Here is a 519,470-nt window from a genome sequence, read left to right as displayed (position 1 = left end):
AGGGTCCAATCCATATACATTATATATATACATTAAGCACCATTGGCCATTCCAAACATGGGCATTTGGTGGATTACTCGGCTCAAGACTATTGCTGGAAGGGGGAATCTCTACTAATAATTCTTCACCCGATGATCAAGAATCAGTCACAGGCTGCACAGGTGGTTGCCATACTACTACAGGGTGAACATTCCTTTGACATTTGGGAGGTGCCCAACACCTTTATGCCAACAATGCTGGGTATTTGGAGCTGGCTAGTTAAGTTTTATTGAATCCGTATTTGTGAAAAAGGGATCTGTGCTGCAGGAATGCAAACAAAGCATTGAGCGCAATCCACTAATGCTTAAACTAAACCTGGTGTTAAATCAGGCAGCAAATGTTCCTGTGATTCATAGACTTTTGGGTAGAGCCTCTTGAGGTGAGCATTACTGACATTTCTCTTGCATGTGCTTTGAGGAGGCAAATGCAATTTGTAAAGGATGACCAGGCCATTTCTAATCAACCTACTAGTAATCATGCAGATTTAAGATATGTGGATGTTTGTGAGATGGAGCATGGTGTGGCAATTAAAAAAATGCAACACTGCCTGATTTGAAACCAGAAACACAAGCACATATTTTGGATCTTCCCAACCTTATCAGTGACTTTAATGGGTGAGGATGTTAGATTTCGACTAAAGCCAAGACCGGTTGATCCATAGCTTTGTGACTGAGGAAGCCTGCTTCAGTTTTTTCAGAGCTTGTGTTTGACAAGCTTAGTGTGTTCAAAACTAGGGCTGAAGTAAAAAGAAAAACCTAAGCAGCAAATCTAGCATCAGCGAGGTTGAAAGTGGAAAGGAGAGAACATCTGGGGAGGCAGGGTATAAGTCTGTTCCATCCAGCCTTGAAAATCATCGCTGCAAGTTTTCCTGGCACAGTCTACAGTTTCAAGGGCTATTTCAGGGCATGGCTCCCTCCCACATAAGGAGGGCAAAGAATATCTTTTATAGAAGTGAGCACAATTGGTATGATCATCATTGGAGAAAGTGTCTACTATGTTTACTTATTGTTATCCCAAGAAAGTTATGGAAATAAAACAGATCTCAGGAAAGAGTGTTTAAAGATGGGGGGGTGTTCAAGTCCATCATTTATGTCCTTCAAAAACAGGATCTACTTCAGCAGGATACATACTTCCACATATGAGTTGGGGCCAGGCACAAATGTCACTTATGCTTCAAGTAAGGTGGAAAGAAGGGACCTTTACAGCAGGAAACAACCACACGCGTTGTAGATGGCAATCTATCACTTGGGTACTCTCCAAATGATGAGAAGTTCAATCTCTTTAGAACATAATATATTGCGTACATGGAACCAATTACCATTCTGAATCTATATCTTTCTTGGGACGGGTGTTTGGGTTTGCAGAAGATAATAGCACTCTTCAAACTGGTGTCACTCTGTAAGTTTGCATGCTTCTTGGGTGTGGGTTCCTCTTGCATCCTTCTGATTCCCAAGCCTACACTCCAAAGGACTGTTGCAGAAGTGCCTGTGAGACCAGTGGAGACCTATCAGTTTGGACTCAGAAGACCCAGACAGGAGCAGGCTTTCTTAAATGATTATCAAAATTAGGCTGAGATAGTTGTGACAAATACATCAATCAGCGAATGGGGGATCCATACAGGAGACATCTTGACTCATGTTTTGTGGTCTCCACAAGAAAGGCTGTCACTTCAACTTTCTCGAGCTGAGTGCCCGTTCTGGATTTGCAGAGCATCCTACCTTCGTTCAAGGTAACACCCCAGACACCCTAAAAAAGGTTGTCTTACAAACATTCAACTAATTATGCCACTTAGTGCTACTATGACCATTGTGAGGGGTCAGAAATGCAAAACTGACAAGTCGAGTTTTCTTACAAGAAGCCATTTTATTAGATAATTATAGGTGGGATAAACGCTCATCTTTCCCTAACCTAACAAGGATTTTCCTACATATCAAATTAAGGCTAAAGGAAAATGACCTAATGTCCAAAGGTATCTGTCCCTCACACTAATATAAATGCAACAAAACAAACTGGAAATGTATGGCGACTTGAGCATTACATCATAACTCATAAATTCAGAAGCACACAAAACCAGGACCCTTGTGAACCGGGTTTGATCCCCTTCCCCATGATCAATACTGGAGGTTTCAAATCCAAAGTTCAGTTTTATAAGCAAATTAAAATGCACAGTTTCACAATGTCCTCTGTCTTCGCTAAGTTCACTAATTCCGTCCAACAAATGTTTATCTTGAAAACAATTGGCACAGCTTCCACAATCTGTGATTGGTAAACCAAAAAAGTGTGCTCTCTTCAGATGTCAAACCAATTGTCAATGTAAATATTCTTCACTTTGAAAGCAAATCAAATGTCTTCTTTATGTGCAACGTCGTCTTGTCAGGATGGTTTACATAAGTTCATCAAAAACGCATTGGTGAAATAGTCACTTCTTTTTCACCACAACCTTCTACTAATTTATAGTTCTTTAAATCATCTTCTCCCTGGTCCACTCGCCTGCCAGGACTAACTTCTAATTGTCCCTTTCCTTGTGTACTCTCCTGCCCGGATAAAACTCCTACAACTACTGTTTGTACTTTGTGGTGAGATTTGTTTGTCTTTCCACATTTAAATCCTTAATGGGGAAAGATAATCAACAACTTCTTCTTGATTCAATGACTTTAAGCACAATTGTGTCATAACTTCATTTACAGGTATACTGTACAAAAGGACAATACTTCTTGTATGTATCGTTTTGCCTCAGGCAACACAGGTTATACTCTTCTCCGCCTTGATCCTTTTTACAAGGAGGGCCTTTGTCCTGCAGTTTGATTTCTTTGTATCAAATCTCTTGACTGTTGGCAATTTAGGTTATAATGTCCCTTTGTTGCATATCCCTCTTTAAACAAGTGATCTCCCTTTTGCTCTTTAATTGTGTACTTTTGGCTTTGGTACTACTGGTTATAGTGTTGTCTCATATGCCATCTCCCTCTTAGAAGATTACATTTACTTTACTTAGTTATTGCCCCCTCTTGGAAATACTTGTTAAAATATTCTCCTGCTTGGTGTCTCCCTCGTGAGAGTGCACATTTGCTTTGTTTAGGTATTGTCCCCTATTGGCTTTGAAATTCCGGGTTACAATATTCTCCTGCTCGCTTTAATATAATGGTTTGGTATTCAAAGTTTGCACTTGTAGCCATCAGCCTATTTTGGAGCACCCTGTGGGTTACCTCTAATAGGCCAACTCACCAGTTTGTCGTGGCATCTCAGGTGAACTCACTGCTTCTGCTTCCTTAAACGTCGGGCCCTCGCCGACATTTGATAGCTCTGGCTCACCTTGCTCTGCCTACGCTGGCCGCCACTGCTCCACACAACGATTTACCGAAGCAGGATGCTGGACACAGAGACCCTCTCTCTCTTCTGGCATAGCCGGCCTCCACAACGCTTCCTGCTGCGTGTCCTCTGCATCTACCTGGTGTTCTGACCTTTGCCGCTTCCTCTGCACGGCTCACAATGCTCCTCTTTAACCTGCATCTGAATAGGTACGGCCGGCGGAAAACCGCGCTGAGGACAAGCATAAGGGGAAGCATGCTGGGTCTTCCTCATCACATAAAAAGCCCTCCTCCTCCTCATCATCTAAGACGGAGAGGCAAGCGCTGTCAAAATCCTCCTCAGGGGACCGTCCTAGGTCTTCCGTGAGTCGAGACGCTTCAGCCGGGAAGTCGGCATCGAAATCGACGACGAAGTCTAAGGGCTCGACGCCGACTACTTGCTCGTCGACCTCGGTGTCATTGACGATGCCTATTACCGTTCAGGCAGCAGCGGTTGGGATTCCTTCGTCGACGGAGACTCAGTCTATGGATTGGCTGCCAGAGGTCTATGACCCGATCCCCCCTGAAGTCTTACTGCAGCCAGACACGGCCTGCTCGGCGGAAGGAGAAGGTGGCATGGTTCTGCAGCCGTCGGATTTGGGCTTACGGCCTTCCACTTCGGCGACGACGACGAGTGGGGGTATGGTACCTATATCATCAACGTTACTGACCCCCCAGACAGTTTTGTCTCTGGATGTGCTTAATACTCTTCAGAAGCTCCTGCAGCGGCTGGATACGCAGATCCCTCAACCTGGGACTTCATCGTCACTTTTTTCTGTACCTTCCGTCAACGAGCAAACTTGTGCGGCTCGCTCGACGACTAAAAACCCATCGGCCCCCCAGGCGGTAAAAGATTGTCCTCGAGCGCAGGAGGAGGGTGAGTTGTCGGAGTCCGATTCTATACTGGGTGACTCAGGGTCAGACATTTCCCTGTCACCGTCGAGGGACCCAACATGGAATTCGGATGTAGAGGTAGAGTCTGTGAGGAGCCAGACACAGCCATCTCCTCCGGATGATGTGGGAGCCTTCCATGCAATGATGGGAAAAGCGTGTTCCGAGTTCGGCTTGATTCCTGAGGAGCAGAAGAAAGACTGTTTCCTTTTTGACCATATGGGTCAAAGGAGGAAATCGGTATTTGCCATCCCAATCCTGGACCACGTGTGGCAAGAAGGCCTCAAGACGATGCGCCATCCGTTCTCGGAGCCGGCTGTAAAGGGGCGGATTGAGAAAAAGTTTAAAGCTCCGGAGTCCACTCCAAAATGTCTAACATCACAACCTCTGTCAGACTCGGTGGTGTCGGCTGCAGCGGCTAGGAAGGCCAGGGTACAGCAAAAATGTTCAACTCCACCAGAAAGCGAGGCTAGGAGGCAGGACGCCTTTGGAAAATAGGTGCTCTCGGTCGGCGCGACGACGGTAAGAGCAGCCAATTCCTTAGCGATCGTGTCACGATACGATAGAGAAATGTGGCACAAACTAGCTCCTATCCTAGAACATCTGCCAGATGAACACCGGAAAGCAGCCATGTTACTGGTGCGGGATGGCGAAGAGGCTTCGAATCACGCAATTCATATTGCAGTTGACCTAGCAGAGTCTGGTTTCAAACAAATCAACCATGGTGTAGTACTTCGTCGACAAGCGTGGCTCAAATGTACTACTTTCCGTCCTGAAGTCCAGTACAAAGTCCTTGACATGCCATGTGAAGGAGAACATCTGTTTGGAGAAAAGGTTGATGAAGCGTTGAAGGGGATGAAGGAAGACACGGATACTGCTAGGTCCCTCGGCGCCCTCCAAACGGGTAGAAACTTTCGCTCTTTTCGCCCCTTTAGGGGTGCTTCTGGAAACTCCCGCTTTGGAGCCTCTGGGGACCGTGGATTTAACAGGCCCTCGTACTCTTCACAAGGGTTCAGACGAGCGTCCCAGTCGGCACGTAGAAGCAGAGACTATCAAGCTTCCAGGCGGCGAGGCTCGCGTCCCTCGTCGACGAAGAACAAGCAAACCAGCAACCAATGACGGCCTTCGGAACGTCCTGGGGGGCCGAGTCTCTCATCACTTCGACCAATGGAAATGCATCACCACAGATCGATGGGTTCTGGACACGATTCGCATGGGTCATGCGCTACAATTCAAAGACAAGCCTCCACGTCTTCCGCCTGTATTTTCGACCCAGCCCCACCTCCGAATCCTACGACAAGAGGCGGCGCTTATGTTGCGAAAAGGAGCGGTAGAGAGAGTTCCTGTGGCACAGGAAGGACACAGAGTTTATTCCCGGTTCTTCGTTGTCAAGAAGCCAAATGGAAAATGGAGGCCCATTCTCGACCTGAGGGTACTCAACAAATGGTTAAAGAGCTTAAAATTCAAAATGCTAAAGCTCCAGGAGGTTATCAGGTCGGTGCAACCCATGGATTATCTATCGTCGCTAGACCTTCAAGACGCCTATTTTCACATCCCAATACGCCCACGACACAGGAGATATTTAAGGTTCGTCGTCGGGGAAAAAGCATTTTCAGTTCAAGGTCCTCCCGTTCGGGCTCAAGTCCTCCCCCAGGACGTTCACCAAGTGCTTGGCCCCTATAGCGGCCCATTTAAGGAAGGATGGTCACCATGTCTATCCATATCTAGACGACTGGCTGGTCAGAGGTTCGTCCAGGGAACAAACACGAAACAGTCTAAGGGCCACAATGTCCCTCTTACAGGAACTGGGCTTCGCAATAAACTTCAACAAGTCCTCCATAGAGCCTTCGAGGACCTTGGTCTTTCTAGGAGCGGAGTTTCATACACACACAAGCCTGGTGAGACCATCCAGCGAAAGAATTCAGAAACTTCAAGGCAAGGCGTCGGAATGGAGATGCGGTACCAAGGTGTCGGTGCGCAAATACATGTCCCTGCTAGGGACCATGTCGTCCTGCATTCCGTTGATAAGCAACTGCCGTCTGTTTATGAGGCCTTGCCAGGAATTTCTAGCGGACCGTTGGGCGCAGAGCCGAGGTCGCTGGTCCGACAGACTGGTCGTCGACGAACAACTAGTACAAGCACTCTGCTGGTGGAGAGTGTCTACTCATCTAACGAAAGGAATGCCTCTACTGGAACCGGAGTTCCAAAAGACGGTGGTGACGGATGCATCGCTGAGCGGATGGGGAGCTCATCTGGATACGTTACAGGTACAAGGCCAGTGGTCGTTGCAGGAGTCCTCCCTGCATATCAACCTGCTAGAACTGAGAGCAGTGCGATGGGCTCTAAAATCTTTTCTTCCTCAACTGAGGGACTCGGTGGTGCTTGTCATGACGGACAACACCACTACGATGTTCTACTTGAGGAAACAAGGAGGGACACGTTCCAGGTCCCTATCGACGGAGGCACAGAAAATCTGGCATTGGGCACTGCAACACAACATGCAAATCTTGGCGTTCCACCTGCCAGGCGTGAGAAATGTGGAAGCCGATGCCCTCAGCAGAGAAATGAACGAAGTTCACGAATGGGTGCTGAACGACCAACAACTACAGCAAGTATTCAAGAAATGGGGACATCCTTCCATAGATTTGTTCGCGACGAAGAACAACAGGAAATGCCATCAGTACGCAAGCAGATGGCCTCAGCAGGGCTCACTGGGGGACGCGTTCTCCTTCCCATGGACGAACAAATTCCTGTACGCATTCCCTCCATTTCCCCTTGTCCGGAGGACGTTGCAATGGATCCTCAGATACCCATGTCGGGTAATTCTGGTGGCCCCGTACTGGGCCAGACAGGTGTGGTTTTCAGACCTGCTACACTTAGCGGTGGCGGAACCGATGACATTCCAGAAGACCCCAGACCTTCTGTCTCGACAGGAGGGTGTCGTTTGGCATCACGACCCGGGCAGCCTCAAGTTGACGGCCTGGCTCCTGATTTCGCCGAATTTGGTCGGCTAACGATTCCGGAGGACTGTCGGCGTATCCTGCAAGCGGCAAGAGCACCTTCCACAAACGCCTCATACGCGTACAAATGGAGAAGTTTCTGTCAGTGGTGTGAGGATCAACCAGGTTTGGCTCCGCAATCGATTAAGCCGGAACAGCTCCTTCCATACTTGCTGTTCTTAGCTCAAAAGGGCCTATCGGTATCGTCAATAAAAGTACACCTGGCCGCCATTTCCAGGTTTACTCGTCAACGGCATTCGGCGCCATTGTTCAGCGACCGCCTGATTAAGCACTTCCTTAAAGGCCTCTTTCGGAGTTTCCCTCCAGAGAAGAAATTTCCGCCGGAGTGGAGCCTCAATCTGGTCTTAACGTCTCTTATGAAGCCTCCTTTTGAGCCAATGTCATCATCGTCTCTAAAGTTTTTGTCGTGGAAATTGGCCTTCCTGGTGGCCATCACTTCAGCCCGACGTATTTCAGAAGTTCAGGCTCTAATGGTAGACCCACCATACTTACGATTTTTCAAGAACAAGGTAGTCCTAGCCACTAACCCACAGTTCATACCGAAAGCTCCTTCGGTGTTCCATAAACACTCCTCTATTGTGTTGCCTACGTTTTTTCCGGAGCCATGCTCGGGAGCGGAGCGCAGGTTACACACATTGGATGTAAAAAGGGCTCTCAAGTTTTATCTTCATCGTACGCAACCGTTCAGAGAAACGAGACAGCTGTTCGTGGCCTATGGTTTGGGTGCTAGAGGAAAAGCCATTTCAAAGCAAGGACTGTCAAGATGGGTGTCATCTACCATTTCGTACTGCCATTCCAGGGCAGGGAAGCCTCTTCTACGACGGCCAAGAGCTCATTCAACTAGAGCAGCGGCATCGTCGACGGCACTGTGGGCCGGAGTCCCTCTGGGGGACATCTGCATGGCGGCTACCTGGGCGGCTACGCACACCTTTACCCGCCATTACTGCCTGTCGCAGCAACATGCCGAAGATACCCGGATGGGACAGGCGGTGCTTCGACACCTATTCCAATAAGGTAAGTACCGGCTGAGGGGTTGCATCCTGTGGAATTTATGACTGTATGTGGTTCGTTTTCCTATGTTAACGATTACTGATGTATACACGATCATAGGGAACGGGCCTTGCGAGGAAAGTATATGGGTTTGCATGCACGCCTCCTCTCTTGGTGGTGGTACTGCTATGTAATCTATTCTAAGCATGTGAATCCATGAAAGATCCAATGCTGGAGAAGGGAATAGTTTCTTACCTGTAACTCCATTTCTCCAGCATTGGTATCTTTCATGGATTCACATGCGCCCACCTGCCTCCCCTGAACATGCAAACCGGTTCCCCCACTACTTTGGGGGCCGAAATCTGAGGGAGCGCGGGGGCGGCTCCTGTATTTATATCATGACGTCCTGACGGTGCGGGCACGCATGATACAAAACGAGGTGGATAGGACGCATAAGCGTCGAAAAAGTTTTCCTACGGGAAAGGGTCTATATAATGTACCGGGGATTCCCAGCCTGACGACGGGGAATATTCTAAGCATGTGAATCCATGAAAGATACCAATGCTGGAGAAATGGAGTTACAGGTAAGAAACTACTCCCTTGTCAATTGATAGGAATACTCCGTCAGTGAATGTTTAGTTTGTTATGGCTGCAGGATTCCAATATAGGTTAAAGATCGCAATATTTCTTTGTCGTAGAGGATGGAGTCTTATGTTGTTCAATGGACAAAGTTCTTTTGATTTTTATTATCGTAATTTGAATCCACGGGTTGATGTTTTCTGTGTTAATTACACTCCACTCTGAGTTGTTTTTGATCAAAGTGAGGATTCCGGAGGCCGGTCTTCCTTGGATCTTGACGATTGCTGGGTTTAGGTAGGTACAAAATCCATCACAGCAGGGCGTTGTACTAAGCCAGGTTTCTTGCAGGCAGATTATATGATAGGTGTTGAGTTCTGGTGGGGGGGGGTGAGAGAATAGATGGGAGTGGCCCCTTGTATTCCTTGAGCAGAGGGACCAGGTGTTGTCTGTCTCAGTTAATGGTTATGAATTGGTGATTGAAGAGCTTGTTGTGTATGAAGAATATGAGTCGTAGTCTCTTCTGATTGGCTGGTATTGTTGATGGGCGTTTTCTATAGATTGTGCATCGGGCTGGGAGAGGTTGAGTCTCGCGAGCTGTGGAGTTGGTGCACCTGGTTGATGGTAGTTTTTCAATTGATGTTGGGCAATTTTCTTGATGCAGTGCTTCATGTCTGGAAGGTTGTTGGTTTAGTTCATGGAAGTATGTATTTTCTTTTATCCGCCAACAGTCAAAGCTGAATTTGGAAAGAACGTGTTGCATTGATAAAATTCGTTCTAGGTTAATTGGGTCTTGAAGTTGTATAGAGATTCTGTCCAGCTGGAGATCATCTTCGAATGTAACGAGGTTGATATCTCTGGTGCTGATCGAAGATAGCTGTGGAATTGCTTGGAGGAGACGTAGGACGTTGGTCTTATTCAGGATTATTGGAGTTGATCTGGTGACAATGTTTTCTATCCACAATGCGTTGATTTCTCTTTGAGTGAGGAGATTGACAAACTTAGGTAGGGTAAGTCCGTCGTTGCTGTGGCTGACAGTTGAGTAGTCTAAAGCGTCATTTGAAATTTGGTCGTATGTTATGGAGTTGTTTAAGCTTGAATTTTCATTTCGCATAGAGGAATCCGATATTTCTTCGTAGCTGTAGGACTCTGAGGATGTATTGCTGATGCAATATTCGTCGATGATTATAAGACTTGACTTGTTTTTTTATGTGAGTATAGAGGTGTGTGAGATTTGTTGTTCTGTGAGGGTAGTTAAATTAAGTAGGGCTTCAGTAGTGGGTGAGATGGCTTCTGGTACAGGGATAGACGTCTTGTTTGATGGACTCCCTCGCGGTGGACACAAGGAGGTTTTCCTGGGTTCTGTGCCTAGCCTTTTTTCCAGCTCTTTTTGTATCGATGGCAGTTTAGTTTTCGGGTTCGTTATGTTATGTAGGAAAGCTCTTGATCCATTCTGTTTCTTAGTAGGCTTTTTTTTACTGTTCTTGCTTTAGGTTCGGGGAACTTTTTCGTCTGGGTAAATATCTGGTAAGAGTCTGCAGAAATCTTGGTTGGTGAATTTGAGGTTGTCGGGTGGATAATAGAGAAGTTGATGATAGAATCTTTTGGAACTCGGCACAAAGTAGGTATTTCTGCAATTAGGGGTTCCTGGGCTAAGGTTGTAATCAAGGGACCCGGGTTGGGTTGTTGAACTGTTTGAGCGGTGGTGGTCGGCACCTGATGTTGATGGTGAGCTTTCAGTAGAGACATTACCTCCGATGTTAGTTGGGATCTTTCCTTCTGATCGCTTCTGGCAATTTCGAACAGTCTTTGTTGCCAGAGATTCGATTGTTCTGCTTCTACATTAAGGTGATTTTGAACGGTGCTGATGAAGTTTTCAGTATAGATTTGCTTCGAGTGAATCATAGCAAGTAAGGTCGCTTGTTTGCGGATGTTGTCTTTCATATTTTCTTGGAGTTTTAAAAATGATGGTATGGATTGCAAAATTATTGAGATCAGCATATTTTGTAGGTCCAACATGGTAGTGGGGATCCTAGCATTGTTTTGGTTGTCAGGGCACAGGTTTTCTGGTGTTGGACTACTGTTTTTGTCATCTGGGGGCTGTAGAGCCGGTAATGTTTGATGCTTGTCAGTTGCGAGGTAGGGAGTGTGAAAGGATTCATCTGATTCGTAGATCAAAAAGTTGTCTGATGGTTGTGAGAGTTGATGTGAGTTATTTTTTTCTACTTTGACATGGGGTTTTCAATGGTTGTATAGATTGGTCGGATTTGTTAGCGGGGTTGAAGTCAAGTTTGGTTGTTCCATATGGGTGGAGGTGCCGAATACTACTTTAATTCTTTCTGCATTAATCATGATAGATTCTATTTCTGTTATGTCCATGGAGAGTCGGGCGACTTTCGTTGCTTCTCTTGTCAGGGTCAGACTGGGAAAAGAAATAGGCCCGGACACCCAAAAAAAAGTGGCCCACCCCCTGCCTCAAAAAAGTGGCCCTCGCCTCATGACCCTTGACCTCTGATGACATCACTGGAAGTGATGTCATTTGACCCCACCCCAAAGTTACATCCCGGGAAGCGACGAAACACGACCTTTCACTCCTTGACAAAACAGGAAGGGGCATCAAATAGCATTGTTCCTAAGTACACTATGAAGAATATGGTTATGATTTCACTAATGTGATAGTCAATTCGTACAAGAATGGATCACCATATGTATCATTAATATCTGTGTATAGATATCCATATTGCATGTTGCAGGTGTTTTATTTATTCCCCCCCCCCTCTAAAAGAAAATGTAAAATTGTATTGGCAACCCGGCCCAGGAGTGGCCAGAAACCTGCCCCCCCCCCGGGACAATTTTGGCCCGGCCACGGGCCGAAAGGCCAAAGGGCCAATCCGACCCGGTCTCTTCTTGATTTTTCCGGAGTAGATTGGTATGTTGTTTTTTCGGTTTTATGGGTTTGCAACCAAGCTAGTTTTGCAAGTCTTGCTTTTTCTTTTTTTTGTTATGGACAATGAGGGATTAGACGAAAAGGGGTAGTCACTGTTCGAGATTGTTAGTTTTTTGAGTTTTTCTATGTGTTGGGTTGTCTGATCTTCCAGTAAATGGGTAGTTGATCCATTCGGTCTTTCTGAATATTGTTCCAAAGTTGACGTGCAAGTTTGGAGCTGTACTGGATTCTCTGAGGTTGCTTGGTTCGGTGTCTGGGGCTTTGGTTGATTAGCCTCTTGGGGCTTGTTGTGGAATGGCCGGCAGGGCGGGGGGGGGGGATAGGTTTGTATGGGATTTGCTCGGCATGAGGCAACACTGCGGTATCCCGACATGAGTCAGCAGGGATGCAATTCTGTGTATTCAGTTTGTCGGGTTTAGTGTCTTTCAGATCAGTGGGCGGTGAGGTGTGAGTTGATGAAGATGCCTGGCTCGAGTCGAGGTTTGTTATGACTCGGTGGAGGGGATGCAGGCAGATGAGTAGAGCTTGTAGACTGTTGCAGTTTGTTCAAGTTGAGGTTAGACGATTCACAGGCAGTTTGTTTTGACTTTGGTTTCAGCAATGATTGTTACAGTGTTAGTTGGAGGATGTTCGACGGAGGCAGGGTTGAAGGAGGTGCACCTGCTTTTCCTCATAGTCTGATTTTGAGGCCCCCAGAGTTGGATTGTCTGTTCTGGTTGTTCGTTGACATGTTGGTAGCTTAAAGACAAAGTACTTATAAGATATGTACAGGGTTGTGGTCTTCGCTCATGCAAATAGTGTGTTTTCTTCTGGCCCTTTCGGTCTCCTGTCAAATTATGTGTAAAATGTAGTCCAACTGCAGCGATTTGAAGTTGACTGGTGCAGGATCCAAGGGGGAAGCCCTTTTGGTCTCCCACAGAGTGTAAACAAGGTGTAGCCAGGCTGTGGTGGTTTGATATGTGGTGGTGCGGGATCCAAAGGACAAGCCCTTTCGGTCTCCCGGCAGGTAATGGACTAGTTCTAGCCGAGTTGTTACAGTGCGGGATCTAGGGGGCAGGTCCTTTCGGCTTCCCGTTAGGTTCTGGTTAAGCTGTGGTAATTTGCGCTAGGGTAGACCAGATCCCGATGGCAAGAGCTTCTCCCGTCCCCACTAGGCCTGGCTGAGGTAGTTTGATGGGGTGGGCGGGCTCCAAGGGATGGACCCTTTCGGTCACCCGAACGCCTAGAGTGCAAGTGTGCTGGTTGTAGAGGAAGCGGTAGGGGTCCTGTGAGTGGGCAGCTGTGGGGTGCTCTGTTCCGAATGCAATGTTTGTGATTCTCCAAATGTTTCTCTTCTCTAGGGTCCGGCGATTGGAGATGTGACTATTGGTTCCTTTGGTTTTCAAAAATGCGGGTGATTCATGCTGAGTTCTCAGCTGGTTGTAGTGTAAAAGGGTAGTGAAGGCAAAATCCAAGGGCGTGCCCTTTCTGTCCCGAATCAGCCTGCCAGTGGGCTATTCCAGCTAAGGTAGATTAAGTTCTGCTTCTGAAACTCTCTGACCCTCTAATCGCGTCCAGAGAGGTGGATATGCTGTAGTGGACGAGGCGATCCGATCCGCGTCTCCACCACCTCGGGTACGCACGATGGCTGCGGGGATCGCAGACCTCCAATTTCAGTTGTTTTCTGGGAATGTGTGGCAGCTTCGATCTCCCAGCCTGCGTCGGTGTGACAGACGGAGGCGACGGAGGTAGCAGCACAGGTGCTGGGGTTCAGGTTCGTTGGCAGGCAGACATGGCGAGTTCGTAGGTGGAATGTTAAGGCTTCTAGAGATGTGTGTAAGGTTAAGACTGTCGCTGTTATACTTGGTGTTGTGGAGGCTTCCTTCTTGGTGTTTGCTTCCATAGGCGACGTAAGGTTGCTTTGTGCTTTTTTTTTTGCTTTTTCTGTAGATACGTACGAGACAACTTGGGGAACGGGTGGGGGAGCAGCGTGTGGTCAGCAGCAGAGGGGTAGGACAGCAGGGATGGGAGCATGAGGAGGGAGGGATTGAGGGAGAGGGGAGTGGAATCTGCAGTATTTTCAGGTGGCAAGGGGGCGAGTAGTCTTACCTTTGCCGTTTGAAAGATGATGCTTTGTTGAGGTGTTGCAATCACTGCAGTAGCGTTCCAAGACACAGTGAGGAGCAGATTTCTTTTGGGAGAGCAGCGTCTGGGAGTGGGGCTGTGGAGCCCGCAGAAACTACATTCCAAGATGGCCACCATGAGGAGAGCTGCGTGATGCAGAGCCTGCCTTCTCCCGGGCTTAAAAGTGCAGAAGTAAAATGATAAAATCCTCCCCAGGCATGGGAGAACATACAGCAGAGTGGTCCAATGCTGGATCCCTGGAAAAGAAATCGGCGAATCACCCACCATGTAGATAGGGGGCCAGGAGGCTGGTGCCACGAAGGAGGTCTGAAGAGCCAAGAGGGGAGGCCTGCAGAGAGTTGCATGCGGACACACGAAATGCATCCACAACCCAGCAACACCTGGAAGATTCCCCCTCCTCCCCACACAAGGAGTGAAAGTGCAGATTTTTTTTGCCCGAGGCGGCGGAGTAGCAGATGTGAATCCGGGAGGCTGGAGGAAGACGTACTGTGAGGGAACCCGAGGAAGGCGCTGCCGAGAAGGATGCCAGGGTGGTAAGCGGAGCTGTGGGGAGGGAGCCAGGGGTAGGAGCTGGAAAGAGGCCTGAATTTTCCCCCCCCAGCCCTCTAGGCAACACGAGGATAAGCTGCGGGACCCCTGGTCTGCAGATTTAAAGCGCCCGCCGCGCACATATGGAAGGTAGCTTAATTGAGGCACAACACTGACCTGGTGCAGCTACAATATCTCCTCAGCTGTGAAGAACAAAGCTCATCAAGGGGGAGCAAGCCCCTCCATCTATTCCCCCCCTCCCCCCCTCTAGCCCAGGGACCCAAGCTGGCGAGCAACACAAGGAGTCTGCAACAAACAGCAGTCCAGACATCAGTAAGTCCCCAATTGAAGAGAGGAGAAGCTGGAAGAAGGACCAGGGAGAAGGGTGTGAGGCCAAAAAGGGAGTCAACCCAACAGGAGGGTGGGGTGCAAGAAACGACACAAATCCTATTTGGAGACACTTACAAGCTGAAGACCAGGCAAGGAGGGGGGAAGAGACTGGAATAGGGACGACCCTGACATTAAACAGCCACCTAAAGATCCCCTGGGGTGTTCAGGAGGGGAAAGGGGCCAAGCCTAAGGCCACTGGAACCCTTGATCCAAAGCACAGAGATCAACGAGAGGCAAGATGTCTAAAAACAGAGGAAAGGAAGCCCAAAATCCACCCAAACCTTCGAAAAAGACTCAGGGTGGCAACATCTAAAAACTGTGGTGCAGAGATGGGGGGGAACCCAGCCACAGGGCGAACATGACCTGGCGAGACAAGCTAAAGAAGGACACCACGAAAAGATGGGGAATGAACAAGTGGTTACTCAAGAGACCCTCCACCAATGCTTTCAAGATTGTGGAGACAAAATAACAAATACTATTCAAACGCAAATTAATAAAATGAGCAGACTTCTTGATGGCCATGCAAGAGGTTAAAGAGGATATGAATAAACGTCAAGGGAGAGTGGCTGCTACGGAAATCGCAGTTCAGGAGATTGCAGAGGACATGAAGAAAATCGACAAACTTGTGGAACACCTTTCTAGGGTCACACAGAATCTAGAGCCAAAGTGAAGATCTTGAAAAATGCTCAAGGAGAACAAACCTAAGGATAAAAAAGGCCTGGGGGAAGACAGAGACAAAGATCTGAGCTGGATGGCCAAACAAGTGTTTGCAGACCTGATAGACCTCGAAGATAGCGCAGCAATAAAGATGGATCGAATTCTCAGAGAGAGGGGAACTGGGACTGAGGCCCAGAGATGTGGTAGCTGCCCTACACAGCTACGACCAAAAGGAGAGGGTGCTAGTAGCAGTAAGGAGGGCTAGTGCAATTACTTGCAATGGGTCCAATTTACAAATATACCCAGACCTGGCGCAGATCACATTGGCCAAGAGACAGATGATGGGCCCGGTGGTCAGTTTTTTAAGGAAAAGGGAGAAGCGGTACAGATGGACCTTTCCCTTTTGGGATCTTGTTTGAGTGGGAGGGGCGCCAGCACTGAATCACTACTTGTGAAGAAGGAATGAGAATCCTAGAAAATGAGGAGGATGATGGCCACAGAGAAACCCAAAAGCAACCAAGGGATCCGGTCAAGAGAAAGCAATCTGAATGGCCCAAATATACATCAAAGAAGCCATGAAAAGACAGGCACTGAATGGACCACCAGGACACTGCTAGGAAGGGCCTGAGCAGGAACTGAACCTGACAACAGAGTCATCGAGTAGCTTGAACCAATGAAGGAAAGCCCAAGCGACCAAGCCATTGTTCGCCTGGGAAGGTAGTTCAGAAAGGAGGTACCAGGGAGGGGTTAGGAATATAGGCTAGTCTGGAATCAAAACAGGGTCTGGGGGACCTGCACAGTAACTTGCTTGGAAGAGGCAGGGGCTCAACTGCCGGTTTGGAAGGTCGAGGGGGTGGGGGCTAAAGGCTGGTTGAGCCTGCCCAGTATAGCGGTGGGGGGAGGTGGAGGGAAATGTGAGGGGGAAGGAGGGTCCCAACCAAAGATCAGTTTGTTGCATTGCCCAGAATGATATACCATGGCTAAGAGAGATGTGCTAAAAATAATCTCCCTGAACATTAGGGGGATAAATTCTCAGGTAAAAAGAAGAAGGTTGGCGCAGTTTCCAAGCCGGGAGGGTCCGGGGATAGTAGCCCTCCAGGAAAAACATCAGCAAACAAGTCAAACACAAAGTGAGATTAAGGGATACCAACAAATATTCCAATCTAACGCAGGGGGAAAGACTGGGGGGGCTACAGTTTGCTAAGCGCGACAACATGGGCTTGCACACCATCACAACAGAAAGAGACTCTGAAGGGCGGTATTTGGCAGTAATCTTGCAAGGGGGAGGAAAGACATACATACTCGCAAATCTATATGCACTCAATGTTGGACAGGACAAATTCCTGAGACAAACACTAGGAAAGCTAGAGGTCTTCACGAAGGGGCCATATCATCATGGTGAGGGATTTTTACACTGCCTGGTATCCTTGTGAAGATGGGAGTGCTAGGGTCTTCCACAATCAGAGCAAACCCTTGAATGAGCTAGTGGATAGAATTAATAGTATGTCACTGGTGGAGGGGAAAGTGGGGGACAGTGAAGGAGTACATCTTCTACCTGCCGAGGTTCCTTATATTAAGGCTAAAATTAAGACCCCTGATCCATCGACGGGGACCCCTGCCTCACCTCCTCACGTGCTGCAGTTCCCCTCGGATGAAGACAAAATGGCGTCCGTTCCCGCCACGACCACGGCAGCCATTTTAGGTACTACCCCTACAACTACGCCATCGGCCTCTGGTGTAGGGTTGGTCCTTTGGGTGAACCTAAGGTCACTTGTGCGTATCCTTACCGGCCCGTTTATGATTGGAACGCCCGGATGCCTATTCCGCACAATGTTTCATTGCCTGCAGGGGCGGCCCCTTTGATTTATGTGGATAAGTCGGCGGAGGGCCCGGCATGGCACCCTTCTCCGTTACGTCCCTGGATTTGTCCACCTCATGAGAGGCCTCCTCAGGTTCCGAAGCAATCTCCGGAGGACGCTTTTTTCGGTAAATTTCAAGCGCTTATGCGCACCAACCCCATGAGGGAGTATTTCAAAGGGCTTTTTAAGGAAATTTGTCCACCAGCGCCTCCGGCTCCACCCGTTCCTCTGGTGGTTCCGCCGACGCCTCCTTTGCCGTGGTGCCTGCCCCTGCTCTTCCGCCTTTGCCACTGTTGTCCCCAGTGGACAAGGCAGTGCCTGACACGGTTCAACAGGATCCTGACCTGTCAGATGACCCTCAAGGCGAGCAGGACAACGAGGACCTTCCCCGCTCTGTTAGAGCTTTTCATGACCGGGTACTGGACATGATGAATTTCTTAGATGTTCCGGTTCCCGAGGCACCTGCTCCTCAGGAGGGTGTGCTTTCTGGGGCGTTCACCCTGTCTCCTTTGGAGCGTACCGGCCTTTTCCTGCAGAAGGATGTTTTGGCCGAGGTCCGAAGAGTCTGGCAGAAGCCACACTCAGGACTTTTTGTCAATAAAAAGATTGACGCAAGGTAGGTACAGGCTGCACTCTTCGGAGGAAGTGGCCTTGTCTTCTTGTCTGCCTCCCTCCTCCACAGTGGTGGCTGCGGCCACGTTGCAGTCCAGACCTGCAGCATCCTCTTCTGCGACGGCTACTCAGGTCTTGGGAAAGGAGGACAAGCTCCTGGACTCCCTAGGGAGGAAAATCTTTGCCAATTCGGCCTTGCAGCTCAGGCAGGCTAATGCCGAATTGATTTTTGGCGGGAGCTAACATGCGGATGTGGAAAGGTCTGTCGGAGTTTGAGGAGCACATTCCGGACGAGAAGTTGGAAGATTTCAGAGGTGGCCTTTCCGATGCTAGGGTCTTGGCCCAGGATCTCCTGGAGGCTGCGGCTCATCACGTAGACACCTTGGCTCGGGGCATGATGCTCAGGGTTGATACCTCGAGGCAAGCGTGGTTTCATGCCACTAAGTTTTCGAAGGAAGTGCAAGACCAAGTATTGGACCTTCCATTCGATGGTAAGGGGCTTCTTCATTCTTCTACTGATGTAGAGCTCACCAAAACCAAAGATAGCACTCAGACGGCTAAATCATTGTCTGTTCTGGTTAAAGCTCCCTTCAAGTCGCAAAGGCCGTTGTCGCAAGGTCGACCTTCCTCTGGTTTTAGGGGCTTCCTTGACCGCAAATCTCGCAGAGTGGATACTCCTGCGGGGAATAACCGCCGTAGACAACAGCGTACGTGGGTTTCTCCCGCTCCTCCGCCTCCTCATTCGGTTCAGGTGGCATCGCCACAGATAAGCCTGCAAAATGAGGGTTTTCCGCGCTTGCACGAGACCCCGGTGGGAGGACGCATTGCGTCTCCTTGGGAGGCGTGGCAGGCCATCACAGAAGACAGATTGGTCTTGTCAGTCGCTCGAGCGGGTTTCCGCTTACCTTTACCCCCTACCCCACTCCTCAACCCTCCTTTTCTGCTGTCGGGCTCACCCTCCCTCAAGGCCGAGGTTCAGAAACTTCTGCACCTCAGAGCTGTGGAACCCGTTCCACTTGGGGAGCGAGGGGAGGACTTCTACCCCCGGCTGTTTACGGTGCCCAAACCCAACCAGGCTGGCCTGCGCACCATCCTAGACCTTTCCCAGTTCCATTTTTTCCTACCCCAAGAGAAATTCAAGATGATCACGCCCAGCCAGATACGCTCCTCCTTGCAGATGGGCGATTGGCTCAGCGTTGTGGATCTTCAGGACGCGTACATGCGTATCCTGATTTGGAACCCACAAAGGAGACAGCTCGGCGCTGCGTGTCTTCACGAAGATGATGTTGGTGATTGCGGCCTAACTTCGTCTCGAGGGTATCCATGAGTATCCGTATTTGGACGACTGGCTCTTATGCCGGGGTGCGCCCGAGGCCTTGGTGGGGCTTGGTGCTACCGAACGGATGTTCGAGGCCTGCGTGAGTAAGGCTGTTACCGGGCCTGGGTCCGAGGTCCCTCGAACAGAGGCTAAGGCTACCAACATTTCTGAGGGTCTTGCAAGGCCTTATCGGTGAAGGTTGTTTCTCACCGTTCCTGCTCTTGCGGCGACACCAGATCTGTTGAGGGGGCAAAGAAGGGAAATTCTTCTTTTACCGGCAGCGCCAAGGTCCTTCCTGAGAAGGCTAATTTGGCGGTTGGTATGTCGCAGAAACATTCCAGGCCTCATAGTACCGGCTCTGCTGAGGTTCCTTATGTTAAGGCTAAAGTTAAGACCCCTGATCCATCGACGGGGACCCCTGCCTCACTTCCTCACGTGCCGCAGTTCCCCTCAGGTGATGACAAAATGGCGCCCGTTCCCGCCACGACCGCGGCGGCCATTTTGAACACTACCCCTAAAGCTGCGCCATCGGCCTCAGGTGTAGGGCTGGTTTCTCGGCCTTGTGCGCATCCTTATCGGTCAGTTTATGACCGGAATGCTTGGATACCCCTTCCGCACAATTTGTTGTTGCCTGCGGGGTGGGCAGCTTTGGTTGATCTGTCCATCCAGATATAGGAGTGGGCCATGCTTCATGGCATCTGGCTGCTTGCGGTGCACATCCCGGGCCAGCTGAATGTCACAGCGGATGCCCTCAGCCGGCGGACAGTGGTCAGTTGAAGTCAAGTGGGAGTTGAAGGCGGAGATCCTCTCATGGATTTTCTTGCGTTGGGGTACACCGGAGGTGGACCTCTTTGCTACGGTGGTAAACAAGAAGCTTCCTTGGTATGCCTCCAGAGGGGGGCTGAGAGCCTCCTCTCGGGGGGATGCTCTTGAGATTCCATGGCACAACATGAGAGCTTACGCCTCCCCGCCTCTGCCTCTAGTTTCATCGTGCAATTGGGAAGCTGAAGAACTCTGTGAACTGTTCCCTTATGCTCATGGCCCCGTGGTGGCCGGACAGTTTTTGGTTCTCAGAACTTCAACACCTGTCAGTGTTTCTGCTGATCAGGTTACCGGTAACCCCAGATCTTCTTCATCAAGGGGAACAGCAGATGTGGCACCCCTCCCCACAATCGCTCAGCTTGGCGGCATGGTGCCTGAGTTCAAGTCTTAGAGCGTTTTAACTTGTCTACGGATAACATGCGTATTATCCAGGCATCCAGGGAACCCTCGACCAGATCCCAATACAGGAGTAAATGGCTCAGGTTCTGTCGTTGGCGTTTGGAAAAGCGGTTGGATCCAAGGGTGGCTACGATTGACATGGTGCTGTCCCTCGTGTCCTCCCTAGCAGAGTCGGGTGTTTACATTCTGTCATGCAGAGCTTACCTTTCAGCGTTTTCCGCTTATCTTGCTATAGACCAATGCTCTTATTCTCTGAGTAACCCAGTGGTTAAGAGGCATTTTGCAGGCTTGACACTCCTCTACCCTTCCGTTCGTAGTCCGCACCCACCTTGGGACCTAAATGTAGCCCTGACGGCGCTGTGCCATAAACCCTTTGAGCCAATAGCTACGGTTGACCTCAAGTACGTGTCCTGGAAAGTGTCCTTTCTTGTAGCCGTTACGTCAGCGAGGAGAGTGAGTGAGCTCCAGGCATTGTCGGTGGAGCACCCTTTCTTGGTCTTTCACAAGGACAAGTTAGTCCTTGGGACAAACCCAGCTTTCCTACCAAAGGTAGTGACCGAATTCCATCTGAATCAGTTGATTTCCCTTCCGGTCTTTTTCCGAACCCTGCTTCGGAGGTGGAAAGGGTTCACCACTGCCTGAATGTCCGAAGAGCTCTAAGGTTCTACCTGGAGAGGACTTCCGAGCTTCGGAGCTCTTCCCAACTGTTTGTGACCTTCGGTAAGCTTCAGGGCAGGCCGACATCTAAGGCATCTATTTCCAGATGGATTACCGCCTGTATCACGGAATCTTTCACCGTCCAAAAGCTGAAACCTCCTAAAGGTATCCATGCACACCAGGTGCGAGGCAAGGCAGCTGCGGTTGCTTTTCAGAAGTATGTTCTCTGGGAGTCCATCGCTAAAGCGGCTACTTGGGCCTCCCCATCTGCTTTCTGTAAGCATTACTGCCTCAATATGAGCTCTAGAGATGACGCTCAGTTTGGCCAGGCTGTGCTGAAGAACCTGTTTCAGTAAGGGGTATTTTCATCCACCCATAGCACCTGTAAGGAGTGCTTGGGAATCTCCCATAAGTATGGAGAAAAGGGGACGTGACGTAGGAGTATTACCAAGTTACTCACCGTAGTGACCACCTTACTCTTAGTCCATGGTCCCCTTTCCTCCATACGCCCGCCCGACATCCCCTCTAATAAGGTTCCTCTGTTATTGCTAATGGGTCTTTGACCCTGCGATAGAAAAGGACTGATGGGCGATGCGTGGGGCGGAGCCAAGGTGGGCGGGGTTACGGCCGCGTGCCGGGCCCCGTGCAGGAAAGAGAGGAGGGACACATTTTTGGAAAAATTTGGATGCGTTTTACAAAGTGCTCCGGTCCTGTCCCACAGGACGGAGAGATGTCCCATAAGTATGGAGGAAAGGGGACTATGGACTAGGAGTAAGGTGGTCACTACGGTGAGTAACCTGGTAATTCTCCACCACCCATACACACGCCAAAGCTGCCTTCTCCACATCGCTCAGCATCTGAGACGCTCTAGCCATCCCTTGCTCTTCACCTTTATCAGATTGCATCAGGACATAACCAATACCATCCTCACTGGTGTCTGTGTGCACAGCACAGGGAACCTCATGGAAACCTTTAACCACTGGTGCTTCTACTATATCCATTTCTATGCCTCTAAACTCATCCTCAGATTCCTTCTGCCACTCAAATTGCACTGTTTTATGTTGTAAACACCTCATATTATTCATTTTCTCTGCCAGGTTCTTTACAAACTTCCAGTAATACTCAACCAGAACTAAAAATGGAGACACATCGACTCTGCTACTTGATGTTATGATATGGCATTTATATTCAGCAGGGGAGAGGGGGAGAGAAAGCAGAAGCAAAGAGGAAGGTTTTGAGGTGCTTCCGGAACCGGAGATGGTTCTCCTCAAGTTTAAGCGAGGCAGGAAGGCTGTTCCAGAGGGAGGCCCCTGCCGAAGAGAGAGATCTACCACCAACTTGTTGCTTGGAGAATCGACTGACCCTGAGGGAGTTGGAGGCGGATGAGCAAAGAGCTCGAGAAGGAAGATATTTAGGAAGAGAGAGTTGAAGGTATTGCAGCCCCAGGCCCCAGAAGGCCTTGTGGACAATGCAGAGGGTTTTGAACTTAATCCTAGCAGCCACTGGGAGCTAGTGCAGGGATTTCAGTCCTGGAGAGATATGATGCCTGGACTTGAGGCCAAGGACAAGTCTTGCAGTCCTGTTCTGGATAAGTTGCAGAGGGCGGAGAGTAAAGGCAGGCAGCTTTAGATAGAGGCTTTTACAGTAGTCCAACCTAGAGTGAACCAGGGCTCTGGAGACAGTGAGCTTCTGGGGGAAGGAGAGGAAAGGCAGAATACCACTGAGGAGGTGCAGCTGGTAGTGTGACTTCTTAGAGACGTCAATGTGAGTAGAGTGTGGAGTCGAAGATGGTTTTTAGTCTTGCATGTGGCAGCAGGAAGAGGGCCAAGAGAGGCCGGCCAGAGAGCTGCAGGGAAGGAGGGAGTGGGTATTCACAGTGGGGAGTGGGGTTTACATTCTTAACAGGGGGTGCCGATGAGTAGAATCTCAGTCTTACTGGCATTAAGGCAGAGGTCATTGGCGGCACACCACTCCTGGATAGCAGACAGACAGAAATGAGAGAGGGAGAGGAGGAGGCTGGGGGTAGCCTAACAATTAGCTGGGTATCATCCGCATAGTATTGAAAATTGGGGCAGAGAGCGGCGATGCAGTGGGCAAGGAGTGCCAGGTATTGGTTGAACAGCCAGGGAGAGAGGTTAGATCCCTGGGGGACACCACAGGTAGATTCTCTTGTATCCACTTTAGGCTTAATACTGCTTTCAGACAATTTGTGTCCTAAATATTCCACACCACTCTTTCTGAATCTACCTTTATCCAATGTGATTGTGTACCCAGCCTCCCTCAACTGCCTTAGTAAGGTTGGGTGGACGATCTCATCCTTGTTAGCAATACTATAACAGAAGCTTACAGTATACGAATTTGCTCTTTATTCAAATGTCAAGGTTCATATCCCTACTCTCGTCTGGCCTCCACTCCAACTCCTCTCCCTTCAAATCTACACATTCCCTCTAGGGCCACTTTACATTCTTAACAGTATTTGTTACCAAGATTTCACCATCCTTGATTGGTTAGCTGAGTTGGCTTCTTGATATTAGCTCAGTATGTAACACAAACCTCCCCAATAGGTAGAAACGGAGTAGACCGGATGAAAGTGGTTTGTCCAGGGGGTGGACATAATTAACACATTAACTACATAAGTATCTCATTGCACATTTACAAACTTACATTGTTGCACTTATGTTTGATTGGCGATGTTTAAGAAATAAAAGTGGCTGCTAGAATTCAACAAGTTGGGTGCACACTTTGCTTTCACAGGCCATGCGCACGTTAGGTAAAGTTACAGGTGCATTTCCATGACCTCCTAAAAAACAAATGTTATGCCAAATCCAAAGAAAACGGCTATGCCTTTAGAACGTCTATCCTATGTAGTCTAATAATGGCAGTAATTGTTTCCAACATGGTCACTGTTATGAGAGGAAGAAATCACGGTTGTTTTGGTTCGGGACAGTTTATGTTCATTGGAATCTCTGTGGTCTGAAAACAGGCTAACCATTGGATAGCAACAACATTAGTACAGTTACTAGGTCCAGTAGTTCCTACTGGGGGGGATTGTATCTTCTTTGAACGAAAACTGGACAAATCCAGTAATCCTTGGTAGGATCACATAAGCACTGGTAGAAAGTCTCCCAAAAACCTAATACAGGAGCCAAACATTCCAATAACTTATTCTTTAACTTGGGTAGGTATAAACATTTCTCTGGACTAGATCCTAAAAAGAGAGAATACTATCCTCTTATTCGTCTAGAAAGAAATACGAATGGCAGTAAGGGCACTCCTCTGGTCCTCGGGGTGGAAGCTGGTCTGATGTAGCTTGTCCTGCCTACTTGTTCCATCCTTCTATACGCCTTGTCTCGAGGGGCTTGCACTGTTGTGGAAGGGAACCTCGGTGTCACTGAGGAGACAATAAGAAGTCAGCTGGAGGATTGTTGCCCATGAACAATGGGTCCGAATCTAGAGCTCAATATATATTTGCCAATCTGTATTTGTGGATAGTCTCTGCATGTAACAAAAAGGTTTGCATCACTTTCTCCCCAGTAACCGATGGGATCAGTGGATGGGAAGACTCTTGTTTGGAGAGGTTAGAATGTTATAAAACTTGAGGTGGAATGTAGTAGATTCTAAGCTTTGTAGTAACTTTTGTACACTTGAAGAAAACGCGCTGAGGTTGCCAGTGGTAGAAATATTCCCTTGCATAGAGTCTAGGGATCTGGGAGAAACGATTCCCTGCTCTGACTGGGTGGCATTGTTTGGAGAGAGATCCCTCCGAGGTGGCATCCTTTGGACATCTCTATACTGTGGTATCTTCGGATCCTAGGGTTGTCATGGGGCAATTGGAGGCGTTTAAGGGTTCTGGATGCAATGACAAGACTTGTCTCTACTAGGTTCCTTCTGAGCTGGTTTGGCTGAGGTTCTGTAAGGGGTTTCTATAGAAGTTGGCTTCTGTAATTTCTTCTACTGGCAGCAAAGTTGGCATAATGGATCTTTAAGTCCCTAACATTGCGCATGTCACAGGCAAGGCCCTTGACATCAAACAGCTTGACATCGGTCAACTGACTCCATGATCTTAATGTCTTCACGCTAAGACTGAAACCCCAAGAAATAGGACATGGGGCCTGCTTCGGCGAAAGCTGCAGACTTACTCAGCCTAAAACCCTCCTGTCTATTACGGTGCAATAAAACCTTTTGGAAGGTTTTATACCTTTGGATTGCATGGTCTCTGGGCAGAAAGTCGGTACACCTCAGGGTGTTCTTTCCAGTATTTTATGCCAACACGTGCAGTGTATTTGTCAAAAATCAGACCTTGTCCTCTCAGTATAATGAGGGGGAATTGCTTGTGATGGAAAAAGCAAATACAGATACACATCTCCACAATAGGGACTTCCAAACAGCAGGTGACGAGAACTGTTGAATAAAGTCCCCAAAATGTTTTTTAAATGATTTGAAACAAGTGTAGAAATGCTTTGAACCTGAGCAAGTCTTATACGATTCTGACCACACAGGTTGGAAAGAGGAACTGAACTGCGACTGCCTGACACCTTAAAGGGTCAGTACCATGTAATATACTCTTACATGGCAGCCTAACTGCCTTGTTTTCCCTTTTTTGTTTGTCATTCCTAGCACTACGGGGCCTAGTTTAGTTAATGCCGTTTTAGATGTCTATGGATTTTAAAAGTGAAAAAAGAGCTAAAGTGTGTGACAGAGTGAAAATATGTTCAGGGGTTTGTGAATCTCTTTTAAGATTCACATGGTGTACATAGTGTGGCATGTAATGGTTTGTTTGGATTATTTCAAGTTTGCGTTCACAGACCCTCCAGTTTATAGCGATTTTGCGACCCTGCAAAATGCCACGAAAACAGCAGTTTTGCGCAAAAACTGGCATTAAAATACTCAGGAGGCCAGGTTCTCCAAAACATCTTTGATGCATGAAATGCACAAAGAAATCTCATCATTTGTGCCAAAAAAGAGCAGCCCAATCCACAAAAGACACCTGAATGTGCACATTTTGTATGCATGCCCATTCAGATAGCCTTTTTCACTTCCTTGTGCAAATCGGGGGGGGGGGGGTCTATTTAAAAGCGCATCCCAAATTTCCAAGCAAGATGCACTTTTAAATGTTCCGAAATTGTAGGCAACCCTATGTCCATGGGGGGTGGAGGGGTGGCTCAGCATGACAGGGTCTTTCCTGACCGTGGCATGCATTTTTTTTTAAGGTATGAACCACTGCTGTGTCTCTTGCATTTCTATTCCTCAAACAGGATATGCATTTGTTGGGTCGCATTTTACAGTGGCAGGTCCCTGAAGGGCCCGTCATGGTGAAATGCGCTGGGAGCCTGCATAACATTGTCGGGAGATCGCTTCTATTCAAAGCAGCTGGCAAGCGCACAATTTGCACTACAGCTCAGCCTCGTGGAAATGCACAGGACATCTTTGAGAATAAGGTGACCTGCTCATTTCCAAAAATGGGTTATCTAAAAATAGCATATCCTTGGCTCTTTTTCCCCATTATTTTAGGATCTGGGTCAAAATCTACGTTTAAAAAAATAAAAAAATGGTCACACTATGAGAGGGAAAGCGGAGAGAGGGGGAGTGATGGGTGAGATCTGAAGTGATCGGCAAGAAAGCAGAGGGAGAGCAGTGGGTCAGAGAAGGAAGTGGTGCACAAGAGAGCAGAGGAAGAGGTGGGCCAGAAATCTGAGAGTGAGCAGAGGTACAGAAAGTCGAGGGAGCGTGTGCTCGGGGGTAGCAGTGGGCCAGAAAGCAGAGAGGAAGCGGTTGGCCGGAAAGAGGCAGTGAGCTGCAGATTGGGGAAAAGGATGAGGGAAGAGTGCGATAGAATGGGAGAAAGGATGGAAGATGCAGAAGGAGCACAAAAGAATGAAGGACTATACTGCAGGAGGAATTGGAGTGCGTAAGGTGTGAGTTTTGAGTATGATTTGCAGCGTGGCAGGGGCTGAGGAGTGCAAATTGGGACTTGGCAGTGTGACATAGCACGTGAGTATGTGTATGACAGAGTGAGAGGTTCAGGAATGCAAGTTGTGATGGGAAATTGGTATGAAGTGTGTTGGTGAGAGAAGTGTGTGGGTGTTTGGGGGATTGGAGAACATAGATGGGGAATATTTCTAACATTGCAACAATTTAGTTAATACTGTTTAATAGGCATGCACATTCAAACAAACATTTTGCCAAAACAGACACTGTTCTGCCAAGCCAGAGACTTCTGGGACCCTTCCTATTAAATACTACAAGGGATACATAGTAATGACACCCTGGCTCTCTTGTAGCCTTGCGCTCTGCTTCTTTCTTGCAATGTGGCAATCTTACATCCTCCAGATAATACAAAATGTCCTGCAAAAGTGCTGCAATAAATAAAGGTTTGTGCCGCAATATTGGCCATTTCATGCTGCAAAATTTCCCATTTCATGCCGCAAGACCAGAACATATGCTTTGGGGCAGAGGACTGACTTGAAAACAGTAGAAAGCCACAGCAGTAAAATGCACAACTAAGAATAACACTGCACACAGAGGAAATGTGCACTGAAGGACACCCACCAAAGGAGAGACCGGCTGACAAGCATGCACAGAGCTGAAAAGCACACAGCTGAAAAAAATAACCAAATGCCCATCACTTTTTTGGGTGCCAAAAGCAACAAGATGTGTAACGAATGCATCTACATTCAGTATTGCGCCCAGAAGAGGACTGGCCTATAGGGAACCCTGAAAATTTCCTGATAGGCCTCCTCACCTCGGGCCTCTTTTCTGTGGCAATTGATTTTATTTCCAAATGTTCTCATAGGAAAAGCGCTGGACCTGGTTAAAATGTGTAATATGGGGCCACTTTGAACATTGTTTCCAGGGCCTCTTTTGGTTCCCAGTCCACCCAGGATAAATGCTGCAGATGTCCAGGGGACCTTTCACAAGTAGAATACCAAGTGGCTTTTTGCACATTCATGAAGGAGATTCAGCCTTCCCATATAATACACAAGGATATGAGGAGGACTAGTTTGAAGAAGACTGCCCTCACATAAGAGATGCCTTCAATATTACACTGCCAATTTTGCAGGGAGCACAGGAACACACCTATCTATAGGCAATGGCTAATTTAGACCTACTGATGAAAGAAAGGCAGACCGAGAGGAAACGAAAGTGCCATGGAGGCATTCAATCAGGCTTAGTTGTAATTCCACCAAAGGTTCCTTGCACTACTTACATAAACCCCAACACAGCAAAGGGTGATGGGCCCATCACTTAGAGCGAAGACATAGAGGAAGACTATCCAGATCAAGGGGATTGGTGAGTGGGAACAATATTCTGTGTATTCCCCAGAAAATAAAGGTCCAGTCCCTAGTGGTGGAGTCGGACATTGGTAAAGTAAGTGCATTCTGATCCTGAACGGGGATTTAGCATGATTAATATCCATGTGCAGGAGTAGGAAGAGAAAAGTGTAATTGAAGAAATGCTAGCCAAGCAAAATAAACGCAACATGCAAGCAACGCTGCAGCCCGATATGGTAATCTGCTTTAAAGAAATAGTTTTTTTTAAAACCTACCCATATGATACACTGGACATCAGAAGTCAAGTAAAGGCTGACTTTTTAGTGATAACAGCTACAAGAAAACGCAGCAGTCCCGAGTCCACAAGTGACGCTGTCTAGCAGATAGAGAATTGTATGCCATGGTGAAAAAGATGGCATTTACTGCTGCAAATAGAATATGTATCGCTAGTGCAATGGCACTTACCAAATGAAAGGACAGGATGAAATTCAAATGCTCATTGAGTTAATGTCAGAAGACATCGGGGAAGAAGCACAAGGTACTGCGTGAGAGTGCCATCAGGCTTTTAATGCTATAAAATGTAGTTTAGATGCCACAGTAACGGCCGACCAACTACAAACACAACAGTTATCAAACGATACTCATGGCAAAGGGTGACCTGATTCAGACCAAGACGCATTCATTTCTCCAGCATTGGATTGTTCAAAGATTCACATGCTGTTTGAATATTAACCATCATCAGGCTGGGAATCCTCAGTAACATTAAAGCAGTTTCATTCGAAATGAAAACTGCTATCACTTTAGTGTTCTCGGTTGTTTTGAGTCATTTTCCCCTCAGCCAATAGGCAGTACCTCCCATAGCTCCACCCCTGGAGGCAGGGGAGTTGCTAGGTCTGGAAAAGACCCGGGGCTACGCTGATGTCGGAACTGTTGGGACTGGGGGCTAGCTAGTCTTTTGGCTGTAGCTCCTGAGATTCTATCCGGGGCTACAACCAAAAGATCAGGGGCTATAGCCCCCTTAGCCCCCCCCTAGCAACGCCCCTGCCTGGAGGCCATCTTCCGATTCTTACAGCACATTCAAGTATTGGGAGTGCTCCTCGAGTTCTCTACTTTCATTCAATGTTTTTCCTTAAAAATGTTACATATTTCAAGACTGCTTTTAACACTTTAGGCAAGCTAAAGTACTTTTTCCTCTGGGGATTTAGAAGTCCTGCACCCATTTGGTGCTCCCCTAACGTGTACAGATCCCTGTCCCGTCTCCAAGGACTGTGTTTTGTCTTGCCCCATCATGGCTGAAGACTAAGAAAAGGGCTGTAAGGCCGGCTCCACCTGAAAAACATCTACATTGAAGATCAGCATGATGAGTGTCTGTATACAGACTTCTATTTTACCTCCTGCTCCATGTGCCACTCACAGGAGGTTTGTGGCCTGGCTGGATGAGAGGACTGTGGCTCTCGGACGCTACATCAGTGAGAAGCCATGCCTCACTATGCTGTGGCAAGCCCAAACGGTGTGCTATCTCTTCTATGAGGTTGAGATCCTACAAGGAGACTTCCTGTGGGGGAAATGGTGAGGAAAGGAGATACCACCCATGCCTTGTCTGCCCTGCAAAAGGCAGCCCTACTGCATTAATCATCATCACATAAACAGCTAACTTCGTTGAAGTACATGATGATGGCATTGTTGATGACACCATCGTCTGCACCGTCAACATTCAAGACGCCATTGCCTACTGTACGGCCTTCATAGACAAAGATTAAACAGTCAGCAACCTAATCAAAGCCTTCCCTCTTGATAATGGAGTAAACCACCAAACCCGCTTCGTCCTAGACTACAACGATGACTACCACGCTGACAATGAAAATCCTGTTGACAGAACCCTCCTCGTCAATGACCATGCCTTCTACAATTACATTGTTAACCACGAAATCCGCAGCACAGCCCTCTCCAACTGCTCCGTCAACAACCCTGTCGATGAAATCTGCATGTCCATGGCCATTGCCGACTCTGCTCAGCTCCCTGAAGAGAGGGGGGAAAAAAACACTCTTTACTCTCAAGTCCTATGTTCGCTCTGCCCTATCGAGACTATCAGATATGCCTGCTGAGGAAATTTTGGAGCACATGATCAACACAGATTTGAGAGCTGGAAGGTGGTGTCTAGTAACAGAAAAACAACCATTCCATCTTTGCCTCCTTTGCAACCACCTCATGCACCTTTACCAGGACGGCCAGTGACTTATCACACTCTACCAGAGCCTTACTACCTCTCCATGGACATCTTGTCCACTATACAAATGCTGGTGGCAGATTTGCAGAGGCGAGTTCCTTCTATTCCTCCTCCACAGGATCTTCCTCTTGTACCACCCAGATGCCATCATCACCACCCTCCATTGGCATCGCCTCCTCCAAAGGACCTTTCAGACTCAGATTCACAGGCGATTCCTCACTGGGGCACTGCGTCCACTGACTCTTTATCTTCAGGCGAGTTGGATGATTAAATGCTGGCCGATGGTGAACCTCAGGAGCTTCCAATCAGGGATTATCCTCCTGGTGAAGTTGGGACATTTCACACCATCCTGTCCAAAGTGGCTAAAATGTTTGACCTCCTCCCAACAGAACAGAGGAAGGAGAATTTCCTCTATCAACGCAGGGAGCAGGCACAGAAGGCCATAGTCTTCTAGACGACATTTGGGAGTACAGCCTGCTTACAAAGAAGAACCTGTTTACGGCAACTTCTAAAAGGGGCAGGTTTGACAGAAAATATAGGGCACTAGAAGTTGCCCTTAAATGGCTCTATAGCCAACCCAGTCCCGATTCCTCTCTGTCCGCGGTGGCATGCAATGGATTAACCAATCCCTCTTCTCTTGTGCTGTGCCTCCAGACAAGGTAGGGAGACAATTGGATGCATTCCCCAAAAGAATACTCTCTACTGTAGCTTAAACTCCCTCGCCATCTAGTCCTAATACAATCAGGAGCTGTGGTACAAGTTGGGCCCTATCCTCGATTTCTTGCCTGACAACAACAAAAGAAGCATTTGCGTTACTTTGTGAAGGTGAGGCTGCGTCCGACCATGCCATTTCATTGGCAGTTGATATGGCTGATACTGGTTTCGGCCAGATGGGAAATGTTGTTGTGCTACATCACCAGGCATGGCTCAAAGCCACAAACCTCTGCCCGGACATACATACCAAGACGATTGATATGCCCTTTGATAGTGAACATTGGGAAGACGGTGGATGATAACATTCAGGCCATCAAGACTGACACTAATACCACTTGAACTTTGTGCATCTTACAGCAGCATTAGTCATACCAGTCCTTTCGATCCAAGCAGTCCTGGTTCACCAGACCGGGCTGAGATTTGTGACCTGTGCTACGGTCCAGTCATATAGGAAGCCCAATGACGCCTCAGTTCCTCCCAGGTGAGATACCAACCCAGCAAACTGTCCTGACTGGAAGACATACCGCTCCCCCCACCCCACTTACGCACCCCAGTGGGAGAGCACCCTTTCAACATCAATGGGCTACCACACGTGGGTGCTTTCACTACTGCACCACGCCCATACTCTGGAGTTTGTGCGACGACCATGCAACATTCTGCCTGAAAAGACTTCTTCCACTTTTCTTCGGGGGCTGGAGACCCATACTGGACCTCTGTTTTCTAAACAAGTTCATACGATCCTAAACCTTTTGGATGGTCACACTGCAACACATCCTCAGTCAGTTATACCCTTTCTACGTCAATGGCTTACCACAGACAAGTGGGTGCTTTAACTACTGCACCACGCCCATACTCTGGAGTTTGTGCGACGACCATGCAACACTCTGCCTGCAAAGACTTCTTCCACTTTTCTTCGGGGGCTGGAGACCCATACTGGACCACTGTTTTCTAAACAAGTTCATACGATCCTAAACCTTTTGGATGGTCACACTGCAACACATCCTCAGTCAGCTAACAAAAGGGGATTTTCTATTGTGCCTAGTATGTGTATATCCTTGTCCCGATCCATTACTGCTACTGGACGTTTCTCCAATTTACCATGACACAATTTCACTACCAGTTCAAGGTCCTACCCTTTGGCCTCAAGTCTGCTCTCAGCAGCGGCGCACCATGGAGATCAGCTACCAATGTCTACACGTACCTAGGTGACTGTAGGGCCCCGTCTTTTCACTTTGCAGCTATTTCTGGCGCTTGGTCTCACAGCCCTTGGCAATAGGCTGTCCAAGTACTCCACCTCCCACTGGCTTTTGGCTTGCATTTGTTTGTCATCAATAGGCCGCTTCTGGGTCCACCTATGGCACATTCCTCAAGTGCTGTCCCGTCTACCACTGCCTTCCTCTCCAGTGTTTGCCTCATGGACTACCGCAGGGCAGCAACGTGGAGGTCTGTTGACACCATCACCAAGTTCTACTGTATTTACAGAGACTCTGCAGAGGAGTGCAGAAATACATATGATTGCCTAAGGTGAGCTTTATCCTGAATGTGAGCCTTATCCCCCCCTCGCCAATTTAGAATTGTATACATAGATGTGTTTATGTATACATACTACCGGGCAATCTATTCAAATAGCATGTGGATATATGAAAGATCCAATGCTGGGGAAGGAATATGTTATTTCCCTGTATCTCCTGCTCTCAATAATTGGTATTGCTCATAGATTCACATGCAGCCCTCCCACCACACCAGCCTGGGGCTCATCTGGATTCGTTTTGGCACTGCCCAGTAAGTTATGGGAATCTGAAGATGGCCTGCAGTGATGAAACTATGGGAGGTACTGCCTATTGGCTTAGGGGAAAGTTACCGAGAGAACACTGAAGTGATTGTGGTTTTCTTCATTTCATATGAAACTGCTTTCATGTTACTGAGGTTTCCCAGTCTGAGTGCGGGGAATATTCATACAGATTGTGTATCGATTAAAAATACCAATGCTGGCGACCAGGAGTTACAGGTAAGCAACATTCCTTTTATAACACTAGATGCTGAAAACCTCTTTGTCAATGCCTTAGAAATGGCAAAGAGATAATTCAACCGTGAAATCACTTGGAACGCTAGCAAGCAACCCATACACAAGAAGGGGAACCACTCAGACCAGATGAGTTTTTATCCCAGCAAACACCTAGCTAACAACAGGCATGTCAGACCTTTTAGCCACCCCATAGTACCTGGACACAGGGACAACAAGGGTACAGTCAACCCTATTAGCAGCCGAGCCGATATCCTCCGTGTAGGAGTCTGACAAGCAAGGGGTTGACGTGGCTCCGCCAATGACAGAACGGCTATAAAGCAGTGCCAACCACACATCAGGAGCCTATTATTCCCCAGTACTTGTGAGCATTTGCTTCTTTGCATTCACCACAGCCCAATGTCTTTTTTACACAACATATTGCAACTAGATCAATTGTGCGTATTCCTTGTACAAGATACCACCCAGAAAATGATGCATTCAAAAGGAGCACCTAAGTCCATCGTAAACTCATCCAAACAAAAAGGTTTCTGGGAGCAGAACGAGACTCCAGTTAGGCTCTTACCTTCCCATCACAAGCAAGGAGTCAAGCCTACATGGCACCGTTTCCTTTTTATCAAATGTCAAACAAAATGCAGGGCTAAAGATGATGAAACTGATGGGCATGATGGCATCACCTTTAGCTTGGTACCACACACCAGATTTCAACTGAGACTATTCCAGGAAGGTCTCAACACAGGGAATTTGGAAGATATAGAGGTAGAGATGCAAAATATTATCAATGCACTCCTAGTGGAAGAGGCTGAACATGTACCACTGAAGCTACCTTCACAAATCCCATCCTGCAGTCAACCGTTCTGATGATTGATGCTTCCATAACAAAGTGGGGAGGCCAGCACGTGTCCTGCACAATACAAACGATGTGGACACATCACGAAGCAAAGTTACACATCAATGTCTTTTAGCACGTGGCGATTTGTCTACTTTCACACAGCTTTCTGCACAAGTGCAAGGCCAGATTGTCCTCAAAGGAATGTATGGTACAACATCAACAAACATGGAGGGACTCCCACCCAGGCACTATACCAAATAGTACAACTCGTTTGGTGCTGGTGCAAAAACAGTGGCAAATCCCTACCAGGGATTGACAATGATTGCTATTTTATACTCTGCCGAATCACCACCATAATGGTCTCAAAGCACCTATTCTTGTCTGAGGTTTAGAGTGTAATACGGACCTGCCCCTGGATCAGAAGAGTTTAGACTTCTGGAGCACAATTAGGATAGAGGTAGGGAGGTGGGATAGAGAAGGTAGGAAGACAAATGTGGATGAGAGGAGATAGAAGGGAGCTTGAGATGTGGAAAGATGATGTAAATTGTACATGTAATAGAATGGATGCCAGAGGGGCTCAAGAAGTGCTTGGCCTATCGAAAGTATTGTCAGAGATAGGTTTGACCAGGATCACCAATTGGATAAGGCTGTGCCCCATAAAAGGTCTAGAGAAGCGGACTTCAAAGGTCAAGGTTTTGGGAGGATAGCTCGGGGGCAACACGCTCACACGCAGAGCAACACAGGTTCGATCCCCGGTTCTGCACTTATAAACCTCTGGGTATTAAGTGTGTTATAAATAACCAATTATAATTATAAAAGTTATATTTAATTATAAAAGTAAAAAAGGGGGATGTTTATTTATTAGAGCTTTGGAGACTGTGAAAAGGATTTAGAGGTGTAAACTGAAAAAACACCCATTAGGGGGGTTTAGCAATAGAGAACAGCATTGAGTCTGTTTTATGTTGTTACAGCAATACAAAATTAATTTAATAATTTATGGCTATGTTGAAATCAAACAAATTAGAAACAGGCAATGTCGGCTAGCCAGTCTAAAGAACGTCCTTTGTTGTGTGTGGGGTGGTGGATGCAGTGACTAAAGTCGACTGTGGATAATGAGTTGGCGAGAGAAGTGGCTGATGTGTCATTGAGGCCTAGGTTCAGGCCACTCAGAAGGAGTATTTGTGAGGACGGTTTAGTGTTTTCTTGTAAGATTTGAAGGTCTTCTTCAAAGGTGAAGATGGGGCTGGGCGGCCGGTAGACTAGGTGAGCAGTGATAATGTTGGATGGGGATATGGGCATTTTTAGTGAGAGGATACCACAGTTGTTGTTAAGGGAGGTGTTGGCTTGTCTGATGCATGGGCGGTCTTTGCTGATAATGGCTACTCCACCTCCTTTGGAGTCTAGTTTGTCACTCCTGTGGATGGTGTAGCCTGGTGGTATGGGGAGGGAGAGAGCTGGTCCTGCGGCCGCGTGGTGCCAAGTTTCCTTGATTGCTAGTGCATCAAGGTTATTGGCTGTTAGGAGGTCGAGGATGTCGAGAGTGTGGGCTGCAAGGGATCGGTCATTGATATGGGCTAGTTTGTATCTTCCTGCCTCCCGGCAGAGTATACTAATTTTACTCTTGCGATTGGACTACCCGCTGTGTCGCGTAGCATACAAAACATCTCACTCCAGGAGACTTAATCAGTCGACTCACCTTCCGCAATCTAGGCCAGCTCCCTTGCTAACAATTACAGGGATACTGTCATCTATGATTTGAGCTATAACACAAAACCCACAGGAAAACCACTATTTACATAACCTCTGTCATCCGTGCCCTCAAGTTAATAGTCTAGGTTATTCAACAGAATCGTTTACCTCTAAAACCAAATGTGCACTAAACATAGAAAAGGACTTCTACCTCTGCTCCTGTCCCATCTTACTCTGACAATGCTAACCAATACTTTCGACAATACTCTGCGATACTAAACAATACTCCACAATACTCAATACCCTGCCTCGCACCCACAGTTGCCGTTCGACAGGGTCAATACTTACACTCTGTGGTCTGCTGGCGCTGCTCGGCTGCCGACTCCTCCAGAAAGTGCTCACTTTCCCATCCTGGTCTGCCTGGACTCCTCGCTGACTTCGGGCACGATGATTTCCAAAGGGGCTCCAGACGGCCTTTCCACAGGCACACGTTTTCCCGTCTTCTCAATATGCGAGGGTCCTGCAGCCTTTCAGGTTCCATGGCGGAGGAGACGACCTGGTGCCGGGCTGGTACTGCCAACCATCCTGCTAGTGCATCAAGGTAATTGGCTGTTAGGATTTCAAGAGCGTTGGCTGGCAGGGATTGGGCATTAATGAGGGCTAGTTTGAGAGAGGGGCTCTTAGGGGCAGCTGATTCTCTGGACGTGGGTGGGGAGGCTGGGTGTCCATGCTGGATGGGGGCGCAGAGGCAGTGGCAGTGGGCATGCAGGCATTGTCAGAGGGCACACAAACAATGGGCGGGGTCATGACAGTGGCAATGGGTCTGTTACCACTGGAGCTATTGGCATTGTGCTTGCCGTTGATTGTGGTCTAGGCGCTAGCATTGAGCAAGTGGGCATTGGTAGTGTTGGGGGAAACTCCCAGGTATACCAGAGGGATACTGGAAGTTCGCAGACTTGGAGGGCCCAAAACCTCCCTCGGGATACACAGAGGACTCAGTCAACGGCAAGTTCAAACTGCCGTTTATTACAGACAAAACCAACAGGGATCGACACAGGGACAGAGAATTTTTCATGCACATCCCGGCTCGCAAGCAGTTTTTCCCCTCAAATGGCGTCAGCACTTCGTCACAACCTGGGCCCTTCTCTGGAAAACCTATCAGGCCAGGTGATTGGATACTGAGCACTCTATAACCTATACAGGACACTATGGATGTTATTCTACCGGCCCTCGCATGTCAGGTGGCTGGCCTGTCCCTTCCCCAAAATCCAACTTACTACATTGTTGCAGAGTAGTGGACGTAGCATTGGTTCTTGCCTGTTGCTACCCACCCCTAGGATGCTAAACTGTGATTGGCTAGAGCTGATGTCCCCAGGCCTGGGACCCGAAATGGTTCTCAGCTCACTGTGTACCTTTTCAATGTGATGAGAATGATTATGTGTCTGTATTGTAACTTGTGTGTACCACCTTTGCTGTATGAGAATATTCTCCTGTCTGGCGCATTACTTGTTGCATACTTGTTGCAGTTTGTGCAGTTTGTGTCTGGCTGTCTGAGACCGGCTCTCCTTTCTCAACGCTGATCTCTGCCCAGTATCTGCTTCGGGCTCGGAAGATGTTTAGAGACCATGAATTTGAGCTCTGCAGCTCTGAATTACGAGGATGTATTCGTATTTTCTGCAGCTGGTCCCTTTGTCGTCTGGGGATTGGAATGTCATCCGTATGTCTTGACCTTGGCTGCAGGTCATGTCCCACATGCCTTGCTCTTTGTCCAGCCTGAATCAGCTCAGCTCGTCTCTTGCTCAGAGGCCTGAGGCCTGCTGTAATTTTCCTAAAACTTATAATGTGGTTTCTCCATTGTCCATGTAATACTACATTCTCTATGAGTTAGCTGTACGTGGTTTGATCATGTTCCATATATATAGTCCTGTATGTCTACGTGACTATATTCTCTACATGTTAGTAACCCCTGGCTCTGTCAGGTCCTTGCAGGTGCTCCTGCAGTTCCATAGAATTATTCAAATGGAAGCATCTGCAAGCTTTGCTCAGGATCTCTTGCGCCTTGCGCTTTCTGCGTAGCTGCACTTGGCTAATGACAAAATAATAAACGGAATGACAGTATGTATATGTATCTGTCCTCTAACAATAGAACTGTACGCTCGTTTTCTTCATGGATTCGAGTGTGTGTTTGTGTCCCGATGTGCGGATGGCACGTGTGCTTCATGTCTAATTCTGCTGTGTTGTGGTGCCTCTAATGATGTCAGCAACATGGCTTCTTGGTGTTTAGTCCAGGCTGTCCATACAGGTGTCTCTGACCATGACCTGCGGATCTTCATTCACGCATGGATAGATCTGTATGTCCCTTGGTCGGTATGTGCAGCTGAGCGGATACCTCTCAACGTATTTGTCAATCATCGGCCCATTAGTAATTCGTCCAAAATAGAATGGGGGATTTTGGTGTTTTCTGGCCTTCTTCCTTGTCATATATTTGGTAGGAGGGGGAGGTGGCGGTAGGATTCCTACTCCCTCTTCAGTAGTAGGCGGACAAGTAGATACAAGAGGCATATTTGCTTTGGGGTCAGGCATACCGGTAATCACAGTTGGCAAGCAGGCATTTTCAGTGTGCAGGGGTAGTCTAGGGGCCAGACTTGAGGGCTGTAGGTGCGTCAGGGGCAGGTTGTTTCTATTCATACAAGGGAATATTAGTGCACACCTCTTTTCAGAAGCTATGCTTTCAAAATTCTATTGCTCATTAAAGAGTACTTAAGGTGCAGGGGAGAAACTGTGGTCCTGGCACAGAACCACAACAATATCGCACAGAAGAAAAGAAGATCCAAAGGTCGAATACTCCTGTTCCCTGTACACTGTCAATACTGTACAAAACAGTCATAATTTTACAGTGGAACTCTCAACATTTAGTCAACGTAGTTGATCAAAAAAGACATGTGTATTGAGTGTTTATATAAAAAATATAGAATTTTAATAGCAAACAATATCAAACAATACAGTGCATAAGTTCGCTTTCTTTGGCTGACGCATTTCGAGGTGAATACCTCTTCTTCTTGTGCCTTACAGACTGCGAAAAAAATATCATACAGTGGGACATGTCAGTCTTAAGTTCATTCAAAAATGATGTACAATCTATGCAATTGATGAGTTTAGAGACATTGGCCCTCATTCGATCCAAATTCGCAATACCTTTACAAAATTCAAATGGTGAAACAATTTTTTATGGATAAAATGAGATGATGCCACATTGGTAGATATCATTCAGACACTTAAAATTCAGGTAGTTGCTTGAGAATACCAAGAGCTTTTACTTAGCTGTTCTAAAGGGCCATATAGTGTCCACATTTGCAATACCTTTACAGCATTCAAATGATGAAACCAGTTTTTCTGGATAAAACTAGAGGATGCCACATTGGTGGATATCATTCAGACAATAAAAATTCAGGAAATTGCTTGAGAATATCAAGAGCTTTTACTTAGCTGTTCTATAGGACCATACAGTGTCCTTTAAACAAATAGATGAGTGTAGAACAGGATAATAACCATTATATATAACATTTCATGGAGCAGTCCTCATTCAAACCCTTTGGTTGCACTGTGTTTAGTAAATGGACCCAGTACATCTCTCTTTGTAAAAGAAGGGGTTGGTAGTTGCCCCCCCCCTTCCTGTGGGCGTTTTACAACCTCCAATATCTGAAATTTCAATTGAGCGAGTGTGGAGTTGCTCTGAGAAGTGTCTTGATCCCGATAAGGAACACGAGATGTACTGAGTTGTCTCTGAGGGAAGGGATTGTCCGGCTTTACTTCGCGACCTAATGTATGTAGGTGAGGCTTATAAGAAAGATGGGGGAACAACATTGGCTTATAATATTCAATCCTCTGGGTGTAATGGGATCGGAGAATGATGATGTTTAGCTCACAGGGACTCGCCCTTGATTAATCCAGCTAGATTGGCAATTGAATGGCCTCTCACAAACAAATAGGGTCTCATCCAGATGGCTCCATGATTAGACGATTTAAATATATTGAACTGATTAATGCATCTATAGTGACTCTTTGAATACAATGGGCCTCATTACAAGTTTGGCGGTAGCCTTGCCAGTAAAACCGGCAGGCTGCCGCCAAACTTGCCATTGTTCCGGCACCCGCAAATGGGCAATTACCAGGTCATTTCGGCCTTGCCCGACCCGATAATTTCCCTTTCACGGGCGCCGGAATGAAATGCTCCCCATTCCCATTTGAGCACCATAGGGCTCAATGGGAATGGGGAGCATGGTAGCACCGGCACCATTCACACTGGTGCCGGTGCTACCGTCTGTGTCTGTGGGTGGGTGCCGGTCCGCCCGCCAGCCGGGTCAGACGGGAGGATGCCCGCCCACAGAACACGTACTTTGCCGGTCTGGGAACTACGGTAACGGCAAGCTTACCGGTAGCGTAGTTCCCGGTCTGGCAAACTTGTAATGACCCCCAATGTCTCTAAACTCATCAATTCCATAGATTGTACATCATGTTTTAATGAACTCAAGACTGATATGTCCTTCTGTATGATATTTTTTTCACAGTCCGTAAGGCTCAAGAAGAAGAGGTATTCACCTCAAAACGCATCAGCTGAAGAAAGCAGACTTATGCACTGTATTGTTTGATATTGTTTGCTGTTAAAATTCTATATTTTTTATGTTTATGTTTATGTTTATTATTTGTAATGCGCACCTAACCCAGGGGTAGCAGGGCGCAGAGGCATCAAGAGGATTGTAAAGCTTAGTTACAGAGGCGCAATAGGTGGAATCCAGCTAGGGTTACATGGCTGAAGCATCAATACAGTGAGAGCAAGTACTTCAAATTATAGATACAGGGATATACAGAATTTACAAGTTATATAAATTAAATCGAAACATAGGAGATCAGTGGCTATACATAGTTATACACAATTTGCAGGAAAATATAGCACAGAAGGGAGGGACGTTAGGTATCATGTTCCTTGAGCCAGTGGATAGTGTTCGATCTGAATTGTAAGTAAGGACAGTCTTCCCTAATGGCAGGTGGTAGAGAATTCCAGAATTGAGCCGCTTTAACCGGAAAGCTGTTCCCCCCCAGACATAGTGCGTTTGAATCTTGGCACTAAGAGGAGGTTGGAATTAAACCTTCTGGAGGGGCAGCAGGAGACTGGTCTGGTGAATCTCGTGATCAGGTATTGAGGGACAGCTTGGTGTAAGCATTTGTGAGTCAGGGCGATGGATTTAAGGAAGATTTTGTCTTTCGTTGAAAGCCAATTAACAGATCTTCTGGTCTCTGAGATATGGGCTTTCTTCGAGAGGCTTAGAGCAGCTCTTAGAGCATTGTTTTGTTGGATTTGAATTTTGTTGGTGATGTATTTGTTACTGCCTACATATAGAGCATTACAATAGACCAATTTAGATAGGATCAAAGCTCTGGCTAGAGTGATACAGTTGGTGGATGACAAGAATGGTTTGGCTGCTCTAATAAATTTACATGTATAGGATGTAGCGGATGCTAAAGCGTTAACTTGTTTATTGAAGGTGAGTGTGGAGTCTAGGTAGAAGCCTAGAGTTTTGACCTCCTTGGCTACGGTGATCTTATTGTTGTCAATAATAAAGGAAGAGTAGTTTTGGCCTCGTTTGTTGAGGTTAGGTGTGGTGCCTAGAATGAGGAGTTCTGTTTTGTCATCATTCAGGCATAGACCATGTGAGGCCATCCATGCCTGGATGATGAGGTACACTCTATTTACAAAGGCCAAATCCTTGTCATAATCCCCCATCAACGGGATGAGGATCCGAGTATCATCAGCATAATTAGTATAGGTGATACCCAGACCATCTAGATCATCGAAAAGGGGCTTTGTAAAAATGTTGTACAGGGTGGGGGAGACACACGAGTCCTGAGGCACGCCACAGGTGATCGGCGAAGAGTCTGCGGCTGCTAGTGGGGAGAAGACTCGCATAGTGCGGTTGTTGAGAAAGGATTGGATCCAGTCGGTAGCCCCCTGTGAGAAGTGGGCTGCCAATTGTAGGTGATTGCAGAGAATCAGAGAAGCGTGTGAATGCCACTTTCCTGGCGAAGCGTGTTCACGTCCCGTGTGAGGCCGGTGAGCGGATGATGGGCAGTCATCTAAGTGCCTAACACCTGCGGGGCACAACACCGCGCCCTTGGCCTTCCCGGGTTTTGCCGCAAAGGGTCAGTGCGTGGATTTCATTGTACGTGTGGGCAAAGAAAAGCGTTGAATGTGGCTTTAAGCGTCGTATAGAACGAAGATCGAGCAGCATGTTCTTCAGACCAGCAGAGCACAACACAACGCCTTTGGCCTGTGCAGGCTTTGTTGCAGAGGGTCGGCTGCATGGATTTTATCATTCGTGTGGGCGGAGAAGAGCGTTGAACGTGGTGTCAAGTGTTGTGTAGAAAGAAGAATCGGGCAGCATGCTCAGCAGACCTGCGGAGCACAACACTGTGCCCTTGGCCTGCGTGGGCTTTGCCGCAGAGGGGCCGGTGCATGGATTTTATTGTTTGTGTGGGCAGAGAAGAACGTTGTACGTGGCATCAAGCCACGTGTAGAAATAGGAATCGGGCAGCATGCCCTGCAGACCTGTGGAGCACAACACCGTGCCCTTGGCCTGCACTGGTTTTGCCGCAGAGGGTCGGTGCGTAGATTTTATCATACGTGCGGGCAGAGAAGAGCGTAGAACATGGCGTCAACTGTTCTGTAGAACGAAGAATCGGACTGCGTGCTCTGCAGACCCGAGGAGCACAACACTGCTCCCTTGGCCTGCGCAGGCTTTGCTGCAGAGGGTTGGGTGCGTGGATTTTATTGTGTGGATTTATTTAACATGTGAATGCAGCAAGACACAGACTAGTCCATTTGTCTTTCTCCCTCAGATCAGGGCCTGAAACCTGCTGTTGATGCACATTTATGTGCACAAAGATTATTTATTGACATAACTAATTTGATTCGTTTTAGGCCAGTGGTTTTGAGGTTAAACACTTTCCTGCAACAGGTACTTTAACTAACACCTGTTCTCTTTTACCAGGATTGAAACTAATCGGGTGCAAATTGCGTACAGCTAACACCAAGAGTGTCTGTATAGTATGGCAATTCATGCTCTTAAGCAAAACTGTTACTCTTTTTTAGTCTTTTCTAAATATCTCTCGCTGTAGTACACGTCAATGGGAAAATACAATGTTCCCTCTTATTTCTACATTGCCTCCGAACCCTCTAATTGCAATAATGTGCAGGAGAGGCATAGGAAAATCACTGCCCTGTCATCATCTGCTTATCATTTACGGCCATCATGACAGGTGGTTGGAGAACAAGAACATATTCCCTTCTCTGTAGCCCATCCAGTGAGTAGCCTCTTACTGCACCAACTGATTGGTTAGAGCCCTAAAAGCAGGCCTTTATGGAACCTAGTGCTGCTACTTTGGTGAAGTTGTGGGCTGGAAGCGCAAGTACAGCAGGGGAAATATAGTTTCCAATCTACCCAGCTGGTATGATATACTATGGAGTAGAAAAGCCTATTGGCCCACCTCAGAAAGGGCTCAGTCTGCTCTCCACAGCCCTACTCATGTTTGTGAGGATGGTAAGAAGGCCCTGATGTTCAGGCCATAAGGTAGTTCATTGGTGGAAGAGCTATCAATCTAGGTGTCACAGGCGCTGAACTGCCAAAGCAGCTCTAACTGTCAACCGTGATGCGCGAGTCCCTCAGGCAACTTTGTCTACAGCATGTTTCTGGCAAGCAACTACAGGCCACAGCTAGACAGCAGCAAAAGGGCTCAGAAATGCTTCTATAACACAACAATAAATTGGAGGGGCTAGTCAGTCTGCCACGATTATTGGATCCACAATGGAGCTGGCTTGGCCCTTCAGGTAAGAATGTTTCCGTGTCCAGAATTGCCCCAGAACCCGTATATATTGACCATCTATTGTGAACCAGGCAATGTTACTAACAAAGCTCTGACTTGTCCAGCGCCACTATAATGTTACTGACAGCAGTCCGGTACGTTGAAAATACATTGTAACCAGCAGCACTCTTGACATAGAAGTCATCCTAGTGATATTTAAATATGAATCAAATCCCTAATGGTACTGGCAGTTCTCTGTGTTAGGGAGATTCTCCAGCATGGGGTTTGGCATGGATTCACATGCTCATGAATATTCCCTGTCGTCAGGCTGGGAATCCTCGGTAAAAGAAAAACAGTTTCACTTTCACTTACAAACTTTATTTCTCCTTTATACCAATCACTGTCCACTGGGTCATACTGCCCCATCCAATGACAGTCCTCTCCCTAAGCCCCTCCTCTGGCAGCCATCTTCAGAATTTTACTGCACGCTTCAGTGTTGAGAGTCCTCGAGTTTGTTCTTCGAGCTACTTCTGCGATTATTCATGTTTTTGGATGGAAAAAGGTTCTATTTTTGTTCAAAAGGAACCTGTGTGCTATTTTCTTCATCTGCCGACAGCGGGGACCCGTTGTGAGTGAATTTCAGCACCCCTCAAGAGCGAAGATCGTCGAAGATTCAAGGCCTACTTCGTGCTCTCCGACCATGATGGAGGAGAAGAGGGAGGGAAGGTCCCTCTTCAAGCAATGCAGCAAATGCGGGCTACGGAATGTGTTTATGGAAGACAAGCACCTGAAATGCCTCTACTGCCTGCATCCGGACCATAAGGAAGTGGAGTGCGAGATATGCCTGGGGTTCTCCAAGAAGATGATGAGGGACAAGCACAGTAGACTGGCGGCGTGGCTTAACGCCAAGGCCTCTGACCCATGCTCCAGGCAGGGTCATGCCTCACCCAGGGCCGGCCGGTCCGAGGAGCGCTCTTCTAAATCCTTTGAGGGCGTCTCATCCATGGGGGCCCAAGACAAGGCCAAGAACCGCAAGTTCGAGTCCACCGGGTTCACAGTGGAAGAGGGTCCCAAAGGGCATAGGGCACGATCAACACCACCCTCCGCTTTCATTGCCAGCCGAAATCGAGCTCCTCCTCGAAAAGGAAATCATCTACCCTTGCTAAACTGCCGGAGAAATCCAAGAAGCAGCGGACGGAGGAGAAGAAGGGCGAACAGCCCAAGCAGGCCCAATCGGCACAGCCTAAGACTTTGACATCGACAGAGTTGGCGGCTGCTGCTACCAGGTAAGCTAAGGGTGCTGACCCTGCGAATAGCCCCCTCCCGCGGCGCAGAAGTTATCCCTGACCCCAAGGTGCAACACTGCTGCAGTGACTTTTGCAAAGTCAGCTGGCACGCCAGAAGGGGGCACACCAGCTCAGGCCCCGGTTCAAGACCCGCAGGGTGGCAAAACGGGGGTGGCGAGAAGGCCCCAAAACAGCCCTGCCAGACTGTGGCCCAAGCCATGGAGGTCCCATCCACGGACCACGTTAACCAGGAGTCCTTACATACAGTCCACAAGGATATGGAAGAGGACGACGACGGCGCAGGGCCTAGTATTCCGGTCCTGCCATCTCAGCCGAGGGACATTTCTTTGGACATTCTGTTGACCTTGCACACGTTGGTGTCAGAGATCCAGAGGAGGATGCCCCTGCACCCGGCTCCGGTGGTTCCCCCGGTCCCAGATCAGCCTCCAACGAAGAAGAGGAAGCATCATCCGACGCCCCCATTTCAACCTCCACGTCCGGCCCCTTCTCCCCCAGCACACCCAGACACAGGTACAGGGATGGATACGGCAACGACAACGGATGACAACGAGGATATCGTCACAGCGGACGGCTGTTAGGAAAGATTTCATAATTGTATGTAATTTTCCCTCCATGTGTCAACCCCCACACTTTCTGCTGCTGTTTAGACACCATTGACTGACTTTGCCAGAGAAGCACAGCCTTCAGCTGCACTCCTCTGGGCTTTCGCTCACTTTTTATGGGGAAACTGACATGCCCTTAAGACAGTCATTACTGGGAGACTTAGTTTCCCTTAGTCCTTTCCTCATGTTGCAGCTTTTGTGCAACATGTAACAAGTGTGCACTGTATCTTTCCATACAGCACACTTGGGTCTATAGTCATTCCAAAGGCCCTAGAAACTCTCGCTGGACTTTTTATGAACTGTGCAGATGTGTCAGGGACAGGACTGGTGGCAGCTATCTTTTTGCATTATTTTTAACCCTTGCCTGCCATGTTAACTGCGTTAACTGCGTTTGGCACGAATAGGTGGCCTGGCTCCAAAATGGCCATGCCACGAGGTTCTTTGTCCTGTCCTTTGGCCATCTTGCCCCTTCACCTTCCCCAGGTCGAGTCGACCCGGGTCAGTCATTATTTGGTCATGCTCTTTTCTCGCGAATCCCAATGCTTTCACAGGCTTCTGCATGCCTTGTGTGTGTGCCTCCAGGATGTGGGCTGGAACGTCTGGTTCCAATAAACATCCTGGGTGCCAGAGAGTCTGAAGTGCCATGAATGCCTGGGACCACTGTGGTCTGTGATTGGTCCACCTATGGAGTGTGTGTTTGTGAGCAGATCTCCCATTGGGTCCTCTCTGTTTTGGCGCGAAGGGAACTTTGGATAAGAGGAGGCTGAAAACACTAATACCATGTCGATCTCCTGAGTTCACAATGAACAAAGGATAGGATCCAAGTATCCTGCAACACAAAGCCGAGTAGAGGAACTGCTGGTGACCCGCTGGAAGGTGTGGAACCCTGAGCCCGCTGTCGTCCCGTGGGACCCCTCTGCATCTGGTCGTCCTAGAAGGTCTATGAAGAAACTTCGACCATTGGAATAGTGGGACCAACTATTCTCGGCACCTTCATCAAACCCTGCAAGTAAGCTTTCTCGGATGTGTCCCTGGGCCAACCAGTGGACTGACCAGCTTACCCAGTTGCTTTGCTCTGTCACCGCCACCGTTTCAAGGACGCCCTCGAAACTTGGTATACTGCTAGCTCAGTGTCCCCGGCTCCCTCACACCGAATTTCATACAAGTGGCGTTCAGAGGTCTGAAGTCAGACGACTGTGCCAGGACTGGAGTAAGCGCGGTTAACGTGTGGTCCTGCCGCGGCAATGTCCTTTGCAAGTTCGCTGCACTTGTGACCCTCTTGCCCCTGAAGCCTGTGGCAGTGAAACTGGGTCGATTCCTCCACCTGGAGCAGAGAAATCGCCACTGTCTCGTTTGGGAATCATCGCTGTATCTCAGGAACTGAAAGGTGCCGAGACGTCCTTTCTGCTGCATTCGAACCTGCCAGCGAAGTGGACTGAACTGGCGAAGTTTGGGTCTGCCAGCATCAGGGTCCGATGAGTTCTCCTTACCCCAACCAGTGGCCCCTAGCGCAGGAGCCCATTTTTACGCACAAGTGGCCCCTGAGGGTCCCTCTCCTTTCCACTGCTATTGAGAAATAGCGACTCCGCACTCTAGAACTGCCTCTGCCTTCAAGTGGAGGTCCTTCTTGAATAGGGGGAACTTGTTCTGGATCGCCTCATCCACCTTCCTGAGCTGCTAGAGACCCTTGAAGAGACCCTAATCCGCCCATTGGCACACGCGCATGCATGTACTATTGAGCCCAAGGCCCCTCTCTTCGTAGGGCTTGGACTGCCTCTTATTTAGGTGTATTACTGATGTTGAACTGGGTCTAAAGATTAACTGCACTGCCTGTTTCCTTCCCCTCTAGGTTGTCGACATATTTTGTGCAGTCACCCCTTTAGACCCCCATGGTCTTGTATATATATTGTATTGATTGTGATGTATTGGTTTACCTAGTAATACTGTGATTCTTTGCTATGGTCTATGTTACAAAGGCCTTGTAATAAATGTGTCTATATTTTATATATAACACCTGTCTAGAGTAATTTTAAGTGTCCTTGCTTTGTGTGCTCATTTAGGTCTTTTAGTCACCCTCACCCCTCCTGAGACTTAGCCTTGACCGCCTGCCAAAGCTACCCTGATTGGTCTGGCTTGTCCAGAGGTTACCCTGTTCTAAGAAACTAGGTTGGCCTTCTGAACATCTGCCCACCAGGTCAGAGTTCAGAAATCCTTCTTAACAACAGCGAGTCTCCGCATTTGGATGCTCCACATAGGGTGTCCCCACCGGATGAAGTGGGATCATTCCACTCCATGATCTCAGAAGCCCCTGAGCTATTCCAGCTTGTGACCAAGGAAACCAGGAAGGAGGGTACCAGAGGCGCGAGGACAAGAGGAAGACGATCATGGCGGTGCCCCTTCTGGACGATATGTGGGAAGAGGGCCTGGCCCTCATGAAGAACATATGTATGGCTCCAGCCAAACGGGAGAGGCTAGAGAAGAAGTATCGGGTGCCGGACTCCGCACCCAAGTGCCTGAGGTTGCAGCCATCGCCGGATTCGGTGGTATCGGCAACCGCGAGGAAATGGTCGACAAACCCGTCCTCGTCTTCTTCGTTCCCTCCGGAAAGTGAGGGGAAGACGATGGACTCCATGGGAAGGAAGGTGATTTACACTGCAGCATCCACTATCAAGGTGGCCAACTCATTGGCCATCCTAGCCAGGTATGACAGGGAGCTGTGGTACAAGCTCGGCCCTATTCTGGAGTTCCTCCCTGATGATGAGAATGGAGGCAATCGCTCTTTTCCAGGAAGGGGAAGTAGCGCCAGATTACGCCATCACAGTGGCGTTGGACGCTGCGGGCACAGGGTTGCAGCAGATGGGGAACGGTGTCTGTCTTCACGCCAAAGCTGGATGATGGCCACGAATTTCCACCGGGAGGTCCAGGCAAAGGTGCTGGATATGCCCTTCGACAGAGAGAATGTTTTTGGGAAGGTCGTCGACGAGTCCCTCTAGGCCATAAAAGCAGATGCAAAGATGGCCCGTTCCCTGGGCACTCTCCAGCAGCATCGCTCTACTTTTCGCTCCTACAGGGGAAAGTCGAGCGGGTCTTCCAAAGGTTTCTCCACTTTGTACCATCAGCCCCCCAGATCCACAACTCAGGAAGCCTACAGAGGCTGTTCACAGGCCTACGGTAGCAGAGGACAGCGTTGTTGTCGCCCGCAGGGCAGGAAGCCGGCACCAAAGCAAGCCTGAACCGGCTGGGATGTCGAGCCCCCACTCGTGCACCCCGGTGGGAGGTCTGCTGACGAAGTTCATCAGTGAATGGAAGAAGATCACCACTGACATATGGGTGCTCGACACTCTTGCCCAGGGACACACCCTGGAGTTTCAACGCAGGTGTCTGCGATCCCTCCACTTACCTGTCAGGAGCAGCACATCCCTCAGCTCCTGGAAGAGATGTGGGCCATGCTGCAAAAAGGGGCGATAGAGCTAGTTCCCCAACGGCTCAAGAGTCTATTCCAGATACTTTCTGGTCAGAAAGAAGACAGGGGGCTAGAGGTCCATGCTAGGCCTACAACATCTGAACAAATACCTAAAGTCCCAAAAGTTCAGGATGGTCACATTGCAGCACATGCTCGGCCAGCTGGAGAAAGGAGACATCAAGATGTAGTTGGACCTGAAGGATGCCTTCTTCCATGTACCCATTCACAAGAAACATCAGAAGTTTCTATGTTTCGTAGTGCAGGGACAGCACTACCAGTTCATGGTGCTACCTTTTGGCTTGAAGTCGCCCCCCAAAGTGTTCACAAAATGCCTGGCACAGGTGGCTGGCCATCTATGTCTACGGGGCATACATGTATACCCGTACCTGGATGACTGGCTCATTCGTGCTGACTCCCGGGAGCTGGCCGTCAAACACACAGAGACGACCGTCCAGCTTCTGATGGATCTGGGATTCTCCATCAACTATCCAAAGTCCTGCTTAACACCATTGCAGAACGTGCTGTTCTTAGGCGCCAGACTCTTGCCTGGCATCACCCTCGGAGAGGGTAGCAGCCATTCAAGGGAAGGTGCAGCGACTGTCGTCTACGGAGACAACTACGGTGCGAGCTATCAAGTCGTTACTCTGCATAATGTTGTCCTGCATCTACCTCATCCAGCTCTGCAGGTTGCAAATGCAACCCCTTCAGGAGTTCTTGCATGCTCGCTGGATACAGGTGTCCAGAAGCTTCATGGACAAGATCCCTCTTGACAACGAGTTCCGTCGGGTGAGAGGATGGTGGGGTGTCTGCTCCAATATCTCCCAGGGCACAGGATTTCAAAATCCCCCATACCAGGAGACGGTCACCATGGACGCTTCCCTGGAACCCTGGAGGCCTGGCAGAGGCCTGTGGCTGCCAGAGGAGAAGGATCTCCATATCAACATCCTGGAGCTACAGGCTGTGTTCTGGGCCCTCAAGGCATTCCTTTAATCTCTGAAGGGCAAGGTGGTGAGGATATTCACAAACAACAACACCACCATGTTGTACATTGGGAAACAGGGGGCACTCAATCCCCAGAGCTCTCCAAGGAAGTGCAGGACTTGTGGCACTGGCCCATCAGACAAGGGATGTTCCTCGTCCCTCCTCACCTAGCGGGCGTGAAGAACACCACTGCAGACTCCCTCAGCAGGGAATTACGCTCCTGCCACAAGTAGAAACTTCTAAAGGATCAGGTGGACCGCATCTTCATCAAGTGGGACAGGCCCCAGATCAATCTATTTGCAACAGCGGCAAACTCCAAATGCCAAAAGTTTGCCAGCAGATTCCACCAACCAAGGAGCCTGAGGGACGTGTTCTCTTTCCGGTGCGAACAGCCATTTCTTTATGCGTTTCCTCTGTTCCCTCTCCTACTACGAGTCATCAACACACTCAGACAGTGTCAATGCAGGATGATACTCATCTCCCCGGTGTGTTTCAGGCAGATTTGGTACTTGGAGCTTCTCAGCCTGTAAGAGACACCTTCGGTCAAGCTGCCAGTCATTCCGGATATTCTCACAATAGAAGGAGGCGCAATCCTGAATCAGGACCCAGGATCGCTGAACCTGAGGGCTTGGCTCCTGCAGCCCTAGGCTTTGGAGGATATGCTTTGCCAGCGGACTGCACGGAGGTCCTTGCCAAAGCCAGGGTGTCGTCAACCTTGAAGTGCTACGGTCACATGTGGAAGCGTTTCACTACGTTGTGCCGGTTTCAGAAGATGGCACTTTTTAGGGGCACAGCCCCACAGATCCTGCCGTACTTGCTATCCTGGGCCAAGGCTGGCCTGCGCATGCTGTTAAGATGGATTTCTGGACTCTGATCTGGTGGGCAGAGGTTCAGAAGGCCAGCCTAGTTTCTTGGAACTGGGTAACCTCTTGGACAAGCCAAACCAATCAAGGTAGCATTGGCTGTGTTCAAGACTAAGTCTCAGGAGCAGTGATGGGGATCGAAAGCCCACAATGAACACACACAGTAAACGAAACCACAAATTACTCTGTCAGGTGTATATATCAAAAATATATGTACATTTATTAAAGACCTTTTAAGTCAAACACAAGTGAAACCACAGCAATACTAACAAAACTAACACAACACTAACTATGAAACATATATACAGTAACTCATGGCCTAAAGGAATATTCAACGAGTATAGATCCACAACCTGCAACAGAAAGGGGTCATACAGAGCAAATATACATTAGGCAGTCCTTCAACAATTCAAACCCAAACTAATAGGTAGTCCCGTCCCTAAGAAGTGTGGAGCCTTGCACTCAAAAGTACATTTGGTCTCAGAGTACTTGATTGTGCGGTTACGGTCAAAACGGGTCTTCTTCAGGGGGCTGTAGTGGCTCAGGAAGGTGGGTGAGGTGATGGAGAATAAGGTCCCACTATTCAAGGAGGGTCTCCACAGGAGGGCAGAGCAATCTCCAAAAATCGGCAATAGCTTGGTAGCAAAGGCTACCTCAACAAAGGAGAGTGGCACTTAGGGCAAATTAAACGTCTATGGGTGCGCCAGGGGCCACCGGTAAGAGCTGCAAGTACTTACCGACCCTCGGCGCACTCCAGAACAAACTTCGCCAATCAAGTCGAGTTTGTTGGCAGGTTCAAATCCTGCAGTTACGCATCTCTCTGGCTTTCAGGGGCTGCGTTCCTGGGACCTCAGTCCGTGGCGCGGCAGTCGCGATTTCTCTGCTTCTGGTGAAGGGATCAGGCCTGTTCCACTGCAGCTCATCTTAGGGCACAGCAGCAAGGCACCCACGAAGATCATCACCGCAGCAGGGCGACACGACAACCGTGTATGCTCGGGTTCAGGCGGACTCTCCTAATTCCAGACCCAGGAATACTAGGTGTACGAAACTCGGCGGGAGAGTGCCTTCTACCAAGAGCTTACAGTTCTCAAAGGCTCCAGTCGGAACTCGAGACGGTGGCGGTTCCAGGGCAAAGGTCCCGTACAAGCTGGTCAGTTCACTCGGTGGTCCAGGAACACTTCTGAAAAGGCTTGATTGCAGGTTAAGCAGTAGGTGCCGAGAGTAGTTAGTCCCACTATTACAACGGTTCGAAGCGCCCTTGCAGGCCTTCTATGATTGATGAGAAACAGGGGCTCTGACGGGACAACAGCGGGGTCAGGGTGGCAAGCCTTCCAGCTGTTCACCAGCAGTTCCACGAATCTGCTTCTTTGGTTCAGGATACTTGGCTCCTTTAGTATGCTCGGTGTGAACACAAAAGATCGACCTGGAATGGGTGTAAGGTGCCTTCTCTTATACAAAATCTCCTTTGCGCCAAAGCAAAGAGAAACCAATAAGAGATCTGCTCACATTCAGCCATCCCAGACGTGGACCAATCATAGACCATGGTGGTCCCAGTCATTCCCAGCACACCAGACATCCTGGCACCCAGTATGTGTATTGGAACTAGACAGCTCCAGCCCACATCCTGGGTGCACACACACAAGGCATGCAGAAGCCTGCGAAAGCTTCGGTTTTGCACGGGGTCTGCATGACCAAATAAGGAATTTCCCGGGTCTGCTCGACAGGGACAAAATGACCAAAGGGCAGAACAAAGGACCTCGTGGCATGGCCATTTTAGGCACTGGCCACTGTCCTGGGCCAAACGCGATAAATGTGTTTTGAACCATAGAAAAGAGTCAAAAATGCAATAAAAGTAATTGCTGCCACCAGCTTTGTCCTGGACACATTTGTATATTCATCAAACATCCTTTGAAGGTGTCTAGGGCCTTAAAAAAGAAAAAAGAACCCCAGCACACTGTAGTGGAAGGTACATTGTGCACTGATAAAATGTTGATAAGAAATAGCAACTAAGGAAAACAAAGTCTCCCATTACTGACAATCTGAAGGGCATGTCCGTTTCCCCATAATAAAATGAGCAAAAGCATTGCGGAGTACAGCAGAAGGCTGGGCTCCACTGGTAAAGTCAGGCTAGGGTGGTCAGACAAAAGCAAAAAGTTGATGGTTCACAACTGGAGGGAAAATTACCCATAAGTGGAAATCTTTCCTAACGCACGCGTCCATCAAGGTACAGCTGGTGGCTATCTCCCGCTATACCAGTTCACCAGGAAGATCTTCACTTTGGTCCTACCGACTCGTCAAGGAGTTCCTCAAAGGACTTTTCAGATCTTTCCCGTCGGTGAAGGCTCCTGCCCCGGCGTGGGAACTCGACGTGGTTCTGACAAGGCTCGTTGGGGGCTCTTTCGAGCCTCTGCATCAGGCCCCGCTTAAGTTTCTCTCGTGGAAAACAGCTTTCTTTGTGGCCATCACTTCTGCCAGAAGGATAGGTGAGACCTAGGCCCTATCCTGCAAGCAACCATACCTGACTTTCCACGAATCAAGGGGAGTGCTGCGTACGCACCCCTCCTTTATGCCAAAGGTTTTGTCAGAATTCCACCTCAACAAGCCTTTGGTGTTACCTGTTTTTTTCCCGAAACCTTTGTCGCCGACGGCAGGGCGTTGCACTCGCTGGACGTTGCTCATGCCCTGAAGTTCTACATAACATGCACAAAGAGTTTTCGGAAGACCTCTTTGGTAACTTTGGTCCTGTGAACAATGGGAAGGCCTTGTCCAAGGCTTCCATTTCGAGGTGGCTCTACAGCTGCATCACGCACTGTCATCGGTTGACGAACCAACCACTGGCCGGGCTGTCCGAGAGACTACTCCACTAGGGCGATAGCTGCAATGACGGCGTTCCTGTCTGGTGTGCCCCTGCGGGACATCTGCAGGGCTGCTATGTGGAGGTCCATGCACACCTTCACAAAGTTTTACTGCGTCGACAGGGTTCCCAGGGAGGAGTCCAGAGTCGGCCATGCGGTGCTACGCAATCTGTTCGCTTGAGGTGAGCTTATTCCAGAGGTAAGATTTAATTGCTTCTGTTGAGCATTGCTACCTCCTGTGGTTGTATAATGTTGTACTGCTATGTGTTTGTTATTCATGAACATGTGAATCCATGCCAGACCCCATGCTGGAGAAGGTTTAAGTTACTTACCCGTAAATATTGTTCTCCAGCAAGGGTCTGACTTGGATTCACATGCAAACCCTCCCTTCGACCCCACTGTGGCTCTTCTTGGTCATACTGCCACTTTACGTGCTTACCAAATCTGAAGATGGCTGCCAGAGGAGGGGTTTAGGGAGAGGACTGTCTTTGGATGGGGGCAATATGACTCAGAGGACAGTGATTGGTTTAAAGGCGGAATAGAGTTTGTTAGTGAAAGTAAAACTGTTTTTCTTTTACCCAGTATTCCCAGTCTGACTTCTGTGAATATTCATGAGCATGTGAATCCATGCCAGACCCATGCTAGAGAACAATAGTTACAGGTAAGTAACTTAAACCCTTTTCCACAACTTTCTGTTGAGGGGTTTGACATCTGTCCTTGGGGTAAAAAGGGTTTCAACCACAAGATAGACAAAATGCACTCTAAGGTAACAATGGCAGAGCAGTGTTCACTTTACTCTGGGAAAGGCAGAAGGCTGGTAGGTAGGTACAGGTAATCCCACTAGATAACTCCAGAAACATATGTTATTATACAATTGCACAATAGGAAACCATAAGTTCAAATTGGTACTACAAGTGACACAACATAGAGTAACAACAGTGTATAGCTAAAAACAGTAAAATGGCCCTTTCCACTCCTAAACGTAAGTATGACCTATACTTGGTGGTAAGTCTTAGGTAGATGTTCCAACGGGCACCTGATGTTACTATTAGCATACTGTATAAACATGGCCTTCAATTTTGTAGATGCCATGATTGAGACCAAACTTCAGACACAGGTGGGTGGGGCAGACGCAAATAAAAATTGTATGACAAGGGAAGTGGCACATATTATATGCATTTAAAACATGGATCTGTGCCATCACATTTTCAGCACTAATACAGGTAAATGTACTGACCAAGATAACATTACGAAGAGGGATAACTAGAAATTCCTATGAGAAAGCACAAATACATATTCTGGATGTATCTTTGGTGAAAACAAACATAGCAAAGAAGGGCAACCACCCGAAAAGCTTGTGTGCAACTGAAAATACTTCTTTTGCATCCAGTTTTGGGGAATGGGGATTGGACATTTGACGTCTATATGCTTAATGGCAATACTGCTACTCATATGTCCCGTCCCCTTTCCTCCATCCTTGTGGGCGTCCCCCAACATGCGACGGTATCGGAAACCTTTGGCAGCAAAAATGTGAGCTTCCCCTTTACTTTAAATGTAGTATATCGCACAGCCTTGGGCATAAAAATGCCCTGCCAAGGCCCCACCCTCTGGCGCCTCACAGTCCCTTTTTCCTCACGGACGGTGTCGGACCTGGCAACCAGTGCAGAGACTTCTTTAGCTCTCTGATTGCTCCCCGTTTGTTTTTTCCAATTCTTATTTCACTTCCCTTCGGTACCTCGGCTCCCTCGGTGCATGTCGACCACAGGAGGCTTCACGAGATGTGCCTCTAATGCAACCTTTTGTTCTGGGCCTCGGACCCCCGTGCACTCTGTCATGAGTGCTTGGGGCCCGACCACTGCTGGGACTCATGTTCCGCCTGCAGCACTCTGAGTCACAGGGCATTGAAGAATCGTTTGTCATGGTAGGGGGAGATCTTCCACACTTCTCCTCCACCCCACATTAAGGACTTTGTCTCCAGGACCTCTCGTCAAGAGAAGGTAGGCCCTCTGTTCAGCACGGCTCCACAGCACAGTGACTTCTTCAACAGGGTTCCCACGGATAGGGGTTCCTCAGATTCAGGTTCTGGCAGGCTCGGGGCCTCTAAGGCTACCGGCTCCCAAGCTGAGGGGCCCAGGGCTCTTCCAGGCAGTCCGGGACAGACCTGAGGCCTTCCAGGCTACTGGCTGCCAAGCTGAGGGGCTCAGGGGCCCTACCAGGCTGTCTTTGGAAAGACAATTAGGCTCTTCTTCTACCCCAGGGGGTAAGGGATCTTCGTGAGGCACCTCCAAGAATCTGTCTTCGGCTAGAACCAGCACGGCTACCGGCACAGGTGCCGAGGGCTCCCAGCCTAATGGAGCTCACTCTGAGGTCTCGAATAAAGGCGTTACGACTACCGCCCATCCGGCTGAGGGCACAGTGCCTACCAAAGGAATCTCTGAGGTCGACGCTTCTGCTTTGGGTGCAAGACCCAAGCTATATCCTCTTATGTCGGAGGCCTCTTTTGGCTCAGGACCTACGGGCCCTCCCGTCTAGGGCATTGCGCAAGGCTTCAAAATGGCAGATCGGCACATGGAGGAGCCTGCCAGGCAGGTGGACATCTTCAATTCGGCTCACAGGCCGTCATTGCTTTCACCCATCAAATGGAGTTTGCAGGATGATCACAGCCCCCTTCCCTGCACAAGCGGCAGCAGATCCTACAGTGAAAGTTTCTGGTCCTCTCAGGGCTATATGTACCCATCATAGCTGTACGGCTACTTGCACCATGCACCTCAGCGCTTTGACCAGGAGCTGAGACCCAGCGTCCCGAAGGACCGGTACCCTAGGGATCCGGCTGCTTGTGAGGACTGCTTCTTCGAGCGCTTCAACCTCCTCATGCGTTCCACTCAATTGAAGGGGCTCCTGAAGGACATTTTGAAGGAGGTCATCCCGCAGGTGGCGCCGCCCCGGCCTTCTCCTATGGGTGGTACTCCTGTTCCTCCTGTGCTCCATGTTTCCGGTGCCGGTCCCTCCACTGATTCAGCCCCCACCCATTGTTCTGACCCCCCCACCTCCTCATGTACCACCAACGCCTCCCCCTCAACAACCATTGGACCTGTCTGCAGCTCTGGACCTGGGGGGGACGGCGCCGGCACCTATGTCCCAGGGCCCGGATTCCTCTTGGTCTGTAAAAAAGCAGCCGGGGATGATGACACCCAGGACGATGAAATTGCCATCCGTTAAGGCCTTTCATAACCGCCTTCAGGGCCTGACAGAGTTCCTTGGGGGTCCTCTTCCAGAGGGGGAGACCCCTAGGAGTCGGGTGTGGTAGCAGAGGTCTTTGGCAAATGCACCAGGATCCGGTCTGGCATTCACCTCCAGAAGGATATCCTGCAGATGACTCGGAAGGTCTGGGAGAAGCCCAGGGCCAACGCCCAGATGAACAAGAAGTTGGATAGCAGGTGGTTTCGTCTGATGAACGGGGAGCCAATCCTCCTTGCCTCCCATCTGCAGCCCGATTCCTCTGTGGCTGCTGTCGCCTTGTTGTATTCTAAACCATTGTATTCAATGTCTCCCTCCACGGGAGCCACCACCCGTTTCTTCTCCAAGGAAAACAAAGTCCTTGACTACTTGGGTAAAATGCTGTTATTCCATCTCAGGACTGCATCTGCGGCATTCCGGGCAGATGCCCTCTTGGCTACGTCTACGGACAAGCAAGCCTCCTTCAAGGCTGGTCTGACAGACGCCTGGGCCATTGCGCAGGACCACATGGAGTCTTCGGTCTCCCACATAGACACAGCCAGCAGAGTGTTGTACCTTGGGTACGGGATGAGAAAGACAGCGTGGATGCACACCATACTGTTTTCATCTGACATGCAAGAGCGGATCCTGGATCTGCCCATTGAGGACATGGACCTTTTTAATTCGTCCACCGATGACGAATTGCAAAGAAGAAAACCTACACTCAAACTGCCAGGTCCTTGGCCATCCTGACAAAACCAGGTCAGAGATTCTTCCCTCAATCCCAGGGTAGGACTGGGTTCAAGCCCTGTGCTTTCTCTGGTTCCAAGGGGTTCCAAGATTGCAGTACACAGAGGCCTGACCGGTCGCCCAGCGACAACTGGAGGAAGCAGTTGTGTGGGTTTTTCAGCTCCCCCTTCAGCTCCCCCTCCTCTTACAACAAGAAGAAGTGATGTCAAGGCCAGGAACACAGCACATCTGTTGGGGGCCATTTGGCTCTTTTCCAGGATACCTGGAAGCGTCTCTTCAGCAACTCGTCGATCCTCTCTGTAGTCTCTACAGGCTTCAGTCTTCCTCTTCCTATACCTCCTCCTCTTCGTCAGATCGGGTACCCGGCTTTTTTATCGGAGATCTTTTCGCTCTTGAAAATGCAGGCTTTAGAACCGGTTGCTCTTGTAGACATTGTCTTCAGTTACTATTCCACGATTTTTGCGGTACCCAAGAACAACCAGGCTGGCCTGAGGGCAGTCCTGGACTTGTCATTTCTAAATCTGTTTTTTCCACTGGAACGCTTCAAGATGATTACTCCTGCGCACATAGCCAAATCAATGTGTGCAGAGGACTGGATGTGTTCCCTGGATCTCAAGGATGCGTACCTGTATGGACCCATAAATCAACCCCATCGGAGGTTTCTGCGGTTCACGATTGTTTTACCACTTTCAGTACAAGGTGCTGCCCTTCGACCTGACCTCGGCCCCTTGTGTCTTCACAAAGCTGATCAACGCAATGGCAGCCCTTCTCCACTTGGAGGCCCATCATCTATATCCTTACTTGGATGACTTGCGGGTGAGGACGGGGTCACCAAAAGGGGTGGTGCACTCCTGCTAGAGACTGGTGGATACCCTTCATCAGCTGGGATTTTCCCTCAACTGGAGGAAGTCACAGTTGTGCCCATCTCAGGAACTGGTCTTCTTAGGGGTGCGTTGGAACACTACCGTTCGGCGGGTGTTTCCTACGCCCAAGAGGTTTCTGTCCCTCCACAAGGCGGTGGGGCACTTTCTGGCAAACACAACCACCTTGCCATGGTAGTTCCAGCACATTCTGGGCCTGATGGCCTTCTGCATGCTCACTATAGAGCACACAGCATACAAGATGAGGAGCCTCCAGCTTCTGTAGTACGGTAGAACGGTACTGGAGAAAACATGTGCAAGACACATCAGTCATCTTTTTGCCATACTTTTACCACACACATACTGTCCCTACTCAGAAGAACGCCCTGTCCCTGTATTACACAAAGCTGATCCTAGGCGGCGAGGGTTGTACCGCCTATCTAGCAGGGATAGATGAGAAACTCTCCCTAGTTCGCTTTCAATCGTACATATCAACTGTTAAAACACAGATTAAGGTCAACAAAAAAGCATATAAGCTTATAAGAGATAACAATTCTAATAAATGTTGTGTCTCTAACAGTGGCCTAATCTCACTACTGGATGTGCAGTCTATGTTTTAATCACCAGCTAGTGAAAGTGCCAGCGACTTCTGGCCTTATTCTGATGGAGGCAAATAAAAATGGGCTCTGCTGACAGAGCACCACACACTAAAAAGTAGATCAATAATTTGCTCTTTGGAAACTGTTTTTTTGCTTTAAGCGTCCTTATGTATTGTTGGTGGTAGGTCCCCGCTTAAAATAACCACCTCCGCTTCCTAATAGGAAACAAAAGGGTTTTAGTTCAAAAATCTCTATCCTACTTTGGAATGGGTCGTAGTGTGCTGTAAGCACGGATGAGAGACCCTTTTGTAAAAACCCTCTAGAGAATTTTCAACTAATGGAAAGATTTGCCTCAAGCAATTTTTCCAGGACAATCAAGATGAGAAAGATTTGCCTCAAGCTATTTTTCAAGGACAATCAAGTTGACATAAGTGACAATACAGGCTTCAGACCCAAGTCAGAATTTATTCCACCATCCTGCACCAACTCTGTAGAATATACCACATTTGAGCAAGCCATTTTGAAGAAACTTACCAGCATGGAGGAGTACATTCCGTTCATCCATGCCAACTGCACCAAAGCACAGTTGCAAGCACTGAATGAGCTGGCCAACAATGAATTGCTGACAATAAAACCGGCAGATAAAGGTGGAGCGACAGTGATTATGGACACTATGGACTACAACAAGATGGTTAACACCTTACTGGAAGATAGAACCAGCTATCGTATCCTTCCTGGTGATCCTTTTCCAGCTTTAAAGAATATGATCAATACAGTCATCGATGAAGCTGAAGCGGAAGGCTATTTGAGTGCAAAAGAAGCAGCCTTTTTGACACCAACATACCCAAGGATTCCAGCTTTCTATGTGACTCCGAAGATCCATAAAGGAATACAGCCACCACCAGGCGTCCAATTTTGTTCGGCATTCAATCACTGCTGAAGCCATTATCACAATATGTCGATTTCTTTATAAAAAATGAGGTCCCGAAAATGCAGTCCTACATCAAAGACTCCACGGCCATGCTAGTTCTTTTAGAGAGTCTCATTTTTGACAAAGACACAGAATGGCTAGTGACCCTGGATATAGAATCCCTCTATACTAAGATACCACAGGGTACGATCTTAGCAATGGTGAAACATCTCCTGGACTCAGGCATTGATCTTTATAATGTCCCTTCTTCTTTCATTATACAATTGGCAGAAATCGCCCTCACTAAAAATGTCTTCATATGCAATTAAGTGTACTACCAGCAGATCTCTGGGACCGCCATGGGGGCCACGTTTGCCCCCAGCTTGGCCAACTTATACGTAGACACATTTGAGAGAGACAGCATCTACCATGACACAAACCCTTTTCGCACTCAGATCAGCATCTTGCGACGTTACATTGACTATGTGTTCAAGATCTTTAAAGGTAAGCAACAAGAATTAGGTGATTTCCATACTTGGATTAATAAACGTAATATCCATCTCAAATTCACGATGGAACCCAGTAAAGAAGGGATACACTTTCTCAATATTTCTATTGGAGCAGAAAATGGTCATCTCATTTCAAAAGTCTACAAAAAACAGACAGATAGAAATTCTTTACTCACCTTTTCAAGCTACCATCCCAGGGAATTGAGAGAAAACTTGCTGTTCGGTCAGTTTTTGTGATACCGGAGACTATGTACCAACACACACGACTAGGTCACCCAAGACAAAAAATTGAAAACCCAACTCGCCAGCAGAGGGTACCCTGAGAAAATCATAAAAATAACATACAAGAGAGCTCACAATATACCAAGAGAAATTACATTGCAACAGCACCCAACGCCACCACCTCCTGCAAACATAACAGCGGTTTTGAGCTACTCCCCGCTAGTCAATCAGATTAAAAATTAAATCAAGTCACTTTGCCCGATTCTTAATACGGGAGAACAGCCCCTGCTGGAACCATCATTTGCATTGAAGCTAAGATCCAACATAAGGGACAAGCTAGTCAAGACACTACGAGAACAAAACAGGGACACGTCACAAACCACCCTGTGGAATATGACTTCCACCACAGGACATGCACCATGTGGCAACTGTTCTATGTGCCCACAAACGCAGCGTTCAACTTCAATCGACATAGGCCTGAGAACACCCTGGACCCAATGTTTTTTTACGAACTGTAACACAAGCGGGGTAATATACCTCATCATGTGTCCATGTAAATTAAGATACGTGGAGATGACCATGCGTAAAGTAAAGACTTGCATGATAGAACATAAATCATGCCTACGCACGAAAAAACTCAACGCCCCCCTAGTCACACACTTTGTGCAAAAAGGCCATGGATCGGAAGAATTCAGCTGGACCATAATTGAAAAAATATATCTTCCCAGACGGGGAGATCATTTCCATAACCTCCTTCTGAGAAGGCAACAGAATTGGATCTTCAGATTAGGAACTGACAAGAACGGACTCAATGAACAAATTCAGTGGACACAGTTATGCAGAGATAACTGATATCCACCACAATACGTGTTGTTACAACTTTACCTATTTATCTCCCAGAGATGCTAATGGTAGTCATGCATAACATTGCAGGACTACAACACAGAAGATAGTATAACAGTTGCCCTACATATGATCACTCAAGAAGTCACCTAGTACTACACTCAGTGACCTTAGTGGCCACCCTTGTAGGTTTGATTGTAGTTGCCTTGCCCACCAAGAATGTTTTTTTTAAACAATAATGATACATAAGTGCGGTATCAGTCTTTAATGTTATAGGTTTCCCATGCATTGGCACTTCTGCTTTCTTAGAGGACTTTTCTGATGCAACCACGCATGTAACGGATACAGTCAGCATGTTCCCAGTACATCATCCCCCTTTCTCTTGAAGATATAATTTGTTCCTTAAAGATAACGCTGCCAATTAATAGCAGCTCATGAGGCGCACAGTCACATTTTTACAATTAGTTCATTGAAATACACGCAACTACCTTGTCCACACAAAATCAGGCAGGCTTAAAAAATGCTAAGAAAAAACAGTCCATGATGCACACGTATTGGATAGCACCCTTACACACACTTTGGTTAAAAGCACGTCATGACCGTGTCCATAACTAATCAGGCATTCATGGATCACGCTGAACACAGCCCAATCCAAGATGGCGCGATGCAATGGGCGTCTGTTATAGAATGAGGCGCCCTAGCCACTCTTGACCATAGAGAGGCCGGCGTACACACTGACAACATGGACGCACCGTTGCTGCCCGATCACCAAGCAAAAGGTATAGTGGTCATCATAGTCGCACATCAGTTTTTTGATACGGAGATAGCCGCCTCACTAAAACAGCACCTTTTCCCCTAGGAGCGATTGACCAGCATTTCACAGCAGCACACATACTCCGATACGGCATCATTTCACAACACTGGTTCCAGCCTATTGAGACACACACAGGTAGGAAGCAGCCTCGTTGTTTAACCATTCGTTGTCTGTGCAGACGTGTGTACATAAGCTAATACACTGTATTTATATGACCCCCTCAGAGATACCAAGTCCTGGTTCAGGCATGTGCACAACCTAGGATTGAGACTTACCATCAGACTAACAAACTTTCGCTTGGAATCACCTTGGTAATGCCAGCACCGTATTAAATCTTGTCCGCACAGTTGCATGCGGAGCACTTGGGTGCCATATCATCTATCATGATATAAACAGCTACATGGATGATACCCCCGGATGCACAGTTCCAGGCTCACCGTCAGCCCAATTTTTTCCTTTTGGAAGCACCTTACTTAATATTGCCTGTACAGATGCATGCGGAACACTTGGGTGCCTCATCATGCATCATGATATTAACACTAACAAAGGTGACACCCCTGTATGTACAGTCCCAGGCTTACCATCCAGCCATCACTGTCACACTGTACTCTATATGACAAGGTACATTGTCTTAGTCCACATTTCCCTTTACCCCTCCTGCTCCGCGCCCACTCCAGCCCTGCATGTAACTAGTGCCGCTAAAGGTTCCCTCAAGTGGATCCCATACTAATTGCACTAACTCTAGTGATAAGAGCAAAATAAAGTATTCACACTTTGATCCTGGGGCCACACTATATCTGACACAGGATCAGGGATAACGTCCCACCCCACTCATTCACCCTTTTGTTTCCTATTAGGAAGCGGAGGTGGTTATTTCAGTGGGGACATACAAATTATTGGTCTCCACAAAGAATCAACTTCATCTTCAATATACCTGGTCCTGAAGAAGACGATCACAGTTTTCCTATCGTCGAAACTGGTCGACCCCACTAGGCATGAGGATTCTCGTGCCGAAGAAGATGTCCACCAACAATACATAAGGACACTTATAGCAAAAACAGTTTCCTAAGAGCAAATTGTTGATCTACTTTTTAGTGTATGGTGCTCTGTCAGCAGAGTCCATTTTTATTTGCCTCCATCAGAATAAGGTCAGATGTCACTGGCACTTTCACTAGCTGGTGATTAAAACATAGACTGCAAATCCAGTAGTGGGATTAGGTCACTGCTACTTGGTTAGAGACACAACATTTATTAGAATTGTTATCTCATGTAAGTTTAGATGCTTTTTTGTTGACTTCAATCTGTGTTTTAACAGTTGATTTGTATGACTGGAGGAGAACTAGGGAGAGTTTCTCATCTATCCTTGTCATATAGGCGATACAACACTAGACGCCTAGGAACAGCTTTGTGTAATACAGGGATAGGGTGTTCTTCTGAGTAGGGACAGTATGTGCGTGGTAAAAGTATGGCAAAAAGATGACTGATGTGTCTTGCAAATGTTTTCTCCAGTACCGTTCTACTGTGCTACAGTTAATAACCATAACGGTTGGAAAGTATCTAGGACCACGAGTCCATAACTAGTAAGCCCTTTGTGTAATCCGAGCCTCCATCTTCACCTGGTGTCCGACTGGGATCAGGAGACGGGGTCTCAGTCGGACAGGATCCCTATACCGCTGCTCCTTCTGCCCGATCTTTGCTGGTGGCTGATGGATGGCAAGGTTTTAGTGGCAGTCCCCTTCACCCTACTGGAGCCTACCATGGTGGTGACGACAGACTCCTTTCTTTCGGTCTGGTGGGCTACTATGGAGAGCTATGTGATTCACTTGAGGTTCAACACCTAAGAATGGGCGTTGCACCACGACTCCTTGTTGCCCCTATTCCAGCATTGGGGGTTTGTGGACCAGGATTTGTTTGCATCTCCCCTGAATGTCAAGTGCCCCCAGTTTGCCTTATGGGCAGGGCGGGGTCCGGGGTCACTGGGAGTTGCCTTCCAGATCTGTTGGCACGGCCGCAGGTGTTATGCGTTCCTGCCCACCCCTGTGCTCCAACGTTCCCTCTGTAAATTCTGGGGGTCCATGGACTGCAGCCTCATCCTAGTTGTCACACAATGGCCTTCAAGACTCCGGTTTTCCGATCTGCTGCAGTTGTACATCTTCCAAAGCCCAGCAGGTGTTTCCTGACACAGCAGGGCGGGCCAGTGCAACATCCGCACCCTGCAAAAGTGCCCGTGGCGGCCTAGTTCCTGATCAGCTGAGGCTTCAGCAAGCTCAATTTATTTTCTGATGCCAACTGGGACATCATTCAGCAGGCCAGGAGGCCCTTGACTCGGTCCAAATATAAGAGCAAATCGACTAGGTGCTGCCATAGGGCTGGCAAACAAAGGTCTGGACCTTTGTTTTCCATAAGGAATTTCCATAAGGAATTGTCTAGGCTTTTTCCTCCGGTGCATATGGCGCATCCGGTTGGGGACCTCAATGTGGTTCTTGCAGCTTTGCAACACAAACCTTTTGGAGCTGATGGCCTGTGTGGACATCTGCTTGGTGATGCTAAAAATGGTTTTGTTGGTGACTCTCACCTCTGCGTGCATGGTTAGTGAGCTTCAGGCGTTTTCTTCATGCAAGCCCTTCACCATGTTTCACAACGACAAGGTCATCTTGCGTACTCACCCATACTTCTTGTCCAAGGTGGTCTCTCCGTTCCATCTGAAACAAGAGATCTGCCTGCCGGTGTTCTTCCCGAACCACTGTTGGAGGCAGAGAGGGACCTGCGTTCCTTGGAACTCAAATGGGTCCTCAAGTGTTATCTCGCTCGGACAAAATCCATCGGAAAATCTGAGGCATTGTTCGTGACTTTTGGGGGCTCCTCCCCTGGCTCTCAGGCTTCCAAGGCTTCCATCGCCTGTTGGATGGTTCAGGGCATTTGTGAGGCATACACGCCCATGGGCAAACCTGTTCCTGATAAGGTCAGAGCTAAGGCCACGGCCACCACATTTCAGAGACGTGTTCTTGGGATGTCATCAGCAAGGCGGCTACTTGGGCCACTCAATTGGGTTTCTGTACGCACTACTCACTGGACACCAGCTCCAGGCGCAGTGCAGAGCTTGGTCAGGTGGTTCTGAAGAACCTTTTTCCTTCATCCTAGATATGAGGCAAGTTGTCACAGCTCCACCCTATGTTCTTGTTCGGTGGAATCACCCACAAGGATGGAGGAAAGGGGACGGGATGTATGAGTAATTAAAGTTACTCACCATATTGACTAGAGTACTCATATTCCATAGTCCCCTTTCCTCCAGATGTCCCACCCACCTTCCCCCGCTAGTATCCCAAGGGCTAAAATGTACTAAGAGATGCCAGGTATCTAAGCGTTGGATGTGTTCAAAGGGGACTGAGGTGAGGCACCAGAGGGCAGGGCTATACTAAATTTAAAGGGGAAGCTAAAGCAGCCTCTGCACTGGCTGCCAGATCCGACACCATCTGTGCCGAAAAAGGGACAGAGATGCAGTGCCGGAGGGCGGGGCCTCGGCGGGGCGTTCCCACGCCTGAGGCCATGCGATATACTAAATGTAAAGGGGAAGCTCAATTTTTCGATGCCAAAGTTTCCACTACCGTTCCCATGTTGGGGGGCGCCCACAAGGATAAAGGGTACTGTGGATTATGAGTACTCTAGTCACTATGGTGAGTAACTTACATTTTTTAACGAAGTACAGCCCAAAAGCCTTAATCCGTGCTCTCCCTTCTTGGTGGCCTCCAAGACTAAATGTTATAAGGGTCCTGGGGTGTTAGGCCTTCAATGGGAACCTACTGTAGACGAACAAAAGGGGCAGGTGCAACCATTGTTCAGTATAGTGATGTATTTCTCGAGGGGTTTACTTCATAGACATATGAATGAATGTTGGGGCTAGAGGGTTGTGAATCTATGCGCCTAATATGCAGGAGAGACCAAGCACAGTATGTGAGCTGAACCGGACAAAGTGGGGTCGGGCAGGTTCTCCCGAGATTTTTTCTAAAATAAAGGGTTAAAATGCTGTATTTCACAGCACTTTCTTTGGAAAATTGTGTAAAAAGCTGCATAGTTTGCAATCAATTTTGCATGATAGCACATAAACAAACCTAATAGATGCAAGTCACCAACAGTGCACAGGACCATTTCCAACACATTTTCATGCTGCCTTTGACCACATGTGCCAGTATATACATTCATGTTAGCTGTGCCCTACATGCCCTTGCATACTGCATCAATATAAGCCAGTATTCCCATATACGGGCTCTCTGCCAGTAAAAAAATGTCATGCCACAGAAATTAAATATATCCAGACTGGCTACACTAAGATAGGTCAGTGTACCATGTAATCACACGTATGTTGCATCTACCCATGATGCAAAGTAAAAGAAAATGCCATAGCACACACAATACATTGCTAGACTGGATCCACCAATGTAAGCTAGACTAGCCACGTAATAACACTTATGTTTGGTTGCTTTACCCTTGATGCCAAGTAAAAAATGCCAATGCAGCATTCGGAAAATATATACAGACTGGCACTAGTAGTGCTCATCTGCATATACTTAATATGGCTTGGTATTTTGTACTTGGAATCAAGGGTAAAGCAAACATGATAAGTGTCTAGGTGGCTAGACCTAGCTACATCCAATGTAGGCTAGTTCAGCCACACAAAAACACTAATCATGTTTGCCTTACTGTTGATGCACAGTAACTGTAAGGGGTAAAAAGAATACACTCACCAGTCTCCATCCCAGTCCCATGCTGGAACCTTAACTGTACCTCACACGAAGATTCTACTACCATTTGAAGCACTTCGCAAGTCCTCTCATAAATGCCTTAGTTCCATGGCAGCCTTATTGCATCACTTCCATCAGAAGAGTAAGTGAACTGCAAGCAGTCTCTAGATGCTCCTTTTGTGGCCAGACACTCTGGGAAGGTACACTTTTGCACTTGCGACAATTCTCTCTCCAAATACAACTTGGAACAGAGTATTCATGAACCCTTTTCTGCCTTTCTGAGAGCAGTAATATTCTATATGGATAAAACACAAGATATTCAGAAAACAAGTCAATTTGTTAATCTCTTTTGCAATAAAACAAGACGGATGCCCAATAAGCAAAGCAGGTTTCATCACATGCCTAATACATTTCAACCAGGAGGATTATGCCCTATTGCAGGAGTAACCCCACTGAACCAAAAGATCACTCCATATAAACTGCAAGCAAACCTGAATTTCTAGCACATGTTCCCCTAGACACAGTGTGCAAAGGGACGTGTGTGTATGTATGTACACTGTGTCCTGGAAGTGACTGAGATCCATAAGGCCAAGATGCAAATTGTAGTTTAAGGTCAGATTTACTGGTTTCTTGCATGCTGCTTCTTGGGGTATCTTTACTCCCTTGCTCCACAGATTTCAGCGATTCCCACACCCTTCTTCGCTGGCCTTTTTTCTGTCAGTCCTGTGTTTAAAGTTGTTCCCGCACTCTTTTCCCCAAGGGGAGTACATTGTAGCTTCAGGTTGGGGATAATGGGCTTTCTGCACCCATCTCTGGTCTTTCCAGGATCTCTTTGGCTGTTGAGGAAATAGGCTTTTGACAGTCTTATGTTTTCACAGGACTTCTTCTAAGAGGGCCTCTTCCACCTCCTTGCTCTAGGTTCCTGACTCTTACAATCTTCACCAACTCACTACTATGCTCGTCCTCCTTTTCCTCTGTTCCACACAACAAGCTTGTTTCTCATCCCACTATTCAGGTTGGGGCCACTCACATTAGTGATGATCACTTTCCTTTTATCGCTTAACAAGCCAGTTCCCTAACCCTCGGATATCTTTAATCTCCTTGTATTACTAGTACGCACTTGTTCTTCGTCCCACTATTCAGATTAGGGCCAAGTGTGCCCTCCTGAACATTCCTAGTCTGATTGGTTGGGATATATCTCTTGTCCTCTTGATGTCCCTTGACCATCTCCCCTTGATGATATTCTGCTATATCCTCATGGCATCCACATCCAGCCTCTGCCCTACACACTTCTCCTTCAACGTCTTGATATCTCCACCCAACCTGTTTGTTTGAACTAACTTCTTCCAGATACCTTCACCCAACCTCCCTAACTGTTAATGCAACCTCCACCTGATGACTTATCTCCCCTTTTGTCGCCAACATCCTCCTGTTTCCAGCCTACCTAACAATTCCTTCCTTCCTTCCTTCCTTCCTTCCTTCCTTCCTTCCTTCCTTCCTTCCTTCCTTCCTTCCTTCCTTCCTTCCTTCCTTCCTTCCTTCCTTCCTTCCTTCCTTCCTTCCTTCCTTCCTTCCTTCCTTCCTTCCTTCCTTCCTTCCTTCCTTCCTTCCTTCCTGTTACAAACTCCCCCCTCTCACTCCAACCACCTCCAAAGTCTCTCTAGGAGAGTTGGCGGGACCTGGAGTTTGAGATGACTTTGCAGCTAAAAAACAGACTCTGCTGAGACAGAGTCTGAAAAGACCAACCCCGCATACTGCGAAGATCACTGGTCTCTTTGATGAGACTTCACACTTTGCTTCTTCAAAGGTGCAACCCAGCTCCCCAGAGGCTCATAAGATAGTCCAGGAGAAAAGGCATTGTGTGCATAAAGAAATATAACAAAGGGTTGCTACTGTACCAAAAGGCATGCCAGTGCGGAACTAATCAAAATGTTCTACCGAGCAGACTGGCAACATACAAGGTACTGAAAAGGCTGTCCCTAAGACTTCTATGACGAAAGCACATAGGGTGGTGGAGAAAAGAGTCATTGTGCAGGCGATACCAAAACGACATTTGGCGCCACACCTACTCCATGTGTCTTGAAAACATTGCAGTGCCAAAAGACCCTGGCAACAAGGGAACACACTGGCACACGAGTGTGTAAGATACTGTAAAGAGCAAACTAAAAGGTGCTAATGTGCACACCAATGACACTGACAACATTCCTACCCCGTTTCACTCTGAAGCCACTGAGATTGGTGAAAGAGACTTAGAGGTAGAGATGACTGTGGCACAGATACACTACTCAAACTCCCACATAAATGGAAGAGCTCAGAGTCTCTCACTCTTAAACAGTCCTAGGAAAGAATGTGATTCTTGATGACAATGAGAAATGCTAGTGGAAAGAGGAATGTACAGAGGGGGACAGTCAGCTGACTTTCCCGGTCTTGATTCAAATACCCTGAGTACAGAAGAGCATTCACACACTGGATAGGAAAAGGGGGAGAAACACTGCCTGCGGGCAACTACCCTCTAGATTCCCCAGATGACGAAGAACCGCTTGTATCCTCCTTAACTCCAAAGGACCAAACGAAATATCTGTTGGTCATGTGGAGAGAAGCATTATGTATTTGGTGTTAACGTTTGTAAAACGCCATTTTTCTAAGAGGTGCTTGGAAGACTACAGGGTCCCTTCCATATACCATGCCACTCCGGGTCACTGATTGTGTGTATGAGGGAGGTGTGCCAAGGAACATGCATCCTCCTGCTCCCACCCCGGTCATTTGGAGATGGTTGGAGGAGGTGCAGAGAGCTGGCCTAGTGGGCGCACTGGTGGTACGGTCTCCTGTTCCTCCCTGGGTCTGGTTCTGCCCTTCTCTTGCCACAGCCTGCATACTAGTGAAAGATTCAGTCAATTCCTCAGCCGATTTGCTATTCGCACTCCCTTCCGGTCTCCTGTAGTGGGCACACATGCATCATCTTATCCGTTGTCCCTCTGGATCTCAGATACTTCATCTGTCAGTGAAGTCTGTCGCTAACTTACTGTAGCACGCTAATCTTACAGTCATTCTGCCATGATGCCGCCTCCTTTAGGCAGGTTGCAAACACCCCCAAAGGGTTATTTTCCCTTTCTTTTCCTCTAATGCTCTTGGAAGTGCTCCCAGTTTATCTAGGACATAAGTGCCCACAATCGGAAAATGGGTATGGTTATTGTTTCAAGTAAGGTAATGCAAATAGTTTTAGAAATCATTTGTGGTGCCATAAAAGTGGGTAAACATATAATGAGGGTGGGGGGCTTTGAGCGTTTCTACACTTGCTTTGGCTGTCCTTTTTCCATTTTCTGTCCCTATTTTTTCCCATTCGCTCTGGTGACAATCAACCCGTTACCCAGGTGCCTCTGTTCAATTTAATCTTTGACACCACTCATTTACAGTGCTGAGAAGGAAGGGGACAAATGACGAAAGACTCCACAGAGTGGCCCTAACAGGGTTGTAGGGCAAGCAACTGGCAACCATCTGTCTTTCCCTACTTAAGTGGGCTTCAATTTATCAATTGCCAGTTTCATGTATTATTTGTGCACTGTTCCAAAACACCATAGCACAACAATAAAAACCAGATAATGCAAGGAGGAGTCTCGCGGATACCTTCCCTTCTTCCCAACAAGGGATATATTGAGGTTATAATCCAGAGACATATATCAAGTCAACATACATCAAATCACTCCACCTAACTACACTCACCAGTCTGAATACTTTGCCAGATCCATTCCTGGGCACAAATAAGAAACAATCGCTAGAACCCTGTAATCAAAAAGGCAAAAGCAATGATAAGTCTAACATATAACCCCAAAAATATCCAGCCCATATTTCTAAAAACTTCAAACAGATCCTCTGTTTGTCTGTCCATACCCGACAGCAATACAAAATGGTTGCCCTGTGTGGCCTCACATGCATGCTCGCCGGCACTGGCATCCTCCTATTGGTAGTCCCCTCATGTAGTTCTTAACAAGTACTCTTACCTTCTTTCCTATGCGTGCTGAGAGTTTAAAGGTGGAGTCCACTCAGGGTCCAAAAGCAAGCCATGCTGCGTGATAGGTGGGAGTCGCAAGGACCATCTGTCAATGCCAAAAAAGGCAGTCATTTGGGCTTTGAGAGTTACCAGGCAAACTCTGTATTCAATTCTTCCAAGAAATCGAACAGCACCCCTTCCTAACCGACACCCATTTACCAAACCCACCCTGTACGTCCTATCTCTACTCCTTTCATAGTTTGTAAACGTTGTCTCATTTCTATTGTTGTTGTTGTTGCTGGGCTGCATCCCACGTGTACATGTGGGAGGGGTTTTGTAGTATAATACTTGCAAGGATGACAGGAGGCCTCTTGTAACAGCGATGTCCTTTAATCAGCATGCAACATCATTCAACATACATATGCATATATGATTGGTAAGGCCTCTTGGGCAGCTTGCCTCGGTGATAAATGGATGCAGCTGGGAGGCTGTAATGTCTTTATGCAGGCCGGGGCCTACTTCTCGGAGGAGCTGGGAGAGGACGTCTTCCCGCGTCCTCTGCTGCTCCCGAAATGCGCGCCAGGCGCGCGGGGGCGGCCCTAGTGGCCAGGGCCGAGATCTCGCGAGAGTTACGGCTCTCGCGACATCTCTACACACCTCCCCCTGATAATGCAAAGGCAGTTCATTGCAATACATAGTCATTGTATCTCACCAGTCTTCTGTGTTCTCTTCTTGGTCGGTCTTCTTTCTCGCTGTGGGCATCCTGGTGTTCAGGTTCTCGATCTGCTGTAGGTGCCTCCGGTTCCATCTCTGTTTCCTCCTTTTCTTCGCCATCATTATCCAGCTCACGTTCTTCTTCTCTCTCGCAGTCCATTCGTCCTTCTGCTTCTGATCTCTCCGGGGTCTTTGCTCTCTCTTGTCTCTTCTGGAACAGGGCTACTCTTTCCAAGTTCCAATTGCGCCCGTCTTCGGTGCGGACGTGGTTGGTTCCTCTGTGGATCACTTTTATAGGTCTGCTGTATCGAGAGCCCGTGATTTGATCCTTTGTCGGCAGTCGTATTTTGATCCAATCTCCCTCTTTAACGTCTAACGCTTGTTTAGTTCTTCTCCTTCTGTCGCTCCACGTTTTCATGCGTGTCTTGCTGTTCTCCATTCTCCACACCACCTCTGTCATGTCTACTTCTTCATCTTCTCTTACTTTAGTCAGCCATGGTGGTATAAGCGTCGAAGCTGCTCTTCTCCCTCTTAACATTCGAAACGGGGATATTTGAGTGATCCCGTTGGGAGTAAGTCTGTGGGCCGCTATGGCCTCCTTTGTGGTCTTGAGCGGGTCCATTCCGGAAGCAGTTGCTAACTGGATGGCACCTTTTATAAACCTGTTGGCTCTCTCCACCCGTCCATTTGCTTGAGGATGGTACAACGCTGCTTTCTTCTGGCGTATGTGATGCTACCTCAGGAATTGTTCCATGTCCCTCGAGACTAGTTGTACCCCATTGTCCGTTACCACTTCGTCGGGGAGTCCTTCCCTTTGGAAAATTTCTGTGAGGACTTCAATTACTGTCGCTGTGGTGATGTTGGGGACAAACTCTGCCTCAACCCACTTTGATAAGTAGTCCACTAGTACTACGCCATAGCGATGTTCGGGCGCCATCGCCTCCAAGGGTCCAATAAAGTCTATACCTACTTTTGACCACACAGCCTCTGGTACTTCTGTGGGAATTTACGGCGCCTGTCTGATCTTTAAGCGCTTGTCGCTGTTGAGGCATTCATGACATCGCTCTATCATGATGCGAATCTCTTGGTCCATGGACGGCCACCAGTAGGCCTCTCTCACTCTGCGACGGGTCATAGTGTTCCCTAGGTGGCCCGCGTGAGCTCTGCAGAGAATGGTTCTTCTCATATCTGCAGGTGGGATTATCTGGTCCGTTTTCAATATTATTCCCTCTGTCTCTGATATCTCATCTGCCACCTTCCAATATGGCCTCATGCCTTCTGGAATCGCTTTTTCATTCGGCCACCCTTTCCTGATCCACTCTCGTATTCTCGCCATGGTCGGGTCCTTTCCGTCTTCTTCCAACCAATGCTTCTCACTGAGTTCTAAGTAGTCCGGATCTTTGAGATCTGTAATGGATGCCACTATGCACTCCTCTTGCAAAAACGTGGTGGCCTTGTCTTTACCCTCAGGTAATCTCGACATGCAGTCTGCCTGCGAGTTCTTCCATCCTGAGATGTGCTGTACCTCAAATGTGTACTCTTGCAGTTTGGCTGCTATGCGTGCCAAACTGGGTGTTGACGTTTTGGTGCCTCCTGGACTGAGCATGTGGATGAGGGGTTTATGGTCGGTTACCAACCTAAATTTTGTGCCCCACACATATGTTCTGAAATGTTCTACGGCCCATGCACACGCTAACATTTCTTTTTCTATGGTGGAGTAGTTCTGTTCGGCCGAGGATAAGGCTTTCGAGGCAAAGGCTACCACGTGTTCTGTGTCACCTTTCTTCTGTGTTAGAACTGCTCCTAATCCGTATGCACTGGCATCTGTGGTGATGACAGTACCCCACTCGGGGTTAAATGGTTGCAGACACGGTGCTTCCATTATGTGGCGTTTTATACTTTCCACCGCTTTCTTTTGGGGTTCTTGCCACGAGTACTCCGTCCCTTTTTTGAGGAGTTCGCGGAGAGGTGCTGAAGTTTCCGAGAACTTAGGGATAAACTTTGCGTAGTACTCCGCCAGTCCAAGGAACGACCGTACTTCTTCTTTGTTGGTGGGTTCTGGTGCCTTAATTATGGCCTGCATTAAATTTTGTTTGGGACTTATCCCTTGCTCGGATATTTTGTACCCTAAGTACTCAACTTCCTTCGCCTTGAATACACATTTCTCGTAGCGTAACCTCACCCCCGCTTCTTGCAGCTTGGTCAGGACAGTTCTCAACGTGGTATCGTGGGTCTGTTCGTCTTTTGCGTAGACGAGGATGTCATCCTGAAAGTATGCCACGTTTTTGACTTTCCGTAGCAGGACATCCATCATTCGTTGAAACGCCGATGCAGCCGAGGATAAGCCAAATGGCATCTTGGTGAACTGATAGGTGCCAAACGGAGTGATGAATGCTGTGAGGGGCTTGGATTCCTTGTGCAATTGTATTTGGTGATACGCGTTTCTCATATCCAGTTTTGAGAATATTTTGGCGTCTTTCATCATAAGAATTAGTTCATTTATGCTCGGTAGTGGGTAGCTGTCCGTGATGACTTCCAAGTTCACACTGCGAAGGTCAATGCAAACCCTTAGCTCTTGAGAGGGCTTAGCCACTCTGAAGCTTCTACTTCTTCGATGACGCCATCCATCCTCATTTTGTCCAATTGACTCCTGAGTGTGTCTCTCGCGGTTGCTGGTACTGGCCTCACACGATGTTTGATTGGAACCGCATTCCTTTTAAGCATAATTTTGTGGACGAATCCTTTGATGTGCCCCGGCTCCTCCGAGAAGAGTTTGGGATAATCACTTTTGACTATTGGTACGCTCCTCCCGCAGACAGAGAGTACTTGGTCTTCCGAACTGGGAGCTTGATTTTCAATTTGTCTTGGTCGTCCCATCCTAATACAGCTGGGCCCTCTTGGCTGAAATATACTCTGGTGGTGGTTTCCCTTCCTTTAAACTCTACTTTCCCATTGATGTAGCCCAGTAGGTCAACTGACGCACCTCCAAAAACCGTGGGTTTGTGCCATGTGGTGAGCACTCAAACCTTTTCCGTCCCCATCATTTCTTTGTATGTGCAAATGGGAATTATGGTGAGGTCCGACCCTGAGTCCGCCATGACTTTTGTTTCCATCCCATCTATTTTGATTATGCAATGGGGTTTTTCTCTCCTGGCCCGTGTGCTCTTCACCATGATGACGGTGGGCCTACCTTCATCTTCCGAGGAGGACTCTCTTTCCGTGTTGCGACTCATGTTGACGTTTGTGACTTTCTTGTTTCTCCAGCGACACACAATCGAGAAATGGCCAATGCGTTTGCAGATAGAGCACTCCTTATCTCCTTATCTCTGGCCGGGCACTCCCTGTCGAACGCCATATGTTTCGTGCTGGTACACCTGTGGCATTTCAGTGGTTCTCTCGTGCTGCCTTTTTCTTCTTTCATGTTCGATGCTTGTCTCTCTTTCTTCGGGCGAAACGCCACTGCTTGTATTTCAGTGGAGCTAAGGCTTCCCGTGAGTTCTTTTCTTCTCCCAGCTGTTTCTTCGACTGCTCTGGCAATCTCCATTGCTTTCTCTAGCAGTAGTTCCTTCTCCATAATGAATTTATCTTGCACTTTCCTGCTGTTGGTGTGAACTACCAGCATGTCGCAGATGAGGCTCTCCGCATTGGCGCCAAAGTTGCACAGCGCTGCCAATTCGCGTAGCTTTGTGACGTAGTCGTCAACAGGTTCTGAGGCTTCTTGCCTGCGGCTATAAAAACGTATTCTGTGCAGAACCGTTTTCTCCTTACTGGCGAACCTTTTTACGATTCTTCTAACTGCTTCCTCGAATACGTCATCGTTGTCACCAACCACCTGGCCTGGGGTGAGGCTTTCAAACACCCTCTGTCCTTCTACCCCTAGGGCGTTAAGTAACATTGCCCTGCGCCGTGCCGCCGAAAATCCTGCACCGCCTACTGCCTCTACGTATGTCATAAATAACGGTTGCCATTGCGGCCACGGGATGGCGGGTTTACCTGGAGTTTGTAGGAAGGGCGGAGGTGGTGTTGCGCCTTGCATGGTTCGCGTGGGTTGTAGTGGTGATCCTCGTCGCCAATTTATGTAGTATAATACTTGCAAGGATGACAGGAGGCCTCTTGTAACAGCGATGTCCTTTAATCAGCATGCGACATCATTCAACATACATATGCATATATGATTGGTAAGGCCTCTTGGGCAGCTTGCCTCGGTGATAAATGGATGCAGCTGGGAGGCTGTAATGTCTTTATGCAGGCCGGGGCCTACTTCTCGGAGGAGCTGGGAGAGGACGTCTTCCCGCGTCCTCTGCTGCTCCCAAAATGCGCGCCAGGCGCGCGGGGGCGGCCCTAGTGGCCAGGGCCGAGATCTCGCGAGAGTTACGGCTCTCGCAACATCTCTACAGGTTTCCTCCCTGGCGCCAGTCCGCACTTATTATTAAAGAAGAGAAGACGTAATTTATCTGTCTCTGTGCCTTCATTGAATCCGAGTATTAATGGTCCTGAAATGCTGTGAATCACTGTTCACTCGACACATAACAATGGCGAAGAGGTACATCGAAGCGCAGCCTGCCCACGGGTGCACTCCAGCCCTTGCCCCTGACCAGCTTTGCTGCTTTCATCTCCCCAACAAGTGTGCCCCGTCGTAATATTCCAACGGCCACATTACCACAAATGACTGAAGCAACGCATGACCATCCACAAGTCACGTTGTTGGTGCCGGAGCTCATTGCGCAGAAACGCGCATCACTGATCACAAAACGACCGCCCCGCCGCATTGAGATCCACGTGTTTACTGCATCTCGTAAAAGCATGCACTCATGATGATCACATGTGCTAACTCTCGGGCGCATTAGCAACCAAGCGATTTGGAGGACCCTGAAACAGCTTTCACGAAGGCCAGCAACATGCTCTAAGAGGCCCAATCAATTCAATCCTGTCAGAAACCCTGCCAGATTGCTGAAGACATCACCTGCCACACCCAGTCTACAATTTCCACAGCTTCACTGACACGAAACGGTTTCCACCCTGAATAAGAAAAAGCAGGACACCTACAGTGCATCTCTGCTGCAATACCACAAAGTGAGAGTTTAACATTTAAAGGAAGTGTGCCAGAAAGTCTGGAAATGAAGCAGACAGCAGCCTTCAAAGCCCTCAGTCAAGCTGGACTCCACGCTCTCCTGCCCCCAGAGAAGAGGGTGGTACTGAGTCATTGCAGTTTCAAGCTATGCAACACTTTGACATTTCAGACACCAGCAGTTTAACGCCCAGATGGGCCAGATGGCTCAAGGAGGTAAATATATATATCGACGCAAAAGGAATCTGGGAAGAACGCCGCAGAGGTATCCTCATGCACTCCCTTGGCCCGGTAGTGAGAGATATCGTGTTCGAGATGCCAGAAAACAACACTCACACATTTCAAGGCGTAATTGACTCATTGAATAATTATTTTGCACCATTTAGAAACGTAGACTTTGAAAGACACATATTCCATACGACCACCCGAGATAAAGGGGAACACATGGACAATTTTGTAATGAGACTGAGAAAATGAGCAAAATATTGTGACTTTGACCAATATTCAACAGAAGAGGCACTACAGTCACAGGCCATAGCAGGTTGTGAGTCACTGGAATTCTGAAAGAAATTGTTCCAAAAGAGCAGAACCTTGGACAAAATTCTACAACTAGCGAGAGCAGACTCTGCCCTATCATTACAGACAGAAACACTCAGCAATATCAAAATAACACAGTCTGCATCATCCACGACCATATGCTCCATTCGCACGCAAGAGGCCACTACAGAACAGAAGACGTTCTACCACTGTGGTTACAGATTCCCACATGTCGGCCCATGCCCTGCTATAGGTCATCACTGTGACAAATGCGGTGGCGAGAACCATTTTCAATCCGTCTGCAAGAACATTAAATTCTTCCAATGAGCAGAAACCAACAGAGACACCAGGACGCAAGATGGCCGTGGCTCAAGGAGGGAAAGCCCAAGACCCAACACGCGGCGATCTCCCACCACTAGCAGACACAGTTCACACAACATCTCACGAGACTCATCACGCAGAGAAAGACCGTGTGATGACAAAAGAGAGCACGCTAGTCGCTACAGGAGCAGACAAGATTCACAAAGGTGACCTCTGCGACACAAAATTAGATATCTCGACGAATCCGTCTGACGCCGGCATGACTCGCATTCCTCATCATCCAGTGGAGATCGGAAGAAAGGGTATGTTCATGCAATTGGAAATAATACTGCTGTAGAGTACAGCCCGGCATTATTGCTACAGATAAATGTCCAAAGCCGTGAATTCCTGATAGATACCGGGGCTACTGTAAACGTGATAAATGAAGACACATACAAGTCATTGGACAGAAAGAAGGAACTTATGAAAGCCGACACAGAGATCTACCCCTATGGCTCAAACAAACCGCTCAACTGTCAAGGACTGTTCACAGCCCTATGTCAATACAAAGATAAAAGCTTGAAAGTCAAAATCTACGTCATTAAAGGAGAAGTACCAGGGGGCAGCATACTTAGTTTCCGGTCAGCCTTTAAAATGGGCCTAATTCACGTAATGTACCAGATCATGTCTGCCGTCTGCCTATACTACCAGCTTAGAGGAAATTATATGGAAGATGTTCCCGACCTTGGTTAAAGGATTGGGAAAACTCAGACAAGCAACTCAAGCTACATATAAATACCCAAGTACAACCAATTGCTCAACATTACAGAGGCATTCCTCTCAACATCCAACGGCATGTAGAAGACGAAATACAGTCTCGATTAGAACAGTACATAATTGAACCCACATCAGGACCCACGTCCTGGGTGTCTCCTATAGTGCCCGTACCCAAAAAGGAAAATAACACCAGCATCCGCATCTGCATAGATATGAGGGCGCCAAATGTAGCCATAGAAAGAGAACATCACCTTGCACCCAGGATGACGGACATGATGCATCTACTTCACGGAGCAAAGATATTCTCGAAACTAGATCTGATGAAGGGCTATCACCAATTGTAACTGCATCCGTCCTCCGTGTATTTCACCAAGTTCCCTACCCACCTGGGACTTTTTAGTTACAAGCGCCTCAGTTTTGGCGTATCATCGGCTGCTGAAGTATTTCAAAACGAAATTCATCAAGTCATCAAGCATATCCCAAATTGCCTAAACTATAGTGATGATATCTTGATCTTTAGCACCACACAGGAAGCACACGACGATACCCTAAGGAGAGTATTCATGGCTCTTGAGGACGTCCATCTTACCCTCAATGCGGACAAGTGTGAACTTAGTAAATCAACTCTAAAATATTTTGTGCACATCTTCTCAAGCAGTGGACTGCAACCTGACCCAGAAAAGGTGCAAGCCTTAGTGGAGGCTCCCACACCTACCTCGGTGTCTGCAGTCCGAACATTTCTTGGTATGGCGAGCTACTGCATGCGCTACATTCAGGACTTTGCGTCAGTGAGCACGCCCCTCCGATTGCTCACTGCCAAGACTTCTACTGGTCAACTGAGTGCGAAGAAGCCTTCAAAGAAATTAAGAAAGGCATCGCATCTGCATTCTGCATGGCATACTACGACCCAAACCTTGACACTGAAGTAACTCTTTGATGCATGCCCTGTTGGCTTAGGAGCAATCTTAGCACAAACGACACCAGGCGCCCCCATTGACTTGCCTAGGCACATAGTGGCATATGCAAGTCGCAGTCTATCAACAGCAGAGTGTGCATACTCCCAACCGGAGAAAGAGAGCTTAGCAGTTGTGTGGGCCTGTGGACACTACCACCTGTTCCTATATGGCCACCTGTTCACCATTATCACTCACCATCAAGCCCTCACCACAATCTATGGCAAACCAACTGCCAAGATTCCTCCAAGAATAGCTAGGTTGGGATTCCGACTACAAGAATACTCGTTCAAGATAATACACCACCCGGGCAAGGACAACAATCCAGCAGACTTCTTGTCCAGACACACACTACCAGCTCACGATGAGCGACAATCCATCAAGGCAAATCACTACATAAACTATTTAATAGACAACGCACTTCCAAAGTCCATCATTTGTGCCCAACTCACAGAGGCCCTGAAGGATGATCGTCTACTTCTGAAGATACAAAAATGCCTGAGGTCGGGCCTGTGGCATACTAAAGACACCCATGGACAGACCCTGTCGTTGACAGAAGAGAGGCAGTTTCATACTTTTAGGCCCATCAGACACACACAATATCTATGTCTCCTGAAGGACTCTGACTGAAAGAGAACAGGATCGTTGTCCCGGCAAGCATGTAGGAACAAAAACTTGCACTTGCACACTCTGGGCACAGGGGAATTGTTTCAACAAAACAAAAACTTCGAACCAAAGTATGGTTCCTCCACATGGATGAAAGAGTAGAGCAGCTCCTAAGCTAATGCATTGCCTTCAAAGCGGTGTCCCCAAGCACTTTTCCAGAGCCTCTCAAAATGTCCTTGAAGCTGCTGCAAGTATGGGATGAAATTGCCATCTACATGTTTGGCCCACTGGCAAATGGCATTAATGTACTTGTGATCATTGACGAAATGTCCAGGTTCCCAGGAGTATAGCTCATCCACTCTATCAGTGCCCAGGAAGTGATACCGGTGCTAGACAAAACTTTTGCAGACTATTGTATCCCGTCCATAGTAAAATCAGACAATGGTCCCCCTTTCAGCAGACATGACTTCGCGGAACGGAACAGCAGAGAGATTCATTGGAAACCTAAAACGCACCCTCCAGATTTGCTCCATCACCAAGGGATCTTTCATGCAGGCAATCTGCACCCTGCTAAGGGACTACAGGAATACCCCAAACAGGGGAGTGCCCTTCAGCACTAATGTTCGGACGAATAGTCAAGACCACTCTGCCACACAACCCAAATACGTCGCTCCCTAATACATATGCTGAGACAGCATGAACTAAGGACAAGGAGAGCAAGACAAGGATGAAGGAATATGCCGACCTGTGGCGAAAAGCTAAGCCCAGCCAGTTCCAGATAGGAGACCAGGTACTGGTAAGGCAGACACAAGATGCCAAAGACATCCCTGCGTTCAAACCCTAACCAATGATAGTGATGCACATACAAGGATCCATGATCACTGCACCCAGTCTCAGAGGCACAGTCACACGGAATTCGTCCTTCTTTAGAACTTTTGAAGGTGACAACATTCAGGAATCTCGCAGTCTCACTGGAGATGAGGACTCCTCTGATGTAGACTCTGAATACAGAGGTGAGGACATGGAACGCTGATGACAGTGCCAGCAACTGCGCCATAAATGAGATCCCACCACCACGCAGTCCCTCTAGGAGAGTGGTGCGCAAGCCATCACGGTGGATAGAAGAAATTAACTAATCAAATCCCGCATGTTTATGTTAAGCAAGGGGGAGATGTAGCGTCCTATCTCTACTCCTTTCATTGTTTGTAAACATTGTCTCATTTCTATTGTTGTTGTTGTTGGGTTTCCTCCCTGGCGCCAGTTTGCGCTTATAATTAAAGAAGAGAAGACGTAATTCATCTGTCTCTGTGCCTTCATTGAATCCGAGCATTAACGGTCCTGGAATGCTGTGAATCACTGTTCACTCGACACATAAGCTTGATTACACAATCTGCGATGGGCCCACATAGGCCTCCTCTCACAAAGGAATTCATTGCATTTTGACACTTGTCCGTCATCTATGTCTGCATCATTAGGGGATCACATGGCTATCTACTTCTGGTTCAGGTCCGCAGGTGTGCTTCTTCCGGCCCTATCCTCCTCAGGCGAGGGGCATTGGTTCTCCACCTCATTAGAAGTTCAAGTCTCACATGAGAGCACAATTGTCCCAACCAGTTAAAACCAGTAAAGTCCAAACATGGTGGCCAAATGGCCTTCACCTATTAACCCTAGACCCATTGAAAAAGCTAAACTCAGCGCCTTTCAGGTGCATGCTCCATGTCCCACTTTGTTTACATGCATACCATTCAAGTTCATTTGGAGAGAAATCCCTCAGCAGAGTCTACTAGGATTTCAAGAAAAATAACAAGTGCTAGGGCGGATATGACAAGTAGGCTTGGTTTTGAGCATTTATAAGAAGAACATCCCGCAGTTTCATACCTGTCCTTACATCTCTTACTGATGTTGCTCCTCCTCGTTCTCTCTATTCTTTTCACCACCCTTCTCTCTGTTACTGATGTTAATCCTCTTCTCATTCGCTCCACTCCTTTCACCTCCTTCTGTCCCTTACTGATGACGTTCCTCCTCTTCATTCCTTGCACCCTCCTTCTCTAACTTACAGAGGCACCTTCCCCCTGCTTTTCCCCCCCATTTCCTTCACCCTCCCTCTTTCTTATTGGTGTTGCCCCTCTTTTTTTTGTTTTGTTTATTTCTACCATGCCGAAAAAACAAAGGCATCAAGGGCACACAAAAACACAGCAGTACGAACATTCATGGCAGGACAGTGCAGTCATCTCAGTGGATCCCATGGTAAAGCATCCTTCCGCTGAATAGCAACGTCTTCAGGGATTTGCGGAATGTGATCAGGTTGCCTTCTGTCGCAATTCCAAAGGCAGGGAGTTCAAAAAACAAGCCACCATGACTGGAAAGGATGTTCCTAGACCATTAGTCCGCTTACATCTGGGGCAGCATATGAAAGCAGAGTTGCCTGAGCGTAGAGTTTTCTTTGGTTCATAAATGATCAGTCTGTCCTTCAAATATGTCAGGGCTTTACCATTTGATTTTGATATTTTTTTTTTGCATTTATAGAGCATACGTAACAAAGTAAATCGTATATTGGCGCAGATGATATCAGCAAAGGTAGATGATGTAACTCAATATGGGGTCCCCAAAAAAAGGGGGCCATCTACCTGAAGAGAAAGGTTTTCAGTGCTCAGCAAAATTGTAGTAGAAAACTCATGGGGCCTCATTACGACCCAGGCGGTAAGTTACCGCCTGGCCCGTGACTTTACCACCATGGCGTAAACTACGTTTACGCCATGGTGGTTGGCGGACTTACCGCCCCATTCCGAGGTTGGCGGGGGCGGTAAGTCCCCAATCCCCATTTACCCTTCCCCATTCTTGCCCCATAGGGCATAATGGGAGTGGGGAAGGCGTTAATTACGCCACCGTAAATTACGGTGGCGTAATTAACTCCATGGTCCCTTAGCGCCATGGATTTTAACACCTGCTAAAAGCAGGTGTTAAAAGCGCCATGGCGCTAAGGGACCTCGTAATTGGCGGTAAGGGGTCGGCGCAGCTAACGCTGGCGTAAACCCCTTACCGCCAGGGTCGTAATGAGGCCCATGGTCCTAAACTGTAGCGGTAAAGAGTTCCACAGCCTGGGACCAAAGACAGCAAATCTTCTATCACCTCGATATGTATAAGTTGAGTGAGGAATGATCAAAAGATGACTATCGCTGGAGCGTAGTTGTCTCATAGGATTATATGGCTGAATTAGCTCTCTTAAATAAAGAGGAGCAATGCCATTTATGCATTTGAAGATAATGCAGGTTGTCTTAAATTTAATGCGGTCAACAATTGAGAGCCAGTGTAGCTCCCTACGATATGGAGACGCATGAGTAGATTTGTGTAATTTAAAAATCAGTCTAACAGCCGCGTTTTGAGCTCTCTGAAGCCACTGGAGCTGTTTGGAAGGGATGCCCAGCAGTTGACTATTGCAGTAGTCAAGATGGGCACTAGTTAGTGCCCCTACCACAGAAGCATGATCCTCCTTAGGGATGTAGGGAAGTGCTTGACGTAGCAATCTCAGAACAAAATGGAATGCTTTAGTCTTTGCTCCCACCTATGTTTCACTGCCAAGATCTTCTTGCCACATACATCCCAGATTTTTAATTTTTGATACGAATTTCAAGCTTTTGCCCAGCAATGTTGAAACAGGCAATTTCTTAGCAGCCGCCAGCAAATGCTTAGGGCCGAATAGTATAAGTTCCGTCTTGGCAGCATTAAGCTGTAGATAATTCTCCGACATCCAATTGCTCACTTCTGCCAGACATTGTCTCCAGTTTGCTAAATGCTTCCTGAAAATTAGTAATTTGTATAAATATCTGGGTGTCGTCAGCATAAGAATGGAAATCCAGCCCATAGCGTTTTAAGATTTTCAGAAGAGGTCGAATATATAGGATAAATAGCAATGGAGACAGGGAAGATCCCTGTGGGACTCCACAGCTCAGATGGATGAGGTCCGACAGGAACTCTCCCAGTCTCACACGCTGCTGCCATAAAGGCACTTGGACCAGCATAGCTGCCTTAAACTGGATTCAAGCTGTTACCGGGAGCCTGTGTCTAGGTCTCCTGATATTAGAGACATGGGCCTCACTACGTGTCTGCCGGTAACCCACCGGTGCTTCTGGCAAGTTACCGTCAGACGTGCCTTACCGTTAACGGTGCCCGATATCCTGGTGTTACTGGGTTATTTCGGCTGCCGGCAACAGCGTTAAGATCCCATTCCATGGTGTCCCATAGGAATCCATGGGATGGGAACTACTGAAGCACCGGCACTGTTGTTGATGGTGCCGGTGCTTCAGTGATTTCTCTGCCGGTAGGGGTCCGAACTCCTGGCAGGTCGGGCCTGCTGGTAGCTAACTGCCCCTACTGGCAGACTCGGAGTAAGCCAGTCTGGGAAAGATGCCAGAGCCAGTAGTACGATCAGTACGGTTGTTTTACCAGCATTTTTCCCAGACCGGCTTCTCAGAGAAACCCCTTTTATAATGCATATAGCATCATGCTGCAGGACCTGAAATCCTTCTAGACACCCTTTATTTGCACCTAATGGAGGGCATTACAATAGTCGAGCCTTGACAAAATAATGGCTCGGACTATGGTGATACAGTTGTCTTCTGAAATAAAAGGTTGTAGCTGCCTGAGTAACCTAAGGTAATATTAGCAATTTTTTGTCATCCGATTAACATGTGCCTCTGCACCTAGAGATGATTCCAGGTAAATGTTCAAGGTTTTTGTTTGCTCAAGTATGGGGATGTTGCTATCCTCGATGTTAAATTTAAAGTATTGAGTCCAGTTTAGCTCAGGCTTGGGAGGAGCCAAAAATCAAAAGATCTGTCTTACCACCATTGAAATCCATCCGGTGGCTGGTCATCCAATGTCTCATCATACTGTAGGCAAGGGAATGGCTGGCAGGATCAGTGTCATATTCCCCGTCAAGCTCACGTATAAGCGGTGTATCATCAGCATAGTTTGTAACAAACACCACCTTCTCGGCAAGGAGATCACAGAGTGGCCTGATATAGACATTAAATAGTGCAGGCCATCGACAGGCCCCCTGAGGTATGCCACATGAAATGGGTGCAGGTCCCGACCCAACTGGGCCTCACCCAAGTGTACAGTTAACTTCTGATGGGACAGGAATATGTGGATCCAGTCAACTGTCTCCTGTGAGGAATTTCCTACATCAGCAAGGGTGTTCAGAAGTCGTTTGTGGTCTAAAAGATCGAACGTGGCCAACAGGTCTAATAAAACTAACAGCCCTTTCTGCCTCTTGTCTACTGTCTCTAATTTATGGGTCTGCAAGTCAAGTAAGGCGCTTTCTGTACTATGCCCGAACGAAAGCCTGACTGCCTAGTACTTACTTTGGACGTAACGTCTGAGTATACTTGAAGTTGTAAGGTGGCTATTTTGTCAACAATCTTCAGCACAAAATGGGAGTTTGTAATGGGCCTCAGATTCTTATCATCTTTAGGGTCCAATCCCACTTGTTTTACCAGCGGAGTGACAACTACTTCTTTCATGGCATCTGGGACATGATTGTGGTGAAAAGAGGCATTCACGAATTGGGCAAGAAAAAGTGGAAACACCTTTTTGTACCCTAGAATGATCTTAAAGGGGATAACATCCCTGAAACAAGAAATGGGGCGCATTGTGCCCAGAGTTTCCTCCATATCAACTGCTGTGATGGGTTTGAAGGCAAATTCTAACTGGTTCTACTTTTGTAGTAGCTTCTGATTGCTGTTCAATGACTCAAGCCCTGGAGAGTGTATAAAAAGGGGGTTTACTAGCGACCAGATCCTTTTCGATTTCATCATGTGCCATGGTGAGTTTATCAGCAAATTCTTGCTGAACCTTGACACAATCTTGGTTGCTGCGAGGAATGGATGATACTTATGCATTTGATTTTTCAAGTGTTTTCAGTATTTAAAAGTTTTTTGGTGTTGTTCCCTGCATTGATTAGTTATTTATTTGTATATATTGCATTATATTTTATTAAAACTTTTAGCAAAGCCTCCAGATATAGAAAGAGTAACAGAGGCAGAAACGAAGAAGAAAGAGAAAAGGACAATACGATACACGAAACACACACACCCCTGCTTAGCACTGCTATGCGATGTATCCTATGGTTTCCTGAGTTAAAAGGCTCACACGGCCTCTTTTCTCATTGAAGTAATTCCTCTTTGCCTCATATATGGCTGGTCTATATGAGTTTTCAAGTGTTTTCCGGGTTTTCTTTTATGTATATCAGAGTTGGATATCTGCCACTTGCGTTCTGCTTGTCTCTTTTCCTTTTTTTGGGCTTCAAGATCAGGTGTAAGCCATTTTTGCACAATATTTTCTCAGGCTGTTTTCTTTTTCAGGGGAGCCACATGGTCTAACATATGTGTCATAAGAGAGCTGTACGTAGATACCAGCACATCTGCAGGGTCAAGGTCTGCGGCAGAAGCCACAAGTTTATTAAGACACCCATGTAGATCTGGAGTTTGTTTTTTCTTATAGTGTCGACTTGAGACATTCTTTAGAGCATTGATCTGTTTTTTTTGGTGTATCTTAAAGTAGGATCTGAAAGACAATAAAGAAATGGTCTGATCAGAAGCATGGACTTTTACAATGAATACATATATCCAGATTTCTGGAGACTATCCAGTCGGGAATGTTCCCCTTGTTGGAGGTAAGTTCATTGTTGCGGACATGATGGTCAATGTTGTTAAGGCGGTGTTCTAAGGAGACAGCGGGCCTCATTACGAGGCTGGCGGTAAGGGGTTAATGGTGCCGGTAAGGATGCCGGTAAGGATGCCGGTAAGGATGCCGGTGCCGTTAACCCCTTACTGCCACATTACGAGGTCCCTTAGCGGGTCCCACTAAGGCCGGCTAGTAAAACCAGCCGTCCTTAGCGGGAGCCGCTAAGGGATCAGGGAGCTAATAACGGCCCGTTATTAACGGGCCTGTTATTAGCTCCCTCCCCATTCCCATTGAGCCCTATGGGGGCTCGAATGGGAATGGGGATGTGTATTTTGAATGAGGACTTACTGGGTCCTCCAAGGTTGGAATGACCCGGTAAGTCCCCATTCAAGGAACCCGGACCCGGACACGACTTTGGAGGCAGCCATGGTGCTAATAGCACCCTTTGTCGGCAGCATTGTTTCACCAGCGATTTAAGTCTCCCAAAAACAGAGTAGCACATTGGTATATTTAATGATCTTAACAGCTGCACAATATCCTCATTAAAGTTAGGCATGTCCTCTGGAGGACAATAAAGAAGGACAATATTAACGCAACTGTAATGGGAGGGTTACATTTCAGAAGAAGGATTTTGCAGTTTTTGCAATGACCAGGAGATTCAAAGACGTGGAATTGTCTCAGAGACAGGATCACAACTCCTCCCCCATAGCCTTGTTCATGATTTGTAAAGTAAACCGCATAGCCTTCAGGGTAGCCAGGTTGATCATGGGGCCACTTGAGTCCAAAAGCCAGGTCTCTATCAGGCATAAGATATCAAGGTTGTTATCTATAATGTAGTTGTGTACATCAATAGCATGTTTATTTAAAGATCATGTCAAATCAGAGGAATAAAGTTGAGTATCATATTTGTTTTTAGAGGAGGGGGACAAGTTCTCTATTTCTGTCTCTTCCGCTATGTTAGTAAGTGCAGGCCTTAGGCCCCGGGATTGACTACTCGTGCTTTCAGGCTGCTTAACATAGGAAGTGCTAAGTTCGTCTTCTATACAGGGTGTAGTGAAAGTTTGTATGCCTTCTGTGGTTAGTGACTTGGTGGTTTTTATGTTCACATCTTGTGCGTCCCTGTCCTCTTGGCAGCCATTGTCGATAATGGACAGAGGCTCAGGTGGGTGAACAGGTTCAGGGTATTGTGTATAGTCAAGTATAAGAGGAGATGGACAGAACAGTTTAGAAGTGGTTCCGGGTTGAAGTTCTGGGGCAGGTACAACAGTGTTAGTATCGGGCAGCATTAATAAACTTGCCGGTGCAGCAACTGCAGTCCAGTCGGCTAAGCCTGAGAGGTCTTGTTGTGTATTATCCTGAGCAGGAGGTTTATGTAGAATGGAGGGGTCAGCATCCAGTTTGGCCAAAAGATACTTATTGACACTGGTCATTTGTGTGACATTTTGAGCTGCCAAAAGAAGGCTTAATTCTCTCGGATGGCCCATAATTTAAAGGCAACAATCAGTAAGGCCCGGGACTGTGTGTAGAGGCTGCTGCACACAGTCACACAGATGCAGTGGGATGCAGCGATGTACTTCCACATGTCTCAGTGAAAACTGTTAAGAGCCTGCTTAAAGGTGCCTGGTAGGAAACTAGGGCAGAGATCCTGTGTTGGAATTGGAAGTTCAAGCCAACTAGAACTAAACTAAAAACAGATAGATGTGTGGGGTCGGGGAGATTCCCAACGTGCACAAGTGTGGTTGTTGTTTAGGCTCAACGTGTCCAGCAAAGGATAGCTAGACCCTTATGCGCCGGCGCTGATGCCACAGTTAAGTGCTTAAATGCAGTCATGGTGGTGCTGCTGGGATATGTAGTTTATCCCAAGCTAGCAGCGTTTCAAAATAGAAAAGTTAAATTTCCCCAATGCGAACACACAATATCAAGCAACTCCTGTCTATTTTAACAATTACAGACTTAAGTAGAATTCAATTCCGACCTGTTCACAAGCAAAGTAAATACCTTCTTGACTCATGTCACCCTCCTCTATCTTACTGATGTTATTCCTCCTATCCTCTCAATTCTTTTCACCCTTTTTCTTACTGTTCCTCCTCCTCCCCACTCCTTAATCACGCCTCCTCTCTCCAGCCTCTACTGGCCCTCCTTAAACACTCTCCTCCAGCTATTTCCAAATCTACGGCTTCTCCAAATACGCACACACACTTCTCCAATGTTCCCCTTAGATGGAGCCCTAGCTATGCTGCTCAGGATTGCCCAAGTCTAGCAATGTTCAGGTGTGCTTCATTACTCTTTCTGTAGCATGATTGATGTTCTAGATTTATTCTACTCTCTTACTGTTGCATATTCATCCCAGTGCCCACCCTGTAGGTCTTGGACAAGAGACCTAATTACGGATCTTGCCACCATCGACGATTTCATTCTTTCACACACAAGAGGAGAGCCACGTGTTTTTGATCTGCTCTTGCTCTCTCTCTCTCATTCATGCACAGGAATCTGTAATCAAGGGGATGCTCCCACATGACCAAACATACATTCAGCTGGATCTTCTATTTGGTCTGTGAAAAGGATCTCTGACTCCCGCATTCCCCGAAACTTCCTACTGAATCAGGATATGAGGTTCTCTCAGTGGGTAACAAAATTATTATTGGCGCCACACCATATTGTAGTATCAGATGGCAAGCCCAGTCTCCCAACCAGGGACTGGTGGGGGTGGCCACAGGATCCTTCCCATACTACCCTTGGTCCCAGCTTCATGCTGCAATTGGGGCAACCAGCCCCCTTGGCTATGCCAACTAACAATCCAAGAAAGGTCATAAGTCTCAGCTAAAATGTGCACATTGTCTGTGAGGAGTCACAAACTACACTTTTGGCCATTCTCTGGAGCTGTTCCTAAAATGTTGATTTACAGTGACACGGGGAAGAACGTGCTGTGTACAGTGTGGTTTTACACTGTGCTGTTCTGTCTATGAAGAAGAAATAATAAATAAAACCAAAACACCATTGATCAGTAATGTCTACATTATTGTCTACATTATGGGGTAACAAAATAACATTTGTGGAGTGATTTCAAACCTGATACCCTGTTGATTGATGGGTGTTGACCCAGATCATGAGTTTTTCACCAGGTTCAAACCCTGTGTCCCAATTGACAATCTCCGGTACACTTGGCAGTGGCACAACTGCAGGCCCACAAACATTACAGAGAAAGACTGGTACCTGAATGCCTACCTTTATAAAAGGACATCACCAACACACTCTCCACTTCGGTACAGTGATTTTGTGGCAGGGCATGCTGGTTTAGATGCTTTGACCCCAGTTGAATGACAAGAAGTGGAGAAATAATTAACTGTGTCTTTAAAGGTTTGTGTTCAGAGTGCGTTGGAGACAATTTGGGCAAAAATAGTGATGAAATGTGCCAGCCAGAAGGGACGTCAATTCACTGAAATGCCAAGGGTAGCTGGAGGTGACATCACATGACCCTTGACCTCTGATGACATCACAGGAAGTGATGTCATTTGACCCCCTTGACAAAACAGGAAGTGGCATCACATAGCATTGTTCCAGCACACTAAGAAAAATATAGTTACAACCACCAACTATGGAAACACTAATAAAGGAGGCTATTTATCATTTTGCTTCCATCTGAAGAGGATTCCTGGCTTGACACTCCTTTGCCTGGGATTTGCATCTACAGAGCACTCACCAACTAAGTTCCTCACAGCAGCCACTGTATGCATGAAAGTGATCTTAGCCCCATGCCCCTGCTTGAAGGCTGTGGTAAGGGGACATGGGTGATTTGGGTATAAACACTGTTTAGGAATGAAAGACAGTGGGCCTCATTACGAGTTTGGAGGTAGCCATGCCCTTGGCTACCCCCAAACTCTGGTCCGTGTCCCGCAAAAGGGGACTTACCAGGTCATTCCGACCTTGGAAGGTCCGGTAATTCCCTTTCGTGGGAGCCAGACCCCGTACGTCCCCATTCCCATTTGAGCCCCCATAGGGCTCAAAGGGAATGGGGAGGATAGTAGCAGCTGTACTGTTCATAACAATACCGTTGCTACCATCCTGGTCTGCTTGCGGGTGCCGCTCTGCACGCCTGGTATTTACAAGTGGTTCTTGCTGTCTGTACACACACATATGCATATCTGAGCAGCAAGGGTCTGAACCAGCTGAGCTTTCTCACAGACCTCAGCTTCTGCTTTTGCAGTCTTGTTTTGTGCGTGGAAAAGTTTGTGTGTGCTCACTGAATTCACTCACAATCGCACAGCGACTAGAAGACTAGTGGGACAAAAGAAACATATTGGGGGAACATACATAGAGGTCACGTCCAAAGGCTGTTGCAAGTGGCCATGGCCAAAGGCCATGACTATTGGCCCGGTAGTGATTTAAAATATACAGAAGGCCCTGGCTAGTGGGTCCGAAAGACATGAATAGTGGCCACGGCCAAAGGCCCAAAAGACATGTATAATGTACCGTGGCCACCTAATGGGGCCAAGAGAAACATATTGGGGGATCATGTACAGTGGACACTGCTGAAGGTCATGGCTAGTGGCCCGTAAAAAAACAATGGTATTACAAAACCCTTGATATTCACTGAAAACACTTTAGTTAAGTTGTAGTCAATTTGCACAGATTTAATGCAATAAAACCCTTGCAATTCAGCGGATGTGGGAAGCCATGACCAGCTTAACTCGGCGCGATCCCGTTGCAAAGCCCATGAGCACATACATGTTATAAGAGAAGGGATTCACAATGACATACAAATTGCATTATGGGGGACATAGCACTATAGGGGACAGCAACGGGAATGCGCAGAGTTAAGCTGGTCTTGACTTCTGACATCTGCTGAACTTCAAGGGGTTTGTTGCGTTAAATCTGCAACTTAACTGCACCTTAGCTAAGGTCTTTTCAGTGAATATAAATATAGTTGCATCCAGAAAAGTTTGCATCTAAAATTCTTTCTCCTTTCTGAATTTCACCTAAACCACAACGTGCATTTGACAGTCATTTTTTAGTTTTGGTGGGCATAATATTCTTCTATAGTTTGGGTTTCTGGGTTTGTGTAAGGATACATCAGTAGTTTGGCTTGCTGTTTCCTTCCTGTAGACGATTTGTTCATTCAGGCTTTTGCCAGACCCTTACTTGACAGCATATGGCACACCATGAATAGATGAATACTCCTGTCACATCATCACTTTAGTCCCTCCACCCATGCACGATAAAGTCTACATTTGTAGAGCGTAATCTTGCCATGAATAAAGCTTCCAAATCATACGTTGGACAATGTGCCACGCAAAATAGCCATGGATCAAATGGCCACACAATGTATTGACATTTTTACCCATTTCTGTAAACCTTTAGCAAATATTGGTTACTCCTACGTCCCGTCCCCTTTCCTCCATACTGCATGAGCATCCCCGCTAGGGACGGGAGACGTAAACCTTTTTCACCGGAAGAATCATCTTCCCCTTTACATTTAGGTGCGTGTGGGGACACGGCCCTGGGAGCATGCGCTCACCTGACTCCGCCCACCAGTCCTCTTTTCCGCGTTGACGGGAACGGCCCGTTTTCACCACCGCTCCTGCATTAGGCCTCCGGCCTAGTAATTTCACGTGCTCTTCCCCAGAGAAGTACCTTTGTCTTCTTCTTTCTGGTCTTTAATCAATGTACTTCTTTCCTCTGGTGCCATGCTCAACCCTGGCGCATGTCGACATCAGCGGGCTTCAGCAGGTGTCTAGCCTGCGAGGGGCTCTTCCCTACATCCAACCCCCACACTCTTTGCCTCCCCTGCCTTGGCCCCGACCACGGCTGGGAGGGCTGCTCCACATGCGACGCGCTGACACCATGCACTCACAAGAACAGACTAGCCAGGGGGAGGGAGCTTTTTTGAAGGTCACTTCCAGAGGATTTGAAGGAATTCGTCAAGCACAAGACCAGGCACAAGATAGGGGAACTGTTTTCATCTGCACCATGCAAGGGCAACTCCTTCCGCAGGAAGTGCACGAGCGGGAGGGACCCATCAGGTACTGGGACAGGTGCAGGCACTGAACCGGCTTCAGCTACCAGCCACCAGGTCAAGGGGGCCGTGAGATCCTACCGCTGACCAGGCTGAGGGACTGCAAGGTTCTACTACCAGGTTCCAACCCAAGGGGCTACGCCCTAATATCAGACAGATGTCTGAGGGGGCGCCTGCATGCAGCACTACCGGTGCCACAGCCAAGGGCACTCCGCCTACCAGGCCCCGTCCTGAGGTGCAGGGTAGGCCTCAACTTCCACTGCCAAGAGTCAAGGAAGAGGCCAGGCCTCAACCTCCACCACCAAGAGTCCTGGAGGAGGCCGGCCCAGCGCGGCAAGCGCCACGACACAGGCACGTGGGATGCATCCCGACAAGATGGCAGCAGGGCCAGACAAAATGGCGGCTCGCCCGACACCATCCCCTTTCGGGGAACAGGTAGAGGAGCGAGTTTCCAGGTGGGACTGGTCGTCGCCTGGCACGTGGCCCACGGCATATCCTTCAGCGACGCAGGGCAGATATACCCCGCATACAGCAAGACACAGTGTGCCTAGGTCTCAGAAACCTTAGGGCCCCATGACCATGGCCGCTCTTATGAGGGCTCCGCAGAGGGGCATCATCCTCAAGGATGTTATCAGGGACGTGCTCCCTCCGGTTCTGCTGATAGCACCCACGGCCATCCCGCCCTCGGTTACAGCGCTTCCGGGTCCAATGCAGCCCCAGCTGCCTGCGCCAGTCCCCATGACACCGGCTCCCGTGCCTCTGCCAGTCAAACAGTCCCATATCTGCTGCCACAGCAGCCTCTGGCCGATGTCAGTATGCCACAGCCTCCTGCGCGCAGCACTCCTCCAGATGCTCCGGACCAACAGGACACATTGGTGGACACGGATGAGGAGGAGGACCCAGACATGCTCTCGTCGGCCAAGGCCTTTCATGAACGGCTTGCGGGCCTAGAAGAGTATTTGGGGCTCCCTCAGCCTGAGGTCGAACAACCAGAGGCGTGGGTACTGGCAGAAGACCTCACCCTACGCCTCATGGCTAGAACAGGGATTCCAATGCAGAAGGACGTGGTGGCGCTCGCCAAAAAAAGATGGCTCAAACCACACTCGGCACATCCTACCAACAGGTGCCTCGACCCCAAGTTCAGGCAACTGGAGGGTGGCCCCCTCTTGCTGTCAGCACATCCCCAGCCACACTCCTCAGTGATTGCTGTGGCTTCGCTCTATTCCAAGCCACAATCGTCATTGGCTACATCAACCCCTGCACTCTTGGGTAAGAAGGAGAAGATCTTGGAAGCACATGGAAAGAAAATCTATTCCAACGCTTTCCTCCATCTGCGCCAGTCCAATGCTGACGCCATGCTGGCTGCTGTCAATCAAAGGCTCTGGCGGGAGATCGCCGACTTCCTTCCTGAGCTCCCTGTGCAGAGCCAGGCACGCTTCAAGACGGGGCTGGCTGAAGCCAAAATAGTAGTGCAGGACATAATGGAGTCTACGGTGGCTCACATTGACACCTCAGGCCGTGCCGTATGCATTGCTACCAACATGAGAAGGACGGCCTGGCTATGGGTGACCAAGTTCAACCCTGATGTCCAGGAGCGTATACTGGTCCTTCCTTTCGATGGTGGGGATCTGTTCCATTCTACCACGCCCAAGGGATATAGCCAGACACACCAGCGCTCAGACAAGGGTCGGTCCTTCATTGCCTTCAGGGGCTTCCAGGAGAGACAGTCCAGGCAACCGGACAGATCACCGAGCCGGCACAGGCGCAAGTAGCACAAGGCGGTTCATAAGGGCTTTTTCCAGTCCCCTTCCTCAGCCCCAGCCTCAGAGGAAAAGAAGGCATGACTCAACCATCCAGACCCACGAGTCTCCGGTGAGGGGCAGGATTGCCCTTCACTCTTAACGCTGGCGAACCCATGGATCCTCTCAGTAGTATCCACAGGCTTCCGGCTCCCTACCCCTCCTTCTCCTCTCTCCTCCCTCCTCCAGTCCACTCCCACAGATTGGGACAGCAACTCTGTTGGCGGATATTCACTCGCTTGCAGAGAGTCAGGCAGTGGAGGAAGTCCCAACCTCCCAGCGTGGTCTAGGCTTCTATTCATGGATTTTCATCATACACAAGAAGAACCAGGCTGGCCTGAGAGTTGTGTTGAGCCTTTCCCTCTATTTTCAAATGTTCAAGTTGGTTACCCCAGCGCTTATACCGGATACATTGTGCGAGGGAGACTGGATGTGCTCCCTGGATCGATTGGATGAATACCTACATGTCCCGATCTGGCAGCCCCATCGGTCCTTCCTGAGGTTCAGGATCATGGGTTTTCATTTCCAATACAGGGTTCTACCCTTTGGCCTCAACTCGGCCCCCAGGGTCTTCACAAGACTGATGAACACGGTGGCAGCCCTACACAGGACCCATGGTCACCATGTCTACCCATACCTAGAGGACTGGCTTGTCAGGGCAAGGTCTCCTGGGGCAGTGCACCACACCGCCTCTGTCCTCATGAACACACTACACAAGCTGGGATTTTCTATCAATCTCAAGAAGTCACAGCTGGAGCCCAAGAGTCTAACGTTCCTGGGCCTCATGTGGAATACGAGCTCCGAGAGGAGTTTCCCCTCAGAGGACAAGATCACAGCCATCAAGAAGGCCACAGTGCATTTTCTCAGCAGAACAGAGCAGCGTGGTGGTACCAACACCTCCTGGCCATCATGGTGGCATGTCTCCTTGCAGTGCTGCATATGAGGTGCTTGCAGTTGCACTTCACAGTGTCCTGGAGCCAGGAGAAGGGTTCCCAGGAGGAGCTGGTCAGCATCCCACATCTCCTCCACCAGAACCTAGTCTGGTGGCGCAGGGACAGCAACCTGTGGATTGGCAGGCCCTTCCGTCAAGCAGCACCTCAGGTCACCATCACCACAGATTCTTCCCTAGAGGACTGGGGAGCTAGCCTGGGCAGCCACAGCGTCCACAGGGATTGGTCCCGTCAGGAGCAGGCGACTCACAACAACTGGCTCGAGTTGATGGCCATCTGACACGCTCTCAAAGCCTTCCTCCCGATGATCAGCGGCAAGGCGATCCTCACTCAGACAGACAGCTCGACCAGCATGTATTACATCAACAAGCAGGGTGGCACCAGCTCTCCTCCCCTCTGCACTCTAGCAGTTGACATCTGGAAGTGGGCTCTGGTAAACAACATGCACCTGGCAGCAGACCGCCTCCCGGGGGAATACAACCGGGAGGCGGACAGGTTCAGCAGGCTGGATGCGGACAACTACAAATGGCAGTTGAACGAACAGGTCCTTCAGGATATCTTCGAAAGGTGTGGTCATCCTCAGGTGGAGCTATTTGCCACCTGGTACAACACGAGGTGCCCCCAGTTTGCGTCTTGGCATGGACAGGGCAGGGGCTCTCTGGTGACACAATTCAGATCCAGTGGGATGACATGAACGCTTATGCCTTCCCTCCGACCCCCCTGATCCACAGGGTAATCTGCAAGATCTGGGAGGCACGACACCTTCGTATCATCCTGATAGCTCCGTGGTGGCCAGCAAGACCATGGTTCTCGGAACTACTCAGCCTGTCAGATTAGGCCCAGGTGCACCTTCCACTGGGCTCAGCACATCCACGGTCATCCACCCTGCCCCCCAGAAGTTAGCCCTCGTAGCATGGTTCCAGGAGCCAATACAAAAGCAAGTGCACTAGGTTTTGTCACTGGGCAGAATCAAAGGAGGCCGGTCAATTGACCTGCACATTGGACGACGTGCTATCCTTCTCTACGCATCTCGCACACTCGGGGATTCAGGTAGACACAAACCACACCTATCTGGTGGCTATTGGAGCCTACAGGAATTTGGAGGAGGAGGTATTCTTATCTTCTCACCCAGTGGTTAAAAGACACTTGGCAGGCCTGACCAGGCTCTACCCTCCCATCAAGAAACCACACTGTGTGTGGGACCTCAACGTGGTCTTGGGCGCCCAGGCACACAATCCATTCAATCCGATGGCATCTGCAGACATCAGGCTACTAACCATCAAGACGGCCCTCCTGTTGGGCCTCACCTCGGCACGCCTGATCAGTGAAATCCAGGCTTTGGTGGCCAAGTCGAATGCAGCATTTGGTCAGGCAGTCTTAAGGAACTTGTTTTCTTAGGAGGGGCAACTCTCCACGCTGGGGCTACATTCAGTTTTAATCGCCCATGCAGTATGGAGGAAAAGGGACGGGACGTAGGAGTAAATATAAGTTACTCACTGTAGTGACTAACATACACCTAGTAAATAGTCCCCTTTCCTTCATAGGTCCTAACAGCCCCCGTAATAAAACTGGTGTCATTAAGCAATGTTAATATTGTAGACGCGTCAAAGGGGACTGAGGAGTGGTGTCAGTGGGCGGAGTCAGGGGAGCGCATGCTCCCAGGGCTGCGCCCCTGCACGCATCTAAAGTTAAAGGGGAAGATGATTTTTTCTGGTGAAAAAGGTTCCGTCTCCCTTCCCTAGTGAGGGACACCCATGCAGTATGGAGGAAAGGGAACTATGGACTAGGAGTATGTTAGTCACTACGGTGAGTAGCTTATAATTTATTTGAATTTCCAAACAAGGGAGCGAACAAGGGAGGGGAAACGTTTGATCCCAAAGGATCTACAAGCAATCGGAGGAGGAAACAGTAAAGAGCAGATCACACAGTCTCAGGTAGGGTGGGTAGTGGCGGGTGTGTGGACCTAGGTGTTAGGGAGGAGCCATTAATTGAAGAGGAGGGCTTTGCGCTCCTTCTGGAACTGTAGAAACTCGAGGGTGAGCCTGGTGTTGACTGGGAGGTGGTTGCACAGTCTTGCAACATGGATGAAGAAGGCCTGTCTTCTGGTCCTTTTCTTCCTGCACCGGCGGAGTTCAAGTCCGCATATGTTTTTTACTTCTGGTGAATCGTAGGCTTGCAGCAGTGCTGAGTTTCCCAGTGAGGTAGCTTGGGGGCTTTAGGGTGACAGCCTTGTAGATGATGCGGCAGGATTTGAAGATGATACAGGTTTGCATCGTGAGTCAGTGCAGGTCGATGAGGGTCAGAATGACGGTCGAATTTGTGGACTCCTTTGAGGATATGTGCTACTTAGAATTCACGTTTCCCATGTCTGCCTCACTTTCGCCCCTTCCATGTTTCCCCGGCAAGAGGATGTCTCGTGGTTGCACAACACTTAGTTACTTGAAGTTAACATCTGGTTCATATTCCTCCTCAAGACTTAGGCATGAACACCTGAGACTGTGCATATTCAGAATGTTGGTTATAGATGCATTAGAAGCATGTTCAAAAGGAGTAGGCGTAAACTCAAAACAGTTGGAGCTAAATAGTGGCGAATGTAGGATTAAGGTCGAGCTGCAGTCTCCCTGACGTATCTATGGCGTCTTCAATTACATTATTTGAGCTATCCGCAATCAGCAGCACTTCCAAACTTTTCTTTGAAAAGGTGGCAGGGGGTGGTGTTCATACCCAGTATTGGATACGGGGTAGTCTGGGTTAGAACTGAACAAGAACTGCACAATCTCCAAATCTGTGAGATCTCCACTGACTTCAATAGAGATCTGCACAACCACCGCTGCCAGTCCAATTGGGTATAAGTGGGTGGGGAGCGAGAGCAGCAGCATGGAGAAAATCACAGACAGGTAATAACAAGCAAGGTACAATAAGGGGACAGTAAATGGGTATACACCTCTTGCCAGCTTGCTGCCAGGCTGTTAATCTGGCAGTGTACTGGCTCACTGACACTCATGGCTGATTCAGCAGACCAATGCGGCATTTCAGCGGTCCCCCTTAATCAGCACCTGCCAGCTAATAAGGACTGAGTCACTTAGATATGGCACAAGCTTGGTATTGTTCTTAAGTTAGGTCTGATGCTATGTTCCCGTTGCAGACTTAAAACAGCACCACACAGAGTGTCACCAGTAAGCAAACTGTCCATATTGTACCCAGTTCAGCTATAGAGCATTACTTTATGTTTATTTTGACTTAGCAGTCAGCTGAACTCACTTATTCACACCAGTGATCAGAATCCATTTAAAGCAACTGCTTTTCTGATACACTGCATAAAAAATGTTATCATATACATGTGGTGGTAAGTACTATGACACAACTGTTGTAATGTGAACAGATACAATAACACACCTGATGCTGACTTTCCTTTTTGGTTCACTCATCTGAAGCCATATTGATAGTGGCAATGTTCCCAGGGTATGCTTTGCTGCTTTTATGGTGGGAACCAAACTGCACTAAATTCGGAATCAATGACCGGTTTACCTAATGGTCCCCAATCCTCACCCGCTTGCTTTGTGTAGGGACCCCTGTGTGGCAAAGCAGCTGCTCTAGTGTGGCTGAGGGGATAGGAAAGACCATTTAAGAAGCAATATTACCTGTAACAGACCTTCTGTGAGGACAGCCACCATGACCTAGGGTTTGAAAAGTGTCAGCCATTTGATAGGTTCTTTTTGCACCCCAAGTAGAAGCGAATAGCTTGTCTGCCAAGCATGAATCAACACCGTACAGTGTTCAGCGGGGCAGTATGTAAAGTCCTCTGTTGTATATAACCATAGATAGCATGCAGTCACTGTGAAAAGACACAGTTTTGCATGACAGAAAAAGAAAAAAGTAGTGACTCGAAAAAAGCAACTTGTACCCTTTAAAAGTCTGATTCTAATTTGAGACAAGTACTGAAGGTCCAACTCTGAATCAGAGTATACACCAAGACTCGAGGAGGCCACACAACAGAGCACGGAAAGGAAGCAAAGAACTGTAGCATTAAGATGACTTTGCCCACAAACAGCTTAGGTTCTCTACTATGGACAGCCTATTGTTGAGAAGTTAATCACCTTGGTGCTAATTTAGAGTGTGGTGTAAAATCTGCCAAATGTCCGCCGATGTATGCTTCCGACATAGACCGACAGTACACTGCCATATCATTACCGCGGAACAGGCGCGGCCGTATAACGGCGTAAATATCGACGGTGGCACCCTGTCTGATGGCGGCCATACCGAGGTGAATGACATAAGTCTGCCACCACCGTAGGAATATGTGACGTCAAACCGTTTCCGGCAACGGTCAGACCGCCACCGGAAACAACACTGCAACAACCACTGCTACATGTCTCCAGCAAAGTCCCTGCAGGAAAAGAGAAGGAGGTTCACAAAGCCCAATCAGGCACATTCCCACACATTTTAATTGGCAGGTGCAAGGTCCCCACGGTTCACAAACACCAAATTCCAGGTGCTGGTGGACAACATGATACCAGTAGAGGCACGACTCCTTGGCACAGACAAGCACATCAAGTGAAAGTGAGAAGAGGGGCATGTGGATGGGACTAGTCACTGCAGTAAATGCTGTGTCCTCTGTGCTAAGCTGCATTATAGAACCTAGGCCTCTCCCACTATGCAGAACTCACATCTGGCCCAGTTGGGCAATATACATTGCAAGGAAGTGGCACATGAGATAACAGGTGTGGGATGCATCTGACCTTGCTATGCCATATGAGGTGTCCCTAGATCACACTCCTGGAGGGGAATTTGCACGTACATTGGGTACGTTCTCATACCTTGTTCACATGTCCACTGTATATCATGTTGCCCTTCTGTGTGGTAACCAATGTACATGTAATATAATAGTTTGCACATCATTACCTACTGGCTGGGAGCCTTGGGATGGGCTGGCAATTTTACCTCGGGGGATTAACACCTGTACCTTCCAATGCTGCCCTAATTCCAAAGATGTATAAATGAAACAAGAAGGGAGCTAGTACACACCCCTGATGCAAGCCGCGGTCCACAGAGATCCACCCCGAGTATATGCCCTTTTTGTCCAGCCTGACCTTGATTCTGATGTCTTTATGCAGGAGTTCCAGCATCTGAACCGAGGACCCCGGACAGCTCCATATCCAAGTATTCCCCAAAGCCTATCTCGATCCACACAATCAAATGCCTTAGAAACATCAAGAAATGAAAGTTACAGGGCCTCCTTACGAGTATGGAGGTAGCGATGGTGCTATTAGCGCCATGGTTGCCTGCATACCAGGCTCCAATACCGGGTTCCTTGAATGGGGAATAACCGGGTCATTCCAACATTGGAGGACCCGGTAATTCCTCCTTGAAGGAACCATTCCCATTTGAGCCCTCATAGGGCTCAATGGGAATGGGGAGGGAGCTAATAACGGGCACGTTAATATCGGCCCGTTATTAGCTCCCTGTGCCTCTTGTGGGACCCGGAAAGGATGTCTGGTTTTACCAGACGTCTGTTCCGGGTCCCGCAAAGGGAACCTTGTAATAGGCACTCCCATAATGAAGGGTGCCGGTCCCGTACCGGCACCCTTCATTACAGGACCGCCAGGGGTATAATGAGGCCCACAGTGTACGCTTTCCCTTTCTAGGTTTTCCCTATCTTCGCCTGTTATCTTGGTCATCTTCACCCCTTCTGCAAATTCCTTGATCCTCTGGCTGTCTGGACGCCCCGAGGAGTAGAGCTGCTTATAATATGATACAAAGGCATGCATTATCCCATCTGAATCTGTGACTATAAACCTATCTGGTTGCTTAATTCCCCCTACGTGGCACTGCCCTCTCTGCTGTTTCAATAGCCCTGCAAGTATTTTATCAGCCTTTTTGGACCCAACATAATAGGGGTGTTTAAGACTTAAGAGAATGCTCTCAGCCCTGGTGGTTCTGAGCAGCCTGAATTGTCTTTGGGCTTATTTCAGTCTGTTGTAGTTCTCCCTCTTCTTGAGCTCTTCCAGTTCTTTTTGGGCATCTCCCAATTCAGCCCCCAAATCGTTTTCTAATCTGTCTTTCTCTTTCCGTCTTTGCGACTTCAGGGAGATTAACTCCCCCCTCAGACCCGCCTTAAAGGCATCCAATACAGTGTCCATGGGGACCCTTTGTGTCTCATTCAATGCAAAATAGTCGGTGACTTTACCCCTCACAGTCTCTCGTATTACGTTGTCCGTAAGGAGTTCTCCAGGCATTCTCCAAGACCACAACAGGTTACTTGGTTTCATCCCCCCAAAATGGATCTTTATCGGTGCGTGATCTGACAAGGAAATCAAATCTACCTCTATATCTATTAGTGTTTCTAATATACTCGGGGTACCCCAGACATAATAAATTCTGGAGAACGTTTGGTGGACATGAGAGAAACATGTGTACCCTGTTTCCTGTCCCTTTTTTGCGCACCAAAGGTCTCTCATTGGCATCCCTTCCAGCCTGTCCCGCACTGCCTTAGATGAGTGCTGCCCCTGGTTAATAATCCCACCACTCCTATCCCTCTCTGGTCCCAAGCTATGTTAAAATCGCCTGTGAGGAGGATCTTCCCTTCTGCGAAACCTTGCAATTCCCCCAGAGCCTGATATAAGAAAGCGTCCTGTCCAGTATAGGGGGTGTATATATTGCCTATTGTCATCACCCTATTCTCCCACTGAACGTGCAAAAAGAGGAACCTCCCATTCTGATCTGCTAAAGTTCTAATTACTTTCGTCCCCAAGGAGTTCTTAATGCCCACTAATACCCCCGCCGTTCTATTCCGGGCATTCACCAGGTGAATTTTTGTAAACTGATGTATGCATGGCTTATGGCCATCTCCTTTCCTGTTGTGTGTTTCCTGTACTAATATCAAGTCTGGGCGCCTAGCCTCTTTCTCTTCCCTGGGGTATTCAAGCCCTGTAAGTTATGTGAAAGAATTTGCAGCAGCCTCATCTTTACTCCGTCCTTGCCCCTTCTCCTATTGTAACCCCTGAAGTACCCACCTCCCTGAGTGTATCCATAGTACCTCCATGCTGCCCCCTCCTCCTGCCCCCATCCCTCCTGTCCCCTTCGCCACTCCCCTGCTGCCTGCTTACCCCAAACCGTCTAGGCCTGGTATCCTAGGATTCTTCCCAACCAATTTGGGAACCGTGCTGCCTTTATACCTGGCCCTCTAAGGTTGCACTAACCTTCTAGGATTCGAAGCGGTGCTCCACTGCCTCCCCGTACAGACCTGCTTAATTCTGCCGGATAGCATTTCACAGTTCCTCTTCTGTCCGTCTATTCACCCACCCGTTCCTCGTTTTATTCCAATCGCCTTAAGTGTTTTAAATTGTCTCGATTATATACCTCTTATGGGTCGAGTTTGTGTTATTTTTCATCCCCTCGTCGTCTTCCCAGGGGACCTTTCAGTTTTTCTCCTCTCTTCCCCTGTGCGATAGACCATTCCCATGGCCTGTATATCGGTTGTTGGGCCCCACATTTTTGATCCCCGCGGTCCACCTCCCCGTCCTCCATCCCCAGGATTGCTAGGCCGTCAGCGCATGTGGTGACTCGCTGCTGTCTCCCATCCCAAGAGAATAGCAAGCTGAAGGGGAAGGTCCATTTGTAGGGGATTTCTCTCTCCACCAGCATTCTCGTCACTGGCCCCATTGCTCTACTTTTCTGAAGTGTGGTTGCTGGCAAGTCATGGAACAAGCTCACCTGCGAGTGGTTGATCATGTCCATGGTCTTGCCAATAGCTGCCCTGAGAATGTTCTCTTTCTCTTCATAGGAGGACAGTGCTACTAGAACATCCCATGGCCTGTTTCTCACACCACTCCTCTTGGGGCCCACCCTATATATCTGATCTATCAGTTTGTCCTCTGGCTGGTGGCCATCACCAGGGCTGTGAAACACTGCTGTGCCATTGCTTTCAAATCTGCCTCCGAGTTAGCCTCTGCCAGGCCCTTAATTCTTACGTTACACCGTCTTGAACGGTTCTCCAGATCTCCGGGCTGAATTTCCAAGTTCTGCGTGGCGGAAGTGATTTGCTCCAATAGCTCTGACTTCTGCCGCACCTTCTTGTCGATTTCAGATAGGCCTTGTTCTGCCAAGTCCACCCTATTCCCCAGGGAGTTGATTTCTTCTCTGATATCCTTCAAGGAGCTTTTCAGTTCTTCCTTCAGGCTTGCCATTTGCCCCTGGAGAGATGCAGTCATCCTCTCCTCCATGCCCTTCAGGCACCCTTGTAGATCTTCTTTGCTTAGGGCCATTTCGCCAGTTGTCAGGGGGGCCTCACCACCCTTACGTTGTTGTCCCATTTCATTTGAAGCAGACTCCGCAGGGGACAATTGCCAGCACCTTTCCAACTGGCCCCTCTGCATGCTTTTCTTAATATTCTGCGACACTGGGGTCTGCTTCCCTTTTGTTCCGGGCATCTGAGTGTGCTCCGGGTGTTTAGTAGCTTTCCTTGGGCTTGTCTGATGCCTTGCATCCCAGAGTGAACCTGTTTGTCTGTTTGGCTTCTTCAGAGTTTATTTGGGTCCTTGCTGTGATTTGCACCGTCCTTATGCTGTCCCCCTGCAGTTGCACTTTTCCCCGCGCTGTGCTCTTTACAACCTCCTATGCGTCCCCCTGGGCTGGGCCACCAACTCTCCCCTCCGTTGTTGAGGACCCCGTTTTCACCGCTGGGCCCCCTCTTGTTCTTGTCTTTATTTATTGGTTAGCAGCTGGTAGCTAGGGGGGCAAGGGTGCAGGGACTCAGGGCTGCAAGCACTGCTTCCAGGATTGCGCTGATAATGCTTTTTCTCAATTCGTCCACCTGGAGGTCCGGGGGGGGTTGCGGAGCTCGCAGTGTTTGTCCCTCACTGTGCGGGTAGGCCGCTCTCGTAGCTTTTAGCCGGTGCGTTCTGTGCCGGAGGTCCCCTGCAATACCAATCTGCCTCACCGGTAGGGCATTGCGCCGTAATCCTGCTGCTGTTATCGCTGCCTATCCTCCGAGTAGATGCATTTGCCCCACTCACCTTCTTCTCCGTTCTGCACCAGCAGGGAGTCCGGGATCTACCTCTCTCACGGCCTCTCTGATTCCAGATCGCCTTTCTGGTACCGGATCGCTGTTACGCCCTCACACACTCTCCTGCCCAGGGGGGGGGGGGGGGACTCCTATCATATTTGGTCTTGTGAGGTTCCCTTTCTGCCCACTCCGAAGTCTGCCACTAGTCTTTCCTGGCTGTCTGGGCTCTTCCACCTTACTCCCGGCAGACTACTTCCAACTCATGCGGCGTGCCCGGCCAGCCTCTCTAACAAGGAACATGCAGGGGCTATCTCAGGACATTATGACAGAGCACTGACAGCTCACAGGCTTAAAATCAAAACATAGACACAGAGAAAAACTTTTAAAAAACAATGAAAGTCAAACAAAAGAAGGTGCCACATGCTTGGCTGACAACCTTTTAACACCATGGCAAGCCTGCAAACAATAGAAAAAGTGGAGAGGGGTGACTGGCCACCAGGGGGCGCATGGATGGCAAGCTCCTCCACGTGAGCTCCGTCCTGAGGTCCTCCAAAGTGGCATGAGCCCCCACTTCTGGACCCCCCCGGAGTAAGAGACCGATCTGATCTGGGACACAGAGGCCCCCCCCCACATTTCGAGCCAAAACCCGACAAAAAACGGAGGTTGCTTCGCTGAGTTTCGACCTGTGGGATTTGACCGAATCGAAACCCTTCAGGCCTCGGAGCTCCCGCCTCCCACTGTTTGTCGCCGATCCGCCAACCTGTGCCTTCGGCCCGCATCCACATCTCAGTGGCTCCGGCGAGCCATACCCCGTGCCCCACTGCTGCCGTGCACTGTGTGCTTTCCCCTGGAGCATCTGGAACAGGCCCACACGAGCCCCCGCTGGAACCCGCATCAACTCGCAGAAGGTGCGAACACCAGCGCGCCTGCCAGCCTCATCACAGAACCCCGTTGCAGGGTGCCTCGCCCTCCTGCCACCGATCCCAGGGCGGACTTTGCCTCGCACCCCCAAGGTAAGGTGCCATCAACACGGAAGAGGAGACAGAGCGAGGCCACTAGACCCGGCCTGTGCGTCCCGTGTGGCGCAACGTCCAGCTCCCTCCAGGCCCGGATCAGACACACCACAAGGCCCTGCGCCTCATTTCCGCGTAGGGATCACCTCTCCCACGAACGCGCAGGACATCCATTATAAATTGAAGAGTGGGGAACTGGCTTGGAATAGCCTTCAGATACACAACTCAAGTACAGGAGGAATCCTCCCCACAAGGAACGGACTAATCTCCCTCCCTAACGGCACAAGCTACACTGAGAGCTGGGCCCCTGCACCCTACAGGGCGTGTGCCCTTCTCGGAACTTCCATCTCAGGGACTTCCCGCCCCACAAAACTCTTAACGCTGCGGTGGGGTCGGCCGCTGATGTACTTAGGTGCTATATGAATCCCGGCCCCCCCAACATTCTGGGCCCCCCAACACGGCGCCCTTCAACTGGCAAGACCATACACTCTCTGGTGACCGTAACACCACGTACTAACCCTCCTAGCAGCTACTAGCGATACCCTTGGGAGGTTCGCTCGCCCAAATATCACCAAATACAACACATGAATGTCAAGGAGAGATTAGCGGCATACCAGTTCGCACCACCACAAGATAGCCATCGACCGTATAGAGCTACAAATATGTCATCACGGAAGCCTGAGGCAGCCTCAACTAAAGCGGATGTCACTGATATCCTCAACGAAATGAGGAGCATGAGAGCGGACATTGGCGGCAAAATTGATAAAATCTCCCAGAGGATGGATAAAATGGAGGACAGGCTTGAAGAAGTCGAGCACAATCAATCATCCTTGACTACTCTGGAGACACAAATGCACGTGCGAATTTCCGAACTTGAAGCCAGAGAAGAAGAATTCTGATTAAAGATTGATGACTTAGAAAACAGAGAACGGCGCAATAATATACGCATTTTCGGAATCCCAGACAAGGAAGGAGAGACTGAGTCGGATCTAAAGAGAACATTGCACGGCATAATGAAAACACTCTTCAACAATGACTCAGTTGACAAGCCCAAAATTGACCGTGTCCACAGAGCAGGTGGAAGACCGGCAGGTCCCAGAACGGTGCTTGCCCGCTTTCATAACTATGCAGACAAGGCTAGAGTCCTAGACAAGGCCATAAATGCCCCGCAAATCACGCTGGGATCGACGCACGTCTCCATCTACCAAGACTTGTCATCCCACATACTTGCAATACGGACGAAGTGCCTCCCTCTCACTAAAATGCTAAAAGAGAAGGGCGTGCGATACCACTGGGGGTATCCCTTCTCACTTTCCTTTGAGTGGGAGGGTAACACCATAAAACTGGTCACCGAGAAGGATATCCAGTGCTGCATTGCTGATTTACTGGACGCTTCGGGAGATGAACCAAACCAAAGCGAGAAAAGATCCGAGACAACAGACTGGAACACTAAAGGCCTGCGTAGAAAGAGGATGCAAGGCTCTAGGAAATAAGGAAGGATGAACACTTTGCAGGAAGCCGAACACTAACTTCATCATGTCTCCTTACCTGCCCTCTCTTCCTGCTGGCGCACCGGTCGACAGGCACCTGGCTGACCAGTGGCCCTTGATATCGTCGGTCGGTCGCTTACTGAGCACCTTTGGGCAGTTGTCACACCATTGCCCCCCCTCTTTCTGCCCCACCTCACGCAGAAGATGCACTTGCGAAATGGACAAGCGTAAGAGTGTGCATGCGCGTTGTGGACCATTCCGCTTCTTCGATCAGTAAAGAAAGTGGATGTGAGCGGACAGTGGGGGCAACTTATGGAACGCGGAGACGTAGGTGGTGACGAAAAGTAACATAGAAACATTGCTCACCCATAAGGTGACATGTCTGAAGCCCGGAATCAGGATCACGTGTTTAAGAAACAAATGTAAAAATGCAGTTCAGTTTGTTAATGAGTGCCTATATTGAAGGGAGGAGAGTTGGGGGCTCATGGTTACGTTGTATATGTACGAGAACGGGACCATTCTAGGTACGGTTCCCGCTGGTGGTCCGAAAACGACGGGGTGAACATAACCCAACCGGATCTAGACGCCGCACAGTTTCGGGAGTTTGGAGGGAGGGATAATGCAACCTAAAAGTTAAGAGGGGATAAATGTGTGCTGGGAAGAGTGGGTGGGAGAGACACCCTTGGAACCACTGAATGCTGAACACTAGAGACGCTTAACGACTCTCTCAAAGTCAGGTGAGATTCAGTTTGCTAATATGGAGGCAGGCATATGGCAAGCGCCTAGAATAGAGGTAACGAGGCAGATGCACCTAGAGTGCCATTCTACACTGGTTAATCATAATGGTGACAAAACTTTGACATCAACGGCTACGTGTATGCACACTCAATGTAAAAGGCCTCAATTCCCCCACCAAGCGCTCCCTAGTAGCGAGAGAATTCAAGAGGTCCAATGTCAATATTATGTTCCTACAAGAGACCAAATACCAGAGGGGCAGTGAGAAAGGGATCCCCAGCAGAATGCTTGGGCACACTTTCTGGAGTTCAGGTATCTCCAAAAAGGCTGGGGTGGGAATCTTAATTCGAAAAAGCATCCGTATAAAGATTTTGAATTCCTGGTCCGACACAGAAGGTAGGGCCATGCTGATAGTTGGATCCATCAGGGACACAATTGTAACCCTCGCCACAATCTACGCACCTAATCAGGGCCTAAATAGATTCCTACACAAGATAACCGAATGGATGTTTAACAAAGCACAAGGCCACACCATCCTAGGGGGCGATTTCAATACATGGATGGACAACACCATGGAAAGGCAAACCACGCCCGACCCCTCCCAACCTTCTTAGACACAGGTACACGCAGAAATCAAAACCACCCTTGCCCTTTACGGCCTCGCTGATAGCTGGCATCACTTACGCCCTTTAGACAAGGGATTTACTTTCCTGTCCATCCCCCATGAGACGCTCACAAGAATAGACTATGTGTTCCTCTCCGAGGGTCTAATGAGAATACTCCAAGATGCAGACATACACCCCATTACGTGGTCTGACCATGACATGGTCATGGCGGATCTGGATTGGGAAGATCTCCCCCACCGCAACACGAAGTGGAGGTGTAATGAGACACTATGGTCGGGCACGCCTTCAGAGAGGAACTGGAAAACAAAATTAAACAATTTTTCATTACCAATGATACGGATGAAGTCACGAAAGTGAACGTATGGGAAGCGGCTAAGGCCACTTGGCGTGGGATTTTGATCAGGGAAGGTGCAAGGAAAAAGAAGGAACACACCTTAATTGAGACCAACATTAGACAGAAACTAGAGGCCACAGAAAGCTTAGTCCAGACGTCCCCGCAGAACAGATCCACACATCTCGCAACAGTCAAGGAATTAAGGGACAAGCTAAAAACCCTGGAACTGGGCAAGGTGTCACAGACCTTACAATACCTCAAGCAAAAGTATTATGAGAAAGGAGACAAGGCTGATGCCCTCCTTGCAGCGAGGCTCCACGCACAAAGAGCAGAAAGATGGGTGGACACCATAGAAAGGACAGATGGTACTCTTGTAGACATGGTCCAATCCACCCCCGAAGGCATACAAGAGGCATTTGCCTTCTTCTATGAAGACCTATATACCTGTGCCCCCCCCCCAGTGGGGAGCGTAGATGCCTACCTCAGAGGGGCAGGTCTCCCTACACTCACACACTCTGAGGCTGGAGCCCTTGACGCACTGGTCACAGGAGATGAGGTCTCAGATGCCATCAAACGCCTTAAGTCTGGGAAGGCACCAGGGGACGATGGTTTCACCCCCGGCTTCTACAAAACGTTCACCGCCTTTCTTACCCCCTTCCTAGTTACCCTATTCAACAGTATATTTGACACGGGACAAGCACCCCCTTCCTTCACCCAGGCCCTCCTAACGTTCATCCCAAAAGAAGGTAGAGATCCAAAGTATTGCGCATCATATCGCCCCATATCTCTCCTCAACATAGATGCCAAAATCTACGCGAGAGTAAAAGCGGGCAGACTAGAAACACATCTACCCAAATTGATGGACACAGATCAAGTCGGTTTTGTAATGGGACGGCAGGGAGCATATACGATGAGGAAAACACTCCATTTGATACACGAGGCACAAAAGGGGAGCGATGACCCAACCCTCCTGTCTCTTGATGCCGAAAAGGCCTTCGACAGGTTGGACTGGGAGCTCCTGGAGAAAGTTCTAACCTAGGCCTTGGCCCTAAACTCTCCCACGCTATTAAGGCTCTATACTCCACCCCCAAGACCTCTGTGGCCGTGAACGGTGGCTACTCAAGATGGTTCGTACTGGAAAGAGGAACCAGGCAGGGCTGCCCACTATCAGCCATACTATTCATACTGTCCCTTGAACCACTTGCGCAGAAACTAAGGCTCGATAAAAGGGTGGAAGGAATTAAAGTAGGCGACCAGGAATACAAACTAGGCTTATATGCAGACGACATTCTCCTACACACAATCAACCCCCTGAGCTCGATACCAGCAGCCATGGAAATAATTGAGGAGTATGGTCAATTGGCAGGCCTGAAAATTAACACGGGGAAGTCGGTCCTTCTACCGATCGACAAGAGCAGGGACCTAGATGTGGAAAGATTTGCATCTCTAGGGATGAAGGTCAGTCTCACCACTCTGCGGTATCTGGGCGTCAATGTGACCCGAGACCTGGGCGGCCTCTTTGAAGCCAATTTCCCCCCGATACTACACACGATCCAGAAAGATATTGAACGGTGGACAAGACTCACCATTTCCTGGATGGGTCGCCTCAATACCATTAAAATGGTGATCCTCCCAAAGCTACTCTACCTATTCCAGATGCTTCCTATCCAAATACCCCAAAACTTCTTCATAATCACTAAAGAAATCCTACACACCTTCCTGTGGCAAAATAGAAAACCCAGGGTTCCCCTAGCCCTACTTCACCTGCGTAAGAATGATGGTGGGGTGGGCCTCCCAGACATAGAGCTTTATTACAAAGCTGCCCAACTCCGAGTACTAATCCCATACTTCAGACAACAGAAAGAACCCCAATGGATAAGTCTAGATAATTACCACCTTCAACCTTTTATAGTGGGAGAATGGTTATGGGTACCGGGACCCCAATTACGAAACAGTATTAAAAACCATCCCATCCATGGGACTATATGGGCTATATGGAAACCAAACAAAGGAATGAAAGGAGTCACGACATGGCCCTGCCCCCTAGCACACCTATGGGCGCCAGGCATCAGGGATGATATCCCTGATCAAGGCAGCTTCGAATCATGGTACGAGGCTGGGCTTGAAAGGACAGGGCGACTACGGAGAAATGATGCATTCATCACCATCCATGAGCTAGAAGATGCCCTAGACATAGGCCCACTCTCAGTCTTTCTGTATCTGCGGTTGAAAGGCGTCATGACCCGTGAGGTTTGGAAGGAGGCCTTACAGAGAGACCTCACTCCGTTCGAAAGAATTTTAGACCTGTACGTGGGTTTCAGGGGCCTCATTAGCACAATGTACACAGCACTAATTGGTACTAACACAACCCCCTCAACCACCCTGAAATGCAAATGGGAAAAAGACCTTGGAAGAAATCTCCCACCAAAGACATGGCCCAGGATATGCAGAAGGACCTCGAAGCCATCTATCTCCTGTCAGTACAAACTGCATGGGATCAAGCTACTGTATAGATGGCAGTACGACCCGATGAGACTAGCCAGGATGTATCAAGATATAAGCCCGTTCTGCTGGCGGGGGTGTAGCCAGAAAGCAGACTACTGGCACATATGGTGGGGTTGCAAGGCAGTTCAAGCATATTGGGACGAGGTACTCAGCTGGATTAAAGAGCTTGATGGGGAGGGGAGGGAGAAGAAACCACTATTGATTTTGTTTGGTTTGGAGGAAACGGAAGAACATATACTTAAGTACCCGAAATGATACATGGACTCTTGGTGGCGGCTATGGTCTGCCTCACATCCGTCTGGAAAAGAGCAAGTTTACCGACAAAATCTGAGTGGATAAATGTCTCCCGCAATATCTATACTATGGACAGGCTGACAGCTGCCATTCACGGTGATCGCACCTCAATTGACACCGAATGGTCTGAGTTCCGAGCCAAGTACAGTAACTGAAGTTAAGTGTGCACCACGGCATAGCCAAAGTACTAACCTGTTAATCTGCCATTAATGCTTTTGTTGATCCTAAAAAAAATCCAGATGTGGTACCAATGTCTGCACCAGCGAATTAGCCAATGATCTCCTCCCATGCTCTAAGTTCAGTAAGGAGATCACCAGCTGCCTCAAGTATTGCGGGGTGGAGGGTGGGGGGTAAAGTTTGGATTGGAGTTATATGTTATTCTGAACTGAACGCATTGCACCTAAAATTGTGTTATGTTGTATGTAACAGAAACTGCTATACCCATGTTGAAAATCAATAAAACCAATTTTTAAAAAAAAAGTGGAGAGGGATGCCAAACAGCGCCAATGGACGGGATCCACTGAAAAAGATTTCGGTTGGGCAGACAAAAGTACAACATTCGGGAATAATTCTTCAAAAGATGAGGAGGAGGAAGAAATCAGGCAAGAAGATCTTACACCAGCACCCAAGAAAGCAAGAGAGGAGAAGAGCAAAGAAAGCAAGCAAGCAAGCAGAAAAGCAGATTGGCTGCACAACGTTGGAAACGAAACAGGAAATAACGTGCAGACAACTGCGGGACACGAGTAAGAAACAAGAAGAGTGATATGTGGCAGCCTAGGAAATCTCCAGCGGCATAGGCGGCAGAATTAGGAAGCCGAAGGGTAATGTCTGTTCGGACACAGCGGCAGAATTAAGAAGCCGAAGGGCAATGGCTGTTCGGACACGGTGTTGGCAAGAAGCATTGCTTCTTAGGAGCACACACACGTTTGCTAGTGGACAAATAGATGCAGAGTACCACAGGTCAGATACCGGTCACCCATTTAGTGGCTCTGGTGGTGAATTTAAGTAATAAGTGTGTAGAGATATCGCACGACCCCAAGTCTCGCGAGATCTCGCGAAAACAGGAAGTGGAAGCGCCCGTGACGGGGAAGCGCCATAATCCGGAGCAGAGGGCACAGAGCAGGCTCAGCTCCCGGTGCTCCTCTAAAAACTGATGACTACTCATGTCATGGACATTATTCTTGGTTGAGCAGCAGTCGTCTTAGTAGCAGGGCCTGTTGCACACAGTTTACATGCAGAGTCATATCTACATTAAGGAAGCTAATGTTGGAGCTATAATAAAGCAGTTCTACTAGAAACCCTCAAGTCTACTGCGCATTATTTTACAACATAATTGGCAATGAGGATCAAGACTTGAGCTCACGCGGCGCCCCCCCACACCCAAAAAAAATCCCAAACCCTGTTTACAGGGTTAAGATAAGGGACACCAGCAGTAACAGTAGATTAGAAAGAGGTAGAAATGCATGTTTTCACATTTGGCATCCAAAGGCCATGTCCCAGGCGCCCCGTCAAGCGGGGGAAATTATATAACCAAACAACTCAAGGGCACAGTGGGACGTGCCGTTCGAAGGGTAGCTTAGGGGAATGCAGGTTTCCATAAGCCAAAATAGAAAAACTACCAGAAAAAAATCAGGTGTTTTAAAACAGAAAGAGAAGGGACAGTCAGAAGAATTACAGTCTCGGGTGTGCTGGCCCTATTTCACAACAAAGGGGTTAACCTAAAGAAAACTTTCATCCAGAAACTTAGAGATGAAGTCTGAAGGTTTAGAAAAGCATACCTACGCAGAAGATCAAGGATAAAGAGGGCAAGAATAAGTTTAAGGAGTCAGACATATGGCGCATGCCATGAAAATACGGTAAATTTGGGTGGGAAAGACAATTGCAATACTGCAAGCCGTCCCCACATGAATTGCCCTAAAGCTATGCGTCACACAGTTAAAACAGCAAGGATCTACAAAAAACTTGGGGCTGACCCTTGGCCAAAGGTGTGGCACAACACAACGCTGCTGGAAAGCTTCCCCGCAGGATCCATTTTAAAGCTAGGGGTCACATAGTTGACTAATCGGGAGCTGGTAGTCTAGTCGTATCATATAGCGGTAATTAGTAGAATTAAACACCAACGTAGGAGAAGGCGTTTTCTCCTAAAAGTCAAATCAAATTCCTACTAGAGGCAACCAAGTACTAAAATGAAAAGAAAAGGAGACAGGCAGAGAATGACAGTCTCTGCGGGGCAGGCCCAACGTATCAGCAAAGGTGGCACCCCGGGAAAGGTTTATTCCAGAATCTTTGAGCTAGAAGCTAAGGGTAGAAAATCATAACTACACATAAGCGTAAGAGTAGAGGCCAAGAAGAATTTGAAGGGGCCAGACATATGACACACGCCATTGAAAAACGGTATAGGCGGGTGGATCAGTTCAAGATTACAAACCTTCCCCACATAAACTGCCGTAAAAGCTATGGGTCACACAGTTAAGCAGCAAGGATCTGTTAAAACGGGTGCTGACCCATGGCCAAAGATCGGGCAGCCATTGGTCAAAGGTATGCCTTAAAGCTATGGGCCGCAGATGTAACCAACACAGAGCTGGTGGTCTGGTAGGATAATATGGCGGTGGGCAGCATCAGAAACAAAAGCACATCACAGGAGCAGAGAAGGTCGTTGCTGACGCTGTATCTTGCTTACAGTGGGAGAATTCCTGACGCCTCTGACCAGACACAGACCGGATGATGATAGAAGTGCCAAAAGAGTTTTGGGAAGTGCTGACATGGATATCATGAAAACAGCTGATGGTACACACCGGACGGCCGAGGCCTGGAGAAGAATTCAGCAGGCGAGAAACGCACCTCAGAGCAAGGTGCCGACCGAGGCCAACTCACCGTCAGCCACCCAGAGTCCCCCACAAGGGGCTCAATGGAGCTGGCCATCAAGCCATTAGCAGAAGAGATAGCCAAATGATACATTAAGTGCCTGGCCATGGTAAGAGAAGGTACAAATGTCAAAACCTCAGGAGACATCAATAAGATAGAGTTCTGCAAATTTGTTGCACAGGCTTACAGCAAGGATAAAAAGAAAGCATGGGCTAGGATGCACCTATCAGCCATAACAGTATCTTGTAAAAGACAGCCGGGGGAAAGACCTCATCCACAGCGCACTGATAGTTTATGCTTTCAAGGGGTGGGCGATTGATAGCCTCTAATACAAAGGGCCAATGGTGATTTGGCCATGTTAGATACACGCAAGAGACTTGACTGCATGACAGATAGGGAAAAGGGAAACACAAAACAGGAAAAGGCAGTTTGATCAACCAAGATAACACAGAGGATAGAGACATATCTGCTCTTTATGCATCATTTAAATGATTTCCTGTGAAACGCCTCACTTAGGGGGTCAGTTCTAAGACACAGAGCTAAGACACATGGCTCAAACAGAACCATTGACATAACTGGGTAAAAGCAGAGCAAACATGTAGAAGAATCCTGCACAAGCAGGGGCCTGAAGTTCATCAGGCACGTGAGTATAGTCCTTCTGACCCAGACCCACTCCACAGGGAGGTACTCCACCTGGCAGTAAAGGGGATGGATTTTACTACACACAGGGAGCCTGAACAGTTTTAGCAGCAAGGGGGGAGGGGGTAAATAGGGCAAGGGTCTTTTGGGGGAATAAGAGTGCTGTGAACCCACTCAGGTGTGGCGGCATGAGCCTGGAAGGATCGGGCAGCTTTCCAGTTCCTGGCCAAAGTGTCCAAAAGTACAATCTATGATAACATTACACACCTGTTTGTTGGGTATTACCCATAATACTGATGCGTTTTATTTTCGTATTATGTTTAATAAAAAGCCACAGCCTTTTTATTGCCAACACAAAAACAAGTGACTTACGTATTATTAGGAATGTATATAAGTGTGTTATGAAAATGACCCAGAAGGTTAGTGGTTCCACAGTTTATAGGCAAAGCCCAGAATTACACCCAAGAAGAGTGGTGGCAGTGATAAGAGGAATGAATCGGAGGACAACAGGGAGAACAGGCGGGGGCCTATTGCACTGTGCTCAGCATGGAAGTAATCGCTCTGCTGGAGTGGAGAGTACAGCCCATATGGTAAGTGTCCCCTTCATCCTGGTTTAGGGGTCAAATGACATACCACTCCCACAGGCATATCTACTGGGGAGCCGAGATAGGCGAGCTCTTTGTGGGCAAGTGCCCAGGGGCCAAGATGGCTATCGAAGTGCGGGAGCCCCACAGGGGAGAAACACCTCGCCCAATAATATGGAAGCACAAAATAGGAAGGGGCACAGGTTTCGGGGGAGAAGAAGAAAAGGAACAGCAAAGCCAAGAGATCCCTGCTAGTTCACTGTATGCCAAAGGGAAAAGCGAGGGAAGCTAAGCTGGGACCTGCAAGGGGAACCAAACCCAGGGAGACAAAGGCAGCCTGCAACACTGCTGGTCACAGTGCCCAGCACCCACGCGAGGCATGACGGAGCACGCTGCTACAACTGCGGAAGAAGGTCAACCCACACCTCTGAATAAAGCGGACCTCATGCAGTGCCTACAAGCATTCCAAGATAGATTAGCGGATACCTTCCAGAAGCAATTTGGGGCTCTCCAGGAGGATATACAACAGTCAGTCAGAGAGATCCATGTTGAACTGAACCAGCTGAGACACAGAATAAATGTGAATGAGAGCGCTATACAAGACCTGGCGGAGGATGCCTGCTCCAGTGGCGAACTGCTGGAACACTTGCGTAGGACCACAGCCAACCTCGAGCTCCATTGTGAAGATTTAGAGAACTGCTACACGGGGCCCAATATCTGCATTAAAAATCTACCGGAAGAGGTGGTGGACGGCGACCTCAAGAAATGTGTCCAAACTCTGTTCAGTGCATTCATAGGTGATGCGGGAGGCGAAGAAATAATATTGGACAGAGTACATCGCGCAGGCCCCCGGAGCGGAAGTCAAGCCTCACGCCCCAGAGATGTGGTTGCGGCCCTGTAGAACTATCAGCAAAAAGAGGTGATTTTAGCAGGGGCAAGGAATTAAAACCCCCACAGAGTTAAGGGCCAAGAGATACAGCTATACAAATACCTAGCACTAGTGACCGTTCAGAAACGCAGAGAGATGGGACCCATGACTAGGGAACTCACCCAGCGAGGTATCAAATATCACTGGACTTTCCTATTCAGTTTGCTGTTTCAGCTAGACGGCTCCCAACATCCAATCACTACACCAGGAGAGGCCTTCTCATTGCTACAATTGGATGAAGCCGAGATACCCTCCAGTACACCACCGACCATGCAGAGAGGGCCCGCGGCTGGGAGTGAACACAAAAGATACGAGAACTTCAAACGGAAGGGGGGAAAGGTTCCACCGGAGCAGCCACCATCCCTGCTGGAAAATGTTACGATGAAAATACCTAGTCACCCGATGAAGCAGGAAGCAGACATGGTATCGGGCAGCCCCGGAACAGGTGCTGTCAGTCTTCATTCTGGTGTTCTTTGGGAGGATTAAGCCTTAGAAATTACCTAACCTGGAGGTAGGGATGGGAGGGGGATCGCAACATTCTTAAAAGGTCTTGAAACATTTGGAACGTTCAAGTGCTGTACAGCATGAGAGCAGGGGAGAGAAGGAGGAGGGGAAGTGCAGGAAGGGGGAAGAAGGGAGGAGAAACAAACAAAAACGCTCTGACTAAGTTGTGAGATGATTTAAAACGTGCAAGTGCTGAACATGAAAAAGTGGGCAGTGGGAGGATGGGAGGTGCAGGGAGGAGAGGGTGAGAGGTACAAATACAAGTAAAAAGTGCAGGGACAAGTAGGTAAACTGCATTAAGAAGAACCAGGCATGCAATTAAGACAAACTGGTAAGTGTGACTGCAGCCTGGAAAAGCCCCGCTTCATGTAATGAAGGGCTACATCAGGCATGCAGACAGAAATAAGACAATCAGGTAATAGTAACTGCAGACTGGAGATGCCTCGCCTCATGGAATGAGGGGCTACATCAGGCATGCAGACAGAAATAAGACAATCAGGTAAGAGTAACTGCAGACTGGAGATGCTTAGCCTCATGGAATGAGGGGCTATATCAGGCATGTAGACAGCAATAAAACAATCAGGTAATAGTGACTGCAGACAGGAAAAGCCTCACCTCATGGAATGAGGGGCTACATCAGGCATGCAGGAACGCAAATAACACTAGGGAACAACATTGGAGTGGGTGCACAGAGTACGGAAGCCACCACGTAAGGTGCAAGGGGCTACATGACATTTGCAGGTATAAAGGGCAAAATGCAGAAATTGGAATGCCGACCTCAAGGTGAGGGGGGCTTCATCAACTATGCAGAAATACGAAAAAAAGGGTACAAAGCACAAAGGGCTGTCTCACCTAGGGTGAGGGATTACATTAGGTTTGCAGGGAGGAGAGTGTCCAAGAGGATGCAGGTAAGTTAGAAGAGAGAAGAGCAGGGCAGAGAGTGTTGAACCAGTAATAGAGGAGGGAGTGAGGAGACAGAGGGGTGGGAGAGAAGCGCAGGGCAGAGAGTGTCGAACCAGTGATAGAGGAGGGAGTGAGGAGACAGGGGGGTGGGCAGGAAATGGGAAGCCAAACAGGGTATAGCGGGGGAGCAGTAGGTAGCGCGGGCAGTGTATGCAGGGTGACAAAACAAGGAAGCACAAATAGGAAGCAACACAATGGTGCAAGGGGCAACAACAAAGACGGTGTAGGTATGAGAGCCGCGACTCAAGATTGCCCAAAACAATCCATCAGAATCACAACACTGGGGAAAAGCAGTACGGAGGAAAGCAGTACGAAGTATTAAAGTGCCAGGCGCGTCAGTGCTCACAACTGGGGTTCGGCGAAGGATGGAGCTCAAGCCAAGCAGAGACATGCACCGCCAAGGAAGTACAACAAAAGTCAGGCAGAGTCATGTGCGGTAACGCACAGCCATGGGAGAACAAGAAGCAATGCAGCAAGGCCGGGCGAGGGAGAAGCACAACTCTGAGTTAGCATGGGGGCGCACCAAAGCTCAATTTGCGGCGTCGTTGCTAGATGGTGGAGTTGGAGGCGTGCCAAAATGGAAGCCAAGGCGCAATGCAGAAAGGGCACCAATTCACTGCACTCTGCAGCAGGTTCCATGGCAGAAAACCCAAAGAGTGGCAGGCACACCGCATGGTGAAGGGGCAGCAATGGGGCACGAAGCAAGGGCAATGTACAAATCACTCTGTTGCATCAACGCCTAACTAAACAAGAATCTTCCGCTGGCACGACGAGGGGTGTCCCAAAAAATACACAAGTAGACAAGACTCCAGATGAACAGGCTATGACTGGCACAGCTGACATGGCTGGACAGGCCAGACAGGGACAAAGGCATTGGTGTGGGCCTTAGTGGGGAGACGACTTCACCTGCCGGCTCACACAGATTGGTCAAAAAGATGTAATGGGTTGGAGAAGCTCTGCTAAGCTGCAGGTAAAAGGAAATGGCAGCAGCCATGTTGGGAAGGCACGTAGCCTTGGGTCATTGTGCTGTTACCTGGCAGGGCCTTCCCTCAAGCCAGTAACCGGAGTAGTTGTTAGATCCTCAGGGCTCATAGGGCCGACCATGGCTAAATTGGGAACTCTTGGGGAGGGAGGTTTCATGTTGTTGGGGATAAAGCGGGAGAGGGTAAGGGCATTATAGAAACTCAGGAATTCAATAGGGTTTGTAGCAGGAAGAAGGGGGTATAAAACAGTACGAACTTCACGGGGGAGGCAAAAGTCAGAGGCGCTCTGATAGTAGAGGACCATGGTTGAATGCACGATGGTGCAGATTCTGTCCCAAAGCACAAGGGGACATAACTCCCCAATAAAGAGGACAAACGTTGAACACCACCTACATGGCCGTAATCTGGACATAGTGCCACTACAAGAAACACATGCAAAGTGGGGAGAAACATATGGAAAATGAAAAACTACAAAAAGATATACCAGGCCAACACGGGAAACACGACATGCAGGGTGCGAATAGCCTTCAGGGACAGGTTAAAATTCGAAACAATGAAAGTTCAAGAGGACAAAGGGGTAAACCAGCAATTTGTGTGCAGAAGATTAGGTCCACTAACACTCACTATGGCCACCATATACGCCCTGAACGAGGGTCAGAATGGTTTTCTCAAGAATCTCCTGGGGGGCCCTGGAGGAATTTGAGGAAACAAGGGATTTCAATGTGGCACGGTCTGCAGAGATGGATACGAGTGGCTCTAGAAAGGGGGAGGCAGGGGCGGCCTCAAAAGGCCCGGTAGCAAAGATGGGTAGGATGGGACTGTAGGACTCGTGGTCGCCTGCTTCATGGCCCAGAGAAGGGATTCACCTAATTCTGAGGGGTGCACCGTACCTTTGACAGGATAGACTATGTATGGCTGTCACCGGGCTAATGGGTAAGGGAGTGGCATCAGAAATAGGAACAATCTCACTGTCAGACCATGTGCCGGTCCTTACGACATTTCAGATCCCCACAACAGTAGGTAGACTCTGGTCCTGGTGCTTCTCGGGATAACTCCTGCAAGATCACGTCCTCGTAGATGAAATAAAGGGGAACATTCTGCAGTTCTTTGAAGCCAATCCCTCGGGATCACTTCAGACAGCATCACTTGGGACACTTTCAAGGCGGTCTTGCGGGGGGATCTCATAGGGTTTAAATCTCAGTGGAATAAACAGATGCAGAATTTGGGACAAGACCTAGACAATGAACTGAACCTAACAGAACAAACTTACGAACATATAGGGCAGCACTGGGGCAGTGGGAGCTCCTACGCACAAAGAAGGTGGAGCGGGCATTGCTGGGTTCATGTCAAAAGTATCACGCAGAAGGTAATAAACCAGGAACAATGCTAGTGAGGGCCCTAAGGGGACAGCGGGCTCAGAGGACACTACGAGAAGTAGAGGACAGAATGTTAAAGCAAGTTACACAAACAGACGCAATATTAAAAGCTTTTACAGATTATTATTCAGCACTATATTTGTTGTATGCGCCAGACGAGCAGGGACAACAGGAATACCTGAACACCCTTCCTCTACCGAGGACAAGTGACTCATCTAAACAGATACTGGAGCCAGGTATTACGGAAAAAGAGGTACTTCATGTGATAAAACACCTACTGACAAACAAGGCACCGGGCCCAGATGGGTCAGAACCTTTCACCAATTCTAATAGCCCTATTTAATTCATTTAGGGGCAGAGAGTGCATAACACCAACACTCGATGAGGCAAAAGGTCCACGGTAAGGGGGATTCCCTTCGGAGGGAGAGAGCGCAAGGTAATGGCCTTCACCAATGACATGCTGCTGGCGCTTACCGATCCCCCCATGCCACTGCAAGCAGTTCAACAGGAACTAGGGAGGTTTAAGGAGGTTGCAGGAGTGAAAATCAACTTGGAGAAGTCTGAAATCCTAAATCTAACTCTCAACAGGGCAGGAACTCAGGGAAGCCAGGAGAGTGCTCATTTCAATTTTATTCGCTCTTTAGGGCTTACCCTTTAGGTTTACCCTAACCAAGGCCATTGACACACTGTCGACGGCCAACTACGCCCCACTGCTTAGGGATCTCAAAAAAGATCTCAAGAGATGGCACCCACTAATTATATCATGGTTAGATGGTAGGACACATGGCAACCATACAACTGATCATTCGTCCAAGGCTCCTTTATCTATCCCAGGCCCTTCCAGTCCCACTTCCACCATCCTTTTTCAGAGAGTTGCCTAAACACACAAGTGAGTATGTTTAGAAGGAGAAGAAACCTATGGTATCCCGGGCCGTATTGACAATGCCAAGAAACAAAGGGGGATTGTCTTACCCCAACTTCAAAGTGTATTATCAGGCAGCTCAAATAAGGACTACAAAAGAATGGTTCGCTCAACCCGTGGGAAAGATGTGGGCTAGAATGGATGGTGCAGTGGTGGGATCCCCTCTAGAAGAAGTATTGCGACTACCAAAAGAGGACAGACCACCCAATATGCAACCCAGTCAAATCACGAAGCTAGTGGGGAATGTTTGGGACGAGTTGGTGAAGAAGCAGGGATTAACAACATTTCCCTCCCCGTTAACACCGATACACTGCAATCCACAATTCACACCAGGGATAAAGGGGCGTGCATTCATCACTTGGGAAAGAGCAGGATGGAAATGGATCAGAGACTTATAGGATGGCCTCTCACCGCGCACATATGCAGACAGCAAGGAGATGTTTGGTAGTCAGCGTCCGATCGACATAGGTATAATCAACTGCGGCACTGGGTAATGGATCTGGTTCTTAACAGGCGGCACCAGCAGTTTTACACCATTTCAAGCATACCTTCTAGTGAACTCAGGGTCGCAACATCTAATCTCGTCACTCTACAAAATAATAATGGCAGCTACACCAGGCGACTCGACACAATATACAACCAAATGGGAGAGCATGTCCTCAGGGGACATAATGAGGAAACAATGGGAAGTCCTATGGAATGGTATACCCACGGTCGCCAAAGCAATACAAATTAGAGAGGCCTGGTGCAAGATGATGCTACAATGGCATTATACACCCACCAGATTACATGCCATGAATGGTGAAATACCCCAGGAGTGTTGGAGGGGATGTGCAGATAGGGGGAACTGGGTACATATTTAGTGGAACTGCCCAAAAATCCAACCGTTTTGAAGGGAGGAGGGAGTAGACTATCTAAGATAATGGGCTACCCGACTGCGGCAGGGGTTTCCTTTCTCCTGTTAGCAATGTGGCCCCCAGATCACGAATAGATCATGAAGGGGCATAAGAAAGTAGTGGGGATTCTTCTGGCAGCTGCGTGGCTCCTGATAGCCCAAAACTGGAGAAGCAAGATAATCCTGGCTCACCGTGAATGGGTGATGGCAATTTGGGCTTTTCAGCATTGGAATGGGTAACCTACTCCCTACAAAACGACCTGGTGGCCTGCAGGAACTAATGGGCGAAGGTCTGAAAGGGGATTATGTATTACAATGGTGCCCGCAGAGACTGAGGCTGTTGGATCTAAATTAAGAGGAGCGTACCCCAGAAGTGGCGCGATCAAAGTCCTCTGGAATTCCTGGGGGAGTGGGGATAAAGTTGTTCTTTAATGTTAGCGACTTTGAAACTGTTTGTTGTGATTAAAATAAAAATCAATAAAAATACATTTTTAAAAAGATAGATGTTTATCTTTTTTTCCAAAGAGATTTTAGCATAGTTCAATCTATCCCAGGTTAAAAATGCCAGTTCTAAACATGATTTGGACATGGGTTTTGCTGACATGGGTTTTGCTGATGATCTTCACATGTCTAGCTCCTCCTCCCCTTCTCTTTTGCTGCACTTCAAATGGAAGCACATGCAAGGTTCACACTGTGGAATAATGTGTGGGGATGTCGCCTCCCCAAATGTTAAGTCTTGAAGTCACTGAAGCAAGTGTGCCTTTTCAAAGGCTGCCTCGCCAGCTCTTCCAACAAGATCCAGGGAAACAAAAGAGCCCGCACAACCCCACAGAGCTCCTTTGATGTAATGACAGCCTTGATTTCAAACAACAGATAGTTGGTAAAACAGTGCTTTGGTTGTATTTTGTTCTTCTAATTGAGGATAATCAATCAAGCAAAGGGACTTCTATTTTTCAGAATCAAGACAGAAATGGTTCACTTTTATTTTGCTGTAACTATACTCAACGCACATGGGCACTGTAAGAACTGGGAACCATCTGCGTAAATATGGGCACTTAGGTTTCCAATAGGATCTAGGCATCTACCAAAGACAGACTTTGAAGAATCCTGGGTTGAGGGCAGAGCCTTACAAAAGTGCACAGACCACAATGTTAAATCGGGAAGAAGTGTTTTGTGTGGCTTCCGTTTGTGTACAGCTGGATAGAGAGGAGGCAATCTATTCTAATGACACAACTTAGATATGCACGTATACCCAGTATGTAGAACACGAGTCCGTGATAGAAGGAAGCAAGAACAGAAGACTAGCAGTCTCCACATAGATCAGTTAGACAAAAGCAACATGTTCAGATGTCTGTTGGTAGAAGAGGCGACACATAATCCAATCAGTGAATTTCAGCTGAGATCTGCTTCCCCTGAGAATCAGCTCCCTTCCACTCTAGATACCTTGACTGGGGACCCCCCTGCACCGGAAAGCAGATCTTGGGCCTATGCAAGAAATCTGTAGAGTACATGCTAGCGGGAATCATCGTCACTAAAGCCTTGAGCATAAGAGAAAGATAAACGAAGGTCAAGCCCCATTTCATCAGGATCGCAGTTATGCAGCGCGGGTTTGTTATACAACAACACTTTTCACGCTACGACTTCCATCTTCACACCCAAAATGGAAACAGTGAACCTCGAAGCTGTTGGCGAAAACGCCATGAATGCAGCGTTGCTTCCAATTACAGGGGTGCCAATTGCCATGTCAGTATTCAGATGCAGTTTCTACTACACAATATGGACAGAACCTGACAGAAAATATTTGAAGCACCTTAGCTGGCACAGAATGACCTAGGACTTGCTCAATTGCTATTTTCATGAAATGTCATGGATGTCATTTGGATCACGTAAGTTTCCTTCACTTGTGACAGCAGAGCATGAATGACTGAAGGGCTCCGAGACCAAACTAATTCTAATGTAAAAGAGGTATTTAGGTTGCTTTTAGACAACACGGAACTTCCAGGATACCCATCCATGCATTGAATGGTTAGTTATTGGAGTAGAAAGTTTGCATTTTTTACATTTCCATATGGATGCTTAACCATCAGTCTGACAGACCACATTCTATTGCTGAACATAATTCCCAAGTCCTGTTTCACTTCCGTGAACAATTGCTGATTTCAGAAGGTTAACAATTGAGCATGGGAAGGCTAGCCTCAGAAAGGAACAGCTTACTACTCGCTACAAGTTTCCACCCAAAACGAACCATTGACAGCGTATCACTCAGCCAATGTTTACGTTACAAAAGGGACATTTCAGAAAACACAGAGTATGAACGTCAAGCGACCGCATTGGAACACAAATTTGCAGCAAGAGGATATGACCCCATATTGATTACTGAGGTAGCAGGAAAGGTCAGAAACATAAACCAAGATACTTTATTGGTACCCAAACCAACGAAGCCTGGAGAACCATTGGTATATGTCACCACCTACTCGGTGCAGAGCATGAGAATTAAGAGAGCCATAAAAAAGAACTGGCCCATGTTACAATTGGACCCACAGCTACAACATCTGTTTCCTGACCCTCCAACATTTGCTTAGAGAAATAGCAAATCCATACGAAAGAGCCTAGTGAAAGCAGAGATTCCTACTACGAGCACATCATCCCAACATAAAGGAACAATGCCGTGTTACAATTGCCAGCATTGTGCCAATATTATAAAAGGCAATTACATTACACACCCCCACTCAGGTAAACATGTACAGTTAAGACACTCTTGCACCTGTGACGCTCAAAATGTAATATACGCACTGAAATGCCCATGTGGACTCTATTATGTAGGAATGACTACTAGGAAAGCAAAAACGAGATGGACTGAGCATAAGTCCAATATCCGCACCAAGAGTCCCAAATCACCTGTTGCACTTCACTTTGCAGAGGCACGACACACAGTGGCACAGTTAAAATGCGTCATCCTAGCACAAGTGACACCAGGTAGCAGAGGGGGTGATGTACAACGGAAATTAGCTCAACGTGAAATTCTATGGATTGATCTTTTGGACTCATTGCACCCTCGTGGCGTGAATGCTGAGTTTGACTTAATGTGTTTTCTGTAATTCCACCTAATTGCTACAGAGACCTGTAATTCGCAAATGATACTTGACTTCTGTTTTTGCATGGTCAACAAGGTTCTACATCAGGTTGAGATTATGGTCGATTAGATTGTTTCCTAATACCATGATACTGCTGGGCTTGTCACTCCATTGAAGTGTATTGTTGTGATTAGCTCTCTGGTGCTGCAACATCTGTGATATGTTATATAGATGTATGTTGTCGTTAAAGGAACACTGTACTTTAATTGTAAGTTTTTGCTTTGCAGTTTTACTGACCTTGAATGCCGGATCCCTCACCACCTTATATAGGGACAGAGTTACGGCCTTCTAGAAACCCCCCTACATATCCCTTTAATGGATGCGAGATGGGGGCACCCCGCAAATCCAATTGGAGATGCGGTTGTGCCCGCATTCGCATCACCCATTTTGTAATTCGAATAGGAATGAATTTGTCCATTCAGAATGCAACAGGAATCCCGTGATACCATCTGCACCACGTGCGATCCTAACTGACCTTGAATCCACACAAAATTTAGCATGAGCCTCTGGAATTCTACGAGGTCCGTGTGACACTGCACATTGTAATCCGTGGCTCTAATGGACTGACACAATCAGCGTGGAGTATTCCCATAACAACAGCGTTGCGGCCGTGCACCCACACCAATATGGCTGACTCCCGAACGCCCCAAGCGCATGCACGGGGTTGCCGGGACTACACTAAACGCTTCCCACAGTCATGCCGCCATCTTTACAGCAGTCGGCTTGCACTTCGAAGCTCCGTACTTTAGGTGAGTTTGTAGATCTTGCGAAAAAAAAAGTGAACAAGCAGATTTTACTTTACTCAATTTGCTTCTGATTCCATGGCGAGACATACGCAGCATTCCTAACCTTAATCAGAAATTACGCATATTAAAAATACAATTAGGCAGGTAACTGGTGTGGTATATGCCTAACCCTTGACCAGCCTTATACAGGGCTTTCAGTCCAATCGTAACCACTACAATCATTTTCCATAGGGTTTCGCCTGCCGCACTCTGCCACTTCCCGGTCTCCTGTGATCTCCAATTGAAGACTGGGTGAGTGGTCTGATCTGGTGTCATTTTAACAAGTGAATTATGAGCAGACTGCTCATTTAAATGAAAGGTGCTTACCTAAGTTACTCTTTTGTTTCCCCTCGATAGGTCAGAATTTGAATACTGCTACCCTCAGTGAGAGGTCAGTACCTATTACCCCTCTTTCAGGTTCCAGCCAGTATTACTTAGCCTCACTAATTAGCTTAGATTATAATACCTGTTCTTTTGAATTTCGCATAGGAGAAGCTTTTAAGAAATGATCTTGCATTAATCACACATTGCATACAGGACAGCGAAGCCCCCACCCTGAAGATAGATCATTAGATCCGAAACGCGTTGGTCATTTAGATTATCCACTAAAAGGGCTTCCCTGGATGGAGCTGCTTTACAGTATTAACTCCCACAAAGTCTCCCAAGAGGGAACTGATTTCCGCATGACAAATTTATATCTGCTGATTGATATGTAATACTGTAACAAGTGCATGTTCATGTGAATGCCTAGGCCATGTGAATGCCTATGTCATGTATTTTAGTGTGTTTATCTATGTCACTGACCAGGATATCTTTGTTTGAAAATGGAAATTTAATTCCTGGATTTATTATTATTTTTTGAAAACTAATGCGGATAGGTCAATTAAAAAGAACCATATCCCGGAATACTGTTGCAAACGTTGCTTTATACTTTCGGTCTATTGAAACATATGTTCTCTATTTAATAATCTATTGAAATTGTTATTGAAACAACCATCATACATTATGTAAACAAATCTCTCCAAGTGAGAGTTATAAATACAAGCCCGGAATGACATAGAATCTGCCACAGTGGCAAGAACTTAACACTTGAACTAAGGTTCTGTAGGAGTGCATCTGGGCTTACTGCTTAGCAATAGGCAGTTCAGGTTTTGTAAGGCTAGCCTCAGAACAACCGGTAGGAAAAGGACACTTGGCTGAATTCGTTTGCGTATTTCACCAAATGTGTTTCTATGACAATACAACTATAATGGACATGTCTCTGAGTTACTGGGCTTGTAATAACACCATGCTCAGGAGAGGAATGCAGGCTAGGTTTGAAGTTAGCCGTTTTGATAAAGCTGGGCTGCTTATTGTACAAAATGTGCAATGAGGGTATTAGTTCTGAATTCTGAGTGGCGTTTGTGGCAAAGTCACCTTTAATGGATAGCTTTGCGGCATAATGAGGCTTTGGGGGCACAGGGCAAGCCACCCGCTAAGTGAAGCCACCCCTGCTGGTGGTTTAGGGTGGATCTCCCCAGAGCCTCTCTTCCCGCCAAACCGGATGTGTAGAAGGAACCAGAGAGACATGGTTGCAGGGACACAGTTTGGGTGATTTTTGGGTACAGCTGGCAGTTCAGGGACTGCAGTGGAACAGGTAAAGTTCATGATAAAAGTACACACACAAGGGAGAAGGCGGTTTGCGAGCAGGCTAGTTCTGGTGGGGCACCGTGAAGCAGATATGGCCCCACACACGCTCTCCAACTGGACTTGCAATGCCCATCATAGGCTAGAGACAGTTGGGGAATCCATTAGCCTGTCAGCCACAGGGACATGGGCCTCATTACAAGGCTGGAGGTATTAATTTTTTTTCCAGTACCCAGAAAAGGGCAATTACCAGGTCATTATGACCTTGCCGGACCTGGTAATTGCCCTTTTCTGGGCGCCGGAAAAATGTCTTCCCCATTCCCATTTGAGCCCCAGAGGGCTCAATGGGAATGGAGAAGGTGGTAGCACTGGTACCGTTAATAACGGTGCTACAGTCCTGTACTGCTCGCGGGTGCCGGTACGGCCACCAGGTCAGACCTAGTGGCTGCAAAGGCACCCGCGAACAGAACTCGTACTATGGCGGTACGGTAGCAACAGTGCCGGTAGCGCTACCGGCACCGTTGTTGCCTTACCGCCATACTTGTAATGAGGCCCATAGTGACACTGAAGGGCAATCCACATTGGAGATGCAGGGGAACGAACAGACTATAGAATCACAAGGCAGTCATCTTAGTTTCACTAGACCTCAAAATGGTGGTTGCAGCTTAAGCCCATGCCCAGTGCTTCTACTTGTAATAAGACATTTAGTGAGCATGGGAATGAAAGAAGAATGTACCACAGGGAGTCAATTATTAGGTAAGGTGATGAAACATGAGGATTAGAGGGAGCCCTGGCCAATCATATTCACCCGCTAACAAGGACATGACCCAGCCAATCGCAGACATTATTGGGGCAGTTACGAGTATTGACAAAGTATAAAGGAGACCGAAGGGCATGGAGAACGTTGGTGTTAGAGTGAAGATCCAGAGAGGTGGTGGAGCAGGAGGGGGCGGGGGATAGAGAGTGTGCAAGAGATTGCGAAGAGAGTAGTTTGCTGAGCAGTGCAGATCCATCTTTGCCATTGCTTACAGAGGAAGGAAACACTGCTGCCAAAAGCGTCTGTGTCTCTAGCCCAGAATCTGACAAGAGCCACAGAAAGCTGAATGAGAAAGAACTGTTTGAATGCCTGATGGAGGCCATAGCCCAGGATGGATGGGACCAGTAGACCATAAGAGCAGGGGCACATTCTTAGTCTGTAGCAGGCGCAAGCCCAGGAATGCAACTCTTGGATAGTGGGTGAGAATAGCTTCAGTGTTGAAAGCACTAAAATAGGATAGAGGGAAGGCAGCCCTGCTGGTAATCATGTTTTGGTATCCCCAGAGACAAGCAGGAATCATAAGTGCTTGCTGGTAAGCATAAGATGTGTCCAGATCCCAGGATCCCAGTGGGTTGCATTTGTAGCTTATAGATCAGACTTGGAGTAGGTCAGGTCCTCTTAGATTAGGCAATGGCCCTAGCTTTGTGGCACTGCTATCCTGACGCTGTCGAACAACGCTATCCCTCCTGAGTCCATAGGCATTCATCCAACCCTTCCTGCGAGAACGAACCTCATTTCTTGCATGTCAAGTGTTCATTTTCCCACTGTGATAAGATGCAATAATTGCATTTTATGGAGAAGGCCGCTGTGTGCAGTACATATTAAGCAGCATACCAAATCCGAAACCCTGCGAATACCTCCTCACACATATATGAAACCACCCCCCACGACCTGTTGATACAATGTTCACGATACCAAGGAGGAACAGTAATGTTGAAGTCCATGGAAAACATTGATATCCATTGTAAACAGCACCTTTCAGCCACCCGGGTGGGGGTTATGAAGGCAATGGAAGAGTGGTACTCTTCCAATATCCTCAGGCTAGCCCCGTCCGCCCCGGATGTCCTCCAGCACATACCCTTGTTGTAGTTTGGAGGTTATTGTTTCCTCTTGGTATGTATACCAGTACACATATTTTCCAAAAGGCAGTAGCTAAGCATTTAGGTGTGTTCTTGGGGAGGAGCTATACCCACTGCAATGTGTAGATGATTAACACTGGTGTGTTTCTGTCCTGCCAATTAAAGTGCAACTGAATGTGTTCAGGAATGCTGAACTGAGATCTGTGGGTTTGTCATGCGGATGCACCTGCACTGCTACAGCGGGAGGCTCTGGAAAACGGTGCACATTGGTCATTTAACTGCTGTTGTAATCCCTGCATTCTTTAGAAAGGGTTTGGAGTTACCCTACCAGCTGAAGAAAAGACTCTGCATACTCTCTGGAAAGTGGCTCTGAAGTGAGCGGTTTGTCCTGGTGCTACATCTGGGAATCACTTACTATTCTGAATAAGGTGTGGAGTTATGTTAGGGTTGTAGCTCCATTATCTATTTTAATTGTGTTTTGATCAAAATGATGATCTTTAACAACACACCAGAGTATAACAAATTCATATAAAATTCAAATGCAATTTCAATACAATTGCACAAAAATTACACATCACATAAACAATGAAACATCTTTATAATTTCATACAAAAATATATATAAAACGTAACTTTATTATCTTCCCAACAATGCATCTAGACGATTAATTCCATCTAACAATTTATAATACCAATTTCTTGTAGCATTTGTATTACTTCTGCAGTTATAAAAAGTTCATTTCCTGCATTCATAGGATTCCATACATCTTCTGCACATACATCATTACTTAATCTAAATAAACGCCCCGAGAAATGTTGTTCTGACTTTCACCTGCATTGGGCCTTCAACCGGAATTTGTTTCAAGTTTTGAGATGCACCTTCATCCTTGCAATAGTCACAGATATTGTTACTTAAAGTCCGATTTTTGGGGGATGCATCTAAAATCTCTTCCATTGGCAAGAGATTTAATCAGAAATGCAAGAATTGTTCTTGGACAGTCACACACGGGAACTGATTAAGGGTACTTGAGCAATTAACCCACAGGTTTATCCACTAGTGCAAATGTAGAGTGCACTTTGTAGTTCCTAGTTAGGGCTATCATATATATCCAATCCATTTCTTTAACAATTCTTTTTACCCTTAATGGGTTGTCCACTAATTCTTTCCACCCTCTCCCACATTGATCTAACATAACAGCAATGCAATATTCCATAGGGTCTAATAGGTTTAATGATCTAGTGTACATAGCTACTTGGAGTACTTCATACAGGGAATATTTCGAGGGTGCTAGGATTTTTCCTAGAAGGCCACTCTCCATTGGAACCAGGTTTGGGGTGAGGAGAGGCCGAGCTCATAATGCAGAGGAGCCATGGGCATAGAGGTAGGCAGATTCAGGACTTTCCTCCAAATCCTGCCCTCAAGTCTCTCCCACTGCAAACCAAATGCCATTGGCTCAATCTCTAATCCATACAGCACTTTCAGGATAAACTTCCCTATGTAAAATCTTAACAACGATTCAATTGAAAATGTTCAAAATGTCTAATACATTTTCATCATTTGGAAGACCAACTGGTCTTTCTAGTATGCAATACTTTTAACAATGGCATCCCTGTTTGGATGATTTGTAAGGAAGAAGCCTAGATAGATGATCTCACTCCTGACATCTATTTGAATTCCATCTGTACACCATTTAAATGTACAGCCTCTGTTAATCTGTTTATGGAAAGGGAGGATGTGGCACTTCTTATAGCTAATAACCAGATTGTTACTTTTTGCGTAAACACTCAGTGCCGTTAGTAGCTTCTGAAGACCAATTGGTATACCATCTCGGAGGGCAACGTCATCACTGTATGCTAACCAGTTAATTCAGAGCCTTCCTATTTTTGGATTTATCAGTGCTACATCATGCAAAGCTTCTTCTAAATCTGATAAATACAGGTTAAAAAGGCAGGGAGCTAAGATGCAACCCTGCCATAGTCCTCTTTTTGTCATAAATGGATATGTCAAGTTGCCAGAAGCCGCTAATCTAACTTTTACCATTGTGTATTCATTGATATATTCCAAGATAGCTAACAATGATGGGGGAATATTCAATTTCTTCAGTTTTTGCAAAAGCAATTGATGATTGACCACATCAAAAGCTTTTGATAAATCTATCAGCGCCACTTATAGTGACAGAATGGGAGATTTCTTACAAAACCAGACCTTATCCTTCAGTACTGAGAGAATCAAACCATTGATAGTTGTTGCCATCCCATTCCTAAACCCGGTTTGGAATTTTGAGATAATTCCTTTTTCTACAGGCCAGACTTCCAACTTTTCCATGATGAAAGCGGCAAAGTTTTTGCTATCGGAATCCAATAGCATTATAGGTCGATAAGTGTTAGGGTTCTAGCGATTACCTTGCCTGTAAATGGGTATTATGATGGATTCTTTCCAAGTGGCAGGCATTGAACGCTGTCTGAGAATGTCCTTAAAAAGCAGCTTCACCACTATTGACCACATTTCTTTATTTGATTTTAGTATTACGTTGGTTAGTCCATTGGGTCCTGCGGCTCTAGAGGTTGAGGCCTTCGTGATGAGTTGCTCGATATCCTCTCTCTCAAATTCTATATCCCATGCCATCATTATTCGGGGGTTCTTAACTAAATTAATTTCCCCATTCATTTCGATCCAATGTGACCGCCAATTATCTTCACTCACCCAATTACATTGAGATATAGCCTGCAAATTAACTCATATTATTGATTAATGACCAACAATTCTGTGGATTATTTTGAGAGTGGGTATTGAGCATAATCACACCATCTTTTTGTACTAGTACATATCTATGTGAACGGATCCAGTGTTTATATGTTCAGGTTAACTCATGTTTCTTTTCAGAATACGTCTCATCATTCAAACTATTTAATCTGGGAATGGTTTGGACAAGAAAGAAGATTTATCACCATCAATTAAGGCAGCTACCAAACTTGTGTAAATGGGGAGTTCTCGTGATTTGCTGGCATTTTGACATCTCGTATCCCATATGAAGTCCTCAAAATCCTGACTAGTACACAGAGCGTTCAATTCCCCCATAGTAGCATAATTAGTGAAATCTTCTAATTTCTTCAATACTCTAGACCCACTGCTTTTAGATTGCTGGATCCAATTGCCTCCACAGTTTACCTCAAGATCCCTGTGACAGATAGAGGAATTTATTTCACATCCAGTTCATACCATGTTAATAGCAGGTTATGATCACTTATATTGGTATTTTACAACTCAAAGGAACTCCATGAGTCAAACATGGCTCACGTGAGAATTACATAATCAATGATAGAGGACTGAGCCCCCCTTTTCCAAGCTGACTTTTTCTGTAGATTCCCAGTCACATTACCATTGGCAATCAGCAAGTCCCACACTCCTGAAACAAAGCTCTCCACTCTTACGTTGAGGGTGTTTTGACCTTTATCATTTTTGAAGTTATTCAAACCATGCGTGTTTAGGTCACCCACAAGGATCCACTCCTATGGGGTTCCAATACAAATTTAGAAGGAGCACAAAAAGCTTCTTTCCATTTTTTTCCATATCAATAGAGATGGCCAAAATACCCAGGAAATCCTTTGACAGTATGGTCATAAATTTAATTTGAGAGTTTCTGGTGGCTAGCAGCAAGCCTTCTGAAGGTCGCCCCCATTAGGTTTAAGGGCTGGTTGCTGGATTACAGCGAACCCATCGACCCATATTTTAGCACAGAGCCATGTTCCTGAAGAAGAACTATGTCACTACTGTCAAAGATATGGCTTTGTTAATTTTTCATGAAACCGTTAAATCCTCCTGTATTCCAAACAGGTTGGCACATTTCATTTAATATTAGAGATCATTAATGACACCTTCTTCCTCTGTCAGTTCCTGCTTTAAGGTGTCCAACAGTCATGACCAATTGCCCTGTGCATCAGCCATACTTAGGTCACTCAGTCTTTCTATGAAAGTTCCAACCTTTTAAATTTCCCTACTTATATTGCTAATTCCAATCTGTGAGTCTTTTACCTGTTCCTCATGTATATCCTCATATATATTGCCAGCCCTTTGTAACAAGGCCCTTGTTTGCCTCCTTTATTGGTAAATCATACATCCAAGTTTTAAGAATTAATTTTTATGACAAAGGAGGACTTCCAATGGACCTCCACCAGGTCTTTTCTAGCCTCATATGGGAAACTGATGTAATCAATATCTTGGGAGGAGATTCTCTCTAGGGTTGGAATATCCCAAAGTAATTTTAGGATATTAGTTGGGAGCGAAGTTCAAAATAAAGAATCCTCTCTTCGTCATTCTTTTGAATTCTAGGTTCACCCTCCCGAACACTTTGTTCTAAGGAGATTTGGACATTTTTCTTAGATTTAGCCTTGTCAGCTAATCCTTCTTTGATAACGTTCCTTTCTGTTGGAGCAAATAATTTAATCAGGCGCTCTCTATCTCCTAAGTCATGCTCCAAAATGGATGGCCACTCAACACATCTTTTACGGCTATAGTCAGCATATCTGAGATTTTACTTATTTGTGGATAGTTTCCCATAGCCATGGAAATCTGTTAGGTGCCCTTTGGCATGTTAAAAATTGCAGCCCATCGTTCTTGTCATCCAGACTTTTCCCTTTTTTGAGTGGGTTTGCTGTACATCTGCAGTCATTTTATTAATGCAGGACAATTCAATATTCTAACTACTTGGTTTCTGAAGATCTGGGACCCCAAGTTTTTGCACATTTTCAAAATCCATTTGCTCTACCGAAACATTTCTACACTGTATGGTCTGAATAGCCTTATTATTAGTCCCCAAACCTCTAGCGATCGTAATATCCTTAGCTCCTGTAGGTGATAATGCCCTTTTCACTTGGTGATCCTTAGACTGATTGGTGGTTAAATCAATACATTAGTCAGCTTAAGTAAGTGCAAACAGCCGACGCGCGTTTCGACCTAAGTCTTTTTCAGGGCCAGTTAAGTATAGTGGTGGGGCTCTGGTTAGAGCTGGTTTCTGGTCCTCCCGGGTCCGGGTGCCAGTTGGGCTGGATAGCCAGGTCTCTTGCCGGCTATCTGCTGGTCTCTTGGCCACCACTATACTTAACTGGCCCTGAAAAAGACTTAGGTCGAACACGCGTCGGCTGTTTGCACTTACTTAAGTTGACTAATTGGCATTACTGCCACCTTGATGATGCTTTCTTGCTTGTCGTTGTGTGGTATACCAACAAAAATGTAATAACAATAAAAAACCACAGGCACCAAAACTACTCCTTTGACTTGACCATGAACCAAAACCTAAGGTTTATCTGCTAACTCATGGACCATTGAACCCCCCCCAGCGCCCACAATATCCACAGGTTTGTCATCCTATCTCAAGTATTCTTCCATAAAGCAAGCACTCAGGGGAGCAAGTAGTATCATTTCTGTAATAGATTTTGACTGAGGAACGAAGTCAGTGATATTCTCACCAGCAACAGCCGTAACTCTCTCTTGTACTGTTTGTCTTAACACAGATTTTGATTTAACTGCAGTCCTTACGGCTTTACTAGATAATCCCATAAAGACAAATTACTAATGACATCTGGGGTTGGAGCTGTTATTTCTGCATTCCAAGATCAGTACAGATACTTTGAAGCATTTCATTGCTCATCTGAAGTGACCCCAGGGAACCATGCAGGGACAATGCATCCATGGCACATTATGTTTTTAGTATTATTTGCTGCCGATTTCTCGTCAGCGCAGGTGAGATGCTTGTAATTTTAGAAAAAGATTTGATGTATACCAGCCTTTAATGATAATATTGTGAGTACAATATATGTTACAGCAAATACACAATATGGCGGGGGTGGGGGGCAGGTAAAGCGGAATGTTCCTAACCCACCTACGTTAAATATGTTAGATAATACACTTTTCTTACCAAAAAGTAGATTTGTATATTTAGGAATAACTTCCTGTTTATGAGAGCTCAAATATCCCTGAACCACAATCACTCTTCTAATAGCACTGTTGCACTGCTGCAGGTTATATAATAGTGCTACTCCTTGAAATCAGCACAAGCAATTGGGGCACAATTAACTTTTTTATCGCACACTGGCTCAAAGTCCCACCAACACTATATCAATCAGTATATGCTTACAGCTTTGGCAGGAAAGAAAAAAATAGAGACCAAGGGGCCTACAGAGTTCCAATGCCAATACCCGCGGTCAGTACTTCATCCAAACATAAAAAAATCACACAACTGAAAAGAAAAAGCCGCTCCGTCCGGGCTGTACTGAGATGCACTGATGGAACAGCTGGAAATTATCAAAAACTTACAAAACTTAAAGGGGCCAGAAAACCAGTACCCCCAAACCGGAAGACACACAGTAGAGAGGACGAATGAAGGAGTTCAAAGGTATATGCCCGCAGTCCCTCCTACGTTCGCCCACAGTTCACATCTGATAACTATGAGTCAACACAAGAGTATAGAGTGCAAAAGGTACCATCAGAGTTTAATGTTTCAGTGCCTCGCAGTCTGGGGTCCAAATAGCAATCACCAGGATTCCAAGATGGCTGCCGACATCTAAAGTCGCAGCGCAGAGAGCTCCAACCCCTCTGAAGCTCAGCTCGGCCAGATAGAAGCACACAGCGGTCCCGGGCTGGGGAAAACCCATACAGGGCCCCAGAAAACACCCTTGTAACACGCTGAAAGAAGCAGAACTGCCGGGGGCACCCTGGGTTGGGTACTCCTCCCGGAGTGGATATAATGTGTGGTTGCCTCGGCTCCTGCCAGGCCTCGAGGCGGCCACATACGCACTAGCACATAGAACCACAGAACCTTGCCTGCTGAAGGGATCGGGAGGCCCTGTCCCACCTTCCACATCGCGCCCGCCTGGGGAGACAGACACAGAGGCAATCCCAGGCTATTCTGACTCCGTCGGTTAAGGAGAGGTGCTGCAGGCTCGGATCCCTGCCTCCACTTTGTGGGCCGATACAATCCGGGGGAATAGTCAACGGTAGCAGACCCCGGCCGCCATAGCGATTAGCCCACCGGACCCGACCCACCTCTACCCCCTCGGGGCTTATCGGCTCACAGGGCTCCGCTGAAGGACATAGCCTTGATTTGACTTGCAAAAGGTGAGCGGGAATGAGGCTTACACTTTAGCTGTGGCCCCCCGCCCGGGACGTGCAAACGCCACACATTCCGCAGGACGGGAGGACACCAAGACAGACTGACTCTGTGTCAGTGGGCACCAGTTGGACAAGGCTCCACATGGAAAAATAAAGCAACATGTCCCCTCCACGCAGACCCCCAGTGGGACCGCACCACAGAGTTTGAAAGAGGAGAAGCTGCCCTAACATAGCCCCGAATTCAGGGACACCAAGGGGGCTTGACCAGCAAGGAGGCAGAGGGGACCCTACAATACAGAGCACCCAATGCCAGGACTAAAGGGGAAGAAAACACAGCATAAACCTCTGCAACAGCTATCCCCTAAAGCAGATCCACTACAAGAGTGCTAGTCCAAGTTAGAAGGGACCCACCTCGGCCCAGACCTCACATTGGACATTGGGGGTGCACCCCCTGAAACATCTCAGGATATGGCTGCCTCCAAAGAAGATATGGAGCGTGGCTTTCAATACTTTAAGATAAAACTCTCTCTCTCTATACAAACACAATTTAACTAATTTACCAGCAAATTCATGTTGGAACTGGCAGAGATGTGGAAAGATGTATCCTCCCTCTGGGAGAGGGTCTACATAAATGAAAAAACAGTTCAGGATCTGCCTCTCGACTCTTCTAAATTGGACGAACTGTTGGAACACTTAGCCAGGACAACACACAGTGTGGAACTGCAGTGTTAATCGTTCGCAGAGGTCCAACATCCGCATCCGAAACCTTTCCGAATTGGTACGCGATGCAGACTTCAGAGCCGAGTTGACAAGTATCTTTAGGGACCTTCTGAACATGGAACCTGAGGTGGAGATTCCGATAGACACGATCCATAGCGTCTGTCCCCTATGCAAGGACCCAGATGCACGCCCCAGAGACACCCTGGCTGCCCTGGCATGCTGTCCACAAAAAGAACTGATCTTGAGGGCCGCCAGAAAGGCTTTGCCGATTTCGTACAATGGCTGTGAAATTCAGCTCTTCCAGGACCTGTCTCAACTGACACCACAGAAACACAGGGACATGCGTGGGCTACTGGAGCATCTCACGGTCGAAAAGATCTCCTACAGATGGACATTCCCATTCGGCCTCCTTTTCACCTGGGAGGGTAAACAATACAGGGTGAGAACAAAGGAGGAGGGAGCCCGGATCCTTCTGATCGACCTTGATGATCGCCCTGTCACATTCACTCCTTGCTCCAATGCCCCCAGAGTGCCTCGCACATGCGAATGGACAACCACAGAATGCACATGCAGGGGAAACAGGAGGGGTTACCAAGATTGTCTACCCCTGCACAACCAACTTGTCAAGGACACTTCTGTAATGACATGACCCTGTAGGCACTGGCAAATCAAACCGAGCTGTATATCATCTATATAATGAAACGGGGGTATGAGTGGAGCTTGTCTTGGAATCTATTCATGGTTACCATAGGTGTTTTAGGACACCCCGCATTTATCCCTGGTCGACATGGTAGGCTAACTTTGAGGACTAAGTCCGAGGTTTGGTTAGCAAGGGTGGCCTACACTAGGGTGGGACAGAGTTTTATAATGGTTGGGGGGGGTGGGAGGTACATATGGGACACTTTTAAGGTACTATTGACCTTGCATTTCGCTAAGATATCCTGAAGAAAGCACATTAGAACATCAACATCCCTTCAAGTGCCTGACACTTGATATTCTGGGCTTAAATACCCCTGTCAAAAGACGGAAATTAGACTGTTTTTTGTCCATACACCAACCCAATCTGATCGCACTTCAGGAGACCTACATCAGGATACAAGATAGACAGAGATTTAAACTTAGACAATTCCCTAAGATTATACAAGCTAATGCCAAGATGAAAAAAGCAGGGGTACTTCTTGCATTTAGAGCTGGCATGCAGGTGACAACTCTGAAAACGGTTGCGGACAAAGGGGGTTGCTATATTTTTCTTCTCCTTCATCTGGGCCTGTATACTGTTACGGTGGCATCCGTCTACGCCCCGAACTCGGGCCAGAAGGGGTTCTTGAAATCAGTCATCTCGAAACTGGAACCTTTTAGTGTAGGCGACACAATATTGCTGGGAGAGATAAATATAGCATGGAACCCTTCCAGGGACAGGAGTTCTAAAACAAAATATGCCCAGCATCACGCTCCCTCAAATTTTTACAGTTAATACTAGTTCGGATACTAAAATAGACGTGATATGGGACGCATTCAAAGTGACTCTTAGGGGGGAACTTATTGCGGCAGAAGTGCATAGGAGGACCCTCAGGAGGAGGAAAACAGAGTTAGATATCGAGACCAACGTGAAAGATGTCATGCAACGGATGGAGGCGGAATCTAGCCCGGATCTCCAATGACAATTCAGACGTGTAAAGGGCAAATTAGACCTTACTCATACTAAGCAAGCTGAAAAGAGCCCGTTTTATTTAAGACAGAAGTACTATATTGAGACCAATAAGGCTGACAAGTTATTAGCCAGGCAACTAAAACAGAAATCCGCAGACCAGACGATTCTGGGAATTGAGGACCCAATGGGTAAAAGGGTTGCAACAGCCGAACAAATTGCTGAACAGTTCCATGCATTTTACTCAACCCTCCAAGCATTGGATCAACCTGACCAAACACTACAACATGAATACTTACACGTGACAACACTAGAAACCCTCCCTGTCCCAGACAGGGAAAAACTGGAGAACGACATTACCTGAGAAGAGGTGTTGAACGTAATATTGAACTTTCCAATTAACAAAACGCCAGACCCAGATGGGTATCCTGCCTCCGTGTACGAGAGGTTTTGTTTGTTGCTTGCCCAGGAAGTCAGATTTATTCATTTGCGATATCTGGCAAAATAACTAACACCATGGAAGAAGCCAAGATAGTTATCTTCCCCAAACCAGGAAGGACCCAGGCAAGTGTGGATCCTATCGAATTATAGATGCAAAGATCTATCCTAATGTCCTTGCAAATCGGCTGGAACATTTGATGCCAACACTGATCCACCCTGATCAGACTGGGTTCATAAAAGGCTGTCAAACATAAAACAAACTCAGGCGGGTATGTCACCTGTTAGAGAAAGTGACTAAGGGGATGCCACAGTATTGGTTTCACTTGATGCGGAGAAGGCCTTCGACAGGGTTGAATGGTCCTTTCTCTTTAATAACCTGCAGGTAATGGGATTCAGCGCAGCCTTCATCGCTAGGATACGCGCCAATTATATCAATCCAATAGCTAGAGTTATGATAAATGGTCATATATCCTCCTGGTTTCTCTCCAAAGGGGCATAAAACAGGGTTGCCCCCTCTACCCCCTACTCTATGCTTTATACCTAGAACCACTTCTGTCATGCTTACATCAATTGGAGGCAGTCAAAAGGCATAAACTTCGGAGGGGTGGCTCTTCATGACCATCAGTCCAGCTTCAGAGCTGCCAGAAGCATGGAAACTTCTCTCCTGGACATCCGTGAAGACCGGCTCTCAAACCACGACTCTAACACCCCCTGTGTCCACATCTGGCTTAATCTCTCTTCTGCCTTTGACACTGTCAACCATGCCATCCTGCTAAATTGTCTCTGTGTTAACCTAGGTATCACCGGACAGGCCCTGGCGTGGCTGACTTCCTTCCTCTCTGACCGACCCTCCCAGGTCCAACTTGGGTCCTTCCTCTCTGCTATCTTTTTCTCTACCTGCGGTGTCCCCCAGGGGTCTAACCTCTCTCCCTGGCTGTTCAACCAATACCTGGCACTCCTTGCCCACCGCATTGCCGCTCTCTGACCCAACTTTCAGTGCTATGCAGATGACACTCAGCTCATTTGCAGGCTACCTTCGGCCACCTATTCTCCCTCCATCCCTCATCTCTGACTGTCTGTCTGCTATCCAGGAGTGGTGTGCGGCCAATGACTTCTGCCTTAATGCCAGTAAGCCTGAGATTCTCCTCATCGGTACACCCACCCCCTCCTTTCCTGCAGCTCTCTGGCCAGCCTCTCTCAGCCCTCTTCCTGCTCCGACCTGCAAGGCTAAAAACCTCTGAGTCATCTTCAACTCCACACTTTCTTTCTCTCCTCACATCTCTGATGTCTCTAAGAAGTCACACTACCAGCTGAACCTTCTCAGAGGTATTCTTCCCTTCCTCTCCTTCCCCTAGAAGCTCACTGTCTCCAGAGCTCTGGTTCTCTCTAGGCTGGACTATTACAACAGCCTCTTTCTAAATCTTCCTGCTTCTACTCTACGCCCTCTGCAACTTATCCAAAACAGGACTGCGAGACTTGTCCTTGGCCTCAAGCCCAGGGATTGTATCTCTCCAAGACTGAAATCTCTGCACTGGCTCTCAGTGGCTGTGAGGGTTATGTTAAAAACCCTCTGCATCGTCCACAAGGCCTTCTGGGGCCTGGGTCCTCAATACCTTCAACTCTCTCTTCCTAAATATCTTTCCTCTCGAGCTCTTCGCTCATCCGCCTCCAACTCCCTCAGGGTTAGTCGCTTTTCCAAACAATGATTTGGTGGTAGATCTCTCTCTTCGGATGGGGCCTCCCTCTGGAACAGCCTCCCTGCGTCCCTGAAACTTGAGGAGAACCATCTTCGATTCCAGAAGCACCTTAACACCTTCCTCTTTGCTTTTGCTTTCTTTCCCCCTTTCCCCTGCTGAAGTCCTGGCGAATACTGAGACTGCACTGGTTACCTAGCCACCAATCTGATCTCGGGCCCAAGCCCTGCCAGTTGCACGCCTGCACTGCCTCCCTGGTGACCCCTGCACTTGGGGACTGTTTTCTGTATCCCTACAGTCCCCCCACCAGCACTTCTGTCTGCACTCACCATGCACTTGCCACCAGCTGGCCATGCTTTTATTTATCTTGTTATTTTATTATCCCATGTACTGCACTTTCCCCTCCCCCGCACTTTCCTTTTCCCCCCCGACACTTGCACTTGCGTGATCTGAATGACACCTGGCCTAGTAGGATTGCTGTTCCGTCTTCCCTCTGTTCCCCCTCCCTTGCCTCGTTGCGCCTTGAAACACTTGTGTATAGGCGCGTTATAAATGCCATATCATATCATATATCATAAATTGATGGCATACGCGGATGACATGCTCCTTACAATCACAGATGCAGCCACCTCACTCCATGCGGTATTGCAAGCACTGGAACAGTTCAGCGTGGTGGCTGGTTTAAAAATGTATGTCACTAAATCAGAGTTATTGAACGTATCGCTCAATTGGGAGGATTTAACAAGGGCCAAAGAAGCGACTCAACTAAAATGGGTTCCCAAAAGTATCCAAATGCTAGGGGTGGCTATTACGCCTACTTTGCGGGCATTATATACGGCAAACTTTACACTACTTATAGAGACTATCCAAGAACTGCACCGTTGGACCCCTCTTTCTCCATCTTGGCTACGAAGGGTCAACTCTATAAAAATGGTTATCCTATCTTGGGTCCTGTACCTATTTTAGGCTCTCCCAATCCGGATTCCGGTAGCTTTTTTCCGCACACTGAGCAAAATGGTGTCTAAATACATATGGAAGAACAAACCCCCCTGGATATCACTCTAAACCCTGATGCTCCCACCAAATAGAGGGGGATTGGGCCTCCCAAATTTTAGGGAATATTATAGGGCCTCACAGTTAAGAGTCATTAACGACTGGTTTGGGGAGAATGCAGATAAGAGATGGGTGCAGATAGAAAAGGCAAAAGTGGGCCTGTAAATGGGAGAAAAATGGTGGCTTCCCAGGACAGACCGCCCACACAACATACATTGCAGTGATATTATGAGAGTAGTGGAGGAATCGTGGGAATCAATCATCTCGACAATCTCACATCATGACATTCCCCTCCCCCTTTACCACCCATTTTGAGAATCCACATCTCTCTCCGGTCCTAGCGGCTCTTTCATTCCCACAGTGCAAGGAATCGGTTTGCACACAATTCCATGATATGCTCATTGGGGAAGACATCAAGTCCTTTCCTGTATGCTAAGATGAACTAGGTCTGCAGCAATCCCAATGCTTCCAATACTTCCAGGTTTGCCACTGGCTAATGGCCCCGGCGAATAGACTAGTCGCACAAAGACCCCTTACGTCATTCGCAAAATTCTTCATCTCTAATCCTGGGGACATACATCTGATTTCGAAAATATACAAGTTTCTCACAAATATATCCCCAGTGACAAAACTCTCATATCAATCTAGATGGGAAAACACACTGGGGAGCATACTTCCAAAGGACAGTTGGACAGGTCTTTGGGCCGATATCCCCCATTTGACAAGGTCTCTCCAGGTTAGGGAATTCTGGTTAAAAATGATGTTTCATTGGCACTATATCCCTGAGAAGCTACACCAAATGAACCCAGCTATTTCTGATACCTGTTGGAAGGGGGTTGGGGGGGCGGAGACTCGCTCCACGTGTGGTGGTTGTGTCCTAAAATACAGGGGTTCTGGAAGGAAGCAAATAAAACACAAGGGTGATGTTTGGGACGATTGGAAGCATTCTAAGGGGGAAATCCTTCTGGGCATAGCGGAACTGGACAACAGACTGTGGCGTTCTAAATACTCCATATGGCCGCCCGACTTTTTGTGGCCCATTAGTGGAAATCCACAGACCTCCCGCTAATCGCGGATTGATTTAACAAGCTATGGAACTTAGTATCCTTGGAATGGGTTACTTATGCAATACAGGGGGAACAACCCAGGTTCTCAGCTGAATGGGCTTCAATCTTAGGCTTCCTCCATGGAGACTTTGAAGAACAATTAAATATCCTAACCTACTTGTGTTGTGGTACAATGTCCCTTATGTGTTCAGTGGGTTTGGGGGGGTCGGGTGCTTGGGGGAACTTGTTATGTATGTTGTTTGTTATGCTTTTGTATGTTGTGTCGTATATTAAAACCCAATACATTATTTTATTTATTTTTACAAAAAAACAATAGCAAATACCCACAGTCAGGCAGAATCATGGTCAAGCGAACGAACGGGAGGAGCTCAAAGGCGTAGGTCTGCAGTAACTCCTACGTCAACACCTAGTAGCAATCAATCCGAAAATGTTCTGTACTCAAGTCACCATTAAAGTTTTGTAGTCCCAGAGACTGGGGAACAAAAGAGGAATACCCATAAACAGGCAGACTCACGGTCAGGCAAGGGAGCACAAAGGCTTATGCCTGCAGTCGCTCCCAGGTTTGCGCCCCATAGTGGTAAATAAGTACGAGAGTGCACAGTACAGAAAACAAAATACCATCGCAGATTTGGAGTCCTGCAGTCCAGCCGCCCACCGAACACACTGTTCACACACACCGTGCACGCTCCCTGTCTGCAGTGTGATTTTACAGGGATGTGCTGCTGACTCTGCCAACAAATGGCTCCTCCTCCAACAATAGTCAGCAAGGAAAGCTTCAATGAGAGCTTCAATGTAAGGCAGCCCGCTCCACTGGTCACACTGAACACACTGTGCATGCTCTGCTCCTGCAGTTTAATTTTAAAGGGATGTGTTGGCTCTGCTAACAAACGGCTCCACCTCCAACAACAGTAGTTATAGCTCTATTCACTGCATGCTCTGAGAATTGGTGTCCTGTGATTGGAACGAATATCACTGCCTGCCCTGTAGAAAGTGTGGTATACTACAGCTTGAGCTTTAATTACTGTATGGTCTGGGCGGGTAGCAGTGCAGGTTGATGAATGACTTGGCACTGCTGATGTAATTAATACAATCTTTTGGAATGGTTTTATGTCATCATGGGAGTCGGATTTCTAATCAATACAGACTGCGGCAATGGCATTAAACCATGTGACAGAAGTTGCAATTGCAATAGACGATGGCGATAGAGTCATTGAGGACTGTGTGGTGCCAAATCGCTTTGAATTCGCTCTTTACTGGATATACATCACTGCACAATCTGAAGTACGGTGATGAAAATACGGGGCAGTTAGCGTTTTTGGTCCTTAGCTTTTAATGGACAATCATAGATGAAATCTCCACTTGGAGTGTGAGGGTGGGCTTAACCCTTATTTGTAATCAGATGGAACTTGGGTTATTGCAGAGCTGGAGATGGTGGTGTTGAGATGGTCACTTTCTCTCTTATGCTCTGTAGAAGGCTGAGTCTTCATCCTTTAATGGAGATGAAATACACAAATCCCCTATGGAAGGCTGCTGTGAGGGCTGAGGCTGGCCCATTGGCCACGAGTGTAATCGCGCACCCCTACAAAAAGTGCTTAGAGAGGGATGCAGGGCCTTAGTTGAAGTGCAGACACAATTGTTGCTGGTTGTGAACTCATGTGTGTCTTTGTTGGATCTTCAATGTCTGAACGTTTGGCATAGGATTATGGGAGGGACATGGGTGCTTTACTATCCTATAGACTGAACGTTGTCCAATCAGTTTGCCCTTTAGTGAATTGTCAAACACTGTGGCATTTCTATGAAGTTGTGCTCTCCGAGTATTATTTGGATGTTTACAAATCCACTGCTCCCACTTTTCTGTGTCACTTAACTGTACTTTACAATTCAGTTGTGTGTATTAGCACACATTTTGCATCATCCTGAATAAAGTGGCATTGAAACACCCTCCAATAATTGATCATAAAATAAAATATGAAACAGCAAACATCATCAAGTTGACGTCAGGATTTTCTGACTTTCCCGTCATTTATTGCAACTGGTTTAGAATCTAGAGGAATCTCACTCATTCCACAGAGCACTGGGTATTCGTAAAGTTGATTCACCAAAACCAAATCTTGACATTTTAGTCCTGGACTTTACTGGCGTACAACTGGTTGCTTTTTTGGACGTTGGTTCTTTCATGACACCAGAATGTCCCTTTTCCGCTTTCCATCCATTTAAACGAAGCATCAAGTTGGAGTGATCAAGTTGCAGAAGACAAATAAATAAAAATGCAGCTTCTAAGTGCCCTCCCTTTCAGCCACTTTATAAAAGATCATGTGCTTTCTTCCATCATGGCACGTGTTTTTAAAAGTTGTTTTTTGATGAGTTGACATCAGCAAATGAACAAGGTTCAAAGATTGTGCTTTTAAAAAAAATATATATATACACAATGTATTTTCATCTGCCTCCAATTGTCTTCTGTCATTTATGTTGCTGAAATAAAAGAAATGAAAAGTCAACAATCTGTAAAGAATGAACTTGTTATTTTGCTTGACGGGGAACAAACATAATGCAGACTGCGCGATCCGTTATTTGATCTGAAGCGTCATCCATCTTGGTTCACTCTTGGTGGCAAAATGTCAGCCATCTTGCATTGGTTTGTCCGGTATTTTCGCTCAAATTTTGCTGCAGTAAGGATAATGGAAACATGTTAGTTCACTAATGAGATAGCACAATTACTATTGTTCACTAAGGAAGCAACACACTGTCCAACATTGTAAAACCTGAACGTGAATATATGTGGAGAAGACATTTAAATAGGCAAATTAGGATATCTTGAACGCAAAGGCAGATTCGACTGACACTACTCTTGACCAGTAATATATAAAGTAATAAAGGTTTTCAGAGGGAGAATGTTAAACTCAAACAGGAACAACCAGCAAAGAGCAACCAGGTCCAGGAAGGGGAAAGATAACAGGGTGCAAGGACAAAGAGCAACAAAGTCCAGAAGGTCCCTGAAACCACACAAGAACCACAAAGTGGAGCTGTCAATTTCAAATTCAGGGTTAAGGTACTCAATCAGTTAACAACTTCATTAAGAATTGACTTTGATGGCTATGAAAGAGTGGAACTACAGGGGCCGTAAAACCACCCACAGTAAGAGATGGGCCAGAATATATCCCCACAATGGAGCACTGGCCCTCCTGCAAACTGTTGCTCCTTCCCTTCTGGTCCTGCCCAATGTATATCATGGTGTTCTGCTGGTATTTGCTTTGCAACACTTAGAGGTATCTCAAAGTGAGAAGGACTGGCTTCCAGCTTTGCAAGTACACTTTCACACAACAGCGCTATACTGCTTTTGGATCCTCCTGGCTGCCCTGGTTACTTCATTTCGTATACATTGTGTGAGGGGGAGGGTGATTTCTGTGAACTAGTAGGAGGACATTCTGCAACCTGGAGAAACGGTGAAGGCCTCTGAAGAATCTCTAACGTCAAAGTCCAAAGTACCAAAATATCAGGTGATCTTATGACCACATATGGTAAGACCGTAACCGGGTCAGAAGAACAATGTATACTTTTACTTTGCTCTCTGCTAACTACAGTTCCTCAAGCAGTGTGCCAATAAAAAGTGCCAAGAGCATTGAGCGCAAGGCCCTGGGGTGTGCAGCAGGCAGAACAGAGAAAATTATAAGTTGCGGAAGGAATATCGGGTCAATGCAGGGCTCCAGGAGAAGTCATAACCTTCCTCTCCACCTAACCACTGAGCTGTAGCGAGAACCCTCAGTGACAACCCAAGGCCGGGAGGGAAAATAGGCACTAATCCACCTACCCCCTCGCTCCATGGCAGCCTGATGGTTCATAGACACCCACGATATACACAGGGGGGTTGCGGGGGGGGTCCCACCTCCACCACTCTTACATTTCCCCGCATAACTCCGCTCATCCCCGCCCCATGGCCGGTGCTAGTGCTAACGCATAATTTTATAGGATGCACTGCACGCTAGGTTTATAATCACCACTCTCTGCTACTGATTGATGGGAGGAGCCCTTGTTGTTTACTCTTCCCTCCATGGCTTCTAGGGATCTCTGCCTCACTTGGATGCTGGCAGGGCAGGTGGCAGCATGGACTCCATGGTGCAGGTATCGCACGACATCCCACCCAATGGCAGATCCAGAAACAGGGAGCAGAGGGGTACAAGTCACGTTCCTCCACCAGCTGCCTTTGCTTCATTCCTCGCTCTTATTTCCTCTCCTCAATCCAGCCACTCATCTATCTTCTAAATTGACGGACCACAATCCTCTCGAGTGGGAGATACCTGCTTTTATTGTTGGTATGAAGGTGCTGTGCAGTTCATGCATTTGAAAAAGAAGCAGAGGACTTTGGAAATGTAGACTAATGTCTAGCAATTCCAGCATGCTTGAGAACAGTAGTCTGTCAGTCCACCCATCAGTGTCCTGAGCACTCTGTCTCCTGGCGATCCAAAAAGAAAGGTCACTCACAGTCTCTGGTGTTTGAGGTGACCTTTGCATTTCTTTCTTAGCTTGGTTGCTTCTTTTCACTGTTGTTGTAGTCAGGGGCTGAGATCGCTCAATGTCGTCCTTTGCATCTGCTGGATTTACACGTGAAGTGCTGCCACAACTGGCCACACTTCACAATATCTCCCTGGGTTCAGTTAGTTCTGGGTGTGCACCCCAGACTGGGATAGATGCATGCTCCTTCTTCCTTTCCTTATTCTCCTTCTCACACTCCTGGTTTAAACCACTGTCTCTTTTCTTCACCTGCTCCCCTGGAATGGAGGGGTCCTCTTCACCTGCAATCTTAGCTTCTCTAATTTTCGCATGGATGATGTTGACATCTTCTCACCCCTGCTCTTCAATATTCTGTACTTGTATCCTTTCACTTTCTGATCCACTCTTTAGGTGTCCCCAATTGTCTCTGGAGGATAGCTCAGGGGCAATGTGCTCGCCTTGGAAGCAAGACGACCTGGAGCAACACAGGTTCGATCGCTGTCCAGTCTTTTGGTCGAAAGACATTTGGTCGAAAGACAAATGGTCGACGGAATTTGGTCAAAAGCCAAATGGTCGAATTTTATATTTTATTTACATATATATTTTTTAGGTTTTCGTTTAGGGAAAAAAAGGGTTTTTTAGAAAAAAGGGGGTTGGGGGGGACCCCCCCAAAAAAAAAAGAAAAGTGAAAATACAAAAAAATTCGACCAAATGGTGTCGACCATTTGTCCTGTCGACCTTTTTTTTCGACCAAATGACTGGTAACCGGTTCGATCACCGGATCGGCACTTAGAAACCTCTGGGTATTAAGCGCGTTATAAATGACCAATCATGTCATCACCTCTTCCCTTTTCTCTACTACTCTTCAGTATTCTGCCTCTTTTACACTCTCTGCCTGCTCTGGATCCGGTTCACCGCTTTCGCTCTTTACCACTGAGGGGTTGGTGACCTGAATTTTAACTGGTTTCTCCCCCATGTGCCTCAGTCCGCTCCGCGATTGGCAGAGTGGCACTGCAGAGCAAGCTAGCATTTTCTCACAGCAACCGCTGCAGTGGTTTACTCCGTTTGTGGTAAACTGACACGCAGCGTGCGCAGCATCCCTCCTGAGCCATGAGCAGATTCCCTGCAGCTCTGCTGGTCACGTAAGGGCAGTGCTTTGTGTTTCCGGTCATATTAAACCAGCATTGAATAGTTGGTGATTGCAGACAGCAGCACTCTGTGGGTCCTGGTGCTTCAAAAGTGGATTTCCTGACCAGTGACAACCATGGCTTGGTGACTGAAATGCAAGATCGGTCTGTTGCATTTCAGGCATCAGTATAAAGTCTAATGGTAACTCTAGTTGACCTTGCTAGACCGAGGTTGGGGCATAATTTAGTGGTGGGTTGTAAGCTCATCCCCTCTCCACCGCTCCAGAAGTTTCTTAAAGTCAGTGAAAGGGTTTTTCTGGGCATGAGGCGATAGGTTTTAGAAGACCAGAAATTTGTTAATGGATAAATTGGAGGTGGTTTAAAGTCTCCAATCTGCAAAAGGCTATTCCTTTGTTCTTTGGCCAATGATCAATTTCTCTTGACTCTTGCCTTGAATTCTGGGTTTTGTTATCTTTCCTACTCTTTTGGAAGGATCCCTTCCACTTCTGCCACATGATTCCCCAGACTTTGGTAGGACGGTGCTATTCCCTGGGCTGATGATGGGCTGGGGAGCCTCTGGATTGCACTCCTTCTCATGCAGGTCCTACGTCACGTAGCAGGCATAAGGCAATGTCGGTCCAGAGAAACAGAGGGTGTGAGGGGGGCAGAAACCATGTTGACTGGGAGTTAGGCAGCACTTGAAAGGAGAGAATACTTAGCACAAGGAAACCTCCCCCCATAGCAACTCCAATGAAACCAGATCAATTATCTCAAATCAAAAAGGTCCTCTCTCGCAAAACTATTCTCTCCTCCCTCTGCCACTAACCCACTCACGTCTCCATCTCCCCCACCTTACACTACTCACCCAATCTACCCTGCCACAAGCCAGCAAGCTCCTTACAAACGTACCATTTTAACGGATCAAGGCCGCTGCTCATTTTTCTAACCCTATTTTACGCCTTCCCCCACACCTGCAGCTAACTACGTACTCGCATCATCAGCATCGACTTCCATTGATTGATATTGGACCCCCCACCCCCCCCATCTGTATGAATTGCACACTGAGGTTTCTTCGCCATTTACAATATACAATCACACCGACACTCAGGAAGCCCTCCCCCCTCTTCTTGCAGGGCCAGGCACAGTAGCGCCACCAATATGGCCGACGTGTACTATACAAGACCACTTCACATTGCAGTACACAGAGAGGCATGACTACAGAGAGGCATTCCTATGCTTAGACAAGGGACCCTTGCAGTGGTGGAGTAAGGAATAATATTGTGATGAGCGCGACCCTTGTAGTGCTATCATGGAAGAGCCAGAATATGATATGATACGAGAGACGATTGTAGTACAATGAGGGGAGAACATATTGTGAACAGAGGGACACATGTATTGTTATAATGAGGGAGGCAGTAATGCCACAACAGGAAGGACCATTGCAGATATATAGTAGAGAATCAATTATGTCACATGTGGAGTGGCCATTTGAGCACTAGAATGAAAGAACCTGTTTAATAGTAGGAGAGGGGGGTAAATGGTATGGAAAGATGGACAACTGCATTGGCATAATGGGTGAGGCAGTGTGGCATTATATGGCAGGGCCATTGTAGGTGTATACTGATGTTAGAACAGGTTTACACTGAGATCATTACCACGGAAGTGGTCTTCCTCTTCTGAGAAAAGGGTGTATTGTGCCACAGCCCTGGTAATGAGCCCACCATGTCTGGAGGACTAGGAGGGACCTTTAATTTTTATATTTATTTTGCATTTTTAAAGGGCATCCAGGCGCTATTAAAGGAATTGTATTTTTTTTGTTTTAGTCTTAATTACGTATTTATAACGCGCTTAAACACCCAGAGGTTTCTAAGCGCGGACCCGGGGATCGAACCTGTGTTGCTTCATGTCGTTTTGCTTCCAAGGCGAACACGTTGCTGCTAAACTATCCTTCCGGGACATTAATGAAACGTAGCACTACCTCTCTCAAACTCCTATCAGTCTCGCTGCTTTCCTCACAACAGTATAAAAGTCCCAGGTAGCAGTAGAATACTGGAAGCTAATAGGGTTCAAGGGCATATAGTAGCAGTTTAGGCGAGGGGGGGGCAGAAACATGGGATAATCACACACAGATGATGGGAACCATCCAACAATGCAGCTGGGGCAGTGCTGGAAGCAGCGGGAAGACCAGAAACTCTTTGTTCTGTTGGGTTCAGTTTTCGGGTACAGTCTTTCTTTCCAGATGTTTTCTTGTCTTGTCAAAGGGAGTTGCAGGAAAAGAAAAAAAAAACCGTACAAGGTCCATTCGCTCATAAATATAGATGTCCGTGATGTGATCCTGGTGATTTTATACGTCTGCGGTGCCTGAACACTGATTAGGCGGCCATTTTTTTTTATAACCACCGACTGAAACGTAATCATTATTAGACCCATCGCCTCCCAAAATGAGGTGCGCGGTACAAGACCACTTTGCGTTCCATTCCAATACATGCAATAAAGTCTGGCTAGAAGATAAAGACCCATTCATCCGCACGGTCTTTCCATGCCACACGCCATTACCTGGAGTGCTCTGCCCTTTGTCTCTATGGGCAGGCTGAAGGCAGAGATGGCACAGATTATGCAGACTCCAGCGAACAAGCAGAGGGCTCCAAGCACAGATGCGCTCATCAGTACCTGCAAAAGAGAACAAGCAGCTGAAGCGCCATAGCAAACCCCCACCTGCATTACTACAATTCAGGTATTCACCCGGACACCACCATTCCTTCTGCACAGCAACTCCTCTGATTACCCCACTTGGATATCATCCCAGTCTTGCAGCATCATAAGCAAGGGCATGGCCGCCCTCGTAGCACGTGCAGGTCCTAGCCCGGGGTCGGGACAGGCCTCCGATAAGCCATGCTAATACTTAACAAGGTTGGCAGGAGGAATTGGAGGTAGTGTGGTAGGTCTCTTGATCATATATCATCTGCACATGTGAGGCATGATCTAGACCTTGGGGTCTGTTCACAATAGGAAGTTGCTATCTCTGTACTCTATTGCCATATTGCAAACTTGCTTCTAGCCTCCCTCCCTGAACTGGTAAGGCATGCTTCCTCCATCCACGTACAACTCCCTCCAAGTACAGTGGCTCGCGTGCTAGCTGATGAATACATGAGATCATGCAGCAAACAGATGGTCTACAGTAGTACAACATGTGAGACATGTACAAGGACATACCAGTTTAGAAGCTGAACCTGGGCGTGCGATAGCTGCCATTTCTGAAGATGTTTCACGTAAAGGGAAAGCTCGCTACCATGATCACATGATCAGGGCCTGCAGCCTTTTGGAAATCTTCCAAACCTATTGCTTTACATCCAGGATCTCGACATAGGCCATGATCTCAGTCTGTAAAAAGATGCTTTGTTATGGCATGTAATGACCAGTCCATACATATGCTTTGTGTTGCCTCATGTACACACTCTTTCCCACAGTTCCACAAATGAGTTGGCGTTTTGCTGCGTTGACCATCAAGAACATTTTAAAAATAAGCATTTGGACAACATTTTTGCAGTTAGTTCTGTAGCCAGCTGCTCAACTGTATCTACAGCACAATTATTTTATGTTCAATTTATTTATTTGAGTTTTACAAACAACAGTAAACAGACAGTCACTGTGTTGCACTGAACGGTTTGGTCATGGGTTATTGGTAGTAGTAGAATATATCACACAGCAGGTTGTGAGGAGTGTGGGTAAATGCTAAGGGTAATGCCATCTGATACTTGGGCATCTAAACTTCACAGCCAAGTTGCTATGTTTAATCCTCCTATACATTACTCTTGGTATTGCTACCAAGACAGGCAGGTGTAAATGCATTCTCTCCTCTTATATTTGAGATGAGATCTCAATGACACCCTTAAGTGCAACTATGACAGATACACACCCCGAAAAGCTTTTTCAATGTGTGAGGTTGGAGCCAAAGAGAGGGGATTCAGCTTCTCAGGGCACCTTGTCGTCCGTCGCCTGGTTCAGATTGAACAACATTGTTTCCCGTTGCATCCTAATCTCTGGTCTATTGTGTGTTGTCGCCCAGTACATGTGTTGCAGCCTGTTAAGTTCAGCTCTCCCCCACCTTTGAGCCCCACACTGGAGCCCAGGAATTCTCGGTCGAGATATCCATGCCAGAGAGATCCGCCCGATCGCTAGGACTAGTGCCAGATTAAGGATTCTCCTTACTCCTGGTCTTTGGGACAGTTTGGGGGAGATTCCTGGTAGATGTGCTTCAGGTGCTTCTGGGACTTCTTCTAGTGTGAGGTTAGTGTGTTTCGGATCTCTTCCCAGTACTGGGAGATTTTTGGTCAGTTGCATCACATATGGATTAGGTCAGCATTTTGTAGTTGGCATTTAGGGCAATGTTGGTATGGAGAACATTTGTGCAATTATCTTGGATGTCAGGTAAACCGTATGCAAAATATTATATTGCATCAACTTAAAGCACTGGTTTCTGGATACTGGTTTGGGGTAAAGGACAATCGACTCCCATTCTGCACCCTCATAAGGCACAGCCCAGATCTTCCTCCCGTGCACTTGTAATTCTTAGGTTTGGATGCTGTGTCTAGTAGTGTGTCAAACATCACTGATATCGCAACATTCATAGTGTGTTTAGGGTGCTCTCCAGGGCTGGTTCAGCGGGCAAGTCATTCCAGTGTTGCTTGGCCATTCTAGTTCGAGTCATGTAGGTTACAAATTGTCCTGGGGGACTATTGTGTGAATTTCTTAATTCGCCAAACGGTAGTGGCCAGCCTTCTATGGAAACGTGTCCCCAGGTTGCAATGGCGTTTGGTTCTCATTGTAGCCTCGTGTGTTGTGATACCGTGGCGGGTAACTCAGACCCTGTGTGCAGTGGTTTGCACAGTGAGTAGGACTCTCTTAACTTCAATCTGCCCCATTTTCGTTTCCATATCCGAACACCAGTCTTAATCAGTAATGGGACTCTAGTCTTTGTTGCTCCCATCCCACTGTTTCTTTCATTGTGTGTGGTGTGACAGAACTCCTTAGGAGTCACACCTCTGACATTTCATCATCAGACAGCCAATCAGCCACATGTTGTAGATTAAGGCCCTATACATTTCTTTGAAAGCTGGTACTCCAGGCCACTTTTAATCCTGGGTCTGCAGAGTGTTCAAAATGCGATTTTAGGCCCATTCTGGCTCCACGGTAAATGTATTAGTTTGGCGTCTAAAGTGGTGAAGACTTTTTGTGTAATTGTAAAAGGGATATTGGCGAAGAAGCAGGGGAAACGCGGCGAGATTATAGACCTTCGCCCTTAAGGGGGAGTTTATTCCATAAACGCCAGTGATATGTGTAGGGTTGTGACAGCTCTGCATGTGTTATTAGTCCTGCTGTCTTGTTGTTCTATTCTGGTGCCCATGGGGGTGGAAGGCGTCTGCACATCATCTTAGCTCTTGTTCACCCAGGTCTGGGCATGGAGTTTGTTCATTGCAATTTACAGGGAAGATACTGGATTTATCCCAGATAATGGGTCATCCTGAATATCTGGAATAGGTACAGAAGAGGCGTCTCTGGATTGGTCAAGTAAAGCAGGACGTCATCGGCATATAAGGAGATTAGGCATCTACATACCACTTAGTGGTTTATCTTTACAATGCTCTCTATTCAATGTATTGAGAATTTTCCGCTTCAGAAGCTTTTTCTTTTTTAGCTTTTAGAGGATTTTGTCTGGCTCGATAGCTTTAACTCTCTCACAGACCTAATGCAGACATGGACAGTGCAGTCAGTCACCTGCTACATGGAGCAGAAAGGACCTCTCATTGGTTGCCTTTATCCGGGCTTTCCGTTCAGATTGCGACATTGCGCCTCGGCTCTCAGACTGGCAGAAGCATGTGATGCACAGTGTGTTCCTCCACTGCCCGAGGTGCGGGAGACAGAGCGTGGAAGGTTGCGCTTTTAAAGATGGATTTTGGGTGACGAGATAAGTGTGCTGTAGCAGTTGGAGTGGTTCATGCAGCTTTTGCAGAGTTCACCACTTCAGGAGCAGTTTTGCAGCACAGCTGACAGGCAATGGCAACTCCACATACAGCGCCTCCATATGGATCAAAAGCTTATTGGCGAGAGACAGTCTTGGGGAGGGGGGAGTTCCCCACGAATTACCCATATCCTCTTTTGGAATCCCACAGTCCCCTGCAGTTGCTGGGTTGCAGAGCACTCTTCTGCCCAGCTTCCACAATGTCCCCATAGCTCACCATCCTGTTCCCTTATTCCCCGCTCACTTTTCCAAGATGGACTGCCGCTCAGGTTTGCTCACATCACCTACCATGATTTCCTGTTTAAGGACGTGAATAGTTCTAGGTTCTCCTCCAACACCTGCCGTAATAGCCCTGCTGCACTGGGCCACCCAATGCGACATTCCTGCTACAACCCTTTGACGCCTAAATGTGGCTGCACCCATCTATGGCATCCTCCACCCTTGCACCCATGTTCTCTTCTTGTCTCACCTCCCGGATTGAACAATTCAATGGTTACCGAGTAACAAACAAAACGAGGCCTAACAAAGGAGGAATGGTTTGATTCCGACTGTATAGATGCAAAAAACCAACTTCTCACTTATTTAAAATCAAATTCAGCAACAGGCAAGAATTGAGAAATAGTTACAAAAATACAATTAAAGCTAAGAAGGAGTTTGCCCAAAGGAAATGGGAAGAGATGCAAGTGGCCATGAGAAAATGGGACTCCTCCACTTTTTGGAAACTGGTCTCTGACAAGGACCTTTAAGGTGATTCCTCTGTCCAGGCCGGCGTTCCCCCAGATACGCGGCACAAGCCCTTGGAGGATGTGTACAGAGAAAGGACGAGCCTCGCTTCCCCAGTTACAGTAATTAGCCAAGTGGAATTCGAATACACACATCAGAGAGCCCTAGATTTTAGATTCTCCCTGCAGGAGATCATAGAGGCTCTAAAAGAACAAAAAGGGGGTACAGCACCGGGGCTTGATAAGGCCCTGGTCCTAACCTGGTTATTCAATTCCTTGATCGCATCACCCTATGTCCCAGCTTCTTGGCGTAAGGCAGAGATAGCTCCTTTGTACAAAAAAGCCCCCCTTTTGGGGATGGGGGAGAGCCCAGGTAATTATCACCCAATTTCCCTCTTGGATGGGGATGGGAAAACATTTGCAAAAGCCCTATTGAAACATTTACATGAATGGGTTGACTCTGGAGATTTAATCAGTCATCTGCAGGCTGGGTTCCAGTCAGGTAAAAGCACAATTGACGCAGGGTTTCCGTTATTTTAAATTTTGCGACACTGTGTGGTCCTAAAAACAACTAGATTGTATGCAGTGATTGTGGATTGAAGAACCGCGCTTGATGGCATCCCGGCCCACCTCCTAACACTGCAAATGAGGCAGTGGTCCATTGGGGACTTTCAGGGAGGTAACTGGGCCCTTTAAGGTTGCCAAGGTAGTCAGATAGGGCTGTGTATTAGCCCCCCTATTGTTCAGCATATACATCAATGGAATAATTGGGAGGCTGGTGGGGTCTTCTTTAGACCTGCCAAGGTTGGCGCAAGACAGAATACCTGCACTATTTTTCGTGGACGACGCGGTTCTATTAGCAACAACTCCAACGGGCACGAAGGCCACCTTGTACATCTTCTCTAATAAATGTAAGGAATTGGGGCTTGAAATTAACATTACCAAAAAAGGCAATGTTTTTCCGGCCTACATTTTCAAAGAGTTACAAGTTCAAGTTTGATATCGAAGGCCACATTCTGGAGCGGGTGCCTTGGTAGGATTACCTCAGCATATGCTTCTCGGAAAATAGCCTCCGGTCTGCCCAGCTTGCAAAAGCTAATGTCGCCCTTGACAAAAATATGGGCGCTGTTCTTCAAACACAGGGGGGGGGGGGCATGCAGTCACACCAGCATTAGAAGTATGGTATGGTGCTAACATATGAGGATACATGAATACGCAGGCCCTTTCAATTGGGCAAAACAAATTAATAAAAAATCTACTTTTGATTCCCGAAAAGTACACAAAATGTTCCACTCAATATGGAGTGTAATCTCAGACCAATTGGTGACGAGGTAGGTCTGAGACCAATAATGCGTTGGGTCAGGTTTTGGTGCTACCTGGACCTCAGTAAATATCGAGAGGCATTGTTGGATATTCTTTCCTTAGAGGGAGGACGCTCCATTCACTGGTTTTAAGATATTAAGAAACTCTGGACCTGGTCTGCTTTTGGGATTCCCCCAATCTTATTGACAGGGGGACCAAGGCAAAGGTGACGGAAGTGGCCATTTGTTTCTGTAGAAGGAACATGGAGAACTTGTGCGCAGTGTTGTCGACGGGGTTGCAATACTTAACTGCCAAGCCAGATTTCGTCTTTGAAATATATTCAGAACTTATATCACCGCTGTGCGCACAAGCACTCAATGTGGAATTCCTGTTTGAGATTTTTGAAACTGCCCAAGTTCACCGCCTCTGGGAAGGGACCCATGGGTAGCACATGTCCAATGTGTGGGTTGATGGAAGAGTCCATTTTACACTTTATGCTTTTGTACGAATGCTGGAAAGGACTCCCAGTTACATACCTTAAGCCCCTCTGTATAGCAAAAGGCTTTCAAACTAGTGCGCAGGCAATGTTATTCTGTAGATCTTCTGTCAATCTAGATGTGTTTCTTTACGTAGAGAAGTTCATTCACCGAGCCTGGTCTTTCTGCCAATTCCCCTGGCAGAAAGTAGATCATTACCTCTAAAACGCTGGACTTGAACAAATTCGCACTCTGATTTGATTTGAATTTCATTTGTATGCTAGTTACAGATCCTATTGCGATTGTATTTGATATTATTTAGTTGAATTTTAGCCATTGTGGCAATGTTAACTTGCGAGCCATCTCATGTTGATTCTGGAACTTATTCTGTATTGCGTATGTGCTTTCATGATTGTGTACGGAATGAAGCACATGTACATGTAAGTGTTTTGAAGCAAGCGTCTTCATTTCCCCTGAACTCCTTTCAAAGCCAATCACCTGACTTGGGCTCTTGCTGAACAGCTAAGGAAGTAGTACAGCAATGGGGAAGGCATTTGTAAGTGCCGGTTAGCGTACCAAAAGCCTCACTCCAATCACTGAGCTCTGGTCGGACCACAGAGAACACAACATCCAAGAAACACCAATCCGGAGGACTCTTCTTGAGCCATCCCACCCACCTGTCCATTACCCTCACATCAACGAAAAACGTAACATTTTATATTTCCACGATAGCACCCCCTTCCCTCAACCCCCCACAACCCTCTCGTGGTGCAGTTTCACTACTTTTTTGGTTACACTTCCACCTCTGCAGGGAAGGAAAGTGAAACAGGTTCTATTTGATAAGTAATTAGAATATAAGAGCAGGGAGAGACGCGGCTGTCAAAAAAGCGTGCAATGTGAGCTTTATACCAGCTATTAACACGTGTCTGTTCTGAGCTTCCTGATTGGTTTGGACAACTGCCCCTGATGCAAATTAAAAATACAGCAGTCCTGCAGAGAAGTATTGATGCTGTGTTTTAACAGAGCAGTCGCAGTCCCACACATTTCTTACACCCGACACTATCCCCTCTCTGCAGGAGTGCAGTAAACGGCCATGCAGGGCTATTCATATTGGCTAAATGTGCAAGGGAAGCTTGTGCTCTTCTGCCCGTCCTGCACCTTCTGTGTGAAGGGAGGTTGCACGGCTGCCTGTGCTGCAAATGTTCTCTATGAGAAACAGGCTTGCACCTTTGTTTTGGAGTTGTACTTGTTTGTAAGAGAAGTTTGCATGGCTGATGCCTGCGCCTAAGCATATGCATGCACCTGCTCTGTGTAAAGGGGCGGTGCATGCAAATGGGTGGCGCGTGCAATGGTGCTGCAACCGGGGGAGATCGTGGAAGCTTGCACTGTTGTTTTGGAGTTGTACTTGTTTGTAAGAGAAGTTTGCATGGCTGATGCCTGCGCTTAAGCACATGCATGCACCTGCTCTGTGTAAAGGGGCGGTGCATGCAAATGGGTGGCGCGTGCAATGGTGCTGCAACCGGGGGAGATCGCGGAAGCTTGCACTGTTGTTGCCAGCTCCGTGCCTGACCTGTTTGCCCCCTGTAACCGTTCACTTTTTATGCTTTTACCCCGGGGCTTCTCAGTTTTTTCCAGTTCTTGGCATCTATTTGCTTCAGGGTGTAGGAGCATTTCTTGTGGATGGTAACATATAGATGAGCCTCCGTGGCCATTCAGTCCTTGACTTCTCCACTCAGATTACCAACATATGGCAATGCCCCCTTCAAACACTTCCCCAGTGCAATTCGTGGTAGGTGGGATTTCAGCATTCAGTACTATATAAATCACCAAATACACACCCAAATATGCACATTACATCTTTATACTGTCAAAGATTTGGACCTTTGGGTTTGCAAATGCTAGTTTAATTTGTAGTCTCTTTTTCTGGATTTACATTGAACCATGACAGAATAAAAACCAAACTGATAATGGCAAAGGCTGCACAAAGCCCTGGGCATTCTACCTGGCACCAAAGGCACTGCTGTATGTGAAAGTTGCCCCTCAGGTAGGGGTGTTCAGAAGGCCGAAAGTTCAAGAGACCATTCCCTTGTCACTAAATGTTTATTTACTCCAGACTCTGCTAGTTGGTGTGGAGGTGTGTGAGCAAAACGAGTGCCTTTGTGGTACTTATTACCTCAAAATAATTATTTTTATAATGTGATCAATATCAACACAGTTTCTCGGGTATTGAAACTGAAAATATCTAAAAACTGAACTGTGGTGGCAGTATGACTACATCACAACACATGGACAAAGATCATGCATCACACATCATACAATATCCTCTGCATGACGTCTAAGGGGCACATCATTGTGTGGGCTCCGACTCCTAGCAGCTAGGCTCATGACAGCAGTAGCAGAAGCTGCAGCGCTGTAGTATGGAGGGCGTGAAGACACAGGTAATATGTTTTACTTTAATTCTTTAAGTATACTTCCAATGATAAGAGCCACGCCTGCTCCACTCTGCTGCTGCTCTTGAACTGCCACTCCACAATGCTCCATCTTGGAACCTTTCGAGCTGCGGAGCTTCATCTTGTTGTCCCTCGGTGAGGGCGCTGACAGAGGGACTGCTTCACACTACTTCTCTTTACAAAGTTCCACTGTATCTTCCACCACTTTCCTACACATATAAATCAGTACCAATGATTTTGACACTCACTCCAGCATCACTGACCACACCATCAGGTCTCCTTCCACTCACCACCGAGGCGGCATCCCTGTCCCCCTCTCACCCCCCTACCCTCTCTCACACTCCAATCGCAACAAAGAAACTAAAGAGGAAACACACCTGGTCCCCCTCAATCTCTCAGCACTCTTTGCCTTCCCTATCTCGACCCACCACCTCATTCCCGCAATCACCTCCCTGCCCCGTGGCTTCATCCTTCCTGAAACCCCTCTCCCTCGATTTCTCATCAACTACAGCTGAAACTCCCAACCGCCCATACCCCACCTTCAAATCCCCCGAACCAAACCCGATCATCTTTTCACATGCAGCCACCCAACCCCGCCCAAAGCTTGCCAATTTTTCTGCCCGCCCACTATTGCCATCTAACATCATCCAACCTACCCCTCTCCCCCACTCTCTCCGCCACCTCCCCCTCCCGCTCCAGCACCGAGACTAACATTGCCTGCCGACGTGAACTGCATCCTATTTAATGCCCGATCCGTAGCAAAAAACAGACATTGCATCTTTGACCTCCTCGTCTCCGTCAAAACAGACATAGTTTTCATCACTGAAACTTGGTTCTCTGACGACTTCGCCCCAATCGCCAATGAAGCCTTTCCCCCGGACTACTCCCTCATCCCACTGAACCGTCCCTCCAGAGGAGGGGGAGTAGCTTTCGTCTTCAAGTCTCTCTTCCACGCCTCCATCATCGACAACCAACCCTCCATTCCTTCCTGTGACACAGCTTCCTAATAATCTACAGGCCCCCTGGCTACGATAGACAATTCGCAAACAACCTCTGCGACTCTATTGCCGCCCTTCAACTAAACCATCTCAACCTCACCCTTCTTGGAGACTTCAACATATGGCTCGACATCCCCACCAACCCTATGACACACCCCCTGGTTGACGGTTTAGACGCAATTAATCTCCAACTCCATATAAACGGCCCGACTCACTTTAAAGGACATACTCTTGGTGCCATTTTTAGCTCCAACCCCCTGATTCACCTAAAGCCCCCCCATCCCTATCATCTGGTCCGATCACTTCATTCTCTCGTTCACCATTCGCTCACCCGACCCCCTTCCCGTACTCGAATCGGAGCCTCTGAGTCTACGCAAATGCTGGAAAAAACGAATAATCGCCCCGGACCTAGCCGAGGCACTCCTCCAGTCTCCACCACCTACCTGCCATCTCAACAAACAACTAACCCCTGACACCTTTGACTCATGGCTCAACGCATCTCTGATGCGGCTCACACCACCGTGCAAACCATCAACCCGCCGTGGCGCCTTCCCAAGATGGTTCACTCCTGAGTTGAAGAACACTAAACAATTATATAAATATCTGGAACGCAAATGGCAGAAGGACAAAACTCAGGAGAGCAGGGCCACCTTGGCCCGTCACCTGTATCAGTACAAGGCCGAAATCCGGAAAGCAAAAAAAGCCCATCACAACTCCCGAATCCTAAACTGCAAAAACCCAAGCAAAGAACTCCACAAAATCATCTCCGAATTCACCAATCCGGCCTGCACCACGACCGTCCCGACCCCGTTACAATCACTGTGCTACGCACTCTGCCTCCACTTTTACACCACGGCTATTGAAAGGACAAAAACTCTAACCACCAAACTGGCTCTCCTACATCCACCAGGCAATTCTCTGTTCGTACCGGCCAGCCCACCAGCTGCGACTTCTACTAAACCAACGGTCGAATCCTTTAGTCCAATATCACCAGAGCAATTTCTCAAACTTCTATCTGCCCGCAAACCATCTGGATCGCCACTGGACCCTTGCCCAGCCACAATGCTCAAAGAAATTTTCGCTTCCACGTGCGCAGGAGATCATGCAAGATCCATCATAAATGCCTCCCTTTCCTCCGGTATTTTTCCGAAACAGTTCATGTCAAACCGCTAATTAAAAAACCTTTGCTCGACCCTCTTGAGCCCAAAAACTACCACCCCATCTCAAACACCAGATTCCTTGCCAAACTAATTGAATGAACAGCCTACTCTCAACTAAATGCCTTCGTCGAAGCCAACAATCTCCTAGACCTCGCCCAATCAGGTTTCAGAGCCCGCCACGGAAATGAAACCACCCTAACCTCAATCTGGGATGACCTTAAAATGATGGCAGACTCCGTGGGTTGTGCCGCACTAATCCTTCTCGACCTATCTGCCGCCTTTGACACGATCAATCACTCAATCCTCCTTGACCGCCTCCACTCCCTAGGAATTTCTGGAACCGCTCTTACATAGATAGCTTCATTCCTCAAAGATAGGTACCAAATAATGATACTCTCCAGCTATACCTCCCAAGCCCGACCAGTCGACACTGGAGTCCCACAAGGAGCGTGCCTATCTGCCCTACTGTTCAATCTCTACCTCAGCACCCTCCCGCCAATAATCCGTTCACACCACATCCTGTGCTACAACTACGCCGACGACACGCAACTAATTCTAAAACTCCTGAACTCAAAGCCCAACACCCAACCTGACCTGGCCTCATGCCTCCTTGACATAGAACTCTGGATGACCCAAAGCCACCTCCTGTTAAACCCCTCTAAAACGGAAATCATGGTATGTGGCAACTCCGATCTTCTTCCGCACCCACTACCATGGCCATCCATCATGGGCAACTCACTGACTGCCTCCAAATCAGTGAAAAATCTAGGATGCACCCTGGACCTAACACTCTCGCTCCAAGTCAACAACGTCTCAAAGTCCTGCCACTACCACCTTAAAACCCTCAGGCGCATTTTTCCATATCTCTCCTTTCCCAACAGACTCTCTGCGGTCCAATCAATTGTTATATCAAGACTGGACTACGCAAACCCCCTATACCTCGGAGTCCATGTGTACCAACTGAATAAACTCCAAAGGGCACAAAACGCGGCAGCCAAATTGCTACTTGCGCTTGGCCCAAGAGACCACGTCTCCCCAGCCCTCAAGACGCTCCACTGGCTTCCAGTAGCCTGAAGGGTGACCTTCAAAACCTTTATGCATCTCCCATCGAGCACTGCACAAAACCGGATCTCAATATCTTCAAGACAAACTAAAACCCTATCACCCACAGCGCACCCTAAGATCGAGCGCAGCCGGCCTCCTAGTCATTCCGAAGACAAACTCAGTCAGTTTAGGCGGTTCATCATTCTCAGCCTTGGCCCCCACGCTATGGAATTCACTCCCACCCCACATCCGCCTAACTGAGGAGTTATCGTCTTTCCGCAAAATGCTGAAAACCTGGCTCTTCCCATAAAAGCAACCCATACCATACTAACCCTAACAGACTAACAGCAACTCAATGACCAACCCAACAAACTACCCGATGCGAGAAATTGACAGCTAATAACCACATCAATATAAACTAAAATGGCAAATAGAATTAAACAATTAAATTAGATCAAAGCAGTAAAAGAGTTAATAAGAATAAATCATACGGAAACTGCAAAGAGAATTAAACTGCTGAAATGGACAGAATGTATGAGGAGTGAACGAAGTGAATGGCATGGATGCAATAGTTAGAAATGAGGCAAATGAATGCGTAGAGCGGACGAGTGCATAGAGCGAACGAGTGCATAAAGCGGACGAGTGCGTAGAGCGGACGAGTGCGTAGAGGGATGAGTGCGTAGAGGGATGAGTGCGTAGAGGGGAGCGAGTACGTATAGGGTGCGAGTGCGTAAGGGGGGTGAGTGCGTAAGGGGTGAGTGCGTAGATGAGAGGGGGTGAGTGCATAGAGGGGGTGAGTGCATAGAGGGGGTGAGTACGTAGAGGGATGAGTGCATAAAAGGTGGGAGTACATAGAGGGGGTGAGTGCGTAGAGCAAGTGAGTGCGTAGAGGAAGTGAGTGCGTAGAGGAAGTGAGTGCGTAGAGGAAGTGAGTGCGTAGAGGAGGTGAGCGCGTAGAGGAGGTGAGCGCGTAGAGGAGGTGAGCGCGTAGAGGAGGTGAGCGCGCAGAGGAGGTGAACGCGTAGAGGGGGTGAGAACGTAGAGAGGGTGAACGCGTGGAGGGAGCGAATGCGTAGAGGGGACGAGTGCGATGGGTGTATGGAGCGAATGGGTGTATGGAGCGGATGGGTGTATGGAGCGGATGGGTGTATGGAGCGGATTGGGAGTATAGAGCGGATGGGAGTATAGAGCGGATGGGTGTATAGAGCGGATGGGTGTGTGGAGCGGATGGGTGTGTGGAGCCGATGGGTGTGTGGAGCCGATGGGTGTGTGGAGCCGATGGGTGTATGGAGCCGATGGGTGTATGGAGCCGATGGGTGTATGGAGCCGATGGGTGTATGGAGCCGAATTGCCTGGAGCGATCGAGTGCCCAGAGTGAACTGACGTGTTGCGTAGAGCGCACAAGTACGTAGAACGAACGAGCACTGATGCATCCAGTACTGACGAGTGCGTAGAATGGATGAGTATGCAGAGCTACTGAATGCGCAGAGCATGAGGCAGACAGGAGCGCATGCGTGGGGCGGACAAGAGGGCATGAGTGGGGCGGAAAAGCGGGCATGCGTGGGGCAGACAAGAGGGCATGCGTGGGGCAGACAAGAGGGCATGCGTGGGGCAGACAAGAGGGCATGCGTGGAGCAGACTAGAGCGCGAGGCGGACCGGAGTGTATTGGACCAGTCTGGGGTGCATGGAGTGGATAGGAATGCATGGCACGGACCGGAGCATATAGAATTGCGTGACGTATATAGTATGGTTTGGAATGAAGAGAACGTTTGAAAGAGCATATAACCCTTCATATCACACCATCACGCTTACTCTCTCCTTTACATCACCACTCAACTAGAACACAGGGATACTATGACACCATTCGGTATAACTGTTCTCATACCAACATCCGCCGTTCCCTCCACATCATTCTAAGTAAACACTGCTGGTTTCACACCCACCAGGCAGGCGTTCTCCTCAGGCCTAACGCAGCCGCAACCATTCCGGATAAATCCTGCCAGAACGAACACATTCTCCTGATCTCTCAACCACCACACCTACCGCTAAGAAGCAGCTATTACACGAATACCGCACGAGCTGCACACATAGCCGGTGCTCACACGCACCTTTGACTCTCTCTACTCTCTCTACTGATCTGAACTTCGGTTCCCAAGGGTGTTCAACCTACCAGCGCCTTCAGACCATACCAATGGTATATAAGGCGCTATATAAGTGCAAAATAACATAACATAACATAACACCATCAGATCTCCTCATCAACATCACCCTCACCATATTACATGCTCAGCCATCTTCCAATCTAATGGCATGCCTGAACTCGTTGTTCACCTTAATAGGCTTTGAACATCTACAACCCTCATCTTTGAGGGCCACGTACAGTTTGACTCTCACCATATCCCCCACTGCAGGGAGAATGATACTCCGCTTCACACCCACACTGTCACGCAACAATTTTTTTCTTGACAGACTTTCTGATATTCTCCAAAACACTTTACAACTTACTCCCTGACACAGGAGCTCTTCCCATCCAAGCAGGCAAAAGCTTGGTATTCGGCTTCCATCCCCTGCTGAGCTCAAATGGCGAAATCCGAGGGGTGAACCTGTTCGCTATACAGATTAATTCACCACCAGCTTCCAGTCTTTGCCATTGGCCCCAATTTATTGCATCCTTCAACACTCTGTTAAAGCACTCTACCACCCTATTGGTCTGGAGGTGAGCTATGGCACTCTTCCTGTATGCTATGGAGTGCATGCTACAATACTCTTCCATCTCTCTTGACCTGAACTGCGATCCATTGTCTGTTAATATGGCACTCAGATATCCCTCTCGAGAACATACTTCCTCCAAAAAATCCAAGACACTTTGTGCTGTCACATTGGTTGTAAACAAACCCTCTCCCCATCTGGTGAGCAGATCTATCACCATCAGACAGAAAGACTGCACTCCGTTGCACCAAATGGGACCAAGCACATCTATCACCAACTTGTCCCATGGTCACTCCGGGACATCAGTGACCACCATGGGATACCAGGAACCCATACACACGTTGTCACTTTTGTTACAAAGGATACGATCTTGCAAAGTTCTTTCAATCTGTAGATCACAGGCTGGCCACCAATATTAATTTCTTATCCTTTGTTCATTCTTTACGATGTCCTAGTGACCTTCATGTCAAGTTCTATGAGGCAATCTCGTACTCCTTCAGGTTGAACAATTTTGTCACCTCGCCTCAGCATTCCACCCTGGACATATAGGTCATCCTTCACATTCCCCAAAAAAGATAGACCCAGTTCTTCAAGTAGTATTCTATTAGGTATCCCTCCGCCAAATGCTGCATGATTTTATACAAACGGACATCTCGCCTCATGGCTTCTTCCCACTCCTTCTGGGGAATAGGCAGGGCGGAAACCTCTAGAACCACCTCTTGGTCCTCCTCTTCATTCTCTGGCTCTTCTAATGACTTCATTCTTGATAAGCAATCCACGGCATAATTCCTCACACCTGGTATGTATTTTCAACATAATTATACTCTTGGAGACAGGACACCCATCACCTGGTATGTATTTTCAGCATAATTAAACTCTTGGAGACAGGACACCCATCTCCTGATCCTAGCTGAAACCTTGTCCAAACCTTTGGAAGTTATCTACACCAGAGGCTTATAATCAGTATACAATTCAAAGTTTGTTATCCAGATAAAATGTCTATATTTCTCAGCAGCCCATTGGACTCCTTCTGACCTCTCATTATGAACATTGGCATAAATTAGCATGTCATCTTGAAAACACAAAATGCCTTCATCGCCATCTAATAGTCAATGCATAATTTTCTGAAAAACAGAGACAGCTGATATGAGACCAAACAGCATACATTTGTTTTGGAACCACCCCTCTGGGGTGATGAAAGCCATCAAACATCTGGAGTCCCCATACAGCATCACCTGATGATATGCAGAGGTGAGATCTAGGGTGAAGAAATACTTTGCAGTGCTCATAGTCGATATCATCTCTTGGATGTTTGGTAATGGTTGCCTCTCTGGAACCACACATTCCTTTAATCCTCTCATGTCCACACAAATTCTCAGTTTACCAGGGGAGACACCCACTCTGATGCATCAATGCTTTCTAAGATACCTTGTTCTTGTAACTTCTTAATCTCCATCTTAACCCTTTCCTATTGACAATGGAATGCTGCGCAGCTATTTAGCCACTGGCACACAATTTTCTTTCATTTATTTGTATTTACAAATCAACAAAAACAACCTATTTTATCCTGGAATACTTAATCTACAAAATTACCTTTGCTTCCTGCACTCTCAATGGCCAACACTGCATCATCTGCTCTGGGATCCAGCTTAACTTGAAGCTTCTTCTGATGTGCCCAACTCAATAGGGAAGTTGCGCCTTTCTTTGACACATACCTTGCGCTTAGATTCTCGATCCTTGAAATTTAGTTTTTCCCAGAATCATCCTAGTAGATCGATCCTTGCTCCACCATAGGCTCTTGGCTTTATATATCGGCCTCATTGAGATACTTGTGTCCTAATTCTTCTCAGTGTGCAACAATTTTCTTATTCCTGCAGCACCTAGTGAGGTTACCCTTCCCCCTGCAAATTCAACAGATTATTCTCAAAGCAGGGCATTCTGGATCATCAGCCCAGTAGGTTGCACTGTCATGCCTGAAGCATCTCCTCTGGCTACTCCGGCTTGAACTTCTCCTTCTCCCCGCTCAGAAAGAAGTCCTTCCCCTGGGATCATCCTTCCATATTTCCCCCCTCCGATTACTGTCATCTACCAATGTGTGCCTTACAGAACTTTTGTTATTGTGTATACCTTTAGCCAGGGATAGCTGTAGCAGCTGCACCGAGAAAGCAACTTAGAATTTAATTGTAAATTGAAGTATTTTATTGAACTTTGTGTTTATGCACCCCTCCAACAACAATTATATTCTGTACAGAGGATGTCACACAATGCCTAGTCAGATCTTCTCAACAGTTCCCAAGAGGATATCATTGGTAGGTGGTTTTGCAGTGTGCCAGCTAGGCCTCTTTCTCTCAGGTATTAATACTGGGCAGTCTCCCTTCCTGGCTCGTTGGTGGTGATGGTCTAGCCGTTACTTGTATGGTATCCTGTTTGGGAATCAAGATTCTGTAGCTGGATAAGGATTAGGTTTTGCCACCTTTCACTTGGGCAATAATTTGCTAGTTGTTGAATAAACCCTCAGGGTTAAAGGAAGTCGTCTGCGTAATGGTAACTTGCTCCTTAGGGCCAGCACTGGCTTTGCGTGCCTTTTCCGGTTAACACTATGGGTTAAAGCTTTTCTCAGATGGGGGACTGCACTACGCAACTGAGTTGTTTCGTGTAGTGTGACCCAAGTGGGTTTACCGCACTGTTGGGAACTTCGTGGTTCAGTAATGGAAAGTCTACAGCTCTCAGTGGATGTATGCAGTTGCACAGTATCTGAAACTGATTTTGGAAGGGGGTGAGGACTGCGGGTCGGATATGCGCACGTTGGTTGTGTATTAGAGCGCTACTGCAGTTTCAGCCCATGCAGAGTTCCTGCGCTGTTAACATTTGCACATGTCCCATTTGCTTCACTTCTTACGAAGAAGGGTGGACTGTTGCCTCCCACGCGTTCAGAGCCTAGCCCTCTGAACTAGGAGCCACACGTAGGTACATCCCCCTCTCCTGTCCCCCTTAGTATTGTTTTCAGCACACCAGGTCTGAGAGCTCAGGCTATGTGTCACACACGGATCGATCCACTGATTGCCAGTGCTTCATGTTATGCGGTGGCCTATTTCCGGGATATTTCCAATATGGGGAGGGTAATAGCACCTGGGGATCACGTGGCCCACCGGGGGTAGGGATTTGCCTGCCACTGTCTGCTCATACGGTGGTCCTGCGCCGTTACTATTCACCCATGTCCAGTATCCTTCACTTCTTATGAAGTAGGATGGGCTGTTGCCTCCTGCATATTAGAGCGTAGTACTGTGAACCAGGGTCCTCATGAATGTTAACGTTTCTCAGCATCTCTGGCCAGAGGGCTTCAATAATGTCTTTCACGGATCCTCCCTTAGATTGCTTAGCCCGCCAGACACCCTGACAATAAAAAAGGGGATGGGGGTATTTGCATACAGTGAGCACGCGGTCAGTCGGTGCTATAGATTGCCTTCAGCTTCAGTTGTACCGAGTGGGCCGGCTGAGTTTTACGCCCTCGTCATTAAAAGTCCATAGGGAGTTCACACATCTCTGGTGCTTTCCGCCTTTCTGGACTGCAATGGCCCCCCACCCGCTGATTAATCAGTGGCTGATGGTCTGCAGCAGGGTCTGCCTCAGTGATCCTTTCAATGTAGGAGGGATACCTGTCTTCAGGGGCCATGCAGACAGTCGGTAAAACAGATTTTCCTCCACTTTCCCAGCTATGCAGGACGGGCCAACTGATGACTGGACTCGCGTAGGCGAATGACTGTAGGGATACCACACACCTCAAGTAGTTGTCGCCGTAGCAGATTTCTCTGGCACCTCACTCCAAACGGGCCTCCAGGGGTCGGTCTCCTGATCTAGCAGGAGTCTCGGAGCAACCTTGGTCCTCACTGAGAGCTGCAGCCCAGTGTTCGGAAGAGACACGTGACGCCAGTTGCAGGGCGGTAGTAACGGGGTTCCCTTTGCCCACGCCTACTGCTGGCTAAACACTCCCCCGGCCACCACAGCCCACGCAACCAGAGCTGACCCAATAAGGAAAGCGTGTCACCCGCACCACGCTCAGGCACGGTCCCGCTGAAGGGATAGACGATGTGTGTAATCCTATCGGAGGAGGGTCCGGTCTTCTTCCCCTTCTTCCACGTGTTAGACCCCCTGATGGGGGTGCTTCAGGCCCATTCAATAATTACACAGGAGCCAGTGTGGACTTGCAACCTTCCCTTTATTCCTCCATGTCGTTACTGTTTTCCCTCTTCCCTTGCCCCTCCCTTTTCTCCCGCTTCCCGCTCCCTCCCATAGTCTTTGGCTCCCCTCTTAAAGGGGCTCTGTCCTTTCTCCCTTACAACACCACGCTTCTAGTAGGCGCCAGTAGCCCGGGAGAAAGAACAGTGACACAGGAGATTTCAGGGCTCGCTGCAACTCCATGCAGAAAGCTCCACCCACAATTCCACAGAGCCGCGCTTTATCTTCCAGCAGGGCTCCCCACCCTATGGAAGTCCGACTCGGGGCGCGAGTTACTTAACAAAAGCAGTCCATAACAACGCAGCCTCTGCTCCGAGCATTCCGCTGCCGACTTTTCTTGCAGTCATACTCCAAGGTAGCACTGATGAGGATATTTTTGTGTGAAGATGTGGCCCGAGATGGAGTCTCACGGTCAAGCAGCCATTCCAAGCTGCGCAACAGTGATACAAACAAATAAATAAATAAAAAGAAGGGTTGCTGAGTTGAGCTGGTGAACGAAGGACTAAGAAAGAAACAAAAAGCACTTTAAAAGGAAATACAGATGTACAGACAGACCTTCCTTTTTGAAAAAAGCATAAGTAAAATAATACATTAAAGTGTTTTTTCTTTATTTCAAATGTCTTTGAAGGTAACATAAATGGTCAAAACGATTTACAATTAGTTATTTATGCTGCTTCCTTCTCAGTGCAGTTATTTCTGGGATAGAAGAGAGCCATAAATGGAGATCTTCACTGCTCAAGGAGTTGCAGGGAGAACATGCTAGGTCTGGGATGAACCCTGGAACTTGTTATGATGGCTGCGTTTAGAGTCCCTCTCTCAGGGGAATGGGGAGGGGAGCAGACTCCTTTGTGAAAAGACTCACTTTCAATAATGATGATTTAAAAGAAAAACAGGAAGAATCAAATCCATTTGCTGATGGGATATGTCCTGGTGTGTATTTATGGGCAGGTCCTCTTCAGTAGACAACTAGTGTCACTTAAATGCTACAACATTGATCAGAAGCCTGGGCATAGAACTCCACCAATACACAGGCAAACAACTCTACCCTGAAGGAGCCGGTGAGAAACCATCCCCATTCCTTCAATTCATGACTTGAAGAACCAGAAGAACTGATGGTGCCACATTGCAGGATGCCGAATATCTTCATATGCAATAATCACCTGCAAAACTCCCTATAAAGAGTGGTAGCCTGTTTGTCTAATAGGTTTTTATTTAAATAGATGAGGCTGATATTACAAGAATATGGAGCATTGCCAAGACCTACAGAAATAAAATGTGTGTTTTGCGGATGCACATTGCGATTGACAATGTAAGTATCTGCCCACTCCAAAGCACACGTCTCCTTCTTTTGATGTGCCAGAACTACCAACCCTCATTCCCATGCCATGAAATAGATCAATCTCCTGTTTCCCTGCGTGAAAGGACCGTCATATGAAAGCAGAACATTGGACATAGGAACATTCTTCATTCTACTGTATTCAAGGCATAGAAAATGTACACCCCACATCTTTACCTAAAATGAAAAGTCACCTATAAACAGTGAGCCTAGGGGAGGGCAACAAGCAGACTTGTGTGGCGCTCCTTTGCCTGCACAGAGTCACTTACTTGTGCTATGAAGGGTGCAGTCATCGCTCCTATACGGCACACAGATCCGCTGGTCCCCATGCCAATTGCTCTCATCACTGTGGGATAGACCTAGAATAAGAGGGAAGAAATATCCACCTGATGTGAGCACAGGAACCCAGACGAAAAGCCCTCATTTAAAAATAAACAACTTAACTCAAACACTAAGCATTAACCCGAACCAGCAATCCAATTTTCCAACCTTCTTTCAATAATAAAACAAGTGGATATCCAGCTATAACCAGCTCCACTGGTTCCACTGCGCTGCTGCTGTCCCATCCTTTCCTGCCTCTATGCCTCACACTCAAGAAGGATCTATGTGATTCTGTCAAGATTTTTACATCGAAAGGAGAATATCACATTTTCTCTTGGTACATTGTGCCGTAAATTTATGCAGGGGAGACCCCCAAAACATCCCCACCCATGTCCCCCCCCCACATTATTACCCTAACCCACCACCCACATATATTTGCGGCAAAATGTGTTGTTAAAAATGCTATTAAATCTTCCTCAATGTAATCTTCTGAGATGTGATCTTCCTATTCATCGAAGAATACGTCCCTTCTGTCTACTCTAGATAGTTCCGGCCTGCTTCGCTTTCCAGCGTATCAAGTAATCTGTGGGGGGAATGTTTGTAAGGTGGGACGATGGTTTCCGGCTCACATCAGTTCCTGTTCTGTATTGGAGTTAAACCCCTTACATGATATCCTTGGTGCAGAGGGCAGCTTAGAACAAGGGTGAAGGGTGGCCTGGGGCATGGCTGAAACGTTTTATGGAAGGTGGGAGAACAATCACTGAGCACTCAGGACAGCATCTAAAAGAGGGAACGAATGTATGGGAGCATGACCCTTGACACAGAAACTGAGGTTAGGAGACTAGTGATGGCATGACCTGAGGCCTACATGCATGCATGCACATCTCTCGCGCCATTCTTACAGAGCATAGTGTTAATGGGTTTATAAACAACTAATTGCGCCTCACTGCCTAGAGGGGATTATTGAAATGTAGGATCTTCTTTGGTGGGTGCACACAGGCCTTCAGCCAAGGCAGGGTTAGGGTTCTCCCGGAGTTTATTTTGCATGTCAATATGCTTTTCACTAGTCACCATAGTAAATAGGTTTTTAAGTTAATATAGCAGATCAATCACCACACCATGGTCACAAGAAAGAACAGAATTGTGATTTAGGGGAAATTCAAAGGGTCAGAGGAGAATTAGATTTGTTTTTCTCTTTGCTTGCAGTTGTTGTCATTCCTTTGTAATCTGCGTGAGACACACAGACATTTCTTGGGGTAAATTGCTAGGTTAGATAGTCACTGTGGCTGCCTCCAGAGATGCCCTGGTTCAGGCACAGCCCATTTCATGCAAAGAAAGGTCTGCTCATCTACTTGTGCAACTAGCATAAAGTTTGTATGAAACGCATCACCAGGCAAGTCATCTGGAACTCGCAGGTGATTGAGCCCCCTGTGCCCTTGGCTGCAGGCCCCCGGCCCATACAGCGATAGCATTGAGCCATGTAAGAAGGTTTATTTGTTTTTTTATTACCAATAAATTGTTTGATGCTTGTGAAATATAATTTGTGGGATGGGCATTCACAGGTTCATTCAGGCTGTATAATCATTTAATCTGCCCTGCAAGGGGTAGGGTGGTGGAAATGTTAAAAAATCACCCCCCCCCAAAGAATCAAATATTGAGAAACTCAGTGGCGCTCATTTTGCTCCAATTAGTAATTTGATGGTGGAGGGCCATTATGTGTAGAAATACATGTAGACGGCTCCCCTCCACCAAATTCTGGTCATTTGCATTCCGCCATGTAAATGAGAAAATGCTGCCTACCATGCTTGTATGAGCTCATGGTAGGCAGCATTTCACTGTAATTGCTGCCTGCAATGTGAGCATGGTATGTAGCATGTACAATGGATCCCTCTGGAGACCGCCTGCTTTATGCTGCTGCAAAAACCGAGAGGGCTCCTTAGGGATCCCCAGCATTTCCACTGGCATGAAAATACATGCCAGCGCAAATGCTAGGGCATTTGTATGGCAGAGAGGAAGGGAGGCGATGAACATGCAAGTGCATTCCACCGCTCCTACATACAAATGAAGGAAAATGGGGCATAGTGTAAGCAAAATGAGTAATAATCTTTTGCGCATTTTGCTTATGTTACGCCCCAATGAACATGAGCGCCAGTAGGCTTTGGTGGCCAGTGGTCAAGAACAACAGCAAATGCCCCACTGATGCCATCATATGGTAGGTTTAGTGACCATGTGCTAAGGCATAACCCCACATTTGGAGGTACTGTGATCATATGCCAAGTGCAGCCTTTAAAGCCCCAATGTCCTCATGTTCCAGGAATAGCTACCATATCTAAAAGGCATAGCCTCGTTTTAGCATGATCCTGCACATGAAAGGGAAATAACGCATTCAGGGCTTGAAAAATAAAAATACAAATGGGCACTGAATCCACAACACTTAAGAACGTTATTAGGCTTGAGAGTTCTCAACTTGAACATTTTTTTCAAAAATATGAGGCAAAGGGATATTTCTGCAATGAATCCTTTAAATGTATAAGGTAGGGAATCTTGGTGCCAACGTTTTGACTAAAAATGTCGGTGTACTTCCAACCGTTGGCTTCCACTTGAGTCAGGCGTAAAGGTTATTAGCCTTATAACATTGCAGGCTAATAGTGCCCTGACAGAAACGGAGCTTTGCAACATTTTACCCCTGTTGGATGAGCACATGTATAGTGGGACACCAAGCAGTAGTAATGATGCAACCCAAGTGCTGGCTTGGATAACTGAAGGAGGGGTACAGGGCTTGACATCGCCCCCAAGATTGGTGAAGGAGATAATAATGGTCTCATTTGATTCCCTGGAACAATTGAATGAACCACAAAAAAAAGAAGTAAAAAAATATGCAATTAGGGAACAGACTTAAATCTAATGGTTCAAGGAAATCCACTTGCAATTTGTAGATGCCCCTTGCCTTGGAATTAGATCTTCCGACTGAAATTAGAGGTGAATGGATGGGAACCACCAACTCCGGAAAGAAATGATAGCATCAGCCTCTCATCAGAGAAAAGTAAAGATAATCAAGAAGAAGATCCTCGCCTAAAAGCCATAATGAACCTATCAACTTACTCTGATTAGGCAACCAACGTTTATGCAGACCTTGAAGAATCACCCAATATTGCACGGATTGAAACTTGTACTTGCATTTCGGCCCTTTCTGACAAAGACTCGGGGCCAGTGACCTGCATATCCCCTCAATCCGATGTTAGATCGGAGCCAGGAGTGAGGGCTGATCTTTTTCAAACCCTTGATGAAAAACAGAAGGCTTCAGTCATGAAGTATAATCCACAAGGTCTTGATGCTGTTGAACCAATATTAATGTGGGCAACATATTCAAAGATGCTCCTGCTCAGCAACGATATAACCAATCCTGTGGAAGGACATTGTCCTTTGAGTGTGATTTGCGGAAGATGGCTTAATTCTGAACTGTGGAAACGTACTAAAGTTGCGATACATTGAACCGGAGGACGTACAAGTGGTGAAATTTGCGAACGAAGCTCGAATTAATTGGGTATTCCTCAATCTAAAATCAGGCCTTGTGAAAGCAGCCGTTTTAGAGGCCTCAGTAGCATTTATACCAAGGGAGCATATTAATAGGCGATTGTCGTCATCTGTCCCAATAAAAGACCAGGTTACAAAAGACGCAGCAGTAGGGAAGGCCGGGAAGGGGGATAAAAGAGAAGTAGGAAGGGGCCCAGTGGCAAAGCCAATTGAAAGAAACATTGGAAATAATCAGCTAACATCATATGAAAGAAAGTTCAGGCCATTAAGAGTGACATTTAATTGTACAAAGGAGAAAGACAGGAAATGCATTGAGATACCAGACACATCATCATTGACGGGTAAACAAGATTGGGCAGGGATTGCTGGTGCGCTAGCAGTCTCCAATAATATATAACATGCGGTTGAAGAAGAGCAAAGAGAGGTGTCATTTTGCTGCTGGAATATGCAAAGCTTCCTGCATTTGTTCAATGAAGAAAATGTAGGACTGGAGTCTTATGATATCTTGTGTTTACAAGGGACTTGGCTACGTTCTAGACCAATATGTGATGGCTTTTCTGTCTACTTAAATCCAGCTAAAAAGGGAATCATGGGAAGACTGTATTCAGGGCTAATGCTATTGGTGGAAAATGGGGGGGGGGGGAATTCTGTGTGGTAGCGTCTAAATATCCAAACCCTTTTGTACAAATGTTGGTCCTGGAAATGGAGCAAGGAGGTCCCAGTGGAACTAAAATGGGGGTAATACTTCATCTTTATTGGAATTCTGAAATGATTGAGGAAGAAACCTTTGTTAGTGTAAGGCACCTAGTAGATGAGTCTTACATTTGATTGAAAGATCCACATATCATGATATGTGGAGACTTGAATATAAAATGTTGGGATGAGCTGGAGAAACCAGCCATCAAGATGTTGCTTTAGAAAAGGGCAGGTTCTGAGAAATGAACACTAAGGGCGATATCCCAGGAGGAGCGACCTGGTCCAGGGGAAATCTGACTGCCTTGCTTGATTATTAATCAGGCAATTTGATTGATCCAGTTAAATCACATTTGGTGGTCCCAATGGAAAACAGTGATCACAGTCTTTTCAAAATTATGAGGAAGGGGGTACAGGAGCCTTTAATTTGCGAGCTACTGATGATATACATGTCTCACAAGCTAGGAATAGACTGAGAATCAGGTCTCTTGGTATGACCCGTATTATAGCCAATTATAGGGGACACTTGGATGATGTGAATTTGTGGCTAAATGCTCCTCAGGTACTTCTTGAATTTGAAGAAGTCAACAGGAAGCAAACGAGACCTGATTTCTGGTCTAGTCATACTTATAACAAATACTTAGTTGAGAGAAGAACATTTATTCGTGCAGATATGAGAAAATTAAAGAGACTTCTGAGGGCCTGAGAGAGATATCAATAAGAGAAAGGAAACAGCGGTATAGACATTGGTTGATCTCAGCGAGAGTCCAAAGATTACAGCGCGATGGTGAGAAAATGCTAAAGATCATTTACAAAAGAAAACACATGACATCTATGGGACTTGATAAACAACAATGGTACTCCTCAAACAGCACTTTTATCAAATGCTGTATCTGGGGATAGATGGGTCAACCATTTCACAGCCCTGTTTGCCCTGATTAAAACTACAAAAGATCCAGACCCATAAACGAGAATGGTCCATTCTATTTGATAAGGATGCCATTGAAAGCTTAATTATGAAATTAAATTCTTCCCGTGCCCCAGGACTGGACGTTCTTACCAATGCAATGCTTAAAGAAGCGCCTTGACTATGGGCCGATTGCACCTCTGGTACCTGGAGCAGTGATGAGGGCGAGAGAGGTGCCAACTTTGTGGAAAACTGCATTGATAGTACCCATATTCAAGAAGGGCGATAGGGAGGAGCCCAAAAATGATCGCCCTCTTGGATATTTTAGGTAAGCTGTTTGTCTCAGTGGGTTTGCATCATCTGACCGGCTGGGCAATTGTAGCGGGCTGACTCGACGCCTGATAGTTGGGTTTTGCTAAAGGTGTGGGAACCAACCTAAACCTATTTCTGTTGTATTTGTTAAAACTTAGCGCTATCAAGGGTGGTACTAAAATCTATCTAGTGTTTGTGGACCTAGAGCAAGCCTTTGATAGTGTCAACAGAGAAAGGCTTTGGGATAAATTGGAAGCGTGGAACTGCCCTCTGGCCTGCTATGTGCAATAAAGGCACTTTATTCATCTACTTTGATGCAGGTCAGATTGAATTTGGAAGGACTTTTTCCCAAAAAGATTAGCAGATATAGGGGTTTGAAGCAGGGGTGTCCCTTGGCCCCTACACTATTTAATTTGCATTTGTCTGACCTGTGTGCTAGTCAGGGGCTAGTAAATGCTTTTCCTCCTAAAATAAACAGTAGGGTTGTACCCTGGATGCTCTATGTGGCTGATTTGGTCATCATTGACCAAACACCCATAGGCTTGCAGTGTATGGCTAAATCAACTCCAGGACTATTTGAGGGGAAATGATTTGAAGATGAATGTAAAAAAGTCTAGGATAATGTCCTAGAGCTCATTAAAAGGCAATAAAAATGTAGGTTTAAATGCTATCTGGCCCACGAGAGATTGGAATGCATAGATTCAATTGTTTATTTAGGGGTTTGCTTAAACCGCAGCCGAAATGAGAATCCTTGGGCCTTGGCTTTAATGCCTAGCTCTACATGCAAGATATGGTAAATTCCCTATCTCATGGGTTTTGACCTTCTATAAACAAAATGTTATACCAATCCTAACTTATGGAGTGGAGGCTGCTCTAAATCTTCCTTTGCAAATTTGGGATGGGTTAGTGGGTGCCTTTTGGAGAAGGGTTCTTCGCCTCCCAAATGGGCTTCCCTCTGTGTCTATCAGATATGAACTGGGTCTCCAATCGCTTTATTCAGTCACCCTCTGGAAATCAATGTCTCCGTTTCGGAAGTGCGCTATGACGGACTTTCTCCCTTCATTTGACATATTAAGAAACTTGAATAATGAGAAACTTGAGTGGCCTCTGGGAAATTGGACGTCTAGAAGTGTGGACTATTTAAATAGTTTGGAAACCTCTATTGAGGTTTTAATATTAAATCTTGGTGCAGTTAAAAAATAAACTGGTGCGCCGGGACTGGATAGATACCCAAGAAAAAAGAAAGGGATATAGATTGTCATTATTAATGAAAGAGGATCGGTCAATATAGTCCTGAATTATCCAGTCATGTTTCCTTGCACTTACTCCCCTGATCAATGTATGCGTTTGCTCCTGAATTTATTGCCAACTAGGGAAGTGTTGAGTGTGTGAAAGCAGACTGATCCAACGAATACGGACTGTAGGTTCTGACTAGAGGTTGGAATGATTGAATCAGTAAAACATCTAGTTGTCGGCTGTAGTGGCTTGACTCTCCTGAGAACACATTATTTAGGCAATTGTGTTGATAATGTTAAAACTCTGTCGGCCTAAGAATGGTGGAGTAAGTTTCTAATGGGTGAAAAGCCCTCTAAGATTTTTGCAGATATATAACTTTTGGATGAAGTTTTTTTTGTTATAGTGGTATTGTTGCAATTTTATTTTATTTTGTACTATCATAAGAGATCTGAGAATTGGATTATGTAGAGAATTGGATTATGTAATGTGATATTTATGGAATTAATCAAATGTAATGTGATTTTTGGAAATATGAAAGTTTTGTAATAAACCAACCATATTAAAAAGATAGAAAAATGTGGTTGTTCAATTGCTAGCAGGATTTACCAAAGTATTGTGTCTGCTTATGAGGAGAATTCTGCATTGAGGGATGAGTGGGGGAGGAGATTGGAGTGTGAGATTTCGCCTGAGATGTGGTCTGAAATGTGTGTGAATGTTAAGCTTTGTGCTATTAATTTGGAGGAACGGTCGAGACAAGTAAAGATACTCAATAGAGTGTTTTGGTGTCCAGAACGAATGTTTAAGAGAGGGATGATTGATTCGGATGATTGCTGGTGTTGTGGAAATGGATTGGGAAGTTTGGAACATCCGCTTTGGGAGTGTGTGCGTGTGCGGGGATTTTGGCATGATGTTTGTTGTGTCTGTTTGCGTGTTTTGAATTTGGATGTTGAGTTGGATTTCATGACGATGATTTTAGGGGGAGGTGAGTTGCTAGAGGATCTCTCTGTTTCACGGAAAAAGTTTCTTCTCCGTGGTGCTAGTTTGGGCAAAAAACTGGTTCTGAGGGGCTGGAAAACACGGATTGCACCTATTGTGGAGGACTGGATTGAGGGGATGTCTGGGCTTGCAACCATGGAGAGGGTGATTTATAAGCGACAAGGGAAGTTGAGATTGCATGTAAAGATTTGGGATGATTTTCTGAGTTTGTACTAGTTCTTTGATGGTTATTTGTATATTATATTCTGCGTGTATTTAATTGCTTTGTTTTAATTGTATTAATTGATTTGCTTGTTTATCTTTGTGTAAATCTTATAAATAAATAAATTAAAAAAAAGAAAAAAGAAAAATGTGTTTAGTCACTACTGAAGATATCTGTTACTATAACGCTTTGAGACTTAGGTGATGATACTCTATTTAAGCAAGAAGTTCTCTGAGCTCAGTGAGATGGCAGTGGATACTCTCCCCATTGGTCTGTGTCTGCGACCCATAGTTACACATATGTCTGCACCAGGTGCTCCACTCCTGGGGCTACCTCAATGGGATTGGACCCTTGCCCTGTAGTTTGCCCAAACAAACGCAAATTGGAGCTGCAGGGGAGCCATGCAGCGAGTGATGTCATACTGACTGACATTCCCGGTTGTCCATTTCTGAACACTATGTCGCCCGTGGCGAGTTACTATCACTACTGACTTAATCTACCCAGTTCGGTGTCCGCTCATTTGGTAAAAAAAAAAGATCGAATGACCATTTAGTCGAAACCAAATGGTCGAAAAAAAAATGGTCGACATTTTTTTTTAATTTATTTATATATTGTTTTTCGTTTTGTTTGGTTAAAAAAAAATTAATATATAAAAAGGCAGGTTGTAAAAAAAATGTACAAAAAAAAAAATGGACCATTTGGATTTCGACCATTTGGTTGTCGACCAAATGACTGGTAACCACCCAGTTCCTGGTTTGTAACACCACCATCCATTCTACTTTGTTTACAGCTCTCGCAAGGTTTTCACATAATTAACACAGGAGTTCATAGCAAACTAGATGTTTTTCAAAAGTAATGATTAACATAATCATTGGCTCTGATCAGTTAAAGGCCTGCTGCAGCACAATACATCCTACTTAGTTCTTGAATGAATCACGCATTACAGTACATTTTCTCCAGCTCTGATTTGACGAACTTAAATAAATGTGAAGAATGTCCATAATCTCCCCTCCTTCCACAGCACAGATATGTTCACTGTCATTGAAACTCCTCTGCCTATCAACTCCTTCGAAGCATTTATTTTGTAGTGGGATTTCTTGGTAGCCTAGTTTTTCCTAAACTGCACCCTTACCTGCAAATAACCTTTTTATTGGAGTGGTTTTATAATCCACAGGCCTCATGCACAGTTTTGTATCCAGAAGCAAATGCCCTCAAACATGGTGTAGGCACTTTATTTTGTGTTTTAGTAAGCAACCTCTTTCTGTGGCATTTAAAATAATTACAAACTGAAATCGAATACACTTGATTGTAAATCAAGAGAAATGTGTTTAGTGGGATCCTTTAACTATTCAACCGGTCTATGCCTCTTCAAGTAGATATATAACTTTTCATTCCCCTGTTCTTCAGGGACCCTTTTGTCTTTGATTGTAATTGTTGTGCTGTGCTAGAGTGCATAGAGAAAGACCAGGCCACAGAAAGTCCTGGCAGAGAGGAAGCATAAGTAACATGTACGACTAAGTCACAGACACCTGTGAATACACAATTTAAACTGGAGTGGTACATCAATTTCCATTCCGGTCCTGAAGAAGGCTGGAGCAGTAATTAATTTTAACAGTCAGCTATGGAGAACCGACTGAAACACGTGGACAGACAGTCAAAAGAGATATATATATTGATTAGATAAGTTGTGTGTGCTTAGTAATGGTAGATGTATGATGTTAGGAGCCCAGGAAGTATGATTGAGGGTGTGAGAGTGAAATAAGGGTGAATTGTACAGTTGGGAACAAACGTGTATGAATTGTGGAATACCCATGTATTCAGAAAGAGAATATTGGGTGTCTATTGAAGTATATGTAATAAATGTAAATATCTGTATGATAAAATGGTTTTAAGTAAATAAATTGGAAGACATATTCATTTTGATAACAAATGGGTAAAGAGATATCATTTATCGAGTGCTGATTTCAGTTTAGCACTAGTAGTCTTGATCAGAGTTATTTTGTGTGCCTTGTCTCAATAGTACCCAGGACCTCACTGTGTTGAGGGACACCTGCAGTTGTGGACCACTCTCACCTGTGTGTGGACAAAGGACAAGGACTAAACCCATCCTTGAGCCGCTGGATTGGGACTCACAGCCAGGAAGCCTGTATTGCTCCAGTTGAACTACTTCAAACATTGATTCAAGCCTGTTCTATGCCTTTGCTAAAAGCAGCTCCTAATGGTCCTGTAGGTTTACTTTACGACCTCAAACTGCCTCACTGTATGTTCGAACCGGTTCACTGCCGCACCACTCTAGCCGAGAGTGTCATTACCTGTCTCTAACTTGAAGCTCTCCAGTGCACCGGCCACCTTACAACTGCCTCTTCAAACCACTAGCCTCTACATTGCCAATCTTCGACAGTCGACCAGATCTGGGAGGATCCTTCAAACCACGACTTTCAAACACTGCACCAGAGCTACTCGACCTGCATATCCAGCCATCAGCCTCTTCGCCATCGAACCCACTGCGAAACCGAACCTGGTAGCCTTCATGATCCACACTTCTCCCAGCTTTGCTTTTGAACCACAGAAGTTCCTGTTTGACCTCGCTTGACAATCGCTCCCGGTGTACCGAGCGACTGCTGTACCCGAACCTCCGAACTGCCCTTTCAAACCCATTTGCCACTGCACCCTACTAGCTGAGTGCATCATTGCCCTGTCTCGAACTACAAGCTCTTTATTGCATCTGCCGCCTTCGAAACACAGCTCTTCCTACTGGCATTTGCGCTGCTGATCTTTGCCAGTCAACCAAACCCTGTTGGACTTTTGACCCCTCGATCCTGAAATGCTACATCAAACCAATCAAACCGCACTGTGCACCCAGCCTCCAGCCTCTTCTAATTGACCATGGAACTGACCCTGGTGGCCCTCACGAACTGCAGCCCTTCACACTCTTCCTCTACTTGATCTAGTAAGAACTGTGCATTCAGCCACCAGCATCTTTGTAGTCAAATCGAGAAAGGTGGCCCAACAATCTGCACTTGAATTTGAAACGCAATGTGCTTCTGTATGACCCTGGCTCGATACTGTTCCCCACCTAGAACAATGTAATTGCTGCACTCAAACCTTGTCAAACTAAATGCACAGCACCAAGAAGCCTGGTTCAATGCTGTCAAACCGCCAAGAACTCCGGTAGGTATTACTGACTCATCACTGCCCTCTTGGTCCACCCTTGGGCCCTGGAGATGGACTAGGTCACCCGTAATCCCTTCTTGCACCCGAATATATCTTTTTGACAAACATTGTGGTTTTTACTTGCCTTGCACCCCTGGTTTACGACCCAGAGTGCTACATCTTGTTGTCTGTACATATTCTGTGTTCATTCCTCAGGGGTGGGTTTTGTATAGTGTTTTCTATTTTGTTATTTATGCCTATGGTGTGTTTCATTAAAGTAGAGCTATTTTATATAGAACCTTGACTGAGTATGCCCTTTATTGTACTATTGCTGTTCGGGTTGCTACCTAATCAAATTCACAATTCTCTTGAGAACACAGCCTTCCCTCGGCCCACGCTACCACAAAACATGAAGGAGGTAAATCTCTTAACTGTGTCTGTTTTACCTTTACGATTGCAATCACTCTTGGTTTGTAGCAGTAAGGGTAGAGTAGGCGCTTTAGCTACTACTCATCCTTTTACTGCTGCAGGGCAGAAGTCGATTTGTCACACTAATTGAAAAGGAACACGTATTCAACAAAAACATATGTGAAAAGAACACAGTTGTCAATCTTCACAAGAATTTTGACACCCGTGCCAACCAATATAAAAAGCACAACAAATGCTAGTAAAATGAAAATGCTTCTAACAAAACAGAAGCCCAGTAGTGTGGAGAAGGAGGGTATATATAGTAAAAGAACGGTTTCTCTTTCAATGTCATTTCGCTCTCTACATACTTCACATCATTTTTTTATTTTGCTGGTTTGCGCTTTAGCCCAACCTGCGAGCCAAAAATAAAATAAATAAATAAAATACAATTCCCTAGGGTGTTTTTGAAATATACTGTTGTAGTTTTACAATTCAGTCTAGAACGACAAATAAAATCTTTATCTAGCTCAAAGTTTTGTTTGGCTGGATTCCATTCCCATGTGGACCACTGGCCTTTCTCCAAGGATTTCTGGTGTGTGGTCACCTGACAAAACCAGTCAGCATCTTTGCATGATGAAATGTAATGTGCTATATTCAGTCCGTCAGTAAAACTTTATTTTCGGCCGCAGCCATAAAAGCACAACCAAATATAAAACATAAATAAAAAACAATTATAATAACCCATGAAGCCCAAAATTGAGAAAACCGTACAAACATGTCGCTGTATCACATTAAAACATGAGCCAACTCATGAATTAAAAGCCGTAAAAAACCGACAAGAAACTATATAGTTGTACAATATGACATATCAGCATTAATATCTGCTTTGTGTAAAATATATCATACAAATAACATTTAATAAAAAAGAACGTTTAAAAAGGTCTCTAAGGAAAACTGAGGGACAGAATTGGATGCAAGATCCCAAGAGTATCGCTAATTGGGTTCACTGTAAGCCTAAGAGTGGCAACCACTGCCTACAAGAGACTAGGAACTACATTGTCCTCTGTACTCAGTGCTAAGAGCCGTAACACCCTTGCTCTTTCGGCCCAGGCTTTGTTTATATAAGAGAACACTGCAGAAACAATGAACAAACCAGATGAAGATTTGCATAGAGCCAGTGCGTTCTTAAGGTGATGGATGGCATACGTCTGCAAAAGAGGCTTAAGGCAACACATTGTATATTCATTATAGAGATGGCATAAGAAAGGAAAATGTGTAGGGTTCTACTTATGGAGCCGACATGCTGGGAAAAGACCCGAACTACTCCTGTGCTATATAAACCACCTACCATACAGCGGTAGAGCCCCTAGCCGAAATGTAATATGTAGAGCCTGGAGAGGCCTAGGCGTCAATTGGTCTAGGTAGTTTTCATAGCTGCAATCTACCTCGATGGCCTAATCATCGATCAAAGGTTTGATCCAAAACATGCTATGTTTGTCCTCTATCTCAGTACAAGATCCTACCTACGAGAAAGTATATGCCTAGAGATAGCAACTATTGGTTAAGGATGTCGCCAAAGCTCTGTTAAATCCCAACTCCTGCAAGAGGGAGCAGACGTGAAGGCACAAATTCAGGTCCCGGCCCCTGCTTTGCCCCAGCAGATCTGAAATTGCCTCTCTAGATTTGCCCAACAGGGGGGGCGGGGGGGCATTAACAAAGCCAATACATAAAAGGTGAAATTGCAATCAAGGCCGAAATGGAACCCTGGTTGAGTTCCATTGGTAGCATAGCATTAAGGGTTGATACTCAAACTCTGGCCTAATAGGACGGGAGGATGAGGAATGAGGTACTCTATATACTCACCTCTGCCGTATAAATGTACACTGTGTTGAAGCTTGCTGCCACCAGAGCTCGCAGGAAGAAGAGGATGGCGATCAAACCATACCTTAAGGAAGAAAGAGGGTGTCATGTCAGCAGGCCTTGTATACCCAAAAACACTGCACACACATCAAGCTATTAATATTATAAAACTCAAATTCAGACCGTTATACACCATTAGAAAGTCATAGTGAATTCTGTCATTCTATTGTGAAAATGTTACAACCATTAAGTGACCTCAGAACTTCCAAACAGTGTCATCTCCATTTCAATCTGGATTCACATAAATGTTCACATTTGCATTGGGGGTCATTACAAGTTTGCCGGTCCGGGAACTACGGTACCGGTAAGCTTGCCGGTACCGTAGTTCCCGGACCGGCAAACTAGGAGTTGTGCTTGCGGGTGCCATTACGGCTGCCAGGTCTGACCTGGCGGCCATACTGGCACCCGCGAGCAGAGCATTGCGGATGCACCGGCACCATTCTGAATGGTGCCGGTGCCTCCGACCTCTCCTTTCCCATTGAGCCCTATGGGACTCAAATGGGAATGGGGGAGCATTCCATTTCGGCTCCGCGAATGGCCAATTGCCGGGTCCGGCAGGGCTGTAATGACCCGGAAATTGGCCATTCGCGGGTGCTGGAAAAAATTGCAAGTTTGGCGGCAGTCTGCCGGTTTTACCGGCAAGGCTACCGCCAAACTTGTAATGATGTCCAATCTTTTACGCTGGCTGTATGTGTTTCAGTGGATTCTAAGCCCTTTATGATATGGAAAATGACAAGCTAGCAGTCAAGTCGAAATGTGAAAAGCTAATAACAAAGAAGAAGTGACTGAGGGCCTAAATTAGCGCTTCATCTCAGACGATGGTTGAGGGAAATAGGTGGACGCGTTCACAGTTCAACTAAGTGATCACCCTGAAGCACGGATCTCGTGGAAGATTGTGTTAGGAGACTACTCTGACAAGACCAAACTGCTCTAAAAATGTGCTGCATTCTGAACCATGAACTCGTATGTATTTTCAACTTGAAACTTTGGGCCTCATTATGATATTGGTGGTTAAACCGGCATGGCTGCCGCCGGTATAATTTGTTTCCGGCACCCGCAAATGGGCAATTACCAGGTCATTACGGCCATGCTGGACCCAGAAAATATTCTTGCCCCTTCCAATTTGAGCCCCATAGGGCTCAATGGGAATGGGGAAGCCGGATGCACCGGCACTATTCGTGAATAGTGGCGGTGCATCTGACATGCTCTGCTCGCGGGTGCCGGTACGCCCGCCAGGTCAGACCTTACCGGCGCCGTTACTACCACACCGGCAAACTTATAATGAGGCCCTTTGTCTCTAAACTTCCAAAATATTTCTTAAGGGAGAACCCCCGCTTTTAAAATGGTATTTTAGTCCAATGCTTTTATTAGTGAAACAGCGAGTCCAGTAGGCATGACAACATTTACTAGAACCTGACTGCCTCTATAGGAACAGCAATCGCATTGTAGATAGCCCACCTGAAAACTAAAAATACCGATATCTGGTCCAAAGGTCGGAAGTTAAAGTTTCAAAACCATAAAAGGTTAAATCAGTTGGCCTGTGGCACAAGGGGGAGGGAGGGGGAGAATTGCGCTATCCCCACTTCAAACATTTTGGAAAACAAAGGAATGAGAAAATAGCACTTTTCCTCAAGGACTTAAAGAGGGGGGGGTCAGTGGTGGAGCTGCTGGGATGACAGATTGTACATTTTAATAGGGTGAACACCCAGGTCAAACACAAAGAGCAGGGTGGAGAACCTAAATGAAAATATAATAGGGGGCATTCAGCAATGTAAAGAAAATGCAGTTTACTATGGAATCAATAAATAAAGTTCGAATTTGCATTTTCAAATTCATATAAAAAGTAATGAACGATATTAGAAAGTGAACATTTCAAAATGTGGGAGCCAAGAAAATATTTTCAAACTTTGGTGAAATCAATTTTCTAAATAGCTTTGACCGATCAAATTATGGTCTCCAGTTTGTAAGATTAAAGTCACTATCTACTCAAGGTCCCTTTCATGTGGGCATTGTATGAGCTAGCCTCTAATCGGGTGCAGAAGACGGGCCTGTAGATTATTGCCAGCAGCTCCATTCTTCACTGGACTGTGCATAGGCCAAATCCCAGGAATAACAGAATTCTATATCTGCCATAACTCATTTCTTTGCTGCAGTTTTCATTTGGGTTTCTATTTCTGAGCCTCTCCATTTTAGTATCACAGGCACACCAATCCCATCTCCTGCCTGCCTCCGTGGTAACCCGTAGGCTTTTATCAATTACATGGGGGTCTTGTGCATTTTACGGAAAAGCTCCTGCTTGTAGAATCGCATCATTAATTGCTTCAAAGCAGATGCTTCAGTGCCAACAAATATCCAAAGACACAGCAAAGATCTTGAGTGCCCGATTCTACATCTTTGACTCAAGCTGGGTACTGGATGATGCCGCGCAGTGTTGAAATGCTGCGCTCAGTTGTTTTGCTATGAGCCCAGCCACAGCTTTCTCCATCAACGCCAAGCACTCTCCTTGTAAGGGACTCTGGCTTAATCACCATGGCTGTTTGCGTTCTCAGAATCCCAGTTGTTTTCTGATGGAGGCACTGGGGGACCCAGTCTCTGCCAGTATGTTATACTGAAGTTTGGACATGACCCATAACGCATGGAGAGTGTTCCTTCTCATGTTCCAATAGCTTTACTACTTTCAGGATAGGCAGACCACTCTCTCGCGTGTACCTTCTTGCTGCCCTTGATCCAAGGGTACCCCATAACCAATGCATCAGGACACTGGGTAGCGAGGCCATACCGAAAGCTCACACAAAACCTCAATACTGTACATATTAAGTTGTGCGGTCCGTTAAGTCACGTCCACTCCTACTCACATCTCTTGTAGACTCTAACCTCTGGTTTCCAAGGCTGTGCTCACTCAAGGTGGGCTAGGGCCCTGAGCAAACACCTAGACCACCTGATGTCCATCAGCCGCCTATTCTGCACCTTTTGTCGTACTACCCATTGAAATGGACGATAGTAAAATGGTGCTCTCTTAGAAACTTTGCACCTGCACTCCTGCTTCTTCGCTGTGTTGCCACCTTGCCGCAGCCTCTCCTCACTTTTCTGTTTCAGAGCAGGCTGGGATCAGTGCTGGGGGTTCCGCCAAGACCCGTCTTCAAACTAACTCATACTCTGAAGTATTTTCATGGCCACACATGGTACCCCTTTTGCACCCCAGGCCCGATGCTTCCTTGGTATTACTTGCTGTGACATCAGTTGTAGGGCCCCTCACCATGCAGGGTTTAGATGCAGCATTCCAAGAAGTGGTTTATCCAGTGATCATCTCGCGACAAAAAAAGCTCAGACAGAAAAAAGCTACAGTTCAAGAATGCACTTTTAAACACATTTATATGTGGGGGGGTGAGTTGGGGTAATATTTATGGTAAGGGGGAGTCGATGAGGATTATGGGGGGGCTGCATGGGTCTCCCCCGCATACAAATGCATTAAAAATTGTATTTTTAAAGGCAGATTTTACTGCCGCAGGATTTTGTGCAGCGAGGTTATCACACAGAACTGTGTTTCGGAGACCATATGTCTGAGCCAAATGGATCCACCACCAGTCAAGCAGTCTTTAAATATCTGACCAAAGCTATGGGGACAATGGGCCTCACTACAAGTCTGGCGGTCCGGAAATAAGGGTGCCGGTAGCAAGAACGCACCTGGGAGTGCAGGAGACAACTTGATAAGCTCCAGAGCAGAGGGCAGAGACCATGAAGGGTCACTGTGAGCCCAGAGGGCTGCCTGTCAAGGTGTTGGAGTGGGGTGGAGAGCTGTAGTCTCGGTGAAGACGAGTTGGTGAGCGCAGTGCAACAAGGAAAAAGAGGATGCCTTGGCGGGTACTGGAGGAGCCAGGAGTAGAACTGTTCTGGTGTGAAGAGCTGTAGTCCCAGTGAACAGCTCAGGAGGCTTGTGCTTGAGTAAAACTCAGAGCTGTGCAGTAAGCAGCCACAATCACAGTGGAACCTGCCATGCCATCAGGCGATGCAGAAAGCATCCAGTGAGAGGGAGACCAGCAGAGCAACAGCTGGTCCTGTGGGGTGGCTTAGTGATCGGCATGGTGTTGGGAGTATGAGCATCAATGGGAGGGGTTGTGGACTCCCAGTTGAGAGCTGCGAATGGCCCTGGAGGTGGGAGAGGTAGTTGAGCCATGGGAGCTCCGTGCACGGCCGCTTCTCCAGTCAATGTAATGCCAGTGAGCAGTGAAGCGACCATTGGACGAGTTGAGAAGGAAGTCTTGGGAAAGCGACTCACAAGGAAGCAGAGGAACGTACTTTCCACTATTGAGTCTGATGAGGTTCATCTTACGAGGCTGAAGCATGGTCGTGCCTCGCACAGCAAAGGGATAAGGCTGTGTGAAAGAGTGTGGTGCCAGGGGGGCAGGCATAAAGAAGAAGAGCTTAGAAATGGTGGTGGGTCCTAACAAGAGACAGGCAGAACAAAATAGGAAGAGAACTTCGAGTTTAGCTGTAGAGGGAGACATGGAATATCAACTACTAGTTATCTATTAGACAGATAGACACGGCCTATCAAATATGGAATATGCGTCAGGAGAGTATTGTGTTCTGCTACAGCCTCAACATAAAAATGTGTCCTGCATGTAAATTGAACCAGAGTTTATAGTGCTGTGAGCTTCACAAGGCACTGGTGGAGTTGGAACCATAATTGCTCCAGTTGTTGGCCAGTTTGAGGCTGGGATTACCTGAAGGCAAAAGGGACGACTGGAGCTGGAGCAATGGGGGTGATGGGAGGAAGGAAGTTCTATTATTGTGATATCAGAAGTATAGGTCGGAAGCCATTGTCTTGTGGTGAGGGCAGTCCATGTTGTGGCTTCAGTGTTTAGGATGATTGCAGGTTTTAGAGAGTTCTACCTACTTATAGGAATGTATTATGTGTGATGTTGTACTAACATGAGATATAGCATGTGGAAGGGTGAATCAACATGCTATCAGAATGTATTGTTGTTCTGCAGGCTTTGGGTAATGGCTAGTGCAACCTGTTTGTAGAAATGTTCAAAACGTTGGGGTAGTTGGTTATACAATTGGTTATTTGTGACGTAGTATGAATGCAAGGTATAGTATGTGGAGGTGAGTGGAGATGTTATGCGTGCTCTGCATTATGCAACCTGCCACCGGAGGTTGTTGTTGTCTTGCAGGTTTGCGGAAGTCAACTTGATAGTGGGAACTATTGTGGGTTTGCAGGCTCTGGGGAGTCAACCTCTGGGTAGAAGCTATTGTGGGCTCTGCGGGCATGCAACCTACTATAAAATCGATTTGACAGCCTCTGGATAGTCAACCTGCGAGTGGAAACTATTGTGTATTTTAGTCATCAAGCAAAGAATAAGTATGGGTGGCTCTGCAGGATGCAACCTGCTATCAGAAGTTGTTTGTTATCCGTGTCAATCTGAGAGTTGAAAATACTGTGTTTATGCAGGCTGTGGGAAGTCAATCTGGTTGTAGTCAACTTGAGAGTAGAAGCATGGTTGGCTCTGCGGGGACGCAACGTGCTGTAGAGGTTTTAGTGGACCCTGCGGGATGCAACATGCTTTCTTGCAGGCTCTGGGAAGTCAACCTGCAAGTTGAACCTTTGTGGTTACGCAGGCTCTGGGTAATCATCATGTGAGTAGACGTTGTTTAGTGGGCTCTACGGGCATGCAATCTGCTATTAGGAATTATTGTTGTCTTGTGGCTCTTGGTAGTCAACCTGCAAACAAAAACTATTGTGGTTATGAAGGCTCTGGGTAGTTAACCTGTGAGTTGAATCTATTGTGGTGATGCGTTGAATCTATCGTGGTGATGCAGTGTGGTAGGTCAGAAGAAGGATACTAACCGAGTGGTGGCATTCTTATAGATATTTTATTGAAATATGTGAAAAGGCTTCACTAGCCCAATTCTATGGATTTCCCTACCTAACACAATTGACTAGGGTGCTCGTCATCTGTCGTGAAGTCCAAAGCAATAGGTCTGTCCTCTGTCTAAGGCTAAGCTATACTGACCATACCAATAAGAAAAAATAACAAGGCCAGGAGAATGACTCCCTTCTCTTAGATAGGTTTCCCCAGTCTTAATTTAAGATTCTTAAATAGTTTTTGGCTAATTCTTGTATTAGCTTCTACAGTTCTTTTAGGGGATTTGTCCACTTCTCTGGTTCCCCTCTTTCTGAGCTCTGTAGCCTTCTCCTCCTTGGCGCTCTTGGCCTTAGACTTTCTCTTTTTATGTTTCTCTCAAGTGTATCTGAAAGTATCTCCTTTTCTGATATCTCTGGGACAATAAGGATCCTCTTTATGCGATTCCTGTTCTTCGTAATCCTACTATGATTCATTATCTTCTCACTGTATTGATTCTCTCTCGTATCACTAAAATGAGTAGGGAAGGTTTAATAATAAGTCTCACTCTCTTCGTCCTTTTCTTGTAATGCTGGGACTAGTAGGATGTATCCTTAGATGAGTTTCAGTCTCTTGCTTTGTTTCCATATCAACCGGATGAGTAGGTTGAGCCCTTTAATGTATTTCACTCTCCCTCGTATATGACCATTCACTGGGATGAGTATGATGCAGGTACTCGTTATTCCCGTGTTCCCTCCTGTGTCTCCTGCCAGAACCTTGCTTCTCACAGATCGGCGTCACCAGGCCTGCCTTCAATATAGGGATCTCACTTCGGTTGTTCAGGACGGCTTCCACCAGCATCCAGGGCTCTCTGCTTCTTCTCCACAGTTCCGCTGGGCCAGCGTTAAAGCGGTCTCAGCAGGGCTGGACTGGGAACTAAAAAATGCCCTGGAAATAATTACTGGGGACCAAAAGAGGCCCTGGAAATAAAGTTAAAAGTGGCCCCATATGACACATTTTCAGCAAGCCCAATGCTTTTCCTATGAGAAAATTTGAAAATACCACAGAAATGAGGCCCAGGGTGCAGAGGCCCACTGGGAAATCTCCAGAGTTCCCTATAGGCCAGTCCACCCCTGGGTCTCAGCAGCATTGCTGGACTGCACAGTCCACCTCTCCTGGGTCAAGCCACCACTCACAACTGGTTTTATTTCTCGTGGTTTCCTTTGCCTGGTTTCTTCTTCCTTCAACTCCTTTGGTGCCTCTCGCACACGCAAGCTGGTTGCTTCCTCCCCATGGAGGATCTCCTGGTCTCTCTCAGCTTTCACACGCTGCTCAATCGAAACTCCAGGAGTTTCACATCTCCCTGACAGTAGTCCTTCCCTTTTAATGTTGCATTGCTGGGTCCGTTTCTAGTTGAGCACTCTTCAGTTCTCACTCATTCCTCCTCGTCACAGTATTGTTGGTTTCCAACCACTGAGCAATCGTTATTAAATAATACGTTCCTGGCACCAAGGTAGGTTTTCCTATAAGCTTTACTGATATATGTTCATGCTTCATAGATCCAGTACATATCACAAGAATTACATTTTATACAACCAGTGGCCGCCCCTGCCCAGAACAACTGTACTTCCCTTCGAACCTCCAAATTCCACCTGGAAGACATCACACTCCCTGACATTCCACAATCTCCACGCTCAGAGATTTCACACAGAACATGATGTTAAGCTGACTCGCATGCAGGTTACAACATGACCATGCTCACTAGACACAGGACTAAAACATTTTTCAGGCATGTACTTGGGTCCTAATCCTGACAGGGTATGCATGTACAAGACCATCCATGTGCATTTTATTTGATTGTCAGGGTTTTGCATTGTGTCTCTTAACACTTAAAGCCTGCTCAGACACAGGCTGCCTTACCTATGTAATGTGACTTGATGAGTGGGTGATTAATGAAGTCTCTTTGTACACTCCACACCACGGGCAGTCTAACAATTCCATTCACAAAGCTAAAGTAGCCTGAGGTTTACAAGTCATGGGTAGCTAGCACAGACTATGCTAAGTAGAGTGTAGGAAAGTAAAGTCCATGCAGCAGCATAAAAATAGCTCCTTTTTTCACGGTACTAACTACAATATGGTATGTAATTAAATGTACCTTGGGGAGCTGGAAACCTCACAAGGGAGCTTCACTCATCTAATGGCCAGCAACTGACAGGAGACACAGAACACACACCACAGTTCACCAAATCATCATGCACTCATCAAATCACAACATACACGCGAGGAGGCCATTGTCTGTATACACACTGCCGGAATGCCTAGGCTCTGTACATAGCTAATATAGCCTGCGTTTATAGATCTCATGGCAAATCTAGGGGGTTAGGTCCACTGTTTCTACAAGACGTGGACTGACAGTTTTACATATGCAGACTAGGTTTAATCAGAGTAGCTTTCATACCAATAGGCGCCATGCCATGCGCTCCTGCTTTTTGTGCACTGTGACTTGTATTCCAAATGGATAATGGAAAAAAACAAAACTGCACTTCCCAAAAGGCAAAGAAAATATCAGGCCAGGAAGAGCAATTTGTATTTGTGTGGAGTGGGTGGGCATATTTATATGGCTTTAACTGCCCTCCCTACATGCAGAGGCGTTGCTGGGAGGTGGAGGGGAGGGGAGCGTGTCAGGCGGTTGGGGCAGGGGCCAGAATCGCTGGTGGTTTCTCCCAAATGTCTAATCCAGTGTCCAGTGTCTGCTACAAGCCTCAAATTCCCCTCGCACAGTGCACACAGTCACAGGCTTAAATTAAATACCCCTATCTCTACCAGCAGCCACTCATCTAGTGTTTTGTGCAGGTCTATAACTTCGGTTTCACAATGATGGCAATACCCTGCAAGGGGTTCATTATAGAGGAAATGAGCAGCAAGAAGGATAACAGGTGGAGTGCAGATGCCACCAATTAGCCCTCAACAGTTGGTGCACCGTACCTTGACCTAAATGGGGTGCTGCTATAAGACGTTGAATCCAAGCATGTTGACAGTGAAAGAAGCAGTGGTTGGTTGTGTGGAAGGCAGGTGAGAAAGGCTGGGCAATACAATAACACTGCAATCTTGTATTTTCACTCTGACCCTTTGGTAGGTAATGATCTCTGCCGGAGTTCCTTCGAAAGCTTTGTGTGACTGCTTGCCTGCCTCTGTCCTTGTTTCCTCATTTAGCAGTTTTCATCTCTTCATCGCATTTTAAGGGCTGTCCTTGCAGCGATAGGGAGGGACTGTCACGGATTGTCATATGCATTAAGTTGTCACTGTCCCCCCAGGGAGTCTCGTGGAGCCAGAACAGTACTGCCTGACCCTTGTGACCCAAGGCAGAGGTAGGTGTATTGCCTTTCTGGTGCACCCTGACCTTCCTTTATTTTAAAGATATTATCCTCGTTCTGCTGCCGTTCCTGCACAACTGCGTGTGATGAAAACCCCTCCACACAGCCTCCACCGGGTTGCCGTCTCCATCCTGCCTCCCGAGCAATGTGATTGGCCCTTCAGCCCTACTTATCCCAATGCCCAGGGCAGCCCTCTCGGCAAAGTGCCCCAAGGCAAAGGGCAGCTCCAGCAGAAGCAGCTCCATATGGTGTTGGCAAGCGTCAGCAGGGGAAGCAGGAAGCCATCAACCAGCAGCAACAAAGTAGGTGTGGTGGGGACAAGGGGCACAGCAATCACTAGACTTGCCCACCTCTCTCCTACCTTATCTTCCCAACCACCCATTACCATGAAGCCTGCATGATGCACCAATCTCCCTTTGGCAACTGTTAACTCCATGTGCTTGTGCTTGTGAGATTCTAGCTGAGTTGGAAACATGCGTTTTGTGTTGACATATTGGCCCCAGGCAGTGGCAGACTGGGAAAGGGATCAAGGGGGCAATTGCCCCCCATGCTGGCTGGGTCTGTTGCTCACAGGGCCAAAGCTGCAAAATGCTAAGTAATAAATTGCCAGAGAAAATCCTTCAGAATCCAGCCTGCCTCAAAGGAACTGAGTGCTAAACGGCCTGGTAAGCTTCGGAAAATCTTTCGGCGTCTGCGTCGATGACGTCATTACGCCACCCTCGAGGACCTCCTCCAAACGCTGACGTCACTGGATGTTATAAGTAGGACGCACGACGCCCGTAGCCTCAGTTGTAGTTTTTTCCCAGAACGTGTGGCACCAGTCTTCTGCCAGTCTGACCACACAAAGCCTTGCGGAAACGTAAGCTGCAATCGCACAAGAAATTCTGTAGCAGGGAAGGCAGGGAGGGAGCGATATGGAATATGTTGTCGGACCATCCCATCGAAAGAACCTTACCAGGTAAGAGAGTAACTTGTTCTTCGAGGGGATTGGGTCCTCCGACATAATCCATATCTATGATAGACTCCCAAAGCAGTACCAATGCAAGGAGGTGGGAAAAGAGTTTAGTAAAAGAAATTTAGAATGCCCAATCAAATTGCGGAGCAAAGGACTACCTTGCCAAAGGCCAGATCCTGCCCACGGATAGAATCAAGGGAGTAGTGACGTACAAAAGTATGGACCGAAGCCCAGGTGGCTGCGTCACGGATGTTACGAATAGGAACACCCATCTGTAGGGCAGTAGAGGCAGCCATACTCCTGGTAGAATGGCACCGCAAGCCGACCGGTGGGTCCTTATCCGCCAAGCGGTAACACTCAGAAATAGCCAGAATAATCCAGCGAGACAAAGTCTGCTTAGTCACAGCTTGTCCCAAACGCGTTCCAGCGTAACCAATGAAGAGTTGATCGTCCACTCTGACCCGGGACATGCGTGAAATATAAAAGCTTAAAGCTCTTCTACGATCGAGCCTATGGAGCCTCTCCTCCTCCTTACCAGGATGTGGAGGAGGATGAAATGTCGGAAGAACAACCCTCTGGCCTAAATGAAATTCCGACACCACCTTTGGAAGAAAGGAAGGACGAACTCTAAGGACAACCCTGTCCTTCTGAAATACAGTGAAGGGTGGCTTAACTGAAAGTGCCTGCAACTCACTCACTCTGCGAGCGGAAGTGACCGCAACTAAAAACACAGTTTTAAGGGTTAACAGTCTCAAAGGACAAGAATGCAAAGGCTCAAAGGGAGCACCCATTAGAAACTTGAGAACAAGGTTCAGATCCCAACCGGGCACCTGGAAAGGTGACGGAGGAAACACATTAGTGAACCCTTTCAAAAACGGAGAAATTAAAAGGTATTTAAAATAAGAACACTCCTCAGACGAGCGCTTAAATATAGACAGCACCTCCAGGTAACCTTTGATGGTACCCACTTGCAGGCCCCTGTCGGCGAAAGAAAGCAAAAAGACAGAACCATAGGAATGTCACATGAAAAAATGATCCACATTCTGAACCCTGCACCAGTCACAGAACTTTCTCCAACGGCAATGCTACAGGGATTTTGTTGCGGGCCTTCTGGCTGAAAGCAACACCTCCATCACGTCTTCAGGGAGGTCCCAATCCTTATACCTCAACCTTTCAGAAATCAAGCGTGAAGGTTGAGGGATCTGACCTCTGGATGGAGAACCTGATCCCCCTCCCATGAGAGCAGATCGTCTCGGTAGAGAAGACGACGTGGAGGGTAGATGGACAAGTCGAGAAGGTCCGGGTACCACGTCCTCCGGGCCCACGCCGGAGCAATGAGGATCATGCGGGAAGCAAACATTCGTAACCTCCGCAGCACTTGCGGGATGACGGGGACTGGAGGAAATGCGTACAGCAGTGGGTAAGACCACTCCACCAAGAACGCGTCTCCTAAGGCTCCTTTGGAGGAAATTCCTGCAAGCAGAACCTTTCGCACTTCTGGTTGACACTGGAGGCAAAGAGATCCACTTGAGGGGTCCCCCAAAGGGCGAAGATCTTCAGGAGAATCTCCTGAGCCAGCTCCCACTCGTGAGAGATCGTGCTCGCCTGCTCAGAGCGTCCGCCGTCACGTTTTCGTCTCCGGCCAGATGAACTGCCGAGATCGAAATTTCCTGCTGATGGCCCAGAACCAGAGCTGCATCGCCTCCCTGCACAGAGGAAGTGACCCTGCCCCCCCTTTTTGTTGAGGTAGTGCATGGCCACTGTGTTGTCCATCAGAATCAGGACATTCTTTCCTCGCACAGTCGGCAGGCAAGCCTGACGGCCCTCAGCTCCACCAGATTGATATGGAATCTGGACTCCAACGGAGACCAACGACCGCTGACTGTCAACTCGTTGGCATGAGCTCCCCATCCCGTGAGGGATGCGTCCGTCACAACCGTCACCTCCGGCCAGGGTAGCCAAAAAGGAGCCCCCTTCATCAGATTGCCTTCGACGGCCCACCACAGAAGGTCCTGGGCAACCGAGGACAGCACCTGAACCAGGTCCGACATCCTGCCGGAGGACTGAGACCACTGGAGCTTGAGTGCCCATTGCAAAGATCTCATCCGCAACCTGGCCCGTGGCACCAGAAGAATGCAGGATGCCATGAGGTCGAGAAATCTCAAGAACCCGAATGCTGGGAGACTCTGGGCAAGCTGAAACTTGTGCACCATCTGCTGAACATGATGAGCCCTCACCTGGGGAGGAAAACACTGCCCCAGTGACGTGTCTAGCACTGATCCGATGTACTGGAGCCTCTGAGTTGGTGTCAAATGGGACTTCTTTAAGTTGAGGGAGAAGTCCAGCTTGTGGAGGGAGTGGCATGTGACTGACAGATGATCCATGACTTGCTCGGAGAGAGCGCACCCTGATCAACCAATCATCCAGATAGGGGTAGACGTGAATCCCCCCTTTCCTGAGATGCGCTGCCACCACTACCGTGAGCTTGGTGAAGACCCTCGGGCGGAGGTCAATCCGAACGGCAGGACCCGAAACTGAAAGTGCAAGTTGCCAACCGCGAACCTCAGGTACTTCTTGTGTTTTGGATGGATCGACACATGAAAATAAGCGTCCTTGAGGTCGAGAGACACCAACCAGTCCTGAAGTTGAAGGGCCTGGAGGACTTGAGAGAGAGTAACCATCTTGAACTTGTCCTTCCTGAGGAGTTTGTTCAAACCGCGCATGTCCATGATGGGTCTCAATCCCCAGTCTTTTTTCGAAATTAAAAAATAAGGGGAATACCATCCCTTGTTCCTCTCTGCTACAGGCACCAGTTCTATGGCGTCTTTCTCCAGCAGGGATTGAATTTCCTGTGCAAGGAGCGGATCCGGACTCTTCAAAGAGAGATTCCCCGGTGGATTGTCATGAGGCCTCTGCCGGAAAGGAAGACAGTAGCTGTGGGCAATGATCTCCAGAACCCACACATCTGAAGTAATGGCACGCCACTCTACAAGATGCTGCGCCAGCCTTCCCCCAACCGGCGAACCATGGGACATGGCCTCATGACTGAGCTGGAGCGGCTGCGGCGTTGCCTGAGGGCAAAGAGGCAACGGCCCGAGCGGCCTTGGCACCTTGAGTACCTTGTTTTCCACCTCTGGCACTCCTACGGTGGCCCCTTGGACTGGCAGCTCCTCTCGCTTTACCAAAGGTTGAGTAATAACAAAAGGAACCTCCCCTCCATTGCTGTCCCCTAGGACGAAAAGGCGGAGGTTGTCGAACTGCAGCACCCAACGACTTCACTGCAGCTTTGGAGGTCTGCAACCTCTCAAGGCTCTCGTCAGCCTTGCTGCCAAAAAGATGTTCACCGTCAAAGGGCATGTTGAGGAGCCGGGCCTGCACATCAGGAGCAAACCCCGACTTCCGCAACCACGCAAACCTGCGTATTACGGTGCTTGCCGCCATGGACCGGCTGACGCAATCTGCCATGTCCAAAAAAACGACCGAACGGCCTCACACATGGCATCCTTGCCATCCTGGACCATAGCAAGGAAACCATCCCGTTCGTCCCCTTCGGGAATATGTTCAGCCGCTAAGTAAACACAGTTCCACAGAGTGTGCATGAAACGAGACAAGGCACACACGGAGTTGGCCGCCTGAAGCGCCATATTCCCTGAAGAAAACACTTTCTTCGCCCAACCATCAAAACGCTTGTCGTCCCTATCAGGAGGGATGGTAGGATACAACGCCTGCTTTGCTGGGGCCGTAGCCGCCTGCACCACCAAACTCTCCAGAGTGGGGTGCTTGGTCAAGTAGCATTGGTCGCTACTGGCTGGACTTGCCCACTCCCGGGAGACTCTCCGGAGCAGTCCAAGCCGCCGCCACCCTCCTCTGGAGAGCCATGTGGAACGGCAGTACCGGGTCAGTTGGTGGACCTTGGTCGAGGATATCCATAAGGTCATTCTGAAGCAAATCCCCTGGGGGAGAAGACCACCCCAAGTACTCGGTGACCCTAGACATAAGGCGCTGGTACGAGGAGTCGGCATGAGTGCCAGGCTCAGGCCTACAAAACTCCACCTCTGGAGAGGTGTCCAGACCACTGGCGTCGTGCAGTGACTGACGCAGGTCCTCAATTTGGCTATGGCCCGAGAGAATCTCATCTGGCACCGTATCAGGAACCATGCCATCATCAGAGCCCTCATCCACCTCTGAAATGTACTCAAGATGGCGGTAAGAGGGCACAGAATGGGGAACAAAGCCATGCTTGACCTTGGTCAGAGCCTTTCTAGGGGTATCCCCCGTGCTACGGGGTACCTCCGACACCACAGTCCCGAAAGGCGTCGAGCGAATCAGCGTCGACGTCGAGCACGGCGCCAAAAGCATCAACGGCTTCGACACAGGCCTCGAGAGCGGAGCCCCGAGCGTGTCCTTCGACAGCCTGGGCACCGATGGCGTCGACAACTTCTTCGGATATGGAGCCTCAAAAGAGTCCGTCGACGACCTCAGCGCTACAGGCGTCGACGTCTTCCTCAAAGACATCACAGGTGCACATGGTCTCGAGCGCGTTGAGGACCGGGACCTGGAATGGGCATGACGAGAATGATTCTCCTTGTCCGAGCGGGACCTTTCCCGTGAATCGTGCCGACCACCCGAGCCCGAAGGCATACGAGCGGTATCTCTCGACCGATCACGACCGACCCCACAGGGAGGCGCAGACATACCATTGCCCTGCGATTCAAGAATCTCTAGCATTTTCTTACCGAAGGAAGCCCATTCCTCCGGCGTTGCATGCTTGCTGGGATAAGCGACCAGCCTACGGGCGGAGTCCTCAGATGACGACGGGGAAGGCGACCGATGGCGGCGCTTCCGGGAGTGCCTCAAAGAGGCAGAGGAGTGGCGGGACCTACTTCGGGACCGAGACCCACTGGACTTCCGACGATGATGCGGAGAGTCACCCCTCGAATCGTCCGTCGAAAGCCCTGCAGACCTCGACTTCTGTGGCTTGGACACCTTACCTACCGACAGTTTCATCTTGCGCTCCCGCAAGGCTTTGGACGTGAGCGACTGGCAGTCGACACAATCATCCGTGTCATGGGCCTCCCTGAGGCACCAGAGGCAGGCGTCGTGCGAGTCCATCACCGACATCTTGGACCCACAGTCCCCGCACTTCTTAAAGCCCAGAAGCGGGGTGGAAGACGAGGTAGACATCACGAAGGATAACTTCACCAACGAACAGGTTCGAAGAACCGATAAAGAACAGAAACTGCAAAGAGTCGAGGCGCGCTGAGACCTCCGAAGCAAACACGTTCGCAGAAAAACACAACTGAGGCTACGGGCGTCGTGCGTCCTACTTATAACATCCAGTGACGTCGGCCATTGGAGGAGGTCCTCAAGGGCGGCATATCGACGTCATCGACGCAGGACGCAGACGCCGCAAGATTTTCCGAAGCAGCATAGCTGTGGTGATTACTGTCAGATATGGAATACGTCGGAGGACCCAATCCCCTCGAAATGTTGCGCCTGGGTGGTCCCCACATATTGTACTCCACAATGAGTGAACGAGAAGAGCCTAAGCTGCAAGTCCATGTTCATACCGCGGCAATGTATGCATTCAAATGTCAGGTTATGTTACCGTGAATGGTGTGTAGGCCTCACACTGCCAATACACCATTGGTCTGTTACCATCCTCAGCAGCTTATCATGACTCCTACTTGCCAAGGAAGTAAGTGTCGATATGTTATTAGAGATTGCCCTCAGTTTCATTCTTTAAGAATTATTCTGCTGTGTTCTTGATCACTAGTGACTTAATTTCAAAGAAAGTTTAATGGCACCATGAATAGCACCCATGGATCTTAATATATCAGAGTTATGGAAATAGCTGTTCAATTGTTGCCCGTAGTTACTTTTTAGGCAGAGTTGAAACACACACAGAACGATTATAATTTGTTATAATTATAATTGTTTTTTTTAACGCGCTTAATACCAACCAGAGGTTTCTAAGTGCGGGATTAGGATTCAAACCTGTGTTGCGCTGCTTTGTCTTGCTTCCAAGTGCAAATTACGGGGGTCATTGAGAGTTGGGTGAATTTTCCAGCTCCACCATTGATATTTCAGAAAATCCGCCCAATTCACAGTTTAGAACTGGCAGAGGTAGTACCTCAGTCAGTGGCAACATAAAAAGGTGTTCCTTTTAAAAAATATTCAGTCATTCTCACCTTCTATTTGAAGGTGAAAATGAATTATGTAAAGTGGCGGGGAGAGTAGAGCATCAGACAAGCTCAAATGTTCACCCCCATAACATGGACCTTTGTCAAATCGTTTTTCACTGCATTTAAGGGAAGCACCTGTGCTTTCGTTCTGTACAGCAGAAAAGGTTTTTTAAAAAAAGAATCGGGGCCAATTTAGATTTTACTTTATCTTTTAGGTGGAGGTAACAATGAGTGGATTTTATCCTGTCCCCCCCTTTTTTTATTCCCCTCTCCCTAGCTTGGTTGCGACTCACACTTCATGTACTTGCACTAATAGAAATGCCTTCAGGCCTTGTATGCAAGGTTTTTCTGTTAGATCATTTCAGAAACTCGAGGCCTAAGAATGATTACTGTATTCCCTTGCTCCCTCCCGCCTTGAAGCACTCCATCTGTGTATAAGCGCTGTATAAATAAACAATTACAAACAATTAAATAGTAGGTTCTGATATATAGATACAAAGTCACAAACACAGAAAAACCCTTCCAGCTATACTTTACACGGTCACAAATTCACTCCAACAGATCACCACAGTCACATAAACTGAAATATAAACAGAAATGTATACAGAGACACAGCCACACACACACACACACACACGCACACACACACACAGACACAAACACACACACTTATGCACACACTCCACCTTCTTTGAAAACGCAAATAAATATAGGTTGCTCTTGCTCCCTCTCCATCACCAGATCCTATGTGGGATCACCTCACAGTTCCCTCCGCTTCTATGAATTGAAATATGCAACTAGGGAGCACAACGAAAGCCAACTGCCCTTGGTGCATTTTGCTCTGCGTTGTCCAAGTGCAGACCCCATAGACATAAGTGCCAGCAAGACCCCAGCCACTGCTTCTCCCTCGTTTATGGCAGAGGCTGAATGCAAATCAAGGTGGTCTACTGTCTACAGCAACTCAATACAATGAAAGGGGTGAGTGACAAGGAATGGGTGACTGAGCTGTGTGAGCAAGGGAAAAAGTGAGACTAGTGTAAAGGAATGAGATTGCGTTAAGGGTTAAAGTATCGCGCAAAAGGGGAACAGGCGCATGACATTTCATTGTAATGAAAATAGGGGATATAAGGTATATGTACAAATCTGAAAAGGCTGGTCAGCAGGTTTATTTACTGTGTTTGACTTGCAAGCCACTGCACCCGATAGTGAAACTGGCTTTTTTTTCTGACAATGTGAAAACCAAGAAATACTTGTACACTAAACCCCCTAAAGTAGCAACCTTTTATTTGTTACCAACAATTTATAGAGATATTCATTTAGCCACTAGTAAGACTACCAGTAAGACCAACAGTGTCAGCTGTCAACGGGTTTTTAACACCATTAGGAAGATATATTGACTATTTTTTGCAGTTTTTGTTACAACATACTTCAACATATATTGAGGAAACAACAGCTTTTCAATATAAAGTTAGCGACATCATTTCGGAAGAGACAGATGCTTTGCTCACTATTAATGTTAAAAATCTGAACAGCCCCATCTGGCTAAATCTAAGCCTAGAGACCATAGAATGATTACTGTTACAACAGGATGAGCTAGCAGCATCTAAAGAAATTATTTTACTAATACTTACATTCATTTCTAAAACCTCCTACTTTCCTTACCAACAACAGGTATATCTACAAATATCTGGCACATCAATGTGCTTACGCCAATTGTTTTATATAAAAATTAGAAAAAGATAATGTTATCTCAACCCAGTATGGTATAAGTACATAAGTATTTTGATGACATATATTGATGATGTGTTTTGGGTAGGGAGAGGTTCAACAGAAACACTACACACCTTTTTTTATTACCTAAACCAGATCAATGACCGTATACAATTTACTTTCACAGCAGGCTGGTCTGGGGTACACTTCTTGGGTGTCAATGTGACTCAGTACAGAGATAGATTCTCAACCAACGTCTTTAGAAAGCCCACAGACAAGAACAACTTATTACATAGAATGAACATTCAGCCACTTGTTAAACAACATAGCCTTCATTACAGCCAGCACCTTAGAGTCCAGATGATTGTCAGCGACACAGATGAGAGTATTAAGCAGCACAAAGAAGTATTGAACACATTTTAGGCCACAGGCTACCACAAAGATGAATTAGCACACGCGAGGCAGAAAGCAACAGCTAAAACAAGGAACGCGCTATTAGAAACCACACATAAACGTGAATCACCATCATTGGTATGTGCTTCTAAATATTCGACATAAAGTGATAGGATTAAGAAAACTATTATTAAGCATTGGGATATCTTCAAAAATATTATTGTAGACTTAATAGCGCTTTAAAGAATACCCTGTTTTTGAATATCCAACGCAGTAGCAGCTTAAGAGATTTACTTGTTTTTGCAGACACAGAGAAAATGGAGTTGAATACAAAACACCAAAGTAACAGGACATTTTCCATGCCTGCACTGTATAAATTCTAATAACGCCACTAAAGGCAATGTTGTATTCCACCCAAGATGTGGCAAGAAATTGTTCTTAAAACACTTTGCCACCTACCATTATATATAGGTCGTTTATAGCACAAGGTGTCCCTGTGGGTTCCATCATGTAGGACAGACAAGCACGAAGGCCAAAACAAGATGGTGTGAATATCGGTCAAATGCAAGACCAATGATGCGAGGTCTCTAGTTGCAAGACATTTCAACGAAAAAAGGGATAATGTCACATAGACGACATTTTAGATCCTCAAAGTTCTTGACACTAAGCTGATACACATGGAGAAAGATTTCCTTAAACACAAGAGACATTATGGATTGATTTACAGGGCTCCCTTTACGCGGGAGGGGTGAATGAGGAACACTATTTCTCATGTTTCATATGAACTTAAATAATTTCTTTTGTCAACAGTTCGGTACCAGTGTGGAATTGAGACACATACGAACTGACCTAGCACCATATTGGATTGTAGAATCAGAAATTGTTCCTTGACATCACAGATGACATACTGATACATTTTATTTCATGTGTTATGTTAATACCATAGTACCAGTATGAAATTTCAATGACAATGAATTCACCCAAGGTCAGATTAGATAATACAAGTATGAATTGCTTATAGATATTATTGGTCACAAGCTAATTGTTTTTGATTTATGCAATATCGACATCAACCCAAACATGGGTCAGACTTTCAGGTATGACTCTCCCTATTGTTGTCCGTAACTTTGTTTTATATTTTTTCAAGTGCATATTATTTTTTCATACCTATTATTGGTTCCTATTCGCTTCATATTTGCGTGGTGGGACACAGTGACATCATTATGCATCCGTGTGACGCCAAAGGCACACAAGGTTTGTTACCATGAATATGTACAGTATTTATAACAACACTGGTTCTGAACGTCTTGTGAACGCCCAGTTAATGTACCTCCAGAGAACAGGAGGCACGTTTTGTTATTCTTATGGCAACAATTTGTAAGTAACTAGGGATACCCGTTATTTACATTTGGCTTCTGGTCAAGTGAACTTTGCAGATTGGCTTTTCTTTTCTTTTTGTTGATTCTCTTTGTGAGGTTTCTACCAGTTGACCTTACGGTCTTCTAAACTAGAGACCGTGTCAGGTACTGTGTATATAGTGTCAAAATATCTCCTCAGCGAAACAAACCAGGGTTATGAAAAAATACTTGGATTTAACATATCCTCCCTATGCTAGAGCATTATATATGAAGCTGAGGGCTAATACCCTCAATCTTGCTAGCTACACCAATAAATGGTGTAGCGCTAAGTGAAGAAGCTGTCCGGTTTGTGGGATTGAGCCAGAAACTACGGAACACTTTATGCTTTTCTGAGAGGGCTTTAAAGCCCTCGCGAAACATGCACCTCAAAACACTGTAACCACTCTTTAATCTTGCAAACATCCGTAGTGTTGCACAGGCTAAAACACATTATAAATCCCCACACAATTTGAATGCAGTTTATTTTATTGCTAAATTTGTCCATCGAGCCTGACTTCATTGAGCATGTTATGCCAGCGGAGTGCATTTTTAAATCATTGTTTCTCATTATCTGATTCAATTCTTTTATGCAACTATTTTTACTGTTTTAACAGAGACGGCAATGTATATTGTTAAAATACTTGTAATGGATGTGTTTTTTTAGCTCTTTTTTGTGCTTAACTAATTGTTGTTTGTTGTGTCACTTTGACATAATGATGAATACCATTTCCCTTTCAATGAATCCTTGTTGCTTTGACATATTTCTTGAACAATGAGTTTGGTAAGGAAACTGTGTGCTTTATTTCTTACATATATGATTTCTTTATACCAAGTGGTTCATTTTGGAAAATTGTGAATGGCAGAGAACTATTGAAAAGGAGACGGGTATAATAGAAAGATATTGGGTCTTCATTTTATCGCATTTGTGTAATTAAGGATTAACCTTGTTCAATGTTATTCTTTGTGTTCTATTTTTCTTTCTCTTTTTTTACGCTTCTTTAGAGGATATCCCTAAGGAAGGACTTTCCGTAGTCTGAAACGCATTGGACTTTTTTCTGTCTCCGCAATAAAATTGCTACTTTTTAGACGAACACTGTGAAATGGTACATTATGCTATATTCACTCACATAATTAGTTTGAGTGAAAATGTACAAGCAGCAGATATTCCTTGTGGGGGCACACATCACCAAGGAAAGTTTACTTGGTCAAAAGGAACTACAGTTGCTTTATATACCATAACATTTGCCAGTGAGGCTGCTGCTCTGGACCATATATCCTTCTTTGATCTAAAATTTTATACCAACATTATGTAACATAGGTGGTGCACGCTTCCCCATATCCTTGTTGACATACTTACTTTATGAACATATGTTTCAATAAAGACAATTTTTTAGACTGCTTGATCACGTGAACTGGTGCTTTGAAAGAAGATACAATTGTACAGACTAAGCTAGCAATGTTTTCATTATAATTATAATCTGAATATGTACAACAGTGTGTACCTTCAGATGTTTTCACCTCAGGAAACAGACAATTAAGACCCTTCCCTCTTGTCGGTACATTGGTGTCTTGAAAGCCAGATTTATTAAACAGTCCTTACTAGTTTAGGGCCTGAATGAAAACTCTGCAGAAAGTGTTTTCTTGGTTCTAATATTCAAGATGGAATAGGAGCATATGAAGTCTCCTCTGCACTCTAAATTGGAAACTGTGGAACTAGTAAAACAGGAATCGTACCAAAATGTCGCCCTCACAATTACGATGGTCGAAAATGCAGACTTTTCATTTTTTCGGTCCCCCCCTGAGACCACATATATATGTGGGGGGTATAGAATATAATATTAATATGGGGGAGTTGCGGGGGGGCTCCCCCCGCATATATATGTGGTGTAAAGGGGTTTAAAAAAAAGGTCTGCATTTTCGGCCGTTGCAATAATCACATAGATCCGTAAAACAGGGCTCAAAACCCCTTCATACATTATGTGATCCTGAGCAAATCACTTTTTATCACTGTGCCTTATTTTCCTTAAATATTGATCGGAAAAGTCTCACTCATATGGGTTTACAATCTATATTGTAACTCCATAACTGATTAAAATTATAACCCTTTATATAATGCGTTCAGAATATGAAGATTAAGCACGAGACAAGCAAGCACTGTTCAGTACTGTATACTGTAGCAGGTGGAGGTTTGCAACCAGGTTTTGCACTCAGATATTTTATTTTAAGTTTGTCATTTCCTCTGGGGTTGGGAGTGTCCATACAGGGCAACCATCCTTGTCATGGATGGGTAGACTCACAATACCTCATTTTGTAGACCAAAATGTTGATATTTTCCATACAGTTTTACTAGCTGTTGCAATGTTGCTAGAGTAATATTGCCCATTTGCTTACAGATGCAGGGGTGGGACCCATTAACCCCTCCCCTACCCTCAGTCTCACATCCCACGTCCCCCCATCACAAAGCTGGCAATAAGGCAAGGGGCCAATGGGCCCTGAGGAAGTATGAGTGTGGTGTCAGCAGTCTCTGTACTTTCTGCATGTAGGCAGGCTTGGTACAGTCTCCACTCCAACATCATCGTCTTAATGCTCCTCAAGTAACTGAAACATGGGAGCAGGCACCTCCTGGCTCACCAACAGCATGTCCACAGTGTCACTGTCGAGTACATACTGTGCACATATGCTCCATGCATTCAGTAGACAACAAACGCTGCACACAATTCCAGGCTTACTTGCGTTGCTTACTTCCCAAACTTCACAATCACAGCATATGAGGAAAAACAAAGAATAAAAACGAAATAATTGCCACCCATGGAAATGTAACCATATATTGAGCACATTAAAAGAGACAAGGGGGATGAAGATTCACTCATGGGACCCAGATGATTGGTCATCCAGTTGATGAGACTTGCGCTGGTTATGAACCACGGTCCCCATCAGGGGTGCAACAGCTCGGCATTCAACCGCACAGGCACCCTTGCCATGGAGAACAATGGGCGTCAGAATGCCTGTGCGCTCGCAAGGACACCCACGTCACATGCATGTGGCAAGGCCAGTGCATGTAGGCGTGGGTGTTCCCATCCCTGTTGAATGGCATGGCAAGGTGGCGGCTAGTGGTGAAATGGTGAAGCACATTGTGAAAGGCTGTGTACAATGAGTAACATAGCATAACAGGTGCATTTGTAGAGCGCATGTTCACCCCCCAGAGGATCATCCTGGCGCTATTGACAGATAACAGGTGTTTATTGTGAGTACCCAATACACAGAGCCCAAACTAGCATTGCAATGTGTAGAAGATGTGTCATATGTGTTTGATTTAAAAAGGGAGGTTTACAAACCTATGACAGGCACCGACAATATTCTTCCTAAGAGCATCAGTAGAGGTGGGAATGCAACATGTCATGATGATAGAGTGGACTGGATGATTAGTATGTGGTGGGTGCTGTGTGAACAAGTGAGCCCCTGTTGGATGCGTCCTACCTGGATCTTGTACGGAGTCTAGGATGGAACAGCTAGCGAAAAAAAGGCTGGGTTGGTTAGTGGGTTAGAGAGCGTGATTATTGAGGTTGCAGTCTGGGGTGGAAGGTACCCAAGGACCTTGTAAGCTTGAAGGGTGTTTTTTCCTGGTTAGCAGTGAATAGTTATTATCGGGTATTCATGATTGCTTCCTTTGATGGGTATGGGTATCTAGGAGGCTTAGTATAGGGGAAGGACAGTTCAGGCATATGGTTATTTACCAGTGATCTGATCTGTTGGAGGGGCATATTGTGGTGCGTCTATTGATCCCATTGGTGGATTTGGCAGTCCTGGTTCTCGAATGCTTATTTGTTCTTGTTTGTGTGCGTCTAAGGTTCATGATTGGATTGGGGGATGTGTCGGATATCTGGTTCATGTTGGTGCCAAGGGGTCACTGTACAAGTTCTGTGAGGTTATCCTAGGCTTGTGGCAGTGTGTCTGGACCATAGTGCCGAATACGTATTACCAAAGTTATGAGGCATGCATGGGCTAGGCATTCCTGTGTTGGCCTCGAGGCCGAAAGCCGTTATAGATGTTTCACCGAACCGGTTCAGCCTCGAAGCAGCACGCCTCTCAGCCCTAGCCCTTAATGATGTGATGTATTATGTTTTTGGTAATATATAACAAGCCTATTGACTTCATATGTGCATCTAAGGTGGTTATTAGGAGTATGGCGGTACCGGTAAAAGAGAACCACATTTCCAATACTGACTGCCATATTATGACCATTGAGGAATGTATTGCATCAGTCTTCTTGGGAATGACACATGTACTAAATAATGCCTGATTTGGAGGTGAACTAAGTAATTAAATCCTCACATTTTTAGCGCCACCCAAAAGATGGATGTAAAAACCCCCCTCACGGATGTATTGTTATTTTTTCTTTATGGAAGGGATGCACGTATCCCTCGACTTCATCCAAAAAGAATCTGCAGGAGGTCCAAATCTGGGCAAAAAAAAAAAAAAGAGGACATCTGTGATGCCATAATTCTTACCCCCTAATGCACAGGGACGTGATTAGATAGGTATTACCCAAGTTGATCGATTTTAATTGATCGAATGGTACGTCTGGCCGAATGCGGCCAGTACCATCCGATCGATTAAAATCGATCAAATTGGGTAATCACTACCGAACATGGGGAGCAGGGGTTGCGGGGGTGTCCCTGGTCCCCATGTTCGGTAATGATGGCCTTTGGGGGTATCGGGGGTGTCCCCTGCTTCCTGAGGATTGGAGGCAGGAGACAGGGAAAAAATAGAAAAGCGGACCCTGCAGCATCGGATGCGACCCACGTAGGAGGGACGGAACTGGCATTGCAGGGTCAGAATGAAAGCGGACGCATTAAAAGCTTAATGGGTGGTAGGGTGGGGATGTATTGGGGGACTGGGGCACAGCATGGAGTTGTTGATATAGGCAGCAGTAAAATTGGTTTCGCAGCAAAATTGACTGTGGTCAATTCCGCCGCAAACAATTATGCCATGGCCAAAGTACACAGATCCAATTAGATAAGGTGGGTAAGCTGTTGTAGCCAGCTGTGGCAGATTCCCATTCCAGGTGGAGAAGGGACTGGAATAAAGCACAATTCTCATTGAGATATTACAGCAGACAGCATAAATAGATCAGTCTAAAGTGGATCATTCAAAGGTTTATTCTGAAACTATTAGAAAATAATGCACTTAAGATCAATTTGCTACAATAAAGAAGTATAAGGAGTGGGCCGCATACCAAATACAACCATACAGCACACTCCCCACAACATATTTTGAATTATTTCCTTTTTGTGCTCCGTTTGATGACTGTGAAACAAGACGCACTCTCGTTCCATGGAACAAATAGAACAGGTCGCAACAGAGTCAGTTGGCAAGTCTAGACACACGAGACATGGCCTTATCTAACAAAGATAGGACATTATTTACAAGTAGAGTATTTCTCAGTGGCAATACTATTGCTTGATTCCCTGTTATTTTCTTGCATTAGAATTGGAGCACAATATTAAAAATTTGCTTAGCTTTATTTTTTTTGTTTATTTTTTTACACAAAATGATGGTACACATGCATATCTGGAACTCACCAGGGCCAATAGGACCATGGATGGCCTCTTACCGGGATGTGCAGATGTTCAATAGCAAGAAGAAGACTCCAGTGCCTGCAAGACTGATGCCCATGGCAATCCGGCGTCCCAGGAAATTTATTGCCAGAATGTTCAGTGGATTCACTGGAATAAACACCATAAAAAACAAAGGGTGAGATGGAATGTGGATTCCTGCCTGCTTGTAGAAACGGGAGATGGCTTGATAAATTGATTATCAGCAATCTCGATAGATACATGTGGCAGAAGTGTCATCTGGCATGACATGACGGTTGCAAGGGCGGGATAAACATTCATATATGGAGACCAGACATTTTTACAATGGGGCCAGGAACTACTCATTACAAACTCACCAGAACCGCACAACACAAATCCAATTGTTTTTTTTGCAGGATATGAGGGTTCTTGGCCAACTCTATTCCTAAACGAACAGGCTCATTCCGATGGCCATGGATTCATTGAGCCAGGCATGGAGGATATCAGCAGAATCAGTGCTCTGTTGCTTCGCTCGGTCATCTAACTTGTCTAACGCTGATCCAGTTTGCTTTAAGGCAATGCTATAATATTGGAGTGTTGGTAGTTTTATTGTGGACACTCGGTCAGAAAAGGGTCTTGAGCACCATTACAAAGTCTCCTGCTGCTCTCCCGCCTCTCCAACCCCATTTTTATATCTTTTTATTGAATGGGATGGACTCACTGTTGGAGCATACAGAAATCACTGATCACCAAACAGCTCTGTATAATCACCAACCGAGGCGCACTGAGAAACGTAGCTTCCCACTGTGTTGGCCTCGCTGTAAAGCCCCGGGTTACTTTAAAGAAAACCCTCAATCCCCTGACTCCGGAGCCACCAGAAAGAGGGGATTACTCTGGTGAAATGAAGGGAAGAGTAAGTGTAGCCCGTGGCCCCAACAGGGCCAGCTAGTAAGGGCTACATGCTTGTCGGGGTCGAGTCAGGTTTTCTTTTCAAAAAGACATTTAGGAAAAGGGAAAAGAGAGAAGCTGTAGAGGAAAGTGAGGAAGAGAAAAACAGAGAGGGGGAGAAAACAAAAGAAAATGCTCCCCAGAAATGAAAGAATGAATCACTGGGTGGTGCATGTGGGGAGCCTCCCAGGGGGCCGAGCTGCTTGCCGTGTGCCTTGGCGTTTGCCGGCCGACCCGGATACGTAAAGGATAGAGGCAACGTGCATGGGGCTGCCCAGGCTGAAGAAGAACAACCCAGTCCGTGCACCCTGAGGCGAGCGGCCGGTATGAGGCTGCCCAGGCCATGCCCCAGTAGGCCCACCTAGTGACCGGTGAGGTGGGCCCTTCTGAAAGCCCTCTTGGGCAATCTATTTGCCAGCCTGGGAGGTGAAGAGTAGAGAGTCTGCTGCAACCCAGAGGGTGGTTCAGTGTAGAAAAGTCCTGGGCTGGCTTGCCAGCCAGCCCGGGTCAAGAAAGCGAGGCAGTAAAGTCCCAGGCTGCTCTAACAGGCAACCCGGGTGAAGAAAGGTCTCGGGGGGCGGGTCCGGGTAAAGCCCAGCGGCCCTCCCTCTGCATCTCACACATATTACAGATGGGGCGGCCCAGAAGAGCCATGCAGGCATGCAGCAGTGATCATTGAGGGCGTCCCTCTTGCCATGGGGAACCCCCACCCGCCCCCCCCCCGATTTCAAGATTGTGCCAGGCACAGTCGTGTGTGCAGCGATGTTGCCTGAAGCTAAAATGGCAGCTGCACCAAAAGGGCTGCCCGAAAGATGATAAATCGAGTTGCAGATGCACCAGTGAATGTGGGTGGGCCCCCAGTCCCTGGGGCCAACCCAGAAGATTAACCAGGGCAGCAGGTGCAGATGTGAATGCAGGCAGGGCCCCAAGCTTGCAGGACGGGGGGAGGGGGTGGGGAGGTGTCCAGGAACCAGACTGAAGTGCAGGCTGTGAGGTGAAAGTGGGTGGCCCAATGGGGTGTATGTGGTCACCCAGAAAAAGAGAACAGGAGGGGCCCAAGCTCAAGAAACAGCAGTAGTGGAGCCAGGACTCGCATCATCAAGGGACAGGCTCCACTAGGCCTCAGCCTTCCCAGCCAGCTCCAGCAGTACAGCCACCAGAGACAGCCCAGAAGGTAATGATAGGGGGTGACTGACTGCAACAGTCACTCCCATTGTGCAATAATGTTCATAGTGTAGTTCATGTTGTCATATGTGGTATGTCCCTGTTTGTTTAATGCATATAGTTAATTAATGGATGTGAAATAGTATTAATGTTATGTAGGGAACAGTGGTATTTTACGGGAGTGTTAAGTAGGGTGAAATCTAAGTAGGTGCTGGCTGTTATTGGAATGGGAAAAGTGGGGAAGAACTGGGATCTCCAGCATTTGCTGGAGCATTTGGATGATGGAGAGGAAGGAAGGCAGCGACAGAGCAATTTGCATTCTGCCCCTCCTCTCTCTACCATACAAAGGTGAAAATGTGGCATGGCGTGAATGAGAGGAGTAAAAGCCTTTTTACACCTTTCATTCACCTTACGCCACCATCGAACACTGGCCTCTAAGTAAGTAATCAAATACTAAGAAAAGTACAAACCATGACCGGCCCAATCTGGCTGGCCACCACTTGGCCCAGCGCTACCACCGTTTCCATCTGAGTGGTATCTCAGGCTGCCTATGTTATCACCACATCTTTTTAAGGTCATTATTTTACTTTCCCTGCCTGACAGGTTAGCTCCAGTCTAACCCTCTCCAGGAGAGCATGTGTTGCCTTTGCCTGTACAAACAACACCTGCCCTCAATGGCACAAGTCACCACAATTTAACTCTAAGTATCTGCAGTTCTTTCTGCCTCAGTTGGGTTTGCCTGAAAAAAATCACGGAAAGCTACTATCCCAAATGCTTTGAATATCACCACTTCGCCACATCACAGAGCCCTACTTGTCTGTCTCGAGCATGCCGTAGGTCTGCAAGGGCCATGCCCATTCCAGTTGTCCTACTGGGGACGGCCTCTGGTCAGAGTTTTTACAACCTTCTGAACCTCAACTGCTTTCAGACCATGGCACACCTGGACTGTCAACACTCGAAGAACAGAAACACGTCCAAGGGTTTCTTCTCCTTGTACTAATGGAAGATTTCAAATCGTCCAGCTGCATTAATGATGCACAGGCTAAGTTGCTGAATTCTTTCTAGGTCTGCAGCTCTTCAGTTCTCCAGGCTGGCACACTGAGCCCACAGTCATTTACATTTTCTCCACTGTCACTTTGTCCTCCGACATGGTTCTCATTATAGGCAGTGTTTGCCGGCATAGACTCTCACGCCATGTATCCAGGGCTTTTGAAAGTCGCTTCTGGGTGCCATCAAGATGGTCGCGCTTTTTGTCAAATCCATTTCTTGGGAAGTCTCACGACCATGACGGTCCTTCACATTGACAATAGTGGTGGTAAATTGGGGCGGGAAGGTGGTCTCCCTCTGCTTAACTGGATTACCTGGCACTGGGGGCTATTTATAGTGAAGGAAAATAATGGATCATGCCACCAAGTTGATAAGGGCTCCTCTGGACGTCCTTTCTCTATTCCAGGCCAGGTCTTGCAAAAGGCAGCCTCTGACAGTTGTTACCCAGGGCAGTACCAGAAGGCCTAGCCTGATCAGTGAGCACGATGCCCTGCTCCGTTGAGGGCCTCTCCTTCCATTCCTCGTCACCACAGCTCCTCTCACTAGTCACACTCTGCAAATTGCACTGTTCAGTCAACGCATTCAACCGACTTAGCCCGTCCACTCGCCGACCAGGTCCTATCAGTGTGGCCCATCTCCCAGAACTGGATGTGCAATTTGAAGAAAATGAAAACGATCTCTTGGAGGCTCACAGTCATGGATTTAGAGGTGCCCCCCACACTCCGCTGCATCCGCCAGGTTGAGATCTCTGGTCTGCCAGTTCAATCAGCTTCAAGGATAGAGCTTGTGCCGGGCACCTATGAACAAATCCAACATGGCACCTGGCCAGCTCTGCGCCCACTGCTTCCTGCTCAACATTGCATTGAGTAGGGGTTCTTGGTCTGGTGCAATTCCAATGCTTTAAGAAAAAATGTATTTGTATTTGTGCTTTTCCCTTTTTCTCCTCAAACAAAAGGCAGACATCTGTGTTTTTCCAATGTATACCGAAACATTGTTTTTATTTTTGCTGCAGCTCTGCCTTCTTATAGTAAAGTGATAGGCTATGCAAAGGTCTAATTAAAGCAATATTTTTCTTGCGAGCCAAATCTTTGCTTCAAATACGTATTGCTTCTCATTTGTCACTGGCATCAAAATCACAATTGGGTTTCATGCCCTCCATTAGATTTAGGAAGCCCACACATATGCTGCCTTGCAAGTTTAGGAAAGGGCTGCCCCTCTAGCTGTTTTTCTTCCGTTCAAGTGGAACTGCAGGAAAACAGATGGGATGCACGCCATTACTTAAACTAACGCTAAAGCCTATCTGTGGGCTGCGTGAAGTTAAGAAAACGGTATGCAAAAGCTAGGGGGGCAGGAGAGCAGGGGTCTGCAACCTTTGGATCACTAGATGTTTTGGACTCAACTCCCATCAGCCCTAACTAGCACTGTGATTTGGCAGGGATCAGGGGAGTTGTAGTTTAAAACATCTGGGGAGCCATATGTTTGCAGTCCCAGCAATAGAGGAATGATGGCCTGGGAGGTGGGTGCAACACTTTTGAGGTTTCGCTGAAAAAGGAGCACCTGCTTTTTTGCTATGATGCAAGTATAGAACTGAAGCAATCAAATGGGAAAACCCCTCAGCCGGTTTTTCCTAATAATAAACTTGTCCCTGCTCGCTTTCCTTGTAGTTTTCTTCCTGTGCTGGAGAGCTTTGTTTCCAACCGGGTTTGGGGAGGATTTCTGTGTCTCCCCCCCATGCAGTCCCTTTTCACTCTCAGTTCATTTTTTGTTGTCCCACCATTCCTCTGGTGTCTGTCTGGGATGGGGCGGGAAGTCAGCTGTTGGGCGCCTCATCCCTTTTGGGTAGGAAAAATCCCAGTCCACTCCATATCTGGTCTGGATTCCATTTCTCTGGTTCTGGGCTGGGTTTCTTGGTTGTGCCCAGGTGCGTTCTGGAAGTTGCAGTTCTGAAAACGAAACGAGAACTCTGACCATAAGGGAGGCTGACGGGCATTGTGGAAGGGACACTGGTACCAGCAGTCATGCAATGCACACTCGGGAGGGGGCGCATCCGTTTGTTTATGTTTATTACATTTATATTGTGCTCCTATTGACCCAAAGGCTTCAGGGTGCAGACGAGACAAAAGACAAACACAGAATACAAGGCTAAAAACCAGAACAATCAGAATATGCAGAGTGTAACAGTTACCCTTACAAAAAATGTCAAGATCCGGAATGAAATCCACATAGAAGCAAGAATTGCAAAGTTCATTAGGGACAAGCGATGTATTTGAAAGACCACCCCAAGCTGCAATTAAATGACCAGATAACAGTTCGATGTCCTTTTGGGCAGATATCTGCATAGTCTCAGATACACTAGGATACAATCAGTATGAGGCAGTGAGCACCAATCACTCAAGTCTATCCTTTTAATGATCAGTAAGTCATTAAGTCGAACTACTCCTGGACCTGTTTTCTGGCGAAGCCATGCAAGGATCTTAGGACGCAACGCATCTTTGGTCTCTTTCTCTTTAGCTTTCTGAACATTGGTTATGATGACATTTCTCTGGTCCCTAGCGAAGTCATGAAGATTCGAGTTCCTTATCGTTGGCATTTGGGATTTCTTTAATTGTACGTTTCGTAGGGATATCCTTTTCAATTTAGCATTCATAGCTGAGGGCTGATTAACCTCTTTATGGCCGCCAATGGGTTCATACAAAGAAGGGAGAGGATCAGTTTCCTGAATTATATCCGCACTGGATGAATTTGCCAGTACCTTGCCTGTCTGAGGTGCCCCAATTGGCTCCATGGGACCCAAAGGGCCTTTAATAGCAATGTCAGTTTGGGTCGCTTGATCTATCATTTTCTTTTGTGTGGGAGTTTGGCAGGCAATATTTGCCCTGGAGACCTGTGACGGGACATCAGCGCTACAAGCCCATGGGTCTGCGAGGCAGAATTCACTTTTGACAGTCGTGAAGCTGCTACCCAGACGTTTAATTCATCCACCAAAAGTCTAAGGTCGAATGGTTCCTTGCACAGGAGTAACTCTTTCGCAATATTGGCCATAAATTCCGGCCTTTGGGAAAGGGACATGTCCTCAAATAAATCGGGATTGGGTACACCACTCCCTCGGGGTGCCAGGCGTGGTAAAGTCGATGGTGTCTCAGGCTGTACCATCTCAGAGCTTCTCAGTGATAGGGCATTCGTGGTCAACACTATCCTCCTGCTGTCCAAGGAGATGTGTGGACTGGCCATCAATGCATGTGAACTGTGAGATGTCATCAGTTAGGGTCTATCCATGACCTGCATTGAATTTGATGCTTTATGCAAGGGGGTAGGGTCTTTAGAGAGAATCATTTTATTGGCAGAGGGTTTACTTTGTTTTTGTTGCACTCTTAGTCTTCTGCGCTTGCTGAGCGCTAGGACCTCCAGTACACGGTCTCTGTTTATCACTGGGGAGCCTACCATGACTTCCCCAGTACTCCCAGTGACTTTAGTGTCAATTGGTGTTGACATGGTGCCCAGTTTCTTACGAGCTGCCATGCTGTGGGATGGGTTTGGTACGTGTTTAGTGCGTGTCAGGTGAGGTGCAGGAGGCACCAGTGCGGGATAGAGGCCAACCCCCGGATTCAGCTCCCAAGGACTTGGTTATCCACAAGAGAATACCGGCAAAGCATATGAGCATGTGAGAGTCTTACTTGGCTCTTACCGCCCCGTCACTCCTATGGCTCCAGCACCTTGTGCAATACATCCCGTGTCCACCACAGATCGCCCGACGTTTCCTTTGGCAAGACTCCAGTGGTGTTCCGCACAGAGAGGACCTGCTTGCCGTAAAAAAGTATTCTGCCTGACCCTGTGCTGCTGTTGGATGTATAAAGCACCTCACTAGGGAATTCTTGAAAAATCCAATTTGTGGCCTCTCCCCACATGCAGAGTGAAATAACACTGCAGTTATCTTTAAGCAAGGATAAGGAACGGTAGTAAAAGTGGTATGCCGGCACCATCAAGGCAGTCCCATTCGCTCTCCATTTTTGACACATCCATATCCAGCAAGTATACTCTTGGCAGTATGTCAATCAGGCTGCAGTGCTTTGACTTCCGTGGTTGGTGGTTTCCTCAAATGGCTGTGGCACTTAAAAGCCTCCGTAGTAAGAGCCCACGCCAATTCTCTGCTCTGCCTGTAGTATCTACCGGGGTCCTTTTCTTCACACAGGAACTACAGTGTATACAGTGAAACATTCAAGTGGGCGTGCACAAACATCTTTTGGTGGTGTGGAAACTGTTGATGCGGACAGTACATTTGTGCACGGTTGGCTGGAATGGAATGCAAGCACATCCTCAGGGATACAGGAAGAGTTGCACACAGAGCCACAGCTGGTCAAACAAAAACATCGCCATCAGGGAAATGATGTGTGAAAAGCAAGCGACGTGCATAGAGTTCCAAATCACTGGGCACTGATGCACAGTTATTATCAGCCATCACAAAGCCCATTTGCCAACACAAAGTCCATTTGCCAACACAAAGTCCATTTGCCATCACAAAGCCCATTTGCCATCACAAAGTCCATTTGCCATCACAAAGCCTATTTGCCACCACAAAGCCCATTTGCCACCACAAAGTACATTTTCCACCACGTAGCCCATTTGCCACCACGAAGCCCATTTGCCCTCACAAAGCCCATTTGCCACCACAGAGCCCATTTGCCACCACAAAGCCCATTTGCCACCACAAAGCCCATTTGCCACCACAAAGCCCATTTGCCATCACAGAGCCTTTCTGTTGCTATCTCCAAGACATTACTTCCCTGCCCGGACTAACGGCTTTCATTTGTGTTGCAAATGTGTCTGTAGTTCTGATATCGGCCATACACCTGAACTGTTTCCTTTGAAAGGCATGTTTTCAGGGGAGCTATATCCCCTCACATTTTGCATTCCCTCATACAATGTCCCTGAAGTCCATTTGCCATCACAAAGCCTATTTGCCACCACAAAGCCCATTTGCCACCACAAAGTACATTTTCCACCACGTAGCCCATTTGCCACCACGAAGCCCATTTGCCCTCACAAAGCCCATTTGCCACCACAGAGCCCATTTGCCACCACAAAGCCCATTTGCCACCACAAAGCCCATTTGCCACCACAAAGCCCATTTGCCATCACAGAGCCTTTCTGTTGCTATCTCCAAGACATTACTTCCCTGCCCGGACTAACGGCTTTCATTTGTGTTGCAAATGTGTCTGTAGTTCTGATATCGGCCATACACCTGAACTGTTTCCTTTGAAAGGCATGTTTTCAGGGGAGCTATATCCCCTCACATTTTGCATTCCCTCATACAATGTCCCTGACTACCTCTCTTGCGAATACCTCTTAATAAAAGAAATGAAATCAGTTTTGCTAAGATCCTTCTCCCTGTGTGTGCCCTCTCGCACCAGCCCGGCCTTGCTGGCAAATGACAGGCCATTCTGTTGCTTTAATTTATTTGCTGCTGCAAGTGGCTCAAGTTGTGTCCCCTCCCACACTCCAGGCCACGAGGAAAATGAAGATGACACATGCATAGGGACATGTCCCTTTCTGCAGCTGTTGAGATTGCCACAATCCTTCTTTGAAGTCGTACCTTTTACATGGGAATATCGCGATGCTTGTGCGATGTTGGCTAAAGAAAAGTCTCAAGGAACAAGCATGAGGTAGACAAATAACATTAAAGATGGAGGACTTTAGGTCACCATGCAGAAGGCTGCCCCACGTGCAAGGTGACCTCAAATTATCATGATCAAATTCGTGCACGTTCATTTTTCACTTGAACAAAAACCTTTGATAGCCTAAGAATATTGTTATTTACTGTTGCCCATCTAGGACTCTTGATAGAATATACAAAACTGGACGGCCTACTTTTGTAATCTCAGTGTGTTAGCACAAATTGGACATGGAGGGAAGGAGCTTGCCTGAAATGGGTTGTTTCATGGTTTATAATCAACAATAAAATAACTACAAAAAGTTTTTTAAAAAAATAGCATTGTGTAATTCGCCATTAGTGCGGGCAAGTGCCGAATGTGTGTTTTGTCCAATATGATAACAGTTGCCGCATCCTCATCCTAAATTCTAGGAATTCTTTATTTATTTGTAAGCATCTGAAGGGTAGCGGATGGAATGTGCAGATGTGTGGCGTCCATCATAGACTTACGTGCAATCTCGCCGAGGGTGCTAATGATCATGGTCTGGTAGTCAGCCGGGCTCAGCATGTGGCACCGGCACGGAGAGGTGGCTTCTTCGGTGTACAATGGACCGTCTTCGGCTATGGACTGGTCAGAACCACATACCAGGTTCCGCTCAAGTAACTCAGAACTGGCCAGGATCACACCGTAATAGGCAAAGGATATGCCTAGCCTAGGAGATAATGAAGAAAAGAGAAGAGGTCATTACACAAAGAGTAAAAGGTGGGTTCAGACCTAAACCGGAAATCCGATGTGAAATGCTCCATTACCACCAGTGACTTCTAATGATTTGGGGTTTCTGCCTCTGTTGGAAGATGCCTTACGGTGGTGATTGATACAGAGTGAAACAGCCATGACACTTATTCCAGCTATCTCCTAAACTAAGGCACCATATCATTTTCCATTTTAGTCACTGTGCTTCTTGTCAATACACATTAGCCTTGATGCACTGCATTCATTCCTTTCCATGTCCACCCTCTAATTGCACAGCTCACGTAACGAAGCACAGCACCCTCTTCCATCCTACACCCAGCATGGCATGTTAGTGAATCTGTCCCGTTGGCCCCAAGTTTAATAGCGCCTTTGCTCGTGTGTGCAAAGTACACATACAAATGAGGGAAATTCTATAGACAAGCGGGTTGGAAAATTGCTCCAATCACCTGCTGCCCAGTAGTCTTTATTACACTCAATCCTAGACTTCCATGTCACAGTCCATAATCTAGGAGAGATAGTCATGTTGAGGAAGTAGTAAACTGTGCTAGACAATTACATGAAATAGAACAAGAAGCCCTCCCACTGCCCTCTGATATAAGGGACATGACGTAGCACCCACAATCCTGCCAGTAATTACCAATCAATTCCCTACTTGTCGAAAAGACACGGAACATGAGTGGGAGGGAGGAAATCCAGGTCTATAATGAGGAAGGGTATTGAGGATTACTGGTAAGTAATCTGAGGAATTCCACACCTTCCCTCTGCCTCGTCACAGTCCTTAACATCTAGGAGGATATAGCAAGCAGTGGAAGGTCTTCAACCGATTCTCCTTGTCATTCAAACATGAGCCATGCACAGTTATGACTCCATGAAATTCAGGTTTTATCCCAATACAGGCAATAAAGAGAACGTTTATAGCGTTCTTTTATCCACAGGTGTCATTTTGATGTTTTTCTATGAGTATATTTTACCGAAAAAAATCATCAAAATATATAGGGGGTGGGGGGGGTTGGAATAGTGTATATAAGCGGTGGGGGGGTCGGGAATAGGTGAAAAACAATAGGGGATGGAGGTGGGGGTAACCCACCCAAAAATAAAAATAAATCAACTTCGAAATTACACCTGTCGATGACATGACATAGAACCACCTTCCTATAGGACAACCCTCAAGCAATGACCACAGAGGATCTGCTTCTGTAAACCCAAAAGGTACAAACTACACAGCCCTCCACAAAGACAATGCCACATTAACAGGTGACAAATCCATGGTCAAAACAAATTGGTGAACAACTGAAGGAAGACAAAGCATTCAGTCAACAGTCATGTGGTGTTCATGCAGTACTTGACTTCATGATCAGTGATCATTTGTAATCAGTGGGTTTTTACTGGATGCAGTATTCATATTAATAGAACATACAGTAAAAAACTCCAGCCCCTAGCTTAAAACAAGAGGTACAAATGGACAGTATTTACAGGAGGTCTTGGAATGTTTTTCACGTAGGTGCCAGGTGGGTCCACTGTGGCATTCGAAGGCATGCTGATAAAAAGCAATGCCTGCAATCCCCCTGGTGTCCCTGTTAGTGAGTTGGCAATGGACACCCACTTCTCCGGGGGGGGGGGGCAGATGGCTGTGTGAACCCATGAAGTAATGTCTTGGCTTCTAACAGGACTCATAGAGACTTACGTTTCCAGAAAGGCAAGACATGAAGTATAGATGCTCAGGTATTTGGACAGAAGGGGTGAGAAGACTGAACTGGCACAGGAAAGTTACATCTCTGGTTACAGACTGATTCACTAGATGCTTAGATGCCCCCAGACTAGAACACAAGACTTTGAAATAGTGTTGGTTTTATTGAAGAGGCACAGAAACACAAGGTTTTGAATAGTGGCAACACCTGAAAACAAAAGATACTCCCAATGTGTAGGGGTTGGGGGTGAAGTATTCCAACAGGGTCACAGATTTAGTGTTTCCACCCAATAGGGAATCAATTAGACACTATTAAGACTTATGAACGCCCTGTTCTTACAAAATATTGATAATGGTTTCATAACGTTGAGGTGAAGAGTTTCAAGTACTACCAACTTTGGCCGAACGAGCCACAGTCTCACAACTACTCTCAAAGTAGGTATAGTCTCAAAAGTGCAGGGTGTGGGTGGGGGGGCGGTCAGTGTCAGGTCATCTTGCTGCATTATTCTTTTCTTGGCCAACCGTGGCACGGTATATTTAAATGAAGGGAGGGTTCTCTTGGAGATGTCGCTCCACCCCTTTGTGAACAGAGACAAGAAACAAAAAGGAACAGGGCAGCACAAGTGATGGCAGTACATGGAAACAATGCAAAAAGTAGGCTTTGATAACAGAACCCCAATCCAACTGGTGCCCTGCCTTGCAGAACCTACCACTCCAGCCACTGCGGAAGGGCCCAAGACCGAGTGAAAGAAACATACAGCACTTCCGGAATATTACTCCAACACATAAGATTCAATAACCAAAATGGCTTCCGCCAGAGACCTAGGAACGTTCGAGGACAGAGAGAGAACTAAGCTAGATACAGAAACATCTGCAGCCTCCAGCCTGGCCTCTGAATCAAGGGTCATGGGCTTACAGGCCTATGGGGATTTGTAGGGTCATTTATAGCTTAGAGTGCGGGTAGGACTTGATGTCCAATTTTTTTACTTCAACGGCTTAGTGTGGTTGCCTGTTCCCCATGACCCGTTTTCTACAATCCATATTCATATTAAAGACTGTGATAGGGAAGGGAAATGACGAAATAATCAAAAAACTGAATCCGCCCGTGCAAATCCATTTGTGTATTATAAAGCCCTACGCTTGGAAAAGATACAGTCATAGGCAGAGTCCATGGGGGCCCTGCCACCTGGACCCCAAGGCCCCAGGACCCAAAAAGCCCCAGAAACTATGGACTATAGGGATCCTGAAGCACCCCCCCAAACAGACCCAATCTGCTCACATAACAGTGTACTCCTTTATAAGGGGGGGAGTTGAAACTACATAATTAGTGTTTTGATACATTCCTTTCATTGATGTAGTTGCTGAGTCAGACATTTAAACCTCAGAGTTCAAGTAATGCATACTGTGGCACACAAGCGGATACCAATTTCCACAACAATGTTGCCATTTCCCTGTGGTGAGCACACTTCCCTTGCCTACCCATGCGTCCCTGAATATTGAATCACAAGCTGGGGAGATAGAAACAGACAGTTTAAAGCAGGCGTTGACAGCAGGGCCCAGAGGGGAGTCATAAAGACCTCCTATTGACTGCGATGGACCTTTCATCGGCATTTGATACCCAGGACTGCCAAATAGTCTTAGAAAGACTACACCCGGTGGCCAGGGTCCCAGAGCAGGTTTTAGAATGGTTCTCATTTAAATTTCTAATCTATCAGTTTGTCCTACAACTAACAATTTAAGTCAATACGCAGTAGAGTCTCACACACTTTTGCCCTCTCCCCATTTTGTTTAATCTGTACATTAAACCTCTACAGAATCTAATTATGAACCTTGAAGTCAGATTTTATTGTTATTGCAACAACACGCAATTGTACTTTAAGATTTCATGTGAAATAATCTTGGATAACATTGGACTATCGTCAATCATAGCCAGTTATAATCCATCCAACACTTCGCAAGAGCTACCATAGTGTCAAAGTTATATTACTACCCTTCCCGATTGATAGGTTGCACTAAAGAACAACTCACAAGATTACAAGTTCTCCAGAATCGAGTTGCCCGGATAGAAACTAATACTCCTCCTTGGACACATTTCATCCCTTTGCGCTTCATTGGCTGCCAGTTCATGCCTGCATCGAGTATAAAAAAGAAGTCTCTAATATATCAAAGTATTTAGAAATCTCCACCATAGCTCCGGAGTTCAAGAATTAAGCTTTATGTCCCTTCTAGGAATCTTTGGTTTGCTGACCTACACCCTCTGAAGGTTCCAAAATGTGATCTTATGATGCCAGGTGTTAGGACTTTTAAAGGTAAAAGTGCTTTATTATGGAACCAACGCCCAGTTTAATTAAAAACAACATACTCTTTTCAACCACAGGAGTCATTCCTTTAGCATTTTAATGTGTATGGTTCTTCTGTTATATATAGACATCTTAAAACAAAAAAGGGAAGTTTGAGGCAGGCATGGTATCGCAAGTAAGGACACAGGCACAAGAGGTACAAGGTTCAACACCTATATTAAGTTTGACTGGGGTTGGAGACTTCCTAACTGGCCCTAATGCTATAATAGGAGTAGTCTCGACCATTAAAGTAAAATAAAATGGTCCAAGTTAGTCAAACAAAGGAAAAGTCTGTGTCAGAAACCTATACTTGCTCTCATGCGTCACAAAAACCAAGTGTGGGAAAAATAGTTGAAAATAAAAAGTGTGTCAAAAGAATGTCAGAATGGAAATAAAAGTGGCTCACCACTGCCTTCCTCAAGTTCAGTCCACTGAGGGTCTTATAAAGTTCCTCCAAGGTGGATAGTGAGCACAGTTCAAAGATTTCACATACATTTCCCTCGTCTATTTCAATGTCAGTTCAACGTGCATCGCAGTTCTCTTCAATGGATTCTTGTAGGCTTCCCTCACCCAGTTTCAAAATTCTCCAACAAATAGGTATTCACAATGTTTCTTCTCAATTACTTTCACAGGCCTGTCTTCAATAATGTAAGCATGGCTGAAACACTTTCCAGCTAAACAGCCATGCTTCACAGAGCTCGGGGAGAACTCCCTTGCCCAAACTTTGTATTTCACTTTCATAATGTTAATCTGTCAGAGACCGTCGCAACCGCACAGTATGCTCAACCCTATGCGTGACCGCTCTGACAATAGGGTTGACTTTCCAATGTCTGTGCCTCTTGCACTTCATTTCACAGAACGTGCCCTCGGCACTCTGTTCCTTTTTTCACAAAGACATATAGTTCACTGGGACGGGTCCGTGGCCACTCTGCTCCTCGTTTCACAAAAATATCAGTTCACTTTCACTTTAGCCTTTTGGGATCTCTGCACAGTCTCTTTCCCTCGTGCCCTTTCCTTTCAATGTCTTTCACTTTCATCCTTAACTGTTCTGTTATTTTTTAAGAAGCGTTTAACAAAGTGCCTTCCCTCGTCGGCTAAATACATTCAAGCCTTCAATTCAATGTCTTTATCCTTCAACACGCAGCCTTGCGTCTAAGGCTGTAGCTTTCCACGAATGCGCGTATCACAAACCTGGGTCTCCCTTTATTTGAGCTCACTGGCTGTGATTGCATTTGCGTAAATGTTTTCAACTCGTCCAGGTCAGACTCTTGCCCACCTGCCCCTCAGACACTCCTGGGCAGACCCTCAGCCCCAGGGAGGAAACAAGCAGTATACTCCTGCATGGAGGAAAGGGATTAGCCGGCACGTCCGCTTCCTTCTCTGAACTCTGCCCGGCTTCTTGGAGACACAGCTACCTCGCCACGCTTCCTCCTGCCTCAACTTGCAGCCTGACAGCATCTCAGCATCCTGTTCTCCTTGGCCTGGTTCTCGGCAGTGCTCTCTCAGCTGCTCCTCTGTCTCACCATCCAGCTTGCCTTTCTTCTTGGCCCCTGCCTCACTATCCGTGTTTTTCAGTGCCCACCTTATATAGTTTAGAAAACTGTCCGGTCCATGAGTTTCAGGTGTGTGTGCCTAATTTCAGTCTTCCTCTTCTTTGTCTCAGTAGTTGGGCTAAGGAAAGCAGGGTAGTTATGGGAGTTATAGTATCCCATAAAGGTAGAGGGAATATGAGGATATGAGGTAAATAACTGTCAGGAAATGGGGGATACCATGTCTCGCCTTCCAGTGTCTCCTCCCCACTCCCAGAGGACCCCCTACCCAGGTGATCCTCCCTTGATTGTCTACGCCCTGGGGTCAGGATCCAATAGCAATGGTCCTTCCCTGGCCACCTGAATAAGGGATCCCCAGGGACGGAGTCCTGAAACATCTTCAGGTTTTTCACAGGAGGGAAGGAGATCTCCCACATATCTAGGGACATTTTTGAAAAAGAAAATACAGCCGATTCTGATGTAACTTCAGGCTGTCCTGCTTGTAAACCACATGACACCAGAGAAATGTCCCAACCAGAGAGTGGATGAGTCCACACTGCTTAGGTGCAATCAATGTCCCTAAGCCTTACCTCAGGGGAGGAGAGACAGTACTTTAAAAGTCACCCAGTCCAGTCAGTTGGTTTGCCACCTGGGACAGCTGGCAGGAGGAGAGCAGCACACTGTTCAAGACCCTGGTCCTGGAATCCTTGAGCAAGCGGATACTGAGGTTGGAGATTTGGCAAGAGGAGAAATTGATGAGTGGTGTGGTGAGGGGAGAACTGCAGATAGGATTGAGGGATTAGCCTGAAGAAAGAGTTGTTAGTGTTGGATGATGAGTGTAGTGGTAATGTAGAGTAGGACAGAGGTACTGGCTTATTGGAGACAGAGAATTTGGGAGCAAAGAAAGAGGGATACCAGCTGGGTGAGGAAAGCAATGTGTACCATCTGGAAAGAGACAGAAGGCTAGTGTGCAGGAACGATATCCTAACTAAATCGACAGTGGATGATATTGGGGTAAGGAGGAAGAAAACATTAGTATGGAGAGGAAGGAGGAAGTGACCATATGGACAAAGGACAAGTGGGTTGATGGTGAGAAAAAGATGGCAGTTTAAAGAGGCAAGAAGAAAGAAACTGATCAAAGTTTTTCAGGGGGGGACGAGAGTCAAGATTCAGCAAGAGTAAAGATCCAGTAAGAGAGTATTGTGGTATAAAGAATAAAGATACTTGGTGTTAAGAGGGTTATAGTGATAAGGAAGTACAGCACCAGAGGAGAGCATTGTTGGCATTAGGAGAAGGAAAAGAAAGAGGGAGCGACTGAGTCGGCAGAGAGGTGCATAGTGCTCGGCCATCTTAGACAGGAGAGAGAACCTTTGTGTGAGAAATCCACTAACTCCTCCCTCACATCACACTCTGGCTCTTAGGGCCATTATCGGGGCACCTTATTTTATTGAGTTTCAGAAGCACCCCAACACCTTATTTTAAGGATTGTTATTAAGGAAGTGCTCAACGAATGCTCGGTCTCTGCACTGGGAACAGGGCATCCGTTGTCCTAGCACGCTGACGCAGCATGCATGTCCCTGCCGCACTAGGAAGCTACAGTGATGAGGGGGTTGCTGAGGGCGAGTCAGATGTATTCCATAGTGCATCTTTTATTCATGGAGGGATGTGCCTGTCCCTTTTGCCATTTGACCTTTGCCTCATGTTCCCTGTCACAGGACAGCTTTAGGGGAAGTGAGTGCAATGCAGACAGTAGTTTAAAAGAAAGTCTTAAAGAGTAAAGAGCCAGTCACTGCAGCCGTGTGTGGGGGCTAACCCAACCCTGAAAACAGAATCTGCCAGTTTAAGGACTACATCCAGCACACTGCTCTAGTTTCCTGGAAGTCTTGGAAGAGACATATGCACTTTTCAGCGGTTTGATTCGCCACAATGCAAAGTGCTGCACTACTGGAAGCCTTGCAATAGGAATCGGTGCTTAGTAACCTTCTTGGAGACACTGATGCTTGATACCATGCTCGCAAAAGGAAAGAACACACAAACTATGATGGTCCCCTGTAGGGGCGGAGCCTAAATGGGCACTTTGCAGCTTCATTGAGAGGGAGTTTCCAGCAAGTTGGAACATGCAATGGTGTGGAGGGACCTCTTTTCTGATTCAGGGAGAGGGCATTCTGCCTTATGCTCTGCTTTATGGCGGAGTCTTTCCTTTCACTGGTGCTCATGTTGTTGGTGTGTAACTTGTAAGCTTGCCTCCCCTCTTCACAGTCCTCAGAGGTGACCCTACTGTGGAGTTAACTGCTGTACAATCAACACAGTATATTCACAGCCTAATGCCACCAGTCAAAGCCTAGTTGCATAACAGAAGGGCACTAGTCTGTCACTAAATACAGAAAAGACTGACATTTGGCCTTTCACTCCTTACCTACCGTATATACACCTTAGCCATTTACACAGTCTAATGAGCATGGCCTGCATGGGGAGCTCAGGCTAGGATTTCTCAGTGTAGATAGCTACGCATTACTTTGATAGCATACTTCCAAATCCGGCAGCACCCTGTGTCACTGTTGTTGAGGCATGCTAATTCTCTTTTGATTGTGCACAACATTAGGCTGATGAATTATTGATCGCGTTTTCTTTATTCTACTTATCATGTGGTTTTTTCAGCAGACTTTGCTCATTTCAGTGTTTTTGGCTCTTGGCAATGCTTGTTCTTTTCTGCCCAGGCTACCTGGGACCATGTGGTCAATGAAACTGGTTTATTGGGTTTAGGATCAGTTGAAGGACTACGAGTTGTCTTCATTGGAGGGGTTGACAAAACCCTATTAGTGGGAAGCGCACAGAAGGAGCTAGTCATACACTGCGTCAGCAGGATCTTCACATTGACAAAGGACTCATGTCAAAGGTCTGTGATGTGATTGTGTGGAATGGGAGATCTTTGCCAGAGGACCTAGAATGAAGGGTCCAAAATACTCACGTTAGGTTTCGAGTTAGTCACCAGACAAGTGACCTACATAGATCGAGGTCGGGTCAGTTCTCGTAAGGTGAAGATGTATCTGGTGCTTTGTCTTGCAAGGGTAATGAAGCGGTTTCCTATTTGCCAGTACCCTAAATTGATGTGCGAGTTTGGTTTCTCCGACATAGAACTAAAATAAAATCTAGCATGACATGACATGGAACAAACTCTAAATAAACATGTTTACATCAACGTCTAAGGCTTTTTCAAATTCTACTGTACAAGTTTGGCCACTCCATTCCCTTAGTGAATTTCCTTACTTCTTGTTACCAACATTCGCATTTACCCACAAACCTTTCATGAATATGCCACTATTGGCTTAGGCTTGGCAGTCACAGGATCAACATTCTGAAATTTGACCTGCAGAATAATGTACAGGGATGCCCGGCCAAATAATCCGCTAAACCTCCAGCATTGCCTAAGCACACACCTGAGACCCCAATTCACCCAACATTACACGGTGTACTAACTTGACGTTCTCCAAATCTGCCCTTAGGATACATCTACCTCTTCCCCTTTGCAGAACTAGAATTCCCTAGAACAGGACTTATCTGCCAACTTTCTCCTCAAGCTGCATCCTTCCTTCCCTGTGTTTGAAGCATCTATTTCCTGATTTTCCAATCTCACCCCCGGCCCCCCCTCATCAAATCTCTGTTCTCCAGCAGACTGCGGTCTGAATATCTCTGGTGGGAGCACAGTACATCACTCCATGGACAAGCGTAGGAACCCTGATACTGCTTTGGCAGTGATTTGGTGCAGTATAAAAGCAAGCCTATTGACATAGCAATATGATGGCAAACAGTGGCATTTGTTCTGGGCATGCAAGACCATTGCTAACATAGAAGGCTGCATTTGCATCTCCATCTGCATCTGGAATGCATCCGGATACATCGGGCTACACTCGACCCACAAGGCTGGACCTTGACATAGGCTGCAGATGGCTATATGTGGCTGTACATGGGTAATTGATGATGCACCTGTCATTGGGGAGCATTACTGCATCATATGTGGTTGCATCTAGCATGCAGTGGCATCACTTGTACATGTGAGGCTGTTTCTGGGTTGACGATAGGTCATGGCCAGGGGGATCAAAAACCACGTAAAGTTAAGATCTATGATCTAAGGGTGTTTATTATCAGGAAGGGAAAATACAGAATCAGGTTTAACGGAAGCGAACTGGTGGGGATTCACTAACTAACCAAGCACCTCTGTAGGACCGTGGTCCTCCGTCCTTCCCCCTTTCACTCTTAAACTCTGCTTTTCTGGGATTGTAAGTGCACTGCATTTCTACGAAAGCCAAGTAAGCCTTCATGTCCAGCCAAGAGAAAAGTGGGTCAGGATTTCACACTTTGCCTCATAGGCTGTAGCAAAAGCTGATACCACCCCCACTAGTGCCTTGGGTTGTCTGAACATGTGCCAGAGTCTTTAAAGATTTCTTTTGTACCATAGGTTGCTGGGCTTAACCCATTACTAGGGCTGACGGGAACTTCCTGGGCGTGGCTCCTCCACATAACAAGGAGCCACTCCAGGAGCAAGTCAATCCCTCTCTTGCCGCCCCTTTTCCTGGTCCTTGCCTCTTCCTTATGTCTTCCTCAATTCTGGTCTTCACCTGCTCACTCCCCAACTGCATCTCCCTCTTATTCATCTCAGTATTCCACCAAACTCTAAGAGGAAAACCAGAAGGGTGCAGAAGTGGTTTAATTGTTCTTTTTCATGCTCCCGCTCTGGTGTAAATGGGCTGGGCAGCACCTCCCATTTAAGTTTTCTCTTTTTCTGCTGAGGTTTTGACTATCCCTTTTCCTCCGACCTCAATTTGTTTGCTTCCTCCTCCCCTCTCGTGGCCCAGTGATCTTCCTTCTCTCTGCTCCTCCTCATTCTCACTCCTTTTACCCTCTCTCATAGTCTCCCAGACTCCTCCTTAGTGCTCTTCTTCACCTCCTCTCTTCTCTCCTCTAGTCCTCAGCATTTCCCGTCACTTCCTCACTCCTTTTTTAAAAATCTGTTTTTATTTTGCATTTCTTCATCTCACAACCAAACAAAAATGTCAGTGTCAGCAGCACATACAATCAGGCAATAACCACACATTACATTTCCGATGACATAAAGTAAGAAGCTTCACCGTCACAACCTTAACCTTCTAATCCCTCCCCCAACCCATTCCTTGTATATATCAGATACCCCTACCCACATATCTCCCCTCTCTTCAGACCTCAGTGGCAACTTTCCTTTCCCCTTTTCTCCAGTTAAATTCCCTCTCCCCTCCATACCCATCTCATTCTGGGTGTCTGCTTTCTGCATGGCAGTTTCAAGCCTGGAGAGGAAATTAGTTCATTTAGCATTTGACCCCAATCAATCTCTCCTCCCTCCTCTTCTTTCAAATCTCTATTTTTCCCTAAAGTCTCCACCTCTGCTAATCCCCCCGTTGAATGTCTGTTTTCCATTGCTTTAGAATTGGACCCTTCGAGCATTTCCACGATATTGCTATCCTCCTTTTGGCCAGTATCAACAAGAATTGTATTCTTCTCCTCCGTGTCGTATCCTTCTTCCTCCTAGGAACCAATCCCCATAGGCAAATAGACTGTGCCTGTACCTAAGCGCCATGCATCAGAGTGTTTGTCCTGGCCACCACCTCCTCCGTTTAAGTCATGAATATCAGGCAATCCCACACCATATGACAAAACCCAGCTGAGCTCCATCCACACCTTAGACAACAATGAGACAACTCAGATCCACAGCATGGAGCTTCGCCAGGGTTATATACACCCTGTGTAAATAATTAAATTGAACCAATTGCAGTCTAGCATTTCTGGACACCTTTTTCATCTCTTCCCATATTCAAAGCGACCTTTCCCTGTCAGAGATTGCAAAGCCCTCATTCCTTTCCCATTTGCTTTTGAGCACAAGATCCGCCAAAGGTCTCTCCTCCTCAAAGACCCTGTAAGGACGAGAAATCACCCCTTTCCCTCCACTCAGACAAAGCAGGGTCTGTAACACTGGGTACGTACCCGGCTCCTATCGGATATCCTCCCATAAGTCGCCGATTCTCCTCACCACCCTGGCACAGGCAAGAAAAAATCCCCTCTGCATGTCATACTTCCTCGCCCAATGTTAAAAAGTGAGTAGTTTCCCCATCAGCAAAATAAATCACTTAACAACGTGCACCCCTTAGTCCACAATGTCGCAAGGCCCATGACTAAGCGCTGTCAGTATGGTTACATCAAAACCCAAAGGTAAATCTGCACTATACATCCCCTTCATTTTAAATGTAACAAGCAATTTCCTCCAAACTGTGCGTAGGATGTTAAATATACTTGTGTCAACCCTTGTGCTCATTGGATCCTACAGCAATTCAATTTCCTGCCCATGTCTTGGGAGAGTTTGTAGCAAACCTTTCACTCCACTTGCTGGTGAATCGGCCCAACTGGCTGCAAACTGTAATAGAGCTGCAAAAAAGTATAGTTCGAAATCGGGGAGAGCCAGCCCCTCCTCCTGGTGCAACCGCCTGGAGTGTCTTCAGAGATACCCTTCGTCGTCCCATGCCCCAAAGTAATTCCCCAATCTTAACATCCAGTATTTTAAAGAAAATCTGTTTTATCGCAATTTTAAAGACAATCTGCGTTTTCGCAAATGGAATATTGGCAGAGAAATATAGTAATCCAGCTAGAAAAACCATTTTGCATAAAACTATTCTACTCTTCAACGACAATGGCAGTGACCAAAAACCAACATCCCCAATGCCAGTCAACGCCCTGCATGTATTATATACATATAGCTCTTCTATTTAATGGAATATCTGAATACCCAGATATGTAAAGGATTCCAGTTCCCATTTTATCCCCAAGTCAGGCAGTGCATCTCTATTTCTATCCCTTGGACTTATCGATCTGAAATCTAGATGTCCTTAAATTCTCATAATGATCATGATATTATTTAGCAGATTGTTCACGTATAATAGCACATGATCGCATACAAGGATATACGGTCTCCGATATATTTTTCCTGAAGTATTCGGTCAGAGGTTCCATTGCCGTTATTGGAGAAAAGAAATAATACATTGGGGACACTGGATATCCCTGATTAGTAGACCTCTCCAAAGTCCATCTGAAGGATGCCAGACCCCCTGCTTTAACCATTGCCATCAGACTCTGATATAGCAATCAGAGCCACTGCAAAATACCTGGTCCCAAGCCAAACGCATCCAAAACCTTAACAAGCCAAACCCATTCTAGTGAATCAAACACCTTAACTGCGTCTAGTGAGACCAACACCAGTTGCTTCCTTAATAACCGCACTTGATCCATGATATAGTGCAATCATCATAAATTAATGGAGGTGTTCCTTTCACCCACAAATCCAAATTGGTCTGGGTGTACAAGTCCCAGTGACACTTTAGACAGCCTCATAGCAATGACGTTTCCTAGGATCTTTGTCTCCCCATTTATCAGTGAGATCGGCCAATACGAATCACAATGATTCACATCTTTCTGAGACTTCAATAGAACCGTTATCAGCACTTTGCGCATTGATTCCGTGAGTAACCCTTACTATAAGCCCAATCATAAACCTTATTTAGTTGAGGTACCAGGAGATACGCAAATGTAAAATAAAATCCATTCAGGAAATGATCACTCCCCGGGGGCTTAATCTGTTGCATGGACCGAAAAGCACAGTATTTGCCAACTCCTCTCGAGAAACGTCCTATAATCTCAGCAACTGAACCAAATCCAGCAGGTCAGAGGCCTCCTTATCGGAGTACGTACCGTCTCTTGTATATAACCATTTATAGTACTCTTGAGACACCCCATTAATCTCTGCTTTACAACGTAATTAAGCTACCAGCTTGGTCATAAATCAATGCTCTGGTTGTCCTTGGAAGTTCCTGCCGTTATCAGCCATGCCGGCCACTGACCATCTCTATCCTAATAATCCTTACCCTTACTCTAATAATAATAATGTATGTATATATTTTCTATGCAAAGCATCTTGGATAAAAGTACCATATAAATACCAAGTTATTATTATTATTAAAAAACATGTTATTATTATTCCCCTCTCCTTGGACTAAGTATTGGCTAAATTTAAACTTAAATAGTGCCTCCTGCAGCTCCTAATGATTCTGCAGCGCAATAGAGAGACTATCCCCTACCTGTAATCACCAATCCAGTTCCCCCTTCAGATGTTTAACATTCAGTTCCACTTGATTTAAGGAGATAGTAAACAGTCTCCTCACTCCCACCGATTTTGATATGCAGACCCCCCCATGGTAACTTTAAAGGTTTCCCATATTATCCCTATATCTTCCACCAAAGCTTCATTCATTTGAGGAAAAAAACCCAAAGATAACTCTTCTCTCAATATAGTCCGAAATGTGACATCATCCAAAGCCTCAAATCGTAATCTCCGAAGTGGTATAGCCGGCCTCCCTGTTGACCAGTGAAACACTGTAAGCAGCGGAGCATGATCCGATAGATTTCGTCCGAGGTATTCCGTGTTGGCAATCCAATGAAAGTATTCCCTCACCACAAAAATATAATCTGCTCTGGAAAAAAAGCCACAAACGCATGAATAAGAGGAGTAGCCTTCTTCAACTCCATGAGACCCCCCTCCAGAATTCAACCAAATCCAGGTCAGAAACTACTTTATTCAACAATACCAATGCCATCTGTTTAAATGGGCCACCCCCCTTCCCATCCTATCTATCTGCAGGTTTAGAAGGCAATTAAAATCCCCTCCCCAAATAAAGATTGGACATATGACCACCGGCCATCTTCAACACTGATGTAAAGTATTACTTATTGTCTACATTTGGCGCATGGGAATTTATAATACAAAAAGTCATTCCTTTCAACCTGTTATCAATATCAGGGTCAGTCCCCCTGAGTCTCCCACTTTTTTCTCCTTATGTATCGGAATCCCCTTTTCTATCCATATCAAAACCCCTCTTGCATAGGAGTAAGAGGAACCAAATACCATTCCCCCATTTGCGAGGCAGGTCTTCCAAATCTGGCGCCAGTAGGTGTATTTCCTGCAGCAATGCCACCTCAATCCCATTTTGTCTCACAAATGTCCCCACTTTCATTCTCTTCACACGCTTACCCAGTCCCCGGACATTCCACGTTCCTATTTCCACCTAAGTAGGCCCCATGCTACAACCATAACCCCCATCATCCCCAATCATATGTTACTTTCCAAGTGCAGTCCCCTCTCACCATCATACCCACGTGTTGCAAAAAGATGATATTATATATAACAATCCTTGCAGATCTATCCAACATGCCACCCTTAAACACTCCGACGTCCCACCCCCTCCACCAAGCCTACCCAACATACGTAAGCTAACAAAATAGTGAATCAAACACGGTAGAGTGACCATGCACCTCTGGACCCCAAATACCTGCAACAAATGGCCATCCAGGTCCCACCCTCAATCCCCATCCAGGGACAAGTGGACTGTACGCCTGGGGTAGGTTGTCCAGGTCTCCCAACCACATCATCATAACCCCACCGCACTTTAACAACCCTCTCACTGACCACCTTCCATAAGGAGATTGGACCCATTCATTCCCCATTAATAGGAGTCATCGTACCACAATGGCTTTCACTTTCCTAGAACCACAACCTCCCTCCTGCACACTTCAGCAGTGAACATCCCAGCCCTCTTCTTAAGTCCATGCCTATCACCTCTCCATCTCAGGACCTTGTCAACCCTTACACACACCCGTAGGGCCCAACGTAATCCCCATCGGTCAACCACCCTTATTACTTGATCAAAAGCAGGGGCATCCCCCTTTGGTTACCGGAAATAGCCCCTCCAGCCACCCCACAATCCTCCACTTCCAGCCGTGGTCTGTATAGCCATCTCCAATCAGTTCTCAAGTTCTTTCCTCCGATGCCCTGTCCCCTCTTCTTCAGACCATTCTTCAAGGCTCTAGTCTCCAACCAACTCCACACATCTTGAGCAGATAGAAAATAATGTGCCTTTCCCTCTGCCTGTACTTTCAGTTTTGCAAGGAACAACATCATGTATTTCAAATGTTCTTCTCTCACCCATCGTCTCAGCGCATCTAATGATCTCTGCAGCTTCTGCACTTCCTATGTAAAATCAGGGAATATCAGAATCCTGCCATTGTCCAGTACAAAATGCAAACTGCGTCATGCTTTCTTTAGGATTGCGTCTCTGTCATGAAAATTCAACAGTTTGGCCACAATTGCTCTCGGTGGTGCGACCGTTTTGCCGGTCTCTAAAGCCGCAAAGCCTCCATAATAATTTTTTTCACAAACAACTCTGCATTATGACCGTCTTCTCCTTCCAGCACACCCACCATGTGGATATTGAACCTTCGGGACCCCCCCTCTGCATCTTCCGCTTTGTTCTCCAAGGTTCTCGTAGTTCTTGCTACCCCCTTCACCTGGTTCTGCAATAAGGCCAGCGCATCCTCCACATCACTGACATGTTGTTCCACAACAGTGACTATTTTCATTTATTTTATTTGTAAAGCACAACCTTCACCAACAGGAGAGAATAGAAGCAGCAAAGAGAGAAAGAAAAAGAAAAGCTAGAATAGAAGAGCCTTCAAGGAGCAACGAAACCAGAAACGATCCTGTGTTGCGCATAGGTTCAATCAAAGAGCAGGTATTGTACAAAAAGACTATCTAAACGGCCGCATGAACAAAAGGTTCTACAAATGCTACCACCAAAGGTTCAAACAGCAAAAGTTCGAACCTTTGGTGGTAGCATTGCAGGTAAGTAAAAAGAAAACTGTGTCTTATAGTGAGCAGGGTTGGTGCGGGGGACAACCCTGCAGCACACCCGTGAAAAAAAAACGAAGACAAAAATGGGGGCTGCGGAGGTGTCCCCCCGCAACATCCCGCTCCCCAACATCCCGGAAACCCCTGCAGCCCCCGTAAAAGAATAAAAAAAGCACCCTGCAGCGCCATTTCCCCGATCACGGAAGTGAAAGGGAACTGGCGCCGCAAGGACTCAGCGTGAAGAAAAAGGTAAGTGGGGTTTGTTTATGTTGGGGGTGTGGGTGGGGGTGTGTTGAGGGTGTGGATGGGGGGTGTCATGGGTGTGTTGTTGGTGTGGGTATGTACATGTGTTCGCATGAGAAAGGTGCAAACTTTTGGTGGTTCGCACATTTCTCATGCGAACTTTCCGGCCGCAGTAATATCAGCCGCGGTCGGATCACGTAGATCCGAAGAGCATTCCATAATCTGGCAGCTCCTACCAAAAAGGTGCGGACACCAGATCTGGAACGAAGAAAATTAGGAACCTGAAGGAGCAGCAAAGAGGCAGAATGGAGAGAACGGGCGGAGACGTAATGAGAGAACTTTCCCTGCAGACACTCCGGGCCAGTGCCGTAGAAAGTCTGCTGCACAATGCACAGCACTTTAAATTCTACGCGTTTAGCTACAGGGAGCCAGTGTAATGAGGCTAAAATGGGGGAAGTGGACGCTTGAAAGGGAGTCCTCATTACTAGTCTAGCCGCAGAGTTTTGTAGAACTTGTAGCGGAGGAAGTAACTAAGAAGGCTGGGCCAGGTACAGAGCATTGCAATAGTGCAGAGAGCCTGCAATCATAGAAGATACCACTATTGCACGAAGGTGCTCAGGAAGACAAGGAAGCACTTTACGTAAAACCTTGAGTTTAAAATAAACAGACTGGCAGACAGGGCCAACCTGAGGCTGAAAAGGACAATGAGGAACATAATTTGATGCTGAGGTTCTTGTCTACCTTCACACTTCTTCCTCAAATCTGCAAGTACCAGGGATACATCCACTACCATCCCTTGGGCTTTACCCTCCAGAGATATTTTTTATTTGTGAATTGCTGCCATGGGATCGTCCATTGTGACACCTTCTGCTGCCTTGGGCCCTGCACCTCCTCCACCATCCTCCGCTGCTTCATGTCTGCTATGTTTCTTGTTGGCACCCACATACTGTTCCATTTTCTGCTGTCCTTTAACCATATTGACCCTCCAATGTCAGTGGCCACCTGGCAAGGTGACTGAACAGCAGCGATCCTCCCACACTCTCCCGGGACTGTAAGCTGGGCCCGCTACCCGTCTTATCCAGAAAAGGCTCTCATGGATTTATGCTCCCTGGGGTGAAGGGTATGTGGCCTGAGCCTGCTCCTACTCGATGACTCCTGTCCAAACACTGGTCATCTATTCCCCCAATGTCCTCCTTAGTGGCTCACATCCTGTCCAGTGCCTTACGAGTTCCTTCAATACCCTCCAGGGCCATTCACCTATGTTCTCCCTTGTCGCTCAGCAGCCTGGTCTGCTTACAGCGACGGGCTTCCCTCCTTAATCGCGCCAGGTGGCCTCTCATCTGTGTCTCCTTCAGGCAGCACTGCTCGGATAACAACCAGCCGCAGACAGACAGGCCGTTCCCACAGATGTCATGATGGCGACTATCTCCTTCTCAGGCGATCATCACCTCTGTCCCACCACCAGACACAAAATGGCGGTCGGCTCCAGTGTCAGGAGATCTCTGCTCCTATGCCGTTTCTAGCCATTCTTTGTAGTCTCCAACGTCCTCCCACCGTGGTCAGGCAGATATTTTAGCTATGCTACATCAAATTTCAGCAGTTTACTGAGGATATTAAAAGGATAGCCGACGGTAGCCACGGAACCCTCTCTCCTCACATCCTCACAGAATGGCTCCTGGCCATGCACCCCAACTTCTTTGCTCCTTGAATGTCTCTCTTCCTTTTCTCTCAATGCTAATTCACCTTTTCTCCCTTCCTACTGCCCTCCTCTGCCTCCACTACCCTCTGCACCATTCCTCTATCACACCGCCACACACTGCGGTTCACCTCATGCTCCCAACTCCTCTCTCCGAATCCACACTTTCCCCGAGTACATTTAAACTTATTCAGGAAATCGCACAAAGTACCTAGTTTCTTGAGAGTTTTGAGGTGACTTAACTTGTGTGGTAATTAGCTTGCGTTGGATAAACCTACACAACTGCCACCTGGTAGAAAGCCTGAGCGCAGCCCTCCACCCCTGCCAGTTATTGCTTGCTGGGAGGGCACCATCACATTTGCACAGGGCCCCACATACGCCGTAAGAGTTGGTTGGCAACGATTCTCTCGCTTGCACAGGACTCCACAAACTCTAGTAGAGTTGCCTTTGGAAGGCTTCTCACAACCACTCAAGGCAGGTTTTCTAGGATGCATGTGAAGCACAGTTGTCGCCTTTGTCTTTGTTGAAAGGAGTCTTCTGCGTTCGCGTTCTTGGCTCTGTGGGCAGCCACCATATCAGGATTGCAGCCCATCTGGGCTTGATTAACTATGCTTTTCTCCAAGATATTTTCTTTTCAGTACTAAAAACAAGTCTTTTCTGATAAGTTTATGGAGTCTTCTTCAGAAAAGAAATAACAGGTCTTCCAGGATATGTGACTTCCTTCCCAGTGTGAACTACAAAGCCTCTCTGTTATGTACCTGGGAATTCTTAACATCATGGCAATGGGCTAATTGGTAAGCAGGGTAGTTTACCAGGGTTGCGTTCCCAACCTATTGAAAGGGGTTCCCTGCCCTACTCTGAAAGTTCCTGGGTAATCAGAAGATTGATGATTAAAGGTTGTGGATTCGAATGAGATGCTGTGCGCTCCTGATCACTTCTAAAATGTATGAGAAAATTAACAATAGAGCTAGCCGGAAGCGTTCGCTCCAAAAAAAAACAGCTCATCCACCAGGAGTTGGCAAACGTTAAACTATCTAAATTAAAGGTGGTGGGTAGGGCTCACACGCTCACATCAACATAACCCGTGACCAGTTGTAGAAATGCTATCTATATGTATACTTCCATAAATGCAGGGACTGATCTATTGATAACACAGATTTATTGGATCGTTCATCAGCCTTCCCAGTGCGAACTACACAGCCTCTCTGTTATGCACCTGGGATTTCTTATCATGGCAAGGGGCTAATTGGCAAGCTGGGTAGTTTACCAGGGTTGGGTCCCCAACCTATTGAAAGGGGTTCCCTGCCCTACTCTGACAGTTCCTGGGTAATCAGAAGATTGCCTGGTGATCCTTGTTCATGGGTCTCCTCATCGAGTACCCGGACTACTCTAGTTCCTGCCGTTGGTCTCGCTTGGAGACACTCTCATGGTTTGTCACCTTCTTACCAAGCACATATGGCTGGTGAGGGACTGGGGACTAGAGGGGACCCGCCGTATTTCACCTCGGTGGCCTGCATCGCAGAGTGGCTGGCAGGTCCCATTCCCCATGGTCACCCCAATCTCATCAACTTGCCCTCATATAGGACTTCATCACAAATCGCTGCATCTGGGCATATGATACTGAACTTTGCAATAAATGAAAGGCAGCCCCATTGACTTTTTCAATGACAGTATTCATTTTGTTCTTACTACATGCATTTTAAATATGACTTTCTTAATTTTGTGTACCTATAAGAAAGGTGGACACACCAATAATGGCGTTCTTCATTTCAGTCCATGTTTCTGCCAGTACACCGCATATCTCTGCCCTATGTGCCTTCAATTATGTTCTCAGAATTGCAGAAAAAAACTCGTTCCCTCCCCGACCCTTGGTAAACCAGGTACAGAAGATTGACTCTTACTGTCTAACACTGGCTTCTTACACCAGTGAAATCCTAAAGGCTGAAAGCCTTCTCACTAGACTCCCCCAGGGACTACCCAACTATCCAGTGGTTGGTGTTTTAATGGGTTGGAAGGTGCCTTGCCATTACACTGTTTGACTGAGGCTTTTTCTATCATGCCCTTTCTCACCTCTTCCTTTCTACTCTTACTGTTTACTCCCTGCACCTCACACCTCCCACCAGTCATCGGTCTCTTCGAGGTTTCACTGCCTCCACCCTTGTACGTTATTCCTCCCCTCCATACTACTTCTGCCTGCTCCACACTACTGCTCCCCCCTCCACACTACTTGTTATTCAGTCACCATCCTTTCATCCAATATTAATTTGCATCACACTCACTCCTTACACTAGTCTTTCTAAACACTTGGCACACAAACACGCAGACTCACACTGCCATACCACTTTCACACTCTAACCAATACCTGATCTACTCCACAAATCGCCTTCACAGTCCAATGCTCCTTCCTCCCTCCTGCTGGTCTCTAAGCCATACTCGGTATCCAGTCTTTCCATCAAAATCTTTTCCAACAAAACGTTTTCTATCGAAACGTATCCATCGAAAAAATATGCTTTGAATGGATATATGTGTGGGGTAAAGGGTTCATTTTCGTTGTGGTGGGTTTTTAAGGGCAAAAACGGGTGGTTGGGGGTACCCCCATAAAAAACCCACAAAAATTGCATTCGATGCAAACATTTTCAATGGATAATTTTCGATGTAAAAACTTTCGTTTGGAAAGACCATAAACCGTCATCCTCCACCTCCAACCTCACCCAAATCACCCACACTTCCCCTCCCGGTTTTTACACCCTTCCCCTGTCCGGGATTAGGGCCCTTTCCTAACCCCGTCTTTTCTACCCAGAGAGTGTGTATAAAGTGCCACCTTTAATAGGGGGCTACGCCTCACCCATTCTTTCAGCATGGGTTCGCCGCATGACAGATAACGGGCCGGGAACGCAAGAGTTCGTGTTCCAGGACTCTGTTCCACCCAGTCCTTTCGGGGGCCGGGGGCATGGCTCCCCTTTAGGTCCCTTGAGTTCAAAGGGGGCCTATTGTTGCATGGGTTAGCCTGGCTGCTTGGCAGCCCTGCAAGGCATTTGGATCTGTTGTGTCCAAAAGTGGCTTTATCGCTACTTGTTGCTGTGTATCCCAGTTTTCGATGGGTACTTCACTCGGATTCTCTCCCTTCCAGTCCTCGGGGATGGTTTGGCTGTTCGGCTCTCTCTCTCTCCTTGGCTCCAAGTACGGCGGTGTGCGATGCCAGCTCTGTACTGCAGCTCTCCCTCTGTGGGGCAAAACTCTTCAAAAGTGTGGCAATAGTTTGGGTCTCTCTTCTGCTTCTGATCTTGAAGTTCTGAAATACTGGCAAGTTTGTGATCTTGCAGAGATCAGTGGTCTGCACTGAAACATACTGCCACAAGCGGGGGTGGGGGGTTCCAGCCATGAATTTGCACCCTGAACAGTTTTATCCTTAATGGGAAAACTGCATCTGGATTTATCCCTGCACCTCCCACATCCCCTGGAGAAGAGCTCTCAACCCCCTTTGACAAAGCCCAGGACTTGGCATCGTCACACTGTGCCCTGTGGTGTGTCATTTTTCAAACTCTGGGTACAATATCCTATAAAGTGGGCAAGCTCTAACAAGCTACCCGAGGGAATCGTTATGAGGCATGCTTCAGACATCTGCCAAAGGTTCAAGAAACTAACTAGTACATTGGACAAAATGGACAGCATGTCCAAATTTTCTATTGACTTTGGGTTGCTGTGCCAGTTCTAATACTAACAAACAAACCATTTTATGAAAAATAAAATAGGAGACCACAGAACAGCAAAATAGTATATTTGGATGTTGAGCCTGAGGAAACACTCTTCCATCGATCCTCCTCACATAAGTAACATTGTAGTCCGCTTCTAGGGGACTGGTATTATTACTACCATTGCCTGTCACTTCATGATCTTGCCAGTCGCCCAGACAGCCCTGCCAGCAGTACAGTAAGCACCACCTTCTACTTCGAGCGAGAAAGGGTCTGGCAACAGAGATGCCTTCTACTTAATCTTCTACCCCTCAGTTCCAAATCTTTGCTGTTTCTTCAGGTTGTAGGGAAATAATCTACATGTGTCGGTAGATCGTTTTTCCAATCTATACATCCCTCCCCCTTTCCCCCAATCAGAAATACTCAGGCTCTCCTCGCTCCCCTACAAAACACAAACAAGTGGATGTTCATGATCTAGAGATGTACAGCTGGGATGAAATATGAACACGTTATTTATACGAGTTAAGTAAGCCAAAGCATCACACAAATTTCGCTGGTTCTATGTTATTTCATCGAAAGTAATTTTTACGACTGCCTTTTTTACGAGTACACAATTACGAAAAACGTCATCTACATTTTTTGGGGGGGTTTCCCACACCTATTTTTAACTATTCCCGACTACCCAACCCCTTATCTGCCTTTTCCCCTCCCCCAAAATTTTGATGACCTTTTTCGTAATTCTTTACTCGTAAAAAAAGGCAGTCGTAAAAATGACTGTTGATGAAACGACGCTATACCATTTTGCAGTGGGGAATTAGGATAGGATAGCACGTGCACTCAGGCCAAGTGACAAGAATTATGGAAATTGGTAAAACCTTTCACTTTGCAAATGCCTAAATGGGCTGGACACCTAACTGGCATTTAAAGGCTGAAGCCATTCCACCGGGAGATGCCCAGAGTTTTTAGCAAATAATAAAAAAGGCACATCGAACCTGCTGCTATCTCCTGCTATTAATGTGGGCGTAACAAAAACCAGTTATAGACCAATGTGTGTGCCTTGCTATTGCCCTTTTCCAGATGCCCCACAGTTGTGCCGTTATGCCTGGCAAAATGATGGCACAAGAAAGAATCGTCTGAAAGAGAATCCTTTCAACCTCTGTGCTGGACCTGTATTTTTGCAGTGCAGAGGTCAGGAAGCCAAGTTATATAAAAAAATATAAGAATTCAGCGACAGTAGGAGGTGTGCGATTTTTATGGCTATATGAAAGACCAAACAGCAGCTGGCATCAATTCAACTACTGCTGGACTGAAACTGGGCAACATCATCTTAAGTGTAGCTGGGGCCCCTGAAAAATAAGACATGGGGTTTGCCCAGGCACCAGAACCTCCAAGTTTACATTGTGTGAGTTTCAAGCTAAGAGTAGGCGAACTACCAGACAACAGGAAGTATGCATTGGTCAATGTTGTTGGAAGGTTTGGTGAGCCAGGTCTGTCAAGGGTGCCTTTATTTTTAATGGAAGGCGGGGACTTTCTCTTTTAAGTTGAATGTCAACACCCTGCTAGGACTGTGCACTAGCGTCCAAAGACTGCCTGGACTTGCATCTGCTCTAATGCAGTTTCCTCTCTTCCTATGCCTGGAATGAAGGGATTGGTAGAAAGTGGGATCTTCACTGCAGGCCCGCAGTTTACTGAGAAGCATGGATCTGTCCTGGGAAGGAGACGGGACACCCTGTACAGCCTCTAATTAGGTTGCCAAGCACCTGGGTTGGGTTCATTGTCAATTGATTACATTCTTTACCACTCACTGCCAGCATGTCCTTCAGGTTGGTTACAAAATATGCCTTCTCGGCCTATTGCAAAGAAGGAAGGGAACACGGGGCATCTGCTCGTCACAGTCTCCACTACAACAAAACAAACCACACATAGCCTCACACAACCGCATATGACGTTTACCAACCGAAAAACACACCTAAGTGCAGCAAACGGTGTAAACCGAACTAAAGCTGCCAACAGCACATCACAGCTCTCTTGCCCTTTTCTCCGCTCAGTCCCACTAACCTTCTCTCACACGTCTGCCAGAGTGCCAGGGGACCACACAGGTGGTGATAGATAGTGCACAGTATAAATAACCTTTAACATAAAATCGAAAAACATGACAGTGGCAAGTCCATCATCTGTGCCAGAACCTCCCATGCTATGAGACTGACATCAGAAATAGGCATGAAAGAACAAGTTACTCTGCAGAGGCCATTATAGATCACCCCTCTCTCTATGGCTCTGATTGAATCAGAGCATCCAAAGGCCTGCATGGAAGCCTTGAGCGAACTGGTGACCAAAGCAGACGTAACCATGCCAACCTCCCGGCATCCTATTCCCTACTGTACAAACTCTCATCAGGAGTTAAGAGACAGAGGGAAGCAGCCACCTACCTCCAGTGCGGCAGCGTCTGGAATATCCGAGCGGTTCTCTTAGCGCCATGGTGGAAGGGAATCTTTATCAAAGGAGATCTGCAACCAGATGCCTGACCCTTCCTAGAATTTAGGACATGCCATCCTGCCTGCAGCTTTAAGGAGCAACCTCTTGCATCACTGAACGGGCACAGTTTCAGTACCTTTTAAGAGGTTCAAGCGGAGTTAGGCCAGGAGAAAGGTTGTTTTGATGGGCACAGTGTCATTTCAATGTATTTAAGAAACAGTTAGCCTATCATATGGAATGGAAGACTGTACAGAGGCCCCTCACGTTAGTCAAAGAGTAGTTAAGCCTGAAGCTCTCAAATACTGTCGGACGCCGTGTAGTGCTTTAATGCTTGACCACTAATGCTGAACTCTACCTCCAGCAACATAAAGCAGCCATAATTGAGCATTGCGTACACTGGGAGGCAGTCATGCCGGTCTTACCACAGTCACCATCCTGAGGCCTGCCATCAGATGGCCTGCCCTTCTGTGGCATACCAGGGCACCCTTCATGCCTGCACTACCACACTTGCCCGCTCCACCAGACCTGCAATACAGGTTGCCACGGATTCACACCTAGAGTGGGCACTTAGACCGATGGCATAGCAGACAGTAGGGAGGACTCCTCCCCTCATAAGGGCAATGCACCTGATCATTGTATTTAAATGATTACTTAATCGAACCTTTCCTTGGTAGGTGTATATTCACTGCACTGTGAGTGCTTATTTTAAGTGAAATGACGTGGGTTATTGGATTGTCTTGTCTTCTAATTCATGTGGTTTAAGGTTCGAGGGACTCGGATGTTTGACTTTCTGATTTTGTTTCCCTGTGCCCATCCTAACTGGAGGGCACCTTGCACAATGGGAGAGGCACACCCACCCACTTAGTCACAAACTATAGCGGGTTGTATTCCCAAAAATGTTTCCTTCGTTCACAGCGGGCAATTCCATGCCACATGATCCTCTCTGGGCCACTAGCATCAGAAAGGGCCATTGGCTCCGGCTTAGTGCACACCCAGAACTCTGACAGCAGAAAAGCAAGCATGCCAGCCAGGGGCCTGTGCTTGGGATGGGGGAGAAAGCGGAGCATAAGACCTCGCGAATAGGACACCTACACTCACCATGGAAATGCGTGGTATAGCATGGCAAACAGGAGGCATGTTTATTCTGTAAAACTGTAGCAAAATGATTTCAGGAACATAACTAGGATGGAATTTACAAAAGAGACGTGTGGAAATGTAAACAGCGACAGCCTTGAATCTTGGATTCAGTAGCAGCCAATAGAAATATGTAGGACAGGTCTTGCTCTTAAGGCCAGGAGTATGTGTACAAAAATACCAAAAAGGTAGCAGGCGCCCCTCTCTTGAAAGAACACGGCATGATAACCTGTTCAGTGGTTTTTAACCACTTTGAGAGTTCGCAGCCATCTGCTTTTTGCTCACTGTACCTTTCACAGGTGGGAAATATCCATTTGCATATTTGAGCACAGTTAGCAGGGAGTCCACTTCTGGAAATATTTGCAAGGAACTTGGGGTTGGTCACCCTGAGTTACCTGGGGGCAACCAGACGTGGACTCCCTGCTCACTGTGCTCAGAGAGGCAAAGCTTCACCTCACTGATGAGGCCCAACAAGGCTGAAACACGTGTATGGGGTTGCTGTCGGTACTCTTGTTCAAAGAGGAATTGCCAGAGCATTTCGGTGCTGGACTGCCCATGTGGGCGGGACAAAGACTGATATGCAAATGGCTATTTCCCATCTGTGAAAGGTACAGTGAGCAAAAAGCGTGTGCTGCAAACTCTCACCTCAGAACAGGTTATCATGCCATTTTCTCTCTGGAGAGGAGCGCCTGCTACCTTTTTTGAAATATGTGTACAGAAGAACCTTTTAACATATGTACTGCTGTCTCCCTACACCAAGCATTGATTGTTCAGGAGCCATGGTAAGAGTGGAGCAGGGCTACCAGAGAAAGGTCACAGAATCACAACTGCACCTGCAATGAGCACCTCTAGATGACAGACTCAGGTTCAGAAGAGAGGAGGAGTTGAAATGGGAAGACATTTAGTGCTTCTTAGTTGGATTCTAATGATTGTATCTGGATTGTTTTTAGATGAACCTCAGAAGTGCACTCTAATTTATTAACATGCCTTACAGTAACAACATTAAAGTCTACGGGTATCTTGTTGAGACCCGCTTACAATTCCACCTCTACCCTTCACGAGTCCTGCACGTGTGGCCCTACGTGGTCTGCGTTCACTCATTAACAGTGGTACCGGTGGGGTGATGGGCGGAGAAGCATCGTGTAGCACCTACAGCTCCAAGGACGGGGCTGCTGAGTGGCCAGTCAGTGCAGGCACTCCGCTTTCTGGACAACATTGCCAACCCCTGCAGCATATTTCCCCCAGTCAGGCAGACTCATGTAGAATGACCCCCCGAAGCAAGATGGCCAGCACTCCACTGTTACTGCCTGCCCAATCCAAGATGGGATTGCATACCCCTGGTACCTGGCGTTTGGATACTGGGGCTTCCGTCTGCAGCACACAGGATACAATAGGATGCTGCATGGTGGTATCTGGTATTTCCATCGAATTCCTATCCATCGAATGTTTATCCATCGAAATGTATTCACCGAATTGCTTTTCCATCGAAAAGCATATTAATTGAATACATTTTAATGGATACTTTCAAAGGATAATTAGGGTTAGGCTTAGATTTAGGGTTAGGGTTGGGGCTAGGGTTAGGGTTGGGGCTAGGGTTATATTAAAGGTTAGTTTAGGGGTTAGATTAAGGGTTAGATTAAGGGTTAGATTAAGGGTTAGGGATGGTTTAGGCTTAGGGTTGGAGTTAGGGTTGGGTTGCACCATTTAACAGTTTAACACCATAAATAAATGCATCATGCATCGAAATGCCTTTTTTTACATTTAAAAGTACATATACATTGAAACTTGCCCATTCCTATATTTGATGGATAAGTTTTGATGGATATGAATGTAAACGATAGAATTTCGATGCATTTATTTTCGTTGGATTTCAGTCGATGGTGCACTCAGCATCTCAACACATTGGGGGTCCTTTCTCTTCATCTTTTTTACTCTTAGCCTGATTAGCCCAGTGTTTCTCATTCTTTATGCTTTTATTTGCTCCAGTTCTATGTGAGATTCCTTTCAATCATTGTATGCGATGCATTGGCAGACCCTTGGTCAGTCCCCTCATAATGTGCGGAACACCAGCAGAGATGTAGTTTGAGTTCCACTATGTATTTTTTTATCTCTTAAACCGCTCACTCTTTAGCCCACTACATGGTTGAATGGTGAGAAAGTGTCCGCAGGGAATGACCGACCCTACCATCTCTCTGCTAAAAGGGTCAAAGCACGTTCTGTTGGTCCAGTCGTTGACAATGTATCACAGGCGGGCCCCTGTAGAACTTATTATCATGCACAAAATATGCAAACTGAAGCCTTTACCATTTGCCATTCTGCCAGTGCATCAAGAGAAGGCAGTTTCACTTACCATGGAGCCCATGTCCCAGGTGAGGCGTTATGTCACTTGCGGTTCTGTCTCTTCCGCACACTTCCGGCATTAGATCACTTAGCACTCAGTGTGTACTTCCAGGATAAGGCAATGTCAGTATCATGTCCCATCCCAGCTCTACCTCACAGATGAAGCACGGCCGCTTACCACTCAATATGTGACCTCACAGAGGAGGGCTTGGTGTTTCCATTTCTACCCATAATTAAGGCACGTTATCCTCTAGGTCATTGTTATGCGTGAAGTGGTGAATTTTCACATGTTAGTTAGTGTCACTAGGTCAACAAAGGACGTATTTAAAGCAATAGAGGTACACTTACCAGATGACCCATAGTTGCAAGGTTGTCCGTAAGTATTTGCTGTGCAAGACATCAAGCAATGACCCCTTTTGATCCTAAAATGAAAGTGAGAAAGGCTCATGGTTAGAATGATGTGTTCTATAGTACAGCGCCTCCCAACCATCGCACGTATAGAGGAACAGTTTAAATACATGCTCATTTTAAAAAGTGGCATATTACATACATATATATATATATATATATATATATAGCTCCATCAAGTGACCTTAGCTACATGTAGTATAGAAAAGAATGCTTTTAGTTATAAAAAAGATTCAGACGAGTTATGTTATGTTACTTTGCATTTATATAGCGCCTTATGTACCATTGGTATGATCTCAAGGCGCTGGTAGGTTGAGCGCCCTCGGGAACTGTAGTTGAAGTCAGAAGAGAGAGAGAGTCTCAAAAGGTGCGTGTGTGCACTGGATATGTGTGCAGCAGGTGTGGCACTCGTATGATAGCTGCTTCTTAGCGGTAGGTGTGGCGTTGGGAGATCAGGAGAATGTGTTCGTTCTGGCAAGGTGATACCAGACTGATTCTGGCTGCGTTCGGCCTGAGGAGAACGCCTAGGCTGGCGGGTGTGCAGCCAGCTGTGTTTAGTTAGGATGATGGGGAGTATGTGTTCGTTCTGGCAGGGTGATACCAGACTGATTCTGGCTGCGTTCGGCCTGAGGAGAACGCCTAGGCTGGCGGGTGTGCAGCCAGGTGTGTTTAGTTAGGATGATGGGGAGTATGTGGGCGTTCTGGCAGGGTGATACCAGACTGATTCTGGCTGCGTTCGGCCTGAGGAGAACGCCTAGGCTGGCGGGTGTGCAGCCAGCTGTGTTTAGTTAGGATGATGGGGAGTATGTGGGCGTTCTGGCAGGGTGATACCAGACTGATTCTGGCTGCGTTCGGCCTGAGGAGAACGCCTAGGCTGGCGGGTGTGCAGCCAGCTGTGTTTAGTTAGGATGATGGGGAGTATGTGTTCGTTCTGGCAGGGTGATACCAGACTGATTCTGGCTGCGTTCGGCCTGAGGAGAACGCCTAGGCTGGCGGGTGTGCAGCCAGCTGTGTTTAGTTAGGATGATGTGGAGTATGTGGCAGGTGTTGGTATGAGGACAGCTATACCGAATTTGTCATTCCGGGTTTTATTCCAATAAAACCCAGAATTTGAGACTCATTTGAAAACAGGAATAAGGGGTGCTTTACAATAGGATCACAGTCTATTGAAGAAATCCCCACAACACAAGGGAGTAAATCGGGTATATTGCATAGGACGTTTTGGAACAGCCATCCTACTTCCATTAGACAGCGCCCCCTATCCCTGCACTTCAGAACTGTATTATTTGTATTTTTATTATCATCTGGGGGTAAGTATTGAGAACTGCTGTCCAGTCTCTTTAAACAACGCCTCTCTGAACATGTAACTTGCCTACCCAAAGTGTGCACTTGCTTCTTTGCTTTTGTGCAGCACTGTTGATTGTGAGCTGGGTTCACAATCTATAGTTCTCTGCACTATACATAAAATGTAATCAACAAGACAGAAGCAGGTTTGATGGCGTAGAATCTAAGGGTAGTCGCACAGAAAGTAAAGCATCCATCAGTTCAACCTATCCAGTCAAATACAGTCAGCACTGTACTGCACGGCAGCGATACCTAGAGTCGTCCTGCTAGGCAGCTGTGCATGGGCCTTTTTTGTTGTTGTTGCTGCTCTTCATTATTTACTTTGTTGCATGGTCTTCATTCACTCACGCAGTGCAACATGGGTCGCTTTAGATTCTCATCGGATACCACGTATAGAACATTTACAGTTTTCATTTGTATTCTGCTGACTGGATGTAGCTTTGCGGACGTTTCATGGAGAGGATTCACAAATGGTATAAATTGCAAACATATTTCACTGCTCCAAACAGACCATTAAAATAAAAGAATGAATGGGAAATGGGAATAGAGAGGGAATGAAATTGATGTTGGACTTGGGTACAGGGGGAAGTAAATGTTTTAAGTGGCAATAAGAGCAAAGCAAACAGGAAAGGACAGAGGAAAAGATGTTCATTGAACAAAGAAATTAAGTGAGTAACTGATGGGACAGATGGCCGGAAAAAGGGTTTTATTAACAAAATCAAGGAGGCATGGACGGTTCTTGGTGAAGGAGTTAGAATAGGTAAACAAAAAGGGGTGTGGGGAAGTGCTACTAGGGTCGTCCCTATCTCTGACCTCCCTTGGGATTCCCACCCTAGCCCAGGTGCCCGGAACACCAGGTTACTGCTATTTCTCAATAAATCCCTACTGTCTCAGGCTTATCTGAAATATAGATTGCTTCCTTAAGTGCAGGCTACCTAGCTCCCTCAGGGATCTTCTACTTAACCAAACACGAGCGATGGTTAGTGCTGATCAGTGGGGTATGTGTGCCGCCTGATCTTAAGGTCCCCACTAGCTCCCTCAGGTTAGTGCTGATCAGTGGGGTATGTGTGCCGCCTGATCTTAAGGCCCCGTACTAGCTCCCTCAGGGATCTTCTACTTAACCAAACACGAGCGATGGTTAGCGCTGATCAGTGGGGTATGTGTGCCGTCTGATCTTAAGGCCCCGTACTAACTCCCTCAGGGATCTTCTACTTAACCAAACACAAGCGATGGTTAGTGCTGATCAGTGGGGTATGTGTGCCGCCTGATCTTAAGGTCCCGTACTAGCTCCCTCAGGTTAGTGCTGATCAGTGGGGTATGTGTGCCGCCTGATCTTAAGGCCCCGTACTAGCTCCCTCAGGGATCTTCTACTTAACCAAACACGAGCGATGGTTAGTGCTGATCAGTGGGGTATGTGTGCCGCCTGATCTTAAGGTCCCGTACTAGCTCCCTCAGGTTAGTGCTGATCAGTGGGGTATGTGTGCCGCCTGATCTTAAGGCCCCGTACTAGCTCCCTCAGGGATCTTCTACTTAACCAAACACGAGCGATGGTTAGTGCTGATCAGTGGGGTATGTGTGCCGCCTGATCTTAAGGCCCCGTACTAGCTCCCTCAGGGATCTTCTACTTAACCAAACACGAGCGATGGTTAGTGCTGATCAGTGGGGTATGTGTGCCGCCTGATCTTAAGGTCCCGTACTAGCTCCTCTTGCTACTCTACTACACTGCCCAAACTTCCTCCTCTGTCCAACTCCACCCACCTGCTCGCCTCCCAAGTTCTTCTCCTCTGTGTCTCTGATGTTTCTCTCCCCTCCTCCTGCCTCCACCCTTGGATATGTGCTCTCCTCCTGCTTCCCCACTCTACTACAACCACCGCTCCTCCTACCACTACCATCCCCACTGCAATACTCTTCCTCCTACACTCCACCACTTCGCGCCTTGAAACACCTGTGTAAGGCACATTACAATTGCCATATCATATCATACAACCTCCTCTTCACGATAGCACTACTGTGCCTGCTCTTCACACTACTACTACTTTTATCACTCTCACTGCTACTACACTATCTTCTGCACTCTACCACGACTCCTGCTACTACTGTTCTCCGTTACCCCCTCTCACTACTACTACTCTACCTACTACTCTCCTGCTACTCTCGCCACCAAACTCAGGGATACGGTGCCCTGCTCAACTTTCCACTGCTCCCACTCTCACTACTCTCCCCACTTATTTACTAAACCCTATTCCTTGCACCCCACCTCTACACCCCTCTCCACACTTTGTAACACTCACTCCCCTTCACTAACTACTACTACCACCACACTAGTCTACCGCTATCTCCCACACTCGACCATCTCTCCCCCTCTCACACCTTCAATACACCTCCCTCTCCAATTCCTATTCTACCCTGCACACCAATGATACTACTCTCTCTCAAATACCTCACCTTTTCAAAATCTGCCACTCCAGCACTCGTCTCGGCTCTGCCCTCCAACTCCAACTACAACCTCAACCGTACAACCCTGCCCCTTGTGCGGTCTCCTTTCATACTGCGAGGCTGGTGCTTAAGTACATTCCTCCCTTCCCCATTGGCTGTAGCGCTCAGCTGACTCCTTACACCAATCAATGCCTGCCTCACCCCTCACCCCCTGGAGGTGAGCTACACAGCTGGGAAGCTTAAATATCCTCTAAGCCCCTGCCCCCTTTTCCAGCACGCAGAGGCGTTGCTAGGGGGGGGCTAAGGGGGCTATAGCCCCTGGTCTTTTGGTTGTAGCCCCGGATAGAATCTCAGGAGCTACAACCAAAAGGCTAGCTAGCCCCCAGTCCCAACAGTTCCGACATCAGCGTAGCCCCGGGTCTTTTCCAGACCTAGCAACACCCCTGCCAGCACGGTTTTTACAACAGTCTTTGGTGTTTCTCTGATATGCTGAATGGCTGGAGCATTATTTTTCTGTTGGCATGGTGAGATTGCCACTTCTCTGTAGCGCTGGATGCTGTTGGATTGCTGTGCCGGTTTAATCAGCATGAATGGCTGCATTTCCAGTTTTGAGTTTGTTTTGCTCGGTTTCTGGTTTTCCTGGCTGCCTGTAAGGGAATTTTGGGAGTCATGGTTCTGAAACAGAAAAGAAAGCAGTGGCCAGCAACTGTTTGGAGAGGCATTGAAACACAAAGAGTGGTATCAGGGTTGACGTTTCTGGCACATGGGGGAGCATTTTTGGGGGACTAAGGACCCCCCAATTTCCACTTCAACTGTCTGGTGCAGGGCTAGTTCTGACACTTGCTTTAATATGCTTTCTGCACCAGGATTAGAAGGGACTCTCCCTACCCCCCACCCCATTTTGACCCTAACCCTGTCACACTGGCCATCCCCACTCCCCCTCCACCACCATTGTGATCTCTTTTCACAAAGGTGAAGATGGGGGCTTTGCAAAACATCAAACATGCAAATGCTGTTTACTTGTAACCAAATATGTTATGCCCAAATCGTAATAATTCGCTAAAATAGTAATTCACTAAATGCATGTATGCAGTGCACTCATAGGTGTACTGCACACATTCAGAAGTACCGTACCACCTGCAGACAGCTGAATCCAGCCAGCAGTACTGCAAAGGATCAGACATGCCAGCAAAGAGACCGAATGACAGTCTTGGACAGAGACACAGAGCACCGCGTAGAAAAGAAACACCAACAATGTAAGGAACAGGTGCTGGCAGACAGGCACATGATGCAAAAGTCATATTCCTCATGTCAATACTCAACAGTCAGTGGAAAGTAAGGGGGTCCTTGGGAAAGAGGTTTGGCTTGTGAAACATGCACATCTATGTGAACACAATATATTTCCCACTCAATGATCTGTACTACTTAGAAAGGAGCTAATTATGTAGGCAATGTTCTGGTGGAGAAATGTCCTTCAGAGAAACTTACTCAGCCGCCAAGAGAATAGATGGGCACAGACCATCTGTCCTTCATGGCCACCATCGTGCTTCCTATGGAACGATAAAGATTCTGTGAAACCAAAGCACATACGCATGAGGATTTTCTAGAACAGACCAGCTAGGAGGCTTAACATCTAGGAACACATAAAGACGTAAACCTTGTCAACGAAGACTCCGTTAAACACTTGTGAACTGTATTGCTTGAGAAAATGAAGATTAACATCACAACCACCGAAAGTCACATTCTGGGGTTCAATCACAGATTTCCAAGCAAATTTGACCCTAAATACAAATGGAGGACAAGCAAAGCTTGCCCAATTAGATGTCTACTCATGAATACAGCAGAAAAACCATGTAAAGAAAGTTTGCTCCTTGCAAAGGATACTGGGCTGCATCACTTTAAAGATGATATCGCGACATAATGGCCCCACTCCACCAGATTACAATTAACAGGCAAAGTCAATTTACTGATGGTTGTGAAGCAATTTATTAAGAATAAAGGTTTCAGTGGCAGATACTACTTTTCCGTACAGGGAGTAATTGGTTTCAATTTGTAGAGAAGTTAGATCTAGGCCCACTGCAGCCAGTACCAGAACCTCTAAACTATTCAGCTACACTTTAAGGGATACACTTCAAGGCAAAAGTACATCTTTTTAGAAAGGGCTGCAGGTAGCTTGAATGGTGGGTAAATAGGTCTCCCTCTCAGACAGTGACACAGTGTCTACAGGCCTGAACAGCTAGTAGGAAAAGGTGGCAAAGCAGAGGTGAGTCAAAGACCACAAGGAAGGGCTCCCTAGTCTGATGATTAAGTGCGTTTCTACATCCTCTCTTGCAAGATTGTATGACCCAGATTAAGATTAGCTAACTGCTCATTCTATAGAGTATTTTCCCTACAATTCCAATGATCACACAGCATTGACTACGATGGCTGGCGCTAATGGGAGTTGAAGATAAAGCCATCTTGATGATGACAGGTTAGATAGCACTCTCCTACAGGAATGGTTGGCTAATGGCTTAAATACAATTATAATACATACTCTAGGTACCAACTAGGAATGCTTGCGAGGATCAGAGGGCAGCTTTAGCTAGTGGTAAAAACCAGTGTAGCCACTATTTATTGACAAATGTAAAATAGCCTCCAGTATGGATAATCTCCAGCCACTCACTAATAACCAGCCACATACATCACCAAGGGTAACTTTAACTGTACATATAGGCCAAAAGATAGCATAGCATACACCTTACTAGATTTAGCGAACCACCCCAAATCTTTCCCAAAACTGTTAGAAGGGAAAGGCAAATGGGTAATGGCATCAAACAGGCTTGAGACTAGACATGCAGTGAGGCAGTTAAAGCAAGGCTAGCGCTTGGGCAGAAAGGCCCAGAATTTCAAAATCATAACAGTGATCAAGATAGTTTAGAGGGACAGCCTCAGAATAAGCCATCCCAGCTTAGGAAAGAAAATGGCCTCTATGAGGTGCTCACTCCAGATAGCTTTCAGCAATACTTAATATGGTGACATACGCACTCTGGAAGTTACTAGAAACATATGTTGGACAGCGGACTAGAAGCTGTGCAATCTGCCAGTAACAAAGGGGTTAATTGTATCTGAGTTGGAGTTCTGTTCTACGGGTGAGTAAAAGGTTTCAGTTTTCCCAGCAAAAGAACTGGCTCGTTTAAGAAGGTGGGTGGAGTGACCCAGCCAACGGGAGTGTCTGGACCACGGAAGGTGTTGAGGGAGCGGGGACAAGACCATCCCTGAAGGTTCCTGGCAGCAAGATCATTGTGGATTGCTAGTGTCCCCTCTCTGCTAGCAGTGGGAATGGTCCCAAATTCATACTACCATCTGCCATTAGCATGACCTGGACAACAACAGAAAGCCCCCCAAGAGAAATGAACATGAGCTAGTTCTTGGTAAGTGTCTAGAAGGACTTCAGTGACCAGGCGGGTCCAAAGACTGGACAGATGACTCTGCGCTAAACCAAAGAACCCCGGTGTGCATTTCGACTAAGCTCTACGCGGCAGAACCAAATGCGGCTGCGCTCCACTGTCTTTACTTCAAAGTCTACAGTCTAGTTCCTCCACCAAGAACAAAAGGCAGGAGGGTCAGTCTTCTTAATGCCAATCTGTCCAGATTACTCATGGGACTACATGCGTCTGGCCATTTAGAACTAATCTGATATTTTTCACCGAGGTCCAGGAAGACGAGGGGGTTTGCCCAGATTTAAGGCAGATCTTTACTGGAGGTAGGACGTATTTTCATGGGAATAGCTGATGTGTTTAGGTTATCCTTGTTATCACTAAACTGATCTTGTCCAAATATAGTAATTAAACCACATTTCCTTAAAGATCCAATGCATATAGTTGATTTAATGACACACGTGTTAATGAGATATACGAATTTATAACAGTTACAATGTGGTCTTTACTTTAGTGGAATAAGAGTTTGTTAGGCTGCCATTTTGTGATTATGTACAGGAAACAAGAGATGCATAGATAACCTAATTTCAGTTGTTATGTTAAAGGTCTTTGTACGCTCAACGGGACAGACGAGGGCACAATCATTCATCTCAGTTAGGAATGTGTACTGCCTGGGAGGCCAGAGGGTCACGTCGCTGTCCAAATAAACATGATGGGTAAACATCCATAAACCTATCTCCTTTGCAGGAAAACAGGTAGCACAAGTCTGCTAATAAACACCAGGGTTACATAAACCTGAGTCCCGAAGTCATGGCGCCATCCAGAAACTGTGGCAATTAATAAGAAAGGGGCGAGAGAGCAACCGACCAACTACAGGCCAATTTCCATGCTAGAGGACTTTTGCCAAGTTGATCCCTAGCAGGATGGAGACATGGGCCGATGAGAATAGGAGACTTAGTACACTCCAGGCAGGTTTCCAAAATGGAAAAGGAACAATCGACCAAAGTTTTTGTTTGTTCATGCTCATACAGTCCTGAAGAGAATTAAACTTTAGGCCGTCTTTGTAGACCTTAAGACAGCATTCGACTGTGTGCCCGCGATATACTAGTGGACGGTTCTGAAGAGTAAGAATATGGCTCATAACCTAATTCTGGCTATTCAATCATCCTATAGTTTTAACAAGGCAGTTGTGCGTTTTGGGCTAGCAGGTGAGATCACTCCCAAATTTGATGCAATAAAAGGTGTAAGACAGGAGTACGTTCTTGCCCCCTTTTATTTTGTATATTTATCAAAGAAGTTATTTCTGCACACACTTTGGAATGTCTGGATCTTCCAAAATAGGTTCCGATTTTTATCCTGAGCTCTTTTTTGGAGATGATCTGTTATTGTCTACTTTCCCACAGGGGCTCAGAGTTACCCTAGCATCCTTTTTAAAGAAACGTGAGGATTTACAGCTATTTTTAAATGTTGGCAAAACTAAGACCATGGTTTTTGAACCCAAGTTTGCAAAGCATCCGGATATTGATATCTGTGTAGAGAGCCTTAAATTGGAGCAGGTCACTTCTTATGATTTTTTGGACATTCGCTTTCATGAGAACGGGTCTTGAACTGTCCAGTTGCGTAGAGCCTGTATTTGATGAGAAAAGCTCAGTGGTGCTAACTGAATTTTGTTTTAATTGTCACGAGTCGGGAGGCAGTCAGCCCAGCAATTGAATTGTATAGAAAACTAGTCATTAATTCGGCTCTTGGGGCCGAATTATGGGTATACGCTAACAGCTCAGGTTTGGCCGTCGTAGACATTTCTTTTTAAGAAGTTACTTATGCTCCCTAGAGGTGCACCTAACGCTTTGATTCCTATGGAAACTGGTTTGTGTCCTGTAGGGAACATGGTATCTATGAAGCCCGTTATGTATTGGCTAATGCTATGGCATACCCCAGTACTAATTACATTATTTGAAGAATTGATCCACTTGATTAACTATGAAGCGGGTATGGGATTACCGTGGGTTTCGTTTGTCAAAAAGTCTCTGCATGTTATAGAGGAGTATGAATTATGGCAGCACCCCAAAAATTACAGAAAAGCTACTTATATCTGGGTGGAAGAGCTATTTCTAGCTCACTCTAGATCGAAAAGGGAGGAAGCCTGTAATCTTTAAAAATTAGACTCCGGCTACTGAAAATATGGTATTACCCAAACTGTTCGTTTACAATTGTTCGAATGAACAATTGACCGAATTTAAAGGGTCACAATTGACCTTTTCACAATTGATATATATATATATATGTATATGGGTTTTGGGGGGTTTGGCATTGGGCGGGGGGTTGTGGGGGGTTTCCCCCCACATATATGTTACAATTGACCTTCACAATTTCACAATTCGGTCAATTGTGAAAAGGTCAATTGTAATTCGAACAGTTGTAAAACAAACAATTCGTATACAACCCAAAATATAACCCATTTTTACAGTCTCCACAATACTCATGAGACCCAAAGACTCTGATCCATTTGAGTGCGGAAATGTCTGAGAACATAAGACAGCGGCTCTTACCGTTGGGGGTTCTTTCAGTACACCTTCCGGCAGGGCAGAGCGATTGACCTTGGCGATCCATTTTAAGGTGTTCATGGCAGCTTGGTTATTTCCAACAGAGATATTGAAACGTGCAGATTCTGGAATAAACTGTAAATACACAACATGAGGGCGAGTCACAATGGCCTAGGCAATGACCTTGCATGGCCATTAGCAGGAAAGCTGGAGCGCATTGCACAATGTGGGGGTTCAGTAAAAGTGAGTTTCAGTGCATCCACAATGCATGGGCCCCCTTGTAGGAAGAGCGGTATCAAGCCAGTTGGTTGGCATTGCACCTCTGGTAGAAAATGCTTGCTGCCATTACAGCAAGAAACAATGGATTAATACTAGCATTTCCATTCGCACCGATTGTAGAACAACAACAGGTGGACCATTCTTTAGCAGTAATGCCTAAAGATGGTGCTAGCTACCACTGGAAATAGGATCTGGTAAAAAACAACCTGGAATAAACTAGACAATATGCATATCTTAATCTGGCCCTGTACAGCAGCAAGATTCTGTCACCCACACGTAGAAGGAATCTGACATCCAAGTACCTAGGACTGGAAACCATTGCACATTTCCCTACTGCTTCTGCCTTGTTATAAGGAAGTCTCCTTTTTTCCTTTAGATTACCATAATATATGAAAAAAAGCCATGCATGATTTTGAAAGAAACTTGAGACAAACACTTGTTCTGTGTTATGGATTGTAGGCTGCATAAACAGCGGGGGATGTTTTTTCTGAATAACTTTGCACTAAAATGAACTTTTTGTCCTGAAGATGGGTCCTTAATTAACTGTACACGAGAGTACAGTATAACACAGACCGAGAGCCGAAATACGTGTCGACAACTTGAATATGAAAACCTGACTTATTCTGTGCTCTTCAGAATAGAAAAGATACCATGTACATCAATGTGTCCTGATAAAATAGTAGAAATATCACTATTATACTAACCCCCAGTCACAACGCTCTTTTATGTGTAACATGTGCTGCATGAATCATGTTTTTCTTTATTTAGCAACTATGTTATCTAAACACTATGGGCCTCATTATAAGGTTTGCGGAATAGGGTAACGGGCTCCACTAATGGAGGCGGACACGTTAAACCCATTCCGCAAAATTACGAGGTTCCCTCGCGGGACTTGGTAAGGATGCCTGGTAAAACCAGGCGTCGTTACCGGGTCCCGCGAGGGGACCAGGGAGCTAACAACGGGCCGGTCGTAATCGGCCCGTTGTTATCTCCCTGCACCCATTCCCATTGAGCCCTATGGGGGCTCAAATGGGAATGGGGAAGGTCTGGGCCTGGGTTCCCTGTAGGGGGAATTACTGGGCTCTCCAAACTCGGAATGGCCTGGTAATTCCCCATTCAGGGAACCCGGACCCAGATCCGGTTTTGGTGGCAGCCGTGCCGCCAATAGCGGCATGGCTACCGCCAAAGCCGTAATGAGGGCCTATATGTATACGAGTTGAATCTCAATGTTGTTGTTCTGTTGATCACTTTGACCCATTGACGAAGCTGTTTCTAAGGCTTTTTTATACACTCTATAAAAAATAAAAATGTTTTTTTGGAATACAAAAACAGGGGAGTAATAGTATTATCCCTCTCAAAAAACCAGAAGCATAAATAATAGCTGATGGTTATGTAATCCGGGAAGGGTAAAGCATTTAGTGCCCTCTACCGAGTAAGGGAGGGGTAACCAGTCTCCTATTTTCTGACTCAGGTCTACACTCTTCCACACTTGAGCCTGGTCCCCCAACAAAAAATAAATTTGTGGAAGTACCCAATAGATGACCGTGTAATATCACTTGTCCCAACAAGACTGGATTACTCAAACAGTTTTTACCCAGATCTCTTGAAATACCTCAGGGAAAAGCTTTAAAGAGCACACACCTCAGCAGCCAGACTACTCCATAGAATGAAAACGTTCAAACACACCACTTCTGCACTCCACTGACTCCCCATAAAAAAAAAATAAGAAAAAGATACACTTCAAAACCCTTGGCATTGCCCACCACATGTACCATGTAGCGGGCCCAGCTTGCTTCAGAAGGCTTTTTCAACATTATACACCTCATCCTGGACTCTTGCATGGAGTGGTGCTGCCCTAGTCCTTGTTCTCTACTTCAGAAAGAAAGGACGAGACCCCCTTTCTCCATGCTGTCTGCCAAACTTCGGAATTCCCTGCACAAATATCTCTGCATGGAAGTGCACCACCAGACAATCAGGAAACAACGAAACACGGCTATTCAACTAAGCAATTTGAATATACAACAAACACAGCTCAACCCAACTAAAATTTCCGGCTTCCATATACCTCCATTTAGAAAAAGCATATATAGGCGCTTATTCGTCCAATCAACCTAACTCTCAACAAATGAGAAACTAAGAACACACAAGAAATCTCTCAACGCTTACTCCATTCCTCCTTTCCACCTAATCCTCCCTCACTAATTATTCCCAGCATGTTACACAACATCCACACCCCTGAGCAGGGATCTGCAACTTGCGGCTCTCCAGGTGGACTACGAATCCCTTTGTCCCTTGCTATTTGGTATGCTGGGTAGGGCTGATGGGAGCTGTAGTCCAAACCATCTAGAGAGTCAATGGTTGCAGACCCCTATCCCATAGGAACCTCACGATATAGCACAATACACACAGACTCCTACCCTATTTTTTCCCTATCAACCCTCCAATCTACTTCATCTATGGTTATCCCCCTAACACCGGGTCTACCCTTAAAGGTAGAACGCCCTGGGGTACCCTCCACGCTCAAACACACTAGAACTCAGCAAATTCTGTGCACCATAGGTGCTCCCAACCTGCACTCATTATCATCCAGCCTTTCTGCTGCTTGCCTACTCTATCCTCCTAACAAAACCTCATCCCACCTTTTTCTGCAGAACCACGCACATGGAGGGCAACATTGCCAGAGGGCACCATACAGGACTGCCTTATCTTACCTTAGGTTGTTAGCTTTCCACCACCGATGTAGCCATTCCATTATGCTCTAAATCGCAAGTATTAATATCCCCATTATTGACACTTAATTTATCAACAGAAGTATGAAGGGTGGAATCCTGCCGGAATTTGAACCTGTGAACTGCAGGTTAAAAACATTTCAGTAGTGCATGCATAACTCACTGAGCTACCAGAATGCTCTACCTACAGAGGCACACATGTGGAGTCTTATGTAAATTGGTATCAATACAGTGGGAAGATACTAGGGATCCTATGGGAATGGAAAATCACTAGGAAAAGGCAGACCCATTACAACATCTATGTTATAAGATTGTCCTAGACGAGTAAGTCTCTTCCAGGTCTTTCATAGCAAATCCCACAGGAATCCACCAGTTTTTTTTTTTTTATTGTTGTTTTTGATGATAGATCTTTACAACATCCAATTTGTCTTCAAACATAAAATTCAAATTTCAAAATACATATGAAACATGTTTCTTCAATGTATAACACAGTTATTCTTAAAAATATTTCTACCAACATAATAAAACAGCATATATAAATCTAAATTCAAGCACTACAAGTCCAAACAGTATCGGAAGAAGCTGTCAATATACTTGGGCTCACTTAGATAAAACATTTACAAATTTCACATCTTTTTCTATTCTTTACTATAATTCTCAACACAATCGAGTTTTTTTTCAATACTTTGTAGGAGTTTGACTAGTGCAAGTATAAGTGAAATCCTGTTTCCCCACATGCATTCTACCCATAGCGTTTCTGGGGGAATTCCCATGGTGCCAAATAGGAATTTGCCCAAATATTTTTGTCTATCTTCCTCAAAAGAAATACAGTATAATACTAGATGTTTCAAGGATTCATTTACATCACTCATACAAAATCTACAATTCAAGTTAAACTCCTCGTTTTTGTTATGTTTCCAACATTTCATGCGGTCTTTCGTTAACAGTAAATTAAACTTGAATCGCATGTACGTTGCTCTTATCAGATTACTAGGTACCTGCCTAATATGTAGTAGTATTGGTTTTTGGTTATGCCTAAATTTAGAGTATTCTTCATACGTTTTATATTGTCCAATTAAATCAGATGTATTTGCCCAATCATAAATATATAGGTTTTTTTTTTACTATTTGAGGCAAGGTAGCTAGGTCTGTTGTACTTTGCGCAATCAAATCCAATACCTGTTGTATCTCCTTGTAAGACTTCTGTAAGGAATCAGGTTTGCCCCTCTTAATCATAACCGCTAAATCTTCATATAGCGAGTTTTCCATTGGTTGGAGAACTTTAGCAAAGTTTGCCAACCTGCGCCATATCATTTTTGACGCCAAAGATGTAAGCCCCAATTCATGAATTATTATGGGATTTGGCATCGAAAGGGGCAAGAGTAATACCTTTTTCCAAATCATTCCCTGTACGGAATTTAGAATATGCCCCATCGCTAGTGTGCATAAATCTAATCCATATAATATAATTGCCTCTACTTTAAGCAGGTAAAACTCTATTAGTGGGATAAGAGAGAATCTACAAAGCTTACGATGGATAATCTTCATTTGTGCTATAAGTGGCAATGCTTTAATTGATATTGCTTTTTGCCATTTTTTCAGTGAATCAAAGTTCGTTAAGTTATATCCCAAGTAAGTCAACCCTAGTGAACGAGGAATCATGTTTCCATTGATTAGCCATTTAAATGATATTGTTTTCCTTTTGTTAGAGAAAATCATTATATTCGATTTTCCAGGGTTGACTGCCAAGTTGTGTTTTTCACAGTAGCCATAGAACAGATGTATTTTGTTTTGTAGTCCAAATGGCGTGCGATCTAAAAGAATGATATCATCGGCAAAAACCAGCCAATGTATGCTTAGATGTCCCAATTTTACAGCAAAGCTATTCGATTGTTCCCACAACTTATCTATATCTGCTAGATACAAATTAAACAGAGTGGCCGCGAGGTTACAGCCTTGTTTCACCCCAATAAACGTATTTATTGGGTCAGTTAGCCGACCCGTACCATCAATTCTTACGCTATAACTGGTGTTACTATGGAGCATGGCTATCATTGTTATTATATGCACTGGGATCTGCCATTTGTGCATCTTTGCCCACAATATTTCTCTAATCACACAGTCAAACGCTGAGGACAGGTCCACCAATGCCATATATATTGGACCATTAAGTTCTCCTCTTGAGCTCTTTAATAAGTGCGCAAGAATAGTTGCATTCAGTTGTGTTCCCATGCATTTTCTAAAGCCTGTTTGAAAGCGTGAGAGGATACGTAGAGACATTATAGATGCATTCAGTTCTCTGAGAAGTAAACATGCGAAAATTTTTGCGGGAGTATCTATCAAAGCTATGGGTCTAAAGTTTTTTGGGTCAGCTGTTCCTCCTTTTTTATGTAGGGGAATAATTAAAGCAGATGTCCAGGAAGCTGGTAGTTTCTTTGTTTTAAAGATGATATCAAAGCTGCGCATTAAGTGAGCTGCCCAAAATTTTGGATCATCCTTCAACAGGCATGGAGGAATTCCATCCGGGCCCGCTGCTTTTGAAAACTTTAGATTCGTAATCACTGACTCAATTGTTTCGATGTCCCATGGACAACTGTGGGGCAGTAATGATACCTTTACCTCGTACTTAAGTGACCTGAACTTATCTGGTAATACATATTTGTTACTATAAAATTCAGTCCATAGGTCGCCACTCACTGTAGAGCATTTCTCTGCTTGGCTTCTTTCCATAGGATCTCTTAGTATAGCCCAGATTTCGCGTGTTTTCCTACCTATCATGAGATTAATCATATTTTGATTTTTTCTCAGATAGGCATTGAATTTAATAGTTTTGATGTCCTGTTTATATTTAGTCATAATTAATTTTTTCCTATACGTTACTTGGTCAAAATGATTGGTGTAGTCCCTTGCCAGAATTCTAATTTCAGCGTTTTTCTCTCTTTTTCTTTTCATTATCTCAAAATTATGACGTCCAACTAGATCTGTAGATGTGTCTTGCTTGTTTCCAGTGACTATCTGACTGAGGTGGTGGTGAATCATATTCTCATTCATGAGATCTAATGATCTACATTCTTCCGTTGACAACAGCTTGGGATTATATTTTAATATATCACGACTGACTAGGCTGTTCAAAGACCTGCACGTTTTCAAATTCCACTTTATTGATAGCATCTGTCTGTCGGATTCAGGTAACACCAATGGTTTGTACGTAGAATATGTACCAAATTTACAACTCATAGTACATGTCAAAATCGAGTGATCACTCAGGGCAGACATTTCTATTGTACAAGGCAAAGCCATCGTGGCTAGTGTTTTTGAGGTGACAAAATAGTCAATCGAGGAATTATATATTCCCCTAGACCAGGTAAATTTTGACCCATAATTTGCAAAAGGAATAACTTGCATATCCCATTCTTTAAAAAAGTCTGACCATAACTGGCCCCTCTCACTCGACAAATTTGCATACTGAACATTTTGACCTTCATCTTCCAGATTTTTTTGTATGAGAGTGGAATTGAAATCCCCACCCACAATAATTTCGATGTTGGGCATTTCATCCACCACCTCCAACAATAAAGCATTCAGTCTTTCAAGAATACCATCAATGTGTGTTCCATTTGGGTTCCAGTATAAGCCTATTATCAACAATGGAACATTCTGATTACTCCTTGACATTACAATAATAGCTAGCATCTCCTCGGAGCAATATAACTTCCTTATTTCCACATTATATACCAAGGAGACATAAATGGCAAGGCCGCCCTTTGGACGTCCAAATATGCCCTTTTGAGCATGACTAAAAAAGCTTGTAAATCCCTCCATAGGAATATCTATGGTGGCCATGGTTTCTTGTAGGATAGTGATTGCTGGACGATTCTCGCAATCTAGCATCCTAAACCACGACTTTAAGTTTTTAAAGCCACAACAATTCCATGATTTTACTAAGAAGGAATTGTTTTATGATTTGTCATCTCCTGGGGTCTCTTTACGGATTGATTTCATCAAAGGTTCTAGCCATGCTAGACTTTTTATGATTTGTTCCACAGACTCAGCTTGTGAATTTACCTTTGCCTGCAACATTGTAATTTGATTGTCATTATATTCACTTTTTGTATTTTGCTGTCTTTCTATTTCTTGAAAGTCAAGGAACTCGGTTGCATCATCCATTGAATAGAAGTCAAATAACTTATAACCCAGATACTCCAAGTCCCCATAATGGGTCCGAATCAGGGAGGCAATTATAGGTGATTTAAACTTGCATATCATCCGGTAGTTACATGAGGAAGGTAATTTTATCCAGTCGATATCATTTGATACCAAGTTACGAAGAGCCGGGATTTGGCAAAAAATCTTCATTACTGCACCACGATTTAAACTAGGATTGTCAAGCACTACTTTGTCAGCCCTCCAACTTAGCACAGTTTTCATTTCCACGGGAATATCTTTTGGGGAAACTGCCTTTCCGATTTTTTCTATCTCATTGAATTTTTCCTTTTCTGATAGTGCTGGAAGGGGTGCCTCTTGGGCCCCTTTCATGAGATAAGCGTCTTTATCCATAGTCGGTAAAGCGTTGCCATCGTCATTTTTATCTTGAGCACACATGTCTATATTCTTTGTATTAAAAGCCTCCTTCTCTACTATGCCCTTTGATTCTTTAGGCATAGTAGAGAAGTGGGACATCTATGTTATAAGATTGTCCTAGACGAGTAAGTCTCTTCCAGGTCTTTCATAGCAAATCCCACAGGAATCCACCAGTAATTACAAAACTCCTTTGAAACATTGTTTTGAATTAGGCTGACCTCAGATTTCTTATCTAGATGAAGAGGGCAATGTGATGATTTTTTACATGTATTTGGTTGAACCGTTTTAAATAAATCAATACATTGTAATCAAATAACAAACAACACTAAACACTTGTTATCAATGTAATGCACCATGTCAGTAAAGGACAGCAAGCAAAGCACTGTGATAATTGATTACATAGTCAAGACACAATACAAACCTCCTCAAACATTTCCATGTTAAACACATTCTGAAGAGTTTATTTTTAACTTTGTCATTCACTTCCCAGGATTTAGTGCAAACTAAAAAAAATCTGGGCTGATGTCCATTCCATACATAGAGACCATGTATCCTCTTCCAGCGACTTCTCGTTATACTCCAAAGTTCATGAACGATACATATTCTCTTGTACTCAAATCCTATGTGACGTATTAGAGGTTTTAAATATACAATAGTATTTACTTCCAAATATAAATGACAATGCTGATTTGTATTGGATCTGTGGCTCCACGCATCCATACCCTCTCCAGCAGACAGTTAGTTAAGCCTAAATGTAAAACCATAGCCATTTTATATCAGGGTATGATATACACTTTAGATAAAATTGAAGATGTTGGTTATTATTAGGCAATATACCTTAAGTATTATTCATGTGATTTATTTTCCTCCAGATGCATCATAATTTACTTATTTATCATTCTTTGAAATCTCAATCCATATAGATTTAATTTCTAACCTATTTTGAAACATTGTACCCTCTACATTCTATAGCTGTTCCATACATCACCATCTCCAGCATGGATTCCAGTATGGAAAAGAAGCTTGGACGGCACCAACCCATGGTGCAAGCCAGAAAAGCTATTTGGGGTTTAAGGGACACCATTCCCCCAGACAATGCATTTTGAGATCAACCACCAAGACAGGAAGCAACTCCCTGCAAGGGTCAGCCTGCACGCCCCCCGTGAGATGACAGAATGCATAGGGTGGTATTGATGACAACGTATGCTTCGGAGAGATGCAAAAGGCTGAGTAGTGATACCTCACCCATTTTTAGGGTCTGTAATCGGACAATGAATACTTTAAACATGCTCTATTTCAGTATTTACCAAGGGTGTTATTTTGATCATCACTGCGGCCTCAGTTGCCTTCCCCATAAGGAGAAAGTATGACATATGGTTGAGTATTTGCAAACTGAAGGTGTCAAGAAGAGACACCCAATCATAAAAAGGGGAGATGCACCTCCAAAGACCAGAATTCTCCAACAAGGGTTGGGGAGTGGGGGGGGGCGAGGGGGCGGAGGGGGCCTTCATGCGGTGCAAAAGAAGGTAGACACATACAATTGTGTGCACATTGGGCATGTGACATGGTCCAAGTGCATTATGGACATATGAATGGAATTCTAGTATATCAGAAAGTGGACATTCAGGGGAGGTAAAAGAAAGCAGTATGTGGAAAACAAAGAGCAGGACCAGGTTAAAATATGTGTTGCCAAGTATTAGAGGGTGTGATTGATTATCTTGAAGTTATATGTATCCACTCACCTTAAACACAAGAATCAGGATGATGCCAGGGATGGATGCCACCCGGATGAGCCAGCGCCATCCTATGGTTGGGTTTATGACCGATCCTAGCCCAATGATCAACAAGGAACCAGCCAGCCAGAAGACCTATGGAAAAAAAATAAATCACACAACAGCAAGTGAATTGTAAGCCATCTGTAGACGAAGCTCTACCAGCAACGAGAAAGGAAACTCCCCAACTGGCAACCCACATTACATTAATGGAGATTACATGGCAGATACAGGTGGTAGATGTTCGAGATCTACACAGCTTCCTGAATTACTCAAACATGCAACTGGGAGAGTTCTTTCAAATTCTATTGTGTTCAGGCTTCTACACAGTAGGGACTCGGTACCTGAAAATGGGCTTGCGATATGTTCAGCAAGTTTTAGTATACCTAGCATTTCTTCAAATGTTCCTGATTTTTTTAAAGAAAAGAAGTTTATCCAAACTGAATCCAGCTTTTTCAGTTTTAAATTCACCATGTTATTTCTGCCAAGTGGACTCATGGCGAGTAAGAAGCTCTTTAATACTGCCCTGAATTATTCTATCCAAAGGGTTATTGTGGGGTTGGCGCTTTTTCTTCAGCTTATACCCAAATAGATAAGGCGAGCTTGCACCAGATGCCAACACAGTAATAGTACAGTTTAAATCCGGGTATTCTGTCACGCATTAGGTTTTTCGATTCACATTGAACACCAATAGTCAATTAGACCTTGGAAGGATGAGCGGCTGAGCCAATCTTGCAAGGGTCGTCGATTGGTCACCGCAGTGAGACCTGGATTGTACAGTGTGCGATGTAAACCACTCCGTACCAGGAAAGGCTGCTTGCCTGTAACACGTTCTGCGGCGTGGTCACATAAGCACATATGCAAAGGATCACATGCTGCGACCACCATTCCATGGTGGCCTCTGGTGGACTTGTTCCCACTGGGTCCATGGATAATGATCTATGTTGACTTGCAAATGCAGCGTTCCAAGAATAAGGAAACTCAGCCTACAGTTTTCATACTTTTCCACACTAGACTCATAGCATAACTAAGATGCCAGTACACTATTGAGGACAATATCTTAACTCCAAATAAAGAGCCAGAGCGGGTGCCGTGTAGATATTTCAAGAATTCAGCGCTGTCACTTTCACGCCAGGCACTTACATACTGCGGGTCTGCTGCACTGGGGCTGCACCATCTTTACAGCTTGGCTGACACTTTCACCCCAGGCACTTACTTACTGCGGGCCTGCTGCACTGGGGCTGCACCATCTTTACATCTTGTCTGTCACTCGGGTGTCGGGCTGCACCATCTTTACATCTTGGCTGTCACTTTCACGCCAGGCACTTACTTACTGCGGGCCTGCTGCACTGGGGCTGCACCATCTTTACATCTTGGCTGTCACTTTCACGCCAGGCACTTACATACTGCGGGTCTGCTGCACCAGGGCTGCACCATCTTTACATCTTGGCTGTCACTTTCACGCCAGGCACTTACATACTGCGGGTCTGCTGCACCGGGGCTGCACCATCTTTACATCTTGGCTGTCACTTTCACGCCAGGCACTTACATACTGCGGGTCTGCTGCACCGGGGCTGCACCATCTTTACATCTTGGCTGTCTCTTTCACCCCAGGCACTTACTTACTGCGGGCCTGCTGCACCGGGGCTGCACCATCTTTACATCTTGGCTGTCACTTTCACCCCAGGCACTTACATACTGCGGGCCTGCTGCAGTGGGGCTGCACCATCTTTACAGCTTGGCTGACACTTTCACCCCAGGCACTTACTTACTGCGGGCCTGCTGCACTGGGGCTGCACCATCTTTACATCTTGTCTGTCACTCGGGTGTCGGGCTGCACCATCTTTACATCTTGGCTGTCACTTTCACGCCAGGCACTTACTTACTGCGGGCCTGCTGCACTGGGGCTGCACCATCTTTACATCTTGGCTGTCACTTTCACGCCAGGCACTTACATACTGCGGGTCTGCTGCACCAGGGCTGCACCATCTTTACATCTTGGCTGTCACTTTCACGCCAGGCACTTACATACTGCGGGTCTGCTGCACCGGGGCTGCACCATCTTTACATCTTGGCTGTCACTTTCACGCCAGGCACTTACATACTGCGGGTCTGCTGCACCGGGGCTGCACCATCTTTACATCTTGGCTGTCTCTTTCACCCCAGGCACTTACTTACTGCGGGCCTGCTGCACCGGGGCTGCACCATCTTTACATCTTGGCTGTCACTTTCACCCCAGGCACTTACATACTGCGGGCCTGCTGCAGTGGGGCTGCACCATCTTTACATCTTGGCTGTCCCTTTCACGCCAGGCACTTACTGAGAGCCTGCTGCACTGGGGCTGCACAATCTTTACATCTTGGCTGTCCCGTTCACGCCAGGCACTTACTTACTTCTGGTCTGCTGCACTGGGGCTGCACCATCTTTACATCTTGGCTGTCCCTTTTACGCCAGACACTTACCTACTGCGGGCTTGCTGCACTGGGGCTGCAACATCTTTACATCTTGGCTGTCACTTTCCCCCCAGGCACTTACTTACTGCGGGTCTGGGGCTGCACCATCTTTACATCTTGGCTGTCACTTTCCCGCCAGGCACTTACTGCGGGTCTGCTGCACTGGGGCTGCACCATCTTTACATCTTGGCTGTCCCTTTCACGCCCAGGCACTTACTTACTGTGGGTCTGCTGCACTGGGGCTGCACCATCTTTACATCTTGACTGTCCCTTTCACCCCAGGCACTTATTTACTTCGAGTCTGCTGCACTGGGGCTGCACCATCTTTACATCTTGGCTGTCACTTTCACACCAGGCACTTACTTACTGCGGGCCTGCTGCACTGGGGCTGCACCATCTTTACATCTTGGCTGTCCCTTTCATGCCAGGCACTTACTTATAGCGGGTCTGCTGCACTGGGGCTGCACCATCTTTACAGCTTGGCTGACACTTTCACCCCAGGCACTTACTTACTGCGGGCCTGCTGCACTGGGGCTGCACCATCTTTACATCTTGTCTGTCACTCGGGTGTCGGGCTGCACCATCTTTACATCTTGGCTGTCCCTTTCACGCCAGACACTTACCTACTGTGGGCTTGCTGCACTGGGGCTGCACCATCTTTACATCTTGGCTGTCCCTTTCACCCCAGGCACTTACTTACTGCGGGTCTGCAGCACTGGGGCTGCACCATCTTTATATCTTGGCTGTCACTTTCACACCAGGCACTTACTTACTGCGGTCCTGCTGCACTGGGGCTGCACCATCTTTACATCTTGGCTGTCCCTTTCACGCCAGGCACTTACTTACAGCGGGTCTGCTGCACTGGGGCGGCACCATCGTTACATCTTGTCTGTCACTTTCCCCCCCAGGCACTTACTTACTGCGGGTCTGGGGCTGCACCATCTTTACATCTTGGCTGTCACTTTCACGCCAGACACTTACATACTGCGGGCCTGCTGCAGTGGGGCTGCACCATCTTTACATCTTGGCTGTCCCTTTCACGCCAGGCACTTACTTACTGCGGGTCTGCTGCACTGGGGCTGCACCATCTTTACATCTTGGCTGTCCCTTTCACGTCAGGCACTTACCTATTGTGGGCTTGCTGCACTGGGGCTGCACCATCTTTACATCTTGGCTGTCCCTTTCACCCCAGGAACTTACTTACTGCGGGTCTGCTGCGCTGGGGCTGCACCATCTTTACATCTTGGCTGTCACTTTCACGCCAGGCACTTACTTACTGCGGGCCTGCTGCACTAGGGCTGCACCATTTTTACATCTTGGATATCCCTTTCACGCCAGGCACTTACTTACTGCAGGCCTGCTGCACTGGGGCTGCACCATCTTTACATATGATAGGTTATTTTTATGATATATGATAGGTTATTTATAACGCGCTTAATACCCAGAGGTTTCTAAGCGCGGACCCAGGGATCGAACCTGTGTTGCTTCGTGTCATCTTGTTTCCAAGTCGAGCACGCTGCCGCTGAGCTATCCTCCTTGGCTGTCCCTTTCACGCCAGGCACTTACTTACTTCTGGTCTGCTGCACTGGGGCTGCACCATCTTTACATCTTGGCTGTCCCTTTCACGCCAGACACTTACCTACTGCGGGCTTGCTGCACTGGGGCTGCAACATCTTTACATCTTGGCTGTCACTTTCCCCCTAGGCACTTACTTACTGCGGGTTTGGGGCTGCACCATCTTTACATCTTGGCTGTCACTTTCACGCCAGGCACTTACTGCGGGTCTGCTGTACTGGGGCTGCGCCATCTTTACATCTTGGCTGTCACTTTCACCTCAGGAACTTACTTACTGCGGGTCTGCTGCACTGGGGCTGCACCATCTTTACATCTTGGCTGTCACTTTCACCCCAGGCACTTACTTACTGCGGGTCTGCTGCACTGGGGCTGCACCATCTTTACATGGCTACCCTGGGGTCCTGTCTGTGGAGGAGGCAGTGGTAGTTGCGGGCGGGGATGTGGGGTCTGCGCTTCAGGCTGCTGGGATCAGCCTCTGTGGACATCCTGCGCAGGGGGGGCGGCAGCATCTACCCGCAGCCCACTACCACCACTCACTGCAGGGGGGGCAGGAGGGGACTCTTGTGGGGTCCCTGTGGGACTCCCTTTGACCCTTGACTGTCAAGGGTCACATAATGAACAAACAGAACCACTCCCCGACGTTTGGTCTGTCGTCCCATTGACACCCAAGAAAGAATCCGAGAACGGCAACAACAAAAAACAATGATATTTGTTGACGGGCTGGCTGGGCAGCTCCACCCTGCAGTTTGACAACGCGAGAGGTGTTTCACGTGCTGCACTCTCGATGGATGGAAAACAAGTTTGAAGATTTTGTGCAAAGGAGAGCCAAACAAACGGGATCCAGACACTACCTGGGGTAACAAGCATTGCTTCGTCAAATAACTATTATACGGAACGTTTTCAATGATTATAACAATTAATTTTGATATATCCTTTTTAGAATTGCGCCGGAAGTGCTGTTTTGCTCGATATGCTGTTGCTTGCGAGACATTGATATCCAGAGGCGAAGTACGAGTGACAACATGGTTGGCCCCTCCCGCCCCAACTACAAATAAGCCAGCAGGGCGCACCAGGAAGAGCACTGGGCGGAAGCGCTGTTTTGCTAGATACGCTGTTGCTGGCGGCTGGCGAGACACTGATATCCAGAGGCGGATCCGAGCGACAACGTGGTTGGCGTCCTGCTTTGGATACTACTGACTGTTGCACGTTGATAAGCGTTGAAACATTGACTGTTTGTATGGACTGTAAGAGCACGTAGTAGATCTTACATCTTTTCTTGCTTACTCTGTTATTAGGTTGGCGAAAATAAGGTTGGCCCCTCCCACCCCAACTACGCACTGCGAGTGCGCGCACCTAGACGTGCACCGGAAGTGCTGTCCTGCTGGTGTAGAGGGCTAAAGGGGGCAGAGTTTAAGCTAGCTAGCATCTATCTTTATGATGCGAACGTAATCGGAGTGCTAACAAGAATCTTTCCTCCAACCGATACTGGATGATAAACACCTGAAGGGAGCAGAAGTAGATTTTTTAGGCCGTTTTTTAGCTTAATTGCAACTGCATTTATGGTTTGATACACTTGTGGGTAGCTGAGCCATTATCAACCAGTGGAGGAGCTGAGCTGTTGTGGGCGAAAAAAATATCAGTGGGTAAACATTTGTGAACGCGCACCTACGAGTGAACGGAAATGGAACCTGACTCAGTCGGGCTAACAGAGGAGAACGGCGAAAGAGCAAATGTTACTGCGAGCTCGAACGCCAATATTAACACTAACAGCGATATAACCGATTTACCTGCTTCCTTTGGGTGGGTCCCAGTGGAGCTCATAAATAAACAAACAAGGCAGACGAGTGGATGATAGGTGCACAGCAACTCTCCGGTGAGGGCCTATCCCCGCGGAGGGAACCGTATGTGTACACCTAAAACCATAACTAAAAGTGCTCTTATTAGGGGCAATGGGTGTGGGAAAATAGTAGCAGTCATGACCAACTACTACGCAAAGAAGTGTCCTTTGAACACAGTAAGTGTGAATGAAATGAAAGATGTCATTGATGCCACTGATGTAGTGTACGATACGCCAGAGTCCGCAGCAATTACGATCGTTGATAAAGTGGCTGCGGCGCAAGAGATACTGTGTGAACTCAATGCACTATTGCCATGTCTTGCTACCAAACTAATAGAAACTGTATTCAGTACAACTATACGCCCCAATGACAGCGGGGCCCGCTGAGGTCAGCAAACGGAAAACTGTCCAGACTGAGTTATTCTCACACAAATGATTGCCCAAATTAGCGCTCCCCTAGTTGCGAGCACTCATACACCCAAGTCTATCTTACTTACCCACTCTTCTCCCCTGATTAGCAATCAAAGAAAAGTAAATACTGGCCAATCGAAGACCTACATCGGAGATGCCAGAGAGACTCGAACGCGGACCGACAGGATGACTGATCCAACAACAGCCACCGTCGGTGGCTCGACCGGCAAACTTAACCATACGCAATCATGAGATAGCGGTAGTGCCACAGATATCCCACAGAAGCAGAATAGTTGTAGGCCATGAAAGTGACATATCCATTGTGGTAGAAGAGGTACGAAACACACACAAACAACACGTCCTTAGCCAATGTGACTGCAATCCAATGTAAAAAGAGTAGTCAAATGCAAAGCGAAGAGAAGATAATAATCGAAGAAAGCTTAGTAGAGACACTAGAAGAAGCATGACAAGCTCATGAAATAATAACCACTCATGAGAAAAATGTCACGCCTTGAAACACTTGTGTATAGGCGTGTTATAAATGCCATATCATAGTATATAGACAACCAAGATGATTCTGATATCAGCACGATGAGTCTATCATCCACAGCGATGTCTGAAATATTCGAAAATTTGCTGTCCAGTTTAAATACAAATGTGAAATAATAGAAAAAAAAACTTGATGTGCGATCGTGACAGCTCCATAAGAGCATTAACTGCACCAGAAGGGTGTACAAAGATATTGCCAAGAACACAGAAGAGCGAGGAAAAGAAATACAAGTAGAGATAGACATAGAAGACACACAGGAATTAAGAATGCAAGTAGAAGCTCGAAGCAACCAGAAAAATACACTAGAGGTTATAGAACCCACAACATTAGTGATCCCAAGTACCCTAGTGGCGGAAAACAGGGAAGATTAGAATGTAGCAGAAACAAACACCGTCCAAATACTCCCCACAAGACCAAAAAGAAAAACCCAAACTAAAAAGAAAATAATAGCACAAGCAGTAATGTATACATCTAAAGGACAGATGAAAAGGGTGAACGGACGCATTAATACCAACGAGGCAAATGCATTCAGGATGGTGCAAGATATAGAGGGCACTAATCCTTGTGACGCTATCCCACGCCAGGTACCCAGCCCTCATGATAGGAGGCACTCCCAGATGCTAGAAACCGTGAGGGAGGCTCACCTTGAAGGAGGCACCATTGGCTCTAACCTGAATAGAGCGCTAACTTGCCAAAATGACACTCATAAGTACCTATGTGGCCTCATGAACGAGTCTCGAGAGCAACACAACAAGAAAATAACTCACACCCCCATTGACAGAGTAAAAGCTATAAATAAGAATACAGACAACCAGAATACTGAAGAATGCGGAAGCACCCCGGAGGGAGGCTGAAAAAAGAATGTTCTGAGAGATAGAATGCCAAGAGGGAAATGTAATCACTATACTGGGAGTCCACTAGATTAATAGAAACAACTATCCTTCCTGATAACACACAGAACACCAACGCTACCAAGCAGTTAACGACCAGTGCTACACGTAATGGCATAGAAAGAAAAGGTTTAGCCATGACACAAAAAAAAAGAGTAGGAGACCCTCTCATGGATATCAACTCAGATATAATAAGGGCACTACAGATGAAATCAGTCGCTGAAACCTCAGGGCCATGCGCTCTTCATAATGCAGGGTTCACCACCTGCTGGCAGGTAAGTCCCCAGTAACTCGGGTGGGGACTCTATCAAAGAGTTATACTTCTCCTTTGGTCCCCTGCTGAGTAAGACTTAGCGGCTGGGGATCAAGTTAAGTCTCTTCTTTGCCACCGTCCCAGTCTGGGCCCTGGGACGGTGAAGACCACACAAGCCCCTCATCTGTGCAGGTGGCCCCACCCATGCCGGTGAGACAGAGGAGGCCACCTCCTGCCCAGTTTATTCCCGGGGTGGGATTTTCAATGCACACTCCACCAAATTCACCTGGGACGCCCAACGCGCAAGGCCCATGGATTCAATCTTCTTCATTCCACCTGTCTGAACCCCAAGTGGGCCATATGGCTCCCAGGCCATGCCACTGAGCCTGGGCCACGCTGCTCATGCAGCCCCGGGTCTGGGGAGTCTTCTGCTGAGCCGCGTTCCAATGGCAACCAGGGCTTGACTCCTCTCTGGCCACCTGCTCTGGCCCGAGCAGTCATAGCGGTCTGGAGCCACCCTGTTCAAGCGGCCCCAGATTAGGGGTAATTATTCACTTGGGCTGTCATTATGTACGGCCCGGGCCTTACTCATTTCCTTAGACCATGCAAAAGCTTGGGCTGCTCCAGACACGCAGCCTGGGCTCTGGATACTGCCAGACCCAACTGACATACGCAGCCAGGCTCATAGGATCCATGAGGCTCCAGTGGCCACTTGAGGACATGGCCCCTCACAGAGTACACCTGCTACCTCTGCTTTCTCTCTCCTCTTTGAGTGGTGCTTTCCCAACATTCTCATTGTGACAGGCGCGTCTATTCTACAGTTCCTGGCAGGGGAGACCTGCCGATTATCTTCATTCTTTGAAGGTTCCAGGTGGCCCCTAAAGTCGGGACACCTTAGTACAGTCGCATAAGTTCAGTGCACATAGTAAATCACATACACGTTGATAAATAACTGTTCTTTCAACCCTTGACTGCACGTGTGTGTTATTTGATCTGTCCTATCCTCTCTACTCTTTAATTGACTAACCCAATAATACCTGTGCCTGCCATGAGAACACTGATGCCATTTTCTGGAACATCTGGTTTCTTGTCCATCAATCAGTTTACATAACTACCTACCTGCATGACCTCTGACCCCTTACATCTGAAGACACTGAAAACAATCGGCAGAAGAAACACTGCCACGAGCACACAGAATATCATCTAAAACCGACCCCAAGATGGATCCAGGGTCACTTGCAACCCACAGCCTAGAGGTATCCAGGAGCATGGAGACACCGTTGGGTATGCGCCACCCCTACCATGCATCAGAACTCACCGCAAGGATTATTGCCAAGCATCACCCTCATACCACCTTTCACTGGAGACAGGAATGCCAGCTCAACCCTAAAAGAAACCGTCTACGGTATCAGGTAATATTATCCCCGTATATATGGTCACCGTAAATAATATCGCCAGGAAAAGGTCGCAGCGATATTATATGGGTGACCATATATATGGGGACAGGGTCAAAAAAAAAAAAAAAAAAAAAATATTAATACATTTTAAAAATTTTAAAAAAAGTTTGGGGGTTCCGGGGGTGTCCCCCACATGTTCCATGCAATAATGTTGCCTCAAAAAACGGCCATTTTTCGGCAATATTTTTGCATGGCGCGATTTTTGTGGCGGCATTATTACATGGAACCCCGTCTACCTCCTAAAAGAAACACTACTAATTCAATGAACAGGACAAATGCAAACAACGTGGTCCCAGCCACCAACCCATTATGAAGAAGCCCACAGAGCCCAACGTAAAGCACCGAGATCAACCACAGGAACTGCTGCCTTCTCACTGATGCACCTCCATATCCAAATCCAACACATACACATAGGACTTGTCCAGCAAGACTAACAAATCCACTCTTCGCCGTGGAAACAGGCAACTACCCGGCAGTATTACATGAAGCCATTCCATTGGATAATAAATCTACATCCACCAACTGCAGCAGCACGAGCGACAGCGTAATCGCACTCGTACCTGGAGATGTCGGCAGTTCCACCATTTTACTCTTGGACCACATCCCAGACTGCGAAGCACTCGTGATATACTGCACTCCCTTGCAAGTTTCCACTCTCACTTTTCCATTAATCTTCAGGCCTCCTTCATACAATCTCAGGTCAACAGACCATTTTGCCGACGGCCAACAGGCATCACATTAGCAGGATGGGAGATATCAACCATGGGCTGGAGGACATTAAAAAAAACCATAGTGCTACCAAAACCCTTGAACTCCCCCAACCTAAGCAATTAGAGAGAGATTCCCAGCCATGCTGATGGGACACAACATGGATCAGATATGCTGTAATTGCAATCTCACCAATTAGACATGCAACCGCCTCAGTATTAGGTTCATCATTTTTACCTTCCTGACAGGTCTACAATAATGCATCAAAGCCCCATTCAGAACTATCAGGCCATGGAAGGATATAAAGCTCGTCCAGCTCCCCACAAAACTGGCACTGCCCAAACCCCTCCCCTTCTCACTGCACTAGTCAAACACCTGACCATTAACTCCAGTGAGTCACAAACTCTAAAAGCCCTAGCCCCAAAGAAAACCTTTAACAATTCACAAAAAGGCAAACTACTAGATGGTTCACTGCACGCCTAAACCACCTCAAGAAATAGAATAGGAGGAGAGGGCACATCTGGTGGAACAACCACCTTGAAATGTACCCTTTGTGTACTATTGGTCGCATTGGATATACAGGGCAGGAAAGTGTCATTTCTCATATCTTGGTCTGTAGAATCCTCCCAGAAGGACATGTTAAAAAATAAAAGACCACAAAAACATTGCAGCTTCTAACACACCAACAGGCAAATCACTGCCTCTGTCGCCACTCACTCCAGCCACAAGATCATACAGATGAAAGCCCATCTGATCAGAGAAATAAATAAACAAACGACCCACCAATTCCTAGCCGAGTAAAAGAACAAACTCACAGCAAACATACCATGCCAGACCTGGCCTTCAGAACATTTCTCGAAACCTGGTTGTTCACCAGAGCGCTGCAGGCATATTAGCATGGACACACAGCTGAAGGACCTGAGACTAGGCAGTGCGGCAATCCACGGTGCCTCCAGCACCTGACACCAAGACACAGCTGTTCCACCGCAACTCAGCTGTGGCCAGGACACCATCCTTAACCCTTATCGATCTGACTGGCCCCAGACACCACAGCGACTAGATTACTTAAGACCCTTCCGAACGACCATCATAAAATGCAATTGAGAACAGCAAGCACCCTGCTGCGGAATATTAACGCTACAGGACTGCCGACAGGCTGAGCCTCTTCCACACAGGGCTTTAAGAGCCTCCCAGCCAACTCTCCTTCCCAACTGGTCTCGGGAGGGTAGCTTAGGGGCAATGTGCTCACCTTGGAAGCAAGACGACACGGAGCACCACAGGTTCGATCCCTCGGTCCACCCTTATAAACCTCTGGGTATTAAGTGTGTTATAAATAACCTATCATATCATAACTAACCTCTTCTCCTTTCAATGAGATATTACTCCTACACCACACATGCACACACACACACTCTGCAGCTTTTCGCCTGCTAGTACCACCATCCCCACATTAATCTTTGTGGAGCTCCCTGCATTGCCACCATCTTCAGTCCCCTCAGATACCCACCTCCTCTCATACCCGTGGGCCTCCTGCTATCCAAGTGCTAATAGTCAATTAATAGGGGGTTCTCCCCACCAGGACATTACATACATTCAAGGGTCATTGCCTCAAGGCACATAGAATCATACCAGGACCCTGGTACTTCCGGCCTGCACTCATAAACCCCTCCGTTTAGGACTTTTTAACATGACTCTTCCTCTACTCCGACTAAACTCTTTCCTATCCCTCATTAATTCCAGAATCATGCCCCAAAATGGCAGAAGAGCACTATAAAAACCAGGACCTATAGTACTTTTTGAAGTCCTGGCAAACGTACCTCTTCGTCATAAGGGACATTATAAGAGAATTTCCTAACACCCACAGTGGCAAAAAGAGAGCTGCGGGCAGAGTTCCCAGGAGCTGCAGTTTCCCAAGGAAGTCAGTGGTGCCTTGGCAGAAGCTGTAGCGAGTGCAAAGCAACGATCCGATCCGTTAACCTTTAATTCCAGAAACCTTGAAAACCACTGTGTTCACCTCAGCAATTACTGGGTGACAAAGGATATTCTAGTGAGTGCATGTTTGGGAGCACATGAAATGTCCCTGGATTTCAGTGCGTTGGAATAAATGGGTTGATGGGCGATTGGATGCTGCTGGCTACTGCTTTGATACATAAAGACTTTTTTTTGTTAACACGGATGGGGTTCTCCTGGAATCCTGCAGTCATGTTTGCCCGATTCTTGTCAGTCTACCTTGTGCTGCGTAGGCATGTGCTTGCGGTCACCACAATACCTCCACAATCTGGCGGTTTCCTTGTGCTTCAAATGTTCTTATTGCCTTTCTATATGGGAAATGGTATGCCTTCCTGCATGCCTTCCTGTATGCCTTTCTCTATGCCTTCCTATATGCCTTCCCGTATGCCTTCCTGCCTACATGCCTTTTATATGCCTTGCTCTATGCCTTCCTCTATGCCTTTCTCTATGCCTTCCTGTATGCCTTTCTCTATGCCTTCCTATATGCCTTCCCGTATGCCTTCCTGCCTACATGCCTTTTATATGCCTTGCTCTATGCCTTCCTCTATGCCTTTCTCTATGCCTTCCTGTATGCCTTTCTCTATGCCTTCCTATATGCCTTCCCGTATGCCTTCCTGCCTACATGCCTTTTATATGCCTTGCTCTATGCCTTCCTCTATGCCTTTCTCTATGCCTTCCTGTATGCCTTTCTCTATGCCTTCCTATATGCCTTCCCGTATGCCTTCCTGCCTACATGCCTTTTATATGCCTTGCTCTATGCCTTGCTCTATGCCTTTCTGTATGCCTTCATGTATGCCTTCATGTATGCCTTCCTGTATGCCTTCCTGCCTTCCTATATGCCTTCCTCTATGTCTTCCTATACGCCTTCCTGCATGCCTTCCTAGATGCCCTCCTATATGGGATATTGGGTGAATGTATGTGCCAATTGCTGGAACTCAAGGAACTTTTCTTCACTTTTTATATTTTATTCTAAAGTGTGCTTAACAGTTTAACATTAAACTTTACACACTTCTCATTCCTCAAAGAATAATTAAAGAACCAAATGTGAGATCCGGGAAAAGCAAGGTACCCAGGGCAGCTTCATGAATCCCCCAGAACTTAATGGGGCTGTAAACAATGATACTTGGCTACCCCTTAAACAGCGAAGCCAAACCCCCTGTGTATTAATCACAGAAGGGCCATATACAAACCTATGATTAGTAAACTCTTGCACTCCAAGAGTAAGTGCCTAGTAGACCCCCGACTCTTTATCCTTGCACCCCCCCCCCCCCCGCCCCCACAGCCCCTCTGGTCTAAAGGAAGGCCAACCCCAGGACCAGTAACTGCAAGGCGGGGAAGTTCATTCAGCCGTAATAACATGTATAAACGTCGGATTTTAGATAATACGTAGGGTTGAGGCCGTGCGTAACAAAACCTGCTCGGCTTCACCCCCCGCCCCTCTTTCTAATTCATGATTGCACATATAATCCCACGTGGGCTTTCTTTTCAAATTGACCCATCAGCTGCTCACAAAGCAAAACCCACCAGTGAACAAAAGAAGGGGCTGGGCGCACCAAAAGGTGCGACACCAGTGAGCACCAGCTCCAAGCAGCAGGCAGCCTTTTCATTCAAGGAGCCCGCTTTAACCACGGGCTCCTTTACTGAAAGGTCTGTACTTGAAACAGGAGGAGGGCTGGAGGGCCCAGTCTCTCCTTTTGTTTTCGAGTAATTAGCATCATGCTGGATGATGACTTTTCAGTTACTCGAAACAAAAGGAGAGCTGGCCAGTCCAGCCCTCCTGTTTCGAGTACAGAGACACCAGGCAGCCCGCACTGAACGGTTATGCCTGCTGCTTGCAGGTGTCAGCACTTCCGTTTAGAAAAAAGCAAAGGAACGCCTTTTCTTTTTTCTAAACCGAAGTGCTGACACCTGCAGGAAGCTTGTATAACCGTGCAGTGCGGGCTGCCTGAGGTGCGGCAGGCTGTGGCTAGTCGAGGATGGGCCCCGGCAGGGCCCCTGCTCGGGAGCCATTTTTGGAGACGGCCAGCCCCGGCCCACTTAAACCCCTGCATACAACCCTTGTGTCTATTAGATTAAGCCAGGCATACTGACCCCCCTGAAAGGCGGAGCCCAGTAATGTCCAAATCGGGTGGTCCGTATTAAAGATGCCAACTTATTTTATCATAGCCAACACATAAAGGGAGGGGCTACCCGGCTCCAGTCTGAGGAGAGGACGGTCATCTGACAGCATTTGAAAGGCCCAAGCTCTTGAGGGGTTTGCTGTAAGCCTCCGCATTGCGATATGCTGGCGGACGGTGGGAATGGGATCCAGTCTGTGGCTCCTACGGCGTAGCCTGACTTGGCCTACTTCTTGGTTTAGAGAATTATCATTTAGGCGTAGATTGATATCCAATGTAGCTTTTGGTTTCTGAACACACCAGGGTCTTGCGCAATTCTTCGCCAGGACAGGTTAGGCAGCGGCCACACAATCTTTGCCGTGTTCTCTCAGACTGCCAGAACTATAAATAGCCTTTAGGCGCGTGGCGAACTACTCATGACCGCTAGATGAAGCTCCTCTCCTCCGCACGGAAATCATCTACTGTTTGCACATTAACATTCAATACTTCATTTCTAAATATTAGCACACGCTCACTACCTGGCTGTCGCAGAGAAATCATGACATGCTTTTTACGCTAGCAATATTGTATTCGTTGTTTCCCGTCACTGCTAAGAGCTCGTTGTTTTTCAAACTGTTTAGAAGTCAGACATGATCTACAGAAAACGGAAATAATATAAAACGTATTGCACAATCGCCGAGCAAAGCACCATACCTCACCATTTAGGGTTCCTAAAGCAATCCTCGCGCGGCCTCCGCCATCTTGGAGGAAGCATACGTGAGCAAGTTCCGTGCACTGCTCCCGAGGCCTATCTGAGCTTTGCCGGTGATGGGGCTTTGCGTTGGCCTTAAATCAACGAAAGTTGCCTCGGTTTTTTGAGTTTTATGTCCCGTGATGACAAGCATATCATGGTTCTCTCGAATCTGCAGAGACTGTAGTAATTGGCGACCACGCAACCGCAAACACCCCTCTCAGGTGCCCTAGTAAAAAAGAAACCCACTTTTTGGATTGTTTTGGGATTGCTTCTGGCTTGTTTTCAAGCTGCGGATTTATTTTGCATTTATTTTGGATTTTTTGGGGATTTTTCCAAGCAAGGATTCATTTGTCTTGGGTTGGAGGATTTATTTTGGATTTTTACTGACTTGTTTCTCAGTAAAAACAATCCACTAACACTAATTGGCAGGCACGCATTTTTACAGGATTAATTTTGGATTTTTTGAAAAGCAAGGATTGTTTGGTCCTACATTGGAAGATTTATTTAGGATTTTTCCAAATTGTTTCTCGGTAAAAACAATCCAGTAACTCTAGGCACACATTTTTACTGCATTTAAATGTTGGAATGTTAACCTAGTTTCAACGTTGGTTGCAGTTATTTAGGATTTTAATGTGGTTAAATATTTCGCAGAGTTTATTTATTTTGGATTTTATTGGTGCAATAAAAGTTCCACTGCACTTAACTATTTCTTTATCAAATAATGTCCAGTCGCTAAACTCAGGGTATACACATTTGCAGACATAGGAATAACACTCTATCCATTGTCTTCAGTGGCTTAGTGGCTTTGCCAATGCTTGTTTTAAACGTGGCTTTAGTGGCTTTGCCAATGCTTGTTTTAAACGTGGCTTTAGTGGCTTTGCCAATGCTTGTTCTTCAGTAGCTTTATCAGTGGGACAGAGTCAAATTAGGCACATTAGGTGAATAACCAATGATATACTCTTAAATAGCATTTATACAAGAAATGGGAACAAGAGATACTAAGGGGGTAATTCATAGAATTCGGCGCACAAGTGGCCACTTCTTTGCCTCCGTTTTCCTCAATTGTGGTTTTGTCTGTAACTGGTCTCCTGTGGTGACACTTTGAAGACATCCAAATAAGGTAAGTGGTATCATGAGAAATGCGTGGTGGAGTTATGGTTGCTTTAGGAATCAGAACTGTGAATTTGTGTTGGGGGAGGGGCGGATTGATGGTGTGCTTAGCGCTGCAACCACACTGTCCCTTTAACCGAAGTTTTTTTACTGATTTCCTGTTTTTTTTCTCAAAAAAGTGATATACTCTATTATACCTATGGTATAACTATCCAGGCCCAGTGGGAACTTTGCCCTGGACATGGCTTTGACCATTCCTTGGGCAATAAGTCCACTGAGCATGGGCAGTGGCCATGCATTTTGGTGCCACTTTGCCTGTGGGATGGGACCTTTGGTCCTGGCATGGGCACCGCCAATGGCCTGCTTGGGATGACCTGCATCCATGTAAGTAGACATTTTGGTTGGTGCATGGTCGTCTGCCATGACCCGGGCCCCTGTGATCTAGATAATGTGCCCATTCTGCTTCGCCCTGCTTCAGGAGCCCCAAGCCACTAGATGGCACACTCATTATGTTGGAGCATGCCCTTCGGGCTTGCACCAGGCACCTCTGAACCACATGCACCTGCTGTGCTCACTGCACATGGCCCGCAGCTGTAACCAGTGCCCACCTTTCTCAAGACAGCCGTTGGCCCTGCCCTAGGCACCCTAAGCCACTGGCAGGCTATGTTCAGTAATCACATTGATTAGGGCACAGCATACCCCTCGGCCCTAGGTACAACCAAGTAACCCAAAGTGGTCACAGGACGTGGCCCGATTTGTCCCGAGAAAGGACTTTGGCCATGCCCTTGGCCCCCCAAAGTGGCAAATAGCAATGACCGGTAGCCACCCTGCACAGGACCTGGCATTCGGCCATGCCCCAGGCTTGTGGCCACTGTTCGTGCTTGGCAGCCAGGTGCAGTGGCCGCCACTTAGCCCCGGCAGCGGTGCCATGGCCTAAGCCATTGTAGCAGCGGGCCCCTTGACCTTCTGAGTCAGTCTGCGGAGAAGGGGATTCAGGGGAACATCGTACACAATTGCAGCCGACCAGTTCATTCTGAGGGCATTGTGATGGGCGAGCCCGTGCCTCGGGCCACCCTGTACTAACACGCGCACGCACACAATGACTGAGACATGACACATGCTTCATTGCTTTCCAGGGTCCCGGCGGCAACTGCCACATCGCCCGCAGTAGTTGACCATCCCCAGGAAGCTACGTACCTCCGTGGGGGACTGGGGCGCCGCCGCTTCGCGGATGTCCTTGACCTTTTCAGGATCTGACGAAACGCCACTGGCATGGAAGATGAAACCAAAAAACCCAATCCTGTCCTTGAAAAATTCGCATTTATCACGGTGCAAAGTAAGTCCCAGCTCGCTCAACCTTCGCAGGGTATGCTCCAGTCTCTTCATGTGTTCAGCCTTGGACTCTGCTAAAACCAAAATGTCATTACTCATATTGAGTACCCCTTTTAGGCCAGCCAGCGCACCCCTGATGGCATTTTGAAAAACCTCCGCCGCAGAGGAAATGCCAAAACTCAGGCGTTTAAACTGATAGAGACCCTCGTGTGTGGTAAATGTTGTAATATATCTGGAATTTGGGTGGAGCTCTAGCTGGTGGTAGTCTGACCTTAGATCCAGCTTCGAGAATACTCTGGCCCCTTGCAGTTCCCCCACGATGTCATCAAGGGTCGGTGTTAAATGTCTTTCCCGTTTAATGGCGGCATTCGGGAGGCGCATGTCCACGCAGATGCGTACCGCACCCGGCTGTTTGGGCTTCGGTGCCACTACGATGGGCGAGACCCAGGGCGCCGGCCCCTCCACCCTCTCAATGATGTCCATTTCGACTAGAAGCTGAAGCTCCTTCTCCACTTGCTCCCTGAGGTGGAACGGGATTCGTCGATGTTTGAGGGCGGTGGGCCGGATGGTGTCATCGATATGAAGATGCACTGGGGGACCCCTCAGCTTGCCCACTCCCTGAAAGATACCGGAAAACTTGAGCAGAAGTTGGTCAATGTCCACCTGGTAAACCTCAAGGGCAAAGTGCACAAGGTCCAACACCTCTGATGCAGCGCAGCCGAGTAGTGAGTGCGGGCTGACGTCTGGTGACGAAAAAACGTGCCTTGATGGTCTTGGTCCCCTTGGTAACAGGCGCCACAAACACCCCTTGAATGGGCAGCGGAGTGTCGCCTCCAAAGGTGAAAATCTTTGCCGTTGACACATCCAACGGTGGTGGTCCCGGGATTGCCATATGGTGGTCGGTGGCAAGGACACAGACAGAGGCGCCTCTGTCTATCAGTACCTGTGTCGGGACACCTTGAATGTCAACCACACACTTAGGCTGCCTCTTTTTCTGTGCTCCTGTCGTAAGGTTCGAAATGAAGAAAACCTCTTCTTCCTCCTCCTCTTCTTCTGCGATATTTAGTCTTTGGGCGTCTTGCTCCAGTGTCACAATGCTGCGTTGTCTCCTAAACCCGCCGCCATAGGGCCTTGCCGGTCCTCTTTGCGTGGCCACCGGTGCGGCGGCTCGACACATCCTGGCATAGTGGCCAGGACCATTGCATGTGCCGCAAGTCCTCGATTTGGCGAGACAGTCATCTGAGTGGGGCAGATCATACCCGCAGTACTGGCAAATAGTCGTCGATCCATGCGCCGTAGCTGCATCCTGGCGTTTCTGGCTCCATCGCGCTTTCGACGATGCTTGCCTCCCCACTGCAAATGCCTCTTCAGACTTTCCTGGGCGCACAGCTGCATCCATCTTTGTGCCTCTCGTCTCAGCCAACTCATACACTCTGCCACTGTCTAATATTTGGGCAAGAGACAATCCCGGCTCCCGCAGTACCGGTCTGCGCAGTTTGCCCGAACTGCACCCTTGGATCACTTGATTGCGGACCATAACCTCTTCATTGACTCACCTAAAAGTGGTAGCTATCTGCCGCAGACGTGCGCAGAACTGATCAAGTGATTCCTCCTCCCGCTGCTTCTCGCCACAGAATAGAAATCTGTCAAAGTCTTCGTTAGATAAAGGAATAAAACAGTTCTTGAGAGCTGTTTTAACGGTATCATACGTCACCACTTGCAGGTTTAGAGACTCATATATGCGGAGAATGTCCATCCCTGCCGAATAGAGCAGTGTCGCCCTCTTGGCGTCGTCATTGGTCTCCCCAGTCGCTGCGAAATACATGTTTAATTTTTTTATCCACAGCAACTATTTTGGGCCCAATTTGGAAGGTGGACGCAAAGTGTCAAATTCGTGCATGGGTAATAATGAACCCTGTTGTCTGCGCACCACTGTTGCTTCTCCATCGGTGTCCGTCATCTTCGCAGGTCGCGCAGGCACCTCAATACAGGATTAGAGGCCGCAAACCTGACTCAGATTGTTGACGCACCTGCCTTTTGCGTTTAGATGGCCATCCTATGACCAGGACTCCTCTGGTTACCGGTTGCGCTGCAGTCCTCTTGGAACGGAGAACTGCAGAAGTTCCAAATATTTGGCGTTCTATTATCTATTAGCACGTGGGCAGCACACAAGCACCCTCGTGGGCCGCTACTGCCTTTCGCACTGAAGATAACGAGATCGCCATCGCTCGCGTCGGATTCGGGATGTACAACGAAGAAAATGCCAGTAGTTGACACGTAGGTGCGTGTCAAACTGCTCACTCCGTTGGCTCCCGCCTCGTCACCAATGTGATGGGCAAGCCCGTGCCTCGGGCCGCCCTGTACTAACACGCGCACGCACACAATCACTGAGACATGACACATGCATCCGTGCTTTCCAGGGTCCCGGTGGCAACTGCCGCATGGACGTCCTTTATTCAAAACCCGCTTGCGCGACCCATAACGAGGCGCGTGCATGCGTCGTGTACACCGACAACATCACAGGCATCATTCACCGTCAATATCCACTTCTGGGATTTGACTGTTGCCAATTCTACCGCCATGCAGCGCGTCGTGTGGAGAGGTTTCTCGGGACTTCTTCCTTGAGAACGCTCTCAGGAAGTATCTGCTTGGATTCTGCAGTAAAAATGTAATCGGAAGGAAGGCAAACAACAAATACATCTCCACAATTCCACTGTACAATGTGAATAAGGGAACATTTAAATGGCATATTCTATAAGTCTCAGTGTGATAGGCCCCTCCCCTAGGGTGACCAGATTTCCAAAACGAAAAACCAGGACGACCAACAACATAAATGAGGGACTACCCCATCGCAGCCCCCCAATTACCGCCCCTCCCCCAACACGCCCCCACAGCCACCACCCAACCATATTTCCAGCACTTCTCCTTTCCATAAACTGCATATGATCTCATTTGTGCAGTTTTGTCTGAGTCCGGGCATGTTAATTCAAAACATTGATATTACATGGCTTTCTGTACAACAACTTCCAAGCTAGTCTCTGTGGCACAGCGAGTAAGTGTTGTGACTTGGACCTGGAAGGTCCGGGGTTCGAGCCAACCTTCCAACTTAAAAATTCTGTCTGCATTGTGAAAAATAATTACGATTTTAATTAGTGGGAGGTCTGGTCACCCTACCTCCTCTCGCCCCCAGACACAAGACAACTCCATTCAGCTTCTGGAAAGCCCAAGGCCCGGACACAGAGGTGCTTCCTGCTCAGAGAATGCCCGCGTTTTGGGAGTTTGACATCTACTTTTGAAGTGGGGGCTGGGCAGTTCGTGTTCTGCTGCCACGGTTTCATAGCTGTGCGGATGGAGGGCTCCAGTCTTAGCCTTTATTAGAGGGGAAAGGCAGGCGTTTTCTGTTTTTGGGTGATGCACCTTTTTCTGCTCGCCTTCACCCCTGCACAGCATATGGCTGGTACTTTGTGCCAGTCACAGGCCCCCTGCAAGACATTCTGTGATATCTGCACCGACTTGCAAAGGGACATTTCTTACATCAGGAACTTGCTGCCCTCACATCGGTTGGCCACATAGAGCGCATAGGTTTCTGCCACAGATTGGGTCTTCCTACTCTATCTGATTGTGCCGATGAGGCTCCCACCGAAAGTTCAATGACTGCCGAAACAACCAAAGAGTCTGCCGGCAGGTCCGTGCTCAAAAATACAGGCTCTGTCCCGGGGGTCTATATTTCAGATCCCATTCCAACTTATGGCTCACTCTGGTCAGTATCAGGAACAGCTCCTAAACTGGACCCAAGAGGTATTGTACCAAGAAGTATTAACACAAATATGGATGGACTAAAGGCTGCAGCGTCGCAGAAATGACATCTGTGCGCATGCTAAGGGCGTGGATTCCCAGCTTCTCTGCCCCTCGCATTTTGACCTTGGAGATTTCTTTCTGATCAGGTCATTAGTTAGGGATGTGCGTTGGAACGAGCAGTTTTGTTGGCAAATGTATGCACCCCAATGAAAGCCTGTATCTCTAGCGGGTGGAAAATCCCTTGGTGGAGTTGCGGGCGCTGCCACATCGGTGAATCGGATCTGCCTTCAGGTGAAGTCCTGAACTTTGGTAGAGTCTGCATCTCCAGTTTAAGGAGCATGAGCTAATGATTTTTCACCGACAGGCCCCTCTGGTCTTACTTTAGTTCCAGGGTCACCCGGCACCTCCACTTTCTCCAAATTCAACTCAATAATAATAATAGATGACATCTAGATTGCCAATGGCAATTTCCTCAACTCTATCAACGTCGACATTCTGAAATCGCTGTCAGCAAAATATATGTATATAAATATATTGCTCAATGGAAGACGAGACACCAGTGAAGACTTCTGCATCAAAGTTCTTAATACCAACCCACATTGTGAGGATGGGGATTTATTCAATATTCGGGGGACCGCTGGCTCGCAAGAACGGGTGTCTGAAGAACCAGTCTTACCCAATTGTGACTCGTTCTAGGGCTAGGTTTTGGATCTTGATCACCTGGTGAAAGCTCAGATGTGGCATCAAAATTGCACTCTTATTCCCCCCCTTCCGCTGCGTTCCTTTAGCTTCTTGTAAGAGATTTGACAGTATTTACACTGGTCTACTACCGCGTGACCGCTGGTAGAATAACCAACACAGACCTCATGATGGTCTTTCCAGGATGTCTTTTTGCCCCTGCAGCACGGATGTCTGCCAAACAATACTGGCACGGTTCCCTGACTGCAATGAAGGGAGATGACAGCTAGGTTGGGAAACAGAACTGCGCTCAACTGCAGGATTGGACTCGGCAGTAGTCTCGCGCCCTGATGCGTCAGCGCACTTGTGCTAGCTTTATCATGTCAGTCTACCAGCCTTTTCCCTCAATAAAGTTTAATGCACGCGCTTTGCGATGTTTGGAGGTTAGCTGCTGCGGATAATGATTCAAGAGGCCAATAAGAAGATGGTTTGCAACGGAAACACCAAAGACGTTCAGCGCAGCAATCCTAAGTTGGTCCATGCCATGCACTGCTCAGGATGTCCCGTGTGGAGCATTAACCCTGGGACATTGCAACTTGAAGCTGCACGAGAAAGTAACGTTCATGGCCCGCTTGGGCTTGGTTTGGAGTTGGCACACAAAATAAGCCTGAACATAAACTACTGTTCCTTCTGCCACTTTGTTTTCTTATGCTCTGCAAGAAGTGTAGGTGCTTGCATGCCATGGGTGATGTCACATGACGTCATGAGCAGCATGTGACAGGCTCTTTGCTGACCGTAAATGCCTATTGCCATGGCTTTATTGCGACTAGACGGGTTTCACTGAAGTTCAACGTTTACTGTAGAAGGTGATGCACACATGTACTCCAGATCCGTTCCCCTGGCACTGTCAAACTACCCCCCGCCTCCCCTGTATTCACGAGCAGCAGATGGTAAAGCTTGCCAGGTGAACATGGCAAAGCAATTCCAACACATGTAACAATCATTCCAATCACTCGGGAGGGACTCACGCTTTCCACTGGTCTCCGTGGGTTCTCATAACTAGGGGTGTACCAAACTTCGGCTTCGAGTAAGTATTCGGCCAAATTCCGGCTGAAAAAAAGATATTTGGCTCCAGTCGAATAGTTTCTCGTTATTCGGCTCTTGCAGAATACTTTGACATTCTCATTTGAATACAATACAACATGAACTCAGAAAGGCAAACATAGACTTCAGCTTGCAAAACTGAATAGAATTAGACCAGACAAATTGCTATCACACATCTGAAAAATATCTTATATTGTAATCTGCTCTTTGGGGCATGTTTTGTTACAGATTCTTAGACAAGAAAGGTGCTCATCTTTTAAACGTAGCCTGCAACAATACAGGAACATCTTTTCTTTTGGCAAATGTTTATATGCAATGTGCACTTTTTCAGTTGGAAAAATCAGACTGCAAGAAATGCGCATAGATACTTTCAGTTCCTGTCATGTCACTTCCCATTTCGTACGTCCTAGTCCCCCCTTTTCTTTTTTTAAGGACTTGAGTCCTGAGTTTAACATTATCTGATATTTTATCAGGAATGATGAGTTGCATATGTTTGTGTATTGGCGAGAAAGAGTGGCTAGGATAAGTGAAAAGTGAGCAGCATTTGTTTGGGTGGGGTGGATCATTATGAGATGGAGTTCACGCGTTTCAGATTTCCTCTTGACTTGTGTCCTGCCTGAGTCGGCATGAACCATTTTATACATTTCTATGTGAGCTGCAAAGAATTTTCGAAACTCGATCGCATCAACTTTGCAACTGGATAGAGAATGCAATGCATCTGATTCACAAAGGCAGTCCTTTTGCATTTGTGAAGCCTCCTACTTTAACTGGCACTGAATATGCAGCAATCTCCTATACATTTGGTCCCTTCATTTTGGTTCAATCTGCTTTATTTCTGACTTCTATACTTTAAATAAAGATGCTACATTAATTACAATGAAGAGAAATAAAAGTACAGAATGCATTTAAAATGGTGCTTTATTTGTTTTCTTTAATAAGTGTGTTTTTTGAAGTTTGGAACATGATTTATTAAATAAAGCAACTATTCGGCTTCATATTCGGCTTCGGCCGAATAGTTGACAAACTATTTGGTATTCGGCCGAATACTAAATATGCTATTTGGAACAGCCCTACTAATAACCTGGGCGAGGAGGAGTACAGATGGACTTCATGTCTCACAAGAACATCTGTGCATCTTTGTGTTTAATAACTTAACGGAACACCCCAACTTCAGCCATGGCCATAGAGAATGCATAGGGGGCTTGGCCTTCTGGGCACAGTGAACGTACCCACAGTGCCCAGTGACCCTATGCCCAAGGCCCAATCAACATGCCCAGTTGAGGTTACCAGAGCATTGAACAATGAACACACACTCACTGGATGCTCTGTACACCCCCAGGCACGCACACCCTCACAATAATCCGTGGGCATGCATGGTCCCAGGCTCATCAGACATACCTGCAGTGCTCATTGGGCGTGGACACTGTGCCAGCCATGTACTGGACCGCGTAAACACCCAGGACCTGTGGCAATTCAAGTGGACACCATGCCTCGATCACGCCTTTCTCCCGTGCCCTTTGCACAGAAACTACACCCAGAGTTCACAGTGTCTGTCCATGCCCAGTGGACACTGGGCATGCACCGCAAACAGGCCCACGGAGCATGGCATGCGACCATGGCCAGTGGCACTGCCCGGGGTCCTGTGGCACAGTTTATATACCCTGAGTGCCCAGTGGGCATTGTCCGGGGAGGACCTTCAGTCATTCCCGAGTACTGAGCATCTCGCAATGCCCACTACCATGCTCCTGTGGAGTGTACCTACCCGCCATCTTCTCGTCCAAGGCTGGCATTCAATTTGTTCAGCCGTTTGAGTGCTATACTTCATATTTTCACGATGGGAAAATTAACTTGAAATGTGTAAATGCCCTCCCTTCCGTTTAGCTGTGGCATGCCAACGGACACACCTTCATAAACCTTTCCAGCAATGAAAGTGTGGCAAGTAGCTTTTCTGAAAAGATTCATGAAGTTCCATTCAGAAGGGGCCAAATAAAATTTTTGGTAGCCATACTATAATGTGCGCCCCCCCCCGCACAGAACCTTAGAAACCTTTCCACAAACACTTCAAAAAGGCTATATAGTCTTTGCTGAAAGTGCCATACAATGCAATTGAATGGGGCCAACACTTAAACTTGCCTTTTTCTACTGTCAGGGTGTGCAAAACTGTGCATAGCCTCCTACACATGGAGCCAAATGGGGCTGTTTGCCCATTGCCCCCCCTGTGGTGCGTGCTCTTGCCCACCCCAAGGCCAGGGCATGTTCCAGGGGCGGCACTTGGCCCATTTCAAAGATGTTCCCAGTGCAAGATCTGAATGCAAGTGGGCGGCCTGGCTTCAGCCAATCAAATTACTTGGTTCTCACCAGATGGGCTCACGGAATTCTCTCTGGTCCAAAAGTATACATTTTGCTTCCTTTTTGCCCACTCTGAGGGGAAAGTTTATAACATCTCTGGAACCCATTTCCACCAAACAAAGTGCAGAGTGAGATGTGCAGTGAATACCAGCATGCACGTGTGGTGCAAATCCCCAGAGGTGTAGCTAGGATTGTCCAACAAGCAGGGCCTGGAGATAACAGTAGTTGGGCCCACTGCTGTGACATTAACATCTGTAAAGGCCCACACCGCCCTGCTGAGTGGACATTTGCAGATTTCGGGTAGGCCTTGAATGGCAAATGAGACTTCTGAGGCCAACTGTGACCTGACCCCAATGCCCTCTCGCTCTCCGGGATGAAACTACGAAACCTTCCCACAGAACTTAGAGTAGCCACTATATTTGTTTTTGGAAGTTTCATGCAGTTTCGTCAAATGGTTCCACAGATTTAAGGATCTGTGTTAGTCCCCCTCCTATGGGAAGTCCACCGCCGTATCCATACACCGAGTCGCCATCACAGACTTTTACTATAAAGACTTATATATAAGAGTTTCCCACAGAAAGAGCGCTTGCCAGATGCTCATAATTGCACGAGGCTTTCCAGAAATGTATGGGATGCCCAACAATGGATTTTGTTTGGAAAGTTTTGTGAAGTTACTCACTCCACACTTGGCCTCGTCACAATCCTTTCAGTAGGAGCAGAAACTGACAGGGTAATTCATAGAATTTCGCAGAAAAGTGTCGCAAGCGGCTGGCGCAGAGTGTCCGCGTGCGATTGACTGCGCCAGGCACGTGCGCTAAAACCGATTTCCGCGCACAGCGTATTCATGGATTTTAGGCTCCCACACCAGCCGTGGCGCAGAGTATCGCAGCGACCCTGCAGCAGCGCCAGTAACGCCCCCAAGAACGCCCTCGCGCAAGGAAAAGCCATCAAAATCGCTAAATCATCGCAAAGGGCTGCGCTAACCCTGGACCAGTTTACAGGGCTGCCAAACAAGGAACGCAAAGCGGGTAACGTGCATATCAGGGGTACGCGTGAAGTTATACACGCGATTAGCCAGGGTACGTGTATTACAGGGGTACGCGGGAAGTTTAACACGCGATTAGCCAGGGTACGTGTATTACAGGGGTACGCGGGAAGTTTAACACGCGATTGGCCAGGGTACGTGTATTACAGGGGTATGCGGGAAGTTTAACACGCGATTGGCCAGGGTACGTGTATTACAGGGGTACGCGGGAAGTTTAACACGCGATTGGCCAGGGTACGTGTATTACAGGGGTATGCGGGAAGTTTAACATGCGATTAGCCAGGGTACGTGTATTACAGGGGTACGTGGGAAGTTTAACACGCGATTAGCCAGGGTACGTGTATTACAGGGGTACGCGGGAAGTTTAACACGCGATTGGCCAGGGTACGTGTATTACAGGGGTATGCGGGAAGTTTAACATGCGATTAGCCAGGGTACGTGTATTACAGGGGTACGCGGGAAGTTTAACACGCGATTAGCCAGGGTACGTGTATTACAGGGGTACGCGGGAAGTTTAACACGCGATTGGCCAGGGTACGTGAATTACAGGGGTATGCGGGAAGTTTTACATGCGATCAGCCAGGGTACGTGTATTACAGGGGTGCGCGGGAAGTTTAACACGAGATTGGCCAGGGTACGTGTATTACAGGGGTAGGCGGGAAGTTTCACACGCGATTAGCCAGGGCACGTGTATCACAGGGGTACGCGGGAATTATCACATGCGATTTGGCTGTGTACGTGTATTACAGGGGTACACGGGAAGTTTTACACGCGATTCGGCTGGGTACGTGTATTACAGGGATGCGATTTGGCCAGGTAGGTGTATTACAGGGGTGCGCAGGAATTATCACACACGATTTGGCTGGGTACGTGTATTACAGGGGTGCGTGGGAATCATCACACGCAATTTGGCTGGGTACGTGTATTACAGGGGTGCGTGGGAAGTCACACGCGATTAGGCTGGGTGGGTCCTCACAGGTGTTCCCTGTACACCCTCCACGGCCCCTGCAGGCAGCCTACAAAACAGGGGACTACCCTGCACACCTGCTCATGTCCCCCTGCACCCCCACCCCCCAGCAGTGCAGGGGCAGCCTCCACCAGGCCCCCACTCATGTCTCCCACCACCCCCACCCTCCCGCCACCAGGGGCAGCCTCCACCAGGCCCCCACCCATGTCTCCCACCACCCCCACCCTCCCGCCACCAGGGGCAGCCTCCACCAGGCCCCCACCCATGCCTCCCACCACCCCCAACCCCCAGCAGTGCAGGGGCAGCCTCCACCAGGCCCCCACCCATGCCTCCCACCACCCCCAATCCCCAGCAGTGCAGGGGCAGCCTCCACCAGGCCCCCACCCATGTCTCCCACCACCCCCACCCCCCCGCCACCAGGGGCAGCCTCCACCAGGCCCCCACCCATGCCTCCCACCACCCCCAACCCCCAGCAGTGCAGGGGCAGCCTCCACCAGGCCCCCACCCATGCCTCCCACCACCCCCAACCCCCAGCAGTGCAGGGGCAGCCTCCACCAGGCCCCCACCCATTTCTCCCACCACCCCCACCCCCCCGCCACCAGGGGCACACTCCACCAGGCCCCCACCCATGTCTCCCACCACCCCCAACCCCCAGCAGTGCACGGGCAGCCTCCACCAGGCCCCCACCCATGTCTCCCACCACCCCCACCCCCCCGCCACCAGGGGCAGCCTCCACCAGGCCCCCACCCATGTCTCCCACCACCCCCACCCTCCCGCCACCAGGGGCAGCCTCCACCAGGCCCCCACCCATGCCTCCCACCACCCCCAACCCCCAGCAGTGCAGGGGCAGCCTCCACCAGGCCCCCACCCATGCCTCCCACCACCCCCAACCCCCAGCAGTGCAGGGGCAGCCTCCACCACGCCCCCACCCATGTCTCCCACCACCCCCACCCCCCCGCCACCAGGGGCAGCCTCCACCAGGCCCCCACCCATGCCTCCCACCACCCCCAACCCCCAGCAGTGCAGGGGCAGCCTCCACCAGGCCCCCACCCATGCCTCCCACCACCCCCAACCCCCAGCAGTGCAGGGGCAGCCTCCACCAGGCCCCCACCCATGTCTCCCACCACCCCCACCCCCCCGCCACCAGGGGCACTCTCCACCAGGCCCCCACCCATGTCTCCCACCACCCCCACCCCCCCCCCCGCCACCAGGGGCAGCCTCCACCAGGCCCCCACTCATGTCTCCCACCACCCCCAGCCCCCACCATCCAGGAGCAACCTCCACCAGGCCCCCACTCATGTCTCCCACCACCCCCACCCCCCCGCCACCAGGGGCAGCCTCCACCAGGCCCCCACCCATGCCTCCCACCACCCCCAACCCCCACCATCCAGGGGCACCCTCCACCAGGCCCCCACTCATGTCTCCCACCACCCCCACCCTCCCGCCACCAGGGGCAGCCTCCACCAGGCCCCCACCCATGCCTCCCACCACCCCCAACCCCCAGCAGTGCAGGGGCAGCCTCCACCAGGCCCCCACCCATGCCTCCCACCACCCCCAACCCCCAGCAGTGCAGGGGCAGCCTCCACCAGGCCCCCACCCATGCCTCCCACCACCCCCAACCCCCAGCAGTGCAGGGGCAGCCTCCACCACGCCCCCACCCATGTCTCCCACCACCCCCACCCCCCCGCCACCAGGGGCAGCCTCCACCAGGCCCCCACCCATGCCTCCCACCACCCCCAACCCCCAGCAGTGCAGGGGCAGCCTCCACCAGGCCCCCACCCATGCCTCCCACCACCCCCAACCCCCAGCAGTGCAGGGGCAGCCTCCACCAGGCCCCCACCCATGTCTCCCACCACCCCCACCCCCCCGCCACCAGGGGCACTCTCCACCAGGCCCCCACCCATGTCTCCCACCACCCCCACCCCCCCCCCCGCCACCAGGGGCAGCCTCCACCAGGCCCCCACTCATGTCTCCCACCACCCCCAGCCCCCACCATCCAGGAGCAACCTCCACCAGGCCCCCACTCATGTCTCCCACCACCCCCACCCCCCCGCCACCAGGGGCAGCCTCCACCAGGCCCCCACCCATGCCTCCCACCACCCCCAACCCCCACCATCCAGGGGCACCCTCCACCAGGCCCCCACTCATGTCTCCCACCACCCCCACCCTCCCGCCACCAGGGGCAGCCTCCACCAGGCCCCCACCCATGCCTCCCACCACCCCCAACCCCCAGCAGTGCAGGGGCAGCCTCCACCAGGCCCCCACCCATGCCTCCCACCACCCCCAACCCCCAGCAGTGCAGGGGCAGACTCCACCAGGCCCCCACCCATGTCTCCCACCACCCCCACCCCCCGCCACCAGGGGCACCCTCCACCAGGCCCCCACCCATGTCTCCCACCACCCCCACCAGTGCAGGGGCACCCTCCACCAGGCCCCCACCCATGTCTCCCAACACCCCCACCCACCAGCACTGTGGGGCACGTGGCCAGCAGGCAGTCAGGCAGCAGCAGATGGCAGGTGGGAGCGTGCTCAGGGCTCTGGGGGGCAGTAATTTGGCCTCCTGGCCAGGAGCGTGGTCTCTCGTGTGTGAACGCGTGGACAGCCTGATAGGGAGTGAAATCCCACACGTCAGCAAAGGCCCTTAGCGCGTAAACCCGTCAACAGCATATGCGCGCCTATAGTCACCTGCACGTGCAGGAAATTGTTGCGTGACACGTCCCAGTGTCAAAGCGTGTGATTGGTGAAAATGGATCTACACGTAGAAGTGACAAAGCGTGTGATTGGTGAAAATGGATCTACATGCAGAAGTGACAAAGCGTGTGATTGGTGAAAATGGATCTACACGCAGAAGTGACAAAGCGTGTGATTGGTGAAAATGGATCTACACGCAGGAGTGACAAAGCGTGTGATTGGTGAACGTACACGCCGCGTAAGTGACGCTGTACGTGTGGGCCTGTATATAAGGTACATGTAGAACACCATTTCCTTGTACGTGCTTTTCGTGGAGAGCGAGTGGGTGAATTCTGTACTTCTTGTCGTTTCACACGCGATTTACTTCACGGCGTTTCCAGTTCGTATTCCCTGTTACCTCTGACAGCTTTTTCTCTTTTTTCTCTTTTACTGGTTTACCTGGGCCTGTTCCCTCAAACAGTGTCCCCTTCTACTGTTGTCCTGTCTTCTCAGACAGCGTACACATCTTCTTTTGGCGGGGGTTTAGCCAGCCAAACGCGCTCATTTTTCACGCTCTTTTACCTGGCAGACGGTGAGTCACGCACGTATCCAACTTCTGTGCTTGCCCCGTGTGTAGCCTACCCCTTCAGAGGTCATTCTAGGCTGCGTGTGACACGCATACGTTCATTCTTGTGTTACTGGGTGCCACAGCGTAGTGCAGGTTTTTCTTTCTGCACACGTGGTCTAGGAGGGGTTGCGTGCACGTCATCTCCCTTTTTTGGGCCTCCTGTGCATTGCGTGACCCGTCATCTTTCCCCAGGGGTTACAATCAGCCGTGCTAGAGCACTAGGGTACAATTACCATCTGGTACCCAACCCCTTTGACCCCCAATTGCCCAGGACAATTGTCTACAGCCACTCCCATACGCACATTAATATCAGTGCCATGGCTGGGAGGCGAGGATTCCGTAAGGGTGGCAAAGGTGGAAGAGCCACAAGTGGTGGCCGTGGTGGATCCGGTAGGGGACGTGGTCGTAACTTGCAGGGTGAGCCTGTCCCCCCATGTGTGGAGGACCAGTCAAGGGCACCCATCATCCCCCCCCCCGCCCCCCCCCTCCCCCCCTCCCGTTGAGGCTGAAGTGGCTGACACCATCCATGCTCAGCCCTTGTTGGACCAGCCCATTGTGGCACCAGACCTGGCTGACTCCATGGCTGACTTCCAGGTCACCAGGGCTACGACACGTGCGCTGGTGCACGTTGATGCCATCATGCCACGTGGATCTGGGGCAGCAAGGTCATCTGCTGCACCAAGGAGGCAGGGCGGAGAGGCTGCAGGGGCAGCTGCGGCTCCATCCACCCCAGCCCTCACACACCCAGCCAGGACAGTGTCGGTCCTAGTCCATGCTGCTGACATTCCCCCTGACACCATCACACTAGAGCCAATGCCTGCACCAACTCCCATGCTGAGTGTGCAATCCCACACTCCTGATACAGAGTCCACCAGGGCTCCTGCCCCTAGTGTCCAGAGCGGCGCAGGACACTCAGGATCACCACCACCTTCCAAGCGGAAGAGGAAGAGTGCTCGTCCGGCACAGGCTGATGCCCCAGACACGGCTACACAGTCCGGCCCGTCCAGGAAGCCCAGCTTCACGGATGACGAACTGAATGCACTTGTCGAGTATGTGTCCGGACATGACAACGAGATGGTCATTGTTGCAGGATCCAAGACCACACCTGCACAACGCCAGGCACACTGGCAGACCGTTGCGGACATCGTAAGTGCCCTTGGAATCGTGAGGCGCACAGCCAATGATTGCTATAAGCGCTGGAATGACCTAAAGCGCAGGGCAAAGAGTAAGCTGGCCTCAAGTCATGCCGCAACTCTAGTGACTGGAGGTGGGTCTCCAGTAGTAGACATGGAACTCACTCCACATGAGTCAGTCGCTGGGACCTACGTCACGGAGGAACAGATCCAAGTCGTGGGAGATCTGGCTGATTACGAGGCATTGTCCGGTGAGTGCACATGCATGTGTGTGTCATCCATGTGCATGGTGTGTGTGTGAGGGCTTCTGTTCGGGTGCCAGGTGAGAGTGTGTGCGCCTGAGTCGTATGGGTCAGCCATGTGCTTCATGCAATCCTTCCTGCGCAGCTGCATTTGGCCATAGCAGTATCCCTTCTGCCAACAGTAGACATCTAGCACAACTGCACGCCAGTTGCCCTTGAAGTGTCACCTTGACACAACATATTTGCTTCTTTTTCACTGTTCATTCAGTCAGTTTGTTTGCATTCCACCACTTTCACTAGGCATGTCGCTGTCCACTAGTCACATGTCTGACATGGGTATGGTAAAGTGGAGTGACTTTGTTACCTGGATATCATTTGTACACACATGTCCCTGTGCAATTTGACCATTTCAGACTGGCAGCTCCAGGTGAAAAATCTGACCTGTTAGAATTAGAAAAGCTATTACATGCGGGAACTGGACTGAATGAATAGGTGCTGCCCTCCTCTCCATCTTCACTCAATAGCAATGGTACATGCCATCTGTGTGATGGCATGTGTGTTTCACCTGCCAATCACAGGCCAATGTGTGATGCCACTGCCAGGCAGCATGCAGAAAATTTGTTCATCTTCCATCTTGGTGTCATCAGTGTGTGCCATTTGCCTGCACTTCATACGCAGTGAGGGTGCATGCATGGGAGGGTTTTAGTCATGTGGGACATGTGTCAATCAAGTACTGGTTCTCTTGCTTCTCAGCCCTCAATGTGTGCCATGGTGCTAATGCCTGTTTCCATTTCTTTGTTTTCATGTCTTTGCAGGGGAAGACGCACCTGATACTGCTGGGGTTGTGGAGATGGTGCAGACCCAGGAGGTGTCCCAGGGCCGACCAACCACCAGTGAGGGACGTGGTGTGGTGGTGGGGGAGAACCCACAAGTGCTGCAGGTCGTGCTCTCAAGGGGTGTCTCTGGCTGCACCTCCCCCGAGCTGTACTCAGGTGTTGATTCGGATGAGACCTACGTGCCGTCGCAGGTGAGTGTTCCAGGGAGGGATTCTGTTCTGTCTCACCCACCTGCACCAGGGTCAGTACCCTCCATGGGGATGTCAGTGTTGGCAGCTACGCCTTCGGTGGTTACGGATGCAGGGTCACACTCCGCGACATCTGATCCTGTTCCTGGGCCAGCAGATCAGAGGGGGAATGCAGTCCTGCAGCCTCAGGCAGTGCCGGCACAGCAAGGCGCAGTTCGCCTTGCCCCAGACAGGTGTGGTGCCCGCCGACGTGGTGGCCGTACGCCACCCGGCAATACCGCATGGGAGCAATCCATTTACGGTATGGCTACCCAACAGGCTGCATCATCCGAGATGATGGCTCAGGCCATGGATAGGGTGGCCACTTCCATTGTCCCCCCAGAAAGGCTGATGGAGCGACTAGAGCAGGCAACCGACTCCATCTGCCAGTCACACAGGGAGGACATGTTGGGGTCCAACAGGGACAGGCGGGCGGCACTGGCGACTCTGCAGGAGGCCATCTCCATTGAGTCCCAGGGCCACAGGGAAGCCCTGAGGCAGGAGCTCCTTCACCTCAGGACGACTCTTGTTGAGCTTGAGGCTTCAACACACCAAAGGACAGAACAGCAGCTGGAGCGTCTCACCCGTACGCTCTCAGCTGAGATGCAGGCAACGAGGGCGGAGGTCCGGGCATCCCGTGAGTTGTTGCATGGGGACCTCCGCACACTCATCCTCCAGAACCAGACCTACCACACCCGCATGCTTGCAGCCATGGAGGAGCAGACTAGGGCCTTGCGTGGGCTGCCTCCCATAGTGCAACCACCTCCGGATGCAGCTGCACAGGGTGATAATAGCGACAGCAGTGATACTCCCACAATAGGGTAGCCGTGTGGGCCATGAGCCCATGGAGGTGTTTTATCTTCCCAGGATCCACGCAGGTGGGTTCTGGTGTGCATCCTGTCCTCGGACCTCCTGGGTGGCCTCCCCAACCCCCCCGGGCCCATCAATGGCCATTTTTGATTGTTTCTTATTTTTATTTTTATTTTGATTTCTTTTATTCCCAATTTTTTTGGGACGATCTGTTGGCTTCGATCTGTTGGCTTCGATCTGTTGGCTTCGATCTGTTGGCTTCCGTGGTTCCTGTGGGCATACGCTGCATTGTGGCTGGGCACATGCAGGCTTGTAATGTATTTGGTTTAGATGCTTGGGTTTGAGTCACACACACCCCTCCTGCTTCCCGTTTCCATGGGCTTGCAAAGGGTGTGCCCAAGTGACAGTGAATTACACAGTGACGTTGGACTCCCATGAGCTGTGTGGCCAGTCTGTAGTCAATACTGTGTATACATTCATAGTGCATATTGCTGTTGTGTTGTACACTGCATGTTGCATTGATGTGTAACTCTTCTTCTGTGTCTACCTACCAATTTGCAGGTCCCTTCCTCATGTCCACACAAGGACCTCTAGTCTGGAGATGGGGACCATGTTGGCAGCAGTGCACCTACAACTCTACATGGCGACAACACTGCACAGTTGGTAGTGGTGGGAGTGCAGGCATTTCCAGGTGGTGAGACTACTAATATGTAACATTTGTGATGTCATGTTAATGGTACTACGTGCTCAAGTATGTTGTTGGTCCGGCATTGCTGTGAGCATTTCAGGTGTTGCAGGTTTCTAATAGTGCCACTGTACATAGTGAGACTGATGTCATGTTGTGGGGATTACTTTGTTTACCTGCAATTAGCATGACATGGCACGGTGTGTCGTGTGGCGGTGCTGGGGTTGGGTTGGCTGACATGGCACTGTCCTCTTGTTGCATTTTGCAAGTGGGTATTCATTTTAGCTGCTTCAATGTGTAACTTCACAAAACTGCATTGGTGGTGTCTGTGTGGGTAGGGATGCACACATTGTGACACTTCCAGGTGAACAATCTCAGGCTGACATGGTATTCCCGGTTCATTCTCCAGACATTCAGGATCAGTGTCAGGTTGAGTCATCATTGATTGTCAGATGGAATGTGCCAGGGCAGTGTGCACTCCACAGGGGTGTGATTTCTATGTGAAGTAATTAGCCACTAGCTGTGTACGGGCTGCCTCCCCCCGTGCCCTTTCCCCTCCCATGCGCAGCGGCTGTGCATGTGGTTGGGGATGTGGGGCCACCACCATGTCCACGGCCAGGCCCCGGCGTGTTTCAACGTTGTGCAGGACACATGCTGCCACTATGATCCTGCACACTACTGGGGGAGCGTATAACAGCTGGCCGCCAGAACGGTCAAGGGAGCGAAAGCGTGACTTTAGCACTCCGAATGTGCGCTCCACTATGCCCCTGGTTGTAATGTGGGCTGTGTTATATCTTACCTGGGGTGGCGTGGTGGGGTTCCGAATTGGCGTCATCATGTGGGGGCTGAGAGGGTAGGCACTGTCCCCTGTGGAGGTGGTGATTGGTATCATTGGTGGGGTTGTGACCTTGCTCAGTATCCAACATGCATGCATGTGCAGTGGCATACATACTCACCAAGCAGCCATGTATCGCCATGCCGCCCAGCATCTATGTCCCGGCATAGGGTGGACATTCGGTAAATGAAGCTGTCGTGGGTGGACCCGGGATAGTTGGCATATACTGAGGTGATGATTCCCTTGGCATTACATACTACCTGCACGTTGATGGAATGCCAGTGCTTGCGGTTCCTATAGATGTGCTCTGATGCCCTGGGGGGACGTAGAGCCACATGGGTGCAGTCGATGGCACCTAGCACTTTGGGGAATCGTGCCACTCCGTAAAAATCCAGGGCGGCAGCATGCCTTTCTGCAGGTGTTCTGGGCAGGTATATGTGCCTACGGACTGATGGGCGTGCAGTCATGATGTTCAAGACCTGGTGTAGGCAGCGTGACTGGGTGGCCTGTGACACCCCACCCACTATGGCACTTGTCCGCTGAAATGATCCAGTGGCTAAGAAGTGCAGTACATTGAGGACCTTCTCCAGGGGGCTGAGTGCTTGGGAGCACAGGGTGGGTGATGTGAGGTCATCCTCCCACTCAGTCACCAGGTCCAGTATGATGTGTGGTGGAAACCTGTACCTCCCATACACCTGGTCATCAGGCATCCCGAAAAGGCTGGTTCTGGGTGTGAATATTCTGGCCCTGACTATCCTCCTCCTCCTCCTTTGGTAGCCCACTGCCACTGCTGCTAGGAACGGTATGTTCATCCTGGCGTCTGAGCTTGTTATTGTTAAAGTCCGCAATTTTATGCTTTGCGCGTGTTCTAGGCGAGCGTGTGACCCGCGCACCCCTGGAATCCAGTTCCCAGTCCAATAGCGTGTGGAAATTCACACGCACCACGGGATACAGCGTGTGACCCGCGCACCCCTGGAATCCAGTTCCCAGTCCAATAGCGTGTGGAAATTCACACGCACCACGGGATACAGCGTGTGACCCGCGCACCCCTGGAATCCAGTTCCCAGTCCAATAGCGTGTGGAAATTCACACGCACCACGGGATACAGGTTCGCTGACGTACTTGCGTGTGTAAGTGGCCGCGCACCCATTAAATACACGTACATAGGCCAATCGCGTGTACGTGCACTTTTGTCCAATTACACGCAATGAAATACACGTACATAGGCCAATCACGCGATGACACTCTGACGTGCAGTATTTCCACGTGTGTTCCGTCATCACGTGCTGAGTGGGGAACGCCCGTGCGGGTCACGTCAGACGCGCTTACGCGCTGAGGGACTCTGGTCCAATAGAATCGCGTATGCGTGCTGACGCGCTTACGCGCTAAGGGCCTTTCCTCGGATTTCACGCTGACGTGCAGGATTTTCACGTGCCAAATCACTCCGTATCAAGCTGGCCACCCGAAAACACACGGAACACCACGCTCCTGCCCAGAAGGCCGAGTTACTGCCCCCCAGTGCCCCGAGCAGCCTCCCACGTGCTATCTGCTGCTGCCTGCCTGCCTGCTGCCACCGTGCCCTGCCATTTGGTGCCTGCACATCAGCCATCTGCAGGGGTCCAGTTGCTGTGTCCACCCCTGCTGGAACTGAAGACTCCCAACTGGGATTACATCGCTCCACAGCCCAGCCCCAGGACCCAGTTGCCCACCCACACCTGCCTCTGGGGTTGCCATGTCGGGCACTTCCACATCTGGCACCAGAGGCAACCCCAGGCCAGAGGGGCAGAGGGGCACCACCTTCACTGCCACCGAAGTTGGTGTCCTGGTGGAGCATGTCCTGGGGCAGTATGATGCCCTCTTTGGATCGTCCCGCGCCAGCAAGGAAGGACGGGAGAGGATCTGGGCCGACTGTGTGGTTGCCATCAACGCGGAGGGGGTGGCAACCCGCAACGTCCAGAAGATCAAGAAGCGCTGGGAGGACTTGAGGTCCAGGACCCTTGTGAAGGCCCGGCGCCTCGTAGAGGGGGGCCGGGGCCGCATGAGTTCCATCCAGAAGAGGGTCCTGGAACGCGTACGCCCAGCGCTCCACGCCCAGGTCCTTGAGAGGGAGGCCCGTCTGGAGTTGAGCGGTATGTGTCCAAGCATTACTGTGTGAGACAGGGCATGTTGCGGTGTGCTGGTTCTATGATACTTGCCTGTATGTGTGCCATGGGCCATGTATGCATGTATGTGTGCAGGGACATCATGGTAATGCATGTGCGACCAGTGATGTGTGACCCACATGGTTGTTGCATGTGTTGAAATGCGGCATGGGGAGCCCTATGCAGATTTTGGACATGAGAGCATGCCAGTCTCTGTACCTGGACATGGATGGGGGTGAAGGATGGGTGCTGATGCCAGGTACATATATGGTAGCCATGTCTGTGTGCCTGACCTGCGTGTCTGTGACTTGTGCATGCCATGGATGCATGACACATGTGTGTGACAATGCACAGATTCAGTGACGCACCCAACTTACCCTTGTTTCGCCTGTGTTCGGTGTGTTTGGGGCCAGATGGATGTGACTGAGGTGAAGTGTGTGCATGTGATATGCATGAGCCATGATGCATGTGAGTTACATATCATTGAATGTTTCTAGAGTCCATTGGACATGCATGGAAATGTCCATGGCATGCACCATGCCTGTTACTGTGTGTGTTTTGCCTGGACTGACCCATGTGTTGTGGAGGGACATGATGGAAGTGTACTTTGACAGTGGTGCTCATCTGCTATTGCTTCCTGTCTAGGGGACCATTGTACAGTAGCCTGATGCTTGTGTCCTTTGTCTCCCTCTACGCAGCGGCTAGTGAAGAAGAGGGCGGAGACGGCGCTGTGGAGCAAGGCGGCGGGGATGCCCCCACGGCTGCAGCGGAAGGGGTGGGTGAGCCCCCACAGGGGCCTGCTACGGCGGGAGACGGTGAGGAGCCATCCAGGTTGGTGGTTTGCACAGAGGAGGAGGAGGCCGACACTGGTGCACACATGGGGCCTGGTGGGAGCATCCCTGCTGGTGCAAGTGGTGCAGTCCAGGGCCAGGGGCAGGAGGCAGCACAGGTCACCGTGGAGGGGCCTGTGCATGTCACTGTCCCTGACCCTGTGAGTGCACCACCATGCACCAGCAGGGATGCCCGTCCCAGGCCCGTCCGCAGGTAGAGGGGATGTCCATGTCACCTGACTCCCCTCCACCTGCGGACGTGGTAACCCCTGGCCGCGTGGAGAAGGTCCTGATTGGGGTCGCGATGCGCACGGCTGTGATTCGTGATGACGTGCGTGCTTCCCGGGAGGAGCACGCACGTCATCACGAAGTGCACCGTGCCGACGTGGCCCAATTGGGATCGGCCATGTTCGGGGGTTTCCTGCATGTGTTGGCCAATCTGACGGCCCTCTCCTCCTCTGTGCAGGCTATCCACCGGTAGTTCTCCTTGCCGTCTTCCGGCCCAGATGCCACCAGGGCCCCCTGTGGACCTGCCCCGACCAATGCAGCCAGCTCGGTGGGGATCCCATCCCTGCCACAGTTGGGAGTCGGAGGTCCAGCAGGGGTGGACAACACAGCAAGTGGACCCCAGCAGATGGAAGATGTGACGGCATCATCGGGCAGGGCACGTGCACAACGGCGTCGGTGGTTTCCATCAGCCTGGATGCCGTCGTGCTGGCAGAGGCAGTGGCGTCGGAGGCAGCAGCGGGCTCGACGTGGGAGGCATCATGGCTCGGGGCCATCAAGATCCGAGGGGCAGGCATCGGCCGGAGGGCAGGGCAACCCTGGGATGGTGGTGTGTTCCGTGTGGGAGGAGTTTGGCCAGCGGATAGGTGCGGAGCGGCAGCGGGCGGAAGAGGAGCGGCTCGCCATGGTCAGGGCGGAGTTCTCCATGCGTCGGGCATTGAGGCGGGCTGAGTGCCTCGAGGAAGCTCGCAGGGAGTTTGAGGTGGACATGGGGTTGTCCCTGCGAGACCTCGGGGCCAGGACAGAGTCCCGCCTCCAGGACATCGACATGGAGTTCGATGATGCCCTGGCCAGCAACATCACCAAGTGAGCCGCAGGACTTGCCCGCTGCCTTTGTATATAGTTATTTAGTTAGTTAGTGCTAGGTTTCCTTTATTTATTTTTATTATTTTGGACTGCTCGGACAATGGCCACTTTTTTGTACATATATTTTTCATTAGTTAGTGGTAGGTTTCATTTTTGGTGTTGGGCTCATGGACCCTGGAACATTCCTGTATATAGTTTGTTTTTTTGGGAGATACATTTTTTTAATTTCTTATTGTTTTCACCATGACGTAATGGTTTTTCATTAATTTCCTATTACATGATATTGCTTTGGACAAATTCATTTTAATTTTTTTTTCCTTTGTTTTTTTGTTTATCACTTTTGTTCTCGGACATGGACCATTTATTTACTTAGCCACATTGTTGTATGTTTGAAAATTTCACTTATTTTTGGTATTTAATACATTTTTTATATTTTCTTACACTTGTGTTATTTTCTCATTGGTTTGTTACATGTCATGATATGGGTTTTGACATTCACTTGCACCCATTGTGTATGTGTGTGTGACGGACATGTGTTCTTTTGCATACTTGGCATTGGGGTTGTGTCATGTGATTGCATTCACTATGTGGGTGGATGCAATCCTTGCCTGGGTGTTTGTGCTGGGTATGCTGGCCATTACTGCCATGATTGTGTATCGTCAGGACCTGGGGCCAGGGGGACATGTGTGGGGGCCTGCTGGCAGGTTCCCCACAGTGCTGGGGGGTGGGGGTGGTGGGAGACATGAGTGGGGGCCTGGTGGAGGGTGCCCCTGGTGACTGGGGGGGTGGGGGTGGTGGGTGACATGAGTGGGGGCCTGGTGGAGGGTGCCCCTAGATGGTGGGGGGTGGGGGTGGTGGGAGGCATGGGTGGGGGCCTGGTGGAGGGTGCCCCTGGTGGCGGGGGGGTGGGGGTGGTGGGTGACATGAGTGGGGGCCTGGTGGAGGGTGCCCCTGGTGGCGGGGGGGTGGGGGTGGTGGGAGGCATGGGTGGGGGCCTGGTGGAGCCTGCCCCTGCACTGCTGGGGGGTGGGGGTGGTGGGAGACATGAGTGGGGGCCTGGTGGAGGGTGCCCCTGGATGGTGGGGGGTGGGGGTGGTGGGAGACATGGTTGGGGGCCTGGTGGAGGGTGCCCCTGGTGACTGGGGGGGTGGGGGTGGTGGGTGACATGAGTGGGGGCCTGGTGGAGGGTGCCCCTGGTGACTGGGGGGGTGGGGGTGGTGGGTGACATGAGTGGGGGCCTGGTGGAGGGTGCCCCTGGTGGCGGGGGGGTGGGGGTGGTGGGTGACATGAGTGGGGGCCTGGTGGAGGGTGCCCCTGGTGGCGGGGGGTGGGGGTGGTGGGAGACATGAGTGTGGGCCTGGTGGAGGCTGCCCCTGCACTGCTGGGGGGTGGGGGTGGTGGGAGACATGAGTGGGGGCCTGGTGGAGGGTTCCCCTGGTGGCGGGGGGGTGGGGGTGGTGGGAGGCATGGGTGGGGGCCTGGTGGAGCCTGCCCCTGCACTGCTGGGGGGTGGGGGTGGTGGGAGACATGAGTGGGGGCCTGGTGGAGGGTGCCCCTGGATGGTGGGGGGTGGGGGTGGTGGGAGACATGGTTGGGGGCCTGGTGGAGGGTGCCCCTGGTGACTGGGGGGTGGGGGTGGTGGGTGACATGAGTGGGGGCCTGGTGGAGGGGTCCCCTGGTGACTGGGGGGGTGGGGGTGGTGGGTGACATGAGTGGGGGCCTGGTGGAGGGTGCCCCTGGTGGCGGGGGGGTGGGGGTGGTGGGAGACATGAGTGTGGGCCTGGTGGAGGCTGCCCCTGCACTGCTGGGGGGTGGGGGTGGTGGGAGACATGAGTGGGGGCCTGGTGGAGGGTGCCCCTGGTGGCGGGGGGGTGGGGGTGGTGGGAGGCATGGGTGGGGGCCTGGTGGAGCCTGCCCCTGCACTGCTGGGGGGTGGGGGTGGTGGGAGACATGAGTGGGGGCCTGGTGGAGGGTACCCCTGGTGACTGTGGGGGTGGGGGTGGTGGGAGACATGAGCAGGTGTGCAGGGTAGTCCCCTGTTTTGTGGGCTGCCTGCAGGGGCCGTCGAGGGTGACAGGACCCACCCAGCCTAATCGCGTGTGTAACTTCGCACGCACCCCTGTAATACACGTACCAAGCCAAATCGCGTGTGATAATTCCCGCGCACCCCTGAAATACACGTGCCCAGGCTATTCGCGTGTGGAAATTCCCGCGCACCCCTGAAATACACGTACCCTGCTGTAATCGCGTGTGGGACTTCCCGCGCACCCCTGTAATACACGTGCCCAGCCTATTCGCGTGTGGAAATTCCCGCGCACCCCTGAAATACACGCGCCCAGGCTATTCGCGTGTGGAACTTCCCGCGCACCCCTGAAATACACGCGCCCAGCCTATTCGCATGTGGAACTTCCCGCGCACCCCTGAAATACACGCGGCCAGGCTATTCGCGTGTGGAACTTCCCGCGCACCCCTGAAATACACGTACCCTGCTGTAATCGCGTGTGGGACTTCCCGCGCACCCCTGAAATACACGCGGCCAGGCTATTGGCGTGTGGAACTTCGCGCGCACCCCTGTAATACACGTACCAAGCCAAATCGTGTGTGATAATTCCCGCGCACCCCTGAAATACACGCGCCCAGGCTATTCGCGTGTGGAAATTCCCGCGCACCCCTGAAATACACGTACCCTGCTGTAATCGCTTGTGGGACTTCCCGCGCACCCCTGTAATACACGCGCCCAGCCTATTCGCGTGTGGAAATTCCCGCGCACCCCTGAAATACACGCGCCCAGGCTATTCGCGTGTGGAACTTCCCGCGCACCCCTGAAATACATGCGGCCAGGCTATTCGCGTGTGGAACTTCCCGCGCACCCCTGAAATACACGTACCCTGCTGTAATCGCGTGTGGGACTTCCCGCGCACCCCTGAAATACACGCGGCCAGGCTATTCGCGTGTGGAACTTCCCGCGCACCCCTGAAATACACGTACCCTGCTGTAATCGCGTGTGGGACTTCCCGCGCACCCCTGAAATACACGCGGGCAGGCTATTCGCGTGTGGAAATTCCCGCGCACCCCTGAAATGCACGTACCCTGCTGTAATCGCGTGTGGACCTTCCCGCGCACCCCTGAAATCCACGTACCCGGCCAAATCGCGTGTGAGACTTCCCGCGCACACGTATTTTTTGTCAGCGTGTCCGTGTTTGTGGGTACCCCTTTGCACGTCATTTGTCCTGGAGGGCCACAGTATAGGACATTCATCATGGCAGTATATGGGTGCTATTTGTTGGCGCACCTTTTGGCGCACATTTCTTACAGCCGCTGAGACGCTACCGCCTGCTTTCTTGTGGCGGTCGTGTTTGTGCCTGTGCGCTGGTTTGAGCGTGCGCTTTTTTGACCTATTCTATTCCATGAATACGTGTTGTAGGCGAGCGTGTGGGCGTTCTGCGCACTTTTACCCTGTGCTTCCCCCGTGACGCCCACATTTTGGCAAGTTGTTCCCCATTCCGAGTGTTACGCCCCGTGTTCCGCCTACTTTTGTTGCGTGCGCCGCGCTATGTGCGATTTTCGCTGTGGACTGTGCGATTTTCGCTGTGACCTGGCGCATGCCGTTAGATGGCCTGTGCGCCGCGCACTTTCTTATCGCACGTCCGATGGTTTTCTCGCGCACGGCCTTCCATGAATCGATGTGCGCTGCTTTTCGTGCGATTTTCGCTATTCCACTGCGATTTTCGCTATTCCACTGCGATTTTCGCTATTCCACTGCGAATCGCACGTTTTTGGCCACTTGCGCCGCGCTAATTATTCCATGAATCGGCCTGTGAGTTTCATATTTTGAGCTCATCGATTGGATGTATCTGGGGACAAGCATGCTGTGATCACATAAACTGATTGGTTGATTTCGCTCTGCGCACATGCCTGGGTGCATATATCTAATTGAAAAGTAATTTGATTGGTTGATTGAAAGAACAATTGCGTTTGGTTAGAGAGGGAATGAAAATATTTGAGCAGATTTCTATTCTGGTCCGGACCACGCCTGCAGTTATCCAGCTGAGAAGAAATATACAACTGTTTTGGGATTTGTGTAGGGATGGGAAAGGCATTTGCCAGGCACTGCCATAGTGGTATTAACTGTCTATTGATGGTAGCAGCTGCAAAATGGTGCGAGTAGCTGGGCATATGATAGTAGCACCTGGTAAATGCCTAATACTTACACACAAGCCAAAACCGTTGCCTCTCCTCATGCTTGTTTTAACAAGACCTCTGAAGGACACGCATAGTGCTTATAAATCGAGTGGCTGAAAGCGGACCTGGTTAAGACACTTGTATTACACCATTAGCCCATTTAAAGCTCCAATTAAGTCATGAACTCTCAGAAGACTGCTTTGAAAAAACAATGACAAAGTTTGATGGTTAGGCTTGATTAGGTTAACTCAAAGAGATCCCAGGAGGATGTGTTTTGGGCAGGTAGTGGGTGGGAACGGCCCTAGGGATTAGCATGGCCTTAAGCAGTCAATGGGTGGGTAAATAACTAAACAACACTTACAAGATTAGTGTCCCTCCTATGCCATTTGTCCTTAGATGTACGTTATTTATTTACAGGAGGAACAATGCTCTTTTGATCACAAAAGAACGTACAATAGATAAGAAATCAGATTTGATGGGGGCTGCTCCTTTCAAGAAGTTTGTGAAAGGAGCGCCTGATTGAACGGGAAAATGCAAAGGCGGCGGTTGCTGCAGCACAGCCGGTAAACACTGATCGGCTAGTCATCTGCTGTGTTGCAGCACCCTCTGCAACGGCGGCGCTTGCTGCAGCGCATCCGGTAAACACTGATCGGCTAGTCATCTGCTGTGTTGCAGCACCCTCTGCAACGGCGGCGCTTGCTGCAGCGCATCCGGTAAACACTGATCGGCTAGTCATCTGCTGTGTTGCAGCACGCGCTGCCTTTGCATTCTGCCTTTTAGTCGGGTGTTCCAGTTTCCTTTCTTTCACTGCAGCACACCTCAGTGAAAAGAGAAAGTGAGCAAAATGGGAAAATGACAAGAGGCTAAGAGTAAGAGAGAACGGGGCCCAAAATGGGGGGGCATGAAGAATAAAATGAGGAGGAACGCAAGAATGCTAGTGGCCAGGGAGAAAGGCAGCTATAAAGAGACAGAGCAGGAGGGGGGGTTGGGGGGGGGGGAGTTTTGGAGAGCAGGCCAGAGAAGCACATACAGAATGAGACAAGACACGGGAGACACACATGGTGAATGGGAACAGGAACACAAAGAATGCAAGGGGACGAGAGGGTAAACAGCAAAGGAGGAAGAGACAATGCGAGGGACAGACTAGGAGGCAAAAACAACAGGAAGGAGAAGGCCAGACAGAACAGGATAGGGTGGGAGACAGACTTGAAGTGGGAGGGAGGAAGACGGACTAGGAGGGCTAATCTAAGGAGTGAGACTGAAATGGAGAGGAGTGGGAGAGACAGAATAGGCGGCTGAGACATAAGAGGAGGCAGGAATCATCGGAAGCAGAAGGTTACACAGACTGGGAATGGGAGCGAGACCGAATTGAAGAAGAAGGATGCGATACCGAATAGAAGGAGAAAGGAGAACTGAGGCGCGTGGATAGCGTATAGTTTGGCCAAGATCACACAGTGAGTTGAAACAAGATGAAGGTATTAGAATCCAGGTCTGTTCTCCCCCCACAAGACCATGTAAGCACTTTATCAAACCACCTCTGAATAAACCGCTACAAAACAATGTGTATGGCATATTTTATCACATGAAATGTGTACTGATTGTTACACGATTCAGTATTTCCCATAGCAAATCTCCCCCCTCCCCCCACCCCCTTCACAGGGCACAAATGCACCCTCACATGGAACACATGCACCCACTCACTGCATATATATGCTCACACATCTTGCAACCACAACCCTTCAACTAAAGAATTCAGTGAATTCATATGTATAAAAAATAAACTCGAAGAGGCGTTTCGAGATCCTGCACACAGCTGGAGAGGCTTCGGAAAGGACCATGAAGCTCACTGGATCTAGACCGCGCACTTATTAGTGATATCGTATGGCCCCCATGTCTTGTCAAAAGGTCATGCCCATTCTAGAGACTGAAACAATTCTTTAAGTTATGCTATCTTGCATTTGTATAGTGCCAACTGCCATAGTTCATGGCGTCAAAGCGCTCTTGCTTCAAGTATCTGTAAGCTGCAGCGGTTGTGCAACTTGCCATTATATCTTTGCGTCAAGAACTTTAAATCTTTCCCTGGATGCAAGAAATCCTAGAAGTATATTTTGTTGTTTAGACCGATTGTTGTGTTGATGGGCAAGTGTGTTTGTCCTATATAACACACACAGCACTCCAAGTTTTCACATTTTCGGATCGGCATTCATGCTCTTAATATCCTTTGAAGGTCTCATATTAAAAGCTCTGTATTGGACCTGGCGACATATTTTAAAATGGTTACCAGTAGACGGTAAGGTATCCCTTAAAGGGGGCAATGGGTTAATCCGAGTGACTACAAGCCTAAATGGGATTTTGTGATATGGTCTTAATAATATGAACAATTGCTGGGCCTCATAAGTTAGCCGGTCCAGAAACAACGGAGCCCTGGCACCATTGTTTCCGGACCAGGAAACTACAAGTCTGCCTGCAGAAGCCGCTGTGCCCAACAGGTCTGAGCCTGCCAGGTGCATCGCCATGGTAGGCAGACATGTCCCGGGAGCACTGGCACCGTTGTTTCTGGATCAGGAAACTACAAGTCTGCCTGCAGAAGCCACTGTGCCTGACAGGTCTGAGCCTGCCAGGCGCATCGCCATGGCAGGCAGACATGTCGCGGGAGCACTGGCACCGTTGTTTCCGGACCAGGAAACTACAAGTCTGCCTGCAGGAGCCGCTGTGCCTAACAGGTCTGAGCCTGCCAGGCACATCGGCCATCAGGGCCATCTTAACAGTTTTGGGGGCCCCGGGCACAGACAGCCTGGCGCCCCCCCCAAAATCCATGTGGCCCCCCCCCAAAACCCATGTCACCCCCCGAAAACCATGACCTACTCCCACCCCCCTCCAAACCCATGACGCCCCCCCACGACACAACACCCATGTCCCCTCCCAATGTGAAAAATTAAGGGATTACATACCTCAGTGCCTGGTGTCCGTAAACTCAACAGTGCGTAAACATTACATTCACAAAAACACAGCAGCGTTTGACATTACTCAACATCATTGATGGTAGAGATTGCCAACAATGCTGTTATTAGCACGTGTGTGCCCAGACCCCAAACTGACACTGCACACCATGTAAGCCCTTAGCAAGCGGCTTGTTGTGAGTGAGTGAGTCTGTGCTGGCAGCATGACTTGAGGTTTAAGCAACCTGATTGGCTGACCACATTCACCATTCCAATGCACGTCTAATGTCCTGCACATGGTAACTTTTAACTTATCGGTTTAGCCTAAGCACTGATACACCCAACTGGCCCCACACGCGGTATTTGATAATGATTGTTAATTGCTAGTCAAATCCTACAGATAAGTGTCACTTTAACAATAATAATAATCACAGTAACACGAATATTAATAATAATCTATGTTCTTTTATAGTGCTTCACGCAAATTCCTCCAGCTTCTAAGCCCTGTAACAGGCCATTTAATTTAATCTTCTGCCACAGAGCTACACCTGGCCCCCTTGGTCAAGGCAGGGCATGCAGCATGCGAATTCTGTGTAGAAATGTCCCTTAGGTGACCTGCATGGGAGGAGTGCGGCAGGGCCGGCTCGAGGCGTGCGCCTGCACAAAAGCAAGGGCGCACCAGCCCGGCACATCCACATCGCTCCTTACCTTACGCAGGCCCTGTCACAAGCTTTTTGAAGTGCGGGTGCCAGGCGGCACTCCCACAAATTGTGCACAGGGTGGGGAGACCTGGGGCCGGCAATAGAGCGTGGCATAGAAATAAATAGCCAGCCCTAGTGTGCCCCTATCATGATACTTCTGAGGGGGTGCAGGGCAGTTTCCTGATAATCTGCCAGGCAGGCATAGCTTCTTTAAACAAGAGAAAGTCCCCCGTAGTTAACGGGCGGCGAACAAGGGCACACTTCAGCTCACAGAATGAGTAAATATTCAAACAATCAATTTCAGTATTTCAAAAATATATATTTATATTGGCATGTATATGTAAAAAAACATGAATTCATTTTTCTCACTTAAAGTTATCACATGTTCAATCATTTTTCTCAATAGCTTTCAATACAGTAACGATGATTTAACATTGTAATTCCAATTCATCACAAGTTTCTGCCATCAATTGTTCAATTCATTGATTCATCAGTAGTATATATGCCATTATACGCATAATTCTAGTGTTGTCTTCGTTCAGGTATCTTAATTAATTCTTGTCTGGGTGTTCTAATCCAGTTGGAAAATCTTGTATGGACACTTCCTAATTCTGACTACGCGTTTCGGGCTTCGATGAGCCCTTCTTCAGGTGAAGATATCTGGACTTTAATCAATTCTTTCTAAAAGTAAACGATACATGGAACTAATTTAGTATCCAATTCATGATGTCTTTTCATCAGTAATGTTCTATTATTATATAATCAATCTCTCACTGACCTGTATGTCTGTAGTACAACGCTGGGTCTTTCTTGGAGTTTTTGCCAAAATCGGGGTCATCTCATGCATACTGTGCCACATTTATGTACAGATTCACGTGTCCCTTCTGTAACGAAAGGGCATGTTTTTTTTTACAAATAAAGACTCAATGTTGGTTACTGGTTTGACTAGCGCTACTGGTGTCTATTCTGCCGTGGTACCATGTGGGCCCAGTCGCTTTGTAGGCGCTGGGTCCCACATGGGACCACACTCAGATAGACTAGTACATCTGTGTTCAGTTCACTACACTCACCTTGTTTCTGTTATAGCCATACACGGGTTGGATGAAGGCTTCCTGCTGTTCTTTTCTGCAGACTCCCAATCTCTGCTGTAAATACAGTAGAGCTAGACAAACCAGTAACCAACATTGAGTCTTTATTTTAAAGCATGAGATGACCCCGATTTTGGCAAAAACTCCACGAAAGACCCATCGTTGTACTACAGACATACAGGTCAGTGAGAAATTGAGCAGTGACCAATTATATAATAATAGAACATTACTGATGAAATGACAGCATGAATTGGATACTAAATTAGTTCCATGTATCGTTTACTTTTAGAAAGAATTGATTAAAGTCCAGATATCTTCACCTGAAGAAGGGCTCATCGAAGACCGAAACGCACAGTCAGAATTAGGAAGTGTCCATACAAGATTTTCCAACTGGATTAGAACACCCAGACAAGAATTCATTAAGATATCTGAACGAAGACAACACTAGAATTCTGTGTATAATGGCATATATACTACCGATGAATCAATGAATTGAACAATTGATGGCAGAAACTTGTAATGAAGTTGAATTACAATGTTAAATCATCATTACTGTATTGAAAACTATTGAGAAAAATGATTGATTGAACCTGTGATAACTTTAAGTGAGAAAAATGAATTCATGTTTTTTACATATACATACCAATATAAATATATATTTTTGAAATACTGAAATTTGATTGTTTGAATATTTACTCATTCTGTGAGCTGAAGTGTGCCCTTGTTCGCCGCCCGTTAACTACGAGGGACCTTCTCTTGTTTAATTGTCAGCCTGGTAGCAGAGACTTAACAAGGAGCACCTGAAAGTTAACTACCATATATTAAAAATCTTACTTTGATTTTGATTTACTTAGACAAATAGAGTGCACCTTCACACACATCCTTTCAGGCATGGCTTCTTTCCCAAAATCCTTCTGCAGCACAGGATCCTATTCTCAAAAGTCCTGCTGCGATTAGAAAGCGGGTGGGGCACATGCCATCCCCAGCATCGAACCAAAAAGACATTTAGGTCGCCAGGACCCAGAGATGTGGCTGACACCACCCAAAAAATCATTTGGGCCTGAGGTTGAGGCTTTAGTTCAAAAGTTCTATCATTGGGGCATGGCTGCTGTTTAGTTCTGTTCAGACCAACTCTGGAGGCGCCAGGGCCTGTGGCGGGCGGCGGGCCCTTTAAGAGGCTGTATGAATGAGGCACATTTAATAGCTGTTTGATGGCAAGTCCGTCTGAACTCCAGTGCCCCATAGTAAAAGCGGCGCCAGGCCAGCTCAGGGCACGACAGCCAGCTGCGAGAAGACATGATATTTCCAAAGACATCCCAGCAAGACAGTTCAAACGAGCGGGTCATATGCTGCTCGCCGAAGCATCTGTCATCACTCCGCAGAGGACAGGGAAAGCCCGTCTGTCATCGGTGACATTTTAATTTAAAGAAAAGCGTAGCCAGATCTGAAACTACAGCGGTGTGTTTATGCAAGTGCACCAGGAGAAAGCATCTGTCAGCTCGGCAGTGGCAGGGAATCACTTAGGGCACTGGCACTGACTTCTATGGTCGTCACTTACCTGATTTTGAGTCAGCTCGGCTGCCGGCGGGGACTCTGTCTCCTTGGGGCTTCAGGGGTGGCCGGTGCACGTGCTGGTAGTGGCACACTGGCAATGGCAAGGCCGCACGCACCGTCGCAGCAGGCTCTCTCAAGACCAACGCACGCCACGCCTAGACACCTTCAACTTGTGAAATGAAAGTGGCGCCGCGCTGCCTCCTGTGGCAACAACACGTCACCATGTCATTTTACTGCAGCCAATGAAAACTGCACATTCTGTGTTACTATGTAGAATATATCAAATACTGTATAGAAACAACAGAATGGTAGTTTTCATTGGCTGTTTGTAACATTTTCTTGTTGCATTGCGATTGCTGGTCCCAGCCATAGCCTGCAATGATTGATTTATGATCCATCCAAGCGGAGTGGAAGACTGCACTCATGTGACTTCACTCTTGTTGTCAACTCAAAATCAGCAAGCCGTCCCGGTGGGGGTGGGGGCACAGAGAGGAGAGCACTATGTTGTTACTTCTTGGCCTTTGAGTTTCTTACAATTGAACTTGAAATGAAAGTCACGACAGGGGAGGGAACCAGCCGTGCACAGTGCGCCCGTGCCTCCTGCTGCAGGCTGGCACGTTTTATTGCCACACTCTTCAGGATCTGTGGGGCCACCTCCAGGGCCACCAGGATGGGGCCCCGGGGCAAGTGCCCCGTTTGACCCCCCATAGAGACGTTCCTGTCGGCCATGGTAGGCCATGGTCTGAGCCTGCCAGGCACATTGGCCATGGTAGGCAGACTTGTCCCAGGAGCACTGGCCCCGTTGTTTCCGGACCGGGAAACTACAAGTCTGCCTGCAGGAGCCGCTGTGCCCGACAGGTCTGAGACTGCCAGGCGCATCGGCCAGGGTAGGTAGACTTGTCCTGGGAGCACTGGCACCATTGTTTCCGGACCGGCTAACTACAAGTCTGCCTGCAGGAGCCGCTGTGCCTGACAGGTCTGAGCCTGCCAGGCGCATCGGCCATGGTAGGCAGACATGTCACGGGAGCACCAGCACTGTTGTTAACGGTGCCGGTGCTCAATTGCTGGCACCTGACTTCCCGTCTGCCAGACTTGGAATAGCCCGGTGGCACCAGCAAGTCAGGCGTCGGTAATTCATTCCGAGTCCGTCAGAAACCCGCCGGTAGCACCGGCAGGGTTACTGCCGGACTCGGAATGAGGCCTGCTGTCTTGGTGCCTGGTATTTTAATATGGATTGTTTAGTTGATTTTTGCAAATGTACTTTTAATGAATGCTGCGAGCGCACCAACGACATGTGATGATATGATTTTATTTTATCTTATAAACGTATTTTAATGCATTGAAAGTACTTTTATCTCCCTTTAGTAACTCATTAGTGCGCTCGTTTGTATGGATCCTTTGGAATGAATGGAATATCTCAGCTTAATGAAATTATATTGTTGAAATGGTTTTAGCGGAAACGTTAAAAAATGTGTTTTGTATTAAACGTTTTTGTAAAGATTCTTTTAGAATCAAATACAAATAAATATAAATAAATAAATGACTAACCGGAGAGATTAGGCCATGCTGACAGGCCTACTGGAAGTCTTCCCATAACTCCACTTCCAAATAATACATGACGCTCGTTAGAGATTCAGCTGTGCTGCTACTACTACTACTGGGAAAGAGTAGTAAACCACCATTGGTGCAGTCAGATGACTGTCACTAAGTGTTGCATGAACTCCATACTTTGGGCCTCATCACGACTTCGGCGGTAACCCTTAAATCCGGCGGTAGCGCTATTACCGCCGGATCTAAGGGTCCCCCGAATCAGGGCTTTGGCGGATTTCGCCCCAGCTCTGAGCTGGGGGGAAATCCACCGAAAATTCGCGCTATTACCGCCGGCGGGAAAGCCACCGGCGGTATTAGCGCGAAGATTCCCCATTGAGCCCAATGGGCAATGGGGCATTCCCGAATGGGCTCAGTGGGGAATGGGGACTTACATTACCGCCGAACTCGTGATCCGGCGCTATTAGCGCCGGGGAGTTCGGCGGTAGGGCTAATACCGCCCGCGCTAATAGCGTTACCGTTACCACCCAAGTCATGATGAGACCCAGGAAGGGGCACCTAGCCCCCTGTGATCGGTTACGCTGTACGGCACACTGCACGAGGACAGGACGAGCATGCGCAGGAAGGGCAACAGTGAGGCGGCAGCTGTGCTCGCGGCTCCAGCAGTAGCAAGACCCATTCCTTTTGCAAGTGGAACTGCAAAGCAGTATTCCACTCTTGAAAGAGCAGTACCAGAGTGAAGGGCTCTTCACATTCCTAGATATTTAAGAGATAGTGTGTGTTAGGAGATCGTACCAATGAAGGGAGGGCCTGGCACACCGGCTGTTTTGTATTCATATTATCAATCAATCCAGAGACCGTAAGATGCAACCTTATCCTTTAATCCACACTTGCTTAACTTCCCCTTTACATTCTAGATCCCTTTAACATTCCATTCATTCCAATAATGACACATGAACATTCCAACTTACAATGATTATCAACAATCTAACAACACAACAATCTCCCCTTACTTATCATTTGACTTATCACTATATAATAATACTTAACTTCATCAACTGCATGTATCATATTATTTAAATCTGTACCTAAAGCTTGCTGAATTGACATCTACATTTGCTCAATTAATCGATTTGGCTTACGCACCACTCGCTGAGGACGACTTCTCATATGTATATTTCTTGACTCAACTTCTTCTCCACCACATCCTAACTCACCAGGATGTGACTTATCTACCGAATCTAAGGGACCCAAATCAACACAACCTCCACCCACACGTTCAGTCACTGGTTCATTAATCAGGACACCTCCTGAGTTCACAGAAACATCATCCCAGATTGAACTGTCAACCAATTCACCATCAGGCCCAGGCCCTGTTCCATCTTCAACATCAACATCAGTGTTCTCCTGAAACATCCGCCTAAAGAATGATGCATTTTGTGTAATTTCACAATTATCCTCATCAACTGCAGTAATCATTGGGCCTTTCACTCTTTCACTTTCAAAACCACAGGTTTTTATCTTGAGTCCAGTTTAGTGCGCATTCTTTGCCGTACTAACACATGTTCTCCCACCCCAATTTGATTGTCTTTAGCCTTCCTTCTGCAATCAGTCCATTCTTTGATCTTCTTTCTCTTCATTGTGTCCCGTTCTCTTATCTCTTCATCTTCTTCCAGCGTATAATCACTAAGCTGCGGTATACGAATTTGGGGTTTGTACCGGATCATTAGTTCAGATGGTGAATACCCAGTCATTTCATGCGGACTATTCAGATAACTTCTAAGCATTTGTGACACTGCCTGGGTCATCGACATGTTGTCCACACCTGCTTTCTGTCTTGCTCTTTTCAGATTGAGCATAAACTTCTCAACCAAGTGGATCTAGGTCACCTGGCTTAAGCCCCGCCCACCTGGTGCCTTCCTGCCTGCTGCTCTTTTTCACCACTTAGCAAGCCCCGCCCAACTGGTACCTTCCTGCTTGCCGCTCTTTTTCACCACTTAGCAAGCCCCGCCCACCTGGTGCCTTCCTGCTTCCCGCTCTTTTTCACCACTTAGCAAGCCGCACCCACCTGGTGCCTTCGTGCTTGCCGCTCCGTTTCCCTACTTAAGGAGCCCTCCAGCTTTTTTTCCTTTGCAGATGGGGAGCAGGTGCAAGTGGATCTAGGTCACCTGGCCTAAGCCCCGCCCACCTGGTACCTTCCTGCCTGCTGCTCTTTTTCACCACTTAGCAAGTCCCGGCCACCTGGTGCCTTCCTTCACCATCACTGTCTTGTGGCCAATGCTGGATTTGACTTTTATGGACTTCATTCACGGTGCGTCACTCTTTCTCAATTCTCATGCTGGACTTCCTTTGCATCTTGTACTCATGGTGACCCTTAATCATGCTGTTCCCATCTTCATCTTGTATCCTGGCTTGCAACATTATGTGCTACTACTGACTTGTGACTTGTAGACCACAAAGTCCTCTGTAACCACCTTAACTCTGCAGCTCACTTCTCCAAAGAAGCCATACTATGGGTCGAATCTTTCCTGAATCAAAGGACCATGAGGGTGTTCTCCCCCTTAGATGCAGCTGATCCTATCCCCATCCTGTGCGGTCTTCCCCAGGGCTCCTGCATATCTCCAACATTATACAACATATTTACCAAGCCCCTTTTTGATGATCTGGACCTTCTTTGTATCACCTACACTAACTATGCAGATGATACCCAGATTCTCCTCCCACTTTCCGGGGATTACAACGAGGATTTGGCCTTGGAAAATAGGGTGTACCTCATCATCCAGGCATGGATGGCTACTCATGGTCTATGCCTGAATGATGATAAAACAGAGCTACTCATTTTAGGTACACATTCCACCCTCAAAAAACGAGGCCAGAAATATCACGCCTTTTAAATCGATGGAAACACTATCAACGTTGCCAAGGAAGTGAAGACTCTTGGCTTCTACCTAGATGCCACCCTCCCCTTCAACAAACAGGTTAATTCTCGGGCCTCAGCCACAGCTTATACATGTAAGCTTATCAGAGCTGGCAAACATTTCATCTCTGATGAGAACTGTCTGATCCTAGCAAAAGCCCTCCTCTTATCCAGACTCGATTATTGTAATGCCCTGTATATCGGGGCTAACAAATCCATCCCACATAGAATACAAATTCTACAAAATAATGCCCTGAGAGCAGCTCTTGGCATCCCCAAACGAACCCACATCTCTAAGATAAGGCGAAATAACAAGTGGTTATCCACCCAAGACAAAATCTTACTGAAAGTGGCCTCCCTCACCCACAAAGCCCTGAACAACGCGGCTCCTCCCTATCTCTCTGATAGATTCATAGAAAGACAATCATCCAGACCCTCCAGAAGCAACTATGCCAATACCCTTATCATCCCGAGATTTAAATTGACCAAGGCCAGAGGTGCTAGCTTCCCCGTCCGGGCAGCCCAAGTTTGGAATTCACTGCCCCAAACTATACGTGCTGAGAAATCCTACCTTAAATTTAGAACCAACTACATCAATCACTTGAAGCAATCAATCAACTAATCAGCAACCCCTACCATCCTCTTGCCTCTATCACAGATAGATTGTATACTACAAATTGCCTTGTACTGCTCTGCCTGATGATACACCACCGGCAAGCATTATTTAACTGCATATCTTGTATATAACTTATTGCATATTTCTCTATAGTACCTGTATAATACCTGTATATAATGTTCTGTATTGCTCCCTATCCTGCCTATAATATTTTCATCATGTATAATTTATCCTGTAACCATTGTAAGCTTCGCATACCCTTATTGCTGCGCCCATTTAACCTCGGGTGTGGTGCGCATTAGAAATGAATAAAACAAACAAACTTCTGCAATTGTATTCGCTCTCCACTCTTGCTTCTCCACTCTTTTTGACTGCTTACTCTCTTTTCTCTCCTCCTTTCCCTTCTCCCTTTTCCTATCTCCTCCCCTTACTTTCTTCTATGCACTTACTCTATCAGAATTGTCCCTGGACCTAATATGAAAGCAACCTCGTCTGTTTCCTCCACCCTCCCATTACTGTTTTTTCCTCCCCACCACCCCTCCAGCACTATCTGAAATGCCGTCAGGCCTAGTACGATAGTCGCTTGTTTCCTCCCCTCCCTTTCTGCACCCCTCTCCCTCACATTTTGTTTTTCTCCGGCTCTACCAGAAATGTCGTCAGGCCTAGTACGGTAGTCGCCTGTCTGTTTCCATTTCCTTCCCACTCTCCCCCTCCCTTCCTTATCTATGTCTTAGCTCTTGCATTATCTGAAATGTCGTCAGGCCGAGTACGATAGTTAACTTCACATCCTTACTGTTCATGGCCTGTAAGAATCTGGTTGTATTTTCCCTTGTTCCCTCCCTTGCCTTGAAGCGCTTGAAACACATTGTGCATAGGCGCTATATAAATAAACTATCATATCATATAGCAACCATGCCATTTGCTTGCGGCCATAGTGGAGTAATCTTTTGATGTTTAAATCCTATGTAAGCTGCAAACCTCTCAAATTGGTGTCCCTGAAATGGTGGACCATTACCCGTTTTGATTATTTTGGGAATACCCCACTCACTGAATACTTCATCAAGAACACCAACTACATGATGGAAAGCAGTTGACACCACATGTTTCACAAGTGGGAATCGTGAATATTCATCCAACATCACCAGCAGATACCCTCCTTCTTTCAGAGGACCATAAAAATCAATACTCTACTCTACTCCAAGGTGCATCTGGCAATGGTACAATTTGAAGCGGACCAGGATTGTTATAAGATGCGGACACCTGACACGTAAAACATTTCTTCACAATATCTTCAACTATTATGTCCATACACGGGAACCATACTGGATTTCTCAATATCTTTTTCGTATTTGCTATTCCTCTATGTCCTTCAGGTGCCAGCATTACCAGCATTTTCCTCAAGCTCCTTGGTGCCACCAGTCTACTTCCTCTCAATAGCATTCCATCATCGGTTGATGTTAATTCTCTACTTATTTTGCCAACCTTTTCAAATCTTTTATATCTAGTTTCCCTTTTCTTGCTTTCCATTTATCCTTGTCGCCATTGGTTTTTTTTTTTTTTAAACATATTTTTATTTTCTGTAACAAATATAGCAGAAGCATCATCTATAGCATCTGAAAGGCATATCACAATGACAGGATGAAATAAACACCCAACTTCCCTTTCCCCTCCCCCTTCCATTCCCGCACCAAGACCGCGGTAAGTCAATGATTCTCAGGAGTTCTAAACGCTTGGGTCGGCATCTCCATCTGGTTCTGACTCAGGTGGCTCAGGATGAAGCAAAGGTACGGTTTGGGCCACCCAGCATTGTAGCTCCTCGCTAGAGTGCAATCTCTGCACCTGAATCGCCGTCTCCCATGCCGCTGTTTCAGCCATGATCCATTTTAGAAGGTCACCCCACCATACGGGTATAGGCGGGCCTCTGGGGCTTTTCCAATTCATGGCTATGCGCCTTTTTGCTGTGATGTATATGAGGTCTTTGAGCTTGTTTAGTGGTTTGTTCTTCCTGCTCCGCCTAAACCTGCCCAGGATACATGCCGAGGGGTCATCTGTCTCAATGCTATTACCATGTCTGCCCCGGCCACCCTTTCCTTTACTTGCAGCCAAAATTCCCTGAGCACCGGGCAGCCCCAAAACATGTGTGCTAGGCCAGCCTTGGGCTCACTGCATTTGGGGCACAGTTGGATGCCAGCACCGGTGAATCTAGATATAGCTTCCGGGGTGAGGTATGCTCTCGTCGCCATTGTTTTGTATTCATATTATTAAATCAATTCAGAGACCGTAAAATGCAACCTTATCCTTTAATCCACACTTGCTTAACTTCCCCTTTACATTCTAGATCCCTTTAACATGCCATTCATTCCAATAATGACACATGAACATTCCAACTTTTAATGATTATCAACAATCTAACTAACAACACAACTCCGGCCACACACATTTCATTGTTTAAGGTTTTACAAAGCAATACACTATTCTGTAGGCTTTCAAATGCGGCATGATAACATATGTATGCCTAATACAAATAAAACAAAATATACATGACACAGACAGTCTCAGCAGCATAGTTACCCGAAGCGCAAAGAACTCTGGGGTGCACCTATGTGCCAAAACTAAATGTGAAACGGCAGAGTTTTCAGACCCGTATGAAACCTCAGTAAATATTGTTATGTGGAAAGAGAAAAGGAAAATCATTCCCATTCGATGTAAAAAGGACTGGTTGATAGTTTATGGAGAACCCGGTTCGGAGTCGGCCCTCAAGCTCCGAGAGCAGTGTGAATAGACAGGCCATCTGTCATAAGCTCGAACCCATCGGAACCCCCAAACGACATCTAGAGACTACTCTGTAGCGGACCTGCTAGGGCTAGGACACACCACTACTAGAGTGTCAATGCACATCGCACAGCAAGTCCCGTGAGTTTTGTAGACTCATGGGTGGCACTAAGGTGGGAGTCTGGGCATGCCACTATATGAATTAAGATAGGATTGTTGATGGGGGGTTTGGGCACAGCCACTAAAACAGGGGCCACATGCACTTCCAGGAATCATTTACCACCAACAGCGCGGGGGTGGTCGGTGGATGCAGCGGAGTACGGGGGGCTTCATAGCCACTTAATGCCTGTAGAACAACCTAATGCTACACGTGGCTGATGCCGTGCAACCCGGTTCCTAGCTATGAAATGGTAATATGCATGGTTCTGCATTATGGTATATGCGAGGTATGCAAAGTACACGGAAGGCGTGGACTCAAGCAGATTTAGCAAGTGTCTGTGTAGGAGAAGCTTGTCAAGGCAAGGATGCCTTGCTTGCTGGGTCCAAGGACTCAAAGTTCACCTCCCTCACAATGCCAAAAAAGGCAGAACATCTCTAGGGTTGCGCTTTGCTCAGGAGTGGACTGGGCAATGGGCATCTCTGGTGTGTTCTGGTGGGCCTCTGCACTAAGGGCTTCTTGTGTGGGAACCCTGGGTTTCCACTCCTCTTACCCCCTCTCCCGTCTATCCTTACCCTCCACATCCCGATGAAGCAATGCCTGGATAGAAGCGCAGCTGTGCTTTGCAATTCACTCATTGGGCCACTTTCTTCCAGTGTTTCTTGTGCACGAACCCATCAAAACCTACATAGAATGACTGGGGTCCCAACAGTACAACATGGGGCCATTTTGAACAGCATTTCCAGGGCCACCTTTTGGTCCCGGTCCACCCCTGGTGCTGCCCTAGGGTTATAGGACTGTGTATGACTGGACTAACCTTGTAATGCCACCCCAAAGACTAGAAATGCTGCCTGTAGTCATGAACAGTAATTTGAAGTCTACACCAAGCACGTAGGTCATGGTTTTAGAAACGTGCCTGCGAGAAATTCATAAAGAATACATATCGTTTTCTACTTGAGCCTTTGTGTGAAACACCATTTCCTCTTTCCTGTGCACGGAGGCACTTTCCAGCCATGCACAGATCAGGCTGCACTGATATTCACTTATTCACAGGGATGGGAAACCTTTTAGAAGAGCGGTTGGTGTGCGACTGAAATCTGAACATTTCCTCTGAATGCAGCGTGATGAAGGCTTGCTGGTAGAGGTGTGAGAAAAGCACTTCTTTCATGGCTAGCCTTAGCTGAGGAGATATGCCACACCACACAAGATGAAACAAGCATTGGCAAAGCCAATCGTTTGGACATTTTCTAGATACACTGCAGTTTGTATTTGTAGGGAAATGTCAGAGCACAGATGTGAGGTGGTACGCAGAGGCAAGAGAGGGCGAGTGAGAGGATGGAGGTTGGGCCCTCACTCACACCTCTTCTTGCGCCACCTGACAGCGAAATGGTAAGAGCAAGAGTGGTAGCGGCAGGGCGAGAGAGAGAAGGTTGGGGTGGAAGGAAAGGTGTGATGAGGGTGCATGTGGGGTGCCAGCGAGAGAAGATGGGAGAAGAACAGGGACAGAGTATGTAAGGAGAGCGAGAATGTGTTTAGAGGGTGAGATGGAGGGAAAGAAGGGGAGGGAAAGAATGTGGAAGGAGAGAATAAAAGATGCAACATTGCGCCGAAAGAAGAACAGAGGACCGTCCCAAAAATCGATGCCATGATCGCTCTAAAAACACAGTCACAATCCTTTGTAGTAATTAAAAGGAGTGACTCATTTGAATCTGCATGTTAAAAAAGCCTCGGATTGTTGGACTATGCGCCAAAACCACAAGAAGAGAAATGGCGGGTAGCCTGAGGCGGCAGTAGATCTGGAAGTGGAGGGGAAGAGAAGAAGCAAATAAGCAAGGGTAGAGATAGGAACACATACTTCCGTGCATAGCGGCCCGTGTTGCGTCTAACACATTCAGACGGTCGGGGAAGTCAAGACAAAACAACAGTCCATATAGGCCATCACCCCTCAATCCATTCAGGAGAGGTTAGTGCAATCCTGGGACTTGTAGTGCTGGGCTCCCCCATCATAAATCCAGGACCACAACCCTTATAATGTATAGCTAAAAGCGGTTCCTAGTGATTCCATCTGCAGCCAAACCAAACCATACCATTGACAAAAAAAAATCTTAAAAAAACAAAACATTAAATGCATTTCATTTTTTCCTTTTATTTTTTTTTAAATGGGGGGTTCCCCCAAACCCCCCTTTTTTAAAACATTAAAACATTTTTTACTAAACTAAACCCTTCACCATTGAAAAAAAATGCATTCAATGTTTTTTTTTTCGATGCATTTTTTTCAATGGTATGCTTTGGCGATGCTTTGGATTCGATTCAATGACCGGATACCGCTAAACGTAGTACTTGACTACCAACACCCCAAATGGAATGGGGTATGTTAGCATTTATAATAGTGGCTGTGACATGTTCAAGCCCTACATGGAGGGTGACCACATTGACCATTTAAAAAGGTGGTACATAATATGAAGAGCCATAACATATGATTGCCCAGAAAGGCTGACCCCCACACAATTGTAGGTACCTCAGAACTTCACTGCAGTTTGAGCTACTTATGGCTGCTTTACTTGCCCTTTTTGAGGAGTAATAGTTTTATTGTGGCAAGTGGGTCCAGACTGTTAGGCCTGCAGCATGAATTACTCTTAACTTTCACATTAAGAAACTCCCTACTTCCCAGTAGAATAAATCGTTTGCCGCTTGCACTTTAACACCAGCACTTCACTGGTGCTCTTCAGTAGTCCAAACATTTCAAACCTTTGGCATGGGCTGCGTCTGCCGGCTTCACCGTACCATAGTTCAAGAAATCAATATGCTTGCCACATGTTTGTTCTGTCACAGATTTTGTATTTGCGAGCTGTAGTGGAAAAAATTATCAATGACTATTTTGGTGGATTGGCGAACTATTTATTAGTAGAAAGCAACAGGACAACAATCCGACAACAGTACGAAGCTTTGACACAAGTGAGCCACCCTTCCCTCCATGCACACATGTTCTTTGATACCCAAAGGAGCATATGCATTTCAATGGAAGGAGAGGTCCATACAGGGCAAGAAACCATACTGAAACAATGCTACAAGCAGGGAACAAAGCCCCACTATACATGATTGTATTACCAGCTGCGTTCTCACATGGCAGTGTTATAAGGAAGGACAGCATAAAGGGATACATTTAGTGGAGCTGAATATACTCCTTAGAGATTCACACACAGTCTGAAGCAGGTGAGCATGCGTACAGTATCATGGCTTCCGTCTGCTAAAGCTGCTTTTCCTAAGAAAGCGGGAGTCTAAAACATGCCCACATATACCATAAAAGAGACAAGTCAGAAGCGAGAGATGTGGAGGCGAGCGTGGCTACACACTAGGGGAAAAGCCTTCATCGCACCTACTCAATATTATACTGCATCAGTGTTGAAGGGGAGCATATAAAACCCCCAAACCCACAGAGGCAACCGTTTTCCCTGAAAATGTCTCTTGTACTTTTTTTCTCTCATAGTGAAATGGCCCCGGACATACTGTGGTCCCTTTATTCTCTTCTCTTAATTAAATACTGTGATTGCATTGCAATTTACTTTTAACCACCCCTTGCTCAAATGCAGATTTATTTGGCTGGGCACATGCACTACACTGCAGGTGAAGCCGTACGGCAAGCTTATTCACCCCTCCACGTTCACTTAATAAAAACACAACCCAAGTGATCTGCCTGCCTATCATCACTTTGTAGATAAAGCACCTCGTCACGCCATATGAAATTAGTCTCATATATAATAAAGCATCATTCCTTACCATCAAGCACACTGCACCCACATTTTTAACCAAATCCCTCACGTGGGAGTCTTCAGTGTGAGCTTGTGTGCTCTTACACTTCTCTATTCTTAAACCAACCTTATGCCACAGAATTCATAATTATACCATGCGTGTTGTACAGCACTTTATACATGTGTGGTGTGTTAGTACTAATATCCTAATATCAGTTCTTCATTAAACCAGCTGCAGCTGCTCAGCCGGGTTGCAGCAAACTTTACATTAAATAATCCTTCACTAAACATAATCTTATGATAACCTTGCCTATTGCATTCAGGAATAGGTACTCCAGTCCATTTTCTGACTTTGCATTCTAGGATTTGTAGTCCTGGATATCACCATTATAAATCCAGAACATCAAGGCCCAGAATGCAAAGTGAAAACCAGGACTGCATATATTGATTAATAGACTTGACTAATATAAAAAATAGGTGCAATCCACAGGATGCAAATGTAGTCAATGAATCGTACCTATTCAAATTCTGCCAAAATAAAATGACTGTACCATGCATTTGCTTTGCTGCGTTAAAAGTAAGATCGGTACGATAAAACACTTTTTTTTATTTAAAATTTCTTATTTATATGATGCTTGTTTTTTTCAAACCTTTTATCATAAAACGTCACACCTTTTCTTACATCCCATGGGTTCAGAATATCACACCATAATCCAAGATCCTGTGATCTCCATTAAAAATATTTTATATTGTCAAAAAATGCTCCCCTAATTGAAGGAAATTCCACATTTTGTCTGCATCCGTACATGATTTTTCAGAGGATGCCTTCTCAAATACTTCGATCGTACTTCAGTCAAGCCTGGGCGGAACAGAGTCATGTGCTTCCGTTATTCTTCCTCTCCTTTTTTCGAACCAAATCTGCAGTCAGCAGAAGTAACTGTTTGTAGATTTTCAGAATCTGTTTGGTGGGCAGCAAATTCATCCTGAAGCGCATAAACTGTTTCCTATAGAATCTGTTAGGAAACTTAGTTTTGAGGACACCCCACCATGTATGTTCATCTTTCATAGCAGTATGAAGTTTAAAGGAGGTCTTTTCTTCAATGGTTTTAATCCAACTGTCCTGCCACAACTTCCATTTTACCTTAGCGAGATTATTGATTAGCTCTTCCAAGTCGGCCTGAAGGTGATGTAGATATCTCTGACAGCTACTGCCCTACTCACCTAATAATCTGTTTCTGTCGTTCTTCAATTCTAGCCCCAGCATCAGATAGGGCTTAAGCGGAAGGAGCAGGAGAAATTTGCGATAGAATGGCAAAGTCTTCCATGTCGATCTTGCTTGTAGGGAGATCAAGCCCAATTCACACCCAATGACAGAGGTGGATATCAGGTTTGGGATTTTTCTCCAAAATCGTCCTTCTCAGGATGACCATAATTCCCAAGGAGTTAGAGGGAATCCGTCGGCACCGTATATTAGGTCCAGCGTGGCATTAGCTTGGTAAAAAGATAAAACGGGTAAGATGTAAAAATTACAATTTTTCTTCTGCACCAGCCTGCCGTGGGCTATCAAGGTTTTTAGTTTATTCTTCAAAGCTTGTTCATGAGGAATGTCCAACTTGCTGTTGTTGATAAGACCCCCAGATAGGTAACCTGTTGGGTTTGCACTAGGGGTTCCTGTTTCACATACCATTTCAGCAAGGACCAAGATCTTTTTCCTCGTGGTCCCAAGATCATGGTGGAAGACTTTGCAGTGTTCATTGCCAATCCATTTTTGGCCATATATACCGCAAGGGCGTCCAGACTCTGCTGAAGGCCAATAGGTGTCAAATTGACCAACACTAGATCATCAGCGAAAAGGAGTCTTGGCCACCTATTTTAGGCAGGAATACTCTGATCTTATCCAGAGACTCTAAGAGGCACCCCTGCTATAGGCTGCCGAAAGGGTCAATGGGCTTTGTCCAAAGACCCTGTGAATTGAGACAAATTTGTACAGTAGAAGAATCATAAAGCATCTCGATAGCCTCCAAATCAGGACGACATTTTTTACTTCTCCATTTTAGTCCATAGCAGTTGACGATCCACACTGTCAAAAACATTTCTTAAATCCACAAATGCCACGTAGATCCTCATCTTCTGGTTAAAGGCTTTTCCTTTCAGAATATTTATCAAGAAAAGGTTCACATCTGTACCGACACCCTTAACGAATCCAGTCTGTCAAGGATCCTCTCTTTCCACTGTTTTGATCCACTACTGCAATAGTATTAGCAGAAAGGCCGCACATAGTTTTCTCAACAAGTCCAGGAGTGCAATCAAGCGGATTACCCTTTTTAAATATTCATATTTCCTTGTGGGACATTGTGTAAAATGCTGTGCCTTACGGGACTTGTGGCCTTCATTAAATGCGCACGTAGCTTGGTCGCCACCGCACAACCCACTGAGCTACATCTTGCTCTACGTTTGCCCCATTAAAAAGGAATATCCTCCCATGTTTGTAGGTTGTTGCTAATAGGTGCCCGCTAGAAATGCAATGGCTATCTGAGCACACGGCCACAGTAACAAATACATTCATCCCTCACCACCTCAGAGCTACATAAATTATATTGTGGGGATTGTGGGAGGTGGAAATCGTAATTACTGCCTCCACTGTTCAGCAACATTCTAATACCTGGCATAAATATTTACTCTGCAGCGTGCCTGCTACAGATAGGTCAATATAACTGCAAACCTCTTCAAGAAGTGACTAAATATGTACGCACATGTTTTTGGGTCAGAACATCGCAGCTTGAAGGTAAGGTCCTAATAACTTCTCACGCAGATAGTAACTGGGGCGATTGCAAGGAAACAGGATCACTACTTTGCATTGTACACGTGAAGACTCCTCAGTAAATTTGGCATATTCATTCCTGCCTTGGAATGCGCCTAATTCACACGCATGTTGAGATTATTGCCATTCTATGTTTAGTTATCCTCGTTTGCAAGAGGATCTGCACTCTAGGGATCGAAGAGTAATGAATGCACACTGCTTATCCAGTACTTTGAACACTCAAAGACGAGCATGATCCGACAGCATATCACGATGTCCCGCCCCACTGCTCCCAGTTACTTAATTATTAAGTCCATTGGCTAAAACCCATAAGGGGGTAACAGCACAGAACAGCCCAACACTCTTGTGATACTTGCAGTAGCGTCACCCAATGTCCCCGTCATGTTCCTCATGCTTCAGGGATTTCGGATTTCTGGCATGAAATAATGCGAGGAGCCACAATGACTCATGCCTACATTATTCACAACAGTGCGCAAACTGAGGTTCACCTCTTGTGCGAGTGTGCATGTGCGCAACAAACACCCATTCAGCAAGTCTCTGGGCACGCCTGCGTCAGCCGCAGATCTGATCTCTGTGCAACTGCTTAACCTATTGCGCACCAGGATACATCTTCCCAGAGCAAACAAACTATACAATTCCCTGGCCAGATCTCTTCAATGAGGCACACAGACTTTCTGATGCACCCGAGGCGTCAGGAGACGACAAACGTCTGTTCATCTTCTACAGTGGACTGCTGTCAATTCCCTGACATGCCATCACATGAATACTCCTTACCCTCTTCGATGGCTCTCTCGATATAGCTTTTAAAGCGAGACACATTCCGGGTGATCACACGATTAGGAGACCTCGCTGCTACCATTGATCCCTTCACATGTGTGACCACCAGTGGTAGATGATCAAATTTACAATCTGCTTTCCAATCTCTTCTCGTTGACATATCAACACTTGATCTCCTGCCTGCGTTGGTGATTCAATCACATGCCTCCGTTGATCAGCATATCTCTTCATGCTTTGCTTCCTGTTCTGATCCGTCACGACCAGTTCTTGATCTGTGCCAATATCTTGACCAGATAGATGAGGAAGTCCCATTCTCAGTTTCCTCCCAAACATCAGCTCAGCAGGACACCTACCCGTGGTTCCATGTAGAGAGTTCCAGTAGTCTCTCAGCATGTTGCATAGCACCTGGTTGAGTGACATGGAGCATAGCTAATTTTGCTGTAACACGGACTGCCCATTAACCTTCCAACCATTCCAATGGCCTGGGGCCACAGTAGGGTTATCTTTCTATGATGGATTCCCATGTGCTGCATGAATTGAGCAACCTCCAGGCTACTGAACAGGGGTTCATTGTCTGACTTGAGCACATCTGGGATTCCCCATGGTGAAAATATACTGTCCAGCTCGAGTACTATAGTGCTGACGGCAGTGGAAGACACCATCTGTACAACAGGGAATCGGGAGTATTCGTCCAGGACCATGAGCCAGTACTTGCCACTTCTGAACGGCCGAAAAAGAAATCGACAGCTAAATTACTCCACACAAATTCTGTAAGCTCGAACATTTGCACCGGTTCCAGTCTGTCCAGCCACATTGTACTCGGACACAAATAACACACTCTGATAGTATGTTCAACCAATGCATCAATCCCGGGAAATCACATGGTGTCTCTAATCTGTCCCTTGGCGACAACTACTCCTTGATGACCTTCGTGAGCTAGGTCCACAAACTGCTGTTGAAGCTCAGAGGGAATAACTAAAATTGGGTACCCCTCATGATGAGCCCTTACGCGGACACAGAGTTCATCCTTCAACTGTTTGAACGCACGCTCATCTGCCATATACATGTTTTCCTCTTGCACTCCTCCTGGGAAAACTGATCCGTATCTTCTAGACTCAATCAATTCTTGTACCGTCTGCAAGGTGCCATCACGTTGTGTATATTCTCTGGTTACTGGGCCGGACAGAAGTGTCCGAGTGAGAAAATTAATGTATTCCTCAACTATGGAAATATCAACAGTTCGATCAGGGAGCAGATGCAGAGACATGAAATCTGCCGGGTTGAATTCTTTGCCCAGCTTATGTACGATGTTGAAATCATAGTCCTGCAGGCAAAGGCCCCATCTCTTGATTATCGGCAGCATCTTACACTTGAGATTCCAATAAATGGTGATCAGCTCCTGAGGGTCAGCCACTATCATGACCGGTTTACAGAGTAGAAACATCTGAAAATGCGCGCCCAGACCACCGCCAGCCCTTCTTTATGCTGCAAATACTGCCTTTCGGCATCGGAGAGGCTCTTGCTGGCGTACGTGATCAAAGCCCTCTGTTCAGTCTTCCTGGATGTCTTTTTCAACCAATTGCTTTATTGGTTTTGCTCATGTCCATGCACAATCCAATACCGTTCATCATGCCTTTTTTGGGACTTCTATGCGCGACACCCCTGGAATGGGACCAAACGCCACTTTGATTATACTGCTTGCTAGCAGACAGTTCAGTTTCTTCTCTACTTGTGGTTGAAGGTGAATGGGTATTCTACGAGGATGTTGCACCACTGGAGTGATTGACACATCAACAAGAAGTACCACTGGGTCCCCTTCGAGGTGTCCTAGTCCTTGGAAAAGGGCGGGAAACTGTTGTACTATTGGGTACATGTTTTGCATGTTCTACACCATGGAAGCAATGTTCATTGTTATGACCGTCACTGGCCCAACAGGTTGCTCCCTGCTACTTCCCCTTGAAGGATATGGATTTCGAACGCCATTTTCGTTCTTTGTATGGAAGAGTTGTGCAAAAATTTCCCTCGATTAATAACAGGTCTCTTTGCTGCCCACTGAAACGCTCTCAGTTCAGATGGTACCAAAGACGGCAGATGAAACATCTTGTTGAATTCAGACAAACACACACACGATGTTCAGGGTCGCACCAGTTTTAGTGACTTATTTTGATAGGTGATCACCCACTAGCTGATCAGCATCACTCAAGGGGAGATTCACAAAGTCAGGCATCTCTCTCACTGTGTTGAGAAGGTGGAGGCAATGGAGAGTGCCCCTTTACCTACCAAAACTCTCTGCCTGCATTCATCTCCGTTCTTGCATTAATATTTCTTCTGGCCCGTGCAGGCCCAGCATCCCGCCCAGCCAATATGAAATGATTTGCATTTGTTCTCCGCAATATGGAGTTACAGAGAGGTCCTCAGCTCTTACTTCTGTTATTGCCAGGAGTCGTATTCTGGCAAGCGGAAGAGATTCTTTTAGCAATTTCTTTCCGAATGAGGACGACAGGCATCCTCCAATCATCCAGTGCTAGACGGGCTCCTCATTTGTGTATATATGAAAGTCTCAGTGGGCCACTAACTTGCTAAGTTGGGATGCCAATGCATCCATGGATTCTCCAGTCGGCCTGGCTGGCTGTGTTGAAGGAATGTCGCTCATTATCGATGTTCGATTGTGATTCAAAGTAAGCACTCAACGCTCCTATCAACACATTGTAGGAGTCAACCTCGCCTGGAGGGAAAAGTGATGCAAGAACCTCATCTCCCAGTTAAAAAGCAACCTTCTGGAAAATTTGTCAGAGGCATTTTCATTGCAAGTCGCTAGATCATTCTCAGATAATCTCAGCCAGTGTTTTCAACATGGGCCTAGGGCTTGCTGGCTCGCGATATCAAAGGGACTAGGACAACAAAACGCTGCTGTGTTGGGCACATCCTCTCCTACATTTTCAGTGTCAGACATCAAAAATTCTTTGCTCTATGGCAGAAAGGACACATGCGTAAAAGTGAGGTTGTGGGTGGTGAGAGGGATAGTTATGCACAGAGAGTGGTCAGCACATGCACACGCCCTCTGTGTTGCCTTCAAGTTCCACGTTTACTCTCAGGCAGTTTATAGGCATTTGTTTAGGGAATTGTTCTGCTTCAATACACACAAGGATCCCATCCTTGTCGCCAGTTTGTCAGGTGCTTCGGAGACTTCAGATTTCCAGAGGAAAATAATGCAAGGAGCCAGAATGACTGTGTACCTTCTTTATTTACAATGGTGCACAAACTGCCATTCTCCGGAACTCTCTTGATAACACGCATGCGCACAACAAACAAATCCATTCACCACATCTCCTGATGCGCCTATGTCAGTTACATGTGTGCGACTGCTTAACTGCTTACGTGCCAGGAAATGACAGTCCCAATGTGTCCATCTAGACCGCTCATGTTGGTTTACCTTTACAGGACCCGGCGTTATGATCAAGTCAGATTGCGAGGGATGTTCGTGCATGAGTAGTTGGGAGGGAAACAGGACTGGCAGCATTAACGCTGGGGAAAATTAAAACAATGGGAATGGATGATTGGGGATGCCAACATTTCAACCCATCTGTGCGGGATATTACGTCCGAAAAATCAGGAAACAAAGATTTTCCCATAGGAATGTATTGGGCAAAGATTTATTTTAGGCGGGAGAAAAATACCAATATTTTCCACTAAAAAAAAATCGGGAGTCTCCCGCCTAAATCAGGAGGGTTGGCATTTATGCACCAGTAATTCTGTGAAAGACAGGACTGAGCTCCCATGCCGAAAAGATACCCACACAGTTGCGCGGTGGGTCAGTGGAGGCTCGTATGCGAGATGCAGGCTTTCTAAATAGGTAAGAAAATCGTGGCTGGAAGGGAGCCAGTGAGCCATGGCGGTAACTTTGTGGATGTAATCGGTGCAATTGAGGGAAGGTGGAGGTGTTGTTGACAGGGCCAAGCATTACATAGGGCTGGAACTAGACAGTATGGGGGGGTTGGAGATGTGGCTGCTTGGGCCGTGGGTTTTGCGGGTGATTGAAGAGGCAGTTCAGATGGGCCCTCTGTAGCAATTTTGCAAAGGGGATGCTCCACTGGAGCTGGCACTTGTGCACTGGCCGAGAGAAGAGACGTCAAACACACAAGACCGGACCTACCATGGTAATGTGCTTTAGCACCTTGAAGGGTTTCTTCTGCTAGATGGAATTACAAATAAAGATCTCAGACTAAATAACCAGACATACTCAAGGCATGTGGCAAAGTACTTCCTTATTCTCATTTAATAAATCAGGGAGAACTGACAGGCATCGGACTGATGCATTCACAGTCGCATAGTAACTTCATTACATAGAGGTCTTATACCCCAATATGTTTCATCTATGATGTCATCCTATGTGGCAAATCATAAAACCTATTGAAGGAAGGGATTCGTTAGGGGAACATATATAAATATAGAACATACAAGAATGAATATATCATTGTCTGCCCCTTACCTGTAGGACACACCGTGAACTACCTCTAAATACATACAGTACTGATTATAGCAGACAAAATAGCAGCGGATTGGTCTATGCAACATTGTATGTTAAGTTGGCCCTTAGACCAACTGATTGTTTGGCATACTATCCCAAAATTGGATTTTAACGTTTTAGCAGCACATAATAAAACAAAACCTAGATGCTTTGAATTGTGCTAGATTACTCCCTGTTCTCCCAATTAATCCATCTTCCCTCATTAATCGGCCATAAACCAAAGTCTTCCGTCTGCAGTTGACCTTGCAGCCTGCACACTGTTCTGGAACATTTGAGGGCGTGTGAGAAAACTGCTATCTTCGTCTGAGGATCTAATGAATAGCCCTTGCCTTCAACTTCTGAGTCACGTGTGAAGAGACCACGATTTGTCCATTTCAGCCTCTTATTTACTGCCATTTGATTCAATTATGCAGGGTGCTGTTGCTCCTCTTGGCCTCTAGAGAATTTCACGCTCTACCTTGCATAGACTTCATACAATTTTAATTGTCCAATACTTTGGCTGTTGCAGATGTTTTCTTCCTTAATCTAAGAGGAATGTCTCACATTCAGGGCTTATCCATGTAACTCTTGTGACTTGCAATTATTCCTTAAAACAGTATTCTTGATCCTAGGCCAATCTCGACTCATCGCTGTTTTGCACATGAACTGTATTTCCAGCATCTCCCAATTCTGCAGCCTTGGTTTGTCTCGAAGATAGCTTGGTGGATTTCGACATGAGCCAGCATACATTTTCCAATCATGGCCGTCCTTGCCACATTAAATTTTGCTCTATAGCAAGCTTCTATATCTCATCTATCTTGTGTTACTGCGTACTTACAGTGATTAACCAGTAAGTTACTTCATTCTTCTTTATTTCCATGATTACTTTAGGTACACATTTCTCTTGGTGCTTTAGTTACATCATCACTCAAGTATTTTCATATCGTTTCAGCATAGGTTTTCTTTATGACAGCATTCTGCCCTCATCAGATTTCACTTAACGCTCTGTGATGTCCATAGATGCATGCTGGCATCCTTCAACACTTTGGAATGCAATGGTACGTTCTATATGGCTGAGTGCATAACATCTCTCATACACTTGATGCACTAGAGGGATTAGACAAGTGGTCCGATCCATAGCCCTTCGTCTGCTGTTCCAATATGTTGGTTGTGAGGGGGTGGGAACCAGTGAGAAAGCATTCACCTGCTCCTCTACATGGATGTGGGCAAGGTATCACCACACAGGGACCAAGATGCACCCAGTCTCTGCTCAAGATGGGTCCAATACTCCCTGACCCCTTCCTCCAGGAGACAGGACCCCTGCAGGGAACCAACCATAGGTACACACAGGGAATTCGAGGCCAAACCCTGCCCTGCCTTCCAAGCAAAACTTTGCCATCTCCCTTCAAAGCTGCAAAAGTGAGATTGGTTCTCTGAGATGGCAGCACAGCTGCAAAAAGCATCTTACGATGATTTTCACCACTTAGCACTCGTTCTACCAGCTCCTTAGGCTTAGCGTTTCAGCTCAGCAAAAGGGCAGAGGCAATTTTATCAAGTACAGTTGGGAGGGGAAGGGAAAAATAAAATCACTTCAAGGAAGAAAGTAAGGGTCTGGGAGGAGGTGCATTGCTTACAGGTGAGGATATGTGTATGCTGAGCCACCAGCAATGGAAGGATTACTGCGTAGCCTGGCCTGAATTAAACCACATGCTTTGCAAAGGGATTGCGGATTGGCACACATTATAAAACACAGATTGCTTGGTTTAAAAGGGATGATGGACACTACAATTAACATTTGGTGATCGAGCGAACGCATGGCTAGCATTAGCAGTTACCATGCCAACCAGGCATCCTGGTTTGATCAAGAATTGGATTAGCAATGCTTTGCCACATAGGTGACACTAGCACCACCAAATGTACCAAAACCAAAAATACTGAAAGATCACTAGTGTATTTACCTGTGGTGAACCCAGAGTATGGCTTTGAGGCTCTGGACAAGAGTTACAGGGCGGGCAATCTGAGGCGGGCATTGGAACTCCATCCCATTGTCAACACTTTGTGAGCCCAGACGGTATGCTCGTCAGAGACTGATTGTATGTACCAACAAGGATTTGAATCATACCACCTGAAGGCCAACATCTGCCCACTGAACTGCTAGGAGACATTTACACTGGGAAAGTCCAGACATGTTTCCTGAATGAAAGCTCATTTCTATGGAGTCCGGGGAGTGGGTGGACCGAGGAACAAGGAATGAGACACGAGCAAGAGATTGAGAAAGATGTGAGGCATGCCTGGGGACAGGAAAAGGCCTCAAACTGAGGTAGAGGGGCTAACTCTGGCTTGCACCTGGAACCAGAACGGTTACCAAGCAGTAACTGAAGTTTCTGAATCAAGAACATTATTTGTGGTGGGAAAGTGAGTCAGAAGTCCCATAGCGAACGGGGGGGGGGGATATTTGAAGCAAGAAGGTATTGCATATTGGGAGTCATAAGCCACGCAGCAAATTTATTTTATTTGTTTTAGTACATCTGGAAAACCAGACAGGCATCAGGGCGTGGAAACAAAAACACTCATGACATAACAGGACAAATAAGAAATGGAGACACTTCACGCAAAGAAAGTTCTGCAGGATGGGAAACATTCTTAGTGGGACAGCAAGTCGAGCTACATTAACTTCAACAGACTGGTGTTAGTTGGGAGACACCCTCCCTCGGCTAAAGGTACTTACAAACTCAACATCTGAAACCTGGAGAAGCCGGGGCCGCTAATTTAATTAAGTGAAGAGTCGGCACATACTTGAGCTATGCCTGACCTGCTTAACCAGGACATCAGAGTCTGTCCTCTATTTTTGTGGTTGAGTCCAACACATCAGACACAGGGCGGGCGCACTTATGGAGGTTTCTTACCACAAGATCAGAAACATTTTAGCAGAGAACCCCAACTCCCACTTCATAAATATCCCTAAAGCATAGCTTCTTTGATGGAACAACATGGCAAAACATGCTTTCAATACATGCAATTTTCTCAATTTACACGAGAACATGAACACCACCTATAATTGTAAATCGAGTCGATCTAGCCGAATGGCCACTAAGGAAGTGTGTTTACGTATTCAGAGGATTGTTTTTAAATGTTCTACAGTAAAATACACTTTAGAATCCTTTCTTTAAGCCTGTAAAACCATCCACGCCAAGGCACAAGTACGCACATTGACACAAATAGAGAGAACAGTGCACAAATGCGCAACCATCCGGCTTCCTCACTGCTGCTCTCTAGGAAGCCGCCCCCCCCCCCTTAGGAGTCGGCACAGTCCCAGGTGTATGCTGCATATCCATTCTGTCAGCGACCTGAAGAAGGTTCATATGTGGGCAAAGACGGCATACAATCCTTTTCCCTGGGCAGCAGACTACCAAGTGATCACCAAGCCCTCTGACTACGGGTAGCAATGAGGCCCCTTGCAATCATTTTAGTTTCAATCCTCACAACATTACTAGATCGAGGCTTCCACTCCCAGAAGCCCTGCCTGGGCCAGTGGCACTGCTGCATGGCAGTGACGGCTCAGACATGCACTTGTGATACCCTCTGTATGGCAACTATACAATAGGCTTTGTGTGTGGGTCCAGTGTGCAGCACCAGACACATACATCAAGGCTGGGTCCTAAAGGGCAGAGTTCACTTGCATCCACCAGCACAGGAAGATCATCCATCTGGAAGTACTATATTGCAGACGATTGGACGGCAATTCAGGAAAGGGCTTATGACGCAGCCCTTTAGAGAACATCTCATGGACCGACCCATAATGGGTCTCAGAAAGCCTCCTTAATCCGCATCTCGTCGCTGTAACACCAAATGCCCTCTCTATGCCCTCAATGTACAATCATTACACCATCCTATTTGCAAACATATTATTGTATCCAATAACTGTATAGCACATGTGCTTCCCAACTGGGCATGGTCTATATCAAAACCATATGCTGAAATGCTGTTAGGGACGTTTTTCCTTTTGTGGCTGGTCCAGCTATTTTAATGGGACCACCAGCATATCTGCTGACTGTTTGATTCCAGTTAATATTTGGTCAGGGAAGCCTTTTTCAAACTCCCTCACTGGTGGAACTTCAGGGTGCACTGGTCAGTCCCTACGGCCTGTCCCCCTATTTATTTGACCTGAAGTGCCTTTTTACAACCAAGCATTGTAACCCAGAAAGATGGGTAGCAGTGATATCTCCTTCTCATTATGTGTACATTTGTAAACCTTGCCATTTTGACCACGAGGTAGCCATTTTATCACAATGGTGGCCAAAAGGACAGGTCCAGTTGTTTAAGCCCGTTTTTTGTGGTGCACTGGCTCGTTTGGCGGTCTTCCTTCAAGGCAAGGACGAAATTGGCCAGATAAGCTCATGCACATTTGCTGCCTTCCAGTGCAGGAGTGTGCTTGAACTGGTTTGGAATGGGTAGGGGGCTGCAAACAGCCCCAACGCAACCTTGACAGGACTATGGTTTGGATGTGCATCTGACCTGGCTAACCCCAGCCCACATTTTCCTTGGCTATCCGTAGCCCAGATTCTGACCTTGCTATCCGTAGCCCAGATTCTGACCTTGCTATCCGTAGCCCAGATTCTGACCTTGCTATCCGTAGCCCAGATTCTGACCTGGATATCCCCGGCCCAGATTCTGGCCTGGCTATCCACAGCCCAGATTCTGACCTGGCCATCCACAGCCCAGATTCTGACCTGGCCATCCACAGCCCAGATTCTGACCTGGCCATCCACAGCCCAGACCTCTGTACATCAGGAAAGGACCCAAGCCATTTCTTCAGTCAACCTGTGGAACCTGAATTCCAAAGCACAAGAGCAACTCTGAAAGCTGCTGCTGCGACTGCAAGGCAACTCTTGTGATGCAAAGCACTATCCTTTCTGGACCAGACAAGGTCTTCCAAGGTGACACCTTTCCTTAAACTGGTGGGCACAACCAGTTTGAGTCCTGAACTGCTGTGGATGTCCTCCTGGACCTTGAGAATGTCATAGTTCTGTAGTTAGCTTGCATTTACCAGGAGGGGGCATTCCACTGTGCTGGACATATTGCAGCCCTCAATGCTGTGTAACTTGCTTTGCAACATCATAGAGAGACTTTGGCTTTGAAGGCCGGCCTGCTGCTGCGATTGCGCTCTGCCGGGCATAGGTGATTTGCTTGAGCTGGAATCCCAAGTCCTCCTCCACCATGCCTGAAGATCCTTGCTGGGTCACACACTGTTTTTCTTAGCTCATGCAACATCAGGGATGTGCCTCTTGGGCTTTGAAGCAGATATCCATTTATCATGGGAATCCTGAGATCTAGTATCCAAATATGAGAGATCCGGAGCAGGGACCAGAGCCATTGCCTCCAAATCAGATCTAAACCAGACAGTGAAAGTGACACCAGCAGCCACAACCCAACCAGCCACAAACAGTCAGAGTAGTCATCAATGGTCTAGACTTCCCCAAGTTCACTCAGTGTCTTAATCGGCAAGTGCCTTGGTGACTTGCCACACTGTCCCGCTGGGTCCCATTGATGGATTTAGGGCCTAAAGACTTTCCCTGCAGCCCCTCTTGGCTTGCCTTTGCTGGTGGCGCCGTTACACAGGAATCGTGCTTGGGGCCTCCAAGATTCAAGATAGGAGCTTGCCTTTATTCTACACATGAAACCTCAGTGTTCTAGATTATTAAAAAAGTGATAATCTACTGCACTTGCCTATCGTCTTGAGTATCACCCCATCAGAGAACTTTTAACTAACTTAATTGGCAACACTTGTTCAAGGTTAGTGGCGGACTTATGTTGAATTGCAGTGTGCTGAGGTGCTTATAATTGTATAAGGCCTCATCTATTTGTAACATTGTCCCACAATTTAGCCATGTAGCAGCCCACTACATATAACTGTCTATATTCTAAAGTGTTGATGGTATCCCAATTGGACACCCAAGCTGCAACTATATATTTCATCACTTTCTTGGAATGTTAACTTAGTGTAGCTCTGGTTGTCAAGCTGTCCACACAAATACATTTAAAAATAGAGGTGTTTATTAACAGATTGCGAGTGTTAGCTATACTTTATACCAGTCTCATTCCTTCATTAATAGAAGTCTTCCTACATATTCACTTTACCAGTGAGAAATGTAGTCAACTTGGTAAAGTCATAATTGAATTAATATGAAACTAAAGCACAAAGTAATTTGCTCACTTTTCTTCCTTTAATTGATTGCTTACATTTAAATAAATCGTTAAATGTGTCCTAGAAATGCACACATTATTATGAAAGTAGCCTAGCATAGCTAGCAATTGCCCTTTGAAGGCTGTGCCAGTCTGCATTTGCACACTTGTGAGTAATAATAGACATTACAGACGTTCAGCCCCTGTGTGGCATTTTTACTAGGTTTATTTACAAGTACCAGTTTACAGATATACAAAATTGCACACCTTTTTAAGTTTTGAAAAGTAATGACTAAATATGCGAAGTCTATATAGTTAAGTATGGTGAATGTACATCTTGTTTCGAGGTCGTAGTATCCCCATATCAATAACGAGCTGCAAATTCACCATTCGCACGTAGATCTGCTTCACATATGCAGCAATTACTTTTCAGGGCTTAAACAAAAGGTTTGCTCGTTTGTGTTTGCAAGCTGGCACTGGAAACAGCATAGAATAAATAAAAAATAATAATAACTTCCATCCACCATGTGGGGAAAAAGTCTTTACTAGGTAGTAGACTGTACCAGAATACCTACATGCACATTTTTAAGCTACGATGAGAAATTCGTAGATATGCTGGACCCATTTAGGTTCTCAAACTGAATTATCCGTTTGTTTTGATATGGGCACTTCATCCGAAAGCGAGCTGCCATACCCAAGTATCTCCAGCAGGTCTAGTAATACGATTTCAATGATGAAAATAACCACATAGAGATTCTGTGATAAAAGTTTGTACAAACTAAAAGATCACAATAAAAAAAAAAATAATAAAAAAAAATACGATTTCAAACCGTATAAATGTGTGCTAGCGAGTATTTGCTCACTTGTCATTGACGATAAGCATTGTAACGTCTTTTTACTATGTCTATTACTAACAAAACGTGTGCAAATACTTGTACATGTTTTTCAACCTTTGAAAAGCAATTACTGGATATGCGGGCCCTAATCGGGTACTCCAGTGAATTTGCAGGTAATTTTGAGATGGGACATCGCCATGCCAAGACTAGCTGTACATTTATCAGGATTGTCTAAATATGACCAGCATATATAGCCATTAATTGTCAATGCTTAAGAATGTACACAAGTGAGTATTTGTACACTATTAGTAATAGACCTAGCAAGAAGACTTCTGCCCACCATGGTGTACATAAATATTTATACTATTTCCATTAATTAATGAAAAGCGTGTACATATTTTTAAGCTTTGATAAGTAATTGCTAGGTAGGCTAGACATATGTAGATGCTTACATTACATTTTCAGTTAGTTTTGGGATGGTGCTTCATCTCAAAATATACTGTAATTAATGTACTGTTATTTCACAATTAGTACTAATATGTCCAGCAGGTCTAGTAATAACTTTCAAGCCTAGAAGTCATTGCAAGTGAACACTTGTCACTGGTAAGCAACATGACATTCGTCAAATGCTGTGGCCAGATATCTTTTTACGGCTTCTACTAATTTACTGAAATGTAGCTGGGTGCCACTGACAGCAGGCCTTTTTTTATTATAGGTGCCTTTAAACCCTAATTAGATGCTAGGCTTGAAATCAAAACTGAGCACATACCACTTACAAAGAGGATGAACATGAAGGAGAGAATCCAAACTGCCAGGGTGGCCCATCAGCCTCCATGTATTAAACTTCACCACTGAGCACTAGCGAGGGACCAAATGTATTCAAGCCGATGGCCTGTCATGGAAGCATAACTAGCTGGAGCAGGAGATTCATTTAGGAGTAGATTATATGTGCCTGTTGTGAGAAAACAGAAGGTATCTCACCCACTAGTCCCCAGGGATCTGTCATCTAGGTAGACACTGCCATCGCTTTCGGATCCAGTTCCTAGGGGTGGACTAGTGCGGGAGGATCACTCGGGTGAGCGATCTTCAGAGAGTGGGAGATCGGAGAGTGAGATGCTGTATCCCCTTCCTTGTGGCACCTTTAACCCATCCTACCAGGTAGGATATTTAGGAACTCAACTCCCTATGCCCTTTTACAACACAGACACTTTCTCAATGACAGCACACTACGAGAGGAAAAGAGACTAACTCCTGAGCTGTATACTGGACGTGTCGCAATACGCTGGTCAGGCAATTACTGACATCACAAACACACCTGACTTCCATTACACTTCCCCACATGAATAAAAGGCAGAGCATGTGAGCACACTGCGAGTGAAGCAAAGCACACAAGGACTCAGCAGTTCCAAGATGGCAGTTTAATGTGAGATGAAAGACGGCAAGACAGAAGGGGGTCGCAAGGAGGGAAGTTTCCTTGACCTTTTTGACAAGGAACCGCCACTTTCATGAAATCTCGAGAATGGAAAACTTAAGACCAGCAAAACCAGGCTGAAGAATCCTGCATGGCGTGTCGCAGGTAACGGGGCCCTCCCACGTCGATAATGAAGGCGGGGAGAATCGCCAGCTGCTGTGGTACTGTCCTTGGCTCCCAGAACAAAGCAAAGCCACAGCGAACTCAACACAATCAGTGAGTTGGGGAGACGGCTTCAACACGGTGTTGAAGCCAAGGTTGCAAGTGGCAACATTGTATAGCGAGCGCTGGAACGAACATTGTTTGAAACCTGTGCGATAACCAACGCGAGTAAAGTGGAGTTGCAGATGAGTGATTGACAAAGTTCAGAGAGGTCCGGCACCGGGTGTGTGCTCATTCAAAGGTCTCTGTAAGGTATCAAGCTGAGAGGTGGCAAAAGTGAAAGAAAGGCAAAGAATTATGAATCGAAGGGGTCCTGCGACTGGTCAAGCAAAATCCTGTGCACAATCGAAAGTCTTCGATGCTTATACAGTAAAGAATGTTTATGGTAAAGTAGATAAAGTTGGCCCGAGGCCGGCAGAGGGAGACTAATTGAAGATTTTGTGTCAAAGTGAATTTGAGCCCAGCAGAGGGGGATCTGGTGTGAACAGTGAAACACCAGAGAAATTGGACACATGAAAATCCTGAGAACATTGTGTTAAAGTGGGCAGCCAGAAGCAGGGAAACTGGTCTTCTGAACACCCGTGAAGAACTGCTCGAATCCCTCGATTCCAACTCCTCTGTTGTCCTCATCCTCCTTAATCTCCCTTCTGCATTTGACACAGCAAACCACTCCATCCTCATAAAAAAGCTCCATGACCCCCTGGTATCTCGGAGAGGGCACTAGACTGGCTTACCTCCATCCTAACTGACCGCTCTTCCAAAGTCAAACTGGGCACTTTCTCCTTCCATACTTCCACCACCTGTGTCATCTCCCTGGGCTCTATTCTTTCACCTTGTCTCTTTAATATCTACCTTACTCTGCTGGCACACCTCATGTCCTCCTTCTCCCCCAACTTCCAGTGCCATGCTGACGACACACAACTCTTCTTCAAACTTCCTACAGATGCCCTGGCACACTCCATCCTGACTGCCTCTCAGCTATCCAGGCCTGGTGTATCTCGAATGATCTTTGCCTCAATGCCAGCAAAACTGAGATCATACTTAGGGGGACCCCAGCACCAGACTTCTTCTCTTCACTCTGGCCTTCTTCGATGGGCTCTCCCCCTGCTCCCTCTTTGGAAGCCAGAAACCTCAGAGTAATCTTCGACTCCTCTCTCTCCATCTCCCTCATACTCCGGACATTGCCAAGAAGTCACACTTTATTTTTTTTCATTGTTTATGGTTTATAAAACCTTTGCAACACAAAAGGAAAATGTTTATACATTTCATCACATTACAAATATCATCCGTGTACAATCAACATTGGTAGCAAGATTGTCACATACATTTTAAAAGATGACATCAGAAAATCAGATCTAAAGAAAAGTATTAAATTGTCACAAAAGGTGTTTCATAATCTCATCTATCATTTTATAAAAATATATATAAACTGTCACAGTTAATATTTTCCAAACATATAAACGATGGGTGGTGGTGAATAGTCCCTTAATTTAATTCAATAGATTTAAAAAAGGCCGCTACTGCTAAAGTTTCATGAACATTGTCACCATACAGACATCTCTGCCAGAGATGTTCCTTGCTACATCAATAGCTAGAGAGGAGCAATTTCCCTAGATAGCTCACACTCATAATGCTGGGCAGTGCAGAATCAGGTGTAAAGCAGTTTCTTCTATATAATTATTTTTACAAAACCTACACTCAGACTCTAATGCTGTGATCAATCCTCTCCTCAAGAGGATTTCATTGATTGGTAAAATATTCCAACGAAATCTAAGGAATATTGATCTTTGCAGATTATCGGGAAATCAAATAGGACAGTAATGTTCCTCTTTTCTTGTGTTCATTGCCAAGGTGACCCATTGATGGATAGCTGTGAAATTTATTTACTGTATCAATCCAGTCTTTATCATATAGACAATTTTTTACCTTTATCGGGTTTGCCATCAGCGCTTCGGTATTCAAGTTTAACTTTTGCAAAATATATTCCCATGACGCACAAAGCTGAGCAGTATAATCAATGGGCTTCCCTCAGGAATTTTGATCCATACAAACATTCAAGTCTTCATACAGGAAAGCAGAGACAGGTAAAACCATTTTTCTGAATAAAGACAGTACCTTCCACTATACCTGTGCTCGGATTGAGATTATACCTAGCTCAAATTGTAGTGCCGCGAGAAGAACAAAGTTCCAGCCCATACGTACGTTTTAGAATTATTTTCCCCCCTTCGTAGAACTTTAGTGCAGGAATTTTAGAATAAAGACCACATTTTCCCATTTATCATAATCAGTTGGTTTAGCAGAAGGGTAGATTCTTAGACGAGGCTTTGTCTTACATTGCAATACAATATCCTGGGGTAGCCGATATAGAAAACCCAAATATGTCATATTAGATACTGATATGATTACTGTTTTCTCCCAAGACTACATATGGGCCCTCTGTTTCTTACTTCTTGTAAGGGCAAGAATTTTCATTTTCTTTGGATTAATCAACAGACCATTGTCACTTGCAATGGATGAAAACGCAGAGAGTAGCCTTTTTAGACCAACGCATGAGTTTTTGAACAGTAAAAAGTCGTCCGCATAGGCTAACCAAGGCACTTTCAAGGTGCCCAAATTTGGTGACATAAGCGTAGCTAGGTTCTGGTAATCATTTTATATATAAGTTGAATAGACAAGCCGCATGAATACAGCCCTGCCTTAGACCAGAGGGAGTGGGGATGCAACTGGACATAACCCCCTCTCTATTCAGCATAACCTGAATACTAGAGTTCTCATGAAGCCCTATGATGAGTTTTAATAGGTTGTATGGGATGCCCAAGCTTGCCAGCTTTAGCCACAATATGGACCGTTCAACATGGTCAAAAGATGCTATATACGTGCAACCAACAGAAGTGGACCAGGCAGATTCCTGGATGGTCCTTCCCACATTTCAAGGTGTTGAAGTAGGACAGTGAAAGATCTTACTATCAACATCTAACAGGGAGATTGACCCGTAATTTTACGGATCAGATCTTACACCTTTTTTGAAAATAGGGACAACATGTGCAGTCTGCCATGATTTAGTAAAGTTTTTAGAGGCAATAAAGAATGGCTAAAGCGTTTGCCCAGTTGGTTGGATCTTTCTTTTGGGTGTGAATAGTAAAGCCATTGGGACCAGCAGACTAGATGGTTTGCATAGTTATCAATGTGTACACCTTGTTCACATCAACCAAAATATTTGTTTCTAAAGCCATATCAATATTAGACCGGATAACAGTAGAAAATGGCATGGATTTGCCTGGGGTTGGATCTTTCTTTGGGGTGTGAATAGTAAGGCCATTGGGACCAGCAGACTAGATGGTTTGCATAGTTATCAATGTGTACACCTTGTTCACATCAACCAAAATATTTGTTTCTAAAGCCATATCAATATTAGACCGGATAACAGTAGAAAATGGCATGGATTTGCCTGGGGAATAGAAGTCTGAAAAAAAACTAACCAAATTGATTCTTCAACAGCATTTAAATGTGAGGTGGTTACTAGACCCTCCTGCCGATTAATCAGACCAAAAAACACCCAAATCTTTTTTAGTTAATACGTAGAGCACCATTTCTGCATCATGCTGTAAAACCGTAGACAGTCTAAACTTACAAAAGTTTCTATATTTTTGTTTTTCAGATTTTCAGCAAGATAACTTAGCTGTAAGAGACTTTTTGGAGCTGATTATTATTTTCAGGGCCCGTCTCATGTCAGCTTCCTTAAGCGCCAACTGGTCCAAGACGTGATTGCGTCTCTTATTTGTTTCGTGCCTTTTGAGTTTAGGATTATTTATGACGGTGGTCATTAATTCTTTGATGGTTGAATCAAAATTGGCCACATTGAAAACTTTTAGTTTCCACTCCAAAGTGGTATGACACATCACCTGGTTAAATTCGTTGGTCAGTATCACAATATTTCGGGGAGACCAGCAAACTGCATTTCTACTAGAGGTCACTTTCAAATAAATGGGCCCAATTATTGCCTGTTCTTTGATTTTAAATGGTAAAGTGAATTTAGCTCTTATATTCAATGATCACTCCATGTGTTCTCTTTTACCGTAAAATCAGAGCAAAGCTCAAACATATGTTGGTCAGCAAAGATCTAATCCAGAGTGGATTTGCTAAGGCCTCGAGACCAAGTATGTCGAACACCGTGGCTCAACCCGATCTGGCCATTAATCATTTGGAGACCCAGGGAGGTCATGTCATAGCTCCACTGCCAACCCGTTTGTGCTTTTAAGTCAGAGGCTGCAGAGTCTGGACAATTGTTACACACATTTTCTTCGATTGGCGTTCAAATAACCAGCTAAGATAACATGTCGACGACCAGCTCTGGATTGCCATTCAGAGACAAGCTTGGTGATAGATAGTAGGAAATCCTGTAACTCACCCACTCCCCTATGCCAGTAGACATTAATTAACAATGCATGAAAGTTATCTGTGTATGCCGAAACTTCTACAGCAAGCAATCTATAAGGGAGGTTTTCCACCTGTAAACCAATTAAGCAAAGATCGCGTTGAAGAGCAATAATGAGGCCACCAGAGGGTCCATCTCCACAACCTAGTTTTGTAGGCTGAGAAAATACCCTTAAACCGTCTAGAGGAGGAGTAGATGTTGTCCAAGTTTCCTGGAGCATTAAACAGTTGCTACTTGACAAGAAAGCAATCATTTCGATATTTGTCAGAAAATGTGCATTGCCTCTGGAGTTCCAGCAAAGTAACTTCAATTCCTCTTTACCAATACAGTGGGCTACGGGTCTAGGGACATCACGGTCTCGACTTAAAACTAAAAGGATTATGCCTCACTGGTCCTCGAGCTCTGAAGTCTGGAGTTCTTACTGGATTACCAGCCCCAACAATATTACATTGAGCACTGAATCGTGGGCATATGAATTGTCCCTTGACCACGGACGTGGGAAATTTGCTGGCATTCCGACCACCGAGCAATTGAAAAACCCATATTACTTAAGAGGACCCTTTCTGACAGGATCAGGTCAATCACCAATGTAGATTGAAAGTAGAGCAGTGATTGCACCATGTTCTGCTTGTTTGGGAAAACCACTCTTTCAATATCTGCTGAGGATAGAGCACTCAAAATAGGTGCTCTATCACCAGAACATTAGTGCAGTTCAAACAAATAGGGAAGCCATCTCTGAGTAAGTTAGAGATCACAAGTATGTTCCTAGCATCATACGAAATCTCATTTCCACAGGGATTCACTGTAGGTAAGGATCTGGACATTCCCGGAAGCAGTGTAGGAATATTAGAGTGACTTCGATCTGTATGGCGGAAAGTACTTTCCCCTTGCTCAAGGGAACTATACATAGTGTCATAACCTTTCCTGACAGATTTCAAATTAGTCTTGTTGCTGTGTTCTCCCACAGAAGTATAGGAATTATCACTCATTTCGGGGGGAGGGGGGCTATACAAGAATCTACAGGAGTCGTTATAGCAGGAGAGTCATCACTACGCCACCCTCTCAGAACATACAGTTCATCAAGGAAACCCCCCAAATTCAAGTTATGATTTCCTTTTAAAGGGTGAACACAAGGTTCGAAGGTGGATTGATAGGTGTGTTACTCAATTTTGAGTGTAAGGAAGCCTGACTAAGGTTGCTGGGGACATTTGCAACACACTCCGGATCCCAATCCCCCTCAGGTGGTGCAACAGCCTCACATTTGGAGATCATGTTCATGGCAGTGTTCCTCAGCCCATTATCACACTTACATTGACTTTTCCAGGCAACGGTAAATAAATTAGGTGCTTTCACTAAGAGAAGGAAAGGGTTTTTTTTTTTTTTTAAATCAGGGAATATGGGGCCAGGGGGTTGGTACGAACCTCACTTCGGGACTGCAACATCATCGAAGGTTACAGTTTTAGCTATAGTTTGCATACTGGCATCCACCGTTAGAGATGCCGGAGCATCAGGGTTTACATAAAGCTGACACCCCCAAATGAGCTAAAGTGTAGCCACTTTTTACAACAATGGAATTTTTAACAGTGGGTGGAGGTGTACCGAAGATACAGTGGGGGGGATTCGTCACAGACTAGGGTTGTGCCATGCAAGGAATTGAGTGCAAAGCAAATTAAAGTTCCATACCACTTTCTTCTATGACCGGGGTCAGCTGGCATTGTCGACCTCTAATCTGCATTTGTGTGTGTTTTTTTTTTTTAATGAGTTGACAATGGATAGATTGCATAACCATTTACGAGTAGAGGTATTTCATTGTTTTATCAATTTGTTTTTCTACCTCTACCGCTTACATTGTCGAGGGCTTCTATGCTACTGTTTGGATAATGAGAAGCCATGCCCGTCCCCAGTGTAGTTGTCTCTAATGGAGCGACAGAGTTCGATGTAGAAGCAACTTCGACAACAGAATCATCTATTGTTATAGGGTCATTAACTGCAGATCTCAACATGTTTTGACATGACTCCCCCACAATAAGTACTGAACTTCGGGACGCTATATGCCCCACACAAGCTTCCAAATCTTCAACCTTAATGTTTACAGAGTTTAGCAAATGTTTACAGAGTTTAGCATTGTAGTGTGGACCTTCACCTCATCCCAAATATTATCGAAGTTTTACAAACAAGCTCAGAACCATATTGAGTGCAGAGAGGCTGGGAGAGGACAGCTTTACAAAGTCGGCAGAGAGTATGATTTATGGCACTCTTGCTACATTGAGCAGAATAGTCTGGTGAGAAGATCAACTGCTCATCACGATTCACTTGGGATAGGTAATCTGTTAATTCTGTTGGTGAGCCAACTCTAGAAGCGTCACATGTCTGTTGAATGACGCTCTCTGAAAACTCAAAGGTGTCCGGATGTATAGCAGAGTCTGCGTACTCTATTATGCTTAAATCCGTTATAACATTCATCTGTGTGCGATCTAGTAGTGCAGTCTTTCTAGTGGGCTGAGAATATTTCAGTACTTGTCCCCCATAGCGGGTCAGTGTATCATGGACTACTTTCCTAAACTCACTGGGACATCGGGATCATTGTATCTACTTTCTTGATGGCACGATTATTATTTTCCCCCCATGCTTTTTCACTCCTTTAAGCTGCTCCACAGTAGCATCTGAAGGCAGGCGTTGCTTTCAGTGGTACATTTACATTTGTTTTTATTAACCCCTAAATTGTGCCACAAGGCAGCAACAATGTCGGCTTCATTACAATGGTCTTCAATATCCTCAATACAGGCAGTTGGATGGGCGTGATCACCAGCCACATGTGATATGCCAGACGGGGTATCCAAGGAATGAATTGTTTCCGTGCCATGGATTTGGCTGCCAAGACCAGATCTAAGGGCCATAATTTCAAGGTGCTGGGTTCAAAAGCTGAAAACACAACTCTGCAGTCACCCAATATGCAACATCTGTTTGTGTTAGTAAAAAAGTACTCGGTTGAAAGGGAATGAAGCACTGCAGTCACCGAGAGTATTAGAATACAATGTAGGAGGAGGAATTGCTGTGTAGTATGGAAGGTCGTATAAGAATTGTTCGTTTTACTACTGTTCGAATTACAATTGACCTTTTCACAATTGACCGAATTGTGAAGGTCAATTGTAACATATATGCAGGGGGAAACCCCCGCAACCCACCACCCAACGCCAAACCCCCCAAAACCCCATATATATGTCAATTGTGAAAAGGTCAATTGTGACCCTTTAAATTCGGTCAATTGTTCATTCAAACAATTGTTTACAAACAATTTGGGTAATACCGTATGGAAGGAGTCAGTAATTTCATAATACTGTGAAACGCTCTGAGGAGGGGCGTGCAGGCTGCCTGAGTCTGTGTAGCCATCGCAGTCAAAGACAAATCCCTCGGCAAACAGCTCAGCGGATGATCCACGTCCAAATGAGGCCTTTAAAGGATTGACTCCTCGTCCTTCAATCCAGCAGGCAGAGTAAACAGCCACTTTTAGCTTTTCCTTCTGAAAGGAATTCTACCTTTTCTAAACTTCCCCCAGTGACTCAATGTTACCCGGGCTCTGGTTCCCTCTAGGCTGAACTATTGCAATAGTCTCCTCCTTAATCTACCTTCATCCACTCTGCAACCCCTCCAGCTAATCCAGAACAGTGCAGCAAGACTTCTCCTTGGCCTCAAGTCCAGGGACTGCATCTCTCCTGCCCTGCAAAGTCTTCACTGGCTCCCGATCGCAGCACAGATTACATTCAAATCCCCCTGCATCATCCACAAGGCTGTCTGGGGCCGGGTACCACTATCTGCAATTCTGACCAAATACTCCCCCTCTAGACTCCTGCACTCCTCTGGCACCAACTCCCTGCGTGCAAAGCGGATTGCCAAAGAGAGAGCAGGTGGTCGATCGCTTTCCTCAGCAGGCTCCCTTCTTTGGAACAGCCTTCCCCCCCTCCCTCTTCATCATGAGTAGGACCTCCTTAAATTCCAGAAAAGCCTCAAGAACTTGCTCTTTTCCTCTTCCTTCCCTCCCTCCCTCCTTCCCTCCCATGCTAATAGCACAGTAGCTTGACTGGTGTGCAGGGCCCTTATGCATCCTCGGGCCCTGATCTCCCACATCTTATCATGCCAGCTGCCGTCTATCCTCTGCACTTGCCTCGACTCACCCTCCAACACTGGAGGTTGCACTTACTTTTCTTCATAGCACTTCACCTGTTGCTCGTCATAAGCACCACAGCACCCATCCCATACCATTCTAACCTCTGCACTTGCACGTTCTGAACACTCACAAGGCATGGAAGGTTTGTCTTCCACTCCCCATTGTCTCTTCTTTTTTATTTAATTAGTTAACATTGTTTTAATTATATGGTCTAGCATCCCCTGTTGCACTGTCAGCGCTTTGAAACAGTATTTGCTTCCTGTATTAGCACCTAACAAGTGAACAAAAATAAATAAATAAATCTGAGCCCGGCAGAGAGGGAGCCGAGGTGAATAGTGAAAAAACTAAGAAAATTGTGTACATGCAAAATACTAAAAGGAATTTTAGTGTTTGTTCCATTAGGCCCTCTGAAAGAAGAGACTTTGAAAGTCAAAGAGACTTTGGCATAGAAGGCCATTATGTTGACGTTTTAACTGCACCCTCATGCTACAGAAGCCAGAGACTCTGCTAAGCTTGAGTGTGCCGCCTTATCCTGTGCTGAAAACGTGGGTAAGGGCAGCCTGCGGCTTGAATATCCTGACATATGATTTCTTGAACACTTTTCTTTTACATAACATTGTTTCCCACACTATTTGCATTTAGAGGTAAGGATTAGCAATAGGTTTATTAGTATAGGCTCTTTCATTTTGACAAGACACCACTATGACTGCATTATTATTATTTGATGGCCGTAGCCTGCTCCCATCTTTAGATTTAGAATTAGATAGAACTGTGGTTACGTGTGTCTGTCTTACTGTTGCTACCATGCCTTCCTTACACTGTCCTGTCTGGGCCAAGGAGATGGGGCGTACCGAGTGTTCAGAAACTTGCAGTTCTCCCATCTCTTTCAATGGGGCCCTAGCATACCTACTGTCTGTGGTCATGAGCTACTTTTCGTGAGAAGTCTTTACATCTCATAAATGATGCAACTCATTCTGTGTGCACTGAGCCGACCCCAATGCTACTAGTGCAGCCGAATTCTGTCCCCCCCCAATCAACATTTTTTGTTTGTTTAGCACTACTGCCATATTTATGGAGAGTAGCACAGGGGGGCCTGCCTACCATTTATTTTACCCTGGCTACCTTTTTGTAATTCCGCAGAGTACGCAGCCAAATCAGAGTGGTGTCACAGGTGCATTGGATTCTGATAGGGCAGCCAGGCTATCTCTTGGGAGGTGGTGGAACCATTGAGCTACGGCCAATCATGATGTACAACATTAATGGGGACATTCCCCCACATATTAGATCCCTCATTATTGCAACTACTATCAAAACATGTACAAAAAGAGGCACACACCTGACTTGGTGGGTGATAGGATGGTGCTACAGAGAAACAGTAGTGCTATGGTGAAAGAAAATCTAAAGAGAAGCAAACCTTGTGGTGGCCAAGCCAAAAGGGGCAGGTAGGAAATTAAATAAAGGAGCTGAAGAACCAGGAGAGGACAACCTGTGTAGGCCTTGCCGGAGGGGGAGAGGGGGGGGTCCACCAGTGTTGGCTAACCCAATAGATTAAGCTCTTAAGAGACGTCAGGTTCAAAAGGACAGACTGGGTCGGGAGGCAAGCTAAAAATGTGGCCCAGGGACTGGTAGAAGCCCACCCCAAGAACCTTAAAGCAGTGAGTAATGCCATCAATATTCTACCCAGTAGAGGGGAGAATACTACCCACAAATAAACCCCTATGGCAAAAAGGGGTCCAGGAAGAGCTTTCCCAGATAGCTGTTGAGGCAGTGGCTTCACCCTACAACCCGGGACCAAGAGACAGGTCAAGGCCACACCAAAGACCACATGCAGGAAACATACCAGAACCATGGCGAATGGGACATCATGAAAGAAGTGTGCTGGGACAGTCTAAAACCCCTTTGACCGAGTGACTTGAATAATGTCCTATTCAGTTACCCAGGTGTTTTTGTTGAAACTAGACTAGGTTTTGGATTTTACTGTTATCCTCTTTCCTCCCAATATTTTGCTTAGCTCCAACTACTCCGAGTTGAATACTATTCCTGTAGGCGGTCATACAACCCTACCTGGTTAAGTCAGCAGGGAATAAGTGGGATATTGCCCAGGGAGGAAACGGTCTTACTAGTCACTAAGGATTTAGACAGTTCTTTACAGAGGGGTTCTTTGAGAATACAAATGACAGGCCAAGTAGGCGGATCTGATTTTTGTGTTGGGCTTCCACTTCATCCTTCCTCTTGCACTACAGAAAATAAGGGGTCTTCAGCACCTGCCCTTTTAGGATTGGAACCACCACGTCGGCAGCTGGGGCAGGCATGGTTCCGGAAGCTATTAAGAAAATGGGGGGTTGGAAATCAAACTGATTTAAGAGGTATGCGAGGCTGGGGAAAATGTGACAGAGTACATTATATATCCTTCACCTCCCTTTCCCCAATACACAGCAGCGAGAAGGGGCAGAAGAACAGTGTGGGTAGTGGGCCACTCAATTGTAACAAGGGCTAAGGCAAGGCGGACAATGCAAAAGGGAGGAAATAACCACAAGACACTTCAAGGTCGAATGGTGGGGCATTCCAGGTATGGAATGGGCACAGCTGGAAGAGTATGTTTGGAGACTATTGCAGAGGTCATCCAAACCTGAGGTCTCGCTTGTATCCCTGGGTGGCAATGATCTTACAAACCTTGGGAGAGGAATGTTGCTTAGAGAAATTATGGGAACCTTACAAAGTTTGATTGCCTGCTTGGGAGACACAGAAATTATGTGGTCAGAGATTATACCAAGACAAATATGGCGATCGAGAAGTCTCGAAGGAAGTTGAAGGGTGACGTTTGCAAGGGCATAGGTTTCACCCAGATCTGCCAAGGGCTGCTCAATTTAAAGTCACCAGAATATTATGAAGGCGATTGGGTGCAATTGTCGAAGAGTGGCATGGATCTTTTCTTTTGAAACATAAGCGCAGAGTGGATGGAAGTATGATATGTCACAACTGTCACAACTCGGCAGCCAAAGGTGGGCTTAGATCCCTCTGTCGCGCGGCGGTATGTTAGCGAACAGTTGGACGGTAAAGACTATAAAGTGAGCTTGGTAGGCATCAGGAGGGGTTTACGCTCCTCCCGGAATCAGCCCCCCCCCTCTGAGGACCAGCAGCACGGGCGCTTGAGGACAAGTTGAAAGCTCAGCTTGCTCTGTCATGCACGGCACACCTCCAAGCCCATGATCTCCTGCGAGGGCAGGCGGATCAAGGACAGTTTCAGTTGGGGGAGCTTTGGCCTAACAAATGAAGTGGAGTTGGTTGGAAATAAGGGGGAAAGCAAGGAATTTGATTTAGTCAGGTAGTCGCCGCACAAGAATAACATTTTACCAAAGTGCGTTTTTGCAGTGATGACAATCATGTAGTAGAATTGAATTAGCCGATTGCTGTGTAAATGTAATAAACCTGCGGCCTTTCACGCCACATAGAAACAACAGACTGACATTTATGAATGGCGCTATAAGAAAGATGCAGGTATGGATTACATGTGAAGTATGGGTTGTGGTCCTGGAAGTGGCCAAGTGGCCAGGTTATGCAGCGCAGCAGCTTGAGAGCAGTGTAAAAGATGGCAATAGGTACCATGGCAGGCAGGTCACTTGGAGCCCTGCTTGTCCTGGTTGACCAGCCCGACCAGCCTGCAATCCGTTGCCTGCCTGAGTCACTGCGCTATTATCAAGATGGGAGTGAGCCAGAGGTGTAGGAGTCTGGGACCGGGTCACAACGAGGCCTCCACACAGGCACCAACGCACCCCAAATCAGAGTGGCGAGAAAGTTGTCCTATGTAATGCATACGCCAACAACAAACGGACGCCAGCACCAGTAGCACCGTAGCCTGATGCTGCTGCCATGGGGTGGAATGTGTGCGGCATACAAAAATACACATTTTGTTAAAGTCAACGGGGTTGCACCCGCGCTATCCAACCACCTCACCCCCCATTTCTAATGGTCTGAACGTCCGTGAGAAATGAATTATTAAATGAGCAGCTCCCTGCAAGCTGCCCACAACTCACTGGTGAGACTTTAATCAGGTCAAAGGTACCCCCACCTCCACAAGGCCCCTGCTGAGGATGAGGCATGGGGTAGTTTGCCCCCTCTGTCCCCCCCTCCACCCTGCCCCCATGACAGCCCTGTTGGTACCTTTGCTTGAGCAATCATGGTCAAGCTTACAGGAGTGGAGTGAGATGGACAGGAGCCAGCATTACACTTACTTTGAATATAGGAATGACTGCACCAAAGTATAGTGTACATACAACTATCTCTTAAAAGCTGGGTACATCTTTTATGTGCACTTAAAGGCAAGGATATTCACAGACAATCCCAAACCTTCATAATGTAGCCATTAGGTTTAGAGTCAACCACAGGGCCAGCGGCAGTTGGGTGGTTTACCTGTGCTTGCTATAGTCTATAATAGGATGCAACAGAGTTTTGCCTGCTCCCACTCTTCTGTTCTGGACTTTCAGTATCTGTGAAAAAAATACCTTAGGCAGCCAGTGATTTATTGAGCAGAGGTTACTGATATTGAGGTCCTAAAATGGTAGTCCTGGGGGCAATTAACTTCGATATAGGGTCCTTTTGGCCCTCAAGTTATATGTTTTCCAAAATGATTTATGTATCCTTTTGGTATCCCAAAGATCTATTAAGCTGTACACATGATAAATGTGACCCTATAGAATGACAAAATAATTTGTCTGCAATGTGTTTTTTTAAAATTGTGTGTCTGACATCCATTACACAACAGCCTTTTGCCTCTTTAGGTTATACAAAATGAATAGTATATGCTACTTTGAAATGTTTACATCTTAAATATTGTTCTACTCTTTCAAGGCATTATGGGCAATCCTATTCTGTAGAGAAATGCAAGCTAATGCCATTCTGAACACCGTTTCCGCATTGTATAGGAATCTGTGGTTTCATTAAAATGTGGTCTTCCTTCAAACTTTGGTCCTCTTTTGAATGAAGTGTAAGTAGGTGTGAAAGTAAACATTTGAATTTCATTCGACTTCCTCCCCTCCAAGCTTCTTCATCTCCACTCTTCATAGTTTCCACTCGTCACAGTCTTTTTTCTTTTTTATCTATCGCCTCTTACCTCCCTAAATTCCCCTCTTCATCCACGTCCCCTTTACCCTTTATTCGGATCAATTATTTCCTGGTTTCTTCCTTTCTTCATCCCTTTCAGACTTTTCTTGGTTGCGCCCTTTCTTAATTCCCTAATCTTAATTTTTCTTGCCTACTTCCTTTGTGCCTCATCCCATTGCTTCAGTCTGCCTGGTAACTGTTAAACCATGGATATTGCCAAATTCTAACAGTAGTGAGTTTTGATCATACAGGTTTTTTTTTTATATAGTGTAAAAGAACTACATGGTTTGTGGCATCACCAGCTTTTTTCGGAAAGGCAACCTCCTGAACTGTCAGACGATGTAAGTGAACACAAACATTAACATATTTGAGAGAGGAACCAATTTCTGCTGAAGACTGCTCAAAATGACAGAGGCTGATATAATTCTAGTTTGATTTCTCCTGTGGTCTAGTACAGCAAAAGTAACTATTAACCTTATCGGTAGCGAGAGCAGATGTTCTAGATGTCCTACCTATTTAAAAGGCCAGAATGAAGAAGCTGGCCAGCCAGGGAGCCCCAAAAGCTCACTGTGAAGATCCAGAGAAAGTGGTCGACCATGAATGGGAATTGGCATGGATGGCAGAAAGGACACAAACATCCGTACTGTGAGGGAAGACTGAGAATAATGGAAACATTAGTACAGTTCAAAAGGTCTCACTCACTTGAACAATCAAACGGGGGACAACAATGTGTCTGCACAAACAAACTGGAAGGAATTACTCAACTCAAATTGTCCTAAGCATCAGCTGATATAAATACCACCTGCTTGAGGAAATGTAATCGGCCACTTGTGCATGCTAGAGTACCCAGAGGAGAAAATCCGTTCATAACTGGGAGGATAGCTCAGAGGCAACGCATATATCTTGGAAGCAAGACAACGCATAGCAACACAGGTTGGAATCCCGTTCTTGCGCTTATAAATTGGTCTCTGGTATTAAGCTTGTTATAAGAGAACAATTATAATTATAACTAGCTAAACTGAACCCAGCATAGGGTACATAATGACTGCAGCTAAAGGGCAAGACCAAAGACTGCACAATCCGAGCATTGCTTGGTCCTCAGGCACTCAAACAAAGGAAACGCCAAAAGGTGGGCAAGAGCCTAATTGAAGCAATGGCACCGAAGTGTCTGGATACCCCATCTCTGCTAGGGCCCTGTTAAGGAAGTGGCAGAACTAAGTAAATATGAATTGACAAATGAGAGCAGTGTAGGGCAACGTGAAAGTGTTCTGTATACCAGCCAACTTCCAGCAATCAATACATCAAGGTTTATCAAAATTGGAAGCTGAGGATAATGACCCTGAACCAAATATACGATCCAGGATACTCAAAAGATAAGAATTTGGGTCCCGAGCACTAAAGTTGGAAACATTCCAATATATGCAAGTTATAGAATAAAGTACATTTCTACTAAACGTGTCCACTGTTCCACGAGGGCCAACCAAAATAAAATCTTTGCCCGAACAAGATGCTTACAAAAAAAAATAAAAATAAATAAAATAATATATAGGGCACTGAAGTCTACCAAACCAGTGAACATAAATCTACCCATGTGTCTAAATTGGACCAGCATGTGTAAAACAATACTCTACTAGGGTTTTTCAGATTATCTGCCCTAAAGTACTTCCTCGCCCGCTAGATAGCATAGTGAACACAGATGATCTTCTATTAAATGGTATATGATATCAACCAGGGGTGGTGAAATCCATCCAAGGGTGCTGTGAGGGTGTAGGAGTAGGCGACAGACACAAGGGTGGCATGTTGATTGGCAAAGACTTTTATTAATAACAAAAATACGGTGGTTGGAGGAAATCCTAGCCAGCTAATGGAACTGTGCCAGAATGCCCAAAGTAAAGCTCGCCGTCTTGTGTCCAAATCCTAACCTGCCATCAAACTGGATTCCCTTTCCACTGCGCCTTTCCAACTTTATCTAAAATTGGCTCCGTATTTTCAATAGTCAAGGTAGATCCTCATCTTTGCTTGGTAAGCCTGGTGAGATGGGTGATGGGGCAAGTGGAAAGGTTCATAGATGCATGCAACAGGTTCAGAGCAGAAGTGGTGTTGACAAAGGCAGAAGTAAGAGGGATTGGGTACGACATGCAAGCAATAACACTGAAACAGCCAGAGTTGGTCTGTATTGGCATGTGAATCAAGAACAAGTAGAAAATCAGAAAACTGGATGGCTCTTACAAAAAGGAGAATACCAGGGACCAGATTACAGAAACGTTGCACCAACGCAAGGGCAACGTTGTACGCTATTAGTCCAAGGGCAAATATTACCCTATTTTTAAAAAGCACTGGCCCACACTAGAACACTATTGCACCATGACATGGACAGTTTGACGTATTAAAAGCACCAGGGAAAAAATTGCCATAGTGCAAAAAATATGCATTTGGACTGCATTTTTGCATCAAGGCAAAGTTTGCCCAAGTGCTAATACGGAATAGTATTAGCACTAGGGCATACTTGCCCTGATGCAAAAATGCATTAAAAACGTATCTTTTTTGCACTAGGGCAATTCGTTGCCCTGGTGCTTTTAATATGTCAAACTGCACTTGTCATAGTGCAATAGTTTTCTAATGTGTCCCAGTGTATTCATAAATAGGGCAAACTTTGTCCTAGTGCTAATACGGTGCAACTTTGCACTTGCACCAGTGCAGAGTTTCTGTAATCTGGCCCCAGAAAAAAACTCTGATTTTCACTTGTTTTGTGCCAAACTATGGCCTCAGTCAAGGCCTTGGGCCGGTATGTGTCAGACAGATATGATTTTATTTATATCGCGCTCGTACATAAGTGTTTCAGAGCGTGACAAGGCAAGGGAGGGGAACATGGGAGAACAAAACAATGATCTTACTAGGCCCTGTGACATTGAGAACGCGCAAGTGCATGAAAAGGGATAGGGGAAAAGTATGCGGAAGGGGGAGAAGTGGAAAGTGCGGAGCAGAGGGGAAACAGATAAAATAATAAATATAAATAAATAATAAAGGCAATAAATGGCGGTAGTGCAGCCAGCAAGTGGCAAGTGCTGTGTTTAAGGCAGCAGACAAGGTATGTCTGATAAGTGCAGAAAGAGAAGAAATGAGGTGGGGGGACTGTATGTGTACAGATACAGGCCCCAGTTCAAGGGGTGGCCCGGAGGCAGTGCAGGAGGCTGGTAGGGTGAGCAAGTACCTGGGCCCGGAGGACAGAGGGTGGCCAAGTGCACTGTGCCGGGACAGATACAGATCATCAGGGGAGTTGGGGGGGGGGGTGGAAGGCAGAAGCAAAGAGGAAGGTCTTGAGGTGCTTGCGGAACCAGAGATGGTTCTCCTCAAGTTTCAGAGTGGCAGGGAGGCTGTTCCAAAGGGAGGCCCCAGCCAAAGACATTTATGCAGGAAGGCTTACCCAGGACACAAGTACTTCCAGCCAGGAAAGATCTACTCACAATACACTTTCCATTGCATACATTTGGTATTAACTGGCAGTATGTATTACTTTTAAAAGTCTGAAACAATGGATTGCAATTGGATTTGTTATAATCAAATAGTTACATAAATGAAAGCACAGAAGTATCTCATTGTGGATTTGTACATGCCCCCATTTGTGAAGAGGATATATCCTAAAACGGCGGCAGCTTCAAATCCATGATAATGTCCAGGAAATAAATTCCACTCTGTGATCTGAGTCTAGTGTGATGAATCCTGCGGATACCTCACTAAACCCTTGCCTAAGGTCTCCTCCCAGGTGGCCAGGGAAAGGCAGACGCTTCCTGATCCTGACATTGGGGGTGGTGTTCTGCAGGAGGATCACCTGGGAGGAGACGAGGCCCACCCAGGGTGGTGAGGCGATCCCGTGGGATGGGATATGGTATTTGTCTTTAAAAGGGAAGAACCTTTTACTGGTACCAACACATGTAATGGCTTATGGTGGTTATGAGGCATCTGAGCCACATATTAAACCTTTTGATGGGGGGGCGGGTGGTAAGGCTAATGTGAAATCTTTAAATATCCTGAGTAAGGAAAGACCCTCGGAAACTTCTAGGTTAAAAACTCCCCGTACTATCAGAGGTGCAGTGAAAGGAACCCTGAAAATAATTACTTGAATGAACTACCTTCCCCTTTTCAACTAAACTCATGTGATATTTCTTTAATTACATTCACGAGAGGTAAACCTGCATTTAAAAATGGAAAGCTAACTAAAAATCATAATTCTGCTGTCAGGGACTACAAGTCCCGTAATCCCCTAAATACTGGGACGAGGAAGAGGGCTCCAGAGCAATGCTGCAGGAGTCGTCGGCCAGTTAAGCTCAACGGCCCACACCTGAGGGAAGCAGAGTGGCATAAATGACCCCCTCAGGTGCAAGCCATTAGATAGGAGGAGGAGGAGCTGGAGTAGTAGCAGCAGTAGAAGGAGAACACCATGTTGGCAATTCAGGCAGACATCGGTGGAAAAAAGGGACACCGGGACTTTAACCAAGTATATTCCAGCTTCCTTGCCTCAGAGGGTCCTGTTCCCCACTAAATCTGAAGTGCAGAGGTTTCACAGGGTGAAGGAAGATTGCTTTTTCCCCCATGTGAACCTGACTGCAGAGATTGCGCAGCAGGAAGTGTGCAGGAGACCGTGTTTGAAAGTTGTTGTATAGCCGAGGGTCCCAGGAGCAAGGCTAGCTCCTAAACTGTGGTAGGAACACAGACACCTTCAAGGACGAGCAGTATGTTCTAGGAAGCCAGAAGCAGCCAAAGTTCTGTGGAATACGAAGGGAGCGAAGACAGAAGCTATGAGTGTTACCGATCGTTTTGATCCCTTGCGCAAGCAAAGGCAGGTAACTGTAGCCAAGGAGAATAACTTGCATGTGAGTGAAAACCCGGCCGTTAATTGTCAGACAATGCAACGCAACAATAGTAGCACTCGCATAGGAGTTAAAGCAATGCCGATGCAATTGCTGAGCAATGAAGATAACCAAAGTAGCATTTGTGTAGAAGTGAAATTGCCAGAATAGTTTTAATTGAAGATTAAGCTATTGAAAAGTGGCGGAAATACTAATTGCGTGTGCTTAAAAACAATCCTGAAAGTATAGGCTAACCAAAAGGAAGATTGATAAAAGCAGAAGAACATTGTAGCATTGTACTAAAGTGACTGAACTTTGAGTTACAGGGAACACGCATTGCCTAAACCAAGTGCGGTGCAAGCATTATCCCAAACCAAGGGTGGTGCAAGCATTGCCCCAAGAGTAGTGCAAGCATTGCCCAAACCAAGAGGGGTACATGTATTGCCAAAGCCTAAGGTGTTGTGCAAGCATTGTCTAAAGTCGAGAGACTAACAAGGCATGCAATTAAGCTACTCTGGTTGGCAGGAAGAGAAGGGGGCGAATGTAAGGCTGAAAAAGGGTAAGCTTGCCCATTACGATTGTTCAATAACAGTTGATGCAATTTAAATTGCCAAGGACGAAAGGTAGAATTACACCTTTAAATGTATATTTGTGGTTGATGTGGCAGAAAGACAAGAGTGGCAAAGTGGTGAATGTTTGGGGGCAGAGTGCCTTGCTTACTTGGGAGTGTGAGGCAACTGAAGAGAATTTTGTATTTTCTGAAAAGCTGTTCAAAGACACAAAATTACAAACTACTGAAGCTGTGTTGAATATTAATGTTGCAAAAGTTGCAGACTACTGAAGCTGCAGTAAGACTTTGTGGTCAGTAGATTTAAGACTTCAGAAGCATCGTTGAACGTGGAACACTATCGGGCAGGGGAATAAGACCTACATGTTGAATCTCTGTAGAAGTGAACCCGAGGTGAGAGTCAACCAGGTGGAAGAAGAGGTGCTAAGCAGTTATCGTGACAAAGTGGAAAACTCTGATTTATAATGTTATCAAGAAGAGAGCTTAGAAGACGTTGTGTTTCTTTGATCCTTGCCAGAGGCTGCGTTTCTTTGGATCTGACAAAGTGTGATATTTTATTGAACAGTTATAAAGTGTGGCAAAGCACCTTGATCCAGAATAGCATTGGTGCCCTTTGATGAAGTGGAAATTATTATTCAAGGAAGAGAAACTGTTCTTTTGGTTGAACATTGACTTAACGGAACATTCTTTTTCCAGAGTGAAGGAGCCAAGAACTGTGTTGAAAGACCTTTTTGCAAACCTGAATTTCCTGGTTTCTTTTTTGTTGAACATTGGATTTGAATCAAACCTGAAACCTGGGGAAGCGGCGTTCACCCTGGTTATAAAGAAAGACTGAATACATTCTAAATACAGTTGCGAATGTTGTTGTGAATTGCCAATTGTGTGTATTTTATGTATACGTGCGAGGGCCAGATATCCTTTTTTTAGAGTGTTCTCCTTTAGTTTTGATAGGCAGCGAAATCCTCGCCACGGTAGCGATAGTGAAGCATTCATTAAAACTTCTACATTAATAAAATGGCATATTTTGAGAAATTGTACGCCTCATATTTCTGACCCCTCGCGCTAGCTCTACGCGCAGGATCAAAGGGAATGATCGCACTCACCTGAGACAGTGGTAACATGCAGCCACGATATTTTGCAGGCAAGTATTCAGTCTTTATGATGAACCTAAAAAATAGAGAATGTGGATTTTACACTCACATTAAATATTCTCGTGTTGGAAATGGCATCACATCCTACAATTAGTTATAGCTGGGCCACTTGTTGCCTATAGCTCAGAATAAAGCAATAATGACCCAATCAGCTAGCCCTTGCTATGATTTAATGATGTTAAAACTTTCTAAGGTTAGGTTAGGTTAGTAGACCAATTTAGGTAAAACAGATACAGTTCCTAGATTTCGCGGTTCTGTGTGGCTTTAACTACCTATATCGTCCCCTTTGGCACATAATATACATTTTGGAATCAAATTGAAATTATGTTCCCTTGTCCAACCACTTGCCTGGCATCTGAAGACATTTACACACATAGCAAATTCCTCTGTTCTAGCCAATGACGAACAGAACTATTTTACTGCACCATTGCCTTTCTTTCAAACATTTAGCTCATCTGCATTCCATTGTGCCAATCACCTCCACGTTACCCCCGAAGATGACTTTCCACTCCAGATCCCTCCCCTGAATCTAAAATCATCACTCGTCACCTCTGCTCCCATTTCAGTGACCTCAAAGGGTCAGGAAAAAAAGAAAAGGAAACAAAGAGAAAAAAAAAACAGGAAAAAAAGAGAATGATTTTGGGAGAGATCCGCTACCATCACCAAAAAAAACATCATTGTTATGAGTGATTGGGTAAAGAAATGGGGGTCAGAATGGTGAAATGTAGGAAAAATGTGAGGCCGCTTGAACACCTAGGACCTTTTTTTTTTTTTTTTTTTTTTTTAAGTGCAATTTGGCAGCGGGGAGCCGAGACGTTTGCACAGAGGGGGTGTAAAAATGCAGGGCAAAAGGCATCGTACACGTCTTTTGCCCTTACACTTTTGCACACCACCATGCAAAGTGGCTAAACGCGGCCTGGAATACTCGCACGCCATGCAGGGTTTACTTTTCATTGTGAGCGTTGCTCGCCATGCTTGAATTGCAAGCAGCGCTCATAATTACAATTAAACCCTCCCCGGCATTGGGAACACTGCTTGCCGTGCGTGCATGCCAAGCGGTGTTCCCAATTGGAATTAACACGCATGCCGCCGAGGGTTTAATTGTAATCGTACACACTCCCTGCCATGCGATCATGGCGGACAGTGTGTACAATGGATCCCCATGGCAGCGCGTACAATGGATCCCTAGGACGGTCCGCCTGCTTTATGATTCTGCATCAAGCAACTGGACGATTCCACAGAGATCTCTAGCATTTGCACAGCATGAACAGCCATGCTGGTGCAAATGCGGAAGCATTTGAATGGCAGAGAGGAAATGAGGTGGCATAAATGCAAGTGGTGTTCCGCCCCCTCCTCTCCGCCATTCACAGGATGGAAAATGAGTGGTGGCGTCCATAGAAGGCTTCAACGCCTTACTCGAGGCTTTTATGTTACAACTCATTGGAACATGAGCTCCCCAGTCATTAGGGAGAACTGAAACCTTGAACAAAATCTGCCCAGGCAGGCGTGGGAACGAATGGAAGGTACCCAAACATATAATGAGGAACCCCTCCATGACAGATTATGTTGGTGGGAAACCCCTGGCATCCAGGGCAACACAAATATGACCCGTTGTTGTGTTCAAACATCGCTTTCAGTTTTCATGAAACTTGGGCTACAACCATAGACAGCTATACTGCACACAAAGAAAGATGATGTGCTGAAACACAACAAACCTTGCGCTGAGCAAGTGAGTTGCATCTTTATAGAGGGAAGGGAAGTGTAGGGGTCAGGCTCGGTCTCCTACTAGAGATTTATTTTTTTTCGAAATTTTGACTGAGCACCCTCTTGTGACACGAAGCTTGGGGCAGGCAGGTGATGTCTGCGGTAGGGTAACTCATGTGTTGCCACTTGGTGAATCGCGCCATGTGTTGGGCCACAGTCAACCAGCTCACCAACCCAACACCAATTTGCCACCTCAGAAAGCTCCCAGACCGTTGTAATCGATGCCCAGGAACAAGGTATTTGAAGTAGGGCTGCCCACCTAGCCTGCCTTGAAGGGCTCTAGTGACATTTACCTTCCTAGATCAAACAACACTTTGCTGCAGGACATATTTCCTGTCTACCACTCTCCAGTCCCATTGCCCCTTGTATTAAAAAGCCGGCAAACTCTGCTCGCTTTTACAGGGACGGTTTTAATAACTTGAGAGCATTTTTATTTTGGCTAAGTTTTGAATTTTTTTTATAGAACTTCGATTGGACAGTTCTTTTATTTTGATACCACAGAACTATTGCCGGTTTGGCTGCTTCTGTACTAGCTCACATCTGTTCTGAACAATCCAGCCTTCCCTCGCCCCATGCTACTTAATGAGATGAAGGTTCTGTCCCATTCATGATGTACCTGTTTCAACTTTATGATTGAGATCACGGCCGGTTTAGTAGTAGTGTAGGACCAAATAGATGTTTAAAATCCACTACTCCACCCTGTACTCACAGAGCAGTAGTCATTGTGTCACAGGTCAGCATGTGTGACGATTTCACTGACCAGCATCAAGACCATGTCCACCCTTTTACCACCGAAAGGAAACTGGTAGCCAAGTTTGAAGATCAAGAAGGGCACTCTTGCAAGAACATGCGAATGCTGGGGGTTGTGGAACCTTGAAAGCAACAACTTTCAAATTCATTTTTCAACAAAGAATTAAAGAGTCAATCATGTATTGGGACCCAGGCTAGCACCCCGATAGCAGACCCTCAAGCCCATGGTTGCCTGTATCCTACTACTATGATGACTGGTGTGATTCTCAGAGCGGCGAGATGAGCTGGAGAAGTGGGTCATGGGAATCACAGAACCAGCGTATATACCAATTTCACAGGTGCAATTCAGCAAGCAGTTTTAGGCGGTGAAACATTTTCCCTGAATCACGGACAAATATGCCATGTTGCAGAGCACAATAGTGAGAACAATGATAAACGACAAAGCAGACTCCTAAATCACACTGCCATGCTAGTATATTTTAAAAGAACAGTGCCAGATCTCCCCAAAACAGAACTCACAGTCTCAATTACCAAGGAGTGCCTCGATCAGAGAACCGTATTCTGAAGGGACTAGACATTTGTACAGTCGTAGACATACATCCCCCCCCTTCCTCTGGTAATTTAAAGTGTGCACACAATAAATATTCTATGCATACTATAGTATAGTGCCTGACAAAGTGAAAAGACACAGTGCTGATTTTGTGGTGGTCTGTGCGGTCTCCTCCACCCGTATACTTGGGATTCTGGGGTGGACCACAATGCTGACACAGGGTGCCCTGTGTAGAGGGGAGAGTTCTGTTAATTAGTCACAGCTTACTCAGGTCAGAATTTGCCAAACGTGGGTGAACAGGCTACCTTAACACATAGGGGAGTACACAATAGGGGGTTGGGGGGGGGGGAATGGAGCTCTGGTTAATAGGTTGGCCTTGGTGATATTTCTTCTGGGGTTCCAGGAGGCACTATGTTCAGGGGAGGTTGCAGTGATCCACTAATCCCATGGTGTAGCGCACACTACAACAGTCACATTCAGCAAGGAGACCCAATGGTGTGGACTGGCTCAGAAGTGGGTCTCCGCGAAAACAGAACAGGTGGAACTGATATACTGTCATGGTAGAGGCACCCAAAACCCTGAAACTGGTGGGGCCATCCCGGACTTTGGCCCCCTTGGGGGCTTATCAGGCCCCAGCCAGGCTCACCTGGACTCAGTCCTGGTGCACCTGGCGCCAGGCTCATGGAGGTGTTAGTTACATGGTCCATTAACTTGGCTCTGAGAGGCTGAGCCATTCAGTTCAGGGTGTGGTCTGGAACTACTTTACCTGAGAGAAGGGATACGGAGAAGAGGACTATTTTCTTGGAACTACTTGCAAGTCTATTTAAACCGCACCCAAAAATCTGAACACGGTTCGCATTATTCTACACTCCTGCAACGTAACGCTCACCGTGTCAGATCAGTTCTTGCTTCCTTCTGCCATGCCGTCCTTCGGCACCTGAGAACAGAGAATAACGGGAGTTATTTAAGCATTGAAGGCCTTACCTGCAGTACATCCAGATCTCATCTCCTGCTTTCCCACGGACCGCCGCATCTGCAGGACAGAACGGAAAGCACCCTCTCGGGTAGCTACTCACCTGATCGACCCGCTCCAGGAACTTCACCGGACAGTTCTTCACTCAGCAGCGCGCCGCAGCTCGACACCGCCACACGGATCTTCCATTCTTCTTCCAGGACTCACGCCGTACCTGCTGAAAAGAAAAGGACAAACAGGTTAGTCGCACATAGCAAAAGAAAGCTACAAAGGCGAACATACGCACGCCCAGCACATCGAAATACTTACCGGCAGGAATCCTGAGCATCATTGTCAGGAGGGTCATCCATCATCCGAAGGTCGCTTAACGCCGCACCTGCAAGACAATAACGGACATTAGTTACCTTGAACAGAAAGACTTAAAGGCAATCATTCCAAGCAGTTATTGGACTAGAGAATTACCTGCTTACTCCCGGGCCTTCTACTTCAGCAACTTCCTTCTGATCAGTGACATAACTCGATCCAGGAAAGACTGTGAACCGCACCCCTGCCAGAGTGTGCAGGACGGAGAGCTCGCCCATTAAAAAACAGAGGTGAGCCAGAAGAAGTGAAGGATAGACCGGAAGGAGGTGAAACCACTGACCAGCTCCCTTCGGTAGCTAATATCTTGTTTTGACTTGCAGGCTAACATCTCCTGAAGCAAGGACTAAGGGGAGACACAAGCTAGCATCACCAGCCAAGCAGAGCAGCATCAGGACAGACAACACCCTACGCACACGAGCACGCCCCCGTGGAGACCAGGTGAGCGTGACATATACACTGAGATAATTGGGGGGGGGGAGATCTACAATGAAGACCCTCTGTGGACAGATGCAAGATAACAAACATCTATCCCATGGCATACGGTCTAATAACTGCAGGGTACTAAACTAATCAACAGGCCCCCCCCTGAGTCAGGAAATTGTGCACAGCAAGCAAAATCAACTTGATTTAGCACCCCTAATGGACAACGTGTTGGTTGGATACAGACTATCTTTTCAGAGGCTTGTATGACAACGTATCTTGACACGCAGTGGTAGCATCCATTAGGCTGCAAGCTGGTGGTGGTGATGTAAAGTGCATGCTCCTCCATTGGTGGGGAACCACACTCCTCCCAACATGCACAGACATAACTCCAGGGAGGTTAATGAATGTGGGAGAGGAGGTTGTTGGGATTTATAGAAGGGACAGTGGTGGAATAGGTACGTCTGGGATGTTGGGGCATGGTGGGATTGATTTAATTAAAAAACAAATGCAGTAGAGGTGGTAGACAGTCGTTAACGGTAAATCCAGTATCATTTACAATGAAATGAAGATAGACATTCTGCCATGATGCATGATCAGAACAATGCAAGGAACCATAAGTAAATGCCTCAAACAAATAGCCATTAACCACATACCCACTACATGACCAGGTATAGCTAATGTCATATCAGAGGTCATCCACAAAGATGCTGAACACACCCCGGAGGGTAAAGTAGGTTTAACATACAAAGCTCCGCTCATGGGCAAAATCACAATATACGGTGTAAGGAAAGTCAACAGTGGGAGGGTTTCCTTGTACATTCCATAAGGTTTGGGGTACTCCCACACACATTTGTCAGTCTTAAGGGTATGCTGAGATTTGTGCTGCTTTTGTCTGCTCGTTGGTGGGAGGCTGTCACCTCCGTTTCACCTTGTAGTTCCCATAGACCATGCTGTGTCTCCACCACGATCTGTAGGTAGTAGTAGAGTTTCTCTTCCACTTCAAGACCAAGCCTACTGGTTTTGCCTACCACATGAGAATTTAAGAGGGCTGCATCAACTCCTTCTCCTAGGTCCCCGACCATCCTCTTCCCCACCATTTTACTACTGTTCTGGTGTTGTTCCTCCTCTTACTGCGGGCTCTGACCCCCTCAGTTCAGGCTACCCACACAACCTGTCTTGGGTAAAGCATACCCTTACCTATCGAGATAGCTATGGCCTTGCTAGCCTCCAGTACTTCATAACCCTTTCCTGCAACCTCCTGCTTATGTCTCCAAAGGACCCTCTTTCAGATGTCACCAAACCCTTCTCCTCCCGATCTCAAAAAATCTACCTCCTCCTAACTTCTCTTCTTGTGTTCAACCTCCTCCTCGCTCAACTCTCCCTCCAGACTCCTTCGATCTCCAACTTTCTCCAAACTCATGTCAGCAGCCCCAACTCCAGACACCCAAACTGCCTTACAGACGGTGCACAGAGCTCTGTTTACTTCTCCTCTGGGGATGGGTTTCCTTGGAGGTGAATGAATGAGGCACTCCAATTGGCTGTGTGTAATTGCTTATCCTGTGTATGCCTTGGGACACTGGGGCCACACCAAGCCTTTAAAAGGCTGTCCCCATCATCTTGTATTTTACTTCCCCTCTGTGCAGCGCTAGGTTCTTCATGGCATTTTGGTGTAAAAAGGCTGGGAGAGGGTGGTTATTTTGTGCAGGCATTTTACAGGAAGATTAGCAAAATGAAAGCATTTGAAATGTGTGCCTGGTTGGGCTATTTGGCTTCCCACCGCTGTGACATCAACGCAGCGTCCAACTGTAAAGTGGAGTCCCAGTGCTGTAGGTACTCTGCTGTACCTCTGATGTTTGTACGGGCTCGCTCCAGAAGCACCGTACGAAAATCTGCAGTGCCTCTGCACTCGCTGTAGGGAAATCTGCTGTGCCTCCAATATCTGAGTGGACTCACATGTGTGTGCTGTAAGACATGCAAGTAATCTAGGGATTACACATCTATCTCTGGGGCCCAAGGTGTATATTCAAGATTGGCTAGAATGCCATCTTCAGGGGGTGCCACGCGTGGATGCTTACATAATGAAATTGGAAATATCCATCTCTCTGATCACGCGACCATCTCCTATCAGCAGCATTAGTCTTTACACTCAACAACAACAACAACAGAAAAATCAGGCAATTAGGAAGTAAATTCATCCATGCTGGATAATGACATGATCAGAGAGAAGTTGGTCAACAAGGCAGAGTTTTTCATGGAACTGAATAGGGATGGTATTACGGATAATCGAATGATATGGGAGGCGATTAAATGTAAAATGTGGACTCCTGATAGAATTAGCCAGTAAGAACAAAAGAGGGTACAGGAGACTGCTAAATTGGAAGAGGACATTCAAATCTTAGAAAAGAAATATACAACTAACATGTCAGAGGAAAACAAAATAAGAAGGTCTTCAGAGGCAACGAAATTGAACAAGATATATTCTAGAAATGCACAATTCTCACGAATTAGAAAAAAGTTGTGCACACTCCAAAGATGGAATAAAGTGGAGCTGCTGCTTACCCCGACTTCTGAATGTGCTAAACAATGAAAAGGCTATTAACGCTATCAAGATGGACAAAAGTGGCGTGACATAACCCAAAAATGATTCATAAAGAAGTTGTATGCAAGGTAGAGAAGAGTTGATGAAAATGGCCCGAGTGCTTTTTTTTTTCAAAGAAAGAATATTTGCCAAAATTAACAATGGAAGAAAAATAACTTTAATAAAGATAACAATTAATTTTTTTTTGTATTTATTTACTTTGTATATAATTGCTTTTGCAATTTTTACAAAACTGTTGCTGCTCATCTGAAAAGAGCCACATAATGGAACAAAACAAGAAAACAAACAAAGCGGTCAAACAGAGGAGAAGGCATGGAAGTAGATTGGAGTACGGAAATGCGTGTCCTTGCTCGTCCCAGTTAAGGTGAGCGGGCCATGCAAGGGTCCTGACAATTGCTTGCCGTGGATGTTCGTAAGGTGATCAATTCAAAAGCGCTTTCCAGAATTTTTACAGTCGCTATAGTCCATTTCGTTTTCTCCCCCGACAACCTATTCCACCATATTGTGTCTACTTCTTGTATCAATCCCGAGTGGTCTGTGCGTAAGCTGGTCAGGTATGTGGCTCTTACGTTTCTTAACTCAGGGCATTGTAGCAGAAGATGTTTTATTGTTTCTGGTATGGTTGGTTGGATACAAAGTCGACAGGCTTTATAATTTGTTTGCATCCCGATAGCCTGGATTTCACGTGTCAGGAGGAGGTTAAAACGTGCTCTCAAACAGTTTCCTTAGGTGTTTATTTGGGAATTTGGTATAGTATGCCACGGGTTCCTTCAATCTGTTGAAATTTGGTGGAAGATCTTTAGTCAGTTTGTTAGCTTGGGCTTTTTCCAGAGTCTCTATCCAATCTTGGGCCTCAAGTTTAGATTTTACTCTTACTGGATTGATTTTTAGATCCTCTTCTGTACATGCCATCTCAATGAGCTTTTCTTTAAGCTTGTCCGTCCATTTGTTTAAGATGGCTAAGTGGTGGTTTGTTATTTCAGCGGCTATGATCTTATATATAGGCGGGCTGTCAGGAATGAGGTTATTTCTGAACAGTTGCATTGCACTTTGAGCCACCGTCGCTTCCCGAGATAGTAGACCCAACTCTCTTCTGATGAGTTCTATGGAGATTGCGTTAGGCAGTCCTAGGACCGTCTTCCAAATGTGGCTCTCTAGTTTCCACCAGATGTCACTTGGCATGCTCCGGGTTGCTCCCATACCATAAATTAGGGTTGGCACAACTTTCCCTTTGTAGAATACTATCGATGGAACTAGTGAGAATTTTCCATATTTTCTATCAATGATTTTCATTTGGACAGCAAGATTTTTCGTTTTTTCCCATAAAGCACTTTGCATTGTTGCTTCCTTCGCTGAATGATCGATATGGACTCCTAGATATTTAAAGCTAGGGACCACTTCGATTTCGACTTTATCCAAAGCCCAATGGTATCCAGCCTGGGTCTTCTTGGCACTTTTTCCAATGATCACTATTTTCGTTTTTGATTTGTTTATTTTTAGGTTATTCAAGTCCATGATTTGCGCCAGGTTGGTAAGTTGGCGTTGCAGACCGATTTGGGTTTGGTCTAATAATATCAAGTCGTCTGTGTACAGTAGGCGCGGTATATTTACCTTTCCCAGGTTGGGTGGGAAAGCTCTGGCTGATTCTTCCGACTCTTTCAGATCCCCAAGAAAAGCAATAAGCAGCGCCGGGGCCAGTGGGCAGCCCTGCTTCACTCCTCGCTCCGCCGGTATCCCTCTCGACAGAAGGCCTTGGCTGTTTAGACAAACTCTTAGTTTGGTGTTAGTATGTAAGGCCATCACCGGGTCCAGTAGTTCTCTTGGGCAATTCCATTTTTTCAATTTGTTCCACAGCATCCGCCTGTCCACTCTGTCAAAGGCCTGTGACAGATCTATGAATGCCAAGAACACAGTAGGTGCCCCTTGCTTGATCTTAGCTTTTATCAGATTGAGAATTAAGATGTTAACTGATGTGCTCCCTTTCTTTAGAAATCCCATTTGAAAAGGGTTGTTGGCCGGGGAGGATCTGGCCCAATTTCGAAGTGTGTCAGAAGGAGGGTCGCAAATATTTTGCCTATTATATCGAGTAAGGCGATGGGTCTGTAGTTACTCGGATCTTCTCTGTTCCCTCGCTTAAAGATCGAGACCACCACCGCTTTTGCCCACGACGTAGGAAGGGCTTTTGTCTGTCTGCACTGGTCAAAGATGATACTGATGTAGGCGGCCCATTGCTCAGGGTTCTGTTTTAGGTCAATATTGCTAAGGCCATCTGAGCCAGGAGCTCTTGATTTCTTTAATTTGAAAATGGCGCTCTTTATATCATCTATTGACGATCTATCGATCCATGTTGTGGAAGCTGGTCTTTCGGCCATCAATGTTTGATGCAATGGTGACCTAAACAGATTTTCAAAAAATGTAACCCACGCGCTTTCGCTCACTGCATTTACGATTTGATTTTCCACCTTCTTATCTGATTTTTTGATAAGAGCCCAAAAATCGCCAGTTTTTTTTGTGCTTAGTGATCGAAGCATTTCCTCTGCATCTTTTTGGTACATTTCGTGTCTATGCCCTCGCACCCAAGATTTATATTTTGAGTTTTCTTGTTTCCATGTATTCCATGCCGTTGGCGAGTTATCCTTTTTGATTTGTCTCTTCAGTTTTCTCAACGATCTCTTTCTTTCTATGACCACTTTATTGTATGTGTGAGTATTTTGTGGTACCTTTCGATTTCTTCCCAGCGTATTCGTCCTGTACTGTAGTAGGAAAGGTAGATAGTCCGGGGTTTAGATCTTATCTCCTCGCGACTGAGTGCCTGTTTTATACTTTTTGGTGATACATTCTATATTCGCCGCAGTCAGATGAATACAGGTTTGTTGATTATTTGGCTCAATCGAGTTGCTATAGTAGTTGGTTGTAGGTCGTAGTGCTTTCCATTCTATAGCCAAAGGATTGTGATCGCTTTCTTGTGTTTTGGTCACCCAATAGTCTTCTATACACACAAGTAGACTATGGGAGATGAAGAAATACTCAATTTTGGTGCTGGATTCATCCCTTTCCCATGTGGGTATGTTGACATTCCAGGATTTCAATGCTGCCACATTGTGGAGGTTTTTCGATTTCATAAGCCTCATCCAGGTCGCTCCTCTGTCTTCCCCTGGGGATTTCGTCCTCTTCATACTATTCTTCTTTTCGCTGCTGCATTTCCCATTTAAGTCTCCACAGATTATTATGTGCGTTTGCGGGTCTTCCACGATAATATCGTCGATTGTTTTTGCCATTTGATTGCAAATATCTGCTGTAGTTGTTTTTTCTGGGTTCCAGTATGTTATTATAAGGGCTATTTTAGCTTTTTCACCTTCCTTTCCCATTCCTGGTCCCATTTTGTTAAGACTGCCAGTATGCCATATGACTCAGTTGTTTTTATACTAGAGATTCCTGAGACAACTTTATTGCTATCAGGAGCCCTGACGATGGCCGGCCAAACAGGCCTTTAGATGCTGGAGAGAAGGCTATCTCGAAACCGTCTAAGGCTGGTTTTTCTGTTAGCCAGTGCTCCTGGAGACATAGGATGTCGAAAGCCTCCAGATCTTGATTTTCTGGGTTCAACAGATGCCTGTGGCCTCTCATGTTCCACAAGGCCATCGAGAGAAGTTTTTGAGGTGCAGTTGCTTGATAGTTGGTTGGAGGGGGTAGATTTCTGATCCCACCTCCTGGTGATTGCTATTTATCGTTGTGTGGATTTAACATTGTTTTTAGCCAATTCCATGGGCCCTTTGGTTTTCTAGCTTCTTGACTGCCTGCAATCTTCATTTCCCGATCTTTTCTACACTCCTTTTCTGGTGATTCTCTGTTAGTCTGGGTCATCTGTGGCTGAAATCGTTCCCTTCTATCACAGGGCTGTCCCCCGTTCCCCGAGCGCTCTTCCTTTTGTTCTTCTCTAGGTTCAGGCTCTGTCCGTCTATGTCTCATTTCTTACTTCACGTTTTTCCCACTCGTAATGCTGATGGCTTTCCTGTTTCGCATGGTAAGTGGGGGCTTGTCTTTTCCTATTGTATAGATCTTTTGTTTTGGATATGTAGTGCCATTTGTGTTTACCACTTTCCTTTGGGGACTGCGTCTTCGAGTCCGTCTTAGGTAGGCATAGTTCCATAAAGGTGAATCCTGCTAGTTTTAGGTCCTTATAGGCTTCATCCGGAACCCTTTTTAATGCCTTGCCTTTAATGTGTAGATAGGTCTTTGCTTTTTGGTCTCGATGGTATGGTTCTATTAGTATGAAATCTTCGGTCTTCAGATGCTGCAGACAGTGTATTTTGCTTAGTATATGTAGTACCGTTTTCCTGTTTAGCACGATGTAATTGCTTTTGCACGACGTTTGCTCTAATTTGAACACTCTTGAATCTTTGTGGGGGCTGATCGGGTTCTTGGTCTTCTCTGTCTGTAGTTTATATGGTTTTGGCCTGGTCTCCTGCTCGTCTCTTGCTTGTTTTGTCTTAATAATGCTGCTGTGATCTTTGCTTTACTGGAGTTGATCCGTGACTAGATTCAGTCTTGTTTCGCAACATTTCTTTGTCCTCTACAGGTGTTAGGACTGTTTTGTCTGACGCCTTGTCATTTATTTCCCTCCTACTGTCAAGGCCGCAGTTATGTTCCTTTATAGATCCCTCTGGACCCATAGACTCTTCTCCTCGACCATCGGTTTTGAGGTGCACTGATAAATCCATCAATGAACTTGCACTCATAAATTCATCCACCATTCTGAGCGACTTTTCTGTCTGTTGCTGGCTTTTTGCCGTGGCCCCGATTGTGTGGCTTTAAGTTGTGGGGCTTTGTGTTAAATGGATTATTTCCTCTTCCTTTTTAGAATCTGAGGTCTCTGTTTTTTTTTGTTTGTTTGACCTATGGTGATTTCACTTGCCAATGGTAGAGCCACTTTTTTCTTGTGATTTGTCGCTGAGGGTAATATTTTTGTGCCCAAGCTGATGTTCTGGGTTTGCGGTACAGGAGGATCAATTGGGTTTTTCAGTTTTTGTTTACTAAAAATTGGTTCCATCTCTCCTATCTCCTTCTTCGCAATTGTCTGGCATGCTCTATCCGTGTATTTTTTTAACGATTTTTTTTTTGACTGAAGCTTCTTTTCTTTCAGTCTCCAAGCGGGCCCATTTCTCCTCCCACATTGCTGCCTGCTTGTTGCTTTTCTCCTCTGCGGCTGTAATGTATCCCTCTAAGAAATCGAGCTTAGATGGAATCTTGCACAATATCGTTGTGTTATCTTTTGTCGAGTCGCTGATTGTTTCATATAGTTTGCAAAATGGTGCAAGTGCAATCGTAAGTGCCGCATTGATTGTAGTCATGTCCGGTTTTTTGTTTGGTGATGGTCTTTGGGAGTCGGTCACAATTTCACTGTGTCTTCTGTTTAGCAGGAGTGTTCCGACATTCCCTGTCAGGGCAGCTGTAGGCTCGTTGTGTTGAAATCTCGAGTGACGACCTCCCAGCTGTAGCTGCAGATGCTTTGGAGCAATCCAGCAATGTACTAGAGACTTTTAAGTTTAGTGTTGTTCTGTCTTTAGTTGGCTTCGTCAGTTTCTCTTCTTTCTATATGTTGGAGATTAATTAAGGCGACTAACAGTTTGAATGTCAGTAAATCGCCAGGTTCTGATGGGTTCCCAACAGAGTTTTACAACCTTATGCCAGAGGTGGTGTTTGCAGCATTTAATGGCATGCTGAAAACGTCAATTAAATACAATGAATTACCGTCAATGTTTTGAAATGCAGATTCAACTCGGATTCCCAAAAAGGAGAAGGATAGATTATTGCCAAGTGGTTATAGACCGAATGGTTTAATAAAGACAGACTTTCTATTCTTCTAGCCAGGTGTAGGGACAGAATTTTACAGAGTACTACCAAACTTTACTCACGTTAAGCAAACTGGATTTGTAAAGAGAAGGTACTGTGTGAAAAATATGCAGAAATTACTTTTGACAATGTCAGAAGTCAGGAAGTTGAAGACAGCAGTTTCCGTCTCATCACTGTATGGAGAGAAAGCTTTTGATAGAATAGACTGGAGGTACCTTTTTAGGCCTATGAAGGAGCTGGAGTTTGGTCAGGAACTTCTGAAATGGATTAGTCGGAGAGATTATATATATATGTGTATGAAACCTTTTTTGTGACTTACTCACCTTTCGTGGGGACTACTTTGTGAACTATGCAGATGACTCAGCTTGTGATGGAGCTGCGTGGTGACCATAAATCCGATTCTGCTAGGTTGATCTCCATCTATGGCCTGGTAAAGGACTGGATGTCTAATAATTGGCTCTGTCTTAATCCTTCTAAGATGGAGCTTATGATTTTTGGATCTCCACTAGCTAGAGTAAAACTCAGCTCAGATTAGAAGGACATGGGCGTAGAGGGTATTAGCATAGGCATCCATGACACAGTCAAAACTTTGGGTATTTACCTGGAAGCCTCCCTCAACTCAAATGCTCATGTGGATGGAGTGGTCAGTATCTCCCAAGATAACTTCAGAGTTTTGAGGCAAGCCAAGCCCAGCCCTTTCTCTCCCAAAAATCAGTGAAACCTTGGTCCTTGGTTCGAGCCATTATCAGCCCTCGGCTGCATTATTGCAATGCCCTTTTGTTAGGTGCTAACAAACACTGCATATCTAAACTTCAGATTATTCAGAATGAGGCGGTTTGGATTATAGAAAACACCCTGAGAAGCGATCACATTTCTCAAGCGAGAAGGGACCTACACTGCCTGTATCCGCCAGAGTACATTTCAAGGCTCTCTCTATAGCCTATAGATGCACCTTTGGGAATGCTCATTCTCACCTTTAAAAAAATGCTTAACTCCCTATACTCTTTCCAGACATCTGTTTCAGTACCCAAGGACACTGAACAGTTCCTAGATCTAAAAAAATCCATGGGGCTCGAACGCTCTTTTGCTGTCCGCACTGCCGTACCATGGAATGCACTTCCCCCGAGCCTAGGTCTTGAGTCACGTCTTTCAGTGTTTAAGAAACATTTTAAGACCTGGTTGTTAGAATAATTCTTGCATCTCCATGCTGTGCCCTTCCGCTGATCTTATCTTACTGGTTGTCCAGTCTTTCTTGTCTGTGTGTTTTTGTTCTACGCTCTGATGCCTGCAGGCTTTGGCGCAATATAAATAAATACATATAAAATATACCAACTCAAAGGCCTCAGTGATCACAAACGGTCTAGATTCGGGCTTATTTACCTTAGAACGGGGAACAAGAAAAGGTTGCCCGCTCTCATAGTTGCCCTTTGTGATCGCTTTAGAACCATTGGCAGACTGGATCAGGTGTGATAGCTTCTGTTCTGTACCTCCATAGTTCACTCCACAGATCCTGCTATGGCTCTATGCAGACGACTTACTTCTAGTTTTGCAACATTTCTTTACCTACATTGACAGAGAAAATTGAAGAATTTGGGCACACTTCAAGTTATAAAATTAACTGGTCAAAATATGAAGCCATGCCTCAGTATCACAGGAAGGGTGTGGAGGGTTTGGAATTTTGTTGGTGTCCCCCACAAGCTAAAATATCTTGGGATTTGGCTGACATATGATCTGAAGAACATGATGAAAGAAAATAAAATTGGGAGCTGACTCTTACCATCTATCCAAATCCTCTTTTAGTTTAGTATGTGCTGAATCAGTCTCTTTGGGGCAAGGTAAATACAATTAAGATGACAGCTACACCCAAGATTACCTACTTCCTCACTTCTGCAAGAAATCCTTTAAGGAATTGGATAGGGCACTTTTATTTGGGACAGTGCAACAGCTGCTTAATAAGGGAGGTCTCAATGTACCTAGCTTTGAGATGTACCATTTGGCCTTCTCTGTAATTCATGCATTACCATTTTTTGGTAGGCAACCAAAATGAATCGACAATAGCTGAGGCAAGTAAATTGGTACCACTAGCTCCCACGGCTATGCTTACATCAATAACAAAAGGGAAATGACAACTGTGAACCTTCTGACTTTTTGAGATGGTGTTGGAACAGTACTTTGCAAAGGTTGGGCTCAGACACCCATCTAGCAGGAAAGGCCTGGTTGTGGTTTAACCCCAACATAACTGAATAGGAGAACATTGTATTGGCTTTTCTGGCACTTGGGAGGGGTCAACAAGATGGATGTATTTGTGGATAGGAAGTGGTCATCCTTTGGGGTGTTAAAAAGAGAAAATGAATAAATGGTTGTTAATTTAGTGAACATAGACACCTGAAGAGTGTTATTTCTAAGGCAAATAAAGCAGTGTATGAAGAGGTGGGGAACACGGATGTAGGGGGATGTCTTATTAGGAGTTTGTGAAGAGAGACATATCGCTTCAACAGTGTAATCCTTACTCCAAAACACAGAACAACACAACCCAGCTTTACTGTCAAAATAGTGTGTGGCATTGGCTCAGGGAATATCTGAAGCGGACTGGGCTGAATTTTGTGGGAATACAGTCTTCCCTAAAGTGGGGGGACAGAGCGCATCCAATGAAGACTCTGAACAGGGTTTTCTGGACACCAGCTACTGTGTTTAAAAGGGGTCTATGGGATTCTGAATGATGCTGGATCTGCAGGCACAGAAAAGGTACATTGGTTGTGGGAATGTGCCAAAATCCATAATTTTTGGTCTGATGTAACAAGTTCGAATAATACAGTACTGTGAATGGATCTAGATTTCTCTTGACAGATTGATTCTGGGTAGATTTATTCTGGGCAGCGATACACAATTGGATGAGTTGTACTTTGCACAGAAGTGTTTTGTGTTACGGCAGCTACAATTCCAATTGAAAGGTTGGAAAGCTGTGCATTCTCCAACTAAGATGGACTGGGTTCATGAATTGCACAGAATGCCTTTAATTGAACAAGTCCTTTGTAAGACCCACAAGTGGTTTAACCTGTGTGAGGGCATCATGAAGCAAGACACAGGCAGATTCAAAGTTCAAATAAAAAAGGATGCATTAACTTCAACGTCAGGATGGTAGAGGGCCTAACATGCCCTATGCTGAGGTGATATTTCCCTACCTAAAGAAAGCAAGGATGGTATGAGTGCGTAAGTTCAATTTAAAAGGCTGTCTGTATCCAAAACGTATAGTCACCCTCACAACTAAAGCTAAACAATGTGTGGGGATGGCAGCATCAAAAGATATAGTGTTCCCAATAAAGTTCCAAGCTCCTTCCAGCTCCCCTTCCCCAAGTTCAAGACAGTTCCACAATGTCAAAAAAGGAATCTTGGGGTTCCCTTCCCCAAGAAAACACCACAGATCAAAATGCGTCTCTGGACTCTCCTTCCCCAAGACACCAGTTTGCCAACTTGTACTTCAGGTCAGTCTTTCAATATTCACAACCAGTTGCAGGTCAACTTTATACTTCTTCTAGTCATGGATAGTTCATTCAGATTGCTTTCTTCCGTTACACTTCAGCAATCTCTTTCAGGCACTTGTAATTACTTTCTGTATATTTCTTTGGCTTTCACACATAGGGTATGCCCGGTGTAGGTGCATTTGTCGGCCCACATGGTCCACCCATCACTGGTCACCCTTGGCTTGCTTGCCCCCACAGGCACACAGGTTCTTCTGTAGCTGCACCTGTGTTCTAATTCACACAATTGGCTCTCTCTTTGCCAGTCTTTTGGCTTTGTCACAATGCGTTTCACTCTTTTCCAGTCTCTGGGCTTTGCCACTATTAGTTTACTTATACAGTTGACTTTGTGGTGGTCTTTTCCCCCCTCACCATGTTGCTCTCCCACTCCGTATCAATGTTCCATACTTGCTTTATATTGCATTTCATCAGATTCAATCTTAACTTGCAATATATGGTATTGGCTCTTCATACCAACTTGTCATTTGCACATTGGTTTATTAAAAGCTTTAATTCAGTTTTGTATTCAATAGTTTCCATTTCTTATTTGCTCACCCTTTGCAGTAATCATCAAAAACCATTTACTTTGGTTCCCTGTATATATATATATATACATATACATACACACACACATATCCCGTGGACGCTGCCAGTGACTTACAATTGAATTTCTTCTCCAGCCCGCAGCTTTTGCTGCAGGCACCAACCAATGAGGCACCCAATACTGTGGCCTTCACACTGCCCTTCCTGGCTCCGGCGCCAATGTCTTCCAGTTCCTGCCCGCATCCCGGTTACCTCGATAGGACCACCCTAGGCTGCCTCGTTCTCCACGGGATTTCTCCCTCTGCAGGTCTCCCTACTGGTCTCTCCATATCCACCTTTTATACACCTGGAACTGCTTAACAGGTTGCCAGTGTGAATTGTCAGGCCCAACTGCTTACCCACAATTAGTGAGGCATTCTGGATATGCCAGACCCTTTATTTGTATTTATTTTATTGTTAACTTGTTAGGCGCTTATACAGGAAGCAAATACTGTTTCAAAGCACCCACAGGGCAACAGGGAGGGGACGGGGATGATAGACGGACAATGTAATTACAACAATGTTGCATAATTAAATACAACCATATAAGAAGAGACTATGGTGGGGGGGGGGGGGGGGAAGACAAACCTACTATTCCTTGGGAGTGTTCAGAACATGCAAGTGCAGCGGGCACTCAGTCTGTAGGCCTCTTCCTCGTCTCAGTACCAGAATGGTGAAAGGATCTGTTAGCGTACATTACTCCTAGTCGTCTCTTGAATCAGAGGAATTGAGGGGAGAGGTTTTACAACAGCCTAGAAAGGCAGGGGGAGGGTGATGTTGGTTCTCCTTTGGAAAGGGGGAGGGGGGGAGAATACCATGCCTCGCGTGTGGATCTACTCTCCCCAAGGACCCTCCACCCAGGTGATCCTCCCTCGCTTCTCCACGCCCAGGGTCCGGATCCAAGAGCGATGGCCTTTCCCTGGCCACCTGAGAAAAGGATCCAAGGGGAGTAGGTGCGAGGATACCCTCAGGTTTCACACACCTGTATGAGATTTGCTCTTGTTTTCTGGAATTGGAATGTTAATATGTCTTGTGGGGGTGGCGGAATATGGGAGTGCTCTGTGCTTTAGTAGAATTATAAATCTTCTATAAACCTGTTAATTACAAAAAAGAAATGCAAGTAATGACTTAGCAGCATGACTGTCATTGCTTGCAATGCTCAGTTCTCAGAGTAAATTCCTCTGCTCCATGAATGCATGCAGTACTGCAGTACTCCTCTTTGGCAGCGCAGCAGGCAAAAAATTACTGATTTATTTAGTTTCAACTTCCCACATTTAGGAGCTGCCTTCATTAGAGGCACAGTGTCCTTAAAGTGCCTAATAGGTTTGTCCTCCGCCTTAGGGTGGGGACTGAGTGGGTGACTAGGCGATCCTCCCCATGCCACCCCGGCCTATGACCCACTAGCTTTGGGAGGCACATAGCCCCCTTGGTCACCCCACTGTATTTCACCAGGGTTAGGCAATGGCCCTCGTCACATGCATTAGTAGGAGTGTTCTGGAAGGTTGGAGGACTAACGAAAAGAAGCAAGCAGAGAATTGTGGTAGCGTATGCCAACAGACAATGGAAGAAATGTAGAGTCCTCATAAGTACTGGGTCTCACATCAAACATGAGGGATGTTATGACAAATCCACAAAGTTTACACTGGTCAATGCTAAATCTTAGCCAGATGGGCGAATAGCGCTAGTAAAAGACGTTCGGGATGATTGCTGTATACGACTTGAATAATGGTATCCCAGAAATATAAAATGTTTTGACTGTCATGACACCCTTGACTATGAATGGGTCATTGGTGGCGATTCGGATAGTCACAGAAACAAATAAATTGATCTACTAACAGGGTGAGGTTGCTCGCTACATCAGTGGGATGCATCAACATAGCAGGGAGATTCTATGGACTAGCAGTGTCATGGGGGAGGTTGCAACCAGGAGTGTGGCAGTGTACATTCAAATATGGAATGCGCAGCTCCTCCGTCAGGATGCAGAACTCCTTAATATCAAAAGGAATGCTGAATAATGTGGAGAGCCTTCCAATTCTCCCAATAACACTCTTGGGCCACAGCCCAATTATAAGGACACTTAGAAGGATGACGCAACAACGGAGAGTACGGTGGTGACTCACTGGGAGACTACCAACCTCATTTATAGTGGCAGTAAATCACCCAATAAAATGAAAAGCAAGGATTAGCATTACCACATACAGTAAAATCAGGCTCACTGGCTGATTTAGGCCTTACTGCTATGCAAGCACTAATGGTAAATGCTGCATGCGGGAACACCAAGATATTGTATGAACGAATTACCGGCAACACAACAACACTGTATGCATATACAACCAGAAATGCATACTAACATTTCAGGATGCAGAATGCATAGAAAAACACCACACGTGCCAGCTATTACTGGAATAACAATCAATACTGAACCAGGACTACCAAAGGCCATCTAAAAAAACAAGAAGTGTCGCACAGGAAGCCAAAATGCAGCCAGCAGGAGCAGACTGCCATGGTAGAGGAGGAAGCCAAGGAAGCACCCAGGGTGGTAGGCAACCTCATGGGCAAAACTGCCCCCGTAAAGTGAGCTAAACAGTGGGTTCATTACATGAGCATTTCAAGAGTTGAGCCCACATACCCGCCGATTACTAAGGACTCCCACGAGTGCTGGAATGAACCGAGAAGATCAGTGTAAGGCATCCTAGCACAACATCACAAAGGATGCAGTCATGGGTGGTGGGTCTGCACCGGACCCCTTCATTCATTCCTGGGAGCGGAAGGCTGCTTTGGTCATGGAAATTGCAGGAGTGACAGGTTCAGAAGATGCCAAAGTCGGAGCAAGTGCGCACATAGCACCTGGTGAGTACCAATCCATCCATGCCACATGAACCTAATTGTGGGAGAATACACATGTAGCTGGTCTCCTAGTAATTTGTAAGTGTTCTGTGTCAAATCCTGCAGTTTCGTCTCTTGTCCCGGAGGGGAGACCCTACTTACGAGGCCAGTGAGGGGAGTCCACTACCCGGCAGTCCCCCTGAGGGTGGTACACAGCGGGAGGATCTCATGGGGGGGGGGATTCCCCCTCTAGGATACAGGGAGGTCACAGCGGGAGAACATAGTATTTTGACCCTCACTCAAACCCTAATAATCCTCCCTTAGACCCCAGTTCCTTTTCATCTACCCCAATGTATGTCAGTCAGTCTACCCCTCTCATTAGTACTGAGATGAGGGAGAAGAGAGACTACTCTCAGACCAAGACCATCATGGACAAGGACTGGATGAGGAGGAGGTACAATCACCAACAAGAACATGATGGAGCAGTCTAGCTTTTTGTGGACTTCTCCAATATAAACCAAAGAGGGACTTACCAACTGCTCTAGCTCACCGTGTAGGTGCCGCAAGAGCGAGCACGGTACAGCAAAGGAAGAGGAAGCAGACAGGGATGCAGTGGAATGAGCCGAGAGGTCCAAAGCCGGTCCAAGAAGGAGGGACAGCAAGACAGTCTGGCGAATGGAAGTGCCAGACGTTCATAAAGCCTGGGAGGTGCCGGGAAAGAACTGCATGACAGGGAAGAGGTCAGAGGCTGCAGAGCCGCTGGAGCATAGAGATGCACAGAAGCCACAGGAATCCATAGCGGTTAGCAGATGCCCAAGAGAAAGTGGAACCCTCACGGACAACGCAGAAAGGTACATGGGTTGCCGGAAAGGCCTTGGGGACCGGAGAGGGTTGTGGCGAGTACAGAGGGGCTGCAGAGAGCCACCAATCTCAGCCTGGCACTGGTGGGAGAAGCCAGGAAGAAGAGAGAACCAGAAAGGGTCAGTAGAGGGAGCCTACCCGAATTGAGAGAAGACCAAAGGGATGGTAGAGGACACCTTTCTCACCAGTCTTATTGGAAAGGGCTGAAGAGAAGATCAAAAGGTAAAGACAGCGGGCTATTCTTGGCAGGTTAGTGAACCAAATTGGTCTAGGCCAAGGTAAGGGAGTCATTCCCTCTGGTATTGTGAACTGTGCCAGAATTATAAAGAGACCAGGGGGAGGAACATACTCCCCCTGGTACTGTGACGTGAAAAGTAAGCCTTAGAAGAGGCCAGGGGGAGGAAGACATTCCCCCTGTGTTGTGGATTGCAAACCAAGCCTGAGAAAAGGCATGGGGAAGGGAGACATTGTCCGCCGCCCCAACCCCGTGTTGTGGATTGCAAACCAAGCCTGTGAAAAGGTCAGGGGAAGGGATACATTGTCCCGCCCCCCCTCCAACCACCCCCCCCCCCCCAAGCCCGTGTTGTGGATTGCAAACCAAGCCTGAGAAAAGGCCAGGGAAAGGGAGACATTGTACCGCCCCCGCCCCCCCCCCCCCCCCCAACCCCGTGTTGTGGATTCCAAACCAAGCCTGAGAAAAGGCCTGGGGAAGGGAGACATTCCCCTGGCACTATAAAACCACTAAGATACCTGGAGAAGGTAGGCATTATCCAGGAAGCCAATAGTGAAGGAATAACATTGTGCTATAGGGAATGCTGACATTTGAGGTGAAACTGTACCCTTACATGTTAAACTGAGAACTTTGCTGCTTATTTGACATTTAAGCCTCGAACTTTGTACCTTGAAAAGGGATCGAGACCTGGGGAAGGGAGCAATTCCCTCAGGCAAAGATCCTACAAAACAAGTGGAACTGGGAGCCGTTGTCCAGAAGAAGGGAGACATTTCTCTGGACCAAGAAGATCCATTACCTCTTTAGTTTAGTTACAAGTGTAAGGTATATAAGTCGGGTTTAGTCGGGTTTTGACACAGGAAGGTGGATCTTGATTTCATGGACATCCTGACAGAATCCTTAGCGTTAGTGCTGAGGCAGGGAAACTCCTCTTAATAGAGAGGGATAGGTTTTCTCTTGATTTTCATATTAATAAAAGTTTATACCAACAACCATGCCACCTGTGTGTCAGTCTCATATGACTGCACCCTTTCAGTAAACAACACTTTAGACCAAGAAATGCTACCCTCAACATGTCAATGGCAACTCCACATGGGAGTCATGTCAAGTGTTCCACAAATACCGCAAAAGTACAAACAGCTCAGACAAGCAGCCAGTCATACTAGGTGGCCTAGGTCCACTAGGCCTCTCAGATAGGCAGAGCAGTGAGGTTACACAGCTGGCTACTGTCACCCAATAATCAATGGCAGGCACGATTCATCCCACCAATGCATTGTAACATCACTGAATCCTGCCATGTTCTCCCACAGAAGACAGCTCCAGTAATCAGAAGGGAGCATCCATGTCTCAACAACTATTAAACGGAAGTGCCCCCACAATCATAACCACATCTGCCAACACAACAACCAACACTATGACTGCAGCGACAATGAAGTCCCCCATGCAAAGGTCCTGTGAGTCCCCCTCTGTGGCCAGTCGGGAAAGGGGGTGGGGGCAGGTACCCTGCACTGAGTTCAAGTACCCCAAGGTGACCTACACCACACACACCAGCCCTGTACTTACTAAGGGGGTTCTGAGAAAATATTGCAGACCACCCCCCTAGTTGAAATAGTTCATTATAGTCCATACCCAGGCCCTTGCAACCCACACCCAAGCACTGCCTGTCACAGTAGCCACACAGGATGATTGGGGGGGGGGGAAACCCATGCGGAAAATCATGGACCAACCCATTGATGTACAGACTGACTGACTCCATTCCTGTGCAGCCATTTAGAAAAGCTGCTGATCCACTACCACCTCCTTTGGTCAATGTGACTGGTCAGAGAGCTGATATTCAACATATGAGACCCACTATTTATTTATTTTGACATTTGTTAAGTGCACCTAACCCAGAGGCATCTAGGCGCTAGTTACACAAGTGTGGCGGTTACCATAGTTGCATATTATATTAGGTTACAGTTGTTGCACATTACATTAAGTTACATCATATGACAGATTAGGTTACAGTCGTTTCACGTTACATTAAATTACATCATATGGCAGAGCTGTGTTGTAAATTGCAAGAGCGTTAAGACAGTGGATAAGGTTGCAACATATGAGAGCATTTATATAGTGGAGCAAGTTGTGGCAAAGTAGATGGGCTAGTTAGGGGTACTAGAAGACTGCTGGTACGTCATTCAGTGAAGGGTTATTGTGCTTCTAATTGCTTTGGCAGAAGAGCCAGGTTTTGAGGCCTTTGCGGAAGGACCAGCTGGAGGGATCTGATCTCAGTGCTAAGGGCAAGGAATTCCATTGTTTGTCCGAAATCACCAGGAAGCTTCAATCTCCCGCTTTTTGGCATCTGTAACGAGGGATGTCAAGGTAGAAGGAGTATGCAGATCGGGTGGGTCTATTAGCCTGGATTTTGCAGATTTGTCTAGTTAAATAGGGGCACTATTTCAAAGACATTTATGTGTTAGCGATAACGTTTTGAATGTGATGTGTTCCCGGACCAGGAGCCAGTGGATCTTGCGTCTTAAAGCATTGTTTTGGATGATTTGTATTTTATTAATTTTCAGGAGTTAGATCCTGCAAAGAGGGAATTACAATAGGCAATCCTTAACAGTAGGAGGGCTCTAGCCAGGGTGATGCAGTGGTCAGTGGTCAGGAAGAGTCTGCTAGCAATGATCAGTTTGGCGGTGTAAACCACTGCTGACGCGATTACGTTAACTTGCCTTGTCAGGGACAGTGACGAGTCAAGATAAACTATGGTTTTTACCTCTTTTGCTGTGGTGATAATGTTGCAGTCAATGGTGAATAATTTATAGGAGTCAGAAAGGTTGTTTAGACGAGATTGATTGCCGATGAGGAGTAGTTCCGTTTTCTCGTCATTAAGGCACAACTCATTTTGCGCCATTCAGGCTTGGATGGTTAGGTAAATTTGGTTCAGGACATTAGAGTGTGTCATGGTTGCCAGTGATAGGAAGGAGTATATGGGTATCATCCGCGTAGTTAGTGTATGTCACCTCGAGTTTGTCTAGGAGGTCAAAAAGTGGCTTAGTGAAGGCATTGTACAGTGTTGGCAAGACACAGGAGCCTTGGGGCACCCCACAGGTAACTGGGGCAGGGGGCAGCCACGGAGGTTGCAAATACTCTCATGGTGTGGTTAGATAAGAAGGATTCGATCCACTTTATGGAGTTAGTCAAGAAGTGGGCAGCTATGGCGAGGTGTTTGTAAAGTGTACTGTGGTTTACCAAGTCAAAGGCTGCTGAGAGGTCAAGCAGGAGGAGTATGGCTAGATTGCCCTTATCTTTGATCTCATCCGTTTGGATTATGAGATCCAGGAGGGCAGTTCCTGTTCCGTGACCAGAGTTAAAACCTGACTGGCGCAGGGCCAGGAGGATGTGTTTCCCCAGGTATTTTTGTATTTGTACATATGCTACTCTAACAAGTATTTTCAGAAGGAAGGGTACCGTTGTAATGGGGTGGTAGTTGGTGGGGATGTTGAGGCTATCCTTGCACAGCTACGAGAGATGGGGGCAAGGTAGGAGGACCTTGTGCCCCGACAACTCACAACCCTACATAATGAACAGCAGGACATTTGTGGCCCTGCAAGGATGATGGACCAATATGCCTGTTGATGCACCAGTGTATGAGGGAGCAGACAGAGGTTACTACACATGGATTCAAAGTGATGTCTGGAATCCTGGAGAGGATGGAGAAGTCACAGATACAACCGCTGGGATGTATGACTCCGAGCCAACACTTTTGACCTCTGCAACATTCAGAATGATCCCAGTAAAACAGTGATCAAAGTTGAGCCGACTGACTGTTCCCAACCCTCTAGCCTCTCTGGGTATAGGAACAGGCCACCCTGGGAATAACATGCATGTTGGACCTGCAGTTTGAAGGGTTGGAGGGAGGATGGGTATGTGAAGGGATAGAATACAGGGAGGAGGGTGGATTGGTGTGTGAAGAGATGGAATAAGCGGCAGGAGGGTGTGGATGTGTGTGAAGGGAGACGATTGGGGGGGGGGCAAGGAAGGCAGATGGGCAGGTACATAGTTGAACAGATTTTCTTGACTTTGTGCCCGATTCACAGAACGTTTTCCAATGGGTTTGCACCATTATAAAGCACTTCTGTGAATCCGGCCCTAAATTAGGTATTCCAAGTATTTGTATCGGAGCATTCTTTTATGGCGCAATGCTTTATTCAATTTGACCATGCATAGTGTGCGCAAGAAGCTACTCATGTTCCCATGGCCATTACTCCCCATCATGCGGACACTCGTTTGCCTTAACTATGAATGGCCATGCTCTTGGTGCACTCACACCGGCTGCCCAGCCACCTTCACGATATCATGGCTCCTTTGGGAATAAGCCTTTTCCACATTTTAGGTGCGACAAACTTTTATAGATGCGAAACTGGTTTCTGCGTCCATAAAAGAATGCTATGGGGTTTGCACAAAGGCACCCCTCTTGGGCAGGTGTTATTAGATATCGGGCAACATTGTTCTGTTTACTAAAGGCATTAAATGAACTCTGTGGTCCTTCCTCAACCCACGTTGCACTAACCACCACCCTTGCCATGGATGTCAGCGTCTTCTAGGGTTTGTGCAACTATCCTGCCCTATTCAGTTGCGTGATTGAAGACCTTCCCTTTACACATGGCGCATTGCCAGGCCAGGAGGCACTGCCATGCAAAGGTTCCTAGGTACACTTGTATGGAAAGCAGAAGTCTCCAATCGGCGTCAACGATTCCAGGGTTCAGAAAAAATGGTCCAGTAATTCCGGTCGGGTGATCCACCCATTGCGGTGCAGATATCCCGTTTTCACCCTTTTCACTGCACCACAATCATCATTCTTCAGGTTGTCAAGCGGTGGCTCAGGGACATCTCCTGATGTAGAGGTTAGGCAACATGCAGCATACAGAATGAGGTCACCCACCTTTTCGGGGGTGTATGTAGCTGCTCCTCCTGGTCACAGCAGGCAGGAGAATCTTGCCTTGAGGAGCCCGAAAGCCTCCTCAATTGCTCATCTGGTATGTTTGTAGGCCTCATTTTAGTGTCTCCCCTGCAGGTTGCGGGGGGGAGGGCGGGGTCACAATCAGAGCCGTAGACAGGGTAGGGCCTGAGGGGGCAAGGCCCACCCAAGATCTGTAAATGCCCACTCAGCAGCACTCGGTGGGCATTTACAGAGACTAATGTCACTGTAGTGGGACCAGCTACATTAGCTTCAGACCCCACTTGGTAGACAATCCTGGCTACCCCTCTGGTCACAATATGGCGTCTGTAGCCATGGCAAAAAGGATGTCACCCGTGATGGATGCAAACTACATCAAATCCAAATAGTGGAGAAGTCCTCTCATGGCATATGCATGCATGCTGGATGGCTTGCGTGGGCACACCTGCATGCCTGTAGAGAGGTGCGAGCTCCACCATCTCCATCCTCCCGCTCCCTCATTTCCAAGGCACTCCCCCGGCATACATATCATATCCCCCACCCCCCCAATCATATACCCAGGTAGTCCCACTGCATGCACTACCAGAAACCTCTCTGCGGTCATACAGAAGAGCCAGGTCCCCTTGTTCCATGTGAGCGGTCAGGGCGCTGTTACACAGTACCATGGAACCGGGCACAGCAGTTGATGATGGCTAGGTCAGTATTTCATGTAATTTGCTCATTCAGTGTGTGCTGCATCTTGAGACTGCTACACACCTGCTTGTGGACAGGTGGGCCACCAATGGAAAAATAATACAGCCTAGGGGGCCACCAATAAACACTAGTACAGCCTAGGGAACCTAGGACTTTATGGAAATGGATCATCGAAGCTTCGTGGATGGCATTGGTCGCATCCAGAGTGGTTGGAAGGGCATTATGGACTGCGGCATTGGCGACGGAAAGCACATCATTCCTGTATGAGCACACGTGAATGATGGCTATGACTTGCCTTGCAAAATGCCCAACGAGGCAGTGCTGCAAGATGCTTCGGAAAGGAACTGTAGACACCAACTGCATGCGAGGGCATTATAGCAATGCCTAGGTCGGGACACTGTACCTCACCCTGATCGAACTACAGGGCTCTCATGAGCGTGTTAAGATACAGGGCCACAATGTGACTGTCTGCAAATCTTAATTGTACGACCCTGACCATGGACCCTCAGTCCCCTTCCTGGCTCTGCTATGTGCTGCCCTCTGCTGCTGTATGGCATTGATTCACCTACCTTCAAAAATTGTGGACCTGTCTCCAGCGTGGTTAGAAGGGCTCCACCTTGCTGGATGGGGAAGTTTAGCTGGAAATCTTCTATGATCTTGCTGCTGAGAGCAGAGGCGTAGCCAGGATTGTCTAACAAGTGGGGCCTGAAGCTAATGTAGTTGGGCCCACCTCAGGGACATTGCATCTGTAAATGTCCACACAGCGCTGTCGATGGGGCATTTACAGGTTTTGGGTGGGCCTGGCCCGCTCAGGCTCTACCCTGTCTACGCCTCTGGCCGAGAGCAGGCAACCTTTTTTGTTTCAGTGCGTCTGGCACTCAGTTCTGCCTGGGTTTGGCAAGAAGTCATCTTTACTGGTGCTCCTGGCAGGATCAGTATTCTAGATCATCTGACTATTTACTGGATGTGGTTAGCTGGGTGGTCACACTCTTTCACATGCAGTCTCATACCTTTACCACATGTTATTTTTTGCTTCGTAATGTGTTATTTTACAGTGTAGCCTAACCCTCTGACTATGAGGAGCAACACATGCAGCATTTGGGAATAAGTTATATTTTATCATTACCACCGCCCTAAATGAGGCCCTTACAGCAGTCTCCTGGACCCCTAGAAGATGAGGTCAAACAGTTCTTTAATATATACAAAGAACCACACAGATGACGTAGCCATAGATACATGGGAAGCCTTTAAGGCGTAGGTGGGAAGCCTGTGAACGTATCTTTAAGGCGAGAAAGCGATTACAAACGACAAAGAGAAATTAGTCAAGGCAGAGGAAAAAAAAATAGAGCAGCTGGCAGCCAAAGTCAGACCCTGCATACCGAAGGAGGAACTTGCCAGCGGGGATCAATGCCTGGCACAGAATGCCATGACTAGGCTGTATACAGAAGGGGGTTGCCATACAGGGTTTTGGCATGGGTAATCCAGAGCGTAAAAGGTGATGGCTATGCAGAAAGATCTAACAAGGCAGAGGGGAAAGAGGGGTGCACAGATGTGGAGGTGTGTGCTCCCCTTTACCCAATGCCATAAATCCCTATAGAATATAGGAGCTACCAATCTCAGGCAGTGTGCACATACCTCAAAGATACCCATTTCCCAGCTGTGAACAAGGATGACCGAAATTGGAACAAGAAATCACACCAACTGAGATTGACAAATAGGACCTGGGCTCTACCCAGTGCTAATTGGCTCTAACTGCTGTTTCTAACTCTATAAACATTGTTCTACTCCTGGCACCCACACCATTACAATTGAAAATAAAATACATATCTTGTCAGCTACATTACGACAGGTAAGTATTGACATTCCGGAAGCCCAATAAGAATCTGGTTGAGTGTAGATGGTAGAAACCATAATGCTCATTGACCCAGGACAGCAAAATCTAAACATTTTAACTGCGAGACTCAGCCTTAATGAAACCCCTTGCTCACCCTAACCAGACAGTATTCGATCCTTGCTGCTCCAGGGACGGCCACTTTAGAAGGCTCCATGATCCGATGTGCTCCGGTGGCACTGGGGCAGTTGTCGCACTGGACATGGGGAAAAGCCTGAGGTGCAGCTTGGTTCCCTATGGCGCAGCGAGCAAGGTACCCAAGTCTGGGCCTACCCTCTCTCACATAGTGAGACAAACTGGGACCACAAAAGTGATAGGTGAAGGTTTCGAATGAATCTGCATCACTGGCATTGCTCTGGGCAACTTTCCACACCACCGTTTTTTAGCCTGTCTGCGCCATTGCAAAAGGGGTCCAGCCATATGCAAATCAGTCAGGTACTGCCACCAATGGTAGCAGCCCAACTAGGGTTTTTCCCCCTTCTGAAAGGGCTTGGCAGGCTGAAAAACGATAGTCTGGAGGGTTGCCCAGAGCTATGCCAGTGGTTATGATCAATTCAAAACCTTCCAGCCATCACCTTTTTATTTTGCACTGCATATTTAACAACCTCCTGGTGCCATCATCCGATCATAGCAGAATCATACCTAAGTCCATGCCAAAACATGTGGACTATCAATGACATTTGTGAGGTCATCTTTGTTGTCCTCGCACCAGCTCCTAGCAGTGCACAGAGGTGGTGCGAGTTACCATGGCCTTACTCCCATTTCTAGGGCCTTACTCCTGGTCCATAGCTTTCAAACCGGAGCCTCCTTACTATGCATGCCACTCCCTGGGGTAGTCTCTTTGCTAGAGAATTGGAAGGCCCAACTCTGAAATAAAAGACTAGAACATGATTAAGTATCTATTCCCTTCATCTCCTTCCCTTAACAAACATGGGCAGGTTATATGATATTGTCCATTTTAGTCTGACTCCATATCCATTCTTGCTGACATAATACAAGATGGATACCAATAAGAGCATGATAGGTCTATTGTAGAAGCTTCATTTTAGTCAATTTTGGGCACCATTTGATTCAATTCTATGTTATTTATGAACACTTCTGATATTCCATACTATAAAACATGGTAATATTGCAATTATTATTATTAAAAATAAAGTACACACAAGTGCACCGGTCTTCTAGAGACATGTGTCAGCCTGGGCGCTGCGTTAAGGCAGAGGCAATCCTCTATGTCGCTATATCTCTCCCAAGGAATTCAGAGTGGGCGAGTGGGAGCAGCGGTGTTTCCACCCAAACATGGGCCCTTCTCCATGGGAATAGCTGTGTGCCGCGGTACAGAACATGCTCTTAAGGAATTGCCCCATTTTGAAGGAGCACCCATTTCTTCCCACTCGAGAAGCAGCATACTTCTAACCTTTCCCCCTGGGGGTATCATTTTCAGGTGACAAGATGGACCCATTAATAGCCCTAATCCTCACATGAAGGTGCACAGAAGGGTGCAAAAAGCAGTGCAGCTGTGTTGGGAGGGTGGTGCGGAGATGCCCTTTGAGGATGGAGCCTACCCTTCACCCATCAGTTGGAGCCTACCCTCCAAGGTGGCACAACAAAGATATGCCAGCCCACAAGCAATAGACACGCTGAAGCGGTGGTCCCGGCTTGTTATCACTGTAGGAGACAGCCATCTGTAGCATGATTGCTTGCTTGAAGTATGCTTGACACTAGGAACACGGCCTTGGCCTAAGGAGGCAAAGGGGGTGAAAGACCTTACAGCTTCCTGAAGGACGTTGCTCTGCCATCTGTCACCGGTCAGGTCAGGTCGAGCTGTGAATTACGAGTTACAGTCATCAGGCCAGGCCTCTTGTAACTATCTTTAACTAATAGTACACTCTTGTATTTTTTACTTGTATATTAGTGGTACACAGTTGTATCTGTGTTTGAACTGCTACACGGGCTTCATTCTTGGCCTAAAGAGATCTAGGACTTTGTACCCATAAGCAGAGCAACATGTACGATAATGCCCTACTAGGATAAAGCGACAGAAGCGCTTTGCTACATTATATAGAGACACAGAAGGACTTAATGTAAGGGCCGCTCCATCATGCATTCATGACAAGGGTTTTGTTGATCACTTGGTTTCCACACAATAAAGAAGTTGCGGTGCATTACATACCCTTGTGCATGGCCGGAGACACCACAGCCCACCATGCAGCGCAGGAAGACAAACCAGGCGTACGACGGGGCGAACGAGGTCAGCAGGGAGAAGTAGGCGGCCCAGATGAAGGAGATGAGCAAAATCTGGAAAAGGAAAAGTAGCCAGAATGATACAAAAGCAGTAGGCAGGGAGGAGGCGGGACCTCACACTGCGCGCCCATTGAGCGGGAGAGCGGAATCGGGCAGTCCACCAAGTCTACCCACTTCCCAATGTGAGTACAAATAATCTCCAGCTCTGCCTTGGCCAGACCAACTAAACTGAGAGGTTTCGGTTTGGAAAAAGGGCTTTGCTGCGGATATCAAGTTTGGCTTTGGCCCACCCATCAATATTTTAAAGAGAAGGTGCAGCCGGATTGCAGCAGCAGGATTACGGAAGAGCAGCAGTAATGCACATTAGAGGAATACCGCTGCGGATCCACCCACTGGTCCTCAAAGTGAAGACCTGGGAGATTCTGGAAGGTTAACTGAACTAGTTACTAAGTTGAAGATTTTGAAAACTGCAGTCATGGGGTTCAATCTCAGCTTTGGCACTCTGATTCTGTGGCCCAGAATGTTAACTATCAAATGTGACCATGCTAAGAAATCATAATTTCAGCTTGAAATTTTTTTTAACTTTTATTTATTTTTTAAGACCTACACATTCCATTCCCCTTACAGACTCTAGGACTGAAGCACCATGTCACAGTATATGGCCTTCCTCCCAGAAAGTCTGCCACAGCCCAATGGCTGTGAAGGAACCGCAGGAGTGCGCAACGTATCCCTCCCTATACATCATACCAACCTTGGAAACGGAGGGTTCAACACCTGTGAGCAGCAACTAACATACATGGGAATGAATGGCTACCATGCGTGAACCAAAAAGCTGTTTGCGCAGTTCATTTTCAGGCTGATCCGAAAATGGTTGTTGGAGTGGGACTAAAGAAATAATCCTTCTTGGCAAGACTTAAGTGGCCCTTCTTTACGCCGGCTTGCATTTTCCGCCCAGGAAACATCTCTATTGGGTGAAGCACTGGAAAGAGTGTGCTGCACCCGACACCATCAGAGCTGTCCAATAGGTGGACCCTACTGCCCTACTTCCGAGCACGAGGGCCCTCCCGTCTTATGCAACAGGGCCCTCATTAAGAATTTTAGCCAGCAGTTGAAATCATTTTCCTATCATTATATAAAGCTTCAGAGACTATTATGGTATTCATAATCACAGTGGGCACATGTTTTCAGGCCTCAGTCCTGGCTTTTTTGTCGAATGTGTAATGTGTCACCCCTCTTGAGGAGCTTGGTATCTCCCAGGAGCTCGTGGCAGTAACCACGGGACTGTACTCGATAAAAGGATGGGCGGTCTCGCGCTCATGAGTCTTGAAAAGTAACGGAACATGGAGTGGTGCGTCCTTCTTGCAGCGCGGCGCGCTACACAGCAGGCAGGTGGCTACCATGTAAGGCTACACAAAGATGGCGCCCCTGCTGGGCAATGCCATCCCACATGGTGAACTGCAGAAGCAGAGCCCCTGCCGGGCAATTCTGCCTCCCGAGGTTGGGGCCCCTGCAGGCCAACCCCGGCTTGATCACATGCTGGCCTGGGTGCCCCCAGGCCATGAAGGTGTCAATGTGGCTACGGACTGACAGGATGCCCCCTGTCCTAGCTGTTGGCGGGGTGCCCCCAGCGTTGTCTTCTATCCGGTGATCCGGATACCATGGGGTGCCCCTATGGTCCGCTGCAAGATCGCAGCATGCCTTGTAATCCGGGTGACCCCGGCAACCAAATGTCCTGCTCCAGTGCCCCGGGGGCAGGACATAACAGAATGGTGGTTTACACGCACACACAAACATAACACATCAATTCACGCACACATGGTCCCATGCTTAGAACGAAAAAGGCAAATAAAGAGAAATTGGCGCATGCACATTATAAAATAAAAAGGCACTTCAATGACAAGGGGCCTGTAGGTAATCCCGCATATCCATGCCTAAAACAGCGAGCTTGGGAACAGTGCTAGGACTCAGGAGGCGGAGGCACAGGACGTTCCTCTTGCGTCTTACCTTCAAGCGTCCATATCGATCCGCCAGGTACCCAAAGACGATGCTGAACACCATGTAGCCCAGGAACACCATCTGAGAATTCAAAACGGGCAATTAGTGTGAAGAACTCCCAAGTTATTATCTTGTATGGGATGGAGACCTCCTTGGTGTCCCAAAGTGGAATCTGAGGGCGGTCTAGCAAAAGCAGCTTCCTGAAGAAGAGCGCTCATCTTGCAGAAACATGCTTAGTGATCTCCCAGAACTGAACAGTGCAAGGTCTAGAATGGGACCTTCAGTTCAGTAGCGTCACAAAAGGCACTCGCATTTGAACGATGAACCAAGGTCACCAAACTTAGTTAGGGTAAGGATACAAAACAAAACAAAAACAAAAAAAAAGATAGGCCAGTAGGGGGAAATGAGTAAAGGAATGCAAGTATGAGGTATGAGGAGGCAACACCCACTTTAATCTTACAACAACCAAAAAGCAGTAATGCAGTCTTTGTAAAAAGGTATGCGTTTAGGGACACATGGCTGACTTTTAGGTAGCAGAGCTTGACTGTTAGCAGTCACGCAACGGAAGCGTGGAACACATTGAAAGTTGGCTGGCTGTTCTACCAGGCCAAATATACGGTTACTCTTGGTTCCTTCAGTTCTCCATTTTTTGCCTGGCGACATTATCACCATCGCATCTTCAAAAAGGTTATCAGACAGCGGATGAACACTCACCATTCTAAATACTGTAAGCAATCTGGCCCATTTAGAGGCATCAGGTAATAATGTCCCCATACATAATGTCCCCATACATAATGTCCCCATACATAATGTCGCCGGGAAAAGCCATTGGCGACATTATATATGGTGACATTACATATGGGTTGTGAGGATGTCCCCTGTTGCCCCTTGTAAACATTTGTTTTAAAGTCCGGGGTTGCGGGGGTGTCCCCCGCATGTTCAATGTAATAATGTCTCCGTAAAAAACTGCGACTTTTTTGTCAGGAGACATTTTTGCGGGGACGTTATGTCATGAAACCCATTTAAAAACAATTATATTTTTCACAAACAAAGCATTTGTTAAAGAATACTACATTTCTTTAATAAATAGGCAGATACAAAATGTCACCAGTTTAAGTGGCTGTGGCCATTTGAGTGAGGCCATCTTAAAAAAGGTGTCGGAACTGATGGGGGCCCATAACAAAATAACTTGGAGGCAAAATTGCCTTCAGCTGGGAAACTAATCTGAGGCACCTGTGGGTTCAATAGATTATAGAGGAGTGATAAAGAAATACAGGGAGGGTATACGAACTTCAGATTATCACGAGACAGTCAGCAGGGAGCTGAAACACTAAATGCACACTGAAAAATGATTATGCTCTTTGTCAGCAAAGTACTAATGTAGTTGAGACCGGACCAAAAAGGCAACATGGCGATTAGTGCTGCTGCTGGATACTACAAGGTATGATGTAGGTGATGGCCTCCCAGCACCAGCAAAGGCAGCCTCTATAATGTGCACGCTTCAAAACACACATTCATTGTGCTGAATTAAAGAAGGATTTGGATTTGTGATAAGTCTTCCAACATGGCGGTAACTGCTTGGAATGGGGTGGAGGGGCGCAGCCCTGATACAAGAGGCCCATTTCAACTGAAGAGGTTGAAGGGCCTGGGCACCGTCCCTGCATTTGGGTCAAACATACAACAGTTGACATCACAAGAGCAGCTAATGATGGTGGATTAGTGTCTGATGTGAACATTCAAATGGGGGGGGGGGGGAAGGAGGTGGGGTTTCTTTACTATGGATTACGAAAGAGTTAGGGCCCAATACAGAAGGTATTTAGATTTTTATACCATTTCTTACTGAATCACGATCCATAGCAAAAACATGTACATGAGATCAATGGATTAGGTGCAGATGAAGGACATGGAGACAATACAGCCAACGCGTATCCCCTTAGGGGTCTTTTACATGAAGATGGTAAAAGAACATACTAGATGAACACAACGGCAACAGATTGTAACATGCTGTGCGATCTGGGCGTTCCAAAGTGCGCTCCAGACCCGAACTGAGGAAGGAGGGTCCCACAACATATGACAATAGAATCCACTCAGCCTGCAATGCATAATGAGACCAAACCACAGTCTCTACTCTTGAATAAAGCTCCTATGCAGGGCCTGACAATTGGCAGGTACATTCATTACACAATCGCAGAAAGTTCTCAGTAGAAGCATTGGCACGCCGTGTTACGGTTCCTCCCAGAGCTTGGAGGTTCATACGGTCAGTGGAAGTGTGTGCGTCCCATCACAGGATGGCCATCGCGTACACAAGCACAGGGTGAGGACACCAGGACAGCTCCTTGCACTCGATCATGTCCTGACGTCAGGGGCTCTCAAAACATCACGGCTGTCAGCCGCTCCAGCGCGTCTCAATGCTCAGATTTAACTGATCGGCCACTTCCGGTAAGAGACCTTGCCTGCTCTCTTGGCGCCTCCTTGCTCCTTGCTCTTCCTCGCCTTAGCCCTTTTGAATCCTCGCTCTCTAGGGTTGCCTTGAAGCCTCATTGTAGACTCTGTACCTTCCAGCATCAACTTGGTGGTACCTGCTTACATCCACATGGTTTTCATTTTTTCCCAGCACGCCCACTTTTTCCTCCAATGTCTACCTTCCCAGAGTTCAGCCTGTGAAGCACGTTGTCACACGCGATGACAGTGTGGTTTACAGGAGGGATAGACCGCTTCTTCGACAAGCTACAGCCTGACGAAGATCCCAGGTAAGATATGTGGCAGACACTTCTTGTTAAATGCTGCCCTTTGGAACTAGTGGAACAGGCCATACGCCATTGTAGAGGAGCAGGTGGACAGGTTATCCCTAGCTCCCACCCGTCATACTGGAACAGTAGGAGAATAGCCCTATGTGGGATACCAGGTATCATCCCAATACAGCAGCAAGTGCACGAGTGACTATATGCACTCAAACAACCGTATCGAATGTATCCTCACATTGAGGGTGGAAGGATGTCTGCACACACCATTGGACATTATAGAGTTATAAATTAAATCTGACAAGAACAGAGTGACGTCATAAAGGAGAGCTACAGAGACTCGCTGAAACGATATGCAAATACTCAAAGGATAAAGATGCAACTTAAGTAACAAGAGAAACATTTAATCGAATATGAAGAAAGCGTATATGCAAAGATGATAAAGTAACCTGATGATTAATAACCTGAGGATTAATAAATGTATATACGCAGACATGCAAGGTAGATTAGACATATAGAAGCTTGCTGCAGAGAAAAGCATAAACATGGCTACAGCGGCCATGATCGAAAGATTGATGTTGGACTTGTATTAAAACCATTCAAGCTTCTTCAGAGACAGACCAGGGCTGCAGAGTCAGGAGACGCTGGAAAAACAGCTTTGTGTGAGAAATAAAGGAGTCTATTGGCTTGGGATCACGGATGCCATTTCAAGGAATAGTTGCAAAGCACAAGGGGAGTCAAAAGGATAAGCCATGTACGCAAGACATTTCTCTTAGATCAAGCGAATGAGAAAACATCTGCAAGAGCAAAGTATTAGACAATTAAAGATGCAGAAAACCAATGTAAGATGGAGTGAGCAAGTCTCCAGAGGCCGAGAAGTGTAATGACACCCAGCACAATTGATTCAAACAGCAGTAGATAGAAGGTTGAGATGGACAAATGTCATCTCCTTGCACAGGATTCAAAAGTTGAATACAAAGGCAATTTATTAAGCCCAAACAAAGATAGTGTGCCTACACTCCCTTGAATATTCCAGAACAGAGAGCAGGCTTCGATGTCGACTACAATGAAGTAACCTTGGCTTGGGGCCTGACCAATAAGACAATGGACTCATTGGGAAAGTGGAAGGAGTCTGACATTGTTCACAGAACCCAAGTTTCGTTTTGCTTACGTACTGCTAACAAGCCGAAAGTCCAAGGTTGGGAAAGCATGCCAATCAATCACAGGGTCTATGCAGCAGCATGCCATACAATGTTGCAGAGACCAACCCACTGTCATTTTTGTTCAGCTATAATCAGTTCTATATGTTTTTAGGTGGTTCAAGGTGTGCCCACAAGATAAGGGGCAGCCAATGATGTTATTAACACTTATGTATACTATAGGTTGATTGATTTTTTTAGAACACGCTGAATACCCGAGTTGGGTTTCTAAGCCCGGATCCGGGATTCAAACCTCTGTTGCTATGCGTGTTCTTGCTTCCAAGACCAGCACGTCGCCCCTGTGCTATCCTCCGTTCACAAGGGTACATATGTTCTCCTAACCAATCCCTCCCTTCAATAGGTTTTTGTTTGCCATATAGGACGACATCATAGATGACACATCAAGGTATAAAACCTTTGTATAGTCACATTTGTGTGCGAGTGCGTGAATGCCCGTTATTCGCCAGTTTGCCCTACTTTATTATATGCGGATAATAAAGTAGTTGGGTCTGAGATCATTAATGATAATTCCACCTAGCACACAAGACGCTTCAAGGTGCTAGAGCACACATCACTCATCTCTGCCTTTCAACAAAATAAATATGGCTTAGTAGATGCTCTTTGTAGACCTTAAAGCAATTTTAATCCTGCGACATTCAGAGCAGGCAGCCACATAAACCTCCACACAGGTCTACCTCAGTTGCACATACAAAATGTGCATCAGTAGAGAAAGTGTAAATCACACAGACATACTAAACCTCAGGGGAAAAGCATGTATGTATTTCAATGAAAGGAGTTTGCGGCTCAACGAGCCATTGCATATTTCTGTTGGCGAAGACAAACAAATCCTGCATTGCAGGTCTTTTCCAGGTTTTAGGGCTCATAGCTTCAGTAAATGAATGTAATCCTTCTTTCATGAGGGACTGTGGTTCCCTGCTCTGGGGACACGGTTCTGAAGGTGGACAACTGGACCCTCCTTGCACGACAGTCAGAAGACCTCCACGGAACAGGAGACCTCCAGTACATGAAGGCTGTGTGTAGTTGGAGTCACCAGGGTCTGGCAACGACGGGCGATCCTTGTGGTGCGAACAAAGGATCAGTTCCTGCCTGGCTGCTCTTCAGTCAGAAAGGCTGAAATTGCAGGGGTGGGCATCTTGTTGCACAAGCTGAGGATCCAGGAAGTTCCAAGGATGCCATCAGAACAGTGATGGTTGCAGCTTGGCAGCCCAGGACAGAGCTGGTCAGTTCACTGGTGGTCCAGGAACACATCAAAAGGCTCAGACACCAATCCTCAGTTAGGGGTTGTGACAGGTCATTCCCACCAGTCCAGGGATTAGAGCACCAACAAGGGCCTTCTGGAGATCTGGAGAGAGGAGCTGGGCTTGGCTGGAGGTGATGCTGGTCAGGTCCAATTGTTGTCCTCTAATCTTCAATGGGTTGCACTTCTTCATAGGGGTCATTGCTCCAGCAATGATCGGTTAAATGGCTGCTGGAGTCCCCCAGTTATCCAGAATGTGGACTGGAGTTTCCACCAGGTCCGTCTTGGTACGACTCCAACCTCGTCACCCTTAAACACAAGTGCAGGTTGGGGGAAGAGGCAGTGGAGACCAACAGACGCACCCTCTGACAAACTGGCCTTCCGCCTGCTCCAAAGGAAGTACAGACTGTCCTCACCAAGAAAAGAGCACACATCCAAGCCTGCATCTCTGCAGCATCTAACAACTTGGCCGAACTCCTGCAAGGAGCTGGCTAATACTGCTGCAGTCTCTACCTTTCCTGACCCTCCCAGTCCCCCTCTAGGGCCCTGGCTTCTCATTTCGTCACTAAAACTCAGGACTGCATGTCCACGCGTTCTTCCTCTTCTTCCTCCTTATCTGCTCGTAGCCTTCCTGTGGCCACCTCTCCTCCTCCCTTCTCTTCCTTTCCCTTGTTCAGCCCCAACAACGTTTCTACGCAAGTCTGATCTATGAAGGCATCATCAAAACAGGTTCTTTCCTGTTCTTTCAGAGCCATCAATGACCACATTGACACCCTTGCTCCAGCCTTGGCCGATTTCTGCAATCACTTGCCACTGGAACCTTCCCCTCCCCTCTGAAGCACTCACTTGTGCATCCCCTCTATAAGAAGCCCTCTGCCCATCCCTCCTCTCCGGGTAACTATCGCCTGATCTCTATCACTTCTTTCCGGGGCAAACTCTTGTAAAAGCTGGCCATCTCCCAGCTTAACCTTCACACTGATTCTGTTGGCTGTCTCCATGACCATCAGTCTGGCTTCAGAGCTGCCAGAAGCACAGAAACTGCTCTCCTGAACATCTGTGAAGACCTGCTATCTAACCTTGATTCCAACCTTCCTTCTGTCCTCATTCTCCTCGATCTTTCTTCTGCTTTTGATACAGACAACCATGCCATCCTGCTCAAACCCCATCACTGATCAGGCCCTGGCCTGGCTGGCCTCCTTCCGCAATGATCGAAGCATTCTGGTCCAGATGGTGTCCTTCCCCTCTTCCATCTCTCTCTCTACCTGTGGTGTGTCCCAGCGGTCTAACCTTTCTCCCCGGCTGTTCAACCAATACCTGGCACCTCTTGCCCACGGCAATGCTGCTCTCTGCTACAACATTCAGTGTTATGTGGATGACACCCAGCTCTCCTTCAGGCTCCCCTCAGCCGCCTCTACTCATTCTCTCATCCCTGACTGTCCACAATCCAGGAGTGGTGCGCCGCCAATGATCTCTGCCTTAATGCCAGTAAGACGGAGATCTTCCTCATTGGAACACCAGCTCCCTCCTTTCCTATCCCTCGCTGGCTGCCCACTCTGGGCCCTCTTTCTGATCCTACCCGTGAGGCTAAGAACCTTGGGTTCATCTTCGACTCCACCATCTCCTTCTCTCCTCACATCTCCGACGTCTCTAAGAAGTCAAACTATCAGCTGCTCCTCTTCAGAGGTATTCTTCCTTTCCTCACTTTTACCCCAGAGCTCACCATCTCCAGAGCTCTGGTCCACTAGGCTGGAGAACTGCAACATCCTCTTTCTAAATCTTCCTGCCTCTACTCTGTCCTCTACAAATTATCCAGAACAGGACTGCAAGACTTGTCCTTGGCCTCAAGCCCCGGGATTGCATCTCTCCAGTCCTGAAATCTCTTGTCTCCCAGTGGCTGCAAGTGTCAAGTTCAAGACCCTCTGCATTGTCCACAAGGCTTACTGGGGCCTGGGACAACACTACCTTCAACTGTCTCTTCCTACACATCAACCTTCTCAAGCTCTCCGCTCATCCACCTTCAACTTGTCAGTTTTTTTCTGAAGCAGAGAGTGGAGGCAGATCTCTTTCTTCGGCTGGGCCCCCTCCTCTGGAACAGCCTCCCTGCCTCTCTCAAATTTGAGCAGACCCCCCCTCCAGTTCTGAAAGCAACTCAAGAACTTCCTTAGTTTCCGCTTGCTCTCTTCCTCTCCCCTGCGGATGACCAGTCTGCTCCAGACACTGGTCACCTGGCCACCCCCTGAACTTGGGCCCAGGTCCCTGCTTGTCCAGTTTCACCGCACACTGCCTCTAGTGGTCTGCATCTGTAACTCCTACAGTCCCTTCTGTCTGGAACTATGATCCACCGTTGGCTACACTTTCCGATTACCTGCACTGAGCCACCCCAGGCTGCACTTTTTGCTACACTTCTGCATCCTCCCTCCCCCCCAGCACTTCTCCCATTCCCCTAACTTGCGCAAAATGAATGACACAAGGCCTAGTAAGATCGTTGTTTTGTCCTCCTTCTGTCCCCCCTGCCCTCAACCCCCTTGTCACACCTAGAAAAGCTTTTGTACAGGTGCGCTATGAAGGCCATATCATCAATGGTAAGGATCTTCATCATCCAAACTGGCAGCTGATGTCCAATAATGGACAGCCTCTGACCAACACATCTGACCAGTAACAGACATTTGATATGTAGTGAGACCAGACAGACCCAAGCACCCACATTCTGTCACAAACGGACCACCACTTGGCCCGGGAAAGGGCTTTCCAGATATGGCAAATCAGAGCAACCTCAAAACATTGCCTTTTCTACTGCCAGTCCCAGAGCATCTTTTTTTCTTCTTTTAACCCATTTCCCCACCACTATATGAGAGGGCGGGGAGACCCCCATACCCTGCAGCCTCCCCCACCTAAATTAAGACTCCCCAACCCAACTCCCCCCCCACACCCTCCCCATCTATATTTTCACAATAATGCGATAAATAAAACATGTTCGGGACTCTCCGTAATCTCATCCCATCCTATGATGTGGTGTGATACCGGAAATCCCAGACCCTGAGAGGGCAGGAAGAAGACCAACGTACAAAATGGCCAAGGGACGGGTGAAAATCCTGTGGCACTGCCATTTTAAAGCATATGGCATTATGCAGAAAAATGCAAAAATACACAAGTCAAAAGTCAAACATGGTTCAAAAACATCTACTGCCACTAGTCCATCCTGGATACACTAATTGCAACCAAAGATACAAAAGAAAATAGTTATGACGCAACCACACTTCAGGGCTATATGTGCATCTATAAAAAAAATACACTAAGGGAGACGTAGCCTCCCAGTACTGATAGCCTTATGGACTGATCAGTTTCCCCCCCAAAAAGTGAGCAAAACATGGTAGGTAAAAATGAACGGCCGACTTACCTCCAGAATGTTGTGTCAGGGAAGCAGACAATAGCAAAAAGAAAGGGTTTCCCATAGAAGTCTGCGCGGAAAGCAGTAAAAAGAAAATCGTCATCAGCAAAGAAGTGGTAGTGAAAGTTGAAGGGCGAGGTGATTTCCCCAAATTGGGTGTAGGATAGGTGACCTAGGACAAATCCCTGGGTGCTTTTAGAGGCGGAGTTTAGGATTCCCAAAAGCTGCGTTGCTGTGGGTAAAACTCAAGAAAGCTGAACTCAAAGTAAACAGTACATTTAATCACTATCAAGAATCTTACTGTTACTTAATGTCCTTTTCCAGGGTTGGACTGGGGCATAAAAATTGTCTCGGGCACCAACAAAAAAAGTGGCTCACAGTTGCAAATGGGAATTCACTCCTTTTGTGACGCTGTTTGAATATTACCCAAGGGGTCGGTTTTTGATCAAATGTGATGCAAATTGTACATTTTAAAGAATATTTATTCAGCAACACTGGTCAAAACTATAAGCCACATGGTGAAGTAACTCAAACTGCCCCACATTGGCCAAAAAAGTGCGCTACATTGACCCCAACAAAACTGGCCCACACAAGCATTTAGCATTTTTTTGTTCAGCCATCGGCCTATTGCCCCATGAGCCAGTCCGAGCCTGCCCTTTTCTCACGGACACTGGCCCCCACCTACGGGCGTGGACTTCAACCCCTTCCCTTCCCAGAGGTTTCAACGAGCTGAATGACCCAGTTGCCAATCTGCCCAGATCACGGCTATTGGCTTTGTCCGCCATAGTCGGTGCACTGCCTCAAGTTACACACGATCTTCATTACTAGGTGCCCATCAATCTTATTCCCTAAGTCCACTTGCCGGGTCACCCAATACATACTCATATACAGGAGCACTTCTTCCAATTAGAAGTGCATTTCAAACACATTTACAGCCCCTTTCAAGTTTACCAAAGTTCATCCAAAAGGGTCGCCCATTTTCTCATTTCGCTCTGGAATACACTGCCCCTTGATTTGCATCTTGAATAACCACCTGGAATTTAGGAACCAATGGAAAAACCTTGTATTCACACTGGAATGTTGCTCTGTTAGGTAACCCGTTTGCTGCCTGTTCCATCCAGCGCCTGGGTACCTTTTCAGGGTGATTGTGCGCCCTATAACTGCTTGATACTATCAAAAAAACATGTGGATGAGGGGGAGTCTGTGCACGGAGCTCATTTATATAAACATTAATAGGTAGAACACTTAATCATTGAATAGATTTCAGTTTCATCTTGAAGTCTCAACTTGTACCCTTAGTTGAGCTGTTTTGTTGGGTATCCTTGTGGCGACAGCACAGATCTTCTGGGTATCTACATCTTGGGAGAGGGGGTATGCCCCCGCCCGCCCCCCCCCCAATGTGTCCAACATCACTTTGATCTTCCCTAGGAAAGACAACAGTGTATGGATCATTACAGACCTCCTCTCAGCGAATCAGAAGGTTTGGGGTGCACTCCAGGGTCGTACTGTGACAAGAAATAGGCCCAACAGCCCAAAAAAAGTGGCCCAGCCCTCGGCTCAAAAAAGTGGCCCACCCCTCGAAACCCTTGACCTCTGATGACATTGACCCCACCCCAAAGTGACACCCTGGGAAGTGATGAAACACGACCTTTCACCCCTAGACAAAACAAAGTGGCATCAAATAGCATTGTTCCTAAGTACAGGAGGAAAAATATGGTTATGATTTCACTAATGTGATATACATTTCATACAAGAATGGATCACCATTTGTATAATTGTAACAGTTTTAACTACACCACCAAAACATGCATTGCTACCATCACTATGTGATGATAGCCTTCTGCACCATGGGAGGGGTCACTAACGCTTGGGATAATGACCCTTCCCCAATTTATGGCCCTCAGCTACGCCTCGGGCCATAACTTTATGGCGGGTGATTTCCCACGTTAATGACCCCTCCCAGAGGTGTTGCTGGAGAGGGCTGTAGCCCTGGGTCTTAGCCCCGAATAGAAGCTCAGGGGCTACAACCAAAAGGCTATAGCTAGCCCCAAATCCCGCCAGTTCCGACATTAGCTTAGCCCCTGATTTTCCAGACCTAGCAACACCCCTGACCCCTCCATCTTTCTAGAAGGCTCATTGAAAAAAAGTTACCCAATTACTGCGACACAAGGCATGACTTGAAGAGTAATCGTTATTGTTTGGGACTGCGCGCTGCCTATTTTGCATCACAACATCTTTAGCATCTGCAGCATCTCCCTCCACTTAGCCGTGGCCAGGCTCCATCATGAAAATAAAATTATAGAAAAGATCCCCTTTTTTGGAGGAAACGCTAGGATTTTTAATTGCAAAGACGCATCCTTTGGGAATCTTTTTCTAAACCGATCCAACACCAACTAATATTAATCTTGTGCAGATCCTACCCGTTGCAAAACTATTACCGTTGCCGCCACTCGGCCCAGCTGATTTACCACCAGATTAAGTGGTGGTAAAGGGTTACATGTCTTTATAACGAATGCACATATAACAAAGATTTTAAAATGACCAAACATAACAATTTTCTCTCTTTTTTGGGTGTTGCCCCCCACAACCCTGTTTATAACCCCTAAAAACTCACCCCAACCGTTTCCCCACAAGAATTAACCCTTTACCCAACCCCCACATACATTTTCGTTATGTTTTTCGTTAGATGTGCTTTCTACATAAGATTGTCGTTATAAAGACTGTATACCATGATAAAGTGGTGTTAATCCCCATTTTTGGGATCCGTAGGACTCCATGGGCCCCGTTACAAGGGTGGCGCTCCCGTAATGAAGGGTGACGGTACGGGACCGACACCCTTCATTACGGGAGCGCCGATTACAAGGTTCCCTTTGCGGGACCCTGTAAGGACGCCTGGTAACACCTGGACACCTTTCCGGGTCCCGCGAGGGGAAGAGAGAGGTAATAACAGGCCAGTTGTAATGTGCCCATTATTACCTCCCTCCCCATTCCCATTGAGCCCTATGGGGGCTCAAATGGGAACGGGGATGGGTTCCTGCAAGGAGGAATTACCGGGTCCTCCTATGTCGGAGTAACCCGATAAGTCCCCATTGCAGGAACCCGGTAATGGATCCCGGAACGGAGCCAGCCATGCAGCTAATAGGAGCATGGCTGCCTCCAAACTCGTAATGAGGCCCCATGGGCGTTTTTTGAAGATTTACCATGAGTGGTAATTCTACTGCAGTAAATCCACCTATTTTGGGAGGTAAATTCTCCACTTCAACTGGATCTCTTTGTAGTAAAGTTGGTGGTTCATTTGATGCTGCAAAAAAATAGTGGCAGTAACTGATTTACCAACCAAAATGTACTGCACAGCTGAACTTTTAATGAGCCCCACAACTATCAGGTTTCAAGAATAAAACAGCTGGCCATCTACAAACATTTTTGTAAATTACTACATGCTCGAATTATATTTTTAAAAAGAAAAATCAGTGGTGAAATTTAACATACATGATATGGGCAGTTGAGCTCAAATTGATAGGTTACATAGTAAAACCAGCATGGACGGTTCTGCCTATTGAGGTGGGTTTGATGCACGCAGAGGGCAATTTAGAGGGGTCACATGATATGATCGTTTATTTATATAGCGCCTATACACAATGTGTTTCAAAGCGCTTCAAGGCAAGGGAGGGAACAAGGGAAAAATACAACCACATTCTTACAGGCTATGAACAGTAAGGATGTGAAATTAACTATCATACTTGGCCTGACGACATTTCAGATAGTGCAAGAGCTAAGACATAGATAAGGAAGGGAGGGGGAGAGTGGGAAGGAAATGGAAACCGATAGGCGACTACCGTACTAGGCCTGACGACATTTCTGGTAGAGCTGGAGAAAAACAAAAGGTGAGGGAGAGGGGTGCAGAATGGGAGGGGAGGAACAAAACAAGCGACTATTATACTAGGCCTGACAACATTTCAGATAGTGCTGGAGGGGTGATGGGGAGGAAAAAACAGTAATGGGAGGGTGGAGGAAACACACAAGGTTGCTATCATATTAGGTCCAGGGACAATTCTGATAGAGTAAGTGCATAGAAGAAAGTAAGGGGAGGAGATAGGAAAAGGGAGAAGGGAAAGGAGGAGAGAAAAGAGATTAAGCAGTCAACAAGAGTGGAGAAGCAAGTGTGGCGAGTGAATACAACATGCTGTACACTTTGCTGTACTGGTTACAGGATCAACTTTTGGAAACCCATCGACACCTTTCATTTACACGCAAAAGGTGAAAACTGCTCTTGGTCGCCTCAATTAGACAATCCAATTGGGCATTTCAACCAAAGACGCGGAGGTGCGACTCATCGGGCTGGTTATGGCGTTCGAGAACCTTTCAGGTACTGTTCAATGGACCAAGATGGCCCCTTTAGGAACAGGCATTTCTGTGTGATGGTTGTAAATTGGACTATGCAAAGCTAGCAGTAAGAAAATATTAAACCCTTTCAATGGCAAGGATTTTGCTATTGGTCAGCTGGTGCAAATACCTCCAGGTCACGTGACCGCCTGCCCACCTATTCTTTTGGAGAGAATGTTGTCTGCCCCACCACTTCATTCCCCTCTTAAGCTGCCTCATACCTTTCACTTTGTAGTTGGTCAGCTGGTGCAATTGTATCTAGGTCACATGACCTCTGCCCTAGCCCCCTGCTAAATCACTGTTCATTTAGTGCTAATTTCGTCTGCCCAGCCCACTTCTTACCTCTTAGATCCAAAAGGCACCTTTTACCAGAGTGTACCAAATAAAGGGCAGGTTAAAAGGGAAATTCCGGTTTTATCTCGTTAGGTCCTGGACACCCCACCCCCCCTCCCCCTCTGCTCCATGCATCCTAGGTAAGCCAGTGCTTGTGTATCTCTCTCACCCACACCCACCCACACCTTCTTACCCGTACCCCCAACACTCAAACATTCAGATGCCCATTCCTTGTATACACCTCCAACCCACAGGACCTCATCCACATCCCACTTCTCTCCACCCACACTGTACTCCAAAACATACATGCAAGCTCATTCTCCGAAATGCCCACTTTGCAACACTACAGCCAGCAGATATTGCTGGCTTCTTTGCTCACAAACAGGAGGCAACATGGCTCACCGGCACCTCCACACATCTCGGTGCCTTCATTGCCACAGGCAACATCATCAAATACAAGGACCATCAAAGTGTATATTGGCCTTATCTACCTTAAGCCCCAAATGAACAAGGTATTGGGGGGGGGGCGGGACACCAACACCACACACACACACACACACACACACACACACACACACACGTCTTTGTCTGACCTCAGCCTGCCATAGAGTCAAGTCGACAAGAGAACCAGAGAAACACCTTGAGCTGGTATTTACCACCTCTCCAGCAATTATAGGTCTCCCCGGCCTTACCTGTGCACAGAACAGGCTACACACCCATCCCCCACTGGGGCCAACCCAACCCAGACAGACCACTACACCTTTATAAACCTCTATCATGGACACAGTGGATGGAAACCTCATTACCCTGTCCTCCACCTCACACTCCTTAGTTCAGGTGTGGTTGAGGGTGCTGAGCTGGGGAATGATTCTCTGAGACAACCAAAACCCATGCACCACTGTAACTTTGACTAAGCAAATATTAGCCTTTCACACCATGGTACACAAAAAGAACTCAACAAGTGGGGCAGGTGCAGTAAAGAAAAGTTCTGGAGAAAATCCCAAAAGGAAGAGATCCCGAGAACCCTCCATTATCACCATAACCAAAGTAAACGACTACCCAAACATCACAGAAGCACCAAGAACAAATAAATCTTTCAGGATGTGAAGCACTGCCTCAACCCCATGCCAGGACCTGTAAAACCAAAGTCCACTGACCAATTCAATGACATCAACTTCTTCAGACATGATACACCAGGTGATAAAGCACATTGACAGCGTCAAATACTCCGCAAAAGTACCATCCAAACCCCCTGCAAAATAGCAAGATGGACCAAATTCGGGGCAATTATTGCAGAAGACCCAACACTCTTGCAGTCTTCAAACCAACCACTTATAAAGACGACCCCCCCCTCCATCATTGCAAAGATCAAAGATTAAGTGCTCAAACCACTTCCCAATGTCATCAACTCTTCCCTCTACTCGCAAGCCAGATGTTATGAAAAATGGGATAGATCCTTCCCCTGCTGATGAAACCACACACTTGGCACGGTGACCTGGGAAACTATCGCCCCCTTCTGCAGCAAAGCGACTTAGAAAATGGTCACCATCCAGTTGCACAAAAGGATCACTCAGAACACTTTCCTGCAGAAATACCAACCCAGTTTCCATACACCATGGAGCAAAGAGAACACCACCATCCAAGTTATCAATGATGCTCTACATATCCACAACAAAGGGGAATCTGGTGTATTCAGCCCACTCAACCTCTGCCACCTTAGATACTGCGGACAATGACACCCTACAATATTCCAAGCACATGAATGGACTTCGATGGAACTGTCCTGTAGTGGAGTAGAGTATAGTCCTACCACTCCAACGGAGGCCAACTTGTCCAGATGGGCCCCAACAGATACCAGTGCAAACAGTAACCCTCGCGCTCTGAAACACTTGTGTACGAGCGCGATACAAATAAAATATCATAACCCGCCGATTTCTACAAGTCTCCATCCTATCCCCAATATCTTAAAACACTACCTGCAACTTCTGGGGCAATTCTTTGCTAAAATACACCAATAGTCAGATACGCCAAACCTTTAGATTTACCTAAAGATCCATTAAACCGACAACACCCATTGACAAGCACCTTGCCCTCATCCAAGCCTAGATGTCAAGCGCCCATCTGAAGCTCAACTGTAAAAGCCCAACTCAATCTGCTAAGAAATCCACAAGACCAGAACTGGCGACTAGCATGAAGCTCACGGGATTGGCACAACTTTCCAAGTTGACAATGTCTCAGTTTTATCATTGGCTGGGAACTCTCATTCAAAACGTACACCGCCACAAAGGCTGAAGAAGCAAACTTTTTGCAAAACTCCACAAAGTCCAGCATTCAACAGCCCTGCACAGAGTTTCAGAAAAGTTATCAATGCCCTGCTCACTTCCCCTTGGACAATGGCAATGCCATACTTGCAGGAGTCCCATAGGCCACCTTGGCCCCTCTGAAAGGCACCATCCGTTTGCGGCATTCCCCCAAAAGGACTAATACATTCCACCACATTACTCCCATCCTCATGGAAGTGCACCGACTCCCCCTTCAAGCACCTATCCAGTTAATGACAGCCTGCATCACCAACAAAGCAGTCACAACCGAAAGACCACTGCCTCGTTTAGAAACAGAACTGAAAAAAGCCTTTTCCTGGAGTACACCCAGTCACTGGAACAGGTCACCAGTGCACAAAAAGACTGGTTCCCTCCATCCTACACTTCAGAAAGTGTAGTGAATCCTACTCTCCAAAGCACATCTGGACAATTGCTAATTGCTCCACTGAATCCTATTTCTCTGGAGCTCCCTCCATCTCCCCCTCCCCCGATGCATTACTCCTATTACTCATCCATTTCTCTGCCATCCAGTGCCCCACTTGTAACCCTCTAAGTGTGCCCCCAAGTGTAGTTTTCCATGGTTTCCAAGCTAGGCTTGCACTTTATAAGTCCTACATGTACAAAGCCATTATATGTGGCTGCTACATAGCATTCTATCCTTGTTCATACCCTCTTCTACCACTTTCAAATTCAGACTTTGATCAGTGGGCAAGATTTTTTTGCAGACAAATTGGGGATTTCTCTTTCCCCCCACATAACTCCCCCCAGACCACCTCTTCTGGCCATGGAGCACCATGACTTGACTCCAGCAGCTTTGCAGACAGTCACATTTGTGTACTTCTCGTGCCATCCAAAATAGGCTGTGGGGTAGGACTGATTATCAGTAATTCTCAATCCTCTGTCCCCCGACTTCCTACTGCTATCCTTTGAATTCAATGCTACCCAACTCTTCCCACCGGCCCCTCTCAATAGCATCCTGGTCTAAGCCCTGGCCCCTCAACACCTCATCTGGCACTCCTCCTGGACATCCCACATAGTACTTACAGGGGCTTTCAACTGGTGAAAAATCTGAACTAACTTCCAACTGGAATTCTATTCACTCCTCTACACCCCCTCTTCGAAATTCACCCACTCAGGCACTCCCTTGGCCTGGTCTTCACTTTCCTAAGTGAATCTCACCATCAATCCCCTCTCCCTCTGACCACTCACTACTGCACTTCTCTCCCATCTCTAGATGGAAACCCAAGACAGATTACTTTACCACCCCCCACCCCACTTACTGTTGGCTAGGTCCTCTTCTCTTGCGACTCACCATGCCTTTGCCACTGAACCGTCATTCTCAAATTTCAACCTTGCCCGTTGCTCCCAGTTTGACCACCATTAACCTACCCCACAAATGCACTCCTTGTACCCTTGCCTCTAACCTCCCCAAGGTCCACCTCAAGTCAGAAATGCAGTCCCCACCTATGCTTATAGCGTGGGTGCCATGCCTGCCCCCTTCCTTCACCCATAAAGTCACCCTTTTCTCCTTCAGCATGGTCAAATCCTCCTACTGTACTAGTCAGTCACTTTTATCTGCCCTCACCGCACAAACTATTCTCCACATTACAGTGCATGCTAGCTCGCCCACACCTTTGCGATATCTCCTCCTGCTTTGCTAATAACTTTACACTATACATATCATCTAAGCTTAAGATTTGAGAATCTCACCATCTCCCTTGCGCTTCTTTCTGTTGCCTCCACCTATCTCACTTGCTCGTCTCAACTTCTCCCACTCAACCAGCACCCATTATGGGATCAGACCCATCCTTTGCCCAGATTCACTGATGTGCGAGAAAGCCTCTCAAAGAGCTAACCAACCCCATCTATCCTCCTTTTGCAACCACTCTATCCTCTAACCGTTCCTACTTCAAGGTAGCTAACATACAAACTATCCTTCAGAAGCTCTGGACTGTCTCCATTGACCAGGCCACCTACTATCCTGTATCATTCCTGACTAATCCATGAACATTGATACATATGCTCTCCATGAACCTCTCCAGTGCGGATTCCTTGGTCTCGCTTAGGACTTCTCCTTGCTACTGTAACCTTTCCGGTATTCTAATCCGCTTGACACTATTCTCACCTTTGACGCAGTCGGCCACCCCACTCTTCTCCTGATCAAGGCATAATGGACAAGGTGCAACTCCTTTTCCATCTCCTGAAACAAGGGCAAGCTTCCTCCGTGCCAGTGTCAAGCAAGGCTCAAATGTGCCCTTCATTCTACACCTTCTCCGCCACTCATCCCTCTCCTTTGGGGTTCTCCCATCTTGCTTCCCCCCACAGCCCAACTCAAACGTCTGACCTCTCTGCATGCACCACTCTTCAACTCTCCATGATCCCCACAGGATGCCAGTTTGGTTTCAGATGCCGATAGCTTTTAAGGTCAGAGTAATCTACCTACTTGCTTCCAATGCCTCACCAGCTCAGCTCGGATCAACCACCTTAATAGCATAACAATCTGCCCAACTACACCACCATCAAAATACTGAGTCTGACTTCATATTGAGACTCCGGATTAAAGTGCCAGTCTTCTCTTGAACCTCCCACCCTACTTTTTCCCGCAGGGTAAAATACTCAACTTTGCCACCCTGCACCCTGTACAATCTTCCCCACTTCCACAGCATCTGGCTTTCTACGTGTAACTAGGCTTGTTCCCATTTTTAAAATCATTATAAAAATCACTGCACAAGTAAGTTTGTACTCACCCTACCCATCTCCTCCATGCAACCTCTCCTCCTGTACCCTCTTCATTCTCTCTGTTCCCCAACCCACCCTATGCAGCTTTCCACTTTCGCTCCTTCGCCATCCTCACAAGTGGGGCTCCCTACCCTCCCAGAATCTAAAATGACATCCATTATTTCATTTCCCCATTCACCTCAAATGGTGAATGGGATACCACATGTCTCCCCCGCAAAGCCCTAGCTTCACACTCCGCTGTCCACAACATCACGTGACGTGCCCGTCCGATCACTGTTTGCAGTAGATCATGTTTTATCACCGGTCCATGTACTATCGGTTGCCACTCCTGCTGGTCAAATTCTTCCGCAACATTTATCTAATATGGCACCTACGCATGACCTGCCCAGACTCCTGTATCCAAGTGTTTCTGGTCAAAGCCCATTGCTCCTTCAATAAATACAAATATGCAGGCAAACAGTAACACCTGTGCCAATTTCTCACTGGTAACACATATTTGAAAGAATTTAGTATTGTCTGTAATGCTGAAAGTGTGCCAAGCCACACTACCCCACCCAGAGGTAAGGGGGAAGATTCACAAAGGAAAGCAGTACGTAGAATTGGGATGGATGAAAAAGCAGGCGCTATACACAATCGTGATTTCATCATGCAGTATTTTGGAAGTGCCGCGTACCATAAATACTGCATTATTAGAGGTTGTAAAGTCACCTATAAAATCAGACGTATTTATGCATATTTATTCATCTGCACCCAACGTGCAAGTAGCATGATATTTTGAGCGTTGCAAGAATCATTGTATGTTGCAAGTGGCTTGTGAGAGACATGTTTGTGCCCTAGAGGGCACAATGATGACCCTTCTGTACATGTTCTGCTCCACAGGACAGCAGAGGCGTGAAATCTAAACGTGCCGGAAGAATGTCCATCCCCGTTGCAACGATGACTATGCATGGTATTGGACTTTTTGTGGAAGCCTGCTAAGTGGTAAAATGAAATGGTGCACACGTCTACTCCCATAACAATCCATAAATTGCACACGAGGGAAATGCACCAGATTCGGAAGCGGAAAGAGAAGCGCAACTTGAATCCTAATGAGTAACTTGGCTGTCGAATCATAAATCCTGGGGCAATTTGCACTATTTTGTGAATCGCTGCATTTTAACCTTTTACTAAGTGCTACCTTCCCTTCGTAAATCACTCCCCTTGTTGAAATAAACGTGCATCATGTTTTTATTTATAACACTTGGAACTGTCTCACTTCCAAGTGGTAATTTCGAATCAAAAACAGGGAAATCACAGAAAAGAAAATGTGTCTTGATTATAAAAAGAGAAACACGTAATGAAACAGGTAGTAAAAAGACTAAAATTGAAATTAAAACAAGTACGCCATCATCGAACTGGTTTCTTTTTTCCAGTTTACACCACCTTCTCTGGTGTATATGCCTTCCTGCTGAGCTCGCCTGGTTTTGCCATTTATACTTTACGCAGAATCCACCAAAACCGCCTTCCATGTATAAAATCCTTCTCTTGTCATGCACCCACCCTCTGGAACTCTATCCTGGTGTCGGCTCGGATGCCCCCACAATTCTCCAATTTCTCAAATCTCTCAAAACATGGCTCTTTCAACAACACCTGAGCAAGGACTAATTCCAATGGACGCACATACCGATGCGCAGACCTCACAGTACTGCGCTACTGTTAAAGATGGCAGCCCAAATGCTGGCTACCCACACTGTACAGCGCCCGTGAGCTAGGATTTATTATAGTAATAAAAATACTATATTACGTCGGCCAAACTCCTACATCCCCCTACCTATAGGAAGGGTCCCTCCACCATCCCCTCTTTTCAATCTTTGCTTCCGTTTGCTCACTACCCTACACATACCACAAGCCCATTTTCAGAGCCTTCAACACAGTAAAAACCTCACAGTGCCTTTTGCACATTTGCCATGAACAGCCTGCCTGTGCATCCGAGGCAAAAAAGCAAGTTTACACACGACAAGACCTACATGTTTATTTTGTGATCTTTCAAATCGGCGACCATGTATAAGCCCCATCTACGGTGAGGAATAGTTGATTAACGCAAAGGCACGAATAGCTCATCTCAAAAACCAAATGGGAGGGCAGTCTCATTCTTATCTATTGTTCTCCCATTGCCAACAGAAGCTGTCGGCATGGGCAAAAACATTTGTAGACTGACTTAAACAGTAGCAGTGTACCTTCTACAATTCCATGCACCAACTCATGTTCTCAGCCCTTCAACCATTGGTAACTAGGCAGATCAAATGTTGGCAGCACTCACCATCGTGACCAAGGCCACTTGCCAGTCCTCCAGACGCCACTGACACCGGATCAAGGGCGAAACAACTGCCAGCAGCATGATCTCCATTGCTTCCACCACCTTTAGTGAGGGAGAGAAAGGCCGCAGCGAGTTAACACTCATCTATTCAATGGGGGCAAAGAAGGGATTTCTTGGCTGTTCATTATTCATGGCATTATTGAAAAGTCCATTACTCAAGGACACCGGATCCTTGGCTTTCTCTGCGTACTAATGGATTATGACGAGTAGACAAGGTGGGGTAGGTTTGAGAAAGTGACTAATAATTGCCATAGTATACTGCAAACAAGGGCAAAGGGTGCTTGCATTTACTGTATATAGATTATGTAATTTGTGCTATGCATCTGTTGTAATCTGAAAAGATGGTAACTAAACAGACATTTACATTACATTGGAGCATACCCAGTAGGAGCGCAAGGTGCTTGAAGTCCTTTTTTTTAACGGACCAACACAAGCGGCTCAGGGAAAGTTGGAGAAAAAGTAGCATGGCAAGTGAAGAATGAGTCATGAAATGCCGTTCAATGTTCAAGACATTTACCAAGGTGTTTGTGTCCGTTGCAATGTTTTATCACAACGGAAAGCACAATGGGAACTTGGAGGAAATGAAAACAAGATGGTGTAGATGCCCAATTCCACCAGGGGCCTCCCCGAGAGATCTTCGATGGGTCCACATATGGAGAACATGCTGAAGGCGGTTTTTGAAATACCTTCCTCTGTGAAAGAGGATATCTTCCTCTAAGTGCCAACAGGCCAAAGTACCGCAGAACATCCTATTGTCCCTTTTGAGCTGCACAACAAGACACATAATGAGCCACACACAGAAGAGCCCCTCTTCCATGCTGGCCCATTATGGGTCATCGTCTCATTTGAAGAAAGCGATACCTACCCCAGTGCTGCCCATGATCAAGAAGAGAAGAATATGAAACCTCCCAAAGCCAATGGTCTCCACGGCATCCTCAATGGTGTACGTTTTAGGGTCTGGAAAAAAAGAATACACACGGGCTGCGGTTAAATAAATCAACTTCTGCATCTGAGGAATGTCTCCAGCCAAACCAGGCACTTTGCCCTAGCAAAAGAAGAATGGAGGAAAACAAGTCACTAACATGCACTTGAGGCACAGTAACAATTTTTGACATGGTCAAAGATTACAGTACGACTCTCCTCTTGCGCACGATTTCCTGCCACACATGGAAAAAGCCACATACTGCACTGTAGTTCAGTAGGTCTTTATTTGAGGCATTCCAGAAGCATGCAATTAAATGATTTACTAACTTTCTCAGTGCTCCTCAATGAAATTTCCCAAGAAGTTTCATCTATATAAAAAATATGTAAAAGTATTCTTAACTTTCCTCTCCTTCCTAACAATGTATAAGTTAGATTCCTTGTAATCACACCAAATTAGTAGTAAAGCTACTTTCATTCACAATATGTCTTAAAGAATTCCTTTTTTGAGATCGAGAGGTGGGTAATGGTGCGATAGGTGGAGATGGGGGCTGAACGGGGCAGCAGCTTTGGTAATTGACAACCCGCTCCCAAACGCAATGAAGATCAGTCACATGGACTGTTCAGAATGCAATGAGCCAGAAACCAACTAGGATGACTAACCTTAGGTGCAAAAAAAAAAAAAAAAAGTCCAGAGATGGAATTATCATAATACAGATGAAAGAAGGTCAATATTCCTCTACAGGCTTCTAGAGAATTTGCTCTGGTAGAAAATTGAAAAAGTAGAGAAGCCAAACTCTAGAACGGATAGCAATATATATAAGCTTAATAAAACAGCACTAAAACCCAAAGCAAGAGATCATTACATCAATACATAACAGAATGAGGCAGCGATTTGGCTGCAAACAAAGCACACCTGCATACCACGAGGGAGTCTGGTGAGAAGCAAGTACTGGAAACTAACCTCAAGAGATCAAAATAAGCTGAGAGTCTTGAAGGTGAGAGTTTTCGGTGTGGAAGGAGAGGTAGAGGGCTATACGCCCGATTTATACAAAACTAATCCAAGGACTGTTGCATTTAGTACTCTTGTGCAGAGGAGATGTGCCTGATGTTTTGGGCCAGACTGCCCGTATAGGTGAGATCAGAAGATATGCAAATGGCTATTCTCTTTGATGATACAGAGACACAAACCAGGTCCTGTCAAGTGGATTACAGGCATAGAACAAGCTGCTCTGCTTTTGTTTGTTCCCAGTAGAGGCACTCCCACATTGTTGGATAGTTTTGTAATTCTTTGAATGTCCCCCTTGGTGAGTAGTGCAGTCCAGAGGCAAACCCCAATAGTCTGTGTGCTTATAGGGGAAGGTGTGCATCTGCTGTCCCCGACTGATGACCCCCCCAAGGAGGAAGAACTGATTGAATGGGTGGAATCCTAATGTTTAATCGCCTCCGATACTGCAAATGGATCACAAATGTGATGTGTCTTCTGAGTGGGTTACAACTTTTTGGACAAGCAATTAGATTGATTTGTTCTGAATAGAGGAATTGCTGGCTGGTTGAAACAAGTTCAAAACTGGGGCTCAAGACATTTTTCCCTGCATGTCCATCAAGGTTGTTGGATAAAAAGTGACAAGAGCTGTCTTAAGAGAACAAATGGAGGTACAACCAAGTTTATTTAAAATGAAAGGAGAAGGCGAGACCAAACCTGCTCTTATAGCAGATTTACTTTTTTTCTTCTTAATGGTATGAGACATGCCAAATTATATATTGCCATGTAAGGAAATAGACCAACCAAAATAAAGAAACATCTTTGAGATGGATGCAAATGCTGGCCAGAAACCAAACAGTATATGTTTTGGCAGCCTATTAATGGTGTGGAAGGAGAATATGAGATACAGAGGAGGGCGGTCATGAGAATGGGGGGGGCACACTAGAGAGGGAAGGACATTCTGGAGAAAGCTGCGAGACCTCAATCCTTTCCTTTGTACACAAATCTATTGGCATACTGGTGTGGTGATAAGGCAATAAACCTTTCCTTGATGGATGCGCGTTAGGAACAACTATAGGAAAATTAGTAGATGTAAACATGCTTTCAAACCACATGATGCTTTCAATACTGATATTACACTTTACCATTATTTAAGGTTGAAGTTGACTGCAACAGACGTCAAAGGATAACGGATGTGCACAAGATGTAATTTAGAAGCTCAGACACTAAGACTAGAAATAGAGGACATTATCATTACTGAGCAAGTCTTGAACCTCACAAGAAAAAAGCAACAGGTTCAAGGTTGCAGGAATGATCATACAAGTTGAGAGAACTGCGTGTTAGAATTAAATAAAAATATAGGGCTACTAACGAATGAAATAATTTTTTATTTTTTTTTAATTTGTGTTTAATCAAAAGATTTTTACAAAAATTGAGGTTTCTATCTTTTGTCTGCGGTCGTGAAGAGGAAAAAGAAAAAGAGAACAGCTCTCTAAAAATGTGCCTTTGTCGGCCAGTTTATGGCTTCCAAGATTTTATAAGTAGCTATTTGCCATGGTGTTTTGTCGCCTCCAATCAGACGAGACCAACATATTTCTTCGTCCTCTATGATGAAGTCTGAAGGTTGATTTTAAATATCGGCTTCTTATATGTTGGTTTGAGGCACATTTTAGGAGCAAATGGCGGATTGTTTCCTTTTCTTGTATCTCACAAAATCGGCAGCAATTGTTTTCCGACTGGCCTCTAATTGACAAAATCTCGTTTGTCTGCAGTACATTTAAACGGGCCCTCATCAGCAGGTCTCTCCCTTTCCTGGATGGGAACTTCTTTATATACTCCTGGAGTTCATTGAGTTTTTTCGTGTTTGGAGGCAGGTGTAAGGTTAGTTTATTTTTTCCTGCTGTCTCCAAGGTGTTTATCCAGTCGAGTTCTTTGATTTTGGTGAAGGTTCTCTTTGGGTACTTTATTAGTTGTTCTTCATCTGCCTTGACCTGTTCTAACAAGCTGATGTTTTCTTCTTTCCATTTATTAAGGGATTTGCTTGTGTTCCTTTCTATTTCGAGGTTGATGAGAAAGTATATTGACGGTGGCTCGGCCATCCGGCATTTCCTGAACAGCCTTAGAGACGATTGTGAGACTGAACTTCTGAGAGATGGTAAACTGAGCTCTCGTCGAATTGAGGCTATTGGGGTCGAGTTTGGGAGTCTAAGTACTTTTCGCCAAAACTTTGCCTCAATTTTTGTCCAGATGGATGGTGGTAGGTTCAACATTGCGTCCCCCCCATATGTTAATGTCGGCATCACCTTTTTCTTGTAGTGTTCTAGAACAGGGATCAGCGAGAATCTCCCGAACTTTTTATCTATGGCCCTGGCTTGAGCTGCCAATTTATTGACTTTAGTCATCAGGGCCAATTGCATGGCTTTGTCTTGCGAAGAGGAGTCCAGGGTTACTCCTAGGTATTTGAAATCGAACACTCGCTCGATCAGTGATCCTTCCAGTTTTAGTTTTTCTGTTTTCCTGGTCGCTTTTTCTAGTACTAGGAATTTTGTTTTCTTTGCATTTATTTCCAGTTTGTTTTCTTGCATATACCCTTGGAGCTTTGTCAATTGGCGCTGCAGACCTATTAGTGTGTGATCCATTAGGACCAAGTCGTCTGCATAGAGCAATCATGTTATCGGCATTTTGCAGATTTTTGGAGGAAATGCTCGAATTTCTGGATCCTCGTTTTGGATGTCGCCAATGAATGCCAGAAATAAGGCCGGGGCCAACGGGCACCCCTGCTTCACTCCCCGCGCTGTTGGAATGGGTGATAAGAGACCGTTTTGGTCAAGTCGAATGCGTATTGAAGTGTCGGTGTACAGTGCCTTAATCGGATTTAGTATAGAAGGTGGACAGTCCCAGGCTTCAAGTTTGGACCATAGGCGGGCCCTGTCAATCCGATCGAATGCTTGGGTCAGATCGATGAACGCCACGAAAATTCTCGTTCCCCCTTCCAGTACTCTGTTTTTCAGCATGTTTAGCATTAGAATGATAGCTGTCGTGCCCAGATTTTTTTTCAATCCAGTTTGGAGTGGGTCGTTGCAAGGTGATTCCTCCGCCCAGAGCTTAAAGCGGTCAAGAAGCATTGAGCCAAACACTTTACCTATAACATCCAGGAGCGCAATGGGTCTGTAATTTATCGGGTCCTTTTTGTCTCCTTTCTTGAATATTGGTACCATTGTTGCTTGTTTCCATGAGGGTGGTATCATTTTCAAGTTGCAGCATCTGCCAAAGATTTTACTTAGCAGACTTGCCCACTCATTTTGATTTGTTTTTAAATCAGTGTTCGTAATCCCATCGGGTCCTGGGGCATGAGAGTTTTTTAAGCCTCTGATTTTTAATCGGATTTCCTGTGGGTCATCTATGTTTATCCATGGCTCTGAAGACATTTCGCCCTGTAATTTTAAGTTGGTACTTGGTGCCAGGTACATAGTAGTGTAATGTTTTGTCCACGTAGTTTCTCCAATCTCGGTTATGATTGTGTTTTCTTGGGTTTCATTAACCGCTCTCAAGATTTTCCAAAATTCTTATGTTTTTGCCACTTATCGCTTTTAGGATATTTTCGGCATCTTGTTGATAGAGGGACAGTCTGTGGCCTTTTACCCATGCTTTGTAGAGTTTGGTTTCCGCTTCTGCTGCTCTCACAGCCCCTGGAGATCCTGAAGATTTTGCTTTGCGTTGAATTTTACGCAATGCCCGGCGTTTCTCCACCAGTGTTAGGTCGTACACGTGTCTTGGGGGATTTCCACTGTTTGTTTTTATTTTACGGGTCTTCTTGAACTTCGTCAGAAGTGGCGTATAGTCTGTTTTATTTTTGCCCAAATGATTTGACATTGAGGTGAATCCTTTTTCTATTTTCACAATGGCATCTGTTGTAAGATGTAGACGGTTTCCCTTCGTGTTGACTATGACTTGGTGCTCAGCGTAATCATTCCGGGGCCTTGTTGACAAACAAGTTGTTGACAGGGGGTTGTGGTCACTTACTGTTACTCGTGTGATTTCAAAGTCTTTCGTTATTGCCAGTAATGGTTCGGTAACGAAGATGTAGTCTATGATACCTGTCGATTCATTTCTTTCCCATGATGGCGGACGATTTAAGTCTGGGAATGCTTTGTGCAAATTGTGAAGGTTTCTTGAATTCATCAATTTGACCCATAGATTACCACGTTGTTTGCCTGTTGAGTTGTGACCAAGGTCCGCCTCTCTTTCGTCCGAGCTCATGCACGTAACATTCAGGTCTCCGCAAATGAGGAAGTATTTTACCAGATGTTCAGATAGTGCCTCATCTATCGCGTCCTCCATTTTTTCTATGTAGGCGGTAGGCTCTATGCGTGCGGGGTTCCAGTAGGTGTTTGCTACGATTAAGGTGACTTTCTCGTAGGCATTTTTGTCGGTATTCCAACGGGTCCATGCCGCCTTGACCATCAGAATCATTTGGTTGGTGATCAATGTTTCTTCTAATTTGATCCCTGAGTCTTTTTTAGATGCAATCAATAAACCCGACGAAGGTCTTCCTCGACGTCCTTGTTTGGCTGGTGCAAGGATGACTTCGAACCCCCTTATTGCAGGGGGTTCAGTCAGCAGGGGTGGACTGGCCCATAGGGAACTCTGGAGATTTCCCGGTGGGCCTCTGCACCCTAGGCCTCTTTTCTGTGGTATTTCCAAATTTTCTCATAGGAAAAGCATTTGGCTTGCTGAAAAAGTGTCATACAGGGCCACTTTGAACTTTATTTCCAGGGCCTCTTTTGGTCCCCAGTAATTATTTCCAGGGCCTCTTTTAGTTCCCAGTCCAGCCCTGTCAGTCAGCCAGGTCTCTTGGAGGCATAATAAGTCATATGACCCCAGATCCATGTCATTTGGAGACAGTAGGTGGATGTGTCCTCTCGTGTTCCATGAGCACATTTTTAGTTCGCACTTTTGGGGGGGGGTCGAGCGATGTCGGTCTTGAAAAATGTGCTCATCTCTCGCGAGTTGCTATATTTGCTTTTTTTCCCTCAGAGTTTTAGACAGCCAGGACCATATGCCTTTCATGGGTTCACATCTTTTTTGTGAGGCCTTTTCTGTTGAAAGTTTGGCCGCTGTTTCTGGGATTGCCCTGGCTTTAAGGTTTTTTGTATCTTTGGTTTATGTGGAACTTTCATAGTTTTTGTTTTCTTTGTAGGCTTGTCGGTTTTCCCTCAGTTTCTCTTCTGGTTCCAGGGCTCTTGCTCTTTCCTTGTTTTTTTCAGGCGATTTCTTACGGCCGGTTGTTCCTATGGCACTTTTTAGGTGTCTGCCTACTTGCTTTCTGCTGGGCGTATTGCACCCTTTGTTTTCAGCCTCCCTTTTATTGTCTTCTTCGCTTGTGGTTGATTGCACTTTGACTTCATAGCCCATTTCGTCCAGATCTTCACTACAGTCGAGAATCAGGTTTTTCAACGTTGTTGATGTTACGTAGAGTACCGTTTTTGCTTTTGCGTTTACATGGCTTGGCTCTACCACAAGCAGATCTTCTGATTTTATTTGATTTAGCCTTTGAATGTGTTTAAAAAGTTTTAACACCGAATTTCGGTTCAAGGTTATTTCATCTCTGTTTTCTTTCACTTGCGTCAGCTTTATGCGCCATTTAGCTTTGTCCACTTTTCTCGGTTTTAAGTTATATTTCTGTGTTCTGGATCTATACCGAAAGATCGTTTCTCCTTTATCTTGTGATGGGCTGAGTCGCTTATCAGCGTTGGTTTTATTGTGGGCATTCCTGGATTGAGAACGAGGTCTGCCTGGTGATATATTTCTGTACAGCTTTCTTTTGTGTTTTTGGTCGTCCCATCTACCTTCTGATCTCCTTCTTGATTTACCGCGTTCACCATCTTTCTGTTTGAAGGAGTTATGTCTTTGTTCTTTTTTCCGATTTCTTGGGGTCTGATTGTCTCTAGGTCTCGATTTCGTCCTTTCGTTTTCTTTTTTTGTTTCTTTCATCATCCTTTTTAGCTTTGTCTGTCTGTTTCAGTTGAACTGACGCCTTTGTTCTTTGTATTCTTCGCGTTATCCCTAGAATTTTTTGCTGCTTTTTCTCCAGTCACTTCTTCGTATCTTCCTGCAAATTCTGTGTTTTCCTTTTCTTTGTGTGATTGTGAAGTTGAAGCTTCGCTGGGGCTATGTGCCTTTAGACTCGTAGGCGAGTTTTCTGCCAGGTGTTTGCTCAGGTTCATCAATTCTTCGTTTTCAATACGATCAATTATTGATGGTGATAGGCTGAAGGTTCTTTTTTCTGATGCTTCAATTATTGATGGTGATTTGCTGAAGGTTCTTTTTTCTAATGCTTCAGGATTTTTTGTTTGCCTCGACTCTGGTTCTTTGACTTTCATTAGTGGTGTTTCCTTGTGTTTTACTGGTCGTGTGAAAAGTTGAAAAATACCTTCTGCGGTTTGGTTTCCAATTGAGGGTTGTCTAGGTGGTGGTCTCTTTGTTGATTGGTTCCCAGTTTGTTTTAAATTCGCCTCTTTATTTGCACCCTCTGTTGGTAAGTTTTTTGTTGTGAGGTCTATTGTAACTATAGTTTGAGTCCCCATGGTTTTGCTCACCGGTCTTTGTTCTTTTTCTCCATACTGCTCTTTTTGTCGGGAAGACGAACCCTCGTCGTTTGTTATAACTGTGCTTGCTTTTCTGGCTTCCAAAGCCATGACATATGCTTCTAAGAAGATAACTTTGCTGTGAATCATCGCTTGGATGCTTGTATGGTCTTTCAAGGAGTCAGCAATAGTTTTGTAAAGCTTCATGAATGGTGCCAATGCAATGTTCACTGATGACATAATTGACAATAAGTCAATTTTTTTTTTATTTGAGGAATCCATCGGACTGGTCAATTGATGTGGAGAGGTTCTTCTTAAGGGCAATTCGGTTAACATTGTTGTCTGATTTGTCCAGCTGCCTCGAGTTAGCCTTGTTGTTTCTGATGAGGCTCTTCCTTTTCGATTTTTGTCGATATGGGAACTTCGATTGTCAATTCCCCCCATATTCAAGTTTTGGCTGATTTCGGGTCTCGTAAGATTCTTGATTTAGCTCGTCTATGCCTGCTGTAGATGGCCTTTCTATTGTCATGCTCTCTTTTTGGGCTTTGGAGAGCCCTACTTGGTTGAGTTTTTTTTTTTTTTTTTTTTTTTTTTTTTTTTTTTTTTTTTTTTTTTTTTTAGGCACCAGCATTTTATTTGGGGTTTTGTGGACTTTGTCACCATCTGTTCCTGTGAAGTTGTCTACGGTCGGGGCTGTACCCTCAAGGAGTGAGGGTGTTGCTGGATTTAGCTTGCAGGAGCCTTCCTTTGTTTCTGTTGTTAAATCATTTGGGCCTTCCGGGTCAACTATAATGAGGCTCTCCTCTTGGATGGTATGGGGGTTTCCTTTGCGCTGGGACATGACAGTCCCCATTTCTGGCTCTTTGCCCGGATTTCTCTTCAGTTCCCCCTTCTCTGTGTCTTTTGTCGGCTTCGGATTTAACTGGCCTCTTGGTGAATTCATGGGACTCTTTTCGGGTAGCATCGAGCTCGGTGATTCCCCCTCAGCCCTCTCTTTGAAACTCGGCTGTCCTTGTGCCTTATTACTGCCTTCTGAGGCCCGTCTTTTACTGTATGACAGGTTGTCACTAACATAGTGCTCAACTCTGCGTAGTTTTGCTACCGGTAAGCAATCATTTAAAGCTTCCAGTATTTCGAGATCTGTAAGTTCCCTCTGAGTACTCTTTTGTTGCTTTTTGCCTTATATTTGCATAAAAGTAATCCTTTATAGAGTTTTTAACTGCCCCTCCTTCTCCTCTCTGTGGCTCGTTTTCATTTATTTTGTCCATCAATTTTTCTGGTGTTTTTTGTTGCTGTTCGAACTTCTGGGGCATTTTTTTAATTCTAATGCTGATCTTGTTTTTCGTTGTTTTGCGGTTCTTGAGTTTCTTGAGAGGCAAAGAACTTGTTCTCTGTCTTTTCTTTTTATTAGGGTTGGATGGCCCTTGTTCGTTGATTTTTTTACTGAGACCAAACTGGTCTCTGCACTTTCCTCCGCCTCTTTGTGAATGAGAGCCACCACTTTCACTTTCTCTTCTGCTAGTGAACACGGCGGTGATGCCCCTGTAGTGTGCAGCTCTCTGGCGGGCTCCCCCTGCCCGTTCTCAGGTGGGGTGCCCGCCACCTCCTCCGGCTCTGCCTCTCCTGAGGCTGTCGCACCGTCCACCTCTTTTCCCCTCCCTCCCTCAGCAACTTCCACGCCCGGCAGCCCTCCTCCGAGAGCTCCCGCCGTGGGGCGGGGAGCACCCTGCGGCGCTCCGAGGGGGGAGGGAGGTATGGAGGGCTGCGCCGGACCGGCGAGCCTGGCTCCCACTCCGAGGCTCGCTCTCCCGGCGGCTCCAACCTCCTCAGCCATGTATTCCCTCTCCGTCAGCCCCTCCTCGCCGTCCCACGTGGGCCGCGGTCCCCCTTCGAGGGCCACCTCCGCGGGGTCCCGCTCAACCGCGGCGGCTCGGAGTGGCGACAGGGCATCGTTCCGGCCAGCCGAAGCCTCGACTGTCCTGACTTCCAGGCTCTTTGCCCACAACACATCAGTTGCCCCTCCAGGTAAGGATGGTCGTTGCTGGGGGGCGTGTTGGGCTGATTTGGAGTCTTCTAAGACTGGTGGTCGGAAGACTTTGCTTTTGGTTGGTTGTACCTTTGTGGTGATCGCTTGCTCTTGCTGAATCGTCGGTTTTGGGGAGCCCATTTGAAGCAATCCCATGTTTGCCACCAGATGATCCTTGGATGTTATGTTTGTTGTTGTTTTTGACCCTGCTGTTTCTGGTTTAGTTTGGCGCTCCTCAGGCGTCTACCCTCTTCTTCCATTTCTTCCTCTCTCTGGGGGCCGTTCATGTCAATTTCCCGCATTTCTCCGTTTGCCCTTGCAGTCCTGACAGTCATGACTGCAGGACTGCCACTCTCCGTCCACTCCATTTGCATTCGTAGCAGACTTCAAAAGTAACTGGCCCACTGTAGATTCTGCAGGAATTGTATGAGAAGGAAAACTTGAAACATGTATTGCTAGTCTGCCCTATTTTGATGTCACGGTGCATTTTACGTTTTAGTGCATGGTAAATAAGAATATATTTTGGCTCAGGTAGATACAGATAACCTCTGGATGAAGATGTTGGGGGTAAATCTGTCACCTTATCACTAGCTATTGTAAGATATTTAAAGGTTTGTCAATTATTCCAGTGAAGGTGCTTGTTTTAGATGTGTATGTGATGTTTTAACTGTCTTGTGGTATTAGGTCTTGTATTCTTTCTTTTTGTTAGTTCATTTTTGGGGGATTCTTTACTTTAGTGGACAAGCGATGAATTGTTAATTTTTGTTCTGATTTTATTCATTGATATTATCTTTTGCCTTATTGAAGTGATCTTTCGTGATGTTGCCTCTAATTCTAATTGATGATAGATTGTAATTTTGATCTGAATATCTTGCTGCTGTGAGTATGCATTTTAAATTTGAAGAATTTGAAAAGGTTAGTTTTAAACCATGCACAATAAATAAAAATAAATCTAAAACAGCAAAAATTGTACTCTTCATTGTTTATGTCGATATAACTTCTATGTTTATTGTTGCTATGTGCAAAAGGTGATTATTTCCTCTCTATGGCCTGGGATCTTTCTTCCAGTTTTGATGAAATGACCACACTCATCCCATACAAAGCTCACAACTTCTTACCATAAGTCTTCCATACCCTATACCATCCTTCGAGCAGGCCTTGTGTAATGTGCTCCGCAATACCCCTCACATTTTGCGCTATTGCATGGTCTTTAGTTTACTCATGCTCATTCGCTCTACACTGGTTATGAATTTGGTCGAAGGATGCAAGGTTATGCGATGTGACCTAACCAAAAGAGTCACTTCTGGCACACAGAGCATTACAAACGTGTACATGCATAAGACCTACTATGCACTAACCAGTCACTCCAGTAAGCAAACCATTAAAATATTTAATCAAAGACTGCTTGGCAGGTATTGACAATAAACTGTTCGATGGGACATGATATTTAAGGCAAATTAGGATCTAGGCCTTTTAAATGTACTCCATTACCAAGATCAGAGGTATGGCATGGATTCTGGAATCCAATGACTAATCCCTCAGGCTTTGGATTGGAAAAGTAGCACTTAGTACAAATCAGTGGTGCAAATGGAGCTCAAACTATGCATTACTGAAAGAACAGATCACTGATTTATGGGACTGGTACACTGGCACACACGTTGGTTGGTGTAGACACTACAAAATTGAGAGATTGAATTGGGTTTGCACTTACACAACACATATGTATTATGTATGAAGTGTCTTAGGATTTGTTGGTTATCAAAGAGGGTATTTGAGCTAAAACCTCAATGAAAGAAAATAAAGTAAATCTAGACTCTCATGACCACAGCAGGCGTCAAGAGATTCTTGAAATTCAATGACGTGCTGCTGCAATGGCAAGTAAAAATATACAATAAAAAAAAAAAAAAAAAGATTTGCCATCTTTTAGCAGAAGTATTTCTTTACCAAAATAGGAAAGAGGTCCCAGTCTACTGAAATTCAAGACACACATATGTACATCATGCAACGTTAAGTGACGCAGCTTTCGTTTGGATATCATCGCCAAACACAAATGGGCATAGGTGAATATCGCTCATTATACTTCATATGACCAGGGCTCTGACCCTTTTTGCTGTATCCTTTCTTCCATGCTCTTTTACCAATAGTTTACAAGTGCATAGTAAGCCCTTGCATCTACTGCAATGATGTATGGTTCAGAGCAGTTCGCTGAATGTAATGACATCACCACATCACAGGCCAACAGATACAATGCTGGGCAACAAGGTACGCCATGAAACACGTCTTTCACCAACAACCCACCTCAACGTATGTTTGAGCAGAGTACACTTGCCGACCCCTGAAAATACATTCAAGTCACAGCAACCTTTCCTATTGTTATGTTGATTAATACCGCACACCACTACCACCCATGGGTAGTCTCCAGGCGCTCGTACATCTTTCTTTCATTTTAAAGAGGACTGGTCGAATATGCACCAATGGAGAGGCGTTGAACAATGAAGTGGGAGTGTCCTCTTTGCTAATGCGGGAAAGCGCACTTCCACACTAATTCTTTAACATAGTTAATCAATGAGAGGGCCCCACTTTCCCATGCTACATAATAGACTGGAGTTATACAGCCTGCTCGGGAGAATTTTCAGTTTAGTTCTAAATTCCTCCCACCTTAGAGACCCGCAGCTCTTTTGCTGAACTTTGGGACTTTGTACTTTTAATTATGTGTTTTCTGTGTTTCTTTTGGTTGTGGCACAGGGATGTCCTTTAGATTTTCCAAAGGTTTAAATACCGTCTCGTGGATAAACTACTGTTTCCAAGTGAAGTGAAATTGACTTTACTTACACGTTTAACTTTCTAAACCCAACACACACTATCTTACAATAGGGTGCTAGAGGGGTTACTTAGTATCTCATTTGTCTAGTTTCTCATGTAACATTTTTAGGTTACCCTTTCTACAATTAATGGCTGGTGACAGTGGTTTACTTTTAACTACCATGGTGTGCTTTTACCGGGGGCTGTGTTCACAGCTGCAGTAAAGCATCCAAGGGTGCCATTTTTTGTCAAAATAGCCCCGGTCTTCTTTTTTCACCATTTCATTGTGGAAAGGTCCTTCTTGAGATTTCCTCGGCACGCCAAACCAGGTTTGGTCCCTTTGTTCATTTTGTCTTTGGCGGGATTCATGAGTGAAACCCGCCTCTGGCTTCAGGGTGTCAGATGGGGGCAGGAATTGAGGGAGGTGCCCGAAACTCCCTGTGCTTAGTCTCCTAGGAGACAGAAATGCACTCTTAGGTGATTGGCCGGCTTGCTGTCCAGCAAGGACAGCCACCCTGCTGGCTGACAGACAGCTAGGCTGGAATGAATGGGAGAAACCTGCATAAAAGGCAAGGCTTTTTGGCTTGGAGGGCAGAGTCAACCCCTGGATGAAGGAATCTGAAGAAGAACTTGGAAGAGATGCCTGCTGCAACTCCTGGACCGTTGGTTTCCCCGGTGAAGTCCGGCTGGGTGTCCAGTCAACTCGTCGAAAAAAAACTGGTGGACTGCAATTTGGTCGACGCAATTTGGTCGGAAACCAAATGGTCGAATTTTTTTTTTTATTTATATATTTATTTTTTGGGTTTTCGTTTAGTTAAAAAAGGGGTTTTTAGAGAAAAAAAAGGGGGTTGGGGGGGACCCCCCCCAAAAAAAAAAAAATAAAGGGTTAAAATAGAAAAAAAAAAATTTGACGAAATGGTTTTCGACCAATTTGCTTCGACCATTTGTCTGGTCGACCAATTTTTTTCGACGAATTGACTGCCAACCGTCCGGCTGCTGTGCTGAAGCTCCAAATTCGTTTTGACTAGAGAAGCCCTGTAAGGAGGACTTCTCCCCTTGAGTTGGTGGGACAATCACCTCCAAAGTAAGCCACCTGGACATCCTCTCGAAGCTGGTTGTATTTCCACTGCAGTTGCTGATGGAGCCGAAGAGCCAGGGAGAGGAACACCAGATTGTGTGTGTTGCTTTTAAGTTGGCCAAGAGCTCCAGTAAGATCCAGTAAGATCCTCCAGACTCCCAGGAAGCAGGACTGACTGAGCCTGAGCCACCTCAACAGAGTGCTGGACCCCAGATGCAAGGAAAGTCCATCTTAACAGCCAAGAGTCTGTGGTGGTGCCATTTGCTGAGACGCAAGGAGCTTAAACCGTGCAGTGCCACTGAATAGAAGTTGGTCCTTTTCTGTCGCCGACTGTCCCGTTGCAGTGCAGGAGTCCTCCAGATGTCCTCCCTCTTGTCCCCACAACGGAAGCCCAGGAACACAGGATCTGCAGAGCTGGACAGGAACAGAAGCCAGCCAAAGCCCTTTTCTTCTAACCAAAGGTACTGTAAAGTCTAAGAGAACTTACCTCTTGTCTAACCTCACTTGTTCTCAGTGGAGACTTATCTTGGTTGCTTCTGTAGAGTTGCTAGCAGCTTCTTTACCTCACAAGTCTAATCAGCTTGTGGCCCTACTTTGATTTCTTTGTATTCTACAAAGACTACTAAAATATTGTGCAAGACTTGCTTCAGCTCACCTTGACTTTTGTCCAATTGACTTTGGCCTGGCGTGGCTCCCTGAATAACTCTTCTTCCCTCTGACTCTGTTTAGCCTCCTTCCAGGAAGGGGTTCACTTACTTTGCATTGGGGTTACCAAAAGTACTTGCCTGCTTCAGAATATTTGTGAGATCTCTTGTTTTATTCTCATAATCTTTTTCTTGACATGCTCCTAAGTACTGCTCTAAATGCAACAGTGATATATTAATGTGCACAGTGTCCTAACTATTGAAGTCACCCGAGAAGTGTCTGTGTGCCATCCCAAATGGGTATTTGCTGATTTAGGGAAACTCAGAGTGTGTAATTTGAAGTGTGTTACTATTATATTGCCCCTTTTGAAGAAAGCTTACTCAACTGACTGTTAATCAAGAAACCTTGCGTGTAAGAGTTTATTTGAATACTTGTCGCTCTGAATCTCTGTGCAACTCCCCTACAGCTTACATTGACCTCTCTTGAGATAAGCCTGGCTGCTCAACACAATACCAACCTGTTTATTACAGACTTACACCAAAGGTTGGGTTCCTATTGTATGGAGGTCAGGGTTGTTGTAGTGCACCCAAAGGGTACTGCATACAATCTTGGCTAACACAGCCTCTCCAGGAAAACACACTGCTGAACATATGGGCGTGACAATTCTGAATGAAGCACCATTTTGTTTTCCTAATAGGCTTGAGACATGGCAGAGGTGTTGTTTCAATGTATAGATGGAGTGGGGGTTCAAAGGTATTGCTTCTAGTCATGCACGGAAACGATCATTTGGAAATATTTGATTTCACATTCAGGGGAAACCAATAAAATTATTCTTTATAAATTCCTGCCAAAAAAAAAACAAATGAACATACCCTTGGCTGTGTCTTCAGTCACCGGGCCCAGGTCGTCCAGACTGATGGTGTCGATCTTTTCTGGCTGCGGGGACACCATCTTTGTGCTGGTCCTTACTCGCGTGCACCTTCATCCGGTGAAGCTCTGCGCTCCCCTTCAGGTCACCATGGGAGAAATAATGGAGACTCGTTTAGAGGGGTTTCGGGGTAGAAGAAAGGGAAAAATGCAGGAGGGGTGCGCTACTTCTTGGGGCGCTTGTAGAGACTTGCAATTTGGTACAGCACAGTACATCCACCCTTGGGAGTGTCTGGTGGTGGATTTCAGTCTTGCAGACTAAGGCCCTCATTAGGGGTTTGGCAGTAGTGGTAACAAGGACTTCACTTCCGTTTTTTGTGGCTGCCAGATTATGCAGTAAGGGGTACGTACTGCACGCATTAATTGTAGGCACGCCATATGCAATGAGTCCCACCTCATTACCAGGAGAAATACCTCAAAGAATATTTAAAAAAGAAATATAGAAGTGAAGGGATGCACCAACAGCCCTACTACTTCTGGGAGCGGGGGAATCTGAAAGCCCCGAAGGGGGTCAAAAAGTGAGCATCTATGATGCCCAACACCCTGCCCCCACACTCTTTGCAATGCAAGTTAGGGAGATGTAGTGCTTTGCTCTTTTTAACCCTATACAGTAGAGGTATAACCTACTGTACAGAATATTTTCATGGCCAAAACAAGAGTGGAAATGGATTAAATGTATGCATAATGTCTTGCATACCAAAATCCATATTTCTGAGAATCTTCACCAGTTAATGTGGAGATCCACTATTCTGTCTGCCGTAACGGTAATTACTATAAACGATAATGGCGTCTCAATCCGCCAAAACTATAATGAGAGCCTTAGAGTAGAGTCGTCAGAATTTGAAAATGTGCACCTGGGATGTGATTAGGCCTCACAGCCCCAAGCCTTGTACCAGGATGCAAAGTTCTCTACAGCACCACACCAGAAGGAAATGAAGCTGATCCAAACTCCCCAAGTTAATTTGGGGAAGTAGTCATATCACCTAAGGTGTGAAGGCAACCCCTTCATCAGCCATTGGCCTGGGAACACTCATATTCGGTTAACACACACAAGTTGCAAAAGAGGTTTGAAGCACTTTGTCCGAAACCAATGTATGTTAGGCTCAGACACGGAGGTCTTCTAAATATTGAAGAGTCACTGGAAAAGAAATATATATATTTTTTTTAAGTTAGCCATCATTTCATAGCATTAAGAATCATTAATGAAAATAAAAGTGTAAATATACAATTAAATCTTTGAGAGAAAGCCGTCTAGTTAAACACTATAGGATACTTGAGTACACATTATAAAATATTTAACATGTGCTCATTTGTTGTATCAAAAATAGAACATGCTGTTTGCACTCAATGTAGTTCTATTCTTCAGAATTAGTATGTCAATTAGTTCCATACATTTTATTTTGAAGTAGTATGTTATTTGAAGAGTGAGCCAAGTGTCCTAATTTCCCTGGGTATACTATTCCAGAGTCTAGGGCCAAACACTGCAAATCTTCTATCCCCTCGTGATACAAATGTAGCTGTAGGAATAGCCAGCAGAGCTTGGTCCCTTGATCGTAGGCATCTAGATAGCCGATATAGCTTAAGCTTGTCCTTCAGGTTGTCGGGTGCTAGATTGTTCAAACATTTGAATACTAGACATGCTACTTGAACTTAATGCGATCCTCAACCGCTAACCAGTGGAGTAATCGACGTGATAATGTTTAGTCTGCAGATCAGCCTATGCTGCATTCTGGGCTTTTTGAAGTCTGTAAAGTAGTTTTTTCTGGAATACCCATCAGTTGGCTGTTACAATAATCCAGGTGGGCATTCGTAAGTGCTCCCACCACCAACTCTTGGCCCTCTTTTGGAATACATGGAAGAGTCTGCCGAAGAAGTCTGAGTAAAAATATGCTTTCACCTTCGCTCCAACCTGGCTTTCACAGCCCAGGTTACTCTGCCAGATGCAGCCAGGGTTTTTTACTTCAGCAGAGAGTTTGGGTTCAACGCACAACTGATCGGGAAATGACTGATTTTTCATGGTGGTACAAAGATGTTCAGGACCAAACAGAAAAAAATTCAGTTTTTTGCAGCGTTTAATTGCAGTGGATTGGAAGCCATCCACTCACTAATCTCTTGGAGGCATTCATTGATCCTAGTAAAAGTTTCTTCGACTTTATCAATTGTAATGAAAATCTTGAGTGTCATCTGCATACGATTGGAAGCTCATTCCGTGACGACTCAAGATTTCCATTAACAGTCGGAGATACAAATTAAAGAGAATCAGTGATAACTACGACCCCTGTGGGACGCCACATCCCATAATACTGGGATCTGAAGTAAAGGCTCCCAGTCTAACGCAGTGATGGCGATTCTCTAAGAAAGATCTGAACCACTCAATGGTGTGCTCCGAGTCTCTGCAAACCGACCTGAGACAGTCTAGGAGAATAACATGATTAACTGTATCAAAGGCGGCTGACAGGTCAAGCATCACCAGCAGTGAAAGCTTGCCCTGATCAGCCACCCTCAACAGCTCATCATAAACCACCAGCAGAGCAGTCCCTGTACCAAATTTGGGGCGAAATCCGGACTGCAAGGAATCTACAAATGAAAGGGGCTCCTGTCAAATAAGTGGGGAAAAATGGTGTGCCACAAACACCCTTGTCCCCCCTCATTCATTACACCCATGGTTATCAGAACGTGAAGGCCTGTTCACTCTGCAATTTCTTTAGGTAACCCTTCCACCTCACATGGGCCAGACGCTCCGCCATTTCCATTCCAAAGGTGCACAGTAAAAGCTTGCATCCAAGTCCCATTCCCCATTAACACGAGGCCTCAATCTTCCAATAGAACCTGCTACCTAAACCATTCCCATGACCTGGACCTAGGTGTTACAAACTCATCCGGGTCCATTTTTAAACCGACTGGGAAGCTATTAAGAGTGCGTCTGCAGCTAGGTATACCCCCTGTGGAGGCTGTTGAGGAAGCAGATGCCTCAGGCCAATGCCAGTCATGGGGCTTGGTGGGGCCGAGCTCCATGGCAGAGGAAGGGGGTATGGTCCACCTCATGGTCAGGACAACCCTGGTGGGTTGAATAGCTCGACCTGCGAGCGCTCTGGAATGGATGTGTGACTGGCAGGCTCATATGGATGCCCACGAAGGCACAGCGGTTGTGTTTGACTTTGCATGCTCACTTACAGATTCTTTCCACTTCTGCACAGATTGTGGCAAGCATTGCAGGAGGGAGTCTTCGTCAGTTCACATTCACCCAGTCCCGTCCCTTCTATGCGGCACAGTCACATGAAAGTCAATCATTGCAGCGATGCTTTAAGATCGAATGCTCATCACAAGGTCTTCGAGCATAGTCACTGGGGCACCAGGTTCCTGCGCTCAGCCCGTCCCACGGACACATTCATAGGGTAATCATGCTCATGATCACTCTTGCTGCCTACACAGGTGTCAAAACCTCTCGATGATCGCAGGTCACAATCCAGGCACTCCTACCTTAGGGAATGTACACACTGGACACACAAAGTAAGGAGGGCATGTATGCACCGATAGGACACACAAAGTAAGGAGGGCATGTACACACTGCTTGGACACAAAGTAAGGAGGGCATGTACACACTGCTTGGACACAAAGTAAGGAGGGAATGCACACACTGCTTGGACACAAAGTAAGGAGGTTATGCACACACTGCTTGGACACACAAAGTTAGGAGGGCATGTACACACAAAGTAAGGAGGAATGTATACCCTGCATGAACACAAAGTAAGGAGGGCATGTACACACTGCTTGGACACAAAGTAAGGAGGTTATGCACACACTGCTTGGACACACAAAGTTAGGAGGGCATGTACACACAAAGTAAGGAGGAATGTATACCCTGCATGAACACAAAGTAAGGAGGGCATGTACACACTGCTTGGACACAAAGTAAGGAGGGCATGTACACACTGCTTGGACACAAAGTAAGGAGGTAATGCACACACTGCTTGGACACACAAAGTTAGGAGGGCATGTACACACAAAGTAAGGAGGAATGTATACCCTGCATGAACACAAAGTAAGGAGGGCATGTATGCACTGCTTGGACACATGAAGTAAGGACAAAGATACTCCGCTGATAGAGCGTCTTCACCCCACAGGGCTGCATAAATCCAGGGATGAGCACAGGATAAGGTGCCTATAGCTTCTCCAGTACTCGGAGAGACTGCTCCTTATGGGCTCTGGGAATAAGGAAGAAGGAATCCAAAAGGACGACACCTTTCTGAGGAAATGCCAGAGGAATCCTGGCATGTATCCATCAGAATGCGGTGTTCCTACAGATGTGGAATACTCAAATGCTAAAGGAGACGGTTTATGTGGATGCGATACGCCAAAAGTCCCAATGCTGAACTCCATGCAGAGTGTCCTTTCCAGAGAACGTCAGGCTCCTTAAATGAATCTCCAAGAGCCCTCCAGGGAAGAGAGGCTACGATACATTGGCGATATTGGTGCACAGACATTCAGCGATTTCCAAATTGTCCAACTTTGAGAGTGGGTTTATGAGGTTTACTTTGCCAACCCACGGATTAGGAAATGCTATGCCCTTTATTCTGCAATTTAAGAGAAGGAGGATCGTTCAGACAGTGATGCAAATGAACAGCAATCGCAATCCAACAGCAAGGGACGCAATGGACTGCAGTGTTTACAGGTGAAGCATCAGTAGCTGCTCAGCAATATACAAGACTGGAAGACCACATTCAAGTCAGAAAAACATCCCACTGCAAATAGTTTTCTTAGGAGAATTGACGTTTGGCGTCAAGCCAGAATGTATGGTGAAGAAGACTTTTGCGGACTGTAGTTTTCATATCTTACAGTCGGGGTCTGCAACCTTTAGCTCTCCAGATGCTTTGGACTACAAGTTCCATCATTCCTAGACACCATAGTCGATGGAGAGATGTCGTAGGCAAAAACCTTTGCCGTGCCAAAAGGTTGCAGACCCTTGTCTTAGAGGGTGAACATTCATTTTTCAAAACAAAAAAACAAACAAACAAACAGCTGTTGCCAAGGCCTTATGAAGGAGTTATTCAAAAGACCCAGAGGAAAACCTGGACCTCAGAATCGAACATCAACTTTGAGTTTAGACTCCATCCTGCACCTCCGCCAGCATCACCAATACAATAGCAATCTTGACTGTTCTAAGCTTCTGGCCTTCCGCTCAGCTCGAGGTCATTGGAGTGCAAGTGGGACAGAACGGAATCACATACTTACAGCACACAAACGTACCTGCCAGTTAACTGCTCGCAAATACAACACATGAACTTTCCTTTGGATTCTGGAGTGATCGTGGCCCTGGAATCCACAACTGAGGGAGAATCTGTTTCAGCTTTAAAACTTTACTCAAAAAAACTGCCATTAGTTTGGCTCTCCTGAGACGAGAGGGTTAGGCTTTGGGTCAATATTTTTCCTACTTCCGAAAGTTTAAAAAAACATTCCAAAAAGAAAATGTTGGGATTTTTTTTTTAAACACTAAAAATCAACACAAAAAAGTGGATACGTGTCATCCATTTCAAAATGGCGACACTCCATAGATCTGGATGTTCCAGCCAAGGGAATACATGACCATGTGTGACAGATGCTCACTGCACACCGATTGGCAGAATTCTCTAGCTCATCCCCTTAAAGTAACATTTTTATACAGAGTTCTGCCATTTATGCTCAGCAAAGCACAGAGGACCTTTACGAAGAGGTCACCCCAATAATAGAGATCGAAAATACCAAGTTTTTGCTACCTGGAAACATGGCCAATTCACACGGATCGCAACACAACACCGGAGGTACAGTCACGAGGTACTCAATACATAATCAAAACTCTTCCCTCATCTCATCTCAGGAGATGGACTAAACAAGGGACTTGTCTACAGAAAAGAAAGAGGGCTGGGTGGTTGGCGATTGTCCACTTATCCAGGACCTTTGAATTCTGGAACAGGTTGCAAAATTAGTGAGTCAGGAAGTTCCACTTCAAATGGGAGCATCATCACAAACGTATGGCTGCTACAGGGCTCTTCATTCTGTCAGCAAATTTTACCTTGAGTCATCTTATGCAGATTCCAATCTATTAGAGACATGTGAGAAATGTCAGTGGTGGCTCTAGTGGGGATTTTTAGAGATAGGCTTAGGTCCCAGAGAGTCTCCAAGAGGAGAAAGTTGCAGGCCACCCGTATTGCTCTGCAGACTTTCATGGAACGCCAAATCTACATACATTTCTGGGGTGGAATCCAAGTCCTTGATCATTAGATCTGCCTCGATTAAAAATCAAATCTCATGGCAATGTATATGCAGGATTAAACAACCAGCAGGTGAGCTACCCAAGTCTTTCCAACCTTACTGGAGTTCTGCCTGCCACAGGAATCAGTCTCTCAGGTCTGCAAGGCCCACAATGGACTTGTGTTCTCACAAAATTGGGCCGGGTTCTTTTCTGTGCAAGATATCTGAATCCGAGCATGGGCATGGACTTTTGCTTGGCCCGGCAAGCTTGTGTATGCTTTGTTCCCTTTCCCCTCATTCCAACAGCATTGGTGAAATTCAGGAGGGATTAATGGTACCTCATGCCAGTAGACAAGGAGGTCATCTTGATTTCGTTCCTTTTCTTCTGAGATTCCCCATTGTTTTTGTCAGAAGTTGCCAGAGTTAAAACTGGTGGTTCAGATGTTGAGAGGCATGGTCTCCAGAAACTACGTCTATCGGAAGGGACAGCAAAACCCTATCAGCTTTCCAGCAAAGCTTACATTAGGACAGCACACACCCACATGACAACAATGCCCTTCACACAGTAATGCAGACCACCACCATTCCACTAATCATTTCTACCTACTGCCAGATGAACTGGCCTACTGCAATATAACTGGAAGAACAAAACAACAGTGAGTGTTACAATGTCCAATCAATGCTGCCATGAACACGTGAACAGAAGGACTGAATAATCCATGAAGCGAAGCTGAACTGCAGATGTCAAGTGCAGCTAGGATCCCGACAACAACCAGGCAGACCAGAGGAGTCCATGTCGATCACAGGGATTCAGAGAAAAGGCAAGAGAAGGAATGTGGAAGAGCGGTATCAACCACTGTGGCAGAGCTGAGCCCCAAGAGGGGATTCCCGACGAGTGGATCCATATAGGGGAGCAGGCGGGGAGAGAAGGGAACAGCAATGCCAAAAACTGCTACAGGAGCTAGGTTTTGTGGACGTATGCCAGAAGCACGAGGGAGAAGCTGAACCAAGACGTTGAGATAAAAGGACAAGTGCACAGCCTCAAACACTGATGAAAAACAAAGGAGATTATGGCTGGAAGGATTGAAATTAATCCTAACCTCCGTTATTGCTCTTGGAAACCATCCAACCCATCGTTCTGCAGCCTGCCAAGTCATAATAAAAGGATAAAACTCATCTGCAAATCAGGCTTTGACCTCCCTCTTCCGTTTTGCTTAGTCACTCCGAGTGGGACATAGGTCCTGTGCCTGCTGGGCCTAGAGACCGAAGCTACACCTCATGGATGAGCCGAAACATGTCTGGGGGTGTTTGTTGTCTCATGCAGAACGGATGTGACCAAGCAGTTCAGGCTTTATTGTCCCTCCTGGGGTGGGACCAAGGGATTACATATCGTCTTTTCCAAGTTTGGAATGACTTGACAGGTGAAGAACAATGGCCTGGAGTGTTGCCCAGACTAATGTCAGAGGTCAAGATGAATTCTAAACCTTTCAGCCATCACCACTTTTGTTTTGCTCAAACACTGATGAAGCAAAGTTCCAACAAAGTGGATGCAGCGAAATGCTTCACACTGAAGCTGTGTTTCCTAGAATGACTTAAGGAAGGGACATTATTAAAGAGAAATGTTACACATGGAACAATTTAGGGTTCCAAAAACATATTTGCTTTATCCATGGTCTACGTCCCACTTTGTTCACACACTCAAACTGGCACACCACATTTTCATCTTTGTGCTATTGTACAGGCACCCTTCCGGGGAATATCTGTCATCTATAAATGTTTTATGACAAGTAATTTCTGATCAAAATTGACATCCTTGTTAGTCAAATACATACAAATATTTAGCAAGTTATGTCCATGCATTCTGGAACTACACATTCAGAAAGTAAAACTAACAGACAACAGCACAAGACCAGTATAATGAGTCGCAGAAAAACAAGGTGGTGAAGAACTTTGGCATTCAAGTGTTCAGGTTCGAAACATCAACAGACTACCTTTTTAATTAAACACCTATATTCAAGTAATGAATTTGTCAAGTCTGTCATACCCGGTACTTCCCATCCTTTCAAATGGTGTTTGAATACTTTGTTTGGAGGATCCCAGGATTATGAAAAATATCTAAAAAAAAGAAATTTAAAAAAAATCAAAGAAATATATCCCAAAACCTGTTTGGGACTAGCTATATAAGCATTCAGACTGCCATGGGGTCGTTTGGCAGTCTTGGTTCCTAGTTTTAGGTTTTTATGGTGTTATCTTGTGTAGTCCTCCTATGAAAGTTTGCATTCTAGCCTTGTGGACATCTATTGTTCATGGGAGCTTTACATGGTGCTCCCATGAGCCTTTGCAAGACATCCTGGTCCAGGAGGTTTACCTTCAATTGGTTCAGAATGGTGTCTTGATTAAGTAGTAGAGCTGCCAGCCTTAGCTAACGACTTAAAATCGGGTGAAGGTTCTCCATTTGCTACATGTAATAAATGCAGTCTTGGTTCATGTGCAAAAGGTGGATACCCTCAAGTAATGTGATAATGTGTCCATCTCTTCCCGGGGAAGGTTTCAAGCCTTCAGAGACCACCTTGAGCCATTGTGTTAGGGTGGATTATGATGAACTCCCACGACCAGGCACATATGCGCCTCCTTTGGTTCAAGGTAGTTGGACTAGTCGCTTTTGCAACTTCGGCTGAAGCACTAAGGGGTCCTTTGGTGGGCATCTTCAGGGCAGCTACCTTGTTCAGGTGGGCCTCAGGTAAAGGTGGGCTCTTCAGAACACACCCGCCTGATCTTTTCCTCAACATACTACTAGTAAGCACTGATGTAGCCGTTATTGTTTTGCCCGATATGTTCCTTTTTATGCTGCAATGTCACACCAGGTAACATGTAGTTTGTCCTCATTTTAGTGTGAAATATGACCGAGGCAGTGATTTAGGGGGTAATACCTAGATTATAGATGGTAAACTTAATGAGTTTCCTCCCTCATTACAGGGCTCCTATCCCTCGTACCCAGCTCCCTGAAGTATGCAACATGAACAACCTTGCATATTAATGATTTGAGCTCCAGTGACCAGGACTTTTTACAGACCACGGTAAGAGGCGGGCCAAGGGAGTTAAGAGTCCTGGTAAATGTTTGGCCTTAGTCTAGAGCATTTTTGGGAGTACTGTGACAAGAAGGGAAACATTGCAATGGTGATTACCATCCGTAACCTATACATCTCATTTTACTTTCCACCAACAAGTGTATATACTTTCCAATGATGCTATAGAGATATATACCCAAGGAAAATGCACCTATAACTGCATACTCTGATGATGGCCCATGTGGTAGGCTGGAGGAGCCCAAGGTTACTGTGGGAGCCAGGTGTCACCTCCTGCTCTGAGGGTTAGGGAGGTAATAGATTGAGGTTCCCCAAGTTTCTCCAATCCATCATCAGATTTAATAAGGCAAACCAGTCAATGAAACACAGGGAAGTCAGAGACAGGGTAAGACCCTGCAATGGTGGGGACCCCGGAAAGAGTGAGATTTGGGGTACAAGGGGGGCCCAGAGGCTCAGAGTAAGACCATCTAATAGGGGCCGAGTCCTGGGAAAGGAGACATCCAACTACCGCCTGGAACACCACCCTAATAGCTCACACAACCATAGGAAGTCAGAACCCATCAAATCACTTCAGTGAAGATAATCTGTCTCACAGACACACTACTCCAAATGATTGACATGTCCACACATACAATGTGTGGACAGTCATTGTGTGGCAGTGAACAGGTTTTACCTTTACTTGCAGGTCCCGTGGCCCACAGAACAGAAATGCACATCAGATTCTGGGCAGGAAATGTGGACTCACCTGAAGCTGCATCAGAGTCGGATTGGCAGCTGATTGCAACAGCAACCACACATAGGGTTACCCAGTGGTGAGCATGGGGTCTTGTGCGCTGGGAAGGACTTGACAAGTGGTGGCCACAAAGCACACCATGCAGGCCAGATAACCCGATGTTGGGTGATCAGGGAATCTAGCAGGAATCTGCATCCAAAAGGAACTCGTTGACAGGACATGCTGCAGGGGGGGGGGGGGTCTTCGAGCGCCTCTGGATCCTGCTGCACTCTCCTTGCTGTGGGTTTCCAGACACGCAAGCACTTTAAACATGTGGTCCCCGAATACAGAGGGTTATCAGCTAAAGTGGAAATTTGCAATTCGTAGATAGTGATTTATGTAGGTTTCCACCTAAAAATGTCTGTATACTTGCACCATATCTTGTCAAAGCGCCTTCTCTGGCATGTCGATCTGCCATCTTACGTATGCGTTTTAACCTCTGATCAACAAAAGATGTACAAGTTAAGTGGAAATTGCTCACGACTCAACATGTTCATTGACGATTTTGCTCTAAATTGGAAGTGAAAGAAACCTTAGAACATCTGGTTACAGAGTGTGCGGTGTTGCGGAATGCAAGAAAAACTCCATTTGCACGACATGTAAATGTTTAGGCTCATTGTGCCCCTCTTATTTGCCAATTCAAATAGCAGCGACCAATTTTCTGCAAAGTTTGAAATTGGAAGGAATAGTGGTGTAAGATTAAATAGTGAATAAAATGAGGACCTGTACAATCTAATATGTGCTCAGCTTTGTAACAACTGCAGATGAATTTATCTTATTTTATTGGTTATGTTGGAAATAAGAGGCAACAAATTGATGAATTTTATATTGGAAGATGTATGAGTTAATATTAGATTTGTATATGGGTGTAGTGTTTTAAGTGTAATTTTGAAAGGTTGATTTAATTCAGCTAATACAATAAAGAAAGTGGATATTTACACTGGTCGCTGTGTCCTATGCTTTTTAATCTCTCCATAGGTATGCATTTGCACATATAAACCTCAAAACGAGCTGCATAGCAACAAAGCAGTTAATGTCCATCAATGTTCAAAGAAAAAAAAAAATTGTGGATAGGGTGGGTGGATTTGATCACCTTACAAAGCACAACAACCTTTCATTGGCTCAACGGATACTTGTACTCTTTACATGTTGGGCGCAACGCGATTTTGGGATGACATCCTTCCCCCAATGTAGGCGAGGTTTAAATACATCTCTTGATGGAAAAGTAGTCTTAGTCGCTTCGTTGCCAAGCTTATAAAAATTACATTCCATTAAAGACATCTTTTAGAAGAAACATGAGATCTTACACCAGTTTCTTGCTTCTGCCTTCCATCTTCGCGCCTTGCAACACTTGTGTATTGGCACACTATGAATAAAATATATCCTATCATTAAACGTCATTGCGACAAAATAGCTAAGATCATACTACTACTATGTCTGGTTCAATCTGGGAGACTCAGATGGCAGGTTTTGAACTGTTGCCTACTGGAGCATAGGAGCCATGCATTTTTTTTTTTATTGTTCAGAATCCCTTTGCTGTTGTCCATTTGGTGGGGTCCTCTATTGGAATGGACCTCAAGTGTATTAAATGTAAATTTCACCTGGCCCATTTGCGGGCAATCCATTTTACACTCAGTCTGAAATTGAATGTTACAGCTTGTGATCTTCCCTTTCTCTATATACATTGCCTGTAGGTCCCTCTGGACTCTTGGTCCAGATCCCATGCAAAACTTTGCCAAACTTACCATTACGTTTGACGTGGCTTACCTGTTTCAGGGTATTTCTGTACCATCAGGTTTGTATGTGACCTGCGTGACAGATGCTCCATCTCTCTCCTACCACTCTTGCCTTTCAGAATTGTGCCATTGTGGGATGCTTGGAGCAGGAGGGGCAGGGGTGATCCAGGGACCCAGTGTGCTGTCAAATGTGGGTGCAAACTGTGGCTGACTTGTGCATACCAGCCATGGGCTCAAATCAGTGGTAACCTCCTTATTTAGTACGTGAAGCAGGGTGAAATGGCAGTGAGCCAAGTCTCTCCCGGTCTCGGATCAGTTCATGCCCGCCTAGGAAATTTGGCTAGATTCTTCAGTTTCTTGCTTCTGCCTTCCAATTGTCACTATATATAAACCTAAGTGATGGGTAGACCAATCAGGGTCCAGCAGTAAGAGTTGTGAATTTCCAGTCCATCTGAACCTCTCCAGGGACAGCCTATCCAGAGATTGCCATTGGTGGGCAGACATGGCTACTCAAGACCCACAGAGGGACGGTCCTGTAACCTGGCCCTCATCTCCATCATGACCCCATATGACAATTTGGCTAGTTGTATAGACAAATAGGTGGAGAGGTTGGCTGTAATGGCAGATCTCCACCCACCTTTAAAGGGTTTCTTGTTAGTGCTGCTGTTCTTCATCCCTTCGGCACGTTCGTCTGAACCCTTCATGGAAGACTTGGTAGCCACTCTTTGGAAGCAAGCACACCGGGCGGTGGGTTCGATGCACCAAGTTTACTTGGGGTCTTCAGTAAATTGATAATGAAATTGTGGGATGAATGCTTTGTGCCATTAACTTTATGTAGGTTGCAAATACTCATTTTATTTTTAAAAAAAAGCCTGCCTTCTTGTTGGCTCATTGACATTTTAAGTTCACCTGCCTATGCAGATTTCTACAGACTTACCTATACGTTGACACAAATTGTGCACATTAAGTGGCACTTATCCAGAATAGCCCAATATTTCTCTGCCTCACATCAATATCCCTATGGTGTAGCCTAGTGCTCTGCACTGGGAGCGACTCCAGTCTATAATTTCGGTGTTTGACTTGCACTCATTTATTACAGTGCCATTCACAATAATTTAGCTGCTCTGTAGTCTTTCAAAATAACTATTTTTTGTTGGCGCATCTTACACGTTCTTGACAATCCACTGTGCCCTGATCTAGGACTCCTGAATGCAAGCACAGTGTTTAAACCATCAACCTGGATACCACTGTGAGGCTCAGAAATGACCAATGGACACAAAATTGTACGTTTTTGGTTAAAGACTTTTATGAACAAAAAATGTTGGAAAAATGCCTCTGACCCTAGTGTAAGAGGAATTTGCCTGCCTGAAAAAACAAAAAACGAAGTAAGTAGGAATCAAAAAGCCGTTCTTGTGGCAAAACATTCTACCCTGACCCTCTCAATACAAACTAAATAAGAAGGTGAGAAGGTAAATGTCTTACACCTGATATTTGTAAAAAGTGTTCATACATGAAAATAATAGCTCTAACATAATGGTTACAGAACCTTAGTTCCAGAGGGTAGCTCCTGCCCCCTGGATTCTTACATCGAATTGCAGTGTCTTAAACTAATAGTTCTGTGTCTTTTCTTGGCCCGCAACAATCCTGTTACGTGAAAGGCTATTCAGCCTTCTGGTTTCCTTCTTTATTCGATCAACACGGTCCTTTCTTGGGACTTTTCTGTAGGTTTTCAATTTGGTTTCCATTTTTAAACAAACATTTTCATGGAGCTTGAGGCTGGTGTTGCTCAGCATCATTTTCTTCATCCTTCTCGTCTCAGTACTTCGGTGGGTGTGGGAATTGGAGTCCCCTGATCTCAACTATGCTCAGTATTTAGAGAACCTCTGTCAATGATTTCACATAAAGGACCAGTTATTTACTAAGGAGAATTGTGAACTGAAAAAGGTTTTCTTGGAGCTTTTATGTTTGACACTGGATGAGAGTTTGGCCAAAAGAGTGTTGGATAAAGGTATCTCCATTTCCCCCAAGAAAGGGAACAGAAGCACGGCAATAAACCATTAGGGTATTAAGTATAAGGGGGTCTCTCGGATGGGCAAATGGGGGACACTGTGACTCACCCGATGGAGTCAGGATATCTCCCCAGAGGCTGTCTCCCCCCGCCCCCATGTGATCCTCCCTCTATGGGACGTCGTATCCCACTAATCCAAGCCCTGCAACATCACTGTGCATTGCTGGCAGCAGAAACAACATAATGGCTGCCGGAAAGCGTGCTGCTAGAAGGAAATCACCAGAAAGTACGCATTGACAACCTGAAAAATAGGCCACCATCTACTTTTGCCTAGGTCAGTGGTAACACAGGAGACCACTGCCAATGCCCATCATTTGGCTGCTCACAGAGCAAAATCACTGCCAAAGAAACTGAGCTGTTTTTAAAAATCTGTTTTTATATGGTGTCAAATCTGCAAAAATCATGGCTCACAAACCACCCAAAAAGATCCAACCTCCTTGTTGGGTGGTCAACATCATTCTCCTTCTGGAATCTACGTAAATATAAGGTCCACAGAAGTATCTATATCTGAACAAAGTTTACTTTTGAGGATTGCTTGCTGGAAGAAATCTGTCAAAAATGGGTGTAATACCGTTACTCACCTCTACCAGAAGCTGGCGTTTTAAAACCATTTTGGGTAAAGTTGAACATTGACCTCAAACTATGCCAATGAAAGACTTGCTAAGAGGTGGATACAATTTAAAACTATATTCTGAAAAGGCTTGAAGCAAGAAACTGTTTAATGTGTGTGTCAAAAATGTGAGTTATATTTTAAGATAACCCAATGTCTAAAAAATGGTCTTAAGAGTTAAATGTTTCCCACACTGTGTTCAAATGAATTCCATACCTTCTACCTGGACAAAGGGGACCTCCCCCCCCCCCTGCCCTTGGTTAAGAGATTGACAGGTTGGTGTCAAGAGGAACTGGGAGTGGCACCCTGGCCTGTTGCTCTAAGTGCAGACAAAGGAATCCTTGGGCTGAATAGAAAATGCTAATTCGGTTGTGACTGAAAACAAACTGCTGCCAAGAAGGAGACATGTGACCTCTGAGTCAGCCCAGACCTTGGGGGCGGAGACAAACCATTGTGTGGATTCAGGAAGCACAGCACATGTATGTTTTAGAAAAATGCTTATAACAAATTGCACTGAACTGACCAAAATGTGAAACTTTGAGATTGTTAAAATGAAAAATTCACTCACAGTTTAAGACTAAGCTGGACTCCGTGTGATGTTCTGTGACCAAACCCCGGAATTATTCATATTGTAGCCACTGTGTTTATGCTATGAACATTAAAATATACAGAAATGTGTCCAGATGGGGTGCGCATGCAGGTCTAAAAATTGGTGCAGAAATAATATTGAGAAACCCACCAAAAGTGCGAAAAAGTTACCATTTCTGAACCCAAGCTCTTAGGAAGATGAGAGTTGAACAGAAATGTACCTTAAGTAATCTGTCCTGTAATCTGTGTAGTATTAACAAGTTGTGTATATTGTAAACATGTGATTTATGAAAAATAAGATATGCTGTACAGAGACATAGGGGAGTGTTTTCCCCCAATCCATAAAGATGACACGCTGATCCTTTCTCCAATCAGGGGACAGGAAATCCTCTAACCTATCAGATCCTTAGAGGGTTGGGTATAGAGAATCAGCCTCCCCACCCACTTTGGAAATACATAAATAGGGACTGCTGAGAACAGATAACACACACACTTTTCCACTACTCAAGTGATTTCTTGGTGTAGCACCATGCAAGAAGATCTAGACAGAGCTCCAGACAGATCCAGAACCCAACTCTAGAACTTTGAAGCAGACAGGCCTAACCCAAAAGCTGAACCTTTCTAAGCAGGCCTGCAGAACCTAGCAACCTGCTTCTAACCCCTAAACTTCCAAGGGGCATCTCAAAATCCAACAGCCTGGCTGCGCTGTTTTGCTATTCTAGCCAAGAACCCTGTGCTAGAACCAAGATCCAGACCAGCAGAGCTTTAACCCAGAACCCATCAGATCCAGTCCAAGAGGCCACGCAGACCACAGTGCAGTGCTGAGAGCAGAACTGAGACCTGTTCGGTGGCGAGAGAGAATCCCAGCCAAACCTTTGACCAGATCTTTGACGGGGCCCACTCCATTCCAAAGCCATAGGAGTGAGTATCCAGTCTAGAACTGTACATAACAAATCTCTTAGTTTAAAGTAATACTATCCCGCAGGGACAAGGGCGCGGGTGTTGGCGTCCCGCGGAGGAGTAGTTTTGGCCCAGGAGGGCTTCCATACATGCGTGCAAGCCACGCCCCCTCCACTACTTTCCCCAGGACTCTCGGCCCGCCAGGGTGAAGCCCGCGGGGACAAGGGCGTGGGTGTTGGCGTCCCGCGGAGGGCGTTTGCGGACCCGTGGAGGTGCATCTTCTGGACTTTGTCCCTTTGACCCTGAGGCGGTACACGGACACAGTGTTTTGGCGGTGAAGAGGGAGGCTCGGCCTGGATACACCTGGGAGAAGAGGGTGAAGTAAGTGCAGGCGAGGGACTGTACGAGCAGCTGTTTGCCTGTGTGTCTTGGACAAGAGGGCAGAAACACTGGGGTGGACCTACTAAACTCGCAATGTCACTCCTCAAGTCCCTAAGAACTTTGAAAGCTCAGGGACCACCAAGGAAACCCCTCCCTCCATTACCAGCTCTCTCACCCTTCCCCCTCCCCTCATTTTATTCAGAGGTTCTTCTCACCCGCCAAACGTGTGGTCCCAAACCCAAGTGAAAGGTCCTGGCTGTGAAGAGGTTTTGCTCCCAGGGTCAAAAGGGAGCGCCAGCCAAAGCTCCAATCACGGATGTGCAAAACTCTGTCCTAATTCATGGGGGTGAGCCCCTCCCATGTTCCCCCGAACCCCCACTAGTGATGAAAGATGGGGGTTGTCGGCTGCCTCAGGGGGACAGTATAGCCGCCGGACAAGGGACCAGGGAAGGTCCATTACCTACTAACCATGGCAGTATGTCTGATCCTTGCGTAGGAGGGGACTGTACCTCTAAGCCTCAGGAGGACCAGGCTATCATAGGCCCCAACGGAGGAAGACATCCAGGCCCGATGTCCCGTCCATCTACTGCAGATGTGCTCTCTCCCCTTGACCCCACCTTGAGCCTCAGTCCCCCCAAGGTGTTATCCGTCTCCGGTAATCTTGGCCCCGGATCAGAGATGCCGGAGTCCAATGAGGGAGACACTGCAGGAATCAGAGTACTAGCCAGCAGCTATCCCTCAGTAAGCTCCACTCCTGCTTGCAACATCGTGGCTTCCACCCCGTCACCATGCTCTATCATTCGTGCCAGCCCGGGAAAGTCACTTTCTAGCTCCGCTCTGGCTAGCCCAATTGCGGGGGGCAGTACATTTACTGACGACGACGACCCTGTGTGCAATCTCTCACTGGACAACAGAAGTTTCGGGAGTGTACCTATGCCCACAGTGTGCCCGTTGGCCAGCCCCTCTCTCTACCTATCTCCACTTAGGGTGTCCATGCAACCAAAATGTGAAACGTCCCCGGCTGTAGGGCGGGTTATTAACCCCCCAACCGAGGTGGTTCTGTCATTCGGGGGGTGTAAGTGCAACCAAGTTTTGGCTGAGTTGGCTGCCATTAGAAATTTGCTCACAACTCTAATAGCCATTAAGGGGAGGGAGCAAAGGGAGGGGGAGCCCTTTTCCATTCCGATTGTCTGTAAGGGTCTCTCTGACTTTCCTCTGGTACACCCCAAGGACCAAACCCCCCTGTGTCCCGAGACTATAGCACCAACATCTTCTTGCCCCAGCCTGTTGTCTGAGTTTGCACATTCAGACATTGGAAAAGATCCCAGGGCAGGCGGCACCAAGCACAGTGAGCTTGGTGGGGTGGTGGAATTTGCCCCAACTCTAGTAGTCCTAAAAAGCCCTAATCATGAGGGTAAGATTGTCTTTGGTCCACGGCACAGAGTCGGCCCATCTCAGCTTCCTGTTCATGAGCAGAATGGTCGAGCTATAGTGTATCTTCATAGTGTACCAAAAATGGAAAAGAACATGTTGGAGTCCAGGGAATCTCTTGTAAACAAAAGTGTACACTGGTTACGTTCCGTGAGGGGATGTTCCTTTGTGTCCAGGGAATCCTTGGTAGGCTGTCGGAGATTGGCCAGTGTGGGCAAGAGCCCGAAGGACATAGTGGAATTGGCCTTTTGGGACTGGAGACTGGCGAGCAGGGTCCTGGGTCAATGGGGGGGGGGAACGGGAGGGACACCAGGGAGCGGAATTCTAATCAGCCCACACTCTTATTTAGGCTTTATATCGCCCATGAGGCCAGTCAGGAGGTCCTACCCCCTGTCTGGGGCAAACCTCACTCCCCTGGGCCGTGACCGGACAGGCTTTTTGGGGATCAAGCCCAGGCAAGGGGAGTTATCCAGAGGGTGATGGGGGCCTTTGTTTCACCCTTTCCTTTCCCTAAGAGACTCTTTGTTATACTCAAATAGTACATGGTCTATTGATTGTAAATGCTTTTTGTGTGATGTTTTGCTTTGTGTTTGATGGATTTTTTTAATCCGAATAAACTTGCTGACTGTAATACTATCCCATCCATTTCAATCTATCCAGAACTGCATTATTGAATCTCTTTTGTCTATTCTAAATTCTTCTCTCCTCCACATAATTCTTGATAATTGTAGCAATAATCATCTTTGCGCTGATATCTTCTGAAGAGGGACAAGTGTTTTGACGGACAGAGATCAGAGCGGAGGCGCCGCTGTTCTGGTGGCTGCCCGTTGAGTGTCTTGCTTCTTCATAGCTCCTTAGTATAAGCCTATCCTTGTTGGTAAATCTTTAAAGCGCATCTGTCATTTTTGAAATCTTGATTCTGTTTCTGAAAAATCTACCTTCACAGAAACCTCTAACTTTGGAACCGTACTCCCTAGAGGCGAAATTTAACTGTCATTTTGAGCTAAGATCCTAAGCTTTCTAACGGACCCATTGACATTCAAATTCATTATAGTTTTTCCGTAATTGCGTTTCATGCACATGGAAAAATTGCCACGAATTGCAATTTAGCTCAATTTCAACACCTGTCAGAATAGCGGTTTCTTGTTTTCAACTGCTGAAATTCGGTTTCAATCTGATAATGATTCATGAATCATTGCTAGTGTTGACCTGAACCAATCCACAGTAACTCACTTATCCTGAATCCCATTTAGTAAATTAAAGTCATTTTTACCATATTTTCCCATTCATTGCAATCCCATTCAAAAGCATTTGACCTGTGTTTAAATCATACCTGTTCTCTCCAAGCTTGCTGGGGGAACTGGGATTGAACTGCATTATTGATGGTATTCCTGAAACCTGTGTGCCCTCATTTCCATCTCTTCATACTGCATAGTGGGGGGAGTGAGTAGTCACAGGGGAAAACGTGATTATATTGTCGATTGAAACCATATCAAGTTCATTTCTGTGTTGCATTCTTTCCCCATCATTGCATTTCCTTGAATCATACAAAGTATTCTCTGCTACCTTATCCTTTCTATTCCTACTCCTAACTGATTAAAAGAGATTGTTGATATTGTAATATTACCCATTGCTGATCACTGTACATATTCATAAGTGTGCTATTCAGATATTATTCTATTCTTCAAATAAACCTTTTAATCTGCAAAACAAACCTACTTCTTGGCTCAGTGAGGTCGGGGAGATCCAAAGAGGGGCGTTATAAGGGTTCATCATCCAGATTTAAAGAACTTTGACATAAAAATATATAAATAGGGGCTTCCATTGGGCATCCCATACTAGGCATTGACTTAGTTGGAGTGCTGGATTGAAGTCACTTACATCTCATATAGCCACCCCCAGGGTCAGGATCAGGATCAGGTAGCAGCTTCCATCTTCTGGCCACATGGGAGGAGGTCACCACCGGTGAAACAGTGACGAGTCCAGCAGATTCATCACATCATCCATTATATAAAGAAAAAGACACCCAGTCCTAGAGGTCTGTACTGTCACCACAGCACAGTTGTACTCTATAATTGCTCAGCTGTTCTCCAAATCTAACCCGAAAACGTATGCTAGGTTAATATGCTTTTATACAGAGTTTAATTACAGCCACATGGGCTGAAAATGCCTAGGTTTGTCCATGGAGTGGTATACCATCTCCCACCAGGGATCTCCAGACTTTGAGCAAGGGGAAGACAAGGATGGGAAAACGGGCAATAGATACTAAGAACATGGGGTTGGGGAGTGCAGAGGGAAATGCTTTGTGATAGCATGGGTGCATGCCAGTCCTTTCAGCTGTACCACCATTCTACAAAATGGACAGTGGATAGGTCTTAATATGTGGTGATTTTTGGGTTGTGTTTCCAAGGGAGATTTGGAGAATTCACAGTACACAACGTAATGTTGGATGCATCAGATGCCGGTTGGGCACATGCCAGGCCAGACAGGCGTGGTCAGCCGTGGCTAAAAAGGACGAGGTCATTAATGCTGGGCTGTTTGTTAGGCAGAAGCCTGTGCAGTTCCCTTAGGGACCACTGCAAAAAGTAAGACTACAGGTGTTAGCAGTAAACCCAATTGGTAGCAGTCTGTACCTCCCATATTTACCTGGTAGCTGTGGCTGAGCAGTCAGACTTCTTCAGACTTCTCTCAAGGAGAGTTAGGCAGTATATAGAGTATACAGTAAGTACTAAAATACAGTAGCACAAGCAGACACTGATCAGAGCTTTGGTTTAAAGGTATATAATTATTTATTTAAAAACACACTTGTAAAAATACACTGGCACTAATATGTCAAGCAAGTTCAAACACAGTCACTAGAAATATATACACCCCCTGATTAATTAGTCGACAAGTCTTAGGAAAAGAACACCACTTATCAACACAGGTGAGCGCTTAACCAAGATGGCACTCCAATAATTATTCAAAAAGGGAGAGAAAAGGCAGAAATAGGAACACACAATACCAACACTTTTAAAAAAATCACAGCATGTCCAGAAAGGCAGGGTCTACTGTAGAGCAAAAATTTCATAGGCAAGGCCCACTCTTGGAGAACAAAGCAGAATGTGCCCAAGATCACACAGTTGAAGTACACTTTAAAAGTCTTTGCAGATAGTTCAAAAAGGAGTTAGATCCGTTCAGAAAAGTTAGTTAACAGGTCCAAGGTCACCCCAGGATAGAGAGTCAAGGATTTACGGGACACCTTGGACGGTCTGTTGCAAGGGAGACCAGGTGGGACACAGTACCTGAAATGGTGAGAAAGCTGCAGCGGGGCAGTTGTTCCTGGCAGCGGGTGCAAGTTGGTGCTTCGTCCAGGGGAAGAGAAGATCTCGGCATGGAGGAAAGCTGGAGGTCGTTGCCCTGCCAGGGAAGAAACCAGCCGCGGGGTTTCCCGGTTAAAAAGGCACTACTCTTATTTGCGGTAGTGGTGAAGCGTGGCTTTCCGGCCGCCGGGGTGCTTGGCATGGGCGATTCGACCACGGGACGATCCAGGAAGGCGAAAAAGAGGCAAACTGGTTAACACCACCAGCTCAAAGGAAGAAGACTCTCCTGGAAGAAGATCTTCTCTGTCGTTGGGAAGTGGCGAGTCGGTTCAGCAGGGCTCCATCTGTGGTGTCGTCGTTGCAGGCAGGCTCAGCTTCTCCTTCTTCGGATTCTTTAGGTCCTGTGGCGACTTCTGAAGTTCCAGTCCCCAAAGCCCTGCCTTTATGCAGAAAACCCCCATTCATCAGTCCTAGCTGTCACTCAAACATGCTAAGTGGTGAGCCGGGCGGCTCACCACTGGGCCAATCACACAAGAGTGCGACTTGAGTTGCCAAGGCAACTCAGTCCAGGGTGCCTATTCCTCCCCCCATCTCCCCCCTCCCACACATCCTGTGGACCCAGACAGAGTGGCACCACTTTTGGAGGCTTCTGTGCAGAAGCCCGCCAAAAGTGGAACAAAGGGCTTGACTTGGAGTTAGAGGCGAACACCAGGGGCCTTGCTAGGGGGGGCTAAGGGGGCTATAGCCCCTTATCTTTTGGTTGTAGCCCCGGATAGAATCTCAGGAGCTACAGCCAAAAGACTAGCTAGCCCCCAGTCCCAACAGTTCTGACATCAGCTTAGCCCCGGGTCTTTTCCAGACCTAGCAACTCCCCTGGCGAACACAAACGCCATTTTAAAACAGAGTCCTGGAAAAAAGACCCAACCGGGGAATAAATATTAAATAAATAACCCAGCGGTATCTTTAACATTGCACCCAAAAAAGTGGTGCGTTTAAAAAGAGTGGGAAAATACCATAGAAATATTCCGGTGGAATATTTCGCGTGGTAACCACTGCCACCAGCCAGAAACTCGACAAGGGGGGGGGGGGGGGGGGGGCTGGACAGTGCCCTTTTGAAAAACAGACCCAGGGGCAATCGAATTACCCCTACCAGTACTTCCACAATATGATGGTTTGTACTGGTTCTGTTCAGAATTTAAGACTAGTAAAGTCAATGGTGACTTTACATGCCTGGGAGACAGTAGTCAGTCCCAGGGTATGGAGTCTATGTTTGGGGGTCACTATGACACCCCTTTGTTACTACACTGAGGGTGCTGTGTAACACATACCAAAAACACATGATGCCCTATGGAGTAAAAGGCCCCAAAGCCCATAAAACACATTACAAAGTCAAAGGACATTCTCAAATCATGCCTAAAAGTGGGAGTAAAAGAGTCTCACTCTTAGCAGGAGAAAAAAATAAACCCCAAAAATCCAGCAAAGCTGGGACTCACTAGTTGTGGGAAATTAGCCTTACCAGAGAATTCTCCCTAACATTGTTAATGACAGCCAGCCCAGCCATGCTCTTAAATGAACGTGGGCGAGGGTGTGCATCACCAGAAACTCGCACTCTGTCATTACACGCTGCCATTCTAGTCTCTGCTTGCACGGATCATGAGCAAAAATAGAATCACAGGAAGGGTGAGTTTGAACAAGAGCTGCCTGCGCTTGTTAACGCGCCAAATTGTAAAATCCAGTTGGGACATCAGAATTCCCAAGAACTATGCAAAAATTTGCCACTGAAATTCCTTGCATGTACAATTGTCCTCATGCACAGAGGGGGCGGGGGTGGGGGTGGGGTGGGGAGGGGAAAAAAAAAAACAAAAAATCAGCAAAGTGTCTGCCTTTACTCGAAGACTCAACACAAATGCTTAAAGACCCATACTTGTCATCTCACCGCCACAACAAGACCAATACCTGCTATCTTACCTCCCCACAACAGGACCCATATCGGGCATCCTGCCTCTACATCACCCATCCACAAAACCTTTACCCGAAGTTCCAATCTGGGCGGATAGCACCGAGTGGCCAGGATCACATAGTTGAAGCAGGGATATGTACAGTATATTCACTTAGACACATACAACACCTCAGTGGAATTAGTGTGCAAATAACATTATATTCCAAGATCCAAACCCTTGGGTATAGAGAAAGAAAAAGAAAATACGATTGTGTTGTTTTCCCCAACACCATCTGGTACCATCCTTGGGAGGATAGCTCAGGGGCAACCTGTTCCTCTTCAGCGCAGAGCAACACAGGTTCGATCCCCGATCTGGCTGAGAAACCTCTGGGTATTAAGCACATTATAAATAACCAATTACAATTACTAGAACACAAAATGAGGTCACCCTAAAAAGGGGCTCTGAGATTTGCAAATGCACTTTCAAGACTTAAATACACATCAGCATTGCTTGACACGGGCGGGGGTGCTCCTTATTATGCATGAAGAGAAGAATAAAAGCAAACCTCTTTGTGCTGGAGAAACCAGCCTAAAATGTTTAAAAAATTGTTTTAAAAGCAGTGTTAATTTTTTGACATGAACGAAAAATCTTGAGTTCAAAGATAGGGTAGCTTACTGAGCTGTGGAGTGAGCTTTCAGGTGCAAAAATGTCCCGATCCACTTCTGATCACCTGACCAGTGCTTACCACAAACAAAAGCCCATTCCCTGTTCACGGATTCTTCTTCTGCCATGCATCTAAAAGGGCGTCCCTCTTAAGAGTGCTAACGTGAATCCACGCTCTTCAATGTGGCAATAGAAGCTGCTATCATCCAATTCAATTGCACACAATTTGACCATGGAAGTGCTAAAATCAAGGTAAAAAGCATTAATGGCTAAGCCAAGTTGTACGTTCCCAAGTGACCACAGAAAACAATGTCCTACCATGGCTTCCCTGGTGCACCACATGGCTGAGGCTTAGCTGTGTGAAGCCTCAGACCGTGATGTTTTCCCAGGAGTCTGAAAGGAGACCCTGACAGATCGCGGTTCCTCAAATCTATCCTACCGAATGCTTGCCACAAGGGCAGTCTCCTGGCAATGTCAAGAAGGGGCGGGGGGGGGGTAACTCACTATAAAGCAGTCCATGGCTAGTCGTGGCCCGAGTGATGGCAACTAGAGGGGGGGAAATGGATCCCAATCCTTCCCCCTGTGCATTTGTTGGCAGTATAGATTTGTCTTATGCTGCGACTCTTCGAACAGGTGCCAATATTTATCTTCTTATTCCAGATACAAGGACCAGTGTGACCAGTATACGAGACCCGAAGAGTAGCCGAGAAAAAAAAAGACCCACATGGGCGTTGGAAGCAAAACGACACTAAGCAACACAGGTTCGATCCCCGGGCCCGCAGGTATTTAAGCACGTTATAAATACGCAACTAAGACAAACAACTACGCAACTATAACAAAACAATCCCTGTAACAGCGCCTCGATGCCCACGGGCAACAAATAAAGAGCTTCGAATGCTGCCAAGTGACCCTCGCATCTGGAAGAGACTGCGCAGACCTGCCCAGCACACGAGAAATGTAAACAAATGTTTAAAAAAATATATTAAAAAGACAGCCGTAAGCATAAGCAGCAGCTCCAAAGACCACACAGTTCAGTTTGTTTCGAAAGCATCAGTGGGAGACGGCCGGTTTAGACTGAGATTAACCACCACTTGCATGGAGACAGCCCCCAAAAATACAAACAAATTCAGCAAGCTCTGTGTTCCACCATTATGCGGAGAAAGTGGGTGGGTGCGGATGAGAATCCCATTTAATACCAGTTTCAAATCTAACACCTTCAGTGTGGGGCCCAGCCCCCTTGTAAAGACTTTCTCTGGCATAGGCACCTTCCAGGAGGGAAAGAGATCAGGATTGGCTAGCGAAAACTGACCAATTAAAATAGGAGGTTCTGTCCAAGTACGAAAAGATCTCAATGAAGGATAAAGGTAAAGAGGGTGATTATCTCTCATTATGGGGGCCATTCAATGCTTTATATGAGTGATGAAGTAGAGAGAGATGGTGGGACGGTGTGAGAGGAGTGAAAGGGCACCTCCCTTTTTTTCTCTTTTCCTGTTGTCTTTTGTGGCGTTTTATGTGTGGATTTTATAATGGTTTCATTTTTTGCTATTTACATAGGGTGATATATTTGGGTGAGGGTATACTGGAATTTTTGGGATCTCTTATTACTGGTGTTATTGAATGGTTATTGTTGTTGTATTAGATTTTATTGCTATAATTCATTGAACTCAATGTGACGGAATTATTTTTGTTGGAAGTCTACTAAAAAGATGTTAAAAAAAATATAGGATTGGAGGGAGCTAAATTTAAACCAGGGACAAGAAACAGGAAGTGACAGTCATGCAGGGAAGGAGGAGCAGTATAGGAATAGCAATAGTGTGGGAGGAGGAGGAGTAGTAGTGGGAGGGAAGGTGGCAGTAAAGTGGAGGAAAAGATGAGACCAAAGGGTGAAAGCTTGAGGCAGGTGGACTGAAAGAGGGACAGAAGATTGGCGAGGAGGAGAAGGAGGCAGAGTGTGAGGGCAAGATGAGCGTGGTTGGTCTGAGGTGACTACAAGTAAGTGCAAAGCACTATTCCCCCCCCCCCCATCTCCCATAAAACACCAATCAGTGATAGTGTAGGGTAAGTTAGGCAGTCCCTTGGGAAGGTAGATGGTCTCCCTAAGTGGTGCAGGCTATCAGCAGAAGATTACAGACGGTAGGGTTTAGGGTCGGTAGCACGAACCAGGGATTATGGACGCCTTGACTATGGTCGACACCCCAAGGGAGACTTGAGGGATGGCCCTAGTGCCATTTCCTAAACCCTTTTGCTGACCATTCCGTCAGAACAAATTGCCCATCTCATTTCTACAATGAAAAGTTCATATCTTTCGTAGTGGTTATAATAAAGCCCTTGAACAGTCTTGTTGTTGAACAGTCTTGTTGTGAGTTCCTGTGCAATCTGCGACACGCCGCAAAGGTCACAATATCCCATATAGTAGAGCTATTCGGGCTATGATGCCTAACAAATGAATAGCCTGAGAAGCATCTCTTGGTAGATTGACCATATCAGGAGAGCGTGGGGTTTTGGGGGTGAGAACTGTCTTGTTAGCAATAGCCACCATCATTTTATCAAGAGGGTTAGAGGGAATCAATGACCAGGCCAAGACAGGAATGCAGTTAAACACTGTATATTAAGCATTATCCAGGGTGGCATAAAACTAATCAGGGGTGAGGGGTGGCGGAGGACTGATATATATATATATATATATATATATATATATATATATATTTCGAAGAAAAATAAGTTATTGCACTTCTTCCAAAGTGAGACGGCACTCGTCAAGTTACAGCCGTATGCCAATTCGTAGAATTCCTTCAGGTCAGCCCATCACACAACAACGTATGTATTTCTTATATCCAGTTTTATTTAGGCATCGGTAAAAACAGATTCGCCACGTACAACGCGTTTCGCAACGCTCCCGTTGCTTGATCACATATATATATATATACACACACACACACACACACACACACACACACACACACATACACACACAAAGGTGAATTAGTGTTTTCTGGTGGCATAGGACTCTCCAGGTTGACTGCAGGGCAACACAAGCCACGGCCTAAAGGGGTTTCCACACCCTGTGTTCTTGTTAGGGGAGGCTCCCTGTGGTCTCAACTCAGACTCAAGGGTTTACTGCACCCTTCCACTCTCTCAGGATCTACTCCTGCCAGGATTCTCAATATAAGATTTCAGGAGTTTCTACACCCTTTTTTTGTCGATCTTCTAAAAAATAGCTTTTCTTAGTTCCCCAGGTCTCAGTTTAAAAATGTGCTGCACCCTTATTTCTGGTCTCATCATGGCCTCCTTTCCTTGGTCCTTCAACTTCACCACGTAGCCAACAAGGAGTGTCCCTCCCTTTAGAGGCCTCTAGAAGCCTGCCTCTCTTGTCACCTACCTGCCTTAGGATCCAGTCTCCTACCCTCTTCACCACCCCTAATCCTATTCTGTTGCTGCTCCTCCTCACTGTCAGACAGCATGTGTGCAACTTCCCCCACTGTGTGCTTGACCCCTTCAAGTTGGGGCCTCACATGCAACTCTTGCCTTGGGCCATGCATGCTCCGTCATACCCATCGAATCTGATTAGCCAGCACCTTGCTAGCCTCTTGTGCGTTCTCCAGATAGTTCTTCTCCATTTTCGGCCAGTCTCAACCATTCCTTCTCCAGAGGGCTTAACACTGCTCCCCCAAATCAGTTGCTTCTTCAAGCACCCACACTTCCTGAATGAGACCCAGAGGTTAAATAGCCCTGTGCCCACTCTCCTGGTGTTGGGCTTCCTGTAAGGGTCTGCAACGTAGATATGAAGGAGTGTAGTGCCCTGGTTGGCTGTGCCCCTTTGGTTCAAATCTGTGTGCTTTGGGTCTCTGGTGCGGTGTGGTGTTTAAAAAGCATATCCACCATTTTGAATTGCTCTTCACACTCCTGCACTGCCTTGGGATCCTTACGTGGTTTCTTTTGTGGAGAGAGGATTACGCTTGTACCAGGGCTCTGCAGTGGTTTTACTTGGCATGTTAGGAGAGGGAACGGAGGCATCCCTTCCCTGCTGGATCTGTGCTCGCTCTGCAGAGTAACGAACCAAGCATCTGCTTCTGAAGCCAATGTGCTGCATGAGATTGCGGTGTACCCCGGTTGTCTGCGTAGGCTTACCCAATGAATGCGGCCATAAAACAATGTGTTTCTGATGTCAGAGCAAACTGGCTAAGTGCCAATTACATTTTTCTATGGCACGCAAAGGAGGTACCAGTGTCCACAGAATCTTGGTGTGAAAAAGACAGCCGAGAAGCAGTCTCCCTACTTTTTTGGCCAAGGAGGAGAATAAATGTGGAGAATTGTAGGAACTGTACAACTATGTTAAGAGTGGTAATGTAGGAGGATGGACAGAGGCCCTATCGTGGGTTATTTTGCCATTGACATATCAAAGACTCACAGTGGTTATAGGAAGACCACAGTAACACCCCCAACACCTCTCCCTCGTGGAATTATCTCACAGCAACAGATACTTCCTTGTTGTGTTGATCCATGTTAGGAGGTACCCGAGGCAGCTCGACTCATGAGCACAGGCACAGTGGGGGCCTTGATTCAGATCCTTTACTTCATTGTAGGGATCCCCAAGGTAGCGATCTCCGACTGAGCTAACATGATCCTACTATACACGAAAGCTATGGGGGAATATGGTGTGACAAATTATTCACTGCATATCACTCCCAATCAACACTTACACAAAGTTTCAACAGGATGCTGGTGAGCATGGTTGGGGCTCAGGCATCTCTCAAGGCGTGAATGGTACATCCTTCCCGTATATTTCCTTTGCATAGAGGGAAGTGCCACGAAAGAGTGGGCTTCAGCCCCTTTCTGCTCTTAGTAGAATTTATCAATGAGGAGCAAGCCGTCAGGTGGGCCTGGATCAGAGCAAAGGAATGCCTGATCATAGGGATTTTGTGCAGACTTACAGGGGAGCCCAAAAGCCTTGAATGCTCAGCCAACAAAGTCCAGGACATTAGAGTTGAGCACCACACACCGTGGGTAATAATAAGCAGCGCTCAGATACCTGAGGGTTCGTAGCGCTATATAAATGCCAAATTATTATTATTATTATTATAGAGTTCAAATGGATGTCATGTTGCACAAACATCACTGTGCCTGAGATGGTCAGAATCACCATGGTTGCTCAGAGGATTTAGAAATGACTTGGGGCACCTGGATCAAATTGACAGAGGGTTGCAGGATATTTTTGAACAGCGTTCGAGGTTGACGATACCAGCTTCATGACATGGGTCTTCTGAGAGACACTGAAATTCTTGCCGATTGGCAAATTAGGCCTCCTGAGAGGATATGGAAGTGATGCAATGCATTAAACAAACAATACTGGTCTGACTTCTCTCAAACTGCTGGAATGTTTAAATAAAAAAAAAAATTAAAAAAAACGACTACTTCAGCTGCTTGTAGAAGAGAAAGGCTGATCACTGTTTGGGAACTGAGCATTGAGTAAACAGCCTAGAATGTACAGGTTGTGTTCCCCACGAATGCTTACATAAAGGCACTTGTGGGAGCAGTTTGCTTGTTTAATCAAAGATTTAAAAATGCCTTTGATTTTGGAGTAGCCAAGTGTAAGATGCCTGCCTTACGGATCGGTTTCTCTCTATAGATCAATTTCTTGACTCAAGAGCACCGAGACAAAAAAATAGAAAAAGGAAAGCTTATTAATCTTGAATTAATCAGAATCACTAGCATTGCTTTGGGCAACCTTTCTAACCAGTCTGCATGTTTACAGAAAGTAAGCAGACATTTTTAGCTCAGTGGGTGGTACGGCTCAGTGACCGAAACATACATAAAGGGTGACTGAAATTTCTAACTAGACTGGAAAGAAATTAAAGGCAAACACGATCTCCTAACAATACAATGCAGGGAGGTTCTGGCACCACTCCTAAAAGTGGCCATACTAGAGTGTTCCTCATCAGTGCTGGCAATACAACTCTGGAGGAACCACTAACAAATTTCAGAAGAGAGCATAGTCCAAGCTCAATGTAATTAGCAGGAATCCAGCAACACCAGAAGCCTCTATGGAGGCCCGAGAGACCGATAAGGAGAACTTTAACATGAAGACAGTCGTGAAGAATTGGTTGCAAAACAAGAAAGAAAACCATCCTGAAACATCGCCCAAAGTCACAGACTGGACCCATGCAGGGACGTCATTTAAGGGTCGCCAGAGGTCGCAACAGCGACCTCTGAGGTCTGCCTTGCGACCTCTGTGGTCACCCTTGCGACCCCTAGGAAAAAAAGAAAAAAAAAGATGTTTTTTCTGTGATGCTAGCTCATGGGCTGTGACCAGCACCATGTGGCTCTTTAGTTCAGGAGTAGCTGGCTTTCTTGTTAAAGCCCCTTAAAAAAAAAAGAAGAAAAGGAGTGACACAAGTCTAACACTTTCAGCACTGACCCGAAATAAGAAAGGTTAGGAATGCCAAATAATGTGTCTTTCTAGAATTCTATACAATAATTGCTAGACTCATTAAAGGTTTATTTCAGGCACACTTCAGGGGGTGAGTCACTGATTTAGTCTGTTCTTAAACGCCTCAACTCAGCCTTTCATCCTTCTGAGGTCGATAAATGAGTACCAACATAGGTTGGGTGATATTGGGTGTATATTTTTTCTATATAAAGCGCTTAAGCTTAAGTGCTATATAACACCACATCATTATCATTTGGTCATGGACGTCTGCTTGCATTCACAGTAATTTGGTAATATGGGCCTATATACACTGATCTTATCGATACATATGGCGATCATTCTTGTATGAAATATACATCACATTATAGCGATACCATGACCATATTTTTTGTAGTGTACAATGCTATGTGATAGCACTTCCTGTTTTGTCAACGGGTGAAAGGTCGCGTTCCATCGCATCCCGCAATATCACTTCGGGGTGGGGTCAAATGACCTCACTTGCTGTGATGTCACAGGGGTCAAGGGTTGTGTGATGTCACTTCTGCTACCCTGGCATTTGGTGAAATTACGCCCCTGAACCCATGGATAGCGTCGCCCCAGATTCATGGGCTATATATATTTAATTGTATTGGACATTTGTATGGCGCCTATACACAAGTGTTTCCAGGCGCCACAAGACAAGATGGGTGAGGGACGGGGACACAAGGGAATCAAGAACGTTGAGCAAGAAAAAACGGTTATATTGGCCTTCTAACAATCCTACCATGCAAGTTCTTGAGAAGGTGGTAAGTGCAGCGGGGAGGGGATAGAGGGAGAAGCGCAGGAGTGGGGTGCCTCCAGGGAAGGGGGCAGGGAAGTACTGGGCAGGACAAGGTGGTAAGTGCAAGGGGAAAGTGGAGAGAGGGGGAAATATTGCGGTGGGTAGGGAGGAGCAAGTAGGGCCAGTCCGGGAAAGGGAGCCCGAGGGCAAGTGCTGGCAAACGATGCAGGGGGCACTGGTGAGGGTTGGTCTGGCCCCTGTCCAATAAAAGAGGGAAAGGAGGAAACTGACAACAAAGTGGAACATCCATGATACCAAAGAAAATAAAGGTTTCACGTTTCAGACATGCGAGTGTGGGTACCAGAAGGACCACCCACCCACACACACACACACACACCCCCCCCCCATTTATTTCACATGTTTTCCATGTCAAGGGAATGTACTAAATAGGGACCAAGATAATCCCATCACAGCAGTTGGCAGGCCTCCCCGAATACTTTATAATCAAAGTTCAAACATTCCAGACAATGCTGGTTAACAAACTTAACCACGACATGAAACAAGTGCAGATGATCCAGAGAACTAAAAACCCATCACTAACCTTCCTCTCAGAACCACGATACTTGGAGGACTAGCTGTGAGAACCACAAACCCTCAAAGAGAATCACAATCGGTTCCATGAGAAACAATGTGACCTTAAACCCAATCCACGTACAGAAACAACCCGACAAGCCATTAAGGAATCGGTCTCGGCTGAAGAAACGCAAGCACATTTCGCTTGCCCTCAAAACACTGAAGGGGCTAGTTTTACTTACCCTATTTCTGTTACGCTTAGTATGTTTAGTTTTAATGACACTATTTTTTAGCATCAGCCCCACATGCAATTGGACTGATTTACTAAGTTCACCTTACACCAAAAAATGGCTTACGTTCTATTCTTTTGAGCTTAGTAAAAATGTACTCTTACTGAAGCCACTTCTTCAGCTTAGTAAATCAGACCCTGAGGCGTCTATAGTAGAGAAGCAATTTGCCATGGTAGAGAAAGGGGGTGGTGGGTAGTTGGTAAAGAGTGGGAGTAGGGGCAGAGAGCGGGGTATGGTGGGTAAGTGGTGGTATGGAGAGTTGGGGAAGAGTGGGTGAGCGAAAGGGGTGAAGAAGCAGCTCAGGGGGACAAACAAAACCAACAACAAAAACACTAGCCTCAAAAGTACCCCAGAGATAGTCCAATTGTCACCAAAAATAAATAAGGGCGGCCAAACAAAAAGTGTACCCCTTTACTTGCATTATGGGTCTTTTGGGGCAGGTTCTACGTATTCGTTCTCGTCGTCACCTGCCTGCAGACTGTGGGGGGCACCAACGTATGCTTTAGTCTGGTAAAGCGGGCCTTGCATTGGTCCTCTTTCTGCTAAACTGCAATTTGTTGGAGGCCTGCTCGCTTGGTTTTTGTTAAAAAATGTTTACAAGGTTTTCCCTTTCTGGTTGCTGGAGAGGCACACGTGTAGAGATCACAGGGCAGGCGCATTGCATTTTTCCCTTTTATCTGGTGCGTAGTCTCTGGGAGACAACGTTGTTTCAGGGGAGTCTCTTGTCCTCTACCCCATTGTGAGCAAAGTACGTGGGCTGCAGGTGGTGCATGGCAACAGAAAAGCCCCTTCCCCCCCAAATATGCCAGAGCAGTACACCTCAGCATAGGGGGCACATTTCTGATTCTCTGGTCTGCTGTTGGCTGTGGGCGGTAAGGCCAGCAACATGGGCCGCTTCCGTGTGCATGGGGCTTACATTAAGGTTTTTGAGCTTTCTCCTTTCTGGTGCTGGATGGGCCAAAGCACTACACTGGAAGAGGAGTGGAGCACAGACTCCCAGATGACACCCAGATACTCCTAACACTCTCCGGTAACTACAATTCGGATGTTAACCGGATCAATGAAGTCTTCTCCATCATTCAGGAATGGATGGCCACTCATGGCCTCTGCCTGAATGATGACAAGACTGAACTGCTTCTGGTTGGATCCCCTAACACCATCCTGAAGCTCAGCCCCAGCTATACTAGCTTTATCATTGATGGTAACACTATTCCCGTCGCGAAAAGTGTCAAAACCCTAGGCTTCTATCTAGACACCAACACCAACCTCGCCAAACAAATCAACATGACCGCTTCAGCCACTGCCTACACAGGTAAGCGGATCAGAGCCTATAGACTGTTGCTATCCACTAACAGTTGCCTTACATTAGCCAGAGCACTTAGACAGTCTAAATTGGACTACTGCAATGGCTTATATGTAGGTGAAAAATCTGTTAAACTACAGGTCCTCCAAAACAACGCACTCCGAGCTGCTCTGAATATTCCCAGGAGAGATCATATCGCTGTCATCAGAATATCATGCAAATGGCTCTCCATCCAACAAAAAATTGATCTAAAAACTATCTGCCTTACCTACAAAGCCCCGAATCACCTTGCCCCGCCTTATCTAACTAACAAATTCACACTGAAACCTGCTACCAGCATCACCAGATCCACCAAAACACTATGCCTGTTGGTGCCCAAGCACAACCTAAAAAGAGCTGGGGGATCCAGCTTCCCGGTTCTAGCTGCCCAACTCTGGAATACTCTCCCACTGAACATCAAATCCATCACCACCTTTCAAAACTCAGGTCATCACCTGGCTACTAAACAAATACTAACACCTCCCAGCCCTGGGACACCACACACCCTCCAGCATCCACCCACCACCACCTTGTACATAGCACACTTAAGCAAAAAGCTTACAGCGATATTAGTAGCTTCCATAGCCCTATAACTCTAACTACGAAATGCTTACCTTACATTTTGTCTCTTTGCCATCTGCATTAACTGTACTGCTGCAACTGTATAAATCTTGTACATATATTCTAATGCATTTACCCTGCCTGTAACCTTATCCTTGAGCGCCCATATACCCCTGGGTCTGGAGCGCTATACAAATAAATAAAACAAACCAACCAGAACAAGGACTCCAGAAGGCCTGGGACAACAGCCCGCCCCTTCCTCTCTTAGCGGAACCATTCCCTCCGTTCTCCTCTGGGTGCCAATGTTCCCAAGGGTGGCCCATCCATTATGGCCACATTGAAATGTCCTAAATCTCAAGGCTATGGTACCCACTGTGAGGTGATGGCGGGGGGGGGCAGGGGCGTAAGTCTATGGTCTGCCATTTCAGGAATGGCAGGTCAAGGTTTCTGTATTTTACAAAATGGTATACACCCCTCCCCACCCCCCAAGAGTCTTCGTTTTCACAGTTAAAGCACACTTAAGCACAATGACATATGACAAAACTCATTAAAGCCGACATTTGCACACCTATGTACCATTGTCCCTCCCTTACCAGATATTAGTACAGAAATTTTGCACATAAAGGAATGTTGGTGCATTTTTCCTTTATTAACGGAGCTAGTAAACCCAGGAATAGTGCATAGGATTGAAACCCGGGTTACATTTCATTTGTGCACATCACGCCTGTCCATGAGTCAGCATGTGCATAAGAGCAGAAAGCCTATTGATCACCGTCTGCAGCAGGCCGGTCTATCAGATGCTGTCCCACAGAATGTACAGAGTTTCAGTCACAAAATGGCGGTGCATCAGTCATGATGTAAAGAATTCCTGTACAGAAGTAACTTAGCATGGAACGCTTGCTGATCCGTTATGCAGAGCATGCCTGTCCAGTTGTGCACACATGCTGTCCGTGCACACAAGTTGTCCAATGCCAGCAAATCAGATGTGCCACCGAATTACAATAAACATAAAAGATTCAATGCGGACCATGGGAGGGGCAGTTCAGAAAAACAGAAGTTCTCTGTTCTTGCAGGTACAAGGAAGTATTGGTGGCTCAACTGGTAGCCGAGCTGCGAGATCTCGCCAGGTTTCCTGCTAGCAATGCTGCCGCCCTTCTGATCACCGATCCAGACGACTAGACACCAGGAGAGTTTTGGCAATGGAAGGGGAATCCCTCAAGAAGGCCTTGTGTTGTGGCCAGAGAGGACACGGTGGTAAAAGGAGTGCAACGCAATTGCAACTCTTGGGAGACCAGTAGAGATGCCCCTAGTCCTGGCCTTCAGCTGAAAGACCGGTTTCACGCTGCAACATTGTCCTCGCCCAGATCATTTTAAATTAATGGCACAGGATATTTTAGGGAAGGATGTGCAGAAGATTGAAGCTTTGCCTTGGGACCTTCTACATCCATTGGTTTAGAGATATACTCTTGGACCCCTGGCTTCTGCCCAATATGCTCAAAGTGAAATTCCCCCCCTCCCTTCCCCCCTCGACCTATGGTGTGGGCCCCGACGCAGTAGAAAGGGTGGTGATAAATCACAGACTAAAAAGCTCAATTTAGATCATTTGGCACAGGGAACATTTGGCTCATTCTAGCAAGTAATTCCTACCAAAACTCCTCAAACGAGTGATAATTACATGATATGATTGGTTATTTATAACGCACTTAATACCCAGAGGTTTCTAAGCGCGGAACCAGGATCGAACCAGTGTTGCTCCGTGTCGTCTTGCTTCCAAGGGGAGCACGTTGCCTCCGAGCTATCCTCGAGGCATCTGTTAAAGGCCAGTCTCTTCTGGGTTGCATGCAGATGGGCCTTTATCCAGCATGAGGTAACAAGTTCATTTCTATAGCAACCCTAGTTGGCCTCAAGATGGTGGAGGCGGGTGATGTTGGAGAGCTGGTCCAATTGGACCTTCCAGCAGTGAACATCACCATCCACCACCCAGTTCTCCTGGATAGTGAGAGAGCTGGGTGTGGAAGGATAGGTCTTAGAATGGATGGCATCCTTCCAGACATAGAAGGCATGTAGTCATCCACCGACCCTCTAATCCCAAGAATTTGCCCACACAAATTACGTTTCACCTCATCACGGTTGGAGATCAAACAGGAGCAAATCCAGTTTAATCCTAGAAAACCATAAACCTAAGAAATCGCATTTTTAAAGCAATCCTTCTCCTGTTTCACACTAAGAACCTGGAACAGATGGGCCGAGGACTTCTGCCAAATGGCCGAATGACTCCCTTTCGGCAAAGCACTAAAACCCCACACGTCGCTGCTCTTGCCACGTCCCCCCCCCACACTACTTCAGGGTTGTGGGCCATTATCTCAGTTTAGCGCTCTGCTGCCCTTGGGGGGAGGTTCGGCCTATATAGATGGTATGAATGAATTTGCGTCTCGCGTGCTCCACTTCTTCGACCTTATGTTCGACAATGTTTAGGTCATGTCGATGACGCATCATGCTACAAATTAGCTCACCAGCAATCGGAATGTCTAGACATCACCATGACTGCACGGATGTCTAGGTTAAAGCACCATGTTAAAAGGTCAGCCATGTTCTAGTCCTGACCAGGCACATGATCCTGAAAAGGCGCGGGTCACCCATCGGCTGCCTTTCTGTGACTGACTCGAAGAGAACATCTGTAAAAGCGCAACCTTCGCTCACATGTAGCGCGAGTTTCCTGGACTAGAATTACACATGCATCTTAATAAGGACACTAAACGGAAACAATTGCACGTACAATGCTATAGAACCGGCCGTGCCAGTTTTTAAATAGACACTGGCTTATTGCGAGTGCTCAGTTCACGGTTGAGCAAGCCCCAGTAGCTTCAGGACTGGTGGAGGGAGACTGGGGGTGGGGGAGTGGGGTGCACGAGTCCTTGCTGGATGTGCCGGTGAAGGCAAGAGTGATCCGACGGATATTACTGCAGCCCTAGGCCAATACGCTGCATAGGAGTGACAGAGCAACGAGAGGCCTCAAGGTAGGGCGGGCAACCCACATGGAATCTGGAGTAACGGCTCAACCTGCGGGGTAATAAGATGGTGGTCTGTGAGTGTGTGAACAAGAGTCGCAGTCTGCCCGTGATGTTCTGAGACAAGCACCTTGTAGAACCCAAAATACAATGTCCACACCAAAAAAAAAAACGCTGATTACCCCTCGCCTGTGACGGAAATTGGGATTTTATTAATGACAGAGGCGAGTATTATGTAAGACTTCTTTCACTTCACAGTAGTAAATAAATGGCACCCAGATTATACTATTCTCACAAACCAATCCCCAGGAAGAGGTCCCCTAAAGCAAAGACTATCTTCTTTCCATCTGCGACACACCCGCCATCCTTCATCGAGCCTCGAGACAGAAAGAAGGGCCCCCCCCCAGCAAGGTCTAGAGTCATCGAGACCATCCAGATATCCACTGCCCAGCGAGCATGGACCTGCACCAGGCTCTCAGATGCTGCCATCATGAGGATATTGCTCAGATAAGACACACTCCTCTGGCTCGGAGAAGCTCTGCCTCCGGCCTGAGAAGCTTGGTCAAACACCAAGGAGTGGATGGGTGTCTAAATGAAGGTCCAAAAACTGGTAGCACTTCTTCCCAAACTGTAGACTGCACCTGTGGGGCCAGTAAATCAGCACTAGGAGTAAGCATCTTTGAGATCAATCCTCTCAAATCAAACCCCCGGTCTTAGGATGTCCTTCAAAATGGCAATGGTACACTACGAATTGGTTCAGTCCCCTCAGCTTTTTAATGGATCTAGACCCCCAGTCCTTCCAGATTGGAAGATATTGGTCAAGAAGCTGCCAGGATGAACAGCTGCTCGCTATAGCCCTCTTGGCTAGAAAGTCGCATATTTTCCGGTCGAACAAACTGTGCTGTGCTAGAGACATGAACACCAGCCTCCCCCGAAGTCTTGAATGGCTTCAAGAACCCAAGGCTCGTGTGATAGCTCTGCCCCGTTTGCATCCACCAAGCCTCCCAGCTGAGGGCTGATTGTAATCAGAATGCCCTTTCTGAGCTCCTGCAACATAGAAGCATTGGCATCACTCGAAAAACAAAACGGCCCTGTGCGCCCAATTGCTAATCTCCATTGGATCGAACAAACCCCCAACAGCCTCCGGTTCTTCTGCTAAATCAAATAGCGCACTAAGAGCCCCACTGTTTTGAGCCACCAATCCTGACAGGCCTGCCAAGCTTGGGCCACCCACTTGGAGAGTTCTCTCCATTATTTGGAAAATAATTAACTTGGGATCAACTGCTGGAGCGGAGGCCACCACGGACACTAACCACTCATGATCCCACACAGGAGCCTCCATCTTATTCCCGAAGAAGGCCGCAGCAGTCGCAGAATGGACCCGGATAGGACAGAAAATCTGGACAAAACATGGGTTTGCCTGTGGCGTCCTGCCGGGCCCTGCCCCCAGTCCAATGGGTCATTGGCGCTAGATGGGGGAACTCCCCCACCAAATCACATGCCATAAGAAGGGTGGACCCCAAACCATAAGCCCACGAGCGATGGGTCTAGAGCCAGTACCTCTAGCTCTCTTGACCCATTTCTGGTCTTCCTCCAGGCCAAATGGTCTCAAGAGTGCCTGCAGCAACTCTATCATGGATAGGCCCAGTCCCATCCTGGGGTAAGCGGGATGAAGAAAGTCACTCAGGGTGTTTCCTTTTGTAAGGGGCGTTACTTGGCCTTAACACTGTGTCACTGTCACCAGCCCCTATAACAGAGTCTAATTGGGGATTTGCTAGAGTACCAGAGAACAGTCAGAGAAAGTGTAGCCATTCAAAAGGTCAAACGTTTGTCCACTGCATGGGACAACATTTCACATGAGAAAAATTGCTCCTGCCATGACTCAGGGGGATCCTCCTCCCGTCAACACATTTAGAATGGGCGAATCCCCCCCCCCCCCCCGCACCCGCATACAATCGCCCTCCATAGCAGCACAATGCAGCCCACCCACACCATGCCTATGCAGCCTGAAATCCTGAAAGTCAATATAAACAATAGGTGTGTGCATGGCCACCCTGCCGAGTTCTTTCCTAATGCCCCTGGCATCATGCAAACAAGCACTCGCCCCGCCCCACGACCCGAGGTAAACTGCAGCAGCCAATTTAGGTCGCCAGGCCGAGCCCTACGTGCCCTCTATGCCACACAAGCTGCTGGCAGACCCTGGAACACCTTGATACGCTGCTGCGCATGAAGGAGAAAGCACCTGGCAACCCCCTGGGTACTGACCGCTTTTCGAGTGGAGCAGTGAGAAAGAAGGAACACTGGGAGTGTTGGTTTGTGGGAATAGTAGTTCAATCTGGATGCCATTTTCTTACTGCTGTGGAGTAAAGTGAGGAGATGCAAAATAGGAAGCCCACGTGCCATGCCTTGGCATCCCAAACAGTGGGTTGGTGTTAACCCTTCAAGCGGCCATTTCTTATTAGTAAGTTCAGGCAGTTTTCTCCCTGAGAATTGTGCCAAACCCATTAACTATTCCTTTCCTCTTCATGTATTCAATTACAAACGGGAAGAGAAGGGAGCCATCCTACCAAATACTTACAAAGGGCGACTAAAAACTACTTTAGCTATTATTGCACCCTTACAATTCCTCTTATCCCACTGCCTGCCTTTTTTCTCCTCTGCAGTCACCAGGTGGGACAAATTATACATGTCTCAAATAACAGTTCAGGCCATTTCGACACTTCACTACCCTTTTTCTCAGAGGAGCTCCTATGCGTCTGCCTTTTTCTCTCAATCTATAATAACAGCGCACACTAAACAAAACTGGGCCTGGCAGTTGCAGACTGCCACAGGTCTGCAAAATGAAAAATGGGTCCCAAGTGAAGCGGCTGGACGGCTTGCATGTCAACTTCCGGGTCATAGCGGAGGTTTCCTGATATTTCCTTTCCCGAGTGCCCAGAGTATCTGCATCACACAGCTTTAACTAGATGCAATCTCGGGTTACAAGGAAAATAAATTCGAGCGAGGGAGGAACTTGCCAAACTCAGAAGTGACCCTCTGTGGGCTAGAGAAGCTAGGTCAGTCACTACCTAGAAGAAGTTTATGGGGGGAAAATAGGTCATTCAAGTAAAATGCCCTGTATACAAATAGAGCATTCATGTCTCAAGAGAATAGCTCAGGGGCATCGTGCTCGCCTTGGAAGCAAGACACAGAGCACCAACGGGGTCCGCGCTTAGAAACCTCTGGGTATTAAGCGGGTTATAAATGACCATCATATCATGTAACCCAGTCACAATGGTCTACACATTCATGTAATGCAGTCCTATAAAAATGTAGGTGATTAGGATGTGCAGAGACATGAATATCCCTAAATGTATACATATTAATTTTAATTGTGGTGCATTGCCCCCAATGGATCCAGTGGTGGCATCCTAGAACTTTGGCCATTAGGAGGAATGTTTGAAATTGGCCCAGTGAGATCCGTCAGAGGGTGAAGGCATACCTGCTTATGCTTAAGTCACGTTAGTTCGTAAGGTTTCCGGATTTCTGAAGACTGATCTGAAATGCAGCCCGCTCCCGTGGCCCCACAGTCACCAGATCCCCAAAGCCCTGCGTGCCTCCATCTCAGCAGCACGGGCATCGGCTGAAGCGGGACACCCCGGCCCTGTGCTACAGTGATCCCCGGCTACATCCTGCTTGCAAGTAAGCAGAGGTACCCCTAACCATTGGTGCGATTCCTCCAAGGCCTGCAGCAGCGGTCGGGGGCATTAGCCAAACAGGACAGAGGGTACATCTCGGATCTGGAGAGTGAAGAAGTGATGGTGGAAGGCGTTCTTGTATGCAGTGGATTTCTGCATCCTGGCTTGGCCTCCTCACCCTGCTCCCCAAACGTGGCAGGTAAGAAGGAGGCCCATGCAGCGACAGGCATAGTATGTTAAACCAGTAAGTTGGCCACCTAAATCTCCGCTTACCCCACCTTTTTTGGTAGTCTGCTGCTGCTAGGTGTGATCATATTTACAACCCTTGTAAGACTGGGAGAAGATGGGGGTTGCCCTTAAGCGTCAGGACCACGGAGTAAACTTGTTTCCTGGAATCAAGCTAAAGAAAAAAGTAGCAGGGGGGGATTTCAATAAACGAAACTTTAAACACGGATAGCCATCGTATCTATTGCCCATTTTAGGGGTTTCTTTCAGCAATTCCATTTCAGAGGATGATCCCATGTTTGTGAATTTTCTATTTCATAAAGTGGACTTTTCTACTTCATCATTTCATACAGTTGACGAGTTTTAATCTTTCACATTCTCAGCTCTGGGTCTTGTTTACCGCAGAGGGGAAGTCAGGTACTCATTCGACATGATGCATCTTCTTGGCTTTATTCTACATAGTTCCCGGAGGAGTCGCTGTTACTCAGTGGAGGCATCGGGGTCACGGGTCGCAACTGCAAGTCTATGTTGGTGGGGAATGTTATCTGTCCCCCTCCTTGCCCTCAGCAGTGAAGGACCACCTTGGTCCTCTGTAGGCCATGCCCTAGACATAGAGTCCAGCACCAGTAGGCACACTTGTTGTAGTCAGCAAATTGCACATGTTTAGACTACATGGTGCCATGTAGGACAACAGGGATAAAAAAAAAGATGCCAAGACCATGCCCTATGGTTCTGCATTTGCGGGATTATATACAAGTTATAAGGGCCAATTTATATGCATAATTGGATCAGGGTTGAGTTTCTTCAAAATGTCTCCCACCAAATAGGAGTAGCAGGGCCTTGCAGCCTCGGGAAAGAAATGTCTCAGTCCATGCAGTGAAATGGTGGTCACTTCACATCCTCCTGTAGTACTGCAGATTTAAGGGTGACTTGAACTATGCAGAGCCTAAACTAGGGTTTTCTTGGGTCCCTGGGGATGCTTGAGAGTTTGCGTTTACTCTCCATTCGCTTTTCTGACCATAGTCGAACCGTCTCAGTCTTGTTTCTCCTCCGACTGGCAGTGGTCGAAGTGAGCGGGAGCGGATGCAAGGGTTTGGGGGTTTGTATTATGTGTGGGAGGGGGCGTGGTGATGGATTTGTGGGGAGTGGGTGCAGGCCATCAGGGAACATAGTTCCACTACTTCTTTTTGTACACTTCGACCACTGCCGACTGGTTGGTCCACTAGTGTCGACCTAGCAAGTCGGAAGCTTCGTGGACATGTAGGTCTATCATCCTCCCACTGGTCCTCTTCTCATCTTTCATTTGACCTCCCAGGAGGTCATCTTCTCCGGGGCACCTCCGTAATCTTACACATACATACCATTTCCACTTCCATCTCCTCCCTCAACTCTTGCCACTCATCCTTCCACCTCAGTTACTTCTTTATTGACACTTCCGGCCTCTGCTATGCCCCTCTTCCGGACCCTTAGGTTTCACTGCCGCCTCTTCACCTCCTCCAGGATCAGTCCTTGTGATGTTGCAACCTCCACCCCCCCACTTGATACTCACCACCTTCTGTCCATTATTCTAAATGAGGGCCACTTCCTCCTTCAATGTTCTACCCCCCACCATCATCCTCCTGCGTCCATTCAGTCCCTGCTTTTACCATCACCTCCTACACTTCATTGCACTCACCACCTCTTCCAGCTCTCCGCTGCAGGGCCCTCCCCTTTCCAATACATGCTTGAGCTTACTGCGCTTTGGGAAACTGCAGCACTGCATCCTCAGCAGAGGAACTCTGCTGGGAGATTAGAAGTCTACATTTATCTTCCATATGATACAATCCCTGGTCAGAAAGCTGTTGGCCTGCACCATCGCATCCAGAAGCCTCACTGATTCAACGCATAACTATTTGAAGTGTTCAGGTCACTTTCATGATGTTCCAAACAAAGTTTTAAGTATGTTGCAACTGATGCTAGCGAGCGGAAATGGTGAGTGGGAATGCTTTTCCCTTAAAAGGGAAAGGTGCCATTTCCTACACTGGACCTCAAGGTTTGTTTGAATTGAGCTGTTGACTGCTTCAATTGAGGAGGGGTGCTCCACTACCTTGAAGGCACTCACTAGGAAGTTTGGGCAGGCGTAAGGATTCCAGGACGCACATGCCGTAGTTGACTGGAGTGGGGAACAGGAATGGTCTGCAGTGAGGCACCGACTGTCCCCCTGCCAAGGGAGGGCAACCAGGATATCCTCACCCTACTACCCCAAAGGCCAAACACCCACAGCCTCTCGGCAGCACCCAGTTTCTTGAGTTACCACCTTGTTCGTCTTCAGGGCTCGCCAGGGGACTTCATCATATATTGCATCATAAACACTAAGAGTTAAGACACACATCATATAGAGCACAGGAATGACAGGTCTACCCCAGACTACAAGAAGGTCTTTCAGAACACCAGTTGGAAATACTGTGAACAAGAATTTTATACAAAAAAAAAAAAATACAAAAAAAAAAAAAAGTATTATGGAAACTACTGGAAAAAAGTGGAGTTGTATTAATCTCCTTCCTTTAATACTAGGAAGGTGTACCAACAGAGATGTGGAGGTGTCACAGGACCCAATTCCTGCTTTTGGTCTGGTTCACTAGTAGAAAAAAGAAAGAAAAAAAAATATTTTTTTTATATTTGGCATTACATGGTTTACAATTTAGAAAACCTTTCGCCAATAATCAAGAAAAGAAACGAAAAAAAAAAGTCTAAAAAAAAAAAAACTTAAAGATAATTGATACTCTTGCCCTTCTACAGAGCTAAACGTAAAACCGCAATTAGCAGCAAGTATGGTAAGCAACAAAGTCAAGGAAATTCTCTTAATATTGCCGGGCACCCAGCATTGCATCCGGTTAGTTTTTGTTAAGGTCAGCTACAGCAGTCCAGCAGTCGTTGTGGAAGCGGTTTCCAACCTTCCCAATATTAGAAGCAGACATTTTGACAGTGCCAAGGCGATGTGTGTTTTTTCACCTTGAATTAGAATTTTCCACCGTTCCTTAATGGATCTGGCGGCATAGTGTCGAAATATGTCCCCCATCTCCATCTCTCCATCTGATCCCAGTTCAGAGCAACTCCAGATCAAATGCTGAATTGGCTCAATTTCGTTTTCCTTTCGACAGTCTGCAACTGGGGTTGATGGTCGATCCTTTTCTTTCACTCCGAAGCAGGTTTGACGGGAAGAGGACAGAAGAACATTTGCCTTCCACGGCAGGAATCTTTAGGTGCTCCAGACATTACACAGTTCAAGAGTCCTCAGTAGGGAACACGGATGTGATGGTGAAAAAGAAGGTTCCAAAAGAACAGGGAGGAATTGGAAGAGTGCGACTCCTTTCAGCTCAACTGTTAGGATCCTGCCCGCTTGCCACCCAACACCATTGCAGGCAGACTGTTTATAGCACAACTACCATGTTTGAACCCACAAACTGCCTCGCCACTCAGTTGCCTGCTTTACGGTTATGAACCAAACCCTTTTCAGGTTCCAATCTGCCACTGCATCCCGATGGGTGCATGCCTTCCAAGAGGCAAAGGGCTGGCAGATGGACATGCATTTCTTCACCTGGTACAGAATGCCCAGAGCTAGAGCAGTGGACTACACGCGGCTGCTGCAGAGGAATAATGTGTGAGCATGACTTCACCACTGCCCCCGGTTGCCACTTGGCATACTACGTGCACTGGAAAGGCTTTCATAAGCCAACTACATTCACTGCCTTCACTTGGTGTTCCCGTTTCGTGCTTCTGTGGTCATTGTTTGACCTTTCCTTTATATCCTGTTTTTGCTGCTGAACCATGCCACCTGCCAGTTCTGGAACCTTGCCTGGAGATCCCGCTTTTGCTCATGAATCCAGTTTGCTGCAGCCACTTGGTGCAGCTCCTGTCAGGTTTGCAATTAAAGCCAACCAGTTTCCTGCTGGCAATTCTGCCGCCTTTCCTCAACCTGTTTTTGTTTTTGCAACGACCTTCTCCCTGCAGTCAGTTTCTTGCTCATTTTCTATTGCTCGCCACAATTCCACGTGTGTGCTAAGTGAGCAGCATTCTAGTGCATTAAGCTTTCCTGTCAATCGGTCTCTCGTGTATTACTAGACTGGAGTCCATAGTTTAAGTGCCTGGAGTTTCCTGAATCGAAGTATTCATAATGACTTCCTGCCTTGTCCATGACCAGCACACAGTTACCGGCTGTGCCTAGAACACTAGTTTTCAGAGCAGCTTTCCTTACCCACTTCCCTGATAGACCCGACCCAGATCTGTGCTCTGACACAGGATACACAGATGTACTAGCATTCCTGTGTGCCTGTTGGCGCTTGATTGGCTTCCTTCTACAGTCTTGTTTATGCTTCCTTTCTCAGTCTAACCTTTACCCGTCTATTTCTATCAACTCTACTTTTCTGCCTTCATTTCAAATTAGCCCACTGTTGTGCCTCAGCTCTGAATCAGTAAACAGAGTGACCCCGTCCTGGGTGGGTGTACATTAAGATCAGAAAGGGAAACGATTCTGTTGCCGCCATTGCGTTTCTTTAGCACGTCTAAGCCAGGACTCTGCTCGATTCAAAGGGATTTCCCCAAACTCCCAGAAATTCCTCGTCATATTCCAGTACAGCCCATATTCTGATCAATCCTTTAACCAACCTATTTGCTTACTTTCTCTCTGCACTTGTGTAAACCAGTTCCTGTGACCACACGTCCCAACATAAATCAGCCTGCTATGCACCCTGTTCTATGCCATTTGTTACCTCCAGAATCATCTCATACATACTGCGATTACTGTGGCAGTATACATTGGCCTGTGCCCCTGAGCAGGCTGCTAACAATGGGCCAGTCATTGTTCCTCACCAGCAGTAACATTGTGGGCCAAGGTGGGAGGCTTGTACATGGAGCCTAACGTAGCTGTTTCGTTCTCAGTGGTCAGTCACCCACTTAATTATGTATGCCTACGAAGCATTGGCCAGCCACAGCATATTGGATTATATTCAAGGCAGGTGCATAGTGAAAGGCAGCCTAGAAATAGTGTGTCTGACGCATACTTCACACCCTAGTGACCTGGGCTGACAGGTTTTTCAATTGTGTTAGTGGCTAACATTTGTCAAAATTAAAATCTTGGGAAATTATGTATTTTTCACCCAAGTGTCTCGGATATTTAAGGAGATAAGAAAGAGGCCTGCTTCTAATCACGTTTGACACCGCTTACTCTACTGGGTATCATTATCAACAGGTGCCTTATTCTCCTTGTGAGACAGTCTGTCTGGGTGCCTTCAAAAGCATCATTCCAAGTGATCTGGAATGGAAGGGATATGACATGACCATTGAGAAGGGGAATCGGAGGTTGGGTTTGATAACACTTGGAGAAGGTCAATGAGGTGCAACCAATGGCCTACTGATGAATACGGGATGCAAATAATAACACCAAGCAACAATCTAAGGACTGGGCAGCAGGAGTGAGGTTACCAAAGTCACCAGCCAGGAGTTCGGATCAGAGAACCCAAGTAGCATTAAAACCCAAAATTCACATGTTAGGACCTGGGAAAAGGTTAGGGCCATGGGAAGGAGACCAGGCTCAAGGACCAAGCTGCCGACTGTTGGACCAAGAGCATAGGCGTCACATTAAAGCTCACCAAATTCATTAAATAGTTGGATCAAGGCAAATTATTCCCTGTGCCACAGTTCCTTTTATCTACTAGAATTGGGAATCTTACAAACGTGTTAAATGCTGGTATTTCATTCTGGATCTCAGAATGCTCATCCGATTAATTAATTTCTCTTGAACAACCAATCGTCTGTTCATTAGTCAAAGGATATTTCCTTCCATGTGAACTTCATAATTCACAGAGTCTGGTTTTACCCAAAGGAACTTCCGTTCTTAACTCAGTGTCGATCTATCTGTACACATGGAAAATGCTTATTGAAGAGAAATCTAGTCTCTTTGTGTGAACCTAGATTGAATGTCATGTGTGGGGTAGGTAGGGAACGGGGGGGGGGGGGCAGGTAGTTGTGTTAACTGAAAGCAAAGCTTGGCCTTTTTAAAATCAGAAATGCCTTACAATAGGCCATATCAGAGGTCAGCATTCCCTCTGCTGGCTGCTTTACAATAGTGTGCTCACAAGGGTTGAGAGGAAGTCATTGTCTGGGTCAGAATGGGGCATGTGCTGGGAACTCAAGACATTAGAATGATCGGTACAATAAAAAAGCCACCAAGACAGCTATTAATGTGCAGTGTGGGGTGACTGATGCAGATTAATGTATAGAAATACGGTACTTGTATATGGGTGAATGCCAAACATTGTACGCTATAGCTACGGGTGAGAGGAGGAGGCTAATGGGGTGGGGAAAAGACCATTACAGGGCGAGGATGAGTTTGAATGCTGCATTTTGGGCTTCTTTATATCTGGAGGTAGGGAATGCCCATGACGGATAGCAAGGAGGGTAATGGGATGAAATTCCGAGGCAGAGGGTAACTGTGGGGCAGAGAGGGATAATGGTATTGAGCGAGACTCCAAGCCAGTGAATATCAGAAAACAGGTAGCCAGACAAAATCCTGTGTCTTCCCCCAGAAAGGGAGACTCACAACGCTTCCTGGCAAAAACTGGTACCAACTCTGCCTGCCTTTTTATTCTTTCATCTCCTCTTCAGCCCTTTCTGGGGTCTGGCTTTCTCTGTGGTTTCTGGTGACCCGTGGGCAATGTTACTCTAGTTCAACCCCACTGAGTGCTTCTTTACCTCTCTGGTGTTGGAGGACGTCTCCTGCTTTATTAGAGTGGAAACGTCTTTCTTTCTTGGAGTCCCTCGTGGGTATCTGCTTTCACAATCGCCCCTTTTGTACATTTTGTCTTGCTTTCTTGTATGTGGTAACCCAATCATGGGGTATTATATGTTCCCAATCACCCCCTTAAAGGGCTTTCATTCTTTTCCGGTGTTCGTAACCCCTCGTGGGTTATCTTTCACTTCCCCTTCTATTGGTTTTCTCTTAATCTCTGTTCTTCTATAGACCTGCAGTGCCCCTTGGGCATTTGATCCACTTTGGCGTTTTGGCATCCTGCGTCGCAGAGCTTAACTGTCTTCCTCCCTCTCCTTTCTGAGAACAGCGTACCAGTTGTTGCACAACCTTCTTTGATGGGGAGGTGGTTGCTCCTTCAGCGGTGGAAACTTGCTTCTCCAGTTGTGGGTTCCCTCCTCATGCTGGTGCCTTGGTTCTGGCATGGCGGTCTACCACGTCAGTCGTGGGCCGGTCCCTCTTCTCCAAAGCCCTCAGTGGTTGGAGCTTCTAGCACTCCTGGGCTTAGCAGTGTTCCACAGGCTCTCTCTCTCTACCATGTATGTGCTGTGGTCCCGACCCCAGGGTGCGTCGGCTCTGCGCTACAGCAGCATCTGCTCTGTGCAGTTTCGCTCTAGATGGCTGGTTTCCAGTGACTTAATTCCACTTCAGCTCCACTCAGCTAGCTAAGGGTCGTGTCCCTTATTTGTCCCTCCCTGTAACGGGATACTGAATACAATTGGTCTTGGTCCTCCAGTGGGGGTCAAGAGCACAACCAGCACATCTAAAGGGCACAGTTCCTCAATATTGTCATCAGTGCCCATGACTTCACTGGGGATTCTTTGTCCCCCCCCAAGGGAGGGGGGGGGTCACCCCTACTGAGATCTTGCTTGCCCTGTCCCAAAGGAAGAGGCTGCCCCTTGGGGAGAAGGGGTGAACTCCCTGGATTCGTCACAGGTAGCCCCGATACATAGCCCAAAATGCTGTGCGAGGCTTGGTACTCCTAGAATTTGTTGGTAAGGGAGTGAATGGGAGATCTTCCAGTGTTCTTGGCTCGACACATTGAAGTTTAATGTGGATGATGTGCTCTTATTACGTGAAGACGCTGAATATTTTTGGTAGCCTACAAAGAGGCGGTTACAGAAGTTAAGCCAAAAATAACACTAAAGAACAGACCAATCCCGTTTTGTGAAGTGGGCGAGGCTTCCTTAGTATATTTAACAGGAGGTTGCAGGATTTAGATAGCCAACTGTTTAGGGGCAGTGAAAGATATGCTGGAGTCAAAGTTACACCCAGTTTCCCCATCTTTTTTAATGGGCGAGACTTCCTACCATGGTGAAAAGGGCACAATAGATACAATTAGTCTGCAGAATAGGACCGCAGTTGTTTCACCATTCAATGTGTATCCATCATCCAATCCTGAACATACACAAGGCATCTAGTTCTGTTCCTTAGTTTGGATTCATCCTTACTCAAGCTGATGCTGTGGGTCATGGTCAAGAGTTGGAAAGGCACGTGAAAGAATGCAAATGAGGGAGACCAAGCCCCCCCTCCCCAACCCTGAGATCTTAAAAAGCCACAGACGACAAGGCTGATCGATGAGGAGCATCGTTCACACCCCCCCTTCCAAAATTACATGGATAACGGGCCTCATTAGAAGTGTTGCTGTCCGGAAAGAAGGGTGCCAGTAGCAATGTACCAGCACCCTTTCTGGACTGCCAACACTCCAAGCCTGCCTGAAGGAGCCGTTGCACAACGGTCCCCGTAGGCAGACTCGTCACAGAAGCACTGGCACCGTGTAGAGGAGGTCCCAGATATTGCCTGCACTCCAGCCACCCATTTTAAAATAACAGGAACCGAGATATGTGACGCATGAGGAGCAAATAAACCAACAGAGAGCAGCACTAGGGCTCTGCCCAGTGCCCATCAGAAGAGCAATACCTGTTGAAGTGCCAATAACCAGACAACTATGGGCAGTACGGTACCCATTGAGACAACCGTACCAGCAGCTGACACGAAATGAAGACTACTTGCCAACTGTCCCCGAAGAGACCCAAAGGGTCTTAATTGAAGGTGAATGGTGACGAGACAAGGGCCCGGACAGACATACAGATGAACAAAACGACAACCAAAAGATGACACGCAAAGACGAAATGTTATGAATAAAGATGTAATGGACTTAGAAGAAGAGGCGATGTTGAAATATAAAGAAACGTAGCGATTGAAGTATTCAACCAGCTAACGCCTGTACATATGCTTGAAACGCAAGAAGCTAAGGCAACAGTACTGCTTGCTATGTTTAGTAGGAGAATAGAGCGGCAAACACCAACCAAAAATCTACCTCAACGAAGCACATTATATAAGTGCAAATCCATTTTTACAAAACGCAGAATTAAACCTAGGTTGCTAGGGGTCAAACAGGCCAAGATTCAGATTCCAGCAAAAGCTAGAAGAAACAGCGGAATCGAAACTTAGCAAGAATCAGCTCAGGCCTGGGAATTCGAGGTCAACCCCAGGAAGGGAGGAGAACAGCAACAGCAAAGAACCGAAAAGAGCATAGCAGCCTGTCCCGTGAAGGTTGAGGAGGCCTAGGCAGGTGGCGAGGCCAAAGGAAGAATCAAATACGCAAATTGCAGGAAAATGAGCAGATTCACTGTGTACTAACACGTGACCAGCCAGGCGCGAAGAGGTACCAACGTCTGATGTCACCCAAACCAGAGGATGCCATATCGTTTCCTGATAAGAAGCTACAGGGAGGCAGGGTGAATCGTGGGGCACACCGCATCTGGGTGTAACTGACCCAATCACAATGGACCAAATAATTTAGGGTCCTATAGCTAGTAGAACCAATGAGACATCGTACTTGTAGTGACGTCTAGCATGAGTGATGTAGAGGGATGGGCGTAGACGCCCACCCGATAAGAGTTATCCGATCCTCACACTCTGTTATCATATACAGATAATGCACCTATACTCAAGTTATCTTTTTAATCAATAGAATTGCATGACAAACTTTTGAGTGTTACACGTCAATGATGACATGAATTTAGTATAACTATTGCTGTCTGAATGAAGATTTTGGAAGTTGAAGCGAGACGGGCGATCGCATCACTGTTGATTTCCATTGTTTCCCCGTTTTTTTGTACTTGTCATTAAACGGACTTCCCTTTGCCAAACCACTGAGTTGTCGCATCCCGCACCCCATTCACCTCAAGGTGCAGCTATCTCGTCTTAAAGTACTCGAGGGTGAGCTCCGATCCCATGGGCGCGTCAGAGATTGCTCCGCCCCCCTGTACAACCGTTAGCAACATGCCAGTGCTTCCGAGTCCTGTTGGACTCTGTGGGAATGGGGACTTACACTTTACCCCCGCCTGATATCCGGCGGCAGAAACACTGTTAGGAGTTCGGCAGTAGAACCGGCGAATTACCACCAAACTCGTAAGGAGGCCCACTAGTGTCTTGATTGAATATTTCCCCATTTTGAGTTTGACTGAATGTTCATGACAAAAGGATTTGAGCCACTCCAAAGCCATTACCTCCAGATCCATCAATATTCGTATCTGTATTAAGATGTCATGGTTGACAGTGCCTTGCTGCAGAAAGGTCTATAAATAACTATTCTGGAGATTGGTTATGGACTGTGATGACTGCTTGAATGTTCAGCATAATGGAGTCTGTACTTCTTACAGGTCTAAGCCCATGCTTATTATCACAGAGGAGTTGGTTTAAATTGTAGGGTAACAATTATTAGAAATGGGCACATAGCATTGGTCTTTACTCCAAGAATGAGGTTAAACGCTTGTGAACGCCAATCTCCTGCCACTTCTGAAAGCAAATTAGGGCTTTCTGTTTCCTATAATGGATACCCTGCTAGCACTTAAAGCATATCACAAAGAACATTGGTTAATAATGTGTTTATATTCCTGGTTTAGCGGCACCTTCGCTGGAGTTAGTCAGTTGGACGTTTCACGGCAAAAATGTATCGAATGACACGGTGCCTGTTCAGTGATCCTGAACAAGGCAGCATTCATTGATTTTGCCACGAGGTACAGTGTGTCCTTACGAACCAACATGCTTGCTTGGAGCAGCAAATTAGACAGGGATACAAATTGTCAGGGACTTTGCATTTTTCGTTACTGGTAATCAAAAAAGACTACAGCGTTAGGAAATTAGTGAAGGATTGCTCCAGATTCCAACAACGAGCCTGCACCCATTTTCTCCTGTGTGTGGAGGAGCAGCACAACAAAATGGAAGTGCTATTCCTAGGTGAACCACACAAGCGGACAAGGTTTTGGAGTCCGTCTACACTGCACAGGGGGAAGGCATGCCTAAATGCCCCCTACTAGGTAGATGGTCTGAGTTCCTAAAGACTGAATACATTGTATGAATGGCTCTAGTGTGAGGATAGAGATGGATGGCAGCCATTTTATTCCCAGTGCCTTTAAAAATACTCACTTTTCTCCACATGGTATATTGCCCTCACCATGCTATTATTATGATTATCTTAACTACAGTTGGATCAGAATGGCACCCAAACCTAAAAAGTAGGTTAATGCATTTTGCGATTTAAAAACAGACTGGTTTGCTCTCGAACAATTGGCCTAAAAATACATCCAATGCCTATTTGCACTGAAAATAAATAGACCTCTCCATTTTGAAATCTAGGCAAAACATTCCCACTAAACATAACAGCTACGTCTGAATACATTCTTCCATTGTCCCCCTTATTAGGTTAATCTCAAGCCTTGGTGAATGTCCACTGTACATGCCCAAAACACAGGGTCTTTTTACTTCCATGTTCTTCTCCTCCTTAAGGACATGAGGAGTTTTTTTATGCAGTTAGGATCCCTGAAGCATATTCTGTTCCCTGATTTAGGCTCACGGTTTATTGAGGGGTCGGGGGGGGTGGGGTCTTACCAGGTATATGAAACCAGACAGTCCGGAATCCCGTTACATGTCATACAACAGACTACTATGAACCTGTTGACAATCCGTTTCCAAAACAATTATGCAGTCCATCTGGGCCTTCAACCCAAAGGCATTACACATACACCACCCTATGAACAAAAGAGCCCACAAAAACCAACCAACAAGGATTCAGCAAATAAATACTTCAAAGCAAATTCAAACACAAAGGGTGAATTTCAGACCACAGACGTCAATCAATGATGGACTTAACGCAGCCCTTCAAGTGAACACCTTTGCTGCCGTTTATTAATACCAGCTCCTATTCAATAGGTAAACAAAGTTGTTTAGAGACTGCATACCATGGGCTCCCTGAACTCACTGGTTTCCTCTCCATTAACTTCACGTGAATGTGGAGCATGAAATGATTTCTTTTGTGGCCTATTGCAGGGCGGACATCAGCAGAAGAACGTTGAAGCGGTTTTCCCTGCTTTGACCTCACATTGAACAAGTCAGTTATCTCGTATAACTTTGGAGCATTCATGACTGCAGAGTAACCCATTTAGACCAGGCTGGTGTGGTGAGAATGGGTAAAGGACAGTACATGTCAAGTGCTTATCTGCATGAGCAATCAAGGAAACAAAGTGTCAGGGCAATTTCCAAATGAAATGCTAACAGTGTCCGTAGGATTTGCCAGAAAGGGACACTAACAGGCCGATTCATGTAATTCCTCACAAAAGTGTCGCACGCGGCTGGCGCACAGTGTGCCCGTGCGAATGTCTGCGCCAGCCGCGTGCGAATTTCCGCGCACAGCGTATTCATGGATTCTCGGCTCCAAAAGCAGACGTGGCGCAGAGTGGCGCACCGACCCTGCAGCAGCGCCAGTTACGCCCCCAAGAATGCCCTCGCGCAAGGAAAAGCCATCAAGATCGCAAAACCATCGCAAAGGGCTGCGCCAACCCTGTACCAGTTTACCGGACTGGCAAACAGCAAACGCAAAGCGGGGAACGAGTATTACGGGTGTCGGGAACACGCGTGCATGAGAAGTTTCACACGCGATCTGGCCTGGGGGAGCGTGTGCGTGTATTCCAGGGGTGCGCGAGAAGTATTACACGCGAATGGCCTGGGTGGGTGTATTTCAGGGGTGCGCGAGAAGTTCCACATACGAATGGCCTGGGCGCATGTATTTCAGGGGTGCACGAGAAGTTCCACACGCGATCTGGCCTGGGGGAGCATGTGCGTGTATTTCAGGGGTGCGCGAGAAGTCTCACACGCGATCGGGCCTGGGGGAGCATGTGCGTTTATTTCAGGGGTGCGCGAGAAGTTCTATATGCAAGTGGCCTGGGTGCGTGTATTCCAGAGGTGCACGAGAAGTTCCACACGCAATTTCAGCAGGGTACGTGTATTTCAGGGGTGCGCGAGAATTTTCACATGCGATTTCAGCAGGGTACGTGTATTTCAGGGGTGCCGGGGAGTCCTACATGTGATTTGGCAGTGTGGGTCCTCCCAGGTGTCCCCTGTACACCCTCCACGGCCCCTGCAGGCAGCCCACACCACAGGGGACTACCCTGCATCCCTGGTCATGTCCCGCAGGCAGCCCACCCAACATGGGCATGCCCCCCAGCAAAGGCACATGTCTCCTTGCACTACTGATCACCAACTCATGTCCCCTTGCCCCCCCCTACCCCCAGCATTGCGGGGCACCTGCCAGCAGGCCCCCACTCATGTCCCACTCATGTCCCCCTGCACCCCCACCCCCCAGCATTGCGGGGCACCTGCCAGCAGGCCCCCACTCATGTCCCCCTGCACGCCCACCCCCCAGCATTGCGGGGCACCTGCCAGCAGGCCCCCACTCATGTCCCCCTGCACCCCCACCCCCCAGCATTGCGGGGCACCTGCCAGCAGGCCCCCACACATGTCCCCCAGGCAACATGTCATCACAATCTAGATCCCTGGCCATTATGGTCATCCTCCAAATGCAAAACACCCACTAGAGTATTGCATCCACCCACTTAGAAATGGCAATGACATGATAGAACCCCAATAGCAAGTTTGGAAATCCCTCACATACACTCAATGGGTGTCAGTGAATCTCAAAACCCATATCATGATATGCATGATACCAATGAGATGATACTACACATTGAAGTTTGATGAAAAAAATGTATTAAAAATAGCATAAATGGAATTAAAAATAAACAAATGACAATGGGAATCAAAAACCAAAAGCAGCATGTCCGTAAAATAATGAAAAACGAAAAATCATAATCCAAAGGAAATGTGTCCAAAGTCACGGTTCAAGAAAGTAAATCCAAGGTAAAAACATAACCGAAAACCTTTGCTCCATGGGTAAATCCAAAAAAAAAATTTAAAAATCCAACAGTCAACTATATACGGATAAACAAACCAGGGTCCATGATCCCAACTGAAGAAATGAAACCTACATAAAAATACTACCTAATAAAATAAAACTATATACAAAAATGTGGCCCATTGTCTAAAAGGTCCAAAATAAATAAAAAAGCAAAGGAAACCTAACACTAACTACATAACTATTTACAAGGGCAGCGGGCTAGTCCGACGGCTCACTGTTTGTTGTCATGGGCCAGGGCATCATCGAACTCCTGTTCAATGGCTTGGAGGCGGGCATGTTCCCTGGCCGCGAGGTCCCACAGGGATAATGCAGTGTCCAGCTCCAACTCCCTGCGAAGAACCTCGAGGCACTCAGCCCGCCTCAGCACCCTCCGCATGGAGTTGTCCGCCCTGACCATTGTGAGCCGTTCCTCCTCTGCCCGCTGCCGCTCCGCACCTATCTGCTGGCCCAACCGCTCCCACACGGAATCCACTCCCATTCCAGGGTTCTCCTGCCCTCCGGCCGATGCCTGCATCCCTGATGTTGATGGCCCCGAGCCATGATGCCTCCCACGTCGAGCCTGCCGCTGCCTCCGACGCAACTGCCTGTGCCAGCACGACGGCATCCAGGCTGATGGAAACCACCGACGCCGTCGTGCACGTGCCCTGCCCGATGATGCCGTTACATCCTCCATCTGCTGGGGTCCAGTTGCTGGTGTGTCCACCCCTGCTGGACCTCCGACTCCCGACTGTGGCAGGGATGGGATCCCCACCGAGGTGGCTGCATTGGTCGGGGCAGGTCCACAGGGGGCCCTGGTGGCACCTGGGCCGGAAGACGGCATGGAGTACGACTGGCGCATAGCCTCCACAGAGGAGGAGAGGGTCGTCAGAGTGCCCGACACATGTACGAGACCCCCGACCATGACCGCTCCCAACTGGGCCACGTTGGCACGGTGCTCTTCGTGATGACGTGCCCCCGGGAAGCACGCACCTCATCACGAATGACAGCCGTGCGCAACGCGACACCAATCAGGACCTTCTCAATACGGCCAGGGGTCCCCTCGTCCGCAGGTGGAGGGGAGTCAGATGACATGGACATCCCCTCCTACCTGTGGACAGGGCATCCCTGCTGGTGCAGTCACACGGCAGGGACAGTGACATGCACAGGCACCTCCACGGCGACCTGTGCTGCCTCCTGCCCCTGGACTGCACCACTTGCACCAGCAGGGATGCCCCCACCAGGCCCCATGTGCGGCTCAGTAGCGGCCTCCTTCTCCTCTGTGGAAACCACCAACCTGGATGGCTCCACACCGTCTTCCGCCGTTGCAAGCCCCTGTGGGGGCTCACCCACCCCTTCCGCTGCAGCCGTGGGGGCATCCCCGCCGCTTAGCTCCACAGCGCCATCTCCGCCCTCTTCACTTTGCGCTATGTAGAGGGAGACATAGAACACAAGCATCAGGGTACTGTACAATGGTCCCCTAGACAGGAAGCAATAGCAGATGAGTGGCACTGTCAAAGATCACTTCCATCGTGTCCCTCCACAACACATGGGTCAGTGCAGGCAAAACATGCAGTAACAGGCATGGCACATGCTATGGACATAAGCAAACATGTCCAAGGGACTCTTGAAGCATACAATGTTGTTTTCAGACTCACATGCATCATGGGTCATGCCTATCACATGCACACACTTCAACGTACTTTCATCCATCTGGACTCGTACACCCCAAACACAGTGGATGCAAGGATAACTAGGCTGCATCAGTGAATCTGAACATTGTCACAGACATGTGTCATGCATCCATGGCATCCACAAGTCACAGACACGCAGGTCAGAAACACAGACATGGACACCATACATGTACATGGCATCAGCACCCATCCCTCACCCACACCCATGTCCAGGAACAGAGACTGGCATGCTCTCGTGTGTCCATTCCGCATAGGGCTCCCCATGTTACATTTAAACACATACACCAACCGTGTGCTTCACACATTACTGGTCTCACATGCATGACCATGATGTCCCTGCACACACACACACGTGTACATGGCCTATGTCACACATACAGGCAAGTATCAGACAACCAGCACGCTGCAACATGCCCTGTCACACAGCAATGCTTGTCCACTTACCGCTCGACTCCAGACGGGTCTGCCTCTCAAGGATCTGGGCATGGAGCGCTGAGCGTACGCGTTCCAGGACCCTCAGCTGGATGGTACTCATGCTGCCCCGGCCCCCCTCCACAAGGCGCCGGGCCTTTATGAGGGTCCTGGACCTGAAGTCCCCCCAGCGCTTGACTTGCTTGATGTTGCGGGTTGCCACCCCCTCCGCGTTGATGGCAACCACAAAGTCGTCCCAGATCCTGTCCCGTCCTTCCTTGTCGGCGCGTGGTGATCCGAAGAGGGCATCATAATGCCCCAGGACAAGCTCCACCAACTTCCTCCTAACTGAAGCTGGTGGCCCTCTGCCCCTCTGGCTGGGGGTCGCCAGTGGTCTCGGATGGTGTTTGCCCCGACATGGCGACCCCCGAGGCAGGCGTGGGTGGGCAACTGGGTCCTGGGGCTGGGCTGTGGAGCGATGGTATAGTTTTCTGTTCCAGCAGGGGTGGACACAGCAACTGGACCGCTGCAGATGGCTGATGTGCAGGCACCAAATGGCAGGGCACGATAGCAGCAGATGGCTCGTGGGAGGCTGCTCAAGGCTCTGGGGGGGCAGTAATTCGGCCTTTTGGGCAGGAGCGTGGTCTTCCGTGTGCTTTCGCGTGGCCAGCTTGATACAGAGTGATTTGGCACGTGAAAATTCTGCACGTCAGCGTGTGAATCGAGGAAAGGCCCTTAGCGCGTCAGCACGCATAAGCGATTCCATTGGACCAAAGGCCCTTAGCCCGTATGGTGTCTGACGTATCGCGCACGGGCGTTGTTTTTCGTGGGGTGCGGTGCGTGTGTTTTGCAGGCGTTGGGGTTCACACGCTATTACTTCACAGCGGGTGGGTGTTGGCTACGCGTTCTTCTACACGCAAGGCAGAGGGTGAGTGGTACCCTGCTCCCCCAGGCCCGATGCGTGTAAAACCACCCGCGAGCCCCTGAAATACACGTACCCCGCTCCCCCAGGCCCGATCGCGTGTAAAAACACCCGCGCACCCCTGAAATACACGCACACAGGCCAATCGCATGTGGAACTTCTCACGCACCTCTGGAATAGACGCACACGCTCCCGAGGCCCGATCACGTGTGGGCCTTCTCGCGCTTCTCGCACGTGTATGACTTTGGCGCACATTTTTTCTGCACAGGGACGCTACCGCCTGTTTTCGTGTGGCGGACATGTATGGGCCTGTGCGCGTCTTTGGCCATGCGCTGTTTTTCCCTATTCGATTCCATGAATACGTGTTGTAGGCGAGCGTGTGGGCGTTCTGCGCACTTGCCTCCTGTACTTCCCCCGTGATGCCCACATTTTCACAAGTTGTTCCCCATTTTGCGTGTGACGCCCCGTGTTACACCTACTTTTGTTATGTGCGCCGCGCAATGTGCGAATTCGCTGTGGCCTTATCGCACGGCGTTCGATGACCTGTGCGCCAGCGTGCGCCGTGCACTTTTTCAGCGAACATCCCACATTTTGCGCGTGCACGGACTTCCATGAATTGATGTGCAATGTTTTCTGTGCGATAATCGCACTTGCGAGCGATTTTCGCTATTTCACTGCGAATCGCACGTTTTCGCACGCGTGCGCCGTTTTTTTCGGCGCACATTAATTCCATGAATCGGCCTGTAAATATCAGGGGAACCAAGATGGACAAATGAGGTGTCTGAGGTTAGGGTCAGTTTCAATTAGATCTAATAACTGATAAGCGTTGCCTCTCATGCTAAAGGGAAATTCACGTTAAATCAAATTAAACCCAAGTACATCGGAAGATGTCCAAAACGTTCAAACAAAAATAGTCACAGCAACCTCCCTCTCCACAAGAAGGTAGCCAACCCTCGGTTGTGAAGGTTACCAGAGAAATATGGGTCGGTTTCTCCGGATGCAAAAAACTATTTTGCACAGAGCACACCTAATGGTTCAATTCTTGGTGGTGTTTAAAGGTTAGTGGGGTGCCGGTGAGAAAAACAACCTTGACACTAGGTTGTATCAATCTCAGCAAAACCAACAGATGTTCATAAACTTATGGAACTATCCCGTCCCCTGCACACCCTTTCTATTGCATACACAATCAATATTAGTTATTTTTACAGTAAATCGTTGAAAATAATAACTTGGAAAAACAGTTTTTAGTAAAGAAATTCTGTATTCAAACAAATTGTTACTATAACTCACATTTTTTTTCATTTCACTTCAGTGTAACTAAACATTCACTTCTGTATTTTAAGCATACTAGAACAAATGCAGTTATCTTATGGCTCAACTGGTCCTTGTGGGTAAACAAAAGTCAGTAACATGAAAACTTTTTCGACGCGTTTCGGGGTTTAGATTGATCCCCTTCGTCAAGAGATGTTCACCCACTTTCGCACATTCTTTCATTTGATTTTTCTTCAGCAATCACCTATAACATATAATGCTATAATTAGATTATAGATTCTGTATAGATACTACTGTCATGTTACTATAATCATCCTCACACTCGAGATCATATGGATATTCACTTATATCAAAAGTTTAGTGTTTATTAATGAAGCATGTCAATTATCTTTAATTGGTAAGTCATCAAAAAAAACCAAAAAAAAATAAGCTAACTGTTTAAAATAAGGAAATCAGTATGTCCCTTATAGCAAGAGACAAGAGGATAGATTCTATTCATGCACGGTCTGATGGTATTAAAGAAAAAATGCAATTGCCTTGGAGTCTATAGAGGCTTGCCTTTCCTATTTAAGTAGATGTTATAGTCTAGTTCCAGGTCGGGTGGGTAAGGACTGTAATCACAGACGATCCCCAAATGCTCAGGAGCTGCCCCTATAACGTATATTTACATTTTTAAGTTATGGTTGTACCCATTAAGTTAGTAAGTTGGGAGTTAAAGTATTACATGTTAACACTTAGCCACTTCCCAATGGGTATGATCAGCGGCTGCTGATGTTCTTCGTTCAAATAGAGTCACTCCTAGGTGTGTATCTAATGGGGATTAAAAATCCATTTAGGTAGAGTTCTTAAAGGTTTTTAATAAACTTCTTAGCTATGGTGCAGCAAGTGGACCTAAGTAGGTCCTTCCTAACTCACCTCTCCTGCTTAATCTTTGTGTATCCTCAGGGGAAGCCGCTCTGCACCTCACGATGACAAAATGGCCGTTGTTTATATTGTGACGTCATCACGTCATAGCGTGATGATGTCATGGTCTCATCGCGTTCGCGTGTGTCGTAATGACGTCCGCGCGTGACATCTACGTTCCATTATTGGGAAGTCTATGTTGTATGTCCCATGTTACTCATTAAGCCAACTATGAGAAGAATAGGTAAAATATCAAGTATGTTTTTAAATTACTGTTTATGACTCAACTCTAATAGCGTTGTTACGCGAAAAATAGTGGTGTGCAAAATCGTAGTGCTCATCTAATTTCGACAGTCAGGTAGTCTAAGAGAATTCATAATGGAAGCATCTCAATGATTATATTTTGATGATGGTAACATGCTCACATTCTCGGCTTGATGTGACTATACATTCCAATGTCTTTTATGTCACTTTAATTGTCATTTGTGGTGATAAAAATGGAGGAACAATATCCAAAAAAGTACACAGAACCTTGGCACATCTTATCAATTCATGATGTTCAGAAAGACGAACAGTATCTAAAATTTTTCTCAGAAAAGGTAACAGTATTTAAAGAGGAACAGTATCTAAAGTTTATTCAAGGGTAAGAGGATTGACTTGTATTGATGATCTCTTACTGAAGATCTAATCCTCATGCTTAACTGACATCCCATTTATGTCTAATTAGTTTGTTGCAATTCTGTTTTGTGTCCGTTTTAAAGAAAGCTTAATCTTTTTATACTCCTCATTCATTCCATTTGGTACGTGACTGTTCAGTTTGTCAATCCAAAAGATTTCCCTCTGATTCATCAGTTTCCTATGATTGCCTCCTCTCTGCAATTTCTTCACAATTTCGAGTATTATAACGTTTAGTTGTGCTATGCTGTGTTTTTCCATTGCGAAATGTCTAGCAACTGGTGAGTGTACCTTATTGGTCCGAATGTTGCTCTTGTGTTCATTCCAGCGTTCCTTCGCCTTTCTTTGGGTTTGTCCCACGTAATAGATCCCACAGGGACAACTACTGTAAAAATAACTAATATTGATTGTGTATGCAATAGAAAGGGTGTGCAGGGGACGGGATAGTTCCATAAGTTCCATAAGTTTATGGACATCTGTCCGTTTCTCCGGACACCAGTCCCTCTACATGTACCATTGATGACTTGATGCTCATGGACAGATTGGGGTCTGTGTCTTATGCCTCTTGGTGGTTCTCCTGGCTGATGGCTTTGAATTTGCTGCTTGAAGTCAAACTCCCTGACGAAGTCTAGCTCGTCAGTGGGCTAGTCTGTCCCTGGTAAGATTGGTCCAAGAACTGTGGTACTATTGTCACTCAACATTCTCTTCCTCTTTTCCCCCAGTAGACTGGTTCCCTTCCTCACCTTGCTTATTCCTATAGCTCTTGGGCAAGGGAAGTGGGTTAACCTATCACTCTCGGCTGTTTATCATTGTTCCGCTATCAGTTATTCTCTCTTCTGTTGGTATCTTTCACTCTCCTGGTCTCTACAACCCTCCCACGTTGTGGTCTCCCTTTTTTACCAGTCTCTTCGTGGTCTCTCTCCCCTCAGTCTTGCAAAACTTCAGCATCACACTGCCCTTTTGCTTGAATGTTCACACTCAATGGCTGTTTTAAGATTCACAGACTGTACCATTTACTTCATTCTCTACAATGGTATCTTTCCCCATCTTCCCAACCGAATTCTTCCCCTCTCCAAACAAAGACATTTCCCCAGATTCCAGGCATCCCTTACTCTTGGACTCCTTGCCTGACCCTCCAAGATAGTGTCCCTTATTTGGTCCCAAAACCTTCCTATTTTTCATTCTCTAACTTTTCCTGGCACTTCCCACATGGTATCCTTTACTTCAGTCCCCAAGATGCTACCCCTCTGAACCACACCAACTCACCCTGCTTTACTACGTTGCTCTGTTAAACTAAATCTCTTCTCCCCATCATTCTTCTCTGGACTCGCCGTACAGCAGGGCCTCGCCTTCTAGTACTACACATTGTTATTCCTCTTCTTGGGGACCCTGCTTGTTTCAAGTCTCCCACTCGGTGCTGCTTTCCTTTAGCAAGGTCTCCATCTTCTGCCAAGTCACTGCACTTTGGGTCCTTGAGAATCTGCCCAAAAAGCTTCTTGACCTGGATCTTTCTTTTATATAGCTGCTGCTCTAGGTATGGCTTCAAGGGAAGGGATTTGACCTCTAATGATGGGGTTAGTGCTGTTCCCTGATTGGGCCATGTGATACTGATCAGGTGGCAGTTGAGGGGGGGGGGGGACTAAAACCTGTAGCGTGTACACGAACCATTTTGGATGTAATACTGACCTCTGATGTATATGTATTCTCACCTCCCTCTCGTGAGTTTGCCCACTTCTCTGTGTTCCCACGTGGTCAGTGCACATTTTGAAATACTCCAGTCAACCCCTGCAAAGCTTTGGGAATAAACTGTTACAAGTAATCGATTTAGTGGGTGTTCCGGTACTGTGGATGTCAACTTGTTTTACCCGCATAGTTTGTGCAACAATGGTTGATATATTACAACTTTGCCTCAAAGAGGTGCATTTGTCCTCGCTTTTCTCAGTGGTCAAATAAACATGTATTTGTGTGGGTTTTGTGAGCCTTCCAACATGTTCTCCTCAACAGTTGCTGGAGGAAGCATTGTACCATGCTCATTGTCCCAATGTGTTCCCCTCAACAGTTGCTGGAGGAACCAGTGTACCATGCTAACGTGTCCATGTTTCTTTAAAACAGACCCATTGTATTTCCTGTACATAATATTGGCTCTGGCTAGAGAGCTTCCTGCACTCTCAGGGCAGCATGCCCGATATCTAATGGCGTTACTGCACATTTGAGAGTGGATGGTGCCCTGAAGTGACAGCCACCCATCAGACAGGCTGCCTTATCACACTGGCATTCTAGAGAATACAGAACCTAGACTTCTTGTTCATTAGATAAACTTAATGGACAAAGGACTTGAAGCTTAGTTTTTCCAGGCTTGACCACAGAATTAGCATGCATGAGAAGACCCTAGGCAGACTTGATTTGTGAAAGGTGTCGGCATTGAGTTGACCTTTGTTTCATTAACATTCTGAAAGTGAAAACATTCAACGAGAAAATAAAAATCTACATGGTGTTTGTAGACATCAAAAAGGGCTTTGACAGTATTGATCGCCAGCGCTTATGGGCAAAAATGGAGGCATGGCAATGTCCGAAAGACCTGCTTGAAGCCATTAAGTCCCTTTATGAGATGACTAGCGTCAAGATCCATCTCAGAGCCCATGGTCTACTGTCTCGGCGCATCGACACCTTTGGGGACTTGAAGCAGGGCTGCACGCTGTCCCAGACACTGTATAGATTGTTTCTCTCAGATCTTAGGGAGGCCTGGTGTAATAACATTGTTTCCACCAAGACTTGACATAGAACCTATGATGAACCTGCTCTTTGCAGATGATGTGGTCCTAATCGACCTAACACCAATGGGATCGCAGAAGAGTATAGACACCCTAGATGAGTAGCTGTTAGCTGAATTCAAGCCCAATTGCTAAGACCACTATCATGGTATTGGGAGATCGCAGGCATGGTCCAAGATGGGTGCACAAGTGATTCATTAGGAAAAATGTCCTAAGACTAGCAGAACAAGCTACCTATCTGGGGATGCTTCTTAACAGCAAGATGGATTTACCGTGGCAGTTGGCATAGCGAGCAAAATTAAATACTTAAATCACCCAGGGAAGAGTGATACAACAAAAAGTTTGGGAAATTTTCCATGAAACCAATCTTGACTTTTTTCTTCAAGCGAAGGTCACTGCCGTTCTAATTTATGGAGCATAAGGATTTCCCCATCACTCCATTGCAACTATGACCATCCCTGGAGGATGGTTTTGGGCAGAAAATCCTAAAGCTCCCCAATTTGATACCGCCTTCACTCATACGGTTTGAACTGGGCCTGATCTCCTTACAATCCAAAGTGACTTGGAAGGCGCTCATGCTATATCAAAAACATTTGTTGTCCGACAAACCCAAACCTTACCAAATTTTGGAGAGCCCTGAAGGCGAATTAAAACAATCTTCTGACGGAATGAAGCAAGTGTTGCATGAACATCTTGAAGTTAAAGTGGAAGACCTAGTTAGCAACCCAGCAAGGGTGAAATGGAAATTGTGGTAGGATGACTGGGTGAACACCACGTATGAGAAAAACTGATAGACTAGAGATGCACTGCTACAAGAGAAGAGCATAAGACTTGGGCTCACTTCCAAAATACCTATCCAAGTTGTTCGTACAGGACGCAGTACATGCGGTTTAGAATGACTTTGTACCCCACTGGCCAGATCCTGACAATCTACAACTGGCACTGAAAATCTTGAAGATTGCAGGTTTCGTGACAAGGAGGGGACAACTGAGTCCTTGAAGCATCTCACTCTTTTTTGTGCAGGCCTAACGGAGAAGAGAACATTCTTTGGCACTCTGATAGCAGAAAGGCACTCAGACAATGCAGAGGATTTTTGGAGTCTTCAACGAGGGGAACACTTCCCAGCGATATTTGCTCTTGTGAAGTTTCTGAAAGAGGTCTGTTGTGAGGACACCGGAAGCCTACCCGAGAGAGACATTTTTCTAAATCACGGACGATGGACGCTAGAAATCCAGCCCCTTATTCATTTTTAGAGAAGTGAGAAGCAAGGAACACAAAACGAGCTTCTCTAGTATGGACTCCGATATGAAGTAAGATGGTGATGTCTCACCAAACAATTATTCGATAGGGCAGACAATGCAGGGGCGTTAATTTGGCGGGATAATAGTTTGGCATTTGGGAAGGCACAAGACAAATCTATAATAGCTGGAAAAGGCAGAAACATTCAAAACCAAGGTGAAAAAGGAGGTACTGGATTAGGATCTTCAAATTCCCAATGGTATGGATTCTTCTTGCCTGGAAGCTGGAGCTAGTGTCAATCGTAAAGTACTACTACTACAAAAAAAGAAGAAAATAAACGAAGTTGAGGTTTGCACCATTACTGACTGATACAAGTGGGGGAATCTCACCCAAAATCAAAACCAAACAGTCAATAGCCTCCAATAACGATCAGATACTACCCAAGATTGATAGTGATGGAAGGCATGAAACTACCGAACTGAAGTTTAGCAAGGAGAAAAGGAACTAAAATATGAACCAAAAATACAATAGCCAAGTAGAGATTAAAAAGCCAAAAGAGCAGCCCTTCCATCCGAGAAGGTTTTGAAATTCAGTAAAAGTGTACTTAAACCCTCTAGTGAACAGGAAAAGCAATCTTGGCGGCAACAAGCTGACATGATATTTTCCAAACTCGATTTACGAGAAGGGAAGTGTTGGAACAAATACTCATAACATTTCCCTGAATGATACTTTGGATTTAGTGGGGTACAGCCTAATATTTATAGACTCCACTGATGAACCAACTAAAGTGAAGCCCAGGGGACAGCACGAGGACGACTCCACCCAATCAGAAATACTAGCCAACACCTTGTCGAAGACAACATTAATGACTGAAAATAACACTAGAAATAGCCATTAGAATCTAATAGTGGCCCCATGGGAAGGTTGTGCTCTAGCACCTCGAAGCATCTCTTGTGCTAGATGGATTTACCAATAAAAGATCAGACCACATAACTGCACAGCATCAAAGAATATGGCAAAGTATTACTTTATTCTTATTTTAATAAAGCGGGGGTACACTGACAAACAACGGCTGACATTTGCACACACACAAACTTGATTACACAGGGGTCTTATAACCCAATATGCATCATCGAAGACATCATCCTATGTGGCAAACCATAAATCCTACCATTGGAAGGGATTGGTTAGGGGGAACATATAGACAGTATACTGGTTAGTAATTCATTGGCGGTCTCCCATCTATAAGGCACACCTAAAACTACCTCTAAATGGTTAGAATACGGATTATTGCGGATAAAATGTCAGTGGATTGGTCTTTGTAACATTGTATAGCAGGTTGCCCCATAGACCCACTGATTGGTTGGCATCCTACCCAACCTTGGACATGCAACTCGCTAGCAGACACTCTGCACTTTCGCAACTAGGCCATCATCTCATCAGTTTGACCATAAGCAAAAATGTCCCATCTGTAGTTGACCTTGCCATTGCTCTGTTCTAGGACATTCGAGGGAGTGGGAGCATATCATTTATCTTCAACCACAGCTTAATGAATAGATCTCGTTTTCGTCTTCTGCATCATGTGTGAAGAGACCACAAATGTATCCATTTCGACCTACTGCTATTTGATTAAATTCAGGTGGGTGTCATCTGTCATTGCTCCCTTTGCCTCTAGAGACTTGCTCACTCCCATCTTGTATGAGCCATGTTCATTGGTAATTGTCCAATACTTGGCTCTTGCATACATTTTCTTAGTTAAAGAGAAATGCATCTCACGGTCATAATAACGTTATCCGTCTGCCTCCCTTTGTACTCTGCAACTATTTGACATAGCATCCTTGATCCTAGGTCAACATAGACTCCCCTTTGCCCACAAAGCCTTTTCCAGCATCTCCAGACTCTTTAGCCCTGATTTGTTTCTGAGGTAGTTAGAATGGATCTTCTCATGAGACGGCATCCATTTTCCAATCATGGCCGTCCTTCCTCTGTAGCAAGCTTCTATTTGTCTCATCTACCCTGAATTGCTGTGTATTATTGATCCAAAAGTTACTCTTTTTTTTTGCATACATGATTACTTTATCCTTTTGTACATGTTCTCTTGTCGCTTCAATTACGTTGCTATTCTTAAGTATTTTCATATTGTTTCAACATATTCTCATGAGTTTATGGTTCTTTAATATCGTGCATGCAATGGATGGGGTTCGCAGAATAACTAAATCGAACCAACTCAGGAAGATGGCAAAGGTTGCCATTTTATTAACAATTATCTAAAACAGGGAGGTTACAACGGACATCAATGAACGTTCAGTTCTTGAAAAATGTCACATAAAAACATCCTTCTATGCAAAAAATATGTCAGTAGTGATGTCATACTACATGGCAAATAAGAAAAGCCTACAAGGGATTGTGATATGCTCAAGGGGAACATCTAAGTATACTTTCTAGAAGGGCTGGGATTGTGATTGGCTGCCCACTATCAGGTGGACAACTTATGCCTACCTCTAAAAACATGTCATCTTCAACACTCAAGTACACAGTATATCATTGGCTCTCAAACTATAAGGCACTTTGTTATATGACCTCCTACAATTGGTTTTCAAACAGCAGAAAAGACATCCACATATATACACCAAATTATTTAAGGGTGTTAGTCATAGAAATTTAGAGAAGACTATTTCCAATGCTCAAACGAGTCAAAGGAGAAAGAGGAATATACAGGTGTGTGTTCATAGTGTTTGATTGTATTGTCAACACAGATTTCAAAAGTGTATATATATATATATATATAGAGAGAGAGAGAGAAAAATAAAAAGTTGAGAAAAATAGCAAATAGGAACATTGTTACAAAAAGCAGTATGAAAGTGATCACATAAAAAAGTGTGATAGAAAAGTGCAAAGAAAATCAAAAGCAATTTATCCACAACGTATATGAACCAACAATGTCACACATTGCTTAGAATTGAAATCCTGGCAGATTTGGCTAATTAACAAAATCAGAAATGATCAGATTCTGATCATACGCATACATACAATTATTACATCCACATACGCAACTAGTTAGATGATTTAATTCTAACCAATGTATGACATTGTTGGTTCATATAAGTTGTGGATAAAAATACCTAATTGCTTTTGATTTTCTTTGCACTTTTCTATCACAATTTTTATGTGATCACTTTCATACTGCTTTTTGAAACAATGTTACTGGTTCAAGTTGCACCTGGCCAACCACCAGATGTTTGTTCAGATGGACTCCTCTAGATCATCAATGCTACCCGTCTCCAGTGGAGACCTGTAGTGTTCCATCCTCTCCCCAGTGATCTTCAATTTATATATGGAGCAATTGGGAGCCCTCCAAGCCACACACACACACACACACCAATACACAGATGACACCCAGCTATAGCTATACCTCAAGATCGACCCCATAAAGGACATCCACAGGCACAAACATGCCTCTTGCTGATCCATTCTTGGATGTCAAATACATACTGGAAGCTCAACCTGTACAAGACCGAATTCCTACTGCTCACCAACACTATTTTTTTTGCTTTCGTAAACTTTTATTCGGCTACTAAGGCATAAAAGAACATCCTCACATTACACAAATACAGTACATTTAGTCCAAAACAAAGGAAAAAAATCATTCCTATATCAAAATAATCGGTATCATTCAATTTGTCCTGATTTTAAAACAGGTCACTTATTAAAATCTCTAATCAGACCATGTCTTGAGGGGGGAGATTCAGCATACATGTCATATTTAAAGATTGCAGCATCCCAATAAAACAGATAAAATGCATTAATAAATATGGTAGAGGTCATAAAAAACATAATCTCACATATTTGGCCTCATCACACAATACTAATAAAAACCTTGCAACCCCCCAGTTGAACAAATATAATTCATCAATATACCTAAAAGAGGTCATTAAAAACATCTCACATTTGAAGCATCACCACACAGTACTGGTAAGATGAAGCCATAAAGGGTGGTTGGAGGGGGGAGAATTTATTTTCATATTGTACATTTTAGAAACTCGCAGCCCCCCTAGGAGCAGAATAGGGTTCATCAATGTTCCCAAAAGAGATCATATAACAGCATCGCATATTTTTTGTCTCAGCAACCAAGCCCTAGGTATACATTTTGATACTTTATAAACCGTTCCTGGGTCATCAAACTGTTCCTGGGTCCCAAACATAAAAACCTGGAACTCTGAGGGCTTCACACCCATGCTCACCTCCTGCGCCATGTCCTTTGGGTTCCACATCAACAAACACCTATCCTTCAAGACACACATATGTAAGCAAACTCATACAGCTTTGTATCAGCTCTCCCTCCTGCGCAAAGTCAAGCCCTTCCACCCTCCGGACAGCTTTAGATCCACTGTACAAGCATTGGTCCTATCCCACCTGGATGGGGGCAATGCACTCCTTGAAGGCCTCCAGTCGTCCTCCCTTGTGCCTCTGAGAAGTGTTGTACACGTGGCCACACGCCTCAAGGGTCTACGTAGATACAACCACATCAACTCACCCCTCATCAGCCTTCACTGGCTCTCACTGCACACACAAATCACCTTCAAATCTTTCTGCATCATCTATGAGGCAGTTGCACTCAAGTCACAGCTACCTCGCAGAGAACAGTGCACCACCAGTAGCCAGGACACATGCAGACTTGAAAACCGCTGCTGCAAAAAGGAAAGGACCTGTAGAGGAGCAGCCTCTCACCGGCCCTCTGATTACAGACAGGTAAATATGGTATTTAGGGCCAATACCCTTCTCCCCTGTCCAACATTGTAAAAATCAGGAGTGTTGTCTAGTGAGGCAGACGGTATGCCCTTATTTATGCAAGTACATTGGAAATAGGTTACACTGGACACACTTATTTAGGGCAATATAGAACATAAAGGTATGTGCTTACATTTCTGATGTAGAATATAGGTCAGCAAAAGACAGCCCTTTGTATTATAGATAGCTGCAGGCCTCAGAATCCCATGAAGGTTTAAAAGTGCTGGAGAAGTGCTGTGTGCAACTCAAGAAAGGGAGTGTGTGGGTAGAAACCAGGTTGATTAGAAGCAGCTAGAGACAGGTGCACACAATTCAGCATTTAATAGCAGAATGTGATTTTGAATCGCATGACTCAAAACAAAACAGTAATAGTCAAACAGTACATAAGCAGGGCAAGATGGCTTTGGAACAGAATGTGCTAGAAGTCTGTAAAATAAATGCGTCATTTGCTAAATCTGTTCTGTTCAAGTTTTAAGGTTGCTACATATATCTTGTGGTTCAGTAAAATTTGGGAAACTACCCAGAGTCTTGCTCATTTGCATAGAAAGTCATATGTTTCAGGAAGTGTTTATGTCCAATGGGAAACAAGTGATGTTTTGACCTTTAAGCAAAATGGCCAATAAAGCCTGTTGAAAAATAAGGTTAATATTAGCTTAAAGTGATTGCGCAATCTGTTGCTATTAATAATACAGATGTGTGCAGTGCAAAGATGAGACATTTCCTTTTTCAGCTGTAAGAAGCCACGATTGAACAAATTTACTCCCAGCCGGCTACCCATATGTCTCTTCTTTGCACAAAAGTCTATTTATTTTCAGGGATGGCTGGCTGCAGAGAATTATGGCTGAGAATTATTCTCTTTACAGACAAGAAAACAAGCCTTCCCTGCCTATGCCCCAAGGCAATGGAACCTCCTCCCTATCAGCATCAGACTCACCCACATGCTCCTACAATTCAGAAAAGAACTCAAGACCCATCTCTTCAAGTAGTCTCTTCTCCACAACACCTAGGCCATCACATCGCCCCCTGCACCGCCTGACTGGCTACACGCTGCCCGTCCCTCTCCTCCTAGCCACCTAGTACAGCTGTACCCATCCTCGGAATCTTACCCCCGCTGTATAACCGTTACCTCTGAAAAGCGCTCTGTTACACATCTGTAATGTTGTTTACCTTTGTAAAGCGCTCTGTTGCTTCTCAAAGTTAACTCCACACAATAAATACAATAATATACAAATATTCGAGGAAATAAACTTGCCAGTGATCGGGCAATAATTTGCCATTGCCAAAAGTGATATCATAGGGTGTAAACTATTATAGAGACTGAAAGGGGATATTATCTTACTGTAAGGAGACCCAAGTGGGAGACATTCCACTGGGAGAGCTGAGCAGCACAGGAATCCACCCATGAACTAGAAAGGATGTGCACTCTCAAAAAGATTACGTGCGGGCTGGACAACAAATGGGCAGAAACTGATACCCCTCCACAAATTGTCCAGAGTGCTGTGGGAGAACCAGGCTAATAAAACTAGAATAGGACTGCAGGAGAGGAATGATTGATGCCAAAATCGAAAAATGACACTGCCCATTTTATAGCTTCAGCAGCATAAGCTAAAATTGGGGCACACCCAGTCCACCAAAAACCAAGAAAGTCTTGCAAGAGGCTAAAGGCAGTAACCAATCAAAGGAGAGGAGAGACACAAGTCAAGATCAGAGACAATGAAAAGGCACAACCACCCACAGATGCAGGCAGTAGCAGAGATTGAAGAAGCAGAAGCGACATAGACACTTGGACAGCTAGCAGCATCCCAGAGAGCAGATCAAGCAAATCAGCTGCCAGGACCAGACCAGCAGTAGGGAGGCTAACAAGGTACCCGGCAGACCAAGACTGCAACAGAGAATGTGCTACTTTCCAGGAGGGGCGGGGTCCAAAGAGCTGGGCAACCTGACGAGGGGTCAGCATGGAGAGCCCTGCAGTTCTTGGGTAGACCACTCTTATATTGGGGAGTGACAATGAGGAGCTAGGGCCCTTTTTCTTCCCAATTCCTTGAAGTTTCTTAAGTGTGAAGGGCACTAGAGCCGTCCTAAGAGAGAAAGACACTATGAACCTATGAAAGTAAGAGGTTCTTGGGTGTGAGGAACACCCTATCCCTTCATAGCTGGAAAGACAATATACCCCCGAAATAGAAAGAACGATGGTAGATGTTTCTGGGTATGGAGGGTACCATTCATGTAACCTATATGTGAGAAGAACTCTAATTCTTAGAGTGAAGAGTAGAAAGGAAACCAATGTAGTGGGATAAAGTGGGAAGGAAAGTACATCCATTATAAGAAAGAAAGAGAAGAGTGTGTAGAGGGTGGTTAAGAGATCCTAATAGTAAGCCATAAAGAGCTAAACTCCAGTTTAGGAAGTCGTGTATTACACAATCAGCATCTTGCGTTGATTCAAAATAGTGTGGACCTCTTTGAATAGGACATGGCAAAGAAGTGGCTGAGCACTATGTGCCCTGGACAGCAGTGAAAAGAATTGGCTGGCCTATAGATCCCAGGTACTGCAAGGCAAGAAGCAGCTAAGCCCTATATGCATGGGTTTGAGTTATTCCTTATAAATACAGGGAGAGGCAAGTATCTCCCTATTAGAGAAACCCCAGCCACTGCCATTGTTTATCCCAACCCTATCCTGTGTAAGATAAAAAGAAGTTGACTCCAGTTTTGAGTCACTTGGTTCTGGTTGATAGGCTACCGGGCAGCGAGCAATGACGAACAAGGAGGACCTGCTGAGCCCAACTGACCTTCACTGTCTTTAGTGTGTTGGGATCTGGGGTGAGAGTCAATACAGGAAGCAAGGCAGCAGTAAACATCTATTTTCTCTGACATAAAATACTTACATCACAAACAAGTCTCCCTAGCACGGAACATTGATGTCAAACAGAAATGGAACAATCGAATTTCTGAGATCTTAAGAGTAAAATTCCCAATAATAAAAAAATATTTAACCATAAAGTGGATAAATAATCACATAAAATTAACAAATACAATATTAGAGAACTCTTTAAAATTTAAAACAAGCTCAAATTAAACTTCAAAAATGCAATGATGTACTTAGTTGACGTGCCAACTGCTTTCCTCCAAATTTTCTTACAAGGGTAGGAATGAATCATGATGATCCAGGTGGCATGATTAGGGGGGGAAATGTTTGGGCGGATTGGAACCATCCTATTGGATTCCTCCATTTCTGCCACAGAAATTCCACTATCTGGTTTCCTGTTTAATTGGATCCTGACACAATCCCCTCTTGAAACCGTGCTCCTCTCATGGGTTAGATGTGACTTTAGACCCGTTACAGGAAAGTAGGTCTCACCACAACACATTCCTATCATGGGGCTGTGCGGCCAGATGATTGACAGTCCTGCCATGGAATAGTCCATGATGCAACCGTTGGTCCCTGAACACCACTGAGGATCCCAACGCGCTTGCTCTGCCCTGAAAGGATACTTTTAATAATGAAGGTGAACCTTGGAAAACCGCCCTTGACCACACCTGATCTATACCCGAAGACTCGGATCATTCCCCATCTGGGGCGGTCTGAGATTTCCTGTGCCATTTTCCACCCCAGCGAGAAAATGCACTTTGATCACAACCATGGTGTACACCAATGACGACCATCACTACAAGGGATTACTGATCCCATTTGGACCTCCCTGCCCCCTCCCCAGGTTTAAAAAATTAAATAAACCCAACAGGTGGCGTCCATAGCGATCCAGCATCTCCATCCACATGTAACCGAATGCTAGCAAAGATGCTGCTGGTCCCACACTGCCTTATCCATCCAGGGGAAACATGATAAAATGGTCCGTGGGTGAAGAAATATTCGGGCTTGCCACGATTGACCACCTCAGGGCCGTTTTCCACTAACAAAACCGATGACCTATTTGGCTTTTATAAATAAAAAAAAAAAAAAATAATAAAAAAAAAAAATAGATGACACCAGGAGCATTTTGCTTACTCCTATTCATTAAGGGAAGCCAGCAAGGTTTCCAGAACAGTTTACAGATGTGGAATGAAACAAAGGGAACATATTGCTGATGATTGCAGGAGAGAAAAGCAAGTCTAGAAGGACAGTGGCATAGCACAAGGCAAGCTGTATGTGTAGTGACTGCAGGAGAGAAAAGCAAAACTGGCTAGAGCAAGTCTAGAAGGACAGCGGCATAGCACAGGGCAAGCTGTATGTGTAGTGACTGCAGGAGAGAAAAGCAAAGCTGGCTAGAGCAAGTCTAGAAGGACAGTGGCATAGCACAAGGCAAGCTGTATGTGTAGCGGGATACTACAGAGATTTCAATTCGGTGGTCAGCAGCTTTGTAAAGGTCTGGTTCGGTGAGGGAGACCGCATGCCCTGCTGTCCTCCACACTTGAAAAGCAATGCTGCGTTTGCAAGACTAGCAAGCACTGTGGCTTGTGACATGACTTGCATGGCAGATGAGTTATTCAGGAGATGTAGACCTAAGCGGGGGTGGAGAGGGGTGGGGGGGGTCTAAGTACCACACCTTTTTCAGACCTACACTACGAGTTGTACCACACTCCCTGCACGTCAGGCCTGGAGCAGGCACATTTAGATCAATTTCAGTCTTCCTGCCAAGAGGTAAAGGAGGAGGCCTAGGCTATGGTAGTACACAGTGTCATTCACACCACAGCCTGTTTGAGTTGATGAATCCCTCCCCCCAACCCACTGCCTACCAGACATGCCCTCTCACCCCACATGTGTTGCCTTCACTGCCTGCCAAGTGGCACCGGAATAGAGGGAAAGAGGAGATCATTGCTGTGTGGAAAGTGAAGATCAATAGAACATTGTGGGTGTGAATCTGTGTGGCAGAGGACGAATGTGCACATGTGAGTGAATGTGTGTGCCCGTGTGTGTGTGAATGAATGGCTGCATGAATGGGTGTGCTACATGCGCACAAGTGTGTGTTTGGTGGGGCGGAAGCGTGGCTGCATGAATGTGTTTCACAATGTCATGCTGGCATACATTAGGCGCAACCAGCATATACTGGGCACAGACAGCAAGAACATGTTTTTAAAGTGGCAGTGCTGGCATATATCGGACACCCAGCATAAAACGGTGTGCTCACAGTTCAAATACAAGCATATCTATGGGGCACAGCCAGCATGAAATGTGTTTTACAGGGCAAAACTAGCATGTGTTGTGCTCTAGAAGCGTGAAAACCAAGCCATCCTGCTATTACGCGTTGATGCAGGTCCCATGGGTTTTTATTTGGGCACCGGCAGCATGAAAAGGTGTCGCAAAAAGTTTTTCAGTGACATGGCATACATATGGAATCTGCATGTTTGACCCTACAGACATGATAGGTTGTTAATAATGCGCTTAATACCCAGAGGTTTCTAAGCACGGACCCGGGGAATCGAACCTCTGGTGCTCAGTGGCATCTTGCTTTCAAGGCGAGCATGTTGCCCCCGAGCTATCCTCCCAGTACATGATTGCAAATTGCAAGAAGTCTATGGCTGACCATCCCATTACAGGTAGGGACGGGTAAGGTAATCGCATTGTCCCAGCATCATTACTGCCAGAAAGTTCTCTCCGCTTCCCCCTTCCGCGGCAAACAGCTGCGGTCACGATTGGGTGCTCCTCGTTTCCTACATGTGCCAATGTGCGAGAACCCCGGACTTTTAGCTCTTACACCAAATGCTTCGGTATATGTGAAACAATCATTCAACCTGCCCCCCCCCCCCCCCGAATGCTTCGGTATATGTGAAACAATCATTCAACCTGCCCCCCCCCCCCCCGACGTATAGTTTCTGGTTGAGTCGACCCATACACTAGCCAACACACAACCACCACAAGTGACAGGGGGGAACAAACATGAGAGTCAATATACACCCTGCCCTGCCTCCTTACACTGTTCAATGGGCACAGACGTGAACTCGCATGCCATGCTCAGCAGAACAGCCTACATGGGCTCACCACCGGCCCTCATGCCACGGGTCAACCCGAGACAAGATCACTTCGAAGGGTGGGGGTGGGGTGCAGCAGAAGTAGCAACGTCATACTAGTGGGTACCCGGGCAGCCAAATACGACCCAGCACCCCTCCAATGAATGTGCTGAAATGAGATCAACTGCAACTCCCCTGGTCGCCCCCTCCCCCATGCGCAGGAACTCGACGACAAGCCGAGCACAAGAGTCCTCGCGGCGCATTCTGCCGCGCAGAAGAGGGAGCCACTCCGAACCTTGACACGTGGCTTTTATACGCGGGCTTATTAGCAAATCGGTGGCTTTCCGTGTGGTTGCGTGTAGACGACATACCCATTAAGGCATGATGGTCCAAATAATCTGGCCACTCCTCTGGGAAATACTGGGTTGCGCGTATTAGCCGCGTTCAACTTGGTGCCAAACACTCCCAGTTTCGGAAGATAGGAGTAAAAAGGACGGATATTGTTGTTCGCCCAAGATCACACAACGCAAAATGGGCCCACCTGAAGTGTACACCGAAGTGTGGGCATTTTATGTGGTTACCATTCACTTCATGACGTTATTCCCCAACGCTCCTTGGTGCCCTCAGCCCACCTTCCGTAGTGACCCCCCTGATCGCTTCAGTGTGGCGCCGCGATCTCACATCCGCACGGGGGGTTGGGGAGGGGGGCTCACCTTTCACAGCGTTGCCGAATTCCTGGTGGCTGCTAAAGACTGCTTGAGGATAAAGACTTCCGGTAGTCCTGTGCATGCCTACGGGCTCCTGATGTCCAGTCTCCAGCCGCTACCCCCAGACTAAGGGTAGGTGCCAGGAAGCTGGAAGCTGGCTCCGCCGAATCCCGACCCTTTCATTGGACTCCTTCCTCCGTCTTCGGCAGCGCCTGCCGGCCTGGGAGGTAGTCATTTATACGCCGTTTCCAGAGAAGCACGGTCAACAGGTGTATTAACTTCAGCCACGCCCTCCTCCGCCCATTTCCCTTTACTTTCACATATTTAAAAGGGCAAGGCCTGCTTGCCAGGCTGCCCGACTGCATTCCACTGGGAGGCGCCCGCTTAACACAAGAGCACGCGCCCATGTGCCACATATGTGCGCCTCAGTCCTGCGGGAATTGTGGCACTGTCAGTGGGCAAAGCAAGTCACCTGTTTACGTCTTTATCGCCTCCTGCGCAATGCGACTTAACTGTGCAGCCGAGGCTGCGTTCTCCACGTCTGCAAATAAGGCGCCACCTGTTGACCGTGTGTACAGAGCACGAATCAGCACCCATTTCACCAATCTCGGAATGCGAAAAGGTTAGGCTGTTTCTCAAACCTTCTGCCCGAACTTCCCTGCCCACTGGAATATTTAACAGCCGCTCGGCCGACTGTGCTACCATCTCAGTGTATTGCTTAGCATTGTCAGAAGATGGGGGCGTGGCTTGCATGATGGGCGTGGTCTAAGATTTGATGGACATGGCCTAAAGAAGAAGGAAGCAGAGTTCAGAGACAATGGTGTCATTTCTTTCATGCTGCTTCTTTTCCAAACTCCACAGTGTACATCAATTCCAATTTAAATCACTTCTATGGCAGTGGTGCACCCGAAGATATGTTATCATTGGCACTTTAAAATAAGGTGTGAGGCTCACACCCAGTGGTTGAGGCGCTACTGTCTACTCCAAGGTGTGAGACTCACATCCAGTGGTTGAGGCTATACTCCGAGGTGTGAGACTCACACTCAGTGGTTGAGGCTCTACTCTAAAGTTGTGAGACTCACACCCAGTGGTTGAGGCGCTACTGTCTACTCCGAGGTGTGAGACTCACATCCAGTGCTTGAGGCTTTACTCCGAGGTGTGAGACTCGCACTCAGTGGTTGAGGCTCTACTGTCTACTCCAAGGTGTGAGACTCACATCCAGTGCTTGAGGCTTTACTCCGAGGTGTGAGACTCGCACTCAGTGGTTGAGGCTCTACTCTAAGTTGTGAGACTCACACCCAGTGGTTGAGGCGCTACTGTCTACTCCAAGGTGTGAGACTCAAACCTAGTGGTTGAGGCTTTACTCCGAGTTGTGAGACTCACACTCAGTGGTTGAGGCTCTACTCCAAGGTGTGAGACTCACACCCAGTGGTTGAGGCTTTACTCCAAGTTGTGAGACTCACACTCAGTGGTTGAGGCTCTACTCCACGTTGTGAGACTCACACTCAGTGATTGAGGCGCTACTGTCTACTCCAAGGTGTGAGATTCACACCCAGTGGTTGAGGCTCTACTCCAAGGTGTGAGACTAACAGTCAGTGGTTGAGGCGCTACTGTCTACTCCAAGGTGTGAGACTCACACCCAGTTAGTTAACCTGTGCTCAAAGGAGTGACACTAGCAGTGAGAAAGGCAAGGCCAAGGAGTGAGATGCACCCTAAATGAGCGAGAATGTACCCCAGGGAGAGTGGATCACGTTTAAGACCACCCGGGGCCTTCCAGCAGGAAGCACAGAACTTCTAATTTTTAGCGGGTCATGCATATATCCTGCAATGGGTTTAAAGTTTCTGCCCTGGCTGACACCCAAATAAGATTAGCGTTTGCCAGCACCTTTTTTTCTTGACTGGAGGGTGTAAGACTGGCACATTCTAGGAAAGAGGCAGTGTGCAAGGCTACTAGAGATCCAAGGTGTCAGTAGCTGTAGCTTTTGTATCAATTTAATAGGAAGAGTCCCAGATGTGTCTGGCTTGGCAGTATTTGTTTTGGCATTTTTGGTTTAATGTGCATGCCTAGTTAATATTATTAACTGTATTGATCATTATCAATTGTACTGCTAAAAATATTCCCCTTCTATGTTCTCCAATCCCCGAAACACCCACACACCTCACACGTCTCACCAATTCCCCATCACAATTTGTATTCCCGAACCTCACTATCAGTCACACTGCCAAGTCACAATTTGCACTCCCCAGTCTCCACCACTTCAATCATACTCCTAACTCACACCTTATGCTCCCTAATTCCTAGCAGTTATTGTTTCGTGCTACTTCGTCTTGCATCCTTTCTCCTATTCTATCGCACTCTTCCCTCACTTGTTCTCCCAATCTGAAGCTCACTGCCTCTTTCCTGCAAACCACTCCCTCTTTGCTTTCTGGCCCACTGCTCCCCCTGAGCACACGTTCCCTCTACTTTCTGTACCGCTGCTCCTGCTATGATTTCTGGCCTGCCGCTCCCTCTCTGCTTTCTGGCCCACTGCTCCCCCTGAGTACACGCACACGCTCCCTCTACTTTCTGTACCGCTGCTTCTGCTATGATTTCTGGCCCGCTTCTCCCTCTCTCCTTTCTGGCCCACTGCTCCCCCTGAGCACGCACTCCCTCTACTTTCTGTACCGCTGCTCCCACTATGATTTATGGCCCGCCGCTCCCACTCTGACTTCTGGCCCACTGCCGCACTGCTTCCTCTTTGTTCTCTTGCCCACCGTTCCCCACTCTGACCCACTGCTCCTCCTGTGCTTTCTTGCCTATCACTTCACATTTCACCCATCACTCCCCCCTCTCTCTCTCCATTCCCTCTGATATTGTGACCATTTTTAAAAAATGTAGATTTTGGCCCAGATCCTCACAAAATGGGGCATCTAAAAATAAAGCAAAGGATATGCTATTTTTAGATAACCCATTTTTAGAAATTAGCATGTCATCTTATTTTCAAAGGTGACTTGTGCATTTCCATGGGGCTGAGCTGTAGCACAAATGGTGCGCTTGCCAACCCCCTCGATTATGTTAGTGTCAGAAGTGCTCCGCTGACAATGTTTGACAGGATCCCAGCGCATTTCACTGTGACAGGCCGTTAAGGGGAATGTCACTGTAAAATGCGACCCAAACAAACACATTTCTATCCCGTTTGAGGAACAGAAATGCAAGTGATATGGCAGCGGTTCAGACCTCTGCTGTCACACTTAAAAGAAAAAATCATTGCATGGCAGGGTCGGGAGAGACCCTGCCATCCAGCAGCACCCCGTGTGCCTATTCAAAGCAGGCGGTTGCCTACAATTTCTGCACATTTAAAAGCGAATCTTGTTTGTAAATCTGGGATGTACTTTTAAATGCACAGAAATGCCCCTTAACTTGAGCAAAGGGGGGAAAAACACCATTTGAATGGGCCAGGGTGACCAGACGTCACGGTTTTCGCGGGACAGTCCTGGGAAATGTCCCACAAATTGTAATTATTGTTCACAACACTTTCAGAATTTTGAGGTTGGAGGATTGGCTCGAACCTCTAACCTTTCAGGTACACATCACAACACTTACTGATTGTGCCACAGAGACTGGCTTGGAAATCAGTGTACAGCAGGCCATGTAATATCAATTGGAGCAGACGCTTGTTTTGAATTAACAGGCCAAGATTCACAGACAAAACTGCAATGTATACAGTTTATAGAAAGGAGAAGTGCTGTAAATATGATTGGGTGGTGGTTTTGGGGACGTGTAGGGGGAGGGGCAGTGGGCTGTGATGCAGTAGTCCCTCTTTTATGTTGTTGGTCGTCCCGGATTTTCATTTTGGAAATCTGGTCACCCTAGAATGGGCGCATATACATTGTGCCCATTCAGATGTCCTTTGTCGATTGGGCTGCTCTTTTTTTTGGCACAAGTGATGAAATTAGAATAGTTCATTTTTTTGTGCTTGTGCATTTCATTTCTCGCGTGAAAAAAAGTGTAGAGATCCTGACACTGGTGTCTTTTTTTTCAGTAATTTGTACAAAAATTGCTGTTTTTCTGGGTGTTATTGCAAAAAAACAGCAGTTTTTGGCCTTTTTTAAAAAAAACAACCGTTTCCGCAGCATTTTGTGGGATGGCAAAACCGCTATAAGCGGTCAGCGTAAAAATGTCCTGCAGGCCCTCTCCAGGTTTCCTCTGGTTACACAACCAGGAGGCTGCTTGACATCTGGCACCTTTTTAATTACCTCGGAAGGACAACAGACAACGCTGTTTGGTTATCTCATTTAGCTGTTCCCAGCTGTTCCCAGGGGGCGCCGGGGGGGAGGGGCTGGAATAGGCAGGAATTGGGTGCAAAACTGACTGGATGTCTCTAGAGCAGCGGTATTCAAACTGTGGGGCGCGACCCCCCAGGGGTCCGCAGATGCATCCCTAGGGGGCCCTGAGAGCTCAGCATGAAATATAAAAAAAAAAATAACATTTTTAGATTGGAAGAAATGGGCAGGGGTGGCTCACATGGTCGTGCTGAAGCATGAAACTGTCTCAGGCAACAATGAAAAAGTGGTCCGCAGTTGTAAATGGATATTCATTCCTTTAGTCACAGACTGGGGCTCATTACAACTATGGGGGCACGGTAACAGCGGTGCCGGCACCGCTGCTACCGTACCGCCATAGTAAGAGTTGTGCTCGCGGGTGCCTGACACCCCGCCAGGTCTGACCTGTCAGGCCGTGCGGCACCCGCGAGCACAGCTCGTCGGAAGCATCAGCACCGTTATTAACGGTGTTGGTGCATCCGAGCTCCCCATTCCCATTTGAGCCCTATAGGGCTCAAATGGGAATGGGGATCTACTGGTACTGGCACCCGCGAAAGGGCAATTATCAGGTCCGCCTAACTCGGCATGACCTGGTAATTGTCCATTTGCGGGTGTTGGACCCGGATGCAACTCCGGCGGAAGCCTTGCCGGTTTTACCGGCACAGCTGCCGCCAGGGTTGTAATGAGGCCCACTGTTTCAATAGTACCCAAGGGGGTGCTTTGTGTTAAAATGTAAGTAAATTGTGTTATATTCAGCAAAAATGGTCAAAATTACTAACTGCATAGTTAAGTAACTCATCAAACTGGTCCACATTGAAAATGGTGGCCCATTTTGACTGGCTCACACTAGCATTTTACATTTTTGGTACAGGCATTGCCCTATAGGCCAGTCCGAGCCTGGCGGCTCATCCATAATGGCGAGGGGGCGCCCACCCAGTGGCTCTTCACCCATTATGGAGGAGCTAAGTGAAACAGTGAGCACTCCCTCAGCTGCTTTTTACAGCTGATGGAGTGCTCCTGGGCTGGCTGAACTGTCAAAGGGAAACACTGTTTTTGTATTTCGGCCCTTTCCCAGAGAGGCATTGAAGTGTACCAAGATTTTAAACATTCGGTTTGTCACATACACAACACTTGGCACAAGCCGCTTTTCTTATTTAAGGAAGCTGGCATAAACAGCGCCGAGGAGGGTCAAAATATATATACAATTCAGCCCTCTTCGATCTTGGATTTAACCAAGTCGGAATTGGACCGTAAACTCAATAAAGTAACAAGTATTCTTTCTTTTGGCTTGTCTAAGCGTGCCACCGACACAGTTTACGGGTGTATGACATATGCCCCACCGAGCAGGGTTAACACCCCTGGATTAAAATGGGTTAGGATGACAGGAGGGAAATTAGGGCAGAACAATTCACCTGCCCCGTCGAGTCAACCCCATGACAATACTTTTTTTAAACCCTCAACCCCCTGTAATCTTTTGTGCTTTAATGTGGCTGGTTTTAAGAGCAAAAAGATGATGTGGATTGGCAAGAATGTTTGGAAAGCTTTGAAATCATCTGCTTTCAAGAGACTTGGCTCTTGCAATTAGAGGAGATCTATGGTTGTAATGCTTTCACCTTCCCGGCAAAGAAATCATCTAGGGGCAGGCCAAGTGGGGGCTGCCAACATGCTTTAAAAACTCGCTAAGAGGAACTAAAACCCTAATTCATTCCGCATCTCCCGATCTTTTTTTTTTTTTAAACTCTTTATTTAGATTATTCAAAAATAAATACAACTCAGAACAGACAATCAAAAATGGAACAAATAGAACATAACAAAATATCAAATGCAATAACTATACTAAGACAAATACAGTGAGGGAAAAAAAGAAAAAAAACAGTTAAGTGGGAGGTTGACGACCAAAACGCACTTATCATGGTAAATATGTATGTGAGACCTTTGGAGGATGCCACAGCTGCGGTACTAACTCACCTCGAAGATCTAGAAAAAATTAGGTTTTTGTGCACCACCCAACACCTACATATTGTGTTAGCAGGTGATTTTAATATGCAGTTAGAAACAGTTGAATAGTATGGGTATCTGTATAAGGAGTACAATGAGTTCTTCGGGATACCTTGGCCATATTGTCGACCTTGTATCCCCAAGACTACCTACGCTGGCAAGCTAATTCAGGAGTCAGGGGATACCAGGCTTGTAATGGTAGGTTTGCCCGTGACATCCCACCAAAACTGACGTATGCTTCGGGGAATCACAACACCTGTATTGACTACATTCTGTCGCATGTCGACAGCTGGGGATTGGTAGCTGATTTCCAAGTTATCCCATGTATCGAAAGTGATCATGATCCCCTTGTTTTATTTTTCAATCTACCTAGGAGCCACCACCCACTCTAAGGTAGGCAGAGCATCCCGTAGCAAGCCTTGGTTGAAAGCAATTTCATGAGCAAAGTATACACTTTATTAGTCCTGCTCCTTGAGGCTCGGCTAGCTGGGACTGAATTATCCCCTAGTGTCTTCTGGCTGCACACTGGTATGTGTGTTAAACCTGTTCATGACTGAACCAGGCGCTACAGGGGCGATAAGCACCTAACCACAAACGGGTGGTTTGACAAAGAGTGTTGCCAAAAGAAATCTGAACTGCTTTCAATTGTGAAACTGACAGAGAGTAGGAATGCCTCCCAAATAAGTCTGATTAGGCGAGAATATAAAACCTTGTTGGAGAGCAAGAGGGAAATGTTCCGTAATAAAAAATGGGAAGAACTCCAGGTCGAAAAAACGCATCCGCCTTTTGGAAAATAGTGTCCACGCATACTAAGCAGCCTTCCTGTATCGCTGCACCAGGTATCCCTGAGGAAAGCTGGTTCTCGCACCTCAACTCCCTATACCAGGACTCCAAAGCACAATCACTGGCCAACTCTGAACAAATGGGATGGGAGACTGTGTTGTCAGATTATGAGCTAGATATATCCTTAGAGGAAGTGGAGGAAGCAATCGGCACACAGAAGAGGAGGAAAGTGCCTGGACCTGAAGCAATCCCGGGGGGAACTCTTTATTAATGAAGTAAGAATATGGGGCCATGTTCT

At 46.7% G+C, this 519,470-nt stretch overlaps 1 protein-coding gene across 5 annotated transcripts; it reads right to left on the bottom strand.

Annotated features, from left to right (window-relative positions):
- Positions 1 to 145,525: 145,525 nt before the first annotated feature.
- SVOPL (SVOP like) lies at positions 145,526 to 512,333 on the bottom strand. 5 transcript variants are annotated; one of them, XM_069628740.1, is made up of 17 exons: positions 512,096 to 512,328; positions 455,315 to 455,408; positions 436,127 to 436,260; positions 421,076 to 421,167; positions 420,154 to 420,252; positions 399,502 to 399,573; positions 397,427 to 397,551; positions 366,392 to 366,455; positions 267,658 to 267,783; positions 258,333 to 258,461; positions 248,525 to 248,598; positions 220,042 to 220,244; positions 210,764 to 210,875; positions 185,233 to 185,314; positions 171,877 to 171,966; positions 151,711 to 151,824; positions 145,526 to 146,203 (listed from the first exon to the last, which is right to left on the bottom strand). In XM_069628740.1, exons 3-17 carry the CDS (start codon positions 436,203 to 436,205, stop codon positions 146,138 to 146,140), a joined length of 1,527 nt encoding a protein of 508 aa, XP_069484841.1. In that variant the 5' UTR covers positions 436,206 to 436,260; positions 455,315 to 455,408; positions 512,096 to 512,328; the 3' UTR covers positions 145,526 to 146,137. The 5 variants fall into 5 exon arrangements, with proteins under 5 accessions (XP_069484841.1, XP_069484840.1, XP_069484842.1 ...); XM_069628739.1 differs by lacking the exon at positions 455,315 to 455,408 and having other exon boundaries at positions 512,096 to 512,333; XM_069628741.1 differs by lacking the exon at positions 455,315 to 455,408 and having other exon boundaries at positions 145,826 to 146,011; positions 512,096 to 512,333.
- Positions 512,334 to 519,470: the final 7,137 nt, after the last annotated feature.

This window comes from Ambystoma mexicanum, chromosome 12 (genome assembly GCF_040938575.1).
Source record: "Ambystoma mexicanum isolate Mex_15411 chromosome 12, UKY_AmexF1_1, whole genome shotgun sequence".
Taxonomy (NCBI): domain Eukaryota; kingdom Metazoa; phylum Chordata; class Amphibia; order Caudata; family Ambystomatidae; genus Ambystoma; species Ambystoma mexicanum.
Note: the sequence above shows the minus strand (reverse complement) of the source record. Positions and strands in the feature narration are given on the sequence as shown.

What these genes read in the sequence shown, in the direction of transcription:
- SVOPL (XM_069628739.1), bottom strand. Translation starts at nt 436,205, where the DNA reads ATGGTGTCCCCGCAGCCAGAAAAGATCGACACCATCAGTCTGGACGAC. An exon ending in TGATCATGGGCAGCACTGGG is followed by an intron (nt 420,253 to 421,075) that starts GTAGGTATCGCT and finishes CCCTCACTAAAG; the next exon opens with GTGGTGGAAGCAATGGAGAT. An exon ending in GCATGTTACCACTGTCTCAG is followed by an intron (nt 267,784 to 366,391) that starts GTGAGTGCGATC and finishes TTTTTTCCATAG; the next exon opens with GTCTTCTGGCTGGCTGGTTC.